This window comes from Barbus barbus (genome assembly GCF_936440315.1).
Source record: "Barbus barbus genome assembly, chromosome: 27".
NCBI lineage: Eukaryota > Metazoa > Chordata > Actinopteri > Cypriniformes > Cyprinidae > Barbus > Barbus barbus.
In genome coordinates, this window is record NC_136755.1 from 27,988,069 (window position 1) to 28,564,784 (window position 576,716).

Below are 576,716 nucleotides of genomic sequence, written 5' to 3' on the forward strand. Positions count from 1 at the left end.
ATTTTGTATGATCCCTCTTATTTTGGTAAAATAATTAACATTTTGCAGATTCTGAAAGGTGTATGTAAAGTACTGTATATATATATATATATATATATATATATATATATATATATATATATATATATATATACAGTATATATACACATACATACAGGTGCATCTCAGAAAATTAGAATATGGTGAAAGTTCATTTTTTCTTGTAACTTATTTCAAAAAGTTAAACTTTCATATATTTTAGATTCATTACATGTAAAGTAAAACACTTCAAAAGTTTTTTGTTTAATGTTATTTATATATATATATATATATATATATTTATTTATTTATTTATTTATTTATTTATTTATATATATTTATTTATTTATATTTATATATATATATTTATATTTATATATATATTTATATTTATATTTATATATATATATTTATATATATTTATATTTATATATATTTATATTTTTATATATATTTATATTTATATTTATATATATATATAATGTATTTATTTTTTTACCAGTGTGATCTAAACATATATTTTTTTATGTATTCACTTTAATATTATAATTGTATCATATAAAAGTTCAAGAATACTATATTGCCCATTAAAACAAAGCGGGGGGGGGAACCAAGAACAAAACAATGAAACTTGCCCCCAAAAATCCTATTATTTTTAAAGACTATTAAGATTCAAAATGCATTACAAGTTTTTGAATGAGTGTGATCTATTATATAACATTTTATATATTGATAATAAAATAATAAAACTTAATACATTTTTTATCACTTTTATAATATATATAACACTGGTTTAAAAACTACTGAGAGTTCAATAAATATATATCTAAATATAATTATTTTATAACTAAATAATAAAACTTTATTTTATTACTTTTATAATATATCACACTGGTTTAGATGTATTCCAACTGTAACTAATCATATATATATATACTGTATATATTATACATAAACGAATTAAAGTATTGCACACAATAAAGAGATCCAGTTTAAGTTATTTTGCTGTGAGGTGAAACAGGAGCAGATGGTTCGAAAGTCTGAATCAGCTCTGAAAATGACTCACTTTGCTGCTGTAGATGATTCATTTACAATGAAAGTCTAGCAGACACATGGGCCACGGCGCTCACAAACACATGTGACGACCTACGCTCAAAATGACATTATTTTTGCACTGGGAAGTTATTCAGCAAACAAATCTCATGCTAACATGCACATGTAAATGTTATGAGTCATAGTTAAATCTACATTTTATATCTTTATTCTTCAGGGCTGCCTGCTTGGCCATGGGGTCTCCACTGTAAATGTATTCATGCAAATGTTTATGTGCTTTTCTAACAAATTTACAGAATGCTGTCATTCAAGCTTCGCATGTAAATGAACCCTGAATCTTGCTTTAAGCCAGATATGTGTGGTGTTGAGTCTCACCTGACGCGGGAGAGAGGAAAGCATGCTGGGGTTTTCGGAGGAGCCGATGATGGATCACCGGGAATAGTCTGCTTCTCAGGGCCATTTTAAGACACGGGAATCTTTATTAACTTTTGCGGATGTCTTAGCCTGGTAATGAGCAAATCAATTATTCATCTTTTTTTTCGTAATTTTAATTCGTCATACGTATCTGATAGATGAACATTTAATTTTTTCATCCCTTTTTTAAAGGAAAAGCACAGTCTTGTCTGAAGAAACACCCAGTTTGGTGATTCAGTGTTTTGAAACCTGTTGATTTATATGTTGTTAGTGATATTGATTAGGATGGTTAATTGGACAATACAGGGCCGTTTTGAGATGCCTGTTTGACCAAAGTTGACTTTCAGTGAGGTTTGAGTATATTGTGTAACTGTCACTTTAAATGAACTGCATATATATCTACATTATAGCATAGTTCTCTATATATTGAGATCAGCCGTTGTTTTATTTAGATACAGTTGTGGTCAGAATTATTGAAACCCTTGGTAAATATGATCAAAGAAGACTGTGAAAATTAACCTGCTTTGTTAATCCTTTTGATCTTTTATTTTAAAAATTCACAAAAAGCTAACCTTTCATTGGATAATAAGAATTTCAAATGGGGGGAAATATCATTATGAAATAAATGTTTTTCTCAAACACACGTTGGACACAATTATTGGCACCTTTTTATTCAATGCTTTTTGAAACCTCCATTTGTCAGTTTAACAGCTCTAAATGTTCTCCTATAATGCCTGATGAGGTTAGAGAACACCTGACAAGAGATCAGAGACCATTCCTTCATCCAGAATCACTCCAGATCCTTCAGATTCACAGCTCCATGATGGTGCTTCTTCTCTTCAGTTCACCTCACTCATTTTCTACAGGGTTCAGGTCAGAGGACTGGAATGGCCAGCAGAAGCTTGGTTTTGTGCTCAGTGACCCATTTTTGTGTTGTTTTTGAGGTTTGTGTTTGGATTATTGTACGGTTGGAAGATCCAAACATGGCCCATTATAAGATTTCTAATAGAATCAGTCACTTATTGATTTTTTATCTGTTGATATTTGATAGAATCCATGATGCCATGCGTCTAAACAAGATGTCCAGGACCTCCAGCAGAAATATAGGCCCACAACATCACAAATACAGCAGTATATTTCATTGTACACATGGGGTACTTTTTATCCCTGTGTTCACCAAACCAATCCTGAGTGTTTGCTGCTAAAAAGCTCATTTTTTAGTTTCATCTGACCGTAGAAGCCAGTCCCATTTGAAGTTCCAGTTGTGTCTGATAACTGAATATGCTGGAGTTTGTTTTTGGATGAGCTAGGAGAATTTTTCTTGAAACCCTCCCAAACAACATGTGGTGATGTAGGAGCTGTTTGACAATTTTTTTTTAAGGTTTTCTGACCCCGAGACTCAACTATTTTCTGCAATTCTCCAGCTGTGATCCTTGGAGAGTCTTTAGCCACTCAAACTCTCCTTCTCACCGTGCATTAGGACGATATAGACACACGTCCTCTTCCAGGCAGTTTCATTACATTTTCTGTTGATTGGAAATTCTTAATTATTGCCCTGATGGTGGAAATGGGAATTTTCACTGCTCTAGCTCTTTTCTTAAAGCCACTTCACTAATTTGTGAAGCTCAATTATCTTTTGCTGCACAGCAGAAATATATTCTTTGTTTTTTCTCATTGTGATGGATGATTAAGGGAATTTGGGCTTTGTTTTCTCTCCTATTTATATTTCTGTGAAACAGGAAGCCATGGCTGGATAATTTCATGTTCATAATCACCCTGGAGTGTTCAAAATTGTGAATATGAATGGGAGTATACTTCAGAGATATTTTACTCTTAAGAATTTCTAGGGGTGCCAATAATTGTGTCCAACGTGTGTTTGAGAAAAACATTTATTTCATAATGATATTTCCCCCCATTTTAAATTCTTATTATCCAATGAAAGGTTAGATTTTTGTGAATTTTTTAAATAAAAGATCAAAAGGATTAACAAAGCAGGTTAATTTTCACAGCCTTCTTTGATCATATTTACCAAGGGTTCCAATAATTCTGACCACAACTGTATGTATTCCTTTATTTAATATAACACTTAATTTTGAATTAATTTATTCTAATCATAAAATACACAGTTCATACATTTTTATTTTAATTACTCTAACCTAAGGTGACCATAATTCTGAAATGGAAACCAGTGAGATTTTATTTCCCATTTCAGTGGTCAAAATATAATAATCTCATTTGTTATCTATGATTTAAAAACAACAACAACAACAAAGCACGGGGACAGTATTTGTCTTTTTGGTTTTTAATTGTTATGGGTTCCCTATGCTACAGTATAATTACAAATAATAATGATGTTTACTTTAATTATTAGGATTTTTGGTCTGGTTTTAATACAGTTCACCAAAAAGCACACTATGAAAAAAAATAGAAAACTGTAACATTACCAAAACACATTACAAAAATACAATTAAATATGAGAACAAATATTTATCATTTTATAATTGTATTTAATATTTTCATTCTCACAAACTCATACTTTACACAGCAATTAAATTACTGCGAACAAGACGTGAGGATCCAAGTGCAAGCTTTTATTTATAAACAGTCAATAAACAGGCAGGGTCCAACAATGGCAAACAGGTATGGTACGGGCAAGACACAGAGCAATCCTAGGGCTAGCGAGAGTCGGCGATCGGCGAACTATATCCAACAGGGCAAGGCAGAGAGATAATCCAGGTATACGAGCAGTAGCCCAAGAGAGGTGCAAACAGAGTCCAAACGGCAAGGCAAAGGGGTAAATCCAAGCAAGAATCAAAACACTAGAAAAACACACAAGGCAAGACTATGACAACAAAGTGGGTTCCGTATCACAGCTAAAACTAGGAGAGTTATAAATGCAGAACAATACTGGAACTAAACAGAAAAACACAGACGGCTCGGTAAGGCAGCTAACACTAGGGGAGTGATAAACGCAATACAATACTCGGAAGAGAGGAAGAGGAAGACCATGGTTTATGTAGGGGGTGTGATCAGTGCAATCAGCTGTGATCAGTGCAATCAGCTGTGTGTGGTCAGTGCAATGGATGATGGGAATTGTAGTCTGTGGGTGAAGAGCAACAGTTAGTGTGGTGCAAGAGTCCATGTGGTGAGCGAGTGACCTCTGGTGGCGAGTTAACGGAAGTTCATACACCAGATTCATGACAACTGCGTTGTGGCACCAGAACTTTTGTGAGCATTTAAAATTGTCTGCAAAATAATGGCGTACGCTGTTGAGGCCCTGTTATAAAGCGCATACAAACAGTAGTTTTGTTTGTATGTGCTTGATGCACCCATGCTGCTTTAAAACAGCAGGTTTATGAGGCATCTCATCGTTTTATGACTCTACTTCAAGCAATCAGTTAGCTAAACTCATTTTCTGATTCGAGGTGAAAAACAATCAAATTTGAGTTCAACACACATGGTTGTTTCTGTAATTATGTGTCTTTGCTTGACCACTGATCCAGCCAAGGCCACCTCAAACCGTCCTCTCGAGTCACAAATGCATTCTCTGAAGAGTTGCATGTGTGATTCCTGACAGTCATTAAAAACATGCAGCCTTTTTATATTTAATTTTCCCCCATATATCCCAGCTTCCCAATTAGGAGACATCCAAGCTGAATTACGCTCACCATGGCAACCGAGTCAGCATGTATTCCCTTTGATATCAGCCTGTCCCACAGGGTAGCAAGGTTGATCACCGCGCGCTAAAATTAGCACTTTCTGTCTGTTTCACTCTCTCTCTCTCACTCTCACACACACACACCTTCTCCCATCTTCAATTCCCTCTCTGTGACCCATCTAGTATATGCTAGTGACCTGACAGGCTGGTCAGGAGTGTGAATGCATTCTGGATGCGTTGGTTCACAAGCCCTCATTAAATATTTACCATGTTCATTTATTTAACCTTTATATATGCGCCATCGTTCCTGTAACAAATGTGACTAGTTTGTTGCCAGGATATTGATTTCTGAGTGGTTGTGTGATCAAATTGAAGCATTGCAACCAAAGCGAAATAAAAAAAAGCAACACGTTCACTACACAAAATATCTGAATTAATCTGGGTTATTGTAGTAAAAAACAACAACAACAACCTGAAAGCAGCTAGACTACTTTAAATAAAGTAACTGCAGTGTTATTTTAGTATCATTGAGATACTATTAGAGTTTTTATTAATATTTATAACATCTCCGTTTTCATTTTAATATTTGTTTATTTTAGTGTTTGTCATTTTATTAGTTGTATTAGTTTATTTTATTCGTTTTTTTTATGTCTATATAGTTTTGTCATTTTTATTTTAGTGTTAGTTTTAATTATTTTAGTTCATTAAGTTAAACTTAATGAAAAGAAGAAAAGTTGGCAACTAGATAAAATACTTGTTTTATCACAGTTTATTTATTCAAAGTTTTTAGAATTTAATTTTATTTCCAAAGTACTTTTAATGGAAATAAAATAAAACTTAACTTCATTAATTTTGTACTTAGATGGCAAAGCAACAATCCTCATTTTCTCTTAATTTAAATTTATAATTAACTTATAACTTAATTAAATAAATTCTAAATATATAATAAATATACAATAAAAAATTATTAAAACTATATAGACATATTAAAAATGTAACACAATATAACAAAATTACTAATACGAAACTAAAAACTATAAAAAAAATAAAAAAAATCACAATTGCTCATCACCAAAATACTGATCATCCTACATTAATATAGTGACCTTTACCCTCGAGACTCGCTCCACACCCTGTTTACTCCTGGAATAATCTGTCTCGGGTGATTCCATCACGACTGGGGTTCAGTGGATCATGAAGATCATAAACAAATCATTTAAACCACCTTCAAATAAATGTTACTCCTTTTGAACTTTCTATTCATCAAAGAATTCTGAAAAACAAAAAGTATCTATTTCCACAAAACTATTGGGCAGCACAATATTGTTTTCAACATTGATAATAATGAGAAATGTTTCTTGAGTATATTAGAATGATTTCTGAAAGATCATGCGATACTGAAGGCTGGAGTAATGATGCTGAAATTTCAGATTTGATCACAGGAATTGTAATAATACTTTAAAATATTACTGTTTTTACTGTATTTTCTGATCAAATAAACGCAGCCTTGCTGAGCAGAAGAGACTAAAGGGGCCTAAATGTAAGCATGCAGTCCTGAGGTTAACATACTATGTACAGTTTCCATCCTAACAGGTGCTAGTGTGTATTTTTAGCAGAAGCACAGGAAGATAAATGGCTCCACGTGGCCTTCGTGTGATGTTTGTTTCTCTGGGGTAAAGCAGGCCTTCATTAGCTTCTCTCACATAGAGCACGGCAGCAGGTTAATGGATCGATCGGTTGACTAGTGCTTCCCCATCCTTGACCTTTGCTAAGTGGCTAACGCTGAGTCTTGTTAGCGGCTGCAGATGAGCGCTGTTGACCACTGGGACGTAAAGAGCCTTTATAAACTGGGAGGTTTGTAAACATGAACCAATTACTCTGACATATTAATCCAGATCAGACAGAATCCACAGCCTGACGCTAATGAAGCCCATCCGGATCCCACTCAAGAGAACGAGAGAGAGACGAGAAACACATCTCTATCTATCTTATCTATCTTATCTATCTATCTACACTTGTTCCTTTCCTATGGTGTGACATTAATTTTAGATACAAATATTTCCTTTAGTCTCTCAATTAATATGCACTCATGGAAACTGTATGCATAATTATGAATGAATTGGCAAAAGGCTGTAGATGGATTACTGTATATGTATGTGATCTTCTCTCGTGTCCTGTATGTCAAACACTCATCATTATATCTGCTGATTCAGCTCTTTCTATACACTGAAACACTAAGAATCTTACTGGGAGGAAAATATTCACCATGGGAATGAATCAGCTTCTCCATCTTGACCTTTGTGAAGTCCACCTCTTCCCGCTCGAGAATATTAATGACCGTTTCTCAGACTTAAGTACCTATAAAGCAAACAAACAGCCAGACATGATGGCAGCACGGGTTTATTCACGGGTCAGGTTCAAACTACTGAGCGCTGGAATTAATTTCCATTGAACGCTAAACCACAGCACTTTATGACACCTCAGATAGCCCTGCTCCATGCACCGCTCACATTTTCTTAAGATTCAAGGTTGTAGTTTGTCAGAAAAGCCACATGATTGCATTTGTGCCGTGGGTTTGTTTCTGGTGAATGTGCATATCTCTCCGAAGAGACACATTCATCATTCTGCTGCAGATAAAAGTCCACAGCCTTTTGCTTGAAAGTGTTTTAAGTTTAATGACTTGTTGTGGTTAGGTCAGATACTGAGTGTGCGGTCAGAAAGTGCTCTGTTGATAGATGATATCAGCCGTTCAAGGTTTCTGCACAGAACTGCTGCTGTAAGTAGCTTCATGAATTGTGTTGCTGTATGACTGTAAAAAATGAAACACAGCTCTGAGGGCTGATATAGGTTATAGTTTAGGTCCTGTACGGTTGTTTTGGTCTTGCTGTTGTTGTGGACTAATGCTTTGTGTTTTGCAGGTGTGAATCTGATGGAGCCCTGAGGAGTTTTTCCAACAGGACTCGTGGAGTTTGTGCCGATGGAGCTTCTGGGAATTTCTCACATAGCTATCATGGATGCAATAATGACACACTGCATTTGCCTTCATCTGAACCAGCTATATAGACAAGTACCTGCTGTCATCTTATTGAGATTTTAATTAGTGCTGTTTGCTAAGTCAAGCATGATAATGAATGCTCATTGTACTGATCTGAACCTGACCCATACAACAACAACATCATTAGGGCCCAAGCCAGTAAGGCGCAGGGCCCTATTGTTCTTCTAAGGATTATTATTAGGGCCCAAGCCAGTAAGGCGCAGGGCCCTATTGTTCTTCTAAGGATTATTATTATTTTTTTTTTTATTATTTTTTATTTCGACTATCCGTGTACTTTTGGGGGCCTTAACGTGCCCGAAAACTCTTGAAAATTGGCACGCACATTGGAACCTGCGGCCATTAGGACGCCACAGAGGCTGGGACCCGGGCGTGGCACAGGGGCTCTACGGCGCCCCCTGGAAAATTGTCAGAAAGCTTGATGTATAGCTCACACATACTTGCACGTATTCATATGAAACTCGGTACACATATAGAACTCATTGAGCCGAACAACTTCCGCGCAGCATGTCATAGGCTCCGCCCAACAGGAAGTCGGCTATTCAGGGCTGTTTAAAAAGCGCATGCTCTGGAATTTGATATACTCCTCTGAGGATTTCCATACGATTGCCACCAAACTAGGTGAACATGATCTCAAGACATTGGGGACGCTAAATTGCGAAGATATTTTTGATATGTCGAACGGTTTGCCCGTGGCGAGGCGATGAAGTTATGGCGAAAAATGAGACCCAGGAAATGCCTAATAACGTCCACATACATTGTATGATGTAGATCAAACTTCAGTGACTTGTTCGTTGTATGATGCCGATCGGATAGATGTGACTATTATGACTGAAAGTTATAGCGCCACCAACTGGCTGCAGGAAGTGTGTCGTTTTCAAAATGCTTTGAATTCAGCATCTTATTTTTACTCGATTTGCTTCAAACTTCACCAGAATAATGTCAAAACACGGCCGATGTAAAACTGTGAAGGGAATATTGATATCTAAAATGATGTTGCCATGGCAACGTGTCAAAGTTGAAAATTCGTTTCTGGTGATTTTGAGGCAGATAACATGTTTAGAATGTCATGAAACTCAACACACATATCCATTTTAATGATAGTTAGACACTGGAAAAAGCTCATAAACGGGCGTGGAAGAGGCACTCTATAGCGCCACCTTTTGTCAAAAATGAGGGGGTTAGTTTTAGCTACAGACCCCAAACTCGGTACATAAATTGTTCTAATTAATCCGGACAACTTTCTAATTTACAGTCATTAGCTACGACCAACAGGAAGTCGGCTATATTTATTTTAATGTGGGTTTTTTTTTAAAACGGGCTGTAAACAAATTAATACTCCTCCAAGCAGAAACACGGAAATCACACCAAACATTTTTTATCATGATGCCAAAATACTGAAGATGCTAAATTGCGGACGGATTTAGGATATCTTGAACGATGATTTAATGGCAATTTATTAAAGTTACAGTAAAAAAGATCCATTTTATTTTTTTTTATCTTTTAAGAGCAGCTTCCAAACACTTCATAAAAAATTACATACACAGAACAATACAGTCTGAGGATATGTGATTAATTTCATGAATTTACAATACACTATGCAGAGGAGAAAATTAAAAAACTATCAGAGCTGCCTCTGAGTGAGAGGTCCTGTCAGCCTGCAGCTGAGTGAGGGGTGGGGTGGGGTGGGCTGTGAGTGACTGTGTGAGTGACTGTGTGGATTGAGGCAGTGGGTGAGAGAGAGAAAGAGAGAGAGGGTCTGTTTTTTAAAATCTTTAAAAAATGCTTATAAATCATTAAAGATTTTGATAACACTTTATAATAAGGTCTCAATTCTTAACATTAGGAAATGCATTAATTAACGTGAACTAACAATGAAAAATATATTTTTACAGCATGTTAATTCTTCCATGATAGTATGAACTAACAAACAACAATTTTTTTAAAGCATTTATTAATCTTTTTAATGTTAGAAAAATAGTCATGTTCAAAAGATAAACTTTAAAATTTAATAATATATAAACACATTTTGGATTAATATTGATCAACATTAAATGGTATATAATTATAAATGATTATATATATATAATGATAGCTACAGACACCAAACTCGGTACATAAATTGTTCTTATTAATCCGGACAACTTTCTAATGTACAGTCATTAGCTACGACCAACAGGAAATCGGCTATTTTTTTTTTAATGTGTTTTTTTTTTAAAAAACGGGCTGTAAACAAATTCATACTCCTTCAAGCAGAAACCAAAAATTCACACCAAACATTTTTTCACATGCTTCCAAGATACTGAAGATGCTTCATTGCGGACCGATTTAGGATATCTTGAACGGTGATTTAATGGCAATTTATTAAAGTTACAGTAAAAAATAACACTTTTTTTTTTTTTATCTTTAAAGAGCAGCTTCCAAACACTTCATAAAAAATTACATACACAGAACAAGACCGTCTGAGGATATGTGATTAATTTCATGAATTTACAATACACTATGGAGAGCAGAAAATTAAAACTATCAGAGATCTCCTGTCACTGCTTCTAATGTGTGCGGTGGGTGACTGACTGTGTGAGTTCAGTGAGTGTGGAGGGGGAGAGAGAGAGAGAGAGAGAGAGGGTCTGTTTAAACTTCTCAATAAAATCCTTAAAAAATGCTTATAAAGCATTAAAGGTTTTGATAACACTTTATAATTAAGTCTCATTTGTTAACAGTAGGGAATGCATTAATTAACATGAACTAACAATGAAAAATATATTTTTACAGCATGTTAATTCTTCATTGATAGTATGAACTTACAATGAACTAACAATGAACAAAATATTTTTAATATTAGAAAAATAGTCATGCTCAAAAGATAAAACTTTCAAATTTAATAATATATTAACACATTTTGGAATTAATATTGATCAACATTAAATGGTATATAATTATTGTTGATGTTAACTAACAACAGTTAAATAATGTTGTTTTTTAACATTGGTTAATTCACAAATAATATTAAATATTAACAATATATTTTTTACTTTATTCATTTTTGTTAGTAAATTATTCATGTTAGTTAATGGAAAAATAAATAATTAAAAAATGCTTATAAATCATTAAAAGCTTTGGTAACTATAATAATTTCTCATTTGTTAGCATTAGTAAATGCATTGACTAACATCAACTACCAATGAAAAATATATTTTCACAGAATTTAAAGTTTTATATGTTGTTCTGTGTGTGTGTGTTTCACAGAGTTGATGGTTTGGATTAACCCTTTAATTGCTGTATCCCTTAAAACCAAACTGCCAGAGGGTTACTGTGATGCTTGTGCTCGCTGGGCACCGTTTTATCGATGCCACCGGGGTGGCGTATGCTGACGGCTTGGGCCCGTCATCGCTGCTTGCAGCTATATTTTTTTTTTTTTTTTTTTATTTTTTTTTTTTTTTTTTTTTTTTTTTTATTTCAATCATCCGGGCACTTTTGGGGGCCTTAACGTGCCCGAAAACTCTCGAAAATTGGCACGCACGTTGGAACCTGCGGCCATTAGGACGCCGCTGAGGCTGGGACCCGGGCGTGGCACAGGGGCTCTACGGCGCCCCCTGGAAAATTGTCAGAAAGCTTGATGTATAGCTCACACATACTTGCACGTATTCATATGAAACTCGGTACACATATAGAACTCATTGAGCCGAACAACTTCCGCGCAGCATGTCATAGGCTCCGCCCAACAGGAAGTCGGCTATTCAGGGCTGTTTAAAAAGCGCATGCTCTGGAATTTGATATACTCCTCTGAGGATTTCCATACGATTGCCACCAAACTCGGTGAACATGATCTCAAGACATTGGGGACGCTAAATTGCGAAGATATTTTTGATATGTCGAACGGTTTGCCCGTGGCGAGGCGATGAAGTTATGGCGAAAAATGAGACCCAGGAAATGCCTAATAACGTCCACATACATTGTATGATGTTGATCAAACTCCAGTGGTTTGTTCGTTGTATGATGCCGATCGGATAGATGTGACTATTATGACTGAAAGTTATAGCGCCACCAACTGGCTGCAGGAAGTGTGTCGTTTTCAAAATTATTTGAATTCAGCATCTTATTTTTACTCGATTTGCTTCAAACTTCACCAGAATAATGTCAAAACACGGCCGATGTAAAACTGTGAAGGGAATATTGATATCTAAAATTATGTTGCCATGGCAACGTGTCAAAGTTGAAAATTCGTTTCTGGTGATTTTGAGGCAGATAACATGTTTAGAATGTCATGAAACTCAACACACATATCCATTTTAATGATAGTTAGACACTGGAAAAACCTCATAAACGGGCGTGGAAGAGGCACTCTATAGCGCCACCTTTTGTCAAAAATGGGGGGGTTAGTTTTAGCTACAGACACCAAACTCGGTACATAAATTGTTCTTATTAATCCGGACAACTTTCTAATTTACAGTCATTAGCTACGACCAACAGGACGTCGGCTATATTTATTTTAATGTGGGTTTTTTTTTAAAACGGGCTGTAAACAAATTCATACTCCTCAAAGCAGAAACACGTAAATCACACCAAACATTTTTTCTCATGATGCCAAAATACTGAAGATGCTAAATTGCGGACGGATTTAGGATATCTTGAACGATGATTTAATGGCAATTTATTAAAGTTACAGTAAAAAAGAGATTTTTTTTTTTTTTTTATCTTTTAAGAGCAGCTTCCAAACACTTCATAAAAAATTACATACACAGAACAATACAGTCTGAGGATATGTGATTAATTTCATGAATTTACAATACACTATGCAGAGGAGAAAATTTAAAAACTATCAGACAGTTGTTACAATGCTTCTATGAGTGAGAGATCCCTGCCAGCCTGCAGCTGAGTGAGGGGGTGGGGGTGGGGTGTGAGTGACTGTGTGAGTGACTGTGTGGATTGAGGAGCTGGGTGAGAGAGAGAAAGAGAGAGAGGGTCTGTTTTTTTTAAATCTTTAAAAAATGCTTATAAAGCATTAAAGGTTTTCATAACACTTTATAATTAAGTCTCAATTGTTAACAGTAGGGAATGCATTAATTAACATGAACTAACAATGAAAAATATAATTTTTTACAGCATGTTAATTCTTCATTGATAGTATGAACTTACAATGAACTAACAATGAACAAAATATTTTTAATGTTAGAAAAATAGTCATGTTCAAAAGAGAAACTTTAAAATTTAATAATATATTAACACATTTTGGAATTAATATTGATCAACATTAAATGGAATATAATTATTAATGATTATATATATATAATGATAGCTACAGACACCAAACTTGGTACATAAATTGTTCACATTAAGCCGGACAACTTTCTAATTTACAGACATTAGCTACGACCAACAGGAAGTCGGCTTTTTTTTTTTTATGTGTTTTTTTTTTTCAAAACGGGCTGTAAACAAATTCATACACCTCCAAGCAGAAACCACAAATTCACACCAAACACAGAACAAGACAGTCTGAGGATATGTGATTAATTCCATGAATTTACAGTACACTATGGCGAGAAGAAAATTTTAAAACTTATCAGAGATATCCTGTCTCTGTGCTTCTAATGTGTGCGGTAGGTGACTGGGTGAGTGACTGACTGTGTGAGTTCAGTGAGTGTGGAGGGGGAGAGAGAGAGAGAGAGAGAGAGAGAGAGAGAGAGAGAGAGAGAGTCTGTTTAAACTTCTCAATAAAATCCTTAAAAAATGCTTAAAGCATTAAAGGTTTTGATAACACTTTATAATTGAGTCTCATTTGTTAACAGTAGGGAATGCATTAATTAACATGAACTAACAATGAAAAATATATTTTTTAAAGCATGTTAATTCTTCATTGATAGTATGAACTTACAATGAACTAACAATGAACAAAATATTTTTAATATTAGAAAAATAGTCATGTTCAAAAGATAAAACTTTAAAATTTAATATATTAACACATTTTGGAATTGATTTTAAACATTAAAACATTGATTTCAACATTAAATGGTATATATTTATTAATGATGTAAATTAACAACAGTTAAATAATGTTGTTTTTTAACATTGGTTAATTCACAAATAACATTAAATATTAACAATATATTTTTTACTTTATTCATTTGTGTTAGAAAAAATTATTCATTTTAGTTAATGGAAAAATAAATCATTAAAAAATGCTTATAAATCATTAAAACCTTTGGTAACTATAATAATTTCTCATTTGTTAGCATTAGTAAATGCATTAACTAACATCAACTACCAATGAAAAATATATTTTCATAGAATTTAAAGTTTTATATGTTGTTCTGTGTGTGTGTGTTTCACAGAGTTGATGGTTTGGATTAACCCTTTAATTGCCGTATCCCTTAAAACCAAACTGCCAGAGGGTTACTGTGATGCTTGTGCTCGCTGGGCACCGTTTTATCGATGCCACCGGGGTGGCGTATGCTGACGGCTTGGGCCCGTCATCGCTGCTCGCAGCTATATTTTCAATTATATTTTAACCTATTACATTTTAACCTTACCTACACAGCTAAAAATATGTATATATTGTCAAATATACTTAAATATATATATATAAAAAATATATATGTTAAAATATATGTATATATTATTTAAAAATATGTGTATATATTTATATATTATACACATATATATAATTTTGATGAGTTTACTTATATTACCTCTTTTTTACCATTATTAAATATATTGTCAATGTAAATACATTTATATATATATATATATATATATATATATATATATATATATATATATATATATATATATATATTATATTTTATCCTCACCCACACAGCTAAAATGTGTATATATTGTCAAATATTTCAAAATATTTTCAGATATATTTCAAAATATACAAAAATGGTTTATATATGAAAATATATGTAAAATATTTCTATATATTTGTGTATTATAAACTGTGTATACCAATGTATATAGGTGTGTGTGTGTGGGTGTAACTTAAAATTATTAGATCACTTTTCAGCTAAAAAATTACATTTCCAAACCATTAATTGTAATATATATATTTGGATACCACCCCCCCCCCCCCCCCCCCCATTTTTTATAATTATAATTTTCCAACTTATTTTGTAATTTGAAGGTTTAACCATTATGTATTTTAAATTTTTTATTATTTTCTTAAGTCATGCTGTTCACAACATGTATACATACATTTATGTAGAATATATATTAAATATACATTTACATAAATATATATTATATATTCGCCTAGCGACCATTCAAAACACCCTAGCAACCACATATCAATGCCATAAATACACCAGCATCAGGCAAACACTACGCACTCACATTTTCTCTAGATGACCAGAAAAAACGAAATGTTAATATTAATGCTCTTCTATGATAAATTGGTTGTTTTTCCTCATTTGTACGTCACGCTGGATAAAAACAAATGTCTGTTGAATTATTAAATGTAAATGTGTAACTTCATCATACGACTCCTGTAGACGCACTGGTAATTTCCATGAAATATAATCATCACGTCCCTATCCACGCAAGTCAAACACATGCGATGATGAGCACGATACCGCGGGGCACAATCAAACACCGGCACAAAGAGCACGAGGAAATCTATTAGCCACAGATAAAGCAGAGGCTTCCCACGCTGTAATGAGATCATAAACATCCCAAGCCAGCATGTTTGCTCTCGGCTGCTTTCCACAAGTTTCCCTCGTCTCATTTAATGCTATTACTCTTCACATTTGCGAGTTATGTTTAATACATTTAAGGTTTGAGTAATTGAATGCTCACAGAAGGAGATGTGGCAGGGGATCACCTTTCTGCCAGAACAGAATAGAAATACTCGTTTCATTGGAAAGGAAAAGCCACATCCATCCTCGTGCCCCATGAAGTCTGAATTTTTTATATGTTTTATGAATGTGAAAACTGGGGAGGGACGTCAGCTACTGTAATGAAGCACACATGAATGTTTCTATATGCGGTTCTGATCTCCTGAATCACACGAATGAGATTCATTTACAGCTGTGATGTTCTGGAGAATACAATTCTGTCTCGTTTGTCGTTTAATATGGAAAGAAACATCGCATCTCTTTTAATTTTCTCAATGCAATTTTAAGACATTTATCTGTTTGTTTGATTGCTCACATGATTGAGCCCAGGGTTATTATAGTTGCCTAAAACTAAACCATAAAAACTTTTTTTTTGTTTTTGTTTCTCAAAATAAACATTAAATGAAATAAATAATAATAATAAAAAAATTTGTCAGTTGCCAAAGCAATATTTCTTATTTTCAATTACTTGAAATTAATAGACTAAAATAACTAAAACTGTAACTGAAAATATATAAAATAAAAAATGTAAAACAAACAACAAAATTATAAAACAATTTAATAAAATGAAAATGCAAACAGAAAATACACAAAATAAAAAACAAAATAATTCAAATATATTTTAAAATACACAAAAATGGCCAAAAACTAATGAAAATTAAAGCATATATATATTTAAAAGTAAACTTATCAAATATATTTATATATAAATACATTTATAATACTTTACAAAATTATTACAATTTTAAATGAAAACAGAAAATACAAAAATTATATATATATATATATATATATATATATATATATATATATATATATAATTTTTTTTTTTTTTTTTTTTTATCCAATAAAATGCTTTCTAGATTAAGTTTGTTGTTCCGTTTGCCCCTGACTAGCATTAGCAAGTACATAAACTAGAAGATCTGGAGTGTTATTGGCTAACATAAGTGAGATGGGTCTCCTGAGCTTTGGAAAAGCAGTAATATTTGACCTCTTCTGCTCCTCAGAGGAACAGTGACAGATGACGCTCTTCCTGCAGAGACCATGAGCTTTATCAGTCTTTTATCAAGACCAGTCGAGAACCATCTGTCAAAGCCCAGCGGATCCCCCAGCACCCAGTTTTAACATAAGCAACTAATAAACTTTGTCATGCATATTTGTCAGTGTATATAAACGAAACGGGTCAGATTTCTGTAATAGTACTAATAGACTAAATGTGTTTTTAATACACAATAACCAAGTTTATAATTAATAAATTTGATTTGTTTTAATTTTAAATCATTTAATTTTGCTCGTTCCAGCTATAGCCCTATTTAAACCATGTTCATACGTTTGAAATGAATAAATGTCGCAATTTGAATAAATGCGGAAAAATATGATTCAAAATATGATTATTTAAAGAAAATTAAAATCAAAAAATATTTTTTTTAATTTAGAAATTAGAAAGTATTTTTTCAAAATGTTTAGAAATGTAAAAGATTAAAAAAGAAATTAATAATATGCTGAAATCGTATGTATGACAGACAAATATGCATTGCATTACGTGTATTAGTTTATGTTAAAACTCAAATAGCTAAATATTTAATTAACGTAAATGTTAAATTTAGATTAAATATTTTTGAACGTATAATTCCATACATTTAAAAAAAAAAAAAAGCATTTTAAGGAATAAATCAAAATTAGTGCATAGTTAAAACTCAGAACATTTGTTCAAATCCGTAACAATATGAGCAATAATAATGTCTGCCATATAAAAATATAAAAAATGGGGAAATATAAGTAACTAAAACTTCTCAAGAATATACTTATGCAAAAATATTATCAATCTGATTAGCAATATATGTTTGTGTATACGAATTACACACGCACACACACACACATATAAATATTATATATAAAAAAAAAATGTTTCTTTCTTTTTTCGTTTTTTGCTGTAGAAATCATATTATTTCAAACCCAAATCTTGTTATAGGATAAGCGGAGGAGAATGGGTGGATCGTCTTGGATTTAGACGTCTGCATTAAGATGAACTGTCTCACCTGAGGAGGGTTTGTGTGTGTCAGCAGCAGAAATGGCCTTTGGTCTCAGCAGCATCTGTTGAGAGCGTGTTCACTGCGGATGCTTGTGTGATGAGGTTACAGCCTGTGAACTCCAGGAAAGAGTGTGCTCTTCGGCTGATGCATGATGGGAAGTTTCTCATTGACACTATTGACACTGACAATACGATGCAACAATAGTCTGTATATTGACTGTGACGTCCTTGAGGTTTGTGCTGCAGCTGTGTCTCCGTCCCCGATGCCTCTTATTGAATTTGCCGTCTTTGTGAGCAGCAGCGGCTTCAGACAGACTCTGGATTGGGTTTAAGGCCCTCAGGAGCTGCCGGCGTTTAACAGGGACTGGAGATCTGGGTGCGCTTAATGCCTGCGAAAGTGCAAAGAGACACACAGGGAGTCAAACTACAGAGGACATATCAGATCAGAATAAAAAAAGGGAAAAGAGAATAAACCTGTTCAGTCCAGTAAATAAATGCAAGCAGTTCATTGACAGAATATAAGGCAGGCTTTGATAACACGCTTTACATTTTAATACAATAATACAATTTTTGTAAATATATTCTAACCCAGTAACTAAATTATATTAAATTATAAGTAACTAAAACTTACGTAGAGTATTTTTCAGTTCTGGGATACATTAGATTTATAATTTATATCTATATCTATGAAATATATTTTGTGTATTTACATTTTGGGTAAATGCAATTTTTAAATATAATTTTTTAGACAGTATAAATGCATGTAGACTCAAAATATATTCATGCATATATATTTAAAAGTATGTATTATATTTATAAATTATATTTTCATATCTATGATATATATATTTTTGGCCATGCTTTATATAAATTTGAAGTAAATGCAAAATGAATTTTACCATGTATTTTGGAAAAAAAAAATTATTCAGACTTAAAATATATTTAAAAAGGGGCAAAATTATGACATATTTTACATTTCTGCATGAACTATCCCTTTAAGAGAATATAGCACAGATAATGGCAGGTAGTGAGGCTTATATATAGTCTCAGGCCTGGACTGGATTGATTCGTCATGCTGGGAAGCTTCTTGATCAATAACTATAACATCATCCAGACCAACTGCTTCATCATGTGACTGAGCCGTCCAGCTCTGCCCGGCTGATTGAATTCAAACAGGCCTGAAAAATAATGCATCAGCCTCATTTATCCTCCAGGGCTTTTTCACCTCCTGTGCTGTCAGCCCTGTTCATCTCTCCATTCACTTTCCCTAAACACTGACGCTGTGTGTTCCTCCCACAAACAAATGACAGAACGCCCGGATAGCGGATGAAAACAGGCTTCAACTGCATAATTCAAAGATAAACCGGGAAAAATGTATCAGTCTTCAGCTGCTGGGTCTGTCCAGATCCTCATGCAGTTCATAGTGCTTTAGCAGTACAGTATGTACAGTATAATCAACACATAGTCACATGAACATTTGCATGCATGCAGTATTAATCAGGGTTATATGGAAGCCCATTTCTGCCACTGAATAAAAAATACAAAAGGACCTATTATCGACTTATGTCACAGTTCAGACTTTATTTCATTAGAGTTGCGAGTTTATATTCTGCAGTTCTGACTTCATATCATGCAATTGCGACTTTCTAATTTCTTGCAATTAAGAGTTTACGAGAAAAAAAAGTCAGAAGTGTGAGGTAAAAGTTCGCAATTACCTTTTTTGTTTTTATTCAGTGGCAGAAACAAGCTTTCATAAGTAACTAAAACTAAAACTAAAACCAGAACCATAAAAAAAATCATTATTTGAAATAAAATAAACATTAACTGAAATAAAATTAAATATACAAAACTTAAAAAAGGCAACAGTTCCATTTTCATTTAGTTAACTTGATGTACTAAAATAACTAAAACTAAAATAGAAATTAATAAAAACTATATAGGCATATTTAAAAACAATTATCAAATAAATAATGAAAATGTCAAAAACACAAAAATGACTAAAACTGAAATTAAAATGAAACTGGAAAAAACTAATTCAACACTATTGTAGTATCCTAACAACACTAAAATAATGGTATTAATCTTGTCAAGTTGAAAATGCAGCAAAAAAAAAATCAGAAATTCAGGAATACCAACAAATATGAATTGAAAATGTTTTTATTTATTTAATTTTAATTTTTAGGTTTATTACTCTTTTTCTTTCTGCATTAAACTAAACCTGGTATTGTATATTTTGAATATTGTTGCTTCATTTGTAATTCAATTTGCTAAAAGCTTAAATGTAAATGTAAAACTTACAGTATATTGGGTGTGATTTCAGAAAATCATATTCTCTAAGAAAAATATGACATATAACAAAAAACAACATATATTTATTAACTTAGAAATAATGTATTTATCAAAATATTTTACATTACTACATATCTAAAACATATATTGGAATCAATTTTGGAATAGAAAGCACTCCAAGAAAAGTCTGTAAAAATACAGCCCAATGTACTGTTAGTATTAATTTTTCACATGTGTTGTACCCCTTTTTCAATTGCGCAGAATTGAAGGAAACTTTGTAAACTTACTGGAAAATGTCTTCATCATTTTTCTACAGATTTGTTTCTGCTTGCACATTCATTACACTTAAAAAATGGTGTAAATTTCACAAACATTACAAAGAAATAAAACAATTACAAAAACTACAAACTTTTGAAGTAACAAGTCTGAAATAGTATTTTCTTGTCAAATGTACACCAATAATTGATATATTGTGACTAGAATGGCAGTTTTCTGAATTTATAGAGAAATGGATGACCTTGGCACAATACTATACACTATCCCACAATGCTTTTGATTTCACTTTCCTTCCCCAGTGTGACAAATGAACTGGAATTGCAAATTTAAGCATCATTTCTTGATTCTTTATGGTCAAAATTAGTCGTCTACGTTATTCGACTATTCAGTGGTCTAAACTTCGACGGGTGTCACACATGTTCTGGTGAGACAAAAGCATTAATTATTTGTACTGTGATTTCCATTTTAAGAGCCGCGTCGCAGGGGGCCAATCAGCCAATGAGTGTGAGGAGAGACTGGAGCTTCCTGCGTCTGACAGGAGTGTTAAATGTTGTGTGGTTCTCCAGCGCCGAGCTCAGAGGAGGGAGAGATTCAATCGGAATGTGAAAAAGATGGGTAATTGTGCTATCCAGCGGCTCTAATTGCCACATAAGCATGACTATTTTTTGCGCTTTATAATGAAGCATCTTAGTTTAGTTCAACAGTCTCCAGGGAACGGTTGGAGAGAGCGGAAGGAATGTTATCCTGCGGCAGATGGATATTTCAGCGTTCTTGGATATTTAGCCGTGTTTGCACTGTTATGATTGCTCATCCTTGGGGATTTTTGAGACTTGTGGAGCAACTCTTTTGACTCTGTAAGCAACTATCTAGCAATGCCCTAAAGGATTACAGTAGCTCACACAAAAAAGAACATTTCCTAAAAATGTCCTCACCCTCGGGCCATTCACGATGTAGATCAGTCTGTTTCTTCATCAGATTTGTAGAAATGTAGCATTGCATCACCAATGGATGCTCTGCAGTGAATGGGTGCCGTCAGAATGAGAGTCCAAACAGCTGATAAAAACATCACAATAATCCACACCACTCCAGTCCATCAGTTAATGTCTTGTGAAGTGAAAAGCTGCAGCTTTATAAGAAACAAATCCATCCTAAATCCATAATATTGCTTTTTCCAGTGAAAAAAGTCATCTCGTCTGAATCAGGAGAGAAATCTGCACAGATCAAACACTGTTCACAAGCCAAAACAAATTTGAAATTTGTTAATGATGGACTTGTTTCTTACAAACACACAGCTTTTGGCTGTACAAGACGTTAACTGATGGACTGGAGTGGATTATTGTGATGTTTTTATCAGCTGTTTGGACTCTCATTCTGACGGCACCCATTCACTGCTGAGGAACAGAAGTACAGAAGTAATGGAATGTTACATTTCTCCAAATCTGATGAAGAAACAAACTTTTTTCAGAAGGTTATGAACAATCATTCTTCCAGCAACTTTAATAGAGTGTTCATTTAAAGTCATCTGGCCTTGAATAATGTTCTCAAGACATTAGCACAAAAATGTAGTTTTTACATCATTCATAGAATATTTTATCTATGAAATGTTTTAGTTAGACGTTCAACAAACAATTTTGTTTCCGAACATTCTGAGAACATTCAAAAGTAACATTCCAAAGTTTTGAAATCGAATGTTTCATTAACATCCACATAACCAAGAAAAACATAATTAAACATTTTTAAAAATCTCAATGTTTTGAACATGCAGAGAACGTTTATATAACTTTTTCATAACTTGATAGGAAGATTATCAAAACGTTCTTTGAACATATTTATGTTTGCTAGAAAGCACTTCAAGGCATTCGCTCTGATATAGCCTCCTACATGATAAAATATAAGGTTTTGATGGAATGCTTTGAACAGGACCCGGGGTTACAATGCTTATGACAAATTATGATTATGAATATAGAGTTTTCTGTGTTTATTTTGCTTGCAGGTTAATGCAGGAAGAGCTCTGGTATAGCATCCGTTACTGATAATGCTTCATTCTGAGAGCATTTGAAGCCTTGTAAAGTTGCTTTGGGACCCATGGTGGACATTTACCTTCCCGATCCATTAAGAAGAGCTGGCATAAAGACTGTCATCATCAATAACACATTATTATTGGGTCCAGTGAACCAGATCGAACACAATTATAGGAGCCCAAAGTCAAAGGAAGAATTATTAATGAGAATGTTCTGAACTTGAACACTTGTTTTATTTATTTGCGGTCCAAGTTTATTGATGTGAAGCATATTCCACAATGCAGTGCACTTAACCATTTCTAGTATGACAAATGAAGCAAACAGGAAACCAATCAATGATTTTAACATGTCCTTTGTGACCGAGACGTTTTTGTGCAAAATAACAAAATGGCATTATTCACTATTATTCACAAAATATTGAATATGCATTATCATAATCATTATAAACCCTAGTTCTGTTCAATGCATCCCATCAAAATGCCATATTTTATCATGTTTACTTATTTCTGAGATGCCAAATGGATGGCATTTGCTTAAAGTTAACATGCAATATAGTGAGATAATGTGGCAGAAGTCTTGCTTAGTATTGTTTAAACTGTATAACACCATTTGAAATGTTTTTTTTATTATTATTCAGTTTTTTAATAGTGTAACCATCACTGTAAGAAAACATCTATTGAAAAACAGAAATTATTATATTATATATGCACTCAGCCATAAGCAGTAGCATTATTCCATTCCACACATATCCTCTGTCGCCGCCTTCCATTTTTCATCAATGGATGTTGGCAGAATAAATAACACTTTTATCATGCGATCTCCCTCATTGACGGTTCGAGCGGTAGATATTTTCCGAGAGGTCAGATCTGTGACACCGCTCATGTTCTGCATTGATCAGCGTGACCTTTTACTGAGTTTAAAGGTTGGATCAGAGCCGCCGAGGATTATTGTAAATGATCGGAATAATTAAGGGGTCAAACACGGGTCGGATGAGATCTGAAACATTTAAATCACGTTACGTGATGAAAATGTTCCTTTAGGGAGGTTGAAAACTTGGTGTGGAAATAGTAATGCAATATGCAGAGCGATAAAATGGGAAAAAGCTATTTATTGCATCTATCAGAGGTGAGTGCATACCATCAGATGGAGTAGAAGCACGTATCGCATCTCTACAGCAATATAATAATCAGAAATGTAGCCATTAAAACACTCAGCAGAGATGTTTAATGGGCAGATTGATCCAAGTATCATATTCACTTTAAAGTGATGATGTGATGTTGTAAAATAGTTAGTGCGCCCGGGAGCAGCTGGGGGTTCGGTGCCTTGCTCAAGGTTCTTGTGGTATTGAGGTTGGAGAGAGTGTTGGTTATTCACTCCCCCACCTACAATCCCTGCTGGACCTGAGACTCGAACCCATGATATGATTTGCATACTGCAAAAACTTGAGCAATATGGCAGTGCCATTCCAAACAGCCGAAGAGAGAAATTGCATGTGCATGTGTTTGCACAGGGTCTATGTACAGGAGATGCATGATGTGTTGTTAATAGGTCTAATTAGGCTAATTTACTGACACAGACTGTCTGATGTGTGTGGCCTCGATTCAGCAGTGATTGTATTCGGATGCGATTAAAGACTGATGACCGGCCACCCCTTCACACATCATCACATACCTGCCTATTGGCTGCAAAATAATTAGCCACTTAGTATGCAAATGAGCATTACAAAGCATGACCTTTCAAAAGCAGGAATGTAAATGTCTTGTTCCAAATCAGTCCCTTTGCAAATTAATGAAGGAGCAGTTTGGGTTTGTTTGCCGTTCTTTTGTTTTGCTTTGGTTTGTTTGCCAATCAAATTCAATGTATCGATGCCACACGGAATGGAGGGAAAACTCTAAATTACATGCTACACAGGCAACCTGCCAATTTGGTTCTTGAAATTCATATCAAGCCATAATACCGCAGCTGTAGTTGGAGCGAAACCCATTTACTGTGCTGCGAAACACTCTTTTTGCTTTGACAAAGAAGTGTAAGGTGCACGAAACACACAATTATTTTCGCAACGATAAAAAAGGTATATCTTTTGTGCTGACGTTTTTGATTTATTGTGTTTTTAAGATCAGCTGGTTTAAACGGCCAGTAACTGGATCTTCAGTTCATTTGGTGCTGATGGATGTTTTTCTGTCATAACGTTGTTTGATCACCTTTATGTTGACTAATTGGCTACAGTGATTGATATTTGGTGCAATGCAAGTTTCTCTAACGGATGAGCTGCCTTTATCGCAGACAGACAGTGTTTGTCAAGGACAGCACGGCTAATTGTTGGGTTTGCACGGCGCGCTGACATTGAATGAGTACTGAGACAGCTCCTCGTGCATTAAACACGCCGCTTGCTGGTATTTACAGTAAAACTATCAAAACAGTTACTGAACTGTGGAGCTGAAGCGATTATGATTGATCATGAGTGGTTTCATATCACAAATATATGTCATTTAACTGATGCCGACACGCAGTGCAGGGTCAACCTGGAGTATCCTGAGGTTAAAAACCTCTTCAAGGGCACATTCGTGACGGCTCGTGTGTCAGTCGTTGAGAGAGTTTGAAGCTTCAGTCATTTAGTTGCTCAGATTTTAACCCCTATGCTGAGTTACTTGTTTTCAGCTTTCAAAAGATTGTAGTAGAAACCTGCTGTCATGTGCAGAATGAATGTTGAAAAACAGCTTTTATAAAAAAGTCCCATGGTGGTAACATGGTACAATAATGGTATTGGCTTATTTTAATGTAAAGTTCTGCTGAAATGCCTAAATAGGTTATTTAATATCAGGATTCAGTGTGACAACATGCCCCAGTGATCAACATGTATTCAACAAACTACATTTATTTCCTGTGTAATAATGGCTAAAATGTTCAATGGATTTTTTTTTTTTTTTTTTTGTCAACATTTTAAGGGTTTTGTCTACACAGAAACGGACTTAAAACTATAGTCATATTATACCCCACTTAAATAGCCTTGCAGTACCATGTAAATACACCCTTTAAAAAAAAAAAAGGTTCTTTATTGGCATCAGAGATTCTATGAAGAACCTTTTCAAATGCAGAAAAGGCCTTTACAGTTGAAAAAGGTTCTTTAGATTTTTAAAAGGTTCTCTGGGGAACCAAAAATGGTTCTTCTATGGCATCACTGCAAAAAACACCCTTTCGGTAGCCTGCTCTAGCCTCTTTTAAAGTATCAGCGTAAAACTGAATCACATTAAATACATACCATTAGTAATAATGACAATAATAATAATTACATTCATATATTGCTTTTCTCGACATCCAAACCTCTAACATTAAATGACTTTACCATGGTATAACCACAGTAGCCTACTTTCTTATGAGCACCTGAGCGCTTAAACTAGTCTCAAAATGTGTTTCAGGTGGATTTCCTGTCTCATGTTGACATGGGATCCTTCAGAAAGGCTAATTTCGACTATTTAATGACAGAAACAAGGGCTGGAGTCACACGCACGCACACACACTACGCGCGCGCCACCGAGAGAATCCGGTCTCTTGGGAAGGACGATTCATTTTAGCGAATCGGTTCGTTCAGATGACTCGTTTCAATTCACATTTTGTTCCTAGAAGTCTAGTTTACGTTTTATTATTGTTGTAATATATTTTTTTTTTTAGCGGGGAGTTTTCTACGTAGATGTGTCAAATGCCGTGCGGTATACTAATTTTAGTGTCTAAAACATTAACTCTTGGTAAATTGATCTTGAACTCGTGCAAACAGGTGTTTTATTAGCCACCATGATCCAAAACATGAATAGCAATGATTCTTTTACGGTTTCAGATATATTTGTGCGATTGTTTTATGTATAATACTAATATGAATTGTTCTTAATATCGTAAACGAGACTGATGTATAAACGCTGCGAATCGGCTCGACTGAATCAGTCCGATGAATCGGTTGAAAAGAACCATTCGCTCGCGATTCAGACGCCACTACCGCGGCGCGATCGAACCCCTCCCAGTTACTCCCGTGGCTTTTGCCTTGAACATCAGGCAACAATCTCCAAATATGTGAGAGCTCACGTGAAATAACGAGCAAGAGCGTCACATCATATGTTTGAATGAATCCCCGAGGATGTGAGAGTCACGGATGCGGCGATCGATGAGTGTTTCTGTCGCAGGTAAGAGACAAACGCATGTCGCCTGTTGCTCAGCCACAAATAAACACGCATGATAGATAGAGACTGACATGCATTCGTCTGTGTCACATATGCATTTTGCATGCTGAGAACTACATGGTATAAAATGAGCTTATTGCACGCGCGCCAGCTGATGTTTGCATGCGAGTGAATAATTGCACCGTTTCAAATGATATGCACCTATTGAATAGCAATTGACAGGTCATTGATGGCTTTTATTGTGCTGTTTGGATTTGCAGTGCAGCTGGCATGTCTCATTTATCTAAACCAGCCATGCATGGACAACTTATTTGCAGTTATTGATTCGTCTCATAATGGAAATAATAATCATGTTTATTGAATGCAATCATGCTTCACGTTCACAAGGGTGTGGAGATCCTCCGCTGTAATCTGTAAGATCGCTCTTCGCTGCTTTACAAGTCTAGAAAAGTTATTTTCAGCACTTAGCTTTTTGATTTCGACCTGCCTTTGAGATGCTGTCTGCTTGTGAAATTGCTGAAAGAAGGCGATGTTCCCTTTGATCACACCGGAAGGGTCAGATTTCATGCCAGAGCCACTAGAATTAAATCAGGGATAATGCATTGGATCAAAGCTCTGATGCTGCTCATATCTGATTGGATTGTTATTATATTTGACACTAGACGCCTTCAAAGTCAGATTCAAATCTGCTGTTTGAACTGAGCAATATTGTCAAAACACTATATTTGATTCTTTGTGCTGCAAGATCTCCCTGCTTTAATTCTTCTCTCAAATCCAATGAGAAGTAGGCTATGATGCATGTGATGTGTTGCATGCATAAAATGCATCAAAAGAAATATCTGTACAATTTCTCCACCAGACATTGCTTGTTTATGTGGAAGTCGAATAAAATATCAGCCAAACATAATTTTCGCACTGATTCAAAGCTGTATTGAATGAATGAATCATTGCGAGCACAAGAAAGCCATTATGATTTCTTTCCCCGGCTCCATAATCTTCACATTATGAACTTTAATGTGTTATGATGATGGTAAAAGCTTTACAATCTGTTTGCCTTTCTTAGAGCTGTGACCTATATCCAAGCTCTGCCTGTTAATCTGAATCAATGTGTTTTAATATTAAATATTAATATTAAACCTGAGGTCAGTCTCATTATGACTCTTCCATTCATGATGAGTATGTATGCACTCATTCTTATAATGCCAACAGCATCAGTAATTTATGAAATTCTTAACCAGTATCCAATAAAATCTGCACATCCTTAGAAGAAAATAGATGCTTCCCGGAAGGAAATTACATGCAATATTAATACTTGAGAATGCATCTTGTATAGATGTTTAAAGTCGGCATGAACTCAAAAGTTACCCTACTAATTTATCAATGCATATGTTTCTTAAAAAAAAAAAAAAGTGGGTTTTTTTGATGCCAACCATTTAAGTCCGCTTATACCCCCCCCCCCCCCCCCCCCCCCCCTTATTATTGGTCATTTGAATAGGAAAATAAACTATGTCAAGTAATTTAACAATATATGAAGAGTTAATTTGCTAAAACAGAACTCCGTTTTTAACAATTCTCAGAAAGCATGTTTTTTCCAGTTGGTCTCAATCAAACTGCAGTTGGGTTATTTTGACTAGGTAAAAAAAAAAGAAAGAAAACCCCCCGCTAACTAACAATACAACACAAAACTAACACAATAAAAACATGATACCATACTAAAAAACATGATTTTTGAAAATTTAAAAAATGGAGTCATCTGTTTTTGCAAATTAACTCTTCATATGTAATTTTAATAATCAAATTTCAATATATTTTTGATCTTATTTTAGTAGTAAAATGTGAGTCACCTTTACTGTAACTGTTAATTTCTATTGAATTGTATCATTTTTGTCAGTAAATGTAATTTTAATGTAAAATGTGATTATATTAAAATACAAATAGATTAAAATAAAATCTATTTATATTTGTATATAATCATGCTTTAGTAGTAAAAAGTGTGAATCACGTTATGAATTCCCTTTAACATATATTGTCGCCTACATGATATCCCACAGCTGGCATTGAAAATACAGCTGCTAGATTTGTATTTTTTTTGTCATATCAATAAACAGAAAATATGGTCTGCACAGCTTTCTTATAAGGTGATCACAGGCCGTAAACCTCAGACTATCAGATTCAATACAGAGGAGCCATGTCAAACTAAAAATGTTTCTTCATAAGAAACTGCAGTTTTATGTTTAAACAACAAATGATCATAAAGAGCCCAGATGGTTCATAAGTAAGGGATAATATACAATCAGCACATCATAATGGCAGAATAAACCCAGACAGTGTGATCGGGACCCTGATGTGAGGCGGGTAAACGTATAACAAATAGCCATTATTGATTTGAGAGGACATGATTGTATTAGATTACTACTTAGAATACGAGCACAGCTTTATTGGAAACATCAGTTTCCTGGATGAGTGGTCTTTTATGCTTTGTTGCCATGGGAAACAGTCATCAATCAGGAATATAGTGCGATAGTCGGTTTCTGGAAGTAACAAATCCATTCATTTTCTCCATAGAGCAATTGATTTGTTTTTACGATAACTCATGAACCTGTAAAGACAGATGTACTGAGCTCAGAGGTTGTTAATTGATGGTATGTGCTTCTGTTGAAGCGATCTGCTCACATTATTTCAACTTCTTTTTAAAATAATTGTTTAACAGCTGAATTTGTGGTTAAAACTACATCACTCATGATGCTATAGAGAAAACAGGGAAGTGATGTAATTGTTCTTGCTATATGCTTTCAAAATACTCATATATATTTAAAAATATACAGTTTCTTTAATTGTTTAAAGGAATAGTTTTACATTTCTCCATTGTTTTTAATTCGATTACATCGTTTGTAGTGATTCCTTTACGATAGTTAACCATGGTTAATTTTCCATAGGGTTAATGAGATTGTAGTTCTTTTCCTCATTAAAGCTGTTCAATACACAGTCTTGTCTTTTTGTCTGATTTTCAGATTTTTTTTATTTTTTACTTCAAATCAAAGTTTTTAAGAATGTGATTCACCTCTGAGCCTGTTGGTTTGGTTAATGGCTCATAATGCTTTAACCAAGACCTTTTTTGATCACTGTGGGGAAAAAAAAATAGTGAAAAAACCCTTATAGAACTGTAAAAGTGGGCAGGCACTAATGCATTTGATTTGACCGCTGAAAGCCACAACTGACCAATCAGAATCATTCCAGATAGCCGTGTCATCATAATATCATCTATTTGTATTTGCCTCCTGGATTTAATTGCATTCATCTAGAATTCATCTCAATTCACAGAATATTTTGTTGTTGACAATTTATGAGTGACACTTTTTTTTTCTGTGATGGCCTGTCAGTTGTAATATTTTGCACCTTAACGCATGAGATCTGCCGTCATATATCCACGCATTACATCAGCCGGACAGGGGCCTGAGAGTCATTCAGTCAGTGCAGACTGGCCCTCAAGAGCCTCAGGCAACACACACACACACACACTTTACTCAGCTCTTGTGAACAGTCACTGAGTGCATCATGTCTGGACTCCTGGGATACGTATTTTTACATCACTATTGATTTATCTGCATTTGTCTTTCAGCTCTAAAATTAGAAACTGCTTCACATGCATGATGCCAACAAAAGGTCCAGATGTGCATGCCTCTGTAAACCAGCATGTTTTTGCTCCGCTAAATCAGTCCACTGATATTTCCGTGCGCTAAATGCAGCACGCTCAGACATGTGCAGGTGACACCGACTTCCAGCTGCTTTTATCTCTCACCTTTCAGTTGTTTACATCAATCCGTGATTGGCGTCACGTACTGTATATACGTGAGCAGCATGTGCTCCGTGTTACTGTGTGTTAATTATAGGTCTCCCTCCCCGCCTGAAATACAACCGGTTTATGTTAGGTGACCTTAACTGTGTTTCTGTAATGTCTCAATGAGTGCCTTCATGATGCTGCTTAGTTTGCCTGACTAGTTGCTTAATTTAAAGTCGTTAAACTGCAGTCAAGCTGTCTGGGATTGGAGTAGTTTGCTTATTGGTCTATTGAGTGGTAAAAATATGTTTGTTTAATAAATAAACCCTGACGGTGTGATCAGTGGTGGGTCTTGTGTTAATCTGAGGGGGTTTATTTTGCAATAATGCCTGATTGGCTGTAAATGATCCCTTAGATAACTACAGTACACTCAAGCTATTTAAGGAGGGAAATGCTTTATATATATTTAACTATCCAATTATGTAATTTATTTGTACAATCAGAGGAATATATCAGACACAACAACAAGGGTAATGAAGTTGACACTAAATGCGTCTAAAACAGTCTGTGATTTTGTGATTTTTGCAGGCATGTAGTTTCATAAATAGTACAAGGTTTTAGTGATTATTACTGAATGCACAAATAATTATGTATGTTCTGTTATAGGCCCACTGTATTCATTCTGTCTGCTTTATGTGCTGTTTGTTAAATCCTACATGAAATATGTTTTAATAAAAAAAATTACTGTAAATACTAGTCATTGAACAATATGGGTTGTCAATGCCCAGTGTTTACAGATTTTATATAATATTATAATATATAGGCTAAGTGTGTATACGTATATGTGTGTGTGTGTTCAGAATTTATTTCAGTGAAGATGCATTCAATTGATCAAAAGTGACACTAAAGCCATTTGAAATGTTAAAAAAGATTTCTATTTCAAATAAATTCTTATTCTTTTTAACTTTCTATTAATCCAAAAAAAAAACATCCTGGAAAAAACATGTATCGTGTGTAAGCAAAACCGTTTTCAACTTTGTTCATAATAAGAAATGTTTCTTCATTAGCACATTTTACATTTACATTTGAAAATGTATTTGAATAGAACACAATTCTTTTAATTTGTAGTAATATTTCACAATATTTCTGTCATGATCAAATAAATGCAGCCTGTATCAAATTTAATAACTCAGATGTGCACCAATTTCCTGAAACGGTCATTTTCAGTATATTTACTCAGAATTCACTAAAACATAAAAATGGAAAATATACATGCATTATCCATTGACAGAGCTGTCAGTAGATTTTGCTTAGACTTTAGTAAGCCACATAGCGCTTAGTCTTACACTGATGTCAGTTTTTCTGACAAGCCTCTCTGAGGTCTGTATGTTCCGTGTGTTCAGTGGCACATTCTCTTCGAGAGGTGATGGAGGAGAAGTGTCATTCCCACCCATATATTAGCTCGAGGACTTGTTAGTGTATGCATTCACTGTGTCTTCTCCCTCCGCAGGCTCAAACAGATGATGATAGTTGACTAGACCTACGGCTCTTGGTGATGACGCAGTCCCGCTATGGAGCTCCCGTGAACGGCCCGGGCGTCGAGTATGTTGACTGTCTGTCAGCATGACGCCATTGGACCTGTGGCTTTCTCGCTCCATCCCTATGTGTCTACTGCTGCAGAGCCTGGTGCTCATCGTCCTGTGCTTTCCGTCTGCCAGCACCTGTCCCAAGGGTTGCACCTGCCAGCGCTCCGAAAGCCCTCCGCACGGCCTCAACGTCACCTGTAGTCTGTCACGCTTGAAGGAGATCCCGCCTGACGTCCCGCCGGACACCCAGCTGCTGCAGCTGGACCGAAACCATATATCCCTGGTGCCCGATCGCATATTTCATGGCTTGAGGATGCTTCGGAGGCTCAATCTCTCCCATAATGCTGTGGAAACACTCGGCGAGGGGGCGTTTGTCGGATTGGAGGGCTCTCTGGAAGTGCTGGACCTTTCCCACAACCGGATCACTAGCGTGCACAAGGACGCGTTCGCACGGCTGAAGGCACGTGTGATGGTGGACAACAACCCTTGGCATTGCGACTGCGCCCTGCAGCAGGCGCTGGGCGGCATGGCGCACAACCATGAGGCCGCCACACGCGTGCTGTGCCGTAGCTCGGAGCTGATGGACCAGGAGGGCCAGCCGTTCCTGGCCGTGGACGCGGACTTGTGCAACCTGGCCAAGCGGACCACCGACTATGCCATGTTGGTGACCATGTTTGGCTGGTTCGCAATGGTTATCTCTTATGTTGTGTACTATGTACGGCAGAACCAGGAAGACGCGAGACGACACCTTGAGTACCTGAAATCACTTCCCAGCAAGCCCAAGAAACCGGATGAACCAGAGGACATCAGCACGGTCGTGTGACGTTACGGAGATCGCACGATCCCAGAGACTAAAGGCCCGTTCACATCAAGGATGATAACTATAACGATAACTATAAGAGAATGCGGAAGTTATCGGAATAGTTATCATTCTTAGCATGAACCGGCCTTAAACGAGGATGTTGATTTAAATCTGACGCAAATCGTAAATGTCGTCTAGCGTTCTACACCTGTCTTCTCTTTTTCCAATGTGCTTTCCTGTTTCTGAGTATGTATTTAGAACAATTTGTGATACACCTCCATCCCTTTGTCCTTACGAGAGAGAAAGAGAGTCTTTTAAACGCGATGTCCAGGTGGCATTAAAACAATCGCAAAGTTGTCCTTTAAACGTGGTCCAATCCCACATTTAGAACGAGAACTTGTCTTCAGGCACATTGACACGAGTAATTTTCTATTTTAACTAGTCAGTCGGAACAGATCGTCAATCATTAAGCGTTGCTAATGACCAGTACAGGTATTTTGAGAAATCAAATCTCAGGTGCAAATGTTGATAGACTCCAATGATTTGTAAAACCCTACGATGTTTTGATGCTACCAAGTTTTGTAAGACAAAAGCTAATCCAGGCATGTGCACATTAGCTACAATCGCGAATCATTTTACGACCTTTTAAAAGGCATGCCGTACCCTTTATTAGTGAAACGACGGTACATTTCTTCCAAAGTTCTGAAACTATTATTGTGATCCTGTGCATTTTTTAGGTTTTCGTTTTGTTTTCACTTTAAAACTCGTACACATTCAATCGTGAATCGTTGAGTCGTAGAGCACAGCAGTGCTGGTGTGGTGGTTTGTCACGTGATTCTCGGAACCGTAGTCGAGGAACGTAGTTGATACCTCCATCCGAGTCTTTTGTCGGTAACGTTACTTGTGAGGCTCTTTGTCGATGTCGTAACTCACCGTGCGTAAAAAGAGGCTCCCAAGCCCTGTGTTAGTCATGTGTAATCTACGAGATGGCCAGTGTGTTTTCGTAAACATAAGGTTCCATCCCTGAAACCAAACTCTCGCTTAACATTTGACATCCAGGACATAAAATATACATCCTGGATGAGGAACTTCAGCTTCCCCTTGTGCTGTGGTGGTAGGGCCATTGGCGCTCAGTGATATTATTGTGTGTGTACAGTAATTCAGGCCGGTCGCGAGCAGAAAATTACAGCTGTCACTCTGTTACTGGCCTCATTCTTACGGCTGACTGCTGAGTCCAGCAAAGCAAAGCCCTGGGGAGCGCTAGAGGATAGAAAGACGGCAGGAGAAGAGAGGAAATGGAAAACAGGATGCTGGGAACAAGTTCTGGAAGAAATCAGAGCCCTTATGAAAACGGATTGTGGTGGTACCATGTAAGATTCAGATGGCTTTCATGTATCATTGCATTCACTTGATCCAAAGATACTGTGGTATTTCCATGATTAATATGTCCAAAAGCTGTTAGTGCTGTGGTGGCGTCCAAAACAAATGGTATTATGATGGATGCAACCATGTACTTCTATTCAAAATTGGAGAATCAAATGTAAAATTTTAAACATTGGTCAATGGGGAAGAAATTACATTCAGAATATGTTAGTACCATGTCCACAAATTGGAAATACTATAGTAGTGTCCATAAAACCTGGTATTATGATGGATGCAACCATTTATATTAAAGATTGGGGAACCAAATGTTAAATTTAAAGCACTGATCATTGGGAAAAATATAGCCAAGCCGAATATATTAGTACCATGTCCACAAATTGGAAATGCTATGATAGATTTTAATATCATGTTAGTGGTATGATGGATGCAACCATATAGATTTAAGATTGGGGGACAAAATGTAAAATGTAAAGCATTGATCATTGGGGAGAAAATGGCAATCAGAGAATGTTAGTATCCTTAAATGTCCAAAAAGTGGAAATACTATGGTACAGTAGTTTTTAATACCATGGCAGTGTCCAAAAAACATGGTACATGTATTACGATGGATGCAAGCATATATATTCAAGATTGAGGGACTAAATGTAAAGCATTGATCTTTAAGGAGGAAAATGCCATTCAGAGAATCTTAGTATCCTTAAATGTCCAAAAAGTGGAAATACTATGGTACAGCAGTTTTTAATACCATGGCAGTACCGTGATACCATGTGCACAAATTGGAAATACTGTGGTAGTTTTCAGTACCATTGTAGTATTTAAAAAACATGGTATGCAACCATATGTTCAAGATTGGAGGACCCAATGTAAAATGTAGTGTTGATTATTGGGGATAAAATTGCCATCGGAATATTATTAGTACCATATCCACAAATTGGAAATACTATGGTAGTTCTGTGAGTGAAATGAGTGTTGTTTCTTTATTGTAACTTCATCATTGTGTATCCAGTGAAGTGCTTTAAAAAAAATATATTAAATTCCAAGGTTGGTGCCGTTATAATGACGTTTGATCGTGGCTTCAACATCGGTTCATCAGAAACATTAGAAGAACATTAGGAGAACCTGACTTCACTGTAGATAAAGAGCTTGTCGTTTGCATAGGAAGGTACCTGAAATCCCTTTAAAGAATCGTGTTTTATTGTACTTATCTAGTCTTTTGCCTTGTCTAACTGCGGTTCTTCTACACGCTGTATCGTGCTGGGAAAGAAAGCCGTTTCTCAATGCAGACTCCACAGTGAAGCATGCTGTAGCCAAGGACACGGGGGAGAGATTTTTCTAAGTGCCTGAAATACTCGTCTAAAAGTCTCTCATTCTTCCAGCTACCGATAACTTTGCTTTGAAACGTTTTGTTTGGTCTCGCCTAACTCGAGTCTACATGGCCTCAAATGAGATATGTCTTTACTGCACAAAGATATGGGAAAATGAATGAAGTTAGCAACTTACTGGAGGTCTTTTAGAGTGGTATTGTTATGTGATGTTGTTCTTCCTGTTTTCTTAAGGCCTTTTCACATGAGTCGTGTCACGGCTTCAATGCCATGCGATATTTTGGCCTCCACGTGAAAAGTGTTGCAGATTGTGTCGCTGAAGGGCGATTTGACACGGTTGCAAAGAAGTGTGAAAATATAGAATCGAAAGTCATTGGAGAATCAAAACAAAGACACATCTAACTTTTTCTCCGAATGTCATGACATGCATTTGACGTTCCAGAACCAGATATGCACATCAGTTTATCTTCCATCTTGTTTTGATTTTCACATTGGATGCATATCTTTGGGAAATAGTTGGTTGTTGTATAGAATGGTAAGATTGCTTGACCTCATAATGTGATGCAGCTGTGTTCTAACCAGGTTAACCATCTTTAACATGTAAATGTGAGGTTTTGTCCAAACCAAACGCAAATGGTTCAGTTGGTTTCGCTTTCTGCATTGTATTTCTGCATCAAATTAACATCAAATATGATCTATAATGCTTGTGATTGTGTCCCATTGCGCAGCATTTTTGCATTCACTGAGGACAGAAAAACTACTTCCTGTTGAAAACTTATTGCACCTGCTCAGGATGCAGTTTAATGCTGTAGTTCGATGCTTTTCTGCATTGATTTTGAACCAAACGCGAATCATGTGAAAGGGCTTTTATTGGAAAAAAGTAGTCGCGGCATGTGTTTCTTCCTTTTGTTAGTTTTTTTTTTTTTTTTTTTTTTTAAGTAATTTCTTCATTTTTGTCTCCAATTTTTTATTTTTTTTTGGCTTTGTATACATGAAACTGACTTCTGCTTAAAGTGACATACTACCTTGAAGACGCAAAACTGGAGGAGGACCAATGGTACATTTAATTGTAAACGCATGATGTAGAGAAAATGAAATAAAAGATTAATTTACACTCTTCCTGGTATACATCGACTATTTTTTCGGCTCTGTTCCAAAACCTTGCGAGCTGCCTGCATGGGGGGGTATTTTAAGATGCACGTCTGAGGCTTCAGACAGCAAAATTGTGCTTCTTTTTAAGGCATGTTAAGAGATTGACAGTAAAGTGCATGTGTTTGTATTAACATTTGATTAATTATACATTCATTAAAATGTAAAAAACATACAAAGCCAACAATATCATCAAAAAACACGTGCTAATATTTATTTCTCTTTTAGGTGAAAAAAAGCATGCATGGTGTCAAATTTGCATCCAGTGGCAATTCTCTGGCGCGGAGATGCAAAGTAGAGGGTCATGAATAAAACAAGGGCCGAATTCTGACAAGAGGCCAAATCTGAGAGGATTGAAATGAAAACAAAAGCGTTTGAAGGGAGACGAAACACGGTTTGTCACGGGTTCAGTGAAAAGCACCATCAAATCTCTGACACTGACATCTGTTGTCCTTTTTCATCTGAAGTGTGGACGCCTATTATCATCGCGCTGTGTCTAAAACGGGACCACAAATTGGATCTATTTTTAAGGCGGTTTAAGCTGTGACAAGTTGAGCCTTATGGTGAGCTGCTAAAATGATTCACATTTCTGAGAGGCAAACGCGTTCGGATCTGTTGAAGGATGTTGCTTAAGGAATAATTGTAAAGATTTCAAGTGGATAAAAAAAAACAGTTAACTAAAACCATAAAGAACTTTAAGTATTAAAATAAAATAACCTTTAAAAATGTCTTGAGGTGCTGTAATGTTTCAGTATTGTTCCCTTCTTCAAATGAAACGCTACATCAAACAGCATCTAATTTAAGATGAGCTCAAAATTCATAACTCCCAAGGGCGAATATTTAAGAAACAAAAGCACTCAAAAACTTGAGTGATTCAGGGAAATTTTTTTATTAATTAGCTGTGAAAGCATTGACAGGTCAACATGTCCTTGTAGGGACAGGCGAATCCTGAGGCATTACAGTCCTAACAAAAAGTGTCAGGTAAATCTACCAGCTCTGGTTTGGTTAGTTAGTTTATTCCAGTATTCAATCCTCGTACTCAAAGCTTTGAGCTCAATTATTATTCTAGTGTTAATGTGTCTTACTGTGTCCTTGCTATTAGAGACATTCACTGTTTTGATCAGAGCTTTTGCTAAACGAAAATACAAATGCACTTTAAAGTTTTTTTTTTAGCCAATAAAAGAAAGATTATCGAAGTGTGTTTTAGAAGGGAATACTATTTCAGTCTTTCTAATTCAATGTTACTTGCTGTTTCTTAGTAATTAATTGTGAAATAGTTGACAAATTTTAATTTGATGAGAATGTACTCATCCTCAGGCAATCCAAGATGTAGATCAGTTTGTTTAGATTTGGAGAAATTTAGCATTGCATCACTTGCTCACCAATGGATGTGAATGGGTGCCGTCACAACGAGAGTCCAAACAGCTGATAAAAATAATCCACACTACTCCAGTCCATCAGTTAACGTCTTGAGAAGTGAAAAGCTGTGTGTTTGTAAGAAACAAATCCATCAAGATGTTTTTAACTTTAAAACTGCTAAATATGAGTCCATTATCCATAATCATGATGCTTCCTGTAAATGTTTTTTTTAAATCTGATGTCGTCTCTCACATCAAAATCCACCCATATATATATATATATATATATATTTAGAACTGTTTAGGTTTTTAAACAGTGCTTGATCTTTGCATGTTTCTCTCCTGATTCAGATGAGACTACTTTTTCACTCGAGGAAGTGATATTATGGATAGAGGAGTCTATTTTATTTTAGCCGGAAGCAACAGTTTGAAGTTAAAAATGTCTTAATAATGGATTTGTTTCTTACAAACACGCAGCTTTTCTCTTCTTAAGACATTAACTGATGGACTGGAGTGGTGTGGATTATTACGATATTTTTCTCAGCTGTTTGGACTCTCATTCTGACGGCACCCATTCACTGCAGAGGATTCTTTGCTGAGCAAGTGATGCAATGCTACATTTCTCCAAATCTGATGAAGAAACAAACTCATTTACATCTTTGAAGGCCTGAGGGAGAGTGCATTTTCAGCCAATTTAAGTTTCTAGATGAACTATTCCTTTAAAACCTCCTTTTTGTAATGGCTTCCTTGAATAACCCATCCTTATACGTACAGTACTGTATGTTCGGGGCATTTATTATGATATATTTAATATCCTCTTGGAGTCTGGGGTGCAGAAGATGAATATCTGCTTTGGCGGTGCTGCGCGTCGCATGTCGTTTGTATTGCACCCAGGCCCGGACATGTTCACATTTCATTATTTTTATGTGAGTCTGGAAGCACAGACGTGTCTTTGAACGCTCCAAAGACGTAGTCCCTGCGGATTCTGGAAGTACATTTGCCTGTTCTATAAATATTAATACAGGCCGAGAGACAGTTGAGCCATCGCTGAGACCATGCTTTGTTGATTCCTTCAGTAATCTTCATCATGTGTTTCAGGTGTGATTACATGCAATAAATCGAGTTTATGAATCGAGTTTATATGTGGTTGGGATAGGCCATAATGCATCTTACAGTGTTTGTAATGAAAAGATGCACAAGAAATTCAAGGACGTGCTCACATGATGACCGTGAAAATGTTATTGCTCACAGGTTGCTATCAGGAGACTTCATGCACTGTGAAAAAAATATTATTGGAGTTTGACAAGAATATACAATTTCAGTCTTTCAACTTAAAATGTCACCTTTAAATCAACGTTGTTTGCCATTTCTTTGTATCGTTTGTGAAATTTACTAGCAAGTTCTGATGAGAAATGTGACATGTCTGACTTTTAATACCGATTCTGTGTTCATTTGAGGAAAATGTGAGATTTCTGCGATCCTGAAATCTGGGATATTCTCATATCTTGATTGTGATTTTTCATTTATTTGAGGTGCAAAACCTCTTTAAATTTGTCTTCCTTGCATGTTCTTGGCCTCCGATCGCAGAAACAAACCCCACCGGCTCTCTGTTTGAATAGAGTTTGAATAAAATGGAAGGATTAATGCTGGAGCTTTTCTGTCTCGTGACACATTAACAATAGAATCCAATTTAAAAAGCTCATATCAATACTCTCTTATTAAACAATTAATCTAATGACAGAAAGCACAATGTCTCGCTCTGGCAATGATTGTTTCATTTGTGAAATGAAGTCTGTGTTTTCTGTCAGAGTCGGTGTATGCTAATGAAGCATTTGCGTAAACCAGACGCCTCATTCTCATGCAGAGCATCCGGAATATTCCACTAAAGAGGAAACTCTTTCCAATTAAAGTCTCTGAGGCCGTGAGGAAATGTGAAAAACACTTTAGTGGTCTTTTTAGAATTTCCAAATTGCACTGCATAAAGGAATAATTAACCTGGAGATGAAAACTCCATCTTCATGTCACTCAAAACTCCGCTTTTGTTCAATGTGTGACATAAAATAATTATTTTCCGTGCATTTTTGAGGTAAATAGTGGCAGGATGTTTGTTCAGAGATGATTGTGTTTTATCATTTGCACAGATATCAAAGCTGTTGCACAGACTGTTATTTCTCAAAAGTGTGATGGTTAAGGAGGGTCTTTGAGAAATGTGTGATTTTGCATCGATGAAAGCATAATCTTCCTCTTTTGTATGACCTTTCTGAAGACACGGATCATGATGTACAAAGAAAGTCTGATAAAATCTGACTTTAATGAACAGATATCTGATCTCATTTTTCATCGGGCTGCAGTTTAATCTGAGCTAAATTTAGGAAAATAATTAACATGATCTACCAGAACTTTTCAGCATTTAGTGCTGAAAGATATATTGAATATTCGCAATATATTCTCAATGATTTTGCCTCATTTGCAACATTGTGAATATACATTACTATGATTTTTATTTGGCCAGCACATTTCCTAAAAAGCATATGATTAGACATGAATTTAAGAGGGTTGAGATAGAGATGATTTAATCGTATCTTTATTTGTTCAATATTTTAACTTTGAACTGTCCATTTCAATGAATTGTTTCAAAACGCTGATTCAAAAATTCATTCACATCATTGTTCACTTCAGTCTCTTCAATAATTGATTGAATCAATTATAGAATTATTCTTTTATATCATTGTTCTCTGAAGTCTTTGCGTAGTGAATTGATTCATATATTCAAAACAGTAATTCAAAGGCTCAGTCACATCATTTTTCACAGACGTCTTTGTGTGGTGAATTGATTCATTGATTCAAAATGCTGATTCATAGACTCATTCGCACTATTGTCTGTTTTGTGAATCGATTCATAGATTCAAAGATGCATTTGCACCATTGTTCAATAAAGCCGCTGTGTTGGCATCTGATTCAAATTGATTCAAAACTCTGATTCAATTATTAAATGAATCTTTCACATCATTGTTCACTGAAGTCTCAGTGTAGTGAATTGATTAATTGATTCAATACTCTGATGCAATTATTCCTTCAATTATTTTATTATTCATTCACATTGTTTACTTTTTAGTCTCTGTGTGGTGAATTGATTTATTGATTCAATACTCTGATTCAATTATTCATTCAATTGTTCATGCTCATCGCTGTTCATTGAAGTGTTTGTATGTTTAATTTCAGAACTCTGATTCAAAGACATGTTTCTCATTATCAAAACTTAAAAATTCTAATAATATGTAGGTTTATATATATATGTGTGTGTTTATATGATAGGATATATGTTTTTAGCTAACTGTATCTCCTAGCAGTGGATAAAGGTACACAAAGTGAAACTGGCATGTTTTGTCCTTCCTGCTGTTACGCAAGATCTGTACGCCTCACCTTTCCGTGGGAGGATGTTTAAATTCATACACCGGAATAGTTTTACACACCTACATCCACCTTCCGCCTCCATCCGGAATTGCCCAGTTAAAACGAGGCCCAACGAGTGGACGCTGTCCTCCACGCGGCAGCCTCGATAACGCTCAATTACAACAGACTGATTTAATACTCTCACAAGAATCAGAGATCATTCATGAGAGCGCCCATATTACTGCTGTTTCTCTGGAAACTAAATACAGAGTAAACAGAGATTTTTTTCCTGAAGACTTCAGCTTCTCCTGAATCACGTGTCTTCAGAGTTTCATAAGAAATCTCAGAAGATGTTCTCAGAGTTGCCAAAATCGCAATATAAGCTCAAACATTTCTTATCAGATCCTCCTACAACCAAATTATTATTCATTTGATGCTTCTGTACTCTAACTGTGACAACCATTTTTATTTACGGTATTTTAAAGAATTATAGAAGAAACAAAGTTGGTACTTGACTTAAGGTATGAATGGGGGGAGGGGTTAATTAATAACTAATTCAAATAAAAATAATAATAATCATATTTCCATACTTCACCAGCTGGTTGATTACATTAAGAATTGCAAACTTTTTTATTGCAAGTTTTCTGAAATGCAAATGAGGCATTGTCTTATTAATTATACACTATTTTGCATACATTTCCAGAACAGTAATCTGAACATTGGATGAAGCCAGATACACAATTTTTTGTTTAATTTTGTTGGCTTTATTCGAGTCAAGGGGGATTTTGGATTTAACTTTTTTATCACTCCATAAAAAAATCAAGTAATAAAATGTTGTATAAAATCAGGCAAATGATATATAAACAAACCCCTTTGCTAAAACCTTCAGAATATAGACAGGAATAAAACTTTAAAGTTTGGTGTATAAGTCATGCTGAAGTGGAGATTTAAAGATTAAAGTTATGCATTGTAATTGAAATCTATATAAGCAAATGGAGTGCAATAAAAATAAACACTTAGTGTATTTTGCATGTTTTCTCTCCACTAGTCTGAAAACCCAAAAAAATGTTAGGAATAGCCAAAAAATGGTCAGTGCATGAAAAAACAACAACAATGTACTGTGTTAAACTCTGGAAAAACTATAACAAATTGTTTTGCTTTTGTTTTCCAATTCCAGCACATTTTAAGTGGTAATGCTGGAGATTTGTAAGATATTAGTTGTTGTATGTGAATTGTGAATGCTGTGAGAGTGAGTCTCCTGTACTTGACTGTTTGCGAGTGTGTTATTGTAATGTATTTTTAACACTGGAACAGCTAAATATGCCACACAGAGGTTGTGTGAGTCGTCCATGGCAACACACACGTGTTTTAACACGGCACGAATCTGCAAATCTCACTGGCATCGAATCTCACAGGACTCTCGGCATGCTAAAATATGCTGTCTGAAAATTTGAAGTGATCTCTGCAATTAGTGATCGTGATGAGCTTGACAGGCTGTAAAATCAGAGGGAACGTTTGAAGCATTTTGATGAAGCCGCTGAAGTGTGTAACTCCATATTCAGACCACACACACACACAGGAGAACACTATTTTAAGGCTGATGGCTAAATCTAGAGGCTTTGTCTGTTTAGAGCAAAAGAGCTTTTCCCCAAATGCACAGTATGATTCAATAACCTCTGTATTTCCTCATCAAATAGCTGGAGAAATGAAACCAGCAGCATATGAAACCCAGCCGTCACAAAGGTATTAAAATACTTCATCTCTTCAATGCACATTTCTGCTGTTTTTTGTTTTTTTAAGAATACAGGATGTAGAGCACAAAAACAGTGGCTTATACAGAGAGAACATTATGTATTATAAGAATGTTTATTAATATTTTGAATTAGGTTTTATTTATTTATTTTTTATTTTATCTTAAGTTTTTGCCATTTTTATTCATTTATACATTTTTTTTTTTAATATTTCTATTTCATTTATTTAGTTTCAGTTATAGTTTAAGAAATTTTTAGTTTTTCATCTAATATTTTATGTTGTAAATGCTATGTAAATTACTTTGCAATCCATGCATCTGAGACAAAGGCACTTCTTAGTCAAATATACAATGACTTAGATGAATACTTGCTCAAGTTAACCACCAATTTATAGTAATATTTCAAACCCTGAGATTTAAAGGAAACATTTTAATAATTTAACAACCCATTTGCATGTTCTCCAATGTGAGTTAATGGTCATATATTTTATTTCTCTTTCTTTAAAAAAATTAAATATGTAAACAAATTATGTTAAAAGTAATCCAAAAGAGAATATGACTTTATAGAATATTACCTAAAATGATCCTTCCTGACTACCGTGTTCATTGTGTAATAAGTAAGAGTGTACAGTCTGTAAGTAATCTACTCAGCACTGTCTCGGTTAATCTGAATAGCGTTTGACCTCTCATCTCTTCAGTGTGTGATTCCTCTCAGAGCTCATCACGAGTGTTTTTGTGATGGAAAAGCCTTTGGTGCGCTCATGTTTACTCAGACCCAGACCCAGCAGCACGCCTGAATGTGTCTGTTTATAGCAAGCAAACAGGCCGTTTGGCAGCTTGTGCTGCTTTCTGCTCTCCTCTCCTCATTTCCTCCTGTTTCTCTGCGTCTCTCGCTCTGAGAACTCGAGGTGTGAGTGAAGAGTGAAAACTCCTGTATCTCCACACGTTCTGCATGGGTATGTAAAATGTGACATACCTGGAGTTTGACAAGAACAAGAGAAGAAACTCTATAACTACAGCTAGACTAACTGACTCATTACATTATCATGCTGTCTGAGACTGTAGAGTCAATGTTATGATGTAAAATAATGCCCAGACATAAAATAAATGTATATAACACAAACTTAAAATAACGTTTTATTTGAGTTGTGGTTACCTGGGCAAAAGCTGAGACGTTTAATGTAGTTGCTAAGGTGTTTTGGGTGTTCTAGTTGGTTGCTAGGTGGTTACTAAGGGGCTCTTGGTGGTTGCAAGGTGGTCGTTAAGGTATTTTAACTTGTTAGGTGGTTGTTGAGGTATTTTAAGTGTTTAAGCTGAGGTGTTGCTAAAAATGTGTTTGTGTGGTTGATAGGTGGTTACTAAGGTCTTTTGGGTGGTTGTTAGGTAGTTGCTAAGGTAGTTGCTAGGTGGTTACTAAGGTGTTGTGTGAGGTTGCTAAGTTGTTTGTGTGGAGACAAGAAATCATTAAAATTAAATTTTATTTGAGTCATGTTTACCTGACATTGCAGGTTGTTAGGTGGTTGCTGAGGTAGTTGTTAAATAGTTTCTAAGGTGTTGCTAAGGTGATTTGGTGGTTACCATGGTGTTTGGATGGTTGTTAGATAGTTGATGATAAGTTCTGGGTGGTTGCTAAGGTGTATTGAGTGCTTGTTAGGTGGTTACTAAGGTGTTTTGGGTGGTTGTTAAGCAGTTGTTAAGGTGTTCTGGGTGGCTGCAAGGTCATTGCTAACATGTTCTGGGTGATTGTTAGGTGGTGTTAAAGTGTTTTAGGTTATAGCTAGGTGATGGGTAGTTTTTAAAGTGAATGCTAGGTGGTTGCTAAGGGGTTCTGGGTGGTTGTTAGGTAGTTGCTAAGGTAGTTTTGTAGTTGCTAGGTGGTTACTAAGGTGATTTGGGTGGTTGTTATGTAGTTGCTAAGGTGTTTGTGTGGAGACATAAAAATATAAAAAATAAAATTAAAATACAATTTTTATTTGAGCCGTTTACCTGATATTGCAGTTGCTAAGGTTTTTTAAGTGGTTGCTGAGGTAGTTGTTAAGTAGTTTAAGGTGTTTCTAAAGTGATTGGGTGGTTGTTAGATGGTTGATGAGATGTTCTGGGTGGTTGCTAAGGTGTTTTGGGTAGTTGTTAAGTAGTTGCTAAGATGTTTGGGTGGCTGTTTGATGGTTGCTAAAGTGTTTGTGTGGATGCTAAGGTGTATTGGGTGCTTGTTAGGTGGTTACTAAAGTGTTCTGGGTGGTTGTTAAGTGGTTGTTAAGGTGTTCTAGGTGGCTGCAAGGTTGTTGCTAAGGTGTTCTGGGTGATTGTTTTGTAGTTTTTAAGGTGGTTGCTGTGTGGTTGTTAAGGTGCTCTGGATGGTTTCAAGGTGGTTTCTAAGATGTTCTGGGTGGTTGCTAAGGTGTTTTGGGTCGTTGTTTGGTAGTTGCTAAGGTAGTTGGGTAGTTGCTAGGTGGTTGCTCGGGCGTTTTGGTGGTTGCTAGGTAGTTGCGAAGGTGGTTCCTAAGAAGTTCTGGGTGGTTGCTAAGATGTATTGGATGGTTGTTAGGTAGTTGCTAGGTGGTTGCTCAGATGTTTCGGTGGTTGTTAGGTAGTTGCTAAGGTAGTTTCTAAGATGTGCTGGGTGGTTGCTAAGATGCTGTGGGTGGTTGCTTGGTTTATTTTTTAATAAACTTTTTTTTATTTTTTATTCTGTTTCTACTGATAAATTAATATTGTAGCTATCAAATATACTAATTAAATGTTGCCAGAGTACTCCTGATTTTGTTTTAGATCATTATTACTATTAATAAACATCTGTATTGGGTCTTTTTCCATTTTTATGATGTTAAACACAAAATCACCTTTAGTGAACACTAGGAAGTTCTTCCTCTTCAAAGACCAGATTCTTGAAGGAAACATGAAAGCATTGCAGAATGACACATACTGTACTCCACATTGATACTCAGTGTTAGAGGTTTGATCACACATAGTAATAGTAATAGTCACACATGCCTAACCAAAAATATCTAATCCCACTAAACTGGCGATGACACCATAACATCACACTATCAAAGACTATAGAGCGAAATGTCAAAGGCAAGAAGCTGATTATACTGTGAGAAAAAAATACAGACAAGACATAAAATGTCACGTTACATAATAGAAGAAAATAGAAAAATCTACAACTGAGTCATTACATGAGTTGGTCATCAGTCATAGTTCTTCTGCTTCAAACTGACTCACTATCATTGTGTTTCATGTGAATCACTTAAGCTTTTAGATGGAAATGTGATTGTGAATGGTGTCGCATTCAAAGCAAACACTCATGAAGTGGCTTTCACAACTCATTTACTCATTTACAGCATATTCAGCAAGAAAAAAAACATGTAGTTCAGGACTGGATTTTCAGCAGGGTGTGGAGACTGAGCACGTTTGTGTTTCAATTCTAGCATTATTTGATGTTACTGTGGTAACCTTTATCGCTTAAGTGTTAACTGCCATAAATTAGTGTGTTAACTATTGACAAGCGTTTACAATAGCAGCTTGAAACCCAGTGTTTTAGAGGGCTGCTAAGGTGATTTCTAGTTGATATTTTGGGAAGTTGTTAGGTGGTTGTAAAGGTGTTTGAGGTGGTTGGTAAGGCATTTTGGTGGTTACTAAGGTGTTTTGGATGGTTGTCAGTAGGTTGTTAAGGTGTTTGGGGTGGTTGGTAAGGCGTTTTGGTGGTTACTAAGGTGTTTTGGATGGTTGACAGTAGGTTGTTAAGGTGTTTTGGGTGGTTACTAATGTGCTTTGGGTGGTTGTTAGGTGTTTACTAATGTATTAAGGTGTTTGTTAAGGTGTTTTGGGTCATAAGATGTTTTGTGTGGTTGATAGGTGGCTACTAAGGTCTTCTGGGTGATTGTTCAGGTGTTTTGGATGGTCGCTAAGGTGTTTTGGGCGGTTGTTAAGGTGTTTGGGCAGTTTTTAAGGTGTTTTGGGAGGTTGTTAAATTGTTTGGGTGGTTTTTAGGTTTTGGGTGGTTGTTTAGGTGTTTTGGATGTTTTCTAAGGTGGTTGTCAGTTGGTTATAAAGGTCTTTGAGTGGTTGTTATGTTTTAGGATTCTAAGGTATATTGGGTGATTATTAAGGTGCTTGTTAAGGTGTTTGGGTGGTTGTTATGTTTTGGGTGGATGCTAAGGTGTTTAGGTCGTTGGTAGGTTTTGGGTGGTTGTTATGGTGTTTGGACTGTTGTTAGGTTTGGGGTGTCTATTAAGGTGTTTTCTAAGGTGTTTTGGTAGTTGTTAGTTGTTTGTTGTTAGTTGGTTATTATGGTGTTCTGGGTGGATGTTAAGGTGTTCTGGTCGTTTCTAAGGTGTTTGGGTGGTTGTTAGGTGGTTTCTAAAGTGTTCTGGGTGGTCATTAAGGTTTTCTGGGTTCCCGCCAAGGCAACAGCTGCCAAAAAGGAAAATAGTTTCAGAGCTGGAGGAAGTTTTTGATCACAAAGATCAGTTGCCACTTTATTATTCTTATTATTTAGTGTTTTTTCTCTTCTCTCATCATAATGAGCCCGGGCTCTCTTTAGGAATGGAGATATGTAAATGGAGTGGTTGTAGTTGGTGGAGCAATCCTTCTGTTTGCTTTCATGTGGGATCCAGGCAGCTTGTTAGAGGAAGGCTTTCACAGTTTCCCAGCCGTGCGATCTGGCAGCGAGCGCGGTGACGGCTGTGGCACGCCAGAGAGGTGATGTGTGGAAAACACAGAAATAACATCCAGCTCACAGTGACTCCCAGACCGACGCTCACCGGCACAATAATGCGCCCCTTTGCTTTCCAACAATTGAAGAAGTCTTTTGGTAATTAATTTCTGCCGGCGGAGATCTGCGTGCCTCATTGAGGGCGGATTTGGCCCTGTGTCTCTTCTATGAGTCTTTATTTGCTTAATTATGTTATAGGAGGGCAGAACGCCATGACTGAACGAGAGCTCAGAAACGACTACTGTAAATGAGTTTCATGGGAGATCTACCTATCTATCTATCTATCTATCTATCTATCTATCTATCTATCTATCTATCTATCTATCTATCTATCTATCTATCTATCTATCTATCTATCTATCTATCTATCTATCTGGTTCTGCAGATTCTGTTCTCATCTTCATTTTTGGCTCTTTGCATCTTAGGCCTGAAATAAAGAGAAACTCTTGGTTTTTGAGGAATGGTTTGCTGCCTGATGGGAATCGACTTTATAAAAAGATAAGGAGGAAAAACCCCTTTAAAGCGCAGATGACAACAAAAACTCCCACAGATGGGAATCAATAAGACGACGGGGCGTTTTTCTCGTCCAGCTCAGAGGTTCAAAGCGAGCTGCTGTTGCCTTCAGCTGCAATAAAACCGCAGAGACAGATGGAAAAAACACTGAAAATATGTGTGTGTTCGGCTTTCCTCTTCAGCCTCCAAAAATGCATCGAGAGGTCGCTTCAATTGCTTTGTCCTCTTCTCCATCTCTTTCTATTTCAGTGCCTTTTTGAGAGACCACGTGAGCCATTGAATATCGACACACGGTATTTGGCTGCCAAAAGGTGTCAATGTTTTTTACTGTGGATTGGATTTAATCTGAATATATTTGCATAAATTAAGGGGTGAAAGACCTGTAAAAGAAAAAGCAAAATCACTTGAATGTCTACTCTTTTTTTTTTTTTTTTTTTTTTTTTGAATGCCTGATGAAAGTCACATGACCAAAACATTATCTCAACAAATATTGGATTTTGGGCAACAGTGCATGATTTTTTATTTGCTTTTAATTTGCTTTGAACAAATAAACCCATTTTAAAACAGTCATGACTACATGCACACAGCACATGTTTGGTTACATATTTGAATATTTTACATAAGTTATTTTACAGTTTTTCTCAGTCGCTTTAGTGCATTTCAGATCAGAAATTAAATTTTCAAAACTACTTGTTCAACCTCCACATCATCTAGTCACTTGTGCACATCATGAAAGCAGTTTCTCATTCTTATGAACAAGTTGGGATTGCTTTGGTGCATTCATGCAACTGATTATGTACATTTCTCTGTGGTTTCCTACATTTTCAGTTGCTAATATCATGTTGCTCAAAATGTATTATATAGTTCTCTGTGCTATTGTCTTACCCCTCAATGATATTCATACATTTTAATTGTGACTTCAGTGTTGAAGTGCATCTGATAAAAAGGTTGAAACTGTCAACCCAAACCAAGGTTGTTTTTATTTCATTTAGGGTTTAATTGAACATTGTCTAGTGCTGTTTGAATGGTCCTTTTTTTTCAGAACAAAAACCTGCTAAAGTCAACTTCCGATGACCCAGACAGCGAGAGCGACCGTTCAAGCTGAACCTCTGATCCAGGACAACCCCGAATGCCTTAAAATGGTCATCTGTGAGTCACTGACACCTGATCACTAAAAACTCACAAATTTTTTACAGGGGTCATCAGATGCCCATTTTCCAGAAGTTGATATGATTCTTTAGGATCTTAATGAAAAGTCTATAACATACTTTGGTTAAAATTTCTCAATGGTAGTGTAAAACAACACCCCTTTTACCTTCTCAAAATCAGCTCTGTTCACCGCAAGCTGTTTCTCTGTATGTTTCTTTAAATGCTAATGAGCTCGGCTAACCCCGCCCCTTTCTTCTGTGGGGTGACGAGCCGTTCTCATGAGATTGTTAACTTTAGCCACATTCATCGTGAAACTTGCTAATTAGCACATTATTAGGTTTGCAAAGATTCATTTAAAAAACTCAGTTCTTCTGTAGGTGAGGCTGGATCACGAATGATTCATGCGAGCATAAATTAATTTAGGTAGATCGGGGGCGCATTCTCTTCAAAAACAAACATAATCCACTGCGTCTTCAGCGGCTCAGATGACGGGAGTAAATGACGACTGATATGTTCATTATTACATACAACAACTAAACACCTCAATCACTTAGGAGCCATTCTTGTCTACATCTGCTCCGGAGTCGAAACAATGGTGTACTGATGACAGCTCATCAGGGCGGGTCTGAGTTAAAACATTACTGTCAATCAACAATCGCGGGAGAGGCTTGTGCAGAACTACGTCACGCTGCCAAGAATCTGTGAACAGCTTCATCTGCGAAAGGGGTTATTATTTATAGAGATTTAAAAAAAAAAAAGAAAGGTGTGTTTTTATCATTATAGGGTGGATGTGTACAACACACATTTATGTTCAAACAACTTGTATAAGTGAATTTTGCATCCGATGACCCCTTTAAAAATTCATATATTTTACTTTTTGGTTTAGTTTTAACTATTTAATTCTTAATTTTCTTTTCTTTTATTTATTTGATGTATTATTATTTTTATTCATTATTTATTATTTATACTTGTTCAACCTCCACATCATCTAGTCACTTGTGCACATCATGAAAGCAGTTTCTCATTCTTATGAACAAGTTGGGATTGCTTTGGTGCATTCATGCAACTGATTATGTACATTTCTCTGTGGTTTCCTACATTTTCAGTTGCTAATATCATGTTGCTCAAAATGTATTATATAGTTCTCTGTGCTATTGTCTTACCCCTCAATGATATTCATACATTTTAATTGTGACTTCAGTGTTGAAGTGCATCTGATAAAAAGGTTGAAACTGTCAACCCAAACCAAGGTTGTTTTTATTTCATTTAGGGTTTAATTGAACATTGTCTAGTGCTGTTTGAATGGTCCTTTTTTTTCAGAACAAAAACCTGCTAAAGTCAACTTCCGATGACCCAGACAGCAAGAGCGACGTCCAGCATGCTGTTGTCCAGGTGGATGAGGAGACAGAACTAATCGCCTCTCAGACTTCTAATTATAAGCTCACCTCAGAGAGGACAGGCTCCTCTGCCTCATTAAACACAGACAAGAGCCTGGCATGTCTTCTCTTATGTAAAACTCTCCATGTCGAGTCAAAAGATGAGTGCAAACGCTGTATCCATCTCCACTGCAAGGGTTAAGCCTGAGAAATATGGGATTTCATGTAATTGACCTTGACTGGCCATGACACTTTCACCTCAAACCAACTCATATAACTGCACACTCATGCAGGAGGAGAAGAAAACCACTGCAAACATGCATCGATGAACGTTTCACTAAAGAATGTTTTTGCTTAACGCTTGTTCATGTTATGCAATTTTCCTCTTGTCTTATGACATTTAAAAACAAACAATTTTGACAAGGTACGAATGTAACAAAGCGACCAATTTGTTAGCCAAACAAGAGCCATGCATAATAAATCTTGCTCTTATTAAATTCAAATTTGTATAAAAAAAAATTATTTAGCCAAAAACAATAACATAAATTAAAGTAAACGAGATTAAATAATAATAATAATAATATTAAAACAAATACATTCTGCATTTAAAAAATAACTAAATTTTCCGCATTTCAAAATATGGCATTAGTCTAAACTGAAATTTTAAAAAGAAAAATAGTGCACTGAAAGAGCAGTTAATATTGTTGTTGTTGTTTAGGGCTTTTATTTTGACAGGCCTTGTGGTTATATTGTCACGTGCTTCACTTCGTTTCTGTCACTGATCGAGAATTCATACAAAACGCAAGTACTAAACTAACTTTTGCCAAAGCTCATATACTTAAAAAGTAACTACCTAAAAATACCTGAAGAGAAAAAAATCTTAAATAATTAAAAAGATTATTTAATAAAAATCGTTCATGGACTTTTATTGCATTTCTTCAGCAGGCGGTTCCTTCACATCATTCCTGACTCATTCACAAACAGAGCCGAGCTGCAAACCTCAGTGTGTGTTTTTAATTAAACCTTCTAATCATACTCTTAATAAAGCATGATGAGCATGGCCTCCACATCAAGCGAGAAGATATCAGGACCCAAAAAGAAAAGCGAGAAGAAGATTGCGTCCAAAGAGGAGTACAGATTATTGTCCAACATCATGGGAGTGATGAATAACTTAAGAAAACAGGTAAATATCATCAGAAATCTGACATAAGCATCATATAGTGTGACTTTCCTGACATATGCACGACATAATCTGATACATTCATTATCTGACATATCCACATTAACATGTGGGACATCTAACTGCGATATATTTACATAATTAACATCAAATTTGTTTACGTTAAACTGAAAATAGATAATAGGTTAATGTATTTTTTTTTTTAAATTGTGGAACAGGTTTTAATTTTATAATAATTATATATTTTGTAAACAATTTACACAATTTTTTAATAATACAGTGATAATAAAAAAAATGGTAAAATAATAAATAAAATAATTTATGTGTTAATTATTTTATTTTTTATTTTCATGTCTCTTTCATTTCAATTGCTCTTTTTCTTATTGTATTTCTGTTAACCACTAGATATCTTTCTATGGGTTTGTATTCCTGATATTATACATCTGATATGATATCTGACACCCGATATATATTTAATTATTATATATTAATTATATATATATATATATATATATATATATATATATATACGTATATATATAATTATATAATGTAATTTAGTTTTAACTTGTCATTTTTTACTTATAACTATAATTTAACTTATAATTAACTTAGATATTATAACTTAAAGTATTTTATGACACATATAATTAATACATAAATATAATTAAAACTGTTTTACAATTAATTTAAATTGTTAATTGTAAAATAAATTAATATGTTTTTGATGTTTAATTGTAAAACAGTTTTAACTTCTTAAAATAAAATATTTTGGAAATAATAAATATGTTTTTAAATAAATAATAAATGTTTTATTTTTAGTTGCAATGTTTTAATAATGATGAAGACACAGAATCAACAATACAGAATGACTATGAGAAGATGAAAAGTTGTGACGGTTGTTTTATTATTACGAAATAATTCAAATTATGAATAAAGCGTTATCTGTGTCAGCTTCATTTCAAAGAAATCCAAGCATTTTCTATGCACTGCTATGCATTTCTAGTCTGTAATGCACAGGCCTGGAGTTTGCAGGTTTATCTGACGGTGTGTGTTTGCAGGGAATCCTGTGTGATGTGATTCTGGTGGTGCAGGGCAAACACATCCTGGCACACAGAGTGGTGCTGGCCGCCGCGAGCCACTTCTTCAACCTCATGTTCACATGTGAGAAACACTTCAGCATGCATCTAACAGAGCTTTCCAGTTACACACAGACACATCTAAAACAAATCCTGCTGCTTTTGCATGTGCAGCGAGTATGATGGAGGCCACCAATCACGAGGTGGAGCTTGGTGGAGCAGAACCGGAGATCATCGAGCTGCTGGTGGAGTTTGTCTACACGGCTCGGTTAGACATGACGTCTCTCCACAGATACATAACACACATTTCACATGCATTTAGAGCTCATGCATGTTTTGATTCTGTTTCAGAATCTCAGTGAACAGTAATAATGTTCAGTCTCTGCTGAACGCTGCTAACCAGTACCAGATTGAACCGGTCAAGAAAATGTGTGTGGATTTCCTGAAGGAGCAGGTGGACCCCACCAACTGTCTGGGTGAGACACCAGCATCTTCAAGTGTTCACTCTGGATATTTACCTGTTTATTTCATTTCTATTTCTCATTTTTATTTTGTATTTCTACAAGATAATTATATGTGTGACCCTGGACCACAAAACCAGTCTTAAGTGTCAATTTCAACATCTGAAATCTGAATAAATAATATTTCCATTGATGTATGGTTTGTTATGATCAGACAATATTTGGCTGAGATGCAACTATTTGAAAATCTGGAATCTGAGGATGCAAAAAAATCTAAATATTGAGAAAATCACCTTTAAAGTTGTTCAAATTAAGTTCACAGCAATGCATATTACTAATCAAAAAATAAGTTTTGATATTTACGGTAGGAAATTTACTAAATATCTTCATGGAACATGATCTCTACTTAATATACTAATGATTTTTAGCATAAAAGAAAAATGGATAATTTTGACCCATACAATGTATTTTTGGCTATTGCTACAAATATACCCCAGCGACTTAAGACTGGCCATATATAATATTATATCTTACATATCTGGTATATTCATCTTATAATAGATGCCGTCTGACATGCGTCACATAATCTGAGATATCTGACTTGCATTTTCATGTCTGTTGAAAGTTTCTATTTCTGTTTTATTTCTATTAATTGCAAGATAATTCTATATTTCTGTGGGTAATTATTGCTGATATTATATCGAACATTGATATATTCATCATATAATATGATATATCTAACTAAATGTAATATGAGATCTGACATATGCATCACATAATCTTAGCTGAAATATGCATATAATATTCATCATATAATATGATATATCTAACTAAATGTAATATGAGATCTGAAATATGCATCACATAATCTTAGCTGAAATATGCATATAATATGCATATAATATTCATCATATAATATGATATATCTCACTAAATATAATATGATATATGACATATGCATCGTATAGTCTGTGAAATCTTTACATTAAAATTGACTAAAAGTAATGACTAACAGTAAACTGAAAATAGACAACAGGTAGATGTTTACATCATTTACATATCAAATATTTCTATTTATTAATTCGTTTTATTAAATTGTCTTGCAAATTAGTTTTATTTTTTAGTTAATGTCTGTTTAATTTAGATGTTTTCTTTTTTCAATTTTATTTCTATTCACAAGATAATTCTATATTTCTGTGGGTAATTACTGCTGATATTATATAAATCTGATAGTATATCCAGCATCTGATATATTCATCAGATAATATGAGATATTTAACAATATAATATGAGATCTGACATATGCATCACATAATCTTAGCTGAAATATGCATAAAAAGTTTGATGACACATGCATCATATAGTCTGCGATATCTTTACATTATTTACTAAAAGCAATGTCTAACAATAAACCCAAAACAGACAACAGGTAAATGTATATCTTTATATGTAAAACAATTGTAAACAAAATGTACATATAAATAATAAGATATTTTAAATGTTTATATATTTATTAATAATTTTTATTAATTTGTCTTGCATTTTATTTTCATGTTTTTATTTAATGTCTATTTAATTGAGATGTTTCCTTTTTTCAATTTTATTTCTGTTAAATCACAAGATAATTATATATTTCAGTGGGTTATTATTGCTGATATTATTAATCTGATATTACATGTTTACTATATTTATTTGTAGAACAATTTTAAACAACATTTTACATGTTTTAAATTACAAAATATTTATATGTATTATTTAATACTGGTGATAGTTATTTATTTAATAAATAATATTATTTATTTAATATTTATACATTTAAAATTATTTTATAATATTATATATTTTATTTATATTAATGCCTGCTTCTGTTTTGTGTTTTATTTTTGGTAATCACAAGATAGTTATATATTTCTGTGTGTTATTATTGCTGATATTAAAAATCTGATATGATAAATATAATTTTACATGTTTTGTTTTTAATTTGTGTTCACATTACAGCTCCAATCTAAAATTTGACAAGCTTCATGTGAAATAATGTTATAGAGTTAAATTTGCTTACGGTGGTAGAAACCGATATGGTCAGTGCTATAGAGTGCATTATTATACGGCAGCTGTGAATCTGTGGAGGAGTGTTGTGATTGGTTCTTTTGTGTAAGGCATCAGCGCATTGGCCGAGTGTCTGAACTGTCCTGAGCTGAAGGTGGCGGCTGATGATTTCATCCACCAGCACTTCACAGACGTCTACAAGATGGATGAGTTTCTCCAGCTGGACGTGAAACAGGTGACGCACCTGCTCCAGCAGGACACGCTGACCGTCCGAGCCGAAGACCAGGTGACAGCCCCACGGGCCGCCATGACTTCTGGAAACTCAACTGCTGTATGTTTACTGAGTGTTTCTGTGTGATTGTGCAGATCTACGACGCAGCGGTGCGGTGGCTGAAGTACGACGTCTTGAATCGACAGCAGTACATCGTAGACATTCTGGGGAAGGTTCGATTCCCCCTCGTATCCAAAAACTTCCTCAGTAAGACCGTTCAAGCTGAACCTCTGATCCAGGACAACCCCGAATGCCTTAAAATGGTCATCTGTGAGTCACTGACACCTGATCACTAAAAACTCACAAATTTTTTAAAGGGGTCATCAGATGCCCATTTTCCAGAAGTTGATATGATTCTTTAGGATCTTAATAAAAAGTCTATAACATACTTTGGTTAAAATTTCTCAATGGTAGTGTAAAACAACACCCGTTTTACCTTCTCAAAATCAGCTCTGTTCACCGCAAGCTGTTTCTCTGTATGTTTCTTTAAATGCTAATGAGCTCGGCTAACCCCGCCCCTTTCTTCTGTGGGGTGACGAGCCGTTCTCATGAGATTGTTAACTTTAGCCACATTCATCGTGAAACTTGCTAATTAGCACATTATTAGGTTTGCAAAGATTCATTTAAAAAACTCAGTTCTTCTGTAGGTGAGGCTGGATCACGAATGATTCGTGCGAGCATAAATTAATTTAGGTAGATCGGGGGCGCATTCTCTTCAAAAACAAACGTAATCCACTGCGTCTTCAGCGGCTCAGATGACGGGAGTAAATGACGACTGATATGTTCATTATTACATACAACAACTAAACACCTCAATCACTTAGGAGCCATTCTTGTCTACATCTGCTCCGGAGTCGAAACAATGGTTTACTGATGACAGCTCATCAGGGCGGGTCTGAGTTAAAACATTACTGTCAATCAACAATCGCGGGAGAGGCTTGTGCAGAACTACGTCACGCTGCCAAGAATCTGTGAACAGCTTCATCTGCGAAAGGGGTTATTATTTATAGGGATTTAAAAAAAAAAAAGAAAGGTGTGTTTTTATCATTATAGGGTGGATGTGTACAACACACATTTATGTTCAAACAACTTGTATAAGTGAATTTTGCATCCGATGACCCCTTTAAAAATTCATACATTTTACTTTTTGGTTTAGTTTTAACTATTTAATTCTCAATTTTCTTTTATTTATTTGATGTATTATTTTTATTTGACATATTTACTTAATTTTTTATCTTTAGAAAATTTAATATATTAATTATAATTATAAAATGTATAATAATAAACATTCAAATTATTTTATAGCATATTTGTGTGTATGCGTATATATATATATATATATATATATATATATATATATATATATATATATATATATATATATATATATATATATATATTTAGACATTGAGATATATTTACACTTACAGTTACATTACAAGGACTACATTTTAGTTCTAAATTATTTAGATCAGGGGTAGGCCGATGTCCTGCAGAGTTTAACCCTCACCTGCCTGTAGCCCTAGTAATTCTGAAGACCTTGATTAGCTTGTTCAGGTGTGTTTGATTAGGGTTAGAGCTAAACTCTACCGGACAGCAGCACTCCAGGACCGACGTGGCCTACCCCTGTACTATATCATTTCGTATCCTGTCATTATTTAACTCTGAGCTGGTGTGTTTGTTCTCAGGTGGGATGCGTTATCATCTTCTGTCTCCAGAGGACCGTGAGGAGCTCGGTGAGAGCAGTCGACCGCGCCGCAAGAAACACGATTACCGCATCGCTCTGTTCGGAGGCTCCCAGCCACAGTCCTGCCGCTACTTTAACCCGAAGGTACACACTCAGCCTGAATCATCTCGAGAATCCTACCAACTATCTGCAAATGTCAGGTTTATCAACTCAATTACACTGGGAGATTAACAGCCGTGGAAATATTTGATTTGTATCATTTCATTTTTTATTTTTTTGCAATAAAAAAATTATAAAATATATAAAATCATTAATACAATTATAAAGTCATGAAAATATAAACGTCTTTAATAAATATAATTATTTCACTTACTGTAATCTAAATCTCTAATTCTCTGGGAAATCACTGGGACTGAGATCTACAGCCATGGAAAACTATTTTTTCATACAATGATTTTTTTACTTATTTATTTTTTGCAAAAATAAATAAACAAAACAAAAATGTAATAGAAAAATGTCAAAAAAATAAATGTAAAAGTTTTGAATAATATATCACTTTATTTAATAATGTATGCTTTATGTAATCTAAATATCTATAAAAGAATCAAAAACAAAAACCAAAGGGGCTGAGATCCACAGCATGGAAAAACAGGAAATATTTTATTTATATAATTAATTAATACCATTATCATTAATAAAACCAATTCATAAAATCATAAAGTTATACAAATTTAAAACCCTGTTACGAGTATGCATTTTCTCATTTATGTAACTTGCTGGAAATATTTTATTTATAATAATTTCGCTTTTTTAATAATTACATTTTTGATTCAAAATTAAATAATTAAAAAAATGGTAACACTTTAGAATAAGGTTCCATTTATTAACATTAGTTAATGTATTAATTAACATGAACAAACAATGAACAATGCATTTATTACACTATTTATTAAACTTTGTTAATGTTAGTTAATGAAAATACAGTTGTTCATTGTTTACTCATCTTAGTTCACAAACTATTAAATTAATGTTAACAAACACAACTTGTGAATTTAATAATGCATCAGTAAATGCTGAAATTAACATGAACTAAGATTAATAAATGCTGTAGAAGTATTGTTCATTCTTAGTTCATGTTTACTAATGTGAATAAATGGAACCTTATTCTAAAGTGTTACCAAAAAAATGTATAAATAAAAATTCATGTAATGTTCTTTAAATTTTTTTTATAAATTAATAATAAATATTATTTAGTTTTGGTATAAAAATAATATAATAAAATCATTAATAAAATCATAAAATCTTTGGTAAATATGTGTTTTTTAGTTTATGTAATCTAAGTATGCATAAAATGATTTTAAAAGTCCTTATCTTGTGTTTGTGTGTTTCAGGATTACAGTTGGACGGACATTCGCTGCCCCTTTGAGAAGCGACGGGACGCCGCGTCTGTGTTCTGGGACAATGTGGTTTATATCCTGGGCGGCTCTCAGCTCTTCCCCATCAAACGGATGGACTGCTATAATGTGGTGAAGGACAGCTGGTACTCCAAACTCGGACCCCCGAACCCGCGGGACAGTCTGGCCGCCTGCGCCTCCAAAGGGAAGATCTACACCTCCGGAGGGTCAGAAGTGGGTGAGTTTGTGCAGAGCGTCCCGTGGGTCTGGAGAGAAACTGAAAAGCCAGTAATGTTTTAATGGTGGATTGTGTTGACAGGAAGTTCAGCTCTGAATCTGTTCGAGTGCTACGACACGCGTACAGAGACGTGGCAGACGAAGCCCAACATGCTGATGCCGCGCTGCAGTCACGGATCGGTGGAGGCCAGCGGCCTCATCTACGTCTGCGGAGGAAGCCTGGGAAACAACGTGTCCGGCAGAGTCCTCAACGACTGCGAGGTGTACGACCCCAACACTGAAGAGTACGTCAAAATACCTTTCTTTAATTTTATTGTTTTATTAATTTGTTTTATACATTTTTATGTTATTTTAGTACTTAAACTTATTTTAATTCAGTTAGTTGCTTTTTTTTTTCTTTTTTTTAATAAAGTTTTTAATTAGTCTAATATTTATATTTTATTTTATTTAAAATTTATTTAAATTCATGAATGTTTTTAATAGTTTTAGTTTAGATTAATCGTTTAGTACAGCAAAGCCTGCTTCAAAAAGGGCAAAAAACCCAGTATAAATATTCTATTTTCTATTTTCAAGATACAGACCCATTTAGTTGCATTTCTTAGCAGGTTGATGTTCATGACACCTGCATTTCATCTGAAGTTTTAAAGGAATAGTTTACCTAAAATGTAAATTCTGTCATAATTTGTGTTGTTTTGGTGTTATTTATAAACCATTATAGCATTTATTAATATTTTAGGTTAGATTTTGTTTTTATTTGTTAGTTTAGTACTTTAGTACTATTTTAGTACTTTACAACTTATTTTAATTCTGTTAGTTGCCAAGGCAACATTTTAAAGTTTTTTTTTTTTTTTTTTTAAGATTAAGTTTATAATCTAATATTTATATTTTATTATATTTAATAATGCAATTATTTTAAATAGTTTTAGTTTGTAATAGACAGAAATAAACCAAAATAAATGGTAAAAATTAAAATGCACGTATTTAAATAAAATAAAATACGAATATGTCATTTCAAATTTATTTCATGATGAAAACAATTTTTCTCCAAAGAGGAAAAAGAAACTATAAAAATATCATAAAATTATAATAACTTGTATGCTATGATAAATGTCAATGTATGATAAGTGTGTGTGTGTTCAGGTGGAGGGCTCTCTGTGGGATGCGGGAGGCTCGTAAGAATCACGGTCTGGTTGTGGTGAACTCAAGAATATATGCCGTCGGCGGGCAGAACACACTCGGTATGTTTCTATGAAAGTTTACTTCTTGTGCCAATATTTGCTATATTTGAATGTATTAATGTTCCTGCTGATCCTGGGATGAGGATTTGTCATCAAACCACCTTCCAGGCACAAGCATCCGTTGAGTTTATAAGCTTGACACAGACAGTGAGACAAAGTAACACATTGTTTTCTTTGTTCTGCAATGACTGAATACATTTTAAAGAGATATTGTGGGGAAAAAACTAAAAAATCTTATAATAATAGCAGTGCTAGTGTTAGATATGTTTTGGTCCAGAGGTACTGTGATGTTGTTATAATGTGACAAATGACAAATAGATGCAGGAAAGACCAATCAGAATTCAGTATGCAAATAATGCAGTGACATCATCATTTTACATTTGATTTAGCCATGAAAATAGCCTTGATGCTGGCATGGTGTTAAAAAGTGAATAAATAAATAAATTTAACATTTGATTTACATTTGACATTTATTCATTTTAGCAGATGACTACAAAACATAGTTTTTTTCCTAGAGATTTCAACCAAGAATATTCATAGAATTCATAAAAATAATTTATAGATAAATAAATTGATTGAAAAAAAAACACTTGTTTATGGATTATGAAAAATAAATTACAGTTGTTTTGGGCAAGAAACCTCGAGTAACATAAAAAGTAAACAAAATATATATTTACAACTCTACTTTTTATTTTTTTGCCAAAACGTTTGAATTATTTATATCTTTGCTTTCTCGTTTTCTTTTCTTTTAATTTCTGTATTAATATTTTAATTGACTTCTTTGACTTGTTTACTGTATTACATTTATTTAATATTTGTTATTATATATACCCCCGGTTTCACAGACAAGGCTTAAGCCTAGTCCTGGACTAAAATATAAGTCTGAGCTGTTTCAGCTGAAAGAAACTTGCACTGACTGATCTTAAAATATATCAGTGCCTTTGTTTTGTCTCAAGATGCACCCAAGTAATGTTGTCTCTAAGGCACGTTTATAAAAATCACTTAAATGTCCTAATTGAACTATGGCTAATACTGGCTTAGTCTAAGTCCTGTCTGTGAAACCGGGCCATAATATTATATGTGTATACACACACACACACACACACACATATATATGTGTATGTGTGTGTGTTTTGTGATCTCTGACGGTGGTGTTTCTCTCAGGCGGTCTGGACTCGGTGGAGTACTACGAGATCGGCAGTAACGAGTGGAAGATGGCGTCTCCGATGCCGTGGCGCGGCGTGACGGTGAAGTGTGCGGCCGTGGGCTCCGTCATCTACGTGCTGGCCGGGTTTCAGGGGGTCGGCCGTCTGGGGCACATCATGGAGTATTACACAGAGACCGACAAATGGGTGGTTTCCAGTAAAGTCCGTGCGTTTCCTGTCACCAGCTGCCTCATCTGTCTGGTGGACACGTGCGGCGCCAATGAAGAGGACATGAATTCAACATCTTCATCCTCATCATCATCGGCAGATGGAAGAATGTAGCGTTGCTATCAGAGCATATAGATGATATAAAACCACTGGAAACCACAGAGCAGAGAACGGACTCGGCCCTTGTTGTGCCAAGACATTCACTGCATATGTTCACCAGATTACGGTTTTTGTCTTTAGTTCAGATGCAGATGTGAAGAGCTTGTGTCGCTCAGATTGAACGGATGCGGTTTAAACATTATTTTTTATTGGTTGAGAAAAGACTTCTTTTGTCTTTATGTCCACCTTTTAGCCAATTTATTTTGATCTTAGAGTTTTAACAGACAACTTGTCGGTGAAAATATCCACAGATGTCTACAGTTCATTCTTTGTACCTCTGCATTTAGCAGATTTTGGGGACTAAAACGCATTTTATGTTTTAAGTATTTGTGTTTCGATGTGTTTATATTATGTGTAAACAAACTTGTATCTTTTATTTTTTAAATAATGATCATATTATCATTTTGATGTTGCAGAACTACAATAAAACAGGCCAGAAACTTGCTCAAAGCGTCAGTATTACTAAAGAAAGACTAGAAATATACTACTGGCTGAGCTCGCTGCTTTTATGAGATGAACTGAAATAAGCAAAAAAGTATGATGTTTACAAATAAAATATCCATTTCCATCCTGAAGATAACTCCTTACCACGTCGAAGACACAAATCCAACACAAATTTATGAATATATTCAAATGAGCGAGAAACACTGCACTAATATGATGAGCTGCACCTCAAAATGTGCGATTGAAACATTGAGCTTTATCGAATTTGTAGCTTTGCTAGTTTTATTTTAAATAGTTTGACCACTGCAATTCAGTTAGTGACAGTTCAATAGGAAATCAGCTGTATTTGTAAAATGCAGTGTAAATGCATATACAAGTGATATATATATACAGTGCCCTCCAAAAGTATAGGAACAGTAAAGACAAAATTGCTCTGTTGGCTGTGGAGTCATTTACAAATATGATTAAAATATGAATATGAGACAAAACTACAGAATGTCACATTTTATTGGCTGATTTAACACAGATGTTTTTAATTCAGCACTTTTAGAGTTTCATCCCTCTATCTGATGTGTTAAAATCAGTCTAGATATTCTTTATAGTACTTTAAGTCATTGCAGATAGATTTTCTATGTTTATTAATTCAGTATATTTTCAGCTATGGGAGCTTATTTTACGAATTCTACTATGTTGACGGCTTTGTTTATGAATATTAATTACGTAAGGTGACGTTTGGCATTTAGTCCTACCTGATTGGCCGAAAACGCAAGACGGCGTGACGCAAGAATATTAATTAGGTCATCTTGACTAGACGCTTCAAAAAGGTTACTAAGCAACGTCAGCATTACCTAATTCATATTCATGAGTCTAGTCTTTCCATAGTATGGTCGGTCATATTTCCATCCATCGTTCAGAAAGAGTTTGACGCCTTTATAGTCTTCTGTGACTGTTTCTGATCTCTACATCAACAGCAGCGGGTTAATCTTTTACTTTCAGTCGCATTTCCACTCATGACAACACGCTGCAGGACAGGTTTGTTTACTCAGTCATTACTGAAGATGAATAGTTTGTTGCTGCTACTGCGTTATATATTGAATCTTTAAACTGTTTATACTTTACATGTGTCACAGACTGGACATTTCTCTATCTTCAGTCACTGTAACATTATATTTTATGCTTTTAGACTCCATCTGCTCGGTGTTTGCCTTTAGTTTCGGTTGTGAACGTGCATATCTCATAGAAAGTGAAAACAGATGTGAAATAGTGCATGAAATATCATATTTTTAGCAAAACCAACCGATAATAACAAAATCATTGGTTGTTTTATGTATTTGTGTGTTGGGCTGTTCACAAAAAGAACTTGAACTTTTGTCAATTTTTATGTTTATATACATTACGTTGTTTATTTGTATGCAGTGTTGGGGAAAGTTACTTTTAAAAGTAATCCATTACAATATTGCGTTACTCCCTAAAAAAGTAACTAATTATGTTACTTGGCTACTTTTAATGGAAAGTAATGCGTTACTTTTAAAAGCTTGATTGTTTTTAATACAAGAAGTTCTAATCATAGCAAATGTAAAAGCCCTTTCACACCAAAAAGTGTCATGAATAAACCTCAGGTTGTACAGTAGAGCGCAGGAGAAGACGGTTCAACACTCAAAAAACAATCAAACACAATTGTTAGTTTATCTAAAGTCATTTTTGCTTATTAGTATGGTTAAACTGGATCATCAAAGGTCAGCAGCAAAGACATTGGTTAGTAAAATGGGATTAGATACAGTTGTGTTGTTTAACATATTTAATTATTGCAGGTTTGCATCATATTCTGAGTTTGCATTTCATTGTTTTAATTCATTTTGATGAATACTAAATCTGGTTTTGCGAGTGGGATGAATTAATGCATTCACATTTAGTCTAGAAGTACAGTAACGGCATGTTCACACAGCACACTGTCAGTCAATAAATGGGAAAGTAATGTGTTACTTTACTAGTTACTTGAAAAAAGTAATATTATTACGTAACTCGTGTTACTTGTAATGCGTTACCCCCAACACTGTTTGTATGTGTGTGTATGTGTACTTGTTTATACCACATTGTCCCCTCAAGGATAGTAAAACCTGAAATTTTTGACATTGTGGGGACCGGCCTGCAATGTTACACTTTCAGATAAACATCATTTACTATTTTTAATAGTAAATTATGTTTATTTGAAAGTGTAACATTGCAAACAGGTTTTCTGTAAGGCGTAGGTTTAGGGTTAGGGGATGGAGAATATCATTTGGTCATTATAAAAGTAATAGAAGTCTATGGAAAGTCACAATTCACTGTGATTTAAGTTGTAATTATATTACACTCACACATTTATTTTACATTTTGCCATTTTAAATACATGCATACATACATTACATAAACACAGTTTATAAATGCATTGAATATTATAGTATATGCTATCAAGACATGGCAATCCCGCAATAATAACAAAATAAAGCCAGATAATATAAATGACACGTAAAGCAGACGGAAAGTCGATTACCAGTTCACGGGAAACATTAATATGACACATTAGCACAAACTAACATTGCTCACAATGGAGCATCAATTAAGTAACATCAGTTTACTGTCAAAACACAAAAACAATGTACTGTGTTCGGCTAACGAGACTTGTTGTAGCGCTTGCATGTTGTTGCTCTTTTTTTAGTTTTGATTGCTTCTATTGTCCTCAGTTGTAAGTCGCTTTGGATAAAAGTGTCTGCTAAATGACTAAATGTAATAAATACATTGTTGTTAAAAATCGAAGACCACAAACTTGTGTTTCTTCATGTAATTTAATACAACCATTTAACTTGTTAACTTAAACAAATTAAACTGAAAAGTTTCTGCTGTGTGACATTTTTAATTAATAAAAAGGGGGTCATATATGATAATTATACAGAAGGCTAGAGCACTTGTTTCCATTAGTATAGCCAAACAGAATGAGATATGTGCTCAGGAATGACAAATCTTGCTTTTCTTGTTTTTTTCCCAACTGGTCTGACGTCTTTGTCAAACTTGGCTCCAGCAGTATGAATGCTCTCTCTCTGTACGTGGCTTCACTCGCTGCTTTGCTCAGAAATCATGAAGACCAGGATCTGTGTTGCAACTATTGTGCATGTGGTGTAAACACACATACAGTCTTACAGTAGCTTTGGTCTCTCTGAGAGGAAACTCCATACTTTCATATTCAGTCCTTGTCTTAGTCTGAACTTGATCGAGTTTCTGACAAGAAGCAGATGTTATGCTGGGTGCGGTTCACTGCATGTAGTCATTCTGATGGAAAAACAGAGGAGCATTCAGGGAGAACCAGACTATTAGACCGTATTATTTATTGCTGACCACTAATGATGCAAATTCAGATTTGAAAACACTTAAGTGGAGAAAATCTGGTTGAATATCCTGTTTCACTCACAAATACTTCACATTGAGGAATAAATTATTTTCAAATTCAGTTTGACATTGACTTTAACATGTAGACCCGGGGTTTTAATTTATTATGTGCCACAGACCCCCAAATATCCCCATCCTCATGTGAGGGACCCCCGTTCTGAAATTAAAAAAATTAAGCTATATATTTTAATGCATAAAGACCCAATTTAAACTGTAAGATGTTTTATTAATTTATCTTAGCTTATTTATTTTAGCTTATTAATTTATTTAAGGTTGTTATAGTTAGCTAAAACTAAAACCATAAAAAACTTGTGACTTGAAATGAAATATATTAAAAAAAACTTATTTTAATATAGGCTAGTTGGAGAGGAAATTTTTATTTAGTTTAACTTTATGTACTAAAATAACTATAATTAAATAAAATAAAAATAATTAAAACTATATAGACATTAAAAATAATTAATACATATATAAATAAAAAATAATAAGTAGTATACAAATAATAATAAAATCAGAATATATAAAAATAAAACCTAATTCAGACTATTAATGAAAACTCTAATGTATCTCATGGCTGCTAAAACAACATTGTCTTTTATTTAGGAAGGAAGGAAGGAAAGGACATGACGTGTGGCCAAGTATGGTGACCCATACTCGGAATTTGTGCTCTGGATTTAACCCATCCAAGTGCACACACACAGTAGTGAGAAGTAAACAAACACGCACACACACACCGTGAACACACACCCGGAGCAGTGGGCAGCCATTTATGCTGCGGCGCCCGGGGAGCAGTTGGGGGTTCGGTGTCTTGCTCAAGGGCACCTCAGTCGTGGTATTGAGGGTGGAGAGAGTGCTGGTTATTCACTCCCCTCACCTACAATCCCTGCAACAACTGAGACTCGAACCCGCAACCTTTGGGTGACAGGTCCGACTCTCTATCCATTAGACCACGACTGCCACCTGCCATTTAGCACTGTACTGTTAGATGTTAGATGTTTTTCTCTAACTTTTCCTCATACTTCAGTTTGAAAACCCCTTTTCCAGACGGGAGAAACTGGATTATTAAATCAGAAGTATTTGATTGTGAAACACAAGTCATGTTCTCACGTTATACGTCTTGGGCGACAGTTTTTGTGCCACATACTGTGCAAATTTCCCTTTTTGTTTGCATGCATCTTTAAATATAAATAATCCATATAGCTGTATTGTACAATATTAATAAGTTTTTTATAGTCTTTGTGATATTCTGGTCTCTAGATGTCGCATGACTAACCATAAGGAACAGTAATAATGATTGCTTTTACGGTCAGTGCTACTAAAAATGTCTGGTGTGACATAAACTGAAGTCTTCGTAACCATTTCAACAGACCTACAGGAAGTTGAAGAACCACAATGGGGCCGAAGACTGAAGATTGAAGACCAGTGTATGTGAGTGGCTGGAAGACCATCAAGTCCAGAGCTCAGCAGAACCGGTTCTGATGGCGGAAAACGTCCCGTCTGGTCTGTTGGAGGCATGTGTGGTGCTCGGAGTATCAAACGAACGTCTGAAAGAACTAGGCCCGGTGAGACGTCTCAAACTGTTTATTTCAGTGTTCACAGCCATTCTATGAAAACGCTGTTTAAAGTTATATTGATAATTGTTAGTAATAATAATAATGACAATAAAAAACAATAGCCTTTTTATGAAATATGTATGTGTTTTAAATATATAATTATACAGTTATGCTAGAGATGATTGTGCGTGAAAATCCCAGTAGATCAGCAGTTTTTGAAATACTCAGACCAGCCCGTCTGGCACCAACAACCAGTCCACGTTCAAAGTCACTTAAATCCCCTTTCTTCCCCATTCTGATGCTCGGTTTGAACTTCAGCAAGTCGTCTTCACTACATCTAGATGCCTAAATGCATTGAGTTGCTGCCATGTGATTGGCTGATTAGCAATTTGTTACCAAGCAATTGAGGTGGCCGGTGTGTGTGTGTGTGTGTGTATATATATATATATTACAGAATGTTGACTGTGATCTTGTTTGGTCACAGCTGCAGGGTAAAGACAAAGAACCTCTGGTGGAGGCGGAGGTGCTGCAGGTTTACGCGCCTCCTTTTGTGACGAAGGAGAGTTCCAGTAACGGCACTGAACACAATCACGCTCCGGCCTTCAGCAGAGTCCATCGGAGACGCTCCTTTAAGAAGAAGAGAGACCGACCGCTTTCCACCAACGAACCAGTGGTCGGCACGTCAGATGACCTCAGCGTACCTCAGAACATTGACCTGATAGCCCTGCCGCAGCTCTGCTTCCCAGGTAACCTTCGCAAACGCCTCAGTCTGGTATTCTGTATCTGACAGTAATGCTGACAGTGTCTGTTTTGTCATTGGACAGATGGGTTGAGAATAACCAATGAGAGCAGAGAAGACTACTATCATTTCCTGGTGTTCACGGATGTGTTTGGGAACCAGACTCATGGTGTGGTGGCTCAGTACAGCAAACCTGTTCAAGTGAGATGACTTATCATTAGCTGAGAGTATTATCTATACTACTAGAATTATTATAATAAAAAAAAACAACATATACACTGCTGTTCAAACGGGGTCAGTAAGATGATTCTTCATTGCTTTATTGCATTTACTTGTTCAAAAGTACAGAAAAACAGTAATATTGTGAAATACTATTACAATTTAAAATATAATAATAACAAAATAATCGTTTTCTTTGTGAATATCTGTTAAAATGTCTTTTATTTCTGTGATCAAAGCTGAACTTTTCAGCATCATTACTCCAGTCTTCAGCGTCACATGATTCTTCAGAAACATTTCTGATTATTGATGCATTTTATTTTTCAGGATTCTTTGATGAATAGAAAGTTTAAAACTACAGCTTTTATTTGAAACAGAAATGTAACATTATAAATGTTTTACTTTTGATCAATTTGATGCATTCTTGCTGAATCATAGTGTATGTAAAATATGTATTATTTATAATAAATATGTATAATAATTATTTAATTCCCACGTAAAAAGTTTGTCAAATGTAGTCGCTTATTAATTTGTCATGTTGTGTTACTGTAGTTCCATCCAGATAATGGGATTCATCAAAACGGCCATCGGCTGAACAAACTCCAGCGTCTGTTCACCACATACAGCATCTGTATCATCTCCAAATATCCATATTATAATGCCCTCAGAGACTGTCTGTCCTGGTAAGACCCACTCCATAACATAATTTAGCTGTAACATGAAGTATTTGTTGTGGTCAGTTTGTTTCTCTTCTATCATAGTTTCTTGCTCCAGCTAAAAACGTCCCGCATGTGTGAGTTTGAAGAGCAGGTGAAGGAGTTTTCTGCCAAATTGGCACTGGTGCCCATCCCGCCTCCTGGACCACTGCATGTGGTTAGCATCATCGCTATTTACTTATAAATGTGCTTAATTGACCTGTGCAAGGTATGCAAGCTCTTTCAGATCACCTACTTCATTGTTGGTCTTTGTGGATGTTTCTCTAGGTGTTCAATCTCAGACCCTTTCAGATTGAACTTCCCTCGCGACTGGATGTGGATCGGCCCGTCATGGACCTCGATCTTCACCTGCCCTTTCTGTGTTTCAAACCCAAACAGATCCTGCAGGTCAGTCAGATATTCATACCAAGTCTGTGCTTGTTACAATCGTATATATATATTTAGACTTACCAGGGTTGTTACGGAAGTTCTAAGCGGCCATGCATTATTATAATTTTTCTGTCTTGTTTTCTTGTGATCACGACTTAATTTTCTCGTGATCTCGACATAACGAAAGTTTTTTTGTCGTTATCACGACTTAATTTTCTCGTGATCTCGACATAACGAAAGTTGTTGATCTCAACGTAAAAAACATTTTCTCACGACGTAATTGTAGCTATCGTGAGAAAATCAGGGTCGCTATATTGTCTTCGACGATAAAGTTGCAGACCCGACAGCCTCCTTTTCAAGTGTCGAACACTTATGTGTAAGTCGTCAATCACTGACAGACACAGAGCTATTTCAGTTTGAGTGAGTCCCTGATCAAAGTAAAAGTGAATACGATCATCCATGATGCTGCTTCTATAGCATTTTCTCATGCCGAATACACAGAGAAAATTAAGTCGTGATAACGACAAAACAACTTTCGTTATGTCGAGATCACGAGAAAATTAAGTCGTGATAACGACAAAACAACTTTCGTTATGTCGAGATCACGAGAAAACAAGACAGAAAAATTATAATAATGCATGGCCGCTTAGAACTTCCGTATAAATTAAATGGAAATTAGAAATGTTTATTTGCAACTAACTGAAATAAACTAAGTTTAAGCTGAAGTATTATTAAAGATTATTCAAATGATTAAAAATAAATTTAAAGCTAAAAAATTACAAAAGCATAACGAACTTGAAAATAAAAGATAAATATTAGATGACAAGCTTAAACTAAATGGAAATTAGAAATGTTTATTTGGCAACTAACTGAAATAAATTAAGTTTAAGCTAAAGTCTTATTAAATATTATTGCAATTATTAAAAATCAGTTAAAGCTAAAAAAGGACAAATAAAAATGACAAAAGCACATAACAAAAAAATATTTTTTAAAATATATAAAAAATATTTGATATAATAGAAAAAAAAATATAAAACTTAAATAATATATAAGTAATACAAAAATAACACTGGGACAAACAGACAAGCATTCTGTGTCTGGACTGGTACCAAACCAGTATAACCCGTTTAACCTGGATCAAACTCACAATTAAATTTTTTCAGGACATTTTTGATCAGATGTTTATGTAATTAGTGCTTGAAATATCAAATATAATTTCAAAGGAGCTCTTCTTGATGGTTTTGTTGCTCTCAGATAATCAGCTGTATCCTGATGGAGCAGAGGGTGCTGTTTCTGTCTACCAACTGGGCCAAACTCACGCTAGTCGCCGAATGCTTCATTATCTTCATTCACCCGTTGCGCTGGCAGCACACGTTCGTACCCGTCCTTTCTCGCCATATGCTGGACTTCATCATGGCGCCCACGGCCTACCTGATGGGCTGCCACACGTACCACTTCGAGGAGGTCGCAGAGGTACGGACCAGCTTCATATCATGCTTGGTTTGATTGCATGCTCCAAACCCTGAGTACACCTTTTCCATTCAGCTTGGAAATGCTGATTATGTGACACTCAAATCAGTTATACTGCACTAATAGCAGTTTACTTTTGCTAAATAGGCCTGAATTATTGCTTGGTTGATGATGGATTCCTGTATCTTTTGACAGGAGTTGGATGATCTGGTTCTTATAGACATTGATCAAGGAACAGTGTTGTCTTCAAGTTCAAATAGACTTGAGCTTCCAGATGTGCCACTGATGGCCAGAGATTGTTTTATATTTCGGTAAGAGACTTCTGTATTCCTGTTTCACTTTGCATACAATATTGTATAAACGTTTGGGGCCTGTAAGATTTGTTTTTTTTTTAATTTTTGAAAGAAATCTCTTCTGCTCAATAAGGCTGCATTTATTTAATCAAAAAAACTGTAATATTGTGAAATATTATTGTAATTTAAAATAACTGTTTCTTATGTGAATATCTGTTAAAATGTAATTTATTCCTGTGATCAAAGCTGTATTTTCAGCATCATTACTCCAGTCTTCAGTGTCACATGATCTTCAGAAATCATTCTAATATGCTGATTGACTGCTCAAGAAACATTTCTGATTATTATCAATGTTGAAAACAGTTGTGCTGCTTCATATTTTTGTGGAAACTGTGATAAATGTTATTTTTTAGGGTTTTTTGATGAATAGAAAGCTCAAAAGAGCAGCATTTATTTGAAATAGAAATCTAACATTTAAATGTCTTGACTGTTACTAAACATCAGTGTGGAGTAAAAGACGGTATTTTAACATTGTAAACATGATTCAATTCACCTTTATCTTGAAACCCGGCAGCAGGATGTTTTTGTAATTCAACACAACATGGCATCGCTTATTTTCAGTTTGAGGTGATTCACTGGATTTTACGCTCGCTGTTGAACATGACCCTGCTGTGTACAAAGCATTAAACTCAAAGGAGCTCAGAGACACAATTAAGTAAATTGCAAATAATGAACTTAATTACTCCTAATAAACGGAGTCACCCAAAACAGAAACACACCGCTGCAGGGCTCAGAATCAGATTGTGTGTTAGTTCAGTTTGAGGTTGTCATGTGAATGTGCTGCTGAAGTGTTGAGTGTGTTTTGTGTGTTTGTGTAGAGCGAAAGGACTGCAGCTTCACTATGATCTGGATGTGTGTCGCGCCAGCAGCCGCACTGACATCAACGAGATGCGCGCTCACAGGAGACAGTGGCAGCACAAAGTCAACACCGTCATCCTCAACGTCACCATGGAGCTCATCGTCAACATCTTCAGGTCTGGAGCTCAACACTTCTACAGCTCATATCTGAGGATGTTTTATATAACTACTACTACTAATATATATATATAACTACTATTAATAAATACCACAACAGTATATGAATAATACTAAAATGACACTGATGGCAACAAACAATAAACTCTTTTCAATTTATTTAATTTTTTTCTAAAAAGCCACAACTTGCAAAAAGCAATGATTTACAAAAAAGTAAAAAAAAAAAAAATTGTATTACTGTAATAAGAGTCTAATGACAATAACCATAATTGGAATATTATATTACAGAATGCTGTGATTTACTCTAGATTGAAAAAAACAACAACTTTCCATTACTTAAAGTTCCTGTCATTTCTGCTTTGGTCGGATTTATTTGAAAACACAAGGATTTAAAAAGGTTTTATTCTCTGGCAGAAGCATCCTGCAGTTTCTCCTGCTGAAATGTAAACAGTGATATTGTTTCATGCTCTGTGATTGATCTGAAATCCATATGCTGTCTTTTTCTGCTCTCTGTAGTGAAGTATGTGACTTCCTGAACTATGAGCATCGAGTTTTCAACAGCGAGGAGTTCCTCAGGTCCAGAGAGATGACCGATCACGAGTTCTACAAGAAGGTAAATAAAGGCTCATGTTCAGTTATACACTCAGCATGTGCTTCTCTAGCAAACCCACTCGCTCATCCTTGTGTGTGTGCTTTTAGGTTTTAGACACTCATATATTCCACTCATTTCTACGGGACCGTTTGAACAGAAAGAATGACGCTTTCACTCGCATGCAGCCGAACATCCGCTCAGAGACTCGCAGGTAAATAGAAGTCAACATTAATGGACTCTTTCATCTCATCTCTTTTTTTTTTCTTCCTTTGTCAAGTTTTTATTCATTAAAAGAATATTCTGTTATTTTTTTATGGCTCGTTTTGCATTACCATGCCAAAGCATATAAATGAAGTGCATTTACAGTAAATGACCATAAAGAAAGCAGGCCAAAAATACAAATTGCAAAGCTTGCATGAATTGCACAATCATAAAAATGTTAGAGTTGAAAATTCCTAAATCCTCTTTCTGGGGTAGGACTTCTTCTCTATGCGGACACGGCACTGATTTAATGTCTGTGTGCTGAGTTTGCACAATGAATGAATGAATATCTTTATATGCAATATAAACATTCGGGGCTTTCACACCAAATAGTTGAAGGAACTAGCCAGCAGAGTCATTCCTAGACAACCAATTTCTCCCTCGGGCCATTTCTCTGGTTGCATTCGCACCAGCAGCAGGAACTCTGAAGCAGCCGACAGCAACAGCTTCATGTGCGGCATTTACAAACATCAACAACCGGTGAATGGAGGATGCTGTGATCTGAGCTGTTTTTGTTGACTGTCGTGGGTTTCGTGATATCGGAGATGAAATGTAAACGCACAATTTACGTGATTGAAAAAGCATGAAAATCTGACTAAATCTCCTATGACAACTTTCAGTGTTATCATTGAGGCTGATAAAAAAACAATGCTGCACACAACAGGTAAATGCCGTTATTATCACCGTTTTCCATGTTCGTGGAGTAAATATTTTTACACGGCTTTTTAAAAATGCCGGGTAGCTGGTGTTTCGTATGCATTTTCAGCATACACTTACGTCACTAGTAGTTCCTATAGAACTGTTTTAGACCCTGCTCTGAAGTAGGAGCTCATTTAGTTCACGCAAACGGAGTTCCTAGAACTAAAACCATTCCTAATTCCTGTGTTGTGAACACACCAAAAAGTGGGAACTTCCGCCAATAGTTCTAGGAACTATGAAAAGGTTCCTCCAGTGCGAAAGCCCCTATCGTTTACAACTTTTTAGCTGATCGTACATTAGGGATGTGCTTGATGAAAAGTTAGTAATCGGGAATGTGATTATATATTCAGATTAGTGTGAATACATGGGATCTGTGCATGTAAATCCAGCCTAATAGACTGATCACTGTTTAAAGGACTCGTTGGTGACCAGAAACAGAGGACACACATAGTTGTCAAACATATACAGGAAACAGTTAGTCATCACAAGAAACAAAAATCATCATGACCTCCTCATTCCCTTTCTTTCCAGCAGTGAGAATGATTCATGAATCTGTCTCCGTGTGATGCTTTCTATTGAAGGAAGGGGAAGGGGAAGATAAATACTATATTTAACACCACAGCAAACCTACATGCCAGTGTGTTCCAGTGAAAACAGGCACAGCAGACAAAAACGTCCTGGTTAATTCTCCAGGGTCAGAGGACATAAAAACTAAAGTATGACCATTTTTCAGATAATTTTGACTTGTCTCTTCCTGGTAACCGATACTAAGGAAAAGTAACCAGGGTTTTTTTTTGTTTGTTGTTTTTTTTTTTTTTTTACGCTGGTAATGGCATTAGATTGTATGTAACTTAACAGGTTTTGTAAGTGATTCTGTCACAGTAGCCTGTGTTTTACTTCTGAGGAAGTAAAGCATAGTTTTCACAGTCCTGTATGTTTACCTGCTGTAAGTGTATTTACTGTTGATGCTAAGTGCCCTGTTATTCTAGTGCTACTTGATCTCACAGCGGCTTTTGATACAGTGGACCATGAAGTCCTTCTGTCTCGCCTTAATCATGTCGTTAGCATTCGGGGTACTGCACTTCAGTGGTTCTCGTCATATTTGACTAACAGAACCTTTTCTGTAATGATTGGGGACCTCCTCCACCACTTCTCTCTCTTGCGGGGTGCCACAAGGCTCTATTCTCGGGCCTGTTTTATTTTCACTTTACATGCTGCCTCTTGGATCCATTATAGCTAGGCATGATATAGCTTTTCACTGCTATGCTGATGATTTGCAAATTTATTTGCCTATGGGACAAAAAAATGCTGACGCAGCTAGGTCATTAATTAATTGCATTAATGACATTAAATTATGGTTAGAGCAAAATTTCCTTCACCTAAATGAGGAAAAAAATGAATATATTTTATTTGGAGAGTCTGTAACTTCTGACATTGATGCGCTGACTTCCAAGCTTCGACCAACTGTCAGAAATCTCGGGGTGACTTTTGATAGTAGCCTTAAATTTGATAAACAGATTGACAGCATGGTTAAAGCTAGTTTTTTTCAGCTACTTCTTTTGGCCAAGGTCAAAACTTTTTTGAATCACTCTGACCTTGAGAAAGCTATTCATGCTTTTATCAGTTCAAGATTAGATTACTGTAATGCACTTTATGTTGGTGTCTCACAGTCTTCAGCCTTCAGCTGGTGCAGAATGCCACGGCCCGTCTTCTAACTAATACACGTAAACGCGAGCACATCACTCCAATTCCTTATTCACTCCACTGGCTTCCAGTTTCTCTTAGAGTTGATTTAAAAATTTTATTGTTTGTTTTTAAAGCTCTCAATGGCCTTGCTCCACTGTATGTAACTGAGATGCTGGCTTTTTGTCAGCCAAACAGGGTTCTTAGGTCAACAAATCAACTTTTGCTGGAAGTACCGAGGTCACGGTACAAATACTGGGGTGATCAGGCTTTTTCTGTAGCTGGGCCCGAACTCTGGAATAAGCTTCCCCCTGATTTGCGCACCATTACTTACTTACTTACTTTACTTACTTTTGTCATTTAGCAGACGCTTTTGTCCAAAGCGACTTACAAATAAGAAAAAGTAACTAAAACTAAAAAGTTACAACTCTATAAATACTATCTACCCACATATTTAAGAAAATAAAGAAATTAAATAAAATTAACACATGCATATAACAACAACATTTCAATAATAAACATATCAATGAAAAAATTAAATAAAAAGCTACTACTATCCCTTGCCGGTGTCCCTGCCCGGTGGAGTCGCACGGTAGAGTCGATGGTCTTTACACTCTTTACTTTTTTACTTTTGTCATTTAGCAGACGCTTTTGTCCAAAGCGACTTACAAATAAGAAAAAGTAACTAAAACTAAAAAGTTACAACTCTATAAATACTATCTACCCACATATTTAAGAAAATAAAGAAATTAAATAAAATTAACACATGCATATAACAACAACATTTCAATAATAAACATATCAATGAAAAAATTAAATAAAAAGCTACTACTATCCCTTGCCGGTGTCCCTGCCCGGTGGAGTCGCAGGTAGAGTCGATGGTCTTCACACTAAGAGGGCTTCACACGACGACTGCCGCGACCGCTGCCGCGGTATAATAACCTTTATTATACCAAACCAACAAATGATCATTTCAATTCAGCTGGACCCACTTTCCTGTTTATCAACTACAAATGGCCAAGCAAGTGCACACACTGACAAGATACACGATACAGTACGAGACCAAACGCGATTTCAGCAACTCTCATCCTAGTAAACAAAATAAGCGTTTCCTAGCAACGGCAAATGCGCTAAACACTGAGACAAGTAAATACACTTACGAGCTGATTTTAAACTTCCGCTGATAGACTGCTTCTCTTAAAGACCACTTCATTACACTGCCTTCTGCTGGCGCTTGAACCCACTTTCCTGTTTATCAACTACAAATGGCCAAGCAAGTGCACACACTGACAAGATACACGATACAGTACGAGACCAAACGCGATTTCAGCAACTCTCATTACTGACCTGGGTCTTTTTAAAGCTAAGCTTAAAACTAATTTATTTAGACTGGCTTTTAATATCTAGCAATGTTGTGACATTTGTGTGTATTTTATGTAATTTTTGTTGCTGGTTTTATATTTTTGTTTTATTGCTCTTTTCATTGGAAAGCACTTTGGTTCACCTTGAGTGTTGTAAAGGGCTGTACAAATAAATGTTGATTGATTGATAAACATGTTCCCATTAATTTCTACTCATTGAGGAGCATATTGAAATGATTATCAGCAGGTCACACATGCAACAAGACATTAGGTTAAAAAACAACTCAATAGTTTGGGTGATGAAATCCATCATCTGACAAGAATGAGCTGAAATAAAACACATCCCCGTCTCTGTTGCTCAGGATGACAGCCAGGACAGAGTCTCCTCGCAGACCCACGACTGGCGAGATCCGCAAGTACATCAGAGCAGAGAACGGCCTGAAGAGCAGGCTGGGGGTGAGTATGCCAAACCTGGCTGACCATCGACTGCTCACCGTCCCGGTCCGACAGACGTCAATGGGGACCATGCCTTTCCAAAGCGGTGAGGAAACTTGGCTAAACTTTTAACAACACACAAGTCCAGGGAACCTCCAGGAATTCATGCGGTTTTAATAAATATTTTTTCTTTCTCTCTTTTAAGATAAATATTCATGTTTGCTATTGTTAGTCACTTATAATTTAGGGGGAGGTACTTTCTTAGTGGTTCTCAGCCTTTTTGACATAAAGCCTCCAACACAATGTAATATGAAATAGGAAATATAAAATAAACTTAAAAAACAAAGTCAGTGCATGTCTCTTATCTCCTATTTTATATTAACAGGTTTCTGGAGTCGCTCAAGGCCAATCAAAACCTTTAAACTCCCAGAATTCCCCCCTCCGCTCGCCTACCAATACGTTCAGAGTTACTACAATGATCTCATCAAAGAGCTGAGCAAAGCCATCTCCGCGGCAACCCCAGATGACTCCACCCTCCTGGCCCGTTATTATTACTTACGAGGACTGGTGAACTCTGTTGCCGGGAAGCACGTGGATGCCCTCAGAGACTTCCAGAGCTTGTATAAAACAGATATGGACATCTTTCCTGCCGAGCTTCTGAACGCGCTGGTCGAGTCTCTGTCGGCGGAGGAGAGGAGGACGGCTGAGCGACGCCCCGATTTGAAGCGTCTGATTAGCCAGGTGAAAAGAGAGAATGAACGGGAGCGGGCGCGACCGATGGATGGCGGGACGGTGAAGAGATTCGAACTGCCCAAGAAACACTTGCACATGGAGGACTTTGTGCGGCGCGTTCAGGAGTCGGGCATCGTGAAGGATCAAGGCACCATCCAACGGCTGTTTGAGGCGCTCACTGTGGGTGGGTACAAAGCACACCCAATCAGAATTGAGCTGTTGTTTGTTTGGGCCAAACTGATGAGCAGACTATGGGCTAGGGAAACTTATGGAGATCTGGCAACCTTTCCTGCTCTTGCAATCCAAGGCTGCATCTGAAAGCTTAGGCAGCTGACTTGATGCCTCACTGCCTCATCAGGCAATGACTTTGCAGGCAGCGCTTGTGTGTGTGAAGGTACATTCCAAAACTGATTTCTAGAACAAAGAAGAGGGAGCTTTGGTGATAACTAAGCAAATATTTTATTACTACAATACTAATTTCTCGCTAGAAATTACATTATAATTGGAAAAAGTTTAACACACAAACTGACCATCAACCTCGGCTTTCAGACGCCATATTTGTTTTGTTAGCACAACTGTCACAAATTCGAATGTGCAAGATAGATGGATAGATAGCTGGAGAGATGATGGGTGCAGGGACAGATAGACTGAAAGATAGATGGGTGGATGGATAGATATGTAGCAAATTAGCTCAAAACTGGTTATAATTAATAATAAATATTTAGATTAGATCTTAGAATTAACTGTAGCAGAATCGATATTACCTGTCCGTCCACCGAGCAGACAATATTATTATTTATCAATTCTAGGAAAGATTATTTTCCTGGCTAAGGAACCTGGCTAGCCTTCCTGCTTATACAGTACTAGCAGTAGTTTAGCATGTAGCAAGGAGCAGCATTCAGTGACTTCGATTCGTGAGCAGGACACAGAGACAATCAATTGTGAATATAAGGGATTTAATAAATGGCACTATAGCTAACATACAACTAACTTAAGCAAAACACATATATATGCAGAATGAAGGAAAGTAAGGAAGAGAGAAAGAAGAGCAAAAGAATGGCAGTATTTCACATCAATTAACCACAACTTAATGAGAATCATCAAAGAATCAAAATTCACCTTAAAAGGGGTTCAAACTTAAACACGCATCTAAATAGTTGTAAACGGTTACTTGCATTGGTTTTGTTGCTGAATAAGAGTCCTGATGCGGTAGACAAGAGGTTCTTGATGATTTCTTTAGGAGTGAGCTGAAGATTTTCCTCGGGTTCTTCTGAAGATAGGAAAGTCCACAGCGAGTCCATAAAGTTACTTGAACGTAAAACTGCCAGAAGGTTAAACTCAAGAGGAGAGTTTTGGAGCGACGATTAGTCTTAGTTCGGAACTTTTGATAGTTCATAACCGCACCCACCTTTTGGGTGGAGTGGCCAATCAGAGGCATATATTTTGAGCGGGATATATCTTTTCGTTGGTGCCTGGCACGGGGGTGGGGTGTCATTCACTCCTCTTCGGAATGTGTGTGAAGTTTGATAGGGAGACCAGGAAGGTGATCTGTTTAGCATCTTTTTGATAGTGGGGAAAAACCATTGGCAATTTAGCACCCATATAAATGTAGACAGTGAGGCCAGGTCGGTAATTTATATGCAAATGTCAAAAGGCTAAAAGGGTCTCTTAAAACAAAGTGTAATCAACCATCAATGAGCCTATGCACACGCTACAGATACTAGGGCTGGGTATCAATTCAGATGTCCCGATTCGTTTCGATTTCGATTCGCAAGCTCTCGATTCGATTCTCAATTTTTTTTAATTACATTCAATGAATATAGTTTTCATACAAAAACTTTTGGTATTTCTAAAAAATGAACAGTAAACATCAGTTTACAAATGGTGAATTAATAAAAATAAATTAAGACCCATAGGCCTGTATTTTAAACCCATTCTTTTTTTTTGTATAGGGTCCTTTCTTAAACAATAATAGGGCCCTATAAAATGTTCTTTTAATTTTTCTGGTAATCAGATGAAGGCATAAAACATTAACTGCACAACAGAGGTTTACTGTTAAAATTAAAAAGAAAACAAATGGGATTATTCCTTTAAAAATAAAGATTTATTAATATTTATTAGTAGTAGTAGCATTGAGTACTAAGACTGCTATTCTGAGACAGTTTCTTAAGGTTAAACTAAACTTTTATTTTGACAGGTTGCCGTGAGGAACTTGCAGCTGCGGTGTATCATGTGATATGATGGTATTTTTCTTAAATTAAACAGTTAAATGCTAATGAAATGACTCTCAGAGCAGCTGGAGATGATATTCGTGTGTTAATATCATCATATAGTGAGATGGCAGAAGATGAAAACACACGTCCGCGCTTTAGTATGTGTGTAGTAAACAAAACAGTGCGTCCCACAATTCATTGCGGAAATCATGGCACCTTATGCGTGAAATGCTTCCACAGATTTATAGTATTACTATAGCATTTCACCTGAGCATTACGAATCATGCGTATGGCTTTGTTCTTATCTCCGCGATGATAAGCACTGAACGAATGACAGACTTTCTGTTGTAACATCGTGCAAGGTAAATAAGGGTGACATCTAGTGGAGAAGACTAATGATAAGAATCACATGAATCAGATCTTGTTTTAAATGTGTGCTGAAATAAATACCGGAAAAGATCGATTCGCTGCTTTTGAGAATTGATATCGAATCCACGTCATAAAAGAACAATTAATTGAAAAATAGATTTTTTTCCCCAGCCCTAGTAGATAGGTAGATTATGGATGGATGGATGGATGTATGGGTAGATATACAGGTAGAGGATGGGTGGATGGGTAGATAGACAGGGAGCTAATGGATGGATGGATGGAAAGAGATGGATGGATGGGTAGATTGATAGGTAGATGATGGATGGATGGGTAGATAGACAGGTAGATAATGGATGGATGGATGGATTGATGGGTGGGTAGATAGACGGGTAGATGATGAATGGGCAGATAGATATACAAGTAGATGATAGATGGATGGATGGATGGGTAGATAGATAGATAATGGATGAATGGATGGATGGGTAGATAGACAGGTAGATAATTGATGGATGTGTAGATGGATGGATGGTTAGACAGACAGGTAGATGATGGATGGATGGGCGGTTGGGTGTATAGACAGGTAGATGATGGATGGATGGATGGATGGGTGGGTAGATAGATAGATAATGGATGGATGGGAGGTTTGGATAGACAGATTGACAGATGGGTAGATAGATATATGGATGATTGATGGACAGATAAATAGACGGATGGATGGATGGATAGATAGTACAGTTATATAAATTTGGCTGATACAGCAGTTGATGGCCATAGTTGTAAATTATTTTTTTACTGTGTAGTATAAAATATACAGTTGGAATACATTATATTATACTGATTATATTAATCTGCTGATATTAATATTGGCTGATAGTGATATGCTCACTGATGTATCATGCATCTGTAGTGTTTTTGGTAAAAATGTCTTTGGTTTGTCAGGTATGGATTCCACTTCGCAGTCTGTGTTTTACCTTGAGCTGGAGGGTAAGCGTAGTTTGCATTTGCCATCAGTACTAACAGCATCACGGCATGATGGCACACGTGTGACTCCATACCTACATGTGCATGAGTGTGAGTGTGTGTGTGTGTGTGTGTGTGAAGGAATGTTCTTCAGGTAGGCACAATCAGAGCTGCTGCCGTCTTTAACCTAGTTTGTGTTTAACCTCTACCTGTACTCCTGTGTTCACTTGCTCGAGTAGCACAATGCTGGTTAATCATTTCCTGTCTGTTTAAAGTCATGTAACATGACTCTCTGTGACACACATCAATTCCTGGATGGTAGTAGTAGAACAGGTTTGTATCTGTCATGTGTGTCAAATGCATTTCTTACTCATACACTCATACTCATTCTTTTATTTAAAAACATTTGAAGAATGCAAGGCACAACTTTTCAGTAAACCTTCAGGTTTTAAGGATATATTATAGCTGTATTGTGTGCTATATATATAAATATATATATTATACTGTATGTATATACACTCAGGTCCATAAATATTGGGACATCGACACAATTCTAACATTTTTGGCTCTATACACCACCACAATGGATTTCAAATGAAACGAACAGGATGTGCTTTAACTGCAGACTGTCAGCTTTAATTTGAGGGTATTTACATCCAAATCAGGTGAATGGTGTAGGAATTACAACAGTTTGCATATGTGCCCTCCCAAGTGAAGCATGGTGGTGGTAGTGTCATGGCGTGGGCATGTATGGCTGCCAGTGGAACTGGTTCTCTTGTATTTATTGAGGATGTGACTGCTGACAAAAGCAGCAGGATGAATTCTGAAGTGTTTCGGGCAATATTATCTGCTCATATTCAGCCAAATGCTTCAGAACTCACTGTACGGCGCTTCACAGTGCAGATGGACAATGACCCAAAGCATACTGCTAAAGCAACCAAAGAGTTTTTGAAGGGAAAGAAGTGGACTGTTATGCAATGGCCAAGTCAATCACCTGACCTGAATCCGATTGAGCATGCATTTCACTTGCTGAAGACAAAACTGAAGGGAAAATGCCCCAAGAACAAGCAGGAACTGAAGACGGTTGCAGTAGAGGCCTGGCAGAGCATCACCAGGGATGAAACCCAGCGTCTGGTGATGTCTATGCGTTCCAGACTTCAGGCTGTAATTGCCTGCAAAGGATTTGCAACCAAGTATTAAAAAGTGAAAGTTTGATTTATGATTATTATTCTGTCCCATTACTTTTGGTCCCTTAACAAGTGGGAGGCACATATGCAAACTGTTGTAATTCCTACAGCATTCACCTGATTTGGATGTAAATACCCTCAAATTAAAGCTGACAGTCTGCAGTTAAAGCACATCTTGTTGTAAGTATATCTTACTGGAATTTACCATAACACTATTGCTTGGAGGTATAGATTACACTAAATAAAATAAGATTACACTAAATAAAAACAATAGATATATAATATATAATAAATATATAATTAGATTAGATTAAATACATATATGATAAAAATGATATATAATAAAATGTAAATGTTTTCAAAATAATATTCAACACATTTATCTTAATTTATAATAAATATATAACAATAACAGTATAAATTGGGTTTTAATCTATGAAAATATATAGAGGCTTTTTATTTTTTAGGATGCAGGTGCTTCCATTGCATCTAAAAGATTGAACGCCCAAGATCTACAGTAAAACATTCATGTTTGCGATATTTCCTCCACACAGGTCAGCAGAAGCAGGTGGATCCAGAGATGTTCTGCTTCTTCTACAACTTCTGGAAGGAGACTGAAGCGGCGGCTCAGGACGTGGATCTGCCGGTCATCGTGCTGGAGCACCTGGAGATGGACGAATGTGTCTACAAGCTCTCATCATCGGTGAAGACCAGCCATGGTGTGGGGAAGATTGCCATGACCCAGCGCAGGCTGTTCCTGCTGAAGGAGGGCCGGCTGGGATATGTGGAGATCACCAAGTTCAGAGATATTGAGGTCAGGATCGGTTAGCCCAGGTTTAATTGTTTCCGGTTGAACTGTAATCATGAAAGACTTTATTGTTCTCATCCAGGACGTGAAGATATCGTCTGCTCCTTTCCTTCTGATGAGGATCCCGACACTGAAGATCAAAACCTCCCTTAGGAAGGAGACGTTCGAGGCCAATCTGAAGTTGGAGTGTGACCTTTGGCACCTGATGATCAAAGAGATGTGGGCCGGCAGGAAGATGGCAGACGATCATAAGGTTTGATGACTGCTTCAGTCTTTGATTTAGCCAAATTCATCTCCTAGATCAGCTGAACTCCTCTGAAATAAACTATTGTCTTAGTTAATATTTCAGTTAACGCTCACATGGCATGCGAGAACAACCCGAATTCCGGAAATGTTTCAAATCACATGAGCCAATATTTTATTCACAATAGAACATAGAGAACATAACAAAAGTTTAAATTGAGAAATTTCACTTTTATCCACTCAATGAGGTCATTTAGTGACTGCTACAGGTCTCAAAAAAGTTGGCACGGGGGGCAACAAGAGGCTGAAAAAGACCCTGCATCACTCATCAGCATGATTCTGTCATTGACATTACTAATTGGGCCCAGGAATACTTCCAGAACCCACTGTCGGTAAACACAATCCGCCATGACATCTGCAGATGCCAACTAAAGCTCTATCATGCAAAAAGGAAGCCATATGTGAACATGGTCCAAAAGCGGTTCATTTCTGTTTTTTAGTAGGTTTTTGTGGAGGTGTCCTTAACTAAATTGTTATATTATTTAACTTTTGTTTGTTAATATATATTTTATAAATATTTATTTTATTTGTCTAATTTACATTACTTTTATATAAGTCTTGAAATAAATATTTGATAAGAATATTAATAATAATTTAATTTAACACTAAGTTACAGCACTAACATGCCTTCAATTCCTGGAAGAAATAAATAAATGCTTGATAAGAATTATTATTTAATTTTACTAGAGCTGGCACGATATTAGATTTTTCACACCACGGTTATTGTGGCCAAAAGAATTCACGATATCGAGATATCTATAGAAACTTTAGGGAATCAGCCAAATTAATTTTTACTTGGTTTATTTAGTTTTTCTTTTTACCCAATGAACATAAGGATACTGATAAACACAGGGCACATGCATTTTCATTACTTCTTCTTCAGGTCACAGCTGACCTGAGTCTCTGACTTTCTCTGTCTTCTTTGAAGCTCTCTATGAAATAACAAGAGAGAAAATACTGTCAAGTTCAACAGCATGATGAATAAATATTAACATCAAAACTGATACTTTAACCTGTTAACTTTCGGGTGGAGATGTTCTCACTTTCTCAAATATTTGTTCCTCAGACATGAATGGCTCTTGTCCTGAGGGTCAGGAGTGTCTCTCCTGAGCTGTAGATGGCCGTGTGAATATGTGCTGTGATGTGTGTCTACAGGACCCTCAGTTCATGGTGCAGGCCTTGACTAACGCTCTGCTGATGGATGCTGTGGTCGGCTGCCTGCCACAGAAAGCCATCTTCGCTGCTACCAAACTGGCCTACTTCGACAAGAAGAAGCGTGAGGGTGTGTATCACTCACTAGGTGCTGTTTAGAAGAACCCCATTCACAGATTTCTTACTGTGGCTTTGTAGTTTGTAATGGCTGAGAGTGCATCACTTACAGTAATAAACTGGTGTTAGATGTTGGTTGGGTGCAGGGCTTGCAAAATTTCTAAATCCCTGGTAGCCCTTCGGGCAGGTACTCTTCAGATTTTGGTTGCCTGAAAATTAATTTAACTAGCCCAAATAAAATAAAGACCATAAATGTCAATCAAAAACATTTTCGATACACAAATATCAACGAATAAAGGAAAGAGTTTTATTTTACTATTTACAAGGTATCTGCAGAATTCTTAAAAATCTATTTAAGGCAATTTGAAAAATTATTTCTTATACCATTTAACCTATTTAAAATCCTTAAAAACTCTTCAGTTTAGTTGTATCAAATTTAAGGACCCGTGGGAGCAATGTTCCCTCTCATTTTTTTTCTTGCTGAGCAAAACTTTCCTCTATTGGGCGGACATTTCAGTCACATGAGCAAAAGCATTCTTTATACCAGACCTGTACAGCACGCACACAAATAAAGTGTGTAACTTTTAACTTTAATGTGCTATTTATATTTGATTTGACCCTTGATGTAACTAAATGATGTACACTTTAGGTTACCTGAGAAAACATTTTTACTGAACAATACGCTGCAGTTCAACAGTTTGGATCAATAAAGTTTATTAAAGAAGTTTCTTATGCTCATCAAGGCTGTATCTATTTGATAAAAAAAATACTGAATATTATTTCACAAAATAATATTGTGAAATATTATTGTAATTTAAAATAAATGTTTTCTATTTTAATATACTTTCAAATGTAATTAATTCCTGTGAAGCAAAGCAGTATTTTCAGTGTCACATGATCCTTTAGAAATCACTCTAATACGCTGATTTTTAATCAATGTTGGAAACTTTTTTTTTTCTTTTTTTTTTTTTAATACTGTATTTTTTGGGACCTGTGATATTTTTTAAAAATAAAAAGTTCAAAAGAACAGTGTTTAGTCAAAATAGAGATTTTGTTACAATATAAACTATTCAAAAGTTTGGGGTCAGAATTTGTTTTCTTTCTTTTTTAAAGATACTTTAAAGAAAGTTAAATAAACTTTATTCAGCAAGGATGTGTTAAATGGATAAAATTGATAGTAAAGACTTCTATTGTTAGAAAATATTTCTATTTTGAATAAATGCTGTTCTTTTAAACTTTTTATTAATCAAAGAATCAAAGAAAAAAGTAACAGGTTCATTAACAGCACATTTTAGAGTGGCCTTTTATTGTGGCCAGCCTAAGTCACACCTGTGCAATAATCATGCCGTCTAATCAGCATCTTGATATGCCACACCTGTGAGGTGGATGGATTATCTCGGCAAAGGAGAAGTGCTCACTAACACAGATTTAGACAGATTTGTGAACAATATTTGAGAGAAATAGGCCGTTTGTGTACATAGAAAAAGTCTTAGATCTTTGAGTTCAGCTCATGAAAAATGGGGGCAAAAACAAGTGTTGCGTTTATAATTTTGTTCAGTGTAGATACATATATTTTAAAATTTTTATTCATTTTATTTCATTTAAATTTTGCTGTGAAATATGATCTAGTCATGTTTTTAAATGAATGTTCATTTGTTTTTAACAGTATATAACAAACAAAATAACAAATAGAATATAAAAAACTGCTGCTGCTACTAATAAAAAAATAAACACAAAGGGGATAAACAGCAGCTCATCTGAGAGAGAGAAAAGGAGAACAAAATATCTAGTTTTGTTTTTTGTGATTTTTCACCTCATTATGCGTCACAGTACAGACGGTGGACAGTATTTAGTGACTGTCTTTGTCTCTGGGTTTATTACAGTGCCCATGATGGTCCCTAAAACAACCTCTGAGACCCTGAAACACAGGATCAACCCGTCTCTGGACCAGACGACTCCTCTGGCCGTGGATGTCCTGCTCTACACACCTGGTAAGTTTTGCAGGATAAAGAATGACACACATTGTGCGGTATTTATTTGTCGAAAAAAGACAAAGAGCAAAGCCAAACAAATATTTGTTTCATATCAAAGTGGCTTTCACTTTCTAGTTTCTCTCGCCCAGATCAACCAGTTTGACCTGGTATTTCCACAAACCTGTCACTGGTGTTGTGCAGAAGGCTATAGTGTGTTACTTCTGTCATCTGTTTATGTGTTTCTGTGCCTTCCTGCAAGCATGGAAAATAACAGGTTTACAAATCAGTTTTTTAGAAACCGCCCAGGGCAGAGATTCCATGCTCACTTCTTTCCTTCCATTGTTTGATTATGGCATATTTCCCCTCACTGGACTTATCCGGGACAGAGACTTGTGATTGATGGCAACTGGGTGAAGAACAAACCTTTGTTCAGGGATCTGAAGCACTTCATTCTTTACTATGTTTGTTAAAGGCATTAAAAAAACTACACAAACATGGCTCCAGATCAGGTTATGGGGTTATTTGAGTGTGTTTTCAAAATACGTTCAGAACCACAAGAGACATTTGGAATCTTTTACTGGTTCAAATTCTAGAAATTCACATTTTTAAACGCATCTGGAAATATATATTCTTGTTTTTTATTGTTTATATTTTATTTTTTCAAAGTTGCATTTGAGATGCTTTTATTAGTATGGTTATTATAGATGAAGAATGCACTTTAAAACCAAGCAAATTTCATCCAAGACAGGACTATGACATAATCTGTGTCCTATCTATGTGCTTCTGATTTGTTAGGTGTCACTGCTGTCAGCCGTAGATCAATGAGGACTGGTCATATGACTCTGATAAGAATCACAATACTTCAATATTTCTATTGCGTAATTTTAAAACACTGTCCTGCTCCTGTTGGTCCAGCTGAATGGAATGGCAAAAGTCACACGCTTTCTTTACACGCTTGAGGAGTGACAAACTGTAAAAGATCTCATAAAACGTGGCATAAACACTTACAGGTCATATTCCACCACAAAATCACAAGAACGAAATAAGAAGTAAAATCTTGCTTATAGAAAGCTTGTTTTTAGGAGCATTAAGATTTTTTACGTAATGACAATTATGCATATTTTCCCCCAAAAGTCACTGCTGTAATACAAAAACAATATATTGTTCATTTTGTGAAGCATTCATACATAATGTTGTACTGCCTATAACATTTTATATATAATTTTATTATATAGATATAGTTGTATAATTATATAGATATATAATTTATATATTTTTTTAGAATTTCTTTATATATATATATATATATATATATATATATATATATATAAATAAAAATAATAATAATAATATATATATTATTTTATAAAAAAAAAAAAAAAAAAAAGAATATATATATATATATATATATATATATAATTTTTTTTTTTTTTTTTTTATTCTATATTTATTTATTTTTTTAATTTTGCTGTGAAATATGATCTAGTTATGTTTTTTTAAATGAATGTTTATTTGTTTTTAATGGTAAATAATACACAATATAACAAATAGATATAAAATAATATTAAAAAACAAAACAGCAGCTCGACTAAGAGAGAGAATAAAAGATCTTGCTGTGTTTTTGTGATATTCATCTTATTATGCCTCACAGGACAGATGGTGGAAACGTTTAGCACAGATGTAGGTCTCACTATATGTATATGTAGAAACACAACCTCCCTCCCCAAGTTTTTTGGTGAGGGGTCTATGACACAGCAGGGAGGATTTTACCACCATCCAGAAGGAAACTGAACCGTTATGAAAGCCAGAGACTCGTCCGGTAAGCACTATGTGTGTGTGCGTGTGTATTTTGTAGGTCAGCTGGGCGTTTCAGAACTGGACGGTGGAGGAAACCCAAAGCTGTGGTGTGCTTTGAGCGATGGGAAAGTGCTGGTGTTCGACGCGGCTAGCTGGTCCATGCAGCAGAACTCCGTTCAAGTGGGAAAGTCCTGTTTGGTGAGGAGAGCTCTCTAGATATAAAAAATGACCTTCAGTGATGATGTACTGTATGTGTTTGCTTGCCTCACACTTATCACCTCCGTATCAGACATGAGAGGCTGATTATGAGTGTCAGGAGGAAATTAGACACAAGCAGCAATATGAGAGAGGACAATGCTCAATAAAAAAAGAAAAATAATCAGAACAAAACAACTAATATAGTTTATTAGTAATCAGCTTGCTTCATTTAAAATCATTTTTACTTTGTGGCAATTCAGCACATTTTTCCCTAAACATTACAGCAATAATAATACAAAAAAAGCTCCTGCACTGGAAGCAAAATGTTGCTCCATTACCCTGCATCCCAAATCTATGACTGTGAATTTTTGCATTTGACTTCACCACATTACTGGGATGCATATAGTCATGGAAAATATTAGTGCACTGCACTTCATAGTTTTCATAGTAGTGCTGCCCCCTGCTGTTTACTGTATGAACACGTGTTTGTTTTCACTCCTGTCAGAATTGCATGCTGGCAGTGAACCAGCAGCAGCTGTGGATCGGCTCAAAGGACTCGTTCATTTACATCATAAACCCGCGGAGCGTTTCTTGCAATAAACAGCTGACGGAGCATCGCGGTGAGGTCACCGGACTCGCCCTGGAGGAGAGAACTGACAAATTCAGGTAACAGAGACAAAACAGGAAAGTTGTTAAAGGAATAGTTCACCTAGAAATGAAAATTTGCTGAAAAATAACTCATTCAGGCCATGCATGATGTAGATGAACTTGTTTCTTAATGGGAACAGATTTGTAGAAATGTAGCACTCCATCCAATTGAATCACCAATGGATGCCAGTCCAAACAGCTGATAAAAACATCACAGTAATCCACACCACTCCAGTCCATCAGTTAATGTCTTGAGAAGTGAAAAATTGTGTTTCTGTGAAACAAATCCATCTTTAAGATGTTTTTAACTTTAAACCGTCACATCTGCCCAAAATATAAGTCCATAATAGCGCTTCCTCCTATGAAAAACTCCACCAACATATTTGTTTAGAGCTGTTTTGGACTGTTTTTGCATGTAAACAGAGCTTGATCCGAAGAAGAGGAAAAATGCGTTTTTGGAGCAGATGCATATGATAGAGGACTTGTATTTTAGCAACAGTTTAAAGTTAAAACTAATTGAAGATTACTTGTGTATTATTGTGATATTTTTAACCAGCTGTTTGGACTCTCATTCTGACGGCACCCATTCACTGCAGAGGATCCATTGGTGAGCAAGTGACACAACGCTAAATTTCTCCAAACCTAGAAATGAATGTTTATAGATTTTTTTATTTTTTTTCCTGCTGTCCGGTGCAGTCAGACGGCGGCGTACTCGTGCAGTGAAGATGGCAGTGTGATCGTGTGGGATGTTTCGACGCTGCAGGTCAGACGGCAGTTCAGAGTCTCCTGCGACAGACTGCAGTGCATCCAGATCCATGCCGGCATGCTGTGGTGCTGTAAGTCTGCCTCACACACTGCTACCAATGCACGTTTCTATTATATTATAACTCAAATTTTGGCAACCGAAAATCAGTTTTCAGTTTCCACCAAAACATATTTAAAGGTGCCATAGAATGCATTGATGCAATATTTCAAATTGTTCTCTTATATCTACATAGAAGGTATGTGGCTTAGGTAAGGGCAAAAATCATCCAGAAACGGTTTTACATGTGCATTTACAACCCTGGGATTTCTCCGTAGAATGAAATGGTCTGGTTTTGGCTTATTTGGAAGGGTCATGAATAATAATGTTGAGCTCTGCTTTGATTGGATGTTTCACAGTGCGGCTCATTTAACTAGCTCACAGGAAGGAAACACAGAGAGGAAAATATATACTTTCTCTCACAATTATATCATCGGGTAATTATACTGTAAATAAAATGCAGACATCAGGGAGCCGCTATTAATATGCTGGGCATTGAAACTGCTTTCGAATGCACGATCACTTTTTAGTTTCACTTTCACTTTCGAGATTCGCGATCGCATGTACTCTGTTTATACTATAGAGCGGCAGTACTTACCACACATTTCACAAGATCAGATGCTTGTCAGTGGTGTACAGGATCTGTAAATCATTCGCCATCATCCTCAGTCATCTCTCCTTACTCTGTTGATGTGGTAAGTGAAATCTTATCAAAGCCTCTTTAAGACAAGTCCTGTCACTCGGCGGCCATCTTTGAAACGCCTCTCGGGCATCCAAGTGCAACTCCTATCTCTTTGAATGGGGAAACATCAAATTCTCCAAAAACTGTTCACTAAACTTACGATTAAATTTCATATTTTGAAATCACCAATGAAATCAGACAACAACTGTGTCATAAATGTTGTTTCTTTTCCTCAAATAGCGTTATAAAAAGCGTATTTCTCAGGCCAGTGCCTGTTTTTCAGTGGTCTTTTTTATTCATGAGATTTACATTAGAAGGCGGAAACAATGGTGTTTGAGGCTCATTGTATGTCATTTCCATGCACAGAACTCTTATTATTCAACTATGCCAAGGTAAAGACAGTTTTCCATTCTATGGCACCTTTAATGTATGTTTTTTTACAGCTTCTGTTTAAATGTTTATATTTCAACAATGAATTGGAGAAGAAACATAATATCATTAAAAAGTTTATTTAAGACCTACACGTGCAACTCAAATGTTTATATGCAACTCCTTTTTTGAGTGTTGATTATAAAACAAATTATTTGATTAATAGATAAACTGTATTTTCGGTTTCAGAAGAAAAAAAAAGAAAACTTTCATTTCCGTTTGGTTAAATAAAATCATTTCAGTGCGTAACTGATTTTTTGTATTAAAGGTGGTCGTGATTGTCTGCTGGAAGTGTTCAGGAACGGCACAGTTCATCGTAAGGTGTCTCTTCCAGATCACCTGCTGAGTTCACCAAGAGGTTTCAGCAGTTTCCTGCTCTTTAACGAGGTAAAAATCACCGATTCTGAAGGAGGCCATGAGCTCGTCTGGTCCATCCAGCTGGGCTTCAGCACTCGTTAGCGCAGCGAGAGAGCAGTTAATGCATCACACGCGTGAGGCTGTTTTAATGGGTCTCTGGCCTCTCTGATGAGCTGTGATGGGACCGGCTTTGATCATTTCCAAGAAAAGTGGTTCAGAAAAAGTTGCTAGGGTCTTCCGGTTGGTTGCTAGATGCTTCCTAATAGGACTGGAAAATGTTTCAAATTTTCTTTTTAATTACTGTACGATTTTAGGTAGGTTGTGGAAGTGCACTACAACAGCTAATTTTATTTGATTTATTTACTTAATTAAGTGTTGGAACGGTTTTTGAAAAAAAGTCTCTCATGATCACTGTCACTGAGGCTTCATTTATTTGATTAAAAATACAGTCAAAACAGTAATATTGTGAAATATTATTACAATTTCAAATAAGTGTTTTCTATGTGAATATAGAGTAAAATGTCATTTATTTCTGTGATGTAAAGCTGAATTTTCAGCATCATTACTGCAGTCTTCAGTGTCACATGATCCTTCAGAAATCATTTTAATATGCTGATTCTGCAGCTCAAGAAACATTTCTGATTATTATCGATGTTGAAAACAATTGTGATGCTTCATATTTTTGTGGAAACCGATTAATTTTATTTTTCAAGATTCTTAGATGAAAAGAGAATCATTTATTTGACAGAAATCTTTTATAAATGTCTTAATTGGCACTTTTGATCCTTGCTGAATAAAGCATGAATTACTTTCAAAACAAATCTGACCCCAAACTATGTATTATTTAATTTAGTTATCTACAATATATACATATATATACACACATACACACACACACACACACACACATACATACATATACCTGTACATATAATTTTTTTTTTTGGAAGTGAAAGGAAATCCGTTGTTAAAAGCAGTTTTTTATTTTAATTCTGATCTCAGTATTAATTATAATAATTGTGATTTTTGCAATAATTAAGCAGCTCTAGTTCCTTACTGCTCCAAGTAAATGTTTGTAATTTTTCTTTCCACCAGACAGCAGCCGTATCTCCCTTATAAGATAATACTCACATAAAGTATTATGCATTTTATTTCTTATTTATCTAATTAATTGGCTTGTGACGGGAATGTGATTGCAGTCGGAGCAGCTGTGGGCGGGTTTCGCAGACGCAGGTGAGCTGTGTGTGTGGCACTGCAGAGACCTGAACCAACCCTTCATCAGAATCCAGCTCAAAGACTGCGCCGGCGTCGTCTGCATGATCAAAGTCAAGAACCAGGTGAGACACCGCTCACGTTCATCTGTCAGAATGTAGAAGTAGAAGATACAGAATGCAATTAAAATCTCTGCTTGTCTCAGATCTGGGTGGGCTGCCAGGGGAAAACCCGCGGGAAGATCTACGTGGTGGACACGGATCGATACACGGTGGAGAAGGAGCTGATGGCACACGACGACAGCGTTCAGACTCTGTGCTCGGCTGAAGATCGCTACGTGCTCAGCGGAGCCGCGCGGGCCGACGGCAAAATCGCCATCTGGAAAGTTGAGTAGAAACCAGCAGGAACATGTGATCTGTTTCAACACATTGAACACATCAGATATGAACATTTATAGACAAAGTTAAGCATATCTTCAAAAATAAGAGGAAAACTGCATTTGGAGCAGATACATGACCATAAATGCATAGATGCACAGTTTAAATGAAGAAACAGTGCAAACACACACTGCCAGATGAAAAACAGTGGACATTTACAGCCAAAACATGCAAATTCTCACATTCATATATCATTTGAGTGTTAATTTGCTTGTTACATGAATATGAAATGTAAATATTGAAGGAAAGGACACTTTTATACTACATTTATTATGAATTCTTCAGTGTTATATCAGTATTTATGTATCTCGTTGATGTCTGAATTTGATTTATGTGAAAACACACGTTTGTATGAATTTGTAAAGGGATAATTGTTTGATTACTTGATCATCTTTGAATAATTTTCAAACACCTGGTGGCATTTTAGAAATATGAAAATGCACTTTACTCTCCAACACTACTTATCTTATAATAATAGTATTCCGGGATACATGACTTTTCAGTAAAAGAACAATAAGCCTCATTGAAAAGTCAATTTTCAGTGCCATTGAATATGACGGAGTTAACTGTCTGCATGCATATGTTTCATATCAAGAACTTTTGTAAATAGTTTATCGTGTATTGTATCTATATCTATGCAAAATCCATTTTAATGGCCATAATATTTTTTTATTGAAACATTTTACTTCTGCGTTTGTTTATAAATGTCATTTTGAAGACTGGGGTTTAGATGATCATTTTAGATTAAATTAAAGAGTTTATTTGTATTTATTGTATATATTCATAAAATTGTCTTGGATTAAACTTTGTAGTCTTTCTTTGATCCACCACTAGAGGACAGAAGAATCATTCTCTTTCTCATCACACAGCTTCTTGTAATACTTCATTCTCTCAGATCGACTAGTACACTAATTATTGCATAGTATATACTAAATTCTGCCTGCTGTAACAAACAAATATATGTGAGCCTGGAGCACAACACCAGTCTTAAGTCGCTGGGGTATATTTGTAGAAATAGCCAACAATACATTGTATGGGTCAAAATTATTGATTTTTCTTTTATGCCAAAAATCATTAGTAAATTAAGTAAAGATCATGTTCCATGAAGATATTTTGTAAATTTCATACCAGATATATATCAAAACTTAATTTTTGATTAGTAATATGCATTGCTAAGAACTTCATTTGGACAACTTTAAAGGCAATTTTCTCAATATCAATGGAAAGCTTATTTATTCAGCTCTCAGATGATGTATAAATCTCAATTTCGAAAAATTTACCCTTATGTCTGGTTTTGTGGTCCAGGGTCACATATGTGAAACAATATACAATGACAAAATTCCACGCGACTCCATTTATATATATATATATATATATACATATATACATACATACATACATACATACATATGTGTGTGTGTGTGTATATATATATATTTTTTATAATATATATAATTTTTTTTTTTTTTTACTATTAAATTATTTATGTGTTACAATTTCTGCACTTTTGGCAGTGTGATCAAATAATGAGTCATGGCACTGAGTAGATTGCATTGTGGTATATTGCATAATATTTAGTTTGCTCTGGTTACACAATGCATATTTTGTCAAATGTAGCTGGCTGTCCAGAAAAATATACATACTAATAAGCAGCATGAAAGTTTGCTATCCATGGCCTCATGTATCATGAGTGTTAATATTATGGGCAAATGTTTTTAGTTGCACAAAAATATGTGAGGAAAAAAAGAGTGTTGATTCAGTCTGGCATCTTGACTATTGTAGCTGCATTGTTTTGTTTTGTTGTTTCTCGTATCGACGTCTCAGGAGAGCAGCGACACGTTTCGCTTCACTGAGAGCTGCTGAAGGCTGTGAAATCCATCTGCGGAGTGAGATTATGGTTTGTAATCTTCATCTCCAGAGATCAGGAATCATGGCGTTTAATCCCGTCTGAACCTCTCAGTGGTGTTGAGATCATTCATCTGACCAACACTGACCTAAAGAGCAGCGATTATACAGATATACCACTCTTATTTTTTTTATGCCTCTCTATTTGTAAACATTTGTTAGTCTTTTTTTTATTTTATTTTTTTAAAGTGAAAGAGGGATAACAGATATTTAAAAATATGGATTGCACAAAATGTTTAATAATATTTACTCACCCTCATGTAATTTCAGATCTGCATGTGGTATTTGTTCCATAAAATTTTTATTTCAGATTTCTTCTTTATGCAGATCTTTTATAGATGACTAAAAGTACTAAAATGTGACCCTGGACCACAAAACCAGTCATTTTCAAAATTGATGTATGGTTTGTTATGTTAGGACAGTATTTGGCCGAGATACAATTATTTGAAAATCTGGAATCTGAGGGTGTAAAAAAATCAAAATATTGAGAAAATCACCTTTAAAGTTGTCCAAATGAAGTTTTTAGCAATGCATATTACTAATCAGATATTAAGTTTTGATATATTTACAGTAGGAAATTTACAAAATATCTTTAAGGAACATGATCTTTACTTAATATCCTAATGATTTTTGCCATAAAAGAAAAATCGATCATTTTGACCCATACAATGTATTTTTGGCTATTGCTACAAATATACCCCAGCGATTTATGACTGGTTTTGTGCTCCAGGGTCACAAATAACTAAAACTAAATACTTTGAAACAATTAATAAACACTATACAGACATTTAAAAACTTTTACATTTAAAATGACTACAATTTTAACAAAAATTCTAGTTCAATTAATTAGCTAAAAGGTAAAAACAGAAAATATTAAAATAAAATGTAATGCAAAATATTACACTAACACTAACTCATAGTGAACACTTCTGCCAAGCTCAACAATTGACAGTTAAAATACTATATTACGTTTTTGTAATGTCTGATTTGAGAACAAATTTATTAATAAATGAACTGAATTAACAAACAGGAAAGTATGAATTTGAAAATATGTTGTAATTATTAATGTATATTAACATTTGGCATTATTTATAGTTTTGAGAACAATGCTATTTGAATAATTGTCAAATTCTTATTTTTGGAATCAGTCCTAAACTTTCTGAAACATGCAGAAGTTCAGAAGCTCCTATACTTTATGTTCTTTTTTATGATTTACATCCGGATGTTTGTTTGAAGCTTTCTGAGTGAAGTGATCTGTGAACTAATATTTGTCTTGTGTGAATGCTCTTTATGTTTGGACATTGTTCAGAGCTCATTTCCAGGTTGAAGAGAATTGAGGAGTTAAATTCCCACCAAAGAAAGAGGAGTGGTTTCTGTGGAACAGGTGCTGGTGACGTGAGCAGTAAAAGAGAGAAATCCCATTCACTAGAAGAAAGTTTCTCCTTCAGCTGTGATCTGATCAATTCATCAGTGAGGGGATTTTCAGAGAACTCACTCCCGCCTAGACGTGACTCATTTAGGTGGGTCCATAATGCTTTTATTATATGAACATGATTATAAAAGTCAGCAAAGCCAAAGTTCTGCTGATCTGAGATCAAACAGATGTGGTTTCACACATGGTGATTAGGTTTATGGTTTAATCATGAAGAGCTGATCCCAGATCAGCATATAAAGGAGCAACAATCACATGACCATGAAAAACTGCTGATATCAGTACAGTAACCACACAAGAATGAGACTCCTCAGGGTGTGAAAATGAAATGAATCGCTGAATAAAGTGTTTTTAAACCCAAAGCACAAACCGATTATGTGCCACGCCAAACATTATTATTTGATTTGGTATGACTGACTTTCCAAAGTGATTCAGTGATTTGCTATCACTGAATTTCCATAGTTCATCTTCTCAAAATGAATAGAATAGAACAGAACACAGAAAACAGTCACTTCTTGAGCAATGTGCTCTCTCAGATGGAGACCCTATAGAGACCACAAACACAAATGTCCACTGTTGAACTCATGAGAGTCATTCATGGTCAGGCTACTCCATTGTCTCCAGGCATGTTTGCCCAGTGAACGAACGAATCCATCTTTTGAACTGATTCCTCGGAATGATTCGATTGAATCGTTTCGCAAAACTTTGTCAATAGCTGAACTGTAAGTGAAACCGGTTTAGGAAGAAGATAATCTTGTAGTAAAACCATGGATAATTTTCTTAAGAGGTTTGTATTTGTGTGTACTTTCTTTCTTTTTTTAGTTTGATATTTTATACAGTTTAATAAAATCAAAAGAAATCAGAAAAAAGATTTGCGATACGAGCGCCAAAGTCCTAATCTGAATCAAAAGATTTGCGAACCTGCTCCGAGTTCCGATTTAAATCAAATGATTCGCGATCCGAAGTCCTATCTGAATAATGATTCGCGAACCAACGTTTCAGATCATGACTTCGGAACGCAGATCTCAGTCTGCGCAGGCCCCTCCCACGATATTTGATTGACAAGGACGTCTTACCTTAGCCCCGCCCTGAGTGAGCTGAGAGTCCACCATTGTGTCGACTCCAGTGCAGGGGAAGACAAGTTGTCTCCGAATAAGCGATTGAGGCGTTTTGTTGTTGGATGTAATAATGAATATAGCAGTCGTAATTTACTCCCGACATCTGAGCTGCTGAAGACCCAGAGGATTAACGTTACTTTCATTTTGAAGGGAATGCGCCGATCCCCGATCTGCATCTATGTTCGCGCAAATCATTCGTGATCCAGCTTCATCTACAGAAGAAGTGAGTATAACATTTTTTTATGAATCTTTGCAAATTGCCTTTCCTAATAATATGCCAGTTTATAATAAAGTTAGCCAGTTTTATGGCTGAAGTTTTGCTCGACACCCCACGGAAGAGAGGGGCGGGGTCAGCAGAGCTCATTAGCATTTAAAGCAACTTGGACTAAAAACAGCTTGCTCAAAACAGAGTTGATTTTGACAGGTTAAAAAGTTTTTGTTGTTTTGCACTACCATTGAGAAATTTTAACCAAAGTACATTATAAACTTTTCATTAGATTAGATTAGATTCAACTTTATTGTCATTTATGCAGAGTACAAGTACAGAGCTAATTAAGACCCTAAAGAATCATATCAACTTTTCGATGACCCCTTTAAGATGATCGTACCCATTTGAATTCAATAGAATCGGCGAGAGAGTTCACTTGACCGTTCGAGCGAATCGATTCGCTAAAAGAATCGGACTACCCCGGCGCCAGTGGCCAAAGTCTGGTGCGCGTCTCCAGCGGCGTTCATTCACTCGGGACTGGGAGGAGTGTGTTTGTGTGTGTTTGTGGAGCTGGATGGAGCTGGAGTGGGCTGGGTTCTGCCCGTCAGCCATGTTGGAATGAGAGGGAATGAAAAGCTGGAATGAGAGAGAATCGACTGGAGAAGACTGGAAAAGCGCATTCTGGAAGATCACACAATAATCGAGTGAGTAGCGCGCATTCATGCGGTCACACATCTGTTAGAAAGAAACAAAGTGTCACTGTAAACGATTAATTATGAGCATTCCTGTGCTGGATCGACCGTGCCATGCGTTCATGAGGAATACTGCTCTAAATCTGATGGATTTGGATCCGATATTTGCGCGCTGATTACGCGCGTCGGGTTCATTGGATCGAATCGAGCTTAATATTGACTTTGGAGGTTTATGTTGACTTCAGTTTCAAAAGTTTATGCTACACTACTTCAGCACAAACCCATTGTGTTGTGTTTTACACAGTTTCTGTTTATCAAGTGTACAGCAGCAGGATTTGATGACAGTTCATGTTATTCTACAAGCTCAGCTATTTCAATCAACACAAGTTATTACCAAGTATTGCATAAGAATATAGATTTAGTATATAAGAATAAATGATAAAAAAGGGTTGTATTGTAATGCATGGATTGTATGCAGAGCATAGGCATTAATTTTAAAAATACATGAAGGGAAAATAAAACAATAAATTCGATATACACAGTGTGAGTAATTTTACAGTTGAAGCATTAATTCAGCAGGTTTTTTATTACATTTACAAAATATTTACCATGATTTATGGGTATGCCCCATTGTAATACTGTGTTTTTTGGAGATGTGCCTTGTTTTGATCAATTTTACAAAATATTTACCATGCTTTATGGGTGTATACCAGAGTAATAATATGTTTTTTGGAGATGTACAATGGTGATAATATTTTTTTAATATGGTTTTTAGTACATATATCAGAGCATTTCTATACGCTTTAGACAGCATATTGGATTTACTTTTTAGTTATTTATATTTTGTTTCATAATTTTATTTTATTTATTCGTTTATGTATTTTTTTGCTGGCAGATTATTCATGCAATATTCTGGGAAAATGTTTTTTTTTTTTTTATGTGCGATTATTTGGAAAAATAAAAGCATATCCCACACACTGCTGAAACTTGCATCAAAATTTTAATTGCAACCTTTTAGTCAGTCGACTTTCCTTAGTCTTATTGAGTTATTGTTGTATTATTAGTACATTAGTACTTTTTGGACAGGACGTTAATTTGGAAATAATGTTTTTAATGATACAAATCACATGTTGATACATAGGTTATGATTCAAAAGGTTGCAGTAGGTCATGGTTAAAATTACTATTGAGATTGAGTAGAGTAATTGAATGGTAGGAAATTATATGAAAGCACAATTTAATAAGAATGTGTTTATATGCCATCATACTAATGATTGCACCAGTTTGATGTCCTGTATGTCAGTCTAGCTCCTCATCCTTGAATGTGATCAGAGAGCAAACAGAGCTTGATTGTGCTGGGGAATCTCAGTAATTTGCTGATGTGTTCTGGCAGCTCTGTGTACGAGCGATACTGTATTTTGTGCGTGGAAATGACAGTGCGCAGGGCTGGGGTATTTTTAGAGCCGGTACTAGGCGACAGCCGCCAGACTGTGAGATCACAGCGTTTCAGTGAATTACGGCTGACACCACTCGTCATTATGTTTCGTTTGCGACCGCTGCATTGTCATCACAAGAGATTTACCCGTGTGAATACAACTTCTCGCTCACATAAAAGGCATTCCGTACATTATTTGCAGTGAACCTGATAGCTCGGCTCAACCTGCACTGTGTGATTAGATCATTAATCATTCTGTAAGGTATAACCAGATTTCTCCTCATAATGCATCTATCTGATGGCGTGTAATCCTGTTGTTTTAGCTGCACAGGAAGATGGCCTGTGATTTCAGCAGCTGTGACAGGAAGCTCAGTCATATATATGTGTGCGTGTGTGTGTGTGTGGTGGCATAGCATTTAACTGAGATTGTTTAGCAGGATGTTGCTACCTTGTATCGTCCCTCAGGGTTTAAGAGGAAAACGCCTTTTTCCTCTGGGCAGGAATAGCCATCTATGTGTGTTTAGGGCAACATTGTCTTCCTAACTAGTGATGGGTGCTAGCCAGACCGATATTTGTAAATTTAGAGAATATCGGCGTCAATTAACCGATCAAAAGTAGTGTAAAAAGTAGTGCGAAACAAATAAGTGTGTTGCATTACAGCATTTTTTGTGCATCTCGTTTTCTTTATTGAAATTGCATTCTGTGAAAAATAAGATTTTTTTTGTGTACCTGCATGCCACATATATTGCCATTGCTCTCTAGATATCTGTATTGATAATAGAATTCAGTCAACACCTGAACTAGTTGATTGTTTCGAACCTGTGCATGTGTATCTGGCGTGTTTGTGTCAGTGTTTATAGCTGAGAGGAGAGCGTGTGGACAGAGCCTCCATTGAGAGCGAGTGATGGTACCGCTGTACTTACAGTTTCCAGCCGTCTCAATGGCTCATTCAGACTGAGCCGCGGAGGTAACGACACTCACAAATGCTGCTTTATAAACGTGTGCTGGATGGTGATCTGGTCTGAACCGGTCCAAATCAACCACCTGTACTTCAACAAGCTCTTGAAGTGCTTTTATAACTGGCTTCTTTGTGCAGAGGCTTGAGTTTCTTGTTAAACTGTTGGAGAGCTGAGTACATGTTGGCCTGGTTGGACTTAAAGACGACTCCGCAGGAAATTAGCGCGAGCTGCTTCCAGTTCCTGTGGCCTAAAGGCTTTACAGTTTTACCTGAGAGACCCGTCATTAGTGCGCCGGGGCAGGAATGACAGGAACTGACACACAAAGAATCGGCCTCTTTTTTATTACATTTTTATTTTTTTATTCGGTGTAGCTCAGCTCTTTCCGTTCTCCTGGCCAGATCCCTGCCGCTGGAAGGTGGAAACAGAAGGAAGTGTGTTTATGTTTTAAAAAGCTGCATGAACACAATGGCTACTGTTCGCCCTCGCAGGCCTGTGGGAATCGGCCTTCTTTGGCACTTGTCTTTAGTGTGATGCTGCTACAGGAAGTGATGTCGTGCAGACAGGAAGCCTTAGAATGCACAGGCTACATTTGGAATGTTATTGCATGCTGCACAGTGTATACTATATACTGTGTTTTTAAAAAGGAGTATTTGAAATGTTTTAGTACATTTGCTTTCACATCATAATGCTTTTATTCAGCAAGGATGCATTAAATTGATCAGAAATGACAGTAAAGACATTTGTGACCAGTCTTAAGTAGCACAGGTATATTTGTAGCAATAGCCAAAAATACATTGTATGGGTCAAAATTATAGATTTTTATTTTATGCCAAAAATCATTAGGATATTAAGTAAGGATCATGTTCCATGAATATATTTAGTAAATTTCCTACCGTAAATATATCAACTTCATTTTTGATTAGTAATATGCATTGCTAAGAACTTCATTTGAACAACTTTAAAGGTGATTTTCTCAATATTTAGATTTTTTTTGCACCCTCAGATTCCAGATTTTCAAATAGTTGTATCTCAGACAAAGAAACCTATCCTAACAAACCATACATCAATGGAAGGTTTATTTATTCAGCTTTTCAGATGATGTGTGAATCCCAATTTCAAAAAATTGATCCTCATGACTGGTTTTGTGCTCCAGGGTCACATTTATAATGTTACAAAAGATTAAAATAAATGCTGCTCTTATGAATTTTCTATCCATCAAAGAATCCTGAAAATAAAATGTATCACGGTTTCCACAAAAATATAAAGCAGCACAACTGTTTTCATCATTGATAATAAGCAGAAATGTTTCTTAAGCAGCAAATCAGTATATTAGAATGATTTCTGAAGGATCACTGGACACTGAAAACTGGAGTAATGATGCTGAAAATACAGTTTTGATCATAGAAATAAATTACATTTTACAAGGTATTCTCACAGGAATCAGCTATTTGGAATTGTAAAAATATTTCACAATTGTACTGACTACTGTATTTTTATTCAAAGAAATTCAGCCTTGGTGAGCAGAAGAGACTTCTTTAAAAAAAAAAAAAAAAAAAGTTTTGTAAATTTTTGCTATACAATCAGACAATTAGCATGTTTTAAATATTGAAGTATGTGTAATATTGGTAATATTAATGTTATTCCAATCATTTTTCCTAACTATGTCCAACCGTGCTCTGTCTATGTGATTTTGATAGACGCTTTCCTGTAGCTCAAATAGTAGAGCATGGCGCTAGCAACGCTAAGGTCATGGGTTCGATTCCCAGGGAAAGCAAGAGCTGATAAAATGTAAAAACTAACTTGAATGCAATGTAAGTCGCTTTGGATAAAAGCGTCTGCTAAATGCATAAATGTAATAGGATACTTTACCTAAAAATTAAAGTTTGTCATCATCATATAATGAAATTTGGTTTTAATGTTGTTCTTCTATGTGTTCTGCAGTGCAAAGAAATACATAGTTTTGGGTTTGTAAACGATGGCACGATTTCATTTTTGGGTGAAGTATCCCCACTTATCTGTACATAAACGGATATGTTTGCAGAGAAGCTGCTGGTTCTGTGTAACAGTTTCTCAGAGTCTCTCGGCTGAAAGCGTGCACCTATCAAGCTGTCATTGTTCCAGCGAGGCATTCAGCCCTTGTGAACTAAAGCCAGCTCTTGCTTTCTCTGAACGCTGTTGTGTATCTGTCTGAAAGCACTGACGTTTCTCCAGCTCTGTCTGAGAGCTGTGGATGACACTCGGATCCGCACGCCGGTAAATAAACGCTGATGTCTGAAGGGACTCGCTTGAATTTACCCGGTTCTTTCTGTGCACGTCTCCACTCCTGTCTGAGAAACAAACATGTTTTTGATGCAAGTAATGGTTGGTTTGTGCAGGCCGTTTTTATGTAGTCTGCTGTAATGTCAACATGAAATGATAATTGATGGTATTTTCTTTCTTAATACACATTGTGTATGAAAATGGAAAATGCTCAGTTTGTATTGGACAAGGTTTTTATTTATTTATTTATTGGTCTATTTTCCAGAAAGAAAACATCTTTTTTTTTTTTTGATCTAGTTACCTGATCTACTTTTTCTGTACTAAACGTTATGATAAAAATATTTATTAATTTATTTATCCTACCAGTATTTCTATTTTAATATTTATACATTTTAATCTATTTTCTAGAAGAAAATCCACTATATTTTATATGTTTAAATATACTAAATGTACTAAAATGTAATTTTATCAGTGTTTAATTGTACACTATAATCTAGATTTTCTCAAAGCGATCAGATATGGATTAAAAGCCACAAAATCTTATTTAAATGTAAAAATATTATTTGATGTAGTTAGTTGATCTACTTACTCTACTACTACTAAAGATACTGACATACTAACGGAGTGAAATATACAATTGACGGCACTGAGGTTTCTGAGTGCCACAGTGATTCATTGGCTTTTTTTGTCTGAATTTTTTTTATCCATATTTGCATGACTTTTCAGATGATGGTGTGAATGACAGGGTTGTATATCGCTGGTCTCTGTGTGTCTTTATTGTCAGAGTGTGTTTTCCAGTCCACTGATGGAGAAAGCTTTGCTCCGGCTGTGAAATTAAAGCAGCTGTTTGGGGAGATAAGCAGCGTTCTTCTGTCCGGATCTCAGAAATCTCCTTCATTTATGATTCCCCTTTATTCACTCATCTGTGTGCGTCATTTGCTTTTATTTGTAAAGTGGGGATCTTGTGACCCTGGTCCTCAAGCTGTTGGGTTTCAGTCAGTATATTATAGTTCATCCTGATTTCAGGAGTACTTTGGCTGTTGTTTCAATTAACTGCAATAACATGTTTATTTAGTGTTATTTATGTGTTTAAGGCTGATGGGATTTTTTTTTAATCAAACAAAGCTATAATAAAGAGTGTAAAGTATATATAAAAAAATAAATAATACATATTAGATAATGGATAAATAAGTTATAAATAAATAAAACATATAAAATTATATATTTACATTTTAATTTTAAGTATTATTTTATTTGTATATTTAAATAGAATTAATATATATATATATATATAATATATATGAAAATGAAATTGTTTAAATAATATATATTTTATTATGTTAATAATTTATTAAATATGTATATTCCAACACCAAAGCAGGTAGAAAGTCTGGTGAAATATGTGCTGTGGACTCTAGGTGACAAATTTGGACTTAATTTTCTGGTCAGGATTTGGATCCTGTTTGGGGTTTTTTCCTCGGAGCTGTTGGCTTTTGAAGCTCTTATCCAATCAGAGTGTTTGCGTGTGGCCAGCGGTGTCTCTGTACACTAGCTGAAGTGCTAGCTGTGCTCCTGTTAGCTGGTGCTTGTGTCTCCTCACAATGCAGGGAAATGACATCATAGTTTATCACCGTGTCCTCGGGGCTTCGACTGGGCTGTTGGGACACACACACACACACGCACTCTGGCTTTAACAGAAGTGACATCACTGCCCATCCACCATGTCCTCGAAGGGATCTCGTCCTCTAAACGCACCTCTGACAGCGACCGAGAGAGACAGACGTGTCTGAAATGATTGATGACATGCTTTTGAGATGTTAACATTGCAAAATGTCATTTTTCATCCATTCAAACTGTGACCTACGCATATGAATGTTTATTCTGTGAGTGCCGAAGAGCTCCTCAACAGTCTGGCTTCATTTCATGGATTATATCTGTTTTTTTTGTTTAGATTTTTTACATTTATTATGTTACTATGCAGTTTTATTTTAATTTATACATAGAAATAAAATAAAACAACAATTAAAATAAAAATTCTTGAATACAATAATGTTTTTTTAAATAATATATATGTGTGTGTGTGTATAAAATGTATTTTTATTGTACATAAAAATAACGTAAAACTACATATTTAAACTAAAAATTAATTAATATATATATAATATTGAATTTTATACATTCATTATTTTAACATTTTTTCCCCCATAATTAATCTGACTGATCTTTTCCTAATTATCTAGTTTTCATAAAATGCATTTGAGTTTTAAATGTTTGTTTTTTAGATATAGTATAGAATTTCAATATCAGCCATTTATTGGTCATCAGTTTTAACATGATAATAATTATTGCCTTTGATAATTCTATGTTGGGCGAATAGACAGAAGTTAGTAACCCTTTCCTTGATTTCTGAGCTGAAATGATTCTCGGGTCAGTCTTGTGAACCCTAACCTCTCCTCTCTTAGCTCATCTTCTGTCCCGGGGCAGAGCAGCGAGGGCACGTAATGGCCTGTAATTAGGTTTCAGCAGTGTCAAGTGTGAGTCACCGACAGAAAGAAAGATAAACGGATAAAACGCAAAGCTGAGCTGTGCTGAACAACATCAGCCATTGTGTGCAGAAATGTGACGCTGCTCTAGAGCTCTGTAACGGCCTGGAGAAAGTGGTTTACTATCAGAATGACACACATTTATCTGCCGTGAGTCCGTCTGTGAATACAGCACAGATACAGTAATTACAAGGACTCGCTCCAGCTGGCAGACGTGTTTAACACCACATATGTACAGAAACATGTCTGCTTGTACTCAGACTGAAGTGTCATATGCCTCCTTCTGTGTTCGTTTAGGCCCGTGTGCTTTATTTTCGGTAGCACTTTGGTAGTCCGCTTAGTGTTAGTCAAGCTTTCTTGATTTCCGTGATTTCATCTCTTTGACCTTTAGATCAGAAACACGAGTGCATGAACACAGACATGAATACTTGGCCAGTTTATTGCATGCATGCAGTCCTGTTTAACATACTCTGGGTTCTTGCATCACTCAGTACTCAAGGGGGTGCTATAGTTTTTCGTTGTCAAATGTCTGTCATTAAATTGAATAAGTTATTATTCAGGTAGCTGCTACAAACATGTCAACAGTTTAACTTGCATGATCATTTTTAAATTCGGATTACATTTACGGTTATCTAATATTTACAGTTGTATCTATTTTGAATAATTTTTTTTAATGAATTTTGTATATTATATACATCGTTTTTAGATTTGTTTCATAAATATACAAAATTTACATTTAAGCATTTAAAATAATTTATTGTAATTTGTATTATTATTTTTATTATTAAATGCAGATTATGCTTGTCATAATCTAATAAATTTAATTCGTAAAATTAATCTTGAAAACATTCTTAATTTAATAACATTGTCAATTATAATCTTTACACTTATCTATTTTGATTTTTATTTGATCTTTTTGATAATATATTTGAATATTATATCTTAATTTTATTTATACATATAAAACCTTTTTTAAATATTTTTATATTAAAATTTTAAATAATTTGTAATAATAATAATTTAAAAAACCATAGGTTTTTTTTTAAACATAGTGTAGATTTTTATATCGGTCATTTATCGGTTATCGGCCATACCATACAAATAATTAGCAGCTTTGCATTTAAATAAATATTATTGTAATATTAAAGTATTGTACTTTGTATCTATATACTGTAGATATTATATCCAGAATGGCGATAATGAAGTGTTTGGCTGCTGTTCTTGCTCTAGTGTTTGTGTTCAGACACATAAACACCCATCATCATCCTCACCAGTGTTTGCTGAAGGCATGTGGGAAACCGTCCCGTCGCAGGACTCTCGCTATCAGAGATGCTGCTCTACGTGTCTCTGTCTCTCTCTCGTTCGCATGCGTCTGCGGTCGTCTGTCTGAAGGAAGGAGCTGATAGCAGGCTGGAAGTGTGTGTCAGGAAGGTGAAGAATGACAGACGCTGCTGGGTTTTTAATCGTGTGTATGTGTTTGCTGGTTAAGCTGCTTTGGGTCAGGAATTGAGCTCATCACAGGTTTCTGAAAGAAATTCTGAGCTGTTTTGACGTTACATGAAAGAAGAGACACTCGTACGACCTTGAGCATGAGAATCAGTGTTTCTCACAAGACCAAGGCCAAACGCCGGCCTGAATGTGTAAGAGAGAATCCACACTCATGAGAACACGAGGAGAGAAACACGGCTCCTTACAGCCACACACACTAATGATAATCAACAGGATATTCATCTGATAGTAAAACAGGAGAGAAACATGGCTGTCTGTCTTTTGAAAGGAGAAAAGCCTGCAATTGCACGTTTGTGTGTGTGTTTATAGAATCTTATTTATAATACTATACATTTATAATATATATAGTATCCATTTTTATTTATTTACTTATTTTTAATACTTGTAGTAATATATTTTGTTATTATAATTCTGAATTTTTTTACCTTTTAATTAAAATCTAAATTTATTTAAATAAATATTTTGTGTATGTGTATATTATTTTATTGTTATTTATTAGAATTTATAAAATGTTTGTTTTATATATTTTCATATATTTCATATTAGAATTTATTTATTAAAAATTACATGATGAAATACCTTCAATTTGTAAATTATTTAATTCACTGGATTATTAGACATAGTTATTTTAGCATTTAAATATAAAAACATTTATAATATGTTCAATATAATTTTATTTTTTTTATATAATAATGATTATAATCATTACTATTATTTATTTAATAATAATTATTATTATACTTCTCAGCAAATGCATTAATAATAATAACAATTATTATTATTATATTTTATAGTCTGATACTGATACATACTCATAATATGATATTTGATCTATTTAATTTTTGCCAGATTTAAAAAAAAATATTATTTTTTTTTTTAGATTTAAGAAAAAATAAAATTTTAAACATTTGCGTGGTGAATTTCCACTGAAAAAATAACTGCATGCTCATATACCCAGCAACATTCAGTGATATAAATTTAATTATTTTGTGTATAATATAAGATTATGGTCACAAGACTCATCTAATATGATCTTCAAGACAGCACAGTTTTGGTTTGTGTGGTGTCTTTACTATCATTTATCCATACAGCGTCTTCAGTTAAGGGTGATAAAACACATATTGCTTTATGAAATTTCATAAACTCTCTTTAGACGCCCCTGGGGTGGCTGTTATGAACTAGTTCGTTGTATTACAGTCTATCTGTCAGCCGATATTATATCCTGTTACGGTGGATTGAATGATTCTGATCCGATTGTGTCGGCGAGGGAAGCAGATGATTGAATTATTTGACAGTAAAACCCATGCAGGATATTCAGAGACATGAATGCCGTGGACAAAGCCGCAGCAGCTGTGAAATCCAGTTCCTGCTGCTGGTGACTTTTGTTGGACATGGTTTTGATGTGTCTTCAGTGAGTGGATCTGATTGTGAGGAAGGGCTCATCTTGAGAGTATCAGAGAGAAAGAGAGGGAAAGTTGAGGTTTTCCATTGGTTTGTGATGGGTTTGAAGGCGTGTGATGCAGGAGAGCAAACCCAACACATGGATCTGATTTCACTGATCGTATTCGCCGTGATCTTGAAACCCAGACGGGATTCAGTCAGAAGAAACAGGAGAACCGTCCTCAAACACAGCTGTCCTTCAGGGAACATCTGACTTCTGGAAGTTGAAGTTTGGTTTTGGAAAGACAAAATAGACATTTTCAGATAATGTATGGCTTTATACAGCCAAATGTATAAAGTTCAGCTGTTATTGGAGATGCTGGCACTATTTTCATATGACACACTTATGAATCTTGTGAGATTGTTTGGATTTTTTTTCCATGAATTTTGTACAAGTGTTGCTCAAATATTACTAAACATTTAAGCGAACTAAAATCAAAATCATGATAAATCACAAAAGGCTGGGATTTATTTCAATAAATGCATATTTCATGTTTAATTACACGCATGCAGCTTATTATAACAGTAAGTGTTAGTATTGTCATTTTGCAGTGTACTGTAAAATACAATTATTTTATTAAATCTTTTATTTTAATTTATTTTAAAATATAGTGTTATTATAGTAATAATATATCATTTTATTTTAATATCTTTATTTAATAAGAGCGTTATTTTAGTTTAATTGAGATACTATTATAGCTTGTATTAATATTTTGAACAGTTTTTTTAAAATGTATATTTTTATTTTTTCTTTAAATTTTAGTACTTTTGTTGTGTATGTTTGTCATTTGTCATGTCAAGTACAGTAACTGAAAGAAACTTTTATTTTCTATTTTTTTAAGCAATGTTATGGTGTATGGTTGGTACCGGATTTAACTTTTTGTTTATTATCTATTTTTATTTATTTATTATTTTTATTAATATCCCCTGTTTATCATCTATTTTAATTAGGGCTGTCAGTCGATTAAAAAAGTTAATCGCGATTAATCAAAACTTAATCGCACATTTTTATTTGTTCTAAATGTACCTTTTTTAAGTTTTTAATGCTCTAATCAACATGGGCATGGACAAATATGGATGCTTTATGCATTATATGTTTATTATTATTGAAACCATGTTCAACAAAGAGCATGAAGACTAGACATGTTTCAAAGGTCATAGATGTTTTTCAAAGAACTTGTGCATGTCTATTAGACACATAAAAAAAGGACATAGAAATACCAGGTTGAAAAACCTGAAAAGTATTAATTTAAGGTACATTTAGAGCATATAAAAATGTGAGATTAAGTTGCGATTAATCGCGATTAAATATTTTAATCAATTGACAGCCCTAATTTTAATCTTTTATTATTTTATGGTTCTATTGTTATATGATCGTGTTTTGACATTTTTTTTTTTGGTGTTATATTCTGCAGTCCTACAATCAAACAATTGCAAAAAAACAAAAAAATGCATTTTTAAATGCAATCATGATTTTTTGTTTTTTTATCAGAAAAATTACAATAATGTATTTTTCCCAAATCTTTAAGCTGTGCTCTCAAATCTCATTTGCAGTATATTGGCATCAGTGACATCAAATCTGATTTAAAACATCTTATAATGCACTGTTTTTGAACTTAACACAAGTGCAAATGAGATTTAAGAGGGTAAAATGTCTCTCAGGGCTTTAGGGTGTTTTTTGAAGCTCGACACTATAAAATCACCACCGCTTCCATTGCATTTTGTCATTCAAGAAAGAAAGAAAGAGAACACGTGGTTAGAATGACATGAGGATAATTTTTGCGTAAACTGTCCCTTGATTGCAGAGCTGCAGAAAGTTCATCTGTAGCTGCAGTCTGCTGTGCTTTACTCAGAGGGGATGAGGGGGGTGGAGATGTGCTGATCTCACCGTTACCGTCGGTTACCAGAGCCTCCCTCTCTCTCTCTCTGCCTCCCTCCCCCTCAAGCTTCTCCTCTCATCTTTTCTCTGGAGCTGCGAGTGAGAGACAAAGACCCCCGTCCGTTCTGCACGCGTGTGCTCACACCACCAACGCTCCTCTACATGCCGGATCCAGTTTTTCTTGCACTACTATGCCTGTGTGTCAGACCACTGCTTTTTAACGTGTGTATGTGTGTGGAAGTGTATTTTACGGTTACTACAGAGCACCCGTGGTGGACTAGGATTCCTCGTCTTTAATGGAAGGATTGTACCACGGTAAGAGCTTTTCCTGCTGCTCCGCGCGGCCACATCTGAATGTGTGTGTGTGTGTGTGTGTGTTTGCAGTGACGGAGAGAGAGGCTTCCGTTTACACACGTTGTAATGAGTTCTGCTCGTGTCTGAAAGGGGTAATTGAATTTACAACAATTTTGCATGTTTAGACTGAAATGGTCAAAAAACTTTTACTAAAATACATAGTTAATCGTTTGAGCACATCCTGATGTACTAAACATTCAGATCATTATGAAACATTAATGTAAACTGCATAATAATACTGATAATTAGACAGATACAGATATTTAATCTTATACCAATAGATAATATACCTAATATAAATGTATAATATTTGCATATAAAATGTAATGCTATAAAATATAATTATATTATATGGGCATATATGATATATAATTTGCATATATGCACACTTTATAATACATCGGCAACACATTTTATTGAAAATAGCATGCATCTTTATAATTTGTTACAAAAATTGATTCACTTTTAGTTTAATTTTAATTGCTTAAGTCTGACATCCAAACTTTGCAATATGTTGTAAAAATGATAAAATAATCTGGTTAACTCTTTAGTACTTGTTTTAGAAAATAAAAATAGGCTAAAGGCAACTTCTTTCAATAATGGCCTAATTATACTTGTGTAAAATGCAAATATCGGCCGATTATATATTGTGTATCCCTAATTGTTTTTTGCTTATTTTGGGATGCATAAATATAGAAATGTTTCCTGGTTCAGATCATTTACTGATGCCGATACTGATACCGATAACTCGTTTGTTTTTGTGTTTGTGTCTGATAACTGAAACTGATTACCAGTATAATAAATATATACACAATTTTAATTATTCATTCATTTATTTTTAAGCAATCTCTAAAATCTGTCAAATAAAAAAACACTTAAAGTTGACGTTACAATTTAAATACATTATAAAGATGGATGATAGTTTAATGCTTTTGAGTTTACTGTTTAAATTAGAAAAAATAATATTTGCGTCCGAAATTAGCCTAATTTAACTGATTTAAAAATTATATTATTTGATGATAATTATCTGTTGATTTCTGTAAACTTTAATCATGAAGAGTTTAGCTTCAGAGTAACTGAGACGTTTGAAAGTGTATTTAACGTATTTAATGCAAATAACTGATCTAGAGAGTTTCTTGTCCGTTTTACTTATATCTATCATAGAAGAATAACGTTATAGATTACATAAACAGCTAGATGCTGGTTGATACACTAAGTATTTTACATCTTTTGAAGTATGCATGTGTAATTCTTCGATTCTGTGTTTCCTATTTCACACTGATTTTTTGGGAACTGTAAGCAAAATGTAGGTCGAATGCTTCTGCATGCATATATGCATATTTATGTATGATAATTAATTAAGAGAGTCTATTGTTAGCATTTGGAGTTGTTGTTGTTGGCATAGTGATATTAAGGTCAGATGCAGATTGATGTATGTGCGGTTATTATTTCTGTTCTGACTGTATTCATGTGTGTTGTCGGTACATGCACTGAACTCTGTGACCCTGATATTTGGATTACTTATGACTGATTGCCTTCCTGCGCTTGTAAGCGTGCCGCGTGTGTGTGTGAGGTCATGAATGCTGGCCTGAGTGTGCTTGGCAGGTGTTTGAGCCTGTAGGGTGTGTGTGTGTGTGTGTGTGTGTGTGTGCTTGTTTTGCCCCGGGCCCTTGAATGAGGTGTGTTCCTCTCACGGAGGAGTGTGTGTGTGTTAAACAGCCCTCCATCGTCTGTCAGATCCAGTTGAGTTCAGTTCTCTCACGTGCCACTGTTATATCTGTGCTTTGTGTTTATAAGTGAAGTGAAGTGTTTATGTGCAGCTATTGAAGTCAGAAATCATTTTACATTTTTTAAGCTCTGATCCAAATCCTAGTGAGCTGCCTTACTAGACAGCATTATTAACCCTCATAGATTAGGGCCCAAGGAAAAGCATTTTATTTTCCCCCAAGTTTTGTTCATTTCCAATCCAAATTCTGTTTTATTTTTCAAAATGTTCCAAATTTGAGGTCATTTTAATCAAGGCAACATCACTTGCAGAGAAATCAATGGTAGAATGCATTGTGACAAATGCAGAGAAATGCTTTCAAGATATGTTTCTTTTAAAACATTTCTGTGTATTTGGTAGGCAGATAATCTGGTTTAGGAAAGTGGGTGGTGAATTTTTTTTCCTCCACACTAGAGTGTTTTAAACAGATGTTCAGAGAAAGTGCAGATGTTTGGTACATTTTAGGATGAATGAGATGATGCAATCAGCAACACAGACTTCATTCATAGAAACTGGTAGCCAGAAAAATGCCTTTGTCTATCTATCTATATATATATATATATATATATATATATATATATATATATATATATATATATAGATGGATAGATAGCACTATATATATATATATATATATATATATATATATATATATACACACACACACATACATACAGGATAGATAGATAGATAGATAGTTAGCTATAAAAAAAAAACACTAGAAAACTAGGGTTTTAATTATTTTATTTAAATGATTTTATTTGAATTTAATTGCTAAATTTATTTTATTATTTTATTAATTTTTTGAAGAAATGAATGAGATGTGGACTAAACTTGATTCAGATAAATTAGTTGCCAGCAGAATATGAATGTGAGCGAATGTGAATAATGTAATGGCCTTTGCCACATTAGGATTCTGCTCCTTTTTAAAAACACTACACAAGCTAGTGTATTATTTTATTTGATTTATTTTATTATAATTATTATTTTATTATTTTTATTTGTTTGATGTAAGTGAAATATTTTATTTTTTATTAAATTTTGTGTATTTTATTTTTAATTTGTATATTTTATTTTGAGATTTTCTAAAGAAAAGAGTATTTTTTTTTCTGTGCACAATAGATTAGATTACATCAGTTGCATCAAATGTTGACTATTATTATATTGTTAAGAACAACATTAACAGTAGCATTCTCACTCTTAAATAATAATATGAATAATATTATCAGTTCTCTCCCAGTCCTGTAATAATATTTTCCCATCTCAAACATTAAACTCAAAAAGTTTCAAAAGTTTCCATTCTTTCTCTCTGACCTTGTATCAGTCCTGCTGCATCAGCACCTGGCTGCTCTGTCAAGCCGAGGACTATGGGAAGCAACCCCCACTGGTGCCGCAGTGCATTATGGGTAGTATGAGTTGCTCGTTTGATGTCTGATCCATACAGATATCATCTTAGATATGGTGCTTTCTAGAGAGATACAGAAACCATCTGAAGAAGCATCTTCAAAGCTGAACGTACATCAGTCTAATGTAATACAGGAAAGAGTAAATCAGGCGACTGTGAATTAAATGAATCTAAAGCTCTCAGACAGAAGGGCGTCTTCAGATTATTATGGATTCAGACCATCCAGCTTGTTGCAACAACATTAACTGAGCAGATTTTTGATAGTTATATTATCAGTTATTGTTGTGCATGTAAACTGAGAAGTCACCTAACATTATGTCCTTGGTCAGCATACGTGTGACTGTTCTGATGCAGTACAGAGAAACAGGTTTATTTTCAATGACACTCTCTCTGTCCGTCATCCTGTCATTCAATAATTACAGCTGAGAGACAAAGCCGTCGTCTGTCCTCTGCAGCAGAACCTCTCGCCACGGCCCGGTTTGAAGGTAAATAAATCACAGCTGGGACGGTTTCGCTGCGTTAGGACACAGATGCTTGAGTATTTATAGATCCTCAAGGGTAAGTGCGGATTAATAAGGTAGCACTGAGAAAAGAACTCAGGTGCTTTTTGTAGTTTTTCAAGGTTTTGTGCATGAAGAAAGGAATTGCACTTTTGACAAATCTCTTTAAAAAGTTGTAGATGCAGTAATATTGGCCTAGAGCACTGTTCAAAAGTTTGAGGTCAGTTCAATTTTTAATGCTTTTGAAAAAAGGCTCTTCTGCTCATCAAGGCTGCATTTATTTGCTCAAAAATACAGTAATATTGTGAAATAGTAATACAATTTAAAATAACTGATTTCTATATTAATATCTTTTAAAATGTAATTTATTCCTGTGATCAAAGCTGTATTTTCAGCATCATTGCTCCAGTCTTCAGTGTCACACGATCCTTCAGAAATCACTCTAATAGGCTGATTTGCTGCTCGAGAATCATTCATTATTTTCAGTTCAAAGTGTACCACGATACGTTTTCTTAGAAAGTTCAATAGAATGGTGTTTATTTGAAATAGAAATCTTTTGTAAAGTGCATTTACTGTCACTTTTGATCAATTTAATGCATCCTTGCTGAATAAAAGCATAAATTCCTTTTTTTTTTAAATCACCAAACTTTTAAAGAGTGGTGTGAACAGAAACATTTATGTTTCTCTTTCATTTTAGGTTTAATAAGCTGTTTTCGGTACCATTTTGTTACAGATTTGGCCCCCCAAAAACCCCTCTTTTTGGTGCCATTGTTGGCAAGGACTTTTTGTGATCACTTGTGCATTTTAAGGGACAGTTCACCCCAAAAATAAGTTTCTCACTCTCATGTTGCTCCAACTCTGTAAGATTTTTTTCTTCTTCTGCTGAACACAAAAGAAGATATTTTGAAGAATGTTGAAAAACAAAAATCTGCTAGTAGCCATCGACTTCCATAATATGGAAAAAAGCAATGGAAGTCAATGGGAACCAGAAACAGTTTGGACACCAACATTCTTCAAAATATTGTGTTAACAGAAGAAAGAAACTCATACAGGTTTGCAAAAAGGGTGAGTAAGTGATGAAAGGATTTTCTTTTTAGGATGAACTATCCCTTTAATCAGCTTGAAGTATAAATAAGCAAGCATCTTGTCATGAAGATCTGATCCGTATCTGCTTTGAGTGACTGTGATAATGCTGCAGTTGGAGCGGTTTATGCTTTATCATCCTGACGGAGCTGAAACACAGAGCCGTTTGTGTTCAGTTTCACTCCATCCTCACATAACCAGTCGAGCTCAAAGACTAACAGCTTGATAAGAAGGTGTTTGGGTCTGCGCAGTCTTGCTCGTCTCCACTATTGGTGACCTTTGCATCGCGTCCCAATCCTCAGCATGTGACATATGGAGCCGACAGCATCAACAATGGTGCGTAAGAAAGGGTTTGACATGGAAAAGTGTGCACGATCCATTAAAAATGTCCGCCAGCGTAAATGAAGTGTGAAAGAAGTGTATTAAAATCACACTGATCCTTTAATCTCTGGACACACCGTCAATAGAGCGGCCTTGCCATGCCATTCACATGTAGATTTGATTAGTCGCTAACAATATTGATTATTTGGAGTGTTTGTATAATTGGTGTCCGGAGAGAAAAGCCATGAGGGAATCCACATGTGAGGGTCATGAGGGTCTGTCATCCATTAGGATCCGATGTCAGAGCTCATAAAGGAGTGCAGCGGTCTGTTCTGGGTTGTTATAGTTTGTCCACATCAAAGAGAGCCCATAACAGCAGAGTTATTGCTGCCAGGGTTTATGTGAGATGCTAGAGGAGCCCATCTGTGAATCTGGTGCCGTGACCCGGATCTCATTCTGGGCTAACGCACAGCTGATGCCCATCTCGCGGTCTCTCGTTTCCCTCCATCTGTTCACCTCATTCACACTCTTTATCAACAGCATTGTGCAACTTTACACTGAGAACGTGTGACATCTCAGAGTATGTTACAGTTATTCATTTAACAGGCGCTTTTATCCAAAGTGACAAATGAGGGTAGATCCAGGTTTACAGGATTCTCTGGCTCATATGCATCTAAAAGTGCCTGATTTCATTACCTAACCCAAGGGAAAGTTGACGATTTCTCTGGAAAGCTTCCTTACACTAAAGGTGAAGGCGTTCAGCTTACATACATATGCTCTATGGATGCATAACTAGCTAAAATATGATTATAATATTGTTTTCATATTCTACAATATATTCTATATTTTTATATTCTAAAATATTTAATTAAAGATAAATATGTAAAATACATACAAATAAAAAAATATTATGCATGTTAAAGATAACTATTATTATAGAATGATATATACATTATAGAAAAATAAAATATATTAATATTTTTTTAAATATATATGTAAATATAAATATATGTAATATTTTATATGTTAGATTTTATAGATAAAAAGATATTTAATAAATATAAATATGGGAAATAAATATAAATAATATTTATATTTATAAATCATGGAATAATAATATTATAGAATACAAATATGAAAAATACATATTTTTTTACCTCATTCTATAATATTATTCTATAGTATATATATTATTTTAAATAATTTTACACACACACAATTAAGTAAAATGCATATAAAAATAAATAAATATATTACATGTTATAGAATAGCAATATTGTAGAAAAAAAAATAAAATACATTTTTAACATCATTCTATAATATTGTTATTATATAACATATATATTATTTAAATTATTTTACACACACGCGTGCACATAATTATGTAAAATGCATATAAATACAATTATTCTAAATATTACATGCATTATATAATAATAATTCATGTAACACACACAGACACAGTATAAAGGTTGGTAAAGTATAAGATATGCTACAAATAATGTACACTAGGAAGAATAATATTTGATCCCTTTTCATTTATAGTCATCAATATAGCAATACAGTAAACAATAGTATTTACTGACACATCTTAAACTGTTTTACGTTTTATATTGATAAAATGCTATTAAATATATCCTAAATATTCAATATTTTCCATCCCTAATCAAAGAAAAGATGTTACAGGATGTGTGCTTAGAAATGAATGTGTGATCGGTGATGGGTTGAGTCTAAGCTGATAAAAATGTGTGTCTAAGGGTGTGTAGTTGTGTGTTTATTTTCTTACAATTCCCTAATGTCATCTCTGTCTCTGGTCTGTCCAGTCACACGAGTCAGCGCACATCTGTTAGTTTAGTGCAAGGCTGTCCAAGTTCGGCCCTGGAGGGCCGGTGTCCTGCTCCAACGTGCCTCAACACACCTGCATGGAAGCTTCTAGTATGCCTAGAAAGAGCTTGATTAGCTGCTTCAGGTTTGTTTAATTAGGGTTGGAGCTAAACTCTGCAGGAGACTGGCCCATCAGGACCGAGTTTGGACAGCCCTGGTTTAGTGTGTGTGTGGTTGTGTTTTAGTGTGTCTCCAACAGATATAAACAGTTATCAACCAATATAGACAAACAAACAGCCTTGTCTTGTGTAGCACTCTGGAAAAAAATGACCCAGTTTTGATGAACCCGCTATTCTGCTTTGATTCTGATTCTTTGTGTTTATTTAAGTTTGTGCTCTTCATGTAGTCTCATTCTTTTGTTATTTGGTTTGGAATTTTTTGGGGGGAAATTAATGTTGCAAAATAGCACTGAGCACCAAATGCATTACATTTTTCATTTCTGTCTTTCTATGGCATTGAATGCAATACAATACTACCAAAATTTTAATTTAAACAAAAATGTTGTTTCATGGATATAACTGATGTCTTCTGCGTTTATCGTGCTTTGTATTTTTTTGTACAAAGCTAAAATGTTATTATTTTTTTTACATATAAATTGCAATGCAATCAGATGCTAAAATATCACTGTTATTTTTCTCACAATATTGTTAATGCTTTTATGAGTTTAAAAATTAACTTATGTGAAAATTAGTTAAGAAAGAAGACTGTTGTTCCTATTCAGTCCAAATTTTGTTGTTACAAAGAACAATAAACGCAGAAGGCATCATTTTATATTTATCCATAAAACAACTTTTTTTTTGACTGGTACACTGAAGTTGGTACAGAAACAAATACTTTTCTTTTAAATTGTTAGTAACAATCTGAATTAAATGAGAACATTTTAATTAAAAAGGCTGAAATAGCATTTGTAAAACATATCATCTTTAAATAATTTTTTTTTCACAGTGTAGTATGTAATATATTGCATTCAGTGCCATAGAAATGTTGAAATGTGACATTTTGATATGTTTGGTAACTATCAATCAGCGCAGCACTTCCATGCAAGATCAGAATTAGGAAAACCATGTTGAGTTGATTACTCCGTGTTTACGAGAAACTTGTCATCTGGATGCAATATCTTTACATAGCCCACCCCCCACCCCACACACACACACACACACGATCAGGAGGCGGTGAATCATCTCGGTGTATTGATCTGTACATGCGACTGACAGTTGATAAAGCTTTCCCTTGTTACTGAGCTCCAGTAAATTGGTCGTTTCCTTCCTGCTCGTGTCTGGCTTCAGTCTCAGTGCTGAGTCCGGTTTCAGATGTCCCGTCTGTCCTCGTGTACTCACCATTCATCAGATTGTCAGAAAGTGTCCTCTTTTAGAGACGCTTGTCTTGTATGTCATCAGTTTTTATTGGCTGCATTAAAAAAAAAATTGTCAGGAAAGAAAGAGATCTCTTTAAAGTTTCAGCTGTTTCTCATAGAAAGCAATGGGATTAAATTAAGAGCAAATGGAGATTTTAGATTACTGTATGTCAGTGGTTGGCTCATTTGTGTCTATTCATAATTTTCTTAAGAACTTTTAGAAGAAATATCTGAGACAAAGTTGATACCTAATTGAAACGTAGTTTAGAGCTCCATTAATTCTCTTGAGCAATGAAAGAGCAACCACTGAACAATACAGATCTTCTGATTTTGACTTTAGTTTTCAGTTTTCTGCGTCTCAGATGTTGCTCCTGAGAACAAGACCCCATTCATCTCTCATGTGTCTCCTCTAGAGCTTCAGAAGAGATCTTGATTTGTCTAGACATCAAAGACTGGAATCAAAACTGACAGAAACTCAGTATGAACTCCATCATTTCTCATCAAATGTTCTGAACTATTCAACATTATTTTATAGCTCTGTCCTCTTATTGGATGACAACTATTGACTCTTTGAGCCAATTTTTATCCCCCTTGATGAGTTTATCAGGAGAAACATCCGAGACAAAGTTGATACTTATAAATGAAACAGAACTGAAAACAAGTTGAGCGCTTATGTCTGTTTAATTTCTCTTTAATATCATCTGCTTTTGAACTTTTTCAGGCTTCCTCATCTCAGATGTTTCCCTCGAGGAAATAAAAACATTCATTTCATACGTGTCTCCTCTAGAGTTTCAGAAGAGATCTTAATGATTTATAAAGACATCAAAGTCAGAGATCTCAATGATTTGTCAAGACACTAAAGTCTTCCATCAAAGTAATCTTAGTGTGAACCCAGACATTTTTATTTAAATGTTCTGAACTGCTTAAAGGCAGGGTATGTAATTTTTCAAAAACGTTTTAGAAAACTGAGTCTGGGCCGAGTACCAAAACAATGTTGTAGCCAATCAGCAGTGAGGGGTGTGTCTACTCATGATGTGGAAGAGAGAGCGTTCAGTGAACAGCCGAGCCGAGCGACAGAAAGATAGAGATGGCGGATAAAACACACAAGACGCAAACGACTGCGGAACGATAAGGCAAGAAGTAGGAGCAAAATTTATGTTTTATGTGCTAGATATATAGGTCTGGGTCGCTAAAGACCCGAATATGTAATAATCAGGGGTGCAAACTTGTCCCATTTGGTTCTGCAGCGAGCACCCTCTCTTGTTGGCAAAGGAATGGACCCGCCCTACTCTGCCTCTGATTGGCTTACCTTAATGTTCTTTCCCTCATCCAACCAATCTCACTCCTGAAGCCTAACTTTTAGACGCTGCAGGTTTTGCGGTCCTACTCGCCCCGCTCCGAGCGGGATTCAAACTAGAGCGCGCCACTTGAAATCAGGGAGTGAGGTTTAACCTGCACAGCACTTACCCGCTGGCCTCTGCTACACTAGCAACTGTCCATATTTCGGACGGAATGCATTTGTATCTGCTGTAAATGATCCGTTTAAATGGTGATTACCGCGTGAGGCTGCTGTTTTTTGTTGTTGTTTGTTTTGTTTTGCGTGAGGCTGCTGTTGCGATAGCTATGAAGACTGTAAGTTTCGTTATCGTTACATTAGTTCGCCGTAGTTGTCGCTCAAACGTCTTTTAATCATATAAAGGTGTTTAACCTTGAATGGTGCACTGCAAAAAATGCTTTGAGTTTTTGTCTTGTTTCCAGTCCAAATATATCTTAAAAATCTTAAATCAAGAAGCATTTTCTAGACAAGTAAAATTATTCTTGTATTCAGAAGAAAAATAAGTTTGTCACTCCTGATGAGTTTGCACCCCTGAATAATGGTTGGCGAAACATTCATGCATTTAAGGGTTAACGTTAATTTTATAGCTCAATAATCTTTCTGTATGTCAACTATTGACTCATTTGTGTATGTTTTATTTCTGCTGAGGATTTTAGTAGAAACATCAGTAGTAGGAACAAAGTTGATATTTAAATGAAACTCATTTGAAATCCAGTCGAGCGCTCATGTATCTTCTGATTTTGACTTGGTTATTCTCAGTGTGTTATGAATATGTCTGATTTTGCCGGTGGTCTTGGCAGTAGTTTTGTCCCAGATACGCAGCGCTCTGCACCGCAGACAGGGGGCGCCGTGGATCCCGTATCTCCGTCCCCTGAGATCACAGATGACCTATAAAACCACATGCTCTGCTCAATGTGCTGAGACGACAAAACCAAGGACCTGACCTCCCTTTTCTCTCTCTCTTTCTCTCTCCACAGACATTTCCAGAGTTTCATTTTACACAGGTGAGTGACTTCATCATAAACTCTCTCTGTGTGTTTATTTCAAGCAGAGTAACACAGACTAAATCAGCGGCTGTGAAGGCTGTGGAGGGTGATTGTTGGAGGTTTTGTCTGTTCTGTTGAGCTCACTGTGCTTTAATGTGTCAGAAATAATAACAATTAGTGGCTAATGAAACTTTATAGCAATGAAACTATGTATTTTTATTTTATCTTTATTTAAGAACATAATTTTGTCCCTATGACAATAAAGATTTGAAACTTGAAGTTGTGTAAAACATACGTTTCTGGTAACACTTTACTATTAGGTTTCATTTATTAACATTAGTTAACATGAACTAATAATGAACAATTCGTCTGAAGCATTTATTATTATTAAATAATGTTGATTTCAGCATTTATTTATTCATCAACCTTATCTAGTGCCATGTGAACAAGCATGAACTTTATTTTTATTAATAAACGTTAAAAAAGACTAATGCTGTAAATATATTTTGCTCATTTGTTAGTTCACGTTAATGAATGAGGCTGTAAAGTATTAGTTTTCTTAATCAGTATTTTTGTTATTTTCCATTATAAATATCTATTATATCTAAATATCTAATTTATTTTAATTGATTAATTTATTCCACCGGTCAGAGAAGGGGATGCCACTTACAAAATTCTGTGGCGGTACCATGCTTCATTAATGCATTATTTTTTTTCATGATATTTTTGAATGATTACCATATTTATAAAGCTCATATAGATTCATATATTGATTTATTAATTGATTTATTGACTTTTTCAGCATCATAACAGGTACCTAAGGATGTTTGTCATTAAGGAACACTGAATTATTGTCCTGTTACAATGAAATGTCAATACCAATTTACTCCAAATAAAAGAAATTAATAAAATACTTCATGAGAACTAAAGTACTTTTTAAAACTTAGTCTACACATATATGCATCTTTTGTTCTCAAAACTAGTAAAAGAGTCCCAAAAAAGCTCATAATAGCCTAGTACTTGTTTGTTATTATGAACACTCTGTGTTTCTGATTTAGTTTTTATTTGCTGTGTGTTTTTGTCCATTTGCATGCATGTGTGTTTGTGTGTTTCATCTTTGGTGGTGCGTTGAGGTTTTGATTCATTAGTTTGTGTCTCGCTGAGGTTGGTTTGACGTGGTAACGAGAGGAAATGAACTGATGAGTCATTAACGCTGTCTCATTTAATATTCATCAGTGTCCTGCGGGTGCCGTGCGGGACAGACCCGGCCGTCTGGGGCCTCCGTCTCTGCTGCCATAGAAACGGCAGATTCACACGCACGTCACCGGCGGAGACACAAACCAACAGTCTGTGTGCTTCTGACAGCGGTGCACTGCGGGAATCTGCTGCATTCACAATAGAATTCAGACAGTGTTTCTTATGAGTGCTGTAATTGACTTACTGTAAGACTTGAGATATTATTAAGGGATTGTGAGGGATGATCAGACTCATATGGAAATGCTCATTTAATTGTTTGTTTACTGCTTTTCAGTCAGTGTTTATTTGCATAAGATCCGCTTTCTCTCTTTTAGCATTTATTCATATGGCAGACCGTGAGGAATGCTACAGTTCAAGCCATTAATCCTAAGCGATCAATAGTGTTGAGGGTGCTGCAATACAGAGTTTAAAAAGCTGGCCAGAAGGCATCAATCCAGTAGAACTGCAAGATTAAATTGTGTAGAATTAACCGCTGATTTTGTGAGATTGACTGTTAGCAGGTGAAGTTTAATCAGCATGTAAGTGGTGCATTTAGAAACAGAGAAGGAGTTTGTGCTGCTGCAACATTGATGAGAAGCACCTGATTTACCAGCATGTGTCGTATTAAAGATGCAACTGTTAACCGTCGCACCTTGTTCATCAACACACTGTTTAATTACTCCACAGATGTGCTTTCTAGCATCTGCAGGAATGCATAGTGTACTTACTGCCTAATGCACATATTTTTTTTTTTAAATAATATATTCAAATTGTAGTATTTATTTTTTACATTTCCATATTTTATAGAAACTATATAATATAAAATGTATATTTCATATAAATTATATATGAATATAAATATGCTATAATTTTATTGTTTATTTATTTTTAGGTTATATATATATATATATATATATATATATATATATATATATATATATATATATATTATATTTCAGATAAATATATATTATATTTCAGATAAATTACATATTAATAAAAATGCTATAATTTTATTTATTTTAAGTTTTTATGGTATATTTTAGATGCATTGTTAGTATAAAATATATTATGATTTTATTTATTTTATTTATCTTTTATATAAATTACATGTTAATATAAAATATTATACATTTATTTAAAAATTTATTCATTATATTAAACACTTAAAATGATTATAAATAATGAATATTATATTTTATAATTATACATTAATATAAAATATATTGCAGTTGTATTGATTTATTGACTTATTTTAAATTTTTTATATTATAAAAAATTATATATTCACTATATTCAAATTATATATTTATACAAATATATTAGAATTATATTATGTATTTATTTTTTTTTGGCTTTATGTCTTCTATCAAATATTAAATATAAAATATTTATTTATTTAGTCATTTATTCACATTTTTATAAATATAAATATAAAATGCATTGTAATTTTGTAATTTATTAATTTTTATATTTTATATATTTAAAAAAATATTTTATAATTTTGTTTAATTATATATATTTATATATTTTTCTTTCTTTCTTTCTTACTTCTTTCCTTCCTCACAGAATCCACGTGAATATCATGGTACTTTTTTGTAAGTGGAGTATCTACCATACTCTGATGTTTGTACAGTTTCTTGATGATAAATTGTCCTCTGAAGCTTGATCTCTTGGGATTTCAGTGCCAAAGGACACACTCGGCCTCCTGTAGTCCTGACCCCTCCTCAGTCCTGTCCCGTGCATTATGTGTGTGTTGTGTGTGTGTTGTGTGTGTGTGTGTGAAGCATGCGGTGGAGTGTGTCTCAGTGCAGCAGTGTGTCCTGCTGAGGGAGTCAGAGGCGTTTGTAAAGGCTTTTGTCAGGATCAGTGGGCCGGATGTGAAGGGTTTGTATAGGAAAGAGCTGCACCCCTCCCTTCCCAGCAGCCTCTTTGTCTGGCGCTCTCTGTGTTTGGGGTTTTGTGTAGGGGGTGTAGATCCGCAGCTCATATAGTGTCTGCATGAACGCCCAGCACTGCTGTCATGGTTAGTGCTGTAATTTAACCACCCGTGTGTCTTTTTTGAAGGACACAGAGGCATGTGACGTCCAGTTATGATCTCTGAAATAATAACACTCATCCAGTTTGGTTTAAAAATGTCTGAGAAATGTCTGACATTTGCAAGTGAAACCCAATAAAAAAATGGCAATCTGACAAAATAATAATTTAAAGAAAGATTGTGGCTGAGATTTGTGATCGTTCGTTCACACACTGGCTCTGCAGTGCATTATGGGATACAGTACTAAGTGTGCTTTGCATATTTTGCACATTTTGTCTTTACAGCAGGGTTATTATAGTGAACTAAAAACTAAAACTATAAAACATATTTTCATTACTTGAGTTGAGATCAAATTAATTTTTTTTATTAAACATTTTATTTTAGCTAGATGCCAAGACAAAATGTCTCATTTTCATTTAGCTTGACTTGAAGTACTAAAATAACAGGACCATCCTGTATGCACTAGATATTCTATTCTATTTTATTTTGTTTTAATTTTGATGGGGTAAGGTTTTACAGCTATTTTTTAGAGTTTTTAAGTTGTACTTATTGTTGTTAATTTATTGGACATTGTTGAAAATCTACAAAAAATAGTTGAGCAGCTCTTCAGTTTACGACAATATGTGACAGTCAAATAAAATAATCAACTAAAACAAAATAAACTAAAACTAATGAGTAAAAATGTATAAAAACTATATATATAAAAAACTATATATATAAAAGCGTCTGCCAAATGACTAAATGACTAAATGTATATATATAACTAAATAACCCCCCAAGACACAAAATTAGTAAAACTTGAACTATAGTTTAAAATAAAAAATAAATAAAATGAAATGTAATTCAAAATATTAAGAAAAAGTATTATTTTGTATTAATTATGCTGAAATACCACTGGTTTACAAATATTTACAGTTTACAGAAGCAGAGAGTGTGTGTGTCTGTGTGTGTGTCTGTGTCTCTGTGTGTGTGTGTGTGTCTGTGTCTGTGTGTGTGTGTGTGTGTGTGTGTGTCTGTGTCTGTGTGTGTCTGTGTGTGTGTGTGTGTGTGTGTGTGTGTGTCTGTGTGTCTGTGTGTGTGTGTGTGTGTGTGTGTGTGTCTGTGTGTCTGTGTGTGTGTGTGTGTGTGTGTCTGTGTCTCTGTGTGTGTGTCTGTGTCTCTGTGTGTGTGTGTGTGTGTGTGTGTGTCTGTGTGTGTGTGTGTGTGTCTGTGTCTGTCTGTGTCTGTGTGTGTCTGTGTGTGTCTGTGTGTGTGTGTGTCTGTGTGTGTGTGTCTGTGTGTGTGTGTGTGTGTGTGTATAGAAATAGAGTAGTATGTTAGTATGCTATTCTGAACATAACCAAGGAGCAGGGATCTTGTTTCCAATGAAATGGTATCAGTCGTCTCAGTTCTAAACACTCCTGTGTGTTTGTTCTTCTGCGTGGATCAATGCAATCATCGTGGAATTTCCTCTTGTAGCACAGTGTTCAGACAGATGCTCAGAGATCTTGTGTTCACGCACAGGACGGCTCTGACCGTCACGGTTTGGTTCCATCTGTGAGGATCCTGAATGAACGAGAGCTTTAGAAGATCTCCTGCTGATAAAGCCAATGATTGGATTCAGTCTCTCTCACACACACACACACACACGCACACACGCGCGCGTTTACATAACTAATGACTACAGAATAACCCAAACCTCAGACCAGCCCCGAAAAGAAAACATTGTTTACTTTATGAATCATTTTATCCTTCAGAACATCCCCAGTGGGTGTTTTTCTCAGATTTAGCTCATTTTTGAGGAAAAGTTCGACCCCAAACTTTCTCCAAATGCCAGGTGACGTGGATCTTAGATGCACACACACTTTGTCTTGTGGAATAAAATCACAATTATTTGTGCTGTAGCAGTTAGAAGATGCTGGTTTAACCCACATACACAACACGATCTGTACAGAATCCATGCATTTCCATGCTTTGACTGACATAGATTGTGTCAGATGACAGCTTTATATAATTTGAGTCAGTGCTCTAGATTGTGTTCAGATGTTTTCAAATGTGTTTACAGCACTGGTTGACTAGCTTAGTGTGATATTTGATTTTTGATCCAGTATATGAAAGCATCTCACATCTCAGAATGTGTTCAATTACTTCACAAATGAGCTTTTATGCATCTGTAATCCACAGTGTCTGTATTTGAAATGCAGTACTAGTGTGCTTTTTACTGCATACTATTCATATGTATTTAATTTATTGTAATAATAAATAATATATTTCCAAATAAATTATAATATAATTATAAATTATAATATATTTATGAGACTCACTTTATTTATGTTTGTTTTATGTAATATATTTTATTTAAATTGTATATTATTATAAAATTGCTTTGCAATGAGCTCAGATGGTGAATGATGAAATAGAAATATTAATTGTAATTTATTCAATAGAAAATAGTATTAATGTCACTATGATTAAAAATCAAAGTTAATATTTAAATTATATTAATATGATTAATAATACTAATTTAAATGTCAGTATTGATGTATTAATATAAATTAATATAATTATTACTTTAGCAAGATCGTTTCAATTGATCTTTTTTTTATATATATATATATATAAAATTATTAATTGTAAATGTTCCTGGAGTTTTAGAAGCATGCAATACAAAAAATATATTTATAAATGTATATAAATTTGTATTCTATTTGCATTTATAATAATAATAATAATAATTATTATTATTATTATTATTATTATTTGTCCTTGAATTATTTTTTATTATAATAGTAAATAAATAATACTTAATAATAATGTTATATAGTGAATTAATAAAAAAAACTATTTAAAAAGTGATGTTAAATTTAAATAGTGATAATTTTTATTATTATTATTTATTATGTTTTATTGATTTATTATAATAATTTTAAAAACACTGTGTTGACTAATAATAAAACAAGAAAACAAGAACTATGTCAGCGGCCCCTTAGAAGGCAGCTGCCTATGTAGGCAGTAAAGAGCAAGGCAGCTCACTAGGTTTTGTTAGAGAGCTGTAGTGTAAAGAAAACATGCAGTGAGCATGCTGGGACACACAAATGGGCGTTTGGGGACAGAGGCAATAAAAAGGCACGCAGGTCAGCGATGATTTGCAGTCGTGGTCGGGTTGGTAAACATCCACTGCTGAAGGAAATGATTGTGGGATTTGCATATTAATGAGTCTGCAGTGGCTCCTCCCCCTCGAGCCTCTGCACTGGCCTTTCCTGACTCGATCGGCTCAGTCGCCTCAGTGAAGAAGAGCCACACAGACACCATCTGTCTTCTCCTGTGATCGCCCCGAGTCAGGACTCCTCTGTGTGGATTGTCTGGGTGTGTGGCGGGACATTGCTGGGTCTCATGAGGGTGTTTGAGAGCGACGGGTGCTGGCTGACCCTCAGCACGGCCTCAGACAGACAGTCAGCCGCGTTCATGGAGAAAAGACGCTGTAGTCCTTTCCCCTTGTGCTGGGCCGGAGGTACATGTCTTTCTGTTTGCTGCTGTTGTAGTGCTGAGCAGTGTTTGTGTGTCAGGGTGTGCAGAGTTTCTGATTGCAGATTGTTTGTGATGGTTTGTAGTGTTTTGACACTAGTGTTTTTGCTTTCTACATTTCTAAAAGAACGAGTTTTATTTTATTATTTTGTTTTGTATTTTGTTTAATCTTGTTTTCAATCTATTTTTTGTTTTCATTTGGTTTTTTTCATGCTATTTTATTTTATCTTTTTTATTTTGTAGTTTTTTTGTATTTGTTTAATCTATTTTTTGTTTTTCAATTATACTTTTATTTTATATTTTTGTTTTATTTTGTTTTTAAAATTTGTATTTTTATTATTCTATTCCATTCTATTTAACCTTTTTATTTTATTGGGTTTTTTAATATATTTTTAATAAATTGTATTTTATTTTGGGCTGTAAACATGAATTAACATTGCACTTTGACATGCGTTGTAACAACAACATCATTTACAATGTTTAGCTTTTCTCATCTTACAAAGAGGAATCATACAATGTTAAGTAATTAATCATAAACCAGTTCTTTATTTTTGTTTTAAAGCAATATCATTAAGCAATATTTTATTTTTTGCTTTGCTTTTTTTGTGAAAGAGATTTCATTTGTGTGTGTGTGTGTGTGTGTGTGTGTGTGTGTTCAGCACCTGCTCTTGATACTGTCCATCAGTCAAACACTCATTAAGTCTTAATCGGATTGACTCTTGTGTGACTGACAGGGTAAACCATCTCAATGACTCAGTGTGTGTTTGTGTGTGTTTGTGTGTGTGTGTGTGTTCACTGTTTTAACGTGTGTTCATCCAAGGAATCATGAGGAGAGAAAATTTTATTTGAAAATGAAAAATATGTCTATTAAATATAATTGGTTGATTTGATTTAGCTGCTTCAGTTCCTGGTTAAATTAATTATAAGTCAACATTTCATCAGTCAGTGTTGATTCTTTCAGCTGCGGCTCATTACAGTGAACACATCAAATAATCCTGTAGCAAACACACTCATTATGTTTATAAATTCATTCATTCAGAATTTGTTCATGCTTTAGTTCACAGTTTCAGAGACAGCTTAAAAGAGAAAGCTCTGTATAATTACATCTTGGCCTCTTGCTGCATTGAAAGCATCATTTTCACGATTCATCTCATGCTAAAAAGCTGTTTGCTTTAGTTAAGCCTTTAGGAGAATATGCTGTATCATGAGGCAAAGAGTGCATCTTTTACATCACTGGCCAAGTTTTTCACAATTTTTATTCCTATATTCACTTGTTTGCAGTTATTATGCAATGTTGCATTAATGTAAAATGAAAATAAATGTATGATAAAATTATGAAAAGATGAATTATGTGATGTTGTATAGTATATACTCTTGTATAGTCTGACTACTGTGGTGCTCTGATCAAGAACTGGACGTTTAGACAAAAAGACAATGCCTGATTAGTAACAGGCAAATCTGAATAAATCTGTGAAAACAGAATTGAATATACAGGGGGAATATTGTTGAGTTATTACACACAGAAACATCCTTGTCAAACGCCGTGACTCAGAAGTGTCACTATAGGAGTCTGGGATGTTTCCCAGCAGACTGATGTGAAGCTGTAAAATCAGATCAGCTGGCTGTTTGTGTGTGCTTTAGTGAGATTAAACCAGCCGGATGTGGAGAATATGGATGAGAGAGCCAGAATGTACAAAAATGCATCTTCTAGCTAAATCATAAAGATAATCTGTGACCCCTGAAGAGCAGGTTATGCGTAATGGCTGTGTTATTATCATCAGATCTAATGCACACTGAGTGTTTAGCAGATTTAATGTTGTGTATCTCTGGATGGTTGTTCTGGGAGTGTGTTGGTCTGATTGTTTCAATGCATTTGCATGTGTGACGCATGTTAACATACGGCCATGTGTTCAGAGGTCATATGAGGTCACGTGGGCCTCCCTCGTCTCCTCGCATCTCTTCTTTGCTGTCATATCTCATCTGGTATCATCTGTTTCACTCTTTTCTTGCTTCTAGTAGGCTCTTTTTTCACTCATACCTTGTCTTTTTGCATTTCTTTCTTCTCTTTTTCACTCGTCATCTTGTTTGCTCTCATCTTGTCTCATCCCTTCTCAACTCTTTTTCCCCTCATGTCTTCCCTTGTTCTCATCTCATCTCGTTTCTTGTTTGCTCTCTTCTTGTCTCTTTTGCGCTCATCTTCTCTCTTTTCATCTCAACTCTTTTTGGCTCTCTTGTCTTCTCTTTTGCTCTCATCTTCTCTCATTTCTTCTCCTTTGCTCTCATTATGTCTCTTCTTTTTTGCTCCTGTAGCATCTCGTCTCTTCTCCTTTTCTCGTTTTCTTCTCTAATCTTTTCTCTGTTGCTCGTTTTGCATCTTATTCTTTTCTTTGCTCATCTGTTTCTCATCTCTCTTTGTTTTTCTCATCTGATCTCTTCTCTTTACTTCTCATTTACTCTCATGTCTTCTCGTTTGATCTCACCTTGTCTCTTCTCATCTATTTTGGCTCTCATCTCTCCTTTTCTTGTCTTTATTGCTCTCATCTCATCTCGTTTATTTTGCACTTGTTTCATCTCATCTCTTCTCTTTTTCTATCATGTTGTCTCTTTTCTTCCCTTTTGGTCTCATATCATCTCATTTTGTCTCCTTTCTATTCTTCTTCTCTAATTTCTTCTTGATCTCTTGTGTTTTGCATCTTTTACTGTCTCTCATCTATTTTATTTCTTCTTTTCTTCACTTCTTGCTTATCTTCTATATTGTTCTCATCTAATCTCTTCTTTGCTCTCTTCTCTTCTCTTCTGCTCTTTTCCTTCTCATCTCTTCTTTTATTTACTGTCATGTGTCTGGTTTTGTCTCTTTTCTTGTCTCTCCTCTACTCTTTTGCTCTCATATTTAGGGCCCAAGCCAGTAAGGCGCAGGGCCCTATTGTTCTTCTAAGGATTATTATTTTTTTTATTTATTTTTTTTTTTTTTTTATTTTTTTTATTTTTTATTTCAATCATCCGGGCACTTTTGGGGGCCTTAACGTGCCCGAAAACTCTCGAAAATTGGCACGCACATTGGAACCTGCGGCCATTAGGACGCCGCTGAGGCTGGGACCCGGGCGTGGCACAGGGGCTCTACGGCGCCCCCTGGAAAATTGTCAGAAAACTTGATGTATAGCTCACACATACTTGCACGTATTCATATGAAACTCGGTACACATATAGAACTCATTGAGCTGAACAACTTCCGCACAGCATGTCTTAGGCTCCGCCCAACAGGAAGTCGGCTATTCAGGGCTGTTTAAAAAGCGCATGCTCTGGAATTTGATATACTCCTCTGAGGATTTCCATACGATTGCCACCAAACTAGGTGAACATGATCTCAAGACATTGGGGACGCTAAATTGCGAAGATATTTTTGATATGTCGAACGGTTTGCCCGTGGCGAGGCGATGAAGTTATGGCGAAAAATGAGACCCAGGAAATGCCTAATAACGTCCACATACATTGTATGATGTAGATCAAACTTCAGTGATTTGTTCGTTGTATGATGCCGATCGGATAGATGTGACTATTATGACTGAAAGTTATAGCGCCACCAACTGGCTGCAGGAAGTGTGTCGTTTTCAAAATGCTTTGAATTCAGCATCTTCTTTTACCTCGATTTGCTTCAAACTTCACCAGAATAATGTCAAAACACGGCCGATGTAAAACTGTGAAGGGAATATTGATATCTAAAATTATGTTGCCATGGCAACGTGTCAAAGTTGAAAATTCGTTTCTGGTGATTTTGAGGCAGATAACATGTTTAGAATGTCATGAAACTCAACACACATATCAGTATTAATGATAGTTAGACACTGGAAAAAGCTCATAAACGGGCGTGGAAGAGACACTCTATAGCGCCACCTTTTGTCAAAAATGAGGGGGTTAGTTTTAGCTACAGACACCAAACTCGGTACATAAATTGTTCTAATTAATCCGGACAACTTTCTAATTTACAGTCATTAGCTACGACCAACAGGAAGTCGGCTATATTTATTTTAATGTGGGTTTTTTTTAAAAACGGGCTGTAAACAAATTAATACTCCTCCAAGCAGAAACACGGAAATCACACCAAACATTTTTTATCATGATGCCAAAATACTGAAGATGCTAAATTGCGGACGGATTTAGGATATCTTGAACGATGATTTAATGGCAATTTATTAAAGTTACAGTAAAAAATATAATTTTTTTTTTTTTTTTATCTTTTAAGAGCAGCTTCCAAACACTTCATAAAAAATTACATACACAGAACAATACAGTCTGAGGATATGTGATTAATTTCATGAATTTACAATACACTATGCTTAGGAGAAAATTTAAAAACTATCAGAGAGCTCTTAGACTGCTGAGTGAGAGCTCCCTGCCAGTCTGCAGCTGAGTGAGGGGTGGGGGTGGGGTGGGGTGGGGTGTGAGTGACTGTGTGAGTGACTGTGTGGATTGAGGCAGTGGGTGAGAGAGAGAAAGAGAGAGAGGGTCTGTTTTTTAAAATCTTTAAAAGATTTTGATAACACTTTATAATAAGGTCTCAATTCTTAACATTAGGAAATGCATTAATTAACGTGAACTAACAATGAAAAATATATTTTTACAGCATGTTAATTCTTCCATGATAGTATGAACTAACAAAGAACAATTTTTTTAAAGCATTTATTAATCTTTTTAATGTTAGAAAAATAGTCATGTTCAAAAGATAAACTTTAAAATGTAATAATATATTAACACATTTTGGAATTAATATTGATCAACATTAAATGGTATATAATTATTAATGTTTATATATATATAATGATAGCTACAGACACCAAACTCGGTACATAAATTGTTCTTATTAATCCGGACAACTTTCTAATTTACAGTCATTAGCTACGACCAACAGGAAGTCGGCTATATTTATTTTAATGTGGGTTTTGTTTTTAAACAGGCTGTAAACAAATTCATACTCCTCCAAACAGAAACACGTAAATCACACCAAACATTTTTTCTTATGATGCCAAAATACTGAAGATGCTAAATTGCGGACGGATTTAGGATATCTTGAACGATGATTTAATGGCAATTTATTAAAGTTACAGTAAAAAAGAGAAAACTTTTCTTTTCTTTTTTTTCTTTTAAGAGCAGCTTCCAAACACTTCATAAAAAATTACATACTCAGAACAATACAGTCTGAGGATATGTGATTAATTTCATGAATTTACAATACACTATGCGGAGGAGAAAATTTAAAAACTATCAGAGTTCTCCTGTCTCTGTGCTTCTAATGTTTGCGGTAGGTGACTGGGTGGGTGACTGACTGTGTGAGTTCAGTGAGTGTGGAGGGGGAGAGAGAGAGGGAGAGAGAGAGAGGGTCTGTTTAAACTTCTCAATAAAATCCTTAAAAAATGCTTATAAAGCATTAAAGGTTTTGATAACACTTTATAATTAAGTCTCATTTGTTAACAGTAGGGAATGCATTAATTAACATGAACTAACAATGAAATATATATTTTACAGTATGTTAATTCTTCATTGATAGTATGAACTTACAATGAACTAACAATGAACAAAATATTTTTTATATTAGAAAAATAGTCATGTTCAAAAGATAAAACTTTAAAATTTAATAATATATTAACACATTTTGGAATTGATTTTGATCAACATTAAATGGTATATATTTATTAATGATGTAAATTAACAACAGTTAAATAATGTTGTTTTTTAACATTGGTTAATTCACAAATAACATTAAATATTAACAATATATTTTTTACTTTATTAATTTGTGTTAGAAAAAATTATTCATGTTAGTTAATGGAAAAATAAATCATTAAAAAATGCTTATAAATCATTAAAAGCTTTGGTAACTATAATAATTTCTCATTTGTTAGCATTAGTAAATGCATTAACTAACTTCAACTACCAATGAAAAATATATTTTCACAGAATTTAAAGTTTTATATGTTCTGTGTGTGTGTGTTTCACAGAGTTGATGGTTTGGATTAACCCTTTAATTGCCGTATCCCTTAAAACCAAACTGCCAGAGGGTTACTGTGATGCTTGTGCTCGCTGGGCACCGTTTTATCGATGCCACCGGGGTGGCGTATGCTGACGGCTTGGGCCCGTCATCGCTGCTCGCAGCTATATTATCTTGTTGTTTCTCCTTTCCTTTCTTCTTTACTCTCATCTGTTTTTCTCCTTTTCTCTCATCTCTTTTCTTCTTCATTGTCCTCATCTCATAATTTCTTCTTTGCTCTCTTATTATCCTCTTCTCACTTCATCTTTTATCTTTTGTGCTTATCTTCTCATCTTTTAACTTTCCATCATATCGTCTCTTCTTATTACTTCTCTTCTTATTTTCCCTCTTCTCTTCTTTTCTTGTCTGCTCTCTTACCATCTCATCTCCTCATCCCCTCATCTCCTCATCTCATCTCATCCCCTCATCTCATCTCATCCCCTCATCTCCTCATCTCATCTCATCTCATCTCATCTCATCCCCTCATCTCCTCATCTCATCTCATCTCATCCCCTCATCTCCTCATCTCATCTCATCTCCTCATCCCCTCATCTCATCTCATCCCCTCATCTCATCTCATCCCCTCATCTCCTCATCTCATCTCATCCCCTCATCTCATCTCATCTCCTCATCCCCTCATCTCCTCATCTCCTCATCCCCTCATCTCATCTCCTCATCCCCTCATCTCCTCATCTCCTCATCCCCTCATCTCATCTCATCCCCTCATCTCCTCATCTCCTCATCTCATCTCATCCCCTCATCTCCTCATCTCCTCATCTCATCTCATCTCATCCCCTCATCTCCTCATCTCATCTCCTCATCCCCTCATCTCCTCATCTCATCTCCTCATCTCATCTCCTCATCCCCTCATCTCCTCATCTCATCTCCTCATCTCCTCATCCCCTCATCTCATCTCCTCATCCCCTCATCTCCTCATCGCATCTCATCCCCTCATCTCATCTCATCCCCTCATCTCATCTCATCCCCTCATCTCCTCATCTCATCCCCTCATCTCCTCATCTCATCTCATCTCCTCATCCCCTCATCTCATCTCATCCCCTCATCTCATCTCATCCCCTCATCTCCTCATCTCATCTCATCCCCTCATCTCATCTCATCTCCTCATCCCCTCATCTCCTCATCCCCTCATCTCATCTCCTCATCCCCTCATCTCCTCATCTCCTCATCCCCTCATCTCATCTCATCCCCTCATCTCCTCATCTCATCTCATCCCCTCATCTCCTCATCTCCTCATCTCATCTCATCTCATCCCCTCATCTCCTCATCTCATCTCCTCATCCCCTCATCTCCTCATCTCATCCCCTCATCTCCTCATCTCCTCATCTCATCTCATCTCATCCCCTCATCTCCTCATCTCATCTCCTCATCCCCTCATCTCCTCATCTCATCTCCTCATCTCATCTCCTCATCCCCTCATCTCCTCATCTCATCTCCTCATCCCCTCATCTCCTCATCTCATCTCCTCATCTCCTCATCTCCTCATCTCATCTCCTCATCCCCTCATCTCCTCATCTCATCTCCTCATCTCCTCATCCCCTCATCTCATCTCCTCATCCCCTCATCTCCTCATCGCATCTCATCCCCTCATCTCATCTCATCTCATCCCCTCATCTCCTCATCTCATCCCCTCATCTCCTCATCTCATCTCATCCCCTCATCTCATCTCATCCCCTCATCTCATCTCATCCCCTCATCTCCTCATCTCATCTCATCCCCTCATCTCCTCATCTCCTCATCCCCTCATCTCATCTCCTCATCCCCTCATCTCCTCATCGCATCTCATCCCCTCATCTCATCTCATCTCATCCCCTCATCTCCTCATCTCATCTCATCCCCTCATCTCATCCCCTCATCTCATCTCATCTCATCCCCTCATCTCCTCATCTCCTCATCTCCTCATCTCATCTCCTCATCTCATCTCATCCCCTCATCTCATCTCATCTCATCTCCTCATCTCATCTCATCTCCTCATCTCATCTCATCCCCTCATCTCCTCATCTCATCTCATCCCCTCATCTCCTCATCTCATCTCATCCCCTCATCTCATCTCATCCCCTCATCTCCTCATCTCCTCATCTCATCTCCTCCCCTCATCTCCTCATCTCATCTCATCCCCTCATCTCCTCATCTCATCTCATCCCCTCATCTCCTCATCTCATCTCATCCCCTCATCTCCTCATCTCATCTCATCCCCTCATCTCCTCATCTCATCTCATCCCCTCATCTCATCTCATCCCCTCATCTCCTCATCTCATCTCATCCCCTCATCTCCTCATCTCCTCATCCCCTCATCTCATCTCCTCATCCCCTCATCTCCTCATCGCATCTCATCCCCTCATCTCATCTCATCTCATCCCCTCATCTCCTCATCTCATCTCATCCCCTCATCTCCTCATCTCATCTCATCCCCTCATCTCATCTCATCCCCTCATCTCCTCATCTCCTCATCTCATCTCCTCCCCTCATCTCCTCATCTCATCTCATCCCCTCATCTCCTCATCTCATCTCATCCCCTCATCTCCTCATCTCATCTCATCCCTCATCTCCTCATCTCATCTCATCTCCTCATCTCATCTCATCCCCTCATCTCCTCATCTCATCTCATCCCCTCATCTCCTCATCTCATCTCCTCTCCTCATCTCATCTCCTCATCTCATCATCTCATCTCATTTCAATCTCTCCTCTCATCCCTCATCTCCTCATCTCATCTCATCCCCTCATCTCCTCATCCCCTCATCTCCTCATCTCATCTCATCCCCTCATCTCCTCATCTCATCTCCTCTCCTCATCTCATCTCCTCATCTCATCATCTCATCTCATTTCAATCTCTCCTCTCATCCCTCATCTCCTCATCTCATCTCATCCCCTCATCTCCTCATCTCCTCATCTCATCTCATCCCCTCATCTCCTCATCGCATCTCATCCCCTCATCTCCTCTCATCCACTCATCTCCTCATCTCATCTCATCTCCTCATCTCATCTCATCCCCTCATATCCCCTCTTTTGCTCTCATCTGGTCTCTCTTCTCCTCATTTTTTTGGGTCACCGTGTCCCTGAACATGAAGTCAGCTGTAGCTCCATTGGCTCCACTGCTGGTGCATGCTGGGATATCTGTGTGTCTGTATGACCCTATCATCTCTGTTCCACTGGATGGTTTCATCAGCGATGGCTCCTCGTGTTCTCCGTCAGCTCACTCAGCGTTTCCTCCGCTCAGACTCGTCTCATGCTGTCAGGAATGACTCATGACTCCTAGATGATGGAAATTCAGCGAAACCTCTGCGCAATCGCCTTAAATGAGTCATTTCTGCAGGGCAGACGGTGTCGATGTGGTTGCTGGCCTGTGGAGCAGTTGAATTAGACTGAGCTGTGACATTAAAGATTGTGAAATCATTAGAGATATATTCAGATTCCGCTGCGGTCACTGCAGTCACATTTGCTCATAGTCTGAAGAGATTTCCTTCAGCGTTGCCCATTTTATACACAGTGACATGGCTGTTTCTGTGCTGCTTTCTCTGTATTGGGGAATTATTTTATCATGTGTGTTATGGGAAATAAAACTTGCCCAGAAAAGATTATTTACTCATCGATAGTCGCTCCAAAACCATATGATATTTTAATCTGGCACCACAGAAATTCATTGCACCAGGTTTACATTTATTCATTTATCCAAACCTGCTTACAAATGAGGAAACCCACAAGCAATTTGTTATAGAAGCCAACAATATTCATAGCATACAATGCCAGATTTAAAGTATAAACCCGATTAGCAGAACTGCAGTGCAGAAAATGCATTATTTTGATCATTTTTTTTTGCATGTTGTTGCCTACAGTATGTAAAGCAATTTCAGTCAGGATGCTGCCTATGTAGACAGCATACAGCAAACAAGCTCACTAGGTTTTGAAGCAGAGCCTGTTAGTCTCTTTGTCATACATGAGCATTAGTACAGTTTTTGCTGTGGAAATGGTTATAGGGGTGTGTCCTGTCTTAAGCCACGCCCCCACACACCTGGACGGCAGGTGAGTCTGCCGAATGATGAGACATCAGTGATGTGTGGGTAAACATGACTCACACACAGCTGTGACTGGAGCGATGAGAGCTTACTGTATGTCAGAGGAAGAGGCTTGGCCGTGTGTGTGTGTTTGTGTGTGGTGTCAGATATTCCCCAGCTGTAGCAGGCACAGACATGTGTCGGGGATTTCTGTGCGCCGCACGTCTCTCCTCATGTTTCTCGACAGAGATGGACGTGTGTCGCATGACTCTGCTGTGTCGTGTGTTTGCTGGCCGTTTCTACTCACAGGTAGGACTGTCATGTCCAAGAGACACTCTGATGCTCATAGCTTAGGGTTTGGCTTCAGATAGACAGCTGTTTACTCTACTGATCATAAGTTTGAGGCTTTTTTTAGAAGAAATTAATACTGTTATTCAGCAAGGACGCATTAAATTGATCAGAAGTGGCAGTAAAGACATTTATAATGTTACACAAGATTTCTTTTTCATATGCTGTTCTTTTGAATTTTCTATCCATCAAAGAATCCTGAAAATAAAATATCATGTTTTACACACAAATATAAAGCAGTTTTCAACATTGATAATTATCAGAAATGTTTCTTGAGCAGCAAATCAGTATATTAGAATGATATCTGAAGGATCATGTGACACTGAAGACTGGAGTAATGATGCTGAAAATACAGCTTTGATCATAGAAATAAATTCTATTTTAACAGATATTCACATAGAAAGCAACAATTTTAAATTGCAATAATATTTCACATTTTTACTGTTTTTACTGTATTTTTGATCAAATAAATGCAGCCTCGGTGAGCAGAAGAGACATTAAAAGTCTTACCAACCTTAAACTATTAATAGTAGTGTATATGTAGGTTTTTATGTTAAAATGCTTTCTCGTTGTGTTCAGTCACTAGAAGTCAGTTTTTTGTTTATTGGTCAGGTTCACTAGTGATGTGCGTTTGATCTGTTTGTCTGAACAGTGCTAGTATTCAGAAAGCTTTGATTCCTGTAAGCAGTGATTTATGGCATGAGTTCACTACAGGACACTGAACTTGTAGTAAGAGTTTAGTAAGTTACTTTGTCTTCTGAATGACTTCTGACTCTGAGTGTTTAAGTTGTGTGATGTTTTGGTGTTTGTTGAAGATGTATGAGGCAGACAGACTGCGGTGTGTTTGGATAGTGTCGGCGGCTGTGTGTGTGTGTGTGTGTGTGTCCTACGTGACTCTGAGGGTGTAACAGCTCATTCACTGACACTGTGATGTGTGTGTGTGTGTGTGTGTCTTTCAAGAACACGTCTGGCTCATATTTTGTAAAGCACTTTGAGATGTAATTTTAAAGGCGCTAGATAAAATAAAGTTTATTGTTATTATTTCACCCCCAAACCTAAAGAAAGGCATTATATGTTGTATAAAGGAAAATTAAGCCTGTATGTATTAAACCTCATTTTTCCAGCGGGGTGAATCTCATGACAACCATTATTGCTTTATTGCACTGTGACTGTATTTTCATGCAGTTCTCATTACTGTAATGCATCCAGATGTTTCTCACGGATAATTCTCATTAATTTCTCATTTCTATAACATTGAAATCATCCAGTTCAGACATTTTGATCATTAAATCATAAAAATTAATTCAGTACACAAAATAATCCAAATGTTTTCTTGTGTATGCATAAAAGTATACATTTATCATGTCATCAATTAATAATTTAGTATATATATTTGTGTTGTTTGTGTGGTGAAAGGAGTATAATGTACATTATATATATGATCAATTAATCTGATCAATATCTCATCAATTAATAATTTGTATAATTGTATATAAATCTATTAAAATAAATAAAAATAGATATATAGGACAAATCTGAATGATTTCCTATGGTAATTGGCAGCATGTCTCAGATCTGTAAATGGGTGTTTAACCTGAAATAGATTATTGAAGCTCTGTTGATCTCACTGTGAAAGAACTCATGGTTGATCTTTTATTAGATTAGATTAGTTTTGTATTAAACTGAAAACGGGAAACGGTAGTTGTGTAACCGTGCTGCCGTGTGTATTTGTTCTTGCACGTTTGTTTATCTGTGTGCTGGGTGTGTTTCATTTTTGTGATGGTGATAAGCGGACGTCTGGGATTGTAGGAATGCTGTTGATGGGAATGTGCCGTGATGTGCCTCTACATCGCCTCAAAACCACTATCCCAGCATCCATCTGTCCTGCGTGTGCTGTTGAGTTTAATGTGTGCTCAGAAGATCAGCAGAAAGATTGAGTGTCGAGTTAGCCAGCTTAACAAACCCATAGATCTCACCAGATTAGTCAAGATGGTTTACCAACCCTTCTACAGCTGGAAACCCTGCTGGTCAACCAGCTTTAACCAGCTAGAAAGATCTTCAGTCTGGTGTGTGAGACCATGAATGATCCTGATGTAAGTCGATGGTTTGCTGTCCATCTGCGAGGTGTCTGGTGTTTCATCTGCTCATATATTACGCCTCTTCAGTTCTCGCTCTGTCTTGGTGTGTGAAGCGGCTCGAGAGCCAGACGGCGAAATACGGCGAAGAGTGAACTGTGCGATTAAATTTTCTCAAATTGAATCAGAGGTGTGAGAAAGGCGAGAGGACATTAGAAAGTTCTTCCTACTTTGGAAACAGTGTCCATTTTTACTGCCTGCGTGTAATTAATTTCACTACATACTAGTGATGCATGATTTGGGGGAGAAATCTATTAGTTTTTTTCTGATAAAAATTGTGCTTGATTGCAAATTGAAATGCAGTTTTTTTCCCAGGCTTCCTATGCTTATTTGTAGCGGTGTTATTATTAAAGATATATATTAAAGATGATTGTATTATTATGTTATTATAGTATTTATTGATAGTTTGAAATAGTTTTATTTTTACATTTTCTGTTATCATTTTTTAATTTTAGATAAGGTTTTAGTAATTTTGTTGTTCTTGTAATTTTTATGAATTTTTATATTCATTTTTAAAATATGTACAGTATATAGTTTTTATTAGAGTATTAGCTCTAGTTCTTTTAATACATCAAGTGAATGAAAATTAGTTTATTTGTATTATTTTATTTCAGTAAATGTTTATTTTATTTTAAGTAACAATTGTTTAATGGTTTTAGTTTTAGTTAACTATAATAACCCTGATTTGAATGGCTAAATTTGTTTGATTATATATCAATATAAAATATAATAATAATAAATAGTATTAGTAGTAAAAAAAAACAAAGTATAAATAATAATAATAAAATGTATAATACATTTATTATTAGTGTTGTAATTTTATTTATATTATTAATGTCATTTAAACTATTATTTTTATTATTATTATTACTATTTACTATGTATTTATATCAACACAAATATCAAACAAAATAAGAAACAATATTTCAAATATTTCACTGTAAAATAAAATAATTATTTAACTTTTTTAATATAATATTTTAGGAAAAATAATATAATATAAATATTGCTTTATATTATAATACTAATACTAGTCTTAATTTTGTCAAGTTTTTATTTTGGCGTAAAAACACAGTCACATCTTAAAGCTTTTCTTTTTCACTCTGAGATGCTGTAAACACTAGTGCCGCACTTCACTCTGAAACATGATGCAACTATATTTATTGAATTGAATTGCAGCCTCTGTGATTTGATTATGGCGCTATTAATCATGTCGCCCTGTGCTGAATGACCCTGATCGGTTTCCCCTGTTGTCTTGGTTCTGTCCAGAATATGACAGACACCTAGCGCACAGTAAAGGCATGGCGACGGCATACCTGGAGCTCAACCCAAACCACACCCTGGGCGGTGGGGCCAAGGCCCGTCTCAGCGCGGGGACGGAGCGGGCCCCTGGGGCCCCAGACAGGGTCCTGAAGATCTTCCATCACTTTGAGAACAACAGCGAGCACAGCACCTGGTCCAGCAACATCCGGCATGGAGACGCCACCGACGTCAGGGTGAGAAAAACATCACACAAGTTCTGTGCAATGTCCTAATGTTGTGTATTAATATTTATTGCTTTTAGAATCTACGTTTTTCATGCTAACTGAACCAGTTTCTGAGGGTTGTACATGGTTTCTAGATGGTCCAAGCTGTCTTTTTGTAGTCTTTAGCTTGCCTGAGATGGTCTAGATGGTTGTTTGGCTGTTTTTCATTCATCATTTTCATTAGTTTCTCATTACTCATTTCTCAGATTAAAATTTAATTTAATACACCAATTTTGTGCTTATCTATTCTATTCTGTTCTGTTTTTATTATGTAAATAATACATATGATTTCATCAATTATTTATAAACAATTTATATTGCTATATATATATATATATATATATATATATATATATATATATATATATATATATATATTAGTGCTGTCGAAATTAGCGCGTTATTAGGCAATTAATTTTTTCAGTTTAACGTGTTAAAATTATTTAACGCCATTAACGCAGAGGCGGGGCTAGTGTTAGCTACCCCACTCACAACTGCTGCCTCTGTCTCTTTTTTTCTTGCTGAGAAGTGCATTTATTTAGTCACAGAAAGTCTTTACGAGCAAATCAAACAGGAGATGTTTCAGACGCGTGCTGCAGCTTCATCTCAGCGCCAGGCGTGAGTAAAACGAGAAAGGCATTACAGGCATCATCTAACACACCCGATTCAGCTAGTCGGCTCATTAATAGAGACTTTAAGACCTGAAGTGGCTCAGAAAAGGTAAAGAGTGTTGAGAGAAAATACGATGCATGACATCCGTGTCATGTTCAGCAGCGGCAGCTCTTAAAGAAACAGCACCCGAAATAACCTATTAACCCAGCTGCTGTGATGTCTTTTCATCAAAGAACAAAAGAAAAAAAGGGAAATCAATAACATTTATAGCTTTAAGGATTCATCTATATTTAATTTAGAATTTAGTATTTGATAACTTTATTCAATTTCTGTATATTTCCTACTTGCTGAAGGGCACAGGTAGCTAAATATGACATTTATTATAATGGGTTATGTGAAGATTGTTTAAAGTTCACCTAAATTAGAAGTTATTTTATTAAAATGTAATAAATGTTAAAATTGATAGCTCTCAATTATGCTGTAATGTTGAATGGCTACAGTCAATGGTTAAATTTTAGGGAAAAAATAACAATTTTATAGAGGCATCAGTAGTATTGGTATCAGTGATACTGGCCTTCAGTCATAAAAAAAAGATGACATTAATCAAATATTAAAAATATACTTTATGCTGTTTCTACATTAATTTGAAGATTAAATGTGAAATTATTGCAATATAAAAGTATATTTAAAAAGTTTAATGTTAGGTGGGATTAATCGCGATTCATTTCAGAAAAAACATTTAACATTCATTAAAAACATTTTCAGCACTAATAAACATACATTTTAATTTGAACAAACATTTGTTTATAAATTAATTGGTTTATCATATAATATTTTAATATATTATATGATAATATTATATTATATCATTATAATAATTTTTTTTTGTAGTATGTATGTAATTGCTAAGAAATCTGAAATCTGAGGCCTTTATTACTGACCCGCTCTGTCTGGACACAAACTGTCTTCGTGCATGATCATTTTGACTCAACAAGAGCATGTTTTGGTCTTTTTCTGCATGATAATGCAGTGCATTTTAAGGCTGTACATTACAAGCAACAACATTGAGCAGTCTTGAGATCTTGGGCTATTTTGCTTCCATAATGCGTTTTATTTCAAACTTTTGGTCTGAAAACATCCAAAATACACTGTTTATTTTATTGCACTTTATCTATTTCCATCTGTAGATTTTAATCACTATACATATCTTTAATGTTTAAATCTCCACTTCAGCAGCACTTACGTAGACCTAACTTATACAATATATAACAATATAAAAAGTATTAAATACATTTATTGAAATTATATTATATATATATAATAAAACAGTATTATAAAACAATACTGTTTTATTCAGTCGTGGTCTAATGGTTAGAGAGTCGGACTTGTAACCCAAAGGTCGCGAGTTCGAATCTCGGGCCGGCAGGGATTGTAGGTGGGGGGAGTGAATAACCAGCGCTCTCTCTACCTTCTACCTTCAATACCACGACTGAGGAGCCCTTGAGCAAGGCACCGAACCCCTAACTGCTCCCCGGGCGCCGCAGCATTGGCTGCCCACCTCTCCGGGTGTGTGTTCACGGTGTGTGTGTGTGTTCACTGCTGTGTGTGTGCACTTGGATGGGTTAAATACAGAGCACAAATTCCAAGTATGGGTCACATGTCACTTCACTTCTTTGTTTTACCATATTCATCTGTGGTGTGTTGTCTTCTGATCTGTGAGAGCATGTGGAGGTCCAAATCAAACACGCCTGAAGCTCAGAAACTCTGTTGGGCTGCTTTAATGGCAGCAGAAGTGGGTTTTTCAAATGCAGGCTCGGGGTCAGTCGTGTCTCTTATCTGTTTAAGCTTCACCGCAGATGTTCAGATTTCCAGCAGCAGGGATTTTATTCCTCCCGAGCTTCATACAGACAGATTAAAATGAGGAATCTTTAGTTTAGTGGCATGAGGGAAGTGGTCCATTCATATGACAGTGGATGAACGAATGGAGAAACGAATGGTTTTGATTTAAAGTGTAAGTGTATTAAAACTTTAACTGCATCATGACTCATTTATTTTACAGAAGGAAAAACTTTTTTATATTTCACATTAGCTGTCGTTATTTTTTAGCCACTTTGGATAAGGGCATCTGCTTAATGAATAAATGAATATGTTAATATAAACCAAATGCATTAGCATTCAGACCTACAGATAAAATAACAAGACAGGAATGCCAACTTCTAATTGACAATTTGCATGCAAATGATTTGTGATGCTAATGATGCTGAGCCGAACCATTGCTGATTGCTCAGAAATTAAATGCATGCTTTCGTTTTTATAAATGAGTAGAAAGTCATTTCAGAGAAAAGACAGTAAAGGTTGTTGACGTCTTGTAGTTGCAATGTTTCTGATTTAAAATATAGGCTTTTATAATGCTAAGCAATACAGTGCTGTGCTTTAAAATCATCAATTTTAATTTAAATGCTTTTGCATGCTTTTGCAACCACATCTATGTTTCATAATTCAGGTTTAACTTACAGTTTATAGCTGTAAAGCATGTGAACGCATCATATAGTTAAGTTAATTTGAGATGCAGATCTACACCGTAGTGATTATCTCATTAAACTCTGCCAAACGAAGCGCTTTAATTATTCTAATGGGAGGTTTGCTGTTTTTTCAGTCTCAGATTAACCAGCCGATAGCAAACAGCTTGTCATCCATTTGAACTCGTCTTTGCTCAAATCCTCTGGATATTTGGAGGCTTGAATAGTCAATTACAAAATGCATGTTCATTTCAATTTCATGCACTGAAAAAAAGCTCTCAAAACTATTTTTTTAATTTAAATTTCATAATTATTTACAAAGGAATAGCAAGTAACAGTGAAACAGTGAAAAGTGTATTTTCTTGTAAACCATGCTCCAATAATCTTTATTTACACTTAAAATGATTAGTTTTATGCTATATTTTCATTTTGTGTTATTATTTTTTGTTAACACATGCCAATTAAATCTGAAGTACTGTAGTTCAGTTGATGTTTATGGCTCATGAGTCTCTTTTACTGGTACATGATTTATTTTAAAGGCCCAGATCTTACAGAAAGCACACATAAATGCCGGAAAAGCACTCCCAGTGCTAGCAGGGAATCCAGCTCTGTTATTCCCGCACACCACGGGTTTGCCAAACCATCAGTGGTAATCTGAGGGCCACATGTAGACGCCGGTTCCAGCTGGCCTGTGCTCTGTTTTTATGTCGTGTCCTGCTGGTAAATACCAATGCTGAACTGCCCTGACGGTCCTTTTAGCCTGAAAATGGGCCACAGACGGAGCCCTGGGGGACCCCGGCGTGAACATGCCATCATAAATATGCAGTGTTTTGGCTGGAGTGTCAGCGTGAGTTTTTAGATCTGATGAAACTGAAGCACTGTAGTGTCTTTTACTGTCGTGGGTGCCAGACCACCGTCTGATGCTGAGAGAGATGCTGTCTGGGTGTGTTAGTGTTTTATCTGTCTCTCTCTTTTTTAAGTTTGTTAAGAATGCACAAAGGCACCAGAAGTTAAAGGTAAATTAAAAGTCAGTGTATATTGGCCATAAATATCCATTTTATAATTTTAGTTTTATTTTACTTTTGTTTTTAATGCTGGTGTAACATATTGTGAGGTAAATTTGTTTCATTGGTTATCCTTCCGGGTTCAAAATGATAAAAATAATAGTAATAATAAATAAATAAAAAGGAAAATAAATGAAGTACCTCTCATTTGTAAAGTTAGTGTTATTTTGGTATTATATATATATACTAGTATAGCTTTTTAATATTTTGAAATATCTTTATATTTTCAGTTTTTAGTTTAACTTTTAACAATTTTATGTTTTGTTGTGTATCTTTTGTTGGTTAGTTTCTTTTGTATATATATTTATATTTTATATAGTTTTATAAGCTATATTTTATATGTAGTTTTATAAGCTATTTTTAATATAGCTTTAATTTATTTTTATATGAGTTTTATTTTTTTCAGTTAGTTGCCTAGGAATCATTTTTATTATTTTATTTTCATGTAAGATTTGTATTTTATTTTACTTCAGCTTTATCTTGAATTGCTGGAAATGATTTTTAATAGTTTTAGTTTCAGTTAACAACAGCAGTCATGACATTTCAGTCAAATTTAATGAAATACAATTGATTTAATTGTAATAAATGTTCCATTTTCATTTTCAGTTACAGTAATTTATATTTTATGTATTGTATTTCTATATCTATTTTCAGTTAAATTTTGTGATCTATACAATGACCTTATAAATTAAAAAATATTATGTTGCTATTAGGTCTTATTTATAATAACTTATTTAATAACTACATTGCAGCTGATTATATAATTAATTTAGCAATGGCAGTAGTACACCTCACAGAATCCGTATGTATTTGGCTCTTATGTGATTATGTAATCCATTTAGTGTGTAACCAGAATGACATTCAGACACATTGCCAGAATCTCTCCGCCGTGTGTGTGTGTGTGCGCGCATGTCCTCAGAGCCCTTGGTTGCTCTGCCCGTGTCCGTAATCCAATCAATGATGGCCGCGGCGGTGCCATGGCAACCACCCAGCTTCCGTGACGACAGCATCACTTTCATATCCTGTTTATTAGACTATGAGAGCATTCCCTCAGCAGCAGTGATCTCATCTGGGCCTGTGTCACGTCTGGGACAATTTTTGTTCTAAAATATGTTAAATATGTAATTCCTGTGTGATGAAAACTGAACATGTCTTTTGGTTTTCTTTTGGTGCGTTTGTGGGATATAAAGTAGTAAATACATTTTTGTTTTTAAATATTATTATGTGTAATAATTTTTGTCAGTCAAGTCATGTGACAGGAATAAAACAGGAAGTTAAATCACAGAGAACTCTTACAATATCATTTATTTATCTTTATTAAATACACTTCTGTTCAAAAGTTTGGGGTTTGTAAGATGTTATTCATTCATTCATTTTTAATGTACCTTCTGCTCTCCAAGCCTGCATTTATTTGATCACAAATTCAGTAAAATTGTAAAATATTATTACAATTAAAATAACTATTTTTTTTATGTAAATGTATGTTAAAATATAATTTATTCCTGTGATCAAAGCTGTATTTTCAGCATCATTCCTCCAGTCTTCAGTGTCACATGATCTTCAGAAATCATTCTAATATGCTGATTTGCTGCTCAAGAAGCATTTATGATCATTATCAATGCTGAAAATAGCTGTGCTGCTTCATATTTTTGCTAGAAATGTTATTTTTCAGGATTCTTTGATGAACAGAGAGTTCAAAAGAACAGCATTTATTTGAAATAGAAATCTATTGTAACATTATAAATGGCTTTACTGTCACTGTTGATCAATTCCATGCTTACTTGCTGAATAAAAGTATTCATTTCTTTAAAGAGAAATCTTACTGAGGCCAAACTCTTGTGTGTGTGTGTGTGTGTGTGTACCAGAGTATATGCAGTAAATGCAGCACTGCAGGTCTAGTGTGTGACGGGAATACTTAGTCTTGTGAAGGTTGAGCTGGATTTATACAGCAGCATCTCTAATCATCAAATAACGGCCGCAGGATTTTTATGCTTCTATAAATCAGTATGCCGTGCATTATGGGATTTTTATGACCGTGAACTGTGTGTTTTGTGTCTGCAGGGAATCATTCAGAAGATCGTGGACATTCATAAGGTCAAACACGTGACTTGTTTCGGGCTGCGTCTCACTCACGTTCCGTCGGGCGACATCCACTGGCTCCACCCGGATATGGGCGTGTCCCACGTGAGGGAGAGATACGAGCAGAACCGCCCACAGGACGAATGGAGGTAAATCATTCAAACTCGTTTCACACACAATCAACATTAACACACAGGAGAAGATATAATACAGCATAATAAACCCAACTATGATGGCAAATGGGCTCTGGTCCATCCTGGTCTAAAATATAACTTAACCATGAATTTTTTTCACTTGAAAATGTTTTGTTATTTTAGTATTTTATATTTTTTTGTACAATTTTTATATATATTTTTTTTTTCAGTGTATATATATATTTTATTATTATCTATGTGGCGCTGTAATTTTTATTAGTTTTTGTTGTATTTAGCTTTTTAGAATTTATTTTACTTTTAGTGTGGTCATTTTAGTACTTATTTCTCATTTTCATTTATTTTATTTTTTTTACATTTAAGTTTACACTAAACATTTACCGTAAGGTATCATTAATTAATATTTGTTCATTCATTAAATGACTAATTAACAATGAGCAAAACATTTGTTATAGTATTTATTCATCTTTGTCAATAAAAATACAACTGTTCATTGTTAGTTCATGTGAGCTCCATTAAATAATATTAACATGCAAGTTTTGATTTTAATATTATATTAGTAAATGTTAAAATTAGCATTTATAAGAGTAATAAATCCTTTTTTAGTTGAAGTTTTATTTTTAGTAATTTTATTGTGTGCTTTTATTTATTTATTTATTTGGATTTTTAGAATATTATACTATATATTTATTTATATTTATATATTTATTTTAAAATATTATAATATATAATTACAATTTTTAGCTTTCATCTGCTAAATGCATAAATGTCAATGTCAAATGTCATTTATTTTAATTAATAATGTTAGTACTTAACTTATCTATTTAACTTGTTTATTTATTAGTAGTTATTCATATATTATTTGATCTAATATTGATCATTTATTTTACTTAATATGCTGAAATAATATGCTTAACCAGTTTATTTCAGCTTAATTTTAGTATGCTTTTCAAAGTTGTAGTTTTAATTTTAGTTAACAATAACTACATTGTGACGAAGATGACAGAATTACCTCTTAATTGAAGTTCTAGCAACATAGTTTGGCCCTGCACTGTAAAAAGAAAAAAGTTGAGCCAACTTCAAATTTTAAGGCAACCAGCTTCAGCAGATTTTTGAGTTTACTCAACTTGTTGTTTGAAGTTTATACAACAAAAAGTTGAGAATCTCCTACAAAAATAAGATGAGAGAAGTCAAAAATCTGCTGAAGCTGGTTGCCTTAATTTTAAGTTGGCTCAACTTTTTTTTTTTACAGTGTGCATTATTATGATTGTCAGTTTTGTTCATTTATGTTTTTACATCCTAATTTTCTATACATGTGGTAAAATAGTTTTGCTGGTCAGGTTGGTCTGTTGGCTGGTTTTAAAGGGGTTTTGTGCACTTCTCAGCTGGTCGGGTTGCACCGGCTCAAACCAGCATGTGATTATTTAATAGTATCTTGTTATTTAAGGGTGTTTTTAAGAATGAAAGGGCATCGTCTGAATGACAAACGTCACATGTATCTGTATCTGATTGAGTGGTTGAATTCATTCACCTCTAAATTAGTGCCTGCTGCTGGCCTTGTCTTTGTCCGTTTGTGTGTGTGTTTTTACTTTATCAGAGTCTGTGAGTTATTCCCTCACAGATGGTATTTTTATGTCACCTCGTCTCTACCCACAATGCAGCAGGGGAGCCGTCAGGCCCGTGTGCCCCGTGAAGCAGCTGTGCATCCATTCACCGCCGCTAATTCACTCTCAGCAGCTTTTGTTCTGTCACTCACAGCACAGAGATGCAGAGAAAAGAGCGGCGGCGATTTAAAACCCCACCTTTTAACTGCCCCTCACAACTGCACAAGCTGCTGTTTGAGGAGACCGTTTTATGTCAGAAACGCTTGATTATCTCAAACTCTTGTAGGTTTTGAGGGATCTGATCTGATTATTTGTGCTTTTGGTGGTTTTCTGCATCCTGAGGCCCAGACCAGCATTAAACCTTCAGTCCGGCTCTTGACCGATACATACTGGTCTGATACAGCCAGAATAAAATCTGGTTTGCTTTGCAGCATGTTCTGGTCAAGAATGGCCCGTTTAGACAGGAAGAATCAATCTGACAGATATGAAAAGTGCCTTTTTTTTTTTTTTTTAGGGCTGTATTCATCTGAAATCCATGATGCATCATTGCACAATAGTTTCTGCAATTGTTTGTACAATGACTGAGAAAGTTGTGTACAATGTGTGCAACTTTCTGAGCTTTCTGTTTGTTCAAAAGTATTGCTTTTTTATTGAATGCAACTCATTCATTTGCTACCAAGTGCCTCAAATAAAACTCTTTACCTGTTTCTAAGTTTTGATGTCATTAACGTCAAAAACCATGTCAGATCCAGTGATTTTAGCAGCATGGGAATTTGTAAACATGGCTTTTTCTTATTCTATTAACACATTCACATGGAAAACAGTTATTTGAAATTGTAATAATATTTCACTATTTTTCTGTATTTTTGATCAAATAAATGCAGCCTTGGTGAGCAGAAGAGATTCCTTCAAGAACATTAAAAATCTTCAATCCTGAATAATCAGATTTTCTCCTTACACTAATTTCTCATGTGAATCGGTGGGAAACCCCAGCCAGATTCCTTCCTAACAGTCTAATTACTGCCATTCTGACAGTGTGCAGAGAATGATGTGTGCTCTTGGTGCTCTGCTGTCTGCGTGCTCCTCGTATGTCATTGTTTTTGTGACTCTTAGAGGCTTTGATCAGATAAGGCCGTTTGTGTCGTTTGTCTGTGGATGAAGCATCCCTCTCTCTACGCTGACGCCATTCTTTAGGAGCTCTAATAGCGCTCCTGCACAGCGGTCACTGGGGTGTTGATGGATCTCTCTCTCGGCGTTTGTGCTGTAAGGCAGATGAGCTCATGTTCAGATGGAGCTGGAAGAGGATCTAGTTTTTTCGCTGCTGGCAGACGACTCTCGCTGCTTTGATTTCCTCTAGAGAGAAACTTGAGTGATCATGTCCCAGCTACAACCAATCATCTGCTCACAAAATGACCTCATTAGGCCGGCAGAAAGCCTCACACGATTGGAATACCCATAATTCCCAAAGTGCTACACATGTCACATACAAAGAGTGTGTGTGTGTTTGTGTGTGTATATACTAGTGCTGTCAAACAATTAATCGCAACCAAAATAAAAGTTTTTATTTACATAATATATATGTGTGTACTGTATATATTTATGTATATAAAAATACAAACACATAAAATATATATTTAGAAAATATTTACATGTATATATTTATATTCATATAATTTATATTATATATAAATATATTTAATATATAAAAATAACATATTGTTCTTAAATATATACATGCATGTATGTGTATTTATATATACATAATAAATATACACAGCACACACACATACAGTCATGGCCAAAAATATTGGCACCCTTGGTAAATATGATGAAAGAAGGCTGTGAAAATTAATCTGCATTGTTAATCCTTTTGATCTTTTATTTAAAAAATTCACAAAAATCTAACCTTTCATTGGATAATAAGAATTTAAAATGGGGGAAATATCATTATGAAATAAATGTTTTTCTCTGATACACATTGGCCACAATTAACGGCACCTTTTATTCAATACTTTTTGAAACCTCCATTTGTCAGTTTAACAGCTCTAAATGTTCTCCTATAATGCCTGATGAGGTTAGAGAACACCTGACAAGAGATCAGAGACCATTCCTTCATCCAGAATCACTCCAGATCCTTCAGATTCACAGCTCCATGATGGTGCTTCTTCTCTTCAGTTCACCTCACTCATTTTCTACAGCAACAATACTCAGGTAGGCTGTGGCGTTTAAATGATGCTCAATTGGTACTAAGGGGCCCAAAGTGTGCCAAGAAAATATCCCCCACACCATTACACCACCACCACCAGCCTGAACCATTGAGACAAGACAGGATGGATCCATGCTTTCATGTTCTTTACGCCAAATTCTGACCATCTACCATCTGAATGTCGCAGCAGAAATCGAGACTTATCAGACCAGGCAACGTTTTTCCATGCTTTTCATGTATTTAGTATATATACATATATTTTGGCCAGAATGAAAATGGTTTTTTTTTGCAGTGTAGAGTAGCTTCCCAATATTTATGGTTTATTTGTTAGATATTTTGGCTAATTTGATTCTGCTTTCGGTCCAATTCTGTTTATATCAAGTAAAGAACAATTTCACAGTTTAACAGCAGAGAAAGCGCTTTTCCCAGCAGAGCTGCTTTCAGAAGTGTGTGAACTGAGCACCTTGAGCTCCTGCTTTCTTCACTGCTCAGGAACTGAGATTTGATCTTTTCCTGAGCGAGGTCCAGGAAAAGCACTGATTGTTTTTGTGAAAAGTGGGGACATCCCTTAGGCGTAATGGTTTTTATACTGTACAAACTGTATTTGCTATTGCCCTACACCTAAACTTAGCCCTCACAGGAAACATTTCTGCTTTCCCCCCAAAAAACTCACTCTGTATGATTTATAAGCGTTTTGAAAAGTGGGGACGTGGGTCAATGTCCTGAAAAGTCACCTTCACCTTGTAATACCTGTCATACCTGTGTCATTATACAAATTTATGTCCTTATTTGTCACAAAAACACACACACACACACACCTTTTTTTAATGTTCCACATTTTCTAGTTTTCTTTCTTTTTCTCCTTCAGTTTTTGTCATCCTTCATAAGCATGACAATAACCGAACATCAGTACTGTTAATGTGTTTGCTGCATGCAATAGAAATAAATCAGAGTAAAAATAAAATAGGGTACTTTTGCTACTTTTATCTCGTGTAAAGCATATTTGAGTACTTTTTAAAACAGCAGTAGTTCAAATCAAATTAACAAGTGAGAAATAGAATGAGGTGGTAACATATAAAATATTAAAATAAAAAATAATGAAATATATAGATAAAATAAAGTGCTGTTATTTTTATGCTTTGTTATACTGCTATTGTTTTTTTTTATCTCTTATAAATCATCGAGTACCTTAAAGTTCTTGATACAATGAATTACTATTATTATTATTTAAAGTAACATAACCATAGTTCAAATCAAATAAACAAGTAAGAAATTAGAGTTAGTGTTAGAGTCATACTTTATTGTCTTGGACTTAAAGCTGCAGTAATACAAAACCACCACCATTCTATTCTATTCTATTCTATTCTATTCTATTCTATTCTATTCTATTCTATTCTATTCTATTCATTGAAAATGTGCTCAGTTGTGATTAATAGAATGCAAAAAATCTTAGTGGTCCTAAAACAGAGCTTAATTTTCTTTCAGCACAGTGTAGTTCTTTATTTTTTTCTGTTGATTTGGAGGAGAAAGACGAGGTTTCATCATGAGCTTGACTCTGTTATCAGCACGTGTGTGTCTGTCTGTGTGTGTGTGTGTGTGTGTGAGATGTTTTAGGCACATGGTGATTTCTCCTGTCATGACTCTTTTATTTATCATGTTTTCTCTCTCCTCCTCAGGTATGAGCTGAGGATCCGTTACCTGCCCAAGGGCTTCCTCAATCAGTTCGCTGAAGACAAACCCACTCTCAACTATTTCTATCAGCAGGTGAGTGAAGGTGCCCTGGCCAGTGTGTGTGTGTGTGTGTGTGTGTGTGTGTGTGTGTGTGCAAATGAAGCACATGTCATTTTTGTTAAATTATTTTAATTTAATATTTTATATTAATTATTTAATAATTTAATATAAAGTATACATCATATTTTTAATCTTATATCTTTAAGTATTATATATATACATTTTTAATATATTAAAAAGCATATCTTATTGTATGTATATATATGTATATATATATATGTGTGTGTGTGTATATATATATATATATATATATATATATATATATATATATATATATATACAATTTATAATATATAGTTTTCATCCAAAAATTTTAATTCTAAATTATAGATATAATTTTGCATGATATTATTTCAACTATGTATTGATCTCTTTAAATACATAATGCTTATTGAAAATTATTTTTTATTCGTTTTTTCATTTACATGTATTTATTTAGCAGTCACTTCTTATCCACGGCGGCTCAAATCTGTGAATGTTTGTGTTTGCAGGTGAAGAATGACTATATGCTGGAGATTGCGGATCAAGTCGATCAGGAGATCGTGCTGAAGCTGGGATGTCTTGAGATCAGGTCCGTTCATCGCTCATCGTCCCGTCAGATGCTCCGCAGCAGGACTGTGAGATGATTGTGCTGATTTCTGCTGTTCTCTTTTCCAGGAGATTCTACAGAGAGATGAGAGGAAACGCTCTGGATAAAAAATCCAACTATGAACTGCTAGAGTAAGTATTCATTGCTGACCGATATGCGTTTCATATTGACAGATAATGCTGAACATTATATCTAATAGAGTTTAATGGCCAAAATGGCACAGTTAGATTTCAGAGTGCCAGGATATTGACTGACAGATCAGTGCTAATAACACTGAGCATCTGCTGAACATCATGTGCTCAGCGAACACACAGAGTCACTCTTCATCTCAGCGGAGACTGACACGCGCTCTGGCCCTTCAGGGGGCGGGACAGGGCAGAGAGAGCACACCAATCACAGACTCGCTCTGATTTGAGTGACAGCTGCACAGACAGCAGCTGGAGGGAAGGACATCATCACCTGGTTCACCTCTGAACCGCTGTTATTTTACTAGCAGTCATATACTATTATAGATTTGATTCATATTTGGATTAAGGTTTTATTTTTATATTTTCTTTTTAATTTTAGTTAAACTTTTAGTGATTTTGTTTTCTTAATTTTTTGTTATTTTTATTTTTATTTCAGTTGAAATGTATATATATTGTATGATATTTATTTCAAATCCAATTTTTTTTACTTTTTTCATTCTAACCCTGCTCTGAACAACATATTAGGGCAGAAACTGTTATATATTATATTATATTCCCATATAATGTCTAATATTGATTTATAAAATATATAAATGCATATCTTAAAATAATATATCTTTAATAGTAGATATTAAGTGATCTTATATCATTTTTGTTTTATAAACATTACTGCATCATATTATGCTTAACAGACCAATAGTTAATGATATAATGTTATGAGGAAAAACATTTATTGTACTATATTCAGTTTTTTTAAATTTCTATATAGTTTGGTTTTATTAATTTATTTATTAAAGTCGTGGCCTAATGGTTACAGCAGAGTAGGGTAGAAACTGTGTATTGAATTTGTGGAAGATTATTCACTTATATTTAGTGCTTTTATTGTAACGCATGTGAATTAGTGATAACAGCGTGTGAGAATCTGGCAGCATTAACCTCTCTGGACTAAAGGTTTAGTGCAGCAGTTAAAGTATCGACTGATGTGCCGCTCTCAGGGTCCATAAACACGGACGAATTGTTTTGGCGAGACGCCACGCGGTTAAAGCTGAGCAAAGCCAACCCAGAGTGCTTTTCATTTAGATGAAATGATGAAACTATCATCAGGGACTGCTGGCTTTTATTGGCCTTTAAGTCAAGTCAATATTATTTGTATAGTGCTTATAACAATGCAAATGGTGTCAAAGCAGCTTTACATCGGCTTGATATAAAGCTGGGTGGATTCATCTGGTTCCTGTGGTCTTGTCCCGATGGCCGTCTTGGAGACAGGGTCTTCACTGGGGATCAGTCTCTGGGGTCATCTAGGTGTCCTGGCTGTAGAGGTCATCTCTAGGTGCTGATCCACATCTGATCTGGATACAGTCTGGATCTGGGTGGCTACGGTGACCTCGGAATAAGAAAGAAACAGACTAATATTAGCGTAGATGCCATTCTTCTAACGATGTAACAAGTACATCAGGTGTTTTGGGAAGTGTTCCCGGTTGACCTAATTAATGCAGCCTAACAATCCTTTAACGGATTTGAATTATAGAAATGCGATAGTGTATTAATTTCACATTTACAGTATCTTTTCATTTTTTTAAATAATTTCAAATATTCAGCATTTCATGTTTAAAATATCAAAACATTATTTCTACATTTCTACATTAACACGTGTAAATACATCTAAATGCCACTTTAGATGCATCTTCTGTAAAGATTAATTTTATTGATACTGATTTCATTTTAGTAACAGCCTAAATGTATTATTATTATAATTGACTGATTAAATGTAAGAATTTGACCCAAAAGATGATGCACACTTTTAGAAAAAAAAGGTTTTATAAAGGTAAAAATGCCCATAAAAGGTAAAAATCAATCAATCACTTTAAACTTATTGGAAAAGATTAATTTCTATCACTGCTGTGAACTGACCACACAGAATATGAAGAATATCAACAGCTTTAGGAGCCAGCTGTCCACGGCAGTCCTTCAGATACCAGCACGATAACACACTCAGCAAAATATCGTCTAATTATCTTTATCGATAAAATCCCAGAAAATGTTGAGATAATTTTTTGTACAGTCCTGCTTACGCACTTGCTCTACACGTCTTTCTCTAACAGATACAGGTCAGCTGACTCTTCCAGCTCGGTATGCTGGTATTTAACATTAAAAAAGAAAAAAACAAAGGATGGTTATGATGATAATGCCACAAATCAATTAAATTGTTCATTAATTTAAAAGGGAAAATATGATGGTAACAGGGTTTTTCACAACCCAGCCTCAAGACTTCTTGTATTAAATTGTCAAAAAAAATCTAAATTATTAGAAAAATTAGACAAAATTCTAGTTTTTACTTCATTACGGTTCATTTTTTTCTCATCAAAACATGCGTAATTAATGCAGAAAGGAGAGGTTGGAAATGCATTACCATGACAGAGCTGAAATATTTATTTGGTGTATTTTGTTGATGTGTTTAAAGCATGTCTATAAAACGCAGTAGAGGATGACATGTGATTATGATTGTTATAGTAATGCTTTACACATGTTTTCCTGATGTTTGGAGAAGTTGCTTCATTAGGTCCACGTCATCCAGCATGCGTTTATAGATCAGTGTGATGAGATCAGTTCACCAGATGGGCTGCTTCTCTCTGGAAATGTCTGAATTAAAATACGTTTTGTTGGCCGTCCGTGAGTTTGCGATGACTTCATCACATCTGTGCTCAGATTTCTGCTCTGTTTCTCTGTTTTGCAGAAAAGACGTTGGACTACGACGGTTCTTCCCCAAAAGTTTGTTGGAATCGGTTAAGGTGAGAGGATGCTTTCTACCGCGAACACATTGGCTATTAAACTTGTGCATTTTCAAGCATTTAGCCAATATGTCTCTGGTTTAAGTTGAATACTTGGAATTAAAGTTGCATGAAATCAGATTAATGCAAATGATGCATATATATATGTATGTATATATGTATGTATGCATGTGTGTGTGTGTATATATGGTATTTTGTAATCTTTAATCAAAATGTCATAACTTGCTCTTTGTGTGATAAGCTCACTTAATATCTGTGATGTATGTGAGACCAATCACATTCCAGTATTTTACAATCCACTTAACAATCAACAGATGAAATCATGTCTTAACTCAATGTTTTTTCATGTTTTAAGTCATATCACTCAGAAATACATCATAATATCTGTTTGTAAACTTGATCATATCTTCCGTTTAATGACGGCTTTAAGTGTTATTTTACTGTATTTGAGATACCATTAGTTTATATTTCTATTTTTAGTTACAATTTTATTTAAATTTGAGTCCTTTGTGCTTTTGTCGTTTTTATTAGTTTATAAGTATACAAATATTTTATTAGATTTTTAAAAATAGCTTTTTTTATTTTTATATGTTCTGTTTCCTTTTGTAGTTTTGTTGTTTGCTTTTGTGGTTTTTATTAGTTTTAAAATCATTTATATAAGTATTTTATTGATTCATAAGCATTGTTTTTTGCTTTTGTGATTTTTTATTAGTTTTAAAATCATTTATATAAGTATTTTATTGATTCATAAGCATTGTTTTTTGCTTTTGTGATTTTTTATTAGTTTTTAAATCATTTATATAAGTATTTTATTGATTTATAAGCATTGTTTTTTGCTTTTGTGATTTTTTTTATTATTATTTAAAAAATGTATAAGTATTATTGATTTATAAGCATTGTTGTTTTTAAATCATTTTAAGCATTTATTTATTTTTTAGCGTTTATTCATATTTTTTACTTTATTTTTCATTTTTTCTGTTGTGTGCTTTTTGTCATTCAGTGTTAGATTTTTTAAGTATTTAATATTTAACTTATTTTTTTTACTGTTTTCTTTTTCATTTTATTTAATTTTTTGTAGCATTATTTTTGATCTACTTTTGTAATTTTTATTTATTTAAACAAATATTTATAAATATTTTATTTCATTAATTATTTTTTAAATTTTCTATATTCATTTTAATATTAGTTAAATTGTTTGTAACTGTGCTTTTGTAATTTTTATTATTTTTTAAATATTTGTATTCTGTTTATTTTATTACTTTTATTCAATTGTATTTTTTCTGTATAGTTTTTATTCATTTTAATATAATTTAAATATATATTATGTATAAATATATAAAATATGTAATTGTTGTTATTTTAGTTTATCTCTAAAAAATGAGAAATGTTATTTTGGCAACAAGCTGCAAAATATATTTAAAAATATATATATATATATATTTATTTCATTGTATTGTTTTATGGTTATAGTTTCCGTTAACTACAGTAACCCTGATGGTGACTCTGTTAATGATGGTTGTGGGATGAGGGGAATGGGGATTGTAAGCTGGTGGTGTGAGTGTGTGCAGCTGCTGTAAGAATAGTGTCCCACACACTCCTGCAGACAGATGCTCAGTAAAATAGTGGGGTTGTCCTGTGACCCTGAGGGTCAGCCTCAAACATGTGCGCACGTGGGCGGGACAGAGGTGTTAAATCGCCCCATCCTCCACTGCCTCACGCTCTATTCCCATCAGCCGGGAGCTCGTGTGAGCGGTTATGTTGCTCAAGATCTGTTCATATAGGCCGATTATAACATTTAATCTGTGCGCTTCCTAGAAAATGTCATTTTCTCGAGTTTCCAGCATCAGTGTGTGAGCAGAGCTCATTTGATCGAGTTAGAAACGGGTTCAATTAACAGCGCAGCCATCTGTCACTGACCGCATAAATCAAATCTAGCCCTGATTGAGCTGAGCTCACATGTCATCATTTTAATAACAATACTGTTTGTTTTCAAAGCGCAGGGGGCTTATTAAAGGGATAGTTCACCCAAAACATGTAAATCCTGCCATTATTTACTCACTTTATGTCGTTCAAAACTTGCATGATTCTTTTGGCTGGTGCATAAAAGGAAATATGATGAGCTGCTGTTTTCCATGCAGTGAAAGTGTAAGAAGTCTCTTCTGCTCACCAAGGCTGTATTTATTTGTACAAAAAAAAAAACAACAACAACAGTAAAATTGTGAAATATTATTACTATTTAAAATAACTGTTTTCTGTGTGAATATCTCTTAAAATGTAATTTATTTCTGTGATGCGCCGCTGAATTTCCAGCATCATTACTCCAGTCTTCAGTGTCACATGATCCGTCAGAAATCACTCTAATATACTGATTTGTAAATGGCATTATGTATATAGATGATGGCAGAAATATTCCATTAAAATCAATTAAGAGAAACCAGAAAAGATAATAGATGACAGAGATTAATATTCAGACTTATTTGGACAATATTTAAACTTTATGCAGTAAAGAGACAGAAATAGTTGGGTATGCCATAATTTATAAATTTATTAATGTATTGTTGTTTATTTATTTATTTGTTTGTTTGTTTATATTTTTATTATATGCTGTTTTTAGATTATATATATATATATATATATTTTTTTTTTTTCATCATCTTTTATTGATGTTTTTTGTTCATATTTATTTAACTTTTTTAACTTTAAATAAGATTTTGTCTTATTAACATATTTAGTATTAATAGTATGAATCAATAACTAGGTTTATTAATAGATTTTTAATCTGTGTTCTGAAGGATTGTGGATTGCTGACTCATTTCTGTTACATATAATAAGAGAACATTTTACCCATTGTTATCAACAGCTCTCTGTTATGATAAGTAACGATGATTTGTTGTAATAAGAGAGTCTCTAGATGAAGTAAACTGCATTCCCCTCTGGTTTGGTCCGTCAGACCCTTCCCATAATTCCTCTGCAGATGTAAACTCAGATACGGGCTGCACTTCCTGTCAGGAAGGGTGGGCGTCCCGTCTGAAGTGACTGCTCACATGTTTGATATGATCTGTGTGTATCTGTGTCTGGAATGCTGTTAGGATGCCCATAATGCCTTTCAGAGGTCGTCACGTCCATCAGCAGTGAGCAGGTTGTGTGTATTTTGAGGAGAGCGAGAGAAAGCTGATAGAGATTGATCACTCTAGTGCGTCTTATCTGATGGACAGCTGGATTTAATGGTAGTAATGACCCTGTCAGCACTAATTACCAGGTGGATTCTGGATTATTAAATTATGCTATAACTTCATCATGAAGTTTCGTATTCGTAGAAAAGCATCACTGTTATTTGTTTATACTCATTTTTGCACTTGCACAAACTGCTAAACCTTGAATTCTGATTTAAAACCATTTCTATGTGTAATTTTATCATTGAGTTTTAATTATAGTTTTTTTACTATATGTGTTTCATTTTTTTATACGTCTATATAGTTTTTATAATTTTTTTGTAATTTTAGTACATTAAAAAAAAGTAAGAAATATTTAATTGGCAACTGGCTGACATAAAATAAGTTATTTGTATATTTTATTTTGTTTAATTTAATGTATTTTATTTCAAGTAATGAAAATATTTTAATGGTTTTAGATCTAACTGTAATACCCCTCATATGTCATTTTTGTTTTAATGTCTATATTTTTTTTTATTAATTTCAATTTCAGTTATAGTTTTATTTTAGTACATTGCTAAACTAAATAAAAGTCAGAAATGTTTCCTTAGCAACTGGCTGAAAAAAATTCATTTACATTTTTGTAGATTTGATTTTATCTCAGTTAATGCTTATTTTATTTCAAGTAACACATTTTTTTAAAAAGCTTTTAATTTTAATTAGCTATAATAACCCAGATGTGTATTGTGAAAAGTGCTGCACAAAAAAAGACTTCACTTGAATTCAAATACAAGTTTAAGAGGTTTTTTAAATACATTTGTATGCTGATCTTTATAGCACCCAGTTGCACAAGCGCTGTCATCCAGTATGATGTTATTAGAGTGGTTTTTTAATCTAGTATTGCTGAAAAGGGACTTAACCGGAGCTCTGCTGGTGTTTTTAATCAGTGTGTGAAGTGTAACGCTGCTCTTTCTCTCTGTGTTTCAGGCCAAAGCGCTGAGGAAACAGATCCAACAAACGTTTAAGCAGTTCGCCAACCTGAACGACGAGCAGAGCATACTGAAGTTTTTTGAGATCCTGGCACCCGTCTACAGATTTGACAAAGAGTGCTTTCGATGTGCTCTGGGGGTACGTCAGGTCACCCCTGCTGTGGGGAATCATGGGACTTTACTGCCCCCTGCTGCTCAATGGGCAATTACATTAGTGACACTGACACTCAGGGTTCAGAATGAAGGATTACCAAACCAAAATATTTCTTAACAATCATTAAACTGTATTTGTGCATTACTACATACTATATGCAGCTGGTCACAAGTTTGGGGTCAGTGAGATTTCTTTTTGAAATACTTTTATTCATCAAGGATGCATTAAATTGATCAAAAGTGACAGTAAAGACGTTTATAATGTTAAAGAGGATTTCTATTTCAAACAAAAGCTGTTCTTTTGAACTTTCTGGTTATCAAAGAACCGTTAAAAATAAAACGTATCACAGTTTCCACAAAAATATGAAGCAGCACAACTGTTTTCAGCATTGATAATAATCAGAAATGTTTCTTGAGCAGCAAATCAGAATATTAGAGTGATTTCTGAAGAATCATGTGACACTGAAGACTGGAGTTATGACGCTGAAAATTCAGCTTTGATCACAGAAAAAAAATTACATTTGAAAATATATTAACTTAGAAAACAGTTATTTGAAATTGTAATAATATTTCACAAATTTACTGTATTTTTAAACAAATAAATGCAGCCTTGGTGAGCAAAAGAGACTATATTGATCTTATCAAACCCAAACTTTAATGTATAGCATACTATATTATACGTTATGTATTTTATCATAGTTAGTGTGGCATTTTTTCATTTTGGTGGTATAATGAAAGCAATATTTGTAGATAAAATTATATAGGAGGCTTTTTTTGTGTTATTTTTAACCCTTAATGATTTAGTTTCTTCTGATTAAATCTGAATTCCGTGTGCGTTCAGATCCTGTGATTGATGCTCATCTCTCTCTGTCTGTCTGTCTCAGTCGAGTTGGGTCATATCAGTGGATCTCGCGATCGGTCCAGAGGAGGGAATCAGTTACCTGACAGACAAGGGCTTGACGGTAACACAGATTCACATCACCATAGCAACAAGCATCTATTTTGCTTTAACCCTAGTTGTTTTGTTCAGTTGCTTGGTTCCATTTATGAGTAGCTCCGCCCACGGTGAAATCTCATTGGTCCAAAATCCTAAATAAAAATATACAGCAAATATTCTGATTGGCTGATTTCTGAAGTTGCTAAGGTGGAATTTCTAAATTTAAAAGCTTATGTTGCATTAGTCTCTCTGTCATGTGATGCATGAGTAATGCGTGTCCTTTTTCTCTCAGCCGACACATCTGGCCAACTTCACTCAGGTGCAGAGCATCCATTACTCCTGCGCGGAGGAGAAGGAGAGGAAGGGCGTCTTACAGCTGGACGTGGCAGGAGCCGCTGAGGTAAACGATCAGCCATGCTTCTCCAACAAAATCCGGCTTTGTCTGGGAGTTTGAGCTCAGAAGTAAATGAAATGTAGCTGATGCTCTGATTGTAGGATGTGGTGTTTAGTTTGAGATGTGTGACTCAGCTCAGCCCTGCGCTGACAGCGCTCTAATTTCAGTCCGTCACTGTTATTTTGGGTCTTGGCGTCTTTGTCTGTACTTTGTCAGTCTTTCTCTTTCTGATTGTCTGTCTTTTAGGCACCATTTTTACCCAGATTTAGATGCTGTGGTGGATTCGTTAGACTGATTTGAACCAGTGGTGTTATTGTTAACTAACATTTTTTGGTAATTGAAATATAGCTGAAATAAAACAAAATATAAATGTTAGATTAAACTATTTTATAAGTATAATTGTAGCCTTGGTAACAAACTGAAAAAAATAAATAAATAAAGCTAAACAGAATATAAAAATAATAATAAAATAAAATTATAAAAATGATAAATCAAGTAAAAAATGACCAGCATTTAACTAAGATTAAAATGAAAACTGAAGAGTAAAAAATGAAGAAAATAATAAATGTGTGTGTATATATACAGTGCCCTCCATAAGTATTGGAACAGTAAAGACAAAATTGCTCTGTTAGCTGTGGAGTCAAGACATTTACAAATATGATAAAAAGATGAATATGAGACAAAACTACAGAATGTCACATTTTATTATTGGGTGATTCAACACATAGATGTTTTACCAGCTAAGAAGTTCAGCACTTTTAGTGTTTCATCTGATGTGAGCATACGTATTGGGACAGTTGCTGTTGCATTAATTCTTCAGATATTAAAAGCAGGGAATGTGTCGTATCAGTTATATCCATTACTTCTGTATTCTGAATCTTGCATTCGATGATGACACATACAAACCAGGATGAAGATGAGGAAGCTGACTTTGAGAGAAAAGCAAGCAATTTGGTGCTAAAAGAAAAGAGGAAGTCAATTAGAGCTCTAGCAAAAACAAAGGGCATGGAGAAATCAAGAGCAACCAACAACGACCTGATCGGCTGAGAAAACAACAGTAGTTGATGACAGACAAATCATAAAAGCTGTGAAAATGAATCCTAAAACACATGTCTGTAAAATCACCAACAACTTCCAGAAAGCTGGGGTGATGCTCTGACAATCTACTGTCCTCAGGAGACTTTGACACAGAATTACAGATGCTACACAGCAAGATGCAAACCTCTGACCAGCACCAACAATAGAAAGGCAAGATTAGAGTTTGCAAAAGAAGAGTTTGGGAACTGTGTTTATAGACCAATGAGACAAAGATGAACCTTTATCTAAGTGACGGGAAAGTAGAAATGTGGAGAAAAAAGGGAACTGCAAATGATCCCAAGCATACAGCCTCATCTGTAAAGCATGGTGGAGGTGGTGTCATGGCATGGGCGTGCATGCTGTCTCTGGAACAGGCCCTCTCAACTTTACTGATGACTTAATGTATGATGACAGTAGCAGAATGAATTTGGAAGGGTACAAAACCATCTTGCCTACCAATATTCAAGAAAATGCCACCAGATTCATTGGGAAGTGCTTCATATTGCATCAGGACAATGACCCAAAACACCCTGCCAGTTCAGTCAAGGAGTTTATAAGAGCAAAGAAATGGAAAGTCTTAGATTGCCCAAGTCAATCTCCAGATTTAAATCCGATTGAACATGAATTTCACCAGCTGGAGAGGAGAGTAAAGGCAGAAACTGCCCAAAACAAGCAACAATTGGAATTGGCTGCATTAAAGGCTGGGAAAAGTATTTCAAAGGATGAGAGCAAGAGTCTGGTGATGTCTATGGGTCACAGACTCACTGCTGTGATTGTGTGCAAGGGATCTGCTACTAAATAATAGCTTTTCATCTTTTATATCTGCCTTATGTTTAACTGTCCCAATACTTACGCTCACATCAATGAGTGGGATGAACTCTAAAAGTGCTGATCTTTTTATTTGGTAAAACATGTATGTGTTGAAACGGCTAATAATAAAATGTGACATTCTGTAGTTTTGTCTCATATTCATCTTTTAATCATATTTGCAAATGTCTTGACTCCACAGCCAACATAGTGATTTTGTCTTTACTGTTCCAATACTTATGCAGGGCACTATATATATATATATATATATATATAACTTTTGCTATGGCAACTAACTGAAATGCAATTGAAGTATTAAAAGGACTAAAACTAAGACTGAAATAAAAAGTAAAGCTAAGTAGTAATAGTGTTCATTTTTATATTAAATATTGTATTTCACTAAAATGACTAAGAAAACAGAAAAAATAATGGAACTAGAAATCTAGTTCTAAACATTGATAAATAGTATATCAGTAACGCTAAAACAGATTTAAACTGTTAACTTGTGAGATTAAATATAATTGAAGTGTGTGTATTTTTGCATCGTTTTATTTGATCTTTTGTGCCTTTTCTTTTTTTCCCTTTATATTTTACTTGTTGAATCATTTTGTGCTTTGATTATTTTATATTGATATTCTGTTTTTAATGATTGATAATAGTTTTTTTCTTGTGCTATAAAAAGTGCTATATAAATAAATTATGTTATGTTCGATCCAGCTCATAAGAGTCATTTGTTTGGGAATCAGGCTAGACTATAATGGCGTGTTGTGTGTTTGTTATTATTTTTGTCTTATCATATTTAATCTAGACAGCATAATCACAGCTGGAGTAAAGGGCAGGGCGTGTCTGTTGGTATTTGTGGGCGTGTCTTCAGCACTGTGTGTGTGTGTTTGGTCAGTGCAGCTGGTGTGTGTTGTATCCTGACGTCATGATGAGGCTGCTGTTGCTGATAGTGGCTCATTGTGAGTCTGGTTTCTTTCTCGTAGCCTCTCACGATCAGCACGCCGTCCTTCGCCACCGCTGAGAACATGGCCGACCTCATCGACGGATACTGTCGACTGCTCAGTGCCATCAACCAGTCCTTCATCGTCAGACCGCAGAAAGGTACGTCTGACTCACACTGTTGCATTGTGGGATGTTTGTACTCTAGTGGCAGTAAAGCATGAATGGGATGCATTGAGTGGAAAATCTCAGTATGAAGTAGCGCAGCTGTTTGTCTCAGCAGGACATACTGTATATTGAAAATAAGTCCACTTGTAGTAAAGCATGAAACGCAGTTCTTGGTAATATAGTGTTTGGGTGAGTCATGTTCTCCTGTTTGATTCATGAGCTGATGCTGTGTGTTTTTCTGTCCTACAGAGGGGGAAAGAGCTCTTCCATCCATTCCAAAGTAAGTCATAAATTCACTTCACTGGCATTCATGAGCTGTTTAATAAACTGACGACAGGCGCGAGATTCATTTAGAGGAGGTTTGACCACCAGTTAAGGCTTAAACACCGCCAAAACTTCAGTCTGGGACTAGAGCTGGGTGAACATTCACTATATATTTGTGATCATATTATTGATGGTTTTAATGCATTGTTTTTTTTATGTTGCCCTTGAAGTTCCCTTAGAATCTTAGCATCATTAGACTAATTTAACATCCAAAGTCTGGAGTATATTAATATATAAAACATTAATAAATGTTATTCTAAATATATATTTAATATTTTATAACTTTTTAATATTTTAAAATAATTTTGTTTTTTCATTTATTTATTTTTATTTGGCGCCTATGAAGTTTGCTAAAATTTAAGTTCAAAATCTGTAGAGAAAAAACTATATTATTATATAAAATATTAATAAATAATATTATAGATAAAATGTTTTTTTATTCAATTACTTTTTTTTTTAAATAATGTCTATTTAGAAATTCCAATATTTAAAATTGGGTATTAACATTGTAACGTTTTTAGAATACAATATGTAATATAATGTATAATATTGCATTATATTTATATAGTTATATTTATTACATTTTAATGTTTTATGATTTTCCCAGGCTTATATTATAAAATATTATATACTGTGTTGCCAAGTTCTAATTGATGGCTAACTAAAGAGTTTTAATTTAATGTTGCATATAGTAAGTAAAAATGCTTTAGCATGATTTTGATTATGTTAGCATGCATATTTGCATGAGGTACCAAATCAACGCACACACGTGGAAGTTCTCATGTTTACGTGAGCCATTGAATAAATGTGTCTTATGTGTGCATGAAAACAACAATAATCAGAGTTTTATTTGTTAATGAAATGGTTTCTCCACAGACTGGCCAACAATGAGAAGCGGCTGGAGGGGATTCGGGCAGGAGTTCGTGCCATCTCTGTTTCAGGTAAGACGCATCTGACGTCATCTCTGATTTATCAGGTTTATTGATCATCTATCAAATCTGTAAAGCAATTCATATCAACATATGATGCTTAATTGCCAAAGGCATTGTGTTCAGTGTAAGTCTGAGGGATTTCACCAGTTCTGTTGTCTTATCAGATGAAAAAGGTCTGATAACTTATGTCACTTATGATCACTTTATAGCATAAACATTCTGCATGAGTATAATTACATTTCAGGTTTAATACATAGTGTTAGATCTTTGTTTAATTCACTAACCCTGAGTATGACCAATAGTAATGCTTTTCAGGCCAAACACTGCTCGTAATATCAGAGCTTGACACTTCACAATCCAATTATATCACTTATGGGGAAACACATCTGAATGTTTGTTTTCACTCTGATATATTACAATCAATGCAGTTTCACTGAATCCTTTTAGCAGTTCTCTAATATTTGATGTCTTCAAGATGTTGGGCTGGTTTCTGCAACATCTGCACACATTTAAAGCTCATCATCAGTTGTGTTTCAGATGCTCATGAATGTCTCTTCTGTTTATAAGCTGCTTACACTGGAGATTTTCAGCATAATCTAAATCTAAAACCACTTTCTGAAGACATTTAAATGAAGTTATTCTCATTCTTTTTAATGCAAACATGCTTTATTTCGATGTGATTGCACTAATTTCTGGGTGGGTTTGTAATGTTACCTGATTTGCATAAATCAATTAGTGAATCAAGTGCTAAAATAACGCAAATAGCACGTGCAGTCAGTGGTTGCGTTTCATTTTTGGTGTGAGATGAGCTGATAGTGAACGTCTGAGCGTCACGGATCGTATGCTGTTTGTCAGGCTGAAATGTTTTGTCATGGATCTGGATGATAAATATGTGTATTGCGTCTCCATTCCTCCTGTCATATTCTCTTGCTTTGCTTTGCTTCGCTTCACTCTCTTTCTCTCTCCATCTGTCGTTCTTCACTGAAGACTCGGTGGTTCAGACGCCCACCAAAGCTGCTAAAGCTCGGCGCTTTCTCCTTCCGTTTGTCCTCTGTTCCCATGATTCTCCTCCTAAGGGTACATGCTCTTCCTGTGTGTGTGTGTGTGTGTGTGTGTGTGTGTGTTTATCACTAACCCTCACCTGCTCTCCAACCTAAACAGCACATGTTCTGTAGTATCATCTGCTTCCCATCATAAGTGCTGTGATTCATTCTCTTCATTCTGTTTAATTTAAATATAATTTAATTATTTAATTGTTTTGCTTTCGGAAATTATTATTCATAACAATCTGCAATGTGGAAAAATAATTATAAGATATGATATTTGCATAAATAAAAATTATTTATTTATTTACTTGCTTAATTTGCTTTTTGAAATAATTTATGGCAATATAAACACATTCCCAGCAACTCATTGCTGCAATGTGTGTTTGTATATATATATATATATATATATAAATAAGATCCGAGATTTTTCCATGCGAAACGCACTGAATTAGACCCGTGGCAGAACAATCCAGGCAGATGTGTGTCCACGTCCCAATTGAATCTCATCCCACACATTCCTGCAGCACGTCTAACCCAATATAACCCACACTAATGACTCCCAGAACAGCATGAACAAAACACATTTACTGCAGGAGCCGTTCACACAGCCAGAGAGGATGAATAAACCGCTTAACCGCTTCAGATTCATGACCAACGTGTGTTTTCATGTCAGCTGGTGAATTAACCTTTCTCCTCTCTGCTCCTCTCCTCTCCGTTCTTTGCATGGACCTGCAGAAGATCTAAGCGGAGATGGTAATGTTTGACTTGCAATCTTCATTTCTTTCCTCTAACTCCCTGCTCTGTGTGCATTTGGAAAGTTACCTGGAATCTAGTCAATCTTGCGTAGATTCTAGTTTAGCTATAGTCTGCTTCACTGTAAGTGCACTTGAAGTTTCTTTTGCTCCCTGCATTCCTCACAAGGTACTTTAAAGGTGTGATTATTTAGAAAAGCGAGTGACTTCTACCAAAAAACAAAAACGCTGGACTAAATCTGTTTTGCATGAAGATGAAAGAGTCACTTCCTTCCCCTCGTCTTTCTCGAGCTCAACCACAGAGCTGCTCTCTGATTGGTCGGTCGGACAGACAGACACTCAGATGGAGTCCAGAGAGTTTAAAAGAGAGAAGTGCACTTGAGTTTGAGTGTGTGCGTGAGTCTTCTTGGCTGGTTGACCGGCTCTAGTTTGTGTAGTGGAAGGTTACGTGTGTTTGGGGTGGTGTAGTGACCGAGTGGGCGTTAGTTTGGCCGGTGTGTGTGAGATACTGACCGCTGCTGCTTCTGTCTCCCTGCAGAAACAGACGATTACGCAGAGATCATAGATGAAGAGGACACCTACACCATGCCCTCCAGTAAGTACCCTCGCTCAGGCTGCCTTTTAAGTGTGTGCAACTGCTCTCTTCTGATGTTTCTGTCCAAATCCGTACGGTTTTCTGAGCCAAATCCTGACCTTTTTTTTCCCCCTGTCTGGCTTGTTTGGTTTGTTGATGTGGCGGCAAATGAAATTTAAAGTATCCAGCTCTGACATTCCAGAATATTCTCTCTGGAAACTCCGTTTGTCTTGCAATTTAGAACGTTTGATTCATTTATATTTGAAATCAAACAGGCCATATTTGGGCGTGATTCTGAAAATAAAGCATGTATGTGTTTGGATCGAACTCAATCTGACATATTTGCTTCAGGGACGTCCTTAAAAGTGAAAAGGATTCACAAAGTATTAATCATCTGTGAAATTGCTAGGTTGCTTTTAGGGTTTGGAGTTTAATCTGAATTGGCTTTATATAAACACACTGGAGGTCCGTGATTTAGTGAGTGTGTGTGTGTGTGAGTCAGCGACTGCACACTAACATTCACGAGTGTGTGACTTTCAAACAATCACAGGATTCTGAACACACACCGACTCAATCTGTGAGTTATACGAGTGTCTTCAAGACAGTTGATTGAAAAGTTGTCATTTACTTACCATCATATCATTCCAAAACAATGATTTTTTTACTGTGCAGCACAAAAGCAGATGTTTAGCAGAATGTTCATGCTGCTCTTTTCCAGTCAATGAAAGCGGATCATAACAGAGAACATGCTCAGAACTTTGGCTAACATTCTGAACAAGTTATGAACAAACGCTCTTCTAGTAATGTTGACAGAATGATCGTTTAAAGTTACCTGGTCTTTAATAACGTTCTCAAAACGTTAGCACAAAAACATTGTTTACTGAAACGTTTTAGTTGGGCATTCGTCTGACATTTTTTAAATGTTACTACTTTCATTTAACCCATCCAAAGTGCACACACACACCGTGAACACACACCCGGAGAGGTGGGCAGCCAATGCTGCGGCGCCCGGGGAGCAGTTGGGGGTTCGGTGCCTTGCTCAAGGGCTCCTCAGTCGTGGTATTGAGGGTGGAGAGAGCGCTGGACATTCACTCCCCCTACCTACAATCCCTGCCGGCCCGAGACTCGAACCCGCAACCTTTGGGTTACGAGTCCGACTCTCTAACCCCACGGCCACGACTTCCCCATAATGTTCAGAGAACATTCAAACATAACATTCTGATGTTTGCAAAATTATAAAATTGAATGTTCACTTAACCAGGAAAAAGATTTTTAAAACTGACATTTTGAACATTCTGAGAACATTCAAAAATAACATTTTCATAACTTATTGGGAACGTTAGCAAAATGTTCTTGGAACATATTTTTGTTAGCTGAGTGTCGAGCTCCTAAAGAATGAAGAAAGTAGTTGATATGACCCATGCACTGTATTAAAAGTCTTCTAGAGACAAACGTTTGGCTTCAGAGGACTATAAACATGGTATATGAGTCATGTGGACTATTTTTATTGTGCTTTTGCTCCCTTACTGCTATCCTTAAATAAAGATACATTTAACTGAGATGCAAAACAACATGAAATAAGTTATGTAATATTAAGTTATGTTTGTGCTTAGAAAAATATGCCATTTATTTTTCTTACAGTCGCTTGTTTGTAAATGAGCAGCATGAATATGTTTTATGCTTTGAAATGACTGGTGAGTATTTGCTCACAGGATTTTAATTTTTTCAGATTCACTGAAAAATTATCATTTCTTGCTCAATTTCCAGGGAATTTTTATGTTGTGCTCTACTTAATTTTTATAGTATGCTAAACACACATGTTTTATAACAGCTCTGTGGTGAGTGTTGGACATGTCTGTGATTGATACGTGTGTGCAGCTCTCCACATCTCATCTCTCTCATCCTGAGCTTTAATTCTCATCTAAAAGCCCAATCTCTGACTTTTCTCTTTAACAACCAGCCGAATGCTATGGATTAGACTCAGGTAACGCCATCCTCTGTTTGTGTGCTTCTTTCAGTTTCTCTCTCTCTTTCTCAGTTTTGCTTGTGTTAGAAGCAGGCTCCTCCTCATATCACAGACTAATGCAGGGTTTCATAAAAATTATTTTGTGCGTTTCGTGGGAATCAAACCCATGACTTACCATCGTTAGTGCTACGATCTAAAATATAGAAGCTGGGATATAAAAAAATATTTTAACATTCAAAACATGCCACAACGGCATCTTTAAGGCTTTATATTATTATTGAGCTTCTTTATATTATTGTTTTTTATAATATAATTTATAATGTCATTATTAATAATATCCCATTTCTATGTTTTGACATTAAATACTTTGTATAACTAAAAAACCTGCAGAAGTCATTGATATGTAGCCAAACAATAGATTATTATTGTTTTTTTTTTGTTAATTTTTATTTTTTAAACAGTTTTGTTTGCATTTATAAACAAACAGTTATTCTTTCTTTTAATAAATGGTGTGTTTTTATTTTATTTTTTATTTGTTGTTGTTGTTGGTTTTAAAAGTTTGGAATCACTATGATTTTTTTTTTTTTTTTACTGTGAAATTCAGCAATATTTTTTTACTATGACATTTTTTTACTTTCAGCATTATTCAGCATTAAAATGATCAAAAATCACAGTAAAGAAATGTTAATGTTAAAATATTTATTTTTCAAATCAATTGTGCATTTACGTATTTTTAGCGTTTTTATTTTGCTATATCGTGATTTCTACAGAGCATTGAGGGCTTTATTGAAGACTCATTTGAATACAGGTTATGTATAGTACATTAGTTGGAGTGGACTTCATATTTAATAAGACAAATGAAAATGAGTCTGGCATATATGTGCAGTTTGTTCAATATGATGTTTTAGGTTTCCTTTATTTTCAATTTTTTGTCATCTAGAGACCGTCCTTCTGTCCCTCACAGCCTTGTCTTCATTCGTTCACAATTAATTATGGCGTCCACCCTGACTAAGGGCTTTTGTTCATGACCTCAGTGTTTCTAAACTTGCAATTGGCAACTTTCAAACAGTTTGTTAAATGGCTGAGCTCTGCATTCAGTAAATATTGTGCTAAAGGTTTGTTGATCTCGGTCACAGCTGCTCGTCTTCTGAGCTTACACAACGATCAGACGTGTGGTTTGTTGGTTCCTCTGATGTCGAGCTTGAGGTTTGTGACGTTTGGTTTCTTCTGTTTTTCATCTGTAGCTCAGGACTATGAGATCCAGCGGGACAGAATCGAGTTGGGACGGTGTATCGGCGAGGGCCAGTTTGGTGACGTCCACCAAGGGGTTTACATGAGTCCGGTAAACAACACATTCATGAACCAAACAAACATTGCATTTTGGAGTGCAAACTGGCCGTTTTCATTTTTTTCCTAAATCAATTCATGTCAGAATCCCATGTTTTGTGAGTGAGAGCCACTAAAAATGTTACAAAACTATTATTTAGCATAAACTGAACATAGCATGAACAGTAGAGTAGATTTGACTGAATTCATTAAGATCAACCTATTATAAACAATGATCAAGGAAAACGATTAAGCATATTTTAAATACATATGTTTATATAATTTTATAAAACAGATAATTTATATAATATGTGATTTATTGGTTAGTAAAATCTAACATTTGATCCCAAACTAGCTCTCTACTGATCAAGCAAATATTTTTGTTACATTTATGGAATACATTTTATATGGAATATACATTTTTATATAGAAAAATAAACCAAATGATTTATATCATATATAAGTTTATAGTAAATACAATCCAACACTTGTACAATCCAGCATTTAAATAGTTAATACATGTTTTTTAATCAGATTTGTATGTATATTATTATGTTTATAAATGTCACAGATAAGCAGGTTTTTTAAACTGTATTTATGATATGCAAAATTTTATAATGTTAATAATTTTTATTTTATTTTTACCTATTCCCTACTGCTTTTTACTGTGTTCTGAAGCTGTTAAAACGAGCTAAAATGTCACACTTTATGGACGTGTGGTTTTACTACTATGTACTTCTAATTTGTAATCTTCCTGAAGTCCTTCACATGTGTTTGTGACGCATGTGCTGTCCCTGACAGGAGAATCCATCGTTATCAGTAGCCATCAAGACGTGTAAGAACTGCACCTCAGACAGCGTGCGTGAGAAGTTCCTCCAGGAAGCTTGTGAGTATCAAGAGTTCACACTAGTGTCCTTGATTACGCCACTTCCGAATTCATTCCCGCTGATGCACTTCTACTTGGAGAAGTTTCTTTTTTTTTACCATGGCTGCTCCATCTGAACACATGATGCATTGTAGTCTAATTTCATTTGAAATTTTCATTTATTGTTAGTTTATTCGAAGTTGACTATGAGGAAGTCACTGCTACCGCATTTGCATGCTTTGAGAGAAGTCCGAGTAAAACCACTAAACCATTGGTCTCAAACTCAATTCCTGGAGAGCCACAGCTCTGCACAGTTTAGCTCCAAATCACACCTGCTTGGAAGTTTCTAGTGATCCTGAAGAGCTTGATTAGCTGGATCAGGTGTGTTTGATTAGGGTTGGAGCTAAGCTGTTGAGTTTGAGACCAATGCACTAAACCAAACTGATTTTGCAAAAGTGTTTTGCATGTGAGAATATCTGTGTTCAGACGGTGTGATTTTATGATTGACAGTGACAATGCGGCAGTTTGACCATCCGCACATTGTGAAGTTGATTGGAATCATCACTGAGAATCCCGTCTGGATCATCATGGAGTTGTGCACGCTTGGAGAGGTCAGACTGTGTTTTCATTCATTAAACTGACAGATTTAGACTCTGAAATCTCCATTGAGAACGGTTTGATTCATTTTAGTTGAGGTCGTTTTTGCAAATAAGGAAGTACAACCTCGACCTGTCCACGCTGATTCTGTTCGCCTATCAGCTGAGCACAGCGCTGGCGTACCTGGAGAGCAAACGCTTCGTGCACAGGTGACTGAAGACCTTCATATGCTCAGAACAGTCTTTCCTCAGTTTCCTGGTCGTAGTGCACTGAGGTGAATGTGTGTTTTGTGCAGGGACATTGCTGCCAGGAACGTGCTGGTGTCTTCCACAGACTGTGTGAAACTTGGTGACTTCGGTCTCTCCAGATACATGGAGGACAGTTCCTATTATAAAGGTATGTCAAACTGCACTTTAACTTGCCATTTAACATGCATTTAAACACAATACGAATCATGTAAGTTTTCATTAAAACACTTCCTGTATTTTCTGTGCATTTTAGAAGCTATGATGCATAACATAAAAGTTATGATGAATGCAAATAGGCCTCCCTCAGAAATGTTGGCAGAGGAAGGCTATAGCGGTCTCTGGTGGATAGTGAAGGCATGTTTGATTGTTTATAGTCTGTGAACAAGTAGTGTGTGTTTTCCAGCTTCTAAAGGGAAACTGCCCATCAAATGGATGGCTCCTGAATCCATAAACTTCCGTCGGTTTACCTCGGCCAGTGACGTCTGGATGTTTGGTGAGTGCGTTTAATTCTAAAAAATTGGAAGATGAATCATTTCATGATACTGTATTCTTACAGTTTGACTTTTCTTGAACACCATCAACATGCTCCCTTAACACCATCCTTCTGTTATTAATGCTATTTTAGTTTAATTGGAAATGCGATTTTATAGTTTTAGTTTTATATTATTTGTATTCATTTTACTCTTAAAATATACAAAAATATAATAAAATATAACATTTTAGATTTTTTGTTTTTGGGGGGGGGGCATATAATTTCTGCACACACATTATTTTATATATATATATATATATATATATATAATTTTTTTTTTTTTTTTTTTTTTATATATTTCAAATATCTTCTGTAATAATTGCTGTTTTTTTTTATATAATTTATAATTTTTATATTAATCAATTACACATTTACAGACAATAATTAGACCAGGTTATCAGCTCTGATGAAAAATATAAAATATTTAACATTTGACTTGTTTTTCAAATATGTTCTTCTGTAATAACTGCTGTATTGTATTTTTTTTATTGAGCGATCATTCTTTTTGTTTATTTGTGGTGACTGATGCGTGTCCGTCTCCTCTCAGGTGTGTGTATGTGGGAAATCCTCATGTTCGGCATCAAGCCCTTCCAGGGCGTGAAGAATAATGACGTGATCGGGCGGATAGAGAACGGCGAGAGGTTAGCGATGCCCCAAAACTGCCCTCCAACCCTCTACAGCCTGATGACCAAATGCTGGGCGTACGACCCCAGCAAACGCCCGCGCTTCACCGAACTCAAGACGCAGCTCAGGTCAGTGTGCTGCTGATGCTTCTCAGTCATTCCAGATGAACACATCTGTGCAAACGCTGCTGATTTACTCGCACCAGCTGATGATCTGATGGGTTTGTTGTTCTCTGGTTCTGACACTAGAGGTCTCTGTTTAGCTTTCAGTGTCACAGCTCAAGTACACCAGCAAAACTACAACAGCAGGAACATTTATCATTCCTGCATCATACTTATTTAACACATTTCTATACTTGTTTCTTACTAGTTTTGCGCTGCTAATTCCAAAAATAGTGGCTTTTTTGCTATAGCATGTCACACTTTCTCACAAAATATGATGCAATTTGTAGCATCTTTGCTTTTGACAGTCATTTGATAGGTGCAGATGTCTTGTATTATCACTTAATCAGCAGAAAAACTGCCGGAAACACTTGATTTCTGTCTGAATCTGAGCCACATTACTACTGTTTGTTCAGTTCTCAACCCATTTTCACATGTATGACGTTATTCATTTCAGGCCTTTTTTATTTATTTTTTTATTTTGCAAATCAGTAGTTTTGGATTTTCAAGATGCAGGGCTGCATTTAAGAACAAAATGTTGACATTGTAAATGTAAGCATTACAATTTAGATTTGACTAATTCTGTGTGCAATTGAATATAAACGAAGGCTGTCAGAAAAGGCTACTCGTGTAGTTATTTTGTGGGGAACAGACTTGCATTTCAAATGGCGTCGTGATTAAATACACCAGTAATGCATTAATTAATGCGTGTTGTTTGCTTTCATTTTCTGTACTAGCCCTAAAAAACGTCCTGTCTGTGTCAGGAACTAAAAAAAGCAAAGTTATTTTAAATGGGCCAAACACTCACTTGTCATATGCACATCACATGCACTCTAAACTCTTGAACAGCATCTTCCCACGAGGTCTTTGCTGATTCTTGCTGTCTGTCTCTGCAGCACTATCCTGGAAGAGGAGAAGGCCCAGCAGGAGGAGCGTTTCCGGATGGAGATGAGGAGACAGGTCACCGTGTCCTGGGACGCTGGGAATTCAGACGAGGCGCCTCCGAAGGTCAGCTCTCCATCCGCATCTGCACATTCAGTTACTTATTCATCTGAAGCAGAGTGTTTTCTGTGTTAGACGCTCTGTTTGGGAAGACCTCTGACCCTGATCAGATCTAACATGAGTGCATGTCTTTACTGGTTTAAGTGCTGAGTCTGTTTTGATCTCACAGCCCAGCAGACCTGGTTACCCGAGTCCTCGGTCCAGCGATGGTTATTTCCCTAGTCCTCAACACACTGGTCAGCACAACCACTACCAGGTAACATGACTCACACACACCTCAGCATCTTCATGCAAACACACAACAAATAATACATGGATATATAAATGCACACCTAAATGCTGAGTCTATGCATCAAAAAAGAACTGCACAACACATATTTGTAGGCATATTAATTTACTTCTTGATACAACATTGCAGCCATCAGCTTTTCTGATTGTGTTCTGCATATATAGTGTATATTAATGCAGTATAATGTGAACTTCCCGTATTTGTACAGATTTCTGTATTTTCTGATGCACGACCCACGAGAATTCAAGGGTTGCTTGTAACCTGAATTTGACAACGCAACCATGTTTTTAAATGTATAATTAGAATTGTTTATAAATCTGTTGTCAACAAAAGAGAAAATTTAATATCTCCAATTCTACAATTCTAATTATTCTATAATGGGTAAAACGTTGCTTCAGTAAGTAAATAAACTGTTGTTGTGCAGTGCCACTTTCTTCTTCAATACACAACATATACCTAAAAAGACTCCAAATACCACAAGAAACTCACAGAACATCTGACAAGCTGATAACTGTAGCCAAACACATTTCAACTCCTGGATGCACTTCAGTGTTCAGTGAATGCAAACTGATTGTTGAGCTCTATCATCTGCTCTGAGTCGGAGTTATTTCTCAGTGTCTCAGTGAGCGTCTCTGACAGCAGGCATTTCCTGTGGCTCTTTAAAGACGCTGCTATTGTTGAGTCCAGATGCATTCCTTCAGCTCAAACACATGCACATCGCTGCTCTTTGTTCATGCCTTAAAAGGCTTTTGTGCTCAAAGTGCCTGATATTTTTGCATCAGGGTGTTTATTAGACAATGAAAGGAAGCGAGAGGGGTTTGAGACGCTTCGGGGGTCTTAATAATGATCTGAAGCAACTTTCACAACACGCATTAGTTACATAATGCAAAATTTATGAGTATAAAATGAATTAAAATACAATGGTACAGTACTGAAAGGCATTTAATATGAATAAAACTAAGTTTAAGTATTTTATATATATATTATTAGTCTATTAATTAAATTGATGAAAAGCTAAAATAAAATACAAATATTAGATGAAAAACTAACTGAAATAAGTTTGTATGCAAGACATTTTTTTAAATGAAAATAAATTAAAACTAAATAAAAATCTATTAAAAAACAATGGCAAAAGCACATAACAAAAGCTAACAAAAATGATCAAAGTGCATAATAAAATGACAAAAAATTCAAATCAAAACACAAAATATAAAAATAAAAGATAATCAGATGAAATATAATAAAAAATATTAGATAAAAAATTTTAATGTTTAGGTTCAAAAAGTACTAAAATTACTAACTGAAAATATAAAAAATAAAAGTAAAGTAAACAGAGATATAAAAATAACAAAGTGCATAACGAAATTACTAAAAATTCAATTTAAAATGCAAACTGAAAATATAAAAACAGTTTATAAAAAAAATAGTATATAAATCATACTGATCACTACATTTAAATTAATTAAATTTTGAAAAATGTATCTTATTTATTTACTTACAGTTTTACTGCGGCACTTTGGATAAGAGCATGTGCTAAATGAATAAATGTAAATGAAACATCTTGTGATTTGTGAAGGGGTCTGGATATCCTGGCACACACGTGCCCGGTGCAGGATTCCCGCCGCAGGCGTCTGTCCTCGACCCTCATGAAGCATGGAACCATCACAGACAGGAGGTTCCTGTGTGGTCTCCAAACATGGAGGTGAGTGAGGAGACGGGACGCTCTGTGGGAACGAGCGAAGGAGCGCTGTTCTAACTCATGCTGGTGTGTGTGTGTCTCAGGATGGAGGCGCTCTGGGGTGGATCCAGGGGATGCCCGCCCACCTGATGGAGGAGACACTCATCAAGCAGCAGCAGCAGATGGAGGAGGACCAGAGATGGCTTGAGCAGGAGGAGAGCTTCCTGGTACTGACACAACTCCTTGTTTTTCTGCCTCACTGAGTAGAGCTTGCAAAATCAAATTTGAGTTCCAAAAACAGATATAATGTTTTTATTGTTATTATAATTATTTTTAGTAGTAGTAGAAGTAATATTATATGTGAAAACCTTGAAATGTGATTTTAAAGCCTGCCTTAAAGATTAAATAGGAGATTAAATTAATATAATCTTAAAAGTCATGGACATTTCTAGAGTGAAAAGAAGTTTTTGATAAAAAAAAAATCATTATATATTTACTTTTTTTTTTTTTTTTTTTATATTTATAGAATATTACTTAATTACGTATTATGTAGTTTATAATAATAGTAATTATAATATTTAACTTATCGTTCTATAAATATGGAGGGAGAGGGAGGAGAGAGAGAGGGGGTAGAGAGGGAGGGGGGGGGGAGAGAAGGAGAGAGGGAGGAGGAGGAGGGGGGGGGGGGGGAGAGGGAGGAGAGAAGGAGGGGAGAAGGAGAGAGGGGGAGAGAGGGAGGAGGGAGGGAATCTGCTGCTGTGAGTTTGTGCAGTCAGGCTCTTTTGAGTGCCCTCAAGACCCACATCTCTCATGGAAACGCGCACAACTCGCTCTTTCCTCGCCCTCGGACGCTCCGCACACGGCATGCATCTCTTCAAGTTCTGTTTCGGAAAGACGGTAACTAGACTTGCACAGTGAGGGATGGTGTTATGAGCTTTTGTGGATGGATTGTTGAGTAAGAACTCGCTGCATTATTTGTTTGGTTTGTGTTTTGACGAGTTGTGCATGGTTTGTGAAGCATTGAGATCTGTCAGATCAGAAAGTGGATATATTAGGGAGTTTTAAAATGTTGATTTACAAGCCTGGAAGTCATGCAAATTAATGTAATCTTAAAAAGTACAAATAAATAGTAAAAAGTAAAAATAAATAATAGTTTTACACTTTAAAACATTTAATGTTTAAATAAAACATTTAGGAAAAAAGGTCTAAATATTTATAAATATATTACAGACATATAAATATGAATTGTTCATTATTAGTAGTAGTAATATGCCTGTGTGTATTTGTTTTACAGTGAGATTTCAGGACATTTTAAATTTGTGATTTCCAAGCCTGCAAAAGTCCTGCCAATTAATATAATATATAAAGTTATGAAAAATTCTAAAGTAACAATAAGAAGTTATATGGAAGTTATATATATGATGTATACTGTGCAATTTTTTTAACTTTGTTTTAAAAAACAAAAAACGAAATTTTGCGTGAGAATTTTTTAGAGGCTAGAAATCACTCTATAAATGCTTTTTTACTTTTCTTAATTGAAATACATTCACATTTTGAGTTTATTGTTTTTGATACTGTGGTTGTTTTATGTATGATTTTTAATCCAGTAATCACAAATAACTGTCAATGGCGCTCATCAGTCATGTGATATGGGGATGATCACATAATCAGATGAATGTTTAACTCATGAATTATTAATAAATCCTTTTTTGGGGGAGTGATGCATGATTTGAATCATGAATGCGTTTGTTTGAATGATGGCTTGTGTTTGTTCAGAAGCCGGAGTCGAGGAACTCGAGGGGCAGCATCGACCGTGAGGACAGCGCTCTCCAGGCCCCGGTAAGTGCCTTCCCATAATTCCCTGCTTGTTTGTGTTTCTTCCCTGAGGGAGATTTACAATGCCACAGCGAGGACACAATCTGTTTCTCACTTCCTGTCAGTCGCAGCCAGTAATACAGATCACACTCGGACAGAATCCTCCAAACAGATGAAAAACAGCCTCAAACAGCAGCGGACAGGAATTCATTTAGAGCTGATCTCCAGGAATCTGAGAGCCTGATCACACAGGGAGGGGCGATTAAAGGGGCATCATGGGGTAAACGCGAATCCTGAGTGCCATCATCATCTCTGATGTATAAAGAGTGAAAAACAGGCGTCATAAGAGCACCACAAATCAGCCTCGTTTACAGGCCATAATTACAGCAGATCCAGGGACAAACTCATTTTTGGTCTCTGAGAAGCTGAAATATGCCTGGCTTTCCCACAAACTACCCACAATTCCACAGGGCCTCGGTGGGCAGCAGGAACCCAGTGTGCTATGAAACCAGAGTCCAGAGGAAGAGGAGTGGTGTTAAACGCTTGTTTGTTTTCTTTCAGATGGGGAAGCAGCACGTTTGTCAGCCCGTGGGTAAAGCAGGTACGAACACAGCCGGTTATCAATGCACATTTTCAATAAACATTATACAGTGACCGATCAATAATCATTGTTTTTTGCGGTCTCTGGCACCAGAGTGTACCAGGTTAGGAAAAACCTGGAAATATCATTTTGAGAGTTAAAAAAACATAGTTTAATAGTTGCTAAATTTAAGGTGCACTATTTCTGGTGTTATTTAAAAATGTATCAAATATATAATTGTAATATTTAATGCTATAAATTTTATTATTAAACTTAGAATTTTATTATAGAAATTTATCAATTCAATGTTTGTTTTAGTAATTTTGTTAGTTTGTCATTTTTATAATTGTTTACATTTTAGTTTATTTAGGTTATATATATATATATATATATATATATATATATATATATATATATATATATATATATATATATATATATATATATATATATATAATTCTAATTGTATAAAATCTAATATTTTTAATTTTAGAAAATTGTAACCTCTTTAAATTATTTTTGACCTTAGTCAGTAATTACAATTAACTTTTATTTAATGTTTATTTAAATTTGATTCATTTTAAATGTATAAAATTCATAAAATATACCAAGCTTTAATACAATGATTAAGGTGACATGTTAAGATATTTGTTTACAATAAGTAAATGTATAAATATGAGTCTATGGTATTATAATGCCAAAGAGGTTTGCAGTTGTCAGGCAAGATTGCAGTTTGTGGCATTAATATAGAACGGTGTGCATTTATCACCAGCTTTGAATGTGTCTCATCCAATCAGATTTTTGTAATGGAATAATTTGATTCCTCCTGTGTCCAACAGATGTTGCTCCTCCAAAGAAGCCGCCCCGTCCCGGTGCTCCGAGTCACCTGACCAACCTGAACCCCGTGGACAGTTACAACGAGGGTGTCAAGGTAATTTATACTTCGGTAACTTACTAACTTCTCCAGGCATGCTGTCGTATTAACGTCTCTGAGAGGTGAATGCTGAGATGTGTGCAGCATGCTGATTGGCTGTTGTGTTCTGCATGCTGCTCTCACCAACAATAAACTCCACGAACCCTCGAGTTTCCCGCAAACACACTCTCGCCCACACACTGCAGAGTTCGGATAGAGTTGATCTTCGTCAGCAGAACACGGAAAACACACTCCAGCCAAACCTCCAAGAGAAACCACACACACACACTCATCAGGGCACAAACGCTTGCTCAGTAGTGCACCTAAAGATCATAGAATAAAACACGCTTGTGGGAAAATCCACAACCAGCCTGAGTTTTTATGACCTTGTTTTCAGTATTATTTACATACTATTATAGTTTTTATATTTTACATTTTAGTTAAAGTTATGTATGCATTATAGTTAAAGTTTTAGTAATTTTGTCATGTTTTTTTATTATATTTATTAGCTTTTTTAATGTGTATATAATTTATTTTATGAATATAAAAAAAAAGGTGTGTTGGCAACTAATTAAAATAAAATAAGTGTCAATTTTTAAACATTTTACTTCAGTTATTATTTATTTTTATTTGAATAACTGTTTATAATTTTTTTTTTTTTTTATATATATGTTGACAGTTGTGATTTTCAGACCTTAATTAATTTTGTCAATTTAATTAGATTTTGTGTATTTATTTATTTTAGTACATCAAGTTAAATAAATGAGAAATGGTGCCTTGCGAACTAGTTGAAATAAAATGTAACTTTTTTTTAAATATTTATTTTGAGTTAATGTTTATTTCATTAAGTAACAAATGTTTATTTTCTGGTATTATTTTTAGTATATTTTTAGTATTTAGTATTTTTATCACAGGGGTCACGACCCACCTCACACACACACACACACACACTCAACTGTGCCAAGAATTTTTTGGGAGCTGTGTTTATTTTTTCCCGTGGCTCTTATATAAGAGGTCAGTTTTGCCTAGGTCTCTTTTTTCATTTTTCCTGTTGTTTTAACGTTCCAGTCGATTCTCGTGAGAAGCCTTTGAATATTCAGCTGGATTAAAGATGGCAGAAAAACACTCGGAAGAGAAACTGAAGAACTTGTTTTTCAGATTATGGAGAGAGAAGATGGTTTTCTGCGTTTCAAACACCTGCCTACAAACGATTGCAACCATATAAAATTATTAAATATTCCATTTACAGTATAGGGTTATTATAGTTAACTAAAATTACAACTAAAACATATATATAGATAGATAGATATACTCACACACATATATATATACACACACAGTCATGGCCAAAAATATCAGCACCCTTGGTAAATATGATCAAAGAAGGCTGTGAAAAAAATTCACCAAAATCTAACCTTTCATTGGATAATAAGAATTTAAAATAGGGGGAAATATCATTATGAAATGTTTTTCTCTGATACACATTGGTCACAATTAACGGCATCCTTTTATTCAATACTTTTTGAAACCTCCATTTGTCAGTTTAACAGCTCTAAATGTTCTCCTATAATACCTGATGAGGTTAGAGAACACCTGACAAGAGATCAGAGACCATTCCTTCATCCAGAATCACTCCAGATCCTTTAGATTCACAGCTCCATGTTGGAGCTTCTTCTCTTCAGTTCACCTCACTCATTTTCTGCAGGGTTCAGGTCAGAGGACTGGAATGGCCAGCAGAAGCTTGGTTTTGTGCTCAGTGACCCATTTTTGTGTTGTTTTTGAGGTTTGTGTTTGGATTATTGTACGGTTGGAAGATCCAAACATGGCCCATTATAAGATTTCTAACAGAGTCAGTCACTTATTGATTTTTTATCTGTTGGTATTTGATAGAATCCATGATGCCATGCGTCTAAACAAGATGTCCAGGACCTCCAGCAGAAATATAGGCCCACAACATCACAAATACAGCAGTTTGAATGAATGATGCATTTATATAGCGCTTTGTGTATTGCTGTACACCCAAAGCTCCTTTACAATCATGGGGGGGGGGTCTCTCCTCAACCACCACCAGTGTGCAGCATCCACTTGGATGATGCGACGGCAGCCACAGTACAACGGCGCCAGTGCGCTCACCACACACCAGCTACAGGTGGAGAGGAGAGAGAGTCATAGAGCCAATCAAGTGTATGGGGATTATTAGGAGGCCATGATTGACAAGGACCAGTGGAGGGAATTTGGCCAGGACACCGGGGTTACACCCCTACTCTTTACAATGAGTGTTAAGGGATTTTTAATGACCACAGAGAGTCAGGACCTCAGTTTTAACGTCTCATCTGAAAGACGGTAGTATATTTATGTGTTCACCAAACCCATCTTGAGTGTTTGCTGCTAAAAAGCTCATTTTTTAGTTTCATCTGACCATAGAAGCCAGTCCCATTTGAAGTTCCAGTCGTGTCTGATAACTGAATATGCTGGAGTTTGTTTTTGGATGAGCTAGGAGAATTTTTCTGAAACAACATGTGGTGATGTAGGGACTTTTTTTTTATTTATTTAAGGTTTTCTAAGGGAATTTGGGCTTTGTTTTCCCTCCTATTTATATTTCTGTGAAACAGGAAGCCATGGCTGGATAATATCATGTTCATAATCACCCTGGAGTGCTCAAAATTATAAATATGAATGAGAATATACTTCAGAGATATTTTACTCATAAGAATTTCTAGGGGTGCTAATAATTGTGTTCAACGTGTATTAGAGAAAAACATTTATTTCATAATGATATTTCCCCCCATTTTAAATTCTTATCCTATGAAAGATTAGATTTTTGTGATTAAAACAAAAAAATAAAAGATCAAAAGGATTAACAATGCAGATTAATTTTCACAGCCGCCTTTGATCATATTTACCAAGGGTGCCGATATTTTTGGCCATGACTGTGTATGTGTGTGTGTGTATATATATATATATATATATATATATATATATATATATATATATATATATATATATATATATATTATGTAAGTCTCATTTGTAAGTCGCTTTGGATAAAAGCGTCTGCTAAATGACTTAATAATTTTATATATATATATGCATACACACTTATAAAAAAGATAAAATATATAATATTATTTTTATTAATATAGTAATAAAAACTATACTGTTTTCCACATTGCCAATTTTTGGAGAGATATGCATTTGTCTTTTTTCATAGCTGTTATGTAAGAGGTAAATGTTTTTCTTTGAGTCATTATTATGGTGGATTCTTGTGTGAATCCTAATGCTTTGAAAATGTAACGGTATTAAAAGTCCTCAGAGAAGCTGAACTAACAGATCATGTTTCTTTTGGATGTGGTTTGACATCTGACACATCTGTAGCTGAACGGTGCTTTATAATCACACACCTCCTCTGAAGCTGCATGACTTTATTAGTTTTGGTTTGTTTACTTGTTTTGCATTATTAATCGTTTGTTCTGTTTTCCTGCATCCCGCTTCCCCTCCACACCACACACGCTCACCTGCTTTATGCTGCACTGTTGCACGTAGCCCTGGAGGGTAAGACCCGTGTGTGTGTGTGTGTGTGTGTGTGTGTGTGTGTGTGATTCACTGTATGACAGTCTTCTCACACTCGTCTGATTAAAGTCAGCAATGGATGTTTTTCTGTGCATATGTCTCATGGGAATCATTTCTGTTGAAAAATTTATTTTAATTGTACACAAAGTAAAATTCAAAAACAAAATTCTGATCATTTAATTTATAAATCACTTAAATTTTTTTTTTTTTAAGTCTGGAAAAGTCATGAAAATTAGTAAATAAAAAAAAATTATTAAAAGGGAATAAGTATAAAAATATTTCAGTATTGAACGTAGATCTTCTTTAAACTATCATTTTAATCATTGAAACCTAATCATTCAAATCTGATCTGTTTAAATAAAATCCATATCCAGTAATCCTAAGCATTCGGAAGAAGTGGTGGAAATTGATAGGCGTCAGTGTGGGAGTGTTTTTCTTGTGTGCCACCTGCTGGTGTAATGCAGCACTGCTGACCCAGTCCTGTCTTCACTCCCAGATCCAGCCTCAGGAGATCAGTCCTCCTCCCACAGCAAACCTGGACCGCGCCAATGATAAGGTGTATGAGAACGTGACGGGGCTGGTGAAGGCCGTGATCGAGATGTCCAGCCGCATCCAGCCCGCGCCGCCCGAGGAGTACGTCCCCATGGTGAAGGTCAGGAGCAGGGCATGCTAGGATACTCTCGTGATGACAGCTGTGTCTGTGTGACGTGTGTTTGAGTGTCTCTGGTGTCTCCTCTCAGGATGTTGGACTGGCGCTCAGGACTTTACTAGCGACGGTGGACGAGACCATCCCAGTGTTACCGGCCAGCACTCACCGAGAGGTCAGGCACGCTCACTGTGTTTATACTCTCACACTCAGTTACATCAGGGACTCATCTCTGCTTTTTTTTGGGAATAAATCTTTTTCCAGATTAGTGTTTTTTTCCATTCTACTAGGGCCAAAACTAATCAATTAAAATCAATAAATTTTCTAATTTAATTATTAAATGATTTTTGTAGCATTAACCACTGAATTTGTTCTTTGCATATATTATTCAATTATTCCCTTAAATATACGCGTGTGTTTTCATATATATATATATAATTTTTTTTTTTTTTTTTTTTTTTTTTTTTATTTATTTAAAAAAAATATATATATTTTTGTTGTTGTAGCCCTACATACTACTCTATTATAGATGTTACTATTTTTGCGGCAATAATGTTATCATTAACTAGAAGTAAACCTAACACTTGAAATAAAAAACTGAACTAAAATTCCTAACTAGAATTAAACGTTGCAATGCAAAATAAAATATAAAAAGCAATATTTAGAACAAAAACCCAAAACAAAACGATAAAAGATACTATGCTAAGAACATAGTAGAAATCTATTTTGTTAGAAATATTTCGGAGATGATCACTAGATGCCCCAATATACTATAGTTTGAAATGTGTATAATTTCATCTCCATACTAATTCACATTAATAATAATTATAAATACAATTTTATAATAAATTACATTATTTCATTATATTATATATTTCTTCCACCTCCAGTAAAATTCAGGATGCATGATTAGGGGAAAAATGTTTTTTTTTTTTTTTTTTCCCACCCTGATAAAACTTTTCATTGTTATTTAAAATACGGAAGAAAAAAAAGTAGACCATATGGCACAAAATCTTGTGATTTTTACATGTAAATATGACTTTAAATAATAAACTATTTTTTATTTTATTATAATAATTTTTATTATTATTTTCTTATTCAATATTGTTATTATAAAATTGTATTATTGCTACTTTTACTATTACTGCTTTTTTATTACTAAATAAAATATTAAACAATAAGTAATATGTTGTGTATACAAAATATTATTTCAATGAAAAATAAAAAAATCAAGTAAAAATATAATTTTATTTTACAGTACAACTGTAAAGCAGCAAATCTAATATTTGGCTTTGTCGTCTTTCAAATGTTTAAACCATCAAGCTTTTATTTTGGCATAAAAATGCATGGAGAGCTTTAATGCTATTTTTTTTTTTTTGACTGCAGTTGTATTTGGATGAATAATGACTAACCCTGTTGTAAACTGAATGTGTGTTCGTCTCAGATCGAGATGGCTCAGAAGCTGCTGAACTCGGATCTGGCGGAGCTCATCAGTAAGATGCGTCTGGCGCAGCAGTATGTCTTGACCAGCCTGCAGCAGGACTACAAGAAGCAGATGCTGACCGCAGCTCACGCGCTCGCCGTGGACGCCAAGAACCTGCTGGACGTCATCGACCAGGCGCGTCTGAAGATGCTGGCCCACGGCCGGCCACTCTGACTCCTGATGCTGGATCATCAGCGGGACCTTCAGCACACCTTTAGAATAGAGACTGCTGGATTTGGTGCAGTGGAGAGGATATTGTTTTATAACTGCTAGCAGCATCGTGTTTTATTTTGTATCCAGAAATGAAGTTAGTCTTAAACTTTCTCAGCGCTGGAGAATCTGCAACTGGAACCTAATGAACTCCAAGAATGGTTTTCCAATGATCCAAAGGTCACACAAATGATTTTCTATAGTTGATGTCAGACTTCGGTGATCAAGGTGCTTTAACAACATCCTGAGAAACTCAGGGGTTCGACGCGCCGAGACACGACTCACAAAGCCAAACCATAGTCGTATTTAACAGATTTTTAAAGGAATCACAGCTATTGTATGAAACAGAGGGAACTTCTGATGCGAATATAGTCACATAACCTAACACTTGAAGCACATATTGATAAATTATAATCAAAGCTGCCTTCTGAATTCATTTTAATTGACTTAATTTTGTAAAATGTCATGTTTTTTTTACACTAGGGTTGAAGTGATCCATTTGAGTTCGGAGTAGAATTACTTGTGTACAGAACAATCGTGAAATCCATTTTGTCATTGATATAAATTATTCTCAGGAAGAAGCAACTGTACAGATCTTTTAACTAATAAAATGTTATCTTTATCGGATTGTGTCTTGGTATTATTTCTGCTGGTTTTGAATAATAAAAAGTAATGGTTTAAGTTTTAAAATGCAGCTAAAAAAAAATTCTAGTCTTGCTCTGAAATGTTAATAGCTCTAATCATGTTAATCATTTGAGTAGTGTATTATTAAATACCAAAGCTAGCATTAAGCTTAATAAATGCTTAAGTACTTTTTATTTATCCATTTATCAAATGAACCCTTAATGTAACGTAAAGCCCAAACACGCTTGAACTTATTAAACCAATGACACAGCATCTCATGGTTTTAAAAACTCAGGAACAAATTGAACACAAAAGCAAAAATTCTTTAGGACAAGTGAATGGTTGACTAAAACATAACCCAAACCCAGCAACGACAGGAACAGTATTGAGTTTCAAAGTTTTTTATTAAAAGAGCTGCTTTAGTCGAATAGACCGAAGCCCATGTCGTCATCAGACTCCTCAGACTCATCCTTCTTTTCCTCTTTCTTCTCCTCCTCTTTGGCTGTAATGCAAACAGACAACACGTTCACAACCAATGAATCTCAGTTTGAATCAAAGCGTCTGAACGAGAGCGAGAGGTTACCTGGTGCGTCTCCACCTGCAGGAGCAGCAACAGCGGCGGCGGCCGGAGCAGCTCCACCACCGGCTCCAACGTTACAGATCAGACTGCCGATGTCCACGCTGGCCAGAGCCTGAGCACAGGAAGTGACATCAGACATCACACTAACACAAGATGCACTTGTTTGGGAACCTTGAACATTCAAGTGTTTCCATCACTGACTAGGAAATAAACGCACCTTAGCGAAGAGACCGGGCCAGAAGGGCTCGATGGACACACCGGCGGCCTTGATCAGAGCGAGCAGCTTGTCCTCCTGCAAAAACAATCACAAGAGAATTAAAACACTGTATCTGGATGCTTTCCTAACTAAATAAGGTAATAGGTAAATCAGATGTTATTATCATGGTACTGTCAAACACATGGTAGTAGCACTAGAGTACAATATGATGTGACCCTGGAGCACAAAAGCAGTAATAAGTACAACAGGTTTATTTGTAGCAATAGCCAACAATTAAATGCATGGCTCAAAATTACTCTTTTCTTTTACACCAAAAATAATCATCTCAAGATCATGTAAATATTGGCAAAATAATTTTTTTAGTAATGTGCATTGCCAAGGACTTAATTTGAACAACTTTAAAAGGAGATTTTCTCAATATTTAGATTTTTTTGCACCCTCAGATTACAGATTTTCACATAGTTGTATTTCAGCCAAATATCGTCCAACCCTTACAAACCATACATTAATGGAAAGCTTATTTATTCATCTTTCATGTGATGTATACTTCTCAATTTCAAGAAAATTACCCGTATGACTGGTTTTGTGCTCCAATGTCACAAATTACTCTAGAAAAACTAGCTAATGGCCAACAGATGGTCCTTCAGTACTGTGACATTACCACGGTACAGAAATATAAGAAGGTGATAATACTAGTGTATGATAAATATCACAGTCTCAGCATTTAAAGGTAAAACACACTTGAGCTGAACAAGAGTGAAAATTAGGATAACAAACACAGAAAACGCGCGCTTCTCTCTACTAGCTTCCCACAACGCGTTCAAACTATCGTTTTCATTTATAAACACATCAGAATAAGCTTCTAACACCACAATGGACTTGTAAATAATAATAAAAGCTATAAAAAACACGCAAAATCCCAGAAGAGACTGTGTCAGTGTCCCGGATGTTCCCGCCGCGGCTCAGACCGATCACTCACCGTGACTGTAACTTCATCATCGTGGAGGATGAGAGCGGAGTAAATACAGGCCAGCTCGGACACAGATGCCATTCTTCTTTCAGCAGGTTAATGTTTAAGACGTGGATGCCTAAATTTGACGGTGCTAGTCGCCGGATTCAAAGGCCTTAGCTTCGTGAGAAGAACCGAGCACCTCAAACACAGCGATGGCAGTGAACGGAAAGGGCCGGAGGGGGGCGGGGCGATGCCTTATATAGCCTCGTGCGTCACTTCAGTGGGCGGGATCTGCGTAGAGACCAGCAGCTGTGATTGGCTCATCTCTTCTGTCAATTATTTTGTATATCCGCGTGTTTGTGAGGTATAACATTAATATATAACAGGAAAATGCATAAAAAGCTAAATATTAAAATCAAAATTTGTTTTAAAAAGTATATAAAAACAACAGAAAAATAAAACATTAATGAATACAAGAATAGTTCGTTTATTAATCAGTTGCAGCGATTTCATCAGATGTTAATACTATGGTACTATAAAATTACCATATTCTAATCTATAGCATGATGTTTAGCAGGTTTTTCAAAGTATATTATTTTAAAAAAACATGGTAATAGCACACTATTTTTTTTTTTGCTTTATGCACGTGTTTATATTTATAAATACATTATATATTTTCATATAAAATAAGTTTGAGTCTGACAACTAATGTAATATATTATTTGTTAGAATTTATGTTGTTTTAATTAAATAATAATAATGTATTTAAAAAATAGGCCATAGAAATATGGAGAATTTAAAATATGATATATATAAAATTGAATATATATATATTTATTCTTTTTTTTTCAATTCAGAGCCATGTAGGTACTTTTAAAAGCACTATTAGCTGCCAAAATAAATATTGTTTCTTCATACATCATGCATTACTATTGCAAACAGCATCAGAGAGCTTAACGTCTGAGGTAGTCGCTCACCATGTAAATAAAATACATTATATTTATAAAATAAACTTATTTTTATAAACCACTGGAGGTTTAGTAGGCAAACTCTTCATTTAATACGGTCAAAAATGAATGATTAAAAAGCTACACAAAGAAATGAAGGCGGTAGAAGGCATGAACTGTAATTAAGTCTCTGTAATTAAGCAGCTGAATCACAGACACACTTTTAATGGAATGAAACGCAAAAACAAAATACATCATTCTCTCTGAACACAACCAACAGTCATGTTACTAAAATTAATCCATATTCAAAACAAATCACATAATTCATCTGAAACTCTGGTCTTTTGGCACCCTTGAGATATGGTCTTAAAACACTATTTGAGACTGAATAAAAGGTCCCATCCAAATACATTCTGTAAAATTAAACCAAGCCTTTCAAAGTTTTACTTCTTGTCCTATAATTGAAGGAGATATAGCAACTGTTTCTTCACGCATGTCTCAGTCGAGTCAACAGTGTCTGTTAAATTTCTCTGATTAGCAGAGCACAACTGAGCTCAGAGAGACAAATACAGTATTGTCCCTTGTTATTGAATCCGATGGCTGATCTTAAGATAACGCTGAGCTGTTCTGTTGTGAGGATGTCAGTCTTTATGGGATTTTCCTTTGGGCTCTTCATCGTAAGACACACCGTACTCGTTCATTCTGGTTTTATCCACTGGATAGAGCCTGAAAGCACATCAACATCTCATGTAACATCTATACGAGTTCAAACATCAGCTCTGGATCAGTGTTTGACTGCGGTTTCTCACCATCTCTGATAGAGGTATACGAGGAACACCACGTCATCTCTGAAACACGCTAACCGATGTGACGTGGGCATCGTGATGATGAATGCAAAGACGTCATCGATAAACGTATTAAAAGCCTGTTGAGAAAAATGAGTGTCAAAATTAGGCCTCTATTACTGAAATACCAACCTACAGATATGCAATGATCTTTATTTTTTGTCAATATTAGCAGTCAATAATTACTTTATTAAATCAGAAACCTAATGAAAAATAAATGTATTAAACTGAAAGATTGTGTTATTTTATTAAAAAAATATTTAAATGCACAAATTGCACAATAGGAAATATGGAGAACTATTACATTAAAAAATTGCATGTATCTGATACCCATTGCAAAGGGAAAAAATTATAAAAATAAATAATAATATATAATTTATTAAGTCTGACAACTAACATGATATATTATTAATTTGTTAGATTTTATGTTGTTGTATTTTTACAAAATAATATGGAAAACCGTTATATATATATAAAAAAAATAAAAAAAATAAAAGAAAACAGAAATCTGATACCTGTTGCATAGAAAAAGTTTTAGATAAAAATAATTAAAAGAATAGGAATAGGAGAAAAAATATTATATATAAAATATATAATTTATTGAGTCTAACAACTAAAGTGACATTACTTTATTAATTTGTTGGATTTCATGTTGGTTTAATAAAAACAATAATAATAAAAATATATTTAAAATAATGCATAATTCACAATATTAAATATGGAGATTTGTTTCATAAGTTAAAAAAGATAAAAACTGTTTATAAAACTAAATATTTTAAAATATTGTATATATTAAATTTCATAATTTCTTTTTCAATTCAGAGCCATGTCGGACTCTAAAAATGGAATTATCTGCCGAAACATATATAGTTTCTTCATATATCATGCATTAATAATGCAAACAGCATCGGAGAGCTTTATGACATCACCTTGTACATGAAGGCTTTCCAGGGCAGATGAGCGACTGATTTCAGCTGTTAACACAAAAGCATTGGTTATGAAATCACACATTATTTCAATATTTTGAATGCAATAAGTATTTTAGACTGAACGAACCTTGTAATTTACAAAGAGTTGAGGCAGCATAAAGAGGAATCCAAAGGCGTACACCCCTAAATCAGAGCAACAACGATCAATTACATTTCCATCATTAATGTTTCTAAATTAATTAGTCGTGTAAAGCTACAAAATTAAACATACCATTGACTAAACTGTTAATAATCCAGGAGTACCAGCTGTATAAACACAAATATTCATCAGTTGTGCAACTTTTTCAGCAAAAAAAAAAAAAAGTTTAATACTCTGTTTTACCTTTTGTACTTGACAAACACAAGAGCGTAACCGGCTCCGCTGATACACAGAGGATACAGCAGATACGACAGATACTTCATCGCCTGTTCAGTCAAATACATCTTTAGATTCATATCTAAACACATCCAGAAGACTGGGGTTTGGATGAAGCTTTAACTCACCAGTGTGTCATATTCCTCTGTCCGTTTCTCTGATTCATCCAGCTTCCCAAACTGAAGGATAGATCAGGAACAATTAATCACTGTTAACTCTGAGAGACAACACTGTTTAGAGAGCTAAAGAGAAACCATGAAGGTTTACCAGGAATGTGGGAGTCAAGCCCCTCCATATGATGTGTATTTTAAACGCTTTCTTCACTTTCCACACCTGAAAAACAACAAGAGCAGAAATACACAGACAAAAGCTACAGGTGGATGTTCATTATGTCCACTTGATGCAAAGCAATCTGCAGCAGAGATGACAAATAACAGCAAAACATGAGTGAAATCTCGTACCTCTATCAAAGAGCCGATCCCAGCAGGAACCAGCACCAGCAGACTGGTCTGCTCATCCAGCAGATACAGGAAGATCACAATGGTGCTGAAACATCTCCACAGCACTGAGAAACACACACACACACACACACACATCAATCATATACTTTGGATGAATCACTTGGCTCATATTATGATAAGTGATGCAACCATATCTAATTATTTTACACATTTATAAATAAAAATAAAATGTAACCATTATCAAAAAATAATGAAGCTATATTTAAAACTGTATATACTTAGAGGATAATGCACTATACTAAAACTAAATATTATATTAATATATATATCATTATTCTAAAATATTTATTTACTATAGTTTATATTTATAAATTCCAGTTTAGCCACTTTAATTTACATTTCATAAGATAAAAACACAATGTAAAATGCATTCAGTATCAATTATTTATAAATTATAGAATAAAATATCAGTGATATTTTATATTGAAATGCCATTTTAAATATATTTTTGATTAATTTTGAATTTGTATTTTTACATTTACTGTTTTTATTTAAATTTGAGTCATTTTTATTAGCTATATATAGCTTTTATTATTTTTTACTTCAGTTTTAATTATTTTAGCACTTGAGGTTATGCTAAAAAAAAAGTTTGACATGGCCACTAGCTGAAATAAAATAATTATTATTTTTATGTTATTTTAATTTAACATTTATTTTAATTTTAAATGGCAATTAATTAATTGAATCCTGATTATAATGCATTATAAAATTCTATTGCATTTTGTTCAGTTTCACTCATGTGACCATATTTCCACAAACACAAAACAGTCTTTCACTTCTGTAAAAGTACTTTGCATGTATTACAGGCATGTAAATCAGTCGTGAACTAAGCTTGTTTGCAGACCTGCTTTGCTGGACATCCCAACCATGCTCTTCTTGTGTTTCCAGAAACTGATGTCGTTTTTGAAAGCCAGAAAATCAAACAAAAGCTGGAAAAAAACAGCAATGTTTTTAGTGCAGTGAAATATAAGTCCCATCAGCATCTGCAGTATGAACAGCGTTTAAAATGCATACACAATATGATGAATCTCTGTCTAAAACACACACTTACATGGAAGGCGGCCACAAAAAAGGTGAGAGCGAGGAAATATAGATTGGTGTCCACAAATATCCCCTTGATTTCATCAGCATCCTTTTCAGTGAAGCCTAGAGTGCAAAGAAAACAATGCTGTGACTTATATTTTCTGTTTAGCAGCCAAAACAGTGAACTGAATCAACTACACTACTTGACAGAAATACAATGTTCTTCATAATAATAACAATTACATTTAATCTAATAATTAATTAATCTATTGCAGTTGCCAATACTTTTTATACTTCACGGCTTATTGTTTTAATTATATCCAAAAAAACCAAAAATAAATCAAAAACATAAAAAGCATGCACATCAAAAAATGTCTAAACACAGATTACAATTTAATACTTATTATATTAATATTATATCAGTTTAGAGATGAAAAATATTATATATTACATCAATTTAGAGATGAAAAATATTATATATATATATATATATATATATATATATAAATTATTTTATATAAACCATTAACTGAATGAACTATATTACTTAATGGATATAAAATGTATCTAAATGAATAATAAGTCTTAATACAGTACATTTACTTATATAAATAATCCATTTAAGGCAATGCAATTAATCAGCTAATTTCTTTTATAAAGTAAAGTAAAAAAGTCGTGACGTATTGTCAAGTATGGTGACCCATACTCGAAATTGGTGCTCTGCGTTTAACCCATCCAAGTGCACACACACAGCAGTGAGTAGTGAACAAATGCGCACACACACACACACACACAGTGAACATACACCCGGAGCAGTGGGCAGCCATGCTGCGGCGCCCGGGGAGCAATTGGGGGTTTGGTGTCTTGCTCAAGGGCACCTCAGTCGTGGTATTAAGGGTGGAGAGAGCGCTGGACATTCACTCCCCCCACCTACAATCCCTGCCGGCCCGAGACTCGAACCCGCAACCTTTCGATTACGAGTCCAATTCTCTAACCATTAGGCCACGACTTCCCCACGACTTTTAATATTATGGTTGTAAATATCCTTTTTTTTTCAAATAAATATTGTACAAAATAGGTGTTCATTCAAATTAAGTTTTTGCCAGTAATAGTAACATACAGTTATAATAACCCTATAATAAATAAATAAATAAAATCACTGTGGTCCTTAATGTCACATCAAAGCCATTCAAACTTGACAAATTCACTTGAATTACCCAAGAATCAGCAGATTCTTACCAAACTGCTGCAGTGAATAAACGGCGTCCTGCATATGGATCCAGAAGCGCAGTTTCCCCAGAGCGATGGAGTCGTATGAGATGGTCAGAGGCAGTTCAGTGCTGCTGCTGTTGATTTCCTGCAGGACACGAAACACATTATCACTCTGTGAGCACACTCACTACAGCAGCTGCAAGATTAAAACACGGGAACACAGCAGCACCATTAAATCCTTCACTCTGTTGCTCAGCTCATCTACAAACAGCAGCGGCAGGTAAATCATCTTCTTCCCGCTCTGATATCTGCAGGACAGGAATGTAAAGAAGAATTAGAGAGACAGATAGGAAGATGAAAAACATGCTTTTAAATGTGGTAAGACACAGCAATTATCTCATAGATTTATTGCTCTATCCCTTAATGGACTAAAGGTCACTGAAGAGGTCAGGTGTAGACTCACACTCTCATGTAGCGGTGCACATCTCCAGGAAGAGCCTCTCGATCAAACAGGAAGTTCTCAGACACCACGTTCACAGTCAGACGGGAACGCCAGTGAGAAACGGGCCGGTCCAGCTCCGAGTCACTGCTTTGCTTTTGCTGATCCGGTTTCTGAGTACAAATCAGATTCATTAACAGGAGCAAGAAAACTTGTTCAGATGCAGGACGTGGGTGTGGCCTCACCTGCGGCTCGTCCTGCCCCGTGATCAGGCTGATCTCTGGAGGTTTGGGCAGCATGTATGTAGTCAGTTGCGTGACTAAATGCACCTGATGTGGATCCTGCCATGGCGAGACTCCTGCCTGATGCAGGAACACCATGGCGTACAGCGTGCCATTCTTGCGGGTCTTCTTCGGCAAAGACACATTGACTAACCTTGAAAAGACAGAACAGCACAGCTGTGAGAGAGCAGATCTGGATCTATAATTGACACAAATGAAGCCCTACAGGATGGAAATACAGAGAAACTGTGATAGAATGTGTTAGTTATCAACTAAATGGGTGGTGATGGCGCAGTGGATAAGACACATGCCTTTGGTGTGAGAGACCCGGGTTCGAATCCACTGTGAGACACCAATGTGTCCCTGAGCAAGACACTTAACCCCTAGTTGCTCCAGAGGCGTGCGACCTCTGACATATATAGCAATTGTAAGTCGCTTTGGATAAAAGCGTCAGCTAAATGAATAAATGTAAATAAATGTAAAAATGTAAATGTAAATGACATTGCTTTTACCTTTCAAACCTGGTGTTGACATCAAACTCTTCCTCTCTGTGGATCAGACTGTGTCCACCGTCAGCATTGGGTCTTAATGCAGTGTAGACGCTTAGCTAAAGAACACACATACATAATATCACTCTTATTGCATTTATTATTATATATATTCTTAAATTGTGAAAATGGTGTAAAAAAATCTAAAAATATATATAATTCAAAAGAATTCAAATAAATTAATTAAAAATACATTACAAATGAGATTAAAATAAATAAAAGGATAAAACAAATACAAATAAGATTTAAATAAACAAATAAATATAATAAAATTAGGAATAAATTAGATTAAAATATATATCAATAAATAAATAAATATAATTTAACTAAATTATCAAGCAATATATATAAATATTCGATTACAATATTTAAATAATAGACAAAATTAGATTAAAATAAATATAGCTTAATTTGATTACAAATAAAACAATGGTTAAAAACATTCAGAATAATGAATAAGTAAATAAATATCCAGTACAGTGCCATAATGAGTGGGAAAAATAATGCAATACTTTTTTCACAGTCTAAACTGGTTCTTTACACAAGAAACTACACAGATGCCTTGCAAATAGTACAATTAGGGCCCCTTGCACAAGGATGGTCATATTTGGAGATTGAAAAGATTAAACATCCCCGTGCTAATGAACCAAAATGTAATGTTATTTATTCATTAATAGCCATATGCACCAATATGTGGCTCTATAAAGACCTGCACAGTCCAGGTTTGACATGCACTGTGTGATATAAGTATTAAATGCACATGGCACTCACCTGCAGTCGAGGGCTCGCGGCCAGGTAAGGAGAGATACAGCTGTCACTCTGGGGTTTCTCGCAGGGTTTTGTGTAAACGATCCCGAACATCACCCAGCATGTGTGCAGCACATAGAGGAGGAAGGCCCCCACGATCAGACTCGTCAGAGAGGTCTTAGGAAACATCTTACTGCATCGATCACAGCACACACACGAGCAACATGCTGCTCAGCTGTCAATCAAATCAGTCTAAACCCGCGCATCAACATCGTTCAAAACATCTCCAGACTGATATCTCCTCCGCTTTCACTGCAGCATCCCGTATAAAGTCACCGATGAGTCCTCATGATGAAGCGCGTGTTTAATTTCTATAATTTAACGCTCGAGTCACTTTAGACGTGATGATGTTTCAATGAGCGCTTACTTCCGGGTTTCACTTCCTGTTTCAGAGGTTGCCAGATTTGGAGACTTCAACGTTTTGAATATCGAATAGTGTTGCTGTTTTAGAACTGTAAGCTCTTTAAAATATTTAAAAAACATTTATTGTGACACGTCTTTGGACTTCTATGATCCAGTCGTGGATATAAAGACTTTTAAAGGTATTATCATAATCAAAATATTATATATTTTTATTTACGCGAATGTTTATTTAATATTAAAAAACGCTAATTAAATAATTATAAATATATTCCACTAATGTGTGAAAATATTGTGGTGATTTTTGTGTGTAGTCACTGATTCTACTTCCGTTTCGGACAGGAAGTGATTCCCGTCATAGCTCAAGTAGCATCCGACGCTTCTCTGTCGTTTTGCGCTACAATTTTTTCTCATTTCGGTGGAGGATTTACCCTTAAAATCCACCGCCAGCATGAAACTCGTCAGGTAATAAACATCTATGTGTATTATATTATTAATATGCACTAATTACACATAGTGAGATGTGATGTAATCTGACGGATGGAGTTAGATTTGTATGTAGCTGTTAGCTTAGCTTCAGCAGGCGGGAATGAATGAATGAATCAGAATGTGTTTGTTTGGGGGGTTTCTTTCATTATTTCCTTGTTTTTAATGCACTTGTTTTTTTTAACATGTGTACATAGTCTTAGGTTTATGCAATTAAGTTCTGCATTTGACACAGTTTGTAGCTGCGGGCCTTAAATCTAACAAACGCAGCAACAGAAACAATGCTAATAACTTTCTGTTTGCTTGCTACTACAATAAAATCTGCAAAACATGTAGAGATTTATATATTAATGCTAGTGAAATCTCATAATTAAGACATAATTTCCCATTTTTATTTAGGTTATCCAATATAAATAAAGCCTATGTGTTTAGTTCCTTGTATGTGATGTTTGTGCTGCTGTAAAGATGTTTGTGATGAGTTGTTGTTTTTGATTGTGATCCTGCAGGTTTTTGATGAAATTGAGCCATGAAACAGTCACTATTGAGCTGAAGAATGGCACACAGGTCCACGGGACGGTTACAGGTAATTATGATTCAAATTAAAAATGTTTCCACTGGTGTCTGTAATTCTTGAATTGACAAATGTCTGTTTTCTCATTGAATCCTGTGAACAGGTGTGGATGTCAGTATGAACACTCACCTCAAAGCTGTGAAGATGACCCTTAAAAACAGAGAGCCCACTCAGCTGGAGTCTCTCAGTATCCGTGGCAACAACATCCGCTACTTCATCCTGCCCGACAGTCTTCCTCTGGACACGCTGCTGGTCGACATCGAGCCCAAAGTCAAGTCAAAGAAGAGAGAGGCTGGTGAGTGTTGGACAAAGTCACCTAAACGTGACATTCAGCCATTGATACTGATGTATAATTTGTCTTGCAGTGGCAGGCCGTGGTCGAGGAAGAGGACGGGGTCGTGGCAGAGGAAGAGGTCGTGGCCGCGGCGGGCCGAGGAGATGAACGTCTCCAGCCACTGTACTTTAGTGTGCTTTGTACAGCATTTTTTGTTTTTCATTCCGAAAATATTTTGATGCTCATTTGTTTGAATTTTGTACATTAAATTCATTTCTTTTGAAAACTGTTTTGAGTCTTTTGTTTAGCTGCTGAACTGATCATAAGGCAGAGACATTTCTGCAAGTTTTCTACATTTGTCATTAAACTGCTTCATTTAACTTGTGATGTTTGCTGAAAGATGTTTCTTTTTATTTAAGCGATAATGGCCTGTGTCTGATAATATTACTGTTTATTTATATATATATATATTAAGTGAATTTAGACCACAGTACTAGTTTATCTGTTCCGTTTATTCACTGCAGACGGTACTGAAAACCTCTGTTTGTTAGATCGCTGTTCATTGGAAACATGGAAATACAATGGGAATTTTACATTTCTGTTCCTATTACAAGCATTTCTGGTTATGCACAAAAAATTGGTCTTTTTTTTATTTATTATGATGCTGGAAAAATCCTGATACAGTAAAGTTTTTTTCAAATTATGTTAAAAATATTTGTATTTTCCATAAGTTATGATCGAGCATAGTTAATTTTCCTTTGGTTTGACAACAAAAAAAGTATTGTATAATTTGTACACCTGTTTTAGCGTGAAAGACCGCTTAGGGCTTTTATTTTGAAAATTGTGATCAATCTGCACGGGTCAGTTGTCTTTAGCGAATCGGTTCATGTGAACGAGCTTATTAAAACAGCGATTCGTGTTTTTTTTTTTTTGCGTTTCATAGTTATTTAAAATACTATATGTAGCTGACATCATAATCAACATCAATTAAAGTAATCAATTTTTTTTTTTTAATTAAAATCATAAATCCTTGTGAAAGTTACTCCGGATATGAATCATTCTAAAGAGTCGACTCACCAGAACGATTTCTTAGCGAATCGGACACTTTTAGCCAAACAGACCGCAGGCAACAAACGAGCTATCAAAGATTATAAAAACCCTCAGGATTAGTTCTTTATAACGCATATGCATATATTCTCTTCACGTTGCTTAGGGCACATCGTTAGTAAAATGTCATCCAGCGGGTTTTTCATGTACTTTGCTTTTGGCAGTAATTTACTGAAAGAGAGACTTCAGCTAAAAAACCCATCAGCTGTGTTTCACTGCGTCGGCAGGATACAGGTAAACAAACACATATTAAGCACTTAATGAATGCAGATACTTACATAGAATTACAAAACAATAGACATTGAAAGTATTGTCTACATTAAATTTATAATGGTTGGAATTAACCATAGCTGTAATCTCACATATCTACTCTATAAAACAACAGAAAGGATTTGTAAGGAAATTGCAACATTTTGAAACAATGTTACTTTGGTGGTTTTCAAGATGCAACTGATCCAATATTACTTGGAAAAAATAGTTTATTACTACATTTTATTCATTGTATGGTTAGATATATTATTTACTAATTTGTTTACTTATTTGAATTAAAAACATTTTTTTTAATATATATTTATTTTAAAATTATAAAATATATTAACTGTAATTTTGAAAAAAATAATTAAAAAAATTAAATATAAAAAAAAGCATCAAACAAGAGGTTATTCATTGTATTATTATTTGTTATTCATACTATAGTACTCTATAAAGTATCATTGTATATATCAAAGCATCACTGTATTGTAAAGGATGTACTGTATCTCAGGACTACAGGCTGAATTTCGGTCTTTCGGGCGACTGCACTGATTGTGCTTGGCACGGTGGAGTGGCCACAATACAGGAGAGTGAAGGAGATGAGGTCTGGGGAGTCGTGTGGAGGATAGACAGCCAAAACCTACCCAGTTTAGACAGGTGAGATCACCTGGGATTGTGATCTCTCCCAAAATCACACTTTCATCTTGTATTCATTGTAGCAACGTGGCGTCGTGCAACAGAAACTGTAACACTAGAGAGACGACTACGCATGCCACCCTAGGACTTGCACCCAGGGAAATACTACACACCCTCAGGTGCTACTCAAGGAAACACGGGTTCGATTCTACTAAATGAGCAAGAGACTTACCAAAATAGCATTTATTTTGCACAAAAATCATTAATTCTAAAACATTCTAAAGAATGGGTCTCGTCAACAGTTTACCAATTAAATACCCACAGTTACAAAAAGACCATAATAAATCTAGCTTTAACAGAAAGGACAAACCACACAGCAAATCAGTGGAAAAAGATTATTAAAGCAAGTGACAAACCAAAAAGAGAAGAAACTATATTAAAAAAACACCAAATACACTCTCCCCTTCTGTTAAGCTTCAGTATCACAGCTCGTCAGGCATTCACATGTGGATTTACACACTAACCAAGGCACTTGCAACATGAGAAAAAGAAAATAAAAGAATACATAAGCAAATCTAAACAAAATCACAATATTTAAAAATCAATCAAGCAGTTTCAATAAACCAAAATCCAACCATGTAATAGACTTGCACAATAGATGTCCATGGTTTCATCACATCTCATACAGATCGACTGAACAATAGCGGTTCAGCACAGTGACGGCCACACAGTCAGCTGCATGCACAGGACAATGAAACAGTAGGATCTAACAGTATACGAAAACAGCCGTATATGAAACCAGTATAAGAAACCGCCGTAAGTACAGGGTTATGAAACAACAGCTAGCGCTCTCAGGCCGCATCCCCCCCCCCCCCCCTTTCAACAGATAAGTTTCTTTCCTCATGCTTAGACAACAGTAAGCTTTACTCTACCTGCGCTCGTCACTTCATACACACAACACACATCCCTAATAACAAACACATATTTAGAATGTAAAACTGCGACTGTAAGGAACAGCAAGTCAGGTGAATTACCAGGGGAACGCGACAGGACATATAAACCCCTGGACCTTTACGGTCCACAAAACAGGAACGCAGAGCAGAATGACCATGCCACACTTAGACTTCTTATATAAAGCCACCTCCACTAGAACGCACCTCAATAATTGAGCCGTCAGGTGTGATCAATGTCCAACGCCAGTGGACATGTCTTCCCATTTGAAATATACGTAAACATTAAAATGGAATGAATCAACAAACCATAATAAAACTCATCATGTCACATCATGATCAGTATTGTATGGGATATTGCACTCTTTCTTTTCACACAGTAAAGCATGTATCTAATATTGGTATTTCATGTCCATTTATTTATTTTGTAAGTATGCTGGTTTACTGCACATTATCCTGTTACATGTACATAACAGAAAAATACCTATTTACTACTTTTGTCACCGCTAAAATAGTATATGTGTTCAAAAAAACTATGACAGACTTCATCATCAGCTTTGTCAGATTAAAGCTTATCAGTACAAAAAAAAAGGAATATAGGCAAATAGTCAGCCAATATATTGCATATATTGTATTTAGTCATGTTTTCTGCATCTTGCATGTGATTCAGACAGGAACAGGTTCATGAAGGTGTGTACAGCCCATTAGAGGTCAAAGTGGAAACAAAGGAAGGGCCACTTCTCTGCCGGACGTATAAAATGAACAATCTCAAACCCTGTGCCCCTTCACCACAGTATAAAAAGGTACACTGTCCATTATTAAACCTAACTGACCAAACCAAAGCAAAGCATAAAATGTATTTACTGATCACAAAGTGGACAGGTTCACCCCTCTCATCAAATATTAACATGTGTTTTAAAGTTTAACTTTCAGATATTTTAATATAGTTGTATTTTTAACTATGTACAAGATTATCATAAGACCTGTCTGATGGTCTAGTTGCATGACTATCATTGAAGAGTCTCTTCTTCATTTGAATGTTTATCTCGTCTCATTCTTCATCTAGGTTGTGTGTTTAGGGGCTCAACAGAACAGCTTGCCTCAAAACTACATACAGAAGCTTCTGGCACTGGAGACAAACGACTACAGCGGCACCTCCATATTGGATCAGATTACAGACATCCAGAAATGACCTGAAGGAAATTACCTATTTTTTTCAAGCTTATGTCACACAAACATAAATAAAGTCCCAGACGTTAACCCAAGAAGATACACTGATCGTCACAATCAGCTTGTAAAGTTATGTAACATGGGGCACCAGTACAAATCTCAGTTCTGAAGAAAAAACTAAAGGTTTCTTTGTTTGATTTTGGATCGAGGATTAGATCATTCTGGAAAGTTTGACAAACACATCCGTGTGTGATGATCACTGTGGGTTTGTGTCTGCTGATTCTGTTGAATGTGATGTCTCATCCAGAGAAGGTCAGATTAACATCTAAAACCTGTAAATAAAACACAGACAGTCAAATGTGTGACATGACTGCATTACCCACTTTAGAACAACTAAAACAAACTTTGCTCTATTAAGATTATAATATAATCCTGTGATAAATGGTGTCAAAAAGCATAATTTAATCATCCAGTTTACCTTTTGTCAACCTTTGACTCTTAAAAAATGTGTGATACATATTGTAATGGACAGATGTAGGAAAATAATTATGTTCTTGCTTTAAAATAATAGTAATAAAAACATTAAGATGGTATTTCTTTGTGAATTTAACAATTCATGTCCCAGAGGGTCTCTATTTAACACAAATGTTGATACACTGAAGACCAGAAAATATCACAAACATTCAAAATGTCATTCATATACTCAAACATTAATTTAATTACTATAAACAGAATAAAACTATTGTTTATAGTATGAGGAACCATTTAACTATGAAAGAACAATTAAATTTCAATTGCAATATATGGACATTCTTAGTCGTCATTACTCACAGAAACATCTGCAGTCCATAATGTGGATCATTTTTCATATCAGAGAGCAGCTTCACAGATGAATCTCTTAGTTTATTTCCAGTCAGATTCAGTTCTCTCAGGTGTGAGGGGTTTGATCTCAGAGCTGAAGCCAGAGCAGCACAACCTTCATCTGTGACTCCACAGTCACTCAACCTGTAGAGAACAATGACATTCTGCAGTCTCTCAGTTCAGGATCTACAGCTCAGATAAACAGGAACTTCACATTCAGAAAGAGAGACTTAATCCACGACACAATTAACAGGTCTCATGGTAGGAATGCATGTATCTTCACAGAAACTGATATATGATGTTATGTTACAGAAGAGTTCATCCAGATCGGTGACTGCAGCTTCAATAGCACTCCAATCAAAGCAGGCTTGTATATCCCACTCTGCTTCATTAGTCCATATTTACAGTCCTTATTATGGGTTTAGCTGATTTCAGTTTCTGCCTGTAGGTCGGTGGAAGGTGAACTAGACAGTGATCAGAGAACCCCAATGCTGCACTCGGGACAGCGTGATGTGTGTGTATTATTGTATCTCAGAGTTTTGGCAGTTCACCATAGAGATTTACTTAATTAAAAATAATTATTACAAGAGAGTGAGTACCATTCCATCATTTCAGTTATCTGTTCAGCCAGCTGTTGCAGCACTGAGCTTACATGCGCATTGAAAATAACGAGCCTCACAGGTGTTTGCCGGTTAAGGTTAAGTGTAGGGAGGGCTTTATTGTCCCAAAGTGGCATCCATTCAATAATTTTAATAAAAAATATAATTTACTCTCGATATGTCATACTGTTTTATGATGTACGACAATCATGAGGTGCAGATATCTGGCACTGTTTGCACTAAGTAATCGCATCTAACTACTATTATTGCAAGGAAAATACTCCTATTTTTAGTGTAAATAGAATTTATCGCTATTTGCATTGTGTAAATGCCATATCACTAAAAATACTGCTATTTTCACTTAGTGTAATAGAATCCATTACTTTTTTTCTTTGTGTAAATAGCGTCTATCGCTAAGAAAATATGCAATTTTCACTTAATGTAACATCTATGTATAATGTAGACATCTATCGATATTTGCACTTTTAGTGCAAATAGTCACTGCTATGAGGAAAACTCCCAAAATGAGTAGAAAGTGTTTACAGGTTATGACAACCAGAGAGCACATCTACTTCAGAGTTCAACATTCAACAAAACATCGGAATAATCAAAAAACAGAAAAATGTTGTCTGGTGTATGTTGCCTTATGTTCAATAGTTTGTCTCTGGTAAAACTGATAGGAAATGAATGACTAAACACAGAACAAACAAACAAACAAAAACAGCAAAAGAAGAGCTGAAGAGAAAACTGAAGTTTGCAATGCCCTCTTGATCATTGAAATGTATGCTGTAATGTACATTTTATGTTTTAAATTATTATTATTTTTTTTACAATTTAACAATTATATTATTTTTGTAATGGTTTTGCTTTTTTTATTTAAAATAGTATGTCTGTGATTGTATTAATTTGAAACATTATAAAAACAGTAATATGTTTAATTTAAATCTACTGGTGAAATTAGGCATTATAAGGACTAGCAAATATTTGCCCCAATACATTATTGCACATACATTATATTCAGTATTATATACAGTAGTTTAATATAATTAAATCTCAATAAACATTCATTGCTTCTTGTGTGATTGACACAAAAATATAAACAAGGTGTTAGATTATTCATGCAAGTCTGTCTCTTTTGCACCGTTTGGAAGTAGGGGTGGGCGATATGGAAAAAATAATTCACAATTTTATGTCATGTTGGTTTTACAAGTTGTCTGAGCATTACAGCCAAACTAGAAAGACAAAGCCTTTCAAGGTAACAAAAAACAAAAAAGACATGGCAGATATTTAGGCCAAAGTTGGCGAAGATAAAAATCTTTGTCATTATTTTCTTATTAAAAAATAAGAACAAAGATACACATTACAAATACACATAATATATAAATAAAATAAACAGTGCTTTATTTTCAGGTACAATAGGTGTATTTAGCAGGAGCATTCAATGAAATTGAATGAACAAATATAAAAATAAAACACTACATAAACTGATTCCTAAAGCAACTGTATTAAAGTTTTTCAGTCAAGAATAGTGAGTGATTTTTCTCTTTGTGTTTTGTTGTTTTGTTAACGTTAAATGAATAGTTCCCCCCAAAACTAAATAGTCATCTGTCTGTCAATTCTGTCATAATGTTTTATTTTTATACCATAAGATTTTTCTTTCCTACTATCAAAGTCAATGTGGACCAGCAACTGTTTGGTTACCCTCATTCTTCAAAATATCTTATTTTGGGTTCAGCACAAGAAATTAATAGAGGTTTGGGACAACATGTGAGTGAGTAAATAATGACAGAAATGAAATTTTAGGGTGAACTATCCCTTTAATGACAGTCGACAGCATGTTTAGTGTCCTGTCCCTTTAAGAGCTGCACACATCTAATATACAGGCAGCATCCGTTTCTCTCTCAACTATTTACTTTCATTTTAGAGATAACCAACTGAGTCTGTATGTAAACCTTGTGTGATTTGACAGTATTAGCGCAAAAGATAAGTTAGTTGAGTAATCAGGCGCTGTTAGACAGGCTTTTTAGTGTGTGTGCTTCAGGTGTATCCGCTCAGAAAAAGCGCACGTCAGACCAGCGCGCGAATTAAACATTTAACCAGCAAGACTTTTTCGATCACGAATAAGTAACTCTATCGCTGTATGTCGTGTTGTACAGTATATAGAGACGGAGGCCAGAACTGTATTTGACAATGTGTGCTGTAGCACGATACTACGATATTTCTTCAAAAGCAGATCGTGGAGACATTTTTATCGTCCACGATCAAAAATCGTCATATCGCACACCTCTATTTGGAAGTGATTAGAAATACAATAAAACGCCCTATGGAGCAGGCTTGGTTCTACATAGTGCTTGAAGGAGTTCATTTCAGTGTCACAAAACATGTTAGGACCTTTTTTTATTTTTTTATGTACTCCAAAATCCTAAAACCTTCTGTATGAAAACAGTTAAAATAGTCAAAAACTTTGAATCAAATGAAGGTTAAAACAACATCATCTTCAATATATAAAATCTTACCACAGTGTCTCCAGTTTACAGTGAGGATCCTTCAGTGCATCAGAGAGCAGATTCAGTCCTGAGTCTCCTAGTTTATTTCCAGACAGATTCAGTTGTCTCAGGTGTGAGGGGTTTGATCTCAGAGCTGAAGCAAGAGCAGCACAACCTTCCTCTCTGACACCACATTCACTCAACCTGTATAGAGAATGAGCAATGAGACTCTTTAGTCTCCCAGTTCATGATCTACTGCTCAGATAAGCAGAAACTTCACAATTAGAAAGAGACACTTAAAGGGATAGTTCACCAAAAAATGAAAAATTCTGTCATTAATTACTCACCCTCGTGTCGTTCCAAACCCGTAAGACCTTTATTCATCTTCGGAACACAAATTAAGATATTTTTGATGAAATCCGAGAGCTCTCTGACCCTCCATAGACAGCAAGGGTACTACCACGATCAAGGCACAGAAACGTAAGGACATCATTAAAATAGTCCATGTGACATCAGTGGTTCAACTGACACGTGTGTGATACTGCTGATGTAGAACATGTTGTGATAATTTATATACTGGCACCTATGGCGCGGAGGAGAAGATTTGTTGAATAAAGTCATTATTTTGGTTTTCTTTTGCGCACAAAAAGTATTCTCGTAGTTTTGGAAAATTATGGTTGAACCACAGATGTCATATGGACTATTTTGTCGATGTCCTTTCTACGTTTCTGTGCCTTCACCGTGGTAGGACTTACGGGTTTGGAACGACATGAGGGTGAGTAATTAATGACAGAATTTTCACTTTTGGGTGAAATATCCCTTTAATCTACGACACGATTAACAAGTCCAGCCTAAGGCTCAGACCCACTTCTACATAGGTATTTGAGAGTAAATTTAAATTTTACCATATCATAACCTTTAAAGTAAAATTATATCAGACTCGGACACCTTTTAAAGAACCTAATGAAGATTAAAAAACATCTTCAGTTACCTGACAGGACACATTTACGTCTCTATTTTGTTTTTGTTTTAATTTTGTTTTATTGTATCAATCATTAATCCAAGTATTTTGACATTTTTATACAATCGTACCTTAGTTTCTCCAGCTTACAGTGAGGATCCTTCAGTCCATCAGAGAGCAGATTCACTCCTGTGTCTTGTAGTTTATTTCTGGCAAGATTCAGTTGTCTCAGGTGTGAGGGATTTGATCTCAGAGCTGAAGCCAGAGCAGCACAACCTTCATCTGTGACACCACAATGATTCAACCTGTAGAGAACAATAACACTCTTCAGTCTCTCAGTTCAGGATCTACAGCTCAGAACTTCACAATCAGAAAGAAAGACTTAGTCTTCAACACGATTAATAGGGCCAGTCTATGGTTCAGACCCACTTTTAAATGTGTATTTGAGAGTTAAACTCACTTTTACCATATAAAATATCACAACCTTTATATATTTTTATGTATCATCCATTCACATGTATACTATTATAAATTAAGTAAAATTAAGTCAGACTTAGACACCTTGTAAAGAACCTAATGAAGATTAAAAATCATAATCTTCAGTTACCGGACAGGACATTTTTTTAGTTTTAGTTTTAATTTTGTATTTTTTGTATATCATTCATTAATCCTAGTAGTAGGAGAAAGAACATTTTAATAACTTTATGCAAGCTTACTGCATTGTTTCCAGTTTACAGTGAGGATCCTTCAGTCCATTTGAGAGCAGATTCAGTCCTGAGTCTCCTAGTTTATTCAGTGACAGATCCAGTTCTCTCAGGTGTGAGGGGTTTGATCTCAGAGCTGAAGCCAGAGCAGCACAACCTTCATCTGTGACACCACAATCACTCAACCTGTAGAGATTAAAGAGCATGAGTTAAATTAAATTAAGGAAATTAAAGAAAAAAAATTCTAATGACAAATTTACAATTCCTAAAACAAAAATGTAATTCATAAAGACAGTAAAACACATATAAACAAAACATCATTAGAGGACAAACAGACACTATTAAAGTAGCTGTTTTCTGTCAGTTTTGATCCCCTTCACATTCAATTCTTCCATCGTCTCACACTGATCTACAATCTACAATCTAGTGGAGTGACTAGTGCTGCACATTTAATTGTACATTAATACAAAATGATCACATCATGATCATGATTTTCACGATTAAAATGTCTGCGGAATTGGTGTGCAAGCAAGCAAAAAATGTAGACAAATATATTGGTGTATATTGTCATTATGGGCTGTGAATGATAGACTTACACAAGCTCTTTAAGCCTTGTTAATGCAGGACATGTCCACACAGAACTCAACAGACAACAGTTTGGGACAAAAAAGGCACTAATCTTTTGCAGTAGACATTTATTTCAATCAAAATGAATGGAGTAATTCATTTTCCAACATCTGAATAATCAATTCAGTATGTCAAGTTTCTATAATAACAGTCTAAAGCAGTGATTCCCAAGCAGGGGTACTTGAAATAATTAAAATAAAGAGCAGGGTTGAAAATTAACAAGGGCAAAAATGACACCAAAATGAAGAAAACTGTAATATGGGGGCAAGAGAGTGACCCTGTAATCAGTTCCTTTTAAAATAACATATCACAACAAGCAAGAGAACTGTTTTTTTTTCTCGAATAGCACGATTGCAAATGTGATATTGATCTTATACAAAAAAATCAATAAAAAAGGGTGTATTTTAAGTGACTTTGGGCCAGATTTACTAAACAGGGCAAATTAGCTTTAGAGTGCAATTCCATAAAATAAAAAAGGGAGGGCAAAATTCTGCATGCGATTTACTGACAATGTGCACATTAAAGAACACAGACACAGCCAGACCATTTCCATAATGACCAGCACAATCTACCAAGAGCAGCGCAAATTAGCACCTGTTTTAAGACATGCTTTTTTGGGGGTGTTAAATAATGCTCAAATACCAGTAATTTGATGAGCGTTGTTAGTAAATCACTTGCGTAATTGATTTTAATACTGTCCTCCCATAAATTTTGCATCTGAAAGGGAAACTCCTACAAATGCATATTCAATAAGCTCAGGCACAAAAATGACCACCCCTTTCCAGCGCTAATTCTTCACTGCGTGTCTTTAGTAAATCCTAACAGTACTATTTTTTAATTTTAACTATTTTAAGACACCCCTAGATTTTAAATATATTATTGTCGAAACGGTATGTTTTTGTTCTATTTCGCCAACAAAAATAGTTCCAAACAAAGCCACTGCAGAACAGATGCACATCTCTGAGCAACACAGTGTTCTGTGCCAGAATTAATCTGCATTTTGAAGGAATCGATTGAATTAAATCATTCAATGACTTGCTCATTAAGACAGTGACTTGCTGCCACCTACTGGCAAATATTGCCCCTTTATGGTAGAGGCAATTTCTGACATTGTTTATGACTTTAAAAAAAATTGTGGATGTCAATGCATCGTACCCTTTTCTTGGTTTGAGCAACTGCCCCTCAAAATGTCTGTGCATGGCACTGACTGGCAATCCTATTTAAGCATAAACCAAATTTACAATTTACTTAAGTAGCATGTAATTGAAAGAACTTAAAAAAAATAGTCAAGACACCTTTATTTATATAGCGCTTTTAACAATACAGTTTTGATCCCCTTCACATTCAATTCTTCCATCGTCTCACACTGATCTACAATCTACAATCTAGTGGAGTGACTAGTGCTGCACATTTAATTGTACATTAATACAAAATGATCACATCATGATCATGATTTTCACGATTAAAATGTCTGCGGAATTGGTGTGCAAGCAAGCAAAAAATGTAGACAAATATATTGGTGTATATTGTCATTATGGGCTGTGAATGATAGACTTACACAAGCTCTTTAAGCCTTGTTAATGCAGGACATGTCCACACAGAACTCAACAGACAACAGTTTGGGACAAAAAAGGCACTAATCTTTTGCAGTAGACATTTATTTCAATCAAAATGAATGGAGTAATTCATTTTCCAACATCTGAATAATCAATTCAGTATGTCAAGTTTCTATAATAACAGTCTAAAGCAGTGATTCCCAAGCAGGGGTACTTGAAATAATTAAAATAAAGAGCAGGGTTGAAAATTAACAAGGGCAAAAATGACACCAAAATGAAGAAAACTGTAATATGGGGGCAAGAGAGTGACCCTGTAATCAGTTCCTTTTAAAATAACATATCACAACAAGCAAGAGAACTGTTTTTTTTTCTCGAATAGCACGATTGCAAATGTGATATTGATCTTATACAAAAAAATCAATAAAAAAGGGTGTATTTTAAGTGACTTTGGGCCAGATTTACTAAACAGGGCAAATTAGCTTTAGAGTGCAATTCCATAAAATAAAAAAGGGAGGGCAAAATTCTGCATGCGATTTACTGACAATGTGCACATTAAAGAACACAGACACAGCCAGACCATTTCCATAATGACCAGCACAATCTACCAAGAGCAGCGCAAATTAGCACCTGTTTTAAGACATGCTTTTTTGGGGGTGTTAAATAATGCTCAAATACCAGTAATTTGATGAGCGTTGTTAGTAAATCACTTGCGTAATTGATTTTAATACTGTCCTCCCATAAATTTTGCATCTGAAAGGGAAACTCCTACAAATGCATATTCAATAAGCTCAGGCACAAAAATGACCACCCCTTTCCAGCGCTAATTCTTCACTGCGTGTCTTTAGTAAATCCTAACAGTACTATTTTTTAATTTTAACTATTTTAAGACACCCCTAGATTTTAAATATATTATTGTCGAAACGGTATGTTTTTGTTCTATTTCGCCAACAAAAATAGTTCCAAACAAAGCCACTGCAGAACAGATGCACATCTCTGAGCAACACAGTGTTCTGTGCCAGAATTAATCTGCATTTTGAAGGAATCGATTGAATTAAATCATTCAATGACTTGCTCATTAAGACAGTGACTTGCTGCCACCTACTGGCAAATATTGCCCCTTTATGGTAGAGGCAATTTCTGACATTGTTTATGACTTTAAAAAAAATTGTGGATGTCAATGCATCGTACCCTTTTCTTGGTTTGAGCAACTGCCCCTCAAAATGTCTGTGCATGGCACTGACTGGCAATCCTATTTAAGCATAAACCAAATTTACAATTTACTTAAGTAGCATGTAATTGAAAGAACTTAAAAAAAATAGTCAAGACACCTTTATTTATATAGCGCTTTTAACAATACAGATTGTCTCAAAGCACTTAACAGTATCAAATTGGAGGATAGAGTGTCAGTAATGTATAGAAATAAGATTAAACACTCAATTTTCAGTTAAGTCATTTCATTATTGAATTCAGAGATGTCATTGTCTAGCTCAGTTTAGTTTAAATAGTATCTGCGAAATCAAATTGACAATAAATCACTAGAAAATACTAAAACATGCAAATCTTAATTGCCTTTTCTTTCACATTCTACAGCAGGGGTGTCAAACTCAGTTCCTGGACCCTGCAGAGTTTAGTTCCAACAATGCTCCAATACACAAACCATGTAGTTTTCAATTGAGCCAGATTGATCAGGTGTTTAGATAGGGTTGGAGCTAAACTCTACAGGGCTATGGCCCTCAAGGAATTGAGTTTGACACCCCTGGTTGACAGCAATGGTATTTTTCATATTGTTGGAAAGACCACGGAAGGGGGTTATGATTGCGATCAGGCCAGGATGCGAAATGAACAGTAGGCTACTATACTGCTGTGTGTGGCAGCAATTGTAGGCCTACAGTAGCTACTGTGTCACCAGACCTGTTCAAACTGAACAATGGACTGTTTGTCCACCAAACGAGTCCAGCAGTGTCTGTCATCTGTTACTAATCTTCTTAGTCAAATGTGCATCACTGATAGTTATTTAATTTAGAACACAATTAACGAGAGCAATCCTCGCTCTCATTTAAACATTCAAATGTAGAATGCAGCAGCACATCCATGTGTCTCTCTCTCTCTCTCTCAGGGTGCCATGCTGAAGGCGTTGGCGACCATGACTCGATACTTGTCTCTTTCCTTGGTGGTTAACATCAGCACCGTGGTTGATGTATCCAACCATCTGCTCAAATTATCAGTCAGTTTCTCCCTTTGTGGGCAAGAGGAGCTGGGGTCGACAATCTTTCCTGTGGTGACTATATTTTCAAGCACCTCTTTTCTCATCACGTGCCCAAAGAAGGTGGCCTGATCTTCCTAAATAGGGCTCTGTATATCAAATGTACAGGGGTTAAAGTAAAAAACAATCCTGAGCCTGAACTTATTTTCCGGGGGTTGAGGGGTTGCTGGGGTGGACATATACACAGAGTTATTTGGCGAACAAAAAAAAGAACATTATTTGAAAATGATTTTCCTTGAAACTAACTAGTAACGTATTGTATCTGCCATTGCCAATAGCCCTTAACAGGCTCAGACTACAGATTATGGTGGGCTATTTGAAACAGCACTACCAAGAAAGGTTACTCTCTACAATATGGTGCAAACACATGTAACATTTAGGATGCTTTTGATATCAAGTTTTGCTGGTTAGCTTTGTCCACACAATATAATTGTCTTTCAAATTCTAATAAATAGACTAATAAAACAACATGGCACAAATAAAGTGCAGCACATGCAAAGAATGCAATGACTGTGGCAACTTTAATATTTGAAAGGATACTATGACAAAGTTATTGCTTTCCTTATTCAAACAGCTTTTTTTCTTTTTTTTTCTTCATGAATATATGACTGACCTGAAGAATGAAAGCTATACGATACCATACAATTGGAAAATTATGAGCTATATCACCGTTTATTGACACTAGGGGTGTGAAAATACACTTAGCTCATGAGATGAGACAAAATACAGATACTTGTTTTAATACTTTAGGAAATTGTCTTTTAAATCACAAAAAGTAAAACAATGCAGTTGTATTCTGAAATGTTTTAACTAATCTAGGGCTTAACTAACAATTATTTTGCTAATCAAGCAATCTACTGATTATTTTGACAATTGAGTAATTGTCTGACAATTGAGACTTTAATATGACTGTATTTACATATAAACTAACGATGAGGCAGTGATAATTGGCTCAAATAAAGTATCAAAACCAAGTACATGGTTTTGTTGAACAACACTGTTAAAATACATAATGTAATATGCCTAAATATTATTAAAATAAAAATACCTGCAGAGGGCGCCAACGGCCTGGTGATGTTTCATGTAATTCAACGACGTTTAAATACATTTAATTTTATATTTAATATTTGGCCACATGCAATGTCAGAAACGTTTATTTTGAAATTGCGATGTACAATCAACCTTCTTATGGAGATGACGTGATTACTCTGAGCTGTTTACAAATCTCAGCTGCTTTTTGAATAGTTTTTCTACGTTAAAAGCTTTTTCAACGCGTCGTGCTCGACACCCAGGCTCCTTTTCCGTTCATCAGCTGCGACTCTCTATTAAGCGCGTCTCGTGTTTATAAGAGCAACAATTTCTGATTGGCTAGTAATATTAGTTTGTTTGAAAGCTGTGTTCCTCTCATATTATTGGTAGGCGAACTCATGGACTCGAACGTGATATCAACAAGTGATCAACAAATGTAGGAGGACTTTATTTTTTTCCCCACAGCCATACGATGTGGTGTCGGAGAACTTTAAGCCCTGTGTATATCAAATGGAAAACAAAGTTTAAAATTATTCTGTTTCCTTCAATACTTCTATCACACTGATATAAGAGCATATGGCAGCTTGCATGGCCCCAGGTCTTGCCAGTGATTTTGTGAACGCTTCTCCTTTTGAACTTTTCGTAAGAAAGAACATGCTAAAATCATGAATGGGATCATGTTTTATCGGTGTAGTGATTGTTGACGGTGTGACTTACTGAACTGATCTGGATTCTTTAACCACAGGCAGCAGCTTCTGAAGAACTTCATCTGCTGTATTTTGTTCTCCAATAAACCTTTTTAGAACAAACTCATCCATCTTCTGCTCTGATGTCAGCAACACATAAACTAGAGCTGACCACTGTGAAGAGGAGAGTTTGATTTGTTTTATTTTTTTAGATTTCAGATAATGCTGGATCTCTTGCATCAATGAATCATCACCCAGTTCATTCAGACAATGGAACAGATTGATGGATCTCTCTGGAGAGTGATTCTGCCTGATCTTCTCTTTGATAAACTCAACCGTTTCGTCTTTGTTGTGGGAGCAGCTTCCTGTCTGTGTCAGTAGTTCTCGTAAGAGAGTCTGATTGAACTTCAGTGAGAGACCCAGAAGAAAACGCAGGAAAAGGTCTAGATGTCCAGTCTTACTCTGTAATGCCTCATCCACAGCTCTCTGATACAGAACAAATAATATTTTTTTTTTCTTCCGGGTTACAACTTTGAAGAGACTTTGTTCAGTTTGGTCAAACACATTTATGCAGGTCTTTGTAAAGGAGTGGTGTGCATATAGAGCTGCTAGATGTTCCTGGATGGTCAGATGAACAAAGCAGAAGACTTTCCCCTGATGCAAGCCAAACTCCTCTCTGAAGATCTGAGTGCACAATCCTGAGTACACTGATGCTGCTGTCTCATCAATGCCACACTCTCTCAGGTCTTCTTCATAGAAGATCAGGTTGCCTTTCACAAGCTGCTCAAAAGCCAGTTTCCCCAGTTTGACAATCATGTCTTCATCTTTGACTTTCTTCTCATAGTCCTTCTCATGTTTGATGTTGGTCTGAATGATCAGGAAGTGTGTGTACATTTGAGTGAGAGTCTTGGGAATCTCTCTACGCTCTGCTCGACTGAACATCTTCTCTAGAACAGTGGCTGAGATCCAGCAGAACACTGGGATGTGGCACATGATGTGGAGGCTCCTTGATGACTTCAGGTGTGAGATGATTGTATCGGCCAGACTCTGATCACTGATTCTCTTCCTGAAGTATTCCTCCTTCTGTGGATCATTGAAGCCTCGTACCTCTGTCACTCGATGGACACACTCAGAGGGGATGAGGTCAGCTGCTGCTGGTCTGGAGGTGATCCAGATGAGAGCAGAGGGAAGCAGATTCCCTGCAATGAGGTTCATCAGCAGCACGTCCACTGGGGCAGATTTAAATATATCACACATCCTCACATTGCTCTGAAAATCTAGCGACAGACGACACTCGTCCAGACCATCAAAGATGAACAGCACTTTATATTCTTCACTAGATATATCCATTTCTTTGGTTTCAGGGAAAAAGTCATGAAGAGGATCTGAAAGACTGAGTGTTTTGTCCTTCATCAAGTTGAGTTCTCTGAAAGGAAGTGGAAATATCAGCTGAACATCCTGATTCTCTTTCCCTTCAGCCCAGTCCACAATGATCTTCTGCACAGAGACTGTTTTTCCAATGCCAGCGACTCCCTTTGTCAGCACAGTTCTGATGGCTTTGTATTGTCCAGGTAAAGCTGTAAAGATATCATTGCATTTGATTGGTTTGTCCTCTGTTGCTGTTCTCCTGGATTGTGTCTCAATCTGTCTCACCTCATGCTCATTACTGATCTCTCCACTCAGAATCAAGCCAAAGGCCAAGATACTTGACCTGCCTAGTAGGTTTAATAGGAGTTTGATCAAGAAATTTAATTTTTAGTAAATTTTCAGATGAAGGATTTGGCTTCTTTTGAAAAAGCATTAAATATGATTTTGATTTATTAAGTAGAAGCTTATTAGACAATAGCCACCGCTGGACTGAATCAAAACCCTTTTGTAATGTAGTGCTGATGTCATAAATATTAGGTTTGGAACAATAAATGACCGTGTCATCAGCATAAAGTTGGATATTGCAATCAGTGCAGCTACGTGGTAAATCATTAATAAATATCGAAAAAAGTAAAGGCCCGAGAGAGGAACCTTGAGGAATTCCTTTGTCAATGCCGGTGAAATTAGAAATGCTGCCCCCAAAGGACACACACTGGCGACGATTATGTCAATAAGAATTAAACCAAAGCAAAGAAGAGGTAGACAGACCAACAGAATACAATTTGTCTAAGAGTAAATAATGATCAACTAAATCAAAAGCTTTAGTAAGATCTAAAAATAATGCACCTGTACACATACGATTATCAAAACTTGAAAACACATCATTGGTAAATTTAAGAAGTGCTGTAGTGGTAGAAAAATGTTTTCTGAATCCAGATTGGTGTTGAGAAGTTATTGTCAACTAAATAATTCGATAATTGGAAAAAAAAATATTTTCTCAAAAACTTTTACAACATTATTAATGATTGAAATGGGTCTATAGTTATTAATATTTTCAGGATTGCCACCTTGGAAAGTGGAATAACTTTGGCACATTTCCAGGCTAAAGGAAATTTACAAGAAGAAAACGACAAGTTAAAAAGTGAGGCCAATGGCACTGCTAGTACGTGAGAACCAATTTTAATAAACTTATTCTCGATGCCATCTGGACCAGCACCACTGATAGAGGACAGTTCACTTGTGGCCCTTTGCACATCAGCTGGGCTGACCTCTATAAATGAAAAGGAACTGCCCAGCTGGAAACAAGGGGCCAGATCAGATTGAAAAGTCTTTACCTGTGGTGCTAGGGAAAAATGCAAACTAAAAGCATTAGCAATGCTAGCTGGATCATCTAACCTTTCATTATTCAGGTTCAAATTAGTTGTAGCCCGCTCTGATTTCCCAAGTACATTATTAACCTGTTTCCAAAATCGTCGTGGGTTTTTAAAATCATTCATTAGACAATTTCTGAAATAATTTGATTTGGAGTTCCTCGTTTGCATAGTGCAAATATTCCTTAAACGTTTATATTCTACCCAGTCAACAATATATTTTGTACGTCGAATTTTGTACCAAGCCCTGTCCCTCTGTTTAAAAAGTTTAATAAGGTCTCCATTTACCCACGGCAAATGACTACCTTTAACTTTGATAGTGGTCCAAGGAGCAAGCTTATTTATAACATTCTGGAGCTCAGTATAGAGGAAATTCCATGCATCGTCAATGAATGGAATTAAATTGAGCCTGTACCAGTTAATCTGTTGCAAATCATTAATAAATTGGTCACTATCGAAGAATTTGGTTTGCCTTATCTTAATAAATTTGGGAGGGAGACGCTAAAGCAGTCTGGTAGAACCCCAGATTTAATTATTCGTTCAGGGTGAGAAACTAAGGCCCAATCCAAAAGAGATTTAGAGGTAAGAGTAAGTCTTGTGGGCTCAGTTATAAGTTGAGTCAAGTTTAAGCTATTAATCATATTTCTTTCAGTAAGTGTTGATGAATGAAGCCAATTGATGTTAAAGTCACCCATAAGTATCATTTCCTTATTAGAAACTAAAGAAGATGCAGTAGAAATAATATTTTTAATTGAATCCAATTTGGGAGAATTAGGCGGTCTATAAATATTTCCGATAATTAGTTGCTTGTTTTCGTGAAGAGTGATTTTAATAAACAGTCCTTCAAAATATACAGGAATCTCATTAGGAATCATACATTGAGAATTTAAATTTGATAATACATAAGTGGCTACTCCGCCTCCCCTTGTACCTCTATCCGATCTAAACAGTTTATAGTTGTCAATACTAATATCGGTGTCAGAGATGTTACTGGTAAGCCAAGTTTCGGATAATGTAATAATACTTGGCTTATTATAGGCCAACCACGCTCGTAGTTGGTCGATTTTGGGGAGTAGACTTCGAATATTCAGGTGCATAATGTAAAGACCTTTACCCATATTTATCAGAGAGAAAAATAAATTAAAATACAGTGACTAGTGACGAGATCTATGCAAGTACATATTGAAAGATAAAAGAGAGGGTGGGTGAGCATCATGGGAGTCAGCACACACACAAAACCACATACACACAAACACTCTACAAAAACAAGCAAAAACATTAGGAAATAAAAATACGAATCGAAAAAAAAAAAAAAGATCCAAGTCCCAGTCTGCAAATATTATAATCCAAGAAGTGAGTCATCGTGCCAAAAAATAAAATAAAAAATGAAAAATAAAATATAATAAATAAATAAATAAATAGTCGTTGAGGTCATGGGTCAGTATAGCATGGCCCTGCGACAAGTCGCAAAGCACCACAGTTTACAGAAAATAAAGATTCAAGAATTGAAAACAGAATAGGAGAGTTACAAAATGCAAAGTATAAGGAGAAGTGCAAATCAGGACAGACCCGAACTAGGGAGACTTCATCTGAACATCCCGAATAAGCACCTCCGCTTCGTCAGGAGAGTTGCAGAGGTGAGCTTCATCGCCGATGTGGATCCTGAGAGTAGCTGGAGACAACAGCGCGTAACGGATCCCGATCTCGCGCAGTTTCTTTTTCACCAGATCAAACAGGCGGCGTTTCTGCGTCAAGCCGTGGCTGAAGTCGGGATAAATGAAAACTCTAGAGTCATGGAACATCAGCTCCTTTTTCTCCCGAGCGAGGCGAAGGATCTTAAGTTTGTCCTGAAAGTGGAGAAACTTTGCTAGAATGGGTCTTGGTCCAGCTTTAGAATTCCGTTTAGAGGAGACTCCAGGAGTGCGATAAACGCGCTCGATCACCGGTGGAGTGGGAAAGTTGGCTTCGCCGAAGAGAAGGATGAGTAGACGTCCAATAAAGCCGATTGTATCAATACCTTCAGCACGCTCAGGAACGTGAATGAAGCGAAGATTTAGGGCTCTGCTCCGATTTTCGGCATCCTCAGCTTTCTGTAACAGAACAGCATTTTGCTTCTCCAGCGTCTCAACGCGTTGCTCTAGATCAGTTATATTATCCTGGTTTGAACTGACTCGAAATTCGAGCTCGCCTACTTGATCCCCGAGAGATTTAAGGGAAGACTGCAACGCATTAGCAGCTGTTTGCAGGTTATCAAGTTTTGGGTCAAAATACGTAAACATCTCTTGCTTAAGTTGCTGGAGAGCGTTCAAAATAAATGCGTTGGTCCCGTTTTGTTCCATGGCGGAGCACAGGTGAGATGATCAGGTGAACAGATTATAACAATGTCCGTCCAACAAGTAACAAAAAAGAGGTTTTGTAACTCTAATAACACTTAAACTTTGACATGGGATAAATATGCACGAAGGTTAATTAATTAGCGCATTTAGCAGACTGAGATTTGAGGAGCTTCACTCAAGCACTGCTGCTGTGTCGGCCATCTTGGTTGGCCATTTTAAGTGACTTCGATTCTAAACATAACATTGTTAATACAGTATGTTTTTGCTCTATTGCACCAGCAAAAATAGTTCCAAACAAAGCCACAGTAGAACAAATGCACATCTCTGAGCAACACAGTGTTTCATGCCTAAATGAATCGGCATTTTGAAGGAATCGGTTGAATTAAATGATTCAATAACTCACTCATTAAGACAGTAATTTGCTCCCACCTACTGGCAAATATTGCCCCTTAATGGAAAAGGTAATTTCTGACATTGTTTTAGACTTAATATGGGTGTCAAAGCATGTAAATATTGTTCACACTCAACATTTGTTTTGAGTGCATTATTGTATCGGTGCCCTTTTCTTGGATTGAGCAACTGCACCTCAAATTGTCTGCGCAATTTTGCTTTTAAAGTAAAAGTAGCACGTCATTAAAAGAACTTAAAAAAAACATACAAATCTTGCCATTTCTTTCACATACAGTAATGTCAATTTTCATATTGTTGGAAAGACCACAGGGGGAGGTTATGATTGTGATCAGGTCAGGATATGAAATACAGTAGCTACTGTGTCATCAGACCTATTCAGACTGAACAATGGGCTGTATTATATGTTACTAATCTGCGTAGTCAAGTGTGCATCACTGATAATTATTCAATTTAGAACACAATTAATCAGCACTATCCTCACTCTCTTTAAAACATTCAAATGTAGGATGCCATAGGAAAAGTGTTCCAAAAGCAGCACATCCACTACCAATATTTTAAATTAATATAATTCTGGATGTTGGTGTCATGTAATTTGTGTGCTTAACTCCATACATACGAAACCTAGATTAAATCTAATCTACAAATCTAAATGTGTATATCAAATGGAAAACAAAATTAAAATTACAGTAGCAGTGCTCACATTTTCACATCAAGTTTGCTTCTTATAAATCCCACCATGAACATGTAATCTTTTTGTGCATATGCAACATTAATACATGAGGCCCCAGGTCTCTGCCAGTGATTTTGTGAACATTTCTCTTTTCAATCTTTTGGTAAGAAAGCACATGCTAAAATCATGCATGTGATCATGTTTTGTTGTGTGTTTGTGTGTGTGTGTGTGTGTGTGTGTGTGTGTAGTGTGTATTGTTGTCAGTGTGACTTACAGAACTGATCTGGATTCTTTAACCACAGGCAGCAGCTTCTGAAGAACTTCATCTGCTGTATTTTGGGATCCAATAAACTTTTTTAGAACAAAAAGATCCATCTCCTGGTCTGATGTCAGCAACACATAAACCAGAGCTGACCACTGTGAAGAGGAGAGTTTGATTCGTTTTATTTTTTTAGATGTCAAATAATGTTGGATCTCCTGCATCAGTGAATCATCACCCAGTTCATTCAGACAATGGAACAGATTGATAGATCTCTCTGGAGAGGGATTCTTTGTGATCTTCTCTTTGATGTACTTAATTGTTTCCTCTTTGTTGTAGGAGCAGCTTCCAGTCTGTGGCAGTAGTTCTCGTAAGAGATTCTGATTGGACTCTATTGAGAAACTTAGAAGGAAACGCAGGAAAAGATCCAGATGTCCATTCTTACTGTGTAAAGCCTCATCCACAGCTCTCTGATGCAGCTCAGATAATGAAACATATTTCTCCTCATTTAAAATCTTAGACAACAGACTTTGTTCTGTTGGGGCAAAGACATTGGTGTTGTTATATGTGAAAGAGCAGTGTGCATATAGAGCTGCTAGATTTTCCTGGATGGTCAGATGAACAAAGCAGAAGACTTTCCCCTGATGCAAGCCAGACTCCTCTCTGAAGATCTGAGTGCACAATCCTGAGTACACTGATGCTGCTGTCTCATCAATGCCACACTCTCTCAGGTCTTCCTCATAGAAGATCAGGTTGTCTTTTACAAGCTGCTCAAAAGCCAGTTTCCCCAGTTTGAGAATCATGTCTTTATCTTTGACCTTCTTCTCATAATCCTTGTCATGTTTGATGTTGGTCTGAATGATCAGGAAGTGTGTGTACATTTGAGTGAGAGTCTTGGGAATCTCTCCACTCTCTGCTTCACTCAACATCTTCTCTAGAACAGTGGCTGAGATCCAGCAGAACACTGGGATGTGGCACATGATGTGGAGGCTCCTTGATGACTTCAGGTGTGAGATGATTGTATCGGCCAGACTCTGATCACTGATTCTCTTCCTGAAGTATTCCTTCTTCTGTGGATCATTGAAGCCTCGTACCTCTGTCACTCGATGGACACACTCAGAGGGGATGAGGTCAGCTGCTGCTGGTCTGGAGCTGATCCAGATGAGAGCAGAAGGAAGCAGATTCCCCACAATGAGGTTCGTCAGCAGCACATCCACTGAGGCTGATTCACATACATTGCACAACCTCACATTGCTCTGAAAATCCAGAGACAGACGACACTCATCGAGACCATCAAAGATGAACAGCACTTTATATTCTTCACTAGATATTTCCATTTCTTTGGTTTCAGGGAAAAATACATGAAGAAAATCTGAAAGACTGAGTGTTCTGTCCTTCATCAAGTTGAGCTCTCTGAAAGGAAGTGGAAATATGAGCTGGACATCCTGATTCTCTTTCCCTTCAGCCCAGTCCACAATAAACTTCTGCACAGAGACCGTTTTCCCAATGCCAGCGACTCCCTTTGTCAGCACAGTTCTGATGGCTTTATCTTGTCCAGATAAAGGTCTAAAGATATCATTACATTTGATTGGTTTGTCCTCTGTTGCTGTTCTCCTGGATTGCGTCTCAATCCGTCTCACCTCATGCTCATTATTGATCTCTCCACTTTCACTCTCTGTGATGTAGAGCTCTGTGTAGATCTGATTCAGGAGTGCTGGGATTCCCTGCTTTGCTGTTCCTTCATACAGACTCTGAAACTTCTTCAGCAGATTCGATTTGAATGTGCTTTGGACCAGTTGAGAGTCAAAAATGGAAATAAAATAACATACTGCAACATTAATTAAAGAGGTAAAAGTGACAGTAAAGCAAATAAACAAGTGTTAATCTATTAATTACATCTAAACCTGTCTACACCAGACATGACAAAAGCAAGTAGAACTCATTGTTATTAGTGATACTGTCTATGCTGGATGCTGCACCGTACAGTATGACAAGTTACCAACAGAACATGGATGCCACATTCTTTTTTCTAAAATAACATAACTTTTCTGTCCGTCTGTCTGAGTTCCCTATCTGTCGGTCACTACGAGTTATGTCGTGACGACATTAGGGGATTTACTTGAGAGCCCCAACTGCCTCTGATAAGAGAAAACGCCAATGAAATTTGGCTAGTGGATTTTGCATACCTGAGCCACTCCCCGTGCATACGGGTATAAAAGGGCGACAGGTGCATCCACTCATCAGATTTTTGCTTCGGAGCCGAGTGGATGAGAAATCTTCAAAACAGATCAGATCTCCACAAAGCCGTCTGCCTCGAAGTTTGTTCCTGGGTGGCGTTACGGTGCAGACAGCGGTGTCCCTGCAGCAGCGATTCCCCTGGGCACTTCAGCTGAAAGAGCAAATTTCTAAAACACTGGGCGGTTCGCGTCTTTTTAAAGATGCCGTTCCATCCGTGTTCTCTTGGTTGCGGTCGCTTCCTGTCCTCAGATGACGGTCACGAGCGCTGTCTTCAGTGTCTGGGCATCCAGCACGCTGAAGATGCGTTTGTGGATGAGTCATGCGCCTGTTGTGGGCGTATGAACATGGCAACGCTGCGATCTCGCCTTTCCTTTCTGAAAGGATTGGCACCCTCTGCCGCCACCCGTCCCGGTCTCTCTGGCTCGAGCAGAGGACCGCCGGCTGGCGCTCTGGGAGATCTGAGGGTGACAGTAAGAGCTTCTCCGCCGGGCACGTCCCCACGGACCTCTTACTCCTCCCGCAGCGCTTGTTCCGTCCGGTTCCCGAGTGATTTCGCTGGTTCGCCTCACGGGGCCGCCAGCATTTCATTCGGTGCGCCGCCCGAGGATCAGATGTTGATCGCGGCATCGGGGGATGGGCTTTCGTCCTCTGAGGATGAATGATCGGCGGGGCTGCCCCCCTCGGGTGTTGTCGCCACTGCCGATCCGGACCCAGAGCTGACGGCCATGCTTGCCCGGGCAGCCGTGAGTATCGGGCTGGAGGTCAACAGACCGCCCAGTCCCGAGCCTTCGCGGCTGGATGATTGGTTCATCGGCGCAAAACGCGACCAGCGGCCGCACTTTTCCCCGGTGCCTTTCTTCCCGGAGGTGCATGAGGAGCTGACGAAGTCGTGGACGGCCCCTTTCTCGGCCAGAAGCCGCTCGTCTCCCTCCTCCGTCCTCACTACCCTCGATGGCGGGGCGGCCAGGGGGTACGTGGATATTCCCCAGGTGGAGAGAGCGGTTGCGGTGCACCTGTGCCCGCAAAACGCCGCCACCTGGAGGAATCGTCCGCGTCTCCTGTCCAAAGCCTGTAAGCTGACGGCCGCACTTGCCGCCAAGGCTTACAGCGCTGCGGGCCAGGCCGCCTCTGCCCTGCATGCCATGGCCATCCTGCAAGTTCACCAGGCCAAGGCACTGAAACAAATGCGCGAGGGTAGTCCCGACCCGGGGTTGATGCAGGAGCTGCGCACGGCGACTGACTTCGCTCTCCGGGCGACGAAAGTCACGCCGCGGTCCCTCGGGAAGGCGATGTCCACGTTAGTGGTCCAAGAGCGCCATCTCTGGCTCAATCTGGCCGAGATGAAGGACGTCAACAAAGTACGCTTTCTCGACGCCTCCATCTCCCAGACGGGGCTATTTGGCGACACTGTCGAGGGTTTTGCACAACAATTCTCGGCAGTACAAAAGCAGACGGAGGCAATTCAGCACATCCTCCCTAAACGGCGGGATGCTCCAGCTGCCACCGCTGGCTCAAGGGCCAGGCCCCAGTCTGCTGGTCGCCGTGGGCGCCCTCCTGCGTCCTCCAGAGCTGCTCCGCCCCGTGCTGAGTCGTCACCTAGGCCGGTGCGTCGAGCCTCTCGCAGGAGTGCGGCGCCCCCTGCGCCTCAGCCGGCCGCCAAGTCCTCCAGGAAGACGACAAAGCGGCCCTGACGCGCACAACCCGGAGATGGAGGAATTTGCTCTTTCCCAGGAGACGACGAGGCTAGCGTCGCTCCTTCCCCCGGAGGAGGGCCGGGTGGAGAATCCTGTGTTTTCTTTTGTTTCTGTTCCGCCACTGGCTCAAGGGCCAGTGGTACCCACATTGTCAAAGAAAGAGCAATTTCCCTTTCCTCCGGGTTCCCAGGTCTGCGGGCTGACAGTGTGCGACGCAATGCCTCCTCACTCTCACCCGAGACCCATATTGCCAGTGGCCAAGAGAGTGCGGTCTGGGGACGCAATGCCTCCCCGCGCACCTCTAGCCAGTCCCCCCGGGGACTTAGGGAGTTTTGTGGGGATGAGTCAGAACGCACTGCCTTCTGTTCCATCCAACCTTACTCCCCCTCGCTGCACCACTGCGGGCACGTCGATTGGGCCTTTGGTGCCGCTTGCACGGTATCTGGGGGCGTGGCTTGCGCTACCCAGCCCGTCTCGCTGGCTCATTCGCACAGTTCGACTCGGCTATGCGATTCAGTTCGCCAGGCGGCCGCCCAGGTTCAGCGGCATCCTCGAGACTTCGGTGGCAGTCCGAGATGCACCTGTCCTGCGCGAGGAGATTGCTGTCCTTCTGGCAAAGGGTGCAATCGAGCCGGTCCCTCCAGCCGAGATGAGGCAGGGGTTTTACAGCCCCTACTTCATCGTGCCCAAGAAAGGCGGTGGCCTCCGGCCAATCCTGGACCTGCGAGTCTTGAATCGGGCCCTACACAAGCTCCCGTTCAAGATGTTGACGCAGATGTGTTCAGTCCGTGGATTGGTTTGCAGCGATCGACCTGAAGGACGCTTACTTTCATGTCTCGATTCACCCTCGACACAGGCCGTTCCTACGGTTTGCGTTCGAGGGGCGGGCATGGCAGTACAGGGTCCTCCCCTTCGGGCTCTCCCTGTCTCCCCGTGCCTTCACGAAGGTGGCGGAGGGCGCCCTTGCCCCGTTGCAGGAAGTGGGCGTCAGGATCCTCAACTATCTCGACGATTGGCTCATCCTGGCCCGGTCGCGAGAACAGTTGGGTGGTCACAGGGACCTGGTGCTCCGGCACCTCAGCCAGTTGGGGCTTCGGGTCAACTGGGAAAAGAGCAAGCTCTCCCCTGTGCAGAGAATCTCTTTTCTCGGTGTGGAGTTAGACTCCGTGAGTATGACGGCACGTCTCTCGGACGAGCGTGCCCAATCAGTGCTGAACTGCCTGAGTTCCTTCAGAGGCAGGACAGTGGTTCCGCTGAAACAGTTTCAGCAGCTCCTGGGGCATATGGCATCCGTAGCCGCAGTCACGCCGCTCGGGTTGCTTCATATGAGACCACTTCAGCACTGGTTACACTCACGGGTCCCGAGATGGGCATGGCGCCGCGGGACACGTCGTGTCACCATCACGCAATTGTGTCGCCGCTCTTTCAGCCCCTGGTCGGACCTTGCCTTCCTACGGGCCGGGGTGCCCTTAGGACAAGTGTCCCGGCATGTTGTTGTCACAACAGATGCCTCCAGCATGGGCTGGGGCGCTACATGCAACGGGCAGGCAGCCTCGGGGCTCTGGGTGGGGCCTCGACTGCTTTGGCACATCAACTGCCTAGAGCTGTTGGCAGTGCATCTGGCCTTAAAGCAGTTCCGGCCACTGCTCCTAGGCCAGCACGTGTTGGTCCGCACGGACAACACTGCGGCTGTTTCGTACATCAACCGGCAGGGAGGTCTACGATCACGCCGCATGTCACAGCTCGCCCGCCATCTCCTCCTCTGGAGTCAGTCACAGCTCAAATCGCTGCGCGCCGTCCACATTCCGGGGGAGCTCAATCGTGCAGCCGACGCGCTCTCACGACAGCTCACGTTCCCCGGAGAATGGCGACTCCATCCCGAGACGATCCGGCTGATTTGGAGTCGATTCGGGGAAGCTCAGGTAGACCTGTTTGCTTCCCGCAAGTCCTCCCACTGCCAGCTGTATTTCTCCCTGGCCGAGGCCCCCCTCGGCATGGACGCACTGGCACACAGCTGGCCTCGGGCTCTGCGCAAGTATGCGTTTCCCCCAGTGAGCCTGATCGCACAGACAGAGTGTTGCTTTCTTTCCTGCAAGAGAGGTTGGAGCGCAGGCTGTCGCCCTCCACCTTGAAAGTGTACGTGGCTCCTATTGTGGCCCATCACGATGCAGTGGACGGCCGGTCCCTGGGGAAGCACGATCTCATCGTGAGGTTCCTGAGGGGTGCCAGAAGGTTAAATCCTCCTAGGCCACCCCTGATGCCCTCCTGGGATCTCTCTATTGTCCTGGCTTGACTTCAGAGGGGTCCCTTTGAGCCGCTGGACTCAGTCGAGCTGAAATTCCTGTCGGCTAAGACAGCGCTCCTGACCGCGCTCACTTCCATCAAGAGGGTCGGGGACCTCCAAGCATTTTCGGTAAGCGAAGAGTGCCTTGTGTTTGGGCCGGCCTACTCTCACGTTGTCCTGAGACCCCGGCCTGGATACGTGCCTAAGGTTCCCACCACGCCCTTCCGCGATCAGGTGGTGGACCTGCAAGCACTGCCCTCGGAGGAGGCAGACCCAGCCTTGGCGTTGCTGTGTCCCGTAAGAGCGCTGCGCATATACGTGGACCGCACCCGGAGCTTCAGAAGCTCTGAGCAGCTCTTTGTCTGCCACGGAGGTCAACAGAAAGGGAAGGCTGTCTCCAAGCAGAGGTTGGCCCACTGGATAGCATTTGTCTGTTACGCGCTAGCTTGTCAACATCTGCATGCCACAAGGTCGTGACGGGGTTCAGGTTGTGGCGCTTTCCATAGACCCCTAATGTCGTCACGACATAACTCGTAGTGACCGACAGATAGGGAACGTCTCGGTTACGTACGTAACCCTCGTTCCCTGATGGAGGGAACGGAGACGTTATGTCCCCATGCCACAATCTTGAACCATCGCTGGTTGCCAGGGACACGTTCTCGGCTCCTCAGCGGAAAACCTGATGAGTGGATGCACCTGTCGCCCTTTTATACCTGTATGCACGGGGAGTGGCTCAGGTATGCAAAATCCACTAGCCAAATTTCATTGGCGTTTTCTCTTATCAGAGGCAGTCGGGGCTCTCAAGTAAATCCCCTAATGTCGTCACGACATAACGTCTCCGTTCCCTCCATCAGGGAACGAGGGTTACGTACGTAACCGAGACGTTTCTGTCCAGTGTTGTACCTCAGATCAGTTGATGTGTGTCTTCCTTTAAATGCTTTTGGAGTGTCCACAGACTGATCGCTCTTCATGGATACACAGCTGGACCCTGGTGAATCTGATCTTTGACTGTGGAAATGAATATAATAGAATAGAGACAATAAAGTAGTGATAATAGAAAAGATGCAATAATTCATACAGCTAATATAATGTAGAGTTGACATTAAAAGAACAAATACAAGATATCAAAGGTATATTCTGCCGGTTTCTAATGAATTAAAACCAATACCATTTTGTCAAGTGTCCACAAAGAAGCCTATGTGCCAAAATTAACAAAATTTATTTGATTTGATTTTATACTACGGGCTGTTCAGTTCTTGAATCTGATTGGTTGACGAATGTTCTAAGGTGTGCAATTATTTGGCTAAAGTAGTTCCAGGCAGGTGTTGACTGCTTTATATTTCCATATCTCTTCGCCATATCATTCCAGTTATTTTAAAGGTCCTTAGAGCATACAACAGCAAATCAATCAAACCCTCAAAGATGACAAACAATACAATAAAAATGTCAAACTATTTCCATGTTTTTTCCAATAAATTCACTTTCACTGTAGCACGCTCTTATACATACAGTAGAGACGTACACATGGAAACATATACAAGCACAGCCAAATAAACTTGTTGTCAGTACTGTCTCTGAAATTACTTTTCATTATTTTTCAATAATTCAGTGGCCTCTTGTCAATTGTTCCATACTTCATTTTCACTTTCCCAATGGCAACGCATCATTAATTTTCATTTAAAAATGCAACTGATGATTTCACATTTCATTGTCAAATTGTCTCCTAGCATAAGGATATGTATGAAGGGCTGAATTAATCAAAATGAAATAATGAAATATAATTTTTTTCATTAAAAAGACTAAATAAATACATTAAATTCTTAAAATAAATCATAAAAATCACTAAGATAAATGTCATTTGTGTTTTAGCACTAGTTTCATTGGGTTGGTTTTTCAGTTTCATTTGCAGGGTTTGGGCTATCGACATGTCACCAATTTCATTTCTCTTGATTTATAAGTTTAGGTGTATTCATTCAGATTGAAGCTTTTTGCTGACTGGTCAAATAAGGGTCAATAAAATGAAAACATTTATTGCTCAACTCTGTTAAGAACGGTCCACACACCTACAGTACGCCAGTGTTATTTAAAGTAAAGTAAGTAAAGAGTAAAGAGACTTTATTGTCATTGTAGTTATACAACGAAATTTGTTTGGTAGCTCACAGAGGCCAGCAGCAGTAAAACAAGAAAGCAGCACACAGAACATAGTAAATGTAGTAAAAGTATAAAATTACTGTATAAAATAAAATAAAATAAAATAAAAAGGCACTTAGTATAATAATAGACAAGATAAATTTAAGGATAGAAATGTAACAGTATTTACAGTATAGTAGTTGAGTGCAGACATGAATGTCCCATAGAGTGTCTAGATAATAAAATATAACACTATTTACAATGTGGTAATTTAGTGCAAACAATGTCCAATAAGTGTCTTTGTGCATTAGCAGCAAACATGAGGAAGGGAGAAGAGAGGAAGGGTTAACTATTTGTGTGTTGGGGGGGTGGCACAGGCTACAGCTCTGGGGAAAAAGCTGTTCTTTAGTCTGTTTGTGCGGGTTCTGATTGTTCTATATCTTTTCCCTGATGGGAGGGGTACAAAAAGTCTGTGTCCTGGATGAGTTGGGTCCTTGATGATGTTGCTAGCTCGCTTCTGTAGACGGCTAGCATAGATCATGTCAAGGTTCGGGAGTTTGATTCCTATGATCCTCTGAGCAGTTTTGACGGTCCGGGTCAAAGCTCGGCGATTTTCTGCAGTGCAGCTGGAGTACCACACTGTGATGCAGTGACAGAGGATGCTCTCTATTGTGCTCCTGTAAAAGTTTACTAAGAGCTGGGTTGGCACTTTTGTTTTTTTGAGTTTTCTTAGGAAGAAAAGTCTCTGTTGAGCTTTCTTCACTAAGTGGGATGTGTTAATGGTCCATGTGAGATCTTTTGTTATGTGTAGACCCAGGAATTTGATGTCATTCACCCTCTCAACTTCCTCACCATTTATGTAGAGGGGGGGGGGGGGGGGGGGGGTGTTGTTTTCTTGACTCTCCTGTAGTCTACAACGATCTCCTTTGTTTTGGCAGTGTTCAGAACCAGACCGTTGTTCACACACCATTTGATTAGGTGTTGGACGTCCTCTCTGTAGTGAGACTGATATCCTTCCCACTATAGTGGTGTCATCAGCAAACTTCACTATGGTGTTAGAAGAGGAGTGGATGGGTTTGCAGTCGTGTGTGAATAGGGTGAAGACAGCTGGACTAAGAACGCATCCCTGCGGTGCTCCTGTGTTAATGGTGATAACAGATGATGTATGGTTGCCCACCCTGACATTCTGTGGTCTGTTGGTGAGGAAATCCAAAATCCATGAACAGAGTGTGGTGGTTAGTCCCAGGTCATTCAGCTTGTTTACAAGTTTGTATGGCACAATGGTATTAAATGCCGAGCTGAAATCTACAAATAGCATCCTAACATATGTATTGGGATGCTCCAGATGAGTAAGGGTGGTGTGAAGTGCGATTGAGATTGCATCCTCTGTTGATCTGTTCCTACAGTAAGCAAACTGTAGGCTGTCCAGGTCAGCAGGGATGTTGGCTTTGATGTGTGAAAGAACAAGTGTCTCAAAGCACTTCATGATAATTGGTGTCAGAGCGACTGGGCGATAGTCATTCAGACATTTTACTGACTGTTTTTTGGGCACAGGAATGATGGTAGTTGATTTAAGGCATGTTGGGACTACAGCCTGCTGCAGAGACAGATTGAAGATGCTGGTGAACACCCCCGCCAGTTGGTCAGCACATGACTTCAGCGTGCGACCTGGAACTTTGTCTGGTCCTGCTGCTTTATTGACATTGATCCTCCTTAGCGTGGATCTCACCTGATGGCGTTCGAAGACAGGTACCGGCTCCTCTATGGGTGATGGTGCTGTCTGGATTTCCATGCTGTTGGAGTGACCGTCAAAGCGCGCAAAGAACTGGTTCAGGGTGTCAGGGAGCGTGGCATCATGGCTGGACAACGAGGGGCTGTTCTTATAGTCCGTTAGGGCTTTAATGCCTGTCCACATGCTGCGGGGGTTGTTATCTTTAAAATGGCCCTCGATGCGTTGTTGATGCCTGTGTTTTGCTGCTTTAATGCCCTTCTTGAGATCTTTCCGAGCATTACTGTAAGCCAGCCTGTCCCCTGACCTGTAGGCAGCGTTCCTCACTTTCAGTAATGAGCGTACATTCTCATCAAGCCATGGTTTTTGATTTGGGTACACCATGCTGGTCTTGGTCGTTAACACAATGTCAGTGCAGAAGGCTATGTATCCTAAAACAGATGAGCTATATTCTTCCAGATCTGTGCTCGCAAACAAATCCCAGTCTGTATTTTCAAAACAGTCCTGCAGGCGTGAAGTAGATTCCTCATTCCAGACTTGGACCGTTTTGACAGTTGGTCTTGTTCTGCAGATCAGAGGTCTGTAGGATGGAATCAGGTCTATAGAGATGTGATCTGACAAACCTAGGTGTGGAGATGGGGCTGCTTTATAAGCTCTTGGGATGTTGGTGTATACTTGATCCAATATATTATTGTCTCTGGTCGGAAAGTGTATGCTGGTGTGTAGTTTGGGCATCACCGTTTTTAAATCCACATGATTGAAGTCCCCTGCTACAATCACAGCTCCCTCCGGGTATGCATTCAGCTGGCTGTTGATAGCTTCATGCAGCTCTTCTAGCGCTAGCTTAGCATTAGCCCGTGGTGGTATATAAACAGCTGTGATAACAATAGCAGTAACCTCTCTCGGGGTGTAAAAAGGTCTGCATTTTAATGACAGATATTCGATGTCCGAAGAGCAATGTGACTTAATAATGTCCGCCGATGTACACCAGGCATTATTAATGTATATACACACTCCGCCGCCTTTGTTCTTACCAGAGTCGGCCGTTCTGTCTGCTCTGTATACGGAGCGGCCCGCTAGCTCGATAGCCGCATCGGGAACAGCGTTATCCAGCCAAGTCTCTGTGATTACCATAACACAGTTGTTAAGGCGATGTGAAATAATCCTCAGTCTTATTTCGTCCATCTTGTTCACGAGTGACCTGGCGTTTGTAAGAAAGATACTCGGAAGCGCTGGTCTGTGTGGGTTAGCTTGTAGCCTAGCCCGTACGCCGGCTCTCTTTCCCCGCTTTTGCTTCCGGTCTCTTCGCCGTCTTCGACGCCTCACAGGCGGTATGATGAGCGTTCCGCTAAGCTCCTCAGAGCGCAGAATCTCCGAAATCTCCGGTGAGATGAAATTTATGTTTCCAGGTGAGTAATCCTGATACTGATTTCCGATTTTAAGCAGTTCGGCTCGTCCATAGTGTAATTGTTGAGTTAGTGCCTGATAAAATAAACTAAATACACTTAAAAAAACAAAAACGCTGCTGTATGTCTGGGAGCTCCGAGCCGCAGCGTCTGCACGCGCCGCCATGTTAGAGCATTTACAGCATTTTTTTAAACTAAACCTGACATTGGATGTTATAAATATTGCTGCTCCATGACAAATGGCTTGTGATATTCCTCATTTGTGTGTAACGTTGGATAAAAGCATCCATTAAATGAATGTATGAATGTAATGCTTGTTTTGTATTAGAAAGTATATTTTGATGTAAACATGCGAGTGTAGACGTGTTTTACTGTGCAGACTTTTTTTTTTCCGCATCCCACATAGCAGTGCCATAAAATGCAGTGTCAAGTTAATAAAGCAATAAGTTAGTAAATTAGCCATGGTTTACAGTGATTTTAAAACATTTAAGGTGTTAAAAACCCTGAAATCACATTGGATTAATTCAGATTGATGAAAACCTTCACCTTGACAGGACTCTTGCAATGCATGTTTCTGAGACCAGCTGTGAGAAGGATCCTGATCATTTGCTCAACTCTTAGTATTTCAGAGCCTTATAATAGTATGAGTGTGGACTACTGAGTTTGAATGGCTTTCAGAATTTGATTGATTTCTGGATTTTGGTAAGTGAATATTTGATAAATTCTGCCCTGCTTGCATTATTAGTTGTGTGACGGTTGTCTCTCTGTATGTATGTCTAACAAAAATGTTGTACCTCAAATGAGTTGATTTAAGTCTATCATCAAGTTTTCCTGGCTGCTTCATAGACATGTCACTCTTTATGGACACACTGCTGGGCTCCCGTTGGTTTGATTTGTCACTGTAGAATGGAGTATAATAAAATAGGCAATTCAGCAGATCAGAGATAATGCATACACACACACAAGACATTTTTCTGTAATTAATTGCGATTAAAGGCATATTAATATAATATATTTATATTGTCATAATTACACATTAAACCTCCAAAGTAATGTAGAAACAACATAATAACTGTATATTTAAAATGGGTTTAATGGCATCTTTTTACTAAGTAGACTATTAATGAAGGCCAGTATCATTAATACCAATGCTGCAACTAATGTCTCTATTGAATGCATTTTCCCCTCAATTTTAGCCATTAATTATACCCGTTCAACATTACAGTATAATTAAAAGATATTGCTTCTGACATTTAAGTGATGGCCAAGTATGGTGTCCCATCCTCGGAAATTGTGCTCTGCAATTTAAAGGGTCATGAACATGTAATCAAGATTTTTAAATCAAAAAAACATAATTAAGTAATAAGCTATTTTCTGTCCTGTTTTTAACCCCCCTAATCAGAACGCTGTTTGAATAGGTAAACGCCCACTGCTATGATCAAATCACAAATCAAATCACTTTTATTGTCACATCACCACAGCACGTGTGCCTTCGTGAGTGAAATTCTTGAGAGCGTGCTCCAGACACTGCAGAAACAATTTACATATAGACAATTTACATATAAACAATTTACATATAGACATTACCATACATACGTACAGACTTATACAGATGACAATGTGTAATATACACATACATATACTCAGTACACACAGTGTACTATTAGACAGACATACAGTTACCGATACACATTATACACAGTATGTAGTACACATTCTACGTTATATACACACAGTAATATGCGAAGATGCAGCAGATTATATATAAACCGGGTGTGCAAATGTCATGGATGTGCATTGGATGGTATCCAGTGCTGGCAAAAAGATTGTTGTATTTGTGCAGTAGTGTACTGGTAGTCCAGTTTGAACTGTATGGAATTAAAGTGCAGTGCGTGGTATATTGTAAAGTGGGAGTGTGCTGTAGGGTGTATTAGTTTTTACTGTTCATTAGCCTGATAGCCTGAGGAAAAAAGCTATCCCCTCAGTCGGCTAGTGCGGGATCGGATGCTGCGGAGACGTCTTCCTGAGGGCAGCAGAGAGAGCAGTCTGTGGGACGGGTGGCTGGAGTCATTGATGATCCTCCGGGCTTTCTTTATACACCGCCTGGTGTAGATGTCCTGGAGGGAGGGAAGCTCACCTCCAACAATGTGACGGGCAGTTCGCACGACCCTTTGCAGAGCTTTGCGGTTGCCAGCAGTGCTGTTTCCAAACCAGGCGGTGATGCAGCCTGTCAGGATGCTCTCCACAGTGCAGGTGTAGAATGATCTGAGGATGCTGGGGCTCATTTCAAACTTCCTCAGCCGTCTCAGGAAGAAGAGGCGTTGGTGTGTCTTCTTCAGCACTGCATCTGTATGAGCGGACCATGTGAGATCCTCAGTGATGTGAACACCGAGGAATTTGAAGCTATTTACTCGCTCCACAGGTGTCATGTCGATGGTGATGGGTGTGTGTTCTCTGCTCTGTCTCCTGAAATCCACCACCAGCTCCTTGGTCTTATCGATGTTGAGTGAGAGGTGGTTCTCTTGACACCATTTAGTCAGGGTTCTCACCTCCTCTCTGTAGGCCGTCTCATCGTTGTCAGTGATCAGGCCTATCACCGTTGTGTCGTCAGCAAATTTGACGATGACGTTGGAGCTGTGTGTTGCTGTACAGTCGTGTGTGTACAGGGAGTACAGGAGTGGGCTGAGGACGCAGCCCTGAGGAGCACCAGTGTTGAGGGTCAGCGGGGATGAAGTGTTGTTGCCCATTCTGACCACCTGACATCTGCCTGTCAGGAAGTCCAGGATCCAGCTGCACAGAGATCCGTTTAGTCCCAGAGTCTGGAGCTTCTCAACCAGTGTGGCAGGCACTATGGTATTGAATGCTGAGCTGTAGTCCACAAACAGCATTCTCACATAGGTGTTCTTATTTTCCAGGTGGGAGAGAGCAGTGTGCAGGGTGAAGGCAATAGCGTCGTCTGTGGAACGGTTTCTGCGATATGCGAATTGTAGGGGATCCAGTGAGTCAGGCAGCACAGAGCAGATGTAGTCTCTGATGAGTTTCTCAAAGCACTTGCTGAAGATGGGTGTCAGAGCAATGGGCCTCCAGTCATTCAAGCATGTGATTTTATTTTTCTTTGGTATGGGCACAATGGTGGATTTTTTGAAGCATGCGGGAACCACAGACAGAGAGAGGGAAAGGTTAAAAATGTCTGTGAAAACCCCGGCCAGTTGGAATGCGCATGCTCGGAGCACACGGCCTGGGATGCCATCGGGACCCACAGCCTTGCGGATGTTCACCCGTCGGAAGGATCGGGTTACATCTGCGACAGAAAAGGAAAGTGCGCTCGCCTCTTCTGCTACAGCCGCGGGAGCGCGCTCTGTGTGAGCGGTGTTGTGAGCCTCGAAACGAGCATAAAAGTGATTAAGTTCGTCCGGTACAGAGGCGGCAATGTTCACAGTAGCTGGTTTATTCCCTCTGAAATCTGTGATGTTATTGATACCCTGCCACATGCTTCTTGCGTTGTTGGTTTTGAATTGTTCTTCAACTTTGTTTTTATATTGTCGTTTGGCAGCTTTGATTGATTTCCTGAGATCGTAACTGGCTTGTTTGTGATCGTCAGAGTTTCCGGATTTAAAGGCAGATGTCCGCGCTGACAAGGCTGCTCGAACATCGCTGTTAATCCACGGTTTTTGGTTGGGGTAGATGCGGATTGTTTTTGTCGGTACTACATCCTCTACACACTTCCTGATGAAACACGTTACAGTATCTGAGTACGCCTCTATGTCGTCATCAGACGCTGCCCGGAACATGTCCCAGTCCACGTGATCAAAACGGTCCTGTAGTATAGCGTCTGATTGGTCCGACCAGCATTGAATTGTCCTGAGGGCGGGTGCTTCTCGTTTCAGTTTCTGCCTATAAGCAGGCAGGAGCAGAACGGAAGAGTGATCCGATTTGCCGAAAGGTGGGCGGGGGAGCGATTTGTAGGCGTCCCGGAATGGAGAGTAGCAGTGGTCAAGTACACGATCACCACGCGTGTTGATGGTGATGTGTTGGAAGTATTTTGGAGCTATTGTTCTGAAGTTGGCTTTGTTGAAGTCCCCCGTAACAATAAACGCTGCATCTGGGTACGCGGTTTCCTGCTCACTTATATTCCCGTACAGTTCCTTGAGTGCCTGGTCTGTGTTGGCTTGAGGGGGAATGTAAACAGCTGTGATTATGATCGCTGTAAATTCCCTCGGTAGCCAGAATGGTCGACGCAGAAGCATATGAAGTTCCAGATCAGGGGAGCAGGAGGATTTAATAGAGTGTAGGTTCCGTTCATCACACCACGAGTTGTTGATAAATAAACAGACGCCCCCACCTCTGCTTTTCCCTGTGAGCTCTTTCGTTCTGTCCGAGCGGTGCACGGAGAACCCCGTAAGCTCGATGGCTGAGTCTGGAACCACTGCAGACATCCAGGTTTCTGTGAGGCAAATAATGCAGCAGTCCCTTGTTTCCCGTTGGTATGAGATGCGTGCCCGCAGTTCACAGAGTTTGTTGTCCAGTGACTGAACGTTAGCCAGCAAAATAGTTGGGAGAGGAGGTCGGAGGGGACGGCGTCTGAGTCTGACAAGGACGCCGGCTCTCTTCCCCCTTTTCCGGCGGCATTTCCTCGGTTGCGATCGTGCGGCCCAGACAAAGGGCTCTGATGCGGTGTCTGTAAACAAGGCGCCGGCGTTCAGGAACTCAAAGTCCGGTTTGCGTTGCGCGACGAAGGAACCAATGTTTAAAAGCGTGTGTCTATCGTAGACAGTTATACTGACAACATCTAACACGTGAAACAACAAAATAACAAATAAAACATAAGAAACATAAGAAAAACTGCAGAGTTTTCTTGGCGCTCGCAACACGGCTGCCATGCTCGGCGCCATCTTGGTAACAATGATTGGCTAATAGTTGTGTATGTTTGACAGCGTACATTCCTTATAGCTGGACGTTGCTGTCATTTAGGTCAAAAACGCATAAATAATTCAATACATATCAAACGATCTGTAAGAAGAAACAAAGCAATAGTGATCCCGTAATAAAAACAGTTACTCACACTTCTGTTTCAACATTACTGTCGGATCCAATAGTCGGCACAGCATCGTATTTTAGTTTCAAACTGTGTCTTGTTTGTTAATGGATCCATGGTAGAATGAAGTGAACAAAGGATCGAGTTCTTACTGACGCAAATAAAGTTCATTCACTCTTTCCTAATGTTGGGATCAGAAGGAAGGCAACGCAAACACTATTTTTCCACAATTGTCTTGTTGTCTTCAGAGCCATCTTTACTGTTTAGTTTCTGCGTAGACCCACGCGTTCGCCTCGAAAACACTACATGCTCGAATCGGTGGGCGGGGCTAAACAGGCAGTGATGTAGAAGCAGGCGTTGATCTTCTGCGGAGGTGGTGCTTATCCACACTATTACATCATACAGTAGAACATTCCAAAACCTGTCTTTTTGGCAGAGTGCCTTCAATATAAGCTGTTTTTAGACTAACAACAAAGTTTTGAGTTTTGAAACTTGTTGGATGTTTTTATAGTACAATGACTTCTTTGTCAAAAGGGAATTTTGGTTTCTCAGTTCATGACCCCTTTAACCCATCCAAGTGCACACACACAGCAGTGAGTAGTGAACAAACACACACACACACCTTGAGCAGTGGACAGCCATTTTCTGCAGCACCCAGGGAGCAATTGGGGGTTTGGTGCCTTGCTCAAGAGTCTCACCTCAGTCGTGGTATTGAAGGTGGAAGAGAGCTGTTCATTCACTCCCCCACCTACAATCCCTGCCACCACCGAAAACCGAGCCCGCGACCTTCAGGTTATATATATAGTCCAACTTTCTAACCATTAGGCCATGACTGCCCCAAAAACTTTTAAAGTGAGCTTAAAACAATCTTCACATAAGCTATAAATTGTATATGAATAATAATAATATAAATAGAATTTAGTTTAATTTTTATAAAAAAAAAAAAAAAACGGCCCTGGATTTTCTCCCAAATAGGCCCACCACAACTACAAACAGTCACTACTATTTCACAATATTACTGCAATGATGTCGCATTTATGGCAAATAACATCACAAAACCCATGATGACCCTGCTGACAAAAACAATAGAAACCATCACAGAAATTTGAATGATTTCCACTACAAATATTACAAACCATCAACTTTTAATCATTAAAACCTGTTTAATCATTTAAACAGTAAATTTGAAAATTCATGGATAACAACAATAATTATAATTTTAGCATTAGAAACACTACTGGGACTAAAGAGCTTATATATACTGGTAGCTTAACCACTACAGAAATATAAAAAAGGATTTTGGTAATCACCAATACTTGTACCTAAGATCAGTTGATGTGTGTTCTCCCTCCAGTTTTCCTGGCTGCTCCATATTCTTCATGGACACACAGCTGGACTCTGGTGAGTGTGATCTCTCACTACGGAATTGAGTTTAATGAAACAATAGAGCAGAGTAGAGATAAGAGAGAATTCAAAAATGTTCTATATCGAGTTGATCTATCTACACTTGTACCACAGATAATTTGTCCTCCCTCAAGTTTTACACACTCAAAAAAATGGTTTTGGGGCACTGTTCGTTCTACCCAAATGTTTTTTGTTAAAATAACCCACATATATTTATTTTCCCATCAAAACACTATTGTATTGCGTTTAAGTAACTTGAGTTGTGTAATGGTCCACTATACTTAATTATCAAGTGTTAAACGAACGTAAGTGGTTTGATTGCGCGATTCAAAAAACCGGATGTGACGATTTCCAACGTATTGGATGAAGACGGCGCGCGCCATCGAGGTGACAACAACAAGGTGCATGCGTGCGTGGTGTCAGAGCTACCAGCCAGGTAAGAAATTCCGAATGCAAAGTGTTTAATTTATTTTAATGTTTCGTTAAGTCTGTTCTGGGATGCTTTCAGTATTGTTTAACTATCAAATATTGTGTTGAATGTGTTGATTACGGTATTGATTGATGATTGCATTCGATTAAAAAGATGCGAGTTTAATTGTGGTTGTGGAAAACATATGTCTATGGTGGAAAACGCATAATTCTCTGTTGTGTAATACTTAATATGTATGTGTGCTCGTGGAACAAATTATTTGACAATAATTCAAAATGGTTTCCAGTCGAAGTAACGTTAACTTAATGAAATGACTAACGAGGGACATTCTAAAACGTTTAATGTGGCTAACAGTGATATTATACAGATATAAATAAATTATAATTAATAAGGTATGTAACGTTACAGAATTTGATCTTTCAATATTAATTTCTCAGTATTAAGTATTTAGACAGCTTAAGCATTTATAACCTGTGAGTAAATGTGCTTTTCTGTACATAGTATGCTTTATTAGTATGATGTTGTATGGTTAGTATTAGTACATTAAACACATTAAGCGTTTTAGAATGTCTAATAACAAAACCTCCCAGTGCTTTAATCTAAGCTACAGTCCCAGTAAAATTGGCTGAAGCTCTGAAGCAAGCACAAATAAGGCCACATTCGTCTGTCGTAGACTGATATATTTTGGCATGTTTTCTGATGTTCTTTTTTATGACAGTATGTTTTTCATTATGTTTTTTCCAGTTCATCACTGCCTAAATTTGGTGAAATGAAGGAATGCCACAACTTTATTGATTGAGAAAACAACGTTTTGGCTAAGGTAAGTGAAGCTCCTTTTATAGGATTTATAAAAAGTTGTAATAATTTTGCAAACTTTGTTACAACCCACGGCTCGGCACAATGATAGTATTTAAAGTTTTATGAATTACGCTAAAGCACTTATTATTGCACTGATTGAGTATTAGCTGTGAGCAGACAGTGTAAATCAATGCACTGTAGAAAACAGTGACCATAAATGAGAAAAAACAAAGTTGGAATGTTATTTAAATTAAATAAATTATTAAATTAAGGAAAACAAATTATAAATCAGTTCCATATCAGATTCCAGATGATCAATGGCTTATGCCGCGGCCACATTAGACTTTGAACATGCAAAATTTCTTCGGGCACTGCAACGATTGTGATATGAAGTCGCACCCTTTTTTTATAAACATGAATTCAACATATAACAAGTAGTAATGTAAAATGTAGAAAATATACAATCTACGCGACTTAACTGCAAAAATATGAGATGGCAACAAGATGTCCAATAAAGTCCAAACACTGAAGACCAAGCTCTTCTCTGATGTGTTTGAGTAAGGACTCTAAGAACTGTTCCTGGAATGCCAGAATGTTAATGTTAAAAAAAAGGGCAATATTTTGATTTTCTATTGCAGGTTACACTTGTTGTATTTTTCAATGTTCAAAATTGTTGAACTTAGTTGCAAGCTGCCTATTTGGTGCTCGGTGCATCTGTTATTTTCTGTGAAAGATGTCTAGTACATTTTAGCAGTAATGTCATTTGATAATTGTTAAACATATCGTTAGACACATTGCCATCTGGACATTTTGGTTTGCATGGAGGATTTTTTTAATATTATTGTATTGTGTAAATTTGTAAAAAAAAAAAAATATATATATTTATTTTACCGAGTTTTAATTTACACTGAATTTGCAGCAGTCTTTTGACTTTTTTGAACAATGTGTAAAAGTAATTTTTGCTGATGTTAATACATTTGCACAAGTTTAAAGAGCAGGCTGTTAAAAACAGTTTATTGCAACTGTTGAACAAATACAGTTTGATAATTTGTTACATATCTTGTCTTTTTATGACTCTACAAGACAATCACACACAAACAAATGCTGCTTTTAAAGGAGTAACTTTAAATAGATACTACTGAGTTAAAGTAACAAGAACTAATTGGATGGAACCACTGTCCATAATTTAAATGAGTTATTTGAAACAAATCTTGTGTTTGTTGAATGTAACCTATTTGGGCAGTTTTAAATAAACTACTGCATCTTAACTTAACCGATTTAAGTTACAGGGAAGCAATTCCATTGATTTAGTTCAACATTACTATTTCACATAGATTCTTCCCCATTCAGTTGTGTTGTCCCAACACAAGGAGTTTACATAGATTCAAAAAATACCATTGATGTTAATAAAAAGCAATTTGCTTGTGTGGAACCACTGTCCATAATTAAATTAAGTAAGTTTAAAGAATCATTTTTTTGAGTGCAGGCTGTTCCATAGACTATTCATTCTTCACTCTTCATAGACACATCTATCTATCTATCTATCTATCTGCTCTTAATTTAGGAAAGAGCATAGAGAACCCATGTAATAACTTCAGGGTCTAACTATATCTCAGCACTAGAATATAACAGACAATAATTCAGAATACCTTACCAATCATGGCAAATACCCAGAACACCCTGTAAATTAGAAATGCAATGTATTTTCTGTAGAATTAAGATCAAGATTTAAATGTACCTGTTTCCTGGAGAAAAATCTCCATCTTTGAATGTTTGTTTGTCCTCCATGATTCAGTCAGTCTTCATGGAACTGCACATGTGTAGGTCTGATGAGACAGAAACAAGACAAAATGACACACAAAAGATTCAAATTTATGAATCTGCTCTTTTCTGTTTACTTATAGGCGCTCAAGCTTATGGAAGCATATGGGTAGCAAAATTCAATTTGAAGTGTAATATGTAATGCAAATATAAAATGCAACTGAAACGTCATATATGTAAATGTCAATGCATTTAAAAAAATAAAATATATTTAAATCACCATTTTGCTACCCTTTTGCTGCACATTTGGCTCAGAATGCATTTTGAAATTCTCACTGCATTTTCCTACAATTATCACGTGGTATTATGATGAAAATGCAATCCCAAGTGTCCTACCCCTAAGTCTAAATGCATTTAGGAAAAACAGCATTTATATGATAATTTTACTACAATTTTTGCTTGGACATGTTAAACATATCTAATCAATTTGGGTAATACATTTTCATTTTGCAACTTATAAAGCTTTAAAATATGTTTTTAATTTGCATATTAAAATTAGCGTAGAAAATGGCAAATTAAGTTATATAACTGAATTTAAATTTTGCACTAAATGTTGCACATATGTATGGGAAAATGTACATTTAAATACAGAAATACATTGTCATTTTACATATTGCATAGACATTTTGTATATTATATTTCAAATTGAATTTAGCTATATGCTTCCATACAAGCTTTTTGTTGCAGTTAGATTACTAACCAAACTTACAGTAAAATGAAAATTAAATACATACAGACATATTATGATGCACAGTTTATGCATTTGAGTTAGAAAAAAAGTGTATTTTTAAGCATGCAGCATTTTTGTTGTTCATTTTTATCAAGCCACCAAAGACAATGAATAGGCTATAGACTATGATGATCAAGATCACTATGCTTCCTTACTTCATGTAGGCCTACCTCACCTTCATCGAAATGTTAGGATACTCAACACAGGTCCCCAAAATGTCCCTAGTTTCTCATGTATTTACACTAAAATAATTCCGGTTAGACACTTTGATGCTCTGTTTTTCCGAATAAAAGAATCTTAAACTGGCAGGTGTGGCGCAGGTAGGCCACCTACTTTCACTTTGTTTGGAGGAAGACAAAAAGGGCGCATCGATCAACATTTAGAAATATACCCTTTATAGACCTATATTTTTGTTCCATCTATGTACCATTTGGATTTGTATAACTTTCTAACGTCAAAATTGTCGCTATATGCCAGTAAATGTAGATCAAACTTCAAAATTGCAGAAACGTGTTATAATTTTCTTTTGTGACTTCACTACAGCGAAAAAACAAGAAAAAGTGTCAAATGCAAGCACATGCTTAATGCTTCTTTATTCTCTATGTTTAATATTTAGCCTAGCTTAAAGCAATGATATTCGCATTTGTACCTGAAGACTCACCTGGAACGAATGTGACGTTGCAGCTTCCCAAATGGTTTATATGCCATCAAGTAGAAACTCCTGCATAAGCTATCATTAAATATAAGGCTACAATTAAACAAACATTCGGCTACTAAACGTAGATTTTCGATTTTTTTTCTGATCTAGTTATGTCCAGGTGTAAAATGGCAGGCGCAGGTGAAACCTGAGATATACTTTCACTTTCACACTGTTGTGTGTGTGTCATGTGTTCCTGCCTCTTGTGCCCATATTTGGTTTGTTTCCTGTCCTTGTTAAGCGTAATCATTAGTTAATTCTTGTCTAGCCGTGTTCGTCTCGTTATCTATGATTTACCTGTGTATATTAGTCCTGTCCGTGACACACGCCCGGGGCAAACACTATGTAAAGGCTAATATTTTGTGTGCTTGAAGAGCGGAGAAGTAGGTAGTTTTGTCGTCTAGCCAATATACTTTTGTACGTTTTAAATATCCTGTGCATAAGCACTTAATTTGAGATTGTGACTAAGTGTATTAAACAAGAAGAAAAACTAAGCACACATATAGCAACCATAAACGTTATATAACCTGTAAAAGCTGATGAAAGCATAATGCGATGCACTTGCAGTTACAGCCGTTCTAATGACAGACAAAACACTCCAAAAACCTTTTGAAGTTGAATTTCATATAATGTTAAGTGCATTAAGTGTAAAGTCTGATACAATACCAACCCTGAGGACGGAGTGTTGTTTAACTATTGATTTTTTTCAGCTTCTATTTTTTATATATGTTCATGAGTGAAAGAACGATTTTAAAAATGCCCATTAGGAGCGACAAAAGCTAAACAAAAATGCCTGCTTTTGTTCCAAACGCTGTAACTTAGTTGGCAAGATATTGACAGATTCGACTTTTCCGGATCAATAACTCGCGAGCAAATCGTTTTTAATACACAAATGACGCCTCTTTTCCTTTTTAGTGATGTAGAAAACGAGCTACAAGCGAGGTTTCCTCAAAACAAGGTTTCCTCCGCTCTGTATAAAATACATTGATCTAAATGCGCTGGCGTCTGAGAGACAAGTCCTAAGGGAGCGTCTGCAAAGTGCCAAACGCCAATTGTTTTTACTAATAACATACTCAATAACTTTACACTAACGCACTCTACTGTCACCAAATTCAATTTACACATCACTGCTCTCCTGCTGGTTATACTATAACACTCATTTGGAAAGTAATTGCTTTGTCATATTTTTTATGAATTTTTATTATGAATTATTGTTAATAACTTCACTGTAACACACCGTACTTTCAACCAATTCAGTTCACACATCACTGCTCTCCTGCTGGTTGTACTTCAAGATTTATTTAGAAAATAAATGTTTTTGCATATTTTCTATAATTGTTCATTAAGAAAAAAATGTTAATAACTTCGTAACAACATAACTTCATGATGTAATAAAATTACTTAAATTATTAGCTTTGGTTCCACACAGTAGAAACATGTTATTTCAACTCAGATACCTAATGCAGGATGTACATAACTGAATTGAGTCAACTCAACTAAATTTAAACATTGATATAACTACTTTGAATTAATTTACTTTTCAGTTAACTGTAGGATGTAATAGCACATAATGAAAATAAGAATTGTTTACCCAAATGATGTTGTTAACATCAAACAATACCAACCTTTTGACTCTCTCTGCTATAGTTTCATGAGTCTTTACTTTTTTGTGTGTCACTCAGAAAAAAAAAATACTCCTGCATAAACATCTGATGAATCTTCTGTTTGAACTCAATGACTCACTCATTAAACACTCACTACTGGCGTTTTAATTTCATTGAAAAGTATCATTTCCACCATTAAATCTTTTTTAGATTTTTAAAGAATCTCATAATATTATTGAATGCCGTTGTATTTTTCAGTGTAAATTTCCGTTTAGATCATAACAATCACAATATTATAATTTAATTTATAGATCAAATGAAAGTATTAATGAGATTAGTGGGAAAATGCCCTTTCTTTTGTTTGTCACACAGCAACACAATGCAAGAAAAAAAAAAATTAAAACCTGTGGATGTGTTTGCACAGAACCAGTATAATTTTGCAAAACTTCAGCAAACATTTCTTTGCTTTTAATAAGTCGGCAGTGGTCATTATTGCTTGCAAAGAAGATAAGACATATCTAATAGGATCTCACATTTTCTTTTTCTTTTTTTTTCTAGTAAAGTTAAACCACTGCCTCCATTTCTGTACATAACATCTGACCTGTTTTAATGTTAATCTGTAGGATGTTCTGGACACAACCCTTTGACCTCAAACCATTCATCAATACACCTGGAGGAGCAGAAGATGAGATGATTTCCACAGATGACAGCAGGTATGACTGTGTTAGTGAATGTTTCTCATACCCTTTGTGGTAGACACAGAGACAGGGCAGTCGAGCGATGGTGTCCCCCTGAACCATGTCATCTAGACATATCGAACACTCTCCAGAGTCCTGGGACAAAACATCATCTACAGAAAGAGAAACCATCACAACCATCAGCATCAGAGGAGCTCAGAGCAGCAGGAGTCAGCTGAGGACACATGGAGGCACTGTTATACAACAAAACAAATCAGCATTAAAATAAACCGTTGAGTCAGTAGAGCTGATAGACAGTACTGCATTAAATAAGATGTTTCATTCAAGTTTTTGGTTATTTCAGATATTTGTTTTGTAACTTCAACTGTTTAAGAGCTCAAGATTGCAGGAACAGGCCAGTTATCTTACTGGAGAAGAAAGAGTGACCTATGGTCAGTAAAAATTGTCTTTGGCATTCTAATCGGGTCTAGGTTTGGAGAAACACATGAGCAAATGAACATCTATTTCATTAGAACAGACAAATTTAAGCAGACATGAGAGTCATGTGTGGCTGAAAGGTTTTAGAGAGTGCCTTCACGCCTGGCTGTGAATGAACATCAAGGCTCTGTTGGTTCAGTTACATATAGTGGGAGAAAATAGTTGTAGGAGTGCACTGAGGATCCATCAGCAGTCTCTGAAAGCATCATATAGCCTCAAACTTCATTCTGACATTGAATGGGAGCCAGCAGAGTGAGTTCAGGAATAGTGTGACATGAGTCCCCTTTTGCTGATTGAAGACCAGATGTGCCATCTCGTTCAGGATTATCTGCAAAGGCCCATGTCAGAAAAGTCTGGACAAGAGGATCTGTTGGTTTACAGTGTCAAAGGCAGCAGAAAAGTTCAGTAGGATAAGATGACAGAGAGAGTGACAGGCTGTGGTGAAGGAGTGCCAAGAGAACTTACAGTAACATCAGCACTTCCTTCTGACAATGACTAACATAGCATGCAGTGCTCGTCTGTGTCTTTGCTCGGTGGACTCTCGCAGACCCAAGTAGGTCTGCAGAGAAAACATGCACAATCCACTCCTCTGATCAAATATTTGCATTTTAAAAACACTTTAAAACAAGTGCATTCAAGTGTAACTTAACTGGAGATTCATATGTTCTCAATATAGTTGTAGCTACAGTCACACAAATATAGTGCATAAAATTATAGTCCATAAATATGTGTGACTCTCTAGTTGCTTAAATATCATGAAATTTAAATATCTTAAATATCTCTTCTTTCTGTGTGTGTATCTCGTCTCATTCTTCATCTAGGTTGTGTGTTTAGGGGCTCAACAGAACAGCTTGCCTCAAAACTACATACAGAAGCTTCCGGCACTGGAGACAAACAACTACAGCATCGCTTCAATATTGGATCAGATCACAGACAATAAGAAATGACCTGAAGTAAATGGCAGTTTGTTGTTCATTATCAACAACTATCGCTACTTTAGATTCAAATGTGTATTAACAGAATCAATGGAAGCAGCACATTTTGAAAGGGGGGAAATATGAGAATTTATTTAAACAGAAAATCTCTATTCTGAATATCTGTCTATTTATAACTATAGTTTTAAAAATGTACAAATTATTTAATGTTACACTGGTTATTTTTCTACATTATATAATTCTTATACAGTGAATCGTATGAACTATCATACTTTGCTCAGCACATATTAACTTACACCTGACAGAATACACTAACTAAAGTGTAAAATGTGACTTAATGTGTCTGTTTTCCTTCAATTCAACTTCAACACTGTCCGAGCTCCTGGATGGTTTCACTCAGGTCTGTTGCTTGAACAGTTCAAGGATAAAATATAGCTGCGAGCAGCGATGACGGGCCCAAGCCGTCAGCATACGCCACCCCGGTGGCATCGATAAAACGGTGCCCAGCGAGCACAAGCATCACAGTAACCCTCTGGCAGTTTGATTTTAAGGGATACGGCAATTAAAGGGTTAATCCAAACCATCAACTCTGTGAAACACACACACACAGAACAACATATAAAACTTTAAATTCTGTGAAAATATATTTTTCATTGGTAGTTGATGTTAGTTAATGCATTTACTAATGCTAACAAATGAGAAATTATTATAGTTACCAAAGGTTTTAATGATTTATAAGCATTTTTTAATGATTTATTTTTCCATTAACTAACATGAATAATTTTTTCTAACACAAATGAATAAAGTAAAAAATATATTGTTAATATTTAATGTTATTTGTGAATTAACCAATGTTAAAAAACAACATTATTTAACTGTTGTTAGTTAACATCATTAATAAATATATACCATTTAATGTTGATCAAAATCAATTCCAAAATGTGTTAATATATTATTACATTTTAAAGTTTTATCTTTTGAACATGACTATTTTTCTAATATTAAAAATATATTTTTCATTGTTAGTTCACGTTAATTAATGCATTTCCTAATGTTAAGAATTGAGACCTTATTATAAAGTGTTATCAAAATCTTTAATGATTTATAAGCATTTTTTAAAGATTTTAAAAAACAGACCCTCTCTCTCTCTTTCTCTCTCTCACCCACTGGCTCAATCCACACAGTCACTCACACAGTCACTCACACCCCACCCCCACCCCCACCCCTCACTCAGCTGCAGGCTGACAGGGATCTCTCACTCAGAAGCAGTCTAAGTCTAACTCTCTGATAGTTTTCAAATTTTCTCCTCTGCATAGTGTATTGTAAATTCATGAAATTAATCACATATCCTCAGACTGTATTGTTCTGTGTATGTAATTTTTTATGAAGTGTTTGGAAGCTGCTCTTAAAAGATAAAAAAAAAAAAAAAAAGATCTTTTTTACTGTAACTTTAATAAATTGCCATTAAATCATCGTTCAAGATATCCTAAATCCGTCCGCAATTTAGCATCTTCAGTATTTTGGCATCATGATAAAAAATGTTTGGTGTGATTTCCGTGTTTCTGCTTGGAGGAGTATTAATTTGTTTACAGCCCGTTTTTAAAAAAAACCCACATTAAAATAAATATAGCCGACTTCCTGTTGGTCGTAGCTAATGACTGTAAATTAGAAAGTTGTCCGGATTAATTAGAACAATTTATGTACCGAGTTTGGGGTCTGTAGCTAAAACTAACCCCCTCATTTTTGACAAAAGGTGGCGCTATAGAGTGCCTCTTCCACGCCCGTTTATGAGCTTTTTCCAGTGTCTAACTATCATTAATACTCATATGTGTGTTGAGTTTCATGACATTCTAAACATGTTATCTGCCTCAAAATCACCAGAAACGAATTTTCAACTTTGACACGTTGCCATGGCAACATAATTTTAGATATCAATATTCCCTTCACAGTTTTACATCGGCCGTGTTTTGACATTATTCTGGTGAAGTTTGAAGCAAATCGAGTAAAAATAAGATGCTGAATTCAAAGCATTTTGAAAACGACACACTTCCTGCAGCCAGTTGGTGGCGCTATAACTTTCAGTCATAATAGTCACATCTATCCGATCGGCATCATACAACGAACAAATCACTGAAGTTTGATCTACATCATACAATGTGTGTGGACGTTATTAGGCATTTCCTGGGTCTCATTTTTCGCCATAACTTCATCGCCTCGCCACGGGCAAACCGTTCGACATATCAAAAATATCTTCGCAATTTAGCGTCCCCAATGTCCTGAGATCATGTTCACCGAGTTTGGTGGCAATCGTATGGAAATCCTCAGAGGAGTATATCAAATTCCAGAGCATGCGCTTTTTAAACAGCCCTGAATAGCCGACTTCCTGTTGGGCGGAGCCTAAGACATGCTGCGTGAAAGTTGTTCAGCTCAATGAGTTCTATATGTGTACCGAGTTTCATATGAATACGTGCAAGTATGTGTGAGCTATACATCAAGTTTTCTGACAATTTTCCAGGGGGCGCCGTAGAGCCCCTGTGCCACGCCCGGGTCCCAGCCTCAGCGGCGTCCTAATGGCCGCAGGTTCCAATGTGCGTGCCAATTTTCGAGAGTTTTCGGGCACGTTAAGGCCCCCAAAAGTGCCCGGATGATTGAAATAAAAAAAATAAAAAAAAAAAAAAAAAAAAAAAATAATAATCCTTAGAAGAACAATAGGGCCCTGCGCCTTACTGGCTTGGGCCCTAATAAGCTACAAATCCATACTGAGACCAATAAGATAAATCATCCTATTCAAAGTGCACATTGTGTTAATACCTTTAATTAATCGCTAAAACACAAAGATTTCAACTCAATATAAAATACTTTTTTTTTATGGTCATGAGCCGGGTTTGATTCATTTTGTCATTTCCTTTCTATTTCTTGCTCTGCCTCCTAGACTCAGCTGTTCGCGTTCACAATCAGTAATATGAACAATATTTTCTAATATGAACTGACCAGAATGTACATATATTTTCACAAACAACTGGTAATATTGTAATGCAAAATTGTGTATAAGAATAAATTGTTTTCAGGTTTCATTGTTTGACTTTGAATCAACAATTGGATGATTCTGGCAAGTTACACAAACGTGTGTGTATGATGATCACTATGGGTTTGTGTTTGTTGATTCTGTTGAATGCGATGTCTCTCTGTAGCAGCTCTTTATTCACCATAAGCTGATCCAGAGAAGATCAGACTAACATCTAAAACCTGAAAGTATAACACAGACAGTCAAATGTGTGTGACATTACTGTATTGTCCACTTTAGGAGAACTAAAACCAACTATTTGCATTATTTGTTAGAGATAATAAACCATTTTAAAGCTCTTTTGACCATTCAGATTTTGATTTAGCATCTAAACAACCATGAATGCTGACCCTGACCCTTATCCACAATCCTGTCCTTTTTTCTGTACTTGGGTTAGTTTTATTTATGACAGCAAAAGTAACGAAAATATTTACCATCGACTTCTATTTCAATTGTCATTTTCTCAAAATACATAATTTCAGGTATAAAAAGACAACAGCTATGTTTATATGTGCACCAATAATGTGATTATTTCCAAGACTTTTACACGACATGAGCAAACATCTTCACTCCTGTTTACATGCTGTTTTCATTATTGTGATCATTCTCTAAGAAGTGAGGTTAGTTTAACTGCTATTATACCTCAATGTACAATACAAATGATGAACTCATACAGAAGGTGTGTTACTGGCCGCTGTTTTCATTTACTTAAGTCAAACGCTAAACACATTTCTATGGATGTACTGGATGGTTATTCGGGACTGTGATGAAATTGAAATGTGATAATAGCACTGCAAACTTCATGTCGGCTCTGGGTGAAGATAAGAAGCAGAGACTGGTGGCACTGGTAGCGAGTTATTGACAGAGTTCAGTGATTTGAACGTGATTAAGGTGTTTATATGCCTGTTTGTTGTGATTAAAATTGGCATACGCCACGTTTAATACTATGAACATAAAATAAATCGCATTATGAGTGTGCATGTAAACAGTCAGTAATAAAAGTGAAATACTGTATTGTTTGAAATAATAATAATAAAAAAATTAAGATACTTAATTCATACTATAAACAGAATCAAACTCTTATTAAACATGTCTGTAAGTAACTATTACCAAGAAAATAACCTAGAAAGAAACTGTATCAACTTCCTATTATAATTCAAGCAACATATACTCACTTAAGTGTTTCCAGTTTATAATGTGGATTATCCTTCATATCAGAGAGCAGCTTCACATCTGAGTCTCTTAATTTATTTTCAGTCAGATCCAGTTCTCTCAGACGTGAGGGGTTTGATCTCAGAGCAGAAGCCAGAGCAGCACAACCTTCATATGTGACGCCACAATAACTCAACCTGTAGAGAACAATTTCATTTAACCTTTATTTAACCAGGCAAGTCATTAAGAACAGGTTCTTATTTTCAATAACAGCCTGGCAGGAGAATAAATATCTCCTGAAAGACATACATTACAATACACATAAGGCACAAAAAAAAACCACTCAGTTAAAACATTTACAGGTTGCGATAAAAGCACTCACTAGTAATTTTTTTAAATGCAAAGATTGAAATATTTGCCTCTAGTTTCAATAGCTTTTGTAGCACATTCCAATCATTTGGGGCAACAAATCCAAAAGTGAAATGACCATAAGTCGTTTTTTTTCCAAACCACTTATTTTTTGTTTTTGTGCTGTTTATAACTAAATTTGAATATTGTTATAACTGTCCTATGCCTGTTTTAAAACTTCATCATATGAAGATCATACAGTATAAAGAATGGTATCATCTGCATATAAGTGAATATTGGTTTTCTGACTACAGATAACCTGAGAAATATTATTAATGTAAATTTAGAATAGGGTTGACTCTAACACAGAGCCCTGTGGGACCCCTTGTTTAATAGTTAATGGTTCAGATAATTGGTGATCAATCTTTACATAATGGTTAGAGAACCAAGATAAAGTTAGATTAGACACACCAATACGACGTAATCTGGATAACAAAACAGTATGATCAACTGTATCAAAAGCTTCAGCAAGATCAATAAAAATAGCTGCACAAATCTGTGTTTCTAATGCATTATAGATATCATTCATAACTTTTACAACTGCTGTAGTACAACTAAATGAGGAGCGAAAACCAGATTGGACTTCAGATAAGATAAGATAAGAAACGCTATCTGTTGCTTATTAATTGATTTCTCCATCACTTTTGCAACACAAGGCAAAACTGAGATTGGATATGAATACAAATTATAGACAGGCGATTCCAGATTTTAGGTGTTTCCGATGTTAAAGGTTCAGATATAATTGATGCTCCTACTTTAAAAAAAAAGGGTCTATGGCATCTAAACCAGCAGGTTTTTTATTGGATTAAGTTTATTGCCAGACCTGTGACTTATTAACTGGTTGTAAGGAAAAACTAAAAGGTAATGTTTTTTGAATTTTAATAATATACTGTCTTGAAACATGATTCTCAAATAAATTACCTGCTCTAATAAAATGCTTAATTAAAAGATCTGCTACTTTCATAATGTTATAATGATATATTGAGTAACAATTAGTTATATTGTCTATTAATTATTTTGAATCTAAATAATTACATGATTTGCTTATAAATGAATCTAATTAGTCACACAAAATAATGTTATTAATAACTAATATTTTTAATAATCAATAATTATAATATTTGGTGAAAAAATTAATTCTAAATGCCCCAAATAAACAATTTAAAGATTAATTATTGTTATAGACGGGCGTTGAAGATACCACACAAAAAGTGTCCTTTCAAAAAGTTAACGTTGCATGTTTTACTTCTGTGTCTCTCCTCATTAATTCAAAACAATGTTGTTGTTTTTTTCTAAAAATCTTAGTGTGTGTTTATCTGAAGAAAGTCTTCTTTTAATTGAGTAAAATTGATCTGTACTTAGTGTCTGTACTTTCAATTGAGTATAATTTGAGTACTTTTTACACCCCTACTTTGGAAAGAATCTCATGATGATTAAACATCCTCTTCGATTGCATGACAGAACTAGGGATGTAACAATATTACAAACCGAACCGAAAAATCACGACCCACAATACATACTGCAATACTCTGCAATACAGGCTGCTATTTTTCTCAGCACTTATAGACAGGAGTATTAAGAGGAACATTAAGGACATTGTTACTCTGTCTGATGAAGATGTAAAAGTAGCTCATTCAGGTTCTCAAACCACTGAAAATGATCACAACTCTGTGGAGTACTGAACAGCTGCCAACCTTTCAATTATAATGCCACTGAAACACACCATCTTGGAATTTATGAAAGTGAGTGACACAGATAAAACAGCTTTGAAAGATGTCAAATCTGCCATTGTGTCCGACTTAATCAACATATACCCAGAATCTGACTCAGTACTTGAGCAGTTTCCGAACCGAACTGTGGCTCCAAAACTGAGATATGAACCAAACCGTGGCATTGGTATAGCATTACATCCCTTTACAGGACACATTTTTAGTCTTGATTAGTTTTGGTTTTAATTTTGTTCATTATTCATAGAAGGAAAATGAGAGAATGTTGACACATTTATACAATCTTACTGCAGTATCTCCAGTTTACAGTGAGGATCCTCCAGTCCAGCAGAAAGCAGATTCAGTTCTGAGTCTCCTAGTTCATTTCCAGACAGATCCAGTTCTCTCAGGTGTGAGGGGTTTGATCTTAGAGCTGAAGCCAGAGCAGCACAACCTTCATCTGTGACGCCACAATAACTCAACCTGTAGAGAACAATGACATTCTTCAGTCTCTCAGTTCAGGATCTACAGCTCAGATAAGCAGGAACTTCACAATCAAACAGAGAGACTTAATCCACGACCCAATTAACAAGTCCAGTCTATTGTGATGCGATGTGTAGGCCAGGTGTGCTTTGCATTTCACTCATCCAAGTGCACGCACACAGTGAGTGAGCAGTGAGCACACACACAAACTGTGAACACACACCCAGAGCAGTGTGCACAACACTGGGGAGGAATTGGGTGTTCGGTGCCTTGCTCAAGGACATCTCAGTTGTGGGTAATCAGGGTGGAAGAGAGTGCTGTTCATTCACTCCCCTCACCAACCTTTCCTTCCAGCACTGAGAATCGAACCGCAACCTTCAGATTACATCGAAATCAACAACATGTATGTTAGACACTATACAAGAGAATTAGTTAACTACAGACCGATCTCAAATACCCCTTTTATTTTCAATAATTCTAGAAAAGGCAGTATCCTCACAACTAAGAGATGGTATATATGATGATTTCCAGTCTGCTTTTAGACCAAATCTTGACTTGCTTTTAACATCCAGTCATGGTTGTATCATGATGTTGGCATTAGTGGAAATGCACTGGAATGGTTATCAATTTGTACTAGTAAATGATAGGGCTGAGAAATATAAATAAATATAAATAAATCGATGCATTGCAAATCAAGAAATGATTCCGCATCGGTTATGAGATTTTCCGAATACATTGCAATTCTCTCTCGAATCGATTCTGAGTTTAGTTTTTAACTGCAGATGACACTGCATGCTTTAGAAACAGCCATACTCTGCTTGCTTCCAACTCATTACACATACTTGAACCTAAAATAATCATTCATAAAGTTTGAAAAGGTTGAAGTGAATTACAAGGGTGTTCCCAGTGGACTGTATACGGTCAATATGCACGAGACTAAGAACTTGATTTCAACCCTCCCACAACCCCCAAGCATTTCATTAAAAGATTTAAGATCCATTAAACTGATCTGTGCCTGGGGCAACGCTTATAATCTGGCTCCGAGTACAGGCCATAATTTTTGCAAACCATCTGACTTTTTAAACATATGACTTATTTTGTCCATAAACTCAAAATTAACGCCAACAAAAACAACATTATAAATAAACAATGCGTAAGCACATTAAAAATTTGTTAGCAAGAGTTAACTCAGTAAGGATTAAGCAGAAGACATTGCTTATTACACCACTTCTATTCAGTCTATTCAGTCTCTACGTTTTCGTAGAGACATATAGCACCATATGAAATGGAGTGTGGCAAAGATAATGTGCACTTTGCTAGCACTGTGATGTGCGCAACCAAGCAAACATTTTAGTAGGGTTCAGATTCTTTGAAGACATGTGAACATCACTGCTGAACAACTGAGCAGCTACCTTCAATAAACTCTTCTCTTCACAAGAACTTTAGTCAAGTTTAGTTATTTTATGTATTAGAGAAATCAAATACAGTGGTGAATCACTCAACAACTGCTCAGCCAAATACAGGAAAATCTAACAGTGCAGACCCGCTTCTACATGCTGATTGATGAGAATCATTCCAATATCATAGAAAGTAGGGATGAATCGTGATTAATCGCTTCCAAAATAAAAGTTTGTTTTGCATAATATATTTGTGTCAGGAGCAAACCATGACTCTTGAACCCAGGCCCTCTCCCCTTACCCTCGTCGGGGGAAAAAGCTAACTACCAGCATAGTTTACGGTGTCCTCTTCTAAAAGTCATCTTTGACCATTCAACCTCTGAAATAAGAGTCTAATCCAGCATTAAGGGGGTCGCACATCGGATGACAAGTGCAGCGCTGCACCACGTCTTTAAAATTCGCACACGAGTGTACATACACCGACGCCAACGCTGTCCGCGGATCCCAGCTGCCACTCTGGGCCTTGTTCAAAATCCTGAAGCCCCTCAGCACATCTCACATAATTTTCCTTTAAATTACATTGTATTTTGCGCAGAAATTGATGAATTTACATGTTGTAAATCTGACAGATATGATTATCTGAATTGCAGTGCAAACTAACGTGGCATCCCTCGCACATTATAGATCAAATAATAAGATCATTATAAAGGTTTGTAAATAACAAAACACATTCACTTACACGTATTTGAGAATCAGAACATCAGTTGATGACAGTTAACAAGTTTGTGAATATTTTGAAGAAAAAATTGAAAAACTAAATAAAAGTGACATCTGTCATTCAGTGTTTTTGTGCCTGCGGCGTATCGTGTCAAGCGTGACACGTTGACATAGAAACAAGGTGAAATAAAACTTATATTGGCAGTGATTTTTATGTAAATACCCCAAATCCTCAACACTCATCTGTATGCCTTAAAGCAGTTGTTGCTTTCACATCATCCACTCATCTTATTCTATTGCAAAATTCTACATTGAAGAGGATGTTGTTTTAATCTACACTACATTCTTTCCAAAGTTTTGATGTCATTTTTCAATGTTCTGAAAGGACACTCAGACCACAGGAATAAATGGGGGAGGATGTTGAGACATTCATACAGTCTTACCGCAGTATCTCCAGTTTACAGGGAGGATCCTTTAGTGCATCAGAGAACAGATTCAGTCCTGACACTCCTAATTTATTCAATGACAGATCTAGTTCTCTCAGGTGTGAGGGGTTTGATCTCAGAGCTGAAGCCAGCGCAGCACAACCTTCATCTGTGACTCCACAATCATTCAACCTGTAGAGAACAATAACACCCTTCAGTCTCTCAGTTCAGGATCTACAGCTCAGATAAGCAGGAACTTCACAATCAGAAAGAGAGACTTAATCCACATTAATCCTTAATCCATTAACAGCTCCAGTCGGTTCAGACCCACTTCTGCATGGTGCTTGAGGGGGTTCAATATTAGTTGAGTATTTCAGTACCACAAACAGTCCTTAGAGGGGCATACAATAGAGGGGATAAATCACATTTGGAGGGCAATAGCCAGGGGGGGGTGGTATGGGTTGAGGGGACATGGGGTTTCAACCCCATGGTAGAAATTGTGTTCCGTAGGCACTTCGGACCAAAAGGGCACTTCAGTGTTGGCGATTAAATGGGCAGGGGCTCAAGCCCCCCACATGCCACTGTATGATTTGAAAAAATAAAAACACTGAAAAAAAATCGAAAAGTATACCAATTCATTGGCTAGTGGCGCTTTAGACCACCTTAAGAGCATGCTCGCACCATCTCAGCTCAGATTTTTTCATTAAGGAAGCACTTCGCAAAGCAGGAGAGGGTCAGCAACACAACGTCTCGTTCCCTATTCAGGGAACCGAAGTTATATGCGTAGCAGAGACATTCCCTTTCAGAAGTTCACTCCACGCTGCAACGCTGACACTATAAGAACAGTACAGCATAACGCCTTCGACTACATTTGCGGGTTTATCTGGAAGACCAAGGACAGTTTCCTGTTCAAGCCAGGTGCCATCCTCACATTCAGACCATAAAACCCGATAAGTGTGCAGAGAGGACACAAATATCCACCAAAGGAAGAACCCTTAAACAGAGCCTGGAAAGCCATTCTTCCATTTTGCAAAATGAGTATGAATACCTAAAAGCAAAGCCAAGCAATGTGCCTCATGGGCCTCAGAGATAGCAACAGTCACCCAATGAGACATCCTCAATTATTCTCAAAAAGATGGTCTCCATAAAATCTTCTAGAGCAAGTTGTTGTGGACACACCAGGGGGGCCAGATGCTCCTTCTATTATATGAATTTTGATATATGAATAATGATTAACTATAATATCATATCTATCTATGTGTCTTAATCCATCGCATCTATCTATAATATAATATCTATATTATATTATAATATATAATATATTATAATATATATCTAGAATGGCTTAATGGTGTTTAGTGTATAAACACATTTATTTAATATAAACAAATGCACAAAACTGCTTATAACAAAATGTCTGTATAATATGGCCTGTATTTCATTACTCCCTAAATACATTCAATTGGCCTACATGTCTACATTGATAATTTAATCAAATTTGATATGAATATCCTATTTCTGCCACAATACCCCAGTTAGTGTTACTACAGTAAATCCATTGTAAATGTTGGAGATTTGTCGATTGAAAAGTAAGCTATTCTAACTGGATTGTTGTCGCAATGTTTCTCCTGTTTTCCGCGTCAGTGTTGTCAAGAATGTTAGTGCTATTTCATCTGACTTTAAACTAGTTTAAATCACCTGTGGTTTATATCGGAGACCTCTGCGCCAAACTCAAATGTTTCTCACTTTGTCGATTTGGGAAAATAATCTAAATGAACAAAATGCTGTCATTATACAATTCTCCGAAATTCTCTATGCTGCACGCAAGTTCAGGCTAACTCAAAAACATGCGTACACGAGCTCAGACCTGACGTGAGATTTGATCGTAGCCACCGCTCACATCCATATTGATAAATTCCAAGTTTTGTGTAGAAACGACCGTACGCACAATTTTCGGTCGTACGTTCGTTTCGTAAATGCGGCCCATTGTGTCGGCCTGAGAGGAGTGGTAAACTGCTCTAAAAAAGTAAGCAAAGAACACAACATTCGCTTTTCCGATATGCAACAGACAAACCTCTTCCTCAAAGAAATCTGAGCTGAGATGGCGCGAGCACGCTCTTAAGGCATACATGAAGTATTCCTTGTGTGAGTGTCCAATGAATTGGTGGGAAGGTATAAGGCAGGCATCCTCAAATCTGGCCCACTCCTGCAGAGTTTAGCTCTAATCCTAATCAAACACACCTGAGCATGCTAATCAGTCTTCAAGATCATTAGAAAATCACAGGTTAGGTGAGTTTGATCAGGGTTGGAGCTAAACTCTGCAGCAGATTGGACCTCCTGGGAAAGATTTGAGGAACCCTGGTATAAGGACTTCAGACAAGTCAAGTACGGGGGTGGTGATGGCACAGTGGATAAGACACATGCCTTTGGTGTGAGAGACCCGGGTTCAAATCCACTATGAGACACCAATGTGTCCCTGAGCAAGACACTTAACCCACTAGTTGCTCCAGAGGCATGCGACCTCTGACATATATAGCAATTGTAAGTCGCTTTGGATAAAAGCGTCAGCTAAATTAATAAATGTAAATGTAGACAAACATCACACTGGGGCTGTTCCCATAGCATAAGCAACAAAGCGTGGAGTGAACCTATGAAAGGGAAGCAATGCTACAGCCTCTAAAACAATGGGCCTGGTGACGTGCACTTTTTGCTACAATGATGTCATTTTTGCGTGCAAACAAGTGAACTTGTGGATGTAGCGAGTATAAACCAAGTCTCAGAAAGGTTCAGATAGTTTGAAGACTGACATGCTAACATCACTGCTAAAGAACTGTCCTACACTGCTACCTTCAGTAAATTGGTTTCTTTGGTTTACTTATTTTATGTATTAGATCATTTTTGAATACCCCCAAATGATATATAGCAGATATATAGTATGATATATAGCAGTTGTCACTTTCACATTATCCGCTTACCTTTTACTCATAAATATAGTAAAATTATGTCAAAACTTTGTAAGGAATGTAATAAAGATTAAAACAACATTTTCAATTATATGACAGGACAATTTAAATTTAAATTTAAATTTTATTCATACTGCCATGGGAGCAAAATGGAATATGAATGTTTATTCATACATACAATCTTACCGCAGTGTTTCCAGTTTACAGTGAGGATCCTTCAGTCCATCAGAGAAGAGATTCAGTCCTGAGTCTCCTAGTTTATTCAGTGACAGATCCAGTTCTCTCAGGTGTGAGGGGTTTGATATCAGAGCTGAAGCCAGAGCAGCACAACCTTCATATGTGACTCCACACTTACCCAACCTGTGGAGAACAATGACATTCTTCTGGGTTCGCATTTTGAGTTGGTACTACTGGTACTGTAAAAAGATCCCCTGTAAGAAGAATAAAATGGAGAATGCAATCACCAGTCTTACCGCAGTTTTTCCAGTTTACAGTGAGGAATCTTCAGTCCATCAGAGAGCAGATTCACTCCTGATGCTCCTAATTTATTCAGTGACAGATTCATATTTCTCATGTGTGAGGGGATTGATCTCAGAGCTGAAGCCAGAGCAGCACAACCTTCATCTGTAACACCACAATCCATCAACCTGCAGAGATTGAAGATGCAAGGTGAACTGATACAAACTGGGACTACAGAATAAAATGTAAAACATTCACACGAACATCATTACAGGACAAACAATCCTAATCATGCAACATCTATATACAAAAAAAAAAAAACACTGTTAAAGACAATGTTGCTATTTGCTGTCAGTTTTGATCCCAGTCACATTCATACACTGACCTCTACAATCATCAGCTCTTACAAAGACACACAAAAATCTCCTCATTTGCTTTAGTAAGCACTCTCCTGCTGACTGCCAGTGATGTGATTTTGTGGAAATTTAACCCTTTTGTTGCTTTGGTAAGATGCATGCTAAAGTCAAAATCATGTTCATGTGATCATGTTTTATCAGTGTAGTGATTGTTGACAGTGTGACTTACTGAAGTGATTTGGATTCTTTAACCACAGGCAGCAGCTTCTGAAGAACTTCATCTGCTGTATTTTGGGCTCCAATAAACTGTTTTAGTTTAAAAACATCCATCTTCTGCTCTGAGGTCAGCAACACATAAACCAGAGCTGACCACTGTGAAGAGGAGAGTTGGGTTTGCTTTATTTTTCCAGATTTCAGATAATCTTGGATCTCTTGCATCAGTGAATCATCACCCAGTTCATTCAGACAGTGGAACAGATTGATGGATCTCTCTGGAAAGTGATTCCTCCTGATCTTCTGTTTGATGTACTCAATTGTTTCCTCTTTGTTGTAGGAGCAGCTTCCAGTCTGTGTCAGTAGTTCTCGTAAGAGTGTCTGATTGGACTCCAATGAGAGTCCCAGAAGAAAACGGAGGAAAAGGTCCAAATGTCCATTTTTACTCTTGAAGGCCTTTTTCACAGCTTGCTGATGCAGCTCAGATAATGAAACATGTAAAGCCTTCTTTAAATGCTTAAAAGGACTAGAAGACAGAGTAATAAACACATTTCTGTTTTTTTTCATAAGGGACAGATGTGCATATAGAGCAGCTAGATGTTCCTGGATGCTCAGATGAACAAAGCAGAAGACTTTCCCCTGATGCAAGCCAAACTCCTCTCTGAAGATCTGAGTGCACAATCCTGAGTACACTGATGCTTCTGTCTCATCAATGTCACACTCTCTCAGATCTTCCTCATAGAAGATCAGGTTACCTTTCACAAGCTGCTGAAAAGCCAGTTTCCCCAGTTTGAGAATCATGTCTTCATCTTTGACTTTCTTATAGTCCTTCTCATGTCTGATGTTGGTCTGAATGATCAGGAAGTGCGTGTACATTTGAGTGAGAGTCTTGGGAATCTCTCCACTCTCTGCTCGACTGAACATCTTCTCTAGAACAGTGGCTGAGATCCAGCAGAACACTGGGATGTGGCACATGATGTGGAGGCTCCTTGATGACTTCAGATGTGAGATGATTGTTTTGGCCAGACTCTGATCACCGATTCTCTTCCTGAAGTATTCCTCCTTCTGTGGATCATTGAAGCCTCGTACCTCTGTCACTCGATGGACACACTCAGAAGGGATGAGATCAGCTGCTGCTGGTCTGGAGGTGATCCAGATGAGAGCAGAGGGAAGCAGATTCCCCACAATGAGGTTCATCAGCAGCACGTCCACTGAGGCTGATTCACTAACATCACACAACCTCACATCACTTTGAAAATCCAGAGACAGACGACACTCATCGAGACCATCAAAGATGAACAACAATTTATATTCATCACTAGATATTTCTATTTCTTTGATTTCAGGGAAAAAGACATGAAGAAGATCTGAAAGACTGAGTGTTTTGTCCTTCATCAAGTTGAGTTCTCTGAAAGGAAGTGGAAATATGAGCTGGACGTCCTGATTATTTTCCCCTTCAGCCCAGTCCACAATAAACTTCTGCACAGAGACCGTTTTCCCAATGCCAGCGACTCCCTTTGTCAGCACAGTTCTGATGGCTTTGTATTGTCCAGATAAAGGTCTAAAGATGTCATTGCATTTGATGGCTGTGTCCTCTGTTGCTGGTCTCCTGGATTGTGTCTCAATCTGTCTCACCTCATGCTCATTACTGATCTCTCCACTTTCACTCTCTGTGATGTAGAGCTCTGTGTAGATCTCATTCAGGAGTGTTGGGTTTCCTTTCTTTGCTGTTCCTTCATACAGACTCTGAAACTTCTTCAGCAGATTCGATTTGAATCTGCTTTGGAACAGCTGACAACTTAAAGAAATGACATATTAACAGATTACAGAACATAAATTAAAGAGGTAAAAATTATAAAAACAAATTAAGGAAGTAAAATGATAGTAAATTAACCTTAGCCAATCAAATAATTGACCAATCGGTAAGCCCATAGCAGTCGAGTACCAGTTACACGGGAACCAGGACTCTTTAGGTTTCAGCAGCATAGAGAAACATTGGATGATCAGAAGCTCTCATCGGTTTTATGGTGTTTATGCTACAAAAATGGTAAAACGATGTGCCTGCCTGCCTAGCGTACTTTTAACACTGATTACAGGTATCCTGAGAGGATAGGCAATGAAATTTATAATTTTATTATCCAACGCTCATTTTCTGGTTGTCATACTCTCAATAAGTTACAATTTTCATCTGCTCAAGCAGAACGTTAGTGCCATTTTGTGCGTTAGCAAGGTAACGTTATCTCTAGCTAAAACTAGCTAATGTTGAAGTTGAGTCCATGCTAACATAGAAACCTAAATAGCTAATTGTTCTCACATCGTGTACAGTGTAGGTCAAAAACACATCAACGAAGGTCTAAATTTCAGTGCCTCTCCGTTTTAAACAGGTTAAATGTCAAATAATTCAGTCATACCCTGCGGTACATGAACAGTGTTGATGCTGGATGTTTTAATTTGCAATCATGACAACGGTAACATGAGGCTTCTCCCGCTTGCATCATGATCAGTAAACCCTCGCTTCCAAATAAATCTTGTAAAAAAGGGGGACAGGGCTTACCGATAGGTCAATTAAGCAGTATCAGACATGCATCAGTTGTATTCCTTTGTACAAGCTTTGCTAATATTCAGACCAATAGAGCAAATAAGAGTATTATATTCCATTTATTCAAAAATTCAATACACTAAGTTAATATTGAACAACTTTTCAGTCAAAATGTTGCTAGTCACTATTTACTTTGTCTACTAGTTAGATCAGGTAGATTTTTAATGTTTTTTTTAAGTCTCTTCTCATCAAGGATGCATTTATTTGATCAAAATGCAGTAAAACAGTAATATTGTGAATATAAATTAAAATATGTTTTACATCAATGTAGTATAAATATTTAAACAGAGACAAGAATGCATAGTTGACATTATGTGTAGCTAAACCTCAAATAGAGAAATTAATTCATTTTAACCACTGATTTTTAATCTCTTGTTGTGTTAAGTAATGTAGCTGTGTTTCATTCCTGCTATAATTTGGTTGAATCTGGAGTTTTCAGTATTGTTCTGGTCCAGGTTATCAGAGTGATGGGTGTTAGTAGATGTTAGTCAAACATCAGGACTGAAGCTCTGGACCAGCTGTGAGAGGAGACCTGATCCTGTGCTCAAATCTTGATATTTCATGGCTTTATACTGTAATATGAGTTGGGTTCACTAAGTTTTAAATGCTTTGAGAATTTGATTGCCCATTTCTGTATTTTGATAAGTGCATATTGGAAGAATTCTGCCGTGTATGCAGTATTTGTTGTGTGCTGGTCATCTCTTTGTCTGTCTAAAGTAAAATGGTGTACCTCAAATCGCTTGATGTGTTTTCTCCACTAAATATTAATGGCTCTCTCATAGACCCATCATGCCACGTCTCCCTGTGGAATTGATGTTAACAGTATAGAGATGACAGATTAGACACAAGAAGGATTCACATAGTTGATATTGTATCTATATAAATATCAAAAAGAGAATATCTATCTATCTTGACAGAAATGTTGTACCTCAGATCAGTTGATTTCTGTTTTGCCCCAAATTTTACTGGCTCTTTCATAGACACATCACTCTTGATGGACACGCAGCTGAAATCCGATGAGTTTGATCTCTGACCGTGGAATTGACTTTAATAGAATAGAGAAACAGAATAAAGACAACAGATTAGACAAGAACAATTTATAGAGTTGACATTATAGAATACCTATCTAGACAGAAATTTTGAGGATCACTTGATTTGTGTTTTCCCCCAAATTTTACTGGCTTTCTCAAAGACCCATCACTCTTTAAAGATACACAGCTGGACTCCAGTGAGTTTGATTTCTCTCTCTGGAATCGACTTTAATATATTACAGATATTAGAACAGAGCAGAGATAATAGAGACAACAGTTCATATATTTTACATGCAGAAAAGCTTCAGAAATGTTGAAGAGTAATGGCATCGCACAGAGATCATGTCACTCATCTGTCCATCTATTTATTGACATGGATCTTTTAATTTAAGGCAATATATAGAGACCATGTTTTAGACAGTCAGGGTCCTAATTTTATTTCAGAGCCACGATATGACAGAAAACCACTAACCTTGACAGCCATGGCAAACACCCTGTTATGTGACATACAATGTATTTCAACAGAATTCAAATAATATGAAGAGTTTGAATATACCTGCATCCTGGACAAAAATCGTCATTGAATGTTTCTTTCTCCTCCATGATTCATTCAGTCATAAACATTTGACACACTGAAATACAAAAATTTACTTTAGCTTTACACTGCTATTTACTTGAATATTTTTCCACTTGTTTGATGCTTAAAATGCAAAAAGGTAAACAGTGAGGAAACATCACTTAACTGTTTAATTAAACACTTAAAATGAAATTAATAAATGGGAAATGGGGTGAGCTTCTTGATAGGGGAGTTTATAAAATAATATACTTCAGTAAATTCAATTAACTAAATAAATAAGTACACTTTAAACTGATGACAGTGGTTGTAACAACAGCACTCTTTGTATTTGACAGCGTCAAGTTCACATTCATTTGATTAAATTAAGTTTGAGACAAAAAACAAAAACAAAAACATTAATTTACAACATTCTTCGTCTACATTTTTAATAATTCAAATACATAAACTATAATGTCATTTGTTGTTTACCTTATTTGATATATTTTAGTTGTAGAAGTTGGGATAAGGAAATGACCATACATTTTTTAATTACTTAAGACTTATAGGTCAAACCCAAAAAATCTATATGATAGGCCTAATATGATTGAGAAATTCATGTTTCTTCAAGTAGGCTACTTCATGTTTAAGTTTTTAAAATACTTCAAGAAAGGCTTGGTTACTAATGACAAAGTCACATGAAAGCAGCTCACCTGACTAATGCTCACTCAACCTGTTTACCACAGGTTCCCGACATGTTTGTAGATTCTCATAAAGTGTTTCCCCACCACGTAAATCCTGTAGAAACAAGCAGAAATATTACTATTAATCACTTTGATGCTCGGTTTTTGTGAATTAAGCAATAGTATGTCCTGGTGTAAAATGACACACGATGTAAAACTTTTTACTTCTGTTTGCAAAAGTTGCCAATCCTGTTTAAAAATATCCAGCTCATCCAGTTCAGTTCATAAACAGTTTGGTTATGAGAGAGAGAGAGAGAGAGAGAGAGAGAGAGAGAGAAAGTAGTAGTTTTGATCAGTAAACATTTAAGGTTTTGAGATTTTTAATCTCATGAATACTATGTATGAATAAAATGTTTTGAATTCGGATATTAGAGTATTTAGTAATTGCAAGTAAAATATTAATATTAACAACATTATATTAAGAAATACAATGAAACCCTTTCAGTAGTTTTGTTGTTGTTGTCAAAAAACTAGCTCTCCTTACACAGTGATTTAATTTAGTTTATTTTAATTTAGCTAGTTTAGGGGGAGAATGGAGCACAACCAACACTTGTTGGTTTTCTTGATTTTTGCAAATTCAGATGGTGTTCAGAGTAATTAAATTTTTTCCATATGAATTCCACATGTCTGGTACAAATATGTGGTATTATTTCATTAATGCAGTTAATATTTTTCTTCTGTTATTTACCCAAAGAGAAAAAGAGTGAAATGTGACAACATGCCCCCTATGAAGGGCATATTGTAACAACCATTTGACATCTTAAATCTTCATCTGATTTTATTTTATTTTTTAAATGTACAAGACAATCTAAAATATTCACAGATAATTAACTTTATATGGCGCCAGTTTTAATAGAGCAATAGATGAAGACAAACACTCAGACATTCAACATTACAATATTATCTAAACGTCAAGACAAAATAACAAATTTCTTATAAAAATAACTGATTTGTCTTGTTAATATGGCTAATTGTCCATTATAAGTTCTTAAAATAAGGGTTCTTAAAAAAAGACTTTGGATTTCATTAGCGTCCCTCCAGTAAAACTGATATAAAAAAAATATTGGTGAAGTAAAGTGTGCAAAAAATTTGTACACATGATCAATACACCCTTTATTAAACCTTTGTCGGGTTTAACATGCTTTTGCCATGGACTTGTTTAAAGGGGAGGTTCACGTGGGGAGGTTCTTACTAAACAAAAGAATAGTGAGAAAAGTAACAAAAGAATAGATTGTAAAGACAGCTATCTACTGTACTTGACCATGTCAAATTCACTTTAATTTACACAGAAAATATATCTGTTACAAATCCTGGCCATGCACTTCCGTTTACTCACCACCAGAGGTCACCCGCTCACCACATGGACTGTCACACTACAGAGCACATTGGACTCCATTTCCCACCATCCATTGCACTCACTAATCACTCACAGCTGTTCACACTGATCACCATCTGGCAATCACCATCACCCAAACACACACTATTTAAGCCTGGGACTTGCTCTTGCTCGCTGCCGAGTATTGTTATCCTTGCTACCTTACCAAGCGTTCCTTGTATCCTGAGTTAGATTTCCTGTGTTTTGATTCCTGCCCGTGTTCCCGGATTATTCTCTCTGCCTTGCCCTGTTTTGGATACTGTTTGCCGATCGTCGACCCACGCTTGCTCTAGGATTGCTCTTGTGTCTTTCCTCTGCCATACCTGTCTGCTGTTCATTGACCCTGCCTGTCTTGACCACGTTTTGTAATAAAGCTTTGCAAATGGATCCGCACGTCTCGCGCCTCGTCAACCCCGTTACAATATCAAAGTCTGGCAAATGTAGGGGAAAACAATATATAAAAACTTCTCTACCGAAAAACTTCTCTTCTCTAGTCTACCGAAATTATATTTTTATATGATAATTAAAATATATGTAAACTAGACGTCATTTGATGGTTACCTTTTTTTTTTTTTTTTGGTAAAAAAAAGGCATTTTTGTTCTACAATTCACAAAAATATGCTTCAATAATTAAACGATGTCATTTTTTTTTTTTATTATATGACCTACCCCATAATGATATACACTCACCTAAAGGATTATTAGGAACACCTGTTCAATTTCTCATTAATGCAATTATCTAATCAACCAATCACATGGCAGTTGCTTCAATGCATTTAGGGGTGTGGTCCTGGTCAAGACAATCTCCTGAACTCCAAACTGAATGTCAGAATGGGAAAGAAAGGTGATTTAAGCAATTTTGAGCGTGGCATGGTTGTTGGTGCCAGACGGGCCGGTCTGAGTATTTCACAATCTGCTCAGTTACTGGGATTTTCACGCACAACCATTTCTAGGGTTTACAAAGAATGGTGCGAAAAGGGAAAAACATCCAGTATGCGGCAGTCCTGTGGGCGAAAATGCCTTGTTGATGCTAGAGGTCAGAGGAGAATGGGCCGACTGATTCAAGCTGATAGAAGAGCAACTTTGACTGAAATAACCACTCGTTACAACCAAGGTATGCAGCAAAGCATTTGTGAAGCCACAACACGCACAACCTTGAGGCGGATGGGCTACAACAGCAGAAGACCCCACCGGGTACCACTCATCTCCACTACAAATAGGAAAAAGAGGCTACAATTTGCCCGAGCTCTCCAAAATTGGACGGTTGAAGACTGGAAAAATGTTGCCTGGTCTGATGAGTCTCGATTTCTGTTGAGACATTCAGATGGTAGAGTCAGAATTTGGCGTAAACAGAATGAGAACATGGATCCATCATGCCTTGTTACCACTGTGCAGGCTGGTGGTGGTGGTGTAATGGTGTGGGGGATGTTTTCTGGGCACACTTTAGGCCCCTTAGTGCCAATTGGGCATCGTTTAAATGCCACGGCCTACCTGAGCATTGTTTCTGACCATGTCCATCCCTTTATGACCACCATGTACCCATCCTCTGATGGCTACTTCCAGCAGGATAATGCACCATGTCACAAAGCTCGAATCATTTCAAATTGGTTTCTTGAACATGACAATGAGTTCACTGTACTAAAATGGCCCCCACAGTCACCAGATCTCAACCCAATAGAGCATCTTTGGGATGTGGTGGAACGGGAGCTTCGTGCCCTGGATGTGCATCCCACAAATCTCCATCAACTGCAAGATGCTATCCTATCAATATGGGCCAACATTTCTAAAGAATGCTTTCAGCACCTTGTTGAATCAATGCCACGTAGAATTAAGGCAGTTCTGAAGGCGAAAGGGGGTCAAACACAGTATTAGTATGGTGTTCCTAATAATCCTTTAGGTGAGTGTATATATATATATATATATATATATATATATATATGGCTATCTGAATCTATATGCCTACAAGGAGAGAGGAGAAAGGGATGAATTAACATGTGGAGACGAGGACGAGGGCGAGGGGTGCTTGAGAAAATGAAGAGATGTCTGAAGGAGTGACTGTGTTGTCTGCAGAAATGTGTGCTTTATTCCTAGCTCTAAAGTAGCATCAATTAACAAATCTTACTTTAGTCATCTTGGAAATCCAGTTCAAACTCCTTACTAGCAACAGCTGCTAATCCAGTTCAACAAAGCACACACCAAAGCTAATGTTCACTGACAAACAAAATACTCAAACATGCAGTGCAGTTCAGATGCCCTGAGACTAACTAGAAGCTTCTGTAATGGAAGTGTGAGGGACTGAAGATTGTTAGCAGAAAACAAGAAACAGCTGTAATTTTTGGGCTGTGAGCTTTTTAAGGACTTACCTGCCACATTTATGATTTTATCTTTCCATTTGTTAAATTCAGCAATTGATGTTCATATATAAACAGAGAAATGTTTAGTTTGAGTGCATTTACTATTTTAAACAACAATCCAAAAACATGTTATTTGGCACTGGGTGATCAAACATTTGCATGTAATTGCATTACAGATCTTAAACGTTTCAGACAGGAACAGGTTCACGAAGGTATTCAGCGCATTAGAGGTCAAAGTAGAAACAAACAAATGAGGGGCCACTTCTCTGCTGGACATGTCCTGTCCGCCTTCAACATAGTACAAAAAAAAGTTCAATTCACAATGCATTCAAAGGGAACAGTCCAGCCCTCTGATCAAATATTAACAAACATTTTAAAGCACAGATTCAGATATTTTCAATCTGTTTGTCTTTAAATTACACATTCATCATGAACAAAGACTATAACAGATAAACATCTGTGACTTACATTTCTATAACTACCATGAAAAAGTGTTGAATGTCTCTTCATTTAAATGCTCATCTCATCTCATTCTCCATCTAGGTTGTGTGTTTAGGGGCTCAACAGAACGACTTGCCTCAAAACTACATACAGAAGCTTCTGGCACTGGAGACAAACAACTACAGCATCGCTTCAATATTGGATCAGATGACAGATATCGAGAATTGACCTGAAGGAAACAGCGGTTTGTTGATTGTTATTAACTTTGGATCATTATTTAGTAACATTTTATAATAAATATACAGTAATAAAGTACTTATAAATCCCTTGCAAACTATTAGTTTATAGTTAATGCAGTTTATAAACTACAGTCAATACATTAATGTACTCTAGAGTTCTGCTCTGTTAACAACTTAACCATATATAGTTCTTATTTTAGGTTAGGTTACAGAAAATGCCAAAACACACACACACACACACATATATATATTACATACACACACACACACACACACACTCATGTTAGTTTTTGTGGTTTATGGGGACTCTCCATAGGTGTAATGGTTTTTATACTGAACAAACTGTGTGTGCTATTGCCCTACACCAACCCTACACATAAACCTAGCCCTCACAGGAGACTTTGTGCATTTTTAGATTTTCAAAAAAACACCATTTAGTATGTTTTTTAAGCCTTTTGAATAAACCATAAACCACCTTCATATTGTAATACCTCTGTCATACCCATGTCATTATACAAATTTGTGTCCTCATAAACCACATAAACATGCACACACACACACACACACACACACATTTCTTTCTTTGATGGGTTTGGTGGGGTTAAAAAAAAAAAAAAAAACGCCTACGGAGGGTCACCGTAAACCACATTTTCCAATATGTGTGTGTGTGTGTGTCCTTGTAAACATTTTAAGGAGCCCTGAATATGACTCAAATTAATGTTCAATAAAGTTTAGTTTAAAGCACTTAAAGCATTTTCTGTGATCTAATCTTAAATGATAACTATTCTCTCCTAATAACCAATTAATAATTACTTTACCACGAGCTAATTAAACAATGATTGTGTTAATTACAGTGACAAAGAAAGAAGAACACTATTTATATATAGCCTATTAACAATGTGTAGAGACTACAATATATTAACTACGAATAAACTATCAACTAATAGTTTGTTAATGATTTAAGTACTTTTGTGGGAAAGGATTCATTCTAACTGTATGTGCACTAGTTGTGTTCACACTGGTGTGTCTGTAAGGACACCTGAAGCAGGATTCAGTTCCAGATTTTAATAAGAAAATTAAGAATGGACAACACAGTCAGAGCACAGGGCGTTGCTTGCTCAGAAGTCTTTGACAGTGGACATTTGTCTAGATGTGGTCTGCTCTCTACACTCGCTAACAAAGCATTTAAAGTCGTTGTTAGTTGTTTAACTGTGTGTTGGATTGGACAAGCCTCGACTGGGCTGCTTTATTAAAAACGGGCTGTCAACTGTGATAAAACTTCCCAGTGTAATGACGCCATTTTTGATTCTGTCGCTCTAATGCCCTGAATGCGACTTTAGTTGTTCGTTCATACATGTATTCAATGTTTTAATCTGCTGAATAAATAAAACTTTATTCTCTTAAGTCTCTCACCTGTAAGCAACTGCTGTCAGTCCCAAACAGCATGTGCATTTCTATTGATTCACTGCCCTGTAATTCCTTCTTTCTTTCTTGCTTCCTTTTTTATTTTTTATTAATTATTTATTGCAATTATTTTTCTTTTTCTTCTTTTTTATTTATTGTAATTTTCTTTCATTTTTATTTTTATTAATTATTTATTGTTATTATAATTTCTTTCTTTTTCTCTTCTTGTTATTATTTTTCTTTATTTGTTATTATTTTCATTTTTGTTGTTATTATTTATTTTTGCAAAGTATTAATTATGAGAAAACATTTGAATAAAATATTAAGATTAATAGCAGAAGTTACTGTTATTATTTATTGATAGTTTAACTAAAGAATTCATCTACTGATAAGAAAATAAAAATAGATTAATTGAAAAATAATCAATAGATTAGTCGACTAATCGAAAAAATAACCAATAGATTAGTCGATGATAAAAATAATCATTAGCTGCAGCCCTATATTTAACATATACTGAAAATAAACATTATTGTAGTACTATGTAGTGCCGCTAGAAACTCACAGAGAAAAAAGTAGGCAAAAGATCATTATATTTTTGTTGCGTCATTAAGTCGAACGATAAATGCAAAGAACAACATGATACTGCCAATCAACACAATATACAATAAATACTGCAAATTTAGTACTTAACATCACTTAAACTATGAAATAAAGCATTAGAACTTAAGAAAGCAATACGGCAAGATGAACTTAGACACGTGAATTACTATCCCTGCTTGAGTGGATACATGTGCTAGCGGTAATATACTAGTAAAGTAATGCAATCACATGCCAAACATAAATAAAGAGTCTCCTAGGCAAATACAGCACAGCACACTTATATTGTTTCAATGACACACATGCCCAGTTTGGAAATGATCATTATTGTCCAGCCTCAGAACACCTCTTGCTCCTCTCTCTTCAACGATCGATCACAGGATGAGGTCCCCCAGTAACAAGAGAGCTTATTGCTGGAACTTCTTAACTTTATTAGTGTATACTTATTATAAAGTGTTAGCCATTACTTAAAAGTTGCATTTTTATAGGCTAGACAGACATCCAGTGATTTCGTCTCATCACATATCAGAGCTCTTCTGAGGTGGATGCATGGTTTCTCTCAGGTCTGTGGCCTGTACCCAGGGGCGTAGATTACGCAGGGGACACGCGCGTCCCTGCCACTTTTAATATCACGTAAATTCGTCCCCCGCACTTTTTTGGGCAAGTGTGTTGGCATAAAGGTTTTCAAGAGCCGGTGTGAATAAATATAGATTTAAATTCAAAGAGACAGGATAGTCTGTTGCATGACCTGATGTTTTATTCGGACCCAGAATAAGGCGAGATGAACATCACGGAGCGCTAAACGCTCATTACATGCAGTGTAATGAGCGTTTCTGTGGTGTAACTAATATATTAAATGGATGAAAACAGCTGTTTTCACAGAAAAAAACCCCGATGAGTTTGGAATTGCGATTGCGACGATATATGGTTTATTTGTGTTTTTCAAGTCATCTGCATGTAATAAATAACGTATATGAACAACGCAGTGCTAATTGACATAGCATTCATTACAGTATAGAAACTATTCTGCCTCATGGGATAAAAAAAAGTGTTTGTAGTATATAAACAAATCATTATTATTGGTTATTGTCCAGCAGTGTATATGATCTCTAAGCCAATTAAAAGCTAGAAAAAGAGAAAAATTAAAGTTGCCTATACACTACCAGCCAAAAGTTTTTGAACATTAAGATTTTTTTATGTTTTTTAAAGAAGTTTCTTTTTTCTGCTTTGATCCTAAGTAGGCCTACAGCAAAACAGTACAATTCTGAAATATTTTCACTATTTAAAATTATGTTTTCTATTTGAATATGTTTTAAAATGTAAATTGCTCCAGTCACATGATCTTTCAGAAATCATTCTAATATTCTGATTTGCTGCTTAAAAAAAAAAAAAAAAAAAACTTATGTTGAAGATAGCTGAGTAGAATTTTTTCAGGTTTCTTTGATTAATAGAAAGTTCAGAAGAACAGCATTTATCTGAAATATAAATATTTTTGTATAAATAAAATCTTTCATAAATCTATAAATCTTTATCATCATTTGATCAATTTAAACCATCTTTGCTAAATAAAACTATTATTTTCTATCATTTCCTTTCCAAAATTTCAGATGAATGCTGATCTTTGGATCTTTCTATTCAAAGAATCCTGAAAAAAATTACTCAACTGTTTTAAATAATAATTAAAAAAAAAAGATTTCTTGAGCAGCACATCAGCATGATTTCTGAAGGATCATGTGACACTGAAGCTTGGAGTAAAGATGCTGAAAATTCAGCTTTGATCACAGAAATAAATTACATTTTCCAACATATTCAAATAGAAAGCAGTTGTACATAGTAAAACTATTTTGGATTAAATAAATGCAGGCTTGGTGAGCAGAAGAGACTTATTTAAAAAAAATAAAAATAAATAATAATATATATATATATATATATATACACACACACATACATGCATACATATATACACACACACATACATAAAACATTTCTCACCCCCTCACTTCTGAAATGATGGCTATGCCCCTGCCTGTACCTGAGATCATAGTTCACTGACAAATAAGTTGCAATGTTTGTAATATAACCAATTGTTACGGTTGTGCTGAGGAAGGCACACGACGAAGGAGAAATATCTAAATTCAAACATTTAATAATAATCCAAGGAGAGGATACAAGGAAATCTTAGAAGCAGGCTGCACAAACATGTAGACATCAACAATAACCGTCAAACTCAAAGGACAGGAACTAATATAGTGCAGATAACGAGGGCTCGACAGGTTAACTCAACTACTGACCAAGGCGGAGCCGGAGGGACGTGGAAGCCCGTCGGAGCTGGTGGACTGATGGGCTCCGGTGGAGACGAGGGAGCTGGAAGCCAAGGTGGAGCCGCTGGGTGGCAGGACCGAGGTGGAGTCTGGGTCTCAGAGGCTGAGGGCGGAGTCGAGGTATCCTCCAGACTCAACGCCAATGGAGCTGGAGATCGGCAGACCAGCGGCGAGCCCACGCCACAGATGGTGAGCTGAGGGTGAGCAGAGAGGCTGACGAAATCCAGCGATGAAGGTGTTGAAACAGGGACCAGATTAATAAGAGGAGGTGGGAGAGGGAGGTTGGGTGGGATAAATTGCCAGGCATATAACTCTGGAGATGACTGAAGGATGAGTGTGTCAGAGTGGAAGTCTATGAGGTCTCCCAGGTCCAGTTCGTGCTCACCCCCAGTGGTCTCCACAGCTACATCCACCGTCGCTTGAACTGTCGGCTCTCGCACCTGGTCAGACACTTGGGGCTCGGGCTCTGAGACGATCGGCAGCTCTGCCGCTCCTGATGGCGATGGCTCAACGACCGCAGCAGGCTCTGGCTCTCCGTCTGTGGTGGGCTCGGGCAGCTCCACGTGCGGGGTGGTAGATGACTGGGCACTGGGTCCCGAGTGGGGCTGGTGTCATTATCCGTGATGTCCACGGTGAGTTTCGATTTGCAGTACACCAGCACCCACTCGACAAATGCGGCGAGGCTCTCTCAAGGACCGACCCCAGACAACTGCGCTCGTGTGGAGGTGTTCAGTCCAGCTTGATAAAACGAGCAGAGGCAGCTGTCCGGGTAGCTCGTGTAATTCGCCAGGAACACGAAATCCTCGGTGTGCTCCAGCAGGAGGACGAGGACTGCAGGATCACACGACTAAGAAATAAAAAACTGGCAAAAACGGAAAACAAAACGAGGGAAAAACACGCCGCTATACTTCTGTTTTTGGTCGGTTATTCTGTTACGAGTTGTGCTGAGGAAGGCGCACAACGAAGGAGAAATATCTAAATTCAAACATTTAATAATAATCCAAGGAGAGGATACAAGGAAATCTTAGAAGCAGGCTGCACAAACATGTAGACATCAACAATAACCGACAAACTCAAACTCAAAGGACAGGAACTAATATAGTGCAGATAACGAGGGCTCGACAGGTGAACTCAATGACTAATTAAATTAAACATTGGCAAAACTAGGTCACAGGGGAAAACACAGACATGTAACACCAATATGGTCAAGAATTGGATCATTCTAGAAAGTTACAGAAACACAAGTGTGTGTGATGATCATTATGGGTTTGTGTCTGTTGATTCTGTTGAATGTGATGTTTGTCTGTAGTGACTCTTTATTCACCATCAGCTGATCCAAAGAAGATCAGACTAACATCTAAACGCTGAAAGTAAAACACAGACTGTCAAATATGTGACATTACTCCATTATCCACTTTAGAACAGCTAGAGAAAACTATCTGCACTATGAGTGTCAAGAAACAGAAAGTCAAGATCCAATTGCGAGTTAAATACATAGTCTTTATTAGACAACGCCAAAACACAGCGACAGTAGAAGTGCAGATAATCCGGCAGGTCAGAGTCTCCAGCACAGGCAGAGGATCACTCCGACCAGTCCTCACCATCCAGGAATCAAGAACAGCAAGCAGGCGAAAACAGACTCAGGAACTAGAAGGACTGACAGAGAGCAAGACAGGACATGAGCAACAACAATCTGACAACACACCACAGAAACGCTAGCCAGATATAGGCAGTGCAGACGAGCTACACCTGTGACCGTTCTGATTACCTCGTCAGGTGCGCGATAACCAATCAACGCTGACAAGCACAATGAGCGGAAAGAGTGTGGTTATTTTGACAGCCATTATTCACATATCCCAATGCACAGCACAAATGATGAACTCGCACAGAGTAGATGTTTTACTGGTCACTGTTCTACCCTAGTCAAATGCAAAACACATTTCTACGGATGTACAGGATGGTTATTTGTCACTGTGATGAACATCTAAATGTGCCTCTGCAAACAGGGTTGCCTACACTGCCATTGTGTTCTTCACGCCATCTCTGGTTGAAAATAAGGAGCAGAGACTGGTGGCAGTGTGTTGATGACAGAGTTCAGAGATTCGTAGTAGAGAGAAAACTTCAGATGTCAGAGTTCATTCATGGATTTGTGTGAACAACATATTCGTGTACGTCCAAACACATGCACAGCAGTAATATTGCGATTAATGTGTTTACATGCCTGTTTGGCATAGCCACATATTTCACCAAGATTATGGTTACTACAATAGTGAGCTTAATCACATCAATTTGATTGAAGTACTGTGTTTACATGAATAAATCTCATTATGAGGGTGCATGTAAATGTAGTCAATGATAAAAGTAAAATATTGTATTGTTTTTAAATGACAATACAAACTGCAAACAGAATCAAACTCGTATTAAACATGTTATACAGTGTAATAGCAATTACCTAGAAAGTAACCTAAGAATAAGGAAATATATTAACTTTAAATTAAAATGTAAACATTTTTAATCACCACTAATCTTTGCATCATCCAGTTGTTTATACTTACCGTAAAGATAGTAAAATTAAGTCAGAGACTTTGGAAAGAATCTCACGACATTAAATATCCTCTTCAATTATCTGACAAGACACTTTTAAGTCTTAATTAGTTTTGGTTTTAATTTGGTTCGTTATTCATAAAAAGGAAAATGAAATGTTTACACATTACAACATACAATCTTACCACGGTTTCTCCAGTTTACAGTGAGGATCCTTCAGTAGATCAGAGAGCAGATTCACTCCTTTGTCTCCTAGTTTATTTCCAGTCAGATTCAGTTGTCTCAGGTGTGAGGGGTTTGATCTCAGAGCTGAAGCCAGAGCAGCACAACCTTCATCTGTGACGCCACAATAACTCAACCTGTTTTTCAAATCCACAGAACATATTGGGAAAAAATATGGAAAAGTGTCTTTCATTAAATCATTAATCACTTGCTCTACATCAAAAGTGATTTAATGTGATGTGATTTATGTTAATTTGTCCAAAAATGTATATTGGAAAAACCATTCATCCGTTAAAAACTAATTTTAGCGAACATATATCTTTCAATAAGAGAAGTGATATAAACTTGCCAACTGGTAGACATTTCCATTACCTCAATCATGAAATTCATGAAAAATAGTTAACCTGTAAAGGTATTAGAAAACTAATAAATCATAGAAGAGGTGGAAAAGTAGAAAAAAATATTTTGAAACTTGAAGCTTACTGGATACATTGATTAAAATCCATTTCCCTTTTAGATCTTAATGGAGATTTAGGTCTTTCTTGTTTTCTTTAATTACAATTTGTATATGTATCAGTATTGTAAATAACGAATGGCTTAAGTAGCCTGAGACATCAGATCGCCCTCCGCACTTTCTCTACTTGAAGGTTTGAAAATATGGTTGTGTTTGGATGTTTTGTTACTTGAAGGTTGAGGTTTGATCATTTGTGTGTGTTAATGCATCGAGTGTTTTGTAATGTTGATGGGATTTTGGAGTTTGTCTGTTTGTGCGGACGTGTCGTTTTAGGATTTGCTGATTTAGTCTGTTAAACTCTTGTGACAGGAAGCACCTGTAATGAGAGTTTCCACCTTATGATCATTAGTCCCATGTCTTTTAAAATAAACTCTTTGTGAAAGTATTATTGAATAAATCACGAAAGATGACCGAGTGCTGAAATTTTTGAATATATAAATTTTATATATATATAAATTATAAATTATATTGAGGATGATTAATTAAAAACAATTGTGTATTTTATGCATTTTATTATTTTAAATATACAAAAGAAATTACCTAAATAAAGATATTATTTAAGATATATCATTAATATAAAGAGAGTAAAGAAAACAGTAAGTAAAGACATTAACATAAAAGTGCAAAATATAGTACAGTTAATTACTATACTAAACTGTACTGTAATATAGTAATTTTACTGGGAAAACCAGTTTTGTAAACCATATATATATTACTTCTATTCATTTTTTAAAATTACTTTTATGTTATTTTATGTTATTTTGGTCTATAAACTTAAAGCCTACAAACAGTTTTTGCAGGTAATGCATTAAAAGGGTTTTGTTTTACCAGCTTATACATAAACTGCTTTACAAAACAAAATCACTTAAAATGGAAAGCAGTGCAATAATCTCTGAAACATTTGAGGCAGTGAAGAGAATCTAAGTAAATTCATATTGCCTATAATATTCTTTGAAATGCTTACATACTTACATATATATTGTTTTAGGAAGTGTTTATATGTAACAGAACTGTTTGTTTAGTTTCCTTTTTGTCTTTATTTGGTTCTTCCTGTTTTAGTTTCTGACCTAGTTTTGTTAATTAGTTATATTCATCACCTGTGTTTGATTCAATTACCTTGTTTCCTCGTTTGTTCCAGCCCCTTTATAAGTCCTCAGTTTTGCCTTTGTGTTTGTCTGATCTTAAGTTAGTAATGGTAATGTGTGTTGATGCTAAATAAATCTCTTTTGTTATTCTTTGTCGAGCGCTCCCTTCTCTACAACCACCAACCCATACAGAAGATCAGACCGCCAACTGAAGACGAGATCAACGCTTGGGATGCTCAAGCTCGTTCCCGTCGTTTGCGGGGGTTCTCGCCGCCGTTCGCGGCTCGCCCCTGCCCGTTCTGCGTGGGATGTTAGGCTGCCTGTCGCGGCTTACCCAGGCCACCCGTTTTGGGGAGAACGGGTCGCCATTCGCCGCTCGCCCTTACCCACCGCCCAAGAGAAATTCGTTCCGCCTGAGACGGCGATGAATGTTCCGCCCGCGGCGAGGAGGATTCCGCCGCAAGGGGCGATGAACGTTGCGTCGTCCGCGACGAAGAGGATTCCGCCGTACACGGCGATGAATGTTCCGCCCACGGCGAGGAGGATTCCGCCGCAAGGGGCGATGAACGTTGCGCCGTCCGCGGAGAAAAGGGATTCCGCCGCCAATAACGGTTCCCCCGAACCACCGAGGGGGGAAAAACAGGTGCCGGTGGGGATTTTAATTGAGTTTGAGGGCATGTCATTCCCTCCATTGCCTGCTCCTCGCCAGTGCCATCCATTGCCTGCTCCTCGCCAGTGCCCTCCAGTACCTGCTCCTCGCAAGCGCCCTCCAGTGCCAGCTCCTCGCCAGTGCCTTCCAGTGCTTGCTCCTCGTCTGAGTCCACCAATTCCGGCACCTCGCAAGTGCCCACCTGAGTTCCCGCTGGTTCCGTCCAGCCCACCTGAGTTCCCGCTGGTTCCGTCCAGCCCACCTGAGTTCCCGCTGGTTCCGTCCAGCCCACCTGAGTTCCCGCTGGTTCCGTCCAGCCCACCTGAGTTCCCGCTGGTTCCGTCCAGCCCACCTGAGTTCCCGCTGGTTCCGTCCAGCCCACCTGAGTTCCCGCTGGTCCCGTCCAGCCCCGCGCCTCCCGTGCGCCCTCTAATGTCCGCGCTACAAGAGCGCCCCTTTGAATCCGCGCTGCAAGAGCGCCCCCAAGTGTCCGTGCTGCCAGAGCACCCTCCTGCGTCTCCGCTGGTCTCATCCAGCCCTCCTTCGTCTCTGCTGGTTCTATCCAGCTTCGCGCCTCCCGTGCGCCCTCAAGTGTCCGCGCTGCAAGAGCGCCCTCAAGTGTCCGCGCCTCCCGTGCGCCCTCAAGTGTCCGCGCTGCAAGAGCGCCCTCAAGTGTCCGTGCTGCAAGAGCGCCCTCCTGCATCTACGCTGGTCCCGTCCAGCTCTCCTTCGTCTCCGCTGGTTCCGTCCAGCTCCGCGCCTCCAGAGCGCCCTCAAGTGCCCGCTCCTCCAGAGCGCCCTCAAGTGCCCGCTCCTCCAGAGCGCCCCCAAGCGTCCGCTCCTCCAGAGCGCCCTCAAGCGCCCGCTCCTCCAGAGCGCCCTCAAGCGCCCGTTCCTTCAGAGCGCCCTCAAGAACCCTCTCCTCCAATGTGGCCCCCAGAGGGGAACTTTCCCAAAGAAATTTTGGGGGGGGGGCCATATAGTCTCAGTCTGTGTGGCCAGGCCAAGGGCCAAGGCCACGGAGCACCCCGATCCGCCAAGGCCGCCCAAGGACCCCGATCCGCCAAGGCCGCCCAAGGACCCCGATCCGCCAAGGCCGCCCAAGGACCCCGATCCGCCAAGGCCGCCCAAGGACCCCGATCCGCCAAGGCCGCCCGAGACTCCTGATCCGCCATGGTCTCCCAAGACTCCAGATCCGCCATGGCCTCCCGAATCTCCAGTCCTGCCATGGCCTCCCAAGGCTCCAGATCCGCCATGGCCTCCCGGGTCTCCAGTCCTGCCATGGCCTCCCAAGACTCCTGATCCGCCATGGCCTCCCGAATCTCCAGTCCTGCCATGGCCTCCCAAGGCCCCGGATCCGCCATGGCCTCCCGAATCTCCAGTCCTGCCATGGCCTCCCAAGGCTCCGGATCCACCATGGACTCCCGAGTCTCCAGTCCTGCCATGGTCTCCCAAGGCTCCTGATCCGTCCTGGAGGCTTCCCTGTCCCATCCTGGTCCTGCTCCAGCCTCCAGGACGCCCACCCCCCCTCCCCGATGATACTGTTACGGTGCGGGACGCACCTTCCGGGAGGGGGGCGATATCTGTAACAGAACTGTTTGTTTAGTTTCCTTTTTGTCTTTATTTGGTTCTTCCTGTTTTAGTTTCTGACCTAGTTTTGTTAATTAGTTATATTCATCACCTGTGTTTGATTCAATTACCTTGTTTCCTCGTTTGTTCCAGCCCCTTTATAAGTCCTCAGTTTTGCCTTTGTGTTTGTCTGATCTTAAGTTAGTAATGGTAATGTGTGTTGATGCTAAATAAATCTCTTTTGTTATTCTTTGTCGAGCGCTCCCTTCTCTACAACCACCAACCCTTACATTATATCAGTTGCAGTTATTTTACAGTACGTGCACTTACATGTACTTACAGTGTACCTACTTAAGAAAGTTCTGTAATAAAAGGTGACTGCATGGGATATGTTCAGGTTAGGTTCAGGGTTATTACCTAGCTATTACCTAGTTATTGTAATTACTATAATAACTACATAGTATGTACATGAGGAACAGGACTGTAAAATAAAGTGCTAACTTTATATTTGCAAATAATGTTATGAGTTCTTTCCACATCTTTCCAGTCAGTGTTGCCCTGCCTTAAGTTAAAAAAAAACATGTGATGGATAATATCGGGTGAAATGGGATCAAGCGAAGTCAGTGCACACTTTTGCAAGAGCTGTGATGATGTCATTTTTGTTGCATGCAAATAAGAAAAAAACAGTTTGCTTGGTTCATTTGAATAACAGAAAAAATCAGAATAATTTAAGTTTTATGTGAATACCACCAAATCCTAAATACATCTGTATGATATAAAGCGGTTATCATTCTTTACATTGTCCAATCACCATATACTATCATATACTGCAAAATTATTTGGAAAGAATGTAAAGATTAAAACAACATCATCTTCAGTTTTCTAAAAGGATTTTTTTTAATTTTTAATTTTGTTCATACTGACCATAAGACCAAAATGGAGGATGATGTTGAGACATTTATACAATCTTACCAAAGTGTTTCCAGTTTACAGCAAGGATCCTTTAGTAGATCAGAGAGCAGATTCACTCCTTTGTCTCCTAGTTTATTCCATGACAGATCCAGTTCTCTCAGGTGTGAGGAGTTTGATCTCAGAGCTGAAGTCAGAGCAGCACAACCTTCATCTGTGACTCCACAATTACTCAACCTGTAGAGAACAATGACACTCTTCAGTCTCTCAGTTCAGGAACTACAGCTTAGATAAGCAGGAAATTCACAATCAGAAAGAGACTTATTCCACGACATGATTATCAGGTGGTTCAGACCCGCTTCTACATGGTGCTTGAGGAGAATATTATAGAAAAACGTCTTTATGTGAGTACCACGAAATTTACAACACATCTGTATATGATATGAAAACATACTGAAAAGAATTCTCTAAGATATGAATCAGAGAATATTATGAATATTGTTTATTATTTGTATATTATTTCTTATTACTTTTCTGACTGTAGTCCCAGACAACAGATTTCGGTAACACTTCAGTATAGAGACCAACTCTCACTATTAACTAGTCGCTTGTTAGCATGCATATTAAACATATTGGCTGTTTATTAGTACTTATAAAGCACATATTCTGCATGACCATAATTCTACATCCCTAATCCTACCCAATAACTAAACTAAGCAACTACCTTAGTGCCAACTACCTAACATTAGCAACTATAAGCAGCAAATTAGGAATTTATTAAGGGAAATGTCGTAGTTAATGATTTTGTTAATAGTGAGAATTGGACCTTAAAATAAACTTCAAAATTGTGCTACATCCCTGCAGAAATACTGACCCAGTGTTTACAAAGTGAACATGCAAAGAAGGTCAAACGCCCTTTACAAAAAAGGTAAAACAGCAATGAAGGACAATTTTGAAGTTGGAGGAGAAAATGAGATGGGAGTTTTTCGACCTACCCTAACTGTTTCGAACCGGAGTGCATAGAGTACACATGCGCATCGCAGAGCTAGACAAGATGAGCATTTGAGGTTAAAAGTATAAACATTTTTATATTTTTTTTTAGAAAATAACAGACCGTTTTGCTAGATAAGACCCTTATTCCTTGGTTGGGATTGTTTAGAGCCTTTTGAAGCTGCATTGAAACTGCATTTTTAACCTTCAATCCGTTGAGCACCATTCAAGTCCACTATATGGAGAGAAATACTGGAATGTTTTCCTCAAAAAACACAATTTCTTTGCGACTGAAGAAAGAAAGCATATCTTCGATGACATGGGGGTGAGTAAATTATCAGGAGTAATCCTTTAAGTGCATATGTTACCATCTAAATAATGCTCCTGCATTCAGTGTGTGTGTGTGTGTGTGTGTGTGTGTGTGTGTGTGAGAGAGAGAGAGAGAGAGAGAGAGAGAAAGATTCTCAGAGAGATGATTTACCACAGTTTTTCCAGTTTACAGTGAGAATCCTTAAGCAGATCAGAGAGCAGATTCACTCCTGACACTCCTACTTTATTTCCAGATAGATCCAGTTCTCTCAGGTGTGAGGGGTTTGATCTCAGAGCTGAAGCCAGAGCAGCACAACCTTTATCTGTAACACCACAATGATTCAACCTGCAGAGAACAATGACAATCCTTCGTCTCTCAGTTCAGGATCTACAGCTCAGATCATGGATACTTTCATTTGGCCAATTGTTACTTTCATTGTGGCTATTACACCACTCAGACGAGTTCATACAAAACAAATCAGGTGGCATTTTGCATCTCAGTTATCAGTTTTATTAAAAATGAAATCAGAAGATTACAGTATTAATAGTACTTAAGTTATTAATAGTCATTAAAGGATATAATGTGTGGTCATGGTGTCCCATATGGATTCGGAATCTGTGTCTGCATTTAACCCATCCAAGTGCACACACAGCAGTGAGTAGTGAACACACACATTGCGAACACACACCCGGAGTAGTGGGAAGCCATTTCTACTGCAGCTCTCAGGGAGCAGTTGGGGGATCTTTGCCTTGCTCAAGGGTCTCAGTTGTGTTATTGAGGGTGGAAGAGACCCCTGTACATTCACTCCCTCCACCTACAATCCCTGCCGGTACCGAGACTCAAACTTGCAACTTTTGGGTTATGAGTCCAACTCTCTAACCATTAGGCCACAACTACCCCCACCAGAAAGCTGAATACGGTACATCCAGACAGTTCTTATTATAAAATAAACCTGACAGGGTGATCAGGACCCCGACTCAAATTAAGCAGAGGGGACTTTTATCCCCCTGAATTTAAAGTTAGCTGCATAGAATTCAAAGTATAAGTAAGTAAAAACTGTTTTAAAATTTGCAAAGAATCAAATGAAGATTAAACAACAAACTCTTCAATTATCTTGCAGGCCTTAAAGTTTTTTGTCTTATTCCTAAATTAATACTTCAACATAAAGTAATGCTTAGTGAAGGCATTAATTAATCAAGAATGAGTGAAGTGTTAGCCTAAGAGGACAATTTTTCAAGTCTTTAGTTTTTGTTAATTTTGTTCATTATTGACCATATGAAGAAAATGGAGGATGATGTTGACACCTTTATACAATCTTACCACAGTGTCTCCAGTTTACATTGAAGATCCTTCAGTAGATCAGAGAGCAGCTTCACTCCTGAGTCTCCTAGTTCATTCAATGACAGCTGCAGTTCTCTCAGGTGTGAGGGGTTTGATCTCAGAGCTGAAGCCAGAGCAGCACAACCTTCATCTGTCACACCACACTTACACAACCTGTAAAGATGCATGGTGAACAGATATTAGATTACAGAATTAAATGTGTGAACTACAAATGTGATGTATAGAGGCAGTAAAATATTCACATTCAAACTAGAGATGTTCATTTTGATTAATTTTCCTGACCGTAATTTTTCTAACTAATTTTAACTGACATTCATTAACCAATTATTATAGCCACCGGCCAGATAAGAATGTTAAATTAGAAGTGCATTCTAAATTAAACTACAAAGTATAAGCATCTGTGACCCATTGAACAAATTTTATTTTATTTTTTTACAGGGGTTTAGTTGTACATGCACAAAGATAAATAAAAACTTGTAAAGCAAGTTTTGGTTAGTTTTTGGTAAGTGCTCTACAAGTTCAAAGAACCTGAGATGGCAGAAACCGCATCCTGATTCTTTTCTTTATTTTACAAAAGTGACAAAAAAAAGTGAAAAAAGTGACATTGTTTTGTTTTTATTTTGTAAGTGCACACATATAAAAGTAAAATATTTACAGTTTCGAATGATCTACCTGTTATCTATATGACCAAATGTATTTTAAGTTGTTTCCACTGTTTTAAAGAAAAATCCAAGTGATTGGACCAGAGCCTCGTGGCATATCATTTATAGCATTTCTTGACATCGTAGCTCATCGTCAAACTAAAATACAGTCAAACAAACATGGAAATTTACACTACTCAATTTAAATGTTCAATTGTACTGTGCCAGTTAGTGTGACCACCATACAGCCGTTCTGCCAAACACATTTCTGCACACGTGAATGATATTTTACGTGACTGCTGGAACACAAGTAAAATATAAAGCCTTTTTTACATAATAAATAATAGTTTAGCAACCAAATTTTACATCACAAATATAGAAACATTTGTATTCGAGCCAAATGAGAGATGTATGTTTCAGTTCAGCTTCAGTTTAAAAAAAAAATGTTTTTTGGTTTGATATTTATATTTTGTTTGATGGTAAGAGACAAGCACTTATTAAAGATCCTATTAGCAACCAGCTGTAACACGAAAGTGGCTACAGTCTGAACCTCCAACAAAGTCTGAATTATTGGCCATTGTAACCAGTGTTCAAAATATGGAGAGAATGACTTTCTCATTAAAATTACAAATGGACACATATTTTCAAAACTGGGGAAAATGGATTGTGTTTACGTCTTTATGTTTTGTAAACTGGCCGTTGTATGTATCTGTTAATATGACTTATGTAAAGATGCAATGATGACCAGTCAACTGTTTGCCGAGTTCTGATGTTATTTTTATTCTTTAAAAAAATAATACTGATATTTTTTTTTGTTTGTTTATAATGAATGCCTTTAATGCGTTTAATTTTATAATTTTACATATAATTTTATACCATAATTTTTGCTACTTATATTGTCATTCTTGTTCTGAATACCGGGAAAAATTAAAAGATTTGTTGTGGAGGATTTGCTGTCTACTTATTTGGAACTTGTGTTTTTTTTTTTCTTTTTTTTCCTCTCTCTCAATGCAACTTTGACCGATATGTACAACATTTTTATAAAGCCATGCACAAACGTTTATAAAAACATGTTAAAATGACTTAAATTACTTTTATAACATTTTAACTGACAATATTAATCTATTCTTACTGTTGGTTAATTATTGTTAGTGTGACTTACTGAGCAAATCTGTATTCTTTAACCACAGGCAGCAGCTTCTGAAGAACTTCATCTGCTGTATTTTGGGCTCCAATAAACTGTTTTAGATCAAAAACATCCATCTTCTGCTCTGATGTCAGCAACACATAAACCAGAGCTGACCACTGTGAGGAGGAGAGTTTGGTTTCTCTTATTTTTCCAGATTTCAGATAATGCTGGATCTCCTGCATCAGTGAATCATCACCCAGTTCATTCAGACAATGGAACAGATTGATGGATCTCTCTGGAGAGGGATTCTCCCTGATCTTCTGCTTGATGAACTTAATTGTTCTCTCTTTGTTGTGGGAGCAGCTTCCTGTCTGTGTCAGTAGTTCTCGTAAGAGAGTCTGATTGGACACTGTTGAGAAACCTAGAAGGAAACGCAGGAAAAGTTCCAGTTGTCCATTCTTACTCTTTAAGGCATTATTTACAGCTGTCTTATGCAGGTGATATACTGACATATATTTCTTATGGATTAAAGCTTTGGAGAAGGGACTTTGTTTGGTTTGGTCAGATGCATTGATATCGTCATTTGTAAAAGACAGATGCACATATAGAGCAGCTAGATGTTCCTGGATGGTCAGATGAACAAAGCAGAAGACTTTGCCCTGAAACAAGCCAAACTCCTCTCTGAAGATCTGAGTGCACAATCCTGAGTACACTGATGCTTCTGTCACATCAATGCCACACTCTCTCAGGTCCTCCTCATAGAAGATCAGGTTACCTTTTACAAGCTGCTGAAAAGCCAGTTTCCCCAGTTTGACAATCATGTCTTCATCTTTGACTTTCTTCTCATAGTCCTTCTCATGTTTGATGTTGGTCTGAATGATCAGGAAGTGTGTGTACATTTGAGTGAGAGTCTTGGGAATCTCTCTACGCTCTGCTCGACTGAACATCTTCTCTAGAACAGTGGCTGAGATCCAGCAGAACACTGGGATGTGGCACATGATGTGGAGGCTCCTTGATGACTTCAGGTGTGAGATGATTGTATCGGCCAGACTCTGATCACTGATTCTCTTCATGATGTATTCCTCCTTCTGTGGATCACTGAAGCCTCGTACCTCTGTCACTCGATGGACACACTCAGAGGGGATGAGGTCAGCTGCTGCTGGTCTGGAGGTGATCCAGATGAGAGCAGAGGGAAGCAGATTCCCTGCAATGAGGTTCGTCAGCAGCACATCCACTGAGGCTGATTCACTAACATCACACAACCTCACATCACTCTTAAAGTCCAGAGACAGACCACACTCATCGAGACCATCAAAGATGAACAACACTTTATATTTATCACTGAATATTTCTATTTCTTTGATTTCAGGGAAAAACACACGAAGAAGATCTGAAAGACTGAGTGTTTTGTCCTTCATCAAGTTGAGTTCTCTGAAAGGAAGTGGAAATATCAGCTGGACATCCTGATTCTTTTCCCCTTTAGCCCAGTCCACAATAAACTTCTGCACAGAGACCGTTTTCCCAATGCCAGCGACTCCCTTTGTCAGCACAGTTCTGATGGCTTTGTCTTGTCCAGGTAAAGCTGTAAAGATGTCATTGCATTTGATTGGTTTGTCCACTGTTGCTGTTCTCCTGGATTGCGTCTCAATCTGTCTCACCTCATGCTCATTACTGATCTCTCCACTTTCACTCTCTGTGATGTAGAGCTCTGTGTAGATCTCATTCAGGAGTGTTGGGTTTCCCTGCTTTGCTGTTCCTTCATACAGACACTGAAACTTCTTCAACAGATTTGATTTGAATGTACTTTGGACCATCTGAGAGTCACAACTGAAAGATTCAAATAATGAATACAACATACTTAAAGAGCTAAAACTGACAATAATGTAAAGTAAACCTGGTAATCTAATGATGTCATTTAGCCCCTGGCTGGTATGGATACAGTGATATGTAGCAGAAGCATGGATGTTATCACATATTCAACATTTGAGGCGAGTTATAAAAAATATTTTTTTTTTCTATCTAAAAACTCTAGAAATGTTGTACCTCAGATTTGATATGTTTTTCCCAATAAATATTACAGACTCTCCCATAGACCCCTCACTCTTCATGGACACATAGCTGGGCTCCAGTGAGTTTGATCTCTGCCTGTGGAATTGACTTTAAAGAATAGCAAGTCTAGTTATAGCAGATATTCAGTTAGGCAGAAGTATGCAATGATTACTTATTGTGATCATAATGATTATGATTGCTTGGTTTATGTGTGATTGTTAAGTAATCTCCCAAATGTTGACATGAATCATTTCTGCTAAATATAGAAAGCAGGGCTAAATTATAATATGAAAAAGCCGGAAACTGAATAAACCATGTGACTAATAAAACAGAATGTTTATTAATGTGAGAGGAGAACATGGTTATACCCTGAACTATAGACAATAGCCTCTTTCACACAGTCTTTACTAGTAAATTACTTTTAAGAGATTATGTGTGAACAGGATCTTTTCAAAAATACTGGTAAATTTGTTCCAGCAATTTTACCGGTATGAGAAGTTGTAACATTACCAGTAAACTAACAGTAATGCTCTCTGTGTGTACGCAGAACAACATTACCGGTATGAGCACATACTAATTCAGAACGCGCTGACATAAGACGTCTACTCTGGACAAATCATGGCATTCTGACGCAGATGATGCAACAACATGTAAAAAAGATAAGACTGAATTAATTAAAGATAAGATTTTTCTATATAACTAAATATAAAAATGTGTGTAGGGTTAAGCTGTGCTGTTGTTGGCTACCACTGTAACAGCAATAAGCTTAAGGAATTCCTGTAAAGTACTTGTTTTGCGTAATCTGTCCGTGTCTGGCACTGTATGCCTTGCATAAATGATGACAAAAGAATACGAGCATGGCTTGCAGTGCTTAAGTTAAAATACTATGTGAAATAATAAAATAATGTGTGTTCTTAATATTTTGTAGACGAAAATGCCACGAATTTTGTGCCGATTGGGAGATGTATACTGTATGTGCCCTCATCTGTTTTCAATGCAGCTAACCTTGTATCGCTTCATGTCATCTACCCACTAAAACTATGACTGCAAAAAAAGGTCATTGCGACAGTAAAGTGATGAAACTATGGCGCCATGTGCTTTTTAAAACCATTTTCATAGGTTTAAAGTTATATTATCAGCTTGGTAAATATGTTAATTTGACTAGAAATGCCAGAGACCGGAAATGTAAAGTATCGCTCCAGTCGGGAGAGACTTTTGCGTTCAGGAAAAAGGTGGCTATTCAGTAGTTCGGTTTGAAGTCACCTAATACGATTTCTCTAGGCCAAAAGCACACAAAGATGAAAAATAAACAAAAAACTGACTGCGTACACTCCTCCATGTTTAGAAACACAAAACTGGGAGGTGCAGCTGTTTAGAGGTCATGTCGAGTTGATTTGATGTTACAGAATTTTCCGGTATTTTGAAAGTGATGTGTGAATGGCTTGCCTGTGTGAACAGTGCATTTTTGTATGTACCGGTAAAGTCGTCCCAGTAATTTTAGGGCAAATTGCTGGTGTTACTGTGTGAAAGGGGCTACAAATGTCATTGATCAAAACACCTGTGGGGGTTGGTCAACCATCAGATTTTAAAACAAGGTGACTCAAACAAATCCTCAGACTAGTCTAGTCCCGCAGCATGATGAGGTCTAGTCTCATTTTCTTTCCTTTTTTAATTCTTTTTTTTAATATATATATTACAGTCAGAGAAACGAAGTTCAAACAGCGACCTGGTCCACGCTCATCTAGCCTTTTTTTCTTTTTGCTGAGAGTCTCGTTACCAAATTTTCCCGTGAAGCCTTAGTTTCTGACTCTGGTCTTTGCTCCACTGCAAACTTCCATTACCTACGGGACTCTGTCTGACTTTTGCTCATCAGCCAATGCACCATTTGTTATTGGCTTCACAAGATGTCACTTTAGATGCAACCAGACCTCCAGTGAATCTGGGAAACCCCTTTCTGTGAGCTATGCAATCAGGAAAACCCCCATCAAAAGAGGCAATGCAAAGCAAATACAACCATTCTAGCTGAACTGTTGCATTTAATAGATATCTTAAAAGCCCTTCTAAACAAATGATACAAGGGTTAAATTAGTGACTGATGTTCAGGTCATGGTTTGAATTGCATAGATTTTAAAAACTTGAGGGATTGCATTCTTTCACTCTCTACAACACTATTCTTCCTGCACTTCAATCCACCTGACAGAATGAAATGTTATACCTCAGATCAGCTGATGTGTGTTTTTCTTCAAATGTTATTATGTTGTCTTTTGAACGATCGCTGCTCATGGACAAATGTCTGTGAAAGAGTTTAATAAAAATAAAAAGAGACAAAACAATAGAGAAATTAATTAATTAGGTTAATTTTACATGTGATAAACCTAGCATAGTGAATTTATCTACCATTCTATCTAGACAGAAAGGTTGTACCTCGGATCAGTAGATGTGCGTTTTTCTTTAAATGTTATTATGTTGTCTTTAGAACGGTCACTGCTCATGGACAAAGGTCTGTGAAACAGTTTAATAAAAACAAATAAAAGAGAGATAAAACAATAAAGAGCAGAGAAAGGAATTAATTAGGTTAATTTTACATGTAGATAAACCTAGCATAGTGAATTTATCTACCATTCTATCTAGACAGAAAGGCTGTACCTCGGATCAGTTGTGCGTTTTTCTGTAAATGTTATGTTTTCCTTAGACTGGTCACTGTTCATGGACACACAGCGTGCCTCCGGTGAGTTTGATCTCTGCCTGTAGAACCAAAGTGAATAGAACAAAGACAACAGAAAAGAGATATTAGAATAAAACAAGAATTCATATAGTTGATGTTACATGTATATAAACTGAGAATTTTGTGAAAAAATGTTGAAGAGTGATGACATCACACAAGGATAATGTTAGAGACCACTCAGAATATCTTCTTAACCCTGGCACAACTGCCCTATTTTAATACATACAATGTATTTTCAACATTTAAGATCATGTAGAATTACCTGCATCCTGGAGAAAAATCTCCATCGCCAAATGTTTCTTTGTCATCCATGATTGATTCAGTCTGAATGAAGCTGCACATGTATGTTTGATAAGTCAGAAACACTGATGTATTTTAAATGTCACTGGTAATTTACTTAAACTTTACACTTTTATATTTTTTCCAGCATGATTGCTGTTTCCTATTTGTTTGCCTTTTATTTAAATGTTTAATTCAAATGAAATGAGTGTGAAATGGATAAGCATTTTTTCTATAAATGATTATAAAATTATATATTTCAGTAAATTTGATTATATACTCAAGAATATATGTCTTACATCTCCACCAATAAGAATATTTGACATAAGAAATCCATGTTTAAATACTTCATGTATATACCTTCTTTCATGGTTACTTTAGTTAATGAGGAAGTCACTTAAAAGCAGCTCACCTGACTAACGCTCACTCAAAATCAAACAGGTTCCCAACATGTTCGTAGTTTCTCTTCAAGTGTTTCCCCACCATGTAAATTCCTGTAGAGGCAGCTACAAATATTACTATTTAACACATGGTTTGTTTTTTTCAGATTTTACTGAACTTATAATGCCCTAGTGTAAAATGGCACACGGTAAAACTCTTAAAATACTTTCACTTCTGGCAGTAAAAGTTACCAGTCTTGTTTGGAAAAAAACCAGCTCATCCAGTTTATAAACATCTGCTATGTAAAAGACACGGAAATGACCGAGAGCGACCAGGAACACCACAAGTGTTCTTTTGTGCTGGTTTTTTTTTTTTTTTTACAAGATATAAGCATTTGAGAACAAATTTCTTGGTTAAATATTAGAGCATGCTAGTCTGAAAAACAGTGCATTTTTTCATATTTTATTTAATATTGACAAAATTATCCACAAATTATCCACAAAAAACTGAGGTACAGATTAATGAGGCCTACGAAAGATCAGTTCCAAAAATAACACAAAACCAGTCCTAATTTAAAGAAAACAAGCTGACAAAAGGGTTGATACGAATAATATTAGGTGATAATATAGCATGAAACAAGATTTATAGGCTATTTTTTTATTTTAACCGGGAACACCATAATTGTAACAAGGTTGAATAAAACAAAAAATGTTTAACGAAAATTAACAATTTTTGCTATGGATGTCGTTATCCCCTGTGTGAACAAAGTCAGCAAATCTTAGTCCAATGTGATAAAAATAAGTAACATTTTCAGGAGAAAGAAAATTCTCTTTGGGTCAAATCACACACACACAAAGAATAATAATAATCACAGCACCTGATCTGTTTAAATGTTAATCTGTGGGATGTTCTGCACATCAGTATACCTGCAGGAGCAGGTGAGATGATTTCCACAGACGACAGCAGATATATGTGTGTGTATGACTGTGTTAGTGAATGTTTCTCATACCCTTTGTGGTAGGCACAGAGACAGGCAGGTCCGATAGGATAAGAATGGATGACTTGGAGTTCACTCTTTCCAGCCGAAGAGATTCTCTCAAACATCAGTAAACCAACATTATTCAATGTCAAGATAACTCCGACTGTGTTTTGAATTTCATTGATAATCAAATGCTTCTCCCATAGAAGAAAATTGTACAGGCATGCATAAAGTAGGATAACAATCACGATATAGTAGCAAAATCCTCAAAACGAAGAAAACAACAACACTTAACTGAATATCCAGACCAGAAGCAAGGGATAATCTGTCCAATAATGGTGAAAATGGTCAAAGGCATCAAAAATATCCCCCAAATATCTCGAGTAACAACAAACAAGTAATCCAAAAGTTACGTCACTGAAGAAAAGAAAAAACATCTGGAAACAGGTCCAAAAACATGTAATCCTACAGGTAGTCTAACAGTTCGTTGCAGTCTTAATCCAGACAGTTAGAAGAGCACAGAACTGATTCAATAACAGCGGAGTAAAACTGTGTCAGTTGTCAAAGGAAGTATAGCCTCTGCTGTGCCTTTTTCACAATAGAGTCTATGTGAAAGTCCCACTTCAGGTCTTGTGAGATGGTGGTGCCCAGGAACTTGAATAGCCGCTTTTTGGCCTGTCAGGCCAGTGTGAGCCAGGGCTAACAACGGTACAGGCAGGGCCAATGGCCTCACATCTTAAGCCGCAAGGCCAAAATCTTGCTGTGTTTCCACTGTCAGGCCAGTGCTACTCTAAAAACCTGCCCTTAACATGCCTCTCTGAAGCAAACGTCACACAACATCACCAGTGAAGGTAAAATGAAAACACCTGTTCAGTCATGGTTGCTCTGTTTATTTAAAATCAGAAAAGCATAAATCAACTCAGTCCATTTAAGTCCAATGGCTATACACTGCTTATGAAAATACCAGAGACCGCTGGAAAAACTTAGACAAATCCTATATTATTATAATCGTATTTATTTGGTTTCTTGTTCTGTCTTTGTCCTGTGTCTTTGTTGATATTGGACTTCTGCATCTGCATATGTAATAAATTTCAAACTTTTGCTTTGGCTGAAAGGATAACAGTATAGTGAGACAGGACAGTGCCCAAACAGCTTTACATTATATAATTTTGTGGAAAATTAATATAAATTCTCTTCTTTCTAAAGAAGTTGATGCAAACTATGGGTTTATCAGTGTTTTTCTATTGTGCTAAACATGTATGCAATGCATATAATAAATCTCTGCCTCACACAATGAACAGAATTCCCATCAGATCGCAATCATAGTTATTTCAGAAACTCATGGTGTCTGAAGGCAGAACCGATTCTCCCTATACGCAAAATACGCAGGCTGCGTAGGGCCCCCGAAACACCAGGTGGCCCCCCTTGCTCTCAAAGATGATTTCATTTTAGGCTCATTTTTCATTTAGGCCAGCGGTTATGAAAACATGAATGCTCCTTTCCTTTAATGCGGTGCACTGTTGCCTTTTCTACGTAAAAATCTGTCAAATCATGTAACATGTCGTATAGTCTCTTGCTTGATACTAAAAACGAGTCAAAAGCGCACCAAGCCGCGGAAGAGACACTGTTTGTCAAGCGCTTTCCGTGAGCACGATTTGAGACAGAGTGTTTCCCCTGTTCCCTGAAGTCCACAATCATCTCCATAGTTTTGAGCATGTTCAGCTCCAGGTTGATGTGACTGCACCAGACAGCCAACAGCTCAACCTCTTGCAGGCTAGTCACTGTCCTGGATGAGACTGATGACTGTGGTGTCATCTGTAAACTTCAGGAGGTTGACAGAGGGGTCCTTTGAAGTGCAGTCATTTGTGCAGAGGGACAAGTGAGGAGAGCGCACACCACTGAGGAGATCCAGTGCTAATGGTGTAGGTGTTGGATGTGAGTTTTTCCAGTCTCTCTAGCTGCTGCCTGTTTGTCAGGAAGCTGGTAATCCACCGAAATATGGAGGTGGATACAGAGAGCTGTGTTAGTTTATTCAGAAGGGTATCCAGGATGATGGTTTTGAAAGCAGAGCTGTAGTCCACAATCAGGATCCTCACGCAGGTTGCCAGGTTTTCACTATAACAACTAAATATCATCGTCAACGAACCTTTATCACGTGACGAAAACGAGACGAGACGCAACGTAAATGCTGGTCATGTGACGATGATGATAATTAAATATATAATGCAATATTGTTGACGAATAAAAATGTGTTTTGCAAAATAAAAACTATGCTAAAATGTCTCTTCATTTTCGTTGACTAAAACGAGACGAAACAAAATGTTATAATGTTATTTAGTCTTGTTATTATTATTATTATTATTTTGCAGTATTTCTGTTTCCTGTGTCACTTCTGGGGCTACATCAGGTCGCACTGCACAGATGCAAACGACGTCACTTCCTCAAGCCCCACTCGCGGCATTATTTAGAAGACGACAACAAATATGTTAACATGTTTGGTTGGTAAAATAAATGTTGTAAATTCAAATCAGTCTTCCTTGTCTGGCATGGATGTATTCTTAAGTCTATAAGGTAACAATAATATAAGATAACCTTGTTTGAAATGGGTTTGGCTAAAAGAAAATGTTGGTTTCGTCTATACTACTAGCGCAGTGGTGGGCCGTCAGGGGAAGCAGGGCCTTCTCTGCTGGCCCTATAAAAAAACTAAATTGTGTGAAAAAAATGTTTTATTGATTATTTAGGTATCATTTTCATTTGTGTAATGTCCACTAAATTGCCTATGATTAGTTTAGTTGAGGTTGAACTGGAATATCCTACATAAAAAAAGTCAGAGGCCAGCACTACAGATACAGTAGTGCTACCCTTTTGTTGAAAGACGTCACATCTGATTTGTTACAAGCATTAGTGACAGAATCATCAGCCAATCAAATTTTGACTTTCAATGACAGCCCGCCCTCTGGGTCCAGCTACGTGCCCAGTGCTACCCCCAGCGTTAGACCGCCCCTTTAATCAGGGATTTCTAAGGTACGAACATGAAAGTAAACAAAAAGAAAATGACAGCTGCAGTCATCGGTGCCTACACCAGATCTTTTGCAGACAAAAGAGAATAACTGAGAAAGGAAGACCTATACCCAAAGTGAATTCGCTAACAAAGGCCAGCAAAGGTTTTATGCGCCATTTCAACAATTATAACTATGAGTGCTATCAGTGGCTAACAGCTAGCACCGAGCACAAGTTATTTTGTTGGTTGTGTTTACTTTTAAATCCGAGTAAAGTGGCATGGAATGACAGACCCATGGACTTTATTTACAAGTGACAGGTGAGTGCTTTATTAGTTGATGAGTATTGTATAATGCACATTGTTATGGAGGTGTAGGTGGTGTGTTGATAATACTGTGGTGGGGTGTGTGGATGTCCAGAGTTTGTACAGTTTTGCTGCTTTGGGCGCGTCGTCATTTTAGAGTGACATGAATGTGCATAGTGACCTGTGTATTGGCGGATTACTTTTACTGACCAAGGCCACCAAAAACAACACTACTTGATTCTTACTGTAAACATGTCTCCAGGTTATAATGCGGTTAAAAAAAACCTTCAGACCAGACTACAACTTAGTTATGAGTTCCTTAGTTATTTTCAAACAGATTCAGTTCTGTCCGGCGTGAGTAGGATCTTCGAGCTGAAGTCAGAGCAGCACAACCTTCACGTGTGAGACCGCATTTCCTCAACCTGTAGAGAACAATGACACTCCTCAGTCTCTCAGTTCTACATATCTATATGTATATATTCCCTCTCTCTCTCTCTCTCTCTCTATATATATATATATATATATATATATATATATATATATATATATATATATATATATATATATATATATATATATATATATATATATATATATATATATAAACTAAGAATATTTTTTACTTTTTTTTTTAATGCTGATTTAGGGTCTTCAACCATTCTCCTGGCACCCCTCTGTCCTCCTAGTTTATTTCTAACCTGTTTCAGCACACCTGCAAGTGTATTTTAATGTGATCCTGGTGAGCTGGATTAGCCGTTTCAGGTGTGTTTGATTAGGATTGGAACTAAACTCTGCAGGACAGTGGGTCCCCAGGAGCAGGGTTGAAGATCTTTGAGATATAACATCTTCACATCATCCAATGTTTACATTTACTGTAAAGATAATTTTACCATGTCGGACACTTTGGAAAGAATCTCTTAAATATTAAACATCCTCTTCAATTATATGAAAGGACACATTAGTCTAGATTAGTTTTGGGTTTAATTTTGTTCATTATTCATAAGGGGAATATGAAAGAATATTGATACATTCATATAATCTTACCACAGTGTTTCCAGTTTACAGCGAGGATCCTTCAGTAGTTCATAGAGCATATTCACTGCTGTGTGTCCTAGTGTATTTTCAGAGAGATAAAGTTCTCTCAGGTGTGAGGGGTTTGATTTCAGAGCTAAAACCAGAGCAGCACAACCTTCATCTGTGACTCCACAATTACTCAGCCTGTAAAGAAAAATTACACTCTTCATTCTCTCAGTTCAGGATAAGCAGGAACAGAAAGAGAGACTTAATCCACAACATGATCAACAGGTCCAGGCTAAGGAGCAGGTTCATATCAATATCAAAGAAAGAATATAAATATTTTTCAGCTTCCCAAAATCCTCAAAACAATTGTATGAAATAAAGCCGCTTAAACATGTTTAAATCATTCAATAATTTTTATACTTACTGTGAAGACAGTGAAATTGTCAGACACTTTGTAAAGAATCTCATGACAACTAAACATCTTCAATTATAGGACCGGACACTAGGGCTGCCCTCGATTAAAGATTTTTCTGGTGGACTAGTTCATTTTAAGTATTGGTCGACTATTAGTCGCAAGTTTATTAATAAACCATATAAATCATAATAATGAGCCTTTAATTGTCTACATAGCCTAATAAGTGCTCAAGCACACAAAAAAAAAGCTTGCCACAGCGCACCGGCAAATATAATAATTATTGTGTCAGGAAAAAACAGCAAGGAGACTGCATTAACGTTTTATTAATTTATTGATAAACTAGTGCTTTCTTTGTTTTCAGCTTGAAGTTGGTGACATTGACTCGTCATCTCCGCAGGAGTGATGCACCTGTGTGCATGTTTCATATGGATTACATAATCTGAGAATATTTGTTTTCTATTTGAATTAGTTCATTTAAAAGTAGGCATTCCACTCTCTTCAGATATATTTTTCATGTCAGGCAAGTATACACGGAGTTTCGAAGTTTCACGTTCAAATTCACAGAGACCGAGACGGCAGAAAGCGCATCCTGTTTGCTTTATTTTACAAAATTGCAACGTTTCATTGTTATTCTGAGTGCACACAAATTAAGTCTTTACAGATTCGAAAGATGTACTTTTATCTGTATGACCAAAAATCACAGTATTTTAAGAGCAAGTGACCGCACCGGCGGTCTGTCATGCAGTAAGCGCGCAACTGTTCAGCTTCCACAGTCTGCATAGACAGTTCAAAAGTGCACACTTTTCTACGTTAACCCTCTGGGGTCGACGTGTCGCCGGCGATACCAGCTCGGTTTTTTTAAGATCAGTGCAAAAGACACAAAAAATACTCTGTTGATTTTGGTCACACAAATAAGTGTTATACATGAATCAAAACTGTTAAGTGTCTAGTTTTTTTTGCGTACACTCACAATTGCAACAGAACTTTGTGGTTTTTGAAAAAAACAAACAAACTGGGTGTGCTCTTTGTCTTCGCCATCTCCGCGACCTGTTTTTTGAAACACATCACTAAAATGTGTAAGTGTAACTCAGCAAATACTCAACACAGAAACATGGGAGTTCTCTATAGAACACTTCAAGTGTTTACTTTTAAATTAAGTCGTATCGAAAACAAACATTGTGATGAATTCATTACTCATTATCTCTAATGCAATCCCGCCCCCTCACGGCTCGCGCCGTTCATATGAAAATAACCACGTCAGCCGCGCGCACATGGAGACGCCCAACATAAACAAAGAGTGAGGAGTTGTTCATCGCGGCTATACTGTTAGTTTCTGGAAGAAGACGCGCTGAGTAAAGGCTGGATTTCCCTCAAGATAAGAACAAGAGTTCATTCAGAAGAGGAGATCGATCTGATGAGTAAATAATGTTTCTTTTTTGCATTAGTTAGCGTGCTATTGTGACATAAACTTGAACACGTTTAGTTGGGTTTTTCCCAAATGACAACATGAGGAATGCTATACATCTAAAAATGTTTAGACCATGTTTATTATTAATAATCTGTTCACAAATAGATTTAATAGCGTGCTAAACAATAATTAATTTTTCAGATATAAAATATCCTTTTTTATAGTACAAAGTACATCCTTTTATAATACAAAGTGTAGTAATTTTAGAACTATTATTTTAATTTTAGCTTTTGGAAATCAATTATTGACTCGATATTTATGATTAATTTATATTAATCAAAATGTCTAACTTATACCTTATTAACGATACCTCATTAACGACTTGTCCAGCAAGCATTAAAACCAGTAAGCAGAATGATTTTCATATAACTGTGAAGTAAATATTCTAGCCTACACACACACACCGTGAACACACAACCGGAGCAGTGGGCAGCCAATGCTGTGGCGCCCGGGGAGCAGTTGGGGGTCCAGTGTCTTGCTCAAGGGTCTCACCTCAGTCGTGGTATTGAGGGTGGAGAGAGCGCTGGATATTCACTCCCCCACCAACCCTGCCGGACCGGAGACTCGAACCCGTGACCTTTGGGTTACAAGTCCGACTCTCTATCCATTAGGCCACGACTGCCCCACAGATGAAAAGCCATAGCGCTGTACTGTACTGCCACATAGACCAGCCATTAACAATCTGTCCGTCACGGACTGCGTGACTTCCTGTGGAATATTTATTTTTTCTGTGACTAAGCGACTAATATAACATTGGTTGACCAAGCCTCTTGGTTAGTCAACTATTAGGGGGCAGCCCGACAGACACTTTTTTTTTAGTTTTGTTCATTCTTCCTAAGAAGAAAAGTACAAAAAGTATTTACGAATTTATACAAACTTACCACAGTGTTTCCAGTTGACAGTGAGGATCCTTCAGTCCATCAGAGAGCAACTTCACCCCTGAATCTCCTAGTTTATTTGTAGACAGATACAGTTCTCTCAGGTGTGAGGGGTTTGATCTCAGAGCTGACGCCAGAGCAGTACAACCTTCATCTGTGACTCCACAATAACTCAACCTGTAGAGAACAATGACACTCTTTAGTCTTTCAGTTCAGGATCTACAGCTCAGATAAGCAGAAACTTTACAATCAGAAGAAGTGACAATTATTAATGCAAATTATTATTATTGTTATACTTTATTCTCAAATTATTAAAGGGCACCTATTATGCCCCTTTTTACAAGATGTAATATTGGCCTTGAGTGTCCCCAGAATGTGTCTGTGAAGTTTCAAAAAGCCCAAAATTCCCCACAAATAATTTATTATAACAGCTGGAAAATGTAATTTTTGGGGTTTGTCTAAAAATGAGCTGATTTGGAGTGTACAGCTTTAATGCAAATGAGCTGCATATTCCCACCCCGTCTCCAGAAATGAAGGACAGCGTAACTGCTGAGGGTGGAAACTATAGCAATGCAGGGCTGTCAATCAACCCCTGTGGCCCAGCCCTCTGCAATGTGACGTCACACTGCGGTGACAGTCAAAACGGCAGGCCTAGTGAGACTGACTTGGTTTAAAGGGGATTCAAAAATTAGTAGAGGGTGGATTTTTATTATTGTAGGTTTGTAGTGTTCACACACTGCCAACACACATTTATGTCCAAACACCATGTAAAAGTGGATTTTGCATAATAGGTGTCCTTTAATGTTAACAACATCAGCATTGCGTGAATATAAGTATAGTGTGTATTAATGTGTAGATTTCAATTTCTGTACAGTCTAATCTAATTGTCGTGCCATTCGAATTTCACATTAAGAAATTCTTTTAACTCGGAAAGCAAATTATGTTCCCTTCGAACTGGTTTTCTTTAAAATACAAATCTTGTGTAATCTGTAATCAGAAGCACATTAAAAACTGGAATATAATTTAATTTCATTCACATCCTTTCTGGATTACAATCCGCCATCAAAATTATACATTTAATTATTCTAGCTGCTGTGAGAAAAGGCTATAACGATTCGCCACCTGCAGGATCCTCACATGAGATAGCCTTTTAGCTGGGACAACTTCTTTATGTTTACAGACGTGACGTAATGATGCAGTGCCATGCTCGAATTTCCTGCGAAAACCTACCCGTACCACTCAAATTAGAAAACATTATAATAAGCTAACCATTGTGAATCAGGCTAAAGTAAAGCGATAGTTTTGAACTCTGGCTGGTTATGTACTTGCTGAAATATTGATTTCGGATCATTTTTAACCAAAAAAAAGTTACGGACTGCAGCTTTAAAATAAATAATATGTAGCTGCAAGCAGCAATTACTGAGTTTAAGTGCTTTAAGGCATTTAAGCACATACAAATAGAAATTATGTATTATTTAGAAAGCCTGTAATTACATAATTCAATTATTAAAAAGGGAATTTTTGCAATTTCAGGTAAATTACCATAGAATTATGATTTTATTTTTTATTTTATTTTTTACTTTATGGCTTTTTTATTCATGGAATTTATGGCTGTTATAGCATCACCTATAGACCAATCCCAATAAAAGTTGGCAAGCGTCTTTAGAATCATATGCTGCATGTCCTCACCAAATTTTGTAAAGTTAGAATTATAGGCTTTTGGGTTGCACCTTATTTTACAGTATGTGTATATAGATGTACTTACAATGTACTTACAGTGTACTTTATGGATGGCTCGATATCATAATTTTGGCTTTGGTACGATACCAGAATGTAATACCTCGATATCGATACTAAATCGATACCATAGGTCAGTGGTTCCCAACCCGGGGGGCACACAACCCCTTCACACCGGGCGCGAGAGAGTTGGACTTGTAACCTGAAGGTCGTGGGTTCGAGTCTCAGGTCCGGCAGGGATTGTAGGTGGGAGAGCAGGGCTCGCAAAATCTAAAAATCCCTGGTAGCCCTTCGGGCAATTAGCCCAAATAAAATAAAGACCATAAATGTCAATCAAAAACATTTTCAATACACAAATATCAACGAATATCAAGGAAAGAGTTTTATTTTACTAGTTAAAAGGTATCTGCAGAATTCTTAATCTATTTAAGGCAATTTTAACAATTATTTCTTATACCATTTAACGTATTTAAAACTGTCTAAGGCCTTAAAAACTCTTCAATTTAGTTGTATCAAATTTAAGGACCCGTGGGAGCAATGTTCACTCAATTTTTTTTCCTTGCTGAGCAAAACTTCTCTTTTGGGCAATACACTGTAGTTCAAAAGTTTGGACCAATAAAGTTTTTTTAAAGATGTTTCTTATGTTCATCAAGGCTGTATCTATTTGATAAAAAATACTGAATATTATATCACAAAATAATATTGTGAAATATTACTGCAATTTAAAATAATTGTTTTCTATTTTAATATACTTTAAAATGTAATTAATTCCTGTGAAGCAAAGCAGTATTTTCAGTGTCACATGATCCTTTAGAAATCATCCTAATATGCTGATTTTTAATCAATTTTGGAAACAGTTGTACTGCTTTTTTATTTTTATTTTTTTTATACTGTATTTTTTGGGACCTGTGATATTTTTTAAAAATAAAAAGTTAAAAAGAACAGTGTTTAGTCAAAATAGAGATTTTGTGTTACAATATAAACTATTCAAAATCCATTGTCTTTCTTTTTTAAAGATACTTTAAAGAAAGTTAAATAAGCTTTATTCAGCAAGGATGTGTTAAATGGATAAAATTGATAGTAAAGACTTCTATTGTTAGAAAATATTTCTATTTTGAATAAATGCTGTTCTTTTAAACTTTTTATTAATCAAAGAAAAAAGAAACAGGTTCCAAATAAATATGAAGCAGCACAACAGTTTCAACACTGATAATAAATCAGTATATTAGAATGATTTCTGAAGGATCATGGGACACAGAAGACTGGAGTAATGATGCTGAAAATACAGCTTTGATCACAGAAATAAATGCTATTTTAAAGTATAGGTATTAAAATAGGAAACCAATATTAGAAATTACAATAATATTTCACTATATCACTGTTTTTTCTGTATTTTTTAAATGAATACAGCCTTGAGGAGCAAGAGACTCAAAGTCAAAAACCTGATAAATAATTGACCTTGTTTTTGAGTCTATAATATAGGCCTAACATAATATATTATAAAAAACTATTTAAACTGATAGAATAGAATAGAATAGAAACTGAAGCAAAACTTAAGCTGAGATCTGCAAGTTAAATAAAAAAAAAACGTGAACACATGAATTCTTCTATAGTTGTCTAAACATGGTTATGAAGTACAGTTTGTACAATACTCTTGTGTGTGACTGTACATGTCTCAGAGTTATGTTACCGTTCTTTGCTCATCCTCCGCTATTTCCAGCACTTAATCAAGCCACTCTTCTTTAATACATGAGGACCTTTTATTTCACATGTCATTGCGTTTGCGTTGTCTCTCGTGTTGAGTGCACCGCAACCATTGAAGTATTCAGTTTCTACAGTGACTCATTTGGTGCACATCGTTCTCTTTCTATGAACCCTGTAAACCACATTCACCGGCTCTAACTCTGTCGTGACATCAGCTCTATAGCGGTTTGCCCGAGCATTGCTATTCTTTTCCTTTTACTGCAGCATTCAAGCAAATGGCTTCCCAACTAATTTTTGTGTGCGCGAGGCACATTATTTCTTCTGCGTGGCCGCGGTGGAAGAAGAGCGTGGTCGCGCGAGCGCTCAGCTTAGAGGGAACACTGTGTGGGAGCCCTGTATTTAAGGTAGCCCGTCGGGCAGGGCAGTGATGCATTTTGGTAGCCCGACTGGAAAACGCAATAGCCCCGGGACGTCGGGCTAGCAATTTTGCGAGCCCTGGGGAGTGAATAACCAACACTCTCTCCACCCTCAATACCACGACTGAGGTGAGACCCTTGAGCAAGACCCCCAACTGCTCCCCGGGCGCCGCAGCATTGGCTGCCCATTGCTCCGGGTGTATGTTCACTACCGTGTGTACACTTGGATGGGTTAAATGCAGAGCACAAATTCCGAGTATGGGTCACTATACTTGGCCACACACCCCTTTCCCTTCCCCTTCCCTAAAACGATAACTATTATTATATAGTGATATAATTTTCCTCGAAAAACCAAGTTCGATAAATATTAAGTTTAATGTTTATGCGGCAAAAGCGGAACAAAACAGCGCTACTCATTTGAACCGCACCACATGGACCATATCCATTCGGTTCAAACAGTGGCGCAGTGCAGAGCGAGCTGACTGGAGCAGATGTGTTACTCACCGATCACGCAACCACTAAACAGCGCTGTGAGATCCAGTGAGAAGCGCTTGAATTCAGCAAAAAACACAAATGACTGGTATAAACTAGTATCAGTCGATACCAGTCAACTGATATAAACTAGTTTAAATCCAGATAAAACAGCGCTGACAAACAGCAGAACACTGTGTGCAACGATACAGTCAGAAGGCTTTTCAATCTACAAATCACCATTATTTACCATGGATTTACTGTAGTAACGGTAACTGCACCATGGTATTGTGGCAGAAATGTGGGGCTAGCATTTGTGCATTTATAATAAATGTATTTAGACTACTTTTTTACATATAAATAGGCTACCTAGAAACCATATAGTTGCATTTTTACCACAGTATTGAGTATTTACCACACGCTTGAACCCCTATTAAAAAAAAAAAAAAAAAAAAAAAAAATGGGTAGGGCTTCTAGTAGGGCTTGGGGTGTGAATTAGGCTTATTGCTGGGTTCTGGTTTATACATAATTTGAGAATTCATGGCCTGCAAATGCCATTGCTTGTCTGAGTACTCAAACCGTTCAAACTGTGTAATGCGCGTGTATTTCCAGTCAGTTTAATCACCATTCTACAATACTGCAGCTGCCTTCACTGAAGCACACAGAAATCAGAGATCTCACAGCACGCACAGAAAGATTGGCCATAACTCAAATAAGAAACTCTTGTGTAAGAAACTAAACATTCATAAGAGCTCAATATATTGTCAGGGGTCATGGGAATTAATTTTGTGTTCTCTGATATGCTTTTTTTGACTCATCCCTTTAAGTTGGTATTGATGTAAAGGGCATTTTATCATCATGATATACACTGAGGTATAATTTTCATCATGATATATTTTGGGACATGACTGTCATTATCAGAATGGGCTGACTTTTTGGAATGGATTTCAAAGGAGGACCGGCTCTACATTGAGTTAACCTGATTTCTGTGATGAAACAGCTGATTATTTATGAATTGACAGCATGTCCGCTAATGTTCAACATTTTTACCATTAAACATTAATTTTGAGCTATATTTGGAGGTCACAATGGAGTAAATGCTGTTCAAATATAAAAAAATATATTTTTAATATTTCGGTTTCATTATTTTATTTATTTTATTATAATGGTACCTGCAATTAATGACAAATATATTTCAATCTAAGATGTGACTGTGCTAATCTGGTTTATTTCTGACATTTTTGTTTTGGCTAGTAAAATTTATAAATGGTTGGTAACTTATTGGCTGGTCAGTGACAAAGGTAATTTCAAACTGGTTACATCGGTAACTGTAGGGGAATAATCAGAAGTACTATTTAAATGATGGCAAGCAAGGGCGGACTATTAAATATTATTATACACAACCTCTCCTAAAAGTTACAATCTTTTAGTCTTGTATAGTTTGTTTATTTTGATCATTATTGGGCATATGGAGAAAATGGAGGAGAATGTTGGCACATTTATACAATCTTACCACAGTTTCTCGAGTTTACAGTGAGGATCCTGCAGTCCATCAGAGAGCAGATTCAATCCTGATGCTCCTAGACTGTTCCCAGTCAGATCCACACATCTAAGATGTGAGGGGTTTGATCTCAGAGCTGAAGCCAAAGCAGCATAACCTTCATCTGTGACACCACAATAACTCAAACTGCACAGATTAGAGATGCATGGTGAACTCACACCAGCTGCAATTGTAGAATAAATGTGTAAACTACAAATGTGATTTACAGAGGAAGTAACGTTATTAAAGGGGTCATGAACTGTGAAATCTAAGTTCCCTTGATCTTTTGACATATAAGAGGTCAAAACATCCTGTATGTTTTGAGTTCTGAAATGTTCTTGTTAGTCTAAAAACAGCTTATACTGAACCCAATCTGTTTAAATGACAGGCTGGGGAATGTGCCAATTTATGACATAATAGTGAACAATTACAATTACTTTCGGTGGCGATGCTCTGTTGCGACCCGGCTACCTCTTGCTGCTGCTTTGTGTTCGTTTGCTTTATCTATTATTCTTTTAAATGCATTTCCTTTTAACACAGTGCTCGATCTGTGTTACACCATGCTGTTTTTATTAAGAGGACTGATGCTGATTTTAGTTGTATGGCTGATTCAGGGGTGGACTGGGGCCAAAAAGTGGCCCTGGACTTTTTGGCACAGAGCGGCCCACCAAACCCGGTCTGCAACACACCGCACCATAAATTAGTGGCATATTCTTGACATTATAATTGGTCTTTTCTGGTGTATATGACAAATAGTAAATAATTTTAAATATTTTTTTACAAGGGACAGTTTAACGTCACTAAAGTTAAATACCAATATTATCAGTCCATATGACACAATGCTCTGGTATCGTCTAGAAGACTTGAATAGTGCAGAATGTGGACTGTTTTTATGGTGCCTTTCTATTGGTCATATACAGCATTTGTCCTTTTGCAGGAGCTTGACATTATCATTTTAAGGAACAGAGCTCCAATTGTGGAAAAGAGTATACTAATTATTTTGATGAAGAAAAATGCAGTAAACAGTACTGTGAAATATAAAATGTTACAATTTAAAACAGCTGTCTTCTATGTGAATATATAGTAAAATATTATTGATTGCTGTGATCAAAGCTGAATTTTCAGCATCATTACTCCAGTCTTCAGTGTCACATGATCTTCAGAAATCATTCTAATATGCTGAGAGAGTTGGTCTGTAACTCCGACATTGAACTGGTATGTCTAAGCCTTAGGCCTTTTTATCTTCCATGTGAATTTGGGAACATTTTATTATGTACTGTTATATTTCACCCAGTGGGAATGCTGCAAATGCAGCCAAACTTACAGCAGACTGTGTTCACAGACAATTAAGACGCACTCCTGAAGCACCTTGTTTTATTCTAGGGGATTTTAATCATTTTATACTTGAAACAGTGTTGCCTGGATTCCATCAATATGTGAACTGTAACACTAGAGGCAAAAATATCTTGGACAAATGTTACGGGAATGTTAAGTATGCTTATACAGCTAATGGCTTATACCGCCATTAGGCTCCTCTGATCATAATGCTGTCCATCTAATTCCTACGTATAAGACCCTGCTTAAAAGCAGTAAACCACAATCTAAAGCTGTATATGTGTGGAACAATGATAATATTAAAACTTTAAAATGATGCTTCTCCTGTACCAACTGGAACCTCTTTCATAGTCTGGACTTGGAGGAGGCTGTAAAGACTATTACGGACTACATTCACTTCTGTAAAGACAATGTGTTAAACCAAAAATTAATAACTATATGCCCAAATAATAAATCTTATATCTCGAAGGAAATCAAAGAGCGTATAGTATGGGAACAAAAATGGCATTTAGGAGAGGGTACCTTTTATCCATGAAAGATGCACAGAAGGAGTTGAACTATAAACTAAGGGCAGCTAGGAAGAAGGAAAGGGAGAAATTTGAAACTCATTGTTCGTCTATGAACACTAAAAAAATGAAAATCTATGAAATATATGGCTCCAGGAACTCATAAGGGTGAGAGGGGGGGTGGGATCGGCAAAGGACCTCAAGACGGGAATCGAACTTGGGTCGCCGCAAGCACAGTTGCACTATATGTCGGCGCACTAACCACAAGGCTATCATGCTGACATTTATGCATATTTAACCTAAATCACAGCATCGTCCATCTGTTACGAATGTAGGCTGTCAAACATACACAACTATTAGCCAATCATAGCAGAGGGCCACGCCTATTCAAACAGAGCGTTCTGATGAGGGAGGGGGGGTCAAAAAAGATCCGAAAATAGCCTATTGGTTCTAAATTTTGATGTTTTTTTATATAAAATCTTGATATCATAAGTGGACCTCGGAGAACAGAAAAAAAAAGTGAAAAACAGTTCATAACCCCTTTAAGGCCAATTTACTACACAGACAGATACAGACCAGTGCCTACAGCCCACCAAGTGCATTACTCAGATGATCCAAGACATGACAAATGCTGATTCAACATGTTCAATAGGTGAAAACAAGTGCCGAAAAAGACACAGATAGGGTAACACGCTGATTTGACAAAACCTGAGGAACATGTCTGTTGCTATTTGTCTGCATCTGTTGGTGCTGTGTGAATTGGCCTTTGGAGGACAAACAGTCCTAATCACACAGTATCAGTATTAGTTCACCTAATTCTATCATTAATTACTCACTCTCATGTCGTTCCAAACCAGTAAGACCTTTGTTCATCTTCGGAACACAAATGAAGTGTTTTTGAAGACCCTGCATAGACAGCAATGCAACTGAAGCGCTCCCAGGCCCAGAAAGGTAGTAAGGACATCGTTAAAATAGTTCATGTGACATCAGTGATTCAACCATAATGTTATGAAGCTACAAGAATACTTTTTGTGTGCGCAAAGAAAACAAAAATAACCAATTTATTTATACATTATAGTTGGTTACTATCTATGCACAGTCAGACAGCTCTCAGATTTCACCAAAAATATGTGTTCCGAAGGTCAACAAAGGTCTTACGGGTTTGGAGCGATGTGAAGGCGAGTAATTAAATGACAAAATTTTTGGGTGAACTATACCTTTAAAATAAAACATGTGACCATGTTTAATCAGTGTAGTGATTGTTATCAGTGTGACTTACTAAGCAAATCTGGATTCTTTAACCACAGGCAGCAGCTTCTGAAGAACTTCATCTGCTGTATTTTGGGCTCCAATAAACTGTTTTAGTTTAAAAACATCCATATCCTGCTCTGATGTCAGCAACACATAAACCAGAGCTGACCACTGTGAAGAGGAGAGTTTGGTTTCTCCTATTTGTCCAGATCTCAGATAATCTTGGATCTCCTGCATCAGTGAACGATCACCCAGTTCATTCAGACAATGGAACAGATTGATGGATCTCTCTGGAGAGGGATTCTCCCTAATGCTCTGTTTGATGTACTGAACTGTTTCTTCTTTGTTGTAGGAGCAGCTTCCAGTCTGTGTCAGTAGTTCTCGTAAGAGATTCTGATTGGACTCCAATGAGAGACCCAGAAGAAAACGCAGGAAAAGATCCAGATGTCCAGTCTTACTCTTTAAAGCATTATTCACAGCTCTCTGATGCAGCTCAGATATTAAATTACATTTCCTCTGGTTTAAAACCTTAGACAACAGGCTTTCTTTAGTTTGGTCAAAGACACTGACGTTGTCATTTGTAAAGGAAAAATGTGCATATAGAGCTGCTAGATGTTCCTGGATGCTCAGATGAACAAAGCAGAAGACTTTCCACTGATTCAAGCCAAACTCCTCTCTGAAGATCTGAGTGCACAATCCTGAGTACACTGATGCTGCTGTCTCATCAATGCCACACTCTCTCAGGTCTTCCTCATAGAAGATCAGGTTGCCTTTCACAAGCTGCTCAAAAGCCAGTTTCCCCAGTTTGACAATCATGTCTTCATCTTTGACTTTCTTCTCATAGTCCTTCTCATGTTTGATGTTGGTCTGAATGATCAGGAAGTGCGTGTACATTTGAGTGAGAGTCTTGGGAATCTCTCCACTCTCTGCTCGACTGAACATCTTCTCTAGAACAGTGGCTGAGATCCAGCAGAACACTGGGATGTGGCACATGATGTGGAGGCTCCTTGATGACTTCAGGTGTGAGATGATTGTATCGGCCAGACACTGATCACCGATTCTCTTCCTGAAGTATTCCTTCTTCTGTGGATCATTGAAGCCTCGTACCTCTGTCACTCGATGGACACACTCAGAGGGGATGAGGTCAGCTGCTGCTGGTCTGGAGGTGATCCAGATGAGAGCAGAAGGAAGCAGATTCCCTGCAATGAGGTTCGTCAGCAGCACATCCACTGAGGCTGATTCACATACATTGCACAACCTCACATTGCTCTGAAAATCCAGAGACTGACGACACTCATCCAGACCATCAAAGATGAACAACACTTTATATTCCTCACTGGATATTTCCATTTCTTTGATTTCAGGAAAAAAGACATGAAGAAGATCTGAAAGAGTGAGTGTTTTGTCCTTCATCAAGTTGAGTTCTCTGAAAGAAAGTGGAAATATGAGCTGGACGTCTTCATTCTTTTCCCCTTTAGCCCAGTCCACAATAAACTTCTGCACAGAGACCGTTTTCCCAATGCCAGCGACTCCCTTTGTCAGCACAGTTCTGATGGCTTTGCCTTGTCCAGATAAAGGTCTAAAGATATCATTGCATTTGATTGGTTTGTCCTCTGTTGCTGTTCTCCTGGATTGCGTCTCAATCTGTCTCACCTCATGCTCATTACTGATCTCTCCACTTTCACTCTCTGTGATGTAGAGCTCTGTGTAGATCTCATTCAGGAGTGTTGGGATTCCCTGCTTTGCTGTTCCTTCACACAGACACTGAAACCTCTTCAGCAGATTTGATTTCAATCTGGCACTAATTAAAAATCAAATAGATTTCAGCAGAGCGTGATAGACAAAGATATTCTACTATCTATAAAGAAGTGCTGTACCTCAGAATAGATTCTCCCTTATATGTCACAAGCATTGCCCTAGACCCATCTCCACCCATGGACTCACAACTCTGCTCTTGTGGCATTGATGTTTTCCTGTGAAATAGATAGACCTTAATAACCATGTAATAATAGATTAAAATACAGCAGATATTATAGACAGTTTGGGGAGGAATAGAATACATGTACATTGTGTACAGTAATCAGGACATAAAAGCTCTTAAGTAGTCAGATTACAGGTACATTGAATAAAAAAGGATCCCCTCGCCCTATTTAAAACTAAATAAATCAAACTTTCGATATAACGCAGTATAGACAACTGCTTGATTAGAGCTCTGGTTCTCTTTTGCTATCTGTGAGTCACCTCTTGGTGGTCTATAAATTAAATTACTTAAATTATTTCTGATTATATAGACAAGAATTCATATATATGACAACTGTACGTTGTATAATGCTAAACGTCATCTGTCCGTCCAGATAGAAATGTCGTACCTCAAATCAATTGATGGGTGTCTTCCAGAAAATTTTAATGGTATATCCATAGATTCATCACTCTTCATAGACACACAGCTGGGCTCCGGTGGGTTTGATAGCTCTCTCTGGAACCGACTTTAAAAGAATTGAGACAACAGATGTCATTTGACATAAACACCATTTAAACAGTTGATATGATAACTGTACATTTTACAATGCTAAATGTCGTCTGTCCATCAAGACAAAAATTGTACCTCGGATCAGTTGATGTGTGCCTTTCAGCAAATTTTAATGGTATATCCATAGATTCGTCACTCTTCATGGACACACAGCTGGGCTCTGGTGGGTTTGATCGCTCTCTCTGAAATTGACTTTAAGAGAACAGAAACCATAATGGAACTGGCACAAGAATAATTTATATAGTTGTTTGACAACTTTATATTGTACAATGCTAAATGTCATCTACCACTATATCCATCCAGACAGATATGTTGTACCTAGGACCAGTTGATGTGTGCCTTCCAGCAAATTTTAATGGAATATCCATAGACTCACTGCTGGGCTCTAGTCGGTTTGTTTGCTCCTTCTGCAATTGACTTTAATAGAGAAAATGTAATAGTTAGAACACATAATAGAACACACAAGAACAAGAAGCTGATATAACAATTGTATGTTTTACAGGTCACATCACGAACCAGCAGCGCTTCTGTGAATGGAGAAAACAGAATAAAACTATATAAAATGTTTCAGCTCATTGTGACACACGCCAAAGCTCACACAAAGAAAACCGAGACGGCAGAGATTAAGCGCCATCCTGCTTGTTTTCTTTATTTTGCAAAAGCTATATACAGTTTTGAATGATATCTTGCTTCTATCTGTATGACCACAAATTTATGCAGTTTCCTCTCTTAGAAGGGAAAATAATGCAGTGATCGCACCGACACTTCACATGCTCAAACAACGCATTTTTGCTAACTTGAAATCTGTGCTGCTCACTGTGCTGTTACATGTAACGGGGCGAACAAGACGTGAGGATCCAAGTGTAAGCTTTTATTTATAAACAGTCAATAAACAGGCAGGGTCAAACAATGGCAAACAGGTATGGTACGGGCAAGACACAGAGCAATCCTAGGGCTAGCGAGAGTCGGCGATCGGCGAACAATATCCAACAGGGCAAGGCAGAGAGATAATCCAGGTATACGAGCAGTAGCCCAAGAGAGGTGCAAACAGAGTCCAAACGGCAAGGCAAAGGGGTAAATCCAAGCAAGAATCAAAACACTAGAAAAACACACAAGGCAAGACTATGACAACAAAGTGGGTTCCGTATCGCAGCTAAAACTAGGAGAGTTATAAATGCAGAACAATACTAGAACTAAACAGAAAAACACAGACGGCTCGGTAAGGCAGCTAACACTAGGGGAGTGATAAACGCAATACAATACTCGGCCAAGGCAGAGAGGAAGTTCAAGGCTTATAAAGCATGTGTAATCAGTGCAATCAGCTGTGTGATCAGAGCAATGTGAGATTGGTGACAGCTGTGTGGTCAGTGCAATGGATGATGGGAATTGTAGTCTGGTGGTGAGTTAACGGATGTTCATAGACCAGATTCATTCAGGGGGAAGTCGTGGCCTAATGGTTAGAGAGCTGGACTTGTAATCCAAAGGTTGCGGGTTCGAGTCTCCGGCCGGCAGGAACAGGTGGGGGGAGTGAATGTCCAGTGCTCTCTCCACCCTCAATACCACGACTGAGGTGCCCTTGAGCAAGGCACCGAACCCCCAACTGCTCCCCGGGCGCCGCAGCATAAATGGCTGCCCACTGCTCCGGGTGTGTGTTCACGGTGTGTGTGTGTGTGTGTGTTCACTGCTGTGTGTGTGCACGTTGGATGGGTTAAATGCAGAGCACGAATTCCGAGTATGGGTCACCATACTTGGCTGAATGTCACTTCACTCACTTCATGACATTACAGCTTATGTGAAGGATGATGTTTTACATCGAAGTACAAAGCCTGTAGATAACATAAATAATGTTTTAGCATCCAGATACATTGTAAATATGGAACCATTTGGATTTATGCCAAATGAGAGAGGCAGGCTTCAATTTCACTTTGCTTTATTTACCATATTTTAACCTACATTATTTCTGAATGGAATAATAAAATGTGATGTATAGCCTACATGCAAATGATCTTTTTTTCTCTCAATTTTTCCTCGCAATTATGTACGAGTAGCGTTTATTTGCAGCAAACATTTTAAATATCTTGAAAAAACAGTAGTTTATTTAAAGCGTTGACAGTTTTTTCTCTTGTTTAATACATTTGGCCAAAATCATTTTATAAAAGATGATGCTGTATTGGCTATGTCAAGGTAAGATACCAGACTAAAACGGTCTATGTATTTTTTTGTTTTTTTTTTTAGAGTAAAGAAAACACTGTACTTATTAGTATAATAATGATTATTGGCAAAAAAAAAAAAAAAGTAAAAAAAATATGTATTAATAGTTTTTTTTCTCAACTCAAACTGGTTTCAGATCTGTAATAATATAGAAGGAACACATGAACAGAAGCGTTAAAATACTGATTCTGCTTTGAGTGAAAGGATTGATTTTTTGGTTTCTTTGTTTTTATGCCCTGTGCTGTACAATGCTAAATGTCATCAATTCATCCAAACAGAAACGCTGTACCTCGGATCAGTTGATTTGTGTCTACCAGCAAATTTTAATGGTATATCCATAGACTCGCCACTCTTCATAGACACACAGCTGGGCTCTGGTTGGTTTGATCGCTCCTTCTGCAATCGACTTTTATAGAGACAATGTAATAGTCATAATGGAACAGATTATATACAGTTGACATAATGCTAAATGTAATCTATTCATCCAGACAGAAATGTTGTACCCCAGATCAGTTGATGTGTGTCTTTCAGCAAATTTTAATGGTATATCCATAGACTCGCCACTCTTCATGGACACATAGCTGGGCTCCGGTGAGTTTGATAGCTCCTTCTGGAATCGACTTTAATAGAGACAATAGAATAGTCATAAAGGAACAGAATATATACAGTTGATATAACAACTCTACATTGTGCAATGGTAAATATAATCTATTCATCCAGACAGACAGAAACATTGTACCTTGTTTCAGTTGATGTGTGTCTTCCAGCAAATTTTAATGGTATATCCATAGACTCACCACTCTTCATGGACGCATAGCTGGGCTCCGGTGAGTTTGATCGATCCTTCTGGAATCGACTTTAATATAATAGAGGCAACAGAAGTCATAATAGAATAGAGACAAAAACTATTTATTTAGTTGATATGACAACTGTACATTGCACAATGCTGACTGTCATAAATCCATCTGGAGAGAAATGTCGCACCCACAGATGCCAAGTCCGTATATTTACGCAACTTTGGGCTTCTTTTTTGCGAAGTCGCGTTAAAAATCACGGGCCGCAGGTTGTGGTTTTTTGGGTTATTTAAAAAAATATATATGGTTGCTTGTTAGGAAAACCTAACAAGCAACTTTGTTTCTTTACATTTATGGTCAATGTTTTTTTCCCCCCGATATATTGTAGACACTGTCTGCTTGCAGGTAGAAGCCAATCAGTGCAATAATTAATGTGCTGTAGGGTTATTTGTCATCGCAGCTCGTGCCCCTTCCCCCTTATTGGAGTAAAATCGCATTTAACTTGCAGACATGTGACTTTAGTAGATGTAAAGACCACCAACAGAGATGTACAGTGTTGTATTTGGTTATAATAGTATGACATTTTCTAATCAATCCCCAGCAACTAATCAAACAAGACGACCAGAAAAGATAGAAATTGATTTTCACGATCTTTTAGACCAGGGGCTGCGACGTTACCAGAGTAAGGAGGACAAGAAGAGACAAAATGAGGAACGACGCAAGAGGACCAAAAGCAGAACTGGAAGATCAAAAGATCTGTGTTAAGTTGAAAGAGATTCTGAAGTTGATGAGAAAGCAAGAATCTTTAAACAAAAGAATAATGAAGAATATGAGCGAGATGATTAATTTGAGTAGGTTTTCTACTGAATTGCAAATGTTAACAAATGATTAATGGAACTTCAAACTCTTGTTGCAGAAGTATAAATGTTAGGATGTTATGTTTCCAGTATGTGCTGTATATGGAGAGCACGAATATGAATTACTTTGAAGTTATTAATAATGTGTTTATGAAGTTTGTTCTGCAAAGAAATGGTTGTTGTCAAGGAGATGCATTTTGCACTTGTTAAAATACACTTGCAGGATGGACCTTCTAGTCAAGACCAAGTCATGAGGTGTTATTCATGTTTGCTATATATGAAGTGTAGGGTTTATGTACTTATGTTTAGAATGTATATGTGTGAAATGATGAGCTACATAGTTTAAAATAATAATGGGTATGTTTTGCTATTTAGAAAAATGGGGGAGTTGTTATTTTGAATTTGAACTGTTAACCTTGCCATGAATGATATCTGAGTGAAAGGTCACGGTCTCTGCCAGCTGGAGGAACTGAAACCAACCCAGACGGGGGGTGGGGGGGTGGAGACAGGCGACACATGCAGAAGAAATGCAGGTGGATGGAGGACTATAAAAAGCTGAAGGCAGAGATGGACGGGGCCAGCAAGTTGTGTGGTGAAGACATCTCGTTTGTTATTTGCTTATGAGTTACTGCATTTTTTTAATAAAACGAAGCCATTGTATTGGTGATTCGTTAAACTTTTAAAGCAGTCTCAGAGTAATTAATCCTTAAATAACTAGTTATCAGAACCTAAATAAATCCTTCGAATTTCAAGTGGTCAGAACTTAACTGAATTAGCGCGGACACCGGGAACAGAGGGGTGAAGCTACATCTAATATCCATTCATCGGAGAGGTGAGTATAGAAGGGTCTATTATGAGCCTGTCTTGAGAAGCAGGGATATGATTATAGGGTTTTAACTCCCTGTACGGTATAAAAATACTACAACAGAGATGGGGGAAACATAGGAGAAGATGAAGTAAAGGGACCTAGTTTAATTTGTATGCATTTATCATTAGCAGTAATACTAATAGTATATACATGGTTCAAGTTTATTTTATTATATGTGGCTAAAGTAAAGCTCCCCCTATGTGCGCTTGTCTTGTTTTATTCTTCTGCTCGCAGGTGATTAGAGGTGTGTGCCCTCCCGATTTATTGCAATTTGATGATTTTCTTAAAATAACTTCTGTTTTTGCTCTTGAATCTCCGAGTGGTTTCCGTTCATTATGTTGCAGGCTCATTTATTGATAATAAACAATTGATAATAAATAATATTGATGATAATAAATAATATAGGGCTTGTTTTTGAAGTTGCTTTTTGCTTATTTAGCGTGCAAGAGTTGGCAACACTGGTCGCACCTCAGATCAGTTGATGTGTGTCTTCCAGCAAATTTTAATGGTATATCCATAGATTCGTCACTCTTCATGGACACACAGCTGGGCTCTGGTGGGTTTGATCTCTCCACACATAATTTACTTTATCAGAATAGACAAAAAAATGCATATAGTTGATGTTACTTGCAGATAAACCTCATATAGGGAATCTTATCTCAGACAAGCTTTACAAATGTTGAAAAGTTGCTCAAGGATCACCCATCTATCCATCCATTCTTGGCACAAGTATTCAATAGAGACAACCACTCAGAAGACCTTGCCAAACAAGGAAAACACCCACAATGTCATATGAAGATTTTGATGTACCTGCATCCAGGAGAAAAATCTCCATCGCTAAATGGTTGTGTGTCCTCCATGGTTTATTCTGTCTTCATGAAACTGCACAGGTCTGATGATTCAAAAACACTGGTTGAGACAAAGTGACTAACAACAGATATCATTGATAAATTACCTGAATATAGTGTTAATGCAGATTTAACAGACACCTGGGGCCTGTACCATGATGGCAGATGAACAAATTCAGAGTTACAGGATTAGTTTTGAGTTAACAAATCCAAACCACTCCAATCCGGCTTTGTTGGTGCCATGATGCTGATCATCAGCTTTCTCTGTCAACTCTGGCTTTGATCCTGAGTTTGTGGAGCACGTGCACATGAATGTGTGACATCACTGGTGAACAGCCAATCTCGAGCCTTGGTTAAAGGTTAAAGGTTTTGCTAAAGGTTAAGAGATTGAGGAATATGATGAATTTAAATGCATGCACAGTGAAAAAAAAGTACTTGTTCATGAAAGAGGACAAATAAAAGAAATTATCTTGTTTTATCAGTGCAGTCACAAGTGAAACTTGTTAAATTAGTTTATATAGAAATATACAGCGATACAGACTCGAACGTGAAAGGTCCATTTTAAAGCGTTATCTATTGATTCTACAACTTATTTATATTACATACAATCTGTATATATTAACATTCACTTAAAATAAGTGATTTATAATAACTGTTAAACTAATTGCTTGTGTGTAATGGATTAATAATAATATAAAACATATAATTATGCAATTCATAAAATAACTAAATTTTTGGTTTTGGCCAGATATTGTTTTTTAGTACTATTTACCTTTAATTTGGAGCTAGAGAAACTGGGGGAGTGACTTTGTGTCAGACATGTGTCACTTTGCTAACATCTGATTGGTCCAATTTCAGTTTGAGATCCCTAGCTCAGAACACATAACCTGGCCTGGAGCAGGTTAGCTGTGGAGTAAATTACTACTATGGCAATGAATGCAGCTAAAAGCCATAACTAACACTTTCATGGTACCTAAAACCCAGGATTGGTGCAAACTAAACTGAAACTTACCTGGCTAATCCGGCTTCATGGTACAGGCCCCTGCACTACCTGTCTGTTAGATGTTTACAAACACTGAAATCTCATATTTGTGATCTCTTTTCTTCTTATTATTTCATGCAACAAAACAGTTCACTTAACATTACCTAATATGAGCACACCATCCTAAAGTTACTTTTAACCAAGGAGTCACAATCATGCATCACACTTTACTTGTCTTCAGTCTGGGTGTAAAATAACGCACCTAAACACAATCCAGTTCATATCCCTACTTTTCAAACTTAAACTTTTTTAGAGAGACTAGCCCCTCATTAGAGAGTTTAGCAACTAGTTTGATGAACTTTTAAACTCATTGGTTCTGCATGATATATTATTGGAATATTTAACGAATGGAAAAGTTAAGACCCTTAAGAATATCTTCACTTTAGTATCGAGATTTTCTGTTAAAACCATCGCTCAAAAAAAAGACTTTTGATATTTTTTAAACGCTTACTTTTCGTTGCATGTCATTAGACGCACCCCAGGACTCTAAACACAGTTCTGTTTTGCATTAGAGTTAGACAGTAAAGGGAAAAAAGCAGCAGTGGTGCGCATGCCCTGTGCACGAGAGATAGCGAGCCCCCACGGAAAAACACGAGCTTTCATTATCAGTGAGTAGGGGGAGGCTGCAGACCTGGAGCAGGCAGATCTACGGCCCTGTTGTTCCTGATGCGTCCAGTAGGGGGAGCCTCAGAACATCCTGCCATTATTCACAAATAACCATTTCTTTCTACAACTATCCAGCTTTAGTTTTTTTACCAGTGAGTGGGAGCATTTTGACAGGAGGACTGAACAACAATTAAAAGAGAGTCATCCTAGTTCATGTTTTTAATAAATAAGATTATTGTACACGAAAAAGTTGTCTTTTTCTTCTCAGATGCTGGCCCTTGGAATTTTAGAAAGGGGTGAATTGTGTTTGTCTTTATAAAATGCTTTGTAGGACACTGTTCTGTAGCTGTATGACAACCAATAGTGAATACTAAAGCATAAATAAATATTAAATATTTCATTGATGGTCCATATGATTACACTGGAAGTCTGATGGGCTGAATATGGTCAATATCTGAATGTAACTTTAAATATAAATTCACAACAACATATATATCACTCCATCTCCTGTATGAAAACCTGAATATAAAGGCTACAGTAGATCATGTACCATTACATATCACTCATGCTTAATGAGCAGGATATTTGTTCATTTCCTCCGTTAAAACCTCTATCTACAGTTAGAATAAACATCTGTACTTGATGTATGTGGCTTTATCCAATACTATACTTGTCCATCTGTTGATTTGATCTTATGTGTGGATTATTTGGTTACATGTACACACACACACACTCAGAAACAACGTAGAAGTTGACACTTTTCAACATTCCAGAGCCATTTTAATTTATTTATATATAATTTATATATATATTGTTTGTAACTAGTACCTTATATACACAGCAGCACATTGGGGAAAAAAAATTACAAGATTTATCAAAAACATTTACAACTAGATCATCTATTTAAATAATAATTTCAAACATTTATAAGTACAGAAAATATCTTTAGTGTTCTTCCTTTACTCACATTCTGTCATTCCTCGTCCTCAATATTCATGTCCTTTCTAAACAACTCTTTCTTTGATTAAAAACAGTTCAACAGAAAGTCCTGTTAGGGAAAATATATTCTCTTGCTGCGTCCCAATTCGCCTACTTGCCTTAAAAGTATGTACTCTTTTTGTGAAGAAAACGTACATACAAAAAGTTTCATTGTGTGGTCACGTTATATACGACAATATATTGAGAATTGAAATAAAACTCGTGTTTTTCATGCCACGTACGACAGAGATAGCTAACCACTACACTATATAGAAAAAGATAATGGCCTAATTTCAGAAACACAGAGTGATGTGATTCTGCAACCGAGCCTGGTCCAAACGCAGGATTTATTTAGGTAAGGAAATGGTAATTATTTGTATTGGCTGCCATGCCAAATCATGCACCTGCTTGCTTTTCTGTTTAAAGTGTTTTTGTGAACGTATATGCTTTAATAACAAATAATTGTAACATTTTACAATAAGGTTCCATTAGTTAGGCCTAATGTTAGTTAATGTATTAAAGTGATAGTTAATTATTGTAAAGTGTTACCCAAATAATGTATTTTGAGCGTTCACTTGAAAATAACCACAAATTCGCCCACCCCAAGAAATACAAAAGCCCCCCCCCCCCCAAAGTCGTGCGTCCTGGCGCTGGGCCTGTGTTACCCTAACCTATGAAGCAGTAATACTGCAGTCCATCATGTGATCTTTAATGAGCTCCATGTGTAAAAATGGCAGCTAGATTACTTTTAAACAGCCTTCAGGTTTGTTAACAGAACTGTGCAAAGTAAATGCATGATTTAATTTAGATTTGGCACTGCAGGTTTTAGGTCCATATAGGTCTCAGATGATGATGGATTTATCATCTAGTGTCAAAACAAGTCAGATCCTGGAGGAAAACATAAGCTGAGCCCTTCTCTGCTGGTCTTCTGTACTGGAAATATCTGCAGATAGAAAAAATATGTATATTTGTAATTATTGGTTGCTGGCGACACCACTATTTGTGGAAAGTGTCTAACATCTGACCTGTTTTAATGTTAATCTGTAGGATGTTCTGGACACGACCTGTTAATCTCAAACCATTCATCAATACACCTGGAGGAGCAGAAGATGAGATGATTTCCACAGATGACAGCAGGTAGGGGGGTGTGTGTGTGTGTGTGTGTGTGTATGACTGTGTTAGTGAATGTTTCTCATACCCTTTGTGGTAGACACAGAGACAGGGCAGTCGAGCGATGGTGTCCCCCTGAACCATGTCATCTAGACATATCGAACACTCGCCAGAGTCCTGGGACAAAACATCATCTACAGAAAGAGAAACCATCACAACTATCAGCATCAGAGGAGCTCAGAGCAGCAGGAGTCAGCTGAGGACACATGGAGGCGCTGTTATACAACAAAACAAATCAGCATTAAAATAATAAACCGTCAAGGACAGAAACAAATTAGTCTGTGGAGCTGATAGCTGGTCCAGCATGAAAAACTAAATAAATAAATGTTTTGTTATTTCAGATATTTTTCAGTAGATTCAACTCTGAGAGTTTAAGAGTGCAGGAACAGGTCAGTGATCTAACTGGACGGAAAGAGAGTGGCCAAGTGTGTGATAGTGAAGGCTGTTCTTACCGTTATAATTGAGTCTGGGTTTGGAGAAACACATGAGCAAATGATCATCTAATTCATCTGAACAGACAAACTTTGAGCAGACGGGACAGTCAAATCCAGCTGAAACAAACAGAAGAGACAAAAATCATGTTTAAATATATTTGTAACATTTATTTTTCTTGAGGTCACTTGAGCAATAATCGCACAGTTCCTGTCAGTAAACAGCAATTATAAGATTAGAAGGCAATAAAAAGGCAATCTTGGAAATGTTGTAATCTCGTCTGTGAGTCTATGTACTGTAATGTGCATTATCAGGTTATCACAATATGAACAAAATCTAATGCATAAAAATTGACGGCACGTGGTCATGCTGCACATGGCTGAATGATTATAAAGCTGGATTTGCTGACATGTTTGTTTCACTTCAAGTGAAGTTCATTATAAGGCTGTAAAGATATTTATGATTACACAGAAACCTCTGTAGACATTTAAAGTTCTGTATAACACATACAGGAAATAGAATTAATCCTTTTTTACTCCTACATACGCATATATTAGGCATTGAGCATTTTATCCAACGAGCTGAAAGAAATAACAGACTGTGTTACATTTATTCTGTGCATTAAACACCCAATTTCCAAAAATATGTGTGATATGCAACAGAATACAATACTGAGCATTAAGCTCAAAGCATATTAATTATAATGCTTTTCTGATGTGCATAGACAGTAAAAACTGAACACCAATTGCTGTACGTTTACAGCAAAATAAAGTACATTTTGCATCAAGATTCACAGCAGAGTCTTTCTAGTTAGTTTAACTGGTGTGCTGAACATGTTTCCTGTTCTTTGCACATTCACATTTAACAATAGAGAACACATTCACAACTACCAATGCACTGACCCATCAATCACTAACTAGTTAAGCTAGGCAAATGTTATTAATGAGACAGAGTAATAATGCTTGCAAGTGCTTGGTTACACACACACACACCCCTGTAATTATCAGTGTCAGTCTGTACTGCCAAACATTAACAGGAAGTAAATATATCAAAAGAAGGTAGGTCAGCTGTATATTGATGGGGAGGAGTCTTCGGACACATGGCAGGATCTCCAGACTGATAACAGACATAAAAGCTTTTACAGGAAGTCATTCTATAAGACTGAGCCTTGTCTGTCTTATTAGTTTATGGCCCAGTGAATCAAAGGGAACTTTATCTGGCAGGCAGTTAAAGGTCAAAGTGAAATACATGCTTGAGTTATGACGATAAAGGTTGATTAAGGATCACTGCAAGCCCAACAAAAACACTCTCTAGTATAATTAATATGGGATATACAAATGAGTCATTGCAAATTAGATCGGATCAGGGGCCAGATTCATGACAAATTAAGAATAAAGTTCTTTATAACATTTTCTTATTTTCTACCAAGAACAAAGTATATTTTGAATTCCCATATAATTTTTTTTTCTTATGATTGCTCTAAAATAAATAAATAAACTTGTCTTAAATTCCCCAAAGGTAAGATATCTAATAAATGTATTGGGTTGTTTGCTAAGGATGTGCATGATATTATTATGCATGAAGTTCAAAATGTGGTAACAATTCTACAGAATCGATTCAAACAGGGACCTCGTTTTCATTTGTAAGTCTCAGTTAATAATTCATACTAACTGTCCATTTTTGGCAGCATTCAACACAAAATAATGCATGTCATTAAAACACAACCTAAAGTGCTGAACTTGTGTCATGGAAAACGCAACAAAAATAGTGCATGTTTTTATCATTCTGAGGAATTGCTTAGGTGTTTTTTATTGAGTTGATCAGCAAGTCTTCAGGACTGCCATACAATCAGATAAACACTAAAGCCTCTAAGAAATTCTCCACTTATTATTTATATAGCACATGCTAAGTGCTGTACACAAAAATGGCATAAAACTAAAACAACACTATAAGAGCAAGACCATAGCAATGTTAAAAAACATTTAAAAAATCTCACAAGCACAGCAATAAAACAAACTTCACAACAAAAGTCCATTCCAATATCATTCACTTCAAAAGCCAAAGCATATATTCAGACTTAAAGAATATATATATATATTATAATTCTTAATGAAGAATATTCTGGGCAGGCCAACTTTAGTGTTGATGCATGAAGAGTATTTATAAACAGTGGCAACTCAAAGATTCTTAAAAACTTAAGATTTTTTTTTTTAAGAATTGCACTTTGGAATATTCTCACAAATTTTTTATCTTAATAAATTTCTTGACTTTTTCTTCAGAAGACTTTCAACCCCAAATTAGATATTTTCCACAGAATTTACTCAAATGCATAAAAATTATTAAGATGATTATGCCAGTAGATTTTGAAGAGAATGCTGTTATGTTAATTGGTCAGCACCAATAATCTCAGATGGCCAAATATTGGCTGATTAACTATAAGCATTAAAAACTGATACACTTCAGTTAATGCACATTCTGTTTGTGTTCTCTGTAACTTTGCTATTGTCCAAATTTTCTTGTTTCTGAAAACACTTTAAGCTGATGATGTAAACTGAAACAGCAATGAATATTATTGACGAAGAACACACTTATCTTCCTGAACACACTGCATCTGGAGCAGCCACATAACACACACACACGGCTCCTGCACTTCGACCTTCACACTCCAATTTGACCCAAATAATGTGGATTTGACACAGAATGCCTTTGCTATCCTAGCTATAAGCACACTGTTTGATTTCCATGAAAAGTATAAACCAGTGACTATTATTTTCAAACGTGAAAAGTCATTACATTTTGTATTTCGGTTTGATGCAATTGCAACAGCAGAAAAAAAAAATATTTTGAAGCTGCTTTTTTTTTTTTTAATTACTTTGGAAAAAATAATAATATAGCCACTTTCTAAGCCAGACTACATCACAAATTAAAAAGCTGCCAATCAAACTTGCTCAGCTATTCCAAACAAGACTCATAAAAGAGGATTTCAGCAGGAACTATGGCTTGTAAATGTCTTGCTAACAAATACAATAACTGTCAAATACAAAGCAATGCACATAACTTTTCTCACATGTTCACACGTCTGTTCCCAGTCAGCAAATTTCCCTCTCTGAATCTTATCAATCTGACCCACTATCAAGGATGATTTATTTAATACAACCATTATTGCTATACGATCAAATCTGGAACCAAACACACATAAAGTTTGATGTTTATTGCCACTCAAAGGTCACAAAAATGCAACATTGCAGTTTGACCTTCAAGTTCTCAAGCAGTATCTGGAAAGAGAGCTCTTGCATGGAACAGACAACAAAGTATTAATTCATTATCATAATATCAGCGGTTTTAACCAACAAAAACACATCAGGAAGCTTAAGGAACCACATTTTCATGTTGCCCTATTCTTGGATAAGGAAGTCTCTGTGTTTATAGTTCAGTTAGTCTTCTGATCACAGGCCGTTCAGAACATGATAATGATAAAACCATCGATGCATAAGCCATAAAACAACATTCAACCATGCATTTGAAATCTATCCTACAACAAATAAAATACAGTATGAAAATTGGGTGGGTTCAAACAAAAAGTGCTATCATCCAGATGAAAATACCTGTAAATAAAAGCTGAAATATTAATCTCTCATCTCATATTCATCTTTTGATGTCAAACCCAAATGTTTTCAGTCTACAGCAAAAAATGGCCTTACTGTTCCAATACTTTTGGAGGGCACTGTATATACAGTCAACAAGATTCATTATTAGAAATTATAATGCATATATATAAGGTAAAGATTTATTATCATATTGTATTAGAATATATCACTATAATATTGTCATATAATATTATAATATTTTATATTAGAATATATCACTATAATATTGTCATATAAAAGTTAAATAATTTAAGGACAATAAACTCCATTATAATATATCATAAGTACAAGTTATATTGTTGTGATTATCATAATCATATAGTAAGGCAATTCATCAAGGTCATCAAGCTTCATATAATGCATACGGTTGTATTATAAGATACATATTAAAAAGATCAATATGGACTATTCATAAGATATGGTCAATAAACCTATATTATTTTATAGGCTATCATAATACACATTTGTGATCATATGAAAGTATTATATAATCATTTAAGACTAATAAGCTACATAATAATATATTAATATGATTAAATTACTGCCATTGTATGAACATATAATCATAAGATGGTCCATAATATCACAATACATCAGATGAATATTGAGAACGTCACAAAATAGGTCAACATGATATTACATGGGACATCCTACCAGAAACGTACATTATCTGTCCTTGACTTCTGACAGAGAAGAAAAAGTATTTCATCCAAACAATTTCTAAAACTGACAGATGCTTGATTTCTGTGAGTTGTTCTGTAAAGGAATATGTCATTCATTAGGTTCGCAGATATTTTTATCTTTATTAAAATACTTTTTTCTACCAAAGTAGACCTTTCATAGTTTTGTAATGCTAACAACTATTATTTAGAAAAAAAATCTCCATCAATAACAAGTTTAAGTTGTTATCTTTATTAAACATACATTTTAGAAATAAATGCTATTTTACAACTGTCCCCATGTTTTCGGTCAGTCCTGTCACGTTTACATAAAACTCTACATAAAATGTGTGCAATAAGCCTTTAAGGGCTATGACTCAGAGGAAATGACATCATTGGATTGAGGTGAAGCTGACACTGATCAAGGATGAGTTCTGTATTTGATTTTTTTTTTAAGCTTGTTTTTGTATGTTTTTTTTTTTAGGAGGACGAGGCCCTGTCACGCTAAAAACAACTTTATAAAAGTAACTTTACCAGTCTAATATTACATTAACATTAAGATTGTAATGATAATTTAAAATAGGAATGCTTATCAAAACTTAAGAACACAAAACATATTTTTTCTGCCTCAAAGAAATCCATAAAGTCAGTCCTGTCACGCAGGATATAAAAATGTACTATTTGAGGAAATATTGATGAATTCATATTTTACTGTGTAGATGAAGGTGGGGGTAAATATACACTGCTATGTTTTTGTAAAAATCTCCTATGTAAAGGTAGTTTTTTACAACTATATGAGTACCTGGCGGGTATTCTGTGATTTCTGTGTACTACAGAAGTTGCTTATTTCTTATAGGAATTACAAAACCATGTTAAATACAATCAGGGACATCTGACCAATAAGAAAATTCTATTTGTATAAAAAAAATGTATTAGATAACCATTGTAACATATACAAATTTGTCTGTGGCAGGGCCTGACATTTTAGGGGTGAAATGCGTATAATAATGTATTTATTAAATCATAAAAACTTGCTGAGATGGCACAATTATGCGTTTCTTGTAGTTTAACATGTCCTCCATATGACTCAACGTTCAGATTTAATAATAATAAAAAAAAATCCTGTACGTTTCTGGTAGAATGTCCCACATATATAGTCAAATGCATTATAATATAATAGTAATTAGTCCAGTGTCTTACCTCCCAGCAGGTGAGGGGTGAGGTGCACAGGCAGTGACCCGATCAGCAGCGTTCTCTGCCCGTCTGGCTCATCTCTCCGGCCGCCGGTCGGGATAACGGCGCTCTGGATGAACGAACCGGGTCTTTGCGACGAATACTGGACCCGTTCACCGATCTGTCCCGTCGAACCGCCCGCGTAATAGCGCAGAACCGCAGCTCGCGCGTCAGAGTTTGACAAATCAGAACCGGAGTAAGATCGGATCCGAACCCCCACGGACGGACTGCTCTGCTTCGGACCCATACTGTGTATAATATCAGTATTTAAAAAACCTAGCAACCTCAAACTGGACCAGATGCCCAAAAATACAGAGAATCAAAGCCTGGTAAATGCAAAATGTTCACTAAACACGCAAAAAACAGAAGCCTAAACAACTTCGCACACTTCCGACAGCCGATGTGAGTCCAGCACACTGCAAACAAACTCAAATAGACGCCAAAGATCACATGAGCTGCTGCTGTTTCTTTTTGTTTTATGTAGACTAACTCTTCAGGAACATTATCGCCACCTACTGTATTATAATCTAGATCCTAAACCTGAGTTATGCATATTTAATTAGTGCCCTGTTTTCCTAAGATATCTTCATGTGTAATTCTTTCCTCCCCAAAGTGACTAAATAATATATCACCATATACACGATATGTAACACACCTAAAAAGCACAAGATATATATTTCCAGATGCACCACATAATTCACATAACCCATTTCCATGTAAACCCACAAGCGCCAGTATGTCCCAGTCTTAATCTAGACAGCCACACTTCTTTCCAATTTCTTCCCTGACAATTTATCCTCCCTACTGTCTGCGTAACTCCCTGTGCTACTATTATCCCATTTAATTTGCCATTTATTCATTAACTTTTTCTTTAAAATCGACTTTGCCTCCTTTTTCCTAACATCCATCCATCCTGCCTAGCTCTTTTTTTGCTTATCAACAACTTCATTCCCAACACGTGCTGGCACCCAACAAAAATACACCATTATTGCTAACAGGTTCCTTAGATCCATCCGTTAATATATGTCATGTTGAATAAAATGTATTATTTAGAATAGCATTAACCTCTTTTCAAATGTATTCATCTTTGGGCTTGTCTAGTGAGCTCAAATCTACAAGCGGTTCAGGGACTCTCCATAGTGGGGCATCAGTGAGTGGTACATTATACAGAAGATCTATTATCCACTCCTTGGCCCATATTCTACTCTTCCATCCAAAACTACATCCTCCATCATGAGAATATTCCCAGCACTCCTCCAGTACTTTACAAGTGAGAGATCACATGAGCTGCCGCTGCTGCTTCTTCTTGTATTGTTCTTATGGAGCATTAGCGCCACTGAACTGCAGTGTGACGATTAATTAGTAGGTTAAAAACATTCAAGATTTTTATTATTTGTCACATACACAATTAAACAGAGTATAACCAGCAGTGAAAGGTAGGTAGCATTCAACACAGCAACTCTTTGATTTCAGCGCTTCTAACTTTTTCCCGAGTTATATTCTGTACATTTTAATTGTACTTTTGTCTGTAGTATTTGTATTGTTCTGTCATATGTTCTGCATTGCTGTAAAAATGTCTGTCATGCATGCCACAATTTGAAGAGTTCACCAAAAACAGATAACTCCAATATCAATCAAACTGCAGTTGGATTGTTTTGATTAAATAATAATAACAAAAAATTTAGCTAACTAGCACAATGAAAACATGATAAAACACACACACACACACACACACACACACACAAAAACCATGATTTATGAAAATTAATAAAAACAGAGTTATCAGTTTTTGCAAATAAACTCTTCATGTACACATAACCCTGTCTGATAACAGATTTCCATTCAATCCTGTGTCCAATTCTACTTGTAATTCTTGAGTCTTCCCATTTTCCATCTCCAGTTTAATTTTTCTTGATCTCTACATTTCTTTATTCTATACAAATGCCTTCCATGCATTTTGAAAATATGATAATTTAAACCAAATAAATGCAAACTGACATCATTTTTTGAGAGCAGTAATCTTACCCGTTTCATTTATGTATGGCTGACAAATATGCATCACATTAAGTTTATTTAAAACTGTGTAATCCAAATTTTATGCAATTTACCTAAATCTTAAATGTATAGGTCTAAATATTTTTGGAGTGCATTTACATGGCATTTCACAACATTTTACGCCTTTTTGCATTTAGTCAGCAGTTTTACTATGCAAATATTTAATGTCAAAGGTTACAGCCTATTGGTGCACGGGGGAAAAACAGGGTTTGACCAGTTATGAAAACACATATGAAATTAAGGCTAAGAAATACAGGATACACTCATAAGGTTAAAATTTAATTGTTGAATTTCAGGTTACATTACATGCTGACCCAAACGAACTAAATGACTCTAGACAGGCTGATCAATATTCATCTAAAATCAATAACAATATTTCCAATCACCACATTGCAAGATTTGAACAATCTTCTTAGAAATTAAATTATTAGTTATAAATGCGACAAAAATATCATCCACAAATGGATTTACACACACAAAGGAGTAAATAAATAAATAAATCATAAACAGGTAAACTAATAACAAAAATAAACAATAGATATATATTAAAAAATAATAGAAATAATAAATAAAATAGAAATCACAAATCCGTTATAAAGCTTTAATTGTTACACAATAAAGATTTTAAATTAATAAAAAAAAATGAATACATATAAAAAAAGAAATACATTTTTGAAAGGTTAAGCTACGTACATAAATGGTCAAGCAAAAGAAATTAAAATTACACAAAAAGTGGCAACGTTTAGGCCATGGGACAAATAAGTAAACAGTAAAATAAAATAAATATCACAATCTGGTACAGAGCTTTAAATGTTACATAACTACATAAAGACAGAAAAACAGCAGCTTTGATCTCGGTAACACACTGTTGGTATAATTCATCTCTACGCTTTACTTTAGACTGGGCATGTGCAGGAAGACACTATGGAAGCAGAAGACAGTGGAAGTTTAGCGGCCACATGTGTAATGTCAGCAAATTCACATACAGTATGTCCTGAAAAAACATACTGTGCCTCTGGTGACCTCTCCTGTGGCACTGTCTGTGCAGTCCAGCCAACATGACATGTTTGTTGAGATGACAGCAGATAAATGATGCTTTAAACAGGTCATGGCAAGTGCTGCATCAGGTCACATGACCATAACACAGCAGTCACCTGAATCAGCTGATATATATAGGCCTATATACTCTTAAAAATAAAGGTTCTGGTGAAATCCAGGGTTTTACAGGATAATTCCAACTGCCAAGAAATAAATAAATCTAGTGCTTTAAAAACTGACTTCAATAACTTCTTAATCTACATTTTCTTTAAAGGTGCTATATAAGATTTCTGAACTTTTTTTTTCTCAACTCGTCGCACGGGAGCAGCACATCTCAAAACCAATGTGTGCTTTGGCCATGCCCCAAAGAAAGATAATGAAACTTAAGATAAATGTGGCTTTTATAAGCAATGTCAAATGAGGAGGTTTTATGCAAATATAAAAACAGGGCATGTGGATGTTCATCTTTAATAGAAAGCTCCTTGCTGCGCTCCGCCAGATTGCTTTTACAGAGCGGAGTGGGAGGTTGCTCTCGCAGTCTCATTATAAATGTGGGGAGGGGCATAAGTTTCAAAGGGCGTGGCTTACATACAATAACACGCCCCAGCCGTTCCGACCGTCGAAGAAATTGAACATACTGGGCTGTATTTTAACGATCTAAGTGCATGGCGCAGGTGCACTTAGGGCGTGTCCGAATACACCTTTGCTAGGATTTAGCAAAAGTCTTAGGCCTACCCTTTTTTTTAATTTATGGGCTTTTTTGTGCCTTTTATTTTGAGAGGACAGTGGAGAGATAACAAAGGGCCTCGAGGCAGGAATTGAACTTGGGTTGCTGTTAGCAGTTGCATTATATGCCGACGCACTAACCACGAGGCTATCGGCACCGACAGGTTTTACCCTTTAATAGGTTTTACCTATTCTCTTAATGAGTAATGGGTGTGTTTTGGGCATAACGTGCAATAAACCAATCAGAGTCTCATCTCCAATTCCCTTTAAAGGGATAGTTCACCCAAAATTGAAAATTCTGTCATCATTTACTCACCTTCAAGTAGTTCCAAACCTTTGTCTTTGTTCTGCTGAACACAAAGGAAGATATTCAGAAGAAGCAGTTCTGGGGCACCATTGATTTCCATACTATTTTTTTTTCCTACTATAGAAGTCAATGGTGCCCCAAAACAGCCTCGTTACAAACTTTCTTCAAAATATCTTCCTTTGTGTTCGGCAGAACAAAGAAATTCATACAGGTTTGGAACTACTTGAGGGTGAGTAAATGATGACAGAATTTCCATTTTTGGGTGAACTATCCCTTTAAGAGCCAGTTGCGCTTGCACCATGGTGGATTCGCTATTTACATGGCAGAATTTGCAAGAGCAAAGACTGAACATGTCTCCAGAGAGGAAACAGATCTGCTCGTGCTCGAGGTTAAAGCATACACAATAATAATCTTTTACATTTTAATCCTTTCATTTTTTATATTTGGCATATGGTGCATAATACGAACATGTCCCTAAAATAAAAAAATACTGCGGCATTAACTTTAGACCAGGTTTTAGTTGGTCAAAGGCGGAATGTTTTCAGATGCCTCAAAATAGCAACACGCCAACAATGCGCCTGAACACGCCTCCTTTTCAGACCAGCACGCCCATAGGTGAACAGATTGGCCCAAGTGCATTTGCTATTTAAATAACGTGGAACTGGACGTGAAAATGATAACTGCATCAGGCTGAAACTAGCAAAAAACGCGTCTGGCGTTGCATTGCGCCGAGTGTATGATATCTTTAAATGGGTGTGTGCTGATACTATATTTAAAAATCATACAGAGCACCTTTAAAGAAGTCTATATCAACTCAAGAACCCTATGAGACCAAAAATGGATCTTGATAAGAATTGGATTCAGTGTTGAACCGCAGAAGAACCTTTATTTTAAGAGTTTAGACTTAGATACACAGTTTGACCTTTCTGTGGTTAAACTCTTGAGTTGACCTTTCTTAACTTGATTAATACAATCAAAAGACAATAAAGGCAAAGATAGGATTAATCGAGGGTTTGTTTAAACATCTCACCCACCCAAAAACACAATAACCTCATCACCTCTGAATCAGTGATAATTCAGTGATGACTCTACCTTCTGATCTTGTTTAATTCAATCCTTAAACACAGATACTTTATATGCACATGCAGTCAGCTTTGGTTATTTGTCATTTAGCAGATATTTTGGAGTGATTTAAAGTACATTTCAATATGAAGAGAAGATCTGGGGTAAATGTATTAGTCAAGGGTACAATAATTCCTCAATCTAGATTCACTACATGAAAACAAAATAACTGATCCCATTTACTTTCTTAATACATGTTCCTGGTCTAATTGTGAATTATTCATTAGTGCACATAAAAAAGTGACTTTCATTAATTATTCAACTTTGATTAAAAGTGATATGTTCAGAACAGCATACTACATTTCCATGTAAATTTTGTGTTTGCATGGAATACCTGCCCTACAGAATTGATCAAAATGTGCAGCATTTCCCTTTTATTTCCAATTTGATGAATGAATAGGATGTGATACCAATTGCAACATGTATATTTTGATCACACTGTCAAGAATTAAGACATTTTTTACCACAAATTTGGATGTGAATGCAAAACATCCTACTGTAATTTTTTGACAACTGCTTGACGCTGAATTAAACATGCAACATAATGAGGTCATGTGACAATGCAGCAGTATGCAGTACACTGGTATTCCATTCTGAACATAAGTTTCTAATCTACTGCCTCCAGGTTATTGAAAAAATATTATGAAAGCTGGGAATGAGATATTTGTTTTGTTTTCTGCTTGAATGTGATGAGAAGTTGATGAGAAATAATTTTGATCAAAATAATGATCACTTGAGTTAAAATCAGGGTGCAGGAAAAGCTTTCCAGATTTTAAAGGGTATAATGGTGCAGTGTGTGTGTTTGTGTGTATACTGTAAGAAGAAGAGCCAGGTGAGTAAGGTTAGGAGAGCAGGGCTTCTGGCCCAGCGCGTAGCCTCTCTGCTGGGCATTATTGCTGGCTCACACCCATCTGCTGGTGGTCAGGCTCTGGTTCCTCCTCCACGTCTGCGTGATACTGATCGAATGTGTCATCGTCAATATCTGGAAGACCCAGGAGCTGCAGAAGAATTTCACAATCAATCCAAACTGAATAGAACAGAATCAAACCTGAACAGAACAAAACAAAACAGAGTATTCAAATGTAACATGCATTGGCATTCCAGAGATTCCATTATAAGATTGTAAACACGCAGTTTTGCCTCTAAAATCTGATTGCATACGCCACCTTTGAAACCTTTAAAAAAAACGTCTGTACACATGTCACACACGCAAGATGGGGGAAGCAAATGGAGCAATAAAAATCCTCAGAAATATTCACTTTGATGAATAAAATGGACACTCTTTGTCTATGCCAAAAAATGGAAGAATTAAGTTTTCTGTGGCCCTTCAACATTTGCTTTGTTTGAGGAAAAAAAAAATTAAAATATAGAGTTACAACTTATTTTCATTTGATTTAGTTGCTTTAGTTAAAATGTGATTTTCAGTCATCGAGATCTGGCAGAAGCAGCATATTTTTCTGCTTTTCAGTTTTCCTCATGCATGAAATCACCCACATGCCAGGAAACCACTGAGACCATGCAACAATAATGAGAATTCATAGCAAAAGAGTACAGACATCAAAGTCAACAGATTTGCAGGAAATTGCCAGCTACATGCATATTTCCAACATTTGTCCAACTATTATGTAAGCCTTACGTTACGCCTCAAATGACAAGGGAATTTATAGTAATAAATCTCAAAAATGGCTTGGGTATGCAGAGCATTCACAGCTTATATGGACTGCTTGGTAAAGGTTATGCATTACAAAGTTAAACTAATGAATTATATTACGTGGCTGTATAATTGTTTATAGTGCTTATTATTATTCAGAAATGTACAGTATAGAGTGAGACTTACAGGCCTGAAGGATCTGAAGACTTTGTCCAGCACCTCCAGCAGTGTTTTCTTCCCACAGGAGGAGATGTAGTCCTGCGCGAGCTGCAAGAACGGCAGACAGTCCTCGCTCTCACTCCACACATGCTGAAAACACACATACAGTTAAACACATCACTTTACCAGTTTCACACTAATACAAACATTTCATACTTCAACCAAATTTTATTACTGCTCTATTTTTTGATGAGCAGAATGCTTATTTATCTAAATTTAGTGCCTTTTTTTTCTTTTCTTTTACATTTCTTTTACACTAGCAAAAGTGTAACTTCGAAGTCACTTTGTATAAAAGCACCTGCCCACATATATACCACATAAATGTACATTTTTTATTTGTGCTTCATGGAATTTCAAAGCTCAGTAAACTGTGTTTTTCATGTTCATGAAAACCTTTACACATCCACATCTGTACATACAATATATTGTCTCTTGTATTTTTGTCAATTGTGTATTGTTTTCACTTGTAAGCACACTTGGCAATAAAGCTCTTTTTTATTTGCAATAGGGAGAATTTGTTTGTCAGATGGAAACTACAATCAGACTAAAAATATACAGGTGTAAAAAGTATTTTAACTCAAACTCCCTGTTATTTTTATTTCTGGATTTATAAAATGTCCATATATGGTTAAAAGGAAATGTCTGATGTCAAAGTTGAGCTTCCAGCAGAGAATCTGGGACACTAAAACTCTTTGTCCCATTATATTTATCCGAGCGAGAGGGACCATTTTTCACTAGATGGCCCAAATAATCTTCTCCTACCAAACTGAGTTTGAGAAAAAATATTAATGAGGGAATAGAATAGAATACAATAGAACAGAGAATTCTAATAAAAATAAGTTTACACCATTCCAGTGTGTGTAACATCTTATGGTTTTATAAAAAGATGTATAATATATTGTATTTTCTGTTTGTTATCTGCTGTTTATTGCAATTTGAAGAGACCGATAACTATAAAAGCTGATGTTTGTACAGTTATACATTACACAGATAAATGTTTAGTTTGCTGAATGCTGTGCATTTGATGCACAATGATATAAGGACTGTTTTAGTGCATGTGTGTCACTCTAAATGCTCTCTAAAAAAGTACTTTTTGGATTTTGGCAGCTTTTTTTTGAGAACAAGGACATGCACAACGCATCATCCATCTCTGGAACGCCCTGTTCAAGGTGCATGGCAAATGGTGCTGATATTTCAGTCCTTCTGGTTCCTCTAGACCTCACAGGGAAATGTAAGATGATCTCAAAACTCATAAAACCAAAAATGGAGTTTTGCAGCTGTTTGTGCATGTGATTTTATGGCTATCATACTAGAAAAACTAATATTCAATGAATATACAGATGTAAAATTTGGCAGAATTCTAATGCTCAACAAAAGGATATTAATCTTGTTATGTCCCAGCCCAGCTTCATGTTTCAGCAGGGAACATCAACACATGGTGAATGAATTCAACACATTCTGTCTTTCTCTAGAGATATCCGCTCAAGCTGTGTTGTGCCTGAAGCACTATACTGAAAACTTTCTTTTACTGATTTCAGAGAGACAGATTGATTATTTATGCATCTGTCCAGAGCTCACAGGAACCAGGAGGAAAAAACACCACAGACCAAACCAGAGGAGCTCCAATTCAACTCTTATGAGTAGTTTTGCTAGAGCAACATTATTATAATCATCATTTTATTTTAAAGTCAACATTAGTGGCCATTCACAACCCCTTATACTTATAATCCAACATATTTCCATATGAACAGATTATTCAATCAGAATTAAATGAAATTGACTTTGAAAAGTGGGTTTACAAGAAAGCTATACTGAATGCAAGCTTGCTAAAATGATGTCTAAACAGCTATTTGGATATTGGTTAACATTATGCAATCACCTGCATGGCATGTTTATATGCAGTGTAATAACATAAATAACATAAAAACATAAATCAAATATATTTCTGTCATGACAACTCCCTGAGGGACTGGCATGGTAATGTACATGACAATGTTAATGTATTTGGTCTTAGAGGAATAGATCTGCTATGCTGCTGCTGCTGAGGCAGAGCAAGTACCGAGACTTGCTACTGCCAATACATCCACAATATGCTGCTGTGAGCATGTAAGAAATACTGCTGCTGCACTTATGACATATATGAATAACCCCCATAGCATAGATCACCCCGTAGCAGATCTATTAATACAGGTGGAGCTGGGGAAGGTGGAGGGTTTCTGAAGCACACTGCTATTGCTACAGCAAACACTAGCCAAGTATTTGAATGTTGGGCAGCGAGCTCATTGGCCACTGACAGAGGAGAGAACCAATCAGCTGTGACATGAGATAATGACGTCATTATTTCATACTGAGTTAGAGCTATCGGACTGCGCCATCTAGAGTTTTGTGCCAGAACTTTGTATATATATATGTTAGAGCATGTTTTACAAGAAAAAAAATATTTCAATCTTTCTGCTTCAAAATTTTAATTCAGTGCAATACTTGCTGTTTTTCTTTGTAATAATTTACTAGCAATTTCTGCGTGAAAATTGTTTCTACACCAAGTCTAGAAAATGCTTAATTTTACTTTTCTAGAATTTCATTAGGGCTACATACAGTATTATCAACATGACAATCTGAGTGAAAATTTGCACTGAAAAATGACTTATTGTATTAGTGACCTTCACAAGTAGAAATATTTCTATTATGTTTATTTGCTTTAAAATTGTCAAAATCCTGTTAAATTCTAGGTTTAAATGCACAATCACAGAAGCGCTCTCTTTTTTAATTGGATTCACTGTAGATTTATCTATTAATAAAGTACAATCTCTTGCTCTCTCTAGCTCTGTGGTCCTGCTGAACTGTGTATTGATCAGCGTGAGTAATTAGATCCCTGTCCTGCCTGTGCATGCGCTGATATTTGTGTGAGCTCTGGGACTCTGATGCAGCGGTCTGATGCAGTCTGGTCATGTGGTGTGATATGAGGGAACTCATATCATGAACTTGTGGTTCATTTCAAACCTTTAAACTGATTCCTGTATGGAAAGCAAACATAACAGACACGTGAAAGTGGAGCATCAATGCAAATACTGCATGTGTTTTTACTACATCACAGCACAAAACACTGAGAATATCTGCACTATTTGTTCCTCAGTGACAGTGTCTAGGGAACTGTTCAGCTTAAGACCTTTGTGTGCTGATAAAACACTTGCAATAATGACCCATGCCTGTCTGACCAGGCTATATACATCAGTCTATACACTTTGTGAGATTGTTGCATACAACCTCACTACATCCAAAAATTCAGCTGAGTATGGAGAAAGTTCTGCAGTCAAAAACAGTGACATCATTTCATCTGCTTTGAGATAAAGGCCTCAAATCACATGCAAAAATAAAAAGTATTTCAGCAATACCAGCTTACAGTGATAGTATTCACTATTTACCATGTTACTGATATTTCTGTATATATATAATATATATATATTATATGTATATGTGTGTGTGTTCACATAGGTCACTTTTGAAGAACGATATTGAACTTTTCACTGTATTTTCTTGTCCTTGAAATACATTTTGCAATATATTTTGGTAAATGAAGGCTGAAACTTATAAAGTATTATTATTTTTTTTACTGCATTTCACTGTTTACAAGACATTTTTAGCATATATTTAAAATTTATTTTGGCCAGAAATCATGTTTTTTTTTTTTTTTTTTTAACACAGGATGGTGCTACCATGTGTCTAATAACCATGCTAATACCATACTAGCATGTCCAAAACCCATAGTGCTTTCTGTAATTGAGACGAAAGAGCATTTAGAACACAACAGCATCCACACAGGGGCGCGCGCGCAGCTCCCCCTCCTCCCCAGGCTCTTGCTCGATTATGTCATACTTACAAAATTGTCGGTTCCTCCGGTGAGATTGTCCGGGCAGAGCACGTAGAACGAGATCCCGGGCTCGGCGTAGAAGTCCAGCCGCCTCTCGTCCACGTCCTCGGCGAAGATCAGGTCAAACGGGTTCCCGGAGCACCATTTCTCGGCGGTGTCCACCAGCTCTTTGAACTCCATCCTGCCTGACGGACTGACGGCGCACCTGAGCCGCGGATGATGCTGAGGATGCGGATGCTGAGCACTAAGGCTGCGTCGTCATGGTGATCGCAGATGATTCCGGTTCTGGTTCTGCTTCTGCTGCGCTCTCACTGTCTCATATCGGCCTGTAGCTGAGTGTTCCTGATCTGGACCTACAGGACCGGACCCGCTTCAGCCTCCTGTGCGGAGAACAACGCCTGTCACGTGACAACACATGCGCCCATCGTCTTCAGCTTCACAAGGAACCATCTCGAAAGAGACAGCCGTTCCCCGAGCTGTATACACAGCATACCTATTATCCAAATATATATCAATAATCATAATAAATGTCATCTCATTTTGATCTTGTACAGTAAATATGAATTATTCTTAACAACAGCAGCATACTAGAAACACTAAAATAATAATTTAATCTAATTTATTTAAAGCTTGAAATATATATATATCACATTTTAATTATATAGAGCAACATAATAACACTTAAAAATAAGCCTTTCATTTAAATGTAATAAAAAATTGAAATGTCTTAAAGTTAACAGTTAGAACCAATAAACTGCAAGATTAGAAATAATTTTCCACATGAAAAGATTGCAGTTGTATGTCTATTCTAATCCATAGGAGGGCGCGATTAGTCCAGTTTTTGGTATTTTTTCCTCTGACTAAAGCAGGTCAGTATGCTCATTTGGAAACTGATGAACCTTATAAAACACTTTACTACACTGATATTAGTTCTTCATATACTCATCTCTTTATTTATCTGATCTCTAGAAGAAACACTAGTTTTATTAATATAATATAATAAATTTTTTAGGACTAAAGTAAAAAGGTTGTATATTATAGGGACTGTAAACAGGCTCCTGAGCAGCAGTGTTAATAATAATTGAACTTTATCTGAGCATCAGTAGCCGTGTGTCTGACTTTTTGTTTTGACAGCAAATATGAGCAATCTGGACTGAACCAGGAAAAGACTGAGTCATATTCAACTATCACTGTTTGCTAACACAGAATATTTGTACATCATTAGAATTTCATAGCTTTAAAAGAAACTCTTAATTTAGTGCATTTAGTGTCTAAAATATATCTATTTTGTCTCTGACAGGGTTGAAAAAGCAAACAAAAAATACATTTGTATTTTAAAAATGTTATTTTTAAACATGCACATAACATAACATCTGCCTATTTAAAGTCTCTATTTATTAAAAAAGTGCATTTAAATATATGAATAACATTATTGTTACCTTGCCAATTAATTGCAATAAAATAAGTTGAAGTACAAAAGCTGAACCTGAAATAAAAATAACGCTAAATAGCTTTTAGAAATCTAACTCAAAAATGTCTAATGCACGTAAATTAAAACTAAAATGAAAGCTGAAAATACCTCATTCAAAATATGAATACTGTTAGATAATACTAAAATAAGACTGCCTCGGTGTGTCAGTGAACTGCAGTGACCCTCATGCAGGACAGAGAGTGTTTGTGCCGGAGGGGGCGGGCAAGCTCTCAGAGCTCCAGCCGCTTCTCATTCTCCAGTCTGCCGGTGTTTTGTGTGTGTTGTTTGTGTCTCGGTAGATTAAGTAGGCTATCTTTTGGATATGAAGCAAGCTCGTACGCTTTTCTTATAATCGCGTTTTCTGGATGTTCTAATGGAGTGAGCGCGGATCATCTGAGCCCGTTATCCCGGACAGAGACCCGCTTTGTTCGGCCAGTAATAGACGAATCCCGTCTGCTATCGAAATGAACGACACGGAGAAAGATAACAAATCTGACGAAGACTCGGCATCCCTGGAGGAAGAGGAGGTTGACCCGAGAATTCAGGTACAGAGCAACAAAATCCAGAATTCACATTTAAACCGGATTAGAACGAAACCCACCTGAACGTTGTGTTAAGATCTATGGATATGTATGTTGGGTAACACTTTATTTTAAGGTGTCCATAATACAGAGTAATTACCTAGTTAAGTATTTAGTTGTAGCCGTTGTACTTACATGCAATAAAATGTACTTACCATGTAACTAAGTTATGGAACAGTCTGTAATTACAGTTTGTAATTATGTAGATGTAATAGGCAGCTACCGTTACACATATGTATCAGACCGAGTCTGTTACACAGCTACTTATGTTACCAAAAGATTGTTACATATGTGTTGCAGACTTTATACAACGTAAATATAAATGTAAGTACACAGACATAAGCTACTTAAAATAAAGTGTATCAAGATTGTACTTAAGTGCACTAGTAGCTGTGTTACAGACTCGGTCTGTTACATATGTGTAACGGTAGCTGTCTATTACATCTACATAATTACAAACTGTAATTACAGACTGTTCCATAACTTAGTTACATGGTAAGTACGTTTTGTTTAATGTAAGTTGAACGGCTACTACTAAGTACTTAATTAGGTAATTACTCTGTATTATAACACCTTAAAATAAAGTGTTACCGTATGTTGTTATATTTTTCAGATTTTTATCCAACTCGGTCCTGTTTAACCTTCCCGAAATCAGAACCGAAGTTAGACCGAACTATCAAACTCTGATTGGATTAAAGCTCGATCAGCTCGTATTTTATAAATTCATCAGAAAGCTTCATGCATTAATAATCAGATCAGATAATGTTCTGTTTGTTCAAGCAGCTGCTGTTTGATTTGAGGGGAACCCCATCGTTACATCAGCTGTTATATTCTGTTACATTGTTACATTGTTTGTTAAATTGAGGAACCACGTTGACAATCATGTTTACTTTGACGTCATATTTAGAACTCATTTTCCTCTGTAAGGACACAGTTAAGCTCACATGCACTGCATGCAGAATTAAGTCCTTTTTATGAAGTGCAAGATTAATCAGTGCATTTTATTCACTAGAAAACACCTAAAAGTGTAAAGTTTTGTATGTAGGCTATATACACTATATTGCCAAAAGTATTGGGTCACCCCCTTCTAATGAACATTTTTGACTACTTTAGTAATTTCCATGAGTACAAATCTTAATGTTTAAGCATATAATGTTATTCTAGGGAATTGTGTGCTTCTAATTGTATTACAACAGTTTGGACAGAACCCTTTTCTATTCTAACATGACAGTGTCTCTGTGTATAAGGCAAGGTTCAAAAATTGATTGATTCAGTCAGTGTGGAAGAACTTGACTGGTCTGCAGAAAGCAAAGTCCTAATCTCAGCTGAACACCTCTGGTGTGACTTTAAATGCAGACCTTGAGCCTAAAACTCATCACCAAACACCAATGACTTGTATATGGGTACAGTCATTTTAGACACGTCCAAAACTGTTGCAACAGAGATAGAAATACCGTTTTTAAATACGTGAATTATGCTTCCATCTTTGTTGCCACAGTTTTGGAAGTGCCTTCTTCTGTTCTAAAGAAGGGGGTGTCCCAATACTTTTGTCCATAGTGTATGCACAAGTCATTGGTGTTTGGTGATGAGTTTTCGGCTCAAGGTCTGCATTTAAAGTCACACCAAAGATTAAACATTAAAATTTGTACTCATGGAAATTACTAAAGTAGTCAAACCTGTACATTAGAACGGGGTGACCCAACACTTTTGGCAATATAGTGTATGTTATACAATATAGGTATAAAGACCTAATATAAGTCATTTTCTAATGCAATGACATAGACCTATAGACATTTCAAGCAAGATTTAGATTCATTTATCCAGATATATTTTTGTCTTTTCTTCACAGTATCTATTATTTTATGACTTTTTATTATTAGAATACATTATTTTATCATACCTCTTTTTTTTGTAATGTTTTGCTTCAAATGTCCACTTGGAGTACCTTAAAATAAACTTTTAATGCATTTTAAATTATGCCTTTCTCTTAAAAGTGAATAATTTTTCTGTATTAGACTGTGTGTTAGTTGTACTAGATGAACTGGTTTTTCATCCTCCACCCATGAAAGAAAATAAACTCATGATGTTGTACTGAAAACAACATCTGTGTGTCATCAGCGTGTAGCTAACGTCACAGGAAAAGCATACATATGAGCTTAATCTCAGTGTTGGGTTACTCGAATAACACTTTCCAGATGTTGTCGGCCTGCTGGCATTACAAGAGACATCTTACTGCGATCTTAACTCCTTCTGCCTCGCTTTATCTCCTCTACAGGGTGAACTGGAGAAACTGAATCAGTCTACAGATAACATCAACAGATGGGAGACGGAACTGGAGGTAAGGTTAACATGCTTGCTTTGTGGTGTCACTGTTTTCGCTGAAAATGGTTGCAGGCGGAATTCCAAAGTGGAAAATGTCTAAATGCTCAGACCCTCCCCCTTCCACCACTGACCAATAGGAAGTTTCTTGCATGTGACTGACACGCTTTATATATGTTGAGCAGACAGAGGAAATCTCTCCGGTCCGAGTCTGGAATTCCTGCCTTGAAAGCCACAGGCCACGACAGCTAAAGGAGTGGTTTATAAAATGTTTGTCATTCCAAACCCCGATGACTTTCTTCTAGAGAAGGAACACACAGAAGTAATTTCCAGTTGGCATCAGAAACGTTCGTTTCCGTGTTTTGTTTCAGCTGATTTATGATTTCCTTAAAAAAGTACTGTAATTTTACCACGGTAAATGGATGGTGTCGATGATAATACCATGGTATAAAAATGAAAGTATTTCAAAGAGTATCATATCAGAATATCACTACAAAAAAACAACAACTTTTTGTTACTGTCAGCAATAATAATTATCAAAATACAGTGATAATCTAATATATATATATATATATACTGTATATATGGTAACATTTAAGTACAGGGACCAGTTCTCACTATTAAAGTTGCTTGTTAGCATGCCTGTTATTGACCTATAGGCTGTTTATTAATACATATAAAGCACATGTTCTGCTTGACTATATTCTGCATCCCTAAACCCTAAACCTACCCATTACCTAAACCTAACAACTACCTTACTAACTATTAATAAGCAGCACATTAGAAGTTTATTAAGGCAAAAGTCAAAGTTAAGGGTTTGTTAATAGCGAGAATTGGACCTTAAAATAAAGTGTGACCATATAAATCTGTGATTATCAGATCTTATTTTGTAAAACACTTAACAGGAATTAATCTCAACTAACGTAGAGTGTGTAATGTAAATGTGTTAATTTAGTATTATTGATATACTATTATAGTTTTTATATTTTTAGAATATTTATAATGTTTTATATTTTAATATTAATATTTAGAATTAGCTGTTATTTTATATTTTCAGTTTTTATTTTAATTGATTTCATTTTAACTATGTGCTTTGACATTTTTATTATTTTTTTATAATACTATTTTTGTTTTAATTCATTTTTATTATATTTTTAGTTTTTTATTTCAATTTTAGTTTTTATTTATTTCCAGTTAGTAATTTTGTTAGAAGTGCTTCCAAACCCATTTTACTAACCATTTCTTCATGTAGTTTAACTTGATGCACTAAATAAAATTTAAATAAAAACGAATAAAAATGATAAAAACACAAAATTACTAAAAACTTCAACTGAAATTAAAATGACAACTGAAAATATAAAAATAAACTTATTTAAAATATTATTAAAAACTATAACAGTATCTCAATTCTATTAAAATAAAACTGGGCAAAATTTCTAATTTTGGTTTAGTTAGTTTTTCGTCTAATATTTATATTTTATTTCTGGCTCATTTCAATTAACAAAAAATGTTTTCAATAGTTTTAGTTTCAATAACCTAGAATTTGGACATAAGTGTTTTTAAAGTCCTCTTAATTTGAGATTCGGGACTATTTGTTCCTTGTCAGATTGTTTTATAAAAATACTCATCCACAGCTCTCTGTATTTGGCCTGTGGTTATTCAGCAGAATGAACCAGGAAGTGACATTCTGTCAGAGGAAGTCTACATCCCTCTGACATGCTTTTTGTCATTGAGGTCCTGTGTGGAAGGATGTAGATGTCAGGGTTTTAAAATATGTCATCTGAGCGACCGAACCCACTCAACGACAGATTCATTCAGAGCTGGACACCGTATACACACGCACTTGCCCTCTGCTCATCTTATGCAACAAACACGATGGTTTCTGTGGCGTGAGAGGGAGTTTTCTGTCTAGAAAGCAGGGTGTGGATTCTTTCTTAACTGTGTTAAATGCTGAATTGAGTTAGCTGAAGCAGCGCTTTTCAGGGAGCTTCAAAAGGCTGATTATTGAGGCATTTCATTACTGTGAAACTGAAAGATGGACGCTCATAATTCAGAGAGATTCCTGAGCATCCAGTTCACGCTGCCTGGATATGATGAGTCTTTCAATGCACTGAGATTTATTCAGGTTTCACAGACTGCATGCACTGTAATTCACTCTTGAATGCGCCTGTCAACACAAAGACAAGAATTCATCTGTCACTGTCTTGTATTCAGTAGTTCATACAGTTGAATTAAAAATATGATCCATAATGCATCACAATACTCTGATGTCCATGGAAATAGTGTGAACCTTAAACAGCACTGTTCACTGATGCATATTGCACACAAAATCTGAATGGGCTTTAGGAGTGTGAATACACTTCATTTGGAAACAAAGTTGAGTTAAAGTAATAGTTCAGCCAGAAATAAACGCTAGCTGAAAATGTACTCACCTTCAGTCCATCCAAGATGTAGATGAGTTTGTTTCTTCATCAAATTTAAAGAACTGTAGCACCCCATCACTTGCTCACCAATGGATCCTGAATGGGTGCCGTCAGAATGAGAGCCACAATAATAGACAAGTAATCCACATCACTCCAGTCCATCAGTTAACATCTTATGAAGTTAAAAGCTGCATGTTTGTAAGCAACAAATCCATCATTAAGGTGTTTTTTTAACTTCAAACTGTTGCTTCTGGCTAAAATCTGAATCAGGAGAGAAATCTGCAAAGATCAAGCACCGTTTACAAACCAAAACAGCTCTAAACAAATATGTGGAAGGATTTTGATGTGAGAGACGACAGCAGATGGACTTTTTCACTGGAGGAAGCATTATTATGGATTATGGACTCATATTTTGGCTGGAAGCAATTATTTAAAACAGATTTGTTTCTTACAAACACGCAGTTTTAAGCTTCACAAGATGTTAACTGATGGACTGGAGTGGTGTGGATTATTGTGATGTTTTTATCAGCTGTTTGGACTCTCATTCTGACGGCACCCATTCACTGCGGAGGATCCACTGGTGAACAAGTGATGGAATGATACATTTGTCCAAATCTGATGAACAAACAAACTCATCTACATCTTGAACTAAAGAACTACACATTGAATTTGACAAATGTTTGAAGTCTGTGCCATGAATATTGAGATACAGTGTAACAGACTTTTGTTTGATATACTTGAGCATATGTGCATTTGATTTTAGATTTGCTCACCCAAAAAGGTCTGTTCTTTAGGACTCCCGGCAGAAGTTTCGTGCCGTCCTAGTGGAGGCCACGGTCAAGCTGGACGAGCAGGTCAAGAAGATTGGTAAAGCCGTAGAAGACTCCAAACCGTACTGGGAGGCCAGGAGAGCGGCGCGTCAGGTGAGCTTGAACCCATCATCCAGTTCGGTTTGTTCATAGCAATATGTTACACTGAAGTTTGCATGGTTTGGCTCTTCTGGATTCTCATCTAAAGAATGAACACTTAGGAAAAAACACTTTAAACTTTAAGAAATATAGTCATTCGCTAATGCCAACAGGAAAGTAGGCTACAGCACAGAATTATGCAATAAAGGTTTGGCTGTTGACATAGAAGCTGTTGAACAGCAGGAAACATCTGAGGAGCGGGTTCAGCGGGCGTTCAGAGCCCACAACCACTGACAGACTGGAAAACTGGCTATGACTGTCCTCAGCTGCTTCACTTCATATTACTGTACCAGTATTTTAACACAGGCACAGTGAAGCTATGAAATATGTTTTTCTTGGCCACAAAGTAAAACTGTTCACCATACAAATAATTTGTACAGTATCTCACAGAAGTGAGTACAGCCCTCACATTTTTGTAAATAGTTTATTATATATTTTCATGTGACAACACTGAAGGAATGACACTTTGCTACAAGTGAAGTGAAGTGAAGTGACATTCAGCCAAGTATGGTGACCCATACTCGGAATTTGTGCTCTGCATTTAACCCATCCATAGTGCACACACACAGCAGTGAACACACACCCGGAGCAGTGGGCAGCCATTTATGCTGCAGCGCCCGGGGAGCAGTTGGGGGTTCGGTGCCTTGCTCAAGGGCACCTCAGTCGTGGTATTGAGGGTGGAGAGAGCGCTGGACATTCACTCCCCCCACCTACAATCCCTGCCGGCCCGAGACTCGAACCCGCAACCTTTGGGTTAATTCAACACACAGCCATTAATGTCTAAACCGTTGGCCACAAAAGTGAGTACACCCCTAAGTGAAATGTCCAAATTGGGCCCAATTAGCCATTTTCTCTCCCCGGTGTCATGTGACTCGTTAGTGTTACAAGGTCTCAGGTGTGAATGGGGAGCAGGTGTGTTAAATTTGGTGTTATCGCTCTCACTCTCTCATACTGGTCACTGGAAGTTCAACATGGCACCTCATGGCAAAGAACTCTCTGAGGATCTGAAAAAAAAATTTGTTGTTCTACATAAAGATGGTGTAGGCTATAAGAAGATTGCCAAGACCCTGAAACTAAGCTGCAGCATGGTGGCCAAGACCATACAGCGGTTTAACAGGACAGGTTCCACTCAGAACAGGCCTCGCCATGGTCGACCAAAGAAGTTGAGTGCACGTGCTCAGCGTCATATCCAGAGGTTGTGTTTGGGAAATAGACGTATGAGTGCTGCCAGCATTGCTGCAGAGGTTGAAGGGGTGGGGGGTCAGCCTGTCAGTGCTCGGACCATACGCCGCACACTGCATCAAATTGGTCTACATGGCTGTCGTCCCAGAAGGAAGCCTCTTCTAAAGATGATGCACAAGAAAGCCCGTAAACAATTTGCTGAAGACAAGCAGACTAAGGACATGGATTACTGGAACCATGTCCTGCGGTCTGATGAGACCAAGATAAACTTATTTGGGTCAGATGGTGTCAAGCGTGTGTGGCGGCAACCAGGTGAGGAGTACAAAGACAAGTGTGTCTTGCCTACAGTCAAGCATGGTGGTGGGAGTGTCATGGGCTGGGGCTGCATGAGTGCTGCTGGCACTGGGGAGCTACAGTTCATTGAGGGAACCATGAATGCCAACATGTACTGTGACATACTGAAGCAGAGACTGGGCCGCAGGGCAGTATTCCAACATGATAACGACCCCAAACACACCTCCAAGATGACCACTGCCTTGCTAAAGAAGCTGAGGGTAAAGGTGATGGACTGGCCAAGCATGTCTCCAGACCTAAACCCTATTGAGCATCTGTGGGGCATCCTCAAACGGAAGGTGGAGGAGCGCAATGTCTCTAACATCCATCAGCTCCGTGATGTCGTCATGGAGGAGTGAAAGAGGATTCCAGTGGCAACCTGTGAAGCTCTGGTGAACTCCATGCCCAAGAGGGTTAAGGCAGTGCTGGAAAATAATGGTTGCCACACACAAAATATTGACACTTTGGGCCCAATTTGGACATTTTCACTTAGGGGTGTACTCACTTTTGTGGCCAGCTGAATATACTGAATGTTGTCAAAAGTTTGAAAAAACTAAGGGTTAATTGTTTTTGTTATATTGGACAGAACTAATCATGATTTATTCTTAAATAGACATCTAAAATTTATAAAAAGAGAACAAAAATGCTACATTATTTAAGCAGTGCAAAGTAACTTCAAACAGTTTTACATTGTAAAGTTGCATGAACCAATTGAGTAATCTTTGTAAAACAGCACATTTACATAATTAATGCACTACAGTGTTCAATGATCAAAGAAAGTATGATGTTCCGAAAGAAGATAAATATAGGAGCAGTTAAGAAAAACACATTTACCCTAGTTTAACTTCTCATAGTCACATGATCACCATCCACCCCCAAACCCAGCCTGTGCTGTCAGGATCTCAGTAATGAACAACCTGCAGTTCAGCATACAGACGCGGAGTAATGTGTTTGCAAACAGACTTAGGCATTTCCCATAGATAGAAACAGCTCTGGAGAGAAGACTGAACATGACGTCCTTCTCATGTGTCTAAATGCATGAAAAGTCACTTCTCTGAACACAACGACCCACAAAACATTAGCACTGTGACAATTATTACAACATAAATCTAGTGTTTAATATGTACAAGCATCTGTCATTAGTGTCATGTGAATGTGTGTAGTTTAGAACGTCTGCTCTGTGTGAAGAAGGATTTGAGATCCCTGCTGCTTTCAGCCATGAAATTCTCTATATTATCACCTTGTGACAGTGATAAATTAACACAAATATCGCACTCACGCAGTCATAAAAGAGCTTTTTATATCCAGGAGGTGACTTTGGTGAGAGTGCTCAGCTTCTGGCTCTAACTCAATTATAACGCCGTCAAAACCCAACAGAAGTGGAGTGTTTACGATCACAAATCTTATTTTTAAATGTCTTTGAAAGCAGTTTTCTTATGCTCAACAAGGCTGCTTTTTTGGAACAAAAATACAGTAAAACAGATATATATTATTGCAATTTAAAATCACTGTTTCCTATGTGAATAGCTACTGAAATGTCATTTATTTCTGTGATCAGAGCTGTATTTCAGCATCATTACTACAGTCTTCAGTGTCACATAATCCTTCAGAAATCTTTCTAATATGCTGATTTGCTGCTCAAGAAACATTTCTGATTATTATTTTCCAATTTGAAAACAGTTGTGCTGCCCAATATTTTTGTGGAAACCGTGATACATTTTATTTTTTAGGATTCACAGATGAATAGAAAGTTCAAAAGAACCACATTTATTTGAAATAGAAATATTTTGTAACATTATAAATGTCTTTACTGTAATTGTTTAACAATTGAATGCATCCTTACTGAATAAAAGCATTAATTTCTTTTTTAAAAATCTATAATTTCATTAGATAAACTAATTTATGTACAGTTGATGTGTCAGTAAGATGTGAGAAGCCTGCAGACAGTCAGAAGCTCATATTCTCAGTCTATTTTTACACACATTAAAACAAAATGATCTGAGATTAGTTATGAGTGAGTAAAATGCCAGCAGGACAAAGGCATCGTCAGGTAATCTTTAAAAGCTCCTGGTAAAACCTGATTCATTTAAGCAGAAGCAAACACAGGCCATAAATAATAAGTCATTGGAGTTGTATCTCTATGGCAGTTGTAAGCATTATTACAGTCAAAAATGACCTTTTTACTTTCTTGATTCGTGTTCTTGGTCTCATTGTGAACAATTCATTAAAACAATCAGACACAGCGATGCTTAATAATTCAGGTGGAGTATAAATATGTACAGCGCACACACCGTTCTGCATGTTAGCTAATATGATTTAGTGGCTTGAGTTAATCTTGTTATGCATTATATCGCTGTGTGTGATCTGTATAAGCCTCAAGCATTACTGTGAGGTTTGAGCGCTTTACACTAAATTGTGTGAATCGATGTGTGTGTGTTTGTGTGTGTGTGTCTGTGCTTGTAATCAAATGATGGTGGTCTTGTGTAACTGTCCTGTCATCACTCTGAAATACCACCATGATTTGTCTGTGTCAGTAGATGAGACAGACGGTCAGGACCAGCACTGCCAGCTGTCCATTAGTAAGAGTGCCATCGCCCACTTTACGGCCAATCAGAGCACAGCACACGACCACACCTCCACTGACCTACAGCTGACCAGATAGATAGATAGAGAGATAGCTAGCTCTCGTTCAGCTGTTGTTCTGTATCATCTGTCTGTGTATCATGTGAACAGCAGCATCAGCCGTCAATGACAGACTGCAGCACGTATCAGCTGACCTCACACCTTCACAGAGTGTGTCTGCGTGTCTGTGTGTGTGAATGGAGCTTTTAAGAGACACACACACACACATTATCATGGACAAATCAAGGTCAGACAGCACATGTTATCCAGACCGAGACTGCATTTGACTGGCTAAAATGAACACCAGTTTCCAGTCTAACCACTGAAAGTGCTGGTGCATCATCTCATATGCAAATGTAAAACTATTTTAGTCCATCTCTCAGTTGGACATTAAAATATTCAAGAACTTGTTTGCACCTTTCTTTTCTGCTTTTAAAAACTGCATGCCAACATGCATTTCTGCAGTATACATTATGTATAGTGTGCACATTATATGGATACACAGATAACATGCAACATTTGCTGCAAATTGCACTTAGAATTAGACAGTCAGTATTATATTACCTACTGATATTGTTACTATCACACCAATCATTTTATTCATACTATTTGTTCAGTAAACATTATGCAGTATATAGAATTCATGGAATATCCGAATGACCAGTTACATTTGCAAAAATGTGCATATCCATACAACAGAGAATATTGTATCATATAATGCATTGCACTTGACTTAACCTTGTATTTATAGTGTGATGAATGAATCAGAAGTTTATTTTTTATACATATTTTCTAGCTTTAATTAGTTTAGACATTTCTTAAAGTTAGACCAAATGTTTTTTAAATAACAGTTGTCATATCTGAGATAGTAACTGAATTGAGGTCATATGACAACATAGTAGTACACTAGTGTACTACATATGCACTAGTGATACTAGTTTACTACTGATGTAGCAGGTTGGGTCACCGTTGCATACTGCATCACATGCAATTAAACAAATAGTAGTCGGCATACAGTATACAGTGTAATACTCAGTGAACTAGTGCTCCATTTCAGAACACTGGAAATGCTGAACTTCCTGTTTTTTTCAGGATCCCTGAAGTTTAAATAATGCAACTCAAACTGGAAAAGGTAAACTGCTCACCTGACTGATGCGAGTTCTGTCAGATTTATGTTTTCTGATTTGTTGATTGATTTTGTTGTGCAATTCAGGGCTGCCATAGTTTTCAGAAAAAGCAAGAAAATGTAAGTTTATATTTATTATAAATGAATTTTGTTATGATAGGACAGTGATCAGAGACAGAGAAACACAGAGAGGGAGCTGGCATGAATCATGGAGAGTTATTAAGAAAGAGCCGGATTGTTTATTCATTGCTCCACCCAAAGACCATTAGAGCAGATGGAAAACAGCCGTCTTTGTCTCATTTTGGATGAGGTTGTGGAATTCCTCTGGTTTGTAATGGATGCTGGGAGATTTATGCTGTGGCTTGTACATTAAAGTTGTTCATATGTGTCGCATGGAGGAGAGGAAGGTCATAAAAACCTTGCAGTGTGATCATCAAACAAGAGGAAGTGTGTAGATTATTTAGAGACTCACATACTTCTACATTTTAGTGAATGCTAATAAAAACATGGGAAGTTTCCTGCATTTAAAGGGGATTTATTGTGTCAGTGGAGTGGCTAGTCTCTTCCGTTTCTTCAGGTGGATGAACTTGCTTTGATAGTTGAAGAAGTGGGTCATGGTCTTTAGTCAGACAGAGGTCAGACAGAGTTTAGGGTGTGCTGAGATGATTCTGCATCTTCAGATGATGCTGCTGAGCTCATTAAATGTTAATTCAACACGATTTCAGCGAATGGCGCTCATGAAAAACCCATCGGCCTCGTGTCTGACCGAGTTTGGGAAAGAAATAGGTCAGCAAAGCAGAAAAAATAAAAAAGATGCTTGTGCTGCCAGTCAAAAACATTATAACAGGAGGAAAAATCGACAATATGAGAAACTGAATAAGACTGACCTCAGTCCAGACACCAAGAACTTAACGAGTGTGTGTGAACAGACAGACGGATGAAGGAGAGTGTGTAATTTTGACCTTAAAATCTCCACGGCAAGTGAGAATCTTCCCTGACGTAACTCTAACCTGGCATTACAGTGTTTACAGAGCTCAGCTTCACCTCACCTTGACCCTGAAAGCGTCTAAAGGCTTGTGTCAGCTAAGAAACTGTGACTTAAGCACAAGCATGATAACTAAAGTAGTTAAACTAAAATGAAGCTGCTTGATCTCAATAAATATGTACTAACAAAATAGTAGCCAACATGAAAGAAAAAAAATATCCCACAGATGCACATTTACACATCTTTTCAGAACAAACAGGAAGAAAACACCTAGCAACCACCCAGAAAGCCCTAGAAACCACATAACAACACCCCGGCAACCACCCAAAACGTTCTATTCATCAAAGAATCCTGAAACATAAAAGGTATCACTGTTTCCATAAAATATGAAGCAGTCCAACTGTTTTCAACATTGATAATAATCAGAAATGTTTCTTGAGCAGCAAATCAGTATATTAGAAAGATTTCTGAAGGATCATGTGACACTGAAGACTGGAGTAATGATGCTGAAAATACAGCTGCGCATCTCAGGAATAAATTACATTTTTAAATGTATTTACATAGAAAACAGTTATTTTAAATTGTAATAATATTTCACAATATTACTGAGTTTACTGTATTTTTAATCAAATAAGTGCAGCCTTGGTGAGCAAAATACATTCAAAAATCTTCAAAAACAAATGGGACAAAGAAAACTGCTGAAATTAAAAACTTATGCAAATATCAGTCTGGGTGATTAAGGAGTCTATTACTAGCTACTCAGAGCTAAGGGTTCAGTCGTGCCCACGCAGACATGCCATCACATCCTTGCGTTGGCAGAGGGCTAAATGCAGCTTTTGTTTGAATGGTCAGTTCTGAACAATGCTCAGAAAGGTCAGTTCTAGACACGTTTGATGTGACGTATTAGCTACTCAAGGAAACCAAGTGTGCCCTTCATCTCAGCGGTGTGTCGTGATGTCTGAGTGTGTGAGTCATCCGTCTGCAGAAGTGCACTACATCTCTCTCTACAGCTCTCTCCACCTGTACACTTCACTTAACACTTCAGCTGAGGACTGTGTGCATAATCAGACCAGTGCAAAAACACAAACACAGTATACAGCACTGACCGAGCCACTGACTCTGCTCTGATTTTCAGTGGACTGTGACACACATAGAGAAAGCATGCTAAAAATACAGAAAAGGACATTAAACAAGTTAATAGAAACTAGCATGATAATATCACTGTAAAGTAATTTTGTTCGTGTAAAGTTATCAAAAAATCAACTTAATAATTGAAAATGTGATTATTCTTCTGACCCCACTGGCAGATAGTTGTTTTTTTGCTTTAAGCATAAACTCGCTTAATACTTTTTTTTTATATATATATTTTTATTTTAGAAAACACAACTTAAGAAGTTTTTCTTCTCAAGCTTTAGATATTTTGGAAACATATTAATGCATACTTATGAATGCAAATGTATAATTTATATGGCTAGAAAAGACAAAATTACAATTCTGACAACTTCACAGCTCAAATAATATATTAATAATACATGTACAACTGAATTTACAGATTTACAAGCACTAAAGAAAAGCACAAGCTGCTTTTAATATTTTAAGTTCTTTACTATAAACAGAGTTCTTGTTTGGTTTGGCAATCTGAGTTTAAATTGTTTTGTGCTAAACTCTATAGACAGCATCTGCGATTAATTTGCACTGAACCTTAAACATTCCTTCAAAATCTGAAGGCTGCTGAGTTTGTTGAATTACCTCATGCAGTGAGTGATACAGTGGGGTGAGATTGAGCTTTATGAAATATACAGTAGCCTCTTGTCCTAGCTTTCTTTATGCATTCCTTAGCAGAATATAGATTTGAATAATGTAAGAGGGATCGTCTCTAAATGAGAAGCTCGTCCCGCAGCTGTCACATGACCAATTAAAGATAAGCAGCTAAAACTAACCTGGCTAATCTGTCAGCATTGATAGGAATCACAGGATTTAATGTCGTTTCAGGAATGTGACATCACTGTGGTGTTATTTTAGTATCATTATAGTTTTTATGAAATTCTGAATTTGCTTTTTTTATATTTTCCATTTTAATTTTAATTTTAGTTAAAGTTCTAGTAATTTTGTTGTGTGTTTGTCATTTTTAGTCATTTTATTATTATTTTTTTAAATGTCTTATAGTGTTTTATTTCTGCGTTATTTTAGTTTTTCAATAAATTAAGGTTTTAATATATTTTATTCAACTTAATAATTATTTTATTTTAAGAAACCAAAAACATGCTGCATCAGCAACACTAATAATGTTTCAATGAAGGAAATTAAAAGAAAACTAAATAAGGTCCAATTAGTTTGTTTTATTAAGTTTTATTAATATTTTAAATTAATTATTATTTTCTGTTTTACTAATTTTTACAATTAATTTTGTGGTTTTTATTTTTATTAGTATTTTAGTGGTTTATTTATTTTTATTAGTATTTTAGTAGTTTATTTATTTTTATTAGTATTTTTTGTCTGTATAGTTCTTATTAATTGTTATATCCATTTTAGTTATTTTAGTACTTTAGAAGTGATGCCTTTGCAACTAACTGAAATAAAACAAAATTACTTTTTAAGTTATTGTATTTCAGTTAATGATTATTTTATTTCAAGTAGTAAAATTATTTTTATGATTTTTAGTTTTCATTTTAAAAATGTACCAATTTGAGTCATATAGCTGAGAAACATAAAGTCACTTAAATAACACTCATTCTTTCTTCATGGGTAGAAACTTCCCAGCTACTTCTCACACTGTAGTGCATGGCACGTTTATGTGGTAAATTTGCGTCATTAATATGAGCAAATGAGTGATTATTGACAGCAGCTGTTTACTACTGTATCCTGGCAACACTAAGGAAGCGTCATCATCATTTATGTAACATCTTAACATGTGCTCGCTTGCAACTGTCAGTGATGCATTACAAGAGCTGAAGAATATGAGCTGCTCGCTGAAGGCAGTTTCTGCTGAGACATGCATCAAAGGTTGCTTTATGAGTTGCTTTCGAAAGTTTGGAAAGCAAACAGCTCGTTCTTCACCAAAACTGTGAAAGCATCCTCAATCTCTGAAGTTTTTGTCTTCCAGGCTCAGGTTGAATCTCAGAGAGCCACGCAGGAGTATCAGCGGGCCATCGAGATCCTCAGAGCTGCGAAGGAAACCATCGCACTGGCAGAGGAGCGTCTTCTGGAGGAGGACAGCCGGCAGTTTGACTCTGCCTGGCAGGAGATGCTCAACCATGCCACCCAGAGGGTGAGAGACACAACACAACTCAGAAAACCATAAGCCATGAGGCCATATAGTCCTTTAGCTGTAGACCACTGGTCTTTTGTGCATTATGCCGTGCCGTTAATTTTCTCTGGATTGCTCTGATTGGCTGTGCCAGGTGATGGAGGCGGAGCAAAGCAGGACACGCAGTGAAATCGAGCACAGAGCAACAGCGGCCAAATACAACACCGCCATCAGCCACATGAGACAACTGGAAAAAAAACTCAAACGCACCATCAACAAGTCCAGGTCAGAAGACATAAGTCAGTGTTTTTGATTACTTCTCAAACGTTTGGGATGCATTAAATTGAAAGGATGCATTAAATTGATTAAAAGTAACAGTAAAGTAATTTATAATGTTACAGACAGTGGACCTCCGGGATTTTTTTATAGGGTGGCCGAAAAGGGGCCAGTATAAAATGTTAGGGTGGCACAATACAAAAAAGTGTTGTATGCCTAAATCTAATGGCATACAATCATTTTTGGTGTTAGCATTCATTCTGGGAGCATATAAAGTTATAGGCTTCAAAACTTCAGTAGGCTATTACTATTTTCTGTATCGAGCAAAATAGAAAAAAAGTCGCTCTGCAATTCAACTGCAAGTACCCTCATGTTTATTTGGAGTGCAAATTAATCTCAAATGAGAGTAAAAGTAAACAAGAAGCATAGATGTTTAACCCATCACTTCATCAAAACAATCGGTACCCTGTTGCAGTAAATGAATTAATAAAATAGTACTCGTCTGTCTGGGTAACAAAAACTGTTCTATATGTGACTTTAAGAGCCAAAGATTTTTGTGTTAAATGTTGCCCAAATCTGCCATAATTTACAGATCAACTGATGGAGTAACAGGGCTCTACGCTTACTTTTCTTTTTAGGAGCATGGTCAAAACTTTAGGAGCATCAATAATTAAAAATTCTGATAAAAAACTAACCTTCCCATTACGAGGTGATATTTGACTCCTTAAAGTGGTTTACAGGGAATTTTGTTTTTACATTTGTAATGGCATTTTTCTAACTTTATTAAAAGTATATCATCTTTTATTTATCAATTCAAAAATGTATAAGCTTTTTAACATTTCCAATTAAAACAACAGAATAAAAAGTAGAATAAGTTATCAATCAAATGAAATCGGTATTTAAGGAATAAATTTATACTACGGAGGTGGCACAGAAGAACACACAAGTGGCTTAGATGTATTTTCAGACGTTTAATGAGACTGAGAGTGCAATTAAATTCATAAATTCATGTTGAGGTTAATGTTTTAAATATAAAATTTTGAATATAGAAATATTAAATGATTTAAATAATAGGAAATATACTTTAAAAATTTAACTAAAACTGCCAGCAGGTGGCGGCAAGTCACTGATTTTATCACTGAATCATTCATTTATTTGATTCGTTTGAACGGCTGATTCATTCAGGAACGAAGTACATGTCTTTATGAATCATTGACACTAGATTCGTTTAAAAACGCAGCTCATTCATAAACAAAACACCGCTGTGTTTGAATGGAGATGCGCAGCTCAGCTGTTACTTTGTCAGAAACTATTTTTGTTGACGAAATAGAGCAAAATAAGGCAATATTGTTGTAGTCAGACAATATAAGTAACTTAAATTAATATTAACTTCTTGTTTAATGAACTGTTGTATTAAATCAATCACATTTGCAAACTCCCTAAATAATGACTAAAAGCTGTCACTCATCTTTTGCGATCTCACAAAACTCTATTATAATCAGCTCCTTGCACTGCACAGCGAATCTCTCATTTACAGCTGAAGCATCATGTGACTCTGAAGACTAGATTAATGATGCTGAAAATTCAGCTTTGATCACAGAAATAAATTACATTTTAACAGATATTCACATAGAAAACAGTTATTTGAAATAGTAATAATATTTCACAATTTTTGATGTATTTTTGATCAAATAAATGCAGCCTTGGTGAGCAGACTTCTTTCAAAACATAAAAAATCTTACCAACCCCAAACCTTTGAACAGCAGTGTATTTCAAATAAAATGATATTTTTCACTCTCTCCTGATGTCAAAACTGTTACAGAACATTTAAAAACTCCACGCACTGAATATGATGACTTTATAAGGCGTTTACATAATGATCATACATATAAATCATGCTGTAATGGACATAAAGCGAAAACTCCCTAAAATCTTGCTGGAGGAAGTTCTGTAAGCACATGCTCTGCAGGGTTTGCATCATATGAGCTCACTTCAAACATGTTGATATTTGGGAATAAAATTATTTTTCCTTCAGAAAAGCCACAGGGTATTTCCTCTCTGATGGAAAAGAGAGTGTTTTGTCAGCCCCTTTTCGGGCCTCCGCTCTGCTGTGTGTCGGTGGGTTGTGGATGGAAGTATAGTTCGGTGTGACGCGTCTCTAATGATTCCAGATGTGCTTCTGCTGCTGGGGCCCTGCTGTTGCCATGGAAACCGGCTCTGACACTCACTCTGCTCTAATCTTTCTCTTTCTCTCCCTCTGCAGGCCGTACTTTGAATTAAAGGCAAAGTATTATCTACAGCTCGAGGTACGCCAGTTTTTATTTTGCACAAAAAATATTTTAACAATGATTCATCCCAAAATGTAAAAAAATTATTATATTTCATCTGAATAAAATGAAGGCTAATTTTAAAACCATTAGGATTTTATAAAATAATTATATATATATATATATATATATATATATATATATATATATATATATATATATATATATATATATATATATTATTTTATAAAATAGTGTTTTATTTCATTTGAATTTAGTTAAATTGCAATGATTTATGCATTATTGTGGTAATGAATTTATGTTGATGTTTATAAATAAATCATTGTATTACAGTATATTATTTTTTTTAAATACTTCAATATACTAACATACATAAACTAATATTTTAGAAATATTTTTAAATGTACATTTAAATATATTTGAAAAAATGTTTAATATATTTCATAAAAATACATTACGTAATACAGTAATGTGAATCACCGTTAAAAATAATGGAAATGACTAAATAAACAAACAAATAAACAAACCATCCAGACACATTACATACAATTTGTAATGAGTCATTTTTTGTATTATTTAAAAAAAATCTATTAAGTTTAAATATAATTAAAAATAATACTTTACAAATATTTTAAAAAGTATATTTAAATATATTAAAATATTTTGTTATTATTATATATTTAATATTTTATAAACATTACCGTATGTAATACACTAATGAGAATCTCAGGAGAAACGCCATTAAAAATGGGTAATTATAAACATACAAATAAAACATCCAGGCATATTAATTTGTGGAGAAATTTGTCTAATTTGTAATAATGTCACAGTGTTAAAAAAGTCATAATTATCCTAAAGTAGCCTTCATTTTCTTTAGTCAAAATATATATTTTTCTTTTTTATATCAGGAAGAAATGTGAGTTTTTGGATGGTTTTTAGTAATGCATGAATATTCCTTTTAGAAACACAAACTAACAAGTAGATTTGATCTGATTTTGATAATAATTGTTTGTGACCTGTTCTCCGCTTCTCCTTGTCCTCCTATACAGCAACTGAAGCGACGGGTTGACGAGCGTCAGGCTAAACTCACCCAGGCCAAAGCCGAGTATCGGACCGCCCTTCGTAACCTGGAGACCATCTCAGATGAGATCCACGCACGGCGCCGACTGTCTGCCATGGGGCCCCGGGGCCGAGGGGTGGGGGCTGAAGATGACGGCACTGCCACCGATGACATCGCCAACTTCAAAATGGAGTCTGACGGCATATCGAGTAAGTGAGGTCACACATTAATGCCAAGACAGATTTGAATGTAATTCAGAGTGAAAGTCTCTCAGTTTGGCTTAGCATCAACTGTGCCTGTTTTAGACGGGTTTAAACAACCTTTAAGCTAATACAATGGCACAAAGTGATTATGAACATTATGAATGTATGAATTTTAATGCATCAGATAACAAAACATCATATTTTACCATATTAAACCTAACAAAATTCTATTTGTGAACTGTTTTGCTTAGTTTTTTCAGGGCCACTGTATGAATTAAATGTTTTGAAAGATATTCAGTACTATTAATGATATGAACTTGTTTTTAATAATCGATTAACTTTACACTGCTATTGAACCAAATGTGAATCAAAACTCAACTCGCTTGAGCTGAATTATGAAACTATTTTAAAAGCAGAATTTGAATTAGTCTAATATTTGATAAAAAATTTGCATCACAGATTCTATTTTACTTTGAGTTAAAGGCAAAACATTATCAGCTTCATGTTCATGTTCCCAAAATCATAGAAAGAAAATAAAGTTGTATATATTAAAAAATATTTTGTGTAATAAATATTATATTTATATTTCATACATTATAAAATAAATAAAATAATAATAAAATTTTATATATATAAAATGTAGAAATAATGTAGCTTTACATTATACATTATATATAAAATATATTTCTATATAAAATAATATATATTTACAGTATATTTTAAAATATTTTATCTAAAGAAAATGAAGGCTCGTTTTAAAACCATTAAGATTTTTTTGCATTGTGAATGATTATGTTTCAACCATTCATTACCGTAATCTGAATTAAATCACATTTTAATTAAATTATTTAAATTGTAATGGAATTGTGTCATGGAAGTACTTGTTGTACTCAATTTAATTTATTGATTTAAGTATACAAACATTGTATTACAGTAAATTTTGGATAATTTAAAAATAATTTATTTAATGTTTTATTTATATTTAAAGAATATTGAATGTTTAAATAATATAACAATATTTTTTAATACTGAACAAATTTCATGAGTGGTCAACTTTACACAGTTAATGAACCGAATCTGAATTTGAGCTGAATAATAAAACTGTTACAGTCTCATATTTGATGAAGATTGCATCATTGATTCTGTTACGCTCTTGTTTAATACTGTGAAGCTGCTTTGAAACATCATCTACTGTTTAAAGCTCTATAGAAATGAATGTGATTTGACTTGACCTGTCTTCAGCAGGAATTGTTTCTATTCTCCATTCAACAGTATGAAGTAGCAGACTAAATGCATTCTGTTTTTGTTGTACAGTGATGTCTGTGAATTTCGAGGACAGCTGTAACGGCTCCCCATCAGAGGACGATCCTGAGACCCAGTCCACCTGCAGCATGAGCTCCACGTCTGCTCCTCTCGACCTGCCCTGTCCATACACCTCCTCTTCCTCCTCCTCCTCCTCCTCCTCATATCCTCTGCTCTCTTCCTCCTGCCCGTACCCTTCCTCTTCCTCCTCGTCCCCGCTGTCCCTCTCTGTCTGTCCTGACCTGCTCCAGCTGCCGGGCTCGGTGTCTCTGGAGGGTTTTGAGCAGGTGTCTCCGGTGTTGGGCCCTCGTAGTGAGTGCAGCGGGGCCTCGTCACCCGACTGTGAACAGGAAAGAGGTGAGAGACAAAAGACCTTGAACTGGGAGAACTGTATGGAGTAATACAGTTACAGCCCAAGTAGCAATTATTATTTTTTTACTTAATTTTACTCCTATCTTGTGAGTGTTAAAGAAATGTTCTTGGTTCAAGTTAAGATTAATTGACAAAATTTGTGGCATAATGTTGATTTTCCACAAAAATGTATTTACAGTGCTAGTAATTGGAGCTGATCTGTAAACCAGAGATATTATAGCTAATTAAAACTAACTAAATCTAAATTAACGTTAATGTAAGAAGACAAAAAATGTTACTTAATTAGGCAACATTTGTAATTTTCCTTCAAAGTTAAAGTACTAAAATATCTGAAACTGAAATAAAAAATTAATACTTTTATAATGAACAAAAACTATATTAGGATATAAAAACAAAAAATGACTAAAACACAACAAAACTTTAACTAAAATGAAATTAAAATGGAAAACAAAATTACTTCAAAATATTAATAAAAACTATAATAGTATAATGATACTAAAACAATATTGCCGTAAATTATATAATAATGGATAACAATAATGGCCACAATTAACGGCACCTTTTATTCAATGCTTTTTGAAACCTCCATTTGGCAGTTTAACAGCTCTAAATGTTCTCCTATAATGCCTGATGAGGTTAGAGAACACCTGACAAGAGATCAGAGACCATTCCTTCATCCAGAATCACTCCAGATCCTTCAGATTCACAGCTCCATGTTGGTGCTTCTTCTCTTCAGTTCACCTCACTCATTTTCTACAGGGTTCAGGTCAGAGGACTGGAATGGCCAGCAGAAGCTTGGTTTTGTGCTCAGTGACCCATTTTTGTGTTGTTTTTGAGGTTTGTGTTTGGATTATTGTACGGTTGGAAGATCCAAACATGGCCCATTATAAGATTTCTAACAGAGTCAGTCACTTATTGATTTTTTATCTATTGGTATTTGATAGAATCCATGATGCCATGCGTCTAAACAAGATGTCCAGGACCTCCAGCAGAAATATAGGCCCACAACATCAAAAATACAGCAGTATAATTCATTGTACACATGGGGTACTTTTTATCCCTGTGTTCACCAAACCCATCTTGAGTGTTTGCTGCTAAAAAGCTCATTGTTTAGTTTCATCTGAACATAGAAGCCAGTCCCATTTGAAGTTCCAGTCCTGTCTGATAACTGAATATGCTGGAGTTTGTTTTTGGATGAGCTAGGAGAATTTTTCTTGAAATCCTCCCGAACAACATGTGGTGATGTAGGTGCTGTTTGACAATTTTTTTTAAGGTTTTCTGACCCCGAGACTCAACTATTTTCTGCAATTCTCCAGCTGTGATCCTTGGAGAGTCTTTAGCCACTCAAACTCTCCTTCTCACCGTGCATTAGGACGATATAGACACACGTCCTCTTCCAGGCAGTTTCATTACATTTTCTGTTGATTGGAAATTCTTAATTATTGCCCTGATGGTGGAAATGGGGATTTTCACTGCTCTAGCTCTTTTCTTAAAGCCACTTCACTAATTTGTGAAGCTCAATTATCTTTTGCTGCACATCAGAAATATATTATTTGGTTTTTCTCATGGTGATGGATGATTAAGGGAATTTGGGCTTTGTTTTCCCTCCTATTTATATTTCTGTGAAACAGGAAGCCATGGTTGGATAATTTCATGTTCATAATCACCCTGGAGTGTTCAAAATTGTGAATATGAATGGGAATATACTTCAGAATTTCTAGGGGTGCCAATAATTGTGTCCAATGTGTATTTGAGAAAAACATTTATTTCATAATGATATTTCCCCCATTTTAAATTCTTATTATTCAATGAAAGGTTAGATTTTTGTGATTTTTTTACAATAAAAGATCTAAAGGATTAACAATGCATATTAATTTTCACAGCCTTCTTTGATCATATTTACTAAGGGTGGCGATTATTTAAAAAGGCCCTACATTTGTTTTGAACAAACAATAGATTCTCATCATTTGTGTTCTCTAACAGGTGAGAGGGCAGAAGGAGCAGAAGTTAAACCTGAACCTTCAAACAACATCAGCAGTCAGAAAAGCTTGCGCCTGGAGAAGAGCCTGCGCAGTTTATCTCTCCAAACCGCAGACGACAACGACACAGATGCTCATCCATTCACTGTGACCTCAAACACAGCAGCAGTGCTGCTTCTCAACAGTGTTTAAACTAAGAAACCACCACCTGCTCCAACCAAACCTTCAGCAAAGCTGGGGCCCGTATCTGAGACGACAGTATGATGTGTCAAAGGAACCATTGTGAAACTATTATCATCTCAGTGTTACGGAGAACTCATCTCAGACTGGTTTGAACCCAGAAAAACCATGAAGTATTAGAAATGTCATGCAGACATCAGCTATGAAGTGACGAGAACTATTGAACTTTTCATCATCACTGAGTGGATGTTCTTCATGTCTTCCTCAAATGTATTGTTTGTGTTTTCTGTCCTTTGCCTTTGTATCTCACTAGCTGATTCAAAACCGACTCAATTTTGATGAATTAGAAACCACCTGATTCTCCAACGACTGATGAAGCTTGCCTCTGAAAATCGGCCAGTGTGATGCCAGCACTTGTCGGCGTTTGTGCGATGAATTTCCTGTCGTCTTACTCTATGTTTTTCACTCCACAGGTCATAGCGTAAAGAGGGACTCGTGTAGTTCAAATATATATATTTATACTCAACGTTTAGCTCGTTATCATGATGTTATCGATGTGTTTTCATGCCACAAAGTTCTTGTGTAATAAACAGATGCTCACAGCACGAGTCTCTTTCCACTGTTATGATTTCACACAGTAAGACGTCTTTATTACAAAACATGCTCTTGATCTTGTAATCTTTGTCTTGAGATCTCACCAGACCTCATAAACAAGGCCTCAGTCTCAAACTTAAAGAAATAGTTCAATTAACGTATGCGCAAAATTGTATTATCGCATAGAACATTATCTTTTTATACAGCAATTATACAGAAATACTTTGTTGACAGACTTTGCTTAGCATTAAAGAATGACCATAACAACATTTCAGATGCTGAGCAACAAGATCAGTCCACTAGTTAGTTATGTCATGCCATCCCATAGCGCAGTCATATGACTTTTTTTGATGCGCAAGGAAGCGAATGTGTTCCATGCCCCATTATTCGCTTTAACTCTTTTTCACACAGATCAAAAACCAACTCAAGGGAGCATAAAAACGTTTTTTTTTTCTCCATCACTCGTTTCTTTTGCAATACTTCAAAATATGCATAAAAACATAGTGATGGAAACATAGCTATCGAGTGATCGTCTGTCGCCATCTACTGGTTATAGTAGTAATATCATATAATTTTCGTTTGAAAAGTGCTTCTTTTCCACCAGGTGGCAGAAATCTTCTACTTATGCATAGTATATTTTCTATGAATTATCTCCAAGCCAGTTTACACGGAAAGGGAATTTAAATAGGTTAGGGCTATAGCCACAAATTATCAATCTTTTACCAAAAAGTAACTATGACCAAATGAAATTGGGATCACAAGAACCCCTCAGCTTTTACAACTGTGGCCAGTCTGTGGGTACCATGTATCCATCCATCTATGGAGTTTTCTATAGAGATGTGATTCCCAGTTTTCCCTTAATATGTCAAAATAATGTCATGCAAAACAAGAGGAATTGCATAAATTTAGTGTATGGCCATAGCCAATGACCTTAATTTCATTTACAGTATGTGAACAGTCGCTTGCACATTGTGTGACAGCCATATGTCTGAGGCGAGAACCATCAAAGGCTGTTAGTAGTCGTAAACTACACCTTTGAAAGCATTAGGCCATTAAGCACAAACATTTCTAGTAGTGCTCAAGATGTTGAAAAGATACAGAATCACTTTCTTACATGCAATACGGAAATATGCCATGGTTCATCCCTTTTGGAAGAAAATGCTGGCGAATCCTGGAGAATGGATTTAACAAATATGACAATACCAGTCTTCCTAGTGATAAACAATTCTACCATAGGGTGTCAGCAAAGCACTTTTTTGTTTCTTGTAAAACAATAAATTTGAAAATAAATTAATAATTATTATATCTTGCATTACAAACACTACTGTGATTAAAGAGCTTACACATAGGCCTACTATTGGATTAACCATTACAGAAACATAAAAAATGATTTTGGTAATCACCAATGCTGTTAGTTTTAGGGCAGCTGTGGCACAAACCTTACATTGGGTGGTGGTGGTCTAATAAATTTAGGCACTGCACACACACACACACACACACACACACACAGCAGTGAACACACACACACACACGCGCACACACACACACACACACACACACACACGCACATGTTGGTTTTTGTGATTTATGGGGACTCTCCATAGGCGTAATGGTTTTTATACTGAACAAACTGTGTGTGCTATTGCCCTACACCAACCCTACACCTAAACTTAGCCCTCACAGGAGACTTTGTGCATTTTTAGATTTTCAAAAAAACATAATTTAGTATGTTTTTTAAGCCTTTTGAATTACGGGGACATAGGCAGTGTCCTCATAAACCACCTTCATATTGTAATACCTCTGTCATACCCATGTCATTATACACATTTGTTTCCTCATAAACCACATAAACATGTGCACGCACACACACACAAACGCACACACACGCACACACACACATATGTATAACTATATACATACAGCTTTTGTTTATTTCGTGGCCTAATGGTTAGAGAGTCAAACTCATAATACAAAGGTTGTGAGTTCGAGTCTCGGGCTGTTAGGGGTTGTAGGTGGGGGGAGTGAGTGTACAGTGCTCTCGACTGAGGTGTGCTTGAGCAAGGCACCGAACCCTCAACAGCTCCCCGGGCGCCGCAGCATAAATCCGGGTGTGTGTTCACTGCTGTGTGTGTGTGTGTGTGTGTGTGTGTGTGTTCACTGCTGTGTGTGTGTGTGTGTGTGTGTGTGTGTGTGTGTGTGTGTGTTCACTGCTGTGTGTGTGTGTGCACGTTGGATGGGTTAAATGCAGAGCACAAATTCCTAGTATGGGTCACCATACTTGGCTGTATGTCACATCACTTTCACTATATAATATATGTGTGTACTGTGTATATTTATTATGTATATATTTAAGAAAAAAATGTTACGTCTATATATTAAATATTCTGTTCTTGTAAAGTGTTGAAACATCGGTCTGACATCTGAATGAACTCTTTGTGAATAAATAAGTGTTATTTTGGTAATGAAAAATATACAATAAAATACATTTTTTTTTTTTTTTTTTACATATAAAGATTTGTATTAAAAAATATTAATTGTTCTGCTGTTGATGGACTTAGCCTACTTCTTTTTTTTTACATAGAATTTCTCCAGCCTTTGAAAAAATCCTCTCACAAAAACCCATGAAGTGAAGATGCGTTAACTCCACTTTTATACTTTGTGGGAGTTAGGTTGAGACAGATGCGCAATTGTGTGATTTGTTCCTGACCCTGTCAATCAAACGCAGAACCGGCAGGTATGCCACGCCCCGAAACACTTGTGACACGCCCCGATGCTTCGAATCGCATTAGTCACGTGACATGGGTGTTTCGAATCACGCTTTGGCAAAACATCTGTGTTGAATCAGCTAATAATACAATGTGACATTCTGTAGTTTTGTCTCATATTCATCTTTTAATCATATTTGTAAACGGAGTGTCTATTTACACTAAGTGCAAATAGCCCATCTTGTTGGTAAAGGCTATTTACACTAACTCCGCCCACTAACGTGTGATTTGATTAGTCAACAATAAAAAAAAGCAGTGAGTTCTACATCAGTTTCAGTGGTGTGTAGATGGTAAGGCGCATGCTTTTTGACGCGATCGACCCGAGTTCGAGCCCACCTTTTGCCAAACATTTTTTCCCCTTTTCAAATCTCATATCGCATCAGAAAGGCATTTATTTTCAATAAAAATGAAGGAAATAATCAAAAAGTTGAAAATAAAGTATCGGGTAGGGTTAGGGCAGGTGTAGGGGGGGCTTTATTGTCCCAATAAGGTGGCATCCATTTAATAAATTTGAATTAAAATTATAATTTACACTCAGTACGTTATTATTGCGTACTGTTTTATAATGTACTACACTACTGAGGTGCAGATAATTGCCACTATTTGCAATAAGTAGTATAAATAGCAGAAAATCTTGCTATTTTAACAGTGTAAATAGAATCTATTGCTATTTGCACTTAGTGTAAATAGCATCTGTCACTAAAAAAATATGCTATTTGCACTTGGTGTAAATAGCATCTAATTTCTATTTACACTTAGTGCAAATAGCCGCTGCCATTTGTAAATGTCTTGACTCGAGCCAACAGAGCAATTTTGTCTTTACTGTTCCAATACTTATGGAGGGCACTGTATATAAAATGCTAAATGACTATACTGTAACTATATATATATATATATATATATATAGACTCTAAGCTTTTGAATGGTAATAGTGTTAAATAAAAGCTTTTTATTTCAGATACATGTTTATCTTTGGATCCTTCTATTCATCAAAGAATCCTGAAAACTGTTTTAAATATTGATAATGATAATAATTAAAAAAGGTTTCTTGAGCAGTAAATCAGCATATTAGAATTATTTCTGAAGGCTCATGTGACTGAAGACTGGAGTAAAGATGCTGAAGGAATGGATGGCAGATCTACAATGGCCTTCATAATAATATTAATTACAATATTTCTTGGATAATTATTAATCAAAGTTAAATTTATGCATGTTAGAGAATGAGTTGATTATGGCTTTAGTCTGCCTTTCTACTCTCTCATTGTGTGTGTGACCATGCTCAATAAGGTTTAGGGCTGAGGCAACCTTGAAGTAAGATAAGTGTTTCTCTGCGTATGTGTGTTAGTATCTGTCTGTACAGGGAGAAGCTCAGACAGTCCAGGACAAACGTTCTGCTGCCGATCTCCAGCGTATCAGATATACGTCTTTGGAGAGACGTATTGCGTCGGACCTCTGATCACTTGTCACTAAAATAGTCGTCAGAAGATATGCTTCAAGCTTGCGTCCATATGTGGAAATTGTCTAAATTTATCTAGGTTTTAGAACCAATCAGAATTTTGATGACTTATGCTTTGACGCAATTAGCAACCTCTGTCAGGGTATAATTGTTGATTTTGAATTGTATGCAGAGCGGCCTACGAACTCCATCACAAGTGTTGAAGCTGACTTGTGCTGATGAAACTGCAAACTATTTCTTCAGTAAATTTCTGGAATTAATCGCATCTCTGACTCCTTGTCTTTGTTCATCATACCTGGTCCATGGGTTTTAACTGTCATTCTGGAGCTGGAGTTTGTCTTTGGATGAGCTAGGAGATTTTTTCTTGAAACCCTCCCAAACAACATGTGGTGATGTAGGTGCTGTTTGAAAATTAGTTTTTAAGGTTTTCTGCCCCCGAGACTCAACTATTTTCTGCAATTCTCCAGCTGTGGTCCTTGGAGAGTCTTTAGCCACTCAAACTCTCCTTCTCACCGTGCATTAGGACGATATAGACACACGTCCTCTTCCAGGCAGTTTTGTAACATTTTATGTTGATTGGAAATTCTTAATTATTGCCCTGATGGTGGAAATGGGAATTTTCACTGCTCTAGCTCTTTTCTTAAAGCCACTTCACTAATTTGTGAAGCTCAATTATCTTTTGTTTCACATCAAAAATATATTCTTTGTTTTTTCTCATTGTGAATGATAATTAAGGTAATTTGGGCTTTGTTTTCCCTCCTATTTATATTTCTGTGAAACAGGAAGCCATGGCTGGATAATTTCATGTTCATAATCACCCTGGAGTGCTCAAAATTGTGAATATGAATGGGATTATACTTCAGAGATATTTTACTCATAAGAATTTCTAGGGGTGCCAATAATTGTGTCCAACGTATATTTGAGAATAACATTTATTTCATAATGATATTTCCCCCATTTTAAATTCTTATTATCCAATGAAAGGTTAGATTTTTATGATTGTTTTAAATAAAAGATCAAAAGGATTAACAATGCAGAGTAATTTACACAGCCTTCTTTGATCATATTTACCAAGGGTGCCGATATTTTTGGCCATGACTGTGTGTATATGTGTATATATATATATATATATATATATATATATATATATGTATAAATTATAATTTAATAATAATATATATATAAATATAATTAATTTACATATGATAAATTATATTAATTACATAAAAAAAGACAATCAATAGATCAGATTAAATCTAATTTTCCTTATTAGGGGCCAAGTAATGTGACATAAAAATGGGCATAAAAGGGCTAGAAACTTGTGCAGTCACTGACACAGGTGCATCCCGTAGGTTTTAGCTTGTTGACAAATTGAAAGAATTGATGATCAGATCAGCTGGAAGAGTTTGAAAACCACAGTGGAGGTGACCGCGTAGATCAGAAGTCATTATTTTTGAAATTTTGTTGTATGCATTTGTAATTTTTATTTCATTTCTTTATTTTTAAAATGTGTATAGGTAGTATTTATAAAGTTTTAGCTTTTAGTTTTGGATCTGTTTTTAGTTGTTTTAATACTACTATTGATTGCTTCTGCTGTCCTCATTTGTAAGTCACTTTGGATAAAAGCGTCTGCTAAATGACTAAATAATAATAATAATAATAATGATAGTGGACTTCAGGAGAAACCCCTGCACTCTCCCCACTCACCATCATAGACAGCACTGTGACTGCAGTGGAGACATCATCTCTCAGGACCTGAATTGGGACACTCACATCAACTCATCAAACATTGTAAAAAAAGCCCAACAAAGGTTGTACTTCCTTCGCCAGCTCAGGAAGTTTAACCTGCCACAGGAGCTGCTGAAACAGTTCTACTCAACCGTCATTGAGTCTGTCCTGTGCACATCAATAACTGTCTGGTTTGGCTCAGCTACAAAATCAGGGGTCAGAAGACTACAGAGAACTGTTCGGACTGCTGAACGGATTACCGGCTGCCCACCCTCCAAGAACTGTATACATCCAGAGTGAGGAAAAGGGCTCAGAAAGTCACTCTGGATCCCTCACATCCAAGTCATCCCCTTTTTGAACTTTTGCCATCTGGCCGGCGCTACAGAGCCACAATTACCAGGACAGCCAGGCACAAGAACAGTTTCTTCCCCCAGGCAATCCAATTTATAATAGTTAAATGCCCCAAATTATGCAATAACAATGTGCAAGAACCTTATATGTATTTGCTACCAACTCCATCCTTGTATATCCCTGTATCTCCTTTTATTCTATTCCATTCTATCATCTGTTGGACAACTGTATATACAATCATTTATGTTTCAATTATTTTTTTCTTTTAAAATTTTGTTTATGTATATTTGCATGTGTGTATTTTTTTTATTCTCATCTTATTCTTATTGTCTGTGTGTCGTTGTTTTCTCTGTGAACTGGAAGCTTATGACACTAAAACAAATTCCTTGTATGCGCAAGCATACTTGGCAATAAAAGCTGTTTCTGATTCTGATTAGTGCAAAAATGATTGTAAAAAAACTGTAACAGATACAAATGTGTTGGCAAGTTAACAGAAAATGTAATACATTTGCACTTTAAATATGTCCATGTTTCTTCTTTTGGTAGTTAATTTTCGTAAGGGATGTGTTGCCATTTGCCAGATTAACAAACAATTATTTACACTTTAAGAGGACATGTAATGAATATATATAGATACAGTCTTCACTGCTTTAGGATTAACAGAACTTCCATATGCTTGTCTAACTTTGAATAGCCTAAAGGAAAGAGATTATTCTTTACTTTATTCTTTATTTGATTATTTCTATACCAATGCAGGCAGTTGGATTAAAATTTTACATTTCAATGGTTGATTGGTGCAATTGAGACAGACGATGCACTATATATCTGTGCAAGGTTACAGCAACACTAAAATATATTGTAAAATTTTCTCACTCATTCAAAATCACCCAGAATGTAATGTAGAAATGAGGTGTTGTACTGTAGGTTTTTACTGTATGTGCTGCTAAATATAGCCAAATCTAACCTGGTTTTCTAAAGACCATTACTAACTTAAAGCTCTTCTTGGCTCAGAATAATAGCTAATAGGTTAATATTATGAAGCCCCAAAATACATTTGAGTTTTGACACAAACCTTTCAAAGTATACTCCATTTGATAGTGTGATGGACATCTCCACACTAGAAAGTTTCATCCTAGTGCCTGTGCTTTTTCTCTCTAGAAGTTATGACCAGTAAAAATGTCTTTGCACTGGTTTAAACTAGAATTGCAGGCATCTCTTAAACCCCTCACACAATGCAGGTGTCTGTTGCTGTCTCCAGCTTATCCTCACATTCGTTTCCCAGTTTACCCTATCTATGCTTAAACCCAAATTATATTTAATTTTTTATGCCTATGCTAGGGTGTGGTAATGGTTATTTGTTTTATGTGTGTACAGTACATTTGATGCATTAGCTAAGCTGGTGATTATCAGCTAGCATTAAATGCAGTCATGCAAGTCTGACATCCGATAATTAGTTTGTTCTGTGCAGACGCTGTTTCAAGTCTCATAATCCATCCTATCTTGTTTGCTTTACCAAAACATTTATCAATTCTGTTTCCCTTTTGTCATTCACATATTTTCTTTCTTCATAATATCCTTTCCAAAATCGTAAACCTGAGTTATATTATGCTAAAATATTTGTATTCTATAGTTTGTTGTTTTCAGATGTTAAGGTGGCACATCTAAGAATGGCAATCCTGTCTTTTATTACACTGCATTGTAGGTCATTTTTGAGTCATGCTATTTCAGTGTTATACCAGACCGGTGTAAGTTGCTTTGTAAAATTTGAGTTGGGTGTTCTGTTTGACTTCTCTTGCATCCTGTTCATCTTGTTTATTCTCTTTCCTTAAGGTTGATACAAGTTATATTTGCATTTTTGACAGATCAAACAGTCTTTAAGGAGCTTTTCATACAGCTCATTTGGCATGCATTTTGAAGCCTTGACAGTCGAAACTTTGAAGCAATTTTAAACTGACACACACCCGAAGTGGAGCACAGAAACCCATCTGCCACACAGCGCCAGTACTGAATTGACTTATCTTTCAATAGCTTTTCTAGTTTTAATAAGAATCAATGCATGTTGAATTGATACAGTGAGGGCTATGTAGTTTTTGGTTTACAATGTTACATTTAATTAGTTTATTTAATTTCTGTAGTATTACTTACTTCTGTTAGGTAGACCTAACTGGAAAACACTCTTTATTTCGACTTGTTTGTATCTTCATTGTTCTTATTTTATTACTGATTGTTTAATTGTCCTCACTAAGCTTTGGGAACTTTTTACTTATATCAGTTAGGCTAGTATTATTTTGTTCTGTGATATCGAAATTTGTACCAAGAATTGTAAAAATTCAGTGTAATCTAAAATGTTTGTATTATAACAACCATATTTCCCTATTGTGATATATATTGCCATCATGAAATAAAATTACTCATACACCCACCCCTACAGATCCTTTTCAATAATTATATTTACACATTTAAACATCCACCCTTAACCTGTTTTGCAGGTGGAAGGTTGTTTAGAATATCAGCAAAGAAATGTCATGCAATCGTACATATACACTCTTAAAAATAAAGGTGCTTAAAAGGTTCTTCACAGCGATGCCATAGAAGAACCATTTTAGGTTCCACAAAGAACCATTTCTTTCCTTTTTATCTGAAGAACCTTCTTTCGCCACAAATAACCTTTTCTGAAACAGAAAGGTTCTTCAGATGTTAAAGGTTCTTTATGGACCCATTTGGACAAAAAGGTTCTTCTATGGCATAGTGAAGCACCTTTATTTTTAAGAGTGTATATATTTAAGAGCTTGCCAATAGTTGTCATAGCAGTAAGTATAGGCAAAACAATCACTAAGCTGACATAAAAATTGGCTGACATAAGATTACTAGAAACCTGGGCATTTACTGTCACAGGTGCATCTCGTAGGTTTTACCTGGTTGACAAACTGAAAGAGTTGATGATCAGATCAGCTGGAAGAGTTTGAGAACCGCAGTAGAGGTGATTATGTAGATCAGAAGTCCAGACAGCCACGTGAACCCCATAGGTGAAAGAGATACCGCAACAGAAATGGTGCTGATGGGTGTGCTAATGGTCGTGCCGTTGGGTGCGCTGGTGATGTTGCCCTTGGGTGCGCTGGTGATGTTGCCGTTGGGTGCGCTGGTGATGTTGCCGTTGGGTGCGCTGGTGATGTTGCCCTTGGGTGCGCTGGTGATGTTGCCGTTGGGTGCGCTGGTGATGTTGCCCTTGGGTGCGCTGGTGATGTTGCCCTTGGGTGCGCTGGTGATGTTGCCCTTGGGTGCGCTGGTGATGATGCCGTTGGTTGCGCTGGTGATGATGCCGTTGGTTGCGCTGGTGATGATGCCAGTGGTTGCGCTGGTGATGTTGCCAGTGGTTGCGCTGGTGATGATGCCAGTGGTTGCGCTGGTGATGATGCCGTTGGTTGCGCTGGTGATGATGCCAGTGGTTGCGCTGGTGATGTTGCCAGTGGTTGCGCTGGTGATGATGCCGTTGGTTGCGCTGGTGATGTTGCCAGTGGTTGCGCTGGTGATGTTGCCAGTGGTTGCGCTGGTGATGTTGCCAGTGGTTGTGCTGGTGATGTTGCCAGTGGTTGCGCTGGTGCCAGTGGTTGCGCTGGTGATGTTGCCAGTGGTTGCGATGTTGCCAGTGGTTGCGCTGGTGATGTTGCCAGTGGTTGCGATGTTGCCAGTGGTTGCGCTGGTGATGTTTCCGTTGGTTTGCACTGACATTGTTGCCGTTGTTTGCGCTGGTGTTGTTGTCATTGTTTGCGCTGGGGATGTTGGTGATATAGCCGTTGTTTGCGCTGGGGATGTTGTTGTTGTTTGCGCTGGTGTTGTTGTCGTTGTTTGCGCTGGTGTTGTTGTCGTTGCTTGCGCTGGTGATGTTGTCGTTGTTTGCGCTGGTGATGTCGTTGTTTGCGCTGGTGATGTCGTTGTTTGCGCTGGTGATGTTGTCGTTGTTGTCATTGTTTGCGCTGGTGATGTTGTCGTTGTTGTCGTTGTTTGCGCTGGTGATGTTGTCGTTGTTGTCATTGTTTGCGCTGGTGATGTTGTCGTTGTTGTCGTTGTTTGCGCTGGTGATGTTGTCGTTGTTGTCATTGTTTGCGTTGGTGATGTTGTCGTTGTTGTCATTGTTTGCGCTGGTGATGTTGTCGTTGTTGTCGTTGTTTGCGCTGGTGATGTTGTCGTTGTTGTCGTTGTTTGCGCTGGTGATGTTGTCGTTGTTGTCATTGTTTGCGTTGGTGATGTTGTCGTTGTTGTCATTGTTTGCGCTGGTGATGTTGTCGTTGTTGTCGTTGTTTGCGCTGGTGATGTTGTCGTTGTTGTCATTGTTTGCGTTGGTGATGTTGTCGTTGTTGTCATTGTTTGCGCTGGTGATGTTGTCGTTGTTTGCTCTGGTGATGTTGTCATTGTTTGCGCTGCTGTTGTTGTCGTTGTTTGCACTGGTGTTATCATTACAGCCACTAGCAGTAGTAGTATTTGAGTTTTAGAAGCCATATTCAGGTCTTTCACTATTTAGATGGGGCAAACAATGAAATTAAACAATAATGTTCCACCTTTTTAAATGTTTTTAAAATCATATTCTATATACTAATATTTTATAACTAAGAGTTTACAATATTCAATAACACATTTATTACAATCACATAGAAAACAAAATTATATACTATATATACTCAATTCAATTCAAGTTTACTTGTATAGCTCTTTTCAAGATGCAAATCGTGCATAGCAGCTTTACAGAAAATTCGAGTTTCTACATTATATTTAGTAATAGTTCATCAGTGGTGACTATCTCAAGTTGATGTCCATAGGCAGAAATATGGTGTGTGTGTATATATATATATATGTGTCATATTTACCGTTTGTCTTGGGTGATCTTTCTCTGTGTCTCTCGATTCTCTAGACGGATGCAAGTGTGAATGCCAGAGGTGATCTTGGGCTTTTATTTGAATATTACGCATTAAATCAACAACCTTGCAAGAGGCGGAGAAGAGATATTAATGCAGGATGGAAGTGATTGCATGTATTATTTGTTTTGTCAGTCTCTTTCTCTTAAAGGGATAGTTCACCCAAAAATCATAATTGTGTCATCATTTATGTACTCATCCTCTGGAAAAATTTAAGAGACCACTCCAAATTTTCTGAAATCAGAATCACGTATGGCTACCATTCCATTCCAGTGTCTGTTGAATTGAACGAGGAAAAGTATAGAAACCACCGCCGTGTATTCTGTGTATGTGTATTCTGTAATATGTTGTTTTCAAATTAAAATGATTGTGAAAGCAATGATATAAGTTTTGAGTGAGGAAATTAATGATTCAGTTCTGCCTTAACTGGCAGAGTATACAGTGAGTGTCAGGTTGCTTCCATCTGTCGGTCAACAACCAAAAGGATGACATCATATGACCTACAAAAAGAATGGCAAACAGCAGTTGGGGTGAAGTGCACGGCAAGAACAGTTCAAAATAGGCTCCTAGAGGCAGGACAAAGCTAGAAAAAAGCCCTTCATCAATGAGAAGCAAAGAAGAGCCAGGCTGAGCTTTGCCTAAGACCATAAGGATTGGACCATAAAGGACTGGAGTCAGGTCATCTTCTCTGATGGGTCCAGTTTTCAGCTTTGCCCAACACTTTATCGTCTAATGTGTATTTATTGAATGAGCACTGTGCTACGTCCAAACTGATTACACTGTATTTTATGTATAATCATTTTCTATTTTTAACAGTTAAAAGTTTAATTTTAAATCAATTTTTAAATCATTTTAAAAGTTTTTAAGTTCCCTGTTTTATTGTTGTGATTATTTTTTTAATAATTATTTTACTTCCTTTTATGTAAAGCACTTTGAATTACTATTGTGTATGAAATGTATAATATAAATATAAATAAACTTGTCTTGCCTTGCCTTAATGGTTAGACAGAGACCTGAAGAGACGTACAGTGGTTTTGCACCCACTGTGAAATTTGGTGGAGGATCTGGGGGAACTTCTGCAAAGGCTGAAATGGGCCACATTCATCTTTGTGAAGGGTGCATGAATCAAGTCTCATTCAGGGTTGTCCTGAAAGAAAACCTGATTACTTCTGCTGTGACAATGTTCCCCAACTCTGAGGATTGATTTTTTTTTTCCAGCAGGACAATGCTCCATGCCACACAGCCAGGTCAAGGTGTGGATGGAGGACCACCAGATCAAGACCCGGTCTTGGCCAGCCCAATCTCCAGACCTGAACCCCATTGAAAACTTCTGGAAGTTCCCCGTTTTATTGTTGTGATTATTTTTGTGATTATTGTGAATTTTTGCACCAAGAGTGGCATAAAGTCACCTAATAGCAATATGAAAAAATGGTGGAATGCATGCCAAGACGCAGGAAAGCTGTGATAAGCTTGGAAAGCTCATTCCACCAAATATTGATTTCCGAACTGTTTCGGAGTTAAAACATTAGTATTTTGTTGTTTAAAAATTAATATGAACTTGTTTTCTTTGCATTATTTGAGGTCTGAAAACAAGGCATCTTTTTTGTTATTTTGATGCATATTTTCTGCAAAGAGATGCAAATTCCTTTTGTGTAAACATACTTGGCAATAAAGCTCTTTCTGACTTCTGATTTCTGTAGTTTATATATATTTAAAAAAAAAGTCAATCTTACTCAAAAACATACCTATAATTAGTAAAACCAGAGAAACTGATAATTTTGCAGTGGTCTGCAGTGTTTCCAGTATTCATGTATTATCTTTATTTATAATATCCTTTGCTAAATTGTAAACCCGTTGAAAGATTTACATTTGTATTCTGTATTGTGTTGTTTTCAAATTAGAATCATTGTGATAGCAATGATCTACTGGAAAGTATTTTACTTTTGCCTGTCTTTTACCTATATTTGCTTTTTTTCAGATTCTCCAAAGCATTGCTAATCATGTCTTCTTTCAAAAATAAAAAAAAATACATTGGAAAAATGACCCTATTCCCAAAAATAGTGGCGTGTTCCTTTAAGACTGGTTTTGTGGGCCATATTAAATATAATACAAATATTATTTCTTTCTCAGGTCCTCCACAGTCTCAGCTGTATGGCTCATAAGAACCGTCTCTTCTTGGTGGCTAACATGCCGTCCCGTCAGAGCTGTAACCGAACTGCGGACCCTCGCTGTCCTGCAGACGGTCAGTACCAGTTCAACACAAACGTGGTGTTCAGCGATCAGGGCGTCATCGTGGCCCGATACCACAAGCAGAACTTGTACTTTGAGGCGGCGTTTGACACTCCGCCAGAGTGCGAGTATGTCACGTTCATCACACCTTTCGCAGGTCGATTTGGGGTGTTTACCTGCTTCGACATTCTCTTCCGTGACCCGGCGGTGACGCTAGTAAAATAAATGGGCATCTGGCAGATCGTGTACCCGACTACATGGATGAACCAGCTCCCCCTGCTGGCTGATGTACAGTTTCAGCGCTCGTTCTCGCGCGCGACAGGCATCACGCTGCTGGCTGCTTTGGAACGCCGAATGGGTCATAATTCTGACCCTGGTGTCCAGAAAGCGCCTGTTTTTACTGTTCTAGTCGAAGCAGGTACCGCCATCCATTACGGCGTTTTGTAGTACAGACGCCGTAAATTACGGCATTCTCACAGACATGATAAATATATTAATCGATTTTATGACATATGTTGTTATTACGAGGAAATATATCGTTTTAACGAGAACAGATGTCGTTTAAAGAGAAAATGATGTTGTTTTAATGACAGCATTATTGAGTGGAAATAATAATATTGCAGCAGTGCGTAACCGTAGAAAAAGGCCAGCATTTTGACATTTTTTATTCCACAGAAATGTACTTCTATTGTACTCAAGGCATACTGCAAGCAAGTCTATAGCATATGGCAAATCAAATTTAATCAACAGTAAAAACCGACGCCACTGCTTCAACTGATTCATGTAAGCTGTTGAATAATAACTTTCCCTTTATTCCTGTTATTTGCAGAAAGGGCAGTTTCTCCAAAATCGAAAAGCCATTGTAATACACAACAAACGAAAAGGTGAAAAAAGAACATCGGAGCTCAGACTTGAACTCCCTTCACTAAAGCAACATAGGTTACAATGAACCAGACCACTGCTCTTCAGCTAACAGTACTTATAAGCGTATGCTCACTGTATTTGACAAACATCAACATACACAAAGGATAATAAAATTGTACAATTTATGCACATATAATAAAGAAGACGAAGATACACGTGTACCCAATGAAAAAGTAAAAATATCACATGATGAAAGTCCAAATGTTGGTCACACTAAATTAACGGCGTTTTGGATTGCATCAATAAACGCCGATATTAACGTTCTGCCGTGAGAACGCCGTAATTTACGGCGTCTGTACTACAAAACGCCGTAATGGATGGCGGTTTTTCGACTAGAACGCTGTAAAAACAGACGCTTTCTGGACACCAGGCGCCTGGTTAATGGCGAATTATGACCCATCCGGCGTTCCATAGGCTGCCCATGTCCGATCCGCAGAGTACGTACGGCATAACCGGCAGCGGCATCTTCATGCTGTGGGATTCGCTCATCCACCACGACACAGAGGGGGATTCTGGGAAATTGCTTGTGTGTAGAGTGCCAGTTTTGGATCTGTCATTTATTGGGGATGACAGGCACAAACTGGTGCCATTTTCTGGGTATACAAGTTCAAAATTACCAGAAAAGATGCATGTTTGGCCTACCAGTCTTTTTAATGCAAATCATAGTGGAAAATACTGCCAGAAAGACTGAATGTGCAACTTCATTTACAACCTTTAACTCTATCATGATGTATGATAATTTCACTCTGGTGCCTTTGAAGGGCACTGAAGGGAACATCAGCATCTGTAGTGGTTCAGTCTGCAGTCACCTGCTGTTCCGGAGGTCAGACGCACGCGTGTTTTACGCTCTAGGTGTCTTCGACGGCCTCCATGTGGTGCATGGGATATATTACCTGGAGATTTGCGCTCTGGTGAAGTGCACAGGTGAGCATCACAGCAGCTGTGGAGGAGAAACCGAGCATGCTCAGACGCTGGTGGACTTCAGACCCGACTTCACACGTGTTCCCGGGGATTCTGGGAAGCGGGATGACGCTGGATGTTCCGGATCATTCCGTTTGGGAGGAAGGGAATCTATTTTACATGAGCCGAATGGGAATGAGCGCTGGGCTTGTGACTGCAGTGCTGTATGGGAGACACTATGAGAAGGACAATGTCTAAAAAATAAATGCAATACAAATACATACATACTTAAAGAAATGCATTTGTTCACCCAAAAATGAAAATGGAAAATTCTGTCATTTTAATAAAAAAATTTCCAATCCTATATAATTTTAAGAATATTCATGCTCTTCTAAATGAAAATGCATACAATGAAAGTCAAGCTCCAAAAACAAAAACCTCTCATGTGCTATATTTCAAATTGCTTTATGTGAGAAATGTATTAATATGGTATTATTGGCTTAAAATCTTCCTCTTTGGCACAAGAATGACATGAGGGTGAGGAAATGTTGCAACTTTAAATTTGGGATAGAATTAACTCTTTAAAGCAGTCATAAGATTTGAAACCTCTCATTCACATTCATTGTTTAATTTGTAAGCGATTCAGTGTTTTTAATGAAAACTCGCTTATAAGAGCGAAAGAGACACTCATTTATCGACCGGCATTTACATACAAAAGTAAATCTTGTCAGGCATTTACAGTATTTACAAAACATTTAAATATTAAAACAGATAATATGGAGCGATAGATGGGTGGAAAGATACCGGAAATGGAGAAAACAAATATTTAAAATAGATAATAATAATAATACAGAATGTTAAATAGGATAAAAAGATACCTTTATACAAACAGAAAAAAAATCATCAGTAAATGGATTTAAAAGACTGGGATTGGATGAATAAAAATGTTTTCTTGTAGAAAACATTAATGTTCTTATATATTCTTTTAACATTAAAATCATATAATAACCAAACTCGCCCCATCCCTGAATCCATATTTTTACGTTTTTTTAAATATGTCCCAATTTTCTGTAATAAATAAAGACTGTGAAATCTTATGGCAAAAATTATTTATTTATAATTATTGATAATTACTAACAATATACCAAAAGGTCAAGTCTCACACCTGATCTTTTCATTGTTTTTAAAACTCTTATAAAATGATCACACACCCATTCAAATTCACGATCTCACACACACACACACACACACACACAGCAGGAAGAATGCTATAATTCCTCACAACAGCAGAGGAATAAATACTCCGTTTGAACCCTGAAAGGCTTTTTTTTTGCGCTTCATTTTTTCATAATAAATAATCCATGGTGATGCAAACCTAAATTCAATCTTCATGCACAAACGGGGATAAAAGTAAAGTCTGCAGCTCTTGGTCCCTGACGTCTTTAGTTTAGTTTCGCCTCCTAGTGTTTCACATGAATGCTGGGAATTACAGTCCCACAGTTGTCAATATGAGCCTTTAGCTTCTCATAAAATGAGCTTAGCTTTAAATAATGAGTTTTATAGAGATGCTTGAGGGTTCAAACAGCTCGATACTGGACTGTAGTGTGGGCCATTTCTGTGGCATTATTTTCCTGTTTTTCCACTTTCTCCTGAGACTTCGGCCACACACGGTCATAAAGGGACAATCCTAATTAGCATATAGTCACCTTTCAGCCAATGAGGCGTTAGTTTAAGACACTGAGGGGCGGCAGGGGTTGTCAGTATGTTTCTGAGTCTGAATCGTTGAGTTCGTCATCGGGGACGATGAGGCCATCTTCACGGCCCAGGCTGTTGAATTTGCAGTAGGAGACGTGCTCGGGGCGCAGCACGGGTAAAGGGTCAAAGGTCACTGTTTTGGATGAGCTGGAGTAGTGGTTGATGGTGGTAAAGGTGAGGCTGGACATGGTGCCGGTGCTGCTGGGAGAGATGGGCATCATAGAGGAGAGGATCAGTGCCAAACAGTCGGCCACGTCTTTGTTTGGGGCGCAAGCCAAAGCTGGAGTGTATCCTGGAAAACACATTTGATTAAATTCAATGTTCAAGCATGCAAAACTAAATCATGTTCTTTGTTTAATTTGTAAACCATTCAGTTTGTATTGCATTTACATTTATTCATGTAGCAGACACTATCCAAAGCGACTTACAAATCAGTTTATTCAATGCTTCATTGCAGAGATGGGCACTCGAATTAGTGACTCGGACTCAAGTCGCATTTTTACAGACTTCAGACTTGACTCGAGGAAAAGGACTCGGGGATATTTTAAAAGCAATTCAAAATGACGCGGTTATTTGAACAACAGAAACACAGAGAGCAGGAAAATTATAGGTTACTTTCACTAAAACACAGAAGTAAAATAAATAAATAAAAACAACAAAGCTGCAAATATAGTTATAGGTTCTGCATTATCTGTGTCACAGGCTATTTCCTTATGTGTCGTGGTAGATCAGACTCTCTTTATAGAATATGATTACAGAAAAACTGTTTTGAACATGGTAATGGATTAAAACATAAGTAACAGGCTGGATGTACATCTTAACACCTTTTTTTTTTTACAAAGCAGATCATAGACCATATATTTTGTCTATAGCCTATAAAACAGCTTCATAAATAGGAAGATTTCAATACAGGAGGATTCTGAATGGGATTTTTTAGCAAGCCATTAAATGACTTGAGACTCGACTCGGACTCGTAACCAAAGACTTCAACATTAAAAACTAAAATTGCTTACTTGTAGACTGACAAATATCTAAAGAAACCGAGTCAAAGCTAATATTTGGTTAAACATTTGGAATTTTAATAGTAAAATATACAGTAGAATGTTAAATGTGGTAAAAAGACACATGAAAATAAATATCTCAAATATATTGCTAAATAAAAATAAGGAACAGTATGTGCACGGATTTAACAAACCAAAGCTAGAGTGTAACCTGGAAACATTAGTAAAATAATTTTATTTATAATAATTTAATGAAGTTATTAAATTCATAAATGTTTAGGCATGAGAAATGAAAATCAAGAAACATTAAATTGCTTTTGAAAAAAGTCTCTCCTGCTCATCAACACTGCATTTATTTGATCAAAAATACAGTAATATTGTTAAATATTACAATTCAAAATAAGTTTTCAACAGTACTTTTAATATATTTGAAATATATATTAATAGATTTTTAAATGTATTCCTGTGGTGGCAAAGCTTTACGGCCTCTTTTAATCAATTTACTGCATCCTTGCTAAGTATAAGTATTTCTTTTAAAATAAATATTATTATTAATAATAATAATAGTAGTGGGTGATGTTTCTTCAATGTAGATTTCAATTTAAAAGCTTCATTGTTATTTATTTTAGTTTTGTATTTTGCGATGTTATCTTAGTATAAAAGAGATGGTATTATACTTTCAATTTTATTTTTTATATCAGTTGTTGTTTTAGTAAAACGTTAAATGAAATGTTTCTCATTTTGAGAAATAAGCGTTTTATATTTGATTTCAGTTTTATCTTTTTTTTCATGGTTTTAGGTTTAGCTTTGGTTAGCTATAATATGATATTTGTGCTCTGAAGCAGCGGTTTATGCTGCAGGCTGTGATTTTAAACACTCACCGTTTTCATCCACGGCGAGGACGCTGGCTCCTTTCCCCAGCAGCTCCTGTACGACCACCGTCAGCCCGTTACGAGCAGCGACGTGCAGCGGCCTGAGACACAGATAAAAACAGCTCTCTATAAAACTGAGATGAAGAGGAGGACAACAAATGAGCAAGATACGGGATACAGGACTCACGTCTGCAATGCAACGTTTGTGCAGTTGATCAGGTTTCTGTCCGTCACCTTCTCAAGAATTAACAAGGCACTGGTTTCATGTCCCTACAACACACAAACTAGGAAAATGACTAGATCTGCATTACCTGATGGAAATACTAGCACACACAAGACTGTAAAAGAGATACTGAGATTCATATTCTATACGAATACATGAAATATGTGACCACAGACCACAAAACCAGCCATAAGGGTCAATTTTGTGACATTGAGATTTATACATTATCAGAAGCTGAATAAATAATCTTTCCATTGATGTATGGTTTGTTATGATAGAACAATATTTGGCAGAGATGCAACTATTTGAAAATCTGGAATCTGAGGATGCAAAAAAAATCTAAATATTGAGAAAATCACCTTTAAAGTTGTCCAAATTAAGTTCTTAGCGATGCATATTACTAATCAAAAATGAAGTTTAGGTATATTTACGGTAGGAAATTTACTAAATATCTTCATGGAACATGATCTTAATATCCTAATGATTTTGGCATAAAAGAAAAATTTATCATTTTGACCCATACAATGTATTTTTGGCTATTGCTACAAATATATCAGCGCTACTTATGTCTGCTTTTGTAAATATGTATATGTAATTACATATGTAAAATATTTATATTTGGCTCTGAAAGCTTTGGACTACAGATTTATCCCTGAAACTGAGGATCTTTTATCCACTGAGCAGCAGGAGGAACTGTTTTTATGCTTCAGCAGCTCTCTTTGCGTGCTTGTCTCCGAGTTCCTGTAGTTATAGATAAATACAATAGATATTGTGTTTGATGTAAATCAGTGTGTGAGTGTGAGAGTGTTTGGTACCTTACTGCAGGCCAGATGCAGGGCTGTGTTTCTGTGAGCGTCCTGTAACGTCAAATCAGCTTTAGCACTGCTCACCAGCACCTCTGACAAACACAATCAGCACCTCACATTAATATCAAGATTAACATGATCACAGCAGCTTCCTGGACAGCACCACAGCTCTAGCGCCACCTTGAGCCACCGCCATGCAATAACACACCAGAAGTCTGTATTATTGCCAGTGTTGATATTGTTTATTAATATGAAAATTATAAAAAATTACTGAAATAAATCAAATCATAAATATTAGATACAAAATTAGAAACTTTGCCTTGGCAACTAACTGAAAATAAGCTGAAGTAACTAAAACTTACATAAAAATGTAGCTAAATAGGAATAAAAAAAAAAATAAAAAAAAATGACAAAAACACATAAATTACTAAAACTACAAAATAAATTAAATATACAAAACAAAACTAATAAAAAAAGACAAAATGACATGAAATTAATAAAATAAAAATGGAATTTAAAAAACCTAATAAAAATGAGAAAAGCACAAAATTACTAAAACGGAAATAAAAATAAAGTCAATTAAAACAAACTAATAACAATGATTAATGCACAGAAATTTATTCAAACGGAAAATGAAAGTAAAAAAATTTAAAAGCTAAAAAGGAAATTAATGCAAATGACAAAAGCATATAATATTAGTAAAACTACAATTAAAATGAAAACCTTAGTGTTAAGAAATACTGTTTGGCGATGTTAAGAAACGTAACATGTTATATTGCAGTTTTACTTCAAATAAAAGTAACTAATTCTGTAACACTGTAGCGTTACACTGCATTTGCCAGAACTTTAAAGAGTACTTTATTTGTTACTTGTGTTGTTCTGATCCCTGCTAGTGTTTTAACGTGTCTCACCGACGGTGTTCGTTTGTCCGTTCTCAGCAGCCATCATGAGCGGGGTTTTTCCCAGCATGTCGATGGCGTTGACCTGAGCGTTGTGACCCAGCAGCAGCTGCAGACACTCCACGTGATCGGTGTACGCGGCGGCGTGGAGCGGAGTCCTGCAGAACACACAGAACACATCAACTCTGCTCTGAAACATCTGATCCATGAGGAAACCCTGTTCTCACCTGGACTGAGAGTCTGTGGCGTTTACGATCGCTGGACCTAAAGTTTCTATCAGCATCTCAGCCGCAGACTCGTTATCATTAATACTGAAACAGAGACAAGAGAGAAGATTACTGGAGTATGTTTTACAAGAAAATACTATTTTGGTCTTTCCACTTCCAAATGTCAAAATTTCTAATTCAGTGCTACTTGCTGTTTCTTTGTAATTAATTGTGAAATTTACAAGCAATTTCTGAGTGAAAATTGTGTCTACACCATTTTTTGTCAGTGTGTCATGCTTCAAAACAAACATTTAAAATGAAGCTGAATATGCACATGATATGAGCAGGTGTTTCTTACACAGCGCAGTGCAGCGGACTGAAGGAGTTTCCCTCCGGCCTGTGAAACACGTCGTACTCTAACAGCAGCTCAACACACGCGTCATGACCTGAGATCAACAGATCAACATGCAAAATAAGAGAAAAATACAGGACATCATGAAGGATCCATGATATTGCTTCATTTATTAATATCGCCCGGCATCTTGAAAAAATCTGCTAATTTGCAAAAAAAGGTATATTATTCCTTAATTTGATGATGCAAATATATCAATAAATAAATATACATTTTATTTTTACTTTATTTTTCATTTATTTTATTTCAGTTAATGTTTATTTTCCTTCAAGTCACAGTTTGTTTGTTTTTTCTTTTTAATCAGTTTCAGTTTTAGTTAACTATAATATGTGACCCTGGAGCACAAAGCAGTCTTAAGTCGCTGGGGTATATTTGTAGAAATAGACAAAAATACATTGTATGGGTCAAAATTATTGATTTTTCTTTTATGCCAAAAATCATTAGGATATTAAGTAAAGACCATGTTCCATGAAGATATTTTGTAAATTTCCTACCGTAAATATATCAAAACTTCATTTTTGATTAGTAATATGCATTGCTAAGAACTTCATTTGAACAACTTTAAAGGTGATTTTCTCAATATTTAGATTTTTTTGCACCCTCAGATTCCAGATTTTCAAATAGTTGTATCTCAGACAAATATTATCCTAACAAACCATACATCAATGGAAAGCTTATTTATTCAGCTTTCATATGATGCAATTAAATTTTTTTTGCTTTTTTCTGACAAAATCTGTCATTTTCTGTGGCTGTTTGGATGTAGTAAACATCAGGCTTATGTTTGCATGTTCTTCTGTCACTGGCCATAATTCCTTAACCTTGAAATCAGGATTAGACATAAAATAACATCTTACATGTGAAAATAGGTTGAGAATTGAACAAATAGTAGTAATCTGGCGCAGATTCAGACAGGAATCATGTGTTTGTGGCAGTTTTTCTGCTGATTAAGGAAGAGCACAAGACTTCTTCACTGTACAAATGCTACAAAGTGCACATATTTTGTCAGAAATTGTGACGTGCTACAGCAAAACAGCCACTATTTATGAAACCAGCAGCACAAAATTAGCAAGAAACAAGTATATCACTGAGCAAATACTGCATAATCCAGGGTGGTGTAGCTGCACATCACATTATTTTGCTTGGATGGCAGTAAGTGTAGCATCTCACATGTACCGTTATAACAGGCCCAGTGCAGGGGTGTGTAACCACAGTTGTCCTTGAGGACGAGGACGGTCCTCTGGGCCTTCAGAAGGGCCCTCAGAACCCCCACATGACCACAGGCAGCCGCCAGGTGCATAGGAGAGCGCCCCCTGCTGTCCTGAACCAGTAGACTGGAGCCGTGCTGCAACAGCACCTCCACACACGCCTCGTGACCCATCACTGCCTGTCTCACACACACACACACACACACACACAAAAAGCAGCACTTAGTTTAGAACACTGGTCTCAAACTCAATTCCTGGAGGGCCACAGCTCTGCACAGCTTAGCTCCAACCCTAATCAAACACACCTGATCCAACTAATCAAGGTCTTCAGGATCCCTAGAAACTTCCAAGCAGGTGTAATTTGTAGCTGGTTGGAGCTAAACTCTGCAGAGCTGTGGCCCTCCAGGAATTGAGTTCGAGACCACTGGTTTAGAATGACTGAACAACTTAAAAATGAATGTTTCAGGTTTGGGACAAGTCTGTCAGCAGCATGTGGGGCATAAAATGGATTAACATAGGAAATAGTGCCGTCAAACAATTAGTAACGATTAATCGCATCCAAAATAAAAGTTATTGTTTACATAATATGTGTGCAAATTGTGTATATTTATTATGTATATATTTAAGAAAAATATGTTTATACATTAAATATATATATATATATAAATAATATAATATAAGAATATAAATATATACATGTGTAAATATTTTCAAAATATATACTGTATGTGTGTGTATTTATATATACATAATAAATATACAGTACACACACATGTAAACAAAAACGTTTATTTTGGATGCGATTAATCATTTGACAGCACTAATAGAAAGTAAATTTATCTCATCCCTCAGTTTTTGTTAAATAAATGAATACAAAATAAAACTTAAAATAAATGAACAACAAATAAAATAGCAAAAATAAATAAACAAACAAACATACTGTTCCAAGTTCAGAACAGGTTAAACTCTCAAAGCACATGGCTTCATTTACTATATTAATTTATTTGTTAATTATTTATTTTAAATTTTAAAATTAAGATAATGTTGTCATTTTATATATTATTACTTTACAAAATTTTTGTTTATGCTTAATATTTTCAAAGACGTATTATCATTGCATTATTTGATTGTTGGCACTTAATTTGTATTGAAGCCATTTCTTTAAAACTAAAGTACAGAAAAGTCTCATTTAGAAAAAGATAAATAAAGTGAAACAGCAGATGAAGGCAGGTGTCTGTGTGTGTGACTGACCCCACGGTGGAGCGCCGTCCTGCCGCATTTATCTCTGGCCTCCACACCGCCTCCTTTACTCAACAGAAGATACACACAATCTGTGTGTCCACCCAGAACTGCCAACATCAGAGGAGTCCTGACCACACACACACACACACGATCAGATCAACAATACCACAATCCTTCGACCGTATACCTGAGATAGAGAAGTCCTGTAACTCACTGTCCCTTCCCATCACGCATGCTGATGGCCGTCTGCTGGTCAGTGTTGTGGATGAGCAGACGCAGACACTCAGAGTGACCGTTCATGGCTGCAGACGGACAGACACAAAAACACAATCAAATCATCTCATCTGACCTCACATAACATCTTCACGAACCATCAAGTCTGTCTATGCAAGACAAACATCATAAAACCAGTGTATTTTGACCAAAAACTGACCATTTAGACAGAAGGACACCATATGATTGACATGTAAAGCAATCAAGCGCAGTTCATATTTTTGCATTTTGACATGCAAGTAAGTGTTAAATTGGATATACACAGCAGTTTGAGGTCAGCAAGATTTTTTCAATTTCTGAAATAAATTAATATCTTTGTTTTTTTATTTTATGCATTAAACTGGTGATAGTAAAGACATGTATAATGTAAAAAAACTTTCTATTTCAAATAAATGATTCTATTGTGAAATGCATCACCGTTTCAACAAAAATAAACACCTAGTTAAATGTTTTTATTCAGAATTTTGGGGTTAGTAAGACTTTTTTATTTTTTAAAGAATTTAATGCTTTTATTCAACAAGAATGAATTCATCAAAAGTGGCAGTAAAGACATTTATAACCTTACAAAAGATTCCTATTTCAAATAAACGCTGTTCTTTCTATTTATCCGAGAATCCTGAAAAATAAAACTTATCCTGGTTTCCACAAAAATATTGGGCAGCAAAATTGTTTTCGGGATTGATAATAATCAGAAATGTTTCTTGAGCAGCAAATCAGCATATTATAATGATTTCTGAAGATCATGTGACACTGAAGACTGGAGTAATGATGCTGAAAATACAGCTGCACATCAAAGGAATAAATTACAGTTTAAATTATATTCAAATAGAAAACACATTTTAAATAGTAAAAATATTTCACAATATTGTTTTTACTGTATTTAACAACAAATAAATGCAGCCTTGATGAGCAGAGAAGAACTGTCTAGTAATTCTAGTCTGTCTGATGCCTTCAGTGTGTGTTTTGTGTGGTTGAGCTGCGGAGTGTGTGTGTCTCATTGACCTGCGGCGTGTGCGGCGCTCCTCTTGTGTGTGTACTCCTTCAGCATCATGGACGCGCCCTGATTGATCAGTATATCCACACACTCCACGTGACCCTTAAACGCCGCCAGACTCAGAGCCGTGTGACCCTGCGGCGTCCTCACGTCCAGATCCAGCAGAGACTGGACCAGAACCTCCAGAGCGTGATGGTGACCGTGATACGCCTGGAAACACACACACACCCTCAGTTTTCAATTGTCATTATTATAATCAGCATAAAAAAATATTCTAACTCTAAAATCTGACTGGATGAGCCACATTTTAAAGCAGTATAACTGATCGTTGACTTGCATGTTGAACCTATACTGGACTAATAGACCATATTATTTGGTTGAAGACTTGTTTATTATCATTATTATTTATACATTTAATTATTTAATGAGCATAGGTGCCTTTTTTATTTTTTGAACTTTATGCCTAACACTATAGTACACTGTAATACACTGTTACTGTGCTTTGAAAGACTTTATTAATATTTTGAATTAAGTTTTATTATTTTGTTCATTTTTTTGGTAATACTTCCATATACCTTTTTTTTTATTATTATTTCGGTTTGAGTTTTAGTAACCATTCAATACAGCATTAAATAATGACAAACGTTGCATCAGTGCTGTTAGTGTTAACTAAAACAAACTATTCAAAATTGAAAGTTGAAATAAAGCTGAAATAAAACAATATAAACACTGATTTACATGAAAAATGTGAAAAAAAATTATAAAGTATAATAGATATAATATAAAAATATAATATTTTCTTTATTTTATTTTAGCTTTGTTTTAATTACTAAAAACAATTTTTAACAGTTTTAGTTAACAATAACAACACAGTGTTTTATTGTTTAATACTGTTTTGAATGACTCATTGTTTTACAAATTTACAACTCTTCAGCTGAACTAGAAATATTCCACTATATATAATATTCCAATATTATTGTACAGAGTCAGAGATCTGGAGCTCTCTCTCACCGCTAGGTGTAAAGGGCTGATGGGAGGCTGGACGTCTGTGTCGTGGAGGATGCTTGATGCAGATGTGTCCATCAGCTGAAAATACAATTATATATAAGAGGAATAAGGTGAATTTGTTTTTTTTCATACTTGAGAATATGAAATGGCATTGCATGCAAGTCATTCAATATTCAGAGAAATAAGGGCAGGACTTGATTTAAATTATCAAGATGAGATTGGATCATAAAATGTTGGGCTGTTATTCAGGGTTAATACAATTTGACAGAAAAGGTAAGATAATGAAAATGTTCTCTTCTTCTTGCACTGATAAATCAAACATAATAAGACCAGAAACATTTCTCAATACAGTAAACAGAGTTGATTTGTGATCTCATGGTGACTTTATGAGTCCATTAGAGGTCAGCACTGGACAGATTCTGCATTGTGATTGTCAACTGAAACTTTACAAACTGATTTCAACTCACCACATCTAACGGGGTTTCATTGGCGATCTGTAAAACAAAGCACGGATATGAGCTCCTAACACAGCAGTGAGGAGTGTTTTAAGCTTACTGTGTGTGTGTGTGTGTGTGTTGGTGACGTACTGACCAGCTCCAGACACACTCGGTGGCCGTACGCTGAGGCGTAGTGAACGGCGCTGTATCCGTCTTTATCCCTGAGAGCTGGATTCGCATCATTCCTCAACAGATACTGCAGACACCTGACAGAGACACCACGTGAGTCAAACGCACAATATATACAGAATACAAACGTGTTCAAATCCCCATTCATTTGCTCCACTGTAAAACTGATTTTTATCAATAACTCATAAACCTGTAAAGAGAAACCTACGGTGAACTCAGACTTTGTTAATCAATGGTATATGATTTTGTTAAAGCCATCAGTTTGCATTATTTCAGCTTATTTTTTTTCATTGTTGAATTCAACAGCAGAATTTGTGGTAAAAACTACACTACCCATGATGCTGTTCAGAAAATTCCACCAATCAGAGAGTCATTGCAAGCAAATTGTTTTTTTAGTTTATTTCAGGTAGATTTTTCATAATTTCAGTACTTCAGCATACATGTAATTATTTCAGTTAGTTGCTAAGGCAGCATTTCTAATTGTTATATTATTATTTTTATCTAATATTCATGTGACCCTGGCCCACAAAACCAATTTTAAGTTGCAGGGGGATTTGTAGCAAAAGCCAAAAATACGTTGAATGGGTCAAAATTATCCATTTTTCTTATTATGCCAAAAATCATTAGGATATTAAGTAAAGATCATGTTCCATGAAGATATTTTGTAAATTTCCTACCATAAATATATTAAAACTTAATTTTTGATTAGTAATATTCTTTGCGAAGAACTTAATTTGGACAACTTTAAAGGCAATTTTCTCAGTATTTAGATTTGTTTGCACCCTCAGACTCCAGATTTTCATATAGTTGTATCTTGGCCAAATATTGTCCTATCCTAACAAACCATACATCAATGGAAAGCTTATTTATCTCAATTTCAAAAAATTGACACTTATGACTATTTTGTGGTCCAGGGTCACATATTTTATTTCAGCTTTTTTCACTTAAAGAAACAGTTTTTTTTATAGTATTAGTTAACAAAGATGCAATAAACAGTCCTTAACAGAAATTGATTTTAAAGATAACTCAAAACTGTAAAGGCTCTGTGAACACTGAGGGTGTTAATCAATGATATATGCATTTTCTGAAGCAATCAAATCACATTATTTCAACTTATTTATAGAATAATCGTGAAAATTAAGCGTATCGCATTAGTTCTGGCAGGTCATGTGAGTCAAGCTTGCATCAGCTGATCACATCCACCTATAGGAATACAACACCTATCACGGCATTCCTAGATGAATGAATGAGGCATTTATATAGCGCTTTATTGTGTATTGCTGTACACCCAAAGCTCCTTTACAATCAGATAGGGGGTCTCTCCTCAACCACCACCAGTGTGCAGCATCCACTTGGATGATGCGATGGCAGCCACAGCACAACGCGCCAGTGCGCTCACCACACACCAGCTACAGGTGGAGAGGAGAGAGAGTCATAGAGCCAATCAAGTGTATGGGGATTATTAGGAGGCCATGATTGACAAGGACCAGTAGAGGGAATTTGGCCAGGACACCGGGGTTACACCCCTAGATAAGCTATATTCAGTATTATTCAGCTGCTTTTGCTTGCTCATTCCTGTTGAATCAGACTCCTTTATCTCGAGTAATGTGTTACACTTAAATATCATTACATTAACGATATCTGCTTTGTTCTGTTCTGTTTAACCTAGGGGGTTATTATTGCTGCTCTCCCTGCTCATTCATGACAGCCTGCATGGATGGGCAGGGAGTTTTTGCCCAGAACAGAACCATACCGCCAAACCAAACTGTATGCTAAGTATCTATCATTTTGATCATCCTGACAGAAACACTTCTAGAAAAAGTGAGCAGCACTAATGCATTCTATTTGTGAAATAAAGTGGTATGCAGTATCTGTCCACAATAAACAAATGTATATGTGCCTGAAATACCCGCGTGGCCTGCTACATTTGCTGATACAGTATGTGTGCAACTATAACACACTACTGAAAATACTGTCTCTTACAATGCAGTGTACACCACTTGACCTTGAATGTGTGCTGAATGGCAGTGTGTCTGTGTTCACTCACTTGCCGTCCGAGTCTGCGGCAGCGGTGTAGTGCAGAGGACTGCAGCCCCTGACGTCTCGCTCGTTCACACTGGCCCCAGAGCCCACCAGAGCAAACACACACTGATAGTTACAGTTAGCAGCAGCGTAATGCAGCGCAGTCCTGAGAGAGACAGAGACAGAGATAAATCATAACCATATTCCTGCTGCAGGATTCCTATAATGCTGCTTTATCACTGCAGCTCTATCAGTATCTGTGCTGGAAATCTGTAGGAAAATACACTGTAAAAATGCTTTAATGACACCAGATGTCTCTAAGTGTGGAGCCTGTCAACAACACGGTTGGGTCACATTGCAACCCCCCCAAAAAAACATTGACAATAAAAAAATAAATGTTTCTTGAGCAGCAAATCAGCATATTAGAATGATTTCTGAAGATCATGTGACACTGAAGACTGCAGTAATGCTGAAAATTCAGATTTTAACATATATTAACATAGAAAACCTATTTTAAATTCTATAATATTTTAATAATTGTACTGTTTTTACTGTATTTCTGAGCAAATAAATGCAGCCTTGGTGAGCCGAAGAGAAATCTTACCAAACATAAACTTTTGAACAGAAATGTTTGATTTAAAAAAAATTAATAATTTGATTTTAAAATTAATTAAGGTTTGATGATCTAATTTAACTCACCTCCCAAATCTGTCTTTCCTATTAAAGTCCGCACCCGTGTTAAGCAACAGATTTAAACACTCCAGATTCCTGGAGAAAAGAAGGAGAGAATGTCACATGATCAGGACAACATATCATCCTGGCCACAGGGGGCGCTGATGAGCCAATCAGAGAGCAGCAGCAGCGATTTGACTCACCCTCCTGCAGCTGCTGCATGCAAACACGTCCTGCCAAAGTCATCCGGCGTGTCAATGTCAAAACCTGAACCAACAGATATCCATTATCAAAACCAGATAAAAGCCCAAGGCACTTTACTGAGAGAGGGAACTATATGCACGGATTTCATGCACAGAAATCAATTTTAACTGCTGTTATAAACATAAATCTTCACAATGAATGCGATTCACCTGAGGAGAGCAGTTTCCGGCAGCAGTCTGAAAATCCGCTCAGAGCCGCCATATGCAGCGGGAACATTCCGTGGATGCCCCGCCTATAGAGGCGGAGTCACGGTCACATGATCAGTGTGAGAGCTCATGAATTATATGTAACTGTAAACACATGTCCTGTCACTCACTTTGCCGTGTCTGCACTGTTGGTTATGAGAGTGTTGATGAGCAGCTCGTGACCGTAACGAGCCGCTATATGAAGCGGAGAGTTTCCGTTCTCGTCCTCGCTGTCGATCTCTGCACCTATAAATGAGGAAAGAGAGGATGAGGAGAAACAGGGGAGGAAGATGAACAAGAAACGGAGAGAATAACACACTCACCGTTCTGAATGATGGCCTGTGATCTGGAGTATCGCCCGTGAATGGCTGCCATGTGGAGAGGAGTTTTACCATCTTTACTCTGGACAAGAGATGAACAACATTTTTGAAAAAGGACTCTTCTGCTCACCAAGGCTGCATTTATTTGATCAAAAATACAGTAAAATCAGTAATATTGTGAAATATAATTACAATTTAAAATACTTTTACTGTTTTCTATGTAAATATATTGTAAAATGTAATATATTTCTGATCAAAGCTGTATTTTCAGCATCATAACTCCAGTCTTCAGTGTCACATGATCTTCAGAAATCATTCTAATATACTGATTTGCTGCTCAACAAACATTTCTGATTATTATCAATGTTGAAAACAGTTGTGCTGCCCAATATTTTTGTGGAAACCATGATACATTTTATTTTTCAGGATTCACAGATGAATAGAGAGAACAGCATTTATTTGAAATAGGAATCTTTTGTAACATTAATCAAAAGTCTCTGTAAAGACATTTCTAATGTAATTCGTTCTTATTGAATAAAAGCATTAGTTTCTTTAAAAATGAAAAAAAAAAAATAACGCACTTTATAATATTGTTAGAAAAATGCTAAATAGAAACATTTAATTAGTTTTTTTGGACAGTATAACACTAACATCAGTGAAATTTATATAATCAGATGGCTTTCTGTATTTTGCATTAAAGGAGTCATCAGATGCCCATTTTCCACAAATGTATATGATTCTTTAGGATCTTAATGAAAAGTCTATAACATACTTTGGTTAAAATTTCTCAATGGTAGTGTAAACACCACCTTCTTTAACCTGCCAAAATCAGCTCTGTTTTCATCAAGCTGTTTTTTAGTCCATGTCCCTTTAAATGATCATGACTCTGCTCACCTCTCTTCCGTGGGGTGACGGGCAGAACGGTTTACTTTAGTCGCGAAACTGGCTAACTAGTATATTATTAGGAAAGGCGATTTGCAAAGATTCATAAATAAATAATAAATAAATAAGTTAATGATTTATTACTCTCTTGCGACACTGGTTCTCTGTCTTTATTTCTGTTACTAGACCTCAGTTCTGCCTTTGACACTATCTCTCATGATTTACTCATCTCTCGACTTTCAGCTGTGGGTATATCTGGTACTGCTTTTTCCTGGCTCTCTTCATACCTTTATTTCTGCCCGGAATTTTAGATCCCCTACTGCCGCCCTGAAACAAGGTGTCCCCCAAGGTTCCGTTCTTGGACCTTTGTTGTTTATTATTTATATTTTACCATTGGGTCAGATACTACAGTGTCATGGCTTTAGCTATCATTTTTATGCCGATGACATTCAAATCTACACATCACGCAGGCCTTCCCTATCCACCCAAATCGACAAAATTTCTGTTTGCGTGCAGGATATAAAAACATGGCTTAACTCTAATTTTCTGAAACTAAATATGGATAAAACTGAGATCATCATTATTGGTACAACCACCAAAGTTCCAGCTGACTTTACTTGTGATATTACTGGAACTTTAATTGCTCCATCTAGTATAGTTAGAAATCTTGGTGTTATGTTTGACCCCTCTCTTTCATTTCAGTCTCATATTAACTCCCTTTCTAAATTAGCATTCTTTCACTTACGACGAATTGTCCAGCTCCGTCTTTTCATTAGTACCAATGATGCAGAAACTCTCATTCGTGCTTTTGTTTCATCCCGTCTCGATTACTGTTATGCCCTTTTCATTGGCTTGCCAGCTACCTCTATTGCTAGATTACAGTGCATTCAAAACTCAGCCGCTCGTATTCTCACTCGCACTAAGCATTCAGCCCACATCACCCCTATTCTAGCTGATCTGCATTAGCTACCAGTGGCCTATCATATCAAGTTTAAAATTCTCCTGCTTACTTTTAAAGCTTTGAATGGTCTGGCTCCTTACTATCTTTGTAATCTGCTCCTCCCCTATTCTCCACCTCGTTCATTGCTGTCCTCTGAATCTCGCCTTCTCGACGTCTCTCGGTATGGCCTCTCTTTTATGGGTGGCAGATCATTCAGTGTTGTTGCCCGTAAATTATGGAACTCTCTACCAAGATCACTCTGTCTTGCCAATAGCCTGTCAGAATTCAAATCGCTGCTCAAAACTCACTTGTTTTCAGAATGTTATCTTTCTTAGTTAACTTCTGTTTATTTTGTCTTATGTTGTATATTACTAGCTCTGGAAAGGCGCTATATAAATAAAACGTATTTATTATTTTATTTAAAAGAAAACGTTATCACTTCTTCTGTAGATAAAGCTGGATCATGAATGAGTCGCGCGAACAGACGCATTTAGGCAGATCGGGATCGGCGCATTCCCTTCAAAATGAAAGTAACGTTAATCCTCTGTGTCTTCAGCAGCTCAGATGGCGGGAGAAAATGATGACTGCTATATTCATTATTACATCCAACAACAAAACACCTCAATCGCTTAATCAGAGATATCTTGTCTTCCCCTGCACGGACAGCTCTTAGCTCACTCAAGGCGGGGCTAAGGTAAGACGGACTTGTCAATCAACTATCGTGGGAGAGGTCTGTACAGAACTACGTCATTCTGACAGGAACCTCAGAACAGCCTGATTTGAGAAAGAGGATTTTAAAATAGGGATTTAAAAAAAAAACACTGGGTGGATTTTTATCATTATAGGATGGATCTGTACACATTTATGTTCAAACAACTTGAAAAGTGAATTTTGCATCCGATGACCCCTTTAAAGCATGTGAACAACCAGACCTTCTCATTTTGCTCTGCTCTCATCTGCCATTTGTTTAATTTCATGAATGGTGTCAATTTTATGAATGTTTGTGTGCAGTAAGGGCATTTGTGTCACTGGCTATATATGTCTGATTATATAGTTTAAAGACTTTGACATATTGTGAGGTGGTGAGGGTTTTTCTCGCAGGACTCACTGACCTTGCTGTTGAGGTTGGCTCGGTTGGCGATGAGCAGCTCGAGACAGAGCGCCCCCTGGCGGGATGCAGCGGTGAAGTGCAGTGGGGAGAAGCCCTTCTCATTCACCTGATTGACATCAGCACCTGCTTCGATCAGCTCATTCACCACCACGTCCTGCCCGTTAAAACACGCCAGGTGCAGAGCAGAGTTTCCATACGCGTTCGGCTCCTTAATCTAAAGACAGAGACACAGATCACATGGTCAACGGTGCTTTTTTATTCAGCTGACTGGGTTTTTATATTTAATAATGTCAAGGCGGTCACAATCTAAGCCATGTAAATACAGTTTTTAAATGGCAATAATAATAATAATAATATTTAATAAAGGCCGCTAGAAAAATCAAGTGACACTGAAGACTGGAGTTATAATGCTGAAAATGCAGCTTTGATCACAGCAATAAAATATATTTTACAATATATTCACATAGAAAACACTTATTTAAAATTGTAAAAAATATTGATCTTTTTACTCTTCATTTTTGATCAAATAAATACCTTGTTGTAGGTTAAGTATTAAATGTAGATTAATTATTATGTCAAACAGTTCTTCAATGCCAATAATACAGTCAGATACATTTAATATAGTCCACTGGATTATATTATATTTAATATCTGTTGGATGACTAAAATATTAATGATAAACATACATCCTGTTACACCAGAAAATGTGATTTAAATTATTTTATAATGTAAGAAAAATAGGAAATAACATTATGAGTTCTTTGATATTTTAATTTGAACTTTTGTAGATTTAGCTATACATAGCATATCAAATTATATAATTTAAAAGGCATTAATTGACACATTTTGAAGACCAAGGGGTCAAGGTTTTTCTTGAACGACTCTTAAAAAGTGTTTGCAAACACACTTATGCATGCTAAAGTCAATGAACTAAGCAACTGAATAAGATGAGGGAATTAGCAGGTAATAAACAGCATGTGTTGTCTAAAAACAATAAGAGTTCACTTGGCTACAAAGGGGCGGAGCTATATCTGATGTGGGCGGAGCTACTTTACATCAACGCCCAGATTGAGCAGGTATTTGACGATGTTGATCATTCCACTGGAGGCAGCGGCGTGAAGAGGACTGTAGGATTTCTTATCCTTACAGCAAACCTCAGCGCTGTGAGACACCAGAAACTTCATCACCTCCAAATGACCTGCGACAGACAGAGACAGCGAAAGAGTTAAGGGATCCATCTGCTCTACACTGATCTGAGGCTGATGGAAACATGTTTTCTGTTGATCCTGATGTTAATGTTGATGTGTCACCCATGTATGCGGCCCAGTGAATGGCTCGCCTGTCCTTCTTATCAAAAGCGTTGACGTTTGCATCTCTGGACACCAGCAACTGAACCATCTGCAGTGATAGAGAAACCACACATTACACCATGAATACTATTTATTCAGATGTAGTCTAGAGGACCTCAGCACACTTTCAACAGGACAGCAATGGCTAAAAATTATTTAAAGGGGTTATATGACGTTGCTAAAAAGAACATTATTTTGTGTATTTGGTGTAATGCAATGTGTTTATGCGGTTTAAGGTAAAAAAAAAACCACATTATTTTCCACATACTGTACATTATTGTTGCTCCTCTGTGCTCCGCCTTTCTGAAACGTGCCAATTTTTAAAAACCTTATCGTTCTGAGAAGCGAGGTGTGCTCAGAAGCGCCAGGCTGTCCTTGCAAAGTCGGAATTGCCCCACTTTATGGAAACAGCCTTTGTGCACAGCTGGCAGGCTACTCCCAGGTTCAGGAAATAGTCCTCCGTAAAATGCGCTGCACACACTCTAATATTTGGGTTGAACTGTTCTGAAACAGTGTTATAAATACAACTTAACCACTGATTTCTAGTTGTGTCCTGTTTTGGAAGCCCAAACAAAGTACTTTTGCTTTCACAACGAAACACAGTGTCTCCAGGACATGGCACCGGTGGCAACAACAATACTACAGCAACAATAATAGTTCCGCCTCTTTCATTACATATACGTTTGGGTGGTGTTATGAAAATATTTCCACATCGTGACGTAGAAATGTGGGGGCGTGTTTGAATGAGCCGTTTTAGGGGGCATGGTCGAGTCTTAACTCTTATAAAGAATATCTCTTTGATTTTGAGACCTTAGTCTTTGCAACTTCAGGGATCTTATCTATGCACAAACAGCTTGTAACACTCCAAAAAGAAAGGAAAACTTGAAATCGCATCATACGACCCCTTTAAAATCTTAGCTATTTGACTTCGTTTGGAAAGCTGGTCCTGTTTTTCCTTGTGTGCTAGAAAAATACCTCACAGATCAATAATGTATCAGCTTTTGGGCCATGTATCTGCCAGCGGCATTCTAGACAGACCTCAATCTGTTGGATTTGTTGATATCCAATCAGAAAGAAGATATGAAAAACAGAGCAAACTAGTCGAGCATACAGAAGTGATTTGGCAAGCAAAAGTTGTTTTAACTAACCTATTAGATCTATACCTAAAAATGCTTTAAAGGGGTCGTATCATGCTTTTTCACTTTTTGAATTTTAGTCAGTGTGTAGAGTGTATGTTTGGGCATAAACTGATCTACAAAGTTACCACTCCAAAGGGAGTTATTTTGTTTTTAAGAAATCCCTTTTCAAGAACTACAACAAACGGCTCGTTTGGACTACAAAGTTGTTTTCCTGTATTTGTGACATCACAAATTGTAAATCCCACCTACGGAAATTCGAATGGTTGGCGGGTGGGGATAACGCTTGGTTGAGCTCTGCACGTTTCAGAATCGAAACCCAGTGCGGGTGTTTTTATATCACTGTATTTCTGATGGAAACCAATTGTTTTCAGAAAATTTTGGATGTCATTTTCATTTCATCTTGCATATAATGTCTGATAAAGCAGCGTTTGTGAGCAGAGCTCTTTTTTGTGTACAGCGTTACTCTCCCGCTCCAACAAGCACCTCCCGCTGGCAGAAAATTAATTTGCATATACATGCAGCCACAAATAGTGTAAGTCTGTGGGACTATGGTATGAATAAATCCTCAATATTCTCGGGGTCTGAATTGATATGGCCATATTGACGAACTTGCTGTTCTGGCAAGGGGCAGGGCAATATTGAAACACCATCTAAGCTGTTCGCCAATCACAACGCACTGGGACAGCTAACCAATCACGACACATTTCGTTTTATGGAAGGCGAGCCTTCATCAAACCCAGAACTAATCGAGCCGTTTGTGCCAAGCTGGGGAGAGAGGTATTGTATTAATGTAAATTATGTGAAAAATAATGTGATTTTCACACCACCAAGCATGAGAGCATGTTCACCCCCAAAACAAAATCAAGACTTTGTAAAAGAGCATAATAGGACCCCTTTAAGGATGTGCCAACTAGCTGTGGATCACATGACTTTTAAAATGTTCTCAGTTTGTTTGGAGTTCAGATATAAATATACACAACCATTTAAAAGTTTTTAAAAGAGGTCCCTTTTGCTCACCAAAGGCTGAATTTATTTGATCAAAAATACAGTATACATATATATAAAATACAGTACATATAATTTAAAATCTATGTGAACGTGTTAAAATGTCATTTATTTCTGTGATCAAAGCTGTATTTTCAGCATCATTACTGCAGTCTTCAGTGTCACATGATCTTCAGAAATCATTCTAATATACTGATTTGCTGCTCAAGAGACATTTCTGATTGTTATCTGTATTGAAAACAGTTGTGCTGCCCAATATTTTTGTGGAAACTGTGAGAGAAGCATTCTTTGATGAATAGAAATTCCTGGTGTAAACAGGTCTCATGAACTCTACTATGACACACAGAATATTGTGCAAACGTGTCACATCCAGCACGGGCAGATATTGAGCATCCTCTGATCTGTAGAGAGTGAAAAACTGAGTGTCTGACCTCCAGGTGTCCGCTGAAGGCAGCGTGGTGTAGAGCCGTACGTCCGGCGCGGTCCGACACGTTGACGTTACTTAGCAATGGGACTAACGCCTCGGCACAGCGCACGGCTTTATGGGACGCGGCCACATGCAGCGGTGTCTGCCAGTTCTTATCCCGCACGTTCACATCCGCCGAGTGTTTCAGCAGCACCTGCACAGCCTCCTGAACACACAATCACATTAATGAGCTTCAAAGCCATTTCATTTGTTTATATTTGTTGTTCCGACGCTGGAGGACGTGTTGTACCTCACTACAGGAAGCTACGGCCCGGTGAAGAGGAGTGAGCCATTTATTATCTTTGGCATTCACTCTCGCCCCTGAGAGAGAGAGAGAGAGAGAGAGAGAGAGGATGTGTGTGAATGAATTACACTTTTAATGTCACAGCTGAAGCAGGATACGTGGCGCTTCCCATAAGCCTGTTCAAAATAAACTCTCAAACTGCTCTGTGATCACATCTGCTGCTTAAAATACGGCAGCACCTGTTACTTTTACTCTGTCATTCATGACAACAACTCCTGCTTTACACACGGCCAATTCAGAACGTCACTTAATGTGTGTGTGTGTTTTGTCAGTGTGTCACTGATGTAATGCTCAACACATATGACTTTTCAATGATCATTTGCAGTTTAATTGGTTGCTAAGCGGTATTTAAATGATTGATGTATTTTGTTTAGATGAAAACAATAAATATTTGTACACTATCGTTCAAAAGCTTGGTGTCAGTAAGATTTTTTTAAGATATTAATACTTTTATTCAGCAAGGATGCATTAAACCGATCAAAAGTGACAGTAAAGAAATGTATAATGTAACAAAAGATTTCTATTTCTTGAGCAGCAAACCAAGTTTGAAGACTGGAGTAATGATGCTGAAAATTCAGATTTGATCACATAAATTGCATTTTAATATATATTTACATAGAAAACAGTTATTTTAAATTGTAATAATTTCACAGTTTTTACTGTTTTTACTGATGAGCAGAAGAGACTTCTTTCAAAAACATTACAATCTTACTGACCTCAAACATTTGAATGGTAGTGTAGATTAATCCATCAATCCAAATTCTATCATAATATTGGTCTATGAATAAATCTGGCTGATATTTCAGTCACTATACGAGAGGTTTGGGTTCTCCCAGCTCATTCTGAGCGTTTAGGGTAGAAATGACCCTTCATACCTGACAGGATGAGCAGCTCTATGATCTCAGCTTCGCCCAGGTAAGCAGCAGCGTGGAGCGGCGTTCTCTTCTCACTGTCCTGAGGATTCACAAACACAACAGTTCATAAAAATTAGGTTTAAAACTCTACTTATTTTCAATATTTCAGCAAATACAATCACTTTCAATAGTTTAGGGTTGATAAGATGGTTTAATGGGGCATTTGTGCTATAACAGGACAGTATAGATATGGCAGGAAGTGAGGGGGAGAGAGAGACAGGGGATGGGAACGGGAAAGGTCCATAAGGTGGGATTCAATCTTGGGACAACCCGAAGCGCAACTGCACCATATGTCGGCGCGCTGCCCACAAGGCTAAAAATACAGTAAAAATTGTGAAATGATATTATAATTCAAAAGAATCATTTTCCATGCAGATATATGTTAAAATGTAATTTATTGCTGTGATCAAAGCATCATTCCTCCAGTCTTGAGAGTCACATGATCCTTCAGAAATTTCAGAAATGATGAAAACATTTGTGCGGCCCATTATTTTGTGGAAACCATTTTTTTCAAGTTTCTGATGAATAGAAAGTTCAAAAGAACAGGTTTTGTTTGAAATAGAAATCTTTTGTAATATTATAAATGTCTTTACGGTCACTTTTGATCAGCAATGCATCCTTTTAAATCCATTGCTGATTGGCACAAGAGAAATGCATCAACCAATCAAATACTCTAGAACTACTGCATCCAGTCTCATTTCTGCTCAAAACAGAGTGAGCTGGTGGTTTTATACTCGTCTGTTGTTTATGCAACATATGTTTGTGATTCACCTCTGATTTGCATGAGTTTTACTCCATTTGGAAGCGTTTAATGCATGTGCGGTTTCAGCAGGGTGTGTGTTATATGATACACACTGGATTCTCGTGCATGGCACACAGTGATGTATTTGTATGCGCACGCGTGTAACTGTGTGTGTGAGATCAATGCGGCCGCAGATCTCTAGAGACGGCATGCAGAAACACGAGACACACGCACTTCTCTATTTCAGGTCCTCGGGATCTTCTGCAATCACTTATACTGCAGCTTTAACCGTTCCTCCAGATGCTTGAGGAAAGCAACAGGGATGTCTGAAACTTACATCAATAAAGGCAATTACTAAAGAGTGGCGATCATTCATTCTTCAGTGTCATGCCACCCTGCAGGCTTCTGTTTTCCATCTGGTCTGGAATGAAAATGGAAAACAGGAGGCCAAGCGAGTCACATGACCCGACAGGCCATCAGTGATTGGCTGGCAGCGGAATGGGCGTCTCTCCAGGCATCGGCGATGAAAACAGACTCCACAGTAAACAGTGAGCAGTAAAATAAACCCTCTTCAGTCCAAATGCAGGCTCATGAGAGCCTATTAACCTCTCGGATGAAGATCCATTACGAAACTAGGAGAAATAATGTACAAGAACTGCCACCGCGAGCATTTCAGAAGGGTTGTCAAGATCATCCATCAATGAGAAATCGATAAACTGGTCTCAAAACCCTGCCAGATGCAATAAAAAGTGAAAAATGACCACTTTCAGAGAACTTCAAGGGATAGTTCATGTGTTTTTGCAAGTAATAGACATTCACCTGAACATTGACATCTTCTTTCTTGAATATGAGAGAGCGAACTTCATCTGCGTCCCCGTTAAATATGGCTTTAATCAGAGAGGGCTGGGGAGAAATGAGAGAGAAATGGTTAAAGAGCTTCTTTAACTCTAAAAGACAAACCAACACATCTGATATCAATCAAAACTCAAATTTTTACAAGCTTGTCTCACAAAACAGCGTCTGTGTTAAATGTTGTGTGAAGATGAAAAGAATTGAAATGAATGAAACATTGTATTTAATCCATGCAGAAAAGAAATTCTGAGAAACAGACGTCAAGCGGTTTATTATAGAGAGAAGAAAACAAGAAACCGTTCATTCATCAGCACGTCAAAGAGAAAAATTCACTGAAGTGCAGGATGAAATCAACATAGTTAATAGTGAATGAAATCAGTTCTAACAACATTCGTCAGAATATGGAGAGACAAGACTCGCAGGACCTGAACGCAGAGTTAAACTGTCCATCTGCGCTAAAATAGGGACTGAATCAAAGCAACAGATAAATCTGATCTATCTATCTATGACACTGTTTAGGAGAGGAATATACTAGACATGGATTAATATATTGAGATATGTAGATATGGTTTTTATACATTTTTTTATAAATAATTAAAAAAACATTTGCCATTTAATGAGAATCTAAAATTGTATATGCTTCAAGTCAAATCATAATCAATACATCAAAATATGGAGTACAAAAGATGCATCATAACTGCAGTATGTGAAAATATTATTTTGGCATGAAATGACAGCATACAAGCAACTAAAACAGAACCTAAAACCATTAAAACATTATTGCTAATTTAAATTAATCTGAAATAAAAATTAGTTCAAACATTCAAAAAAAAATAATAATCGTTGCCTTAGCAACTAACTGAAATAAGTTGAAGAATATAAATTATTAACTGGAAATAAACAAAAACTAAAGCTGTAATAAAACTACAACTAAAATAAAAACAAATATTTAAAAGAAACAAAAACTAAAATAATTATGGAAAAATATAAAAATAAAACCTAATATGAATCAGTCCTATGACAGTATATAAATAATACCTAACACTGCATCAAACCCAATAAGAACAAGCATTAAATAGCATGCATAGTTTTTCCAAATAAGGACAGGCGAAACTAGGGCTGTCAAAAAAAAAAATTCCAATTTCGAATATTCGTCAATTTAAAATTAAAATCCGCAATCTAAACGTTGCATTCCCCTAACTAAAATTATGCCTTTTAAATTCGAATATAATTTTGATAATATTTAAGTACAAAATTCTAATTTAGTTTTTCAGCCCTAGGCAAAACTGAAGCCCCGCCCTGTCCAGCCCCACTCGGCTCCACCCACCTGCCCCGCCCTCCACTCTCAGGTGTCATTACAGGAAATGACTGAAAGCACAACTGAAGCAGCTCTCTCAGAAAAATAGGTACAAAAGCTGTCACTGGAACAGTACCCTTTTAAAAGATACATTTTTGGACCTTATTTACCACTAAAAGGTGCATTTCAGTATTTTAAAGGTAGAGAGTTGTACCTAACGTGTACAAATTAGTACCTTAATGGCACATTTAAGTCCCTTTAGAAAGGGTGACAGCTTTTGTACCTTTTTTGTTTCCTGAAAGGCTAAACAATTACTGAATATACTCCTAAACTCTCTCTCTGACACACACACACACACACCTGCTGCAGCCTGTTTGTGTGGATTCACCTCACAAACACATGAAACAGACGTGAGAATGAAAGACAGGAGGGAACGTCGTAAAAGAAAGAATGCAGCTTTTCTCTGTTATAACAGCAAAAGCTTTAGCCTGAAGCTCCTGAAAACTGACTGAAACCAGTCAGAACCACTTAAGACTGATCTTGAAAGAATGCTTTTGACTATTAAACGGTCAAAACCAGCTGGCTAAATCCACAGAACTGAAACCTGCCTGTCCGGTTCATCCACTAAACTGATGATTATCCTGCTCATTTGAGTACGATTTCCATTCACACGCCTGCTGTGGTCACTGATCAAGAACACCAACACTTCTAGCTATACAGGATGCATTTTGGTTTGAAATGTGTGAGAACAAATCCTAATGCAACACTGCTAGTGAGCATTAGCACACAAATGTATTCCTCCTTTTCTTTTGTAGGTCAAATTCAGTTAAGACAGAACAACAATATATATATGTGAATGTTTTAACTCCCTGAATAATGGCTCCGGCGTATGAAGGTAAGTGTACAGCAGGCTAAAATGTAGCAAGACATACATACGTGCATAAATAAACTAATAAATACAATTTTCAAAAACGTTTAGCTTTGACAAAATTAAATCTAAAATAAATTATTAGTAAAATAAATTACAACATTTTATCTTTGATAAAACAACTCTAAAAGTACATTAATTTATCTTTGGAAAAAAAACAAAGAAAAAAATCTAAAATAGATCATAAATTCAACAACAAAAGTTTTTTTAGAAAATAAAAAATCAAGACAAAATTCAACAAGAAAAATATTTACAGAAGTTTTTTTTTATTATTTATCTTTGAAAAAAACAAAAATACATAAAACAAATCTTCAAAAAACTATTTGCTAAATGTTTTTTACCAATTATCTTTGATAATAAAAATTAAAAAATATATTAGAAAACAACAAAAGGTTTAAAAATGTTATCTAAATACTAAATGTGGCCTCACTTCATAATTTTTTTATATGAATCAAACAAATAGCAAAGAGTGCATGAGGTTTGTTCATGTCTGCATCTGTGTTTCTGGCCTAAGGGTTTGTTCACGCATTATATTTTGCAATTGTTGATGGTCATCTTTGGCCTTTCCAATGCATCTCATGCCATGTCAAGTGAGACATTTTTATAAAAGACAGTATATTTTAAATGAACGAACGTGTGCTACATGGGAAGCGTGTCCTATTGCTGACAGCTGCGTTTCCGTCCAGGTCAAAGGTCCACAACTCGCTCCTAGTCACATGATCCGGGAATTTTTGGACCTCACCTGGAACCCCAATCAGATGTGACAGAGACGGATGAACGTGTCTGTCTGCTGATAATAACGGGGACGGATCACGACACGCAGCTATTAAAGCAAACGTTTGACTTCTTCTGAAGTTCACCGCTGCTCGAGTTCACACTCAACAAACACAAACACACCATTATCATCCATAGCAGTCAAATCAGCACCTCACCTTCTCGTCTTGAGAGGAATTCTGGGAAATGTGGTCCGGGGCGGCTTTGGACTGCAGAGGGGAGGGTTCGTCATCTTCCACCTCCTCCAGGACCACGATACACACACGACTCATGCGCTCCGACCGCATGCCTGCCTCTCCAACACACACACACACACACACACACACACACACACACACACACGCACACACACCAGAGCCGCTTTCACAAAAAAAACTTTGCGTTATTCCGTACGGCAGATCCGTCCGTGGCGTTCAGCTCCGGTGCCATTAGTGTCTGAGCGTTACATCCCTCCAAACGCATGCAATCCCAGAAAAGGGAATTCCTCCGAGCGGGAGCATCAGCAGTACTGCAGTGGGAAGATGCAGTGTCCTCATACACGCACTCACACACACACTCACTCACACACACACACACACACATGTGTCTCTCTGTGTGTGATCTGAGAGGACAATGGTGTGTGAGCTCCAGCCTGCTGAAACCTGCACTTTACACACACACACACACACACACACACAGACAGATCCAACCCCCACCGCAATAACACACCACCCCTACTGCAGAGAGAGAGAGAGAGAGAGAGAGAGAGAGAGAGACAGAGAGAGAGAGAGCGAGAGAGAGAGCGACAGAGAGAGCGAGAGAGAGAGAGAGAGAGAGAGCGAGGGGTGTTTTGTAATGAGACAGCAAGCTTCCGACAGCATGAGCCTTTAACACCAGTGAAATATGAGCACAGAGACAGAGCTGATGGCACAAACACAGTCAGGGACAGAGCAAATTATTCTTTGTCAGGACAACGAACAAGGTCACTGTGTGTGTGTGTGTGTTCATGTTTATGTGGTTTATGAGGACACAAATGTGTATAATGACATGGGTATGACAGAGGTATTACAATATGAAGGTGGTTTATGAGGACACTGCCTATGTCCCCGTAATTCAAAAGGCTTAAAAAACATACTAAATGGTGTTTTTTTGAAAATCTAAAAATGCACAAAGTCTCCTGTGAGGGCTAAGTTTAGGTGTAGGGTTGGTGTAGGGCAATAGCACACACAGTCTGTTCAGTATAAAAACCATTACGCCTATGGAGAGTCCCCATAAACCACAAAAACCAACATGTGTGTGTGTGTGTGTGTGTGTGTGTGTGCTTTTTTACTTTGGGGACAAAATTGTTCCTAGAAGTGAGTTCAACCTGAGAAAAGCTTTGGGCAAGTCCTCAAATGTAATTTTTTTTTTTTTTACACTTACTGTAAATATGCAGAAGATGTTAGTCTGCTAACTTTTAGTCTGTTATTTATTTGGGTGAATGTCATAAAACCTGTCAAAAAAATAGCAGGTTATATTTCATCTCAAAATCAAAAATATTCAGGTAAATATATAATATCAATTATATATAACTAAGCCTGTTTTTATATATATATACTATATATAAGATTTTCACTTTCATTTCACTCAAATTATTGTTATTATAATTGGGAAAAAGTTGATATTTAATATACATTTCATTTTAAATTAATTACATCATAGTGGCATTTGTTGTACTGAATTTAATTCATGCTGACTTTGATTTTCATTAAATAAACATCATTATAATATAATTAAATCACTATTTTAATACATTCAAATAAAACATGCAAATATATTATAATAAGAATGAGTGGAAAATGTGCTTAGCTGTCATAATATATATGTTTAATTAACTATACATCATGGTTGTATTTGTTGTACTTAATTTAATTCATGGTGATTCATATAAAAAATAAAATGAATGATCATTAATCATTGCATTACATTCCAGTATTTTTTAAAGTTCAAAAATAAAACGTATGAAAAAGAATGAGGCAATGTGCTTAACTGTCCATATTGACCAAAAAAATCTTAATTGTCCTAAAATAGACTTAACTCTCTTCATACCTTTTTTGTTTGTTTTTTTTATTTAATTTTATTTTTTGAGGGGGGTTTAAAATGTTTCACTGACATTCACACTGAAGTCTCTGATTCACCCTGATTTAGAAACACTGATAAATGTGAGAGTGTTTGTCTCCAGTCTCTATTAGATAACGTCTGATCTGTGACTCATCATCATTGGCTCGTCTTCATCATCTCCTCCTCCTCCTCTCGCTCCAATTCACCACAACAGTCCACTGAGGGCCCGACACACACACACACACACACACACACACACACACACAAACAGACACACACACACACACACACGGATCAGCACTTCAACAGCCACACATCACAGAATTATTAATCAGATGTGATTTCTGAGAACCACATTGTCAACAAAAAACACAAAGAATACACTATTTATAGCTCAGAAAAATATCGGACTACATCTCAGAAACAAATCCTGCTGGACCGAACGCTAGCAAATGCATAGCAACTATGCAATTCAAATCCGCTAAAGGATTGTTAGGCTGCATTAATTAGGTCAACCGGGAACACTTCCCAAAACACCTGATGTACTTGTTACATTGTTAGAAGAATGGCATCTACGCTAATATTAGTCTGTTTCTTTCTTATTCCGAGGTCACCGTAGCCACCCAGATCCAGACTGTATCCAGATCAGATGGTGGATCAGCACCTAGAGATGACCTCTACAGTCAGGACACCTAGATGAGCCCCAGAGACTGATCCCCAGTGAAGACCCTGTCTCCAAGACGGCCATCGGGACAAGACCACAGGAACCAGATGAGTCCTTTGCACAATCTGACTCTGCTTTAGACTAGATTTAAACTGCTGATTTCGTCTGGCCAGAGGAGAATGACACTATTTCGACAAACTATTTCCCGTCTAAATACTGTAAAGCTGATATAAAGCCACCCAGCTTGATGTAAAGCTGCTTTGACACAATTTGCATTGTTAAAAGCGCTATACAAATAATATTGACTTCTCATAGACTGTTTTCTTCAGACAAAGTAGAAACAAATGATTTGAACTAATGAGATTTATCAGATAGTTTTGCACCACCATTATCCAGAATATCTGACTGGCACTTCTGAGCATGTTACGACAAGACTGATGTTCCTGGCAACAAAAGGACTTTCTCAAAGTTTCAAATGATATCAGCATAAAAGCAGCTTCAATATCAAAGTGAACCTCTGGATCGGTTACTGACTGGAAAAAGGAGTAAAAATGACCTGTTTCACTGTATTGAAGCTGTACTGCAGCCTTAGTGAGCAGACAACGTCTTATAAAAAAACTTTTGAACAGTGGAGTACATATACAACAATGTTTTAATTTAAATTGCAGCATTTATTCACTATATAGTATTTACCCAGAAAATAACTATTTTAACACATGAACCATGTGTGCTCTGTCAGTAGTGTCACAGCATGAGCTTGTATCTGAGGGTTTAGTGTTTTGTATCAAACAGTGTTAGAAGAGAAGGAGGTCCTCTAAGCTCCGCCCCCTGCACTGCTGCAGCCAATAACACGCTCATCTGTTCAATTACACGACCAATGAAAACATGCCGTCACAAACTGCCTGCCAGATACAGCAGAAGCACAGACATTTCATTACAGACGCTTTGTCTGATGCAGACAGCTGATGATATTATCAAAAATAACGTTCATATATAAGGTCCAGTGCAGAATTTAACCCGATTCAAGCAAAATCTCTCTAGTATCAGACAATATGATGTACAGTGAACCTTCACTGACCTCCTTAAAATTATTGGCATATCAAATGACAAAAATATAACCTAAATAACCAAAAACATTTCAAATATGAAATATATATTCTAAATAAACAAAAAACATATCAAATGACAAACACAAACAAAAATATATGAAATAATACTAAAATATTCAATATAATCATAATCAAAACTATACTATTTTCTGTTTTCTTTTTATTTATTATATATATATATATATATATATATATATATATATTTATTATTTTTTTTAAACCTTGCTACATGTACTGTGTTAAGCTAATTGACTAAATGTAAATGTATATTAAATATGACAAAATATATATATTATATTTAACCAAAAACATATTAAATATGACAGACATATATTAAATAACCAAAATATCAAATGACAAAAACATAAAATAGAACCAAAACATATAAAATATGACTAAAACATACTAAATATAACCAAATATTTATCAAATATGCAACAGATATATTAAATAGCATATAATATATATATATATCAAATACTCCAAAAATATATTAAATATAACCAAAACATATCAAAATATGACCATAAATATGAAATGTTTTTTTTTGTCAAAATTAATGTGTTTTGGTTATATTAGTTAAATATAGCCAAAAAAATTATCAAATAGGATACAAATATATTAAGCATAACAAAATTGTATATATGTATATAAAAATTGACAAAACAAAAAACCGACATCACTTTGAGTTAATGCTAGAAATTGTTACAAACAAGTGTTGAAAAACAATATTTAACAACAAACAAGTCATGAAAATTTAGCTTTGCATCAGAAAGGAGTTTGCAGTGGATTGTAACCTGTATTATATTAACCAGTGTTAAATTAGCATTATTAATAACTATAAAGACTTGAAAAGTGAATCCACATGCAGGAAGGAGTCTGAAGGGATTTGATGAAGTCAGACTCCCTCTAGAGCACGAGAGAAACACAACCTCACGAGAGGAGGCTTCATCTCTGCTGTAAACTCATGATCAACAGTCTTCATTGTCTGCTGGAAACTAACACTGCTGAGTTTGTTTGAGCTGTGCTGGTTTATGCTGGTCTAGCTGATCTGGTTTGATGGTTTTATAGTGGTTTTGGGCACTGCGAACCAACCAGAGCATTGTAATCCATTTAAGTTCAAGCCCGTGTCATTCTTTCATACAGCTATTTCAGTCCTCATTCTTTCTTTGTCCGCTTTTCAACCAGCATTGAAACAAAGACTGCGGCTGCTGTATCTGAAAGCCCCTTCCTGTCTCCACAGACCACACACGTCTAGCATCAGCCTCATGTTATTCATATACAGCTCCAGAATCTCACAAATCAAATGTCATTCAGTTTTGAATTCAAGATAAAGCCTTCTCATGGTTTCACATTAATGCTATTGTTTTCTCTCTATCCTCTCCTCTCCACCAAAACTAACAGCCTCAAACAGAGAAAGTGGAGAGGTGTTCTCTAAATGCAGGTTTAGTTGCATCACATGAGGGATGATGCTCCTTTTAACATCCAGACTGCTGTTAAACTTCCTATCTGTCAATCATAAATCTTCATATCTTACAAAGCAGAGCTTATTTAATAATAACACCACAGAATCTGTCAATCACAGCTAAAGTTGCTGATTAACTTGGCTTTAAAACGCCAAAAAGGGACTATTTTCTTCTAAAATGCATGAAAAGAGCAATTTATATTTAATATATATATATAAATAAAAGGGCCCTTAAACATGAAATATATATATTAGAAAAAAAAAAAAACACACACACAATGGCAACCAGTTACAAAATATAAATGCTTTTTTTGTATAGAGTAAAAACGTAAATTACATAAAAATAACAGCTAAAATGTTGATGTGTGTGTGTATATGGACCTATATCTATCTATCTATATTTATAAACACACATTTACATAGGCCTACCTAAGTGTCCTTATGATGAAGCACATAAATGCTCAGTAAACTGTCAAATTAACTCTTAAAATTAGCAGAATTAATGCAACAACCTAACTAACAAAAATATATTCTAAGAACGTTTTGCTAGAATTCCCATGAAGTTACGAAAACATTATTTCTGAATGTTTTTGGACGTTTAAAACATCCAGTTTATGAACTATTTGTAAAAGTTTTTTTGGTTAGGGTAACTTTGTAGGAATTGTATCATTTTGCAAACATTATGGGAACATTAATGCACTGAAACAGGTTAACCCATAAAAAAATTAAATAAAAAAAAGTTATATGAACGTCTATCTAAAATAAACGTTCCATGAACTATACATAAAACGTGCAAACGTTTTGAGGAAATTATTATAAAACCAGATATCCTAACTCTGAATAAATTGGTTCTATTAACATTACTACTGGAAGAACTTTTGCTCATAACCTTGCAGAACGTGTACTTGTGCACTGATGCATGAAAGTAACGCATGTGAGATCAGAGCACAGGTGATGTGTGTGTATCAGATGAGAGGGGTGTGTGTGACTGATCACAGACCTGCTCTATGATCCGCAGCATCATCATCTTCTTCTTCTTTCTCCTCCGACGCGAGAACTCATGCGGAAATCAAACCGGACTGGGGCTTTAAAAGCCTGAAAGATCCCGACAGAGCTCAGGCTGTCGGGGGTTAAAGCTCTGCCTTACATGTCAGTGTGTGCTGGGCTCGAATTTCCTCTGCTCTTCCTGAAATAGACAACACAAGCAGCACAAAGCCACGCGAGCTTTCAGTTCTAGTGTCTCCACTCTGCAGCACAGCGACTCTCTCTGCAGTTACAGCTACACGATCGCTAGAGGGCGCTAACATACGCATCAATTATTTCCAAAATATGCCCAAATAAAAAACAAAACTGCCTACTTCAATATGATTTAATTAATCTAAATTAAATAGTTTAAATTGTATTTTATTCTACTATTATCATGATACAATATTAGTGATCTTCGATGTCCATATAAGAATGCAAAAAAGAAATGTAGGCCTACTAATATTTATAATTTTTGAACATAACTGTTTTTATATTTGCATATTTGTGACCCTGGACCACAAAACCAGTCATAAAGGTCATTGCTTTTGAGATGTATACATCATCTGAAAGCTGAATAAATAATCTTTCCATTGATGCATGGTTTGTTAGGATATGAGGACAATATTTGGCAGAGATGCAGTTATTTGAAAATCTGGAATCTGAGGATGCAAAAATAAATAAATAGAGAAAATCGCCTTTAAAGTTGTCCAAATTAAGTTCTTAGCAATGCATATTACTAATCCAAAATTTACTTTTGATATATTTATCTTTACTTGATATCCTAATGATTTTTGGCATAAAAGAAAAATCAATCATTTTGACCCATACGATGTATTGTTGACTAGTGCTACAAATATACCCCAGCGACTTAAGACAGGTTTTGTGCTCCAGGGACATATTCACGCTACAAAAGCAAATAACAAGTGATTTTTCTGACCACTTAAAAAAAAAAAAATCTCACCGTTTTATCCAGAAAACTAAACCTTACTGAACTTACATTGACACCAGTTAAATGTAATGCTCATTTACCTTGTCTAAGAGATAACAATACAATTATTAAAATAAATTATTTTAACAAAAAAAGATTGTAATTGAATAATCTATCTATATTTAAATTTTATGTAATAAAATATATACATAAAAAAAATAATTGGTGATCATCCATGCAGTCTTGAAAAAGTTTAGATAAATTTACTAATAACATATACTCAAATAGACTGGCATGCGTGGGAAATTCCTCGGTATGTGAGTAACTCAGCAGTCAGCAGTGCTTGAGGATGCAGTAATTATAGACAGATGGTCATTTCTCCTCCAGGGCATCTGTGCTTGTTATAAGAAAAGGAAACTGCTTGTAAAAATAGCAGGAGTGTCACTGAATCACTCTGACCTTTAGATGTGAGGAAGAGCCTGCTTCTCACAACCTGACATTTGTCTCAAAAGTTCCTTCCCATAATGCACACAGCTGCATCTACATATAATCACGTTCATTAATGTGGGGTTTGGCGCCACCTTGAGGTCACAAACAAATAAATGTTGAAATGCATGAAAAATTAAAAATTGGTGAATTCAAATAAATTATATTACACACACACACGTATATATATATATATATATATATATATATATATATATATATATATATATATATATATATATATATATATATATCAAACTATGTTACAGACTCTTGGTCCGGAAAAAATACAGTGTACAATAAACAATGATTGCACTGTGTTCACAACCTGGACTGATAGTGTATAGAACTGACTCTTATGTTAGGTCTAATTATTTGATAAAACATCATTATTTTATTTGTTTAGATCATCTAAATAAATGTAATCTTCAGCGTCATTCAGGCAGGAGCTGAATTTATGCATATGTTACATAAGGACACCAAATGCACAAATATATCACTTGCACTATAAAGTAAAAAGTAAAATTCTCATTGCATCATTGTAAACTACCTGAAGTCTCTGTAAGCTGGCTGTCTTATAGTTTGACAACAAGAGCGCAGTATACAGTGGTGTGCAATATGCTCAGAACAAAGACATCTTCACCCCATCTACACACACCAACGTACAATGTAGCTTCAATAACCTCATCATCTGTCGCCTGCTCAGCAATGAAAAGGCAGAGATATTTCTTCTCAAATTAAGATCATAGTTCACCCAAAAATGAAAATTCTGTCATTAATTACTAACCCTCATGTCGTTCCAAACCCATAAGACCTTCGTTCATCTTCAGAACACAAATGAAGATATTTTTGATGAAATCTGAGAGCTGTCTGACCCTCCATAGACAAGCAACGCAACTGAAATGTTCCCAGACTATTTTAATGTTGCATTTTAAATTTCAGATGGATTGTTGTTTTATGGAGGGTCAAAAAGCTCTTGGATTTCTTCAAAAATATCTTCATTTGGGTTCTGAAAATGAACAAAGGTCTTACGGTGAACTCTCCCTTTAAGCATTTATCCTCTTTAGTTCTGCAGATCATAACAACACTCTTACTTGCATTATATGTAAATATAAGTTTTAAGTTTAAACACAGAACATAATAGTGTGAGGGTGCTGAAGACCAGCACTACGATAGGACTTAATATCACAAGATCATCTGAATACATATATATAAACTAAAATACAACACAGTATTAAAGGCCTTCAAACATTTACCATCTAAACCCGCCTAACACCCTTTTAACCCCAAATGGGACTTAAAATTTATTTGCATGGTCTGGTGGGCATAACGGACCAGGATTCTCACAGATTCTCTTTAGTGTAGGTATAATAAATAGGCGAAAGCTTTTTACTAAACAGTATAAGATTATCTTCACAAAAACTGCACAACATATGGAAATAGTGAGAAAGAGCTGTAAAACATATGTGGTATAAATGTGCTGCAGGCTTCATCACATTGAACATCAACTAACACTCAAGCTCTAGTTTTTTAGGTTTGTGGGTTCACAAGATTGGATGTGTGTACAACGATGTTAAACTTCCTCTCAGCTGCTAGCCTATTTAAGTGGATGGAGGAGAGGCCATTTCATCCACAAGACTTTTTGGGAAACTTTTGCGTTTACGTTCCTACGGCAATTTTGTTTAGTTCTGAGTGAACATGCGGCTGTTTATGGCGAGCATCCTCGCTGTGCTGCTGGCGCTGGGCTGTCCATTCGGCATGTCTGAAGTTCTAGAAACATTCGATAAATGTAGTGAGTTTTTCTTGCGAGGACAGCCTCCGGTGATTCCTGGCATCCTGAATCCAAACTCTGATCATGCTCGTTACAAAAAAATCTGTCAAAAATATAGTTCCCAAAATAATAATCAAGGATATATGTTTGCAACTCTCTACGACACAGAAAGCAGGATTCCTGTGTTCTCAGCTTACAAATTCACTGGAAGAGGAAATTTTGACAGACCAGTCATTCCATGGAAGATCGAGCCGCAGGTGATGATTTAGCTTGTTTTATGATTCCTGCTGCTTTATTGATCACTCTTCACCTCTTTCGTCTAATGTATACGTTCTGTATAAGTTTTATGTCAAAGTTCATTTAGTGCTGCTTTTACTTCTAGTCTAACAACTTTTAAAGGTAGTGTTTAATCTCACCCAAAAATGAAACATCATTATTTATTCAACTTCATATTATTCCAAACCCATATACACAAATTTAGAAAGATGTAGGTTTTTTGCAACATTTAATCAATTAATATATGCCTGCTTAACCGCTGAATTTCAGTGAATAACTGAAAAAACAACAACTTTGTGATAACATCAGAAGCCTTGAATAGCAAGATTCTCATTTTAATGAACTGCAAACAGGTTTGTAATGACTTTAGGAGTAAATGACAGGAGTCAGTTATTTTAGAATTGAGTAAGGTTGATCTCTTAGTGTTTAATAACTCTTTCTCTTTCTTGTAAATATCTGCAGCTCGATCCTCATTTTGATGACATGACTGTTCCATACAAAAATCAGGCCATCAATGAAGACTACTTTGAAAACGAATTTGGAATGAATCGCGGTCACTTGTTTCCCAGCTGTCACGCAGCGAATGTATTCGCCGCTGAATCTACATTCACACTCACCAACATTGTGCCACAATATAGAGCCTTTAATGCCGGCGGTTGGAATCGCATGGAAATTGAGAGTCAGGATAGCATGAATACACATTGCATTGACAATAACGGTAAAGTTTTAGCCCATATGCTGACCGGAGCTATACCTGGTAAAAATAAACTAAACAACAGAGTGAACATTCCCTCTTGCATGTGGATGGCATTCTGCTGCTATAACAGTATAAAAAGACTGTGGGTCTCTCAAGCTTACTGGGCCCTAAACAAAATGGAAAGGGACGATGAAGCGATCAGTAAAAAGAGCTTGCAGGAATTACAGACATTTCTGAGTCAAAACGGGGTGAAAAATGTGCAGCTGTTTAAGAACAGCTGTACAAATGTCTCTGAAAGCATCCACTGGGCTAAAAATATTTGAAGTACCATTTCTGATGTTTGATTAGAGGTCTTTTTTTCTGTTTGCTGTTATAAATGGACTGTCTGTAAACGTTTGTTTTTCTTTCTAATAAAGCTTTGAAAATGTTGCTGCATCAGAATCATCTCACTGTCTACATCCAGAGTTCCCATATTTTTCGACTGATCCACCTACACAAGTATAATCCATCTCTAACCCCACCAAAATGATCTTAAATCTTTAGTAAAGAGTGGTTTTTATTTTCCATACACAAGTTTAATTGCAATACCAAAGACTAAAGTGCAATATATAAAAAAGCATGATAAATTTAAATAGCGTAATGGCTAAAGTATGTTGGAATAATGAGACGAATGAGTTTCAAAATCAGGTGATCGTAAAGTACTGTATAAGCTTAGTTTCAATCAAAAAGTTAGATATTTTAGAAATAACAAAAGGCAATAGTTTCAAGGCGAACGCCACTGCTGAACAAAAAGAACACAAAGGCTCATCTCACAGTTGCCAACAAACATCTTGATTATCCCCAAGAGTTTTGGGCAAATATTCTGTGGACTGATGAGACAAAAGTTAAACATTTTGGAAAGTGCGTGTCCCATTACATCTAACGTAAAACTAACACAGTATTTCATAAAAAGTACATCATACCAACCAGTGTCAGGGGTAACGCGGTACTTTTTTATTTAGAAGGAAATATCTGAGTTACTTTTTCTAATAAGTAATGCCAGTTACTTTGTTTCTCATGTCTTGACTGACAGCTCACGTGTTGCCATGTTGAGAGAAATCAGGAGTAAGTGTGGTATGTGAACATGATGCTTTCTGTAGTTCTAGACAAGGGATATGCCGGTATCAAATTTTCATGTTGCCATTAATTGCTAACACCGGACGCGACAGCTAAAGTCTGTCTACACTGGACATTTTCTGTTGGGGATTTGTCGCACCACATCCAGTGTAGACAGCATAATAGGTTCGACTGTATTTTGGCGCGCCGCTCGCGTCCGGTGTAGACACGGTGTGATGCCTTAATTATCACGGTATACAGTATTATCACAATATTGAAATTTAGTTGCAAAAGGTGTTGTCATAATACAGTATAACAAGCTTAATAACTTTTTTCCTATAACAAAAATAACTGAACATTTAATTACAATTAATACACAATGTATAAAGTAGAAAAAAATATACAGATTACATTTACATTTATTCATTTAGCTGACGCTTTTATCCAAAGCGACTTACAATTGCTATATATGTCAGAGGTCGCACGCCTCTGGAGCAACTAGGGGTTAAGTGTCTTGCTCAGGGACACATTGGTGTCTCACAGTGGATTCGAACCCGGGTCTCTCACACCAAAGGCATGTGTCTTATCCACTGCGCCATCACCACCCCAGATTAAAGTGCAAAAGAATTAAAGACCAATAGGTATCACTTTACAATAAGATTTCATTAGTTAATCTTAGTTAATGCATTAACATTAACAATGCGCAATAGCTACATTTGCTACAGAAGTTATTAATCTTTGTTAAAAAAATACAACTCTTATGCTGCATCCCAATTCGCCTATTTATACTACGCCCTAAAAGGATGTACTCTTGTAAGCTCTGTTGCTTAGTTACGTGCATCCTGTAACTGTTTAAAGTCGGCATGAAACGGAAGATGCGCTTGTCTTTTCTTCTCTACTGTGACGTATATCCGAGTGAAACGGCATCTGAAATGAGAGGGCGGGACTTGATTTCGTCCTTCGACAATTGATTGGATCGTTGGAAGTTGGGGCGTTACTAACAAAATGGAGGCAGATCTGAAATGCCAGTTTGCAGATAGTGGTGGGGGATTTCTCGCCACTGTATTCACCGTTGACACCCAAGCATGAATAAATGTTTTATTTATTAGGGATGACGACCACGATCAACGGCACAAAACATGTCTAAACAGCGCGCAAGAGAGAGAGAGAGACTGCCTGAATGTTTGAGCGCATCCTCCATCAGGTTAAGCCATATATTCACGAAACAAATTAGTTTGCGATGTCCTAAGAGTAATGTTGGCGTAATATCCTAATATCTTTTCAGAGTTTAAGGGTAACGTACTCCCTCATGACTGGTGTCAGTGCTATAAAGTGATGCATCAGCTTCAGCTTTTCACGGTTTTTTTTTCTATTGAATGCTTGAAAAAAACAATAACAATTGCCATCATTGTCAAATCCTAACAATTCAACAATAGTCCAGGGTCATCAGTCTTTCAGTCCAAAGGAAGTGCCAAGTCCTTTAGCAAAGCCATTGTTCTTATTGCTTTTAAAGATGCAATATGTGATTGTCTTCAGAAACATTTTTTTGTTATTCTGGTTGAAAGTCTTTTCACATCCTGATAGCAATCATTAAGTTAAGTGGTCTAAGTTAAGGCTTTTTGACAGCTGTTCCAGTTTCCTGAATTTTTCGAAAACCCAGGGCAAAGCCTGATCCTGATTAAATAGTGTCTTTGCAATCAGGTCGACGATATCGCTGGAAACCAGCAGTTCAATTCCAACTGCAGCAAAGTCAGATTGTAAGGGCTCAGCTGGTTCCAGTGGTCTTTCCTGATGGCTGTCTAAGTGGCGGGGTCCTCACTAGGGATCTGTCTCTGGCGCTCATCTCGGTGTCCTGGTCTCCGCTGACGTTCAGGGCTGTAGAGGTCGTCTCTGGGTGCTGATCCACCATCTGATTTGGAATAGAAACAGACTAATATTAGCGTAGATGCCATTCTTCTTACGATGTAACGAGTACATAATGTGTTATGGGGAGTGTTCCCGGTTCCGGATGATCTAATATATGCAGCCTAACAATCCTTTAACGGATTTGAATAATAGAAGTGTATTAGTGTGTTATGTGTAAGCCAGGGTAAAGAAATGTGTCTTTAATCTAGATTTAAACTGACAGAGTGTGTCTGCCTCCCGAACAGTATTAGATAGATTGTTCCAGAGTCTGGGTGCTAAATATGAAAAGGATCTGCCGCCCGCAGTCGATTTTGATATTCTAGGTATTATCAAACGGCCAGAGTTTTGAGAACGCAGCAGACGTGGAGGACTATAATGTGATAAGAGCTCGCTCAGGTACTGAGGAGCTAAGCCATTCAGGGCTTTATAAGTAATTAACAAGATTTTAAAATCTACACGATGTTTGATGGGGAGCATCAAATGCAGTGTTGACAGAACCGGGCTAATATGGTCGTACTTCCTGGTTCTAGTAAGGACTCTAGCTGCTGCATTTTGGACCAACTGTAATTTGTTGATCAAGCGTGCAGAACAACCACCCAATAATAATAGTCAAAAGAGGATCTATGACTTCTGGGAGCAGCTCTTTTAGTAGTTTAGATGGAATAGGGTCGAACACACATGTTGTTGGTTTAGATGATTTAACAATTTTATACAATTCTTCCTCTCCTATAGTAGAGAATGAGTGGAATTGTTCCTCAGGGGATCTATAGTGCAATATTACTATCTGATGCGATATTGTAGATGACGGCTACATGGTTACAATTTTATTTTTGATAGTATCGATCCTGGAAGTAAAGTAGTTCATAAAGTCATTACTGCTGTGCTTTTGGGAAATGCCAACACCTGTTGATGCTTTATTTTTCGTTAATTTAGTGACTCTATTGAATAAATACCGGGGGCTATGTTTGTTTTCTTCTAGAAGAGACGAAAAGTAATCAGATCTAGCAGTTTTTAATGCTTTTCTGTAGGATAGGGTACTTTCCCGCCAGGCTATACGAAATACCTCTAGTTTTGTTTTCCTCCAGCTGCGCTCCATTTTCCGGGCTGCTCTCTTTAATAAAGGAGCAACTGTCTCTAAAGTACTAGAAAAGAGAGAGTCCATAGTTTGTTACATCATCAAGTTTTTCTGCGCTGTTGGATATTCTGAGGAATTGAGATAAATCAGGAAGATTACTTACAAAGCAGTCTTTTGTGGTAGAGGTGATGGTTCTACCATACTTGTAACAAGGAGTAGAATTTACAGTTTTAGCTATATGGAGTTAACACAAGACTAGATAATGATCTGAGATATCATCACTTTGCTGCAGAATTTCAACACCACTAACATCAATTCCATGTGACAGTATTAAATCTAGAGTATGATTTCGACAATGAGTAGGTCCGGAAACGTGTCGTCTAACCCCAATAGAGTTCAGAATGTCTATCAATGCTGATCCTAATGCATCTTTTTCATTATCGACATGGATATTAAAATCGCCAACAATTAATTTTTATCTGCAGCCAGTACTAACTCAGATAGAAAATCAGCAAATTCTTTAATAAAGTCTGCCCTGGTGGCCTGTATACAGTAGCCAGTACAAACATCACAGGGGATTTATCACGAACACGTGTTTCTCTAGATAATGTTATACGCAGCACTATAACTTCAAACGAGTTATACTTAATAAGTTAATATCACGAGACTTGCGTTTTAGACACCATATTGGCTGTTTTTGTGCTATTTCGCCAACAACAAAAAAACCATTCCAAACACAGCCACAGCGCTGTTTTGTGTCTCTGAGCAACACGATGGTGTTTTGTTGTCAATCGTTTAAATGATTCGGTTCAATCGCAACGACTCAGTGACTTGCTGACACCTACTGGCGGTTTTAATTTAACATTTTAAAGTATCTTTTCATTTTTTAAATAATTTCAAATATCAATATTCAACATTTCATGTTTCAAATATCAAAACATTATTTATGCATTTGTAACGGCAGGTTAAAGCATTCCATGTCCCTCTAAGCTGCATTAACACGTGTAAATACATCTAAATGCCACTTCAGATGCATCTTCTGTAAAGATGAATTTTCTTGATACTGATTTCATTTGTTTAGTAACTGCCTAAATGTATTATTATTATAATTGACTGATTAAATGTAAGAATTTGACTCAAGAATATCAAAAACATTAGGAGTCAGCTGTCCACAGTAGTCCGTAAGATATCAGCACAATAACACACTCAGCAAAATATTGTCTAATTACCTTTATCGATACAATCCCAGAAAATATTGAGATATATTTCTTTTATTTTTTTTTTGTCAATATCGCACACCCCTAGTACTGACACAAAATGATTTGCAACAGTCGCTTTGTCACGTCCAGTGTAGAGAGCCTCAAGCTGTTGGTTTATTTCCCTTTTCTTTTCTTTTCCTTTCCTTTTTTTTTTTTTGGCTAGAAGAAGTTATGAATGGCCGGTAACTTAAAAAATTAGTAGCCAAATTGGCTGGTGAGTGAAAAAGTTAATTTCAATCCCTGGATACTAACCATGAAAAGCACCAGATTTTTATGCATGCATGTATGTACTGTATGTATTTATTTTTTGGCCGTTTCACAGGTCAGAAGGTGTGAAAGAAAACAGAGAGGTCGACAGTCTGAGGGTTAACACTCAAATTGTGTTTGCTGACAGTTTCTCAGAAAGTGAAACTTGAGTTTACAAAATTTAGAGTTGGGAGACTGTAGGTGTGAAAGAGGGTTAATGTTCCTGCGGCAAAACAAGGTTTGTGTGTTAGAGAGAGGCATTTAAGATTAACATCAACATTAACAATGCGCAATAGATACATTTGCTACAGAAGTTATTAATCTTTGTTAAAAAAATACAACTCTTATGCTGCATCCCAATTCGCCTATTTATACTACGCCCTAAAAGGATGTACTCTTGTAAGCTCTGTTGCTTAGTTACGTGCATCCTGTAACTGTTTAAAGTCGGCATGAAACGGAAGATGCGCTTGTCTTTTCTTCTCTACTGTGACGTATATCCGAGTGAAACGGCATCTGAAATGAGAGGGCGGGACTTGATTTCGTCCTTCGACAATTGATTGGATCGTTGGAAGTTGGGGCAAACAATAAAAATGTTTTATTTATTAGGGATGACGACCACGATCAACAGCACAAAACATGTCTAAACAGCGCGCAAGAGAGAGAGAGAGACTGCCTGAATGTTTGAGCGCATCCTCCATCAGGTTAAGCCATATATTCACGAAACAAATTAGTTTGCGATGTCCTAAGAGTAATGTTGGCGTAATATCCTAATATCTTTTCAGAGTTTAAGGGTAACGTACTCCCTCATGACTGGTGTCAGTGCTATAAAGTGATGCATCAGCTTCAGCTTTTCACGGTTTTTTTTTCTATTGAATGCTTGAAAAAAACAATAACAATTGCCATCATTGTCAAATCATAACAATTCAACAATAGTCCAGGGTCATCAGTCTTTCAGTCCAAAGGAAGTGCCAAGTCCTTTAGCAAAGCCATTGTTCTTATTGCTTTTAAAGATGCAATATGTGATTGTCTTCAGAAACATTTTTTTGTTATTCTGGTTGAAAGTCTTTTCACATCCTGATAGCAATCATTAAGTTAAGTGGTCTAAGTTAAGGCTTTTTGACAGCTGTTCCAGTTTCCTGAATTTTTCGTAAACCCAGGGCAAAGCCTGATCCTGATTAAATAGTGTCTTTGCAATCAGGTCGACGATATCGCTGGAAACCAGCAGTTCAATTCCAACTGCAGCAAAGTCAGATTGTAAGGGCTCAGCTGGTTCCAGTGGTCTTTCCTGATGGCTGTCTAAGTGGCGGGGTCCTCACTAGGGATCTGTCTCTGGCGCTCATCTCGGTGTCCTGGTCTCCGCTGACGTTCAGGGCTGTAGAGGTCGTCTCTGGGTGCTGATCCACCATCTGATTTGGAATAGAAACAGACAAATATTAGCGTAGATGCCATTCTTCTTACGATGTAACGAGTACATCATGTGTTATGGGGAGTGTTCCCGGTTCCGGATGATCTAATATATGCAGCCTAACAATCCTTTAACGGATTTGAATAATGGAAGTGTATTAGTGTGTTATGTGTAAGCCAGGGTAAAGAAATGTGTCTTTAATCTAGATTTAAATTGACAGAGTGTGTCTGCCTCCCGAACAGTATTAGGTAGATTGTTCCAGAGTTTGGGTGCTAAATAGGAAAACGATCTCCCGCCCGCAGTCGATTTTGATATTCTAGGTATTATCAAACGGCCAGAGTTTTGAGAACGCAGCAGACGTGGAGGACTATAATGCAATAAGAGCTCGCTCAAGTACTGAGGAGCTAAACTATTCAGGGCTTTATAAGTAATTAACAAGATTTTAAAATCTACACGATGTTTGATAGGGAGCCAATGCAGTGTTGACAGAACCGGGCTAATATGGTCGTACTTCCTGGTTCTAGTAAGGACTCTAGCTGCTGCATTTTGGACCAACTGTAATTTGTTGATCAAGCGTGCAGAACAACCACCCAATAATAATAGTCAAAAGAGGATCTATGACTTCTGGAAGCAGCTCTTTTAGTAGTTTAGATGGAATAGGGTCTAACATACATGTTGTTGGTTTAGATGATTTAACAATTTTATACAATTCTTCCTCTCCTATAGTAGAGAATGAGTGGAATTGTTCCTCAGGGGATCTATAGTGCAATATTACTATCTGATGCGATATTGTAGATGACGGCTACATGGTTACAATTTTATCTCTGATAGTATCGATCTTGGAAGTAAAGTAGTTCATAAAGTCATTACTGCTGTGCTTTTGGGAAATGCCAACACCTGTTGATGCTTTATTTTTCGTTAATTTAGTGACTCTATTGAATAAATACCGGGGGTTATGTTTGTTTTCTTCTAGAAGAGATGAAAAGTAATCAGATCTAGCAGTTTTTAATGCTTTTCTGTAGGATAGGGTACTTTCCCGCCAGGCTATACGAAATACCTCTAGTTTTGTTTTCCTCCAGCTGCGCTCCATTTTCCGGGCTGCTCTCTTTAATAAAGGAGCAACTGTCTCTAAAGTGCTAGAAAAGAGAGAGTCCATAGTTTGTTACATCATCAAGTTTTTCTGCGCTGTTGGATATTCTGAGGAATTGAGATAAATCAGGAAGATTACTTACAAAGCAGTCTTTTGTGGTAGAGGTGATGGTTCTACCATACTTGTAACAAGGAGTAGAATTTACAGTTTTAGCTATATGGAGTTCACACAAGACTAGATAATGATCTGAGATATCATCGCTTTGCTGCAGAATTTCAACACCACTAACATCAATTCCATGTGACAGTATTAAATCTAGAGTATGATTTCGACAATGAGTAGGTCCTGAAACGTGTTGTCTAACCCCAATAGAGTTCAGAATGTCTATCAATGCTGATCCTAATGCATCTTTTTCATTATCGACATGGATATTAAAATCGCCAACAATTAAGACTTTATCTGCAGCCAGTACTAACTAGCAAATTCTTTAATAAAGTCTGCCCTGGTGGCCTGTATACAGTAGCCAGTACAAACATCACAGGGGATTTATCACGAACACGTGTTTCTCTAGATAATGTTATACGCAGCACTATAACTTCAAACGAGTTATACTTAATAAGTTAATATCACGAGACTTGCGTTTTAGACACCATATTGGCTGTTTTTGTGCTATTTCGCCAACAACAAAAAAAAAACCATTCCAAAGACAGCCACAGCGCTGTTTTGTGTCTCTGAGCAACACGATGGTGTTTTGTTGTCAATCGTTTAAATGATTCGGTTCAATCGCAACGACTCAGTGACTTGCTGACACCTACTGGCGGTTTTAATTTAACATTTTAAAGTATCTTTTCATTTTTTAAATAATTTAAAATATCAATATTCAACATTTCATGTTTCAAATATCAAAACATTATTTATGCATTTGTAACGGCAGGTTAAAGCATTCCATGTCCCTCTAAGCTGCATTAACACGTGTAAATACATCTAAATGCCACTTCAGATGCATCTTCTGTAAAGATGAATTTTCTTGATACTGATTTCATTTGTTTAGTAACTGCCTAAATGTATTATTATTATAATTGACTGATTAAATGTAAGAATTTGACTCAAGAATATCAAAAACATTAGGAGTCAGCTGTCCACAGTAGTCCGTAAGATATCAGCACAATAACACACTCAGCAAAATATTGTCTAATTACCTTTATCGATACAATCCCAGAAAATATTGAGATATATTTCTTTTATTTTTTTTTTGTCAATATCGCACACCCCTAGTACTGACACAAAATGATTTGCAACAGTCGCTTTGTCACGTCCAGTGTAGAGAGCCTCAAGCTGTTGGTTTATTTCCCTTTTCTTTTCTTTTCTTTTCCTTTCCTTTTTTTTTTTTTGGCTAGAAGAAGTTATGAATGGCCGGTAACTTAAAAAATTAGTAGCCAAATTGGCTGGTGAGTGAAAAAGTTAATTTCAATCCCTGGATACTAACCATGAAAAGCACCAGATTTTTATGCATGCATGTATGTACTGTATGTATTTATTTTTTGGCCGTTTCACAGGTCAGAAGGTGTGAAAGAAAACAGAGAGGTCGACAGTCTGAGGGTTAACACTCAAATTGTGTTTGCTGACAGTTTCTCAGAAAGTGAAACTTGAGTTTACAAAATTTAGAGTTGGGAGACTGTAGGTGTGAAAGAGGGTTAATGTTCCTGCGGCAAAACAAGGTTTGTGTGTTAGAGAGAGGCATTTAAGATTAACATCAACATTAACAATGCGCAATAGATACATTTGCTACAGAAGTTATTAATCTTTGTTAAAAAAATACAACTCTTATGCTGCATCCCAATTCGCCTATTTATACTACGCCCTAAAAGGATGTACTCTTGTAAGCTCTGTTGCTTAGTTACGTGCATCCTGTAACTGTTTAAAGTCGGCATGAAACGGAAGATGCGCTTGTCTTTTCTTCTCTACTGTGACGTATATCCGAGTGAAACGGCATCTGAAATGAGAGGGCGGGACTTGATTTCGTCCTTCGACAATTGATTGGATCGTTGGAAGTTGGGGCAAACAATAAAAATGTTTTATTTATTAGGGATGACGACCACGATCAACAGCACAAAACATGTCTAAACAGCGCGCAAGAGAGAGAGAGAGACTGCCTGAATGTTTGAGCGCATCCTCCATCAGGTTAAGCCATATATTCACGAAACAAATTAGTTTGCGATGTCCTAAGAGTAATGTTGGCGTAATATCCTAATATCTTTTCAGAGTTTAAGGGTAACGTACTCCCTCATGACTGGTGTCAGTGCTATAAAGTGATGAATCAGCTTCAGCTTTTCACGTTTTTTTTTTCTATTGAATGCTTGAAAAAAACAATAACAATTGCCATCGTTGTCAAATCATAACAATTCAACAATAGTCCAGGGTCATCAGTCTTTCAGTCCAAAGGAAGTGCCAAGTCCTTTAGCAAAGCCATTGTTCTTATTGCTTTTAAAGATGCAATATGTGATTGTCTTCAGAAACATTTTTTTGTTATTCTGGTTGAAAGTCTTTTCACATCCTGATAGCAATCATTAAGTTAAGTGGTCTAAGTTAAGGCTTTTTGACAGCTGTTCCCGTTTCCTGAATTTTTCGAAAACCCAGGGCAAAGCCTGATCCTGATTAAATAGTGTCTTTGCAATCAGGTCGACGATATCGCTGGAAATGAAGTGTCCCCAACTAAGCAAGCCAGAGGCGACAGCGGCAAGGAACCAAAACTCCATCGGTGACAGAATGGAGAAAAAACCTTGGGAGAAACCAGGCTCAGTCGGGGGGCCAATTCTCCTCTGGCCAAACGAACCAGCAGTTCAGTTCCAACTGCAGCAGAGTCAGATTGTAAGGGCTCAACATGTTCCAGTGGTCTGTCCTGATGGCTGTCTAAGTGGCGGGGTCCTCACTAGGGATCTGTCTCTGGCGCTCATCTCGGTGTCCTGGTCTCCGCTGACGTTCAGGGCTGTAGAGGTCGTCTCTGGGTGCTGATCCACCATCTGATTTGGAATAGAAACAGACTAATATTAGCGTAGATGCCATTCTTCTTACGATGTAACGAGTACATAATGTGTTATGGGGAGTGTTCCCGGTTCCGGATGATCTAATATATACAGCCTAACAATCCTTTAACGGATTTGAATAATAGAAGTGTATTAGTGTGTTATGTGTAAGCCAGGGTAAAGAAATGTGTCTTTAATCTAGATTTAAATTGACAGAGTGTGTCTGCCTCCCGAACAGTATTAGGTAGATTGTTCCAGAGTTTGGGTGCTAAATAGGAAAACGATCTCCCGCCCGCAGTCGATTTTGATATTCTAGGTATTATCAAATGGCCAGAGTTTTGAGAACGCAGCAGACGTGGAGGACTATAATGTGATAAGAGCTTGCTCAAGTACTGAGGAGCTAAACTATTCAGGGCTTTATAAGTAATTAACAAGATTTTAAAATCTACACGATGTTTGATAGGGAGCCAATGCAGTGTTGACAGAACCGGGCTAATATGGTCGTACTTCCTGGTTCTAGTAAGGACTCTAGCTGCTGCATTTTGGACCAACTGTAATTTGTTGATCAAGCGTGCAGAACAACCACCCAATAATAATAGTCAAAAGAGGATCTATGACTTCTGGGAGCAGCTCTTTTAGTAGTTTAGATGGAATAGGGTCGAACACACATGTTGTTGGTTTAGATGATTTAACAATTTTATACAATTCTTCCTCTCCTATAGTAGAGAATGAGTGGAATTGTTCCTCAGGGGATCTATAGTGCAATATTACTATCTGATGCGATATTGTAGATGACGGCTACATGGTTACAATTTTATTTTTGATAGTATCGATCCTGGAAGTAAAGTAGTTCATAAAGTCATTACTGCTGTGCTTTTGGGAAATGCCAACACCTGTTGATGCTTTATTTTTCGTTAATTTAGTGACTCTATTGAATAAATACCGGGGGTTATGTTTGTTTTCTTCTAGAAGAGACGAAAAGTAATCAGATCTAGCAGTTTTTAATGCTTTTCTGTAGGATAGGGTACTTTCCCGCCAGGCTATACGAAATACCTCTAGTTTTGTTTTCCTCCAGCTGCGCTCCATTTTCCGGGCTGCTCTCTTTAATAAAGGAGCAACTGTCTCTAAAGTGCTAGAAAAGAGAGAGTCCATAGTTTGTTACATCATCAAGTTTTTCTGCGCTGTTGGATATTCTGAGGAATTGAGATAAATCAGGAAGATTACTTACAAAGCAGTCTTTTGTGGTAGAGGTGATGGTTCTACCATACTTGTAACAAGGAGTAGAATTTACAGTTTTAGCTATATGGAGTTTACACAAGACTAGATAATGATCTGAGATATCATCACTTTGCTGCAGAATTTCAACACCACTAACATCAATTCCATGTGACAGTATTAAATCTAGAGTATGATTTCGACAATGAGTAGGTCCGGAAACGTGTTGTCTAACCCCAATAGAGTTCAGAATGTCTATCAATGCTGATCCTAATGCATCTTTTTCATTATCGACATGGATATTAAAATCGCCAACAATTAAGACTTTATCTGCAGCCAGTACTAACTCAGATAGAAAATCAGCAAATTCTTTAATAAAGTCTGCCCTGGTGGCCTGTATACAGTAGCCAGTACAAACATCACAGGGGATTTATCACGAACACGTGTTTCTCTAGATAATGTTATACGCAGCACCATAACTTCAAACGAGTTATACTTAATAAGTTAATATCACGAGACTTGCGTTTTAGACACCATATTGGCTGTTTTTGTGCTATTTCGCCAACAACAAAAAAACCATTCCAAACACAGCCACAGCGCTGTTTTGTGTCTCTGAGCAACACGATGGTGTTTTGTTGTCAATCGTTTAAATGATTCGGTTCAATCGCAACGACTCAGTGACTTGCTGACACCTACTGGCGGTTTTAATTTAACATTTTAAAGTATCTTTTCATTTTTTAAATAATTTCAAATATCAATATTCAACATTTCATGTTTCAAATATCAAAACATTATTTATGCATTTGTAACGGCAGGTTAAAGCATTCCATGTCCCTCTAAGCTGCATTAACACGTGTAAATACATCTAAATGCCACTTCAGATGCATCTTCTGTAAAGATGAATTTTCTTGATACTGATTTCATTTGTTTAGTAACTGCCTAAATGTATTATTATTATAATTGACTGATTAAATGTAAGAATTTGACTCAAGAATATCAAAAACATTAGGAGTCAGCTGTCCACAGTAGTCCGTAAGATATCAGCACAATAACACACTCAGCAAAATATTGTCTAATTACCTTTATCGATACAATCCCAGAAAATATTGAGATATATTTCTTTTATTTTTTTTTTTGTCAATATCGCACACCCCTAGTACTGACACAAAATGATTTGCAACAGTCGCTTTGTCACGTCCAGTGTAGAGAGCCTCAAGCTGTTGGTTTATTTCCCTTTTCTTTTCTTTTCCTTTTTTTTTTGGCTAGAAGAAGTTATGAATGGCCGGTAACTTAAAAAATTAGTAGCCAAATTGGCTGGTGAGTGAAAAAGTTAATTTCAATCCCTGGATACTAACCATGAAAAGCACCAGATTTTTATGCATGCATGTATGTACTGTATGTATTTATTTTTTGGCCGTTTCACAGGTCAGAAGGTGTGAAAGAAAACAGAGAGGTCGACAGTCTGAGGGTTAACACTCAAATTGTGTTTGCTGACAGTTTCTCAGAAAGTGAAACTTGAGTTTACAAAATTTAGAGTTGGGAGACTGTAGGTGTGAAAGAGGGTTAATGTTCCTGCGGCAAAACAAGGTTTGTGTGTTAGAGAGAGGCATTTAAGTCCAAACAGAGACACATAAAACTACATTCTCTTCTGAAGGGAAGATGGGGCTGTTTATCGCAAGCGTCTCTGTGCTGCTGCTGGCTCTGGGTTTTTCATGCATCACATCTGAACTTGTAGACAAATTCAGTAAATGTGGTGACTTTTTCTTCCATAAAACGCCTCCGGTTATCCCTGGCATTCTGAAGGATTCAGCTGCACAGTTCAGTAATTATAAATTAATCTGTCAACGATATGAGAACAGTGTAAAATATGTAACCCTCTATGACACAACAAGGAAGACCCCTCTTTTCTCAGCTTACAAATACACCGGAGTACAAGAATACAAGGAAGTAACTAAGATTCCCTGGATGATCGAGTCACAGGTAATGTTTCTTACAATGACTCAAAAATGGAAACGCTTCATATGTTTGCTAGCTTGTATATAAAGCAGAATAGTTGTTTTATTATTCTTTTATTATTATTTGTTCTTTAGCTTGAACCTGTAGGTGCTGAGATCCGTGAGCCATTCGTCCATCAGGCGATAACTGGAGACTACTACAATAACAATCAACAAGTCAGTCCCGGGCACTTATTTCCAGTCCGTTATGCAGCTGATAGAGAAACGGCCAAGTCTACATTCACTCTCACCAACAGCATTCCACAGAAGAACAACTTAGAGAACGGCATTTGGATTCGCAAAGAACAAGACATTAAAGATATGATGGATAAAAACTGTCGTGACCCGAAGGACAAAAATAAGATCTTGGCCTACGTGTTGACTGGAGCTTTGCCTGGCCAACGTGCACTGAATGAAGGAGTGAACATTCCCTCTCACAAGTGGATGGCTTTTTGCTGCCGCATCAGTTCAGGAAACTCAATGCTCTCCAAAGCTGACTGGGCTGAGAACAAAATAAATAACGATGTAGAGACTCGTCCTAAGAGCCTGCAGGAGTTACAAACATTCTTAAACGACAACTGGGGCAAACAAGTAAAGGTTTTTTACAATAACTGCATGTAATTTTAATATACGACCAGAGAACAGCCTTCTTTAGTCAGAACAGCATTTCATCTGTCTGTAAGATGAGACGTTTGTCAAAGCAATTCTGAGTAATACTCTTCTATCATCATATCCTGAGAAAAAATTCAATAAAATTCTAGCATAGTGTGTACATGCTTTTTTTCTTTAATAAAGCTTGCAATTGCAAATATTGGCACAGCGGACTCGTCTCACTGACTTTCTGCATATGCACAATTACACAGGCCTAAGTGAGAAAAAAGTATTTATATAAAAATTGTTGTTACTGTACAAAGCACAGTAAACTATTTCTATAAAATATTGCACTACTGCTATTTTGCATAGAATACATTGTTCTATCAATACTTTGCACACTCATCCAGCTGTATTTATTTATTACCACTGTTCTCACGTTTCTGCTGTTCATAATGTGTATATATAATCTGTAATCTATATAATCTACATTGCTCTGTTCATAATGTACATACAATCCCTACATTGCATTCCTATTTATATTCTGTATATACTCTGCTCAATACTGTATATAGCAATTCCACTGTACATTCTGTAAATCATATCTTCACTTACTCTGCACTTATATGTATATAAAACACTATATTCTTGCACTTCTGGTTAGATGCTAACTGCATTTCATTAGCTCTGTACTTGTACTCTGCATAAATGACAATAAAGTTGAATCTAATCTAATCTAATCTAAAGCATGGGGTGTTGTTGACAAAATAATCAGATTATAACAATTTCATTATAACAACTAAATTCTTCCAACTACAAAAAAAAAAAAAAAAAAAGAGGACACAACTAGAAATCAGTGGTTAAGCTGTATTTACAACACTGAATACTTTTAGCCTACATTTTTTATTAACTGAGGATCAATTAAAATTAACTGTAAAATGCAAAAATGATTCAAATGGTAGTCAATCTGGTGACCAAACACATTAACGCACATTTAAATGCATTTAAAATTAAGCAAAAGTTGATGTAACCGCACTCGATTGTATCTTAATATCGTGTTTCAGCGTTATAACCCCTCCATTAGTTTTCAAATGGATGTATAAAATCTACTATTAATTCACTCTCTTCTGATAAATCTTATGATTGAACGTCAGCTCGTATTTCTCATGTTCTCTTTAATAAAGTAAAAACTTACCCGCTTCATCCATTCTGCCTTCTCGCTTCATCAGGAATAAAATAAGAGTCGTCTAATCAAAATTTTCATTTAATTTAAGTTATTAAGTATATGGCGCCCCCCCAGTGTTTATCAAAGTTTTTGTGGCTGTGATGGAGTAAGAGAACATGATAAATATTGTATATTGGAGGATATTTGTCAGATGTAGCATTTTAATTTGATGTGATTTCATTTTACAAGTACAGTAACAGCCAAAATTGTTGCATTTATTAAAAATGTCACTTAATTCCTGATCAAACAGGCTTTATTTGAATCTGTCAGACAGCATTCATTCATTCACAGACAGTAAATGACAGCACTCTGAATAGGGCAGTGAGTTGGAGTTAATTTTATTAGTGTTATACTGAGTAAAGCTGCTCAAAATGAAGGTTTTAGAAGCATAATGCAAACACTCTACTCCTTTAGAGTCCCTTTCAGTGTATTAAAACGACTGTGACATTCAAATCGACTTTGTTAAAGAAAAATAAGAAAATATAATTGACAGTACATTTAGGCACACCGCTGACAGATACTATACACTAATATGCACAGTTCATGTTCATAGATTCATACGTATGGGGATTCAGGAAATCTGTATGGACCATTTGGTGGATCTAAATGGGAAGTTGCTCCTGTGTGACTCAGCCAATCACAGCAGAGTTTAGCTTCTCAGTGCCAGCCAATCACAGTAGAGAAAGACCACAAAAAGGCAAATCACAGGAATAAAACTGCTGGTCAATCACAGCAAACAGCCACAAAACAAGAGTTCAAGTGCTATTTTTATTTTATTTATGAGTTCTCATCTATTCGCATCAATTTCTGCTGATCTGAACCAGGTCTCAAGCATCAATCTAATGAAACCTGAGACCAAAGAACATATACAGGTCATATTTTGCTCCAAAATCAAAATAAATAAATTATATGTTTGCACAGACAATGGAATGAAAACACTTTCTTGCCCATGATTTTTCTTCCCAATTCTCATTACTAAAACCAAAGAACATAATTATTACATAACAAGCATGATTTATTTGTATTTCAGTTTACATTACAATAATGATTAAATTATTTGTTATAATTTAAATAACATTATTTTTATGCATAGTATACATAAAAATGAATAATAATGATCATATAAAATATTAAATATTTTTTTATAATTATAATTAATTTTATAATTAAAATAATTTTTTATAGATTTTTTTTCACATTACAGTAATTATAAAAAAAAGTTTTTTAATCACAGTTGATGACAGTTAAGGGGTTAAAAAGCATGTCAATGCAAAAAAAACAAAAGAAAAACGTTTGGGGTGAAATATGACCCATACATGTTCTTGTAATGTGCAGATATCACAAATGTGACTGGAGAGTGTTTAACAGTAATAAAGAGTGTTTAAGATCTGTGCTCCAACGCCAGACGACCTCTGACCGCGGCAGCGTCTTTTGTGTCTTCACCTACAATGTGCTTTCACTCGTTTCCTAAAAGCAAAACGCACCAAAATCCATCAAGAAAGCAGCAGGAGCGACGAAACATTAAAAACAAACAAACAAACAAAAAACCATCCCCAACACAAGCATTAAAAAGCCAGACTTATAAAACAAGTCCTTTAAAATAAGCCATTTACAACAACGGAATGTTTCGGTGGTTTTGAAGAGTTTCCTGTAGTTTTGGCTCGGCTTCTGAAATTCTTCACTCGAATATAATTGAAAACTATCCCATATATGATTATTATATAACATGCATTAAAGAAATATATTGCACAAAAACTAATTACATATTCTCTGATTGAAAACGAGATTTGGACAGTCAATGTCTCTTTAGAGTGCGTGTGTACGAGTGTGAAAGCTACGTCTAAACACACGTCTCTTGGTCTTGTGTTTAAGGCTGAATCTATATCTCACGCTGAAACGGTCTTCGGCATCAGACAGTTGCAGTTTAGTGCTACACTTGCTATTCTAAAAAGTACTTTTAAAAAAACCACAAACACGACCCTCCACTGGATTGAGTTATAAAAACAGGACGCACACAAACATCAACACGTACATTCGTTAAAGCATATCTCCGTATGCAATGAGCTCCACGTAGCCGTCTGAGACGGTCATGCAAATATACGCTTCAATTCCACCATTTCTGTCCGCTTTGATTTTGATTTAGATGGCTTTAGATAATCATTAAAGGAATAGTTCAACCAAAAATGAAAATTTGCTGAAAATTCACTCATCCTCAGGCCGTTTATGAGTTTGTATCACAGATTTGGAGAAATGTAGCATTGCATCACTTGCTCACCAATGGATGCTCTGCAGTGAATGGGTGCCGTCAGAATGAGAGTCCAAACAGCTGATAAAAACATCACAATAATCCACACCACTCTAGTCCATTAATTAATGTCTTAAGAAGAGAAAAGCTGCATGTTTATATGAAACAAATCTATCATTAAGACGTTTTCAACTTCAAACCATTGCTTCCGACTAAAACACGAGTCCATAATCCGTTATAACGCTTCCTCCAGTGAAAAAGTGGTCTGGTTTGAATCAGGAGAGAAATATGCACAGATCAAGCGCCGTTTAACAAATCAATCCAAAGCAAATCATGAGTTCTAAACAAATATGTGGGTGAATTTTGATGAGAGAGACAACAGGAGATGGCCTTTTTCACTGGAGGAAGCGTTGTTATGAAATGCGTCTTACAAACAAGATGTTAATTAATGGACTGGAGTGATGTGGATTATTGTGATGTTTTTATCAGCTGTTTGGACTCATTCTGACGGCACCCACTCAGGATCTATTGGTGAGCAAGTAATGCAATGCTGCATTTCTCCAAATCTTATGAAGAAAATCTACATCATGGATGGTCTGAGGGTTTTTTTTTTTTTCATTTTTGCCTGAACTATTCCTTGAAGTAATTTTTAGGTTAGCCTAATTATTACATATAAGCAAAAGGCAGGGGGGCATGACCTGTTTTAATCCCCACCCACTTCATGCAACCCATTGGCTGGCAGGATAACATTACACCTCTTTCAGTTTCAGTGCCACAAAACGATCATGAAACATCGCTGCCGACCCTCCTCACATGGTTCTGCTTGTAATGAGTGTTAAGGTGCATAGGTTGCTTCGGTCGGATTTCCTTCACCGTACAGTACTGACGATGAGGCGACCAATGCCAAATACAAAACAAACCCAAATAAACCAAACAAATCATATATATCTACAGTGTCATTCAAAACATCAGATCAGAAATGCACAGCAAACGGAAAGAGCGATGGCTCGGTGCTCGGGCTCTGCAGTCTTTCGTAGTGGTTCAGACGTGACCGAACGCTTCACGATGATAAGATGAATCCTCTATGCTACGGCCGTGTCAATACAGTGCTTTAAACGAGAACAGCCATGAGGCACTAAGAGGGAGGTGTGTTCTCGAGCGTTTGCCACCGTTAGGGCGGCTCTGTCGCGGCGGGCGGCTGCTGGCTCCTCCTCCCCCCTCTGCGTCGGCGGGAGTAGTGTCCGTCTGTCACCTCTTGTGCAAGCTGCGCAATTTCTGTGAATATCTGAGCACGCGCGGCGAGCGCGAGTGGAGCTTGACGAACAGCTCGGGGAACTTGTACTGAGGAAACAAGGTCTCCAGGAAGCCCTCCAGAAAGACGCAGGCCAGCCGGCGGTTCAGCGGTTGGTGCTGGAACATGTCAAAGACGCGAAGGATGCCCTTGCGTGTGGTTTCTGCCCCAATGATGTGCTTCAACTCATCTGATGGGAGTCAAAATTTCAAGTCATGTTAAATTTATTTGTATAGCGCTCTTAGATTCAAAGCAGCTTAATATTTTATATTTATGTCTATGTACTTATTTTAGTACATCAAGTTAAACTAAATAAATCAGAAATGTTTCCTTGGCCATCAGCTGTAAAAAATTACATTTCAATGTTTTTATTATTTTTGTTTTAAATATATTTTTTATGGTTTTAGTTAATAACCGTGGTACTATATATTTATATATTATTATATACATACTATCATAAAAAATTGTGGGGTCTTTAGGCTTTTATTTTTATATAAATTAATACCTTTATTCTACAAGGACACATTAATTTGGTCAAAAGTGACAGCAAAGATATTTATAATATTACATAAGACAACACTTTCTATTTATCAAAGAATTCTGAAAATAAAACCTTTTACAGTTTCAATAAAAATATTTAGCAGTACAACTGTTTTCAACACTGATAATCAGAAATGTTGAAATTCTTGATCAGCGCATATTAGAAACATTTCTGAAGGGTCATGTGACACTGAAGACTGGAGTAATGATGCTGAAAATTCAGCTGCGCATCACAGAAATTAATTACATTTTAAAATATATTCACATAGAAAACTGCTACTTTAAATTGTAATAATATTTCACAATGTTACTGTTTTTACTGTATTTTTATTCAAATAAATGCAGCTTTGGCGGGCAGAGGAGATTGAAAATATTGGCTTATTTGAAAATACATATATAGCTAACAATAAGAGTGCCATCTGCAGAATAACTACAGATTTTGCAGATAGTCTGTGCTGTGAGTGCACATAAATGTCTGTATATTCAGTGTTATAAGATTCAGGCTGTAATGTGTGTGTGTGTGTGTACCTGGCATGATGCCCAGGAGTGTGGTCTTGGCAGCGACTCGCGTCCTCATGCGTAAGCTTTTGTCTCTGCGGGGTGGCGTCTCGGCGAGGATCCCATTTGGCCAGTAAGAGTCTCTGCAAGGGTCAAAAAAATCCAGTCAGAAGACAAACCAGAATCACATACATGCAAAAAACAGTCAGTATGCATAAAATCATCACCTGAATCTCTTAACATAATCAGACACTTGCTCAGGCGAGGTCATGTAGTCGACGTGATCCACAATTTTCCTGCAATGAAGCAAAAACATTTTCAAAAACAAGTTCAGCTTTGAACAAAGCAGAAATGAAACCGCATGCGACTCAATGCGCGTGTCTCTGTCGCACCTGTTAATAGTGTCTCCATACGTGGCTTTGATGAGCTGCTGTAGGAGGTTTTTGATGTTTCTGCGCAGCCACTGATTTCTCTCCTTCAGATCAAACACCTCGTCCATCAGCAGCAACATCACCCTCAGGGGAATATTATCATCCACCTGTTCATCAACACAACGTTATTAAACTGCGATTAAAATCGCATTGAATTATCACTCAGAATCACTGAAACAATAGCAAGTTAATTAGATAAATTATTTCAAGCTAATTATTTGTTATAATATAATTATTATTTCCTTAAATTATACAAACTAAAAATTAATAAAGAAATACATTATTAGGGTAAAATACAATTTTACTGTAAAAAATAATCTGTATTTCAGAATAATGATGATGAAAATAATAAATATTATTATTTTAATAAAATTATTAAATGAAAAATCTATTATAATAATTACTATGGTAATAACAATATTACAATAAATCTTAAATAAATTAGAATATTGCATTATTGCTAAAAAAAAAAAAGTTTAGAGAAGTCTCCATGTTTTATTTTACAAGCATTAAAAAAGTTTTTTTTTTTGCAAAAATACACTATTGTTTCAGAAGTTTGGGGTAAATATGATTTTTTTGTAAAGAAATTAATAATTTTATTCAGCAAGGATGCTTTAAACTGAACAAAAGCGACAGTAAAGACATTTATAATGTTACAAAAAAATTTTTTCAAATAAAAGCCGTTTTTTTTTTACTTTCTATTCATCAGAGAATCCAGAAAAATGAATCAGTTTCCACAAAAATATTGAGCAGCACAACTGTTTTCAACATGAATAATAATCAGAAATGTTTCTTGAGCAGTAAATCAGTATATTAGAGTGATTTCTGAAGATCATGTGACACTGAAGACTGGAGTAATGATGAAGAAAATACAGCTTTGATCACAGAAATAAATTACATTTTAACACATTCACATAGAAAACAGCTATTTGAAACTGGAATATTTCACAATTTTACTGCTTTTAATAAAATATATATTTTTTTTACTATGGTAATAACACTATTACAATAAATATTAAATTAATTTGATAATTTTATGAAAGTATACCATTTTAAAATCACAAAGAAATACATTATGATGTTAAAATACTATTGTACTGTAAAAAAAAAAAAATCTGTATTTAATAATAATGATAATACAATTTTATTAAATTATAAAATGAAAAATAAAAACATTATAGTTATAACACTATTATTATAATAAATAAATAGTATAATAAAAACAAGAAAAATTACTATGGTAATAATACTTTACTGTAAAATAAACAGAGTATTTGATAATAATACATATTTTATTAAATTATTAAAATTAAAAACAAAAAAATAAATACATTGGTATATTTATAAAAATATTGTACTGTAAAATAAACAACAATGATAATAATAATAATTTGCAGAGCAAAATAAAAATTACAACACTAATACTTATGCATGTTTTTAAACATTATACCATAAAGCTTGTTCTAGAATTGCTTATTACAATTATTAAAATAACATTATTTATCAGCACTAAAAGCAACAAGAGCGATTTGGCCAAGTTTGATTTGATGTTGACTCACATTGTCGTCCAGCTGGGCCGAGACGCGGCAGTGTTCGGGATCGATGTCAGACTTTGCGATTAAAGGAGGCACCTGTGGATCAGACACATCTGAGTCAATGACATGCATTCGTAAAGTAATGGCATTTGAGTGCAAATATTTCGCCTACATGCCTGCGCATGCATGTGAAATGATAGACAAACGGCACAGACTAAGTTTCCCAGTTACATAAAAACAGGCAACACAAACAGCCAACATGCAAAGAGTCCAGTTTGGCAGGTCTCTGGTCTGTTGCGCATTTCTCGCTGTGCTCTGAGATTCTCCAGACGTGCTCTACCTTAAATATGGACTGTTTAATATCCTGGCCAAGTTTCTCGGACATGCGGCCCATGTCCGCCGAGACTTTGGACACTCCCTCAGCCAGGCTGTCCGGCAGGGACTTCACGGCATTGGACACATTCCGCATGGAGCTCCGGAGAGGATTCACAAATGTGTCCATCTGTCCAAGTCCAGAGCACAGGACAAGTTTACAAAAACGGCGAATCCAAGCAGACAACAACTCTACGCCGCTGCCCCTCTGGAGTAACACATGGAGGTGCGTTCACGCTCACAGCGATTTCATCACTGTTCCTACTGAACTGCAGTATTCGGATCGTGTCTTTGCTGTTGCTAATTAAAGATAAACCTGCTCAACTTTTTCTATTCCTCAGGTTGTCCTGAAATGCCAACTCTCATTAAAAACGAATAAACTTTCACTAACTTCGCCACTGCAAATCGCTGTTTGTGTGAACGCCCCTTCAGTCTGTCGGTCTCTCTATCTATCTATCCATCTGTCTACCAAAAGGGTGTCCCGTAGTAGCACAGTTTGTTAGATAAAATCAATGGGGTGTCATATAATTTTATTAGGGATTTTTGTTTCAGTGCATAGATTTAATGATTAGATTGGAACTCTCCATGTTTTATTTTACAAGCATTAAAAAAAGTTTATACACTGTTTCAGAAGTTTGGGGTCAATATGATTTTTTTTTTTTTTTAAGAAATGTATACTTTTATTGAGCAAGGGTGTATTAAACTAATCAAAAACGACAGTAAAGATATTTATAATACAAAAGATTATATTTCAGATAAAAGCTTTTCTATTGAAGTTTCTATTCATCAAAGAATGCAAAAAAAAAAAGTTTTCACAGTTTCTACAAAAAAATTGGGCAGCACAACGGTTATCAACATTAATAATCAGAAATGTTTCTTGAACATCAAATCAGCATATTAGAATGATTTCTGAAGGATCACGTGACTCTGAAGACTGGAAGAATGATGCTGAAAATTCAACTTTGATCACAGCAATAAATTACATTTTAACATTTAACACAATTTTACTGTATTTCTGATCAAATAAATGCAGCCTTGGTGAGCAGAAGAGACTTCTTTTAAAACCATTAAACATTAATATTTTATTATTATTATTTATGTTGGAGCATATAAATAAAAATGATTTAATGTCATTTATTGAAAATTTAGTGAATGCCTTGATTGTTTTATACCAAGATATAATTTTATGAGCTAAACCTCCCACCCTGCTGGACATGAAACACCTTCACTGATCATATTAAACATTTTGTGTATGTGGTATTTCTCACCTTGCGTGCAAAATCTCCTTTGCCCTTGCTGTAGGCTTTGTTCTCCAGGAAGTCATAGACGTAGGGGATCAGCACGGGACAGCCCTTCACCATCTCAGGATTCAACAGCAGCTGTAAGACAAATTCAGCTCTCAGCACACCTGAGCCAGCAGAACCCAAAATAAACACCCGTCCTGATCTGACCCACCTGCAAATAAGCGTTCAGGTCCTTCTTCCTCTTCTCCAAAAACTCCCTGTCCATGTTGTTAAAGGTCTTTTTGCCAGGAAGCTTGAGAATTGGACCAAGGCTCTCAAACTAAAGACGAGACACATGGGTTAGAAAAATCACATCTATCAAGTCCAATTAGATCAGAGTGTGTTCAGCCAAAATATTTAGGCACATCCAGGACTCGGCTTTGCATATTTGCGTAATAAAAATGTCAACTAATTTGGCTAATAATTAATGGTGATTTCAATTACCAATATTGCTGAACACCCAGAAATTAAATAATAATACTAATGATAATAATAATAATTAAAATACCTATTTTGCTTAAAGAAAATGAAGACGCTGAAATTTATCATAACCATAATGTTAAAAAAAGCATTTAACATGCATACACACACACACACACACACTTGTTTCGCTATCCTTGTGGGGACTTCCATCGGCGTAATGGTTTTCTACTGTACAGACCGTATATTCTATTGCCCTACACCTTACTTAGCCCTCACAGGAGACTTTTTGCATTTTTAGATTTTCAAAAAACTTAATTCTGTGTGATTTATAAGCTTGTTTACCCGTGGGGACCTCAATTTAGGTCCCCACCATGACACAAGTCCCCATGAGTCTGTGTGTATTCAGGTTTAAGTCCCCACCGGAATATAAAAACAAAAACACACACACGTTTTTTTTTTTTTAAAGCAAAAAACCCTTTGTAAGAACATTTATTTCTTACATTTTTAAAATGAGTGGTGGGGTAAAATTATGACATTATTTGTAACATAAGCATATTTTCTGCCAAATCTCATTAAGGGGGGAAAAAGTGAAGAATTTATGCATCAGTGTAGTTTCTTGTACTGTTTTTAAAATATGCAGATTTTAAATTACAATTTCTACTATAGTAAATAATAATAATACTTTTTTTTTCTTATAGAAAATAAAATCTACTAAAAAAAAAAAACAAATTATAATTTAAAGGCAGTACAACAAACTACCTAGATATATACATTTTTGACAATTTTGACAAAACATACACACAACAACAAATATAGATATTTTATTAATATATATTTATTTGATTTTTTCCAGAATTTAATCTCATCTCAAAATATATACATATCGATGTGGCTTGTATTGGTTTTTTAATCCAGACATTTTTCACATTTTCTTTTTTTTGTGTTTTTAAACATGGTAAAATGTGTTAAACACCAATGTATCGCAATAAAGACAGCCCAATAAAGCAAAAATTTTATAAAAGACAAGTGATTTCCGACTACATTTCTACCATGTTTATCTAAGTTGTGCTGCCTTTAAGATATGAAGATTTTAATTTCTTTTCCTTTTACTATTATAAAGAAAAACAGTATAAAATCTGCATAACTTAAAGTCAGTACAACAAACAGATCTGATGGTTGACGTGTGATGTTCATTAAAGGGTAAATCTGTCTCACCTGCTCTGTGATGCGCATGTGGAAGTCGTGGAAATCGCTGTAGCGGCGGTAAGTCTTCCAGACGTCCTCGCTGCCGTCCGAGTTCTTGCGTATGACGGTGATGGTATAGAGAGCATACGTCTTCCCGTGATCATTACACACGCCTGCCACAGGAAGTTGGTTTAGAAAAGCATCAGCTATAGCACACCGGGAGAGAGAGGCGGGAGCGATGGAAACGATGGCAGGGGGAAAGAGAACGAGAACCAGAAGAAAGACACACAGCAGAGACAACAAGACAAAGCGACAGAGGGACAGAGGGAAAAAAAGATGAACGTAAGAAAATAAAGAAATAAAGTTGATGAAATGATAGTGTCACAATAAGAACAAACAATAAATGAAGCTTGAAAATGAGAAAAAGTGATGACTAGGAAGAGAGAAGAGTTCAGCACTAAAAATAAGCATCCGATGACCCCTTTAATAATCTTTGAGCATAACAAAATGTGCATTTTTTCTTCTTTTGATATTAAGGTGAAAATTATTATTTTTTAAATAGTTACACCATGTTGTAACCTGGTATAATGCAATAAAGACACAAGCAATTAACCACATTTCTACCATGTTGATCTAATCTATTGTCTAGTCATTAAAAGCAATAAACAACATGACTTTTTAGCAAACAGAAAACACTGCATTGTAAGGACACAGTGCTAGACTTTAAAAATGTACAGTATTTATCTACTGAAATGGTTAACAGCAGGTAAAACTCTCACCCGTATCAGAGATAAAGGCATGAAGCTGAGCATACTCATCCACGCTCCCGCTGCAGAGATCATCTAATGACTACAAAACACAATCATTAGAAACAATCACACACTCAAACACGCCTGATGTGTGTAAATATTACATGTGAACAGCTTTATTTGACATACTAAATTAATGCTTCCTGTTGGAGACCCATTGAACGACTCTGGAGAAACAGAGAAATAGTAATGAATTTTAGGAGATAATGTGTAAACAGGCTCATTGATGGCAGATCTGGTATCTGTGTGTTTGTCACCTCCGTCCCCGTCTTCTGACCCCCTGAAACTGGGCTCTTTCAGCATGTCCAGCTCGGCCAGCATACGCACGTACAATGGGTGCTGCTTAAACGATGGGTAAAACCTCTCATCCCGCAACATCATATCATACACCTGAGGAACACAGAGAGCGAATATAGTGGGCTTTTTAATGGTTATATTGGTCAAAACAGGTCTGCACGATAAACCATCAAAAATCTCAAATTACACTTGTATACACCACTGTTCAAAAGTTTTAGATTGGTCTCTTTTGCTCACCAAGTCTGCATTTATTTGATCAAAAATATTTTACCATTTAAAATAACTGTTTTCTACGTGAATATATGTTAAAATGTAATTTATCGCTGTGATCAGAGAACTTTGCATTGCTAAGAACAATTTGGACAACTTTAAAAGTGATTTTCTCAAGATTTTGATTTCTTTGCACCCTCAGATTCTAGATTTTCAAATAGTTGTATCTCAGCTAAATATTGTCCTATCCTAAAAAAAAAAAAAAACAGCTGTCAGATGAGGTATAAACCTTGATTTCCAAAAATTGACCCTTATGACCGATTTTGTGGTCCAGGGTCACATATATGCTCAATGAAACATCAGTCATTACCTTTTTCTGGATTTCATCAAATATCTCAGGTGTGGGATCTTCTTTGTTGAGTTTCTGAGCCAGTCTGGTTACAGACGCTTCGTCCACCTGTACCCTAGGAGAGGCCTGAGTGGAAATAAACCTGTCAAACATCACTTCATGGACCTTTTCCTCATTCTTACCAGTAATCTCAATCCTCTCACCTTCTCAGACAGGTACTGGTCGTAGACGCCGAGCGCAGCGGCTCTCAGCAGGCCTTTGGTGGTCTGGCTGCTCTGCCTCTTCCCGTCTCTCTGGCTGCTCTGTAAGACCTCCAGTTGCTGCTGGGCCGTGACCCGATAGCCCTCCACCGTCAGCCAGAAGAACAGGATCGCCTGACCGCCCATGGGCTGCATGTAGTCTAGAGACAGAGAGAGATTAAATGTATTGAGGAAAGATATCTAAAGATATTGTGCATCCGCCTCGACTCACCCATGAAGAACTGCAGTGCGATGTTGTGCACTAATATATGTTCCAACGGAATCACACACAGCTTCCCAAAATTAGCTGCGAGTTTCAATGCGTCAACTTCCTGTTCAGAAAAAAAACAAAACAACCAAATCGTGTAAAAAAGTCATTTTGTCAGGTGAAATGTTAATTGTCAGACACCTGATTGATTGCTGTTAAAACCTGAAATTATTTTATTAAAAGTACAATAAATCGATTTTATTATGTATTTTATAATGTTTTTGAAAAACAGTTACAAACAGAAAATACAATAAATAACTGCTTGTAATAATATAATACTGTTATGAATAATAATAATTATATTTTCCAAAAATATACTTATTAATAATATTATTTAATGATATTGTCTGTATAATTTTCTGTAATAATTAACTGATAATTAATATAACTTATATACTACAATTAACATTTTATTTATATAAATTATAACAACATTTATAATTGAATTATAAATTTGTTATACATTCTTATTTAGATACTATTACTTTTTATTAATATCTTGAATTACCATTTTCATTTTAAAGTGTTAGCAATTTTGTTGTGCATTATACACTGTATAGCTTTTATTAATTTATATTTCAGTTTTAGTTATTAAAAGTACATCAAGTTAAATAAAATTAAAATGAGAAATGCTGCCTCGGCAACCAGCTAAAATATAGTTTTTTGTTTAGTTTTTTTCAGTTCAGTTTTATTTCAAGAAATGAAAATGTTCATAATGACTTTAGTTTCAGTTAACCCTGATTAAGAGGAATTATTTCACATGTTTCATTTACACTATTCTTAATGCTAAATGGATCATTATTGAAAATCAATTTTAATTCCTAACAAATATATGTTTTTAATGAATATTCATGTATTATAAGAAAGCAAATGTGAATGAAACAGGAGAGATTTGTGTACCTTCCCTGATTGTAGCCGTTGTATCCGTGTTTCACAGACTTTCTTCACAAAGAGCAAACTATTGATTTGATTCTTTATGAAGTTGATATCTGTGAGTGTGGAGAGAGAGAAAATGAAGAGTAAACAGTGTTTGTTGTTATAAAGCCTTGAACTTGCGCTCAAATTTTCCAAAACAAACCCCAGAATTCATTGCTTATTGTCCAGCCGAATAAAAAAAAACACGTAACGCTTAAGCGTATGCGTGTAAACATGAGAGAACGCGTGTACCGTCTGCTCCCGTGTCCAGAGATCGGAGGTACTGAAGCTCCTCCAGGACTTTGTCTTTGACGGCCTCCAGCTCGGCCACTTTGTCTGTCAGCTTTAAGATGTTCAAGAAGGCCTCGTAGTTACAGCTGGAGTCACGAATCTAAACACACAGGCGAAACTTCTTAGGTAAAAGGTAATTCATGACATGCTCTTGGACTGTAAGAACCGAGCAGGTCTCACCATCCAGATGATGAACTGGTTGATGTAATCAGGGTCACTCAGCTGGTTAATTAAAGGCAGCAGAACTCCTCTGGCCAAAACTTCCTGCAGACATCAAAGAGTCAATCAGTTAATAAACATCAAGTTTGTTCATGTGCAAGACACCGAGACTGGAGCTCTAACCTTGTAGCCTCAACATCAAGACCTGTCAGAAGCACATAAACCAAAGGTCCTGGGGCCTCATTTATAAAAGTCTCTGTAGATTTCATCCTAAAAGTGTACGTAGGCACAAAAGCTCGATTTTGCATACGCACAAAAGTTTTCAGATTTATAAAACGTAACCGGAACCGGAGCAAAAATCCCTTTATAAATCCCAGTTAGAGGAAGATTGTGCGTACGTGCATCTCCACCCTGACTCCTCCCCAAAATCACCATATATGGAGCTTACAACGCCTAGTTTTACTATGCATAACCTCATCTGCATATCATTTCCATGCATATTCCCATCCACGGGACACCATGTTTAACACCGTCAAAGGTACAAGACATTAAGGAAATATGATACGGACTATAAATGCCATTTGTGCCAAACATTATTTTATTTTTAATTTTTTGTTGCTAAATGTCATCCAATATCCTTGTTATGGTTTAGAAAAAATATATCAAAATATTCATAAAAATCAAAACGGTTTAAAATAGTTATCAAATAAATATTCTAGAATAAAGTTTTAAAGTTATAAAGAATAAAGTTGATCTCACTCTTTTACACTGGCTATTTTTAGTAGAAACAGATAGGCCTATATGTATTGCAGTGTCAATACAATTGTTTGACTCGGCACGTCACTGACATTTTTAAAATGAAACGTGCAAATCTTACTGTTTACTTCCAGTTGTATCCTTCAAATACAGTGGTATTTTTCATAATGTTGTGGAGATGTCTTCACATGATATTAACACGTAAGTTATTATCACTGGACCTATTCAAACAGGACAATGGACCGTTCGACCACTGGGTATCCAGCAGTGTCTGCCATAATATCGAAGTAAGTGCGCATCATTGATCCTTGTTCTCACTAAAAATAATTTCTCATAACATGAGATTGCAGTTTAAAGATGAATTATTGTGCACCTATAGCACTCCTCGCTGTCATTAAAACAGCGTGCCACAGGAAAAGTGATCAACCGCATCCACTACAAATGTGTCAAATTCATATAGCCTAATTTTTGTTTAACTTCTGCATAATGACTTCATGTAATTTCAGTGCTTATTTACATTATGAGCGTGGAATATATATGGGGTGGTGATGGCGCAGTGGATAAGACACATGCCATTGGTGTGAGAGACCAGGGTTCGAATCCACTGTGAGACACCAATGTGTCCCTGAGCAAGACACTTAACCCCTAGTTGCTCCAGAGGTGTGCGACCTCTGACATATATAGCAATTGTAAGTCGCTTTGGATAAAAGCGTCAGCTAAATGAATAAATGTATTTAATGTAAATGTGTATATCGACATGAAAACAGAGTTTAAAATCGTTGTTTACTTCATTAATTTTCTCACTCCTGGAAAGAGAGTTCATATGCATGGGTCAGAGTTTGCCTGCAGGTACGCAAATTTTCCCGTCAAGTTTGTTTTTATAAATCCCACCTTTTGCGTAGGAAGTGGCGTACGCCTCTTTCAGGCCAGGTTTTGTGTGTACGCAACGGTTATAAATGAGGCCCCTGATCTTAGAGCAAAACCCACTTGTCTACTTTCCGTAAATCCCAGATCTAGTGTCTTAAAGGAATGTCCTTTCAATTAGTTGCCAAGGCAACATTTCCTTTTTTTTTTTTTTAGTTTTGTTTTTCATCTTATTTTTTCTTTTAGCTTTATAAAGGCATTGAAATACTGCAGACTGAAAATGTTTTAAGAGCAATGTTATTTTAGTATTGAATTATAGTTTTCATTATTATTTTGAATCGGTGTTTATTTTTCTATTTTCCATTTTCATTTCAATTTTAGTTTTTAATCTTATATTTTAATTTAGCTTTATTTCAAATAACAGTTTTAATTTTGCTCTCACTACAACGGAAGGCAGACAAGAAGTTTACAGGTCTTTAAAAATCAGACATAAAAATGTTTTCTCCACATAAACTGCCCTTCTACAGTTTTCATCCCTTTTTTAGTTGACCAAAGATAAAGTGTTATTTGAATGAATTTGGGACTGATTTAGCATGTGTGAGTGTCTCACCCTGAGGAAGTATCTCATATTCTTGTCGTGGAAATCTCCAGGAGGTAGTAACAGGTACAGCAGCACTTCACAGAGATCCCGCAGGTAACCTGCACCAAAAACACACGGCAGTCAAACAAACATACAGGGCATATATACAACATACAACATACAAGACAACATACAACATATATACACATGACATCTGTTTGTATACCAACATCTAAATACATATGAATTACGTCAAACAATATCAAATCCAAATACTCAGTGTGTTAAATAATGTTTTCCGTCTTTCGTTCCTGTGGTGAGGCAGCCCAGAGAAAAGCTACAAGAGTTTACTTTGAATTAAATGCCAGATGCAGTTTATTGTACCAGTAATAAGCAGAAAGAAAAGATACTTTGCATGATGTGGCACTTTTAATTATAAACAAAGCTGAAATACATCAGGATTTTATTTTGAAATGTCTATGATTTGCTACTTCCAGCTGCTCATTCAAAAAGCTTAGATCCATCTACAACATATTATAATATAAACACCAAGTAAACATTGTCATAATTTATCAACAAAGGATCATTAACAATCTCACTCAACAATAGCACTCACATACATATAATTAAATCAGTGCCTTTTGAAGTTTGTCAATCACATTTGGTCTGATTCAGGCTTTTCCATCCAAATTTCAAATATTTAAGACATCTTAATTTGATCATTAAGATTTTTTATACCATTTAAGACTTTTTATGACCTTAAATTTCATAAGACTTTAAGGATTCGCAGAAACCATAGAATCTATTTTACGGTGTTTTTTGTGTATTTTTGAAACTCAACAGCTACTGTACTGTGTGGAAAACAGCAGCGTAAACATTCATCAAAACATCCGCAGAAGAAAGTAAGTTGGTTTTGGGTGAGTAAATGATTTGTCATCAATCATCAGATGATCACATGACATCTTTTATATTCACAGGGCACATTTATACACACTCCTCCACCCAAAAATCTCGTTTCAAAGATTTCTCAAAGCTCAAAGCATTTCCCTGCATTCATGACTGGGTGTGTGTTTATATTTTGTGCTAATTAAGTCTTTCAGCTGGTCTGGCATATAAGATCTGCCCTGGAGAAGCATGTTCATGACTATTGTTGACATAAACCCAAACCACGCCTTGAATCACTGGGCTGTTTGTCTTACCTTCTTCATCCTTGCGTGACGTGCACACGACATCTCTACAAATCTTCCTCTCCATTTCCACCTCCGCCTCAAAAAACGAGTCCAGCAACTCGTCCGGAGCGTCACCTGCCACAAACACACAGACGGCGTCATGCACAAGCTCACACTAGGAGTCAGTACAATCAAGTTCCCATTAAAGATGCCCTGTACTCAGTGAACGGGGAAGTGGCATTAGTAAATCAACTGTTTTTATTTTTACACCCTACAGGTTTGGTCCAGATATTGAGATCTTTACATCATGTCCTAATCAGCTGCGATGCAATAGAAAGCTCTAGGTTGCTCTACTCACTCATCTGACTCTATTTTACTAGGTTAATTAACCCAAAAATAAAACCGCACCATTCTCATTCCTCAAAACCTCTACGCCTGCATTCCTCAGAAGAAATAAAGTTAAATAATAATAATTCATTACATTTATATAGCGCTTTTCTGCTTTTTTTCTAAGCACTCGAAGCGCTCTACATTGTGAGGGGTGGTGTCTCCTCGTCCACCACCAGTGTGCAGCATCCACCTGGATGATGCGACAGCAGCCATAGTCCGCCAGAACGCCCACCACACACCAGCGTACTGGTGGGGAGGAGAGAGTGATGAAGCCAATCAGTGTAAAGGGATGATTAGGAGGCCATGATGGTCAGAGACCAATGGGGAATTTGGCCAGGATGCCGAGGTCACACCTCTACACTTTTTGAAAGACATCCTGGGATTTTTAATGACCACAGAGAGTCAGGACCTCGGTTTAACGTCTCATCCGAAAGACGGTGCTTTTTGACAGTATAGTGTCCCCGTCACTATACTGGGGCGTTAGGACCCACACAGACCACAGGGTGAGCACCCCCTGCTGGCCTCACTAACACCTCTTCCAACAGCAACCTAGTTTTCCCAGGAGGTCTCCCATCCAGGTACTGACCAGGCTCAACCCTGCTTAGCTTCAGTGGGCAACCAGTCTTGGGCTACAGGGTGATATGGCTGTGATATGTGAAATGGGTTCGAAAAGACACAAGAGTGAGCAAATGACGACATTTTTTATTTTTGCTTCATTAAAGTAACTCTTTACAATCTGGTTTCATTTGTTAACACTCACAGGGCAAATTAAATCAAATAATTTCAAAGTCAAAAGTCAACATAATCTTGGCTTTCGGTTTGAAATAAGATTATTTTTTCTTACCCCATTTTCTGATTATTTTGCTTGTTTTAAGGAAAAACTTAGTCTGAATTTAGTCAGGGCAAATAAACCACTGTAAATCTTAATTTCAGCACTCACATTTTTGAAGCCGCTGACGGGCTAAATGCGAGGTGCTTCTCTGTCTTGAAACAGGCTGTTACAGCTAGCTATGGCTTAGCGCTGCCTGACTTGAGCTGAGTGATTCTAATATTACTATACATTAAACGGTATGCTTTACTTGTAGGTCGAACAGTTCTCAAATCGACTTCATGTCAGAGTAATAGCTTACTGATATGTGAGACAAATGTTAAGGTCGAGACTGAGGAGAATTTTTGCAAAGGGTAGCAAACTAATGTAACAATAACGAAACTTACAATCTTCATAGCTATCACAACAGAAGCCTCACGCGGTAATCACCATTTAAACTGGAACACCATAATTTACAGCAGATACAAATGCATTCCGTCCGAAATATGGACATTTGCCTGCAGCGTCTAAAAGTTAGGCTTCAGGAGTGAGATTGGTTGGATGAGGGGTAAGGTAAGCCAATCAGAGGGAGAGTAGGGCGGGTCCAATCCTTTGCCAACGGGGAAAAAAAATGCTACAGGTGACATGACACAGATGACTCGCAGATATGACAACGACTACGACCCATTACGACCTATTTCAAGGTGAAAACGGTGAATTTCGCCGAAAGGTGACAAGTTTGCACCCCTGACTCATGAACTAACAACATGAACTAACAATCAGGGTTATTTTAGAATAATTGAGATACTGTTATAGTAATGTATATTACCGTTTTGATTTAGCTTTTATTTTAATATTTTACAGTTTTCATTTTAATGATAATTAATTTTTAATTAAATAATAAATTTTAGTTCAAATTAGTACTTAATTGTGTGTTTGTCATTTTTATTATTAATTTATTTATTTTTGTATATATTGTTTTCATTTATTTTTATTGCAGTTTTAGTTTAACATTATTTTAACATTTAAAAATACATTATTGAAAAAAAAAACTGTTCATATTATTTAATGAACTAACAATGAGCTAACATGAACAGTGAAATGAAGAGTTAAATAAAGATGGATAAATTTGATAAATGCATGCATACTCATTGTTCAAGTTAATTAATGCATTAGCTAACATTAACTAATGGGACCTTAGTGTGAAGTGTTACCAGTATTGTAGTCTTGCCACTGATAAAGTGCTTGATTTGGTTTTGCAGAGAGTGCGAACTGAGAGAAGAGAACAGGACAATCCTTACGTTGTTTCGGATCTTCTCTCTCGTTCAGTCTCTCCTGAGCTTTCCTGAAAACACGCAGATGAGTCGCAAAGTCATCCACCAGTCTGGTGGTGAAATACGGCTGCCAGTCCACCTCTTTAGACCTGAGGAAAGGAAAGATTGAGCACTTAATGAACCACAGGATTAACCACAGGTCTCCATTTCAACACTGCGTTTAGCACGGAAAATGTGTCAGAACATCTGAATGCAGTGTTTGGTTTGTGGTCAGATGATGCATCATTCCTGGAAAATCACAGCGTCACTTTCAATGATGATACAGCAGCGATTTTAAAGCAGATCTGTGTCAGACAGGTGTCTTACCTGGTGGAGAACTCAACGAGTGCATTCTGGACCGTCTGACGGATCTCCAAGAGGAACGTTTCATCATCACTCAGTGTGTAATACCAATACTGGATATAGTCCCTCAAGGCGAACTGGATGACCTGATGAACGATATGAGAAGAGGATCAGATGATCATTTCCTGAAACAAACAGGACACCATTTGTAGGGTCCTATGAAATCCCATTTATTTTTCCCCAAATTCCATTTTACTTTTTTCCCAAATTCCCTTCTTAGTTTATTTATTTTTTATTAATTTTTTTCAATTTATCTGAATTTTTCTTTTTGTCCATTTTATTTTTTAGACTCCATTTTAATGGTAAATTCAAAAGCAAGTCTAATTTAAATAATTAGTCTATTAAGGTTTTTTTAATTCTTTTTTTAAATGGGCATTTAGAAAGGTTTTTTTTTTTTTCTTTTCTCATATTCCAATTTTGTTTTAACCAAAATCAGTGTTCTTCGTTTTAATTTTTCTGGATTCCATTTCAATAGTAATTAAATTTGAATAATCAATTTTAGTATTACTACTATTGTTATTATTAAACTGAGATATACGTACTTTCTTCTGTGCAATAGTAATTTAGTCGTCACAATTTCTTCAAGTTAAACTGAACTTTTATTTCCCATGAAGACCTTTGAGTTCCTGTATGTATATTATGAAACTGCAAAATGCTCATGAAGACTCAGAAATCTCAGAATCCAGAAAAAATAACACAATTTCAAAAAAAATATATGGCCTTACTATTGTAAAAATTGTTAAAGTTGTATTTATTAATTAATTAAACCATTAAAAGGGCAACTAGAAAAATAAATGAATGGAAACCACAGAATTTGGGAAAAAATTATCCGGATTTCATAAGGCCTCACAAGGAAATGTATTGTTCTAGATCATGTGCTCTCGGTTCTTTTTGGCACAGTCACAATGACCCATCACTGCTACTGCAAAGGACTCTGGGTAGACATTCCAAAGCAGATGTGAAGCTCAGCAAAAAAGACAGAGTTGGAGCTGCGTACTCTCATGACTGTCTTTAACTTAATGCAATTTCCTCAAAACCTCAGACTTAAATAGGATGAGTTTGACAATGATTTCACTCATAAAGAGGTCTTATACTATGGGACGAGATTTTAATGCGGTCACATCATGGAAAAACCGGATATTTTTACAAGTCTCTCCAGTCCAACCAGACCAGTTACTGAAACTAAACCACAAAAAAACAGGAACAATTTTTTAACAAATCAGCCTTGCATACTTATAAGTATGTCCAACTTTATCTGCATTCATACAGGGCACTTGTTTGTTGTGTTTGTTGTTTAAAAATTGTTAGGAAATTGTTAAATTAATATTTGATTACATTGTAAAAGATTACCGGTAGTTCAATTGTTAGTGATTTATGCCTTATTTGTTTACCACTGCTTTTTATATTAAATGTTTACTAAAAAAATAAATCCAGAAAAACTAAAACAGATAACTAAGAATTCTGAAAAATATTTATATAAAATATTTAATAGGGCTCCAATATAATTTTTTTAAATCAATTACTATTAATTATTAAATTAATTAAATGTAATTATTAAATTGAATTAAAACGCACATTACATTAAACATTTATTAATTATTAAATTATTTCATTCAATTATTAAGTTTAATGCAAGATGTAAACTATATTATTGCCCAGCTCTAATCTGCTAAATGCGACTGTAAGACTTAAAGATATTAAGCAAACTGCTTTGAAAAAATGTGTATTGTGAAAAGCACTATATTAAAATATTCAATAAAATAAATACAAATTGTATAAATATATTTCATTAAATACTAAAAATTACAGCTCCATCTAATAAAAATAAAAACATTTTATCCAATATTATTTTGTGTATGGTGCATTTTTATGCTGCTTAGATTAACAAATCATTAATTTAGAAACGGGCCTCTCGTATATTTAGTGGTACGTGTGCATTATGACAGCATAAGTAGCTGTCTATGTAGGCAGCTCACCAGGTGGTGAGGCATTAACATAAAACAAAACTATATTTGCATCATAACACCTATTCAATGTTCTGCAATTTGAACAACAGTTTGAGTGACACTGGTACGTCATTCACATATCTAAGGTACAACAGTAAAACAACCTGTTTTCTAAATGTGCTAAATTGTGCAACACCAACATGGTGGTTTTATGGTGCAAGAAACCTCACCGAATAACAATAAATGCAAATAAAAGCTAAAGTGTAGCATTAAAAAAAGGGACCCCAGCAGAAAATGTGCATCGTAAGCAGACTTAAAGCCGATTCAGTACAGCATGTGAGGCCACTGACTGAAAATGAGTGTCATGTGTTCATCTGCTTTATGAAAACAGCAGTTCAGCCTCAATTCTCAAACGAGCTGATCCAGCATCTGACGCATATCATGGGTGGAAACAAAAGGCGTTTGTGAAGCGAAAGCTCGACAGTCTGAGAAAAGCTCATCAGTGGAGAAACCACAGGTTCCTCAAACGCATGAATGTGCACTTTCAGCTGTCGCACTCATCCGTCCGTTTGGTTTTGTTGACGGTACCTGCTGTAGGGCTGTGTGATTTGGGGAAAATATCTAATTGCGATTTTTTTTGACAGATATTGCGATTGCGATTTGAAATTTGCAAAGTCAAGCTTCAGCTCAATATTGTCAATAATGTGCAGCACAGTATGAGTATCGTTACACTGCTGGAAAAAAACAAAACAAAACAAAAATAACAGAAACCATCACAGAAATTCTTATAGTTTCCATAAAAACCATTACAGAATTCCTTTTTGTTTTGGGCATTATTCCAATAGGAATTACTGTTGTTCTATTGGTTGCCATCTGCTAGATTACATCCCACCAATAGAATGAATCAAATACCAGTAGACACCATTATAGTTTACATTAAAACCAATACAATTCCCATTATAACCCTTAAATCCATTACATTTTCTACTGTGTTTTAGGAGGGGTTCTACTGTTTTACAGAATTATTTCACAGGAAAGATTTGTTTATTTTTTTGATAAATAAAGAACTGTATTTCTTTAGTCAATTATTAAAGTATTACATGTTACACGGGCTGATTTATTCATTTTTAAGTATTTGGGATTTTAAGAACAAGTAGGAAATGTGCTGAATGTTTAATTTCATCCAAGTGAAATTGACAAGCAGTTAGACTTACTTTACATTCATTTTAAACGGAGCCAGGCGCGAGTTGACACAGGTTGCGCGCATGCGTCAGGCCTCATCCATATCGCCAGATGCGCTCGTGAGAGACTTGCGGAGCAGAACCGAGCACGAGACCGTGAGTATAAAAGAGCATTTCGAGACAGGCTGCGTGTAAACGGCTCGTCTGTGAGACGAGGGAGACGCGCAGCGTGGGGCAGAGCGGAGCGACAATGAGAAGCATTCAGAGACCCGGGCTGTGCGAGCGGTCTTCTGAATTAGGGAACATGCATTATAAACTTATTTCAAATTAATCTGTTGGGAAATAAAATGTGTAAGATAACATTAATGTAGCCTACTAATAAAAACATCTAAAAATGCATCTTTTATTCTCCAGTACTGAAAGCAGAACCGATAAGGGAGCTCTTGATATGTGTTGTTACAAATCGCAATTGCGATTCGATTTCGATTAATCACACAGCCCTAACCTGCTGCAGTGGCTCATCTATGATACTGGATCCCGTGAGACGGCGATCGATCTTTATGGGTTTGGACTCCGATTTAATCTCCTCCAAAACCTGACAAACAAACACAAAGAATTAAAACTCAGAAGTTGAACACTAGCACAATTCAAAGTCATCATGAAATAAAAATCAGCAATTTACTTTCTTAATAAATGTTTCTGGTATTACTGGCCATAATTTATCAGTAAATATTATTGTAAATAAAAATGTAGAAAACACCTGTTCACTTGTTTAATTATAAACCTTAGTTTACATGTCAGTGACTATATATTCTATCTAGCAGAAGAATGTTTCTTAATGAATTAGCTTAATAAAAACTATTTTAATTTGATTAAAAAACATACACAGAACCTCAAAGGTCTTCACAAAAGAGGTCAAAATAAAAGTTCAGTTTAACTTGTAGAAACTATAACAGAAATATATTACTTTTGTACAGTGGAATCTACTTCTCAAAGCAAATATAACACAAAACTTATCACAAATGGTCTCTTCCATATTTTAATATGATCAAAAAACAAAACAAATTCTGTTGTGCAGCACTTTAAAGTTTTAAAAGATTAATTAAATTGTTAATGGTTTATGCCTTTATTTGATTACCACCACTTTCAATAATGAATTTGTATTAAATCAGAACAGCTAAAACAGAATTTCTGAAAAAAAAAAAAAAAAAAAAAAAAAAATTATAATTATTGAACTATTATAATTCAATGTCAGTATTGCTAAGCAGAAAAGTAAATAAACTTCAACGACATTATTCAACTCAAACGTTTAAAGAAAAAAGCTGCATTTCATACTTTTTTAGTATCAGTATTTTTTATTAAAAATATATTTTTAAAATGTTTATTATTAATTGTTAATAATAAAATTATTATTAATTATTAAATTATTTTCACTTATTAAAATATTTAACATCATTCAGTTTAATACAAATGTTTTTAAAACATCAACGTCGTAGCTTATTGATCAAATACATTACAAATGCTTGTATATGTTGTGGTAAATATAATAAATAAAAATAAATGAAAGGGAAGACAGACATGCAAGAGTTTGCACACCTTCAGTATGGCCATCTGTGTTGATGGCAGGAAGGAGTGTTCACACCTTTCCAGGTGTTTCTCTGAGTTTATCTTTCCAAATAAAAGAAGCACTACAAAACCCCTAGAAAGAGAGAAGAGAGACTGCATCATCATACAGAGCTTAAAGCGCACTGATGCTGCCTGAAATGAGACGTATTTGTGATCCACTTACCCGCCAATGAAACAGAGGATGTAAAAGGCCAGATAAAAGATGGCAAAGGGTCCAAATGTGATGAGGAAGAGGACGACTCCTAGACCCCCCCATCCCCAGATGGATAGACTGGCCTAAAACACACAAACACAGAGAGTTAATGACATTATTTCTTATCTTTGGCTGACTGAGAGTGCTCATCCTGAAGAGCGCCAGGGCTCGTACAATTTCAAAATAGCCCTTCGGGTAGGTACTCTTCAGATTTTAGTAGCTTGAAAATTAATTTAACAAGCCCAAATAAAAAAAAGACAATTTTTTTAAATATAGAAAATCAGATAAGTCTAAATGTCAATCAAAAACATTTTCAATGCACAAATATCAACAAATACCAATGAAAGAATTTTATTTCACTATTTTCAAGGTAGCTGCTGAATTTTTAAAAATCAATTTAAGGCAATTTATGAACCTTAAGCCATAACATGACATGATTTACAGTTTAGTTAACTTTTCATACACAAAAAAAAATCTTATAAAAAAGGCATTTCAGCTTTTAAACCATTTTTATGAAAAGGGACAAGTCAAACATATTATTATATTAATTTAAAACAAATATTACTGTCTTAATTGATTACTTGATTTTTAGAACGCACATGAACTTTTCAACATTTACAACTATGTTTGCTACATAAAAACATGGGTCGATATTCACATTGATCTGAACATAATCTGAAGATAGGCACACATGCAAAATCACTCTCTGCCACGAGGTGGCGCTTTAGGAGCAAATAGCGGCTTCTCCTGTACGTTAACAGCTGTACACAAAGCAGCACCGCGCTCATATCAGGGCTCAACAGTGCAAGCATTTCAGTCGTTTCAGTTCAGATGTGTGCGATCTGGAAAATGTATTTAGGATCATGAGTGCGAATACAATACAAAATATAAAACAGCCTAACTTATACAGTAGCCTATAACAAACGTATTAATTTATTCAGTTTATTTATGGAAAAAATGCGATACAGCTTCATATGATTACTGAACTTTAAAAAGGCAATGGTTTAATTTAAATGAGCACAGATGAGAAGAAAAGCGAAGCGAGTTAAAGAGAAGACGCACTAAATGATGCCAATAGAGGGCGCTGACACTGCTGTTACCCCGATAACCCTGTAAACAAAGCAGCTCCTTAAGAAAAAGGTAAGCGTCAAGCCCTGCATATACGCTGCTTTAACAGGCATTATAGGCAAGATGAAATGAAAATGCCAACGACACATTTCTGAAGACAGACGGTTCCCTTCAGAGACACATTCACATAAAAACATCTTCGCGCGTTTTGACTTTGAAATGTGCAACGCTCATATTTATTCAATGACATCATTGCCTTTTGAAGTTTAATCCAGCCGTATCACGATTCTTGTCTTTCCGTCACCAGCTGCAAGACCTCTTGAAATTGTAATTAAGACTTTTCTTATACCATTTAACGCATTTAGACGTTTTTATGGCCTTAAATTTTATACAACTAGATTGAGAGTTTTAAGGACCTGCAGAAGCCCTGTATTTAAAGGAACACTCCTCTTTTTTTGGAAATAGGTGCAGCAGGTGCAATATGACGCAGCGCCTGAAAGTAGTCCCTTTCTACTACTTTTCAGGCGCTGCGTCATATCATTGCGCCTGCTGCACCCATGGTACAGCCATGGGTGCAGTTCCTTGATTACGCCGGAATGAGAGTATAGTTCCTAGCCATATCGGCCTAGAAAATCGCAACTTTTCATTTTCCGCCGGTCTTAGTACACAATGTAACTACAGAAGAGTCAAGCTTTAAATAGGAAAATTATCGAAACTCTTTGGTCATTTTTGAGCGAGATGCTAATGGTCTAATCAGATTCAATGATCTATGCTAAGCTAAGCTAAAAGTGCTACCGCCAGACCCGGAGATCGGCTGAATGGATTCAAAAAAGGTAAAACTCAACTGTTTAACTCTAGGGGAGTTATAAAATGAGCCTATTTCCAAAAAAAGTGGAGTGTTCCTTTAAGGTAGCCCGTCGGGCAGGGCAGTGATACATTTTGGTAGCCCGACTGGAAAACACAATAGCCCCGGGACGTCGGCTAGCGATTTTGCAAGCCCTGAGCGTTAATTGATAGGAATGAAAGCAGCATGAATATAGTGTAATTTAACATACAGAAGAAAACCATGACATGATTGCAGCAACTGAACAACTGAAACCGAACATCATCAGGGTCGAAAATGTTCAAAATAGTGTGTGAGTTGAGAAAAATTTCAGCCATGAAAATATATTTAGCACTATTTCATTAAAATAATGTTTTATCTGAAAGACAAAGGTATTGCTATGCTGTTAGCATCATCATTTCAGCAGCATCAACTACTGCTTTAATGTTCACATAGGTAAAAGTCCTTGAGATTTCCTCTCTTTGATTTGATTCTCACTCATTTCAGATATAATCAGTAAGGGTCAGACTATCGTTCTTGCATTGCAATTAAAGTAGTGAAATTACAGGCCATTTCACCAAGCTGCATTTTGCCCCAGATCATCATCATCATAACAGAGACCCAGAAGACCTGAAAGCGCAATGCAGGAGCTTTCAGCAGAAGAACTGAAAGGAGGAAATAGACTAGAGACGACACAGATGAGAGGAGCGAGTGTGACTGTGAATGCGTCCAATGGCCAGGTTTCCTGTTTTTGCCAGGACAGGAAACTCAGTGGCCCATTCTGTGCCCTTCCCCTTCCTTCTCCTGAGCCGATCACACACACACACACGAGTCTGAAGGGTCGGACCTGGAGTGTGTCCTGCTCAGCTGAAGTATGTTAAATAAACATCAGCCAAAAAGAAAGAAAGAAAGAAAGAAAGAAAGAAAGAAAGAAAGAAAGAAAGAAAGAAAGAAAGAAAGAAAGAAAGAAAGAAAGAAAGAAAGAAAGAAAGAAAGAAAGAAAGAAAGAAAGAAAGAAAGAAAGAAAGAAAGAAAGAAAGAAACTATTAAAATGGAATCCAGAAATATTATAATTTGGTAAAAATAAAAATGAAATTTAAGAAAAATAAAACATATACAGTACACACATATATATATACATATATATACGTACGTGCGTATATATATATATAAACCTGGTACATTTCAAAACATACCTGAAATGCTTTCTCAGCTTTTTCTTATAAAGTTGATAAGCAGTTAAATGTGTTGGTTTACACACAGAGAAAAGTGTAAGCTTTTAAGAAGTCCAAGAATAAAATAATTAATTTACTTAGCAAAAAGTTCTGTAAATCAATTTGAATATGTTGTTTTCTAACAGTTTGGACTTGAATAAAGAAAGAAAACTTGCACTTATATCGATTATCGCTGTATCGTGATATTATCGTTACCGTGAGCCATGTATCGTGATTATATCGTATAGTGAGGTACCCTGCGATTCCCACCCCTAATAAATATACATTTTGGTCTGGCTACATGAGACCTTTAGAGCACATGAAAGCACTGACTGAAACCACAAACCCTAGTCCTGACCCGCTGACCTCTGTCACCTGTTGAGTCCTCTACCCACAGCAGGCCATTGAAGACTCGTGCTGCTGACATCCTGTGAATTTGGTGAAACAGCGTAACAAACCCGCTGCTGTAGCTTTCTAGAGATTGTTTTATGCCACACAATGCATGTATGTGTTGTTAGAAGGCTGAACAAACAGACTTTCACACGGGTGGAGCGTCACAGGGCCGTAAAGCAAACTATTCTAGCAGAAACATCAGCAAACACCACAACACAATTAGAGCAAAACAAATGACATTTTTATATTGTCTTTCTGCGTGTTCTGGATGAATCTGTTTTAACTTCATCATCAGGGTGTAAAATAATTTGCCACACCTTCCAATGGCAGATGAATTGAGACAATTTTCCAGCCATTAAACAGTGTTTTGCAGTATTTCTTTAAAATAATGTCATTAAATTTGCAAAAATAAATAAATAAGTTTGTTTGTAAGACTCAGTCTCTGTGATTAAGTGCAAGTCTGTGGGTTTTTAATCACCTGTTTTATTGTCCAGCATGTGAAAATTATGGCTATTTATCACAAATAGAGGAATAATCACCTGAAAATTAAACTTTTGTCAATTTATTTACCCTCACGTCATCCCAAACCTGTACAAGTTTTTTTTTTTTGGACCAAATTAAATTTCTTAACAATATTCTGGCATAAAATGACAAAAAAAAAAGAAAAAGAAAAAACACATGATTCAAACTTTCTCCTGTGGAATAAAGTCAATCACAGAAATATGAAATAAGAATGAGTAAATACTAAATATTGGCAATCTTAATTAAATAAATAGCCATCTTAACTCCTCTTTTTTGTTCACACTTGTTAGAGGAAGCCAGATATACTGACACTCCATATAATGATGAACAAGGTCACTGCAAATAAGATATCTGAGATGAACAAACTGAGAGACGAGTCCTCAGAATGATAAAGTGCAATGAGCTTGTCTGATTTGCATTTGGTCTCCTTGTGTGTGAGTAAACGTCATCAAAACTTTATCAAGTACGAGGGAAAGCAAACATAAATAAAGTTAACCACTACATCAATCCCAAACAAATTAGGGAAGTAAAAAGTCATAAAAAAGGCTATTTATGCACTAGTTAATATTATATTAGCAGTTTGTGCATCATGCTTATTAGATAAAGAGACTTGCTCAAATGCACATACAATCTAACTGACTGAAATACGTCCTTGTCTGTGGGAAGTTTTCCGTGTGCTCTGAAAAACTTGTTTCGGCCCTTATCACCACCAAACTAACCTCTAAAGAAGATAAAAGCAGATTACGGCCCACAGCGGACTAGAAAACTAAAGCTGCTCTCTTTGTTGTCAAACACACAATAATCCATCAGCTGCTTTACCTTTACCATGTTTTTGCATCAGAAAACATCACATAAGGTGACAATCTCCATCCAGTAAGAAGACAGACGAGCTGTGCGCTTTCGAAGACAGACACGAGGGGACATTAATACAATCTAATAGATAAACCAATGAATCATCCATTTGTCGATGGAAAGGTGTAAAGCTGTAGAGTAAATAGGTCTCTTAACAGCGATGATCTCATTCTGTCCTGCTGCCTCACAGGACGGGTCAGACTTTAGCCAGATTAAGATTATTATCCACCGACTGCCATTCAATCACCTGCTGCAAACAAGCTCCTCCTTCTTAAACTGCAAAATTAATTAACATAACGCTGCATGTCAGCCTGAATATCCTCAGCTGAGACGAGGCCTTTATACACAGCCTGACCTAATAAAGTTGGACTGTGAATCTGTGCTGAGAAGAGCTCATTAAATGATCACTGTAAGTGCCAAAACGTTCCCGAAGGTTTCAAGTTTGATCTTGCACAAAACTCACCAGGCTTTGCCATTAATTCAGGCTGGTCACCGAGGTCTATTTTAAGAGTAGGCTCGAGTGCCGCTGTCCTGAGATCAAATGCTGTGTATATAATCCAGATATATGTTTTAGAATTTACAGAGAAAAGAGTACAAGCTCTCTAGATCACATTATACTTACTGACACACTTTATTAAAGTGAAATAAAATAATGCTCTTAAAAATGTAACACTTTTTAGTCTATAACAAAACAAAACCCTCAAAAAAATAAAACATAAAATAAAATTGTTGTTACTTAAAATAAATGAACTGAAATCAAATAAAATATATCATTTTTAATTTTGGCACCATTTCTTATTTTCTTAGTTTAAAGGGTTAGTTCACCCAAACATGATAATTATGTAATTAATTACTCACCCTCATGTCATTCCAAACCCGTAAGACCTTCATTCATCTTCGGAACACAAATTAAGATACTTTTTATGAAATCTGAGATCTCTCAGAGCCTCCATAGACAGCAAGGATACTATCACGATCAAGGTCCAGAAACGTAGCAAGGAGATTCAAGATTCAAGATTTGTATTTGTCACATACACAATTATACAGAGTATAACCAGCAGTGTAATGTAGGTCAGGTCCGCTCCAAGGACAGTGCCATTATATAGAATACAAATATTAAAAATTAAATAAAATAAAATAAAAAGATAAAAAATATAAATATAAGGACATTGATAAAATAGTCCATGTGACATCAGGGATACAAACGTAATTTTACAAAGCTACGAGAATACTTTTTGTGCACAAAGAAAACAAAAAAAACGACTTATATGAAGCAGAAGCAAGCGCATGCATCGTGATACTCTCCACAATGGCGGCGCACCACAGCATACAGAATGAGGAGGAGAAAAATTGTTCAATAAAGTCGTTATTTTTGTTTTCTTTGTGCACAAAAAGTATTCTTGTAGCTTTATAAAAATTATGGTTAACCCCCTAATAAATGACAATTTTATTTTTGGGAGAACTATCCCTTTAAGTACTAAAATAACTCAAACAAAATAAACACATTTTTTTCAATAATAAATAAAAATAAAAAATACTGAAATTTCACCTAAAATTAAAATGTAAAATATAAAAGTATAAATATTCATAAAACGTTCAACTGAAATACAACATACCATTTCTAATTTTCATTTAGTTTAAGTTGAAGTAGCCTACTAAAATAGAAACTATAAAAAAATTTTTTTTTTTTTTTAAAACCTAATAAAAATGACAAACAACAACATTTCTAAAACTTTCAAATTAAAAATATAAAACTAAAGTGAATTATAATATAAAATAGTCATAAAACAATATTACTGATATTAAAATAACACTGGGGCTATTCCACCTTGTTCTACAAAAGTTAATTAATTATTAAATATGATGAAATATATCAACTAAATACAAATTTATATTGGTAAAAAATTGAAACCTTTATCTATCAATCTTGAAGGCTTTGTCATTTTTATTTTTATTTTTAACACTTCCCTCATTTCACAGGTTACATGGTGTAACTGTGAACAACCTGTCAGTATTAGATAATAATATCAGCTAATTAACACCCCATAACCAGGAGCTTCTGAAAGCTTTGATAATGCGTGGATGATGACCTACATTTCACTGCTGGTTATACCCTGTATAATTGTGTATGTGACAAATACAAATCTTGAATCTTGATGAGATTTAAAGGAGCATATATCTGACAAATCGGATGGGTATAATAAACAGGGCACACGCAGAGAGCGCATCGAGTAGGGCTGCACAATTCATTTAATTTCTAATCGCGATTACGATTATGGATGCCACGATTACATAATCGTTCAAAGCTGCGATTAAAAAAAAAAAAAACAATTAGAAATGCCCACTTGCATTATTCTGTTCGCTTAAGAGGTGTTTAACAAACTCAAACACACTGGAAAAAAGACATTTTGTCTAACTGATAGTCGTTGTCACTCTGTTGTGCATGACAGATATGTTAAACACCAAACGTGTCAAAAGCAGAACAAAATAGCGCTACTCGTTTCAGGGCACACAAAATTTCAAAATCCCTGGTCGCCCGTCGGGCAGGTACTCTTCAGATTTTGGTAGCCCGAAAATGTATTTAACTAGCCCAAATTTAAAAAAAGACCATAAATGTCAATCAAAACATTTTCAATACACAAATATCAAGGAAAGTGTTTTATTTTACTATGTACAGGGTATCTGCAGAATTTTTTTAAATCAATTTAAGGCAATTTATGACTGAGCTGCACAAGTAAAATGAACACCGTATGAGTGGGGTTGGACAATATCTGTGGTAACATTATGCCATAAAATGACATGATTTACAATTCAGATACAGGTTTTCACAAAAATAAAAATCTTATAAAAACGTATTTCAGCCTTTAAATATTTTTTATGAAAAGGAATAAGTCAAACATATAAATTATTATATTAATTTAAAACATAAATATCACTGTCTAAATTGTTTAGATTTTTAGAAGGCACCACACATGAAAAAATACTATAGTAAATACTATAGTGTTTATGAACCATGCTATAGTAAAGTGTATAATACTGTATATATTATAGTATTTACAACACTTTAATGAATGCTACAGCATACTGTAGTATTAACTATAGTGAACATATAAACTGTATATTGTAGTATACTTTAGTTTTTACTACAGTAAACTGTAGTGTATTATAGTATACCCTATAGTTGTAGAAAACTTAGTACAGTATTGGGTAAAGTAATTTGTTTATATTACTATAGTTGTTATATTACCACAGCATCTATAGAATTACCACAACAAATTAGTACTTTACTAAAGTATGATTCAAAACCACTATAGCATTTATTTACTATAAATTACTATAGTATTTTTTTCATGTGGGGCATTAACTTCTTTTCACATTTACAACTCTATGTGTTTGCTGCGTAAAAGCATGGGTCAATCTAAACATAAGATAGGATTTTTGGAAATGCAAATTCATTTTGGTAGCCCGACTGGAAAACACAATAGCCCCGGGACGTCGGGCTAGCGATTTTGCGAGTGTGCGCCACACTGACCTTTTATCCGCTCCCTCTAAAGAAAACAGTGCAGCGCGAGCTTAGAGCGTATGCATTTATTACAGTGACCAGTCGCGATCACGCACTAAACAACGCTGCGAAATCCAATAAGAAGCACTCGAGTTCAGTGCAGAGTTCTCCAGTACATATCACGTCTCTTTAATTTAAACTAGTTTAAAGCCAAATAAATCGGAGCTGTTATTCTCATCAACACTGATGCAGAAAGCAGCAGAAACAGTGCAACAACGATCCAGTTAGAAGACGTTTCAATCCACAAATCACCCACATTTACCATAGTTTTACTGTAGTAACACTAAAGGTAACAATGGCATGGTGGCAGAAAAGTAGGAAATTCATATTGAGTATTATTATATTAATAATATACTAAATATGTTAAAGGAGTAATGGAATAATTACATTATTGTGTTAATTATTCTATCAGTTGATGTGGATTTGTAATTGACGGAATGTTTTTAGGCTGCTGTTTTTCAATGCAAACTCCATAGAAACCATATAGTTAGGCTACTTTTTTACCATGGTAATGAGGTGCTGTACTTTTGGTTATGTATAAAAGATGAGGCTGTTACAGTTTTCCCAATGGTACTGTCAAATGTGCATCTGCATCCCGACTCAAGCTCCTGCTACTCTGAACTCAAGCTCCTGTTCTAATGTGCATTTCTAAGAGACAAATCTTCAGTTCAGTTCAGTTCAGTGCTACCAAATCAGGTGCTGGTGCCACTGCTCTCAAATGTTAGTCTGGAGCCCTGATATTATAAATTGTTTGATATTATAATGGTACTGTAAAATGTTACTGTAATTTGAAATTTTGTCTGTTTAATTGTAAATGAAATATATAGCTTTAGTAGACCATTTTTTCTTTTCATTTTTCTTTTAGTTTTAGTATAACATTATTATACAATGCATAATTTTACCTTTTTTTGTTTAAAGAAGAAACCAAACCAATGTATAGTTGACATTTGAGGCTCAATGCTATAGAAAACCAATAAAAGTTCAGGAAGAGTGTTTTCAGCATTTTTTAAAATATATTTATTATATAAAAATATGGCATGCAGCTTCAAACAATGGCATAAATCTGTTCAAAATCATTATTAATAATCACAATTACAATCTCGAGAATAATCGACAATTATAATTTTTGTCATAATCGTGCAGACCTAGCATCGAGCTCGCTGGAACAGATTCAACGTACAGGTGAACTGAGCAACTCGTTTGGTAATACAAGTCTGACTCTTAGGGGTTGTTTACACCTGGTCACTTCATGCGTTTTTTCTGATTGGATAGGTGTAAATGCCCTCAAAAACGCTTTCGAGACGGATTTAAATCCGATTGCTCAAACTACTTAAGGAGGTGGTCTGGGCCGCATTCCAGACGGAATTGGACAAGTGTAAATGCATCTGGTTGTTGAAACCACATATGTAAATTTTACTTCTCCTAAAATGTTAAAATAATAAACGTGTGCGACCGTGTTATAGGCTATATGACATTATAGTCAGATATGACTGCGCTAATGCAACACGCATCGCCGCGGATGAGCGGAAGACCCTGTTGTGCATGACATTGCTATAGATCTATATGTTCTTATTTACTGAAAAAAATATCTAATCGTCACATGAATCACAGCAGGCTGGCCTGAAATGCTTTGGTTCAGTGAAATATTTGCAGTAATGCATTAACTTCGAGGTCTAGCCCTAAAATGCAAAGACAGAGCGACTGCACTCAAGTCATGATATGCCAGCAGAGACACGTGTGGACGCTTTTACTGCAGGTCATGTGACTAAAGAGGATTCACCTCATCCACCGGTCATCAGTTGACGAAATACAGACACAGATTTCAATGCACTGAAACTTTTGACAAATGCATTTTGAGTTTCAGTGACGATATATGGCACGCAACCAACTGGCAGGCTTGTCTTCATAAGAAAACAAGTGGTTAACCTGTAGATTATTTTATCTTTAGATCATTAATCTGAAATAACCCCAACACAGAACAAGTTTAATCAGACTCTAATCAGGCCTGTCATCATAACTATACTACAATATTTGCATATTGTGTTTGAACAATGCCTTACAGCTAAAATAAAAGGTAACACACCCATTCACAAAATCATCAGGTTCCCACACTTCTCACTAATTGATTCCTATGACTTTCCCTGTTCATGATTACTGGATTAGATGCTGAAATATTAGGATACAGTATCCACCCATATGCAACTGGGGAAAGAAAACACCTTATGATCTGAACAACAGCATTTTCATGGTCTTAAAGGAGTAGTTCACCAAAAATGGAAATTTTCTGAAAATATCCTCACCATCCAAGATGTAGAGGAGTTTGTTTCTTCATCAGATTTGGAGAAATGGATAATTAAATCCCTTGCTCACCAATAGGATCCTTTGCAGTGAATGGGTGCCATCAGTCCAAAACAGCTCTAAACAAATATGTGGGTGGATTTTCTATTTGGACTCATATTTTAGCCAGAAGCAATAGTTTGAAGACAAAAACCTCTTGCTTATGGATTTGTTTCTTACAAACAAGCTTCTCAAGACATTAATTGATGGACTCAAGTGGTGTGGATTATTGTGATGTTTTTATCAGCTGTTTGGACTCTCATTCTGACGGCACCCATTCACTGCAGAGGATTCATTGGTGAGCAAGTGATGCAATGCTACATTTCTCCAAATCTGATGAAGAAACAAACTCATTTACATCTCGGATGGCCTGAGGATGAGTACATTTTCAGCTTATTTTCATTTTTTGGGTGAACTATTCCTTTAAAATGTCACTTACAGCCAAAACAGGAGTTTACTTTAAACTATAATTAGACGCTGAAATGGCTTAAATTAAGTGTCATGCAACCAGACGGTTATCTTGCCATCATTACAAACTATACAACATCGTTTGCATAGGTTTAAACATTGCATAAAGCCCAAACAAGTTTGTCACATTGTAAAATTGCATTCACACACACAAGTCTAGTCTCATAAAGTCAGGCTTATCTTGACCAACTTCATCATCTAACTGGAATGGAAAGAATTCTGGCTTCTTAGACAAAAAAGAAGAAGAAATAGAAAGAAATTAATTCTTCTGCCTGACAAAGTTGTTGGAAGTTTCTTCAAAAATTGTTTTTAATTTAGTATATAGTTTATTTTAGTAAACAATAAACGGGTTAAAATAGCATAAGAGAAGTGCAACACAAACAAATCCAGGCTACAAACACATTCATGATCTGAACTATAAAATATAACGCAACGTTTTTAATGTAAACATATGATCAGATACTGAAACAACGTAGTGACAGACACACAAAACAAGTGCCATCATAAACAACTTCGCGACCTGGATTACAACACTTTAATTGTCCCATACACACAAAACTGACATTTTTCTTCAATGTTAGTGTAAATACATGATCAGAGGCTCGAATGACACAAACACACATATCTGACAATAACAAGAGTTTCACACACATGCCACGAAGCATCATTTTCCACCAATTCTCAACATCAACAAGCCGAAGCACGCAGAAAACACACAAAAGCCCCTCATCTCGCAATACACACAGCTGTCACACACACATTACTCGTGTAAACACACATATATGATGTAAACACACACATACAGCTGATGTTAGCTGAGCTAGCTGCAGACTTACTGTCAGCGCTCAGAAACATCTAATCTCATCGCATTAATACGTGTAATCCCGCACACAAGTCGCGTGTGTGTCAAAGTGTGTAACCGTGTGTGTGCTTCAACGTGTGTGTGTTTATTTACCTGTTCAGGTAACCCACGGCTAGGCTAACAGCAGCGAGAAATACAGCGAAACCAGCACGCTGACCAAGCAGTGAGGGAAAATCGCGACTTACCTCTGCAAACATTATTTAAAATGCAAAACCCGAGGTCGTTCACTTTATCCCCGCCACATTTTTAACGTTTTCCTCACGTTCATAAACCGAAGCGCTTCAGGACTGCGCGCGCCCTGCCTGCAACCGCCATGAGCGCGAGCTCGACAAGCCAACGAGTCTCAACGTAAAAACTAGGACGCACACTCCGGCGCGCTTCTGAGGAAAGGTCACGTGATGGGAGACACAGGCTCCGATTGGTTCGCCTAGCGATTATTATGATTTTAATTTATTGTTAAAAGTACACCTTGTGAAATTAGCCTAAATTAAACTTCACTATCAAATAATATGAGAGTACATATTTTTAAAATAGTGCCTCATATAAACGCATATTTATAATATTAGCCATGGTATTCTAACTCCTTAGCACTTACTGTAGAGTGGGCATACTAGTCAACAATTATACCTGTAGCGTAACCCGTGATTGGTCAGCGTGTGACGACACACCTTTATCTAATAGTTATCTTACGACGATCTATACATAGTAAAAATATTTCACATCAAATTAGTTCACAACCCGTGCGTCATTTGAACGCATGATGCTGATCCAGCAGTTCTGAGCTCCTCTCAGTGCATTACTCTCAACATGTGACACAATCAAACACTGAACGTGTTCTAGCGCACAGCCTCTCATCACGTCTAAAGTAGGCTATTCCGCAACATGTCACACCGTGTAATCACTGTAATAACACGTTGCGAGGTGTAAAAGCTTAATTTTTAATTCTAATGCATCATGAATGTGCATTTACCTGTTTCCAGGTGCGCAAAGCCTCTGTCGGGTCACACTGCACATTTCCGGTCCATTTCAAAATCCAGATGAGCTTATTCATCATAAATCTGGATTTTCTCAGTCCAAGGCAGAAATAAGTGCCATGTACAGTATTTCCTCCACAGGATAAAGACCGGTTCCTCATGACGTCACACTGAATGATCCCAAACAAACTTTGAACCTTATATAGGTTTATGACCATAGATCAGGATGATTAAAATACCATAAGTGCAGGTTAATGCACATTTAATTGATTTTATTTATTTTTTATGAAAGTGATACTGATAAAAGGCTGTTGTTCTGTGGATATGAGCCTACAGACTTGTTTTATAACTTAAATGGTACAAATGATTTAACGAAAACGGAATGCATTAAAATGGTAAAATGTACTAAATGCTCTAATACCCACTTAATTTATTTCCTTTCCATGATTTATGGATTATACAAGCTAACTTGTATATTATTTTTGCATTTGAATGAATATGATAACGAGAATGTTCCTGTATAATTAAGAAAAGCAGTTTTTCCTGACAGCAATATTTTATTATAACATTTATATTAATATTTATAAAAGTCATCATTTCTTTAACATTCTAATTCAGTATTAATATTTATATTTAAATGCATGTTTAAAAAATGTAGTCAAAAAACAATCTATAGGCCTATCTATCTATCTATCTATCTATCTATCTATCTATCTATCTATCTATCTATCTATCTATCTATCTATCTATCTATCTGTCTATCTGTCTATCTGTCTGTCTGTCTGTCTGTCTGTCTGTCTATCTATCTATCTATCTATCTATCTATCTATCTATCTATCTATCTATCTATCTATCTATCTATCTACCTATCTATCTGTCTGTCTGTCTGTCTATATATCTATCTATCTTTTTCCCAACAATTAAACTTTAGGTGATCCTGATAGTCTAAATGAAATGACAATAAAGCAAAATAAAATTTGCTTTAGTCTCAGAATGCTTAAATGTGGTTATGATGTATAAGGTCATGTCACAGTCATTGCGTTATGTTCTTTACCCTGTCAGCATGTCTTGAGTAGCAAATATAAGGCAGTATAGTGATGTGAGGAACAGTCAGTGTGGGTTATTCTGCTGCATCTCTTCTGTCGCGCTATTTTTAGATCTCGCGTCTAGCTGCCGTGCTCGCGAGCGCGCGCGCGCTGAAGATCCGCTGTGCATTTTTATGAATGAGTGTGTGATCGCCGTCCTTTCTATCGCTGCATCCTACAAACGAGCGGGAACAGAGAAACACTCCTTCAGGTGAGAGCATGTCTCATAGATAGATAGATAGATAGATAGATAGAATGAGTGAGCAAGTGAGCGAGTGCACTGTTAATTATTAAACATAATAATTATTGCACCGACTTGAAGCAGAGAATTGCTTTTGTGTAAAATAAGGGTCATGTATTTTATGTGACATTGCGCTGTACTATGCATGCATGCAATTATGGTATTAATTAGAACAGTTCTTTAGTAAATTTAGCATAATGGCTTTTTATACAGGTTAGTCAGTTATAATAGTAAAATGTAACACTAATTATAATGCAAATCTAAATACATTAGAATATTTTTTTGTGGTTTTCGTCTTTAAAAAAAGGTGGACTTGGAGCTCTTGGTAACAGGTAGAGAATATATACTGCATCGTTTGCTCATAGGACGCATGGGGGGCACATCACTGAGCTATAAATAGACCTGACAGCAGCAACACACACACACACACACACACACACACACACAGAGGACGCCTCACAGAAAATGTTTCTCCAGTGCATCTCAGTTGATTGCTGTGCATATAACATGCATGCATTTCTGAACTGCATAGCAACGGGGATCAACAGGTTACATCAACAGGTCTATTTATAAGGGTTATGAAACAATTATGAAAACTAACTGCTAAAATATCAAAATATCAGTAAAAATTGCAAACATTAATAAGTATGAAAATGATGCATAATCTAATTAAATATGCACAAATATGCATACATTTCTAGAACAGAAATCTGAACATTAGAGCAAAATTCTCGTTTCATTTTGTTGACATTAGAGTCAAAGGTGTTTACAGAATGGATTTTGTACATCTCCTTTTATCACTCATATCAGAAAATACTGTCAACAGCCATAAAAAAATAAAAAATAAAAAATAAAATAAAATTCACCATGTTTTTAGGAATAAAATGTTTTATAAAATCCTGTAAATGATATATGTAGAAATCCCTCTGTAAAAACCTATAGTATTTTGGTCAGAGATGGAAACTGGAGTCTGCGACTTGGATTCGAGTCGCACAATAAAGACTCGAGACTTGAACTCGTGATTCGTGAGACTCCTAAAAAACACAAGTCATTTGGTATAGGAGTTTATATTAATGTATCTCTGAGGGAAACTGGCTGTCTTAAAAAAGTTTAGATGGTATTTTCTTTTCATCTTGCCTCCATATAATGCATATTAAAGTAGTGTTCATAACCGCAGCGCTTCTTTGTTTACAGCGCAACCAAGTAAACAATGTTTAATTGACGTTTAATTGCTGGCAGAGAGTGAATCTGCATTAATTCAGCCTGTCTCAAGTACTCCAGAATGCAGTCTGGACGATTGGGGCGGGGCGACACATTGGGGCGGGGCGAAACGTGTCGCTCCGCCCACCCCCAATTACATTGGTTTATAACATGGCAAATCTTATTGGTGTAGACCCGAGCATGCGCATTCCTTTGTGTACGATTTTGTAATTGATTTGGCCATATTACAGAAATATTATGTGCTAACTAGTATCATAGGCCTATCTTAATTATTATCTAATTAGTAACCATGGTAATTTTAGTCAGATGAAGTCATTGTTTACAAATAAACTCCTGGTTCTTCAGGCTGAATAAGCGCTTCATTCATATTTCCTTGAGGATAAGCAGGCACTAAATTGGGATTTTATACGCAAATGACGATAATTTAGAATAATTACTTCATATCATATGACATATCACATATCATAACTGTATATTATATATTGTGTTTTGTACATTGTCTATGTTGTATATGTGTGTCTTGTCTTGTTGCTGTCATTCTGTTGCACTGTGGAGCTTCTGTCACTAAAACAAATTCCTCGTATGTGTAAACATATCTGGAAATTAAGCTCATTCTGATTCTGATTACAAAACAGCTAAATCTCAAATAGTGGATCATTTTTATCAACATCGCCCAGCTAAAACTGCTCAATGGAATAGCCTTCGTGTAGGTAGGAATAGTGTTCGTGTAGCCTTCTGTGAAAAGTGCAATAATATCTGCCTTCATTTAATGTGCTATAGCATAGGTAGGACTATATCATGGCCACGAATTAAGAATTTGTTCCCCAGACTTAATTCGTGAGCCGCTCATATAATACAGCTCTGTTCTGCCTGAACGAAGTACTCAGAGATGCCGCTACCAAGCGTTTGACAGGAACTTAATCTTAATTCGTCATAAAAAAAAAAACTAAAAAAAAACACACATTTGCTAATTCATTATAACTGAAATCATTGTTGTTAGCACTTAATATTTCTGTAGTACAGCCAAACAGCGTATGCTCATGCTCAAACATCTGCACCAATAAGCTCTGCTGTATTATAAACCAATGAAATTGGGGGTGGGTGGAGGGACACGTTTCGCCCCGCCTTAACCAGGGTGCACTCTGGGGCTACTCGCCTGGCTGCTGTTTTGTTTCGTACAGATGTTTTATGTAGAATAGTTTCACAAAACTAAAGTCAGACCATTTTGTTTTTGCTTCAAATTTCGAAATTATACAATCTAATTTAGATTAAAAACTGCTCATGCTGGATGCATGCAGCCTCTTTGTTTGGATTGTGTTGTGTTTAAAATACAGTGGTTGCCTCTAATTTTAAATTGAAAAAGAGCACAGACAAAGCCTTAGTTTGTTTATATGAGATTTATTTCATTTGTGTAATTCATTTGATTAATTGGGGTTTGTTTTAAAATGTAGTTTTGTTGTTTGACATATTTAAATTTTGAAATGTGCAGCATTTTATCTGACAATTAATAGATGGACACCTTTTCATTTCTAATTTGTAAAATTAAAAATAGAACAAAGACTTGAGACTTGACTTGGACTTGACCTCAGAGACTTGTGAACATGTCTTATTTTGGTGTATGTAACTGCTGCTGAAATGGATATTTAAACATTAAATAACATTAGTAAATAACATGAAATAAATATAACATGAAATACATGTAATAAAATAAACATTTAAATGAGTATATTGGAAGTCTTTCCACTAGACTGAAACAGCATATTATAAAAAGCCAAATAGCCCAAGAGATGTTTTTGCCTGTAGTGTCTTGTCTTAAAGGAGTAGTTCAGCCAAAAATCAGCCAAATGTAAAAGAGTTAGTTTGTTCATCAGATTTGGAGAAATGTAGCATTGCATCACTTGCTCACCAATGGATCCTCTGCAGTGAATGGGTGCCGTCAGAATGAAACATTGCAATAATCAACATGTCTTGAGAAGCAAAAAGCTGCATGTTTGTAAGAAACAAATCCATCATTAATGTGTTTTGAAAAAGTTGTCTGTATCAGGAGAGAAATCTGCACAGATCAAGCAGCGTTTACAAGCCAAAACAGTTCAAAACAGCTTTAATTCTGATGTGAGAAACAACAGGAGATGGACTTTTTCACTGGAGGAAGTGTACAAAATGTTAATTGATGGACTGGACTGGTGTGGATTACTTGTGGATTATTGTGATGTTTTTATCAACTGTTTGGATAGTTTATTTCGCATCTCTAAATGACTTTAACAGTCAGTGTGTTTTGTGTTTATGTTGCTGTTGCTGTTAAAGGACTCACACGATGCTGTACACTCTTCATCATTGGCTGGCTTCATAATAAGCTCACCGCTGGATGCAGGTACTAACCTTTTGACCTCTCACACACAAACCTGGTCTGAATGTCTCAATGATAGCTTGTTGGCTCACTTTAGACATGCTTTGGCTGCTTTAGGGAGACCCAAACTGACAGATTCTCTCTGACATGGTGTACATCTGATCATATAATGATAAGTTAGATTGAAGTTGATTAACAAATGATTGAAGTTGTTATTTAATATTTTTAACTATTTTTTTTATTAATAATTTTGAAGAAACACAAAGAATGCAATGTGAATCAGCTGATATTGTAGTCAGTGTATTGTGTGACAGTCTCGTCTGAGAGGTTTTGAAACAAGTTCATGAGTGTGTGTTGAGTGACGCAGATGGTGTGATTGTTTGAGTGATGTCATCACTGAAAACTTCAGCTTCATATTGGCTCATCCATCCTTGAAGCTCTCAGGGTGGAGACCAGTAACATTCCTCACACACTGATGTATGCATGTAGCTTCCCTTACAATCTATTACACGGTAAAACACACACACACACACACACACACACACACACCACACAGTCTGACTTACAAAACACACATATACACACATAAACAAGCAAACCTCACATTCTAATATATACATGTACACACTAAAGTTTAAAAGTGTGTTTCACAGAGATACTGTGAAATAGTATTATGGTATATATGTATAATAGTATATATGTTAAACTGTAATTTATTCTTGTCACATAAAGCTGAATTGTCAGCATCATTACTCCAGTCTTCAGTGTCGCATGATCCTTCAGAAATCATTATAATATGCTGATTTGCTGCTCAAGAAACATTTCTGATTATCAGTGTTGACAACCGTTGTGCTGCTGAATGCTGCTGAATGTCACTTTTGATCAATTTAATGCATTCTTGATTAACAAAAGTATTAATTTCTTTAAAAAATGACCCCTTTTGAACAGTAGCTCAAGCACACACATCTGTTTTGCATCATATCTCCACCTGCTCTATATAAAAGTCGCATGCACTTGTGTATTTTAGCCTCAAGAAGGCACTGTTGCAAATGAACCCCGCATGTGTTCATGAGCATGTGTGTATTTTTTGTGTGTTATGCATGTCCTGTCTGATTCCTTGTATGTGTGTCATGAGGTGTGATATGTAGATGGACTCCATCTAGCGTGTCTGAATTGGTTAGACTGCCAAAATGCAATAATCAAAAAGGCAAAATAGGATTTTTTTTTTGTTATATTAGAGGTAATTATGTGCTACCATTCCTTGGTTTAAACAAGTAATGCAGTGACGTCATGTGACAACAATGTAGCTGCTGTTTGAAATGTTTATCATTACATAATGCATAGTTCCACGTATTTTAGGTCTGAAATATACTCCTATCTACACAAATAGAGTAGATAATGCCAGAGTAACACATCAAGCATTCAAACTGATTATAGTGCATACTGTGCATGATGCAGTTTTCAGTACACTTGTATTCTGCTCCAAACACGCTCTGGTCTTTATAGATAGAACAGGCTGTTTTGCTGGCGTGGTTATTTTTATCTGTCCCCTTTTACCTTGGGAGTGTCTGTTTCTCTGTCACCGACCTGTGCAGATGACCTATTTTACAACACTGCCATTGTTTTGTCTGGAGAGGAAGACCAGGAAAGTGATAGGTCTGTGTGTGTGTGTGTGTGTGTGTTCAAGAATTAAGCAATCAGTAACACTGATGTACTATATTATCAAGAGCATGCACTTATTAACTAGAAAGTCAATAAATGCTTTTATTTTCACAAGAAAGCGGTGTTTGTCCGAGAAAAATTCACAGGCGCAATGCTAAAGTGTTGCTTGTTTTGACATGCGGTTGCTAGGGTGTGCTGGTTGGTTGCTAAGGTGCCGAGTGATTTAGCAAACTGCACTAAAACTGCTTGGGAAAACAGAGCTGCGATGGCATTTGTGGCCACAGAGGAACTTCATCTCTGTCACACATTAGGAATGTCTCGCTCCTGGGAATTGTGCTTTTTCTGGATTACAAAAAGATTTCCTCCGTTTCCTAATTCATTCGGCAGGCCTGAGGGTATTCCACGTCATTAAGCAGTGTTTTACGTGCTATTTTTCTTCTGGACTGGCTGATTGTCAGGTGTTTTCCCCGCAGGGCCCTTAACGGTGTTTTCATGATGTTGTTTAAAGAATCCATGAAATCAGATTTGAAGTTTTGTGAAGAGGGAGAAACTGGGAAAGAGATTCAAAGGGGCATCAGGAGAGAATGATATATATTTGATATATATACATACACACACACACACACACACACACATATATATATATATATATATATATATATATATATTTTTTTTTTTTTTTTTTTTTCAGCACAGCATGTTTATATTTAATATATGTAAACATGCTGTGTTGAAAATCTGTCAAACACAACCAGTTTTTTAAAAATTAATTGTAAATCTCTTATTATGCTATATTATTAACACATTTTGGTTTCAATCAGCTTGTTTTCTTTTAATTAGCACAGGTTGTGCACTGTACTAACTGACAGAAAACAAGTTGATAAAAAGATTGACTCTAATATTCAATAATTATGAGAAATTTATAAGCTATTTTTTGTAGGCTGGTCATTTTTGACCAGGAACACCATAAATGAAACAAGATGGGAAAATAAGAAAAATAAAATAAATAATAATAATAATAATTAATAAAAATATATATATATGAATGTTTTTTTGTGTGATTAAAATGATTAATTATTGAAATAATAAATGCACTGCAAAATTACATCAATATGTTTAATTTTTAATCATGAATTGCAATAATGCGATTTTTTCTTGTTGAAGTAAATGAAAATGTTTAGCATTGCAGTAACAAGAATGCGTTTTTTTGTATTACAGAAATGTTAAATTATTATTATTATTATTTTAAATAACATAATGCTGGAGTAATGCTAAAAGCTGACAAAAATAAAAGTACTTTTTTTCAAAGATATTAAAGACTCACTTTGTGCTCAGATGAGAGATTTATACTCATAACATATGTTCCACCACAATTTCATGTTTTCATAGGAAATCCATCAAATCCATCAGATTTTAGTCTGAGCGTCCTGTTGTTGTTTGTTTGTTTACTGAGGAAGCTTTGGGAAACAGGAAGCGCACTGCTTAATGTCAACAGATCGTGTCCAAATCTGTGTTCTGCTAATGCTTTTACTGAGATTAAACCGCTGAGAGAAACAGGTGAAGATGAGACGAGACAGAGCGTCTGAAAGCAGATAACAGCAAAGATCAAACAGAAAAAACACACACAGTGACAGAAAGACTGTCCACAACAACAACACAGAGAAACTCAGAGAGAGATTCAACGGGTCAGAGGAGGAGGAGGAGGAGGACACTCAAGAAACATGTCTGGATTGTATTTTACCCAGAGATCAAAGGAAAGACATTAAATGAACTATATTTTAAGACCCAATTTATATTAGAAACAATGATGTAATTTGTGCATTACTTTTATTTCATTAGATTTACATTTAAATTTAAATTATACTTTAAATCGAAGCAGTATATGTATTTTGCTTTGCAGCAATGACAAATCTTTTTCACTCAATGGTAATTTATTTTAAAATGACAAAATTAAAAGAAATAATTTGAATTGAATAAATGTAAAATATCAATAAACAAATGTAATTATACTTTTTGTTTATTGACATTACTGTCGCAATGCAAAATGCACCACACACACATAAACACACATTTCTTCACAAATGATCATTTTCATTAATTCATTGTGATAAACTTTGATATACTGCTTCAATTATTAAGCACAACATTTGTACTGAATTTAATTCACTTTTTCTTTAATTACATTAAAATGAAATACAATACAAAAAGTAAAAGTATATTAATATTTATATTGTAATTTTAGTAATTTTACAATAATGAAAATAAAATGATTTTTCTTGTTGAAGTAAAGGAAAATGCTATTTTTAGCATTAAAATTACATTCATATTTTGCATTTAAAATTTAATTTAAAGTAATTTAAGTAATTGGACAATAATGTTAAAAATAAGATTTTTTTTCTTTTTGAAGTAAATAAAAATATTTCCAGCACTAAAGTTACATTAATATTTTTGTTTTTAAAATTAATTAATTACTTAATTTAATTTAAGTAAGTTTAAAATAAACTACAATAATGAGAATGAGAATTTGCTGAAATGTGAAAACTGTGATATAGCCAATGACTTTAACAAAATTGTTAACTGAATTTATTTAATTTTGATAAAGTAAATTATAAAAAATTGTCAATTGTTAAAATGGTCAATTATACATTACAAAAAGTAAAATTACATTCATATTTTTATTTAAATTTTAATCAGTCAATTTTTCAATAATGATTTAATAAGTTTTTTTCTTTTCTTTTTAAAGTAAATTAATGTTTGCTTTGTGCAACAGAAATTAAGCAGCAAAGAAGATTGTTTTCACAGTCTTGAGAATTTAGTGTTAAATGTGCTTAATGGTCATGAAAACAATATCCCAACGCCTTTCAGGCTTCATTTTCTTTCCCTAAGACCTAGATTGGTATTTCTTTCCTTTGGTTTTGTGGTGAAACTGAAGCTGGTGGTTTGTTCGTGCGATTCACCCATGCAGAGATAAATGAAAGGAGAAAGAGAGAGCGCAGGGAAGAGATGAAGGCAGACAGCTGTGTTTTTGTGTTGCTATTTTGAGCGTCTGGCCGCTGCTCTACTCCCCTGGTCTGGCCCGGCCTATTTCTGTCCTGGGCTGGTCCTGCTGCTATTCTTGGCACCTGAGAGAGAGAGAGAGAGAGAGAGAGAGAGAGCGAGAGAGACAGCGCGGTTAGGAAGAGTAACAGAGAGAGAAAACGTGAGACAGAGCTGCTTCAGTTTCCTGTGCAGAGGTTGAGAGGCAGGTTGTGACATCTCCTCGCTCATCTACCTGATGAAACCCAGCAGGGACGGCTAGAGGAACAGACAGAGAAACCCTAAGGACTCTGCATAGGACAGGACCGGAGCAGAGGACGCTGGGCCACTGAAGCTCCAGTTATGCTGCAGACCATTTATGAATCTGACTCCAGCATCGGTGCAGAGTGGAGGAGGAGACGCCTGGACTCTCACAGCACGGCCATCGCTTCAGGTACAGCGGAAGAACTCGCCACAGTCTGTCAGGTGCTCCGAGAGAAACTTCTGATACAACGTTGCAATATTTAACTAATGAGTTCAGTTTAGAGCTGTTTGTCTCCATTTGCTCTCAACTTCAAGTATTTTTGTATTGTTTTCCATTACAAGTATGAATACATTCTTAAATCAAGATATATTTATTTGAGAAGCAAAGTAACTTAAAATGTAAAGTTTAGTTTCTGAAAAATCTGTCAAATTCAAGTGAGTTTATACTTAATAATGGCAATGGGGTAAGAAAGATGAAACTTATTTTCCCTTTGAATGAAGTTAAATGTTCTTACCCCATCGGCAGATTTTTTGTCTTGTTTTAAGTATAAACTTTTTTGTTTTTAAATATTTTTATTTCTCCTGAGGAATTTTAGGAGAAACATCAAGGCTAATTTGTAACTGAAACAAATGTTTAAATTATAAAAATGAATGTCATTTTATGTTTTGTTTGGTATTTTATTTTATTAATAATTCAAAAAAATCAAATCAAAATAAATTGAATTCATTTCAAATTTGTGTATTTTATAATTTAAGCTATATATATAAATGTTTTTCACATTGCAGTAATGAAAATTCAATTTTTTCTGATTTATCTAAGAAAATCAATCAAATAAACAACTGAGACACTGAGGAGATCTCCTTCTTACGGACAGGTGTCACATGTGAGGAAGAGCTCAAAGGTTGCTCAGGAGACTTAACTGAGTATCATAGTCTCTTCTCAGATGTTTCTCTTAAAATTCCCCAGGAGAAATAAAAAAAAGACACAAAAAAATGTTATAGAGTATAAAATGAACATGGAGCAGCTCACATCATTTGATGAGAAAGTTCAGTTATAAAGTACAAAAGTTGTATTAAATTGAATTTTGATTTGAATTTTACTTACAATAATACAATAAGATAAAGTACAATAAAAAAGTACATTTAGTTAAAAATAAAAATGTATTCATTTAATGAATGTATTAAATTATAATCATTTTATGTAATTTATTTTAAAATTACTCAAATGTAATTATATGACAATTTTGATTATTGCAATGTAAAAACTTTGATATACTGCAATATTAAAAGTCAAATTATGTTAATATTAAGCATTTTAAAATGTATTTTATTTGCATAATTTACAAATCAGCCTTGTCTCAGATGTTTCTCCTAAAATTCCCTAGGAGAAGTAAAAAAAGGATAACTATTCATTGTGTAGTAAGAGAACAGAGCAATAAAACGAACGTGGAGAGCAGCTCTTGAGAGAAGCGAGGAGAAGAGTTTGAGTTGGTATGGAGGTCTCTGCTGTATTTGTGATGTGAGTTATGGGGAATTTCACATCAGAGTGTGTGGATGATTCAACAGCTCTTAACCAGGTCAAATCTATATCCAGACATCACAGACAGTTTCATCATTTGTTTCATCTCACATTATTTTTTTGCTTTTACAAAAGCAAGTGACTCAAATCAAATGAATGGCGGCAGGTTTGTTCATCCTGTTACTAAGGCCTTTTACAGCTCAACCTCTCTAAATCCAGCAGCAGGTTTCTGATCTCAGATCAGCATATCCTCATAAACCTTTATTCATTTAATGAAGCTGGACTCAAACAAACTCCCTTTTGCAATGTTTTGGTATGTTAGCTTGCTTACTGTATATATACTCTGAAGTATATACGGCATACTAACTATTAAAAAAACACATATAGTAGTCTGAATTGTGCAGTGATAAACATTTGAATCAGCAGCTTTCTAAATTACCTCAATAGTTTGTGAATTTTATTAAAAGAGTGCCTTTTATTTTGTATTTTAATGCTTTTTTAAATGCAAAACCATCTTTTGTCGGTCTGGTTAAAAATGAGTCAAGCAGGAGATATTAATAAGCTGGCGTTACTTCTGGTTCATTCATCACACTGGAAATGGACGGTCAAGGTGAGCGCATTGCATTGTGGGATACTGTACTTCACGCATTGTGCTCTGTTGTATGCTACAGGTTTTTGCAAATGTTTATGCTTAGTAACAAGAAAAAATATCTGCCAATGGGGTCAGAAAAATAAACTGAATTCAAAAGGAAAACAAGATTATTACCTCACTGAAAGATGATGAGATTTTAATTTATTTATTTAAAAAAAGTCTTGATGCCATTTTCCTTATCACATAAATGTATATCTTGATTTAAAGGAGACCTATTATGCCACTTTTTCCCCGGGCGCTGCAGCATTGGCTGCCCACTGCTCCGGGTGTATGTTCACTACTGAGTGTACACTTGGATGGGTTAAATGCAGAGCACAAATTCTGAGTATAGGTCACCATGCTTGGCCACACACCACTTCCCTTTCCCTTTTACAAGATGTAAAATAAATCTCTGATGTCCCCAGAGCGTATATGTGAAGTTTTAGCTCAGTATACCCCACAGATAAATTTTTACAGCTTGTTAAAATTGCCACTTTTAGGGTGTGAGCCAAAACACGCTGTATTTGAGTATGTTGCTTTAAATGCAAATGAGCTGTTGCTCCCGGAGAAGAGGGCGGAGCTTCAAGAGCTCAAGCTCTAACATTAGCAGTGCTAGCCTTTGCAATTAAACATTCCCCTATTAGTACAAGCCTGTGATCTTTACAGAAAACTACTCGGTTTCAAAGTCAGTCAACTGATGATACTGTGCATAATAAATTCGCGTTTATGAATTACACAGACAGGGAGCACGGCGGGGTAAAAATAACAACATAGCTGGTCTCATGCTATCACAAACGTTATAAGTCCCACTTCTGAGTATGAGCTCGACAACTTCATATTTCTTTCATATGCAACTTTTAACTACCACATTCCTATTCACGATCATTCTGGCAGCACGTGAAGGCAGCATCAGTGAAAACACACAGAGACAATGATAGCTTTAGCAATTAGCCTTACAGAGTGACAAGAAGCTCTTTCAGAAAAGCAATTTGGAAAACAAACGCGTGATACTTACTTTGTCTGGAGCTGACGTTTGCGCACAAAGCGTTGGTATTAATTTCTAAACATATAGGGGACGTTACCAATTTTTTCCGGGATATTTCTTTCGAAAATGAAATTTAACCACAGTGTCCTTGGCTCAGATGAGGGGAGATTATGGCGACTCCTATGTTCATTAGTGCATCCCAAAACACAACACTTGTGACATTGTATATATCTCCAGTAATGGACTGTTCCCCCTCGCTGACGTGAACAGAGGGAGAATCTGTTTTTGGAGAGACTGTTTATGATTTATTGGTTTTATAAAAACCAGTTGGTGGATTTTTACCATTATAGGCTGGTTGTTTTCACACACTGCGGCCACACAACTGTGTTCAAATAGCTTATAAAAGTGATTTTTGCATAATAGGTCCCCTTTAAGAATTTAGATACTTGTAAAGGAAAACAAGACAAAAATACTTCTCGCACTGCAGTAAGAGTAATACGGTAGTATGCTTCCAAAAATAGCTATTGATTATTGAGTCTAGTAGCTTGTCACTCATCCTATTAACAGTGCAGTGATGTGATCTTTACTCTGTTTTTAGCATGTGTTGTCTACGAGGAGTTGTTTATCTCAGGCGTGTGTGTCCCATTTAGCATATTTCTACTATGCACTGAAAGTATGGCTGCTGATGCGATGCAAGTAAAGTAAAACAAGACCTCTTTGTCACAATCAATTAGCCTACTTTTTTAACTTGCATTCTTTGCCATTTTTCTTCAGCTAAAAAGGTCAAAAGTGATTATTTTCATGAAAAGTGATCTGGAGGCACAAACTGTAATCTTGCACACTATTTAGCATGGACAGTATGCAAATTGGGACACAACCAATAAATTAAGCACATTAAATGTTTGAGGTCAGTAAGATTTTTACCTTTCTTTGAAATAAGTCGCTTCTGCTCACCACGGCTGCATTTATTTGATCAAAAATACAGTAAAAACAGCAAAACTGTGAAATAATATTGCAATTGAAAATGGCTTTTTTCTATGTGAATATATAGTAAAATGTAATTTATTTCTGTGATCAAAGCTGAATTTTCAGCATCATTGCAGTCTTCAGTGTCACATGATCTTCAGAAATGACTCTAATATGCTGATTTGCCGCCCAAGACACATTATTATCAATGTTGAAATCAGTTGTGCTGCCTAATATTTTTGTGGAAACCGTGATACATTTTATTTTTCAGGATTCTTTGATGAAAAGAAAATCCAAAAGCACAGCATTTATTTGAAATTATAAAAGTCTTAACTGTCACTTTTAATGAATAAAAGCATTCATTTTGAACATTAACTTCTGAATGGTAGTGTATTGTCAGGTCTAATCAGCGTTTAGTGGGTGGATGCGTGTTTACTTCATACTTGATTTGTCGTTTCTAAGAAAGCTCTTTTGACAAGTGTTGTGCTCAGGTGTGTTTGTGCGCGGCGTCCCGCTTTAGGAATGGCGTGAGAGGGCAGTTATTTACCCCTCTGTGCCTCCGCGCTCCGTTACTGCCCGCGGCTGCATGTTGAAAGTTCTGGCCTCTTGACTTCAAGCTCGACTATTCTTAGCCGCTGTATTTTAGGCTTAAGGCATTAGGATGCTAAGATTAGCCCCGGTTATCATTCCGTCTGAGTTATCTCCTCACATAACTACATACCGGAAGGTTTTATTTATAATGCACACTCTTTTCTCTGTTTTTGAATAACAGCAGGAGAAAAAAAACATGAGCTTCTGAAAGTCAGTGAGTTGCGTCTCGGCTCTATTATTGTGTTCAGAGCACATGCTGCAGTCCTTTTGTTGTCGACTGACACCTTTGGCCAGTGTTGTGGTTCTGTTTTGGTGGTCTGTGCTTTTTGCGGCCTGTGTATTCTGGGCCGGGGGCCCGATGGAGTCTCTGTGGCGAGAGATGGTTTCACAACGCCACGGTTTTTATTTCAACGCCCGAACGTGGACGTGATGCCGATATTCTGAGTCAAATTCTACTGTTGCCTCTTACATAGTTACCCTCATAACCTACCATCAAAGAATAACTGTGTGCAACCAGAGGAAGGTTTCATTGCAGCCGGGATTTTCTTTCATAGCTCAGGAGACTTCATGGAGAGCTCGGTCATGTTTTATTTAAGAATCAACTTTGTATCAGACGTTTCACCTAAAATTCTTGAGGACAAATAAAAATGAGAGAATTATTGACATACTGTAAGAGTATGGAGATACAGTATGAAATGAATGAGTTCATATTGAGATTTCTGGTGTTTGATTTCCGACTTGTCAAATCTGAGCACATCATTGAGATCTCTTCTGTATGGAAGCCCAATTCCCTCCACATAAGAAAAAAAAGCATTATTTGGGAATCATAATTATGAGTTAGCATAAGACATAAAAAGTCAAAAATGTTTTGAAAGTTAGTTTTCTCTATTTTATCACTTTTTATCTAATATGTCATAATTATGACATAAAAAGAAAAATATGACATTAGGTTATGATTTTGAGATAAAAAGTCACAATTATGAGATACAAAGTAGAACTTATGACATACAGAGTCTTATAACTCTGTTTTTTAACTTTTTTAGTAAAAAGTCTAAATTATGACATTAGGTCATAATTATGAGATAAAAAGTCATTATGAAATAAAAAGTCAAAATTATGACATACTGTCTTAATTACGATATAAAAAGTCAAAATTACGACATACTAAATCAGAATTATGACATGAAAGGTCAAAATAATGTCATAATGTCAACTTTTTTGTCAATCTGCACTTTAAGTCATAATTTTGACTTTTTCATAATTTGGACTTTTTTCTTGTAATGCTAAATCATAATCTTTACTTTTGAGATTACGGAGGTATTTTCCTCACAAGAAACATCTAAGAAACAATTGAGAATCTGATACTGAATACTGATGGTGATGGCGCAGTGGATAAGACACATGCCTTGGGTGTGAGAGACCCGGGTTCGAATCCATCACAATGTGTCCCTGAGCAAGACACTTAACCCCTAGTTGCTCCAGAGGCGTGCGACCTCTGACATATATAGCAATTGTAAGTCGCTTTGGATAAAAGCGTCAGCTAAATGAATAAATGTAAATGACATATTGATACTAAAAGATGAAATATTGAAATATATCTCGTTGTTTTTTTCATTCTTCTGGTTGTGTTTGTGGGCCTGATGAAGAACACACGAGGAAAGCAGCACATGCACTAATAGTTTTATTAGTGAGGAGTTTGTTTCGGGCAGCAGATTAAGGGCATGTTTATGAGTGAGTTTATACAGCACAGCTTTTTTAGGGCACAAGGCCAGATCCTTCTCTGTAAACACACACACTACACACATACATGCCAAACGCCTTTCCTTTTCTCACTGTTTCGTTCACATGAGTAAAAATACATTAAGTGCAGCTCAAACATATCAGTCACATGCTGTCTCGCTTTAGATTGAGCTCAAATAAGATTTGGGCCTCGAACGGGAGGTTGTTGAAATACCTCCATGTTTATGCTCGAGGCATTTGAAATAGACCCCATAAAAAGACCCTCCTTGTAGATTATGCCTCTAATTGCCCTTGGGTTTATTTAAAGACCTAAAGAAGGGTTTAATTGGTCTTTTGACGCAGCTAACACTGCGATCCTTCATTTCTGACACAATCAGCTTGCAATCTGTATGAGTATTAAACCTGGAGTATTTATACAGCATTTGTTGTGAATGCAAACTTACGAGCTCAATTTCGCACATTGCACACTTAAATGTGTCAGAACACAAATCATAATGCACTGCAAGTGTGTGTATGTGATTGTAAACTGTCTGTTTCAGGTCAGCAGCTGTCATGGTGGAGCAACAGTTTGAAGAGAGGCTTGATGAGCAATTTAGTTAAACTGTTGACAATGTTTACCAGAAGCTTGTTTTAGATGAAAATATCTGAGAAGCTAATTTAAACTCTGAAGTAGCCTGGGAAGCTACAGATTCAAACTAGTTTAAAAGTATTAATCTACAGTCAAAAGTACCTTTAGCTACATTAATAGGCAATTCTTTAAGTGGGGAATATATTTTATTGTTCAAATGTTTGGGGTTAGAAAAACCTTTTGAAAGAAATTAACACTTTTATTCAGTAAGGATGCATTAAAAAGATCAAAAGTGACATTTATAATGTTCTAAAAGATTTATATTTCCGATAAACGCTGTTCTTTTGTTGATTCCTGAAAAATTAAATATATCACTGTTTCAACAAAACTAGCGCAACTGTTTTCAACATTGATAATAATCAGAAATGTTTCTTGAGCAGTACATCAGTATATTAGAGTGATTTCTGAAGGATCATGTGACACTGAAGACTGGAGTAATGCTGAAAATACAGCTTTGATCACAGAAATAAATTACATAAAAAACACTTATTTTAAATCGAAAAAACATTTAACAATATTAATGATTTTGAATCAAATAAATACAGCCTTGGTGAGCAGAAGAGTCATCTTTCAAAATCATCAAAAAATCTTACTGACCACAAACTTTTGAACGGAAGTATGTTATTTTTATATATATTTTTTTCACAGTATTTGGCAGGATTTGTGTAAAATCAAACAAATCAGAGAATCTGTTGTTGATCTGAACAAACCAGTTGACTAAAATGAATCAAAAGTGTGACTGGAAAAGAAAACAATCCAATCTGAAAATATTCCATGAAATGTTGTCTCTCTCTCTCAGATTCAGAGGTGTTGTCAGCGGTGGGCAGTACGTCGGAGGTTGGTATGTTGGACTGGGACCGTGACTCAGACGATTGGGAGAAGCAGTTACAGCGCGAGCTGCTTCTGATCCAGAGACAACAGCAGATCCAGAAACAGCTGCTCATCTCCGAGTTCCAGAAACAGCATCAGAACCTGCTGAGACAACATCAGGCCCAGCTCGAGGAGCACATCAAGGTACAAGCCTTCATTCACCGTGACCCCAGACAGAAAAACATGTAAATACACATGCAAATGCAGCACAAACTGCAAAGAAATGCTAAGTATGCAATTATCATATGTTAAGAAAGTATAATCATGAATGGTGAAACTAATGAGAGAAATCATCACCAAGCCAGACAGTCAAACTCAAATCAAGACGCTGTTTGTGTCAGATATTTGTGGATCGGATGAAGCTGATCCTCCTATATGAAGCAGGTCAGTGTGGCTTAAGGTCACTTGGCTGACCTGCAGGAAAGAGCTGCTCTGTCAACAATTACTGTGCTTAATCGCATTACCCCAGTGTGTGTGTGTGTGTGTGTGTGTGTGAAGCAGTGCGAAGTGAGTGTGTACGTGCACAGTTGTTTTTTGTGGTAATAAAAATTCTAAAAACTGCAAGTAAATTTCACAAACAATTAAAAATAAACAGCAAGTACAGCACACTTAATTAAACATGAAAGACTGAAATAGTATTTTTTTTTTCTTTTATTTGTTTAATTTACAAATTCAGTGTGGCTGCTGATTAGTCACTCTAAAGATGTAAAGTAATGGTCATCTGGATTTAAATGCTGCAGTATTTCTCTTTATTTTCAATGACTTGTAAAGGACTGGTTCACCCAGAAATGAAGATTAGCTGGATATGTCCTCACCCTCATGCTATCCAGGATGTAGATGAGTTTGTTTCATCATCAGATTTGTAGAAATGTAGCATTGCATCACTTGCTCAGCAATGGATGCTCTGCAGTGAATGGGTGCCGTCAGATTGAGAGTCCAAACAGCTGATTAAGACATCACAATAATCCACACCACTCCAGTCCATCAGTTAATGTCTTGAGAAAAGCTGCATGTTTGTAAGAAACAAATCCATCATTAAGAAGTTTTAACTTCAAACCATTACTTTTGGCTAAAATATGAGTCCATAATAAGTTAAACATCTTAATGATGGATTAGTTTCTTTTGGTTCAGAATATGTTAATTGATGGTCTGGAGTGGTGTGGATTATTGGGATGTTTTTATCAGTTGTTTGGACTCAACTAATATATCAGCATCAGCCATTTATGACTTTTTTATACTTTAAACTGTATGTTTATGGTTATTTTCTCTCTGTGTTTCAGCTCCAGCAGGCTCTGTTAACTCTCCGGCAGCAGCAGGAGGTGTTCGCTGAGGAGCGGCGGCTGGTGGCTGAGGACGAGAGAGAGGAGGTGCAGGAGGACGAGAAGGAGCTTCACAGGAGGGAGACGCAGAAACACCAGCACCACAGACGAAAGGAGCGATCTAAAGAGCGTGAGAAAACAGCCGTTTCCTGACACGAGGCCTCTGCCACAGTCATTTCATTTTAGAGATAACTCCTGTAGTATTTGTCTTTATGATATACCTCTGACATCTATCGGTTTATAAAAGTAATGGCAGTACTTATGTTTTTGCATGTCTTTTTAAATGTCCAGTTATATTTCACCTATGACTTAATCCTGCAAACTGCTTCATTCACCACCAGGGGGCGCTGTTTCTGCACACGTCTCTCCTTTCTGAGCTGAGAGTATCAAATACTCAAAATGCATTGAATTCATTACATACAAATATTATTGCTTTTAAGTTATATTAACGTTTTCAGCTGATTAAAATAACATTTTATTTGTGAAGTATACTTAGAAAGGAGATAGCTTACAGCAAATTAGATATTTTAAATCACTAGATTACAAATAAGTATTATTAGGTATTAAAATAAACAATGAAATACATAAATAAGAACAAATAGTAAAATGTATGAGATAAATATTTAATTTGATATTTAATATTTAAATATGAAAGTATACTTAAGTATTTGAGGTAATGATTATGAATTATATTTAAATTGAAATAAAAATATGATTAGATAATGTCAAAGATAGCATACAGGGGTTTTAAAACACACACACACACACACATAAATATGAAAGAATATAAAAATATGTGAAGTAAATATTTAATTTATACTTAATATTTAAATAAAAAACGAATTAAATATTATACTTAATTAAAATTCTATTTGAATAATTAAATACAAAATTAGATAAAAGTATGTTTGAGATAATGTCATAAATAAATAGCATACAGCTAATTAAATTTTAAACGAATAGATTACAAGGAAAATTATTACTAAAAAAACTAATCGATTGAATATATATGAAATAAATATGTAACTCTATATTTAAAATGTGTATTTAAACATGAATATAAATATTAAACACATATATAAAATAACATTTTAGTAGAGTTCAATTCCATTAAATATTAATTTCCATAAACACTGTAAAATAATCACATATAGGCTGATATCTGATGCTTTAAGTTGTCATAAAGTCTGTTCATAACTTGTTTTGTGCAGGTGCGATGGCGAGCACTGAAGTTCGTCAGAAGCTGCATGACTTTCTGATGAGTAAATCAGCTAAAGACCTGTCAGCGTCCGGCGCCGGTTACCTTCTCAACCGCTCCAAACTGTGGTACAGGTACATCAGCCTCCTGCAACTCCATTCAAGAGCATTACACGGCAGATTTCAGACTGCTTAAAATAGTGACGATGTCCTCTCTCACAGCTCCGCCCACCCGGGTCCTGCAGATCAGAGCTCGCCTCCTCAAGGAGAGACTCCGCCCACCTTCAAATACCCTCTGACCTCCGGCCTGGACTACAGAGAGGACTTCCCTCTCAGGAAGACTGGTAGGTCAGAGTTCAGAGGTCACGCCGTCCTATGATCCTTACAAAATCACTCTAATCTGAGACATGTTTGGAAGTGTTCAGGTTCGGTCTTTGAGAAGGGCAGTGCAAGGGCAATCTGAATATACATAGAGATCTTACACTGTAAATCCAGATTAAATTGCTTTGTTTCAAAACCTAGTGAGCTGCCAAGCTGTTTACTTCCGACATAGGCAACTGGCTTATAAGGCAGTATGTAGGGTGTTTGTCTATTGCGCAAAACAAAAACAAACAAAAAAAAAAAAATTCTTAGTGTTTTTTTCAAGTACAAATATCTAAAAATTCTTAAATCAAGATACATTTACTTGAGCAGCAAAATAATAAGATACTGTCTTTTTTTTTTTTTTTTTTTTTTTTTTTAAATTACCGGTAATTACTTTTTTTGTTGTTGCTTAAAACAAGACAAAAATATCTGCCAATAAGATCAGAAAATTAAGGTCAAAGGTGAAACAAGATTATTTTTCATACCCCACTGGCACATATTTTTTTCCTCAAGCTCATGCAATTTAGAAACATTTTAGAGAAAACAAGACTTAATATCTTATGTAAATTCCAGTACAAATATACAAACTAAATTTTAAATGAAGATACATTTACTTGAAAAATAAAATTATATTATAAAATAGAAATAGAAAGACTTTACAAAATGTTACAAAAATATTAAAATATTATAAAATATAAAATATTGTTATTCAGTTTATGCTTAATAAAATGGGGCCAGAAATATAAACTTAATTCAGAGGGAAAGCAAGATTTCTGTCCACACAACAGTTGTTTTTCTTTTTTTTAAGCATAAACTCACTTAATTGTGATACATTCTTAAGAAAATAGGACTTAATATCTTAAGTAATTTTTCTTCTCATACATGTATCTTGAATTAAGAATTTTTTGATATTTCTAATAAAAATAAATAAATAAATATTAAGAAAATATATTTCCAGTTCAAATTTTGGGGCAACAGTCCAATTTCAATTATATTAAAATATTCAATATATTCAGCATTGAATAAAATATGTTTTTAATCAATACTTCTTATTGGATATGTTAAGTTTGTTTGACCAAAAGAAGTATCTTAGAAGGCAGCATAGTTCTGATGCTGTCTATCTAGGGTGCGCACTAGGTTTTGGACCAGAGCCCAGTGAGCTGAAGTGTGCTCCTGCGGCTCGTGCAGAATATAGCAGCGTTACAGGAGCATCACGGGGCCCGGCGGAGGTGATGCTGCCTAAATGTTTGCAGATGAATCTGATCGATATTTAATCACTGGGGTCAGGAGTCAGCTGAGCTTGTCACTGGGAGCAGTGGCCTATGGGCACAGCTGTGAGTGACCCTGTTTAGCTTTAGGGTCAGCGCGGTGAGAATGACCACGCTTGTGCCCGATGAACGCCCTGGGGCGGCCCGTGCAGAGGTTTGCAAACAATTATCCAGCGGAGGGGTTGCAGAGATGGACTGGTCCGGCTCTCTGGCCCCTAATCAGAGCACAGAGGTTAACAGGAAGTAGGCGGCTTTGGGTCGTACGGGGACAAATCACCTCAGAGGAGCGTTCAGGATGGTCATTGTGGGCATTTGACCTTTGACCTCATGTCTTTGGGATTGTTTTGCATGTTTAATTGTGTCCTAGGTTAAAAAGTCTGAGCATTTAGTGATGGTGGTGTTCAATAGTTTGTGGTTGGTATTGTTTTATAATGTTTTTGAATAGTATGCTCATCAAAGCTGCATTTATGTGATCGAAAATATAGCTTAAGTAATTTCTTTGAATCCCTGCAGTGTTTTACAGAAATACTGACAAATATTGGAAAAAGTAACATACATACCGTTCAAAAGTCTGTTCCGATCACCAAGGCTGCACTTACTTCATCAGAAATACAGTAAAAGCAGTAATATTGTGAAATATTTTTACAATAAAAAAAAAAATATATATTTAGAATTCTGAGAAAAAAAAGTCAGAATTGCAAGATAAATGTGCATAATTACCTTTTTATTACTTTTTTTTAACAGGCTTAAATATTCCATAGATTTCTATTGTAATATATTGTAAAATGTAATTTATTCTTGTGACATAAGTCTGTATTTTCAGCATCATTACTCCAGTCTTCAGTCACATGATCCTTCAGAAATCATATATGCTGATTTGCTGCTCAAGAAACATTTCTGATTATTATCAATGTTGATAAACAGTTGTGCTGCTTCATTTTTGTGGTATTTTTCAGGATTCTTTGATGAATTGAAAGTTTAAATAGAACAGCATTTATAAAAAAAAATAAAAAAAAACTTTTGTAACATTATAAAATGTCTTTACTGTCAATTTTGATCAATTTAATGCATCCTTACTGAATAAACGTATTAATTTATTTCAAAAAAGAAAAATAAACTTTTGAAAGTTAGTGATAGTAAACGTGATTTTGCAAACACCAAAAGTACATCTGAAAACACGCTTGTTTTTCCAGGAACTGGTACTTGAGTCAACATGATCAGATAATTTCTGCATATTTCGGCGTCTCGTTGCGAGGCTGATTTCAAGATGAGTTTGCAGAGGAAGGTGATATGCCTGACTCGATGATAAGACTGAAAACCCTTTCAAAGGAAGCTTAAAAATAGACCTGGTTTTCATCCAGGCACAGCACGGCCAAAAAACAGGGAGGCTCAGCGGGCCGGAATACCGCAAACCCACGGGGACATTTTTCTTGAGCACAGGGGTCTGCGCCGCCTCGGGCCGCATCGGAGATCAGCGCAAAACCCCGGGATGGCTTTTCATCCCCTCTCAATAACTCAGGTAACAGCTTTTAAAAAGAGGCCCGTCCGGTACATTAGGGGGATACAAAAACAACAGGAACGACGCAAAGACGGGGGGAAAAAAATGTGAAGAAAAACAGCCTGCTTTTTTGTCAATTGAATAATTTGTCTACGCTGACAAGACGGTCTGCAGGGCCACTTCCTGCAGCTCCGGTTTCAGACCGTAGATCAGAACGAGCAAAGATAGAGCAGAGACGGCCAATTAAAACACAAAACACCTCTCTGTGCCTGAATGGAAGGATTTTTTAATACTAATGTAATCATTCCCATAGTTTCATACCTTAAGTTTCAAGATGTTTAAGCACTGCTCGCAAAACATGGAAAAACAATGTTTTTATGTATAAACTGAAATATCAAACATCCTGTAAGTAGACCTCAGGGTTGCCAGGTCTGCGTAGCAAAACCAGCCCAGTCATGGTCAAATCTAACCCAATCGCAGCAACACTATGAAATGGTAGACTATCCATTTTGAGGTCTATAATATATATATTAGTACAGTAAAACTGCTAACTTGGTATTAGACACCACTGACTTAAAAATGATAAATTAGAAATGTCTGCATAACAAAACCAGCCCAACCGCTACTCAAAACCAGCCCAATCATGGTCAAATCTAACCCAATCATGGCAAGCCAGCAACAGTATTAAATGGTAGACTATCCTTGAGGTAGGGTTGCCAGGTCTACTTAACAAAACCAGTCCAATTGCTACTCAAAACTAACATTAAAAATATATAGGCCTATTTTTTTTTTATTACAATAAAATTGTTAACTTGGTATTAGACACCACTGACTTACAAATGTGACCCTGGAGCACAAAAGCAGTCTTAAGTTGCTGGGGTATATTTGTAGCAATAGCCAAAAATACATTGTATGGGTCAAAATTATTTTTATGCCAAAAATCATTAGGATATAAAGCAAAGATCATGTTCCATGAAGATATTTGGTAAATTTCCTACTGTAAATATATCAAAACTTAATTTTTGATTAGTAATATGCATTGCTGTGAACTTCATTTGAACAACTTTAAAGGGGATTTTCTCAATATTTTGAGTTTTTTGCACCATCAGATTTTCAAATAGTTGTATCTCAGCCAAATATTGTCCTATCCTAACAAACCATACATCAATGGAAAGATTATTTATTCAGCTCTCATATGATGTATACTTCTCAATTTGGAAAATTGACCCTTATGACTGGTTTTGTGGTCCAGGGTCACAAATGATAAATGAGAAACACAGTTTGATGTCTGCGTAACAAAAGCAGCCCAATCATGGTCAAATCTAAGCCAACAGTATAAAATTGTAGACGCTCCTGTTTTGATTGACATTTTGAGGTAGGGTTGCCAGGTCTACGTAACAAAACCAGCCCAACTGCTACTCAAAACTAACCCAATCACAGCCTAAACTAGCCCAATCACCAATTTCATGGCAAAATCGCTCCAAAATTGTGTTTCACTTCAACCCCCAACAACCTCCAGCAACAGTAAAAGAAGCCCAGTTCCACGGGAACAGCATCATTCCCAGTAGATTCCTGCTCAGATTTGGGGTGGTGGGTGATCATGAAGGTAGCGTTTGTTCTTTGCCCTGGTCAGGACCTTCACGGCCGAATGATTGACAGGTGTGAAGGGGGCGGGATGCTGAGGCGACAGGTGTGTTTGTGTAAGGAAAGAGAACAGCGGGAGAGACGCTCCAATACTGCTAGAGCAAACACCACTGTTACTACTAGTGATCATAACAAAACCATATTGTTAGTTTTAAGTATCAATGTTGAGCGTGAGTCAGCATGCAGCGTTTGTGCTCTAGACGAGGTTCGCTGCCTTTTTACACCTGCTGGACCATAAAACAGGTGAAAAATCACACAAACTCACACGGAAGCCATACAGCAAAAAATACATATTTTTAGATTTTTAAATATATATATTATATTTATATTTTATATTATAAGTGCTGTCAAATTCTGTCAAAAATTAAACGTTTTTGTTTACATAATATATTTGTGTGTGCTGTTTATATATATTATGTATATATAAATACAAACACATGCATGTATATATTTAAGAAAAATATGTTATGTTTACATATTAAATATATTTATATATAATATAAAATATAAATGTATATTTTCAGAATATATACTGTGAGTGTATTTATATATACATAATAAATATACACAGTACACACACATATATATTATGTAAACAAAAACTTTTTTTTTTAAGATTGGAATATATTTTGGTATTTTAAAGAAATATATTTAGCTGTTTACAACATATATTTTGTCCATAAGAACTGGACATTAAAAAAAGTATTTCTTGCTACAGTAAAACTGTTATCTTGGTATTAGACAGCGCTGCCTAAAAACACAGTTTGATGCATCTCCCGTATTGATTTGGCACTCTGTTATGTGGTTAATAATCAGCACCTCGAGGAGGGACCTCAGATAAGAAGCATGTGGTAATGTCGGCAGTGTGGAGGTTCATATGGAACTGAAAAGCCTGGCAGGTGTAGCTCCGTCCCGCAGGTGTTTGTGTAAGGAAGCCCTTTAATGATGTTACCTAACGTAAACATGCCGACCGCTCTGCGTATTTTCCCTACGAATTAAAGACGTGTAAATCCTTCATGCTAACTGCTTGGCAAATATTTTTGCGGTATTTTTGTAATAGCTCTTATTAATCATGTGTCAGAGAGACTAAATTACAGTATTTGAGCATTACTGTAATCTCGTCCAAGTGCTCCTGAAACTCAAAGCATCCTTTTCACTACGATCTGCCTTTTTTGTCAGCCGTCTTCAATTTTATTAATTAATCAACTATGTGGGGTTCTTTAATTGCTTGTAACATCTGGCTTAACAGCCAAAAAACTGCATGTTGTGTTTTTCCGAACGAGAGCCGTAGGACTGAAGGGTTACAGTGGTGGTAAAACTTCCTCATCCTTGAACTATATGCATGATTGTGAAGTCAAACACATTCAAAAAGATTCACATTCATGTTTTTGTTTTATTATGAATAAAATAGTATTGAATTTTAATTCAATTTGACCTTATTTTTTATTTTGTTTATTTAATTAAATATTAAAGTGATCTTTTAGGGTAGAATTTTATTTTTAATTTATTCATAAACCTCTTGTCGACCCATCTTTTAGGGGTAGGATGTAGTAATTTTTTATTTTATTTTAATTATAAATACATTTATAATTAATTAATTAATTTGTATTTTGTTATACATTTTCATTTTATTTTATATAATTATTATTATTTTATATATAGAATTATATTACATTAAAAAAAATTATTTTGTTATATTTGATCTTATTGTATTATCATTTTGAGGTAGGTGGTAGTTGTTTTGTTTTTTAATTTTTAATATGTTTTTTAATTTTTAATATGTTTTTTAATTTTTAAAAAATTTTAATAAATACAATTACATTTCATTTCATTTATTATTTTGTTATACATTACACTTTTAGGGTTTATTTTATTTTATTTTTATTTATTTTTTTGTCAACACGTTATCTTTTAGGACTAGTCAATTTCATTTTATTTTATATTATAAATCAAATTTAATAAAAATATTAATAAATTAATAAAAAATTATATGCAATTAAATTTAGTTTTAGTAAATTTAAATTCAGTTGTATTTATTTATTTAAAGTTATAAATGTTTTTTCTTTTTTAACAATGTAGTATATTCTCACGAATCAGTCTTGCCAATAGGAAGTGTGTGTGTGTGTTTATTTTCATATTCCTCATCTCGTTTCATCTCTGCTCTCAGCCCACAGTGTGTTGTAATCACGTCGGGCTCCTGATGTGTGTATGTTTGATGCCCACTCAGCGGTCAGACCGGCAGTAGGTGGCGTCAATCGGGCGGCTGGCTTTCCATCCCAGCCTGAGTAAAATCCAGGGAATTTTGGGACTCCACAGGTCACAGTGGGACAAAAAAAAGAGGATTTCCCCTTTTTTTAAAGCCAAATTTCTCTGTCTCTCTCGCTCTTGCTCTCTCTGTCAGTGCCGATATCTCAGTGTGTGTTTAAACACGGCTACCGTGGAGGTTTGTGGTTGGCAGGCTGGCAGGTACTGGACTCCTACAGCCAGTGGAGATGCTTTTAATGTCCTCCAGATGAACAGTGGAATTGATCTTCCACTTCTTACCTCATTACAGCTGCTAGATATCCCAGAATTCCTCAGTGCGGCTGGACCGCGGCCACACGTTCCCTCGGCAGGTTCTGCGAGCTGCCTGTCAGAACACTTGTATATATGTGTGCTGAGATATCTATTTTTATTATTTTATTTTATTTTTACAGTATTTAATTTTTTTACATTTTATATCTGTATTTGACAGGTCATAAAATAAACTGAATTGTCTTATGTGTCATTTTTAACAATTTCCGGAGAGCAGATTTATTTTATTTTAAGTTTTTATTATTGTTTACCAATACAAATATCTAAATATTCCAAGATACATCTTGAGAATCAAAATGACTTTAAGTCTCATTTACTGAAAAATAATAAAAATGGAGTGAGTTGAATTATTTGAAATAATGACTAACATAATCAGTTTTGTCTGTCCTCTCAGCGTCTGAGCCCAATCTGAAGGTGCGCTCCAGACTCAAGCAGAAGGTTTCTGAGAGACGAAGCGGACCGATACGCCGCAGAGACGGCAGCGTCTTCGTTACGCCGCTGAAAAAACGAACTCTTGAACTAACAGGTGAGCGAACGACCTGCAACCTGAAACACAGATAAACAGCCCTTATATCAGAAAACACTGGTCTGCAGCAAACTACTGTATGTGAATCTCAGCCAATCAGGAGACACAACTGGGGCACGTTCAGGTTCACACCGGTGCATAACGTTTCGCTACGGTTTCCGGGTTGAACGACATGTTTCCTGGAAATGGTGTGCAACGGGGTTTGAGATATGTTGTCTCTTGTTTGGTGGGTGTGTCATATACAAGATATTAGAAGACATGTTTTCGTAAGAGTTTTATAGTAACATAGCATATAAACATGATGATGATGAATTTGTAAGTAAATGTAATTAACATCAAAATAAATTCACAAGAGCAAGTATATTGTTTGCACATTTATTTACATTAAAGGCAAAATAACTGAGAGCACAAGTATAGACCTGGAACTTCTTTAAGTCTGTCTAAATATCATGTAGTAATTGCAATGTCTTCTGGTCCATATCCTTTCATCAGGAAGGTGTGCTAGACACTGATTAATGTAACATAAAAATGCTATATATATTTATATATTTTGCTATTGTATTGTGGAGTGACACTTTCATAAACTTTTCTATGCTCCTCTGATTATATAATGGTACATATTACAATATCATAGCACAACAACAGTGATCAGCAATAATGATAAGCCTAATACTCACAATAAAAATAATAAGGTCATATAGATCATAACAGTCTCGGAGGTAAGAAGTGGATTATCCGTCACCTGAAATGTCTTTTCATCCTGAAATGCAAGGCAAATGTTGGATCACAATAATTAGGGAATAATTAATCCCTTCACTCCATTGGGATGTTCTTTTATTCTGGACGGCAAGGGCAGTTACTGTAACACAGAGCGTATTTTGCAGTATTAAACACGTATTTATACCGATTTCATCAGGCTCTAAAAATTCTTCAAAAAGAACACAAAGAATGACCTTCTCAGCTGCCATAGTTGCAACACTTGCGTCATCAGAACAGGGTGTTCAACGCACCTCCGTTTCCGTTTAATAAACGTTTTGCATCGTTTTTTCGGGGCTGAACGCAGCCCTGATGTCTGACAGACAGACCAATGAGCTTCAGCTGTGGGCGGAGCTCACAGTCAGTATCAGAGCTGACCGCTGTTGTCTCTTTTTTATATTTCCTGTTCTCCTCTCCTCTAGATTCATCAGCCAATGAGAGCCCTGCAGGTTCTGGACCCAGCTCACCCATTGGCTTGTGCAACAATGAGAACGGAGCGTCATACCGGTCCAGCACCACTCAAATCGAGGTACCAAATATGCTCAACTCTCTTCTACATATATATATATATATATATATATATATACACACACATATTAAATAATATATATTTCTAAATAAAAAACTAATTAAATGTCATTTTGAATCTTTAACAATATTTACCACTATCCTGCAAACTATTTGGTTTTACCCATATGTCAGAGAGAACTTTTTATTCATTTAAAATAGAATACAATTTAGTAGTATTTTAGTATTGTATTCACGTATTTATATATTTTAATATATAAATATTTATATTTTAATATTTTTTGTTTGTTTTTAAATAAAACATTTGTTTTTACATAAATATGTCTGTTATGCTGAACGACAATGGAACATTATTTTACCCATATTTTGTCATTTTATTTTCACAAAAGTTATTTGAAACATTAAAGCAGGCACTTTACTTGCATTTAATATGCTTTCTATGTGTTTTGTATCTTTTATCTTTTGTCAATTTAATTTGATTTGGTCACCAAAATATATGTATATATATATTATCCCCATTTATACACCAAAATTAAACAGACCATTTTTGCCACTGAACAAAACCTCTATATAGCTTCTGTTATGACTAACCTCATCACATGACAAATTACTAAATTGTGGGCTGCAAATATTAATAAAAATGTCTGAATGTCATGACATTGGTTAACAAAATATCAAAGGAAGTGGCAAATCAGCAAACAAATATTGCATAAGCATTTCCCTGAGCCATTTTTGCAGTGTCTTTTAAAGAACTGCTGATTTTGTGGAATATTATGCTTGTAAAGTCAAAATAAATCCTCTCTTCACAAACAGGTTAGTGGTCTTCAGCACAGCGGCAGCTGTGGATCAGAGTCTGATGCACTTGCGTGCAGTTTTGTTCCTTTGATTGCATTCTTGAGAACTGAAGCATACAGCCCACAAAACTGATCCCACGTCTCATTACTCTTATCAGACTGGGGTGAAGGAGTGGGGCCCCCAATGATCCGTTGTTTGGAGCTGAGAGTACACAGACCCCGTCCCGGGGCACTCGTACCATCAGCCTGACAAACAAACACCGCCTTTAAAATCACATCAGAACATCAGTGCAGCATGTAGTAGAGTTAGATGGAGTTTGAGGTGTGTGTGTGTGTGTGTGTGTTTGTGTGTGTATGTGTACGGCGGTGCTGTGCTGAACTAACTGTGACAGCTCTTTTCCGCTGTGGTTTTGGCTGTGCTGGTGGCTGGGGAAGGGGGTGAGGGGCTCTAGGATGGTGAGGTTTGTTTCTCCTGTGAAGTTCTGCCCAAGCATTTCCTCACGGGCCGTGGGCCAGAACGCTCCTCTCCTCTCCTCCTGTAGGCACACAGCCGACTGAGTTCATCCTCACAGCCCTACAGCGGGGGACTTCACTGCTTCATGAGCTACAAAACTATGACCTAAAGATGACATCATATCATTAACACTCACACCGTTAACTGATGTTGACTGACATGGTGCAGAACAGCTACCCAAAACACTCTAGAAACCACCTGACAACTACTGGAGAACATTCAGAACACCCTAGCAATCATAAAGAACTGCATAGCACAAAATCCTTTCACAATACCTTAGAAACCACATTGCAACTACTAGGGGACAGAACAGCAACACAATAGAAAACCACTGACAACACTCTAGCAGCCACATAGAACACTATGACAACCACCTGGCAACACCCTAGCAACCCCTCACAACATCCCAGCAGTAAATAGAATGCTATATCAACCACCTGGCAATATCTTAGTAACCAAATACAACACTACAACAACCAGCTGGCAACATCCTTGCAACCAAATAGAACACTATAACATTCACCTGGCAACACCCTAGCAACCCCTAGAAAATATTCAGAACACCCAAGCAGCCACCCAGAACTACATAGCAACACGCAAAAATCATTCACAACATTCTAGTAGCCAATAGAACACTATAACAACCATCTGGCAACCTCTAGCAACCACATAGAACACTATAATAGCTACCTGGCAACACTCTTCCAACAACTAGAGAACATTCAGAACAACCTAGCAACCTCCCAGAACTACACAGCAACACACAAAAACCATTCACATCCTAGCAACCAAATAGAACACTATAGCAACCATCTGTCAACACCCTAACAACCACTGGCAAACAATCATAACACCCTAGCAACCACCCAGCAACACACAAAATCCTCTCACAGTGCCCTAGCAGCCACATAGAACACTATAACAACCACCTGGCAACACCCTAGCAAAAACCAGAGAACATTCAGAACACCCAAGCACTAAAAATCGTTCACAACAATCTAGCCACCACCTACCAACCACTAGAGAACTTTCAGAACACCCTAGCAACTGTCATACCTGCATAGCAACACAGTAAAACATATATAATATGCTAGTCACCACCTAGAACACCCTTGCAACTGCATAGCAATACTCTAGAAACCATCAAGCGTTAAAGCGCTAAACTGAAAATCCCATTGGTCTAAAATTCCATTCCTTATAATTTTACACTTTAATAAATCCTAGAATGTATTCTGGCTGTGATTTTGTCACATCACACCTAGTGACATGCAGTGAGTAAGTTCATATGAGAGGTTACGTCATTGATATAGGAGATCTACTGGTTCTTCTTCTTCAGATGTTCTTGATCTCATGCTGTACTGTTGTTGCTGTGTTTGTGTTCGGCTGCATTATGCAAGAGCTGATGTAATGCTTTCTGTCTGTCTCTCCTCCAGCGCTATCTGTCTCAGGGGGGCGTCCTACAGACGGACGGGTCCATGTCCCTGTTGAATCTCTACACGTCCCCCTCTCTGCCGAACCTCACGCTGACTCTGCACCCTGCTCACGCACACATCTGCGTAAGTTCCTGTCCATCACAGACACGTCAAACTCTACATAGACACAAAAACAAAGACCTCGAAACGTTTTATATAATGTGGTTCTGAACTAGATCACGGCCGGGACACACCAAGGCAGGATCAAACAACTAGCGGCGACGAACTGTTTTGTTGCATGCAACTGGGCTAACCCTAGCTAACCCCTTTGGTTCTACTCGACCCGCCCCGAGCAGGATTCGAACACTAATCACTACTTATTCTACAAAACGGCACAGAATAGTGCATAAGTACGCAAATTATGCATCTAATGTCTCAAACTGCACTCAGAGCTCACAAGATACACAAGTATGCAATGAAAATTCAGATCTCACTTTGAGCTCAGACATTTTTCATGAAATACTGTACCCTATTGGTTTTTCCGCGTTCATTATATAACTCCATACTCTTACTGTATGACAACTTTCAGCTCGTTCAAGAGGAGAAAAATCTGAAAGGTCTCATGAGCTTTGAAAGATCAACCTCTGAGAAATACAAGGCCTAAAGACAAAAGCAGCATGGCCGGCTCTCCTTCTGCTGCGCAACAGATATGAATAGATCCTGCAGAAAAAGCAAGGTATTTTTAGGAGACAGTGAGACACAGAGTCGCATCTATTTGTGGTGAAAGCACAAAATACTGTATGAGGAATGTGCTGCGTGTGTTAGGAGACGATCCTTTTATAGAGAGCAGAGATGAGCCGTGTTTTCACAGAGATGAGCTGCTGTTTGCAGAGGGCATCTCATTTTCTGCTTTCACTGAGTGCTTGTGTGGATTAATGGTGCTCGTGACCTCTGACCCGCGGGATCTTTAGCCCTTAGATAAACAGGCCCTCGGTTTAGGGTTTCAAGGCGTGAGTTTAGCATCTCGTTCATCACGGGCTGTTAAAATCTTAAAGAAATGCTGTCAGGAAAGCGCGTAACATGCCAGAAAATCAAAACACGGATCACTCTTACCGAATACTTTCAACACTTTCACATTTTAAAATAGCTGAATGACTCACTAGGGAGCTCTAAACGTGGCTCGATGATAACGGGCAAATTATGGACGACGCCGGACGCAAACGCTGACTGGATGTGTTTTAAAAAAGCACTGTTATTAATATTTCATATGCTGTTATGGACGTCTCGCTCATGCTTGAGTGGAAATTTGTGTTTAAATGCATAAAAATGTTGAATATTAATAGTGTTTGTGCGATCTGTCTCTTTCAGACGGGAACGGCGCTGAAGGATCGGAGCGTAGAAGGTCTTGCAGCCGCCGTGTCTCCCGTCTCGATGGAGGCTAAAGTGAGCAACGGACAGCAGGCGCTCCTGCAGCACCTCCTGCTGAAGGAGCAGAGACAGCAGAGGATCATGTCACCTGGTGAGCGGAGCGCACAGGAAGTACACGCTCTCTTAAAGTGACAGAGATCAGCGAAAGCCAGAGTTACTATTGTTAACTAAAACTAAAACCATAAAAAACATTCTTTACTTGAAATAAAATAAACATTAAATTAAGTAATAATATATTATCAATAATATATGAGTAATAATTCAGAATATATTATTTAATTAATAATACATTTATGATTTATATTATTGTTATATAATTATACTGAATAATATTATTTACATATTCAGCTTTATTACCAGGTATGTTTGCACATACGAGGAATTTGTTTTGGTGACAGAAGCTCCACAGTGCGACAGAATGACAGCAACAAGACAAGACAGATAATAAAAAAATAATGTACAAATATACAAAATATACAATGTGCAAAATAGCACAAACACAGTATACAAAATAGACAATTTAGTATGTACAGGTATGTTAGGTGTACATTTGAAATGTAATAAGTATGTGTGTTAAATAAAAATAAAAAGTATGATAGTGTTGTGTGTTTCATGTTTATTGTTATTCTAATATTATATCAATAATAGTAAAATAATACTGCAGCAGACAGTATTATTATTGTCAAATAATACTGTGATTCTTTCCAAATCAATGAACAATAATTAGCAATAAATAAATTAACTCTCTATAATATCATTTTCCTTTTCATAACTTATTCTTTCACAGACTGGATCTAAATTTCAGTTTAGTGTGCTGTATGATTTTATGTAGATGTGTAATTTAAATAGTTAGTGTCTTAACTGCATTTAATGAAAATAAAACAAAAATAATCGGTATGCAGTAAAACTGAAGTGGTGCAAAATGGAGTGAATTGCTAACAATGAAATAAAAATTAAATAAAATAAGGATTTAATAGATAGATGTAGCATTACAGTTATAGTAACATTAAAATACAATAAAGTAAACCATAATTAGGAAAGATAAAATATAATAATATTATTAATAAAATATTATTATTAATAATTTGATATACAGGTACATCTAAAAAAAATTGAATATCGTGAAAAAGGCCAATATTTTTTGTCACTCGTTTCAGAAAGTGAAACCCATATATTATATAGATTCATTACAAACAGAGTGAAATATTTCAAGCCTTTATTTCTTGGAATTTTGATGATTATGGCTTACAAAATAATGAAAAGAATTCTGTGTCTCAGAAAATTTGAATATTACATAAGATCAATAAAAAAGGATATTTTAAACAGAAATGTCAGGCTTCTGGAAAGTATGTTCATTTCTATGCACTCAATACTTGGTTGGACCTCCTTTTGCATGAATTACTGCATCAATGCGGCGTGGCATGGAGGTGATCAGGCACTGCTCAGGTGTAATGGAAGCCCAGGCTGCTTTGATAGCGGCCTTCAGGTCATCTGCATTGTTGGGTCTGGTGTCTCTCATCTTCCTCATAGATTCTCTATGGGGTTCAGGTCAGGCGAGTTTGCTGGCCAGTCAAGCACAGTAACACCATGGCCATTGAACCAGATTTTGGTACCTTTGGCAGTGTGGGCAGGTGCCAAGTCCTGCTGGAAAATTAAATCAGCATCTCCATAAAGCTTGTCAGCAGAAGGAAGCATGAAGTGCTCTAAAATTTCCTGGTAGATGGCTGCGTTGACTGTGGACTTCAGAAAACACAGTGGACCAACACCAGCAGATGACATGGCAGCCCAAATCATCACTGACTGTGGAAACTTCACACTGGACTTCAAGCAACATGGATTCTGTGCCTCTCCACTCTTCCTCCAGACTCTGGGACCTTGATTTCCAAATTAAATGCAAAATTTATTTTCATCTGAAAAGAGGACTTTGGAGCACTGAGCAACAGTCCAGTTCTTTTTCTCCACAGCCCAGGTAAGACGCTTCTGACGTTGTCTCTGGTTCAGAAGTGGCTTGGTAGCTCTTTTCCTGAAGACGTCTGAGCGTGGAGACTCTTGATGCACTGACTCCAGCTTCAGTCCACTCCTTGTGAAGCTCTCCCAAGTGTTTGAATCAGCTTTGCTTGACAGTATTCTCAAGCTTGCGGTGCACCTTTTCCTACCCAAATTCTTCCTTCCAGTCAACTTTGCATTTAATATGCTTTGATACAGCACTCTGTAAACAGCCACAGCTTTCAATAATGACCCTCTGTGACTTACCCTCTTTGTGGAGGGCGTCAATGTTCGTCTTCTGGATCATTGCCAAGTCAGCAGTCTTGGTCATTAATTGAAACTCAAATGTAAATATTCTAATATTTTGAGATGCTGATTTTTGACTTTCATGAGCTGTAAGCTCTAATCATGAAGTGAAGTGAGTGAAGTGAAGTGACATACTGCCAAGTATGGTGACCCATACTCGGAATTCGTGCTCTGCATTTAACCCATCCATAGTGCACACACACAGCAGTGAACACACACACACACCGTGAACACACACCCGGAGCAGTGGGCAGCCATTTATGCTGCGGCGCCCGGGGAGCAGTTGGGGGTTCGGTGCCTTGCTCAAGGGTACCTTAGTCGTGGTATTGAGGGTGGAGAGAGCGCTGGACATTCACTCCCCCCACCTACAATCCCTGCCGGCCCGAGACTCGAACCCGCAACCTTTGGATTATGAGTCCGACTCTCTAACCATTAGGCCACGACTTCCCCTTAAATCAAATTTCATCAAAATGAAAACAAAAATACTTTTGAAATGTTTTACTTTACATGTAATGAATCTAAAATATATGAAAGTTTCACTTTTTGAAATAAGTTACAAGAAAAAATGAACTTTTTCACGATATTCAAATTTTTTTAGATGTACCTGTATATCCCAAAGATGCACAAAATCACTTTCACAGACTTTTTCATTAACTCCTGGTGGAATGACCTGCCCAACTCAATCCCAGCTGCCGAATCCTTAGCCATCTTCAAGAATCAGCTAAAAACGCATCCCTTCCATCTTTATTTGACCCTCTAACTCTAGCACTCTCTATTTTAATTCTAATTTATATATCTGTCTGCTTTTTTATAAAAAATAAAAAAAAACACACACACACTTGACCCTCTATCAATTGCATATTTATTCTGTAACTGCTAGCTTTTCTTGAAAAACTTACACTATCTTTCTTTTTCTATTCTATCTACTTGTTTCTTTTAAAAAAATTAGGCTGCATTAGGCTAACCAAGACTTGTCATAGCACTTGCATGTTGTTGCTCTTTTTGTTGGTTTTGATTGCTTCTATTGTTCTCATTTCTAAGTTGCTTTGGATAAAAGCGTCTGCTAAAAGACTAAATAAAAAATAAAATAATTATGTAAATATGTAATATGTATATGTAATTTTTTTAATCTAATATAATTGGAATTTCATTTCTTTTATTTTTACGCCTCTCAGATGTGTAATTCATCTCTCTCTCTCTCTCAGTCACAGGTAGTGTTCCTGTGCTCTCCTCATCTCCTCTGCTGATGAAGGAGCGTTCGTCAGTGAGTTCCCGTGCCAGGTTACCACGGCACCGACCCCTGAACCGAACGCAGTCGGCGCCGCTGCCGCAGAGCACACTGGCTCAGCTCATGCTGCAGCAACAGCACCAAAACTTCATGGAGAAACAGAAACAGCTTCACCAGCACGTCCACATCAGCCAGGTAACCTCACCTCACTCATCTAACACACAGCTCCACCAAGCATTCTGTGATGCAACCCCGACCGAGAAGTGAAAACAAAAGATTGGGTCTTTATTTAAAGGGGTCATCGGATGCCCATTTTCCACAAGTTGATATGATTATTTAGGGTCTTAATGAAAAATGTATAACATTCTTTGGTTAAAATTTCTCAATGGTAGTGTTAAAACATCACCCTTTTTACCTTCTCAAAAACAGCTCTGTTCACAGCGACCCGTTTCGGTGCATGTCCCTTTAAATGTTAATGAGCTCTGCTCATCCCCACCGTGATGAACAGTTCTCTGAGGCTATTAACTTTAGCCGCAGAATTTGCTAACTAGCACATTATTAGGAAAGGCGATTTGCTAAGATTCGTAAAAAAAAAAAACGTTATAGTCACTTCCTCTGTAGGTGAAGCTGGATCACGAATGATTTGTGTTTAGGCAGATCGGGGGGGGGGGGGGGGGGTGCATTCCCTTCAAAAACAAATGTAATCCACTGTGTCTTCAGCAGCTCAGATGTCGGGAGTAAATGACGACTGCTTTGCTCAGTATTACATTCAACAACAAAACACCTCAATCGCTTACGAGACATTCTTGTCTACAATCGCTCCGGCGTCGAAACAATGATGGAGTGATGCCAGCTCATCAGAGCGGGTCTGAGGTAAAACACCACTGTCGATCAACAATCGCCGGAGGGGCCTGTGCAGAACTACGTCACTTTGCCAAGAATCACAGAACAGCCTGATTTGAGACAGTGACCATGATTATTGGGGATTTAAAAAAAAACACTGGGTGTGTACAAACACTGCCAACACACATTTATGTTCAAACAGCATGTAAAAGTGAATTTTGTTCTTTAAAATGAAACTGGTGTTTAAAAGAAGAATAAAGAAATGAAGGGCTCTCATTAAACTTGTCAGGTAAAAAATGTACAGGAAATATAAAATACAATATTACAGTAATTCCCTTCCGGTTTCTTAGTATTGTAATGAGTATGAACATTTAGTTTTTTCAAATTTGAATTAAGAATCATGATTAAGCCAAAATTTGTATTATTTTATTTTATTCCCAGCAGGATGTTTTACTGGGGCTTTTAACACATTTAACTGTTAGACTTGCATTCAAACATTCAACAATTTTCCTTTATTTGACAACTTTTAGAAAAAGTTTGGGTCTTAAAAAGCACTAAAACATCCCATATTACAGGAGAAACTGCATTTTCAAAAACAAGGAAAGCATAGAGCGCTAGCATCATTTAAAGGACAGCATGTCATCAAAACAAAAGGACCATTATGATTTATCATTGTGCTATAGATTTACAGTACATATCTGAAATATACCATAAAAAGACTTTAGTGTTTTGTTTCCAATGTTTTTAAGAGAGTTTCTTAACAGCGACAAAATACAATTTAGCTCACATGAGCCAACTTCAACAGACTTTGTCTGAATTACAAATAGAAACTCCTTTTAAAAACACGAAGACTGGATATTTTAGTATAATTCACACTGGACGCAGGGAAGGAGAGTATCAGAGCGATGACATGATGATGGATGGATTGAAGCACATAAATGTGTCTTTCAGAAGTGCTGAAGAACTGCAGCGTTTTCAACAGATTCCAGTGTGTGTGTGTGTGTGTGTGTGTGCGTGTGTGTTTGCTGTGTGTAACCTGTGTATCCTGCAGTCTGTCTGTGGTCCTCATAGGAGTTTTCAAGGGCTTTTTCTCTTAAACGATGGTGTAAACTGATCTGATTGATGCCTCGTTGAGACAGGAAGTGATTTAATACAAGGAGAGGAAGTGAGTAAATCCCAGCAGGATGTTTTAATGCGGCTGCTTTTAACTCATTTAACATTTAGACATATTTTATATTTTACAATTTAATTTAATTTAGGAAAATTGCACAGTTTTCATTACTAAATCAAAACTGGGCAGTAACTTTATTTTTCATTCAATGCCCCATACACCCATTTTTTTTTTCCTCCTAATAACACTTTGTTTTCTTCCACTATTCAGTATTACTTTCTCTCTATCTCTCTCTTTTTCATTTCCTGAAGGTCTAGTAGAGGATTTTGCAGGCAGACGCTGGCGGCACTTTAACACACACATGTATCCGCATATATAATTTACCCACTCTTTATTTCACACAGCTGCTGTTTTTTGGGGTTGGTATTATTTTACCCGTTTACAGGAGGACTGAGGCCAGAGCGGCAGCGTGTTCGGGAGAGAGATTTAATGAGCCACTTTTACAAGAAGATCCCAAAAACAATGAAAGACCATATTAATGTGTCACTTCTAATTAATTATGACACATAACTGAACAGTTAATGCTGGAATAAAAATAGAGTGCAATAGTGAAACACACTGTTTATAGCTCCAGAAGTACTTTCCCAAAACCTTTTCTCCATATGAACCAAACAAATTGGATTGGATTGGATTGGATTCAATTTATTGTCATTGCACATGTAGGTACAAGGCAACGAAATGCAATAGAGAAGAAGAAATACAGCATAACATGAGGAAAGAGAGGAGAAAAAAAAGTGTCCTCGCACTGCGTTCTTGGAAGAGAACGCAGCGCGAGAACAGACAAAAAACCTCAGCATAAAGCACAGTCAACACAGGAACATAACTTGCATAGTAATCCTAGTTCAGACGAAACAGCCATCCGGCCAGCCGCCATTCAGCGCAAACCCACGGACCCGTTAACGCCTGACAGGATGAAGCGACGAAGGCGTGGGATGGGGTTAGGGAGGTGTATGAGTGTGTGTATGTGTAAGTTCGTGTGAGTTCGTAAATAAATCAGATTAAAACAATAATAATAAATAAATAAATAAAATAACATGTTTAATAAACTTTATAAATAATTGACAGCATTACTTGTCTAAAATATGACCATATATATATGTTCATTCATTCATTCAGTCAGTCAGTCATTCATAAATGTTTGCTTTTCTTAAAATGTTTTCTTATTTAACTTATTTTTCTTTCTTTCTCTCTGGTGTTTGTTCTGTAGGTTCTGTCTCAGTCCATCGAGCAGCTGAGGAATCCCAGAACCCATCTGGAGGAGGAGGAGGAGGAGGAAGAGGGAGCATCTGCAGAGATCACATCGCCTCCTGCTGGAGTCATACGCAGCTTCAGAAATTCTCCGAGCGAACCCGCGGCCGCCCTCGCCAGAGTCATCCACCTCAAAACTGAGCCTGAGGACGGAGAGAGAGAGCAAGAGAGCTGGGACGTGAGAGAGCAGGACACACGGAGACATACAGGTGAAGAACAGGAGCAGAGTTCAGCGCCGATGAAGCCAAGCGACACCGAACACTGTCTGGAAAACATGACGGAAACTGATGTTTGAAAAAGAGAAACAAATGAAGAGAGCAAGGAAGGAAGGAAGGGCTGAATCTCACAAAACTTGTCAAAAACATCTTCAGGTCATATTTTATTTATAAATAAATAGTTATTTGTTTTTAATAAAATATTAGAAAAATTTATAAAATATGACAAAATATTTTGCTTAAAGAAAATATAGCTTTACAGTTTTTTGCATTGTGAATTCTTTTATATATTCTTAATTAAAATGATTATTATACAGTTTTTAACTTGAAAGCAAAATGCTCAGATTCATTACAATACTGAGACATTGGACTTACTGTAATAAAGTAAAAATAAATACAACATTTTCTTTTTATTTAAAGTATAAATTAATCATGGTGCAAAAATGCCACACATAATATAATATTAATTTTGCATTACATATTTAAAAAAAAATTAATCAGGGTGGTAAGATTGTAATTTACTGTAATACAGTAAAAAATACTAAATTTGTTTAAGCATTATTCAGTCAAATATTTAGAACAAATGCTGCCATTGTACAATAAATACTACAAATAATATAACATTAATTTTGCATTACATAATTTTAAAAAATTTAAAGAAAAATTTTCACAGTGATACAGTAAAATGACTACATTTTATGTTTATTTAAGCATTAAAAACAAATACTTAAATCAAGCAAAAATTCCATAAAGAAAATTCATTTTGGGTTTCATATTATTTTTAAAAAACCTAAAAGAAAAATGTTCAGATTTATTACAATGCTTAAAAATTTGGTCAATAATTACTGTAGTACAGTAAAAAAAAAAAATCACAAAATTTTCATTAATTTGTTTTTATTTAATAAATTCAAGTCAGATATTTAGAACAAATATTGCTATAAAAATGCTATAACATAGAGATTTGGGGGGAAAGGCATGTGTGATTGTCATCGCAATGCAAAACTAATCTTAAATCTTACCAAAGACGTTCCATTTACTTTAAGCAAAAGAAAGTCAAATGTGAGTGAAATGTGACCTGGAGATTTGTTTGAGGTTCAACCCGAAGAAAGCGAGACAGCGAGTGGTAAGAAAGGATGAAAGTGAAGTGAAATATTGAAAGGAAAGAGAAAGTGGGCAGGTATGAGAGTGAACATGTGCTTGTCTGTATTGTGTCCGTCCTCAGCCCTGTTAGTGGGACACTGTCTGTGACCTCTGACCTCTGTCTCTGCTATGATCTCCCCATCGGTTGTTGTTGTTGTTGTGTGTGAAGCTAAATAAAGAAAAGCGATGACCACAGAGCTTCATTTTACCCCCCACATTACACCAATAGTAGCGCAGCAGCTGCTTTTCATGTGACCAGAGGAAATGATGCTAGCGAGCTTTTCTGCTGCCGTTTAAACGTCTGTCTGAAATGATACTAAACAACGCCCTCGTTGTGAAACTGTTGCTGTTTTTTGTCTTGTTTCTGGTGGTCGACCAATGACTAATGTCAATACAATTTAGTGACGTACCTACAATTGCTGAAAACACTTGTTGTTGCAATGAAAACTGTCAGGTCGCTCATTTCTATTCACGATCACAGACAAAAACTCACATTAACATGGAAGAGATGGGATTTAGCACTAAAAGGCAATGCTGTCATCCAGAGGCCGGATTCACCAAAATCTTCTTAAGAAATAAGTCAAGAAATTCCTTAAGATGAACTCTAGAAGTCTGTAAGAATGTGCAATTCTTGAAAGGTTTTCAGATATATGTACGAGAACTCAAATAAATCAAATATATATGCCTCATACTCTAGATGCTGAAGCTGCTGAAAATTATAAATTAAATTGCAGTAATTATAAAATTAAAATTATCTCCATTTGAGGGGTTTTAACTCAATTTCAAACTAAGCAAATATTAACTTCATGTATAATCATTATACCAACCACTGTTTATCAATCATTGTGTTTTAGTAGCACTAAAATTTTATTATAATTTTTATTAATATTTTGTAATTTTGTTGTTATTTTTGTATTTTGTTGTTATTTACTTTTGGTTGAAGTTTTAGTCATTTTGTTTGGGTTTTATTTTTTGTAATTTTTCTTCGTTTTTTTTTTTTTAAAAGTCTTTCATTAATCTTTTAATAAATTTTTGTTTCAGTTTACCAGAAATGTTGCCTTGGAGACTTGCTGAAAAAAAAATTTGAGTTTATTTATATTTTAATTATTTCAGTTAAAGTTTTCATCATTTCAAGTATCGTTTTTTTATTTGTTTAGTTTTTATTTATTACTCTTTTTTTTTGTTGCAGTTGTAGTTATATTTAACTATAATACCTCTGATCCCTAGTAATAGTAGTGAGTTTATATATATATATATATATATATTTGAAGGAACCCAATAAATGAATTAATCGTGTTACATTTTTTAATTTAAGACAAGTTGGAGGTTATCCTAACTTTATGAATATGAACTTTATAATGATTTTTAAGGACAGTCTTTCCAGGAAATCATTCTTCTGAGTTTTGTCTTTAGCAAATACTTGAGTAAAAAGATAAGAACATTCTGAAGAAATGTTTTTGGGAATACAAAATATTCATAACTTTTTTCTTAAGTTTGAAAATAAGAAGAAAATGACAGAGATTTTTTTTCTTAAGACTCTTTCGTGAATCCGGCCTTGGGTTTTCAGTGTTTGTTCACATGATGGGGTCTGTGTTTGTGCTGTGTGCAGTCCGGACAGTCAGTGATTCACATGATTCAGTGATTCAGTCAGTAATGGATTCACATGATTCAGTGATTCAGTCAGTAATGGATTCACATGATTCAGTGATTCAGTCAGTAATGGATTCACATGATTCAGTGATTCAGTCAGTAATGGATTCACATGATTCAGTGATTCAGTCAGTAATGGATTCACATGATTCAGTGATTCAGTCAGTAATGGATTCACATGATTCAGCGAATCAGTCGATGTCAGATTCACGATTCAGTGATTCAGATCAGTCAGTGTTGTTGTCGTCTCATTAGTTTGTGAACAGAATCAATACAATTGCTGTGAATCGCCAATGGTGTCAATTCAGAAACTTTTTCTCCATGTGATGTTTGTAGAAAAAAACACTGATATTTCATGTTTATTAACATCTAAAGTTCAAGATTTTGACAGTTCACGATGACGCCAGCACAGAGATGTATAAAGTTTTGTGAATTTTGCAATATCATTTTGTGATCATACACTGTGTTGAAGGCCTGTGAGCTGTACGGATGCACAGATGAATGAATCGCCGTCACTAATCACACTAATGATTGACGGATTCTTAATCATGTGGCCATAAAAGTACAACAAGAGCCTGTTTTTACTTCACTGCTCTGTAAATAACGTTTATTATCCACTGTTACGCTAGATTGAAACAATAACTGCATGAAAAACCTTGGGTCAAAGGTCATGTTTACGTTGACATTATAGTTTTAAAATAAAAGTTGTTTGTAAAACTTATCTAAACCTCCTCAGACTCGTCTCATTATTGAAGGTAATTCCGAGCGAACAGGACTGCGATCTCTCCGCTTTGACCTCGCTGTCTTTACCTCACATTTTTCCCACAGCTCCTCACGTCTCAGGCTGATGTTGAGGGAGCGTAAGTTAACCTCTTGTGCTCGGGCAGAGCTGTGGGATCAGGTTAACCCTTTGAAGTGTGCTTAAGAGAACCTGTGATCTTCTGGCTGCTATCAAGGGAATGTGTCTGACGCAGATATACGGCCATCACATCACAGACCTCTATGGAGACTCGGCATTTCTAAAGGTTCAATACATGTTAAGCTCTACTGACAGCCTTTATGGCATAATATACAATACCCTGCTTACATAATTCCATATTTACTATTGTTGTATACTCTCAAAAATAATTTTTCAAAGTTGTAAATATTTAAAAAATAAGATTGCTGGAGTATGTTTTACAAGAAAATATTGCTTCTGTTTTTCTACTTCAAAATTTCACGTTTAATTCAATGTGCTATTTGCCATTTCTGTGTAATTATTTGTAAAATTGACCAGTAATTTCTGAGTGAAAATGGTTTCCAGTTTTCATTCAGTGTAAGTGCATTAGTGTAATAGTTGTATTTTTACTGAAACTTAATTGCACTTGTTACTTTTTCCTTTTTTAAATATTTTCTGATTCATCAATCGATTATGCTGTTGATAGAACTTATCTTGCATTGAACAAAGCAAAATGCAGTTTATCAGAATATATGCTCATATATCATCAAATCTACGACCTTGTTGGACTGTCAAACATCTAGAAAAGGAAAGATTTAAATAAGCCGTACATCCTTCATCAAATTCATATTTATTTCCCAAACAGTTACGCAAGCAGCTCTTCCAGCGGCTCTAAAGCAACTCCTTCCTTTGGTTTGCTTTCAGACCTGCTCGACTCAAAGCGTCCCGTTTTCTGCCATGTGGCTCTTGTACACTTATTTTCTGGAAAACACTGCAGTCAGACCTCAATTTGACATCAGCTCTTTATTTCCAGCAAGGGGTCCTTTGGTTCTCCACAAATAAGTGCTAACATCATTCAAATATAGATTAGGAAATGCCTCAAAATAGAGGAATTATTCCACCCACCCCCAATTAGACAGCCTTCCACCTTCCTGCAGGGGTATGCCATTCATCTTGAGGCTCAGCAGGGTTTCCCACCGGCAGAAAACAGGCCCACCTGCATCCACAGCCAGCTGTGAAAGCAAACTCCAGTGCCGCAGATTAAATGCTACATGGGCTACTTCGGTTTGCAGCTATTCTGGTGGATACAGGTAACATGTTCAATTCAGTGCCAAATCTGAGTAGGAGACCCAGCAGTCAAACTGAATTTTGGCGGTAAAGCTTTCAAAAGAGGGGTTTTGCAGTGTTGCAATGGAAGAACATTTTTGAGTTTCCTACAGAAGCCTTCGGTGAAAACCCTCCTGTTGTGTTCAAAAACTGTTTTGGGAGTCAAACTGGTTTCCATGCAATTTGCCAAAAAATGGTGAAAAACACTAAAAAATTGCGTAAAAGCAGAACATTTTAGCTGTCAGAGACTAGAAAATATACAATATGTAAGAAATTGAATAGCTTTCTTTATTTCTGTTTTTAGGGGTAAATTTGACACTTTTATGTTCAAAATTAGTTGCACAAACTTTTTTTTTTTGGTCATGGTTACTTGCAATGACTATTTGTGCACTGAGGTGCAAATAACTACCTCATACCATAAGTATAAATATCTCGATTTGTATAGTGTAAGTAGTATTTATCGCTATTTGTACTTGGTTTTACATCTTTAACAAACCCTTGTGATGGTAAAATGGGTTTCTCACACTTCTTTTCAGTGCTGCAACAGTCTAATAATTTAGATCCAAAAAACAAACAAAACAATAACTTTTGGCAGACATTTTTGACTGTGAAACTAATCTAGATAAAGAAATGATTCAGAAGACAAGTCTCAATTTTTGTCTTAAATTTAATACATTTTCATGTATTTCATATTTTAGGATTCTACAAGCTATAATAAAGGTTTTACTTTTTTTTTTTTTTTTTTTACCTGACTCTTCAGTGTTTTTCAAAGTGTTGATTTTTGGCAAATTGCAATGAAACCAGTGAGGATCTATTTCTCCCCAACACAGATATTATTACAAAATTTGTACAGCTTTTCCAAAAAAAAAAAAAAAACATCTATCTGATGAAACTTTGCAAGCACATTCATGACCCTAAACTAGAAATATTCACCAAATTTCATGAAGAAATAGATAGTTTAACCAGTATTTCAAGTAACTTGAAAATCGAGTGTCCATCAAATTGACCCCAACACAACAGGAAGGTTCACTCCTATAAATCAAGGTTCTTTAATCAAGCATCGCGTTAGTTCAGTTTGGGGGAAGTCGTGGTCTAATGGTTAGAGAGTCGGTCTCATAACCTAAAGGTTGCGAGTTCGAGTCGAGTTCGGGTCCGGCAGGGACTGTAGGTGGGGGGAGTGAATGTGCAGCGCTCTCTTCCACCCTCAATACCACGACTGAGGTGTCCTTGAGTGTCCTTAGCACTGGGTTCAGTGCCTTGAGCAAGGCATGGAACCCCAACTGCTCCCCGGGCGCCGCAGCATAAATGGCTACCCACTGCTCCGGGTGTGTTCACAGTGTGTGTTTTTAATAGTGTGCAGAATTCAGCACAAAATACAGTTAAAATGCTCATCATTTATCTATATAGCCATGAACTGCAGAGGCCCAAAAGTATGCACAAAATTTACCATGTGCAAAAGGGACATTTTATAAATGCATAAACAACAGCTGAAGTGCTTGCAGTGTTTGGTTTCTAAACATCAGTTGAGCTTTTGGTTTTCAGCAGTCAATAATTCACCTCGCATCACAATCAACACAAGCCATGTTTATTGAATTTAAAGGGATAGTTCACCCCAAAATTAAACTTCTGTAATTAATTAATCACCCTCATGTCGTTCCAAACCCGTAAGACCTTCGTTCAACAATTTATTCAACAATTCTTCTCTCCGAGTTACCGTCTTCTGCCATTTTGGAGAGTACCACGACGCATGTGCGTGCTTTCCCCAGAACGCAGCTAATCAACGTAATCAGCATTGTTTCCGTTCAGCAAGAATTGTTGAATAAAATGTTATTTTTATTTTCTTTGCGCACAAAAAGTATTCTCGTCGTAGCTTCGCAAAATTGATGTCACATGGACTGTTTTACCGATGTCCTTGCTACATTTCTGGACCTGGGAACATTGCAGTTGTGTTGCTATCTATGGAGGGTCTGAGAGCTCTCAGATTTCATCAAAATATCTTAATTTCTGTTGAATATGAACAGAGGTCTTACGAGTTTGGAACGACATGAGGGTGAGTAATTAATGACAGAATTTTCATTTTGGGGTAAACTAACCCTTTGATGTTGTCTGAGTCATAAAAAAGTAGGTGTAGAAACAATTGTCACTCAGAAATCGCTACATTTTTCCAACAATTACAAAGAAACAGCAAGTAACACATTGAATTAAACCTGAAATTTTTAAGTGGAAAAACTGCCAATAATTTTTTCTTTCCGGAGCATTTTGGGCTATTTTAACCCCTCGTGATGTGTGTGTGGTCGAGGTACTGAAGAGAAGCTTCCTGACATTTAGTTTAATGATGTTGCACGGATTGACTCTGGTGGAGAAACAATGTCACTCACTACCGAGAGACTCCAGAGTCTGAGTTTATTTGAAAAGATTAATAGAGAAAAAAAGTATCAAAAACTGACACACTTCAGTAGCTGCATCTGATCCAGATTACTGATGTAACTAACTATGTCACCTGAGGGAGAGCCAAAACGAAAGAATGCAAACTGATTGTAAAGCAACTGATAAACCAGAATATATCTGTGATTTTGGAGATCAGGGAGGCACATGAACCATAAACACACAGGTTTATGGAGACCGTACCCCCTTCCACCAGAAGGCAAATAATCAAGACAAACTGCTTGTGTTCGGTTTATGTGTACCTCACAATTAGTCTTGAAATGCTGCGGAGCTGATCATTAAACAAGCAAAACATTCATCCCTGTTACTGCATTGACACTGAGGTCCCACGACAAGTTTATTATTCCCTTTTACTCAAGACGGCAGGGAGAGAAGAAAAAACACAAAGGAAAGCACATTCTTGCAGCATGACCTGTGCTGCAGAGAAACCCTGGTGTGAAAGGTAATAAATTTGTGTTGTGTATAAAATATGTGATATCAACACGTTCGGAAAGCTCAAAGACTCACCTTGCGGAGCGGCGAGATGCTGCGTTAAGAATTATACTGCCATAAAAGAGTGTAAAATGCATAAAACAGTTTGTTTTCATGCTTTGAAATGGGGCTCACATGACATCATCCAAAACCCATGTAGAGAATTACGTGCCCCTGAAGATTCATAACGCAAGAAAGAAATCCTGCATCGCAGGCCGTGGGGAAATATATTTAAAACTGATGTTCACCACCGCTGATTCACTGAATGTTTAAAAAGATCTTTTATAACAAAAAAAAAACAAGTGGGGAACAGCAGTTCTCACCTGGTGGTTCGCAGGTTTGTTCTGTCGGTAAGAAAAAACGCTGCAGCTATACTATAAGTGATATACTGTACTTATAAGATGCTATACTTATAAGTGCAAATAATAAACTACAAATAAATGTGCATCGTTAGGACAGAGAAATCAGTAATCTGCAAGTTGGCATGAAATGCATTTTCTAAATGCATATAGATATTGAACAGTTCATCTATGTATACTTATGTTTAATCCTATTCAAATGTCATAACTGAACCTTTCAGTGAAAACGAGAGGCAATACAGAACAAAAGATTTGTCACTACTTCCGTTTCATCACAAATGTATACATTCTTCAGTCATGATTAACATTAAGACAAAAAGGCACCATTAAAGTAGATTTGTATAATATATTGCATATTTGTTCCTATGCAATAGTTTATCAAGAACAGACCAACATTTTTGAAGCTCTCAAACTCATTCAAGTCATATGAACTACTTTGATTTGATTTATGTTTTTTGTTATTGCTGTTTATTTTATTTATTTTGGTCTTGTTAGGAATGTGACAGACTATGGGAGCCTATTTCCAAAATAAAATACTTTTTTAGAACTGCAAGAAATAAACTCTGAATTCTGACTTTTTTTTCCTCAAAAGTTTGAATTTACACTTTGCAGTTCTGAGTTTATATCTCAAAATTCAGATTTTTGTCTAATTTTTTTTTTTCATTTCGCAACTGTTATTTTTTTCTGCCATAGAATTCAAAAATGAAAAAAAGTTAATGGCAACTTCTGTGCCTGTTCCTTTAAGTGTATTTTGTTGGATCCTCAACTGAAGTCCAATGTAAGCAAAACCAGTTGCAACTTTTGTTCGTGAAAAATGATTTGGTGGCAACTTTACGTTGTCCACCTGTCAGCAGTAATATTGCACAGAGTAGAGTTGTGAACGCTGGAGAGATGATGAGCCGTGTGCATGTGGAATCTGGTTTATTATTCTTCTTTCAGTGTTCCTGCGTGCGCAGGCGTTCAGCTATGAAGCAGTAATGTATCGTGGCTGTTATTCTTTCCGTACATTATTACCGCACGGGCGGTGTGGGACAGCACTGGCAGCAGGCTAAAGGGAAAGACTCGACGCAGAGAGTATAAAACAGACCACCCTGAACTCAAACACAGGCCCAGTGAAGCCTTTCTGTTCGACTCTGAACCTGCCAAGCGACGTGCTCGTCTGGTGCCGTCCGATTGTTCATGCCGTCCAAAACGGCTGGGAGCGCCAGTCTACTATAATACGTGGCTTTGTTCAGTTAGGCAACAGTTACGGCTTCAGCATGGATGGAGAAAATTGAGTTTTACAGGATAAATGACGCAATAAGCCGTGCGCTTGGGGCAGACCACCGCAAACTTTTGCTCCCCGTTTCTTTTTTTCAGTGACTGACAGAACTGAAAATACTCGTAATGAAGCCTAACAGGTTCATTCTTTAAAAAGTCAGCATGAGTTTTTATCACTGTAGATTTTAAAGGCTACATTAACATTGCTGCAACTGAGTAATCAAAACATTCTGCTGTTTATGAATGAATCAGGAAAAAAACTTAAGATCGCTGTTCTCGGGTGCAGCTGTCAAAAGTCTTGTAATGACGGTGGGAATCAGAGAAGGACATTTCATTTTGGTTTTTGAGCGGAAGCAGGTGCAATTGACATCAAAATTCCACTTTCTCATAACACCTAAAGTCAAAATTAAGTAATCTGACAAAACAGAGAAAAATACACTCAGACTTGATTTTAACTTCAGGAAGTGATTGGATCTTGAAAAGTGGGCGTTGCTTAGCAAAATGGAGCAAAGTGGTTGGAGGCATTTGTGACGTCAGCAAATAGGAAAAGTTGTTTCAGAGAAGGAGCAAGTTATCAAATCTTGATTATAAAAGATGACACATTTAGTGCATTGATGAATCATTTACCATAAGACCAGAAACATGCTTTTAGAAAGTAAATAGTACATAAACGTTGACCCTAAGTCAAATCATAAGGTAAAAACACTACACTCTCAACATAAATGTCTTTGATGACTGTTGCTTTTCATCTAATTTGTTGGATATTAAATGATAAATCTTTTCTTTTATTAATGCACATTAGATTAGAAATGTAACTTCCAATTTATATGCCTGACAACCTTAATATAAGTCTTTTATTCAACTCTGAACAGCCTAAATGAGTCATCAGTAATTTGAATTCCACTTCCATGATATATATGTGTGTACTCTGTTTATTTATGATTTATATATAAATACACACACATGCATGTATATATTTCAGAAAAATATGTTATGTTTATATATTAAATATATTTGTATATAATATAAATTATATGACTATAACTATATACATGTAAATACATGTAAATATTTTCAAAATATATACTGTATGTGTGTGTATTTATATATACATAATTAATATACAGACATGGCCAAAAATATCGGCATCCTTGGTAAATATGATCAAAGAAGGCTGTGAAAATTAATCACAAAAATCTAACCTTTCATTGGATAATAAGAAATTATAATGGGGAGAAATATCATTATGAAAAATGTTTTTCTCAAATACACGTTGGACACAATTATTGGCACCCCTAGAAATTCTTATGAGTAAAATATCTCTGAAGTATATTCCCATTCATATTTATAATTTTGAGCACTCCAAGGTGATTATGAACATGATATTATCCAGCCATCGCTTCCTGTTTCACAGAAATATAAATAGGAGGGGAAAAAAAGCCCAAATTCCCTTAATCATCCAACACAATGAGAAAAATCAAAGAATATATTTCTGATGTGCAGCAAAAGATAATTGAGCTTCACAAATTAGTGAAGTGGCTTTAAGAAAAGAGCTAGAGCAGTGAAAATTCCCATTTCCACCATCAGGGCAATAATTAAGAATTTCCAATCAACAGAAAATGTTACGAAACTGCCTGGAAGAGGATGTGTGTCTATATCGTCCTAATGCACGGTGAGGAGGAGAGTTTGAGTGGCTAAAGACTCTCCAAGGACCACAGCTGGAGAATTGCAGAAAACAGTTGAGTCTCGGGGTCAGAAAACCTTAAAAAAAAAAATTGTCAAACAGCCCCTACATCACCACATGTTGTTTGGGAGGGTTTCAAGAAAAATTCTCCTAGCTCATCCAAAAACAAACTCCAGCATATTCAGTTATCAGACACGACTGGAACTTCAAATGGGACTGGCTTCTATGGTCAGATGACTTCAAAAAGTATTGAATAAAAAGGTGCCGTTAATTGTGGCCAACGTGTATTAGAGAAAAACATTTATTTCATAATGATATTTCCCCCTATTTTAAATTCTTATTATCCAATGAAATGTTAGATTTTTGTCTTGTGCCTGTTCCTTTAAGTATCTTTTGTTGGATCCTCAACTGAAGTCCACAGGATTAGCAATGCAGATTCATTTTCACAGCCTTCTTTGATCATATTTACCAAGGGTGCTGATATTTTTGGCCATGACCGTACACAGTGCACAGACATATATTATGTAAGCAAAAACTTTTATTTTGGATGCGATTAATCACGATTAATCGATTGACAGCACTACTGACCAATCAGAGCAGAGGAGTAGGCCCACAGAAAAGAAGGGTTTAGAGAGACAGAATCTAAGAACTACTTTGAACGAATTGAGAATCGTTGGAAAATTAGGTGATATTAAATACATATTTTGAGAAAATGAAAGCATTTTTTGACCTTACATGCATGTAAACTTATTGTAGGAGACTCCCAAAACAATGCTAGGAACCTTAAAATGGCGCAATAAGGGCACTTTAGATAGTCACTATTATTTGTATAGCACTTTTAACAATACAAATTGTGTCAAAACTCACTGTGTTTGTTGTCTACTTCCATATTCTATAAAATGGACAATAACATCTGAAGGCTTTATGCAGTCCTCTGAATCAAAGTTTAAAGTGGCCATAGAGAGGTTTGGTCATGCTCCAATATAAGATATGTAAGTTGGAGACATGAAAATGAATGACTCAACAATGTTTCATTGTAGGTGTGTGGTCCCATTGAGTTACAATGGTGGTAATGAACCTCAGTACTCAAGGGGCCGATATGTTTCCTTCAAATGTATTTGCCAGCTCGCTATACGGACTAATTAAGAGCTTTGAATAGAGTGCTGTGGGGATTACTTATTATTTTAGGCCAAAACCCAGAAACAAGCTTCATTTTTTGAACTTCCAGTATTGCTCTTAAGTCAATGGTTTTGTTGAATGGGTTTTTGGTTAAATGCATGAAATAAGGTCTGTGTTTAACACAAGCTCAAGATGTTTTCACGTTTTAGTCTTATTGAAATACATCATTAACATCCCCCTGAAGCTTTTTCTTGTCTTGAAAAAGGCTGTTGCTAACAAGTGGCTAAACGGGACTACAAAAACCTCTAAATTAAACTAAACAGGTTAGTGACTTTCACAGCTTCACTGTGTATAAATGCGCTCTTGAAAACTCTTATAACTTATTTTGTAAATGGATTCGTCAGAAGCTTAATTGGTGGCGACGGAGTTGTGTGAATGTGATGCAGCTCGTTAATAGCCTACGTTTAGCTTTTTACTTCTGCTGACTGTATTTAGGCATCAAAATTTGTAAAAGGTGTGTTCATTTGGTAAAATAACCATGAACATGACAGAGCTTATTTTCTGCATTAATCCAAAAGCCAATGGAAAAATCCTGTTGGGTTTTTGTCGAGGGAACCAGGGTGATGCAAACTTCTGGTTTGGTTTACAAAAATATGTTATTACTCCAGAACTCTATACAAGTGCACCATACAAGTTTCAAGTTGTATTGACTACTTTTTTGTCGTTTTAAAGCTTGACAGTCTTGCCTTGAAGTGTTTTCTATGGCAACATTGGCAAGAGCGGTTTTCCACTAATAATATAACAGCATACAATTATGGAAGCACACAAGTGTGAGGAAATGTTGAATGTTTCAGTTGAATTATTGCATTTAACTTTTAAATGTCCTGCACCACGGAATTCAGTCAATGAAACAAACATGCACACACACAGAGCTCATGTATAGAAAGATGAATGAGCCTTTAGTGGTGCTGGTTTATGAGTTTGTCAGGCTGATTGCTCTTACGGGCCACGCTGTTATCTCAACCCTTCTGAAGGATCAGCACTCCCTCTCAAGTTATGGGAGATAAGACCGCTGGAGGAGGGGAACTCACTCCTGGAGGTCAAAAGAGAAAAGTTTTATCTGCTGGTTGATGGAGAGACGTTGTGTGGATGGGAGGCAGACTCCAGTCCAAAGAGATCTTCATCCATTCAGGTTTAGGTCACTTCCACCTCCCCCTATCCCATCAAAAACACGTCCTCAGTCTCTCAGCCAATGCACATTGGCACGGTTATGCCTCATCAATGCAGATCTGTCTTAAATAGTCTGTGAGATTAGGAATAGTCCTCCTGATGCAACATTTCTGCTTATTCAGTTTACTGATGCAACATTTCTTGATCATTTTATCACAACTTTTTTATTGCTTGCAATCCATTTAAATTAGAAAACTGGAGGCAGGAATCAATTTGTTGGCATAACTTGGCCAGGGATTTGTAGTTCCCAGTATGCACTGCATGGGACTTCATGGGGAGAGCAAATGTTGAAATAAAGTACTATTTCAAGCGTTTTTTGTGCAAGATGAGAAAAAAAGGCTGCTTTTATTGGAACATTATTATTATTAACATATTTATTATAACAGTGTCCTGTTATTTTGAATGGTTTGTGTTATGTTGCATCATCATTGTGGTGAAAAGTGGAGCTTGTAGGCTGAGGATGGGTATGTCATTATTGATCTTAATGCTGCTTTACTCAATGAGCATTTACTATTTTGCATGCAATTATGTGCTGTTGCTAGTTAGCACTAACTACTAACTGACAACAGCTCATGTTCTTCATGCTAAAGAGTACATGCTCACCAAGTGAAACTGCATTAAGATCATTTTTACTGCCCAAAATTTGCTCACCCTCAGCCCATCCAAGATATAGATGAGTTTGTTTCATCATCAGATTTGGAGAAATGTAGCATCACATCACTTGCTCACCGATGAATGCTCTGCAGTGAATGGGTGCCGTCAAAATGAGAGTCCAAACAGCTGATAATAGCATCACAATAATCCACACCTCTCCAGTCAAAACAAATCCATCAAGAAGTTTTTAACTTCAAACCATTGCTTCCTGCTAAAATATGAATCCATAATAACACTTTCTCCAGTGAAAAAATGACATCAAACATCAAAACTATCACATCAAAATCCTCTCACATATTTGTTTAGAACTGTTTTGGACTGTTTTTGCTTGTAAACTGTGCACGTTTCTCTCCTGATTCAACCATTTTACTGGAGGAAGCGTTGGCCAGAAGTTTAAAGTTAAAACGTCTTAATGATGGATTTGTTTCTTTTGTCTTCTCAAGATGTTAACTGATGGACTGGAGTGGTGTGGATTACTTGTGGATTATTGTGATGTTTATATCAGCTGTTTGGACTCTCATTCTGACGGCACCCATTCACTGTAGAGCATCCATTGCTGAACAAGTGATGTAATGCTACATTTCTACAAATCTGTTCCCGTAAAGAAACAAACTCATCTACATCTTGGACAACCTGAGGGTGAGTACATTTTCTGCTAATTTTCATTTTTGAGTGAACTATTCCTTTAGTTGTCTCACTTCAACTAGCATTTCTCTTTTTCTCTTTGAGTAAGTTTTCAACTGTGATATTTCTCTCGCTCTTGACTTATTTTCTAAAAAAATGAAAGTGTCCCATATCATTCATCATCAGTCTATAGTCTTCCATTTCTTATGTTTAAAAACCAAAGAGGCAGGAATTCAGTTTACAAAAATATTTTTGAAACTCCCTATAATTTAATAAAAGACCTGAAAATATGGCATGAATCTAATTACGCACATATCTCTTGGAATCAACGGTGCTCTGGCCTCTGTAATACATCCATGTTTGTTTTTCTTCATTGAAGAGCCACATCAAAAAATTAGTTTTTTTTCTGGTATGCCGAGGCTAAAGAGGTTATACTTAACTTACTTACTAACACAAATAGCCCAAAGCAAGGTAGCGCTTCATTGGCTCGCTCTCGGTCTGTCTCTCTCCCATTCTTTGAGATGCACTTTAGACTGCGACCCTCTTTATTGGAAGCAGATACAGCTTATGTAATCTTTATGCATCTCTGTTAGCTGTCAATTTGTCACTGTAATCAAGGAAACAGCCACTGAATATCTATTTTGGGGTGTGTGTGTGCAAAGGCAAGTATCACTGCACAAATACAGAGTTTGTGATTTTGAACCATTTTTAGGCTCTTTCAGTTAATCCAAAAGTAAACTGAGTGAAAGTGAACCCAGTTCTCACAGAGCGTGAACCAAAAATACATGATCAAGTAAGTTGTTAGAGTGTTTCATTCCAGTTTTTATGATCTTTTAATGTTTTTTTTTACCAGTCTAGATTTAGATTTCACAAAATATTACACAAACCTGCAATAATTAAATATTTCATAACACAAGTATTTAAGCCCACTTTATTAAGCACGTCTTTGATGCTGACCTTTGATGATCCAGTTCAACCATACTTAGCAAAAATTACTTTTTATGAATGTAACATCTGTGATTCCAAATGAAAAAAAGTAATGTGAAAGTAATGTAATGCATTACTTTCCATAAAAGTAACACAATATTGTAATGCATTACTTTTAAAAGTAACATTCCCCAACACTGGTTACAATAGCTTTGTAATTTCTAAGTTGCTTTGTGTGTTCTTATTTTAGGCTATGTTATGGTATAATTTATTTAGGTTTGTTCAGCTTTTTTGTCTACATAGTAGCAGTATGAGATGTTAGATGTTTATTATATCACAAGTAAAATCATGGAAATATTATCAAAATAATGAAAATATGATTAGTTTTTTGTGTGTGATTCTGAACCATTTTCTGGGCTCCTTCAGTGAATCCAAATGTGAAAATCAACCCAGTTCTCATTGAAGAAGTCTGAATCTGGCACAAGTTTGCTTTCCAGATCCTTTACTCTCTTCTTAATAATAATTGCAAAATATAGAATTAAAAAGATATATTTGTATGGTGCCCATGCAAAATTGGCTGCCACAATGCTTGGGTGTTGCTTGCTATGTAATTGCAAAGGTGTTTTGAGAGTTTTTTCAAGCTTGTTGCTATGTTGTTGCAAAAGTTAAGTCCACCTCAAGCCTCTGATTGTTGGTAAGCAGCAGCAGTCTGAGACGCTGCAGTAGATGTTTCTCATATCACAATTCAGATCACAGATGTAATATTTATCAAAATAATGACAATTTGATTTATTTTTGGCCAAATATTGCAGCCCTAATGCTCTCCGCCAAGCCACAGCACCGTCTAATTTGTATCTACGTTCACACTGAGCGAGATAATCTATCCTGTCACTGCCAGAGCGCTGACTAATTCAGCTCACTTTTCATTTCAGCCATTTACGTCCAAGAGACGCTCACATCCATGAACTCGACAACTCAAATCAGTCTTTGCCGTTATCAGGCTGTGATGTCAGTTGAAGGAATTCTGGGAATCTTCCTGTGCTGAGATGAGGATTCAATGTCTGTAGTTTTTTGGGGGTTTTTTACACGCTGCGGTTATAATCAGAAACTCGATCCGCTCTCCTAATCAGCGCATTGATTTCCCTCCTGCTAACACGGGTCAGACGGAGCAGATCTGCTTTCAGACGTGACCACAAATCAAGCCCCCGCCGCAGAACAAATGCCCTCTGTGTGTAAGAGAGGAGCGCCAGCGGAAAGCCCTTCCTCAGCCCAGCACTTTGCTTTTTGATCAGGCGCTCAGTAAGACAGGACGCTTGCTATTGCAGTCTAGCATTTGATTATAGCGGAAAGCTCTTTTTTCAGTTTTTTGGGAATCTGCTCCTTGAACTGCAACCACACGGAAACCTTAATCTGCGGCTTTTCCAAGTTCATCACGAATGCAGATGTTCAAAGCGAGCTTGACCGTGAAGTTGGAGCGTCTGGACTGTATGCAGCGCTCATCACAGATTGATTGGCACTGAATTACAGGAGATTTGCAGGGTTGAGTGCTAGAAGGCGGCCTGTGATTTTTGAAACTCGAAAGTCCTGCATATTTTAGACTCAACAAAAATGTAAATATCCTTTGTTTTCATTAGTGTTAAACAGGGCTGTGCAATATTCAGAATCAAAGAATTGGCTCCTTTTCAATTCATAGTGTGAATTTATAATGAAATGGCCACAAAACACAGGAAGTTGAACTGAAATGACAGGAACAGGGATCAACACAGGTAATGCATTCTAGGAAAGTCTAAATATAATTAATACAAAAATTATATAATTATATAATTATATAATACAAGTAATATAAATAGGGTGTATGCACTATTTTATTTTTATTAGTAATAAATATAATTAAATATAGTTGATATTTTTCTTAAATATATAAATGCATGTGTGTGCATTTATATGTACATAGTAAATATACACAGTACGCAAACAGACATATATTATGTAAACAAAAACATTTATTTTGGATGCGATTAATCGCAATTAATCATTTGACAGCATTAATATTTCTATGTAACAGTTTTAATTTATGAAAAATCTTAAATATTTTATTAATTTCAAAGTAAAAAACAGAGATTTATAAAAAATGTAAAAATTGTATTTTGTTTTTACACACACTACATACATAAATTTATATATATTTCGAAGATGGCGCTGCTGTGTTCGGACGCCATACAGGCCGCTCCGCTTAGATTTTGCTTTAATTTACTTTTTTACACTTTTACTTTCTCTTTTTACACATCTCACGTCGGCACTGATCACCTATAACATAGAAACACTTTTGGAAACTGCTACACTGACCTGTTCCAGGACACTTTAGCCACGAATCCAGCGTGGCCTCTGGAGATTCTTCGGAACGCAGAGATAAACAATAACTCCCCGAGGCGACGGATCAAGAAACACTGTGGGAAACGCGCTGGGATTCGAGACAGACTCAGGAAAAGGGCTCACAGTCCTCCTCTTCTGAGCATTCTGCTCGCAAATGTCCAATCCTTGGAGAATAAAATGGACGATCTTAGAGCCAGGATTAGTTTCCAACGGGACATAAGGGACTGTTACATCCTTTGTTTGTACGAAACGTGGCTAAGCTTATAGTATCTGACGTCTATTAGCTTAGATAGTATCTTTTATTAAGAAAAAAAAAAGAAATCTAACCTTACATTGAATAATAAGAATTTAAAATGGGGGGAAATATCATTATGAAATATGAATGTTTTTTTCTCAAATACACGTTGGACACAATAGGACTGTGTAGAAATTCTTAAGAGTAAAATATCTCTGAAGTATATTCCCATTCATATTCACAGTTTTGAGCACTCCAGGGTGATTATGAACATGAAATTATCCAGCCATGGCTTCCTGTTTCACAGAAATATAAATAGGAGGGAAAACAAAGCCCAAATTCCCTTAATCATCCATCACAATGAGAAAAACCAAATAATATATTTATGATGTGCGGCAAAAGATAATTGAGCTTCACAAATTAGTGAAGTGGCTTTAAGAAAAGAGCTAGAGCAGTGAAAATTCCCATTTCCACCATCAGGGCAATAATTAAGAATTTCCAATCAACAGAAAATGTAATGAAACTGCCTGGAAGAGGACGTGCGTCTATATCGTCCTAATACACGGTGAGAAGGAGAGTTTGAGTGGCTAAAGACTCTCCAAGGACCACAGCTGGAGAACTCCAGAAAATAGTTGAGTCTCGGGGGCAGAAAACCTTTTAAAAAATAGTCAAACAGCACCTACATCACCACATGTTGTTCGGGAGGGTTTCAAGAAAAATTCTCCTAGCTCATCCAAAAACAAACTCCAGCATATTCAGTTGTCAGACACGACTGGAACTTCAAATGGGACTGGCTTCTATGGTCAGATGAAACTAAAAATGAGCTTTTTAACAGCAAACACTCAAGATGGGTTTGGTGAACACAGGGATAAAAAGTACCCCATGTGTACAATGAAATATACTGCTGTATTTGTGATGTTGTGGGCCTATATTTCTGCTGGAGGTCCTGGACATCTTGTTTAGACGCATGGCATCATGGATTCTATCAAATACCAACAGATAAAAAATCAATAAGTGACTGACTCTGTTAGAAATCTTATAATGGGCCATGTTTGGATCTTCCAACCGTACAATAATCCAAACACAAACCTCAAAAACAACACAAAAATGGGTCACTGAGCACAAAACCAAGCTTCTGCTGGCCATTCCAGTCCTCTGACCTGAACCCTGTAGAAACTGAGTGAGGTGAACTGAAGAGAAGAAGCACCGCCATGGAGCTGGGAATCTAAAGGATCTGGAGTGATTCTGGATGAAGGAATGGTCTCTGATCTCTTGTCAGGTGTTCTCTAACCTCATCAGGCATTATAGGAGAACATTTAGAGCTGTTAAACTGACAAATGGAGGTTTCAAAAAGTATTGAATAAAGGGTGTCGTTAATTGTGGCCAATGTGTATTAGAAAAAAACATTTATTTCATAATGATATTTCCCCCCATTTTAAATGCTTATTATCCAATGAAAGGTTAGATTTTTGTGAATTTTCACAGCCTTTTTTGATCCGATATTTTTGGACATGACTGAGAGAGAGAGAGAGAAAGAGAGAGAGATTTAATAAATAAAAATAAAATTCTATTTCTGAAAAAAAGGAAATAAAAGGTAATTTATATATATATATATATATATACACATACATACAACTTTTTATTAATATTGTATATATTTTTATTTATACATATTTATAATTTATATAACTTTTTTAAAAATCTCTTTTAAATTCTGCTTTCTTACATTCAAATTCAAATGGCAATTCTGAATCTTACTAATACTTCAGTTAAAATTCAGTTCTGAATGGAGCAAAACCCTGTTAAGGCCTACATTGGCATCTGGTCAGATGTTTAACATTTTGAACAGTAAAACCCGGTTGCACACTTCATAAAGTGATGTTTTTTAACATCTTGTCAGCGTGAAAATTTGTGTTCCGCTCAAATAGCCCTTTATCAAATTGCTTCATTTGATTTTCGAGGAGTTTACATTTCATCTCCTGTGCTGCTGGATTGAGCCTCACTATTTTTAAACCCGTCCATTGGGGCTGCAGATAAATATGACCCTATAAATCTCAGCCAGAGCAAATCTATCCGATGCTTTGGACTATTCCTGCATTTCAACAACTACAATTTACAGTTCTCTCAAAAATATAGAGCTGGCTTATCTGAACGGTGTGGACAGAGCGGACTGGAGATGAATGAAGTGGTATGAAGAGAGAGCGACAGATAGACGTGGAGACAGGCTGAGAGATTCAGCATAACCCGGCATGATAAACTGGTTAATTAAGCTTTCGGTTGCAAAACAACAATTCAAACCTGGACAACTCCAGCTGTGCAAGAAATTACGAAATAATTCCACAAGACGAATCGCTCCAAATATGAAACCACGTGACTTCCCAGCATGCACGGCCTCTATGCATGAATAAGGGCACTCACATGCTAGAAAAAACACTGACGGAGAGTTTAACGGAAGATCCGTTCTGAGTGTGTAGAATTAATCGGGTCAGGTTGACATTTTTTACATGGCTACTGTAATATTTGTTGGATCTGTCCGTGCAAACATGCTTGACGAGCATCAACTGTTTACCTCTGTGTCCGACATGTTCGAACGGAGCTACTGATCCAGTTCTGTCTGGATTGTTTCAAGCTCCAAACCGTGACGGCCATCTGTGTCAAAACCCAAGCCAGTGAGACTTTTAGTTGAAAAGAACAAAGACGACTGTTTTTCTTCCTTTTTTTTTCCAAAAGGAACTTTGAGATGAAGAATAAATATTGTTTTCCAGAGAGGCTGTGAGTCAGTTTTGGGCTGGAGGGTTTGGTTGTTTGGGGGTCGAGGATGAGGGTGGTATTACAGCAAGACTGTATGCTTTCCATCTTGGTTATTTCTATTGGCATTTTGTTTCTAATCCAGCAGGACTCAGGTTTGTTTCATGTGGATTTGGAGGTTCAGGAACCCAAGGATGGAAAAAATATACTAGAGCAACACGGCAAAGAAAATAGCAACAATACGGTGGACTTCACCGCAAACACTCGGCCGGTATTTCTGGATGTATTTTTTTATAGAGAAAAAAATTCACAAATCCAATTTGGCTCCAGATCTGAAAACAATACAATCACTGTTGTGTATTTGTACAGGAAATCTTTCTGCCCTGAGGTACATCACACTGATAAACATGTACAGTTTAGAGCAGTTTAACTGGACATTAAACACAAGGTTTCTTCGCAATAAAATAGACACTACCGTACACTAAGTATGAGATCAGTAAGAAATTAATACTTCTATTTAGTAAGGATGCATTCAATTAATCAAAAGTGACAGTAAAGACATGTATAATGTTCTTTTGAACTTTCTTTTCATTAAAGAATCCTGAATAATAAAATGTATCATGGTTTCCACAAAAATATAATCAGAAATGTTTCTGTATATTAGAATGATTTCTAAAGGATCATGAAGACTGGAGTAATGATGCTGACAATTCAGCTTTGATCACAGCAATAAATTACACTTTAACAGATATTCACATAGAAAACGCTTATTTTAAAGTACCCCTATTATGCCTTTTTGAATATTGCCTTTCATGCAGTGTGTCATGTAGCAGTATGGAAACATAAACTTTCTGCAAAGTTGTGAAGCCGAAAGTGCACGATATATAAAGTTATTGTCTATCAAAAAAATCGCCTAAACAAGTCGAGGTAAAATTAAAGCTATTTTTGAGAAAACTAAAGTGTTTTTTGACCTTGGATGCATGTAAACCTGTTTTAGGAGACTCATATTAGCAACCTTAAAAATGGCATAATATTTCAATTATAATAATATTTCACAATATTACAGTTTATACTGTATTTTTGATTAAATAAATGTGGCCTAAGTGAACGAAAGAGACTTTAAAACATTCAAAAACATTAAAAGAAATTTCTGACCCTAAACTTTTGAAATAATGAATTCATATTGATCAGGGTTATCATCGTTAACAAACTAAAACCATAAAAAAAATTACTTCAAATAAAAAAAATAATGACTTTTTTTATATTTCAGCTAATTGCCAAGACAATTCTCATTTAGTTTAACTTGAAGTAACTTTAAGTACTAAAATAACAAAGTAAATAAAAATAAAAACTACTATAAACAATATAAAGCCTAATTAAAATATTAACAAAAACTATAAAATTATATCAATGATACTAAAATAACTGATAAGAACCTGTTCACAGGGAACAATATCTGTCCAATGACAAAGGAAAAGAAAATGTCCTTTGCATCATTTTTCCCTCCACTATCTGCCAAAAATATTCAGTGACCAATAAGAGATAAGCTTTTGGGCCATGTGTTCGTATTCCAGAGAGACCATGCATTGTCATTACACTCTATTTGTTTAATATAGTTACACTATACTTACAGTACACCTGCATTATTATCAATATACCACACATATTCCCATATCAGTGAAATTTGCATTATCAGATGGCTTGTATTTCACATTTTGAATGTTTGTTTTTTTTCGTCTGTTTCTGCTTTTGTTTCATATGACACCTGTGTTTAACACTGCTGTGTGAAATTCAAGTGCTTCTGTAGTTGAGTAAAGCTGTGTGTGTGTGTGTGTTGACGTGGTGTCAGCGGCTGGCAGGACTCAAAGGACTCCCGCTGTGTGTGTTGTGCTTTGACTGACGGAGGAGCTGCGCATCTCAGAAACATCTGCATACAATCCACCATCTCTCTGCTATAGCTAAAGGATGTTCACAAGCCACTTTACATTCCTCACGTGAGATTTCTGAGAGAAACAACACACTGAACCATCCGGACACAACTGAATAACGAAAAGTGTCTCTGTAGGACAGGATGAAAGTTTTCATTTTGGTGAAATTTAAATTGAATTGATTTTTTCTTTTTGATTTTTTTCGAAATGCCCAGCATCAGCATCGAATTTTATTCCCTGAGATGTTTCTCCTACTTCTGAACTTTAAAGTAAGTTTTAAATTGCTATGAAGTTACATCCACATTCATGCATTTGGCAGATGCTTTTATCCGAAGTGACTTACTTTGCATTGAAGCTACGCATTTACGTGACCAGTTCTTGCTGTTCATGTAAATCTAACCCATGACCTTGGTGTTGCTAGCATCATGCTCAACGTTTGAGCTACAGGAAAGCCGTCCATTAAATGCTGAAATACTAATGTAAATACATGTAAATGTGTTAACATGTCAGCTTCAATCAGGCAGAGCAGCATTCACGTTTACATTTATGCATTTAGCAAGCAAACTAAATGAATTCGTACAGTACTGCCATCTGACCATATTCTTGTCCTAGCGTCTGAACACCTGAAAACCATCGAGGCTTTATGAAATCATCCAAAAATGAAGTAAAAGCAGCCTTTTATTTCTCTTCCTCCTCAGTCTGTCTGTCATAAGCTGTCTATCCTCATCCGTCTCTCTGTGACAGCCGTCTTTCTGCCCTCACATGCACCCACACCTCTTTCCTGTTTGCTCAGGTGGACAATACTGTGGTTTTGGAGTGAACCAGTAGTGACCCTCAAAACACACACACACACACACGTCCACCTACACAAGCTCACTCAAATTACTCAACCATTTAACCGACAGCATCACTCTGAGGTTCATGCGAAGTCAACAGATCACCTGTCTGGATAAATTAATGAAAATGTGAAAAACTGATTAATTCTGAAGTATTTACTTGCAAAATAGGGTCAGTTTTTTTTTGTTCTTATCTGTTAGCACTGAGGATATCATCTGTATGCAGTGCTGGTTAAATAACTGACATAATATTTATTTTTTTTCCATTCCTTATCAACATCATGCAATGCACTAAACATTACATTACAGCAGGATTTTGAAAAACAGAGAAAAAAAAAAAGAATTGGGGTGAATCGATAAATTATGAATTTACTGCCATTGTGTGAATAATATGTATCCATGTAATCCATAAAATAGTAACTGTAATCTGAGTATTTTACAATGTAATATAATATAATTACAAGTACTTCATTTTTGGAATCTGATTATGTAATCCAGATTACATGTAATCAGATAATAGTGAAATTCAAAATATGGTGGTAAAAATGTGTTAATTTCTTATTGTATTAAACATGAGCTGATACTGATTTAATTTTATATGTAACTTTATATGCATTAAATATTTTCAGTTAGATATTTTAATGCATTGATTACTTAAAATTGAATGACATACAGTATGTTTTTGATATAGTTAGAAATGCCCCTGGAAATCAGCTCCAGGGGGCAAACACAGGCTTGAATTAATAAAGCTAAATTCTGACACTGGTATGCATGTCTGGAAGGGGAGCTGAACACCTGCATGGTCTCCTGCCATCATTACCCAGACTCCCCCTCTCTCACTGTGACACGGCAGACCCTTACAGCACATCCAGCCTGGAACAGGATATGACATCGGACAGAGAGCTGGACTCACCACACATGGAAGCCATCAGAACTCAGAGTACTTGTGATGGGGGTGAAAAAACGTCAAATTCTCTCTCTCTCTCCCTAATGTAAGACCCTCAGGAAGTAACACATAAAGAAGATGCATTGTGCTACAAAGTCAAATATACTTGGTTTTGCACAGGGCTATTATAGTTAACTATGACTAAAAAAAAATCCAGTCACTTGAAGTAAAATAAAAATTGACAAATTATATTACATTCCTTCCCCAGTCTAGGAACAGGAAGGAGTAATAAAGAAAATGGTGGAGGAATGGAGGGAGTTTTTGCCTTCTACTGACTCACACGCAACACCATAATCGATACAAAACAATATAAGATTTATTGAACACAAGGACGCAAACAGAACTGCAGGAGGGGTCAAGGCCAACATATCAGAACATACTAACTCTCAAAAGAAATTTACCTAATCTAGCAAATAAAAGAAAAAAAGTACAAAATACTACCCTACCTCCCTTACTATCCTTAAACAGGAGAAAAAGTGTAGACAAAATAAATGGCAACCACCTCCCTACAGCTTCCCTCAAAGGAAAAAAACAAAACAAATCTTAGTCTTAATAAAAACATTTAAAAAAATAAAAAAAGTACAAAAATCACATGTTTGGGCTAAATGAAACCTCCCACAAGAGGATTAAAACACTTTTGACATCAACACATTAACCACAAACACAAAAGAAAAGACAGCAAAAGGTGCTCTTGCTCCAAGCTTCCACACTCCATACATCTCAGCTCTGCCTTTTATCTCCCAAACATTTCATCTGATGGACCAATCAGGAGAGTGCAGTCATCAACAAAGTCATCTACTAATTGAACTCCAACTGTTAATCCTTATCAACCTTAGAGAGAGAGAGAGAGAGAGAGGGGAAGAGAGAGAGAGAGAGAGAGAGAGAGAGAGAGAGCGGAAGAGAGAGAGAGAGAGAGAGAGAGGGGAAGAGAGAGAGAGAGAGAGGGGAAGAGAGAGAGAGAGAGAGAGAGAGAGAGAGAGAGAGCGGAAGAGAGAGAGAGAGAGAGAGAGAGAGAGGGGAAGAGAGAGAGAGAGAGAGAGAGAGCGGAAGAGAGAGAGAGGAAGAGAGAGAGAGAGAGAGAGAGAGAAAAGAGAAAAACAAACAGAGCACACACAAAAAAAGGGACACTCCCACTTATACTCCCACTTAAATCCTGGGATGTAACAATATATTTATATATTATATAACAAATTACAAGAACACAACAAAATAACTCAAATTTAACTCTTAAAACTTGCATTTTTGAACTTCCGGTTCTGAAGTCAATGTTTTTTTCTTATGAATTTTTTGGTTAAATGCCTGAAATATGGTCTGTGGTTAACACAAGCTCAAGATTTTTACCTTTTATTCTATGACATTAAAAAACATCAGTAATACAGTTTTGAACCTCTTGTTTGTCTTGAAAAATGTGGTTGCTAACAAGTGTCTAAATGGGACCACAGAGGTTGTTATTCACTCAATAGTCACTTTCACAGCCTCACTGGGTTTATAATTGAGCTCTTGCAAACTATTCTAACTCAAACTCTGTAACTTGTAGATTTGAAATAAAGACTGAAAGAGTAAGAAGGTTAGTACTGTTGAAGCTAAAGTCATGCATCTGCAAACTAACTTTAGCTTTTACTTCTGCCGATTGTATTTAGGCTTCAAAATTCATAAAAGTTGTGATCATTTTGAGCAAAACGTGTAAGAATCAAAAACTTGTGTTGGTCACAGAGCTTATTCTCTGCAATAATCCAAAAGCCAATGGAATCCAAATTGTTTTTGGGGGGTTTTTTCCGAAGGAAACAGGATGATGGAAACTTACACGTTGGCCTACAAAAATATGTCATTACTCCAGTGCTTTATAGGATAAGCTTGGTTTCATGCATTAAAGATGAAAACCATCTCAAATCAGTCTAAGGTGCTGGTTTTACCAATATGATATCTTAGACTGGTGTAAGTTGAGTTTTTTTCCTTTTATCCATGCTTCTCAATTGCAATAGGACTTTGTTAGCATAGCATAAGGTTTGTTTTCCGCTCATATTCAAAGCCATTAATCAAACATGGCAGTGAATCTCCACTGAGGTTTGGGCAGTGCTCATTTCTTTGAGCAGTAATCGCTGTATTTCACAGTCTTCTGCTCTTTGAATTAAAAAAGAAAAGCATGCTAACGTTTAGCAACATCACGTGTGTAGCGCGCCCTGTCCTGGCATGAGACATTATCGCTCGCGCCGTGTTTATCTCAGCAGTTTCCTCTTTGCTGCCTGAACGGGGAGCCATTTAAACACCACGGTTGGGTTTGATTGTGTCACGCTTCATTAGGCAGAATTAGCATCTGTGGAGGTTAGCGAGCCGACTCTTTTGTCGTTGTTTATTTTGTTCTGTCTCCTTCACTGGTTCGTTCATTACACGTCATTCAGCTGAATCACTGCGATGGAAAGATATTTGGCGAGGGCAAGTATAAATTTAGCTAAGCAAACAGAAACTAGGGGTGATATGCATTGATATATTATATATGATGCAACTCCTTGTCCAAGCTCTTGTTCTCTCCAGACTGGACTATTGTAATGCTCTCGTGGCTGGCCTTCCCACATGTACTATCAAGCCTCTGCAACTGATCCAGAATGCAGCACCGAGAGTAGTCTTCAACAAGTCGAAGAAAGCTCATGTCACACCTCTCTTCATCAGCTTGCACTGGCTGCCAATAGCCACTCGCATCAAATTCAAGGTGCTGATGCTTGCCTACAAGACAACCACTAGCGCTGCACCAATATAACTCGCTAGTTCAGACCTACGCGCCCTCCAGAAGCTTGGGTTCTGCAAATGAACGATGCCTCATGGTGCCATCCCAAAGAGGCACAAAATCACTCTCAAAGACCTTTTCCTGGACTGTCCCCAGCTGGTGGAACGACCTGCCTATCTCAATCCGAGCAGCATTAGCCATTTTTAAAAAACATCTAAAGACACATATTTTTCGCCATGACCTGACCAACTAGTATTAGCACTTACCTATTCTATTGTATTCGGTCTAATTTATTTATTTAAAAAAAAAAAATCCTTGCTATGTGCACTGTGCTAGACTGAGACTTGTATATTGTTGCTCTCTCGTTGGTCTGTTTGCATCTACTTTGTAAGTCGCTTTGGATAGAAACGTGTGACAAATGATTACATTAAATGTCACATTAGATTTATTGCAGTTTTTTCACCATATTGAGTGAAAAAACTTACTGTTAACTAACTAATGGTGGCATTTTTATAGTCTTTTACCTTAAAATTATGTTTATTTTAAGTGGCGACCAGTTTTGCATGGGCAGGTACCAGTTGCATTTTCTGAAGAAGAATAATACGTGTCATTTTGAGGTGTTTTGGTGCTACACAGATGTTTAACAACATTTTGAGCAGCAAAACACGGTCGTATTTGTCTCCAAATGAAGTTTGTTGTGTTAGTCCAGCCTTGATTGACACTTCAGATGCCATACAGTGGAAAGATCAACACCTTCACTGAAGAACATTACATAAATAAACACCTCTGAGAGAGAAAAACACTATTTCATCCTATTTCAATATAAGAAATAATCTAACATGGCATTTTTAAGCGACGCTGAAGTTCAGAGCGGTGGAGAGTGGCTGCTTTTTCTCTTTCTCTGCAGGTATGTGCTCATGCGGTGTGTGTGTGAATATGTTTGGCGTGTATAGTTACATGCGTGTGTGTGTATTAGCGTGTGTCCGGAGCAGCGCGCCTGCGGGTCACTCCAGAGATGAAACAGATAAGGTAATTGGCTCTAATGAAATCCAGACCTAGTCCAAACCTGTTCGGTTTCTCTCTCTCTTTTACTCTGTTTTCATTCAAATCCATTTATTCATTCCTTCTTTTTCTCCCTTTCAGTCTCTTTCTCTGTCTTTCTCGCTCTCATGTTCATGTACGTCTGTTTGAAGTTTGTTCAACTTCAGCCTTAAGCGAGTTTTCAAACAAAAATTCAGCCTGCTGCTGGGCCCGTTGCCATGGAGACTCTAATTATCTGCCCTGGAGTTTATGGCACAGGAAAACAGTCATTATGCATTCGATTCATATTCTTTTTTTAATGTGGAGGGAAGGTTGAAAGGTCGCCAAAAGGAGGTGCAGAAAAATGTCTGAAACTCACAAACCGAGATGGGAACCTCACTGAATATAATGATTAATGATAGGTGATGTGTCATGTTTTTCTAAGTTAAAATACCTCCCTATCTCAGCTTAATATGCAGAGATAAAAGTTAGACATTCATAGGTTGAAACACTGTGGTGTTTTTTTTTCATTTTTTAAAATTGCTCAATTTGTTTGAGCCCAACATGGCAACAGTGGCTCAACCAATGGTGTGAGTTTGGAGGCAGGACTATTTGTTTGAACGACCAATGAAAGATGTTTAGGAAACCCATTAGAAAACAATTATTTTTTAATTTCCATTTTGCATTTTGTGGCAGTAATGCTGCAGAAATAACACACTTCACCTTTAATGATTCAATTTTCTGCAGCTGTTTTGTAAGTAAATTAGGGTCAGATTTACTAAATAGGGCAAATTAGCATTTCCATAATTCTATAAATGCACTGATGGGAGGGGAAAATTCTGCATGTGATTTACTGAGAAGGTACACATTAAAAAACACAGAAACAACATCGAATTTCCATAATGAGTTCAATCTACCAAGAGCAGCGCAAATTACCACCTGCTTAAAGACATTTTTTTGGGCGCTAAATAATGGCGCAAATACCAGTAATTTGGCAAGCACAAATCTTAGTAAATTGCGTTGTTTATCTCCTCCCATAAATTTTGTGTCTGAAAGGGAAACTCCCACAAATGCGTATTCAATTAGGTGAGGTGCTAAAATAACTGTGTCCATGCCTTTTCAGCGCTAATTCTTCACTGCACATCTTTAGTAAATCCTGACAGTATTATTTTAACACCAAAAGACAGCTTGCACTGGCGCAAGCTTTTAGTAAATCTGTCCCTTTGTCTTTTTTTGAATAATTAACTAAAGAGAACCATTTTGTAAGAGTTGCACTATGTATGCCAGTTGGTGCCAGAAATTCACCATAAAAATACAGCAGAAACTTCTTAGGCTTTACAGACTGAACTTAAATTTACAGTAGAAAAACATATATTTATTTAACTGATACAATGGTAAAATAACAACCTACTGAAGTCTTTTTGTTTTTGCTTTTACAATACACTGACAACTACCAAAAAACACAGGTGATCATGAGAAAATCACATGAATCAACATACATCACAAGTCAAAATCATGGTACCACAAAACACTAAAATAATGGAATAAACATTCATTTCCCCACATCCTTCAAAATATCTTATTTTGTGTTCAACAGAAGGAAGAAACTTATATATGCTTGGAAAAGAATCATTCTTAAATAGTCATTTTTGGATGAACTATCCCTTTAATGCAACTGAAAGCTTGGGTTTGCCTTCATCTGAATTTGACCATTCACAAAAGAATTCATAAGGCAGCATTGGCAGGACAGTAGAGAAAAGAAGGCGGAAAAAAATGAAGGGAAAGTTTTTATTATTTTTTTCATTAATTATAGTTTGGACTTTCAGTTAAATATGTCAAAACAGGACGTAATTGCGGGTTTTAATGAAGACAAGATCAGCAAGATTTGAAACTCGCTGCCGTGATGCCAAGAGGTTGCCATTGTGTTGTTTGCACGTTGCTATGGTCATTTGAGTGGTTGCTAGGTGGTTATTTAATCACTGCAGCACAAATGGCATTGGATGAGTTACACAAACATATAGTTTAATTTTCCGGATTAAAGCTTGAAATCTTAACCCTAAGTATGAGCAATAGTAAGAGTAATGCTTGACTGAGCAAACACCACTAAAACTAATTTAACACACAAACAGCTCCCTGGGAAGAGGGAGGAACGGAGACCTAATGAGGAAGGATTTACAACACCCTGCTGAGACATAAATACCCAGTTTGGGCTTTTAAAACCTGTTATCTGTCCATAACTTTTAACTTGAGCTTCACACTTCCGTGTAGTCCCTTGCGGAGGGGCTGAGGGTGCGAGAGGCTCTTTTACCCCTGCAGGGGAGCAGAAAACGCAGGGGCGATGAAGTGCTGGAGCAGCGCTTGTTGTTGGTTAAGACTGCATGGGGCGATGGACCATCTGTTTCAGGTTTTCTGTCTTTACTTTTCTCGTTCTCTCTGGAGTAAATGGTGCATGCAGAGCAGCAGGAGATACCTGCTCCTGACCTCCAGAAACCAGCACCCTCAACCTGGAGTTTTGGTTTTAGAAAATGTGAATGGGATTGCAAAGTTTGCGTTCATGAATAGAATTTTCAGAATCTGAAATCGGGTTGTATTCATTCAGATTGATGAAAATGAGTGCATGTAAACATACCCAAAGAACACTATTTTGAAATATACATAAATTAGGCTCATTATACAAAGGAACATTATTTCTGGACATTTACCTACATTTTATCTACATTTTAAATGCATTGTTCATCCAAAAATTATGTCATTCAAAACAGGCTTACTTTCTTCTACTAAACACAAAAGATAATATTTTTGAAAGATGTCTAAGTGCGTTTGTTTTTTGCTCCATACAATGAAGGCATTCTTCAAAATGTCTTCTTTTGTGTTTTGAAAAACAATGAAAGATCAGATTCAATCTGATTTGTGAAGAAACTGGTCAGGGTTGCATTTCCCGAAAGCTTAGCCCTAAGTAGATTGAAGAGAGCATTGGCGCCAACGGTTTCTACACTGTAAATTATCATACTTTTAATGGTTAAAGGGGTCATTGGATGCACAATTCACTTTACAAGTTGTTTGAACATAAATGTGTGTTGGAAGTGTGTGTACACATCTATTCTATAATGACAAAAATCCACCCAGTGTTTTTTATTTTTTTGAATCCCTATTTTATAATCCCCTTTCTCAAATCAGGCTGTTATGAGATTCCTGTCAGAATGACGTTGTTCTGTACAGGCCCCTCCCACGATAGTTGATTGACAAGTGCGTCTTACCTTAGCCCCGCCCTGAGTGAGCTGAGAGTCCACCATTGTGTCGACTCCAGTGCAGGGGAAGACAAGATGTCTCAGATTAAGCGATTGAGGTGTTTTGTTGTTGGATGTAATAATGAATATAGCAGTCATCATTTACTCCCGACATCTGAGCTGCTGAAGACACAGAGGATTAACGTTACTTTCATTTTGAAGGGAATGTGCCGATCCCGATCTGCCTAAATGCGTCTATGTTTTCGCGAATCATTCGTGATCCAGCTTCATCTACAGAAGAAGTGAGTATAAAGGTTTTTTTTTATGAATCTTTGCAAATAGCCTTTCCTAATAATGTGCTAATTAGCCAGTTTCACAGCTGAAGTTTACAGTACTGCTCATCACTCCACGGAAGAGAGGGGTGGAGTCAGCAGAGCTCATTAGCATTTAAAGCGACATGGACTAGAATAGTAAAAGAAAAAAAAACCCCGATAAATTGACGTTCCTATTGCAACAGCTCACATTTGACAGTTAATCACTGAAATAATGTTTCTTCTTAGTTGTTTCTTATCTGTTCTGTACATTAGGGTTTTATGTTACATTTTAAATTGTTACATTGCAAATTTAAGGTTAATCTGTACAACTTTTTGCTCATGATCATGATGATTTTGGGAAACACAGCCCAAACAATTTTGTGAACTGATTCAATTAATCAAAATAATGAATTGTTTACGAATTAGACACCGTCTCGTAGGAAAATGTTCCTCTAGTGAAACTGAACTCTCATTTGAGAAGAGCAAACAAACACGGATACAAACCAAATCAAATAAATAAAGCTTAATGAATCTGGATCTGAGAGATCGAGTTTTAATTGACCCATTAATGAGGGTTAATAAAAGTTGAACACTCACTTCTCAGGAATGTTTTTTAAACCAACCACCGGAACAAGCACCACTGAGAGAACCTGCATTAAAACTAAAACGAGCATCTACTAATTCCGCTTTCTTCCCTTTTGAATTATGCAGCATGTGGAGTTTAATCGTTTCTGGTGGGCGGACTGCATGCAAGAGTTCCCATCTCAGAGCTTCAATGATGGTTTTGACATTTCGTGAATCACGTTGCCATACTTTAGCGATGACATGCATGTGTACACAACATTTTCTCGTAAAGGATAAAAAAACAAGCTCACTCATTCGGAAAGATTTTCTTTACGATTTTTCAAACACAGAGCAATTTTCTTGTTTCCTCTAAAGTGCTCCGAGTAACAGTCAGGATGTGAAACTGTTTGAATCACTCTTACAGTGAGTCGAGCAGTAACCCAATACACAGTTAAAATGCCATAGCAGTGACTCAGCATGAGCTGCCTTACTGCCAAGTGTCTACATAGGCAGCTCCCTACTAAGGCAGCATCACGACTGACATGGAACCTCATAAGTGAGCATCAAACAGCTTTATTACAAACATATTACTGATAGCTTGTAGTGCCACTTGGCAACATATATGCGTTATGAATTGCAATGTATTGCAATATGAGGCATTTCAGATTGCAATATGTGTCACCGGGAAATATGTAAGATTATTCACTGTAAAAGATTACATTCTTTTTATTTATTGTAAATAAAACAAAGCTTACTGGAGAACTTTTTACAAGAAAATACTACTTCAGATTTTCTACTTCAAAGTCTTATGTATAATCTTGTGTATTACTGGCTGCTTTTTGTGAAATTTGCTAGCAATTTCTAAGTGAAAATTGTGTCTACTTTTTTTCAGTGTGCACTGTAAAAAAATCTTCTGAAGTTGTAAATAAACCAAAGTTTATTTTCCATAATTGTTTGCAAAATTTACTAGTAATTTCTCAGATAATTTTTTTACTATACCCATTAGTTTTTCCATGTACATTGTAAATGTTGCTTTTTTATTTTTAAATAAACCAAAGATTTTTTAAAAAATACTTTAAAAATTCACGTTAATTCAAGTGTTACTTGCAATTTCTTGCATTTCACATTGCATTTTTAATTAAATTTAGATGTGTTCACATTCAAAATCTAAGACCTTCATGCATGCACACACACACCTAGGAAGTGACTTTTTATAGATACATATTTCAAACGTTGCAGTGCATATGCATGCATGTATGCTTTTTTCGTAGCCTTGACACAATGCATGTATCAAACTGGTTGACACATTGAAAAGAAGCACGAATCATGCGCTCATGATGAACTTTCTACACGTGTGTATCTGTTTAGCATTTCTGTCAGGGTAACACCAGTCAACAAGGCTTAATGAAGCCTTGAAGCTCTGCCCTGGAGGGGGGCAGCAGAATGTTTGGAGGTGTCAGTGAAGGCTAATTACCCCCCAGGGGGATGCTGGTCTGCATTTACCCCCCACAGATCCCCTCCAGGAGAGCCTGACAAAGATGCATTAAACAGATCTTTAAAAAAAAGCCACTCTGAACCGTTAACCTCCCCTGACGCCATGCAGCGCAGGACTCGCTGCTTTAGTTTGTCAAAATCCAACATCCATTTATTGGTGATTTACTGCTGCTAGCTGGCTACCTGGCTGCTTTCCACTGGTCAGACTGGTATAGTTTTTTTTTTTTTTTTTGGTTTTCTAAGGGTTTTTGGCACTTAGCTGACAACTACCATTCCAAGAATAGATTTTTTTATTTAAATTATTTTTAATTTAATGTTAAATTAGTGCTTGAAAAATGGTGCAAATTTGTAAATTGGAAGTGTACTTTATGCATTGGCATTGTGACTACAAGAATGATTTTTAATGACTAGCAGGACATATGGAAATTCAGATCTAGGCCGTTCATTCATTCATTTACCTACCACTTGGTTAGTTAGATTTTTTCTTTTCTTTCTTTTTTAGTTTTAATTATTTAATTTATTGCCCTACTAAATTAAAGGGGTCATGACATGAACCCTAATTCTGCCCCCTATCTGAAATGCTATTTTAAGTGGGCGGGTCATCTAAGGCTGGTCAATCAACATCCACTGTTATGATTGGCTAATGTCATTGCATAGATTAGAAAAAGTATCAACGTCCCCTCACAGCAAGTGTTTTGAAATCATTATCCATACAAAACCCTCATTTACAGAAAAAAATTAAAATAAAAATGAAAAGATTTACTTACGGTTTGCGATACATGTCATCTTCCAACAAACATTCCTTTGCGAACTCTCCATACCTGTGCCTCGTTTACAAAACAATCTGCGTTCAAATGTCCGAACAAACATATAATCCTATGATGCGAACCGGGACGGCGTTAAAAATAAACCATCCACTTGTTCCCGTTGCTTCTGAAGCCTGTCCAGAGAGTAGCTACTGCGAGTTCCTATACTCTTCCATTTGTCCTCGTCACATCAGAAATTGAATGTTCATCTGCATAGTGTAGACTTTACCACTGTACACGTCCGGTGTGGACAGGTGTTCGAATGGCAGTGGCTTATGGCGTGATGACGTAAAAGTATTTGATTTTTAGTCAGTAGGCCTACATTAAAAAAATATGATAAGAATAAGTGTTTGCCATATCAAGCAGCATAACTCGCTTTTTGTACCTAGCTAAAAATAACTGGAAGCATATAAGACCGGAAGTCTGGCACATTCAAGTTAGAAATGGCGGATAATGAGGATTTTGTTTTAAACAAACTTGCAGGATGTTTTAATGGTACAAAGCCCTCTCAGCCTATATGTTAAAACATCAAGGAAAAATGTATGTCTCATGTCATGATCCCTCTTTCTTGTTGTATGCTGGAATTAAAGGCTTAATTATTAAATTTCCATCAACTAAATTGCATTTTAATCTCACTTAAACCAGCAAACCATCTTTGGCTGGTTTAAACTTGTGTTTTCCACAAGGAAGTTTTATTTTTGTAACTTTTTATTTATTAGATCGAAGAAAAAGATGGGAAACTGTGACTGAGAACTTGACCGATGTGCTGAAGCATGCACAATACTTTAACCGCTAGGCCACCACTCCAACGATGTCTCACTTTTCTCAGTTTTGGATCAATGGCTAGCTTGTCCAACACCGCAAGTCTGTCTTTAACCCTGGCTTGATGTGTTAAACATCCAGATCATACCACAATTATGCTAATTCATGCTGAATCTGTGAACACAACACCAAACCATGGACCTCGAGAACAATGCGCTGTGTTTGTCAACCAAGAACAAAAAGCGCAGTGCTATGTATCTGATCCAGCCCATCAGATTTTCCTGGCGAGTGGCGTGAAAATGCTTAAACGGACATGCCGAGGGCTAGTTACAGGGTCCAGTCTAATTAAAATATTTCACTTTTAAAAGTTTCCAGTGGATAGATTTGACCTGGTGTGTATTCCAGCTATTCAGGGGAATAAAGCAGGGCAAATGCATGCTCATAACTTTCTGTTCCAAGCAGGGATCTGATCCAGAAGAGAAACAGAGGAAGTCAGAGGGGAGTTGGCTTCATACATCTTACTGAAACAGGTCAGTAAGTGACTCAGTCCTTTATATTCTCTTGTTCCTAGAACATCCTTCATTTCAGTCGTGATATAGGGGTGTTACTTCAACTTTGGGCACTTTTTTTCCCAGTGGTTGAGTTTTATTAAATGTAGTATATAGGTCACATTAAACATTTATATTTATGCATTTAGTAAACGCTTTTATCCAAAGCAACCTACATAGCATTAATGCAGTCAAGGAGTGCACTTTTTTTCATAAGTTTAAGCATTTGAACCCATTTTCATCATTTTATTTCTACTACATTTCAAAAGTCTTTAAGATAAGATACTTATCTAGTAGTTTTACCTACATTTTTTTGTAGTTGAAAATCCATAATTTTATATATAGGCCTATATGAAATATGAGACATGATGTGTGAAGCAAACTCTTCTTATCAGAATGTTTAGTGTGCATTATTTCCATATTCTCAAGCTGTTATTTTGCCAAATAATGCACTATTTTTAATTAATAATGTCTATTTAGGGTACATAAAAATCTAATGAACCTTAAATCCTTAAAAGGAAAATGGAGCTGACCCTTTTATTCCAAAAATATCCAAAAAATCATTTCCACAGTAGAACACTAATAAGCATACATTATTTAAGATGGTTGGAAATGACATATTTTAATGATATTTCAGGGAGAAAATGACAGAATTTATCTGTGATGCTTGTGTATTCGCTGCTGGATTTTCTTAGTAGACAAATAAAACAAACTAGAGCATCTGAAATGTGTTTTAAGGGAGTTTAATTTCCCAAAGCGCCCATAGTTGAAGAAACACCCTATCTGTTGGACAGCAACAACAGGATGATTTAAATCAGAGTTTTCTCTCTACTTTGCATTGTGTTTACCCTCTTCAGGCAGACTGAATCTTATTTCAGGGGGCAACCAGCAAGCACAAATAAATATCAGACAACAGCTCTTTTATCCTGCATGAAAGCGTGTGATGTCTGAACTGCGTTCTGATTGCCTGTTTATTTTCACAGAAACCACACGCCGGCTGATGGGCAGGTAGATGTGGGCTGCCCTGTCGCTCTAGCACGAGACGCAGGTGGCTTTACAGCTGCCTGGGTGGTACATATACACAACAACCTCACTATTATATCGCCAGAAACACATCCAGAGGACCTGAGGACCAGGACAAACTGGTTGTGGCGAGGCAGGCTGTGACCAGACACTTAAGATCTGGAATTAGTGTAATGCACTTTTGTGAGGCTTTATAAGAAAGATTCGATTCGACACACCCAAAGTGATTTACACCAACGTTTTTTTTACTACTGGCGCAATCACTACTTTTGGGGTTTGAACCTACAACCTTTTGGGTTACTAACCAAAATGCTTATTTTTTAACTTGCAACATAAGGTTGGGTTCAATTGCAGCTTATTCTGTCCAAGAACTGTCATTAGTTGACTGACATATAAAGAAACCAACCTTTTTCGTTTTTATGTGCCATTTAGGGGTGGTTTTCTACCACGTTAAAAGACCAGCATTGTATAAACTGAATTAAATATGCCAACCCACAAAACAACATGCTGCCAACACTTGCTCAAGTTCTGAAAATATCTTGCATTGCTATTGTGTGGGACGAATTTGAACACTAATAAAATGTCATGTTTGTGCATTTTTAAGGTTTCAACAAAGGGATTCTTATTTCGTAAGACTTGAGTCTTGATTCTTTATTTACAGTCACGCAAAGTGATTTATACAACTTTTTTTTACTACAGGCACAATCACTCCTTTTGGGGTTTGAACCTACAACCTTTTGGGTTACTAACCAGAATCCTTATTTATTTTTTTAACTTGCATAAATTTGGGTTCAGTTTGTAGCTTATTCTGGTCGTAAACAGCTACTATGTTGACAGGTATGTATAGAAACCAAACATTTACATTGTGTTTTTACGTGTTGTTTAGGGGCGGGTTTATCTGAAATACAATATACCACAATAAATTCAAAACACTGAATCAAATATGCCTACCACAAAATAACATGCGGTCAACGCTCAAGTTGCTCAAGTTCTTGCATTCCTGTTATTGTGTGGGACAACTTTTAACACCAATAAAATGTCTTGGTTGTGCATTTTTAAGATTTCAACACTGGGTTTCTTATTTGGGAGCCTTGTTTGCATCAAAACAATCGATGGTGAAAGAGAGAAAAAATGTCTGTAACGTGGTAATGTTAATGTTTTGCATCCTACTAAAAAACTAAGCCACATTTTAATTGCAGAACTTTGTAGAATATCAGACAGGGCTTTTATTATTTCAAAGCATGCAAAGAAAATGACCATGCTGTGCATAATATATATGCTGCAGACTGCAATATTGCATGAGTAAGATAGTATGCCATTCCAAGCACAATCTGATATTGCTGTGACTGAACGATCTGCAGTTCTCCGTCTGCACTGAATATGAAGGAAATGTAGAGCGATGAATCTCTGGACACGATTAAAACAGGCACAGAAGATCTGGCTGCTCATAATCATTTAAATATGATCAGAATCTCTTCTGTAGGATCGGAGCAGCAGTGACTGAAAGAGCTGAATCCACGTGTTTCCGCTTACAGCACAGAGCCCAGTAAATCAGAGATGAAAAGGCCTTCGCTCAAATCAAATCGTATATTAATCTAGTCTTCCAGGACGGACACGCTTTGTTGAGCTGAGCAGTTTGAGGCATCGTTGTGTGCTAGAAGTTTCCATTGAGCCAAAAAGACACGAAATTAAAGCAGCATGTCGTGGACAATCTCAGCTTAACAATCGTGTTACCAAACAGTCCAAGAATACACAACTACAGCTGACCTTTGACCTCACTGCATCATCAAAGAGTCTTCAAACATCAATATTGTGTTTTAACCCTCTTATTCTGTTTGAGTTTATTGAGTTTGACTTTATTGTGCAGACCGACATAGAATATTATTTTGCTAAAATTTTGTTTATAAGATTAGAAAAACTAAAACATAACAAACTAATACTTTAATGGTTGCATTAAAAGAGTAACAATATCTGTGCTCGCTTCAAGATTAAAAATAGACATTTTAATTTTACTTCACCATGAACTCAAATGGGGGGGGGTTGGGATCAAATTGAACTAATCTTATTTTTTTTTTCTCAATTGTTATGCATAACAAAAGCTATCTTAGCATGCAGATATCCGAATTGCTGATGAAAAGATTTTTAAAGTTGATTCCATAAAAAAAATATGTAATGGAATATTTGGCTTTGGTTTTAATTTAAGATAGTTATTAGAAATTACACCTGTTAAAGTGTCATTTTCCCACATCAAAGTGTGACAAAATAAACAGAAAATATGAATTTTTACAGTTTTCTTCTGACTTGTTGACATGCATAATTTCAGTGCAGTTTTGTTTAATATGCATTTAATTTTTATTATATAAATATTACTGTTTAATTCAGTCAAGCCATGTTTTGTTTTTTATAAAGTACATTTAAAAATAGAATTTGACCCATGCAAATACTAGACATGATCTAATCTTTTTTTTTTTTTTTTTGGTACACATTATTTGCATTTTATAGGTTTCTACCTACACTTTGAACTCATGCTGGTGCATTGCACTGCTGTATAACTGAACAGATCATGCAGTCAGTTCCACAGAAGCGAGAGCTTCGCTCAGACTCAGGTTTAACTAAACGAGGACATGCTCGTTTGAAGAAGGTGAATCGATTCAGCTCGGTGGTCAGAACTGATGCTTTTACATCGACATTCGTCAACTCGTTTAACTGGATTCACTCTTGCTTTTACACTTCATGCCATTTCAGACGATCATGCAGAAGGCCTAAATAAACTGCAGTCATAATGCATGCTTGATTTCGCAGTGAAGGTATTTTTATTTGTTTTCTGAGCATGAATTAAAAAAACAAAAAACAGGAGCATTGCATTCGAAATTGTAATTTATACTTTGCCAAAACACAGAATAGCAGCATATCCATGTTCAGCCCGACGACTGGAGTGAGACACACCGAGTCCAGATGCAAATGATGCAAAGTTTTAGAGAAATAATTACCAGAAGTATTTCCTCAATGCATGACAAATCCCTGCAATAGTCCAACAGAAATGACTTTTCCACGTCCTTAATTTCTGCTGCATTTCAAAACACACGCGTTCCACAAAAACCAGGTTTATCGTCCAATCCCATCATTATCCCATCGAGTCGAACTTCTTTTTAAGAAACTCAAAGGATATTTGTGTCAGACTGCGTGCAGTGAAGGCGGGTCTGTGCAACTCGACATCTGTTGTATTCACGTGACGTTAAGAAAAATCTGAACAACATCTGGTAGAAATAAGTTTGATTCAGGTGCCTGAGCTCTCTCTCCCTCGCCAGGTCCCCAAACTCCTGGATCGAGGCGGCAGTTGAACGTGTTTCTGACGGGAAACCGATGCAAACGTTTGGAGAGATCAGTGACAGCACAAACGAACACCAGATTCCGTCTTAACCCGAATCACACCCTACTTACGGGTCTCGTAAAACAAGACTTCTTCAAATTATATACGGCAAAAATGATTTGCAAGTTTCTTGCTGCTGTCTGAGATAATCGCGCTGGGTTTGATAGTATTTTACTTTACAATAATTATATCAAAACCTCTCGGTCCTTATTTTTTTTTCTTTTCCAACTTTAAATGCATTTTTTAAATAGGATTAGCCTATTCTTAATTATTCCTTTAATTTATTGATTCAGTACAAGAGTCTTGATTGTAAAATGTTGGTTTTGACCCGCTGCACCTTTCCGTGACCTTCCCGACCCCTCAGTTTTATAGACATCTGGGAATTCCATACATGTTTGGAGCCCGTTATACCTTCAAATGATTCTTCACAACATCCTAAACGCTTCTGCAGACCTCCTGTCATATGCTCTCCTTTTGGGTTCAAATACCCGCGACACAAATGTCTTCATTATTGCAGGAATATATATATACATATATATTTTACTAGTTATTCTTCTCCTGGCGTGTTATCGTAGAAAATACCATGCAAACATAATTTCTGTGTAACCCATTTTGTCCAGTTATTAGAACAATTTTTGAATTTATTTCGTTTAGCTTTTTTAAAGCATTGCTGCTAAACAAAAATAAACATTTTGCGCGAAAATAACTAAAAAGTAACAATTAAAAGATAAGAATCAGTTCTGGTTTAGAATACATCTTCTTAATTTTAATTTTCGAAATGTTTATAGTTTAAAATGCTTCCCTTTCCTTATTTTCCATAACAGCATCTTGATAGAAAAAAAACTAAACTGCAATGCCTATTTAAATGAGCTGAGTAGGCCTATATAAACCGGCAAATCAGGCAGCAGTATACAGCTTTTTTCATTCTTAAAATCGTATCGAATAATTATTGCAGTAGTTTATGTGTAAAAGCTTATTTTCGTTTGTTTTCATGTAGCTACTTTTCAAATCCATAAAACTGCAATAAAAATAAGTACATTTCAAACCATGTTTTATTGCAGAAAATATACACGTTTACATCGTATTTAAAATAGAAAATGCATAGACACCAGATCTATTCTGCATTGTGACAATCAATAATAAATAAATAAATGTCTTTTCTAGGACCAGTCAAAGAAAGTGTTATGAGCCGAGTTTCTTCCGTATTTCCTTCATTCGTTCTGTAATAAATATGACCGGTTGCTGTCAGAAGCGCGGCGTCTCTTCCTGCAGCCAGTCTCTCTGTGGGTCTACAGACAGAAGCACATGTTTTCCACATTCACCGTCACAACAGCACAGATCTGATTGTAATTCCTGGTCCATGTGTGGTTCACAACTGTAAGTGCTCGCAACAACGTCATGACGCTCCAGAACCTTCCCTTTATAATCCTCGTGTTCGCTTTATGCTGTTTGGTGTCGCTCTTCCAGTGACTCGATGCTCAAGGCCGAAAATCTGAAGAAACAAAGATGAAAGTGTTGAAAATTCCACGAGAATGCAATTGATCTAATAATAACATGCATTCCATTTGTTAGTATTTTTGTTTCCCAGAAAACAAATTACTTCATAACGTTTGCCAAGAGCCCCTAAACTTGGGTTGCATGAACATTTTAAGTACAATTTTAAGTACAAAAGTAGCCTTTTTTTATGGAACCATGTTCAAAGATTCGTTTAGGCATAAAATGCTCTTCAGGAACATACAGTTAGCAGCTAAAAGTTTGGACACAGTATGCATTATGACTGTTTTCTACGTTGCAGAATAATAGTAAAATCATTAAAACTGAAATAGCACAGATTATGAAGTATGGGAATAATTTAGTAACTAAAACATGTGACACAAATGAAAACTTCTTCTGTCTATAGATTTCAGCTCACTTTGGACACTTATCAAAGAGCTTCATGAGGTGCAACTTGGTTTCTCATCTTGGTTACTCAAATTCTATTTCCAAATAAATATACAGGGTTGAATTAACGTAAATTGGGTCACTTTTTGCCATTATCCTGAATTAACCCTATAATATTTGTCTAAAAAAAGCAATGTGAAACATTTAAACACGAGCTTTTAGGTCTTAAGCTTTTAAAATGAATGTGTCCAAACTTGTGACTGCCAGACTGTGAATACGATCCGGAGAGACTTGTGAAGTTTTGCATCGCATACCATGCTGCTCCGAAAGCGCGCATCAGTGCGTTAGTGGGATGTTGACATGGACCACGCGCCCTCCATTCTCCAGACGGAAAACGCGTAACTGAGTCTCTCGTGCGCCACGTAACTGCAGTTGGACATTTTGGAGTCCAGCTCGTCGCTCTGCAAGACCTGGCACAGGAAATCAATGTACCGAGCCGCGAGCTTGAGCGTCTGTATTTTGCTGAGCTTGTCCGAGGGTAACGTGGGGATGATTTTGCGCAGCGACGCGAACGCCTCGTTTAGGGACTGAGTCCTCTGACGCTCGCGAACGTTCGCCATGACGCGCTGCGTCTGCAGGTCCTCCAGAGACTGAGGGCTGCCGCTGCCGCTGCCGTTGCCGCTGTTGCTGCGCTTTTTGCTCCGTTTCCCGGGCGTTGGGCTATCCGCGTCCTCGCTGCTCTTTCTGCTCTGGCGTCTTTTCCTGCTGCAGCGCTTCTGCTCTCGCCTGTCTGGCTCCTCCTCACTGTTCCCCAGACTGTCCACTGGAGACTCCGGGGAGCTGGGCTCCTCTTGCATCGGCTCTTCTTCAAACATCACCTCTGATGTTTGGAGAACGCAAGTAATATAGTTTCCCTCTGTCCGGCAGAACGGGGTCCCTTTCTCCTCTTGTGCGTCACGGAGGTGTTTCTCAAACTTGAAGGGAAGTTTGGAGACTCTTATAGTCTGGAACGCGCAAACTTTTTGGGGTGGCCTGCGATTGGACGAGAAGCGCGGGTGACGCAACAGGGGAGAGGCGGGAGAGGAGCGCGATCCAAAAGGTTTGCGTTATACAAGAAGCTGTTCTTTAAGGCTAACATCTGAACCAATCACAGTGCTGCGTTTAAACGAAACACAACGTACGCGCCGATGACATATTCGTGTTGATGTTTATGGAATTCAAATATGGAACAGAATAGAATCTATTTTTGGATTTTAACATTGCCAAACATATTAAAAATGATATCAAACATCCATCATGTCAAAACAGTGAACGTATCAGTGTGATCCAACCAAAATACTGAAACATTCAATATTGAAACATACGATGACAAATTTATGGTAGGCTGGTGATTAATTTTGATAAATGAGCTGATGAACTGATGACATATTTAGCTTCATAGTCGTCTGCAGATGTTTGAACTGCAATACAGAATAGAAGCAAACTAGAGTAGATTTAGAAATAGTCAAAGTCGTGAAGTATAATAACATAAAATACTGAAACATTCGGTACTGAATCTTTGGCTATTTTGCCATACCCATTAGAGTGATTAATATGTAATCATTAAAAAAGGGCTTTTCAGCTGGACAGATTTCAGTGTGGTTTCTGGAATGAGTGGAGAGACTTTGATTTGCGATCTGGAAATGTTGGACCAAAAATGCTCTTAAAAAGTTTCAAATTAAGGTTTTCTTTGGTCAGTAGCGATGCTTTACATTTATAGCATTAATCATACCGTTAATGTATTGACATAGTTTACTGCCAATTTGCGCGCTGGCAGTTGTGAAGAACTGTCATTCGTCTCAGCCAGCGGGCTAAAATCCACCTCAAGTCACTGTTAAAAAGAAAAGAGCGAATCTGGGTTGGCTAAGTAGACCTCATTGTTTATTTGAACATGTTCTGAAATGCATGTCTGTGTTAGTGTTATTGCAGAGTCAGGTTTCCTTCTGCAGCGTTTTCATACGCAGCGGGTCGCCAAGCGCAGACGACGCACAAACTGTGTGGCCGCATCAGTCCAACACAAACACGCTCTCCATACACCCAAAGCGTCTCCTTTGTCTGCACAAACTGAAGTTTCTGTAAATGTTATATAACACAGCAGCATTATACATTCAAATTCAAACCACTAAAAGGCTTCTAATGTCACAAGACCGCGGAAATGCTCCCTTTTGAGTGTAAAAAAAAAACCCAGAGAGTTAGAGATTCCGCAAGGGGGCGCACTGACGAAACTTATCCAAGCGTGCCATCGTGCGTAAATGCGCAGCTCACATCTGTGATGTGACTTTAAGATTCACTCAAAACACATTGATGACTGATAAATATGTTTTATTTTAATGCATATATAAATTATCAAAATTACTTGGAATGTTCTGTTTAAAAATGCAGAGGTTAATTCAAAAGTGCTCGTATATATAGTCATTCTGGGAAATGATTGTCCAGGCGACGCACCTGTTCTTGCTTTTCCTGTAATAGGTGTCCGGTGAGATCTGTCAAGAGTCCTGAAACAACCCCACATATCTACACTAAAAATAATTTGCTGTAGAAACTATTTTCACTGAAAAATTGCTAGTACATTTCACAAACCACTACAAACAAACAGCGTCTAACAAAATGTGAAATTTTGAAGTAGAAAAACTGATAGCACTTTCTTGTAAAATAGACTACACTTTGTTTGATTTACAGCTATAAAAAATGTATTTGTTTATTGTAATAAACACATCAAAACCACTCAAACATCATCTCAGAAATCCAAAATTAATAAATAAGACAATTTATATAAAATTCCTGTTGAAAATCTATCATAATTTGGAACCAATGCTAAATATGTGATTTATAAAATATAATTATAACGCAATCCACCTCAAAATCCAAAACAAATGCAACAATTAATGTAGAATTCCTGTTGTAAATCATCATATTTGGAAACAATCCTAAAGGACCTTTTGGGGATTTTTAAAAATATAATTCTAATATAGTATTACTGTAGGTCTATAGGCCAAAATACCACTATTGGACATGAAAAGTTTCTTTTGGGGGTATTTCAAACTCCTACAGATGAGATTTCATTTAACTGTCCACTTGCAAAACATTATTCCAACACGGATTCTGATATATATTACGCAATATCTAAAAGAATTAGAAGTCAGATAATGTCATAATGAATAATTCCTGCAGAAATCTTGGATTAAAGCACCTTTCAGCTGTAAAACCGTCCCAAAGATACGCTTCTAAAAATAAAGGTTCATTGCATGGCTCGATGGTTTTATTAAGAACCTTTCATATCCGTTCTATTCTATACATAACGCTCTTTATAGTGGAAAACAACAAGTTCTTTAGATTTTTAGAATGTTCTTCACACACACACACAAAAAAACGATTCTTTAGGTGGAAAAAAGGTGCGAAAATGGCTTTTGAATTTTTTTTTATTTTTGCAGCCTTAAATACTTTTCCAGCCCATATTTTAATATGATTAACTCCAGCAATCATTACAACATACAGAGCTCACGCCATTAAGGTAGGCCAAAAGTGACAGAGAATTTCTTTTTTAATCAGTTTTTTTTTCTTCCTCATAATAAACTTTAAATACCTTGATAAACGTTCATCTAAACAATGCGACTCAAACACTGATTATAAGTTCAGTTGTTCTCGAGTATGTCCGTCATGAAGGAGATGTAGACCATGGCCAGGCGCAGAGTCTCTATCCGTGACAGTCTCTTCTCGTAGGCGAAGGTGGGAACCTTCCTGCGCAGCCGGTCAAACGCCTCGTTGAGGCTGAACATCCGTTTGCGTTCGCGGATATTCGCTTCCTGGCGCTGGACGCTGCTGATCACCCGTTTGCGTCTGGGTTTCCCGCTGCTGGCGCTCACCGGAGACGCGGTGCTCGATGACAGCGAGTAAAAGTCAATTGATCGAGCTGTGGAGATGTCGAGTTCGTGGATGGATGTCAAGTCCTGGAACAGTCCATTGCAGTCGGTGCTTTGGGTCTCCATTGGGGTCAAAAGGGATGTGTTTGGCATCATCTCCATGAAGTCCACATCACTGACCAAATCAAACATTGCAGGACTCAGAAATGACTTTTGCATATCCATCCTTTTTAGAGCCTATGCGCGGTGATTAAACAGCACATGACCAGACTGCATTGCTTTTCAAGAGGTGGCCAGGTTTGTCCGAGTCGCGTGGATCACCAAACTCAATTTTGAAATCTGGTCAGATCCGTGAAGTTAGATCCTATTGGCAGCAGTCCATGACCTCAGTCCCTGCTGTTTTAATATGCCTCTCAATTCCACCCCGAGTGTGTCCTCTTTAATGCCTCCAGATCTCTTTCACTAACTCACTGAAGGGCACTTGAGGGACGTCTGCATGGCCTCTCCGTGCTGCGAGGGCCGCGAGGATCCTGAGAGGGAACGAGGTGCTTGACAAAGGGTCACTCGGTCTGTTTGCTCGGTTTCCCGGTGCACTGAGAGGCTAAATAATGAGACTTCTATTACTGTGAAAGACCAAATATAACATTCCCCCAGAGCACACTATACTTCCACAGCTTTTCTTTTGCAAATTAGTGCAAATAGTTGCCGGTTGCCGTGGAAAAGACAAAGTTCCCACTGCTCACTTACAGGAGAATCACAATCCAAGAGTTATCTAAATCAAGAACATGACAGTTTACATCAAAGGGCATGAATTTATATGATTTCAGATATATTTTTATCTATCTGTCTATTGGTTATTCATTCGTTTGATCCATCCATCCATCGTTCTGTATCTATCATTCATCCATCCAACTATCATTCTATCAATGCATCCAACCATCATTTCATCCATCATCCATCTTTCTATCCATTTATCCATCCTTTGCTCTATCATCCATCCATCCATCTCTATCTATCTATCTATCTATCTATCTATCTATCTATCTATCTATCTATCTATCTATCTATCTATCTATCTATCTATCTATCTATCTATCTATCTATCTATCTATCTATCTATCTATCTATCTATCGTGCTATCGATGCATCCATCAATCCATCATTTTACCCAACCATCATCTATTTCTATTATCCATCCATTGATTGTTCTATGCATCTATCATTCATCCATCTATTGTTTTATCTATCTATCCATCCATCCATCCATCCATACATCATCCATCTTTCTATCCATTTATCCATCCTTCATTCTATCATCCATCCATCTATCTGTCCATCATTCATTCATTCTGTCATCCATCCATTGTTCTATCATACATCTATTGATCCATCACTTTATCCATCCATTATTATATTATTAGATCTATCATAACTTTCTATCATTTATTTATCCTTCGTTCTATCATCCATCCATCCATCCATCCATCTATCTATTACTTATAAAGTCCTCCAGGTGTCCAGGACTCAAACTTTAGATCCCTGACCGCAAAACATGAGTTTCTGATGAAGCAGAAACATTTCCACATGGCACTGGATCAGTGGCAAAGCGTTTGGACGATGAGTGTGATGTGAAATGCTGAGGTAGAGGGGAGGAGATATGCGTGTGGGAGGATGCTGGGTTTTCTTGCAGTTTGTCCCAGAACACAGTCAGCGGCTGCTGATTTATGTGGTCTCAGTTCGTAAGAAACACTCATGCTGATCTGCTAAATACAGAAACCAAAACACTCCATCATCATTAAAGGCTAGATCAGGGTTCCTCAAATCTTTCCCTGGAGGGCCAGTCTGCTGCAGAGTTAAGCTCCAACCCTGATCAAACCCACCTATTGGTGATTTTATAATGATCCTGAAGACATTGATTGGCATGCTCAGGTGTGTTTGATTAGAGTTAGAGCTAAACTCTGCAGGAAAGTGGATCTCGTGGGCCAGATTTGAGGATCCCTGGGCGAGATGATGGTGGCATGACCTCACCATGCCAGATAAAAAGATAAAAATCTATTTTATGTCCAAATGACTTGCGTTTCATTTCAGAATAAAATAATGAATCAGTAAGTAAATTCTTTACGCTTTTTTAAGCAGTGTTGTTCTGCCAATATAATTTTCAGCGCATGATATCCAGCCTGTGATAGGTTCTTTTACAACAGTTCAATAAAAAGAAGCTAATACTGAGTAACTGACATTCAGACACAAAATAGCAGCAGCTACTTTGTTTATTTTTGCTCTGCTGATAAAAATAGTTCGGTCGCAACATAGTATCATAATCAGAATGCTTTTGGAATCCTTGCAATAACATTAGAACCAAAACTAACAGTAGTACATTAACAGGGGCAGTCTAACAGGGGCAGGGTCAGTCGTGGCCTAATGGATAGAGAGTTGGATTTGTAGGTCGTGGGTTCGAGTCTCAGGTCCGGCAGGGATTGTAGGTGGGGGGAGTGAATAACCAACACTCTCTCCAGCCTCAATACCACGACTGAGGTGAGACCCTTGAGCAAGGCACCGAACCCCCAACTGCTCCCCGGGAGCCGCAGCATTGGCTGCCCACTGCTCCGGGTGTATGTTCACTACTGAGTGATCCACTTGGATGGGTTAAATGCAGAGCACAAATTCAGAGTATGGGTCACCATACTTGGCCACACACCACTTCCCTTTCCCCCTTCCCTTATGCAGCATTCAGAATTCAAGTAATTAAGAGTTTCTGACATGATGTAACAAATTATTTAAAATGATGTGAGATCATATAAAAACAACCAAAATGGCAGTCAGTTTAGCTAAAGGCAGTCAGGTAGCATTTCATTACACTTTGTGTTGAGTGTCACACTTTTTAGGTTTTCAGTGCTTTGCAACAGGTGAATTGATGTAATATTTTGAGACACTCGTGGATCCATTTTGCTATTATGAGCATTGCTATTGAAATTTCTGAGAAGTTTCCATGAAGTTGTCATCTTGTAAGTAAAGAAACTAATACTTTTATTCAGCAAGGACGCATTAAATTGATCAAAACTGATCATAAAAACATTTATTTTTCCAGTAAATGCTGCTCTTTTGAACTTTCTATTTATCAGACAATCCTAAAAAATAAAATGCATCACAGTTTACACAATATATGAAGCAGCACAACTATTTTCAACATTGATAATAATCAGAAATGTTTCTTGAGCTGCAAATCAGCATATTAGAATGATTTCTGAAGATCATGTGACACTGAAGACTGGAGTAATGATGCTGAAAATTCAGCTTTGATCACAGAAATAAATTACATTTTACAATATATTCACACAGAAAACAACTATTTTAAATTGCTATAAGATTTCACAATTTTTATTATAATATTAATATCAACATACTTATGAATGGTAGTGTCTCTGATTGTGAAGTGACTACTAATCATTACATGTGTCACATGACATAAAAAGTTTTAATTTTAATACAAAGAACAAGCTTAACTCAAGTACCTGTGACTCAAGGAGAGAAACTTTTCCTTAATCTCTCTCTCTCTCTCTCTCTCTCTCTCTCTCTCTGTTTTCCTGGCAGTAGGATAAACATGATGTGCACATTCCTGAGGTTGCTATGGAGACGCTGAGAAAGCACAGCTGGACCTGGAGAATATGAGGTAATCCTGAGCCCCAGGGACTGCTGGGTAAATATTGATCTTGAATAAGAAATAAAACGAGAAGAAATACAGTAAAGAGACAATGAGGGCGTCTGTGCCGAGCAGTTCATGTTTCAGTGAGTGAACAGTAGGTGAAGGAAAGCACAGGAGACCATTTACAGCAAAGATGATTTGTGAAAAAGTCTTGAGCTGTAAAGCGAACCCCCTTTGCTCCACTGAAACAAACACCTGCACACAGATAACCATAAATCCATTTACAGTAGCACTTTACCCCAAAATAAACACAAATAGAGTGCTCACAATGGAGACAAGACACTGTCAAGCTACACAAATGCTTAAAAAGCACCATAAAAGTATTGTTTTTTTAAACATTCATAATTTTCCATTTTTCTGTGAACGTATCCCTTTAAATCAGTGTTTTAATTTAATTTTTAGCATTATTTATATACTATTATAATATTTACGAATTAACTTTTTATTTTTTGTTGTTTTTCATTTTTAATTTTAGTTCAGTTGCAGTATACTGGTTTATTGGTTTAGTTAGTAATAGCAACACTGCTTTAAATATGTCAGTGGCAAACAAAAGTCAGTCTAAGTGTAACTCAAAGTCATCTATTGACTGAGTTTGGCAATGAAAGAGTTATACTGGTGGAGCGATTGCCACCTGACGAAAGTATGTTTTCTCAGAACAAAATCTCACACAAGCTTTCAATCCATATCATGCATCATAAAAGCACATGAAAACCCAACCGAGGCTATTTGAGCCCTGCAGGTAGTGTGGGATAAAACCCAGGACCTGCCAGATCCAGTTCTTCAGCCCAGGGGTTTTGGAATCGGAGCGGTCCGGCAGATAAGAGCGGCCTCCATTTCCTCTCTCCCTCTTTCCCAGAGCACCAGTCCGGGATCATTTCCTCTCACTTTGTTGTCAGAGATCTGCGGATAGACTACAAAAAAATCAGCTATTACTCGACTGAGCAGAATACAAAACAAACAAGAAATGTAATCGTGGCCGGGGAGAAAGATGGTGACGGTGATGAATTTTCAGAGTGGTGTTAAATGAGCAGCTGAGAGGTGAAGTTAACCGCAAGACCAACCTACAGCCAGAAACAAAACACCCACAAAGAAAAACGAAAGAACTGTAAAGATTTTTATAATATAATTTTAGTGGCTGCATGCAGTTGAAAAGTGGCCTCCGTGATGTTGAGATGTTTTAATCGATCTTTGCTATGCAATTTCTTAAGTGTTTGGAGTGGTTTCTACATTATTGCCAGCGTCATTTGAAAAGTGTTCTGCAACCTTAAAGGCATAGTTAAGTAGTCAGTGTAGGGGACTTTTTTCTTCAGTAGAACAGCATAGAAGATTTTTATTTGAAACTGTAGGCCTTAGTGAGTCATAAAATGCAAGTCTACCAGCCCTTTAAGAGTCAAAAAATCATATCAAGGAACACAAAATGAATACCCTTGGCTCCTGACAATATATTGAGGTCTTATGAAGCAAACGATCGGTCTGTGCAAGAAACTGAGCATTATTTACTACATTATCACCTGTAATCCAGAGCTTCAGTCAAACAGTCTTGAGTGAATCATTCTTCAATTTGCGAACGAATCATTATTTTGAACTGGTTCTTTTCAGTGAACTAATTGAATCAAATCAGACTGAACCGTTTGAAACAGTTTGCAACTCAAGCAGCACAGATCTACAAATAACTCAATCAAAACTCACATTCAGACGCCTGACGACTGCGGCGTATCTGATCCTCTGAGTAATAAACTGATTCAACAGTCACTGAAGTAAGGAAACAGTTCAACTTGGACTGAAGACAGATGAGCCTCTGATATGCGTATGCGTGAACCAAACACTTGAATGAAGGGGCGAAATGAACGTTTTCATGGTTTCGCATGGTTAATGTAAAAAGTGAGCTGATGAAGACTAGTTTATTCACTTTATATGCGTTAGACATGTAAAACATCCCCATTTCACATCATAATTGGGTGTGTAAATATGATGTCATTGAGTGATTATGTAAAAGAACAGGTGAATCAGTTCATTGAAAGAAACAATCGCATTTCCCTGTTTGCCTGAGGCTCTGGATTACACGTTGTACATAATGTTCAGTTTCTTGCACAGGTTGATTGTTTCACTTCATAAGACCTCAATATATCATCAGAAGCTATTATTAATTTTCTGTTGCCTATATGCTTTTTTGACTCTTAAAGTGTCGGCAGCCATTGACTTGCATTTGATGAATTACCAAGGACCACAGTCTCAGCTAAACATCGTCTTTTAATGTACTACTGAAGAAATAATTTCACCTACATCTTGAGTGGCCTGAGGGTGAGTACATTTACAGCAAATTATTTTTGGGTGAACTGTCCCTGTCTCTGTAGCTATGTTTCAGGTCTTCAATATAAATCTGGGAGATTTTTTTTTTTACCTGTTTTGAGTCGATTTACTTCTTACTAAATGACAAAGTTTAAAACATACCTTTCGGGATTCATAATGTTTATAATCTTAGTTTTATTACACAAAATAGCAGTAAATTAGCAGCTTGAGATCAGTAATGTGTTTCGTCAGATGTGGATGTAGTCAGGTTTGGTGTAAAGCGTCTGAACTGGTGTGTCTCCTCTGAGATTTGTTCATAATGCATTTGGGCCGCAATGCAGCAATAAATCTGAAATTGAATATCTCTTCATCCCTCCCGTGTCCCTCTGTCCTCCCTCTGTCTGCGTCCAGCTCGCTCTCAGCCTCTTCATCTTCTGTGCATCTCAAAGCCAACTTTCTTAAAGGGACAGTACACCTAAAAATATACAACTCTGCCATTTACTCACCCTCATGTTGCTACAAACTTGTATGAGCTTCTTTGATCTGTGTAAAAAGAATGCTTTTCAATGCAATTAAAATCGATGAGGTTTTCAAGCTCTAAAACAGTAGTTCACACAACTAGTGCACTATATTTTAAAACTTCTAAAGCCTGACGCTTTTATACTGTTAACAAGGAAGTTAAAACACTTCTCAGATTATCAAATTATCCATCTACAACTTTTAACACAGTATCAAATGTTACTGGTGAGATTAATCCTAACATTTATCTTCATGCCTTCAAAAAGGATACAGATAAATGACCTGCTCTGAGATCTAGAGCTATAAAAACAGCAAAGAAACATGAAACTGGATGTTTTAAAGGACTTGAGAGAGGTCTAGTGTGCTTCAGGACGGCTAATGATCCTCCTAGGGGTGTGAGCCAAATAAAACCAGTAATACAGTGACTGAACCTCACATACACACATGAAAACACTGAAGGACAGACAAACTATGTGGTCTAGATAGCAGTTGAGAGTGAATGTGTAGGGTGCGATCTTTATTATTTGCAGAATATATAGTTACTTACTGTTAAGTAGGGGTGTGCGATATGACGATTTTTGATCGTGGACGATAAAAATGTCTCCACGATCTGCTTTTGAAGAAATATCGTAGTATCGCGCTACCGCGCACATTGTCAAATACAGTTCTGGCGCCGCCGTCTCTATGTACTGTACAACACGACATACAGCAGTAGAGTTACTCAGACAGGACACTGCACTTATTCGCGATCGCAAAAGTACATTATTTGCATACAAGCCTTGCTGGTTAAATGTTTAATTCGCGCGCTGGTCTGACGTGCGCTTGTTCTGAGCGCATACACCTGAAGCACGCGCACTAAAACGCCTGTCTAACAGCGCCTGATTACTCAACTAAGTTATATTTTGCGCTAATACTGTCAAAACACACAAGGTTTACATACAGACTGAGTTGGTTATCTCTAAAATGAAAGTAAATAGTTAAGAGAGAAACGGATGCGTGCCTGTACTGTATATTAGATGCGTGCAGCTCTTAAAGGGACAGGACACTAAACATGCTGTCGACTGTCATTAAAGGGATAGTTCACCCTAAAATTTAATTTCTGTCATTATTTACTCAGCGGAAAACCAAACAGTTGCTGGTCTACATTGACTTTGATAGTAGGAAAGAAAAATCCTATGGAAGTCACTGAGGACCAGCAACTGTTTGGTGTTCCACCTTCTTCAAAATAGCATTTATAAATGTTCAGCAGAAGAAAGAAACTCATTCCGGTTTAAAACAACTTTTGAGTAAATGATGATATAAAAATACAACATTATGACAGAATTGACAGACAGATGACAGAATATTAATTTGTGGGGGAACTATTCATTTAACGTTAACAAAACAACAAAACACAAAGAGAAAAATCACTCACTATTTTTGACTGAAAAACTTTAATACAGTTGCTTTAGGAATCAGTCTATCTAGTGTTTTATTTTTATATTTGTTCATTCAATTTCATTGAATGCTCTGCTAAATACACCTATTGTACCTGGAAATAAAGCACTGTTTGTTTTATTTGTATATTATGTGTATTTGTAATGTGTATCTTTGTTCTTATTTTTTAATAAGAAAAATAAAATAATGACAAAGATTTTTTATCTTCACCCACTTTGGCCTAAATATCTGCCATGCATCTTTGTCTTTCTAGTTTGGCTGTAATGCTCAGACAACTTGTAAAACCAAAATAGTAAAACTAACAAAGAATCGGGATAAAAATCGTGAATCGTGATATTTCTATAAAAAATCGTGATATGATATTTTTCCCATATCGCCCACCCCTACTGTTAAGTGAAGTTCACTCAGGCTGATGTTGCCAACGCTGCAGCTTTATTAGATGTCTTGGTCTGAAAAACAACCACACTGACATTCTGATGAAGCCAACAGGACAGTGTTGAAGTGTGTCAGAGAATGTGAAAGGAGCTGTGTTGTGAATATGTAAAGTGCTCTCTCTGATGCCCGCGGCTCCCAACACTGAGCTGAGCAGAAATGTCCTTATCCGTCTGTGTGTGTGTGTGCATGTTTATGTGGTTTATGAGGACACAAATTTGTATAATGACATGGGTATGACAGAGGTATTACAATATGAAGGTGGTTTATGAGGACACTGCCTATGTCCCCGTAATTCAAAAGGCTTAAAAAACATACTAAATGGTGTTTTTTTGAAAATCTAAAAATGCACAAAGTCTCCTGTGAGGGCTAAGTTTAGGTGTAGGGTTGGTGTAGGGCAATAGCACACACAGTTTGTTCAGTATAAAAACCATTACGCCTATGGAGAGTCCCCATAAACCACAAAAACCAACATGTGTGTGTTTGTGTGTTCTGGAAGCTGTGAATGTCTTGGTGTTTTCTGAGATTGCATTTGTAGTTAATGGACAAAAAGCTAAACACGATTTATAGATATAGATTAAAATGTTTGTGTTATAATCTTTAATCCTATTGTAGTAATAGTAATGTTTGGCTAATCAAATAGTTTACAGTCAGAAGTCGTTGAAGAACCAAATAAAATTCTATTTTCCAGAACTTTCGAAGTACATTATCATTCAAATCAGTTTGGGGTTGTTTTTTTTTTTTTTTAAGAAATTAATACTTTTATTCAGCAAGGACACATTTAATGGATCACAAGTGACAGCTAAGACATTTATAATGTTACAAAACATTTATATTTCAAATAAATGCTGTTCTTTCGAACTTTCTATTCAGCTGTGAATCATGAAAAATCAAATGTATCACCATTTACACAAAAATATTAGGCAGCGCAACTGTTTTTAACATTGATAATAATCAGAAATATTAGAATGATTTCTGAAGAATCATGTGATTCTGAAGACTGGAGTAATGATGCTGAAAATTCAGCGGCGCATCACAGAAATCAATTACATTTTAACAGATATTCACATAGAAAATAATTGAAATACGTTACAATATTACTGATTTTACTGTTTTTTAGACAAATAAAACAGCCTTTGTGAGCAGAAAAGGCTTCTTTCTGAAACAAACAAACAAAAAAAATCATCCCAACACCCTTAAAAAAATATAGTCCCAAAAGTGGGTTTTCACAAGAACCTTTCAGTGATCAGTTCGTGTGAAGAATATTTTAATAACCTAATCCCTATAAAGAACCTTTTTTGCAATGGAAAGATTCCATTGATATTAAAGGTTCTTTATGGAACCATAGATGCCAATAAAGAACCTTTATTTTTGCTAATTTTGAAAGATATTGTGCATCTTTCTGGTGCTTGAAAGAACCCAGAAACCAGTAAACTGATCTTAAAAACCCAACCTCTGTAGAATCCTACAGACCAAAAATAATCTTTGCTAAATCTAAGACGGGTTAAGCAGGTCCTCAGAAGGTTCTCTGAGGTTCTCCAGCTGTGTGGAGGCTGAGGAGCGATCTTCCCCCCAGTGTGAGTGAGATGACTGTCAGACTAAACTCTCACACTGCCAATACAAAAGACCAATAAACATACAGGCTCCTCCCACCAGCTTCACCCTGCCAGATTCCTCCGCCTGCTTATAAAAGCCTACTTTAGAGAAACCTCACTGTTTAATATCCATGTTTTCCAACAGAAATCAGGCCGTAGTGAGAAACTTTGGGAGTTTACATGTGTGCACGTGCATTTGTGTGCAACCTTTTCCAGATACAAGAGCAGAAACCTGCTGAATGATGCCACAGCAGTCAGAAATCACTGATGTGCTTAACAGTGTTAGCTAAAGGTCTGAGATTTAAACAAGCTCTTAAACAAACTTTGACTTTGTATTGTTACAATATCGGTATCAGTATATTCTCCATGATATCGCTTACTCATTTACTTATCAGCAAAAATCTTTAAAAAAAAGAAGAAAAAGAAAAAAAGAAATCAAAAGTGCATTATGGGTGTTGAAGTTTTTGTTTTCTTTAGTATGCAGCACATATTTAAAAAAAAATTGTGATTCTACTGTATAGACAGTTTTAAGTTTTATTAAAAGCCCATCTTGCCAGTGGTGAATTATCACTTTAATATATTAAAAGTATATATAAAATGTGATTTAATAAATCCTATAAACCTATATTCAGAGACAGGTGAATCATATCTAACCCAGAGTATCATTAGAATTGAGTGTGGACACTTTTGAAAATAAGCTGTAACCAAAACTATAAGCTATAAATAAAGACTATAACCTATAGTAAATAAATAAATAAAAATAATAACAAATGACCAAGCACATTTAACAATGTAAATCAGTGGTGACAAGCAAGCAGGGCAATTATTAAATAAAGTTGAAATAGAATAAAATATAAATATTTGATTAAAAACATAACTGAAATGAGTTGAAGCATGAAAATTACTTACTGAAAATAAATAAAAACTAAAATTGCTAAAGCTAAAACTGAAATAAAAATACATAAAACATAAACAGTAATATTAAAAACACAATAAAAATATATAAGCACACATTACAAAAAATGAACTAAAATTTAAATAAAAATGAAAATATAAAAAATAATTCAAGATATTAATAAAACCTATTCTAGTATAAATATGCATGTTTCTACTGCATAGACAGAGTTATTAAAAGCCCATCTATTACCCCTTTAATGTATCACATGTCTGTAAAATGTGCAACAACAACAAAAAAAAACATGCAAATTTAATTCCATAAACTCATAGACTCTCTAACAGTAGGCAACCACCCAGAACACATTAGTTGAAAACAGATCAGCCATTAGATCAACCTAGCAACACCCACATAACAACACACAAGTTTTGCTTGGGGAAACACCTACATTTCCTTTGGGAAATATCCCCAAAAATATAGACTTATAAAAAGAATGCTTCTTTACTTAAAGAAAGATGAAGGAAAAGGAAAGATGTTTCCATAAAGAACCTTTAACATCCATGGAATCTTTCCATTCCTCAAAAGTTCTTAATTTTGGAAGGAGGTTCTTTAGATTATTAAAATGTGAAACATTGCTCTTTTAAAGGGGTCATCGGATGCCTATTTTACACAAGTTTATATGATTCTTTAGGGTCTTAATGAAAAGTCTATAACATGCTTTGGTTAAAATTCCTCAACGGTAGTGTAAACACCACCTTCTTTACCCAGCTCTGTTTTCAGCACGCTGTTCTAGTCTAAATCAGGGGTGGGCAACATTTTTGACTCGAGGGCCACATCAAGTTTTCCACATCAAATGAGGGGCCGCATACTATGTTTATGACAAATGAAGCTTTTTTTATTCTAAATTGATACTCACTTACTACTGTACTATGTATACTTGTACATAGGCTACATGGTAGTTCTATTCTTGTAGCATCTCTACCTATTTTTATGAGCACTTTATGACACACAGATAAGTTGCATTGGTGCTCAAGTCGATTGATGTATAAGACACATTTGATCATTTCATTCAGAAATAATGTAAAATAAATTAAACGTTTACAAAGATTAGAAACATGTATTTATATTCCCCACACTCCACAAAAGATCCTGTAAATTTAGCAGTGTTCAGAATAGAAAAAGGAACGAAAATGTAAGACACTAATTATAGTGGCATTCACTATAAACATATATTATAAACGCCCAGCCTAAATATTTAAAGATAAACTGAAACTAGCAGCATGATTGCTGGAAAATGCACAATACAAACTCAAAACAAACTCATTTTTTTGTTTTCATTCCAGATGAAAAACCCCCGCAATTTATAATCCATAAAAAAAAACAAAAAAACAATACTGTATTAATTTTTATAAAAATGTGTGTGGAAAACAGAAGAAGAAAGCATATCTTTGCGAGATAAAACGACAGGAGGATAACACTGGCATTTCCTACTGGAAAGTCTACAGAGCATTTTAAGCATTTTTAAAACAGTAGTACCAATACAAGGAATTTTTCAAAACAAAACACTTTTACATTTTTAAAACAAGTAACTTATTTACAATTGTTCCAGTTTTGTTGGGTATATATTTAGATTTTTTTTATTTTGTATTTGCTGTGCAGCTTGAACACAGCGTCTGTCAAAAATAGACTAGGCGAATATATTTAGCGATGAGGCGCGGAGAGCTGCCTCTGAAACATGCTGCGGTGCGGCTGGTGTAAACACAAGCATTGACTGGAGTGGCCAGCGGCAGGACGGTGTAATTCAGGGGTTATACTCCAAGCTACAGCATCATCTATTGGATTTTACAGATATTGCATCAAATTCAGACTCACGGGCCGGATGAAATCGCCCATAGTTTGTCCACCTCTGCAGATTTGTATCATTTTTTTTAAATCCCTCGCAGCACGCAACAGGAGTGATAGCAGGCCGCAGATGGCCATAGTTTGGACACCCCTGTTTTAAATGCTAGTGAGCTCTGCTGACTCTGCTCCTCTTTTCCGTGGAGTGACGAGCAGACCATAGATATGTGTAGATTCCCTACTTGACCGCTCCAGATAAGTTGACGATTCAGCCATCTCACATTCACCATAATAATCAATGAATATTCAAAGATATACAAGTGTATAACTTGCTGTTGTAGATGCACACAGCCAATGCACTCAAAGAGTCGCAGACCGTTCCAAATATGGCGGATGGCTTATGTATAGCAGCCCATAGAAACAGTAGATAATGAGGCATCTAGGTATATATATATCTATGGAGCATACTAAACTTCAGCTGCAAAACTGGCTAACTAGCACATTATTATTGCAAAGATTCTTAAAAACCTTTATACTCACTTCTTCTGTAGATAAAGCTGGATCACAAATGATTTGCGCGAACATAGATGCATTTAGGCAGATCGGGATCGGCGCATTCCCTTCAAAATGAAAGTAACGCTAATCCTCTGTGTCTTCAGCAGCTCAGATGTCGGGAGTAAATGACGACTGCTATATTCATTATTACATCCAACAACAAAACACCTCAATCGCTTAATCGGAGACATCTTGTCTTCCCCTGCACTGGAGTCGACACAATGGTGGACTCTCAGCTCACTCAGGGCGGGGCTAAGGTAAGTCGTCCATGTCAATCAACTATCGTGGGAGGGGCCTGTGCAGAACTACGTCATTCTGACAGGAATCTCAGAACAGCCTGATTTGAGAAAGGGGATTTAAAAACAAACACTGGGTAGATTTTTATCATTATAGGATGGATGTGTACACACACTTCCAACACACATTTATGTTCAAACAATTTGAAAAGTGAATTTTGCATCCGATGACCCCTTGGGTTCTTTATGGAACCCAAAATAGCTGTTCTATGACATCACAGCGAAAACCTCTTTTGGAACTTTAATTTTTCATGATTAAATACGGCTTAATACGATGATGCCATAATATGTAAAAATCGATTTCTTATATATTAAGATCAGCAGTTGACTCTTCTGTTGCTGTTTGCTGTGTTTGGGCGGCTGCATCACAGAGACCTGCCTTCTAGGCTTTGCCACCTTCCTGCTGTTTCCCTGGATTACTGGCTGCCGTTCCCCAACAAAGCCTGAAGGATGTTTACACAGCTGGGTGACCAGAGAGAGAGAGAGAGGGAGAGTCTCCAGCTACCCCAAAAATATCATACCGTCCAATTCCCTGCTCGGCTCTTGCTGTGTTTTTTCAGCATCAGTGTTAGAGGTGCAGCTCTGCGTCAGTATTTATTTGCTCAAGAGGACGACCCAACTGTGACAGAGTTCAGGGTCTTTTAGAGAACCTGCTTTGTTCTTCACAAAGATAAAACCGTCCGCTATTTTTGTTTCCATTACTGTCTTTATTTTATTTGAATTGCGGTTTTTGCATCTCTCAAGAATGAAATCAGTGTCTTTTTAAGTCTTGATATATGATGGCGTGACTCGGGAATTTGAGCGAACGTCGAGGGAATGTTATTGTTTTGGCTTTGTTTAAAAAGATCGAAATCATCGTGACCCATCATTAAAGCACTGAAACTATTTCATTATGACCAATAACAAATCACAGTGACCCTCCAGTCTGAATCTTAGAAACTTGCTGACAAAAACACATCATGCTGTGCAGAGCCTGTAAACAAAGTTTTTAATGGACAAACACAGAACGCAGAGGTTATTATCATTATTTAGGCTCCGCCTTTCAAGACCTCCTGGAACATTACTATTTATGCGATTGGAAGTCATAGTAATACAGTAATGTATGTTTTGATTAAATAAATTGGATGTACTGGACAATTTTATATTGATGTCTTTTTCACTTGCAATGACAGAAAGGATTTTTTTTTTTTTTGCACTAGTAAATTATTTGTGAACATTTATTTATCCTCAGGCAATCCAAGATGTATTTGAGTTGGAGAAATGTAGCATTGCATCACTTGCTCACCAATGGATGCTCTGCAGTGAATGGGTGCCGTCAGAATGAGAGTCCAAGCAGCTGATAAAAACATCACAATAATCCACACCACTCCAGTCCATCAGTTAACATCTGGAGAAGACAAAAGCTGCATGTTTGTAAGAAACAAAGACGTTTTTAACTTCAAAACATAATCCATAATAACAGCCAAAAAAACAACATTTTTTAAAGACTGATATTTTAGAAATGTTTTACAGTTAAAATGCAGATGGATTTGTTTCTTACAAACACACAGCTTTTGGCTTCACAAGACATGATGGACCGGAGTGGTGTGGATTACTTGTGGATTATTGTGATGTTTTGATTCTGATGGCACCCATTCACTGCAGAGCATCCACTGGTGAGCGAGTAATGGAATGACACTTTCCTCCAAATCTGATGGAGAAACAAACTCATCTGCATATGCCTGAGGGTGAGAACATTTTCTGCATATTTTCATTTTTGGGTGAACTATTCCTTTAATGATTAGTGTTTTATGGCAAGACTTTAACAACAATACACAAAATGCATAAAAACTAAACAGTCTATAAGATTATAACATGTGAATGTAATTTGCTTCCAACATACATCCAAACTGACTTGAGTCACATGACCCAGTTTGGCAACCATTTTGGTTCTGCATTACACAGTTTCCGCGTTTTCACTGGATATCATGGAAAAACAGTAAAGTACCTTGCTGTTGTGGTGGCGGTGGGCTGTCCGTCTCAAAGCCTGAGGTCAGTTTGGGGCTTTTAGCACCTCTGCAGCTCTCTGGATCCGTTCGGCAAGGAGCAGCAGGAAAAATCCCAAACAGATGTTGTTCATAAAACATAACTTTTCAATTACGCACCCCCCTTCGGAGCGCACCACATGCACACGGCTCTGAGTGCAACCCAACACGGCCCTGCTAATGCCCAGGAAATATTACATCACTAAAAACTAAACTGGTGCGTGTAAATATATTTTTGTGACCAGTTAACAAACTTAAGACTCCAAATCCTCCCAGAATTCCCCTCTTGACTAATGTCCACTCTGGTTCCCTTCCTGCTGGCCAGAAAAACAGTGGGAAATACCCAATATTACAAACAAAATACCTCACATTTAATGCAATCTAATTTGGTGATGACAAGCAAGCAGGGCTATTATCGCTAACTAAAAGTATTAAAAGATTTTATTGACTAAAAGTTGAAATAAAATATAATATTACATAAAAACTTTGAATTGTTGCCTTGGCATCTATTACTGAAATAAGTTTAAACATTAATATTACCAACTGTAAATTAATAAAAACTCAAATTTAACTAAAATAAAAAATAATAATAATAAAACTGGAAAAAAAAATATATATATACAATAAATCTATACAGAAATATATTTAAAACCCACACAAAAATCATGAAAAGTTAAAAAGACATAAAACAAAAACATAAAAAATATATTTATATATAAATTCTAAAAAAGTCTCATTCAAAATATTAATAAAATCTACAATAGTATTTAAATAATACCAAAAAAACTATGTGAGAAAGCTATGAAAACCAATTGAAAAAAACATTATGGAGAGAGATTTATCAGGATATTTTAAGGCAAGCATTGCTATGGCTCATAAATACAACAGATAAATAAAGATTATTTCCCAAGTGCTCAAAAGTAGTTCTGCATGTTGATTTAATAATTTAATATTTATTTATTTTTTTGCAAGCAATTATTAAACTGGCAACCACTCACAACACAATACCAACATGTCTGTGCAAAACATTCTGCCAAGCAAACATGACTCCTTTTCTTAAAATAAATGGGGAAAAACTAGTTTATTTACTACAAATGTTAGTGAAACTTAAATCTTCAGACTCTTATGGGAAAGGCTTCAAAAAATGCACCTGGACCACTTTTTTTTCTCAATTAACACTCCTCAAACGTCCTTGGCTTGCAATACACAACTCAACCATAATGCATGGAAAAAAACCCACGCAAACAAGTGCAGAAAATCAACCTCGCCTCTGGAGGACCTGGAGTTTGAAGCAGAGATATTTACAAGCAGTTCATAACAAATCAAAGCACTCTTCCTTTCATGTGTTGTTTTAAGTCTTTTGGCACATCGACGCACAGTTTGTTGAATTTCTCCCCAGATATCGTCCTGTCGGTTGGAGAGCCTGAGAGTTTGGCACGCCACTCCAACTGAGACGTCAAAGCGCTCTCCATCATCTCTGGAAAA

General features: G+C 36.5%; 22 protein-coding genes and 1 pseudogene across 35 annotated transcripts; 10 read left to right on the plus strand and 13 right to left on the minus strand.

The window, feature by feature from the left end:
- Nucleotides 1-26,616: 26,616 nt before the first annotated feature.
- Nucleotides 26,617-36,802, plus strand: LOC306846902 (leucine-rich repeat-containing protein 3B-like). Its single transcript, XM_079380593.1, has 2 exons — nucleotides 26,617-26,817; nucleotides 32,103-36,802. Exon 2 carries the CDS (start codon nucleotides 32,216-32,218, stop codon nucleotides 32,999-33,001), a length of 786 nt encoding a protein of 261 aa, XP_079236719.1. The 5' UTR covers nucleotides 26,617-26,817; nucleotides 32,103-32,215; the 3' UTR covers nucleotides 33,002-36,802.
- A 15,031-nt stretch (nucleotides 36,803-51,833) lies between these two features.
- On the plus strand, nucleotides 51,834-62,783 carry LOC306847326 (kelch-like protein 7). Of its 2 annotated transcripts, XM_079381218.1 has the most exons (12): nucleotides 51,836-51,892; nucleotides 52,030-52,270; nucleotides 53,329-53,431; nucleotides 53,521-53,614; nucleotides 53,698-53,822; nucleotides 55,964-56,139; nucleotides 56,220-56,394; nucleotides 57,813-57,955; nucleotides 59,203-59,443; nucleotides 59,525-59,726; nucleotides 60,583-60,680; nucleotides 61,845-62,783. In XM_079381218.1, the coding sequence occupies exons 2-12, from the start codon at nucleotides 52,136-52,138 to the stop codon at nucleotides 62,165-62,167; spliced, it is 1,815 nt and encodes a 604-aa protein (XP_079237344.1). In that variant the 5' UTR covers nucleotides 51,836-51,892; nucleotides 52,030-52,135; the 3' UTR covers nucleotides 62,168-62,783. The 2 variants fall into 2 exon arrangements, with proteins under 2 accessions (XP_079237343.1, XP_079237344.1); XM_079381217.1 differs by having other exon boundaries at nucleotides 51,834-52,270; nucleotides 61,845-62,657.
- Nucleotides 62,784-63,511: 728 nt separating this feature from the next.
- Nucleotides 63,512-94,681, plus strand: LOC306847538 (DENN domain-containing protein 3-like). Of its 2 annotated transcripts, none has more exons than XM_079381521.1 (24): nucleotides 63,512-63,688; nucleotides 67,447-67,641; nucleotides 68,117-68,378; nucleotides 68,457-68,572; nucleotides 69,143-69,273; nucleotides 69,352-69,463; nucleotides 69,574-69,693; nucleotides 70,930-71,148; nucleotides 71,341-71,456; nucleotides 72,317-72,472; nucleotides 72,990-73,086; nucleotides 73,173-73,276; nucleotides 77,432-77,610; nucleotides 77,890-78,420; nucleotides 83,520-83,779; nucleotides 83,856-84,026; nucleotides 85,232-85,358; nucleotides 87,229-87,336; nucleotides 89,174-89,313; nucleotides 89,819-89,979; nucleotides 90,658-90,797; nucleotides 92,143-92,261; nucleotides 93,431-93,568; nucleotides 93,649-94,681. In XM_079381521.1, exons 2-24 carry the CDS (start codon nucleotides 67,558-67,560, stop codon nucleotides 93,835-93,837), a joined length of 3,780 nt encoding a protein of 1,259 aa, XP_079237647.1. In that variant the 5' UTR covers nucleotides 63,512-63,688; nucleotides 67,447-67,557; the 3' UTR covers nucleotides 93,838-94,681. The 2 variants fall into 2 exon arrangements, with proteins under 2 accessions (XP_079237647.1, XP_079237646.1); XM_079381520.1 differs by lacking the exon at nucleotides 63,512-63,688 and adding an exon at nucleotides 81,758-81,802 and having other exon boundaries at nucleotides 67,521-67,641.
- Nucleotides 94,682-99,068: 4,387 nt separating this feature from the next.
- LOC306847540 (focal adhesion kinase 1-like) lies at nucleotides 99,069-190,032 on the plus strand. 5 transcript variants are annotated; one of them, XM_079381523.1, is made up of 33 exons: nucleotides 128,782-129,010; nucleotides 142,809-143,035; nucleotides 149,322-149,488; nucleotides 154,978-155,065; nucleotides 155,584-155,663; nucleotides 155,750-155,812; nucleotides 158,604-158,658; nucleotides 162,798-162,938; nucleotides 163,837-163,914; nucleotides 164,182-164,289; nucleotides 167,154-167,271; nucleotides 167,527-167,557; nucleotides 168,478-168,542; nucleotides 170,315-170,332; nucleotides 170,870-170,926; nucleotides 172,866-172,889; nucleotides 174,116-174,213; nucleotides 174,999-175,083; nucleotides 175,573-175,673; nucleotides 175,753-175,868; nucleotides 175,955-176,055; nucleotides 176,311-176,400; nucleotides 176,987-177,191; nucleotides 178,121-178,232; nucleotides 178,396-178,482; nucleotides 180,092-180,217; nucleotides 180,298-180,420; nucleotides 181,970-182,032; nucleotides 182,570-182,609; nucleotides 183,428-183,519; nucleotides 187,568-187,723; nucleotides 187,812-187,892; nucleotides 189,162-190,032. In XM_079381523.1, the coding sequence occupies exons 1-33, from the start codon at nucleotides 128,893-128,895 to the stop codon at nucleotides 189,372-189,374; spliced, it is 3,327 nt and encodes a 1,108-aa protein (XP_079237649.1). In that variant the 5' UTR covers nucleotides 128,782-128,892; the 3' UTR covers nucleotides 189,375-190,032. The 5 variants fall into 5 exon arrangements, with proteins under 5 accessions (XP_079237653.1, XP_079237652.1, XP_079237650.1 ...); XM_079381526.1 differs by lacking the exons at nucleotides 128,782-129,010; nucleotides 170,315-170,332; nucleotides 172,866-172,889 and adding exons at nucleotides 99,073-99,247; nucleotides 122,238-122,264; XM_079381527.1 differs by lacking the exons at nucleotides 128,782-129,010; nucleotides 170,315-170,332; nucleotides 172,866-172,889 and adding an exon at nucleotides 99,069-99,247.
- Nucleotides 190,033-190,419: 387 nt separating this feature from the next.
- On the minus strand, nucleotides 190,420-192,016 carry LOC306847551 (large ribosomal subunit protein P1-like). Its single transcript, XM_079381541.1, has 4 exons — nucleotides 191,811-192,016; nucleotides 190,832-190,906; nucleotides 190,618-190,726; nucleotides 190,420-190,536 (listed from the first exon to the last, which is right to left on the minus strand). The coding sequence occupies exons 1-4, from the start codon at nucleotides 191,880-191,882 to the stop codon at nucleotides 190,454-190,456; spliced, it is 339 nt and encodes a 112-aa protein (XP_079237667.1). The 5' UTR covers nucleotides 191,883-192,016; the 3' UTR covers nucleotides 190,420-190,453.
- Nucleotides 192,017-192,937: 921 nt separating this feature from the next.
- On the minus strand, nucleotides 192,938-200,135 carry clptm1l (CLPTM1 like). 2 transcript variants are annotated; one of them, XM_079381268.1, is made up of 17 exons: nucleotides 199,715-200,135; nucleotides 198,908-199,002; nucleotides 198,360-198,549; nucleotides 198,139-198,287; nucleotides 197,905-197,983; nucleotides 197,703-197,820; nucleotides 196,492-196,586; nucleotides 196,285-196,369; nucleotides 195,381-195,484; nucleotides 195,187-195,252; nucleotides 195,048-195,098; nucleotides 194,887-194,969; nucleotides 194,776-194,810; nucleotides 194,632-194,687; nucleotides 194,505-194,549; nucleotides 193,540-193,655; nucleotides 192,938-193,456 (listed from the first exon to the last, which is right to left on the minus strand). In XM_079381268.1, exons 1-17 carry the CDS (start codon nucleotides 199,877-199,879, stop codon nucleotides 193,372-193,374), a joined length of 1,617 nt encoding a protein of 538 aa, XP_079237394.1. In that variant the 5' UTR covers nucleotides 199,880-200,135; the 3' UTR covers nucleotides 192,938-193,371. The 2 variants fall into 2 exon arrangements, with proteins under 2 accessions (XP_079237394.1, XP_079237393.1); XM_079381267.1 differs by having other exon boundaries at nucleotides 198,139-198,549; nucleotides 199,715-200,128.
- A 312-nt stretch (nucleotides 200,136-200,447) lies between these two features.
- On the plus strand, nucleotides 200,448-201,825 carry LOC306847358 (small nuclear ribonucleoprotein Sm D1-like). The gene is made up of 4 exons (XM_079381269.1): nucleotides 200,448-200,575; nucleotides 201,103-201,179; nucleotides 201,271-201,462; nucleotides 201,533-201,825. The coding sequence occupies exons 1-4, from the start codon at nucleotides 200,562-200,564 to the stop codon at nucleotides 201,607-201,609; spliced, it is 360 nt and encodes a 119-aa protein (XP_079237395.1). The 5' UTR covers nucleotides 200,448-200,561; the 3' UTR covers nucleotides 201,610-201,825.
- Nucleotides 201,826-202,511: 686 nt separating this feature from the next.
- ggcta (gamma-glutamylcyclotransferase a) lies at nucleotides 202,512-206,354 on the plus strand. The gene is made up of 4 exons (XM_079381540.1): nucleotides 202,512-202,782; nucleotides 203,312-203,457; nucleotides 205,057-205,189; nucleotides 205,453-206,354. The coding sequence occupies exons 1-4, from the start codon at nucleotides 202,627-202,629 to the stop codon at nucleotides 205,576-205,578; spliced, it is 561 nt and encodes a 186-aa protein (XP_079237666.1). The 5' UTR covers nucleotides 202,512-202,626; the 3' UTR covers nucleotides 205,579-206,354.
- On the minus strand, nucleotides 203,667-246,281 carry LOC306847542 (NLR family CARD domain-containing protein 3-like). Its single transcript, XM_079381531.1, has 11 exons — nucleotides 246,103-246,281; nucleotides 244,629-244,716; nucleotides 241,581-241,676; nucleotides 236,018-236,122; nucleotides 230,862-230,966; nucleotides 223,758-225,527; nucleotides 211,180-211,353; nucleotides 210,595-210,768; nucleotides 209,533-209,706; nucleotides 206,388-206,561; nucleotides 203,667-205,888 (listed from the first exon to the last, which is right to left on the minus strand). The coding sequence occupies exons 2-11, from the start codon at nucleotides 244,676-244,678 to the stop codon at nucleotides 205,882-205,884; spliced, it is 2,829 nt and encodes a 942-aa protein (XP_079237657.1). The 5' UTR covers nucleotides 244,679-244,716; nucleotides 246,103-246,281; the 3' UTR covers nucleotides 203,667-205,881.
- LOC306847012 (NLR family CARD domain-containing protein 3-like) lies at nucleotides 217,356-221,184 on the minus strand (the record flags this gene model as incomplete). The annotated part of the gene is made up of 2 exons (XM_079380746.1): nucleotides 217,356-219,043; nucleotides 221,181-221,184. The coding sequence occupies 2 exons, from the start codon at nucleotides 221,182-221,184 to the stop codon at nucleotides 217,356-217,358; spliced, it is 1,692 nt and encodes a 563-aa protein (XP_079236872.1).
- A 2,015-nt stretch (nucleotides 246,282-248,296) lies between the features above and the next one.
- On the minus strand, nucleotides 248,297-268,362 carry LOC306847541 (NACHT, LRR and PYD domains-containing protein 3-like). Of its 3 annotated transcripts, XM_079381528.1 has the most exons (12): nucleotides 268,287-268,362; nucleotides 268,092-268,176; nucleotides 267,382-267,457; nucleotides 266,723-266,839; nucleotides 266,525-266,596; nucleotides 263,212-264,993; nucleotides 262,641-262,814; nucleotides 262,354-262,527; nucleotides 259,223-259,396; nucleotides 256,492-256,665; nucleotides 254,092-254,265; nucleotides 252,641-253,098 (listed from the first exon to the last, which is right to left on the minus strand). In XM_079381528.1, exons 3-12 carry the CDS (start codon nucleotides 267,426-267,428, stop codon nucleotides 253,092-253,094), a joined length of 2,895 nt encoding a protein of 964 aa, XP_079237654.1. In that variant the 5' UTR covers nucleotides 267,429-267,457; nucleotides 268,092-268,176; nucleotides 268,287-268,362; the 3' UTR covers nucleotides 252,641-253,091. The 3 variants fall into 3 exon arrangements, with proteins under 3 accessions (XP_079237656.1, XP_079237654.1, XP_079237655.1); XM_079381530.1 differs by lacking the exon at nucleotides 252,641-253,098 and adding an exon at nucleotides 248,297-248,592 and having other exon boundaries at nucleotides 268,092-268,331; XM_079381529.1 differs by having other exon boundaries at nucleotides 268,092-268,331.
- LOC306847554 (E3 ubiquitin-protein ligase znrf2-like) lies at nucleotides 248,355-248,584 on the minus strand (the record flags this gene model as incomplete). The annotated part of the gene is made up of 2 exons (XM_079381544.1): nucleotides 248,355-248,412; nucleotides 248,487-248,584. Coding segments are annotated over 2 exons (156 nt in total), but the record flags the coding sequence as incomplete, so codon positions are not given.
- Nucleotides 268,363-278,333: 9,971 nt separating the features above from the next.
- LOC306847481 (uncharacterized protein) lies at nucleotides 278,334-320,853 on the minus strand. The gene is made up of 20 exons (XM_079381424.1): nucleotides 320,815-320,853; nucleotides 319,463-319,693; nucleotides 319,284-319,365; nucleotides 318,942-319,058; nucleotides 316,694-316,810; nucleotides 316,458-316,574; nucleotides 316,244-316,360; nucleotides 314,062-314,160; nucleotides 313,819-313,935; nucleotides 313,091-313,186; nucleotides 311,242-313,014; nucleotides 308,095-308,268; nucleotides 302,257-302,430; nucleotides 299,517-299,690; nucleotides 288,789-290,582; nucleotides 286,965-287,138; nucleotides 285,816-285,989; nucleotides 284,408-284,581; nucleotides 279,582-279,755; nucleotides 278,334-278,508 (listed from the first exon to the last, which is right to left on the minus strand). Exons 3-20 carry the CDS (start codon nucleotides 319,331-319,333, stop codon nucleotides 278,493-278,495), a joined length of 5,631 nt encoding a protein of 1,876 aa, XP_079237550.1. The 5' UTR covers nucleotides 319,334-319,365; nucleotides 319,463-319,693; nucleotides 320,815-320,853; the 3' UTR covers nucleotides 278,334-278,492.
- LOC306847552 (uncharacterized protein) lies at nucleotides 292,488-294,425 on the minus strand. The gene is made up of 5 exons (XM_079381542.1): nucleotides 294,221-294,425; nucleotides 293,792-293,863; nucleotides 293,451-293,549; nucleotides 293,229-293,306; nucleotides 292,488-293,097 (listed from the first exon to the last, which is right to left on the minus strand). Exons 2-5 carry the CDS (start codon nucleotides 293,839-293,841, stop codon nucleotides 292,989-292,991), a joined length of 336 nt encoding a protein of 111 aa, XP_079237668.1. The 5' UTR covers nucleotides 293,842-293,863; nucleotides 294,221-294,425; the 3' UTR covers nucleotides 292,488-292,988.
- Nucleotides 320,854-322,983: 2,130 nt separating the features above from the next.
- Nucleotides 322,984-329,335, minus strand: znrf2a (zinc and ring finger 2a; the record flags this gene model as incomplete). Its single annotated transcript, XM_079381539.1, has 4 exons — nucleotides 322,984-323,041; nucleotides 323,146-323,251; nucleotides 323,570-323,668; nucleotides 329,056-329,335. 4 exons carry the CDS (start codon nucleotides 329,333-329,335, stop codon nucleotides 322,984-322,986), a joined length of 543 nt encoding a protein of 180 aa, XP_079237665.1.
- A 4,324-nt stretch (nucleotides 329,336-333,659) lies between these two features.
- On the minus strand, nucleotides 333,660-340,506 carry mturn (maturin, neural progenitor differentiation regulator homolog (Xenopus)). The gene is made up of 3 exons (XM_079380920.1): nucleotides 340,084-340,506; nucleotides 336,174-336,296; nucleotides 333,660-335,334 (listed from the first exon to the last, which is right to left on the minus strand). The coding sequence occupies exons 1-3, from the start codon at nucleotides 340,252-340,254 to the stop codon at nucleotides 335,227-335,229; spliced, it is 402 nt and encodes a 133-aa protein (XP_079237046.1). The 5' UTR covers nucleotides 340,255-340,506; the 3' UTR covers nucleotides 333,660-335,226.
- Nucleotides 340,507-341,735: 1,229 nt separating this feature from the next.
- sh3bp5a (SH3-domain binding protein 5a (BTK-associated)) lies at nucleotides 341,736-365,598 on the plus strand. The gene is made up of 9 exons (XM_079380974.1): nucleotides 341,736-342,090; nucleotides 344,402-344,464; nucleotides 347,663-347,791; nucleotides 357,188-357,352; nucleotides 357,486-357,616; nucleotides 359,871-359,913; nucleotides 360,945-361,164; nucleotides 362,473-362,817; nucleotides 364,816-365,598. The coding sequence occupies exons 1-9, from the start codon at nucleotides 342,010-342,012 to the stop codon at nucleotides 365,001-365,003; spliced, it is 1,365 nt and encodes a 454-aa protein (XP_079237100.1). The 5' UTR covers nucleotides 341,736-342,009; the 3' UTR covers nucleotides 365,004-365,598.
- Nucleotides 365,599-378,027: 12,429 nt separating this feature from the next.
- On the plus strand, nucleotides 378,028-381,106 carry LOC306847482 (biotinidase-like; annotated as a pseudogene). The gene is made up of 3 exons: nucleotides 378,028-378,138; nucleotides 378,926-379,378; nucleotides 380,385-381,106. The product of its transcript is annotated as a biotinidase-like (transcript).
- An 838-nt stretch (nucleotides 381,107-381,944) lies between these two features.
- LOC306847030 (serine/threonine-protein phosphatase 6 regulatory ankyrin repeat subunit A-like) lies at nucleotides 381,945-409,210 on the minus strand. The gene is made up of 28 exons (XM_079380763.1): nucleotides 408,695-409,210; nucleotides 405,505-405,588; nucleotides 403,905-403,983; nucleotides 402,976-403,046; nucleotides 402,691-402,891; nucleotides 400,077-400,164; nucleotides 399,822-399,964; nucleotides 398,768-398,980; nucleotides 395,837-395,915; nucleotides 395,645-395,759; nucleotides 395,478-395,560; nucleotides 395,268-395,331; nucleotides 395,092-395,160; nucleotides 394,418-394,558; nucleotides 392,336-392,447; nucleotides 392,212-392,238; nucleotides 391,748-391,822; nucleotides 390,745-390,946; nucleotides 389,684-389,771; nucleotides 389,479-389,596; nucleotides 388,196-388,406; nucleotides 386,969-387,056; nucleotides 386,632-386,715; nucleotides 386,417-386,562; nucleotides 385,515-385,597; nucleotides 384,664-384,746; nucleotides 384,486-384,577; nucleotides 381,945-382,895 (listed from the first exon to the last, which is right to left on the minus strand). Exons 1-28 carry the CDS (start codon nucleotides 408,821-408,823, stop codon nucleotides 382,606-382,608), a joined length of 3,258 nt encoding a protein of 1,085 aa, XP_079236889.1. The 5' UTR covers nucleotides 408,824-409,210; the 3' UTR covers nucleotides 381,945-382,605.
- Nucleotides 409,211-432,996: 23,786 nt separating this feature from the next.
- LOC306847136 (endonuclease domain-containing 1 protein-like) lies at nucleotides 432,997-434,160 on the plus strand. Its single transcript, XM_079380931.1, has 2 exons — nucleotides 432,997-433,330; nucleotides 433,441-434,160. The coding sequence occupies exons 1-2, from the start codon at nucleotides 433,010-433,012 to the stop codon at nucleotides 433,963-433,965; spliced, it is 846 nt and encodes a 281-aa protein (XP_079237057.1). The 5' UTR covers nucleotides 432,997-433,009; the 3' UTR covers nucleotides 433,966-434,160.
- Nucleotides 434,161-438,021: 3,861 nt separating this feature from the next.
- LOC306847671 (sorting nexin-13-like) lies at nucleotides 438,022-472,152 on the minus strand. Of its 4 annotated transcripts, none has more exons than XM_079381763.1 (26): nucleotides 471,976-472,152; nucleotides 459,660-459,772; nucleotides 459,467-459,569; nucleotides 458,376-458,465; nucleotides 454,708-454,829; nucleotides 454,369-454,490; nucleotides 451,900-452,004; nucleotides 450,731-450,819; nucleotides 448,522-448,605; nucleotides 448,303-448,441; nucleotides 448,036-448,124; nucleotides 447,100-447,199; nucleotides 446,832-447,028; nucleotides 446,650-446,754; nucleotides 446,030-446,162; nucleotides 445,902-445,939; nucleotides 445,743-445,812; nucleotides 444,994-445,136; nucleotides 443,528-443,635; nucleotides 443,341-443,451; nucleotides 442,041-442,202; nucleotides 441,725-441,796; nucleotides 440,127-440,272; nucleotides 439,962-440,030; nucleotides 439,765-439,877; nucleotides 438,022-438,886 (listed from the first exon to the last, which is right to left on the minus strand). In XM_079381763.1, the coding sequence occupies exons 1-26, from the start codon at nucleotides 471,985-471,987 to the stop codon at nucleotides 438,654-438,656; spliced, it is 2,868 nt and encodes a 955-aa protein (XP_079237889.1). In that variant the 5' UTR covers nucleotides 471,988-472,152; the 3' UTR covers nucleotides 438,022-438,653. The 4 variants fall into 4 exon arrangements, with proteins under 4 accessions (XP_079237889.1, XP_079237888.1, XP_079237891.1 ...); XM_079381762.1 differs by having other exon boundaries at nucleotides 444,994-445,169; nucleotides 471,976-472,134; XM_079381765.1 differs by lacking the exon at nucleotides 442,041-442,202 and having other exon boundaries at nucleotides 438,028-438,886.
- Nucleotides 472,153-482,461: 10,309 nt separating this feature from the next.
- On the plus strand, nucleotides 482,462-513,427 carry LOC306847483 (histone deacetylase 9-B-like; the record flags this gene model as incomplete). The annotated part of the gene is made up of 11 exons (XM_079381425.1): nucleotides 482,462-482,789; nucleotides 490,459-490,673; nucleotides 491,810-491,978; nucleotides 493,060-493,180; nucleotides 493,268-493,389; nucleotides 500,787-500,918; nucleotides 502,097-502,203; nucleotides 504,944-505,066; nucleotides 506,291-506,441; nucleotides 509,848-510,065; nucleotides 513,092-513,427. The coding sequence occupies exons 1-11, from the start codon at nucleotides 482,699-482,701 to the stop codon at nucleotides 513,425-513,427; spliced, it is 1,785 nt and encodes a 594-aa protein (XP_079237551.1). The 5' UTR covers nucleotides 482,462-482,698.
- Nucleotides 513,428-554,905: 41,478 nt separating this feature from the next.
- LOC306847548 (twist-related protein 2-like) lies at nucleotides 554,906-556,716 on the minus strand. Its single transcript, XM_079381538.1, has 2 exons — nucleotides 556,066-556,716; nucleotides 554,906-555,362 (listed from the first exon to the last, which is right to left on the minus strand). Exon 1 carries the CDS (start codon nucleotides 556,624-556,626, stop codon nucleotides 556,096-556,098), a length of 531 nt encoding a protein of 176 aa, XP_079237664.1. The 5' UTR covers nucleotides 556,627-556,716; the 3' UTR covers nucleotides 554,906-555,362; nucleotides 556,066-556,095.
- Nucleotides 556,717-576,716: the final 20,000 nt, after the last annotated feature.

Bases quoted from the DNA above. Each gene is read 5' to 3' on its own strand.
- LOC306846902 (XM_079380593.1), top strand. From the start codon at position 32,216: ATGACGCCATTGGACCTGTGGCTTTCTCGCTCCATCCCTATGTGTCTA.
- LOC306847326 (XM_079381217.1), top strand. From the start codon at position 52,136: ATGATGAGCATGGCCTCCACATCAAGCGAGAAGATATCAGGACCCAAA. The intron at 56,395-57,812 runs GTGAGTCACTGA...GTTTGTTCTCAG, and splicing joins ATGCCTTAAAATGGTCATCT to GTGGGATGCGTTATCATCTT. The intron at 60,681-61,844 runs GTATGTTTCTAT...TGTTTCTCTCAG, and splicing joins CGGCGGGCAGAACACACTCG to GCGGTCTGGACTCGGTGGAG.
- LOC306847538 (XM_079381520.1), top strand. From the start codon at position 67,558: ATGGCGGAAAACGTCCCGTCTGGTCTGTTGGAGGCATGTGTGGTGCTC. The intron at 78,421-81,757 runs GTGGGTACAAAG...TTGGTTTGTCAG, and splicing joins GTTTGAGGCGCTCACTGTGG to GTATGGATTCCACTTCGCAG. The intron at 83,780-83,855 runs GTCAGGATCGGT...GTTCTCATCCAG, and splicing joins CCAAGTTCAGAGATATTGAG to GACGTGAAGATATCGTCTGC.
- LOC306847540 (XM_079381525.1), top strand. From the start codon at position 139,158: ATGAGAGCTTACTGTATGTCAGAGGAAGAGGCTTGGCCGTGTGTGTGT. The intron at 167,272-167,526 runs GTACGTCTGACT...TCTGTCCTACAG, and splicing joins CATCGTCAGACCGCAGAAAG to AGGGGGAAAGAGCTCTTCCA. The intron at 178,483-180,091 runs GTAACATGACTC...TGATTTGTGAAG, and splicing joins GTCAGCACAACCACTACCAG to GGGTCTGGATATCCTGGCAC.
- LOC306847551 (XM_079381541.1), bottom strand. From the start codon at position 191,882: ATGGCATCTGTGTCCGAGCTGGCCTGTATTTACTCCGCTCTCATCCTC. The intron at 190,907-191,810 runs GTGAGTGATCGG...TTGTTTTTGCAG, and splicing joins ATGATGAAGTTACAGTCACG to GAGGACAAGCTGCTCGCTCT. The intron at 190,727-190,831 runs GTGCGTTTATTT...TCCTGTGCTCAG, and splicing joins GGCCCGGTCTCTTCGCTAAG to GCTCTGGCCAGCGTGGACAT.
- clptm1l (XM_079381267.1), bottom strand. From the start codon at position 199,879: ATGTTTCCTAAGACCTCTCTGACGAGTCTGATCGTGGGGGCCTTCCTC. The intron at 194,970-195,047 runs GTGAGTTAAAGC...TTGACTGAACAG, and splicing joins CAGAGGAATATGACACACTG to GCGATGAAGTATCTGTCGTA. The intron at 193,656-194,504 runs GTGATGTCATAA...TTTTCTCAACAG, and splicing joins GGAAAGCCTTCATGTACAAG to GCTTTTAATACGTTTATCGA.
- LOC306847358 (XM_079381269.1), top strand. The intron at 201,180-201,270 runs GTAATTATGATT...TCCTGTGAACAG, and splicing joins GGTCCACGGGACGGTTACAG to GTGTGGATGTCAGTATGAAC. The intron at 201,463-201,532 runs GTGAGTGTTGGA...TTTGTCTTGCAG, and splicing joins GTCAAAGAAGAGAGAGGCTG to TGGCAGGCCGTGGTCGAGGA.
- ggcta (XM_079381540.1), top strand. From the start codon at position 202,627: ATGCATATATTCTCTTCACGTTGCTTAGGGCACATCGTTAGTAAAATG. The intron at 203,458-205,056 runs GTGAGATCACCT...CATGTGATTCAG, and splicing joins AACCTACCCAGTTTAGACAG to ACAGGAACAGGTTCATGAAG. The intron at 205,190-205,452 runs GTACACTGTCCA...TTCTTCATCTAG, and splicing joins CTTCACCACAGTATAAAAAG to GTTGTGTGTTTAGGGGCTCA.
- LOC306847542 (XM_079381531.1), bottom strand. From the start codon at position 244,678: ATGGAGGACAAACAAACATTCAAAGATGGAGATTTTTCTCCAGGAAAC. The intron at 230,967-236,017 runs GTACAACATTTT...TCATTTCCACAG, and splicing joins CTTAAATCAACTCATTTGAG to TCAAAGATCAGATTCACCAG. The intron at 209,707-210,594 runs GTACGATTGTAT...TTCTCTATACAG, and splicing joins TGTAAGCTGGAGAAACTAAG to GTTGAGTGAATGTGGTGTCA.
- LOC306847541 (XM_079381528.1), bottom strand. From the start codon at position 267,428: ATGGAGGAGAAAGAAACATTCAATGACGATTTTTGTCCAGGATGCAG. The intron at 266,840-267,381 runs GTATATTCAAAC...ATTCTATTAAAG, and splicing joins GATTTTTGTCCAGGATGCAG to TCAATTCCACGGTCAGAGAT. The intron at 266,597-266,722 runs GTACAACATTTC...TCAATTCCACAG, and splicing joins CAGAAATCAACTGATCTGAG to GGAGACGTGGCATGATGGGT.
- LOC306847552 (XM_079381542.1), bottom strand. From the start codon at position 293,841: ATGGATGACAAAGAAACATTTGGCGATGGAGATTTTTCTCCAGGATGC. The intron at 293,550-293,791 runs GTAATTCTACAT...TTGGTTCTACAG, and splicing joins GATTTTTCTCCAGGATGCAG to GCAGAGATCAAACTCACCGG. The intron at 293,307-293,450 runs GTACAGCCTTTC...ACTGTTTCACAG, and splicing joins AAACGCACAACTGATCCGAG to ACCTTTGTCCATGAGCAGTG.
- LOC306847481 (XM_079381424.1), bottom strand. From the start codon at position 319,333: ATGGAGGACACACAACCATTTAGCGATGGAGATTTTTCTCCTGGATGC. The intron at 314,161-316,243 runs GTACAGCGTTTC...TCTCTATTAAAG, and splicing joins CACAAATCAACTGATCCGAG to TCAATTGCAGAAGGAGCAAA. The intron at 302,431-308,094 runs GTAAGATTGTAT...TGTTCTCTACAG, and splicing joins TGTAAACTCGAGAAACTGTG to GTTGAGTTATTGTGGAGTCA.
- mturn (XM_079380920.1), bottom strand. From the start codon at position 340,254: ATGGAGTTCAAAGAGCTGGTGGACACCGCCGAGAAATGGTGCTCCGGG. The intron at 336,297-340,083 runs GTAAGTATGACA...GTGTGTTTTCAG, and splicing joins CCGGAGGAACCGACAATTTT to CATGTGTGGAGTGAGAGCGA. The intron at 335,335-336,173 runs GTAAGTCTCACT...ATTCTTCTGCAG, and splicing joins TCTTCAGATCCTTCAGGCCT to CTCCTGGGTCTTCCAGATAT.
- sh3bp5a (XM_079380974.1), top strand. From the start codon at position 342,010: ATGAACGACACGGAGAAAGATAACAAATCTGACGAAGACTCGGCATCC. The intron at 359,914-360,944 runs GTACGCCAGTTT...CCTCCTATACAG, and splicing joins AGTATTATCTACAGCTCGAG to CAACTGAAGCGACGGGTTGA. The intron at 362,818-364,815 runs GTGAGAGACAAA...GTTCTCTAACAG, and splicing joins CGACTGTGAACAGGAAAGAG to GTGAGAGGGCAGAAGGAGCA.
- LOC306847030 (XM_079380763.1), bottom strand. From the start codon at position 408,823: ATGCGGTCGGAGCGCATGAGTCGTGTGTGTATCGTGGTCCTGGAGGAG. The intron at 403,984-405,504 runs GTGAATGTCTAT...GTGAATCCTCAG, and splicing joins AAGAAGATGTCAATGTTCAG to GACAGTGAGAAGAGAACGCC. The intron at 386,716-386,968 runs GTAAGAAACACC...TCTCTGTTTCAG, and splicing joins AGTCCGCTGCACTGCGCTGT to TATTAATGATAACGAGTCTG.
- LOC306847136 (XM_079380931.1), top strand. From the start codon at position 433,010: ATGGGGCTGTTTATCGCAAGCGTCTCTGTGCTGCTGCTGGCTCTGGGT. The intron at 433,331-433,440 runs GTAATGTTTCTT...TTTGTTCTTTAG, and splicing joins CCTGGATGATCGAGTCACAG to CTTGAACCTGTAGGTGCTGA.
- LOC306847671 (XM_079381762.1), bottom strand. The intron at 459,570-459,659 runs GTAAGTGGATCA...CTCTCTTTCTAG, and splicing joins ATCCTCTGTTTCATTGGCGG to GGGTTTTGTAGTGCTTCTTT. The intron at 440,273-441,724 runs GTGAGTCAACAT...GTTGATGAACAG, and splicing joins CGGCCCAGCTGGACGACAAT to GTGGATGATAATATTCCCCT.
- LOC306847548 (XM_079381538.1), bottom strand. From the start codon at position 556,626: ATGTTTGAAGAAGAGCCGATGCAAGAGGAGCCCAGCTCCCCGGAGTCT.